The sequence below is a fragment of the Leptodactylus fuscus genome, chromosome 1 (assembly GCF_031893055.1).
Source record: "Leptodactylus fuscus isolate aLepFus1 chromosome 1, aLepFus1.hap2, whole genome shotgun sequence".
Classification (NCBI taxonomy): Eukaryota; Metazoa; Chordata; class Amphibia; order Anura; family Leptodactylidae; genus Leptodactylus; species Leptodactylus fuscus.
Window position 1 is genome coordinate 199,672,197 of NC_134265.1, and position 450,406 is coordinate 200,122,602.

The 450,406-nt window shown below is 43.3% G+C and overlaps 7 protein-coding genes across 8 annotated transcripts; 4 read left to right on the forward strand and 3 right to left on the reverse strand.

Annotated features, from left to right (window-relative positions):
• The first annotated feature begins 17,678 nt into the window (after positions 1-17,678).
• On the forward strand, positions 17,679-20,127 carry LOC142213395 (forkhead box protein L1-like). The gene is made up of 3 exons (XM_075281713.1): positions 17,679-18,380; positions 18,708-18,880; positions 19,918-20,127. Exons 1-3 carry the CDS (start codon positions 17,835-17,837, stop codon positions 20,120-20,122), a joined length of 924 nt encoding a protein of 307 aa, XP_075137814.1. The 5' UTR covers positions 17,679-17,834; the 3' UTR covers positions 20,123-20,127.
• An 18,748-nt stretch (positions 20,128-38,875) lies between these two features.
• Positions 38,876-80,279, reverse strand: ZBTB7A (zinc finger and BTB domain containing 7A). 2 transcript variants are annotated; one of them, XM_075281439.1, is made up of 3 exons: positions 80,082-80,279; positions 68,633-69,756; positions 38,876-39,660 (listed from the first exon to the last, which is right to left on the reverse strand). In XM_075281439.1, the coding sequence occupies exons 2-3, from the start codon at positions 69,742-69,744 to the stop codon at positions 39,312-39,314; spliced, it is 1,461 nt and encodes a 486-aa protein (XP_075137540.1). In that variant the 5' UTR covers positions 69,745-69,756; positions 80,082-80,279; the 3' UTR covers positions 38,876-39,311. The 2 variants fall into 2 exon arrangements, with proteins under 2 accessions (XP_075137540.1, XP_075137531.1); XM_075281430.1 differs by lacking the exon at positions 80,082-80,279 and adding an exon at positions 79,040-79,216.
• A 51,270-nt stretch (positions 80,280-131,549) lies between these two features.
• DAPK3 (death associated protein kinase 3) lies at positions 131,550-146,277 on the forward strand. Its single transcript, XM_075280912.1, has 8 exons — positions 131,550-131,727; positions 134,112-134,472; positions 135,978-136,107; positions 138,653-138,701; positions 142,126-142,152; positions 142,742-142,894; positions 143,517-143,562; positions 145,416-146,277. Exons 1-8 carry the CDS (start codon positions 131,666-131,668, stop codon positions 145,947-145,949), a joined length of 1,362 nt encoding a protein of 453 aa, XP_075137013.1. The 5' UTR covers positions 131,550-131,665; the 3' UTR covers positions 145,950-146,277.
• A 64,846-nt stretch (positions 146,278-211,123) lies between these two features.
• Positions 211,124-421,267, forward strand: MATK (megakaryocyte-associated tyrosine kinase). Its single transcript, XM_075281512.1, has 13 exons — positions 211,124-211,216; positions 369,149-369,206; positions 382,535-382,648; positions 383,692-383,807; positions 384,115-384,334; positions 396,409-396,502; positions 398,405-398,470; positions 400,568-400,667; positions 415,459-415,543; positions 417,395-417,468; positions 418,518-418,713; positions 419,297-419,383; positions 421,091-421,267. Exons 2-13 carry the CDS (start codon positions 369,198-369,200, stop codon positions 421,262-421,264), a joined length of 1,335 nt encoding a protein of 444 aa, XP_075137613.1. The 5' UTR covers positions 211,124-211,216; positions 369,149-369,197; the 3' UTR covers positions 421,265-421,267.
• On the reverse strand, positions 219,532-227,140 carry NMRK2 (nicotinamide riboside kinase 2). The gene is made up of 8 exons (XM_075281814.1): positions 227,033-227,140; positions 224,634-224,724; positions 224,403-224,451; positions 224,109-224,274; positions 223,323-223,394; positions 221,826-221,932; positions 221,071-221,156; positions 219,532-219,764 (listed from the first exon to the last, which is right to left on the reverse strand). Exons 1-7 carry the CDS (start codon positions 227,059-227,061, stop codon positions 221,071-221,073), a joined length of 600 nt encoding a protein of 199 aa, XP_075137915.1. The 5' UTR covers positions 227,062-227,140; the 3' UTR covers positions 219,532-219,764.
• ATCAY (ATCAY kinesin light chain interacting caytaxin) lies at positions 296,623-336,829 on the reverse strand. Its single transcript, XM_075281633.1, has 12 exons — positions 336,465-336,829; positions 335,516-335,650; positions 311,843-311,904; positions 311,538-311,759; positions 309,839-310,024; positions 309,278-309,380; positions 307,580-307,711; positions 305,373-305,459; positions 303,939-304,037; positions 300,809-300,844; positions 298,431-298,466; positions 296,623-297,124 (listed from the first exon to the last, which is right to left on the reverse strand). The coding sequence occupies exons 2-12, from the start codon at positions 335,596-335,598 to the stop codon at positions 297,091-297,093; spliced, it is 1,080 nt and encodes a 359-aa protein (XP_075137734.1). The 5' UTR covers positions 335,599-335,650; positions 336,465-336,829; the 3' UTR covers positions 296,623-297,090.
• Positions 421,268-426,513: 5,246 nt separating the features above from the next.
• LOC142194923 (complexin-4-like) lies at positions 426,514-437,078 on the forward strand. Its single transcript, XM_075264367.1, has 3 exons — positions 426,514-426,907; positions 427,130-427,217; positions 436,743-437,078. Exons 1-3 carry the CDS (start codon positions 426,735-426,737, stop codon positions 436,959-436,961), a joined length of 480 nt encoding a protein of 159 aa, XP_075120468.1. The 5' UTR covers positions 426,514-426,734; the 3' UTR covers positions 436,962-437,078.
• The last annotated feature ends 13,328 nt before the right edge of the window (positions 437,079-450,406 follow it).

A 450,406-nucleotide genomic window follows, 5' to 3' on the forward strand; every position in this document is an offset into this window, starting at 1 on the left:
TCAGAAGTTAGTGGTATAATGTGGTTCCCAGTCAGTGTCCAATGTTGCTACTTCCCAAGCCAGAACCTGAAATTTGATTAATAAAAGTATGTTCAATTTAGAAACTTGATAAACTAGCAACCGTTTTAACAAATCCATTCTCAGATGATCACCATAGGACCATATTTATTAGCTTACGTGTTTTAAACCAAACTTACTAATTTTGCACACCGTGCACCATGGTTTAAAAAACAAAAAAACACAAAGACCTTTCATTAAAACCTGGGGAAAGAAAAGTATTTAAATGTTTTCTGGATAATGGCTTAAAAGGTAAATTTCTCCCCATCCCCACCCTTCTCTATTGACAGTGATATTAACTGTTAGCAATATCGCTTCATAGACTTGTGCTACCACAAGTTTATGTTAAGTAGGCAAAACAACCATTGCGAAGGTGAAATGTTTTTGATTTTTTAAATATTTTTTTTGTTTCATGTAATGAAAACAAAGCAATAAAAGAAATGCTTCTGTTCAACAGTTTACATACCCTAAGTGTATTGCCTCCAGATGTTTTAAACCCTTTGGGAAGAACTCTAGTATGCAAGTCATGGTAAGGCAACCACAGTTACTCCTGAAGCAGTTGGAAAAACTGCTGCTTGCAGATACTGAAGGGTTAATTTCTCTGCTTCAGGTAAATGCTGTTGGAAGTCCAGGTATACTTTATGCAGAATTCATATGGATGTAAATATGTAACAATATGTTGCAAATTTTACTCAATTTGTTATTCAGTTACTGGCTTTTTAATGAACTGCAGGGTCTTTACTGCTCCTGACTGACTATGGCTGTGCGTCCTTTATAAAGTAGTCAATTGGGATGTGTGTGTGTGTGTGTATATATATATATATATAATATATATATATATATATATATATATATATAATGTCATTCTCAGAATCAGAGTTGGTGGTCTGTTCTATCAACTCCATATCTGACTTCTAGATTGAGGAGTCCAAATGTTCTCTAATGTTTTAAGATGCATTGTTCATCTTTTGCTCAAATTAATCTAATACCACTTTGCCATTGTAACTCGCAAACCGTAAAGGAAACCAGTCAGGCGGGTTTTCCCCTATATGAACTGGCTCAGTCATGCACAGGATGAAGCAATTCCCTTTCCATTGGTGCCCTCTGTAATCTTCCTGTAGCAGCGAAGTGAAGTTATTAATGTTTGAAAACAGACTTGTGTGTCATGGTAGTGAGTTCAAGAATAATGGGGGGGGGGGGGGGGTGTTGGGATGCACGAGAGAAGTCATGGAGGCAGTTGTGGTTAGCCAGTGAAGGGATTGACAGAGGGGAGCAACTGATGATCAAACTGGAAGAGATGGATTAAACAAGGGGCAAAGTTTACAGTGAAATGGAAGGGGTGAGAGCATTTACTGGAAGGCTGTGGGGAAGTTACAGTAGTCTTAAGTGTAAGCTTATGAGGAAGATTAGGCCACCTTAGAGATCTATTTAATTCTTTTCTGACGATCTCCCATTCCCCAACCATGCTTAATTTACACATTACACTGGTCCTCAAGCCCAACAAGGACCCATCAGACTGTTCCAGCTATGGTCCAATTGCCCTTCTGAATTCTGACCTGAAGCGGTTTACCAAGCTCCTAGCTAACTGCCTGAACGTTTGGCTCTCCTCTCTTGTCTCCTCCCTGCTGGCAGGGAACAACACCTAATCCTTGTGGACACCACCGGAAAGACACTGGATTGGATAAAGGTAGCCAACTGGTCCATCAACCTCACACTCCTCCAGAGTTTGGATTCTGAAAAGGTATTTGAGCGGTTCTATTGGAACTTTATGCTGGCAACGTTGGAGGCGTTTGGGTTCTTAGGAGCTTTTCTCACTGGGATTCAGGCACTTTGGCAGTAGTGAAGCTCATTCAACTCATCCTCTAACGCCTTTTCCAGTCAATGGGACTCGGCAGGGCTGCTCTCTTCCTTCTGATCTTCATGCTTTCTATTCATTGGCTGTGAAAATATGGCAAAAATCCAGATATAACAGGGGTCATTGTAAGGGACAGGGAATTTAATATCTCCCTTTTTGTGGATTATGTTCTCTCTCACCCACACACTACAGTGCCCAACTTAGTGAGCACCCTGGGGACTAGAGTCGACTCAGGTTATAGGGTTAACCAAAAATGAAGTCCTATCGATTAACATCTCCTGGGGCTGGGTTAAAAATCAACTATGACTTTTAGTGGAAGATTCACTCCCTTGTACGCTACCCTATATACTACAAATTTCCCCTGGTTGTTTTGTGAATTTAGAGCCCTGTTAGATAAATGGCGCCGCCCCCCCACACCACACACACACACACGCACGCTCACACGCTTTTGGGGTGTGTCAGCGATCAAAATGACTCTTTTGCCTTAGCAATTATACTTTTTCAAAACGCTACTGTTTGCAGTTCAGTGCTCAGAACTCGGAATGGTAATTTTTAATTTCATATGGAAAGCCAAGAGACTTTGTATTCCCCTGTCGGTGTTGTTGGCAGGGAGGGGCAGTGCTGGGCTAGCGGTCCCACAAATTCATTATTATTGGGTGACCCATCGGATGTGCATCCTCCTTGTGGTCGACTTTGCCTGAATATATCAAATGAGTGGATATCAAAAAGCTGTGGCTAGCGCCTCTGCATTCCAATGTGCTTCTCTGGAATTGCTAGTCTCCTCCCTCCCTCTCTCTTCTGTTGGGCGCTCCTTTGGTTTTCTTGGGCCATCTGAAATACCTGTAATAAATTATTCCCTCTCCCTTCCTCGTGCTCTTCAATGTTTTCTCTTTTGTTTTAATCCAGTTCTCCAAGAGGGCATGTAGGTGACCACGAGTTTGCCACGGGGCCCACCATTCCTAGTTACGCCACTGCTTATGCAGTGATATGCTTGCATATTAGTTGTTGCTCCTTGATGCTTATTTCATATATGGCTCTTTAGACTTGTGTGGGATAGGTATTGCTGATTATCACAGTCACCTTAATTAGTCAACTTTTGTCGTTTCTGCTAGTAGAAAAAAAACTGCTAGCAGAAAAAAAAAAGCTAGCAGTCTCCATAGACCACCTTGTTCATTGCCCCCGTGTGAACTAGCTGTAAGGCTTAGTTCACACGTAAATTACATGTGGCTTATTTTGGCACCGAAAAAAACGCTTCCTAATTAGTTCAATACAGGAGCCGGCCGGCGGCCATTTTGGGGTGGCCTCTCTATGCTCCTGTATAGAACTACAAGAGCAAGAGAAGCCAGAAGAGGCGGAGTTGCTGCAGAAGAAGGAGGCGGCACAATAAAGAGCTCTCGGGCATGGGGATGCGCTCATCGGCCTTTCAGCACTGGGGCCCGCCCTCATTGCTGCGGAGAGCTCATTTGCATACCGGTTAAAACCGGTATTTCTACGGAACGGCGCGGCGGAGACCACGTCTAAAGGTAGGAGACGAATAGCCTTTCTTAAGGCTATTCCGATGTGGTAATTAGAAAAAAAGGTAGTTTAATGGAATCCCTTTAAGGAGTGAGGGATACACCAAGGTAGTGTGCCAGCATTGCAGCAGCTGTGCTTACTTTTAGCGACCAGTGCTAGACAGCTGCTGCCAAAGTAAGTTGGCAAATATTGGGTTGCAGTATACAGGGTCAGCAAACCAGGGCACATGCCAGGGTTCCAAGCTCTTGAGGTGGCCTACTCAGCTGCCAGGTGCTGACTGCAACTACTGGTTTTGTTAACAATAGGCTGGTACCTGCTGCAGTAACACTAGCACATAATGAGCCCTGTTTACTTTCTGATCCCTGCTCCAGGCCATGGCCACCTTCGCTTTCAGCCTTCCAGGGTGCCTCAGCCCTCCCATATCACGTTGCAGACGTTGAACAGTGTCACATTGATACCAATGTGATATGGGGTGCACAAAGACAGTCGTGGGGATAGGTATGTAGACCGCAGGTCGCAGTGAGTATTTGTTGGGTGAACCTAGTGAGATTTGTCCAAACTGAAACTGATATCTTTTGAAGACAAAAGTTAGCTATGGGGCACAGACTTTGCAAGTTACACCCCTGTATAAATATTCTATAAATATATATATATATATATAATATATATATATATATATATATATAAAATTAGTGGCTTGCAAAAATATTTATACCCCTTGAACCTTTTCACATTTTGCCACCTTAGGGTGGAACTCTATTGGGAGACTTTTTTTGGAGGCTGATTTTTAGGCGGATTCAGCGTCAAAATCCTTGCCAAAAAACTCTGAGCATTGATCCTTACAGCACAAACTTAAATGTATTTTATTGAGATTTTAAGTGATAGACCAACACAAAGTAGCAGATAATTGTGAAGTGAGAGGAAAATGATACATGGTTTTCAAAACTTTAATCAAATATAAACCTTAAAAGTGTGACATGCAAAAGTATTCAGCCCCTATATCAATACGTTGGTAGAGACATATACCAAAAGACTTGCAGCTGTAATTGCAGTGAAAGGTGGCTCTACAGGTTTGCAGAGCTAGAGACAGAGATTCTTCTTTGCTCAGCCAGATTGGATGGAGAGTGTCTGTGAACAGCAATCTTCATCTCTTGCCACAGATGCTCAATGGTTTTAGGTCTGGACTTTAACTGGGCCATTCCACTGTAGCTCTAGCTGTATGTGTAGGCTCGCTGTCTTGCTGAAAGGTGAATCTCCTTCCAAGTCTCAAGACTTTTGCAGCCCACAACAGGTTTTCTTCCAGGATTGCCCTGTATTTAACTTCATCCATCTTCCCATCAACTCTGACCAGCTTCCCTGTCTGCTGAAAAAAAAACCTCCCCACAGCATGATGTTGCCACCACGTTTTTCAATACAGATGGTGTGTTCAGGGTGATGAGCTGTGTTACTTTCCCACCACACATAGTGCTTTGTATTTAGGCCAAAAATTTCAACTTTGGTCTCATCTGACCAGAGCACTTTCTTCCACATGTTTGCCGCGTTCCCTATCTGGCTTGTGGCAAACTGCAAACAGCACTTCTTATGTCTTTCTTTCAACAATGTTTTTCTTCTTGCCATTTTTCCATAAAGGCCAGATTTGTGGAGTGCACGATTTATACAGTAATTGTCCTGTGGACAGATTCACCCACCTGAGCTGTTGTTTTCTGCCGCTCCTCCAGAATGCCCATGGACTGCTTCTCTGACCAGTACTCTCCTTGCTCGATCTGTTAGTTTAGAGGGAAGGCCATGTCAAACCCTGCTTTAACCCCTTCCTACTGACAGCATTTTTTTTTATTTTTGTTTTTGACCCCTCCCCCCCCCCCTTCCAAACCCCATAACTTTTTTTTTTTTCCTCTCCCCTCTCAGAGCCATGTGAGGGCTTAATCTTTGCGAGACAAATTGTTCTTCATGAAGTTACCATTAATTATTCTGTACAATGTACTGGGAAGCTGGAAAAAAAATTCAGAATGGGGTGGATTCGAAGGAAAAGTGCATTTGTGCGATTTTTTTTTAATTTTTTTTTTTTTTTTTTTTTTTTTTTTTTTTTTTACAGGCTTTGTTTTTACGGCGTTCACTGTGCAGCCAAAAATGACTTGTTACCTGTATCCTATATTTCAGTGTGATTCCGAGGATAATAAAATTATATGGTTTTATTTACATTTTAACCCCTTAACAAAAATACAAATCTGTGCCAAAAAAATTCTTTCTTAGTCGCCATATTCTGACACCCGTAACATTTTAGGTGTAAACCGTTTTTTATAAAAATTTTCAAAGAAAAAATATCACAACAATGCAACACAAAAGCAAGTCAAGATTTTCATGTGAGACAACAAATCAGCGCAAAGGAGGGGCAAATCCAGAGACTTGTGCATGAACGATACAACAATACTCAATATAAAATAACACTAAAAAAAAAAATCCCAAAGGTCAGAGCGACTCAAGGGAAAGGGAAACGACAATGAAGAACCAAAGAAGGACAACACACCACAAGGACACGAAACAAAGAGGGAAAGCAATAGACAACAAGCAGGCTTAAAGGGATTCTACCATTAAGCTACCTTTTTTTCTAATGAACACGTCGGAATAGCCTTACGAAAGGCTATTCGTCTCCTACCTTTAGACGTGGTCTCCGCCGCGCCGTTCCGTAGAAATACCGGTTTTAACCGGTATGCAAATGAGCTCTCCGCAGCAATGAGGGCGGGCCCCAGCGCTGAAACACCGATGAGCGCGTCTCCATTGCTGCCCAGAGCTCTTTCCTGCGCCACCTCCTTCTTCTGCAGCAACTCCACCTCTTCTGGCTTCTCTTGCTCTTGTAGTTTGATACAGGAGCATAGAGAGGCCACCCCAAAATGGCCGCCGGCCAGCTCCTGTATTGAACTGCAAGAGCAGCTACCCCAAAATGGCTGCCGGCTGGCTCCTGTATTGAACTGCAAGAGCGGCTACGGCGCCGTTCTACGTAACGGCGCGGAGGAGACCACGTCTAAAGGTAGGAGACGAATAGCCTTTCTTAAGGCTATTCCGACGTGGTAATTAGAAAAAAAAGTAGTTTAATGGTAGAATCCCTTTAAGGGCGAGTAAAGGGACAGGAGTCCCTAGAGGCCCCAGGAGAGGGACCAAAAAAACAAACAAAAAACAATTAGGCAAAAAGGGAAGAAAATTCAGCCGACTCCTGAAACACAACCCACGGCCGCCAGAGGGTCTCAATTTTAGATGGGTCTACAGAGTCCTCTGCGACTAGAGCCTCCATCCTCCTAATGAGGAGAAGCTCCTGGAGCCATTCCGACAAGGACGGCACCACAGAACTATGCTAGTGGTGGAGAATGACCATTCTGGTGGCTGTGAGAAAGTGGCGCAGCAGATCACCCTTGACCTTGGAAATCTTCCCTGGGATAAGGGAGAGGAGGGCCAGCTGGGGTGGGGGGGGAGAGAGACAAAAAGTGACCACTAACCTTAGAGTAGATGGAGAAAATAGAAGACCAGAACCCCTGAATCTCCCTGCAGTCCCACCAGATGCAGAAGAAGGATCCGACGGGAGCCCCACAGCGCCAACACTCATCAGACACAGAGGGATAGATATGATGCAGAAAGGTCGGGCAGCATTACCAGCGAGAAAAGATTTTAAAATTATTTTCCAAAGTACTACAAACAAAAAGGTGCGGGCCCAGTCAGTAGCAGATAAGCGGGAACCTAGGTCAAAGTCCCAAGCTCTGGTGTAGGGAGGGAGACCCGGGGTAGCGGCTGTCAGGAAAATATCAAATAGAAAGGAAAGAACCCAGGTCGGCACCTCTGACTGAAGAAAAACAGTCTCCAAGGCGGTCAGAGCAGTAGAGAGTATGGGCTGCAGGGAAAACCTAAGAAATAACGCAGTGAGCTGGTTATATTCCAGCCGTGACAAGGTGGAGCCAGGTGAAGAGGCATTGAGTAGACAGAGATGGCAGAGGTGAAGACCCGACAATTGACCCTAGTCTAACGTCATCATTAGCTGACCAGCAAAGGAAACAGTGGGCGGTTTGACCAGGGGGAAATATATTGTTCCTAAAAAGAGGGGTCAGGGGACCAGGGACCCTGGCTAGAGAGGACGAGTGACAGACAGTATCCGATGTAGTCAGAAAATGTGAAGGGAGTGAAGAGATGTGGGTCAGGGCTGGCTGAAAATGGCAGGGAAGCAAGATGGGCAGAGAGGATATCCGCCTCTACTGAGTACCATTGCTTGTCCGAGGCCTGTAAATGTCAGTCGATTACTATCAAGACCACAGAGCTTTCATTACCTGTTGAAGTGTAATAATTGCTACCTGACTAACTAGACCTCTCCCCCGCATGATTACAACCCAGACATCAAGGGGTTAAAGTGTGTGGCCCTCAACAGACCTATTGCTAACTGCACAGGGATAAATATTTTGCTATCTGATTAACTAGACCTCTCCTCTGCGTGATTATAACCCAGACATCAAGGGGTTTATGTGTGTGGCTCTCAACAGACCTAGTGTTAGCTGCACAGGGATAAATATTTTGCAAATGACTGTATGGGAAAGGCGATACAAAAGTTACTAATTGTTGCCTAATATTATTGAAGTCATGTTGCATAGTGTGTTACAATTTTATAGGCCAGTTTTTAATCCTCAATTTAATCCTTCAGTGATCTCTAAAAATTGAGTAAATTACCCATCAGTGACTCTATTATTTAGTGGGTATCCCGCCCGTTATATTGGTTAAATTTAAATGGTGGTTTCTTAGCTCAAGACATTGATCCAAATAAATGGCTTGATGAGGCCACAACAGTCTACTCTGAGAATGAATTATCAATATCAGAACAGACAATATCTATCAAAGTGATGTTTAAAAATCTAACCAAAACATATAGAGACTACGTTAAGTCCTGGTGGGAGATACAGGGTATCAAAAAATACATAGACCACAAAATAGTGCCAAAAGGTCTTAGAAATCCAATTAGACCTGCAGAAAGATTGAGAACACCGACCCTGTTAGCTAAATGGAAGGAAGAAGTTACGGCATCCTCTATCAGACTGATGGGCTTTATTTTAGCGGAGGAGGAAATAGCATTTGCTAAACATACTGTTCTCCTAAAAGAGTTGATACAGAAGGTTAAGACCTTTCAAAGTGAGGCAGACTTTGAGAAAAAAGAAAAAGCATTGCAGGTTAATATTGAACGGTTTACTGAATGCTGAAAAACAGAAAACATTATCAGTTTCAGCGCGACTTGGTAGAGTTTAGAGAAAATAGAGCCTATCAGCAACTGAATAATTATGCTGACTCTGCAGTTTCTACATTTGACATTGACACTTCTGATACAGAAAAATCCAAAACCCACTTCCAAAGACAAAAGAATAGGAGGGGAAGAGGGGGAAGAAATGGTAGAACATCAAACAGACAGGTAGAACATCAAACCCGTTTTTTTTTATCAGAGGGACCACAGATTACAAACTACTTCTTGAGGGGACGAAGTTCAAACAATCAAGGGGATTGAAAAGCAATAATACAAAAAATACATCCACTTTCGGGATTAGGTCATCAAAAGTAGTTACTACTGGGGGGAAGGTCACTGAAGAAAGGATCGGGGTCACTGGTAATACTGAAAAACTACAGGTTATTAACCTATCAAAACGGGTGATGTCCGTCTCTGAGGAGAAAGTTCTTACTATGGGTCTATCCTTTGTACCAACACCAAAATTTCATGAATTTAATTGGGTAAAGGATATAATGTTGTTCAAACATAAAATACGATGGGCAAAATTTATGAGTATCTCAGACAAACAGCGTTGTTTGGAACTAGGTATCCAAGAACAGGATTTACCAGATGTGGCTCTGTTACACTCACTTTGGGCAGAAAGTGAAGGTGCTCCATTATCATACATGTCCCTGAAACCGAAAAGTACTAAACAACCACCACTATTTGATACCCGATATATTGATACCTTTGAGCAGTTGGTACTAAAGGATCTAGCTGAGCTGGGAACTCGTCCATATCATGTTAGGAACAACTTACCCAGAGAGCAACTGTTGGCCCTGAGGGATCTGGAAAAGGATGACACGATAGTGATTAAAGCAGCAGATAAAGCTGGAAATTTGGTTATCATGGATCGCTCCCAATATATTAAGATGTGTCATGATCTGTTGTACTTTCCAGGTGCATATCGTGTACTGGATAGGGGTCCAACTGAGTTCTTCCTGGCGGAACTTCGTGCCATCCTAGACAGAGCCCTTAATGATGGCCTAATTTTGGACAAAGAATGGGCCTTTTTGTTACCAGAGAAACCAGTGATCCCGACCTTTTACTGTCTTCCTAAAATCCATAAAGGGGTTAATCCCCTAAAGGGGAGACCAATAGTGGCCGGTATTGATAGTATAACAACTGGGACTAGTATATACCTTGACCGCATCCTTAGACCCTTTGTGACCTCATTACCGTCATACATACGTGACACACAGGATGTCCTGCGACGATTGGAGGACATTGTTCTTCCAGCAGGTACTTTGGTGGCCAGCTTGGACGTGGAGGCGCTCTACAGCTCCATACCCCATGACTGTGGGGCGCTTCTTGGCCGCCAGGAGTAATTCACACGTAGAGCATAATCAGTTGGTCCTTGACCTTTTGGAATTCATCCTCAAGCACAACTACTTTGTGTTTAACGGCTGCTTCTTCCACCAGTTGATCGGGACTGCGATGGGCAGTCCCGTCGCACCATGTTTCGCAAATTTATATCTCGGCTGGTGGGAGGAGCGGCTGGTGTTTACGAAGGAAAATGAATTCTATACTTCAAAAATCCAGAATTGGATGAGATTTATAGACGATATACTGTTGTTTTGGACAGGGACGGTACAAGAATTTAATACCTTCATTGGAACCCTGAACACTAATGACATTAATCTGAGATTTACATCTACCATTAGTGATAAAGAAATTACATTCTTAGATTTGAAAATCCTTATTGATGGACAGGGTTGTGTTTCAACTGATCTGTTTAGAAAAGATACCGCTACAAACAGTTTGCTCTCGTGGAAAAGTCATCACCCCTATTCCCTTCGTAAAGGGATACCAAGGGGTCAATACTTGCGTATGCGACGCAATTGCTCCTCTTACAGGGATTTTGAAGTAGCAATTGCTGATTTGACCAATAGATTCATTGAGCGGGGATACCCGGAAGGGATACTTCAGGAGGCCTATGAATATGCTGCAAATAGGGACCGTACATCTTTATTGAATCCACGCCCAAAATTAGATTCGGAAAACCAAGTCCGTATAATTGGCACATTTGATAACCGGTGTACGGAAGTGAGAAAAATCCTCAATAAACACTGGGATGTCCTTAAGTTGGATACTGATATTCTTGCTAACACCATATCCATCAGTAACATATTGGAGAGGGAGGAATTTACAAGATAGACTAATACATAGTCACTTATCCCCCCTAACAGATACCTCTTGGTTGTCCAAACATGTCCCAAATGGGAATTTTCGGTGTGGGCATTGCAAGGCCTGTAAATTCGTAAAGACAGGCCCAGGATTCACCAGTGTGATTACTGGGGAGACATTTGAGATTCACAGTTTTATAAACTGCCAAACAACTGGCTTGGTATATATGGCCACGTGTAGTTGTCCTAAAAACTACGTGGGCAAAACCAAGCGTAAGTTCTGTCGGCGAATTATGGACCATATTGGCAACATAAGACGCAAAGAGGATCGTCCCCTAAGCAGACATATCTGGGAATATCATTGTGGCAATATGGAGGATATTTCCTTCCAGGGATTAGAAGTGATTAGAGCCCACCCCAGGGGAGGAGATTGGGATAAAAAGATCTTACAAAAGGAGGCAGAGTGGACGTATAGGCTTAAAAGCCTCTCCCCTGGAGGGTTAAATGAAAACATAAACTTTAGTTGTTTCATTTAGGGAACTAATAAAGTCATACTCAGCTCTCTGAACCATCAACTCTTGGTCCTGATGATAGATCTGGTTAGATTTAATAACTCAGGTATATAATGTACATTTGAGAATATGGGAATGTTATTAATAACACAATAACATATTAATGAGCTCTGAGCCTCCTAAGTAATATCTAAGTGTTAATGACCCTCATGGATAGTGAGAATAAATGAATTGGTATGAGGGAGTACACTGGTAGGGGTTGAAAGTGAGTGACATTTCCATGATATATTTGATTAGGTACAGGTCATATATGAATGATGATATATTCTTTGAGGACTATAGTGGTTGATCTGCAGTCATATCTCCATAGTGTGTGGCACTGGTATATCAAGAGGTCATGCATTGGTAAATGATCACTGATCTGTATTATATCATCTCTTATTTTAATAGTACTAATTAAAATATTGCTTTGCTTGAAATATCGCCTTGCTTGAGCTACTCCTATACTTTTGGACATAGACTCTATTATATAGAGTTATCTAGTAATTGTCAGTAACATCACTATAGCCATTGTGGCGATTTGAGCCATTTAAGGTCTGGCTGGGACCTATGGTGCTGCAGCCGACCGTACCAAGGATCATACGAGCGCTTGATAGATGGTTGACACCCCCGGGAGACAGCCGGATGTCACGGAGGGCGTGCCCAATCGAGACATGCCGCGTCATTGGTAGGCGGTCCGGGGGGCGGGGCCTTCGCTTTAAATACTCAAGCGAGTCGGCGCGCACGCCGGCAGTACAAAGGTACCGCGTCCTACCATCAAGGGCGCGGGAAATGCAGTTTTAACTGTAAATACATCGATTCCCACATATCTATCCTCCTGATGAGCTAGTGTATCTAGCGAAACGCGTAGAGGGGAAACCAGGGGCCTCTAAGTTTAGGATGGACCTGGTGAAATGAGCAGCAGGAGATTGTTAGTTCTATAGGTAGCTTCAGTACTATACTACTCTGGGGGAATTTAGGGACTGCTGATAACACTATACCGTTCTTAGGTGAATGTTAGGGATGGCTAATGAACATTATACAGGGGGAATGATACTACGGCTTGTGGAGGGACTGCAATTATGGGACCTATATAAAACTCCAGGAACCCAAACCCCTCCTTCCTACACCAACTCTTGAACCACTTGTTTACCTCCCTAATCTCCCGCTGCCTTTCCTGTGTGGCTCGTGGAACAGGCAGTATTTCTGAGAATACTACCGTGGAGGTCCTTGCCTTCAACTTGCTCCCTAAATCCCTGAAATCATTTTTAAGGACCTTCCACCTACCGCTAACCTTGTCATTTGTGCCAATGTGCACCATGATCGCTGGATCCACACCAGCCCCACCCAGTAATCTGTCAACCCGATCCGCGATATGTCGAACTCGAGCGCCAGGAAGACAAAACACCATGCGACGATCCCGGTCTTTGTGACAGATTGCCCTATCTGTTCCCCTAATAATTGAATCTCCCACTACCAGCACCTGTCTAGTCTTCTCTGCGCTCCTATCCCCCTTCTTACTGGAGCAGACATTCCCCTGGCTTTCAGAGGAAGTATCGTGCTGCAGCAATGTTACCCCTGTACTAACATCCCCCTCATCTGCCAATTTAGCAAACTTGTTGGGGTGTGCCAGTTCAGGACTAACCTCCCTGGCACTCTTCCCTCTACCCCGCTGGTTTCTAACTGTCACCCAGCTAGCTGCCTCAAGTTCCTGCACCTCCATGCTACCATCCCCCTCTGCACTTGCCCCAATGAGATGTTGCTCTGTGAGCATCAAACTCCTTTCCAAGTTACCAATGGATCTCAGTGTTTCAATTCGCCCATTTAGATCCATGATCTGGGCTTCCAAATGTGCAATGTGATTGCATCTTTCATAACAGTATGCCCCCTCAAGCGGCTGCTCAAGAGAGAGCATACATGTTGCAAGATGCACACTGGACAGCATTGGTAAGTATGGAGCTCATCTTACCTGATGGGGAATATTACAGCAAAACACCCAAATTCAAATAAAAAATAAAAGGGTTTTCCCTGTAAAGTCCCTGAATCTAAAGTCACTTAATATTAAGTCACACTTAGACCAAACCACACTTAGGAACAAACCGCACTCGCAAGCTCCCACACTCGCTTAATACTTAGCTTTTTTATAGCTGCTCCAAGTAGGCCAGAAAGCTGCCACTGATCCCACTGATTCTCTGGTTGCAAGTGAAACAACAATATTCAAAATTTTCAAGAAATTTCCAAAACCCATTTTTAAAGGGACTAATCCAGTTATGAAGGGGTTTTGAAAGACCCTTGTATTAAAACCCCCCATAAATCACCCCATTTTCAAAACTGCACCCCTTAAATAAGCCAAAACAACATATACCTAGTATTTTAACCCTATAAGTGCTTAACAGGAATTAATACAAAATGGAGGTGAAATTTTCAAATTTGAATTTATTTTACTAATATTTTCGTTTAGCTCTAGAATTTGCACATTCACAAGGGGTTAAAGGAGAAAATGCATCCCACAATTTGTTAGGCAAGTTCTCCCGACTACCATAGTACCCCACTTGTGGGTGTAAACTAATATATGGACGCACAGCGAGACGCAGGAGGGAAGGCATGCCAAGGAGCTTTTAGAGGGCAGATCTGGCTGTGTTCAGTTTCAGGCACGATGTTACATTTACAAAGCCCTTGAAGAGTCAAAACAGTGGAAACCTCTAGAAAGTGACCCCATTTTGAAAACTGCACCCCTCAAAGAATTTATCAAGTGATGTAGTGAGCATTAGTAACCCCGAAGTGAATATGTAAGCTGTGCGGAGTAAATTGGGTACACCAAATCCCATTCTATTTTCCCACTAGCTCCTATGACACGGACGGGGAAGAGGGGAATTCTGGGGGATCAGCGCTGGTGTATTATCTCTCATAAGCTCTAAATATGGGGAGTCCCCTGTAAACGCTCGCACAGCTTATACATTTCCTTCTAGTCGCAGCCACTTATGTCCTAATGATTTGGCGACTTTTAGGGTTTTTGTCTTCACATTGTACAAGCTAGATTTGTATTTTTATTTTCTGGCAATGTGGCCATATGAGGGCTTGGTGTTTGCGGTATTAGATGTGCTTTTCAATGCCACCATTTTGGGCCCTGTAACTTATTGACTACATTTTATTAACTCTTTCTGGGTGGGATATAAAAGGAAACATCAATTCTGGCATTGCTTTTTAGCATTTTTTTTTTCCCGTGCAGCGTACAGCATAGGTAACATGTTACCTTTATTCTGCGGGTCGGTACGGTTACGGCGATACCTCATTTATATGATTTTTTAATGCGTTGCTATTTGTGCAGAATAAAATTCAATTTAGGGAAAAAAATCAATTATTTTTGCATCGCCATCTTCTGAAAGGCATAACGTTTTTATTTTTCGCTAGACAGAGCTGGTTGAGGGCTTATTTTTTGCGGGATGACCTCTGCTTTTTATTGGTACCATTTTGGTTTTCATCTGACCATTTGATTACTTTTTATTGTACATTTTGTAAGGGAAAGGTGTTGAATAATCATTATTTTGTGCGGTTTTCTACGGGGTTTTTTTTACGACGTTCGCCGTTCGGGTTAAATAAAATGTTTTAATTGTATTGTTCAGGTTATTACGGACGCGGCGATACCAAATATGTAATGTTTTTTTCTATTTTTCTTTATTTTACATAATAAAACATTTTATATGAGGAAAATGGGATTTTTGGGGCTTTATTTATTTCTAATTTATTTTAAACTTTTTTAAATTTTTTTTATTTTTACTTTTTTCCAACTTTTTTTTTTCTGTCCCCATGGGGGATTGAAGCAGTGATCGGCTGATCACTGCTTCAATAGATATACGCTGCAATACACGTGTTACACGTGTATTGCATTGTATAGGAAGCTGTCAGCCTGTGTGGACGCACAGGCTGACAGCTTCCTTTTTAGGCAGGATCAACCAGGTAGTGAAGGGGGTAAGTGATGGGGCAGACCCGGGGTCACTGATCAGACCCCGAGCTGCCCCCTACGAACATCGGCACCCCCCGAAACCAGCGCGGGGGGTGCCGATCGGCACCATTTTAAAACGAAACCCCGGAGGTTGCCGGCGGTCATGTTGACCGCCGGCATATCAGGGGTTAACACCCGCGATTGGACCCGGTTCCGACCGCGGGTGTTACGGAGCATTGTCAGCCGTAACATACGGCTGACACCCACAGCGCATGGTGCGCACACAGGTTCTGTGTGCGCACCATGCATCCACAGTAATAGTACGGCGGTTTGCGGGAAGCCCTTCCCTGCAGCGCCGTACTATTACGGCGAATGTCGGGAAGGGGTTAAAAGTTATGTTTTAGAAAGATTTGCTCCTACAGTGATCTCTAAAAATTGAGTAAATTACCCGTCAGTTACTCAATTTCACAATCAAAATCAAGTTCAATGTCTGGGTCCTCAGTCCAATCCACTGCATCAATCCCACACAATGAGAGTGATGGTTCTGGAACCACCGTTTTAGGGGCTAAGAATTTTAAAGGGGCTAACACTCTGCTGGTGCAAGGCTCAACTCACCAAAAGGGCAAAAAACTCTGCTGGTGCAAGGCTGAAATAACTTAAAGGGCCTAAAATTCTGATGGTAAAAGGCTGAAGTCACCGCAAGGGCTTCAATCTCTGCTGGTAGCTCAGCTTAAGGGCCTCTAACTTAATTTGGAAAGGCTCACGTTAAGGGCCAGAAAAGTGAATTTTTGAAGGTCTTACAACATCAAACACATACACACACAATGACAATTAAGGGTGGGGGCTGTTGGATTTCCCATTGTCTATGCCATCTGTGGTTTTCATGGGGCATCGTGAAAGGGGTGCATGCTAATGTTTCTATAGCTTTAAATTTGGGTTTCTGTCCATACTATTGTGGAGGAAAGAAGGTTTCCAAGTATTTTTCAACTTTCATAGAGGTTGTATTGAGTTTGGAAAGTGTCTAGTTGATAGGCTGTGATAGTGGCGTAATACTGGGACTTGGGCGTGTTAGATGCCCCCAGGCATGCTTCCCCTGCTGTCCCAGTTGCATTCCAGAGGTGTTGTCATCATTTGCTGAGGTGTCATAGTGGACTTAGTGACCCTACTGAGTCGAATAGTGGTTTCCCCTGAAGCTAACTTTTTTCCCCATAGACTATAATGGGATTCAATATTCGTTCGAATAGTCGAATATTGAGAGGCTATTCGAATCGAATATTGAATATTTTGCTGTTCGCTCATCTCTAGTAATATTATCACTTTATAAATCATTTGTGTGACCCCCATCTGGATTATGCAGATCAGTTCTGGGCACCAGTACATAGAATGTCCTAAAGTTGGAATAAGGTTCAACCATAAAGAGCCATAAAATTGGTAAGGGCATGGAGGACCTCTGGTGTAAGGAGAGCTTAAAGGAGTAAAATTTGTTTAGTCTGGAGAAGAGGCGTTTAAGGGGAAATATGATAAATCTGTATAAAGATATAAATGGCCCATAAATGAAATATGAAAAAGCTGTTCCATGTACAATCCCCTCAAAAGAAAAAGGAAACTCAAGAGTTGATAAGGCTTCTTCACTGTAAGGACTGTAAACCTGTGGAATAGCCTACCTCAGGAACTGGTCACAACTGCAACAGCTCCAAAAATGGCTTACGTCTTTTTACCCCTTGTTCACATCTGTGTTGGTATTCCGGACTATAATGGGTCCGTGCGCTTGCCTGCCAAATTACGCACAGAACATGCGGACAGAAAAGTACTTCACAATCTACTTTCCTGTCCACATGATTCATGCGGACAGCGCACAGCAAGCACACAGACCCCATTATAGTCTATGGGGATCCGTGTGCTTTTACTGCACAGCGCTTGCAATTGCGTTTGGTATTTGGTTCGGGGGGGTCCCCATGCGGACTCCCCCAGACGGAACACGAACGCAGATGTGAACCAACCCCTATAGAAAAATAGCATTGATGCCTAAGGAAATATATAGGATACTTATTTCCTTTAGTCATGCCCTTGGTTGAACTTGATGGACATGTGTCTTTTTTCAACCATACTATGTGATTTAATTGATATTTAATGTCTGTCTGTACTTAACCGTTTCTGTTTTGACAGAAGTATTTTGTGTGTTTGTAGTATGGCATGTTTGATGTGTAGCTGTATGTTTGGCGTGTGCATTAATCATGTTATTTGCAGGATTAGGGTGTAAATCCTCACAGATAACAAAGCTTCTAAGGATAAACAGACACAATTAGAGAACTGGTAATATGCGCTTATTGCACAAAGCACAGCTATTCAGTGAGAGAGAGAGTACAAAGTAAGAGAGCGCCAAGTGTCAGACATCCCGTTAGAAGAAAAATAATTCCAGATGAATATATAACAAAGATTCATTAAGGAAGACAAACAACATTTCATCAAAGAAACAGGTTTGTTTAATTCTACAGGACACAGAATGTCTTCTGCTGTCCATACAATGGGAACATCATTCTTAATAGATTCCTTAATGGGATGGACCACAGTACAGAATGAAAAGCGTATTCAAGACAAAGGAAGTCTGTCAGAAAATAAGCAAAGCAAAGCAGAAGTACTTCACATACCCGCAGGTTTGCTGGTGAAGTCTGTTACAAATCATGATGTACAAGAGAAAAGTAGAATTACTGGGGACAACCAAACAAGAAACAAGATGAATCACTTTGTAAACAGTCAAGAAAACCCAACGATATCTCACAAAATCATGTCTAGTAATAATGCTGAGGAAATAAAACTGGAGTCTACTTCACTGACCGACATACTGGAGGCAAAGAACTGCCAGATGAAGGAAAGAACTAGTACATTTGAGAACAATCAGCAACAAGACGGGAATGGTCTTCTTGAGAAGCCAAATCAATCATACATAGCCCTGATTTCAAGAGCAATCTTGTCCACCCCCGAGAAGAGACTACAATTAAGTGACATATACCAATGGATCATGGACACCTACCCCTACTACCACAATCAGGTATTACAAATCATTTGCAAACAATAAATAAAATATTATAAATGACCCTTATTGTAAGAGTAATCGAAGAAACAGAACGTGATAGATATTGAAATTTACAATTAAATTTAAAGGTAAAGCCTTTACTTATATTGTAATGTGTGTGAAGCTCTTCAGGTTGAATGGTCAATTTTTATTTTTGCAAGTTTTTGTATTATGTATGGTTATTATTGGTAAGTTATGCATGCATGTCAAGTGTCTAATGGTAATTTTTTTTCAAAAGTAAATCTATAATTTTTATATGAAAAATGCAAACCTTGTAATAACTATATATAATGTATGTGCCAGGACAAGAGCTGGAGGAATAGCGTGCGCCATAACCTTTCTCTAAACGAGTGCTTTATTAAGGCTGGACGGAGTGATAATGGGAAAGGCCATTACTGGGCTGTGCATCCTGCCAACCTAGAAGCATTCTCTCGTGGAGATTATCAGCGGCGCAGGGCTAGGAGACGGATTCGCAGGTATATATGATCTTTCTTCCAGTTTTAGTAATTTGAGGAGCAAACAGTTGTAATATTAAGTAAACTGGATAAAGGATATGATTCACAGTTAATTATGACACTCTTTAATAAGAATAAGGAAGCCTGGAAATAATATCTACAGCAAAGCAAATAACCAGGAAAAGAATTCTTATGGGATAATTACAAATACAGATTTAGGCTGAGTTCACACGGAGTAAAGTGGAGCGCAATCTGGCACGCATACGGCGTTTCAGAGTTTGCGCGTATACGCCGCGTAATTTTGCGCCCGTAATTTTGCGGCTGCAAAATTATACGCTCTTAACTCCCATTGAAATCAATAGGATCTTTTTGAGCGCGCAAACTCTGATATGCCGTATACGTGCCAGATTGCGCTCCACTTTACTCCGTGTGAACGCAGCCTTAGACTATATTTACACCAGTATTTTCTCTCATTATTTCTAAGTGAAATCCAGAAGTGGGTCCAAAACACAGACACAAATCTGTGTACAAACTTTCCATTATAATTTTTCGATTTATGTTCCACTCCTAGTTTGGACTGACAAATATTAATACAAAATGCTGAACAAGAAACACCAGGGTGAAAGTGACTTCATGTCTAGCAGATCATTTTAATTGGGAAATAGGAAAAAAAAAAAAAATTAGAAAAAACCTTGCATATATTTAGGGAACTGATTGGAAACTGTTTTCCTAATATAGTATTAGTATTCTCTGCCATGTTGTGCCTCCTGTATCAGTCTAGGGAACATATAAAATTGTTTATTATTATTATTCTTTATATTTTCCTTTACATCCACAATCTACGATCATGCTATTGCATCTTCCTGTAGTGCCCTCCAGAATACCAATATATAGATTGTTTTTTTTTTTTGTTTTTTTTTTAAAGAATGTGCCCCTTGACCCCAGTGTGTATTATTTAACCGTGTTAAAAGCAAAAATGTGGTCTGGACTAATATATATCGGTATACTTATTCTCTTTATTCTTTCTATACTACTTTCTCACTTTCCTTCTATAACAGGGTGTCATCTGTTCTTGGAAACCCACCTCCATTTCCTCTCTACAATCTGCCTTATTTTCACCAGAGACTTTGCATCTGCTGCTCCCCTCTTTATTCTCACTCCAATCCATCTCGAATCTGTCCTCTCATGGAAAATCCTCATCACCGGTTACGCCGCTCCCTTGCCATACCTCATCTATTGCCCTGGAACCAGCCTTATATATAATAATAATAATAGTAATAGTAATAATAATAATCAAGGGAATATGGACAATGTTGTGCAAAACTCGTAATGTATATCTTGTAACTTGGATTATTTGTTTAGATTTGTTAGACTTTTCACCAAATAAATATATTTTGCAGTTTTTTGCCTCAGTTAATATGCAGAAATCATTATTTTTCTATTCAGATTTCCCCTTCATAACTTTAATTTTACGTGACTAAGATTATATTTTCTATGCATTTGAGTTGCACCTTCTTATATAATTTATGCTAGTTTTTAATGTCTTTTAGAGTAAATAAAAGTTTATTTACATCTATAAAGTGCAGGTCCACACAATGGTTGGGTGTTTTATATCACAATGTAGTTTTTGTAGTAAAGATTAATTCTGGAGGAAGGGAAAAAAAAAAATAAAGGATGTATTATTGCAGCAGAAACTCTGGGAGCTCCTGGCATCTTCTTTTCCATAGCTAGCCCGTCAACTACTAGCCCTTCCCAACTAACTAACTCAGCGCACCCCATCATACTTACTTATGTCTTCCTGTTCAGATCTTCTGGGCATGGGAGATCACTTCCTTTTGGCTCTATTGCACAGGTGCGGCCGGCCGGAAGATGTAAAGAAGAGGAGGAGCCGGCCTCCCAGAAGGAATTGATCTCCCATGCACAGAAGATCCAGGCAGGAAGACAGGTAAGTATGATGGGGTAGTGGTGGGGGTTAGTATAGGTGACGTTTTTGGAAATGGGGAAATGGAACTTCAACAGAAAATCTGAAGACGACCACCCCAGCAATCTAGGAAAATATAGCTTTTTTTGTAAAGTAAGCAAGTTAGAAGGTAGGCGGGGAGAGGATATTTAGCTTAGAGTAGAAACATCATTATAGTTGTTGCAGTGGTCACAACAGGGGGGCAACCAATCACCCTCACTACACTAAGGCTGAACTTCTTTGCTCACCTTTCTTATTTCCTTTAAAGGAATTCTATCATTAGAAAATGGCATTTGAAGAAATGGCACGTTACTACCTACCTCTCATTCACTTGTGCTCCCCGCCATTTCTGTAAAAAAATGTTTCTTCTGATATGCAAATTATGCTCAGGTTGTACAGGGCGCGTTCTCCCTGTGCTCCGAGCACACCAGCGTCATCAACAGCTTGTCATCCCTTAGTGCCTCCTGTTTACTTCTGCTGCAACTTCTCCTTGTCTTCAGCCTTGCGTAGGTATCTGATGCTGCGCCATACGCAATTTACAGGTTTAAATATCTTACATTGTCTAAAATTGTATAATTAAAAACTACATGTTGCTCTCCAAATAAATTCTTTACATAGCGCCATAAAATTTTAAACTTTTTTTGTATCACAATATGAACATGCAAAAATATTTCAGTGTCTTTCAATGTTAATTTAAAATTTATTAAAATATGAAAAAAAACTATATGAATTTGGTATCACTGTTATAAAATATAAGGAACATGTACTTTTTACTCTATTGCGAATGTGCTGTAATAACAAAACGTGTAAGAAATTGGGGAAATAGCATTTTTCGTGTGCAGTTTTCACTCTGATCATTGTGAAGCTTTTAATAGAGATTTACATTTTTGTAGACACCACTTTTCAGTAGTTATCTCACCTTGATCACAGCATTCACAACAGAAGATATATGCCAGGTGACGCTAGGTTCACACCTGCGTTCGGCACTCCGTTCTGTGGTTTCTGTCTTCTGCATGCAAGACGGTAACCACAGACCGGGTCCGGCCGTGAGCGTTTTATGCTCTCCGCCGCAAAACCGTTTTTTTAAAATCCGGACAAAGAGTACTGCATTTCCGACTCTGTGTCCGGATTTAAAAAAAACGGTTTCGCGGCGGAGAGCACAAAACGCTCACCGCCGCACAGCTTTCTCACCCATTGAAATGAATGGGTGAGAAAGAGTCCTGCAGATTTCCGTATCCTGCCTCTCTTTTGTGCAGGAAACGGAAACCTGCAGAATGGAGACCGGGTGCTGATGTGAACGAGCCCTTAGAGTATGCTTAGAACACTCTCCCAAGTCAATGAATATCTTAGATGAGTACATACTGTCTACGGGTATGTTGGTACTGTATAAAGGCCTGAAATTATTACCTGTAGTAAACCATGAAGAAAATAAAATCATTTTGCCTGTATGAAACGCCAACATAAAAAGGAGAAGAAAAATCTTTCATATATACTTTCTCATTTGATTTTCTTCAAATTTGTACCATTTTCTATTCTTATTTTTTCCCATCACTGCTCTTATTATATCACATCTACAGAACAACATGTTACATAGTCTTCATCTACTCCCGCATTGACCTATCACACCTCATACTTCAAACCGTGTCCTAATTTCTGGCTAACTGCTTATGAAGTTCTTAACAGGATCTTCAGCTTTAAGCCTGTAATTGTTCTTTAATCAGATTTAGTCCTCGCTGTTTTAGTGTTAATCTCAGCGCTTAATCGGCCGGAATCTGCTGAGCTTTAAAAAAAAGGCAGCTTAAAACAGGCATCTTCATCCACTGGAAAACTCGGTGTCGTAGATGCATATGGCTTTTTTTTTTTGTACATTCAATCTTCATATTTCTGGTATGGCTTGTAATATTGTGCTGGTAAGAAGTTAGTAAAATTGGCCCAGATTTACTAATAGTTAGACAGTAGAGATGAGCGAACAGTGTTCTATCGAACACATGTTCGATCGGATATCAGGGTGTTCGCCATGTTCGAATCGAACACCGCGTGGTAAAGTGCGCCAAAATTCGATTCCCCTCCCACCTTCCCTGGCGCCTTTTTTGCACCAATAACAGCGCAGGGGAGGTGGGACAGGAACTACGACACCGGGGGCATTGAAAAAAATTGGAAAAAGTCATTGGCTGCCGAAATCAGGTGACCTCCATTTTAGACGAATAGTGGATTTCAAATCCCGGTCATATGAGAATGTGAACTTTGTGACTATGAGACAGGGATAGCTGTACAGGCAGGGATAGCTAGGGATAACCTTTATTTAGGGGGGAATGTTATTAAAAATAACTTTTTGGGGCTCTATCGGGTGTGTAATTGTGATTTTTGTGAGATAAACTTTTTCCCATAGGGATGCATTGGCCAGCGCTGATTGGCCGAATTCCGTACTCTGGCCAATCAGCGCTGGCCAATGCACTCTATTAGCTTGATGAAGCAGAGTGTGCACAAGGGTTCAAGCGCACCCTCGGCTCTGATGTAGCAGAGCTGAGGCTGCACAAGGGTTCAAGCGCACCCTCGGCTCTGATGTAGGAGAGCCGAGGGTGCACTTGAACCCTTGTGCACCCTCGGCTCTGCTACATCAGAGCCGAGGGTGCGCTTGAACCCTTGTGCACACTCTGCTTCATCAAGCTAATAGAATGCATTGGCCAGCGCTGATTGGCCAATGCATTCTATTAGCCCGATGAAGTAGAGCTGAATGTGTGTGCTAAGCACACACATTCAGCACTGCTTCATCACGCCAATACAATGCATTAGCCAGTGCTGATTGGCCAGAGTACGGAATTCGGCCAATCAGCGCTGGCTCTGCTGGAGGAGGCGGAGTCTAAGATCGCTCCACACCAGTCTCCATTCAGGTCCGACCTTAGACTCCGCCTCCTCCAGCAGAGCCAGCGCTGATTGGCCGAATTCCGTACTCTGGCCAATCAGCACTGGCTAATGCATTGTATTGGCGTGATGAAGCAGTGCTGAATGTGTGTGCTTAACACACACATTCAGCTCTACTTCATCGGGCTAATAGAATGCATTGGCCAATCAGCGCTGGCCAATGCATTCTATTAGCGTGAACTGAGTTTGCACAGGGGTTCTAGTGCACCCTCGGCTCTGCTACATCAGATTGCTACATCTGATGTAGCAGTGCCGAGTGTGCATCAGATGTGTAGTTGAGCAAAACTGACTCAGCACTGCTAAGTCTCTGCATTCGCATAGGAATGCATTGGCCAGCCTTCGGCCAATCAGCGCTGGCTCTGCCGGAGGAGGCGGAGTCTAAGGTCGGACCTGAATGGAGACTGGTGTGGAGCGATCTTAGACTCCGCCTCCTCCAGCAGAGCCAGCGCTGATTGGTCGAGTTCCGTACTCTGGCCAATCAGCACTGGCCAATGCATTTCTATGGGGAAAAGTTAGCTTGCGAAAATCGCAAACTGACAGGGATTTCCATGAAATAAAGTGACTTTTATGCCCCCAGACATGCTTCCCCTGCTGTCCCAGTGTCATTCCAGGGTGTTGGTATCATTTCCTGGGGTGTCATAGTGGACTTGGTGACCCTCCAGACACGAATTTGGGTTTCCCCCTTAACGAGTTTATGTTCCCCATAGACTATAATGGGGTTCGAAACCCATTCGAACACTCGAACAGTGAGCGGCTGTTCGAATCGAATTTCGAACCTCGAACATTTTAGTGTTCGCTCATCTCTATTAGACAGTATCAATTTTGGCAGTCTGAAAACACATCAGATTTCTCACAGCAGTTGATGCTGGATGAAAAATCTGGCATATTGTTAGACCATCTAATCTATGTCTATACCACGTTTTAGTTGGCTTACTATGAGCCAAAGTTTTTACAGAACATTGGTGCATGTTTGTGGAATCGTGGCATATTTAAGTCATGCCCCCCTTTTTCTGAGAGTCCAGACTCCACACTCACATATCTAGCAAGTTAAAACTATTTTAGCTCACACAAGATGTGTCCAGTCATAGCCATAATAGTAAATTTGGGTTAGTGACTCTGCTGAAGGCTAGAACATAGGTAACATAAATTCAGTCATGACTTTATGTAAAAGTTTTTACATATTGAAGCTGTTTATTGAAGTTTGTGTACGATACGCACCCAGTAAAGATGAGTGAGTAGTATTCGATCGAATACCTCCCCTGCATAGTTATTGGTGTAAAAAAGTGCCAGGGAAGGTGGGAGGGGCAACAAATTTTTACAGCATTTACCGTGTGGTATTCGACCGATTACACCAATAACTTTGCAGGGGAGGTATTCGATAGAATACTATTCGCTCATCTCTAGCACCCAGCCAGGGGTGAACCTTCCCCTTTCGCCACCTGAGGCGAACTACAGAAAGCTGCCCCCCCGGGAGGAGGGGGCGTGGCCGAGCGGAGGGGGCAGGGCTTAGCGTCGTTCGCAGGCACGGAGATGACCTGCTCTCTGCCTGAGCGTGAGGGGAGGCTGCTGGAGCAGCGCTGCTCCAGTGGCCTCCCCAAACCACCGCTCGGTACTAAGCCAGTCCAGGACAGCTTGTCCTGGACTGGCTTAGGGAAGCAAAAATGCCGCCCTCCCTGAGGCCCTGGCATAGTGCCGCCTGAAGCGCTCACTTCAGGTCACCTCATGGGAGGTGCAGCGCTGCACCCAGCATATGCCAATATTTTTCCTTTTGGTATACACTGTGTCAGAAAGTGTTGCATTTGCCTTCACAGATGTATACCGTAAAAACATGTAAACTGTATAATAGGGGTCAATGTGAAATGTATGTCATTGTACAGACCTGAACATTGCAAACTTAAGTTTGGCTATATTCCTCAATACTGCCCTGTTATTCATTCATTTGCTTATCTGAGCCTTTGGAGCTGCTGTGATGGTTCCTTTGACAACAGGATGCCACTGTGTGGCACATGATTTTCCCCTCCAATCACAGTAAAGGCGTGTGTACAGTCAGAGGGCATGGTGGGCACTGGGTGATCAATAGGGGAAGGGGCTATGGGCTATATAAACCTCCACCAGTGGTGATTCATATAATGGCTGCCTTGTCATACGGACTGTCATGCTGCTAGTTGCTATATAAAATGAGAGAGCTGAGATTCGCCCAGACATCTTTTACTCCCCTGATGATGCTATGGTAACAGCAGAAATGGTCCGTGTAAGACAGCGTAATTCAGTAAGAATGCGGTATAAGATTAAATCAATAAAACACAATTTTTCAAAGAACTTTTATTTACAGAAGAACATATTTTGCATATGATTTAACCTGACAAAGCCAGGTAGGAGTACAGAGAGATTTGTCCTGACTGTACTTAACCTGGAGTCCTATGGAATGCAAGAGGACAAAAGGTCATACACTGCAAAGAATTAACCAAAGTTACAAAAAAGGAGTGCGACTGGTTCATTAAGCTTTATTGTGTAATATTGAGAAGCATTTAACATAGACATAACACACCCCATATATATTTATACTCATTTACTTCTGCGGAATGTGCAGCCTGAGGGGCAGGTGTTAGGACTCAAGTATTGGGGATCAACATTTTTTGACTAAGAAATTAAAGTGAAGAAGTTAAGAAGCTCAGCCTATACAAATAATCTTTATCCATTTTAGAATACGTTTATTGGGGCATTTAATCGCTAACCCTAGATTCACACATGAGTCTCGGTCTGTGTGTTTGCCAGATTCACCGGCCTGAACAGTATGCCGGTAGTGGGACTCTTAGTATCATAGATTGCTACCTGTACCAACTGGTACCATTTGGTATGGGTCACTATGTAGCATCACAGAGAAGTTAGACTACAGCAGATTTTCTGTGATGCTGTTTGAAAATATGATACACCTATAGGCTTTTTTTGTAGCAGATTTTGCAAATTTTTTTTTTTTTTTTAAAACCAAAGCCAGGTGTGAACTGAGCAGAAGAGAGAATTATAAGAGCTTCCTTTATATTTCACATTCCTGTTGTAGCCACTCCAGGGATTGATTCATAAAAATGCAGCAAAATCTGTAACAAAAAAGCTGCTTTTCTGCGACATGGGACCTTTGCCCTGGACTATTTAGTTTAACTTCTCTTATTAGTGGGCTTAGTTTCCAACAAAAAATAAATAAATAAAATTTCAACCCATGGAGGTACATATTAAGATTTTTTTGGCAAGTCTTGCCCCCTTGTCGGACAGGGTAAAGAAACTGTTAGAAAGTGTGTATAACACTTAGAAAATGAGGCGTAAACCATCCATGACAGGTTTTTGCCGAAATTATGACAGAATTCAGGTGCATTTTAATTAGTTCATCTGCCCCTATGTTTTTTTCATGCAGATTCTGCAATGAAATCCGCATCCAATTCATTTGAAATGGGTTTCCACAACCCTATACACATGCATAGGATAATTTTTATGCAGTGGAAATAAGTGGCCTGTCACTTTTTCTTTGCAGAAAACATGAGAATTTTCAAGCAATGCAAACCTGCAGTGGAAATACAAGGGTCAGTCTCAGATATGTGCTGGGTAAAATACACATCGGTTTTTAATCCATGAACTGAACATACTCATAGAAACAATGAGACCAGACTTGGATTGAACCTCACCAATACAGTGATCATAGTATGACTGCAAGGGGCCATGACTTTACATATCATTGTATATATTGTATATGTTATGTATATGATATACAAGATAGGTGTTGATAGCTTCGCCTCCATTTCTAATACAATTGGCTTATTAGATTGCCATGTGGAAAAGAGTAGTGCACTATATTTTTGGTTGGGACAGGGCTATCCTGGAATACTGTTCTGGAATACTTTTAAAGCATAACTAAACTTTATACTTTCTGGCAGTATTTGTCATTCATAAATTTTGTTATATTCTTTATTAAAAATTGTTGTCTCCTTTCTGTGAAATCCTTTTTTACTCTTTTCTTTACTTTTCTATTCAGAGTTGTCCCCTGCATCTCATTGTGCACAGACTGTCTGAAATAAAGTGAAAAGGTTAAAATGGCTACCGTATATATCTGCAGTTAGAAAACGCAGGAACTTGCTTTTGGTGTCAAGAATGCAGTTCTATCTGTATGATTTACAGAGATCACTGGTGGGAAATACTCAGGAGTGGGATATTTTATATGCAGCTGAAAGAAGCCAACATTTGTTTAAAAATTATATTGCAAAATGTATTTATGACACAAACTGTACCAGAAGTCTAAAGCTGTTTAAGGCTAAGGCCCCACGGGCCGTAAACGCAGTGATAAAGCGCTGTGGGAAGAATCGCTGCGTGATTGCATGCGGTTCTTTCCGCAGCGCTTTTAAGAGAAAGTTCACAGAGTTTTCCTCTGCGGACTTTCTCTTATCATTATATCTACGGGAAAGCCGTCAGCTGTGCTGCGATTTCTTCCGCAAAGTGGGGATGGGATTCATATGAATCCCATCCACTTTGCCTGCACTGTACAACGCCTCGATTTTTCCCGCAGCGTCTCTGCTGTGGGCAAATCGCAGTGTTTACATCCCGTGGGGCCTCGGCCTAAAGGTTTCGTTACGCTTTATATCCCAATAAGCAATTAAGTCTTATTATTGTAGAATTTTGTATGGTTTTAGACTTGCTGATCTATAAACAGTGGAGAAAAAGTCTAGGTGACCATGCTGTTTGCAAGCAGGGCTATTTTAAGTGTGAAATACATGTAAAATGTATATTGTACCTGTATTTTTTTTTTAGTCAAAGAAAAATTGATATGTCAAGTTACAAATGCAATTTTCGCACAATCCCTATGGGTGCCATGATGACACACATGACATGACCAAAGACTGCCTATGAATACTTCCCTTTTTACCTATATTTATGTAATATCCAGTTTATGAATAAAAAAACAGAACACTGGATGCAGAAGGTAAGAAAGGTGCTAGTGTAGGTACAACCTTCCCATAACTAGGGGCAGTCTTATTTGTGGTCCCTGCATGTTATTCTCATATTTCCAACTGGATTCCTCATTACAGAAGGATAATCTGAATAAATCATTATTTGAGAAATTGAGCCAATAATAATATGAAATCAAACCCAAGAACATTTCTGAGAACCCATCAAACATCTCATGGAAACATGGCTGCAACAACTGAGAAAAGTTGTGCTCACTGAAATTTTTACCCTGCACAGTGCATAGTCAGTTTTTACAGCAAGTTAAGCAATTCAGGGTGCACATATAAGAGCTGCTTCATAATCTATGCCTGAACAAGAGAAACTGGATAGTGAGGAAGTACCATGTGCAAGTTCTTGGTTTAGAAATTCATTTTACAAGGTTAATAAGAGTGTTTGCTAAAATGTATACGTAAAAGTATAATACTACCCAATTCTCTTCTGGTTTCATTCCAACAATTTCTGCCCCTCCCCCGTCTTAACTTCCTGGTCCACCTCGAAACATTGGAAATGGGACCAGGAAATCAGAAAATAGAGGCTGGTGGGAGCCAGGAAGTATTGTAATGGGACCAACATAGGAAAGGTGAGGTGAGAATTTTGTACCAAAACTTTTTTTCACCATTTTGAACCTTTTCAACTTAATTTTTATTACCTGGGAAACCCCTTTAAAAAACAACTTAAGGAATTTTCGAAACAGGCCTTATTTATGACTTTCTTTTTTTTGGAATACTAGAAAGTTCCATGCAGGAAACCTTTGGATACAAAAACTTAAATGTTCACATCAAAGAGTCTTACTTACTGTTAGCATGTATTTACATACCCTGTTTTAGGAGACAAACTAAACTCAAGTGTCATTAGACCTCTTGGCTGCCCATTTTGGGAGGTTGCTTATAGTTAAAAGGAGTCTACTAGCACCAAAATCACTCACGGAGAGCAGTGAATGGGGCTGTGAAATCACAGCTGGCAATAAGATGAAATCCATGTTCCGTCCGTTCTAGTCAATCCTGTCCAGCCTACATGGACATGATGGTATGCATGTAGCCTATATTTGGATGCAAATGAGGTTTTGGTGAATCTTGAGTATTGCTGTGTCTACCAGGGCATCCTGGTAGCTGCACATTGGGACCTGTCAATCTTTGTTAGGTGTAGCACTGGCTGGCGACCACATAGGCATAAATAGTTGTTCTGACAGGCATGACCACTCCGCAGGTGCACCAAACATCTCGCCTGTACACAGATGGAAAGCTTACATTTACAAATCTTCTTGCCAGAATGATTGCACATGAAAAACTATGTTCACTGTGTCACTAAAAGCCACTACAACGGCACATAAGTGGTTTAGAAGCAGTTTTGGTGGTAATTGTCTCCCTTTAAACTCCAGTAAAATTTTAGTAAGTATCAAAATTAATCTACTAGAGTCCCGGTGACTGTACTGGGCTCCAACAAGGATGAAATCTCCCAGTGCTCTACTGCAGTTATTGGCTAAAGTTACTTCTTGCTTTGCCCACCACCTGCATGCACTCCGCACATAATAGTACTACTAAGGGAGCCTGCACATGGAGTTTACGCTCGCTCATTCTGATCGTAAAACACGTTCAGAATGAGCGTGTAAAAAACAGATCCCATTGACTTGAATGGGTGCCGTCATACGCGCGCTACCCATTGAAATCAATGGGAGGCTTTTTCTTTACCTATTGCTTTCATTGAAAGCAATAGGTAAAAAAGCCTCCCATTGATTTCAATGGGTAGCACGCGTATGCCGGCACCCACAGAAATCAATGGGATCTGTTTTAACGCCGCTCATTCTGAACGAGTTTACGTTCAGAATGAGCGGAGCGTTTACTCCGTGTGAAGGCTCCCTTAGAGTGCTTGGCTCAATTTCAGTTGCTTTCTTATGCAAAAGGACCAGAAAGCAGACAAAATTATCTGACAGGGAGCAAAGGGTTATTAAAAGTAGATATATAGAAAGTGTATGCAGAGTAGCAGAATGAGTACAGGAAATTGGAAGCTTCAGCTTTAAGTGATGTTAAACCAGTGGGCACTGTTTAGATTAAATCTACTTTTTAGGCTAGTAGCATGCAGCCATTTTGTTATTTCTGTAGTGCTAAATGGATTTTCTGGAGCTATTGCATTGGTAATGTATCTTTAGCATGGGCTATCAATATTATAGTTCCAGAAAGCCATTTAAGTGTACTGAAAGTGTATTAAACCAGCTAGTTCAGTGCTTATAGCAGCTTAGCTTTTAGGCTAAGGCCCCATGCTGCAGAAATGCAGTGGAAAAAAAATGCTGAATTTTACAGTACCAGCAAAGTGAATGAAATTTAGTTAAATCACATCCACATATTGTGGGAAAAAACACTGCGGAAAACCTGTGTTTTTGAAAAACACACCATGTAAATTTTAGCTTCAGAAAAGTGACTGTTTTCCCTATAGGTTTAATAAGGGAAGAGAAACTGCAGAGAAAAACACAGCAAAAACGCAATAAAAAAACTGCAGTTAGTTTTCGTAGTTTTTTTTTTTCAGTTTTTTTTTTTTTTTTTTAGCTGTGGTTCACTACGTGGGGCCTTAGCCTTAAGGGCAATTTGTACTTTCCTCTCTAATATAACACTGTCAATTTTTTTTTTTTTTTGGGGGGCCCTGCTATTTCATTTCATTGCGACTATTTAGATTTAAGGGTGAATTCACACTGAGTAAACGCTAGCTTATTCTGAACGTAAAACACGTTCAGAATAAGCGGCGTCTAAAGCAGCTCCATTCATTTCTATGGGAGCGGGGATACGAGCGCTCCCCATAGAAATGAATGGGCTGCTTCTTTCACTCCGTGCAGTCCCATTGAAGTGAATGGGGAGTGCCGGCGTGTACGCTCCGGCATGAGCAGAGCTTGCCGTATACGCCGGCACTCCCCATTCACTTCAATGGGACTGCACGGAGTGAAAGAAGCAGCCCATTCATTTCTATGGGGAGCGCTCGTATCCCCGCTCCCATAGAAATGAATGGAGCTGCTTTAGACGCCGCTTATTCTGAATGTGTTTTACGTTCAGAATAAGCTAGCGTTTACTCAGTGTGAATGCACCCTAAAGGTGACTTTTGTCAATCCAAGGCATTTGTTAACCCTTAAGTACTATCATAATCCACTATCATACACATATCATTATGATAGACACCATGATAGTACTTAAGGGTTAGTGTCAGAATTGTCTGTGCAAGTTGCACGCATATCAGATGAAAGTTGAATGTAGTCCCAACCTTAGCTGGTTTCAGAGAGCTGAGTTCCGTCTGGAAAACTTGGTCCGTTTATTGTCCGGATTTAACTGTCCAAACCTGACATACTGAGTTCAATTGAGCTGAGCTGAATCCAGACTAGTATATCCAGTCAATGCACAAACTGTATTTCCCAGCCCGAATTCTGCTATGTGAAACTGGCCTAATAGCACATGGAACGCTCACCATGGAGATGTTGGAGTAAATGACATTGCAATCTATAGTTTATGAAGATGGTGGATTGTTGCAGTGTACAATGCCTCACACAGTCCTCAAAGATTTTGCGAACACACCAAAATAATATTAAAAAAATACAAACATATATTCCTGTCTAAAATTCAAGCTTCCTTTACAAGTGCAATCAGCTGTGAGGGCTCGGGGGTTAATAAGAGCCTAGTTACCACTATCCTCAATATCTCCCACAACATGACATTCACATCCCCCAGAACATGTAAACATTACAGGGATTTGTAAGGTGCTTCTTATAACCCTAACTAGTAGTACCAAGTGCTCAGTTAAATATGTCTACATTCTCTTGCACAGTCATGCACTCTTATTCTCTCCTTGCACAATATATGCTGAGTGTTCAGTACAAATTGTAGTGATGATACAACTGCTTGTCAACATGTTTTTTTTTTTTTTTTTAAGGATGGCTTCACAAACAGCGTTTTTTTGTTTCTTTTTGGAAACAGTTTTTGACGCAGTTTTTTCATCACAAAGCCAGGAGAGGATTACAAAGGCGTGGGAAATTTCTGAGAAGAACCAATACTCCTTCCCGATGGATCCAGCTAAGGGTGCATTCACACTGAGTAAACGCTAGCTTATTTTGTAGAGTAAAATTACACTTGTAAATTTTGCTATTCCATTGACTTCAATGACATTTTACAGGCGTATTTTTACAGGCGTATTTTTTACAAGCGTATTTTTTACAGGCGTATTTTTACACTTGTAAAAAAATATCATTGAAGTCAATGGGATAGCAAAATTTACAAGTGTAATTTTACTCTACAAAATAAGCTAGCGTTTACTCAGTGTGAATGCACCCTAAAACTGCAATGGAACGCCACCCATCCCCCTTAATAAAAACCCTAAGGATACATTCAAACCAAGGTGCAAAACGTTCATTTTTCACAGCAGTCTTGCTGTGAGTGTAGACAAAAATAGAACATAATCTAACTTGTGGCCAATTAAACAGCCCTCATTCACTTGCCGTTTGACGTCCATTGCAAAAAAAAAAAAAAGGTGAATATAGATTAAAATTAAGGCCCACATTGTGAAAAAGCTGCTTTTTTGTTGTAGATTTTGCTGCATTTTTTTAGTCAAGTACAGGAGCTACAAAAGGAACAGGAAGCTCTTACACTTATCCATTCTGCTCAATTCACTCTTGGCTTTTGGCTCAAAAATCTGCAACATAAAAAGCAGTTTTTCTGCAACGTGGGGCCTTTGCCTAACATTACTCCTAATTTGGAAACATTCCTATAAGGATTTCACTCTTCATACCGCAGTATGTCAATTGGTTTGATACAGAAGTGATCTATTGTAGTGCACCAACCTGTGCAATAGTGTTTTTCATATTGTTTGGCAGGTGTGACAAGCAGTGCCAGGTACTAGTTCTGAGCAAAAAACATGACAATGCTGTACGACAAAAACCACACAGGCATTGAGTTCCTTGATCCCACTGCATAAATGATTCCACTTATGACATATACAATACTGCCAGTTGTTAAATTGATGAGGGCGACAAAAATCATGCATTTTTATCTAAGGTTGGATTTATCTTTTTTAGGCTGAGGCCCCGCATTACGTAAACACTAGTGATGAGCGAGTAGTATTCAATTGAATACCTCGCCGGCATAGGAATAAGTAGATTTTGCAGAAGATTTTTCAGCCAAAGCCAAGAATGGCTACAAAAGGAATGGGAAATATATAGGAAGTTCTTATACTTCTACCTTCTGCTCAATCCACTCCTGGCTTTGGCTCAAAAAACCACAGCAAAATCTGCAACAAAAAAGCTGCGTTTCTGCAATGTGTGGCCTAGGCCTTACTGTGCTCATCTCAGAATCTCGTGTCATATTCTAAGGCCACTTTCACATGATCTTTACTTGGTCTGTATTATGCATCACTATTTTTCAGTCAATACCAGTTTGCTTTACAAATATTGATGAAAAATACTGGCCAAATATTGACATGAAATATGAAAATTGCCTCTCCCATGCTAAAAAAAACCAAAAACACATTGCAAAATCATGGTAGTACATAAGTTAAAATGTGCGATGCTATACCTACAAGCAGGATATCTTAATAACGTGTTTATTCTTTAACTGCGCTCTAAAATTGCAGAAGCTATGGAATATATTTGATTCTGAAAGTATATTTCTTTGTTACATAGATTCATCCATATAACTAACTCTGTGGGTGAGTTATGTGCACTGGATGAAGCAAGAGTTCAGTTCAAGACTTTGGCACACTATATGGATATTAAGTTTTAAAATCACCATCAATCTTCAGAATTGTCTAAATAAAAGGTGATTTTTCTCTTTTCAGGCTGTATTACAGTACGTGTTAGGCCTTATTTGTTTCTTCACACATGGTCCTATTGACTTTTTTGGATGTGTTTTGATGTGGTTGATCTATTCTCAAGTTATGTAAACGGGATCAACCATTTTTTAGTATAAGTGCTATACTTTCCAATGTTTAGCCTCGGTGAAAAGAGGATTTTTTATGGATGCCACTGGATCGCAAAATGGACCAAAATTGAGCATCTCTCACTTTTTGCATAGACTAATGACCCCTGAAAAAAATGGATGTCTGCAGGCACCTATGTATAAGCTAAGGGGCAGTGTCCTGTCCATGGAGAACATGGGCTGCAAATATCTGTGAAAATGGAAATGTGGACAAACGTAACAATGTAAAAAGTCACATGACTGCACAAATGCAACTGTCTGAGTGTCCCCTGCTAATAAAACATGAAAATGGATGGTATTCATGTGCTGTCCAACAATTCACATGTGAAAACTCTTATAAAACAATGACACAACCTTTATGCCGTTTCTAGCAATATTAATAATCATATTTAAAGATATGTTACAATAACATAAAAACCAAGTAACAACATAAAGAACATACTCTCTTGTGCAAATTTAAGGGGCCGTCCACATCGTGCTTTCCCTTATTATTAGCACCTGATTGCAGGATATGTTTGGAAAGAGGAAAAAACCTATTCAAAAGTATCCCAAACCAAATCCATTGATTTTAGGCGTCTGTTTTGTGTTTCTATATGTTTGTACTGGTCACAAGAGTGTGGTATAACATGCTTTTGTATAAGTCAGAACAAGCGTACAGAAATAGAAACCAAGCAAAATTATTGCCAAAAATGAATCCTTTTGGCTGCTTTTCTACTAAAGTCAATGAACATGGTGTGGGATATGTTTGAATACATTTATTCAGGCTAATAAGAGGCCAAAATGTGATGTGAACAGCCCCAAATATCAAAATTAGAACCCACTGATCTAAAGTGCAAACAACTGGAGAAGATGTCATATAATACTATGTTTACAATATTATAGTATGAGTAATGTTTCATTTTGATAGGAAAACTATAGACTATTTCTAAATCATTTGAAAATGATTTTATAGGGTGCTTTATGTTAAAGCAAAGTTTTATCCATGTACAGGTATTTTTTTTTTTTTTTTTTTTTTTGGGGGGGGGGGGTCGTAATTCTATCAACTATTTTGACAAAGCATTAAAAAATTCTTCACTAGTCACACTAGCGAAAAACGAACCTAAACTGGATGTAGTCTTAAAAGTCTTTTTACCATTCTCAACCCGATTTGACTTGCTTAAAAATAATTTGATTATTTACTATTTACATTACAATGTGGAAAATATATAACTATTTTATCCTCAATTATTGCTCATAGCTGAAATATTACAAATAAAACAGCTTTCGGCCAGGGACCCACGTGGTGTAATCCCATCCACACATTGCAGAAAAATATGCGCAGTGCAAATGTTGCAATTTCCAAAACTGTTTCTTGGAAATCGCAGCATTTCAATTATATCTACAGTATGGCTGGTGGTTTCCCTACAGGTATAATGGAAGCAGAAAGCCTGCGTTGCTGCCACGGTTTTTCCTGCAGCGCTTCTTTGCTTTGGCCCACTACACGGGGCCTCAGCATTCAAGACAGTATAATATAATGATTAAATAAAAACCAGATCAAAACCAGTAGTTCAGGAGGAACACTATTTTTTCCACAGCGTTTTTTTTGCTGCGTTTTACTACATGGGGCCTTAGCATTTTCACAGCCAATTCACCTCTATGGTGGGGGGTATGGGAACAGCATAGAGCAGCACTGTTTGACTGTTCTTGCAAGTCCCATCCTAGGGATCTCACCAGCAATTTACCAAGAGGGATATAATCCTTTAATACTAGGGTTAGAACTACATTAACTTAAGTGTGACCATAGATAGTATATCAACATGGATTACAGCTCAAAAAGTTTTGGAGACTCTGATATAATCCAAGATTTCTATTCTTAATACCAAACAATTTTTCCCTCCCTTGCATAAAACAGCTATTGATAAGAGTTTCAAAGATAATGTCTACAAATAATTTTCTTCTCATTTTAAATTAAAGAAAAATGTATTTTTTTTTAAAGGAAACTAATATCATCTACAAGTCTGTGTGGTCACCAGAAAAACATATATAGACACATTACACTGAAACATAATAATAAGGTTTTGCATTTGGACAGGTAAGTAGACTTTGTATCTATAAACATTAACCTAAGCACATTACAGGGATAAAAATGAAAGTGTAAGTGCTTTTTAAGATTGTGTCGGGGGTGTTTGGTGAAAATTTCTGCAATATACTTTATCAACCAGCTGAGAAAAATCTGTACATCGGCTTATGCGCGCTACACAATGAAATCAATGGGAGGCTTTATAACCCATTGATTTCAATGGGTAGCGTGCGTAAGCTGGCAACCATTGAAGTTAATGGGATCTGTTTTGCAGCGCCTCGCTCTGACACGTGTTTACGTGTCTAAATGAGCGTCGTGTTACTCTGTGCGAACGGAGCCTAAAGGAAGTAAAATAGGTTAATGAAGTATATTACAAAAATGTCCTCCAAACCCCCGACACAATGGGGAAAAAAGGCACCATGTAAACATTTGTATTATTATTATATTCAATATCATCTGTGTGCCCGCCACGTCGTTTTACCACAGACTTGGCACAAGCACACGTTCTTGTGTAATTATCTACTGCATTAGGCTGTAGAAATAACACAGTAAACAACATATTTCAATGAAAGGGAATAATAAATTATAAATATATCTATTTAGTTATTTTTTTTAAATAACATTTTTGGTCTTTGACTTTTTCGGTTTCTTGTGAGCTGTAATACCTTATGAAATACTATTAAAGCTTAGAAACGTGTATTTTACATGAAGCTATTAAGTTTCACCAACACTACAACAAATCTGAGATGCTTTCAAGAGTTATAGCTATACCTTTTACCTGTAGCAAAGACATAGTTTGTTGCTCTAGCCCTATATCTAAATGCAGTTAAGGCAAAGAAGCATATGGCTCACCAGCACTTCCCTTAGTTACACTCAGGGGTGGGATTCAAATTGTTTTAACAAAAATGTTCCATGGGGGGAAAGGGGGAATATGTGCGGTTGGACGAGGGGCAGCGTGCAAACAGCGCTGTGAAAATTTTTGCAGCCATTAATATTATTTCAACAGCCAGGACCCCTGCAGATCAGCTGTTCTGAGACAGCACAGCAAGCACTTATGTTAAAACACTGGGAACTGCGCTGCTTACCCACCAAATGACGTGCAGTGCTACAGTACCGAAACCCGCCAATACACACTGTACTGTGAATGAGCAGCACGGTTCAGTTGCGATGCTGTCCTGAAACAGCTGATCTGCAGAGGTCCTGTCGGATTCCTACAGATTCACTATTAGAATTAGGATAGCTCATCGATATTACAGGGTGGATAACCCCTTTAATACTACTCAGTAATGTTCTACAGAGCTTAACGTATCCCCACAGAATTTTGGCCCCCATAACTGCCCCCAATCAGTATCAGTGTCCCACCTATGGTTACACCCCTGAATTGTTTTCTGGTAACTCAAACAACAACAAAACCTGCCACTGTGTCAGGCTGATTGTCAAATCTGGACTGACAAGTTTATCTAGACTAAATTATAAAGCTACTGTAGGTGCTAAAGTGATAATTATATAATCATTTTGGCATTTGAGTTTAGGGTAACATATCCTTTTCTGCACACTGTATCAAATGGATTGCCAAAATTTACAAAAGGAATCCCTACACTTCCATTCTTCAGTCCTCTGCTATTTCAGCAATACTGTTCCGGTGGTCTTTGCTTACTTTCTGCAGCAATGACGTGATGTAAATGAACAAGTGACACCTACAGCCAACTGACTGCTTTGGCCAGTTTTGGGCTGTAGTGGTCATGTTCACATGAGTGATACATCATTTCTGCAGGAAGTGAATAGAGACCAGTAAAGACCACTGGAGCAACAGTGACTGAAGCAGTGAATATACAGTAGTTTGTTTTTGTTCATCCTATCCCCTGCTCTTGGCCACATTTGTGTACCTATCAGTCAACCCTTAAACTAAGAGTAGTTGCTGTGTTGTAACACTCTATGTATATGATCGGAAGCCTGTTGCCTTTGTACTGTCAAAGGTACAAAAAAGAAATGGATAAATACGTGTATACAGTTAGAAAGTCTTATCACCTACTATAAACACTATTTAACAATTCAAAAAGTGTCATTTTTCCTTTGTAAAATAAAGCCTAATTTCTACTTGGAATTATATTATTTTTTTAATATAACACTCTAAATGATGCCAGAATCACTTACCCTTGTAACAATGACAAACATTCAGCTGAATGTAAAAATAACAATTGTGTTTCTATATGAAAGCATAAACTTTACTTTACTTAGAGTAGATAAGTAAAATTTCAGTGTAGCTCTGTTCATAGCAGGTATATAAATAGTGCAACCTGCCCCAATACATTTCTAGCCTTTATACTTTACTCATAACATTTCATTCATTCATTCCAAGCATTCCCCACCTCCCACAATCCCAGGAGAACACGGTTCCCCTTCCTGGTCCCCTGTGCTGAGTATATACTCTCAAGTCCCATCCCTCCCATGAGGATAGTGATAATTAGGCAACCCCAAATATACTTTGATATAATTATATACTCATATATATATATATTTATATATATATATTTTTTTTTCTATATTGATTTTGAGAAAATTCTAGTTTTTTGGTTTTCTTTATGAAGTGCTTCCAGCCCCCACACTTGGACAACCGGCCTGAATTTCTCCTGGACCATTGCCATTTCCTGGAGGTGGAGGAAGTGGAGCAATCACTTCTCGAATCCGGGGTTTACGCCCTCTGCGAGAGGGAATCCCGTTACAGCCATCCTTCTTTAGGTGTCTGTGGAGATGGTCAGAACGCACAAAGGTTTTGTGGCATGCCTGGCATTGGTAAGGTCGCAGCCCTGTATGCACTCGAGTGTGATTCTTCAGGTCGTAGTTATGAGCAAAAGCTGCACCACACTGCTGGCAAAGATAAGGCTTCTCTCCTGTGTGCTTCCTCATGTGGACCTTTAGCTTGTCCTGCCTTAGGAAACAGAAATAGTTTCACAGTTATCAATGTAAAAGTACAAAATTTTTAAAAGTCAAGTTTTTTGTCTTTTTTTCTTTTTATTGCCCATAATCAGGATAAACTATGACTGAGTGGTGGAGAGCAGACACCTACCCAAGTTGATCAGTTGCTTGGGATTGCTGTCAGGCTCAGTACTATACAGTGCACAGTGTGAAGCATATGGCTCCGTACATTGTATATTGGTGTGGCCTAGAGTTCTTACAATACTGGGCTTGGCAGCAAACTAGAGACATGATTAGTATGGGGCTGAGTGACACCCCCCAATGATCCCATATTAGATGCCTATACTGAGGATAGGTTATTAAAAAAGCCCTAAAAACCCTTCAAAGAGGACCTTTCATCAGATCGGGCACATGCAGTTTTATATACTGCTGGAAAGCTGACAATGCGCTGAATTCAGCGCACTATCGGCTTTCCCGATCTGTGCCCAGTGTAAAGCGCTATCGGTCCCGGTACCGTAGCTCTTCTATGGTCAGAAGGGCGTTTCTGACACTTAGCCAGGGACGCCCTTCTGCCCAGCAGCGCCTATCACGCTGTACTGTGGAGCGGGGAGGAACTCCATTCCTCCCCGCTCACACTGTACAGCGCGATAGGCGCTGCTGGGCAGAAGGGCGTCCCTGGCTAACTGTCAGAAACGCCCTTCTGACTGTAAAGCCCTACGGTCCCGGGACCAATAGCACTTTACACCGGGCACAGATCGGGAAAGCCGATAGTGCGCTGAATTCAGCGCATTGTCAGCTTTCCAGCAGTATATACAACTGCATGTGCCTGATCTGATGAAAGGTCCTCTTTAACTTCAAATTCTTTCAACGTGGAGCACAAGTATTAATGCTCAATTCTGTATACAGTCCTGAAATAGTTAAAGTGGTTGTCCAATTTCACATCAATATTAAGAGACAGATGTTATTGCTTGTATAATGAAAACACAGTCCCAGGGGGATACAATACAACAAATGAAAAACAAAAAAAAAAGAAAAAAGAAAGGAGGATAGGAGCCCCGAGGCCTAAACGACCAAACGGAGACTAAACAAGGAAACTGAAAACACAATGAGGACATAGACACGACAGACAAGACACAAAAGGGAACGAAGGAGGCATAGGCAGGCTCAAAAACAGAGGGGAGGGTGGGGGGGCATAAACCCCAGAAGGTCAGGGGAAGAAAAGGAAAGAGAAAGAAAAGAAGAGGACTGCAAAAAGGGGAGGAGATTTGAACAAAGAGAGAGAATTCCGCAGATTCCTGAAACACCCCCCACCGCCGCCAGAGGCTTTCAAACTTGGATGGGTCCACAGAGTCCTTTGCGACCAGGGAAATACCTTTAAGTTAGGAGGTGTTTACACCAGTGTCTGCAGTCTGCCCCAGGGTTTCTGTCCTAATCCGCGGAGAAACCGGATAGGGGACAGCTTCCTGGCGGTCAGTTTTAAAACGCATTCATTTCCTCTCAGCCTGGAAACCATTTTTTTGGGCGGACATAAAGTCTTGCATGTCCGACTGTGTCCATGCAAAAAAACGCTTTCCCCGCAGAAAGGCTGCAGACAGACACCGGCGGTTTTCTTTAAAAACCCATTCAAATGAATGGGTTATAAAACTGATCACCGGGAAGGTGTCCACTATCCAGTTTCTCTGGGGATTAGGATGGAAAACCAATGAGTGGATGTGAAAACGCTGCCTTACCACCGATACATTTAACCCCCTCTCCAAGCTTTAAAAATACACAGTGAATGCATAACAGAAAGTGAATAATCAAGAAGGTCATATTGTAAATCTGACATATATTTATTATGGGTACTGTGGAAGAAATCTGAGGCTGACACATAAATTTCTGCCCTGGATCCGCATGAAAATTAGCCAGACCTACATGTTGCTAATCCACTGCCGTTTTTTGTGTCAAATCTGTGGGACTCAATAGTCAGAGCTCGTTCACACCTGCACCCAGTCTCCGTTTATGCAGGTTTCCGTTTCCTGCCCGAAACTGGGCAGGAAATGGAAACCTCCAGGCGTGTTTCCTGCAACGCTTTAGCACGGCGTTTCTGGCCCATGGAGCCTTAGCCTAAGGCTATGAATGTTTGTGGATTCTTCCATATAAAGTTCAGAATGTGTGAACCCAGAGGTAAACCTATATAAAGAATAGTATTTGCTAATTTTTCAACATTCAGTAATATTCAATTTATGTAGATTTTGAAAACAAATAGTCAAAATGTCATACAAAAGTAGTTTTCTTAAAGTGATTTTGTTGGGAAAAACTTCAAATGTTAAATTACTTTACGAGGCTTGGAATAAACTTCCACTAATATTTATTTTTTACACTAAACTGGAGTGCTGTCCTTCACATGAGAGAGAGACAGTTATTAAAAGAGATGGCAGAAGAAGAAATTGCATTGAAGAACTGCGCCGGGCACAGATGGCTTTACAACAGCACTATTTGGGACATTAAAGCCCCAGTCCATGCAGAGAGTCCCAAATTGGCCTGACAGATTCCCTTTAAATCTGTAAGGCCGGGGTCCCAGGTAGAAGGATTCTAGAAAATTCCATTCACACAATGCAGAAAAATATGTGCAGCAGATATGATGCAATTTTCAAAACTATTACACTTCCGGAAACGCTGGTGGTTTTCCAACAGGTATAAAAGAAGCAGAAAGCCAGCAGAGGACACCTATGCAAGCTTTCTGTGAAAAGCGCTGCAGGAAAAACCGTGATGCATTGCCGCCGTGATTTTCCTGCAGTGATTTTTTGCTGTTGCCTGCTAGGTGAGGCCTTAGGCTGAGTTGGCACTGAGTTTTTTGGTCAAGAATCCGCCTCAAAATCAGTCTCCAAAATAAGCCTCCCAATAGAGTGCTATTGGGAGGCTTTTTTGGGAGGCTGATTTTGAGGTGGATTCCTGACCAAAAAACTGTGTGAACTCAGCCTTAGGGCGAGTTCACATGGAGTTTTTTGGTCGGAACTAAAACGGAGGCCGCCTCAGGTTCCGGACCAAAAAACGGGTAGTCGCACACTCCGCTCCGGATTAGGAGCAATAAATGGGACTAGTCGGGAGGAGGGAGTGTCTTCAGGCCGAATCGCGAGATGAATCGGCCTGAAGAATGAGCATCTTGCTTCTTTTTCTGGTAGCCGGAACAAACCGACTACTTGAAAAAAGAACTGACCGGCTCCCATTGCTTTCAATGGGAGCCTCTTTTTGGGCAGGATTTTGAGGCGGATGCGGCCTCAAAATCCTGATCAAAAAACTCTGTGTGTACTTACCCTTAGCCTGTCAATTTCAATCAAATTAAATGTGAATAAAAGCACTGGGAAACATTTCTGTTTTAATCATTCAATACAGGGGTTTCATTTAGTCCCATTGCCACTGATATATATAATCCAGCACTTTGCCATGCAGTCTGTCTTTACAAACATTTATGAAAGATTGCATTGCTTTAAAGAGTTCACTGAATTACAGTAGGGTACGCTAACATTACAACAAGTGAGTTCTGTTCAAGAAGTTCTACCACATAATGTAGCAGAGCTTTAGGATCAGAAGTTAAGCAAATTCAATTGTTTTATTAATCAATGGGAAAAAAAAAACTAATAAAATGTAACTTTTCAGCCTAATGTGATACTTACTGATGCGGCATTTCTTTAATTTTCATGTCTGAATTTTAAATGACACAACTTTTTAATGTTACAACCAACACTGCTCTATAATGTCAACACCATTTTTTGGTGTATATTGTTTTTTTTTGTGTGCAATGACTTGTACTTAAAATTTTTGTCAATTTGGGAAACTTTTGGATCTTTTTTATTGTATTCTTGGAAAGCGTATGAACAATCCTATTTAGGCTAAGGCCCCACGTTGCGGTAACACAGTGTTTTTTGCTGCACACTATGTTGCGTGTTTTTGAAGCAAAGTCAGAAGTGGCTTGAAAATGAATGGAATATATAAAGGAAGCACTCTAGAGGACCTGGAAAAGATCCAGCGCACCGTCGACATTCCAGGTATGTGAGCCAGTGGTGGAGATATTGGTGCTGTTAATTTTGGCAGCAATATCTCCCCACTGTCAGTAGGGTGTACCTCATAGCCTAGTGTCATCACGGGGCTGTGAGGAATGCCCACCCCTGACAGTACTTGTCAATAGACTTGTACTAGGTGGTGTGGGGTTCCTCACAGCTCAGCATCATGGCTGGGCTGTAAGGAACGCCTCCTCTGAGAGTACAAGGTTATGTCATAGCACAATCAGAGGGGGCGTTCCTCACAGCAATGATGCTAGGCTATGAGGAATGCCCTTCTGACAGTGGGGAGATATTGGTGCCAAAATTAACGCTCATACCACTGAATTCAGTGCACTGTCAGCTTTCTAGCAGTATATAAAACCTCATATTCATGAGGACATAAAAGATCCTCTTTAAAAACATTTCCCTTCCGTTTCACCTCCTCCCAGCATCCGCCGTACTAGTTTGGCGGGTGTCGAGTATTTAAATATGGCGGTCGCTCAGGAGCTGAGCTCCTCTGTGCCTTGGTCAAAGCTAACCAAGACTCCATTTTACCGGCGCCCTTTTTGACGGGGTTCACCTGCACCCGGAGCAAGCTCTGGGGCCAGCGTACCGTTACCATGACAGGTGGAAGCCTTTTGAAGCCTTGTAGGTCTGTCTTTCATTATTTTCTACTGCAGGCTACTCTATGTAGCTTGCAATAGAACCGTCGGAAATTTGCATTAGCATTGTAATACCTTGCATTAGTGATCAAGACCCTAGGGAGTCTAATAAAAAAAAAAAAAGTTAAAAAATTATAAAAACAAATAAAAAAAATTAAACATTTAAATACAGTGAAACACATACATGTTAGGTATCGCTGTGTCCAAAAACGCCTGCTCTACAAATCTATAAAAATATTTTTCCTGTACAGTAAACATCATAGTGGGAAAAAAAAAATCGAAAGTGTGAAAACTGCCGTTTTTTCACTGTTTCACCTGTGATAAAAATTTGAATAAAAAGTGATCAAAGCAATGGACATTCCCCAAAATGGTATAAGTAAAAAATACACCTGGCCCCGCAAAAAAAGACACCCTATGCATTCCCGTACATGGAAGTATAAAAAAGTTACGGGAGTCATAATATGGCAACTTTTAGAAGACAATTTTTTTGCACATTTTGATTAAATTTGGTATCCCCGCAATCGTACCAAAACATAGAATACAGATGACATATCATTTTGGCTCTAGATTGAACGTCGTAAAAAAGAAACCTGTAAGAACATCCATCGCACAAATGCACTTTTTCTTCAAATCCATCCCTCTCTGATTTTTTTTTCAGTACATTGTACAGAGTAATAAATGGAAGTACAATTTTTCCTGCAAACATTAAGCCCTCATATAGCTCTGAGAAAGGAAAAATAAAAAAGTTAGGAGGTTTAGAAGAGGGGGAAACGAAAATTGAAAAATGCTTGGGAAGGGGTTAATCCATTCCTGATTTTGGTCCAAAAACACCTAATCTAAATCTGCAACAAAAAATGCTGCGTATTACAGTACCTACATGGGATTCTGGTAAACTGCAGCATGTCAATTATACTGTACCTATGGAAATGCTAGCGGAAGGTGTTCTAGACCTGGGCCCCTGGATAATCCGCTACTTCAAGAAGCTGCAGTGTTTGGGTGAACGCTGCATCCTCTTCAGTACTTAACAAGCACAGTACTGTATCTTTGTCAAGTGCTTGCGTTTGGTATCACAGCCCAGCCCATTCACTTGAATGGGACTGAGCGGCAATCAGGCCATGTGACCAATGAATGTGACATTGCATGTCCTGTGAAGTGTAAGTGACACTTAGGGAGCACTACTGCCATATCAAACAGCTGGTCCATAGGGGTTCTGGGGTGTCAGACCTCCAAGTATCTTCCAGTGATAAACTATCCTAATGATAGGTCATGAATTTAAAACCCCTTTAACAGCATAACATCATACAGCGCAATCTGCAAAAGTAAAGGATGTATACTTCCTAAATACATAATATTATGCATGTGAATAGATTAAAAATGTATTTTAGTCCATATATCTAAACATACAGCCTATAAATGTAAAGTAACATATGAGTAATAACATTAACAAATCTTCATTTATCTAAATTATGACCTGTTTTGGATTTTAGTGTTCACATGCATTGTTCATAAAGAAGCAAGTCATAGATATAAATTCTACATTCTACATTCCTTCCAACTACTTTGGCAGAGAAAGACGAAAAACAGCCTCATCCAGTAATGTCGGGACACACCCATCACTTACAAACATAGTGTACTCAATGTTTTCCTGTTAGCGTATTTGTCCATGCTATCTATCTATCTATCTATCTATCTATCTATCTATCTATCTATCTATCTATCTATCTATCTATCTATCTATCTAGTATATTTATTGCAGTGTAAGGACTGTGTTTTGCAAGACAAGCAATAACAGTTTCTAAGCATGAAAAAAAAAGACATCCGTCCATCTAGTTCAGCCTTCTAGGTTGCAATGTTAATCCAGAATAAGGTAAAAACCCCATGAAGTAGAGCCCACTTTTTCCATTTTAGGGTGCATGCACACTACGTAACGCCGGGCGTGTATGAGAGCCGTACACGCCGGCGTTACAGCAGGGCTACTGAACACTTCCCATTCACTTCAATGGGAGCGCTCGTAAACGCCGCTGTTACGAGCGCTCCCATTGAAGTGAATGGGAAGTGTTCGGCAGTCTGCTGTAACGCCGGCGTGTACGGCTCTCATACACGCCCAGCGTTACGTAGTGTGCATGCACCCTTAAGTGAAAAATTCCTTCCTGTCTCCAAATCTGGCAATCATCCAAATTCCAGAATAACCATCCTAAAATAGTATCTAAGATACTCTGACTCCGGCGGATTATCCCCTTTGGATGCCATGACCCCATGGACCCCCATAATAAAGATTGCCTCTGCATAGTACCATAGGAACTAATGTGAGATGTTCTGCAATACTATCTACAAGTAAAAATAATTAATTAATAAACAAATAATAAAAAGTAAAAAAACAAAACATCTTTATATTTTAAAAAAATATACAAGGTACACAAAAATAAACAAACATTTTGGGTATCCCCATGTGATAAGTCCCCACTATCCAAAAATAGCATTATTTATCAAATACGGTGAACGCTGTAAAAATGTACCATAAATTAATATATTTTGGTCACTTTGCTTTCCCCAAAAAAATAAGAATAAAAAATGAGCAAAAAGTCATAAATACCAAACATTGGTACCAATAGAAAGTACAACTTGTCCTGCAAATAATTTCTGTCAATAGTACAGTAAGAAAAGTTACAGTCATCATAATACTGTGGCCTTAGAAAATCATTAATTTTTTTTTTAAAAAAAGGACGTTTTATTTGTAAAAATGTTAAAACGTAATAAAAACAAAGGTAAATATGGTATCGCTGTAATTGTAATGATCTGTCGGAGAAAGCTGCCATGTCCATTTTTAATGTAGAGTGAACAACTTAAAAATGAAATGCACAAAATGATGATAGAATTGTGTTTTAATTCACATGGACCCCCCCAAATTGTAAATAAAATGTTGGCAAATGAAAGTACAACTTGTCACACAAAAAATAAATCCTTACCTAGCTATGTTGACAGAAAAATAAAAAAGTTATGAATTTTGGAAGACGGGGAGGAAAAATATGAAAAAAGTCACCAAACATTAAAATATAAACTACTCTGCGCCTTAAGGCTAAGGCCCCACGGGATGCCCCGCGTCGTGGTTCTTCCTGCAGCGCTCAAACGGGGAGCTTTCACACAGGGAGTGGAAGGGCAGATTTTGGCCCTGAAAGTGACGTGGGGAGCCGCGTCATCTTAGGTCAAAATGCGCCTGCCACGACTGTCGCAGTTTCCGACAGTCACGGCTTCCCCCTCCAGAGTAGGTTCAAATGAATGGACACCAGAGGTTGCTGCTGCGAGGCGGATGCCGTGGCTGATTCAGCCGCGGAATCAGCCTGAAGAAAGGGCAGCCCGCTTCTTTTTTCCGCTAGCAGCAACATGCCACTAGTGGAAAGACGAACGCTAGCGTCTCCATAGACCACCATTGTGAGGTGACGGATTATGACGTGGATTCCGCACCATAATCCACCCCCTCTGTGCCCGTGTGAACTAGCCCTTAGAGTTCTCCTCCGCAGACTTTCTGTTACAATTATACCTATGGGGAAACCACTGGCATTTCCGTAGGTATAATTAACATACTGCGATCTCCTAAACTGCACCGTTTTTGGAAATTGCAGCGTGTCCGCATAGAGGTTTTTACTGCAAAGTGACTATGGGATTTGCTAGAATACCATCCACTTCGCCTGTACTGTAAAACGCCGTGATTTTTCCCATGGCGTTTCTGCTGCAGGCAAATCACAGCATTTCCGTGCTGTGGGGCCCCGGATTAAGGGGTTAAAAGGCATCTTACTAAACCTTGCCTCTATCAGGGTTTAAAAGGCTTCTGTATATTGCAACCTGGAGGCCATTTTTAGACATGTGGCTTCCCAAAACCATCTACTCCCTCAATGGCATTGAGGTTGATTTTATGGATATACCGTGTTTCCCTGAAAATAAGTCATCCCCCGAAAGTAAGACATAGCAGGAGTTTTGTTGAATTGCCTAATATAAGGCACTGCACGAAAGTAAGACTTAGTAGTTTTCATTTACAGGGGCCTAACTACCGGGGTACCAGCGGTAGCTGCTGCAACATGGCCTGGGACATTAGGGGTGAGGCGACAGCCGTTACTGCTGCGTTTTCTTTTTTGTCTTTTTCAATAGGCCTTTACCGGCTGGAGTCACTCTAGACAGCAACAGGCCTTATCTACTTACCGATCCTGGCAGTGGCCAGGATCAGTAAGTGATGCCGCGGGCCCCACAAAGACTACCGTGTTTCCCCGAAAATAAGACAGTGTCTTATATTAAATTGTCACTCTAAATATAGGACCTGTCTTATTTTCGGGGGGTGCCTTATTACAACCGGCAGTCATGCCGGCACTTCCTTAGTGGAGCGTCAGCATGACTGCCGGTTGTAGGTAGTGTAGTGTAGGGGAGGGGAGAAGTTATCATACTTACCTTTCCCTTCTTCCTAGCAGCGCTGGTGCTGCTGTTCGTCCTGGAAGTGGTGAGCGGGGCTTAGCTAGGCTTCGGGGGGCGGGGCTTAGCGAGGATTCGGGGGCGGGGCTTAGCGGAGCTTTGCAAGCTCCACTTCACTGACACAGCAGCTCCGTGTGCACAGGAAAGCCGGCTGCTGCCTCTTCTGTATGGCTCATCCTACAACAGCAGAGACAGCAGCCGGCTTTGCTGTGCACACGGAGCACAGAGCATGGCTGCTGTGTCAGTGAAGTGGAGCTTGCAAAGCTCCGCTAAGCCCCGCCCCCGAAGCCTCCGCTAAGCCCCGTCCCCCGAAACCCCGCACACCACTGCCCGGCATGCCTTATTTTCGGGGGATGCCTTATATTAGGCAATTCAACAGAAACCCCCGCATGCCTTACTTTCAGGGGGTGTCATACTTTTGGGGAAACACGGTATTATTATACTTGGGGGTCTTTTCAGACCATGAAATTTCAACCATGAAAAGATCACAGGATGAAAACACAGTCGGGATTAGGGTATTTATATGCAGCTGTATGATATCCTACTAATATTATAAATGCTCAAATTTGGATGTTTGTGTGTTTGTTAGTCAATCACGCAAAAACGGCTGAACGGATTTGGCACATGGATAGATTGTAACCTCGATTAAAACCTAGGCTACTTTTTATCCCGGTAAATAACATGGCTTCACAACTGTTATGAATTTATGTTCACATACTATATTACACTGGTCTTGAAGCAACTTATCTCAGGTCCCAGGTCTGTTATCTCACTGTGTAAACACTCAGCTAACCCACAGTGGATTGTGTACACACATTTGAATATTATCTGATCAGCTCCAGGCAACATGCTCACACAGTGACATAGGAAAACACCTTTAAGCCAAATTTGCTACTTTTAAACATGCCGGGAAAAAGAAAATCTAATTTGTTGCAAAATTCTAAAACAACCACAGCTATGAAGGTAGCCAGAAGTCACAGAGCTCTCCTCAAGTGGATCTGAGGGGGATCGTCAACGCCATCAACACGCTCATTATATGGCGTCCCAGCGAGCTGCTGAGATGCCGGAACAATCACAGGCACAGCGCGAGGAACGAGTTTAGTGGCAGACCAGCTTGAGAGCTGCTGAAACACTGGATCATCAATGCCAACAACACGCTCATTATATGGCGTCCCAGCGAGCTGCTGAGATGCCGAAACAATCATGGGCACAGCGTGAGGAATGAGTTCAGTGGCAGGCCAGCTTAACAGCTGCCGAAACTCCAGAGAAGGAGGATCATCGACGCCAACAACACGCTCATTATATGACTTCCCAGCAAGCTGCTGAGATGCCGGGACAATCACAGGCATGGCGTGAGGAACAAGTTCAGCAGCAGGACAGCTTAAGAGCTGCCAGAAACACTGGAGCAAGCAAACCATTGACGGCAGCAATTTCTTGAATATAGGCGGATCATCAACGCCAACAACACGCAGACGAAGTCGCGGGCAGAGACACACGGACAAACGACATACAAAATACACGAGTGCAGAACTTGACAATTCTTATAGGGCCATTACACAAACAAAAAATGAAATATACCTGTGCGAAGCTGGGTCCTCCTGCTAGTATGATATAGAAATCCTAATCCTGTGTTTTCAACCAGTGATATCTCTGGAAATAATATAGATATCACTGCAACCTTAGTGCAACATGAAAGAAGAAAATCTACTCTTTGATATTACACAAAAATATAATTTTACCCTTTTTAATATTACAATGTGAAGCATATGCAACTGTAAGTCCTGCATATTTTGAGGCTTTAAAGCATTACCAAACTTTCAGACAACTTTGGATTTCCGAGAGTATTTGTGTCATTAAAGGGGTTGTCCCATCACAAGGATCCTATCTATACTGTTTGTTAATGTGAATGTAAGACTTTTCCTAAATACATTGCTTCAGCAAAACTGCTTTGTTTGTTCACTATCTTACTTTATTCATTTTTTTGGGACACATCCCTTGACTTATCTGGTCATAAGTCAAGTGATGTATCAGCCTGCTCTCAGGGAGGAGGGAGGAGGGGCTATGTGCACGGGAGCGGGCCTGGAGGGGGGGGGGGTAGTTTACCCTTTGGGGGGAAGGGGCCGCCAATACAGACCTGGCATCCGCTGTAATAGAGAGGCGGATGCCGGGGACATCGCTATGCTTCTGCCCTGCATGAAGCCAGCAGCGGCAGGAGCGGAATAACAGCATCGCTTCTGCCGCTGCTGGCTTCATGCAGGGCAGGAGCATAGCGATGTTGCTGGCATCTGTGCTGGCGTCTGTGCATCTGTGCCGGCATCTACACTCCCCGGCATCCGCCTCTCTATTACAGCAGATGCCGGGTCACATATTCACATATGCATAAGCCAAGCGGCGAGATGCCGCTGGCCCTGCGTGCCCGCTTATAGACCAGTCTAGCCTTCACAATGCAAATACAGACCCGGCATCCGCTGTAATAGAGAGAGGCGGATGCCGCGTCTGTATTCGCATTGTGAAGGCTAGACTGGTTTATGAGCGTGCACGCAGAGCCAGCGGCATCTCGCCGCTTGGCTTTGCATATGTGACCCCGCCCACCAATGACGCAACAAAGCCGGGAGACAGAAGATTTTGCAACAACGAAGACTGGTGAGTATGCAACGTGGGAATACCCCTTTAATACATTTTTTTAATCAACTTTATTAACAAATTTTGGATCATTTCTGTGAAATCCTGCATCTCTTTATTCTTTCTCTTCTTACTGTATTGAGAGCGGTTTCTGCCTGTCACGAAATGTTATTGTGTACGGAATTTGAAATTCTAAAACTTGAAACTTGTTTATTTTTCCGCTGATTTCCTTTTACTCAAAAGCATAATTGACTTTGCTTCTCAATACAGTGTTACAAAAGGTATTGCTAGATGTTTATTTCTGTGAACCTATGTTTCACAATAGATTAAGGAGAAAGTGAATTACAGCCTGTTTTGCTGACATCTAGTGGAAAAGAGCAATATTTCATAAATTTGACGCTTTTAGATTTTAACATTTAGATGTACACCTTGCAGACAATTTTGCAGTAAAGGCCGCATCATAAAGGATTACTGTATACTATGCAAGTACATCATTGTGTGGTATCCAAAACTACAAACCTATACCTCAGTTTTACCATGTGTTTTCCACACTTATGCCACAGCTGGGTGCCATCTGCCATTACTGTTTCTGACTTCACAAATATAATTTTCCAGCCCTGTTCTCTCCATTGACCCTGTGCAAGCACAACACTAAAACAACATACAGTAACTTTATATCAAGCACTGCATGCTATATTAAAAAGGAATTCTCATAGAAGCACCATATAACAAAACAAACAGTACCCAAGGTCGGGTTCACACGGGGTATCTTGGACTGGAACCTGAGACGGAGGCCGGCTCAGGTTCTGGTCCAAAATAGGGGTAACTGTGACTGGATGCCGGTGCAGTGCACTCCGCTCCGGATTAGGCCCAAATGAATGGGCCTAGTCGAGAGGAGGGAGTGTCTTCAGGCAGATTCGTGAGGCGACTCCGCCTGAAGAATGAGCATGTCCGTTCTTTTTTCCGGGAGCCGGAACAAACGTCTCCCGGTAAAAAGAACTGACTGGCTCCTATTGATTTCAATACGGATACGGCCTCAAAATCCTGACCAAAATACCCAGGGTGAACTCAGCCTTAGAGTTAATAATATGGTCTATGTACATGGTTTTACCATGTGCTTGACCATCTAGCGGAGATTGTACCACCACCTATACTGAAAAAAAAGGATTCTGCTTCTAAACTGCAGCAGACTGCACTAGGTATCATAGTGAAGATGGAGTCTAGGAGGCTGAGCAGTAAGATATGTCTCCTATTGCACAGGTATGGGGAGTAAATGGCATAGTTCATGGCTGGTCTGTGCTATAAAATTGGACAATACTTTTAGACTTTTTTTGGAATTTTAATTATTGATATTATTGGATTTATGCCATTTTCAGTGAGTGCCATAAATGCCTGATTGTCACCCTATCTTCTCTGGGAATTAATAAAATACTCAAATAAGTTCGATTTTGTTTGTGCAGAGAATCATTAAATCAATTTAATTTGCTGAAGCCCCTCCCCCAGGCTGCATTCATACTACAGCAGTTCTGTGAGCCCAGTCCACATTTTTTCACTAATGTGTGTGTGTCTTTATTTGAAAAAAATGTGTTTGTCTACTTCCTCCCTACAAGCAATAGAATCTGGTGCTGACCTGAGCACTGTGTTCAGTTCTGCACATGGCGCCCCATATCACCGTGTACAGAACACCTGTAGGTTACACAAAAATGTTGTTCCTGCTTCGCTATATCACAGACAATCATTGTGTCATGGCTACAGTCAGTGCCATTTTAACAACAGGGCAAACGGTGCATCACCCCCTTATTGTAGTTGGGGTTCCCTCAGCTAACTTGGATAGAGTGGGAGCTGTCCTGCTGTTTTGGGCATTGGGTTTTGTAGTGATTTTAACTCCATCTGCATCCTTAGGATGATTATAAAGTTGAATACAATAGGGCTATCTACTCTGTGCACCACTGCTCAGGCTTCAGCTGATGTCTACGGCTGAGAGGATTGTTGAGTTCCGGGTCAGAGATATCATTACAACTCTGATAGAACAGGGTTAGGTGAGTATAACTCATATAATATATTCATTGAATGGTCCCTGGAGGGGCATTATGTGGGGGATACTACACTATATTAATGTTGGCCATTTAATTATGAGCGGGGGGCCCACTAATGTGATATGATGCATCCATATGTCTTTAGAACCATGTACCTGATGTCACTAAAGTACTGGTTAGGGGTGATATATGTGGATATCAGGAGAGATAGCTGTGTACCAAAAGGTAGCTGCCAAGTGCCAGCTGAATGTCCTCTAAAGTGTATAAGCAAAGGGAACTGTTCAATGCAATAACAAATGAAAGTAGTGGTTTATGGGTTAATCTCTATGCAAATTGACATGTTGGAATGTCCTTGATTTTATTTTGCAAATGGATAAACCTAAGACCATATAAACAGAAAGGAAGGAGAACCATTCAGCTTCTCAGAGAGAAGAATCTGCTGGAATTGGTTTTAGGCCCCATGTCACATTGGCAGAGCCCCTGAGGTACCAGCGCAGTGGAAAGCCCCAATAAATGACCTCATTTTGGTAATTAGACCCCTCAAGGAATTTATAGAGGGGTACAGTCAGCATTTGGAACTCACAGCTGATTCAACAATTTTACTACCAATGGGATGTGAAAATTACAAATTACTTTTTTTTCCAGTAAATTGTCACAGATCCAAATTTATAATTTTCACAAAAGGTTAAAGGAGAAAAAGCACCCCAAAGTTGGTTACACAATTTCTACTGAACATGGCAATACCCCATATGTGATCATAAACTGCTGTATGGGTACATGGCACAGCTTGGAATGGAAAGAGTGCTATTTGGCTTTTGGAGGGAAGATTTTGCTGGAATAGTTTTTGGGTGTTGTGTCTCATTTCCTGAGCCCCTAAAGTACCAGTACAATGGAAACCCCAAAACATGACTCCATTTTGTAAACTACACCCCTCAAAGAATATATCAAGGGATATACTGAGCATTTTGACTAACAGCTGTTTCCTAGATTTATTAAATTTGGGCAATGAAAATAAAACATTATGTTTTTTTGCAATAAAACGTTGCTCTAGTCACAAATTTTTCATTTTTACAAGGGGTTAAAGGAGAAAATGTATCCAACAATTTGTTACACAATTTCTTCTGACTACAGAAATACCCCATATGTGGAGGAAAACTACTGTATTGGCACACGGTAGGGCAAAAACAGGGCAGGGAACGCCATTAGGTTTTTGGAGGGGAAAATCATTTTCAGCTGCCATGACACATTTGCCCCTAAGGGGCTAATGAAGTGGAGAGTACTTTTGAAGTGACTACATTTTGGAAGCTACACCCCTCAAAGGGTATAGTGATCATTTTGACCCCAAAGATGCTTTCCAAAAAAGAAATGCGCAGCAGATGGTGCAAAATGAAAATTGACATTTTCCTAGATAGGCCATTTCCATGCCCAATAGGTCCTACCCATATCAAGGCACTGTGAAATGTCAGCTCTCCAGGTATTATGCTCTGGCTGCTGATTTTGGAACTGCTCTACATGTGGCCCTACAAATTGAGAAACACCATACACATTGGAGGCCTAATGTGGTTATTTATACTGCAATCCACTGCTGAGGTTCAGAGACAAAATAAAAAATGCACCCCCAATTCTAGAAACTACTCCCCTCCACGACTGTATGAAGGGGCATAGTGAGCATTTAACCCTCAAGTATTGCATTATTTTGATTTCCAGAAATAAATGCATAGTGAAAAGTTAAAATTTCACTTTTTCCAAAGATACATCATTTCAGTTTCCAATATGTTGTGCCCGATTGTGACAGCAGAGACACATACTACAAAATCTTATAGAGGGTTATCCTTAGTACAACAGACTTTGGAATATTAACCTCTGACACAAACTGGGCACAACATACAGTGCAATGAAATAACGTATTCCTGGATAAATTCTCATTTTCACTCTGCACAGCTGATGGTGAATTTATGTCTGTAAAATATGCAACACTTGGGGGGTAAAAATGCTCACTGTACCCCAGGATAAATTCCTTGAGGAGTGTAGTTTCCAATATGGGGTCACATGTTAGGGCATTACAAATTAACTGGCATTTCAGGAACTCTGCAAATGTGGCATGGCGTACAAAAAACAACATTATAAAACCCAAATAGTTCCGTATGCTTAAACAGCAGTTCGTACTCCCATATGTTAGTTAAGTAGTGTCTCCTGAGAACCACAATGTGAAATACGTGGGCATTAGCTTTCAGAGTGCAGATGTAGATGGTTTGGTTTTTGGACGCAGAGTCCCTGAGGTGGCAGTAAATTGGAATCAGCCAGAAAGTGAATCTATTTTGAAAACTGCACCCCTCAAAAAATTTATGAAATGGTGTAGTGAGCATTAGTATCCCAAGTGAATATGTAAACTGTGCAGTGTACACTAGGTACCCAAATCCCATGCTGTTTTCCTACTAGCACCTATTACATGGATGGGGGAGCATTCTGGGGGGTCAACAAAGTATTCTCCCTCATAAGCTCTAAATCAGAGGTGTTCCCTAATATACGCATTTAATTTTTTTTGCTGTGTCGTGTACAGCATAAATGTCAAGTTATTTTTATTTATTCTGCGGGTCCGTACGATTCTGCAGATACCTAAGTTATTTGGCAGCGGATTTTGACGTGGAATCCACCTCAAAATCCGCTGCCAAAAACAGCTCCCATTGACTTCAATGGGAGCCGTTTGCTTCTTTTTTTCCCCTAGCTAGTAGCGGAAAAAAGAAGTGACATGCCCTATCTTGCCATGGATTCTGCAGCTCGAGACACACTCCAGTGTAGGCTCATTCATTCGAGCCTACACAGGAGCAGGATGCCGCGACGGAATGCCGATGCTGCATCGGCATTTTGTTGTGGCGAGTGGCGCGGAAAGTTCACACGAAGGAAAAGACCTTTTCCTCCATGTCAACATACCCTAATGTTTTTTTTTTTATGTGTTGCTAACTGTGCAGAATAAATTTCCATATAGGTTTTTTTTTGTTGACAGAACTGATTGAGGGCTTATTTTTAGCAGGATGAGTTGTACTTTTTATTGGTACCATTTTGGCTTTCATCTAAACTTTTAGGCTGAGGCCCCAAGTTGCAGAAACGCAGCTTTTTTTGTTGCGGTTTTTGAGCCAAAGCCAAGAATGGCTATAGAGGGAATGGGAAATATGCAGGAAGTTCTTATAATTCTACTTTCTACTCAATCCACTCCTGACTTTGGCTCAAAAAAATGCAGCAAAATCTGCAACAAAAAAAGCTGCATTTCTGCAACATGGGGCCTCAAGCCTTAAAGGGGCTCTATCATTGGGAAAAGTCATTTTTAACTAATCACATCCTTGCACAGCCTTTAGAAAGTCTATTCCACACTTATCTTTAGTATGTAAATTTCCTCAGTGGTTTCTGAATAAGTCCCTTTTTATTCATATGCTTGATGCATTGTGCATTCCTCTTTGCTATTGTTTCCTATGAGTGTATACATCACAGGCTGCTGCCTCAGCTTCCTATTTGCACACATACATAGGAGATAATAGCAGAGACGAGTGCTGCTGGGAACTTCCTGTGCTGGCTGGAAGCTCATTAGCATATGAATAAAAACAGACTTATTCAGAAACCACTGAGGCAGGTGTGGAATAGCATTTCTAAAGGCTATGCAAGGATGTGATTAGTTAAAAATGACTTTTCCCAGTTATAGAGCACCTTTAATAATTTTTTATTAAACATTTTGTGAGGCAAGATGGCAACTAATTCACAGCTCTATACAATATAAAGTCCCCAAGCTCAAACTATATTCACAAAAGGATTTAATTGGAGACACTGATAACAAAAGACAAAAAGGAAAGACTTCTTAAACACTCCAAGAGCTAGAATCAATAAAGCTTCCACAGGTGTCACTCTCCCTTTTGCCCTGAGGATACTGGCCGGCATCAGAGCAGTCAGACAACCGATACCACAATTATTGTTGAACATAGCAGTTTTGACTGCTTTATTTGCCATCTAATTGAGCCCCTAAAGAATCAACTTTGAGGAAACGCGTAGGAATATTTGCATTATATGTAGATTTATGCTTAGAACAGCGTTGGTTTGGCTTCCATTTGAGCTTGAATGCGGGTGATCCGCATGCCCGGGCCACAAGAAAATGGCCGCTTACATTGTAAGCTGTGTAAGCGGCTATTTTCTAGTGGCCTGGGCATGCGCAGTCGGCTCCGCCTCGAGGCCTACAAAATTGAAAACCCAAGATGGAAGAAGACGCGCAGAGAGGCGGGTTCCTGAAGAAGATGGAGGCGTTGCCGTAGAGTTCTCTCGCAGCATTAGGGACACCCCCAGTGCTGTTTGACCTCTGAGGCCCGCCCCCAGTGCTGCAAGAGAACTCATTTGCGTACTGAAGAAAATCCGGTTTTCTCCCAAATGGTGGGGCGGAGAAGACATCTAAAGGTAGGAGACGAATAGCCTTTCTTAAGGCTATTACAAAGTGTTATAGAGAAAAAAAGGGTAATCAATGATACGATCCCTTTAAAAAGCGATTACTCCCAGTCCTCAAAGGCTATAAGCCAGATCCACCGCATTTTTTAAGTGGATCTAGAGACGGAAACCCTGAACGTAGAGCAGGCGCAAGTGTGAACCTAGCCTTAAAAGAACCTATAGTTTATATGTTATACACTGGTACACATATAAAATGACACATGATTAGAGATGAGCGAGTACTGTTTGGATCAGCCGATCCGAACAGCACGCTCCATAGAAATGAATGGATGCACCTGGTACGTCCGCTTTGACGGCGGCCGGCCGCTTAACCCCCCGCGTGCCGGCTACGTCCATTCATTTCTATGCGAGCGTGCTGTTCAGATCGGCTGATCCTAACAGTACTCGCTCATCTCTACACATGATATAAAGTGCCACATGTAGTCAGACTAGTATTAATAAAAGTTAAGTGAAACTAGATATTTTTAAAGGAGTCTACAAGTCTATAAGCAATTATGACACCTCAAAACTGCTGAAACAGCTAGATAAGGGAAGCATAAAGCAGTTAAAACATAAGCAGCTAAATGGTCATACTATAATTGGACAAATGATAAAAACAAATTTAGTTAGGCAAAATATGGATTGTGATGTGATCACAATTTTTCCATGGGCAATCCATGACTGTGACATAGACTATCTGTATTGGATTCCCATCTGATCTTGGCACAATTCTTTCCCTTTAGGCCAGGGGTCTCAAACTTAGCTGGTCAAATTGGCTGCACATTTGAAATTTGAACTTGAAGTGCCACATCCCTTCTAAATTCTATACAATACAAATTTATTGTTATATAACTCCAGTAGTGGCCCCACACAGATTAACCTCTTTAAGACCGAGCCTAAAAGTACCTAGATGATCAGGCCTCATTTTTCAAATCTGACATTTGTCACTTTATGTGGTAATAACTTTGAGATGCATTAACTTATCATGATGATTCTGAGACTGTTTTCTCGTGACAGATTGTACTTCGTGTCAGTAGTACAACTTGCTCAATATGTTTTGTCTTTTATTATGAAAAAATAGGAAATTTATTGAAAATTTTGAAAAAAATGCAGTTTTCAAATTTTGAAATTGCAGGCCTTTCATGTAGAATGTCATACTACCCAAACTACTTCATAAATTTAATTTACCATATCTCTGCTTTATATTGGCATCAAATTTTAATTGCCCTTTCAATTTTTATAGATGTTATAAGGCTTAAAAGTCAAGCAGTAGTTTTCCAAATTTTTAAGAATATTTCCAACACATATTTTTCAAGGGACCAGTTCAGTTCTCAAGGGGTCCTGAAAGGCCTCTCTAATAGAAACCCCCTATAAATCACCCCATTCTAAAAACTTCACTCCTGGAAGAATTCATAACTGCATTTAGGAAGTTTCTTAACCCTTTCAGCATTTCACGGCAATTAAAACAAAATAGAGGTCAAATTTACAATTTTAATTTTTTTTTCACCAATATATTCATTTAGCCCTAGAATTTACACATTCAGGGCCCATTCACATGGAGTAACGTGCCGCGTGACATGGCACGTATACGCCGTGTGAGATTTTGCGGGCCATATACGCTCCCACTGATTTCAATGGGCGCGTGGATTGTAAACACCGCGTTATTTTGCGGCTGTGATTTTGCGACCGCAGAATGTGTGAATGGACCCTCACAACGTGTTAAAGGAGAAAACGCATTCTAAATTCTATTAAGCAATTTCCCCCAATCATGAAATTATCCCATGTGAGAATGTTAAATGATGTATGTGTACACTGTAGGTTTCAGAACAGAAGGAGCGATATTGGGATTTTGGAGGGCAGATTTTGCTGGAATCTGTTTCAGGCACCATGTCGCATTTACAGAGCAGCTGAAGTGCCAGAACAGTGGAAACCCCCCAAAATGAGACCATTTTGAAAACTAGACCCCTCAAGGAATGTATCCAGGGGTATAGTGAGCACTTTGACCCTACGGGTGTGTCACAGATTTTTTTTACCATTGGGAGACATGAAAATTTTAAATTATTTTTCTTCTAATATAATGTCACTTTAGCTCCCAATTTTTCATTTTCAAAAAGGCGTTAAAGAGGACCTTTCATCAGATTGGGCACAGGCAGTTCCATATACTGCTGGAAAGCTGACTGAATTCAGCGCACTATTGGCTTTCCCGATCTGTGCCCCGGGTAAAGCGCTATTGGTCCCGATACCGTAGGGCTTTACAGTCAGAAGGGCGTTTCTGACAATTAGCCAGGGACACCCTTCTGCCCAGCAGCGCCTATCGCGCTGTGCTGTGGAGCGGGGAGGAACGCCCCCTCCCTCTGCTCACACAGCTCGTCCATAGACGAGCATTATCAGGGAGGGAGGGGGGAGTTCCTCCCGGCTCTCACAGCACAGCACAGGCAGAAGGGTGTCCCTGGCTAACTGTCAGAAACGCCCTTCTGACTGTAAAGCGCTACAGTACCGGGACCGATAGCGCTTTACACCGGGGCACAGATCAGGAAAGCCAATAGTGCGCTGAATTCAGCGCACTGTCAGCTTTCCAGCTGTATATAAAACTGCCTGTGCCCAATCTGATGAAAGGTCCTCTTTAAAGGAGAAATTGCAACCCACATATTACTACACAATTTCTACTGAATGCAACAATACCCCATATGTTCTGGTATACTGATACGGACTCATGGCAGCGCTCAGAACGGAAAGAGCGCTAATTGGGTTTTGGAGGCCAGATTTTGCAAACAGTAGAAACCTCCAAATTGTGACCCCATTTTAGAAACTAGACCCCTTGAGGTATTCATTGAGGGGTATAGTGAGTATTTTGACCGCATAGGTTTTGAAAAAAATAGTGTCAAACAAAAAATTTTCATATTTTTTACACAAAAGTGTCATTTTAAAAGCAGTTTTTTCCCCATAACGCATGAAAATTAAGAAAAATACCCCAAAATAGATGACCCCATTTCTCCTGTGTTCAAAAATGTAATATGGACGCACGGTAGGTCCCAAAAAGATGGGAGCCCCAACTGGATTTCAAAATGTTTCAGGCCCATTGCACATTCAAACAAGATTTGAGTTACCAAAACATTTGAAACCCCCCATAAATGACACAATTTTATAAACTAGACCCTTAAGGTATTCATTGAGGGGTATAGTGAGCATTTTAACCCTATAGCCATTCCACAGATTTTACTAACCTTGGGATGTGTAGGTTAAAAATTACTAAAATGTCCCTTTATCTCCAAAATTTTCATTTTCACAAGGGGTTAAAGGAGAGAAAGCCCCCCACAGTTTGTTAAACAATTTCTCCTGAACATGGAAATACCCCATATGTGGCCATATTCTACTGTATGGGTACATGGTGGGGCTCAGAATGGAAAGAGCGCTATTTGGATTTTGGAGGGCAGATGTTGCTGGCTGAGCCCGCACGGCTTCCGCCTGAAGAAAGGGCAGCCCGGTGGTCTACATAGACCACCATTGTAAAGGGGCGGATTTTGAAGCAAAATCCGCTGTCAAAATCCGCCCCTTTGCCTACGTGTGAACTAGCCCTAAAAATGCGGGCCAGTAACCGGAACTTTGAAATAACACTCAGCAGACAGAATTATCTGCTGAGAAACATTCTTTCTGGAGTTTTCTCATCTCACCCACCTTAGTAGTCTGGGTGAGATGTACACCCCCTCCATTACCTGGCTGGCCATTGGCTTACAAAGTGTATTGCCGTCTATGGGAGATTCTATACATTACTATTGCGGAGGGTCATAGACCAGCCGCAATAGCAATATAGCGATGACAGGCCTGGAAGCCTTCATTAGTGTGGCGCCATTACACTTACAGACCCGGCATCCGGACCTGGCATACAGACACTGGGTTGGGTGTCGGGGCCCACAGCATCACCACGCCAATGCGGGTTTGAGCTTACGTGGCTACGTCACCCGGCGTGTGATGGAGCGGTGGGGGGGCGGGGTCTGCGTTCCTGGCCTGCTAGCAGAAAATTACCGTAAGGACTCTAGTATAAGTTGAGGAGCACTTTTCAGCACAAAAACTGTGCTGAAAAACTCGGCTTATACTCGAGTATATACAGTATTCAAGTATGTATTATACCGAGCAATGCTAAAGATTGGTGTGGTGGTGGTGCGAGGCTTTATCATGGGGCAAATAAATTGATGATTTAAATGATTGTTCATTTAGTAAGTATCACATGAAGCTTTACATTTTATGAATGGTTTGAGGCGTTATGCCTTATGCACACAGCCTAATGACAGTGGAAAACGTCCAAGTATCTCTGTGCAAGATCACAGAAGGGACTTGTTCACACTGCAGTAAATAATAGCCATGCTATTTTTGAAACAGCTGACACCCGGCTATTATAGAATTCACCTTTATTGGGTCTAATGACATAGCCATATCTATGTTACCTATTTGATGGACAAAGGTAGTGCATGTCAGTTTTTCTGATGGCTGTGAAACCCCCCAAAAAAACAATGTGTATATAAATAAAATGAAGTCAATGTGTTGTCAAAACAGCCGTTACACGTTTTTCATGGTTGTGTTAAAGATGTGTCCAGGAAGCAGGAAGGTTCTCTTAGAAGTGGGTCTTTTACTTTAGGAGGGTTGTCTAGTGGGATGAAATGGTTTGTAAGGAAATGCCGCGATTTGCCTGTGGTTTCACCACAAGTTTTCCTATGTGAAATTTCTACTTCTTTTATACCTATATGGAAAATGCCAGCATTTCCATAGGTATAATTGACATGCTGCCATTTGCATGTAGGGAAGAACGGGTTTTTGAATGCCATGGCGTTTTTGCAGAGTACTGGAGGTGCCTGTTAACATTTTGTTGGGGCCATTTTAGGGACTCAAACAGCAGTGTATGCACACCTGTATGACACTGTTGTGCCCAGGATAACGTCTTTAACAATACCATATGTAGGCATAAACTGCTGTTTGGGTACACAGCCAGGCACAGAAGGGACGGAGTGCTTTTGACAGTTTGGTTTTTGAACGTCATGCCATTTTTACAGAGCCACTGAATTACCAGTAAAGTGGAATCAACAGACATGTGACCCCATTTTATAAACTACAATCCTCAAGGAATTTATCAAGCTGCATAGCAAGCATTTTTAACCCTTGAGTGTTGCATTCATTTAATTTCCAAAAATGAATATTGAAAATTGCAATTTTTTTCAAAGATATGCAATTTCAGTACCCATTATGTTACACCCAGATTGTGTCAGCAGAGACACACACTCCAAAAACTGTTAAGCAGTTATCCCAGGCACAACTGTCTTTAACATGCTCATCTTTGATACAAGCTGGTCACAACATATTGTGCACTGAAGTAATGTTTTTTCACATTCATTTCAGGAAAATTAATGCAACACCTAGGGAGTAAAAATGCACAATATTCACCTAGATAAATTCTTTCGGGGGTGTAGTTTCCAGAATGGAGTCATGTGTCAGGGGATTTCACTTTACTGGTCATTTAGGGGCTCTGCAAAAGTGGCATGGAATCCAAAAACCAAACTGTGCTCCAAAAACCAAATAACGCTCCTTTTCTTCTGTGTCTGGCTGTGCTCCCACAGCAATTTATATCCCCATATAACATAAAGGATGAGGACTTATTTATTGCAGAACAAGCTGTGCTTTTTATTGGTGCCAGTTTGGGCTTTATATGACTTTTTGATCACTTTTTATTCCATATTTTGCGAAGTGAGATGGCAAAAAAAAGTCAAATCTTGTGGTTTTCTTCCACTTTTTTTCACAGCATTCACCACATGCAGATTAGCTAATAGTTTGGTTTTATGTACAGTTTGTTACGGATGTGGCAATACTAAATGTGTGGTGTTTTATAATATGTTTTGTGTTTTTATATTTTTTAATACTTTATATAGGAATAGGGGCATTTTATAGTGGTTAATTATTTTTTTATTTCTTTTAATTAATACTTTATTTCTTTGTTATTTTTTTCCACATATATGTTTTGTTCCAAGAGGTTACATGAACTAGCAAACTTGGACGACTGGACCATGCTGGGAGGCACCAGAGCACTGCGAATAGTGGAGTGTTTTTTTCTTTTCACCGCCACCAGCCAATTAAAAAAGTAATTAGTATGTCCATTTTTGCATGGACAACCCCTTTAAACTATTTGGTCGCTGCTAGACTACATAGTTCTATCCTACGGTTTCACCCCTCTGCTCCCGAGGCTGTAATGCTTTATGCAATACACTCCATATTTGGAACACCGATTATTAGGACAGTCGATTCCATTGACTGCATCAATTTTTCTACTTAGTCTAAGACCTACTGTTCTCAGATACGCACAGTATAAGTTACTTCATTATATATTGATGGAAGCTTGAATCCATATTGCTTTCAACTGAAAGTGCCTAACTGTCACATTGACATGTCATTAGATCAGCTGAAAGGATCATGCCTCATGAAAAAAATCAACGCTACCATATCTGATACCTATCCACACTTTGACAGGGTTTGGTCACTTTGGGTTAATAGGTCCAACTTCCCAGGTTTGTCATATTGTCTTCCACTCTGATTGATCATTAGGGTTAAATGTTAGTTATGTTTATGACTTTTCCCTTTGGCAGGCCTAACTTTCCTTTTTTCCTTTTGACATATGCACCAGAGTGATACCCAGTCCTCTTTCCTCCCTATAGTGTTTGTTATTAGGCCTTTTTTTTTTTCTTTAATATTTTATAGAACTCATCATTCACTACATAATATCGTTTTATCATATGATGCATACTTTAGTTTCTGGACTGTTTTATTGTCCTTATTAATGTCCTTTTATTTACATCTTGTATTTTCAATACTGCTCATTAAATACCCTTGAACTTAATAAAAATCAAAATGGGGTGGAATTTTGACTCCCCGCCTTCCAAATCCCATAACTTTTTTTTTTTCCGTTCTGAGAGCCATATGAGGGCTTAAAGAGGACCTTTCATGAGTTGGGGCACATGCGGTTTTATATACCGCTGGAAAGCCGATAGTGCGCTGAATTCAGCACACTGTCAGCTTTCATGTTCTGTGCCCCAGGTGAAGAGCTATTGGTGCCGGTACTGTAGCTCTTCACCGTCAGAAGGGCATTCCTCCCTGGTCTCAGAGTACAGTTCTATAGGCGCTGCTGTGAAGAAGGGCATTCCTGAATGACACTGGGTTCACACCAGCGCATGATTTCCGTTTTCAAGTTTCTGTCTTCTGCAGACAGAAGATGGAAACCTGTCAAAACGTGTCCGGCCATGAGCGCTGGTGAGCATTTTGTGCTCTCCGCGGCAAAAACGTTTTTTTTTTTTTAACCGGACACAAAGTCCTGCATGTCCGACTTTGTGTCCGGTTAAAAAAAGAATGGTTTCGCCGCGGAGAGCACAAAACGCTCACCGGTGCTCACTGCCGAATGAATGGGTTTGAAAAATGACTGCAGGTTTCCGTCTCCTGTCCAGTTTCGGGAAGGAAACGGAAACCTGCACAACGGAAACCCGAGGCGCAGATGTGAATGAGCTCTTACTGTCAGGAACGCCCTTCTGACGGTGAAGAGCTACGGTACCGGCACCGATAGATCTTCACCTGGGGCACAGAGCGTGAAAGCTGACAGTGCAGTGAATTCAGCCCACTGTCGTCTTTCCAGCAGTATATAAAACCCCAGGTGGTGAAAGGTCCTCTTAAATGTTTGCAGGCAAATTGCTCTTCATAATGGTGCTATTTATTATTCTGGACAATGTACTGGGAAGCTGGAAAAAAAATTCAGAATGAGGTAGAATTAGACAGAGGTGCATGACATGTCACCTATAGTCTATGAGTCCAGGTATACCAAATCTACATAGTTGTTTTTATGTTTGAATTCCCTAAAAAAATACATCCAAAACTTTCCCCAAAAAATATTCTTTGATATTGCCGTATACAGGGATACATAAGGTGTCTTTTTTTGTAGGGCTAGATGTACTTTTTAGTTATACCATTTTGGGGAATGTCTGATGTTTTGATCGCACTTTATTAAAATTTTTATGGGAGGTGAAACGGTCAAAAATGTGGTTTGGCTCGTTTACGACGTTTGCCTTATGGAAAAATATGGGCGTTTCCAGACATGGGAATGTATAATATGTTTATGTTAGTTTTTATTTATTTTTATGTCAAATATAGGGAAAGGGAATTTTTTATTTATTTTTTTAACTATTTTATTTGCTGCCCTGGAGGGCTTTAACCAACAATCTTTTGCTTGCATGTCCCATAGACTTCAATACAACTGTGCTGTACTGCCATATGGGAGCCAACCTGCACCGAAAGGCACCCACCGGCCCCAGGGTTTGTTTGTTTTTTACTTTGGGGTGCTTCGGATTGCCACTGTACAATACAGGAAAGACCCAGTAGCTACACTGACCACTTTGCAGAAGAGTGGCCACCATCTTTAACCCCTTCCTGCCGACGGCATTTTTTGATTTTCGTTTTTGACTACCCACCTTCCAAACCCCATAACTTTTTTATTTCTCTGCTCTAAGAGCCATATGAGGTATTAATGTTTGCGGGACAAAATTTTCAACCATGGACAACACAGCACCTACAAATAAGCAGGGTGGGGTGCTGTCCTTAAATAACATGGACCTCACACGTCCTTATGGACCACACAATATGTATATATACCTTAATGTGAGGGGAAAAAAGTAAATCTGTAATTGCATACTAAAAAAAGGTTTATAGGAGCTATTGAGAAAGTGCATATATGTAAATGTTTGCTTGTCAATTTGTTTAAATGAGCAGTTTTAGGCAGGGCTGTGGAGTCGGAGTCGTGGAGTCGGAGTTAGTTTTGGTTGGAGTCGGAGTCAGAGTCGGTAGAAATGTACCGACTCCGACTCCAGCTTTAAAATAAAGTATTAATATTTCATAATTGAATTTTCATATGAATTTTATAAATGTTAAATATAAAATGTCAAATATATATGTTCTATCAAACTATGAACAACAGTGATAAGCAGTTCTGCTGGAGATAGAGACATTTCTTACTTCTTGTGTGTCACTGTTCTACACTGCCCTTATGTATTCTTATACTTGGTTAACCTTGCTGCCCCAATGGTGAGAAACTGAATAAGCACGATGTTAATAGTTTACAACAGTAAATTTATTGTTACAAATTGGCCATTTATGAAGGAGTCGGAGTCGGAGCCGGAACCTGATAAAATTCAGGAGTCGGAGTCGCAACTGTGGCTTACCGACTCCACAGCCCTGGTTTTAGGATATGAACCTATAACTGCATCTATAAAGAACTATTGTGGATCCACATAAATAAATGATGGGGCTGACTAATACTGTCTAATAGTTAGACGGTGTAAACCTATATTGGACAACCTTAAAATGCACCAGAATTTATCACAGTAGCTTATGCATGATGATAGTGCATCTTTAGGCTAAGGCCTCACAGGACTATCCGCAGTGCTAAAATGTATCGTGGTTCTTCCTGTAGCGAGTTAAACAGAAAGTTCGAAGAGTTTTCCTCCGCAGACTTTCTGTTAAAATTATATCTATGGGAAAGCCGCTGGCGTTTCCGTAGATATAATTGACATGCTGCGTTTTCCAAAACCGCACCAGTTTTGGAAATCACAGCGTTCACGCTGCGGATTTTACCACAAATTAGGCATGGGATTCGCATGAATCCCATCCACTTTTCTGTTACTGTATAATGTCGCGTTTCCACCACAGGCAAATTGTGGCGTTTATGGCCCATGGGGCCCCAGCCTTGGAGTGTCTAGTCTAAGTTTGGAATACCTATCACTTGACTCAGTTTTTGACAAAAAAAACAAAAACCTGCACCAATATTTTGGTGCACTTTTGCACCTTCAGCCCCACCCTTTGTTCGACAAAGCACAGAAAGAATAAACCAATTAATAAATGTGGTGTAAGATATGTACACTGGAGATTGTTTTGCTCCAGGATTTAGCACATTTTCAGTAGTAAAGCTACCCTAATGACTACCATTTCCACTTCAAAATCAAAACCATAGGACAATTTCTTAAATGATAAAATAGCTAGGGCATGCTGCAGTTTTAAATGCTGAATGTCCTGAATACTATTGTGTTGTTGCAATGTATACAAAGGATTTGTAATAAATAATGTAATAAAAAAATGTAATCACAATTTTCTAAATAAATTCAATTACCGTATATACTCGAGTATAAGCCGACTGGAGTATAAGCCGACCCCCCTAATTTTACCACAAAAACTGGGAAAACTTATTGACTCGAGTATAAGCCTAGGGGGGAAATGCGGCAGCTACTGGAAAACTTCAAAAATTAAAATGGTTTTTGGGTGCAGTAGTTGCTGAATGCTGGGAGAGGGGAGGGGGTGTTTTGGTTGTCTGTCTGCCCCTTCCCTGAGCTTGAGGACTGGGTTAATATAAAATATTTTTTTTTGCTTGACTCGAGTATAAGCCGATGGGGGCTTTTTCAGCAAAAAAACTGTTCTTAAAAATTCGGCTTATACTCGAGTATATACGGTAATTTCCTTTAAATAAATGCCCTTTATGGTTGACAGTTTTGGTGGAACCAATACATTTTTCTGCATTCCTAAAGGCCAGCAGTACCAATATATATTTCTTTCCCAGTGTGTCCAACTACTTTACATAAGTCAATCTTAATGTGGAAGAAAACAAAAATGCTAATTGTAAATGTTTCATGTTGATGAGCATATGTTATCATTACCTGGTGAATCGGACCTTGCAGATAATGCACTCATATGGTTTCTCTCCAGTGTGAGTGCGTATGTGCCGAGGCAGCTTCCCTGCTCCCTGAATAACTTTCTCACAGATGGGACATTTTTGAAAGGCTTTAGCCCGCATTTTCTTCTCTACTTTTTGACTCCAACCTGGGTAGCCACCTGTCCCTTCGTCACCATCCTCTTCCTCCTCTTCCTCATGAGGACCACTACGGAAGTATTTCAAGTAATAGTCCATGATTCCCTCTTCACTCTCATCTTCTGGGCCCACACCCTCTCTCTGCGATGTACTCATCATGTGCTGTAACAGGGCACTTGCTGTTAGGCTGTCCATTTCATCTAAACACGGCCCCCCAGCCAGACCTCCAAGAAGTGGTGAGCCTTCAGAATCTTGTGGTTCAGGCCCATCATGATTTTTATCCTCAGACATTAGCCTGTAATGTCCATTCTGTGACGGGACATACATTTGGTCCTCATGCTTCCCTTGCCATTCATCCAAAAGCTGCCCTTCTGACCCATTCTCCTGTAATGAATGGTGATATTCCTCTTCCAATTTAGATGATGGGTCTGTTTCCTGTCCCAAAGGACAAGTACTGTCCCAAGGATTTCCGTCCTGTCCCTTGCTCTGAAAGTACTCCAGATATTCTTGTGCTCGTGCCAAATTCTGTGGGTCAACTAAATGTTCAGATTCTTTCTGACCTAAAAACGGGCCATCTAAGAGGTCAGCACACACATTCTGAACTGTGCTAATGTCTAACAACCGTGAGGCATCCAGAATCTCACTAACATTCCCTGCGCTCAACGTTAAGGTGGCTGTATAAGCAAAGTCAAGAAGAGCAGAGAGGGATTCAGCAGTTACAAAGTCCAGCTGATAAACAGTAAGTCTTTCAGCTGCTGGACCTGAGGTAAATAGCTGGCGAAAGTAGAGGCTGCAGGCTGCAAGGACTGAACGATGTGCAGGGAAATCTCGACCTTGGCAAAGAAGAAGAACATCACATAATTCCCCCCGCTGACGCTGTCCATTGAGCGCACACAGAACATCACTACCATGGTCTGGGAAGGGAATTCCAATTGGGCCATCAACAGCAGAAGATGCCATACTGTTTCAACCCTGTACATAAAAAAAAAAAAAGAGGTAACAAACATTGTTAAGTCATACAGTCATACATCACAAATCCCAAATGCATATATTGAACTATTCTCTAAAACCAAAAGATTATTAAAATTATTATTAAAATGATTAAAGCCTATGTCTACCTTAACAACCAATTTTTTTTAAATTCTTTCAATGCAACTAATATGAAAAAAGGAGCAACTTGTTTTTTTCTACATCTCCTATGTATACTACAAATATCAATAGAAACCGACAACACACTCTGGGTAGTCTGATCCTATAGTCATATTACCTTTCATCTGTCCTGTACTTCTGACCAACTTCCTAAATATGCATTAGCACAAAGCAGAGGACAAATGAAAGAAATGATCAGACTGCAAACCTTTAGAATTACACTACACAGAATTTATATTGCTGTCTGCCACCCTGGAGACACAGAGGCTATATCTGCATAGGACCTGTAAAAACAAAGATGACATTATTAAATAAGATCAATTGCAGAGTTACATTATTTATATTTCCATTTTAGATGTATTAAGATAATTTAAAAGATATGTAATGTTGCAGTTATACAACAGTTATGTTTGGTTATAAACAACCAAACCTAAGTAGAAAGGTGAACAGGACAAAATACAGTGGTTCATGTCAACCACTTTGTTTAGTTCATACTCTTGATGTAAACCAGCTAAAGTATATACAGAGAAGGTAGCAAACATGCTTGTAATGCTTAAAGGGGTTGTCTAGGTGTCTCCCACCGTGGTCCGGTCATTTAACAGCCTCAGCAGCCTAAGAAAATGCATGGGATGTCATAGTTGACATATGCGAGTGACTTTACGGTTGCTTTCCTTTGCTGCTGATTGGCCTCAGCAGTTACGTGAGGCGAGGACTTCCACTAGAAGAAGCACCAGAGTGCCACAGGACTGCATCGTGGTAGAAGACACTGCTCTATGCAGCCTGGGATACAAATGCTAGTATTTTACAATGCCTTAACATTGCATTAATGACCAGATCCCTTGGAGTTCAATAATTACATTATAGTTAAAATATATAAATATATATATGTAAAAATTTGAATAAATATAAAACTAGAAAATTAAAGCTTCTGTCATGTTTTTTATACAGTCCTATGAAAAAGTTTGGGCACCCCTATTAATCTTAATCATCTTTTGTTCTAAATATTTTGGTGTTTGCAACAGCCATTTCAGTTTGATATATCTAATAACTGATGGACACAGTAATATTTCAGGATTGAAATTAGGTTTATTGTACTAACAGAAAATGTGCAATATGCATTAAACCAAAATTTGACCGGTGCAAAAGTATGGGCACCCTTATCATTTTATTGATTTGAATTCCCCTAACTACTTTTTACTGACTTACTGAAGCACAAAATTGGTTTTGTAACCTCAGTGAGCTTTGAACTTCATAGCCAGGTGTATCCAATCATAAGAAAAGGTATTTAAGGTCGCCAATTGCAAGTTGATCTCCTATTTGAATCTCCTCTGAAGAGTGGCATCATGGGCTACTCAAAACAACTCTCAAATGATCTGAAAACAAAGATTGTTCAACATAGTTGTTCAGGGGAAGGATACAAAAAGTTGTCTCAGAGATTTAACCTGTCAGTTTCCACTGTGAGGAACATAGTAAGGAAATGGAAGACCACAGGGACAGTTCTTGTTAAGCCCAGAAGTGGCAGGCCAAGAAAAATATCAGAAAGGCAGAGAAGAAGAATGGTGAGAACAGTCAAGGACAATCCACAGACCACCTCCAAAGAGCTGCAGCATCATCTTGCTGCAGATGGTGTCACTGTGCATCGGTCAACTATACAGCGCACTTTGCACAAGGAGAAGCTGTATGGGAGAGTGATGAGAAAGAAGCCGTTTCTGCACGTACGCCACAAATAGAGTTGCCTGAGGTATGAAAAAGCACATTTGGACAAGGCAGCTTCATTTTGGAAACAAAAATTGAGTTGTTTGGTTATAAAAAAAGGCGTTATCCATGGCATCCAAAAAGAAACAGCATTCCAAGAAAAACACATGCTACCCACTGTAAAATTTGGTGGAGGTTCCATCATGCTTTGGGGCTGTGTGGCCAATGCCGGCATCAGGAATCTTGTTAAAGTTGAGGGTCGCATGGATTCCACTCAGTATCAGCAGATTCTTGAGAATAATGTTCAAGAATCAGTGACGAAGTTGAAGTTACGCCGGGGATGGATATTTCAGCAAGACAATGATCCAAAACACCGCTCCAAATCCTCAGGCATTCATGCAGAGGAACAATTACAATGTTCTGGAATGGCCATCCCAGTCCCCAGACCTGAATATCATTGAACATCTGTGGGATGATTTGAAGCGGGCTGTCCATGCTCGGCGACCATCTAACTTAACTGAACTTGAATTGTTTGTCCAAAATACCTTTATCCAGGATCCAGGAACTGATTAAAAGCTACAGGAAGCGACTAGAGGCTGTTATCTTTGCAAAAGGAGGATGTACTAAATATTAATGTCACTTTTCTGTTGAGGTGCCCATACTTTTGCACCGGTCAAATTTTGGTTTAATGCATATTGCGCATTTTCTGTTAGTACAATAAACCTCATTTCAATCCTGAAATATTACTGCGTCCATCAGTTATTAGATATATCAAACTGAAATGGCTGTTGCAAATACCAAAATATTTAGAACTAAAAATGATTAAGATTAATAGGGGTGCCCAAACTTTTTCATAGGACTGTATTGATGATAATCCAGAGAGACATCCAACGGAGAGGACACTGTCTGTATCTGTCCATTGCTCTCATCTTCTAATGCATTAGAGCGACAGAGGTTAAATAACGGTAATGTGAACCGAACCTAACCGTTCCTCCTTTGTCTAGTGTCGTTGAAAATGCATGGCCAGGATGAACAACTGTAATGACCAGTATGGACTAAAAGGTGTAGGTGTTGATGCATCTACAAAACAACTGTTCAACCATCAACCTACTTCTATCAAATATGTATAGCCAACTTAAAGGGGTTGGCCAACTTCAGAACAATATTGACGAACAAATGTACAATAAAAAGATATACAATTTTCCAATATACTTTCTGTATCAATTCCTGGGAAAAAAATATGCAAATCTATTCTCCAGGATGTAATTAGGAGAACAGTGCACTCTGTATGCCGCCCTCTAGAGGGTAGCATCCTTAACATCATGCATGATGTTAATAAGTCTACTATCATGATGCGGATTTAATTGCCAAATTAGTATTTTTATTCCAAAAGGAACAGATTCCCAGCTATGGACAGCACTGTTTCAGCCTTTTGGGCCTCCTCAGTATAGCGCAGGGATACTGATTTGGCAGAGTGAGAGACTATAGACCAGGGTCAGGGGATAATCGTACACATCAGGGAGAGTGTGTGCCCTACATAGGCAGTACAGAGACTTACAAGTCATGCAGAGCAGGAATGACTTGTAAGTCTCCGTACTGCCTATGTAGGCACACACTCTCCCTGATGTGTACGATTATCCCGACCCTGTATCAATTCCTCACAGTTTTCTAGATTTCGGCTTGCTGTCATTCATTCTGTTACTTTTAGAGGATAAAACTCTGACCATGGTTGTAAAATTGTATATCTTTTTATTGTTCATTTGTTCGTCAATATTGGTCTGAAAGTGGCCAACCCCTTTAAGAAAATATGCACACATGATAATTGTATACTGTACCATACATTTAAGCTAATGTGTAATTTTTGATGTGTCACTGAACACATACATCTATAGAGAGCAGAAAAAAATACTGCAGTTAGCTGCAATTCTACATCACAAAAATTGGCAAAATCCACTTGTCACAGTGGATTACATATATATTTCGAAGTGTGAAATGCAGAGTAAAAAAACTGCAGAAAGAATTGACATGTAACTGTTATAAAATGTACACCACATGTCAATTTACACTCGGCTATTTTCAGTAGCTTATGGATATCATTTTTTAAATCATATTCACTATGCTACAACTGTGATTTGTTGCAGATTTTCCATCCACAAAGGTGAGTGGGAAATCCATAGAATTACCTGGATGTATCCTCATAATTTAGAGGCTCTAATAAATAGTGATCGAAATGATATCAGCAGTTTCACCACAGAGCCATGGAAACTTGGCAGATGACACTGCCCAGGTTCTGTGGTCATCTACTGATATATCACTATAGTGCAGGAGGAGCTGGTGGTGCATCTAGCTTCACTCAGAACACATATGTCTGACATTCATGAAGGCTACTCAAGGATTATTAGGTGCATGTTGTAACAAACTCATGACTTGGCGGAAAAGCAGAAAAGATGTTCTGTCATAGGTTTTCTTGAATACTCATTGCATTTTTATTTCCTTATGTGCTTTATTCACTTATTCTAAGCCTGGTGCTGTGGTGGCAGTTTTTCCAGTTTACCTCTGTGGCGAAATACAAAGCCCAAAAGAATGTTACGAAGTTCCTTGCATTTTCCAAGAGGAATATGTTCTGAGGTCATTTATGGTCCTCAGTAGCATCAGTCATCAAACACTTTAAGTGCATCTAGATAATAGACCTACTCTCACTAAGAAGCCTCACTGACTCTCCAGGAGGCTCCACTCAAGCTTAGTTGAGAGTGCTCACATGCCTGCATAGAGTAAGTAGCCAGAAGCATGATCCCTTTTGGGACACTCCAGGCTTTCCAACAAGAGGGCTTCTTATGGTCCTCTTACGAGGATGGAATTGATTCCTAGACTGAGCAATGATCAATAATATAACAAGGTGATGGGCTCTTATAAAGAACTTTTTTTACGCAGGGCGAATGATTAAGAACTGTATAATTTTTTTTTTTAATGCCACATAAAAATTCTGATTGTTGGCTGATCGCAGGACCATTATCACAGCACAATGATGGGAAAGGATTAAAGGCTTTTAGGTAATGTATCTAATAATATTTTGCCTTGGTGACTTCTATAGACCTATTAAAGTTACTGTCAATCTCAACCACACTTAAGAGTAGTTTCTGCAGGCACAATGATTTAATAGAAAATCAGTCGAAATCCTACTAATATTATTAATGTGAAAGTTTGTGTGTTTGGATGTTTGTTCTTCAATCACGCAAAAAACGCTTAACGGGTTTGGATGAAATTTGGCACATACCGTATTTTTCGGACTATAAGACGCACCTAGGTTTTAGAGGAGGAAAATAGGGAAAAAAAATGTTGAAGCAAAAAATGGTAAAATATTTAATATATGGGAGTTGTAGTTTTGCAACAGCTGCAAGGCCACATTGACAGGTGACCCTGCAGCTGTACGGGGATGCATAGAGTGGTTTTTTTTGTGGGGCCAGCTGTACTTTTTAGTTATACCATTTTGGGGAATATCTATTGCTTAGATCACCTTGTATTGAAAAAAACCCCGGTGGTTTATGATTGATATATATATATATATATATATATATATATATATATATATATATATAAATTTATTTTTTTTCTAGGGACAGGAGGTGATTTAGAACTTTTATTTATATTTTTAAAGCTTTTTTTTTTTTTACTATTTTATTCCCCCCCGGGGGCTTGAACCTGCAGTCACTTGATTGCAAGTCCCATAGACGGCAATACAACTGTATTGCCGTCTATGGGACATTCTGTCTATTAGTATTACGGCTGGTCATAGAGACCAGCCGCAATACTAATATAGCAGTGACAGGCCCGGGAGCCTCATTAGGCTCCCAGCTGTCACCCGAACAGGTCGGCTCCTGCGATATCGCCGCGCAGGAGCCGGCCTGCAACTCTACAGGTACGGGGCCGGTGGGGACCGGCCCCGGGGGAGAAGGGGCCACCGATACTGACCCGGCATCCGCTGTACTAGAGAGGCGGATGCCGGGGAGGGATAGACGCCGGCACAGGTGCCGGGCCTGAGACATCGCTGCGCTCCACTGTCCTGCCTGAAGCCAGCGGCGGGGGGACGGAGGAGCAGAATAGCATCACTCCTCCTGCTGCTGGCTTCATGCAGGGCAGAGGAGCACAGCGATGTCTCAGGCCCCGGCGTCTATCCCTTTCCGGCTTCCGCCTCTCTAGTACAGCGGGTGCCAGGCGCCACATTCGGACTATAAGACGCACCCTTCTTTTCCCCCCAAATTTGGGGGAAAAAAGTGCGTCTTATAGTCCGAAAAATACGGTAGATAGAATGTAACCTCGAGTAAAACATAGGCTACTTTTTATCCTGGTAAATGACCTGGCTTCACCACTTTTATGAATTTACGTTCACATACTATATTATATTGTTGTAGTAGCAGCTTATCACAGCTTCTGATAACACCAGTTATCCAGTGGCGTAACTAGGAATGGCAGGGCCCCGTGGCGAACTTTTGACATCGGGCCCCCCCAACCGGCGCCGAAGACCTCGACCGGCCCCCTCCTCCACACTCTATTATGTCCCTTAATGGCCCCTGCACACAGTATTATCCCCCATAGTGGCCCCTGCACACACTATTATGTCCCTTACTGGCCCATGCACACACTATTATATCCCTTACTGGCCCTTGCACACAGTATTTTATATAATCTGATGTATAATCTACATCAGACCAAGTGAAGATCACTCCACGCAGAGAACTAATGATTATGACGATGACCATCAGGTCTTCCTCTTTCTCTTCCGTTTTTCCTTAGCTACTATGGACTCCCAGTATATCTTCTCTTCTCAGCTTATGTGTGTCTACGTCTGTAATATATTACTGTGTATTATCCTGTACCTGTATTACTATGCTGCTGTAACATACTGAAATTTCCCCAATGTGGGACTATTAAAAGATTATCTTATCTCTTATTTTGTCCCTTAATGGCCCCTGCACACACTATGATGTCCCATAGTGTCCCCTGCACACAGTATCATCCCCAATAGTGTCCCCTGCACACAGTATGATACCCCATAGTGGCCCCTGCACACAGTATTATACCCAATAGTGGCCCCTGCACTCAGTATTATGTCCCTTAGTGGCCCCTGCACACAGTATTATGCCCCATAATGGCCCCTGCACACAGTATTATCCCCCATAGTGGACACCCATAAACAATTATTATACTCTGGGGTCTTTTCAGACCCCAGAGTATAATAATCGGAGACCCGGGGGAATAAAAACATAAAAAATGACTGTTTCTTACCTGTCTCCGGTTCCAACGCGGTCTTCTCTCTCCACTGGCGTCCTTCTGAAATTACGTCAGACGTCACATGACCCGGGACGCAGGCCGGGTTCATGTGATGTCAGAGACGTCAGAAAGGATGTCAGGACGGAGGCCTGGCAGGATCGTGGAGAGGTAAGTAACAGTGTTTTTTATGTTTATTACCTCTCCCCATCCTCCGATCATTATGCTCGGGGGTCTGCAAAGACCCCCGGGTATAATGATAGTATATGTGGGGCCCGCGGTATCACTTACCGATCCTGGCCCAGCCAGGATCGGCAAATGAGTAGGGCCCGTTACGGCCTATTAAAAAAAAAAAAAAAAGCAGCGGTAGCGGCTGTCACCGGGGCCCCTAATGGCCCGGGCCCTGTGGCAGCCGCCTCCGCTGCCTCTATGGTAGTTACGCCCGTGCAGTTATCTCTCTTTGTAAACACTCAGCTAACCCTCAGTGGATTGTGTACATGCATTTGCATATTATCTGATCTGCTCCCATCAGTGCTGACACACTGACATGGGAAAAGACCTTTAAAGGGGCTCTATCAGCAAAATCATGCTGATAGAGCCCCACATATGCGTGAATCGCCTTTAAAAAGGCTATTCAGGCACCATAAATGTTATATTAAACTACCCCCCCCCCTCCCGTTTTAAAATAAAACCCTAAAAAAGAATGTTATCTACTTACGCATCGTGCACTGTGGGCGGGCATTCAGGGTGTGTCTTCATCTTCATCCCCGCCTCTTCTTCCTCCGATGTCCTCCGGTCCTGTCTTCCTCCGGTGCTCGCGAGCGGACACTGATATAGAAGAGGCGTGGAGGAAGATGAAGACACACCCTGAATGCCCGCCCAGCGTGCACGATCCGTAAGTAGATAATATTCTTTTTTAGGGTTTTATTTTAAAACGGGGGGTAGTTTAATATAACATTTACGGTGCCTGAATAGCCTTTTTAAAGGCTATTCACGCATATGTGGGGCTCTATCAGCATGATTTTGCTGATAGAGCCCCTTTAATCCAAATTGGCAGTATCCCAATTTTAAACCAGGAAAATGAAAATCTAATTTGTCTCAAACAACGTGAGCTATGAAGGTAGCCAGAAGTCACAGAGTTCTCCTTAAGTGGAGCTGAGGGGGATCATCAACGCCAACAACACACTCATTATATGGCGTCCCAGCGAGCTGCTGAGATGCCGGAACAATCACAGACACAGCGTGAGGAACAAATTCAGCAGCAGGCCAGCTTGAGAGCTGTTGAAATGCCGGAGCAGGCGGATCATCACCGCCAACAACACGCTCATTATATGATGTCCCAGTGAGCTACTGAGATGCTGGAACAATCACAGGGACGGCATGAGAAACAAGTTCAGCAGCAGGCCAGCTTGAGAGCTGCCGAAATACTGGAACAGGCAAACCATCGACGACAGCAATTTGCTGAATATAGCAAATACAGCATAGACATTAGTCAGAATACTACTGATACTCAGCCTTGACTGGTAGCATATTAGATATGTGGCATTTTATACATGGAGCGATGAGACAGTACATCATGTGCAGTTATATACATGGGCATGAATGGCTACTTTTCTTTATAAAGCCATGTTTTGCTTTTTATTTGTGAGCGAGTTACGTATATCTTTCTATATCACATTCAGGAACCAGATGCCCCACCCTGTAGCTCCCACGGGGTGAGGTGTACCCAAGATACCTTTCCCAAGACACAGCGATAGCAAGCTACTCTTTTTTTATAAAAAAAAAAAAAAAACTTTCAGCAAATGACTTGCCTGCTGAGGCCATTGTGTCACCTGGTACAGTGTCACACTGGTTATAAACTAATATCAGGGTGGAAGTAGCCAGTATGTAGGTGGGCGAATGCACCAGTGTATTACTGACCCTAAGCATGCCCTGTGCCCTTGCTGGATACAGTGCCCTGGCAGCTCATTGTACAGTATGTCACTCTGACAACACTATTTTCACAAAACAAAAACAGTGGCTCAGCACCATGTCTGAACATGACCTGGCACAGCCCTTCCCCCACACATACTCAACTCTGCCACTTGTATACATGACTCGGTACCCCCCATGTCCTAGCATACCCCTCTACTTCCCACCCTCACACCTGTGTCTGTATCGGATCCAGCTGCTCCCCCACAGCAGGGAGGCTCTCAGCTCACGGACACACACACGGAACAGGCACTGGCAGACTGGCATCTTGCCACCCCCCACCCACCCTCTCTGAGGTGGGGCCTTGTGCTTCCCGCGCATGGGGGGGTAGGTCGTTCAGTGCTATATGGAGGGGGTTACAGCAGTGACTGACACAACCTCTGCTGTCAGGCTGGCATACCATGTCGCTTCAGTCAGCGCCTTATAACACACTTCAACTAGCAGCAACTACTTCTAGCGCACTCACTACATGGCCGGGTATACGACGGGCTAAGTACGCATCGTTTACTACACATTTGACAGTACAAGAAAGCGTGTCATAGGCTAAAGATTGTGGCCGCCATAGGCTTGTAACACGGCGAGCCCTGACACCCGCCAGCCGACTACACAACTGCGCTACGACTACACTAGCAGGTGCTCGCTACCAAACCAGCTCCGCTGGCCAGGGAAGGGTTAATGACCCGCACAAGGAACAGGAACTTGGTTTTATAGCGCTGGGGACGACGTTTGCCCCACCCACCGTGCAATCCTATTGGCTGCAGGCCTGGGCTATTACCCGTCCCTCCTATTAAGTCTGTCATTGGCTTCGCTGTCATGTGCAGTGCACCTTGGGAGATGCAGTCCAGCAGGGCCCTGTCCTCTGCGGCGCTGCATCAGTGCGGGGACTACAAGTCCCACATATTCAGCAGACGTCCGTACAGTGCCCCCAGATCCGTACGCGTATTGGCCTTATCCCCCACCTCTCACGCTGATACAACGTATTAGACGGAGGCGTTGGGAACTACTGTCACATTATGTGTAGTGCCACACGAGCCCCCCGGTCGTCTTATGGAAGTCATGTGAGTTGGGGTTATGGCAGTGGCAAGAGGGCAGGCGGGAGTAATGATGCTATGGCCGCAGCGGGGTTAATGCCTCCTGCCATCACCTCCCACAGCCGCTGCCTTCAGGAACCGAGAGCTGCCCCGGTCCTAGGTTGTGGGCGGTGCGCAGCTGCCTACCTGCTGCTAGGGAGGTAGATATGTGCAGGCGCTGTGCATAGACTTCTGCGCCGCCGCTCTGCTGCTCCCTTCCTGGTTTCTGTGAGGACGCGCCGGGGTACTCCCTTCTCTTAAAGGAGCAGCACATTCTGCCACAACTGCTGGGAGTCCTGCTGTCACTCAGTGCCAGTCGTGTCCACATGCTACTGTGCCAAGCTGGTGGGCTACCATCTGATATGGGCACGTTCATAATGCAAACCACATTTGTGAAGACTGCAACACTTTCCATGAGGAAACTATTCCTACGATAAGGTTGTAGTGTTGGCTTAGAGTTCATGTTGGACAGAATGCACTGTCTTCTGGTAAAATAATAGACCCCCCTCCACCATTATCAGTGTTGTCTGTTGACTAATGTTTGTGTCAGTCATGTCATGGATCCAACATTGTCATCACTTTCATTGTTGTGCGCCTTGGTGGAACTGCTTAGCACATAACACATTGGCTAAATTTAAAGGGGATATCTAACTGCACAATATTATGGTAAACAGTTTAGAATGTTATGAAATAACAATGGTATAAAGTTATACTTATCATACAGATTCCTCGACAATTCTCCTGTCTCCGCCAAATCTATGTTTCACCTTTGATGTCCTAACGTAGGTGACTATGTGAAGCCAGTGACTAGCTGCAATGGTCACATCTATGTGCACAGATTGGCAGGGGGATCAGCAAGATATTACTTTGTTACTTTATAACAGTCTAAGGGCGGGTTCACACCTGCACCCAAACTCCGTTATGCAGGAGACGGAAACTGGCAGGCACTTTTCAAACCCATTCATTTGAATTGGTTTGAAAAGTGTCTGGCCGTGAGCGTTTTGTGCTCTCTACAGTGAAACACTTTTTTTTCTTTTTTAACCGGACACAAAGTCGGACATGCAGGACTTTGTCTCCAATTAAAAAATGTGTCGCCGCGGAGAGCACAAAACGCTCACAGGCGCTTACACCCGAACACTGTCTGCCAGGTTTCCGTGTTCTGTTGGCAGGAGACGGAAATCTGAAAACGGAGATCGGGCGCAGGTATGAACCCGCCCTATGCAGTTCTTAAAATGTTTCATGGGTGAACACCCTCTTTATTGTATCTTGTTGTATTTCATTGATGACCTGACTTTAGGTATATTGGGGGACATTTATTAAGAAAAATAGCCCAGAATTCTAAGATATGGTATCTCACATTCATCAAGTGATATAGAAAATGGGGCATGGCCTAGGTTGCAACACTGCGCCAGCTAATAAGTGGTGCAGACAGTGGCGTAACTATCGCCGTAGCAGCAGAGGCAGCTGCCACAGGGCCCGGCAGGAGCCCGGTGACAGCCGCTACTGCTGCTATCATAGTACTGAGGGAGGGGGTCTTTTCGGACCCCCGAGTATAATGATTGGCGGCCCGGGAGAGGTAAAAAACGTAAAAGACACTCTTACTTACCTCTCCACGATCCGGGCAGGCTTCGGCCTAGTCGTCTGACGTCTTATGACCCCAGCCTGCGTCCTGGGTCATGTGACATCTGACGTCATTGAAGATGGACTACTTTGGAGGCTGACAGCGTAGGAGCCGGGAGATAGGTGAGTAAAAGGTTTTTTTAATGTTTTTATCCCCCTGGGTCTCCGATTATTATACTCTGGGGTCTGAAAAGTTTAATTGTTTATGGGTGTCCACAGTGGGACATAATACTGTGTGCAGGGGCCACTATGGAGTACAATACTGTGTGCAGGGGCCACTATGGGGAATAATACTATGTGCAGGGGCCACTATGGGGGATAATACTGTGTGCAGGGGCCACTATGGGGGATAATATTGTGTGGAGCGGCCACTATGGGGGATAATACTGTGTGCAGGGGCCACTATGGGGGATAATACTGTGTGCAGGGGCCACTATGGGGGATAATACTGTGTGCAGGGGCCACTATGGGGGATAATATTGTGTGCAGGGGCCACTATGGGGGATAATATTGTGTGCAGGGGCCACTATGGGGGATAATATTGTGTGCAGGGGCCACTATGGGGTATAATACTGTGTGGAGCGGCCACTATGGGGGATAATACTGTGTGCAGGGGCCACTATGGGGGATAATGCTGTGTGTAGGGGTCACTATGGGGGATAATACTGTGTGCAGCGGCCACTATGGGGGATAATACTGTGTGTAGGGGTCACTATGGGGGATAATACTGTGTAGAGGGGCCACTAAGGGACATAATACTGTGTGCAGGGGCCACTATGGGGCATAATAGAGGGCGCAGGAATGTGTAGGAGGGGGTCGCCACTGGGTGCAGTGTTAGAATGGAGTGTCTAACAGTGCACCAAATCTAACAAAGAGCATCAGGACACTATGATAAATCTGGTGCAGTTTAGAAATTGTCAGGGTCTGGGGTTGCTAGGTGGGGTGGCATAGACACAAAAGTCCAGTTTCTTTTAGTCCAAAACAAAGTTAGAGTTTTATTTTTACTCAAAAAGGTAGTGCAGCAACACAATACAAAAAATAAATACTTGCCTGGCTAGGCTCTAATTAAACATAGAATAGGTTGCCTCACCTAGAATAACACAAATCCAAAAGCCAGTTGAATCACTCAGGACATAGCTCCAAAAATATGACCTCTTTCTTTGGCTCTCCAGCCAAACTCTGCCCAGAGCTGCTGGAGCTAGCTTCTTAAGCTCCTTTGATGAGCAGACTCTCAACAGCTGAGTCGCTGCCGGAACATCCCCAAAGTGTGGACTGGGGGGGTGGGGTGGAATGACAGGTCCCACTACCAACCTACCTGCCATTCCTAAAAATTGTTAAATATCTCTGAAGTTGCGGTGAAACTTGTGTGACCACGTGTTGTAGGTCTTAACACGATGGGAAGAGTCAGCTTGTTATAAATCAGTGTAGGGGTTTATTAATATCTTGAAGGAAAACACAGGAACAAGGAAAATGTCCAAAATAACACAAATATCCATCAATGTCAATATAGCTTACATCTTCAGAGAAGTTAGATTTCTTCATCTGGATAGCCTGTAGTTACAGCTTGGTTCATGCTTGTCATCTGGTTGGTGGACTTGGGATGGTCACGGCGTCCATGATGACCATCTGCCTGGACCACCCACCCTGGTCTTCCCAAAGACAGACCTAGACATGTGTATTTGTCACTAATTTATGTTCATGAGAGGGGGTGTTACCTTTCATCTTGCTGCTATGTAAGGAGATTTCTACTATGGTGTACTCTAACCGCACCCATGTTCCCAGAATATAGCAGATATGATGTCAGTAGAGTATTAACCCTTATTGTGCTAGAGAATATTGTAACTTTCATACTATTTAAAGGGGCTCTATCACTAGGAAAAGTCATTTTTAACTAATCACACCTTTGCATAGCCTTTAGAAAGTCTATTTCACACCTACCTATAGTATGTAGATTGCCTCAGTGGTTTCTGAATAAGTCCGTTTTTATTCATTTGCTAATTAGACTGGTGCACAATAGATGGTGCACACCTCTCCTATTGTTTTCTATGGGAGACTGCTGATGATGATGATGACCCAGCTTCCTGTTTGCTTCACACACATAGATAATAGGAGAGAGGAGGCTGCTGGGAACTTCCTGAGCTGGCTGGAGGCTCATTAGCATATCAATAAAAACGGACTTATTCAGAGACCAGTGAGGCAATCTACATACTAAAGGTAAGTGTGGAATAGACTTTCTAAAGGCTGTGCAAGCATGTGATTAGTTAAAAATGACTTTTCCCAGTGATAGAGCCCCTTTAACAAAATTCCAGCCCAGTACTGAGCATTTACCAAAATGCTCAGCAGACGAAAGTTGTCTGCTGAGAACAAACATTCCTTCGGGAGTTTTCTCATGTCACCCACCTTAGTAGTCTGGGTGAGATGTACACCCCCTCCATGATCTGACCAGCCATCAGCTTACAAAGTGTTTAGTCTAAATTTGAACTGTCTGTAACTTATATATATATATTTTTATTTTATTTTTATTTATTTTTTTTTATTTTTTTTTGGGGGGGGCAAATTCTGGTGGAAACATTTATACAGTATAACATATTCACACAAAGAAGAACTATGTTGCCTGTAGCAACCAACTGTTGTCTTTTCATTTCTTATTCTGCTTTTCAAAAAATGAAAACTGTGTTGTAATTGGTTTCTAGTGGCAACAAATACAGTTCCTGAAATTTTGCCCCATAGTGTACATCAGAACAGCAGAGTGGAAGTCAGAGGATAACACATAACTTCACAGTAAGGTTGGCATCCAGATAAAATTAAATGGGTATTCCCACCTCAAGTATCATTTATAGACTAGTAGCCTAAAGAGGACCTTTCATGTCCTCTGGCATATATGGTTTTATATACCGCTAGAAAGCGCACTGTCTGCTTTCCCGTTATGTTCCCCAGTGGAAGGGCTATCGGTACGTTTACCGATCGCTCTTCTCTGTCAAAAGGGTGTTCCTAACCGTCTCTGGGAACGTCCCAACTGTCATTACTGTGTGTAGTGCTATACTGTGAAGGGGCGTTCCTTATCAACCAGCGATGACGCTGAGCAGGGAGGAATGCCCCTCCCAGTACTAGTTTATGTACGAGTACTGTCAGGAGGGGGGGGGGGGGGTGTTCCACTCAGCGTCATCAGTGGGCAGTAAGGAATGCCCCCTCATAGTATAGTGGTACACACAGTACTGGTAGGAGGGATGTTCTCAAAGACTGTCAGGAACACCCTTATGACAAGGAAGAGCTATCGGTAAATGCACCAATAACTCTTCCACCAGGGCACATACCGGGAAAGCAGACAGTGCGCTGAATTCAGTGCACTGTTGGATTTCTAGTGGTATATAAAACTATGTGCCCGAGGACATGAAAGGTCCTCTTTAGGCTGCGTTCCTCACTGAGTTTTTTGGTCAGGAAACTGACTCAAATTCCTCCAAAAAATGTCTCACCATACAGTCCTATGGTGAGGCGTTTTTAGGAGGAGGAATTTAAGTCAGTTTCCTGACCAAAAAATTATGTGTGAACGCAGCCTTAAAGAGGACCTTTCATCAGATCGGGCACATGCAGTTTTATATACTGCTGTAAAGCTGACAGTACGCTGAATTCAGCGCACTGTCGGCTTTCCCGATCCGTGCCCGGTGTAAAGCGCTATCGGTCCCGGGACCGTAGCGCTTTACAGTCAGAAGGGCGTTTCTGACAGTTAGCCAGGAACGTCCTTCTGCCTTGCGGCGCCTATCGCGCTGTACTGTGGAGCGGGGAGGAACTCCCCCCTCCCGCTCCTGATAATACTTGTCTATGGACGAGCACTGTGAGCAGAGGGAGGGGGCGTTCCTCCCCGCTCCACAGTACAGTGCGATAGGCGCCGCGAGGCAGAAGGACGTCTCTGGCTAAGTGTCAGAAATGCCCTTCTGACACTAAAGCGCTACTGTCCCGGGACCGATAGCGCTTTACACCGGGCACAGATCGGGAAAGCCGATAGTGCGCTGAATTCAGCGCACTGTCAGCTTTACAGCAGTATATAGAACTGCATGTGCCCGATTTGATGAAAGGTCCTCTTTAAGCTGACCAAAGTTTAGTTTTGTTTTTTTTACCCAATACATTGCATTCATCTATCTTGCTCATTTTATAAGATACAGCTAAGGCCCGGTTCACATCTGTGTATGGGTTTCCGTTTGGCGAATCCGCTTAGGGACCCCTCAAACGGAAACCTAATCCACATTAAAAAGAAAAAAAGTGATTACCTAAGGAAACTCGCGGACCCCATAGGCTATAATGGAGTCTGTGTCGTTTCCACTCTGGTTTCCGCCCAAAAAATGTGGAGAGGGGAATGTGAACCAAGCCTAAATCTCCACAGTGTTTACAGATGGATACCTAGTTTACAGACCTGCACTATGGTCAGAATCATGATTCAGTCCCCGCTGCTGGCCATCTACACCATGGTCCAAATTATGCAAATCAGATGTAGGTGAGAAAGATTTAATTTCTTATTTTTCAATAAAACTCATGGCCGGTATTGTGTCTCGTGGCTCTTTGAATCACTTTAATCAATATCAAATACCTTTGATAGTTTGCCAGGTGAGTTTGATATGTTCATTTATCACATTGTAATGTCCAATACTGTCTATTCATGTTTCCTCTGATTTGTAAAGTTCTGTGGAATATGTTGGTGCTATATAAAGTTATTATTATTGCACTATTTGATGCTTTAAGCAGCACAGAGATCCTTTAAGCAGCACAGAGATCCTTTTTCTTTCCTATGTTGCTTAAAACCTGTGGCCTAAGGGTGCATTCACACTGAGTAAACGCTAGCTTATTCTGAACGTAAAACACGTTCAGAATAAGCGGCGTCTAAAGCAGCTCCATTCATTTCTATGGGAGCGGGGATACGAGCGCTCCCCATAGAAATGAATGGGCTGCTTCTTTCACTCCGTGCAGTCCCATTGTAGTGAATGGGGAGTGCCGGCGTGTACGCTCCGGCATGAGCAGAGCTTGCCGTATACGCCGGCACTCCCCATTCACTTCAATGGGACTGCACGGAGTGAAAGAAGCAGCCCATTCATTTCTATGGGGAGCGCTCGTATCCCCGCTCCCATAGAAATGAATGGAGCTGCTTTAGACGCCGCTTATTCTGAACGTGTTTTACGTTCAGAATAAGCTAGCGTTTACTCAGTGTGAATGCACCCTTATACTGTTATATGGCGTGGGGAAGTTATAATTTTTAGCACTTCTCTTGTCATGAAGAAATATCTAATTAAAAATATAATGTCTGTCACGTAAAACTTTTATGGTTTGTTCTGTAGTAATGCAAGAGGTGATGTCAAGGGATGAGGTATATAGATGGTTGTCCAGAAGAGAGAGAGGTTAAACATTTTACTAAGGTGATTTGTAACAGCTGGGGACAGAGATTGGAGGAGGTGTGATGGTATAGGATGACTTGTGCAAGTAGTAGGGCGAGAAGAAAGGAGATACACTTCTTCTGTTACTGGGCCAAAGCCTGAAAGTTCACAATGCGGAGCAAAAGAGGGGAGGGGACTGATACAGCCTGGAGATTGGGTTATCTCCTGACCAAGGTTTGTCTTTGAAGTATGTGGCCACCCCTTGAGCACTGAGGTCTGTGACAGGTACCTGCACCTTTGGCGTTAGAATAGAGTGAAAGGTGTCAAAGAGTCGTTAAGGTTTGTTGGAGAGAGAAGAGATGAGAGCGGTTAAGTAGACTTGTTTGGCGAGGTAAAGGGTGGGGTTATAATCATTGAGCATAAACTTGAAGTTAAGAAAATCTGAGCTCTGCTGAAGAAATGAGTTTGATGACTGTGCCAAGGTAGCTGTTGACTGTGTCTGTAAGAAGACCAGATCAAGGATATTACCATCTTTGTGTGTCGGAGAAGAAGTTGGGGAGACAGGGGTGTTAATGGGAATGTTAAAATCACCCATAATGAGGGTAGTGATTTCACAGGATAGGAAATTGGGAATCCACTACAACCCCAATTTCAATGAAGTTGGGACGTTGCATAACACATAAATAAAAACAGAATAGGATTTACAAATCGTTTTCAACATATATCCTATTAATATTATAAAGGTGAAAGTTTGTGAGTTTGGATGTTTGTGGGTTTGTGTGTTTGGATGTTTGTTCACACACACACACACACACACACACATACATTTTTGCCAGGAAAAGGTAGTAGGCTACTTTAAATGTGGGTCACTCACCCCAAATCGCCACCGTGACCCTCCAAACAATCCTCCGGCTCGGCTGCAGCAGCTGGCATTCTGCCAGCGCTGGTCTGTGCACGCACCTGCTATTGGTGCATGGCAGGCTGTGGGCGGGCAATGGAGCCAGGACTGCGGCACCATAGGTTGGGGCTGAAGGTGGGCGTGCCGATTCAGCAGGAAAACACTGAGGAAGATGGCGGCAGCCCACATGGTCCCGGCGCCGCAGCTGTCCCAGCCCACCTACACAGCTCTCGGACGGAGGAGGCTGCTGCACCCTATACGCCACACGCAGCCAGCCGCCCGACACTGATGAGCAGCAAGCGAGCAGAGAGAGCTGCGGTGGAGCGTGGCAAGGTGAGTCCAACTACACTACACATGTGGGGGGGGGGGGGGGGGCTGAGGCTAGGAGCAAAGATGGGGGGGCAGATGAAGGGGGGGACAAGCAACTGGTGGCAGATGAAGGGGGGACAAGCACCTGGAGGCAGAGATGGGGAGACAACAAACTGGGGGCAGAGATAGGGGGGGAGAACAAACTGGAGGCAGAGATGGGGGGGGAACAAACTGGGGGCAGAGATGAGGGGGAACAAGAAACGGGTCAGATGAAAGGGGGACAAGAAACTGGGGGCAGAGATGGGGGACAAGCAACTGGGGGCAGAGATGAGGGGGACAAGAAACTGGGGGCCGATGAAAGGGGGGACAAGAAACGGGGCAGACATAGGGGGACAAGAAACGGGTCAGATGAAGGGAGGGACAAGAAACTGGGGGCAGAGATAGGGGGACAAGAAACTGGTGGCAGAGATAGGGGGACAAGAAACTGGGGTCAGATGAAAGGGGGGCAAGCAACTGGGGGCAGAGATGGGGGAACAAGAAACTGGGGGCCGATGAAAGGGCGGACAAGAAACTGGGGGCCGATGAAAGGGGGGACAAGAAACTGGGGGCAGAGATGGGGGACAAGAAACGAGGCAGAGATGGGGGGACAAGAAACTGGGGGCAGAAATGGGAGAACAAGAAATATAAGTGGTTCAGCGCCACCGCCAACCCCCGGACGAAGTCGCAGTTGACTGCTAGTTCAACATATATTCAATTGAATACACTACAAAGACAAGATATTTAATGATCAAACAGATAAACTTTTTTTTTTTTTTTGTTTAGTTTTTTTGCAAATATTTACTCATTTTGACAGTGGCGGATCCAGGGTTTTGCGGGGCCCTGGGCAATTGACTTTGGCGGGGCCCTACTTACTGGGGGGTCTCGCACTTCTAACCTGTACTTCCCAACTGTTGAAGACTAGAAAGAGGGAATAAAACGTGCGGATTAGGCCCCGCCCACTTTTATGTTGACTCCGCCCATTCTCATTCAATTTTCATGTGATTCCACACAGTATAATCCTCCTACAGTCACCTGTAAATTATATGTCCCCCCTCCATCTCTCCCCCATTTTCATATACACCCTTCATCTACCCCTAGTTTCATGTTCCCCCCCTCTATCTCTGTCCCCAGTTTCATGCCATTCTCCCCCTTTATCTGCCCACAGTTTCATGTCCCCCCCGTCTCTGCCCCAGTGTCATGCCGTTCTCCCCCCTTCATCTGCCCCAGTGTCATGCCGTTCTCCCCCCTTCATCTGCCCCAGTGTCATGCCGTTCTCCCCCCTTCATCTGCCCCAATGTCATGCCATTCTCCCCCCCTTCATCTGCCCCAGTGTCATGCCATTCTCCCGCCTTCATCTGCTTCAGTGTCATGCCGTTCTCCCCCCCTTCATTTGCCCCAGTATCATGCCATTCTCTCCCCCTTCATCTGCCCCAGTGTCATGCTGTTCTCCCCCCTCCATCTGCCCCAGTATCATGCCATTCTCCCCCCTTCATCTGCTTCAGTGTCATGCCGTTCTTCCCCCTTCATTTGCCCCAGTGTCATGCTGTTCTCTCCCCCTTCATCTGCCCCAGTGTCATGCCGTTCTCCCCCCCTTCATCTGCCCCAGTGTCATGCCGTTCTCCCCCCTTCATTTGCCCCAGTGTCATGCTGTTCTCTCCCCCTTCATTTGCCCCAGTGTCATGCCGTTCTCCCCCCCTTCATTTGCCCCAGTGTCATGCCGTTCTCCCCCCTTCATTTGCCCCAGTGTCATGCCGTTCTCCCCCCTTTCATCTGCCCCAGTGTCATGCCGTTCTCCCCCTTCATCTGCCCCAGTGTCATGCCATTCTCCCCCTTCATCTGCCCCAGTGTCATGCCATTCTCCCCCCTTCATCTGCCCCAGTGTCATGCTGTTCTCTCCCCCTTCATTTGCCCCAGTGTCATGCCATTCTCCCCCCTTCATCTGCCCCAGTGTCATGCTGTTCTCTCCCCCTTCATTTGCCCCAGTGTCATGCCATTCTCCCCCATTCATTTGCCCCAGTGTCATGCTGTTCTCCCCCCTCCATCTGCCCCAGTGTCATGCTGTTCTCTCCCCCTCTATCTGCCCCAGTGTCATGCCGTTCTCCCCCCTCCATCTGCCCCAGTGTCATGCTGTTCTCTCACACACACACACTCACCTTCCCTCACAGCTCTCTCCCTCATACACATATTGTAGGCGCGATGTGACGTCATCACATCGCGGCTACAAATGCCGGAGCTCAGCGTTAAAGCAGGAGCTGACAGCTCCTGCTTTAAACGCCTATGTATTCAGCTCATCGGCGTCTGTAGGACGCCGATGAGTTGAAATCGGGACATGCCGACAGGGACCATTTTGTTAGGTCCAGGCCGTGCCGCGCCGCCCTGGATCTGCCCCTGCATTTTGAATTTGATGCCTGTAACACGTTCCAAAAAGCTGGGACAGGGGCAACAAAAGACAAGGAAAGTTGAGAAATGGAGCATTCCAGGTTAATTGGAAACAGGTAAGTGTCATGATTGGGTCTAAAGGCAAACAAGGATGGAGCGAGGTTCACCACGTCGTGAACAAGTAGTCCATCAGTTTAAGAACAACGTTTCTCAATGTACAGTACAATTGCTAGGAATTTCATCATCTACAGTCCATAATATCATTAAAAGATTCAGAGAATCTGGACAAATCCCTGCAAGTAAGCGGCAAGGCTGTAAACCAACATTGAATGCCCATCACCTTTCCTCCTTCAGTTGGCACTGCATTAAAAACTGTCATCATTCTGTAACTGATATTACAACATGGGCTCAGGATAACTAAAGAAAACCATTGTTAGTGAACACAGTTTGTCACTACATCTACAAGTGCAAGTTAAAACTCTACCATGCAAAGCGATAACACCCAGAAATGCTACCGGTTTCTCTGAGCCCAAGCTCATCTGAAATGGACTGCCACAAAGTGGAAAAATGTTTTGTCCACATTTCAAATTTTTTGGGAAATCATGGACATCGTATCCTCCATGCCAAAGATAAAAAGGACTGTCTGGATTGTTATCAACACAAAGTTCAAAAGCCAGCATCTCTGATGGTATAGGGTTGTGTTACTGCCAATGACAAGGGTAACTTGCACATCTGTGAAGGCACCATTAATGCTGACAGGTACATACAGGTTTTGGAGCAACGTGCTGCCATCCAAGTGACATCTTTTTCAGAGACGTCCCTGCTTATTTCAGCAAGACAGATTCTGCACATGTTACAACAGTGTGCGGGTATTAGACAACGGAGAGCCTGGACTATTGATCAACTGAAGTTGTACATCAAGCAAGAATGGGAGAAAATTCCACCTACAAAGTTTCAACAATTTGTGTCCTCAGTTTCCAAATGCTTATTGAATGTTGTTAAAAGGAAAGGTGATGAAACACAGCGGTAAACATACCAATATTCCAGCTTTAGTGGAACATGTTGCAGGCATCAAATTCAAAATATGAATATTTGCAAAAAAACAAAGTTTTACATCTGAACATTAAATATCTTGTATTTTTAGTGTATTCAGGTTAAGTGTATTAAGTTTAATTTTTGTCTCATCACTCCAAATTACCTTGTTCATTCCTTGACTACTGTAACTCCTTACTAATCGGTCTTCCCCTCACTAAACTCTCCCCTCTACAATCTATTCTGAATGCAGCGGCCAGGCTCATCTATCAGTCTAGACGCTACAGTGATGCCTCTGGTCTGTGCCAGTCACTACTGTCAGGACACGGAGTCGCCGCGGTCTCCTTGCTGCGCGGCGCCTCCCCTGGAGACGTGTTAAGAGTTCTGTTGGTTGCGCTTAGGTGATTAAGGGTTAAATCTTTTCCCTACTCTCAGTACTCTATGCCATTAGCCATCATATGTTTTGGGTGTGTTTTTCTCTGCTGTTATTTAAACCCCACCCAGGCTTGTATTTTTGCCAGCCATTCACTTTGTGTTCCCTGGTCTCCTGCTCTGTCAGATATCCTGTCTGTGTTTCTCTCAGTCTGTGTATTAGTTGCAGTGCACCCGGCTCGTATTTGACTATTCTTTGTCTTCTGATTTGGCACTTTATTCTGATATCCTGGTTTAACCCTCTGCTTGTCCGACCTCGCTTTCTCTATTGTGTTTTGCTGGGACTTGTTGTCCTCCCTGGTTCCATGCTATCTTGTCTTTTGTTTTGCATTGCAGTTTACACTGTGCTTTCTGCTTAGGCGTGACCCTCGTTACTCCAGTCCCTAGCACTTTCAGGGCTTCCTCTTCCTTCACTCTAGCCGCCTGGACAGTAGCGTAGGAGTCACGGCAGGCGCACTTCAATTAGGGAGTGCATTGGTCTGCCTCACCTCAGATATAATAGCATAGTTCTAGCCGCAGGGCCTACGACCCCTTTTGTCATTAGTTGCACAGTTTTGCATCCCAGCTGTGTCATCTCGCATCGCCTGACCCTGACTCCAATCCTTACAGCTACATTGGCTGCCTATTCATTACAGAATAAATTATAAAGTTATCACTCTCATCCACAAGGCTCTCCATAATGCCGCTCCTCCCTACATTTCCTCCCTCATCTCTGTCTACCGCTCAACCCATGTTCTCCGTTCACTCAATGACCTAACACTTACATCCTCTATTTTCAGAACCTCCCACGCTCGTATACAAGACTTCTCCCGAGCTGCACCACTTCTCTGGAATGCTCTACCCCGGACAATCAGATTAACTCCCAATTTCTAGTTTCAAACGCAAACTAAAGACACATCTTTTCACACAGGCCTATCACAATTTCCAACGTAAACCCTTCCGTACTATAATTAGAATCCCCAAAATTTAACCCTCCTTGTTCCCCGCTCCCACACTTCCCCACATGATATGAGGCCTTAATAAGTTTGTGTAATGACAGTAACCTCTATTACAAAAGTGTCTGACCTCTGCATAAGCAATGCCGACCCTGCTACCTCTTGTGTCACCCCTTCTACCTCATAGATTGTAAGCTCTTGCGAGCAGGGCCCTCAGTCCATTGTGTGAAATTACTTTCTTTGTAATATATTTTTCTGTCTGTATTTGAACCCTACAAATTGTACAGTGCTGCGGAATATGTTGACGCTATATAAATAAAAAATTTTTTTATTATTATTATTATGGCTCGTTCACATCTGCGCCCCAGGTCTCCGCTTTTAGGTTTCCGTTTCCTGCCCGAAACTGGGCAGGAGACGAAAACCTGCAGGCATTTTTCAAACCCCACATTGCACACTGACCTAGCCCACGGTTATCATCTTGATTCTCAAACTCTTGGGTTCCATGCCTTTGTCAATATAAATCTGAGGTTCTGTTGAATACCACCATACTCTTAATTGAACACTTTGTGGTTTCTTCACAGAGGACCTTTTTTTTTTCTTCCCACCACTGTTAGCCTAAGAACAATGGAAACCTTTTATAATCATGTAAGGTGATGCTACTATGTAACTGGGTTGAATACTGCCAAGGACAATATCTGCAAGGAGTTTATATGTTCTCCCTTTGTATGTGTGGGTTTCCTCCGGGTACTCTGGCTTCCTACAACACGCACGTTTTTTGGCGCGTTTTTTACACGTGTAAAAAATGTCAATGAAGTCAATGGGAGTCTGATTTTTACACGTGTATTATGCAAAAAATAGCGCGCGTTTACGCCATGTGCACGGGCCCGAAAGACACACTGATAGGGAATGTAGATTGTGAGCCCTATATGGGACAGTGGCTGTCAATATCTGTAAAGCGCTGCAGAATATGATGGCGCTATATAAGTAAGAGAAATAAATAGAATTGAGTATAGGGAACAGAAACAAAAGAGCCCAGTTAGGGCCAAGCACTAAAGCACAACATATGAAAAAGAAAAAAATTGTATCAGCTCACTTGAAACGTGATTGGTTGTTATAGGAAACTGTTTGAAAAGTAGTTTTGATAACTTTTTATCACAGGGCCCAATTAGGGCCATTCATTATCCAAATAAAAAATGCACAATTGGGCAGATTTACAAATGAAATTGAGACTTCTGGTGTAATTTTCATAAAACTTTTGTACATGCTTTACAGCACACTGTTACGGTTCTGTGTATTAATTAAAAAGTAATATTTTTAAACAACAGAACCTCTAGTCTGCAAGGCACTGCAGCGAGGTCCACAGGCCCAATGGTGGGCGGCTGAGTGTCTGAATAGTGCCCTACCAGTTAACTCCACTGGCAGACACGAGACGCAGTACTAAATGTGTACAGGCTGCAGGAAAGCCCTGCCAGTTAGCTTCACTGGACAGGTGCTCAGTGCAGCTGAAACAGCAAACAAGGCTGCCAAGGGTTAACTCACCCCAGGTCAGCAACTAAACATTCTCCTGCAAACAGCCAGGAGAGTGAAGGAAGTTTAGACAGTAAAGGCTAACTGAGAGCCCAAGCCTGCTGCAACTCTATGGGCTGGAACAGAGTCTACTGCTCCTAACCCAGGTATAGAGCTGTCAGTTCAGGGCTTACAGGGTACTAACTACAGGCCTAGTCTGAACACCTGCCTGGAAACTGGAGCCTTTCCCTGAACTACTGTCATGCACAACCTTCAGTCATTTGATTCAAAGTGTGAGCACCGGGTGGGCGTCGGCTCACACTTTTTAAAGGGGAGTCTCCGCCCAACAGGGCGGTGGCTATGACCTCACTGCTCATGCTCAGTAGGCAAGAAGTGGCACTTAGCCTGTGAGCGACTCCAATAGGCCTGAGCATGCTCAGTGGGCCGAAATCTGGACTTACACTCCAGACACCTCACTACATGAGGGCGAGGGTTAGATTGACCCGCAGGTGGCGCTGTGCGCTGAGAGTGGATCCTGCGGGACCCAATCCTAACACACACTTATTGTTTTAGACACTTTATGTGCCTCAACCGACAAGGGGTCATTGCTTAAAGGGGTTGGTCAGCGGTCTGCTTACCTCTAGTGAATTCTGACTATGGTCATGTGATGAACACAGAGGTGCACAGGTCGTTATAGTTACAGCACAGTAATATGCCTGGTAATGGACCATTAAATCACGTGACCATGGTCAGATTTTTATCCACTAGAAGTAAATGAATCACAGCAAGCAGAGATCTAGGAAATCATGAGGCATTGATACAGAAAGTATATTGGAAAATTGTACAACTTTTTATTATACAAACAATAATATTTGTCTCTCAATATCAGTCTGAAAGTTGCCAACCCCTTTAAGATGCAAAATTGTTCACCAAAATTTTAGTAAGTGGTGTATTACGTAGTATAAAGTCCCGTGATAAATTAGATGCATTTTAAAACTATCTAGTTTAAAGGGGTTGTCCCATCACAAGGATCCTATCTATACTGCTTGTTAATGTGGACGTAAGACTTTTCCTAAATACACTGCTTCAGCAAAACTGCTTGGTTTGTCTACTATCTTACTTTATTCAATTCATTGTTGACACAGCCCTTGACTTATCTGTTCAAAAGTCAAGTGATGTATCTGCCTGCTCTCAGGGGGGAGGGAGGAGGGGCTAAGTGCACAGGAGCCAGCCTGTGTTTCTAGCTATTCCTGTGTCTACACCACGTGACCTAGCTTCCTGCTTTCAGATAAGGGAGAGGAGCTGCTTTCATTTCTGAACTCGTCTTCTGTTCTCCCAGTTATCAGGCTAGCTAATTCAATTGTGTTCATTATGGCAGAGACAGGCAGTCTCTATATGTAACACAGAATGGAGTTGCTCTTGCCTGTACTTCATAGTCCAATATTGTGCATATAGTGTTGTTTGAGGACCTTTGATGAAATCACAGGTCTTTCAGCCGCCCCATAGGATCACGCTATGCGGTGGGTAGCTACACGCTAATTTGGGGGCAGAGCTAAACGGCAGGTTGCATGTAAAACCCCACCCACCAAATGACGCAAGAAACCAGGAAGAAAGATTTTTCAGCAGTGAAGACTGGTGAGTATGCGACGTAGGAATACCCCTTAAAGTTTACACTTTCTGTTAATATTTGTAAATCTGCCCCAATCTTATAATGCCATACTGTGCCAATTGGTGAGCTTTGCTATAGTGCTTGTATTCCTTGATCACAAAGCAGCTACCATTTTGCTCATATTCAATCTAGACTTGTAAGTGTGAAGGTTTATGCTGACCTCTGCTGGCAGCAATGGTAATACTGTTTCATATAAATCCATTGTATAGTAATGCCAGTAATGTCAGAGTTCCGAAAGTCCTCCAAGATATGAAAATGCTAATTTTAAAGAGGGCTTTGCACATCCTCATAAATTACTGCTAGCAATTTCCCGGTATGCGCTCCAGTGCTGGAGATATCGGTACTGAGTACACATTTGCTAATGCACTACAACTATGACCTGTGTGGACGCAACCTAAAATTGATATCCTTCAGCATTCTGTTGCCATTATAGTGATTGTAGGGGAAAAAAAACCCCAAAACAATATCCTGTTCTTTAGAAGCGCAGAAAATGGAGCAGGTATCATTTTTGTATCTAGTTGCATCCTGTGTTGGCAGTAAATTTATAGAAATCGCAACTTTCATCAGGTTGTAAAAATGTGCTATAAATTTTCTTACATAATTGTTATAGAACACCCAGGTATGCTTTTGTTCCTTATCAGAAGATTCAATTTGGTTACTGCTGTCGAGGTGAAGCAGCTTCTAATCTGCCCAATTACTAAGGGTGGCATACATAATAGCAAAAATCACTCTGGTGCCCATGGGTAATAGATTCCAGGCAGTGGGACAGGGCTTGTGTGATCAATAACTCTGCACACATTGGACCATAAACACTAAACACTATCTAAAACTTTGACAATGTAAACTTAAGAGGGTTATCTGAGCTACAAAATATTGATGACATATGGGCAAAATTAAAAGAGCGGCCCCAAATGCTGAAATATTGAACCTAGTCATATTCTGTTAATTCGATGTGCTGCCGTGCCTATTACAGATACTTATTATAGGGGTGTTCCTAAGGTCTATAAAGTTTGGCCCCACATTGTGAAAACACAGCATTTTACAGTATCTGCAAAGTGGATGGGATTCTGGCTAATCCCATCCACACATTGCAAAAAAACATCCGCAGTGGAAAAGCTGCATTTTCAAATAATACTTGCATTTTTTTTGAAAATCGCAGCATGTCAGTTGTAGTTGCAGAAATGATGGAGTTTTCCATATAGGAATAATAAGTGCAGAAAGTGCGCAGGGGTAAGCTCTGAGACCGAAATGAAAAATGATGCATTTCCATTTCCGAACTGTGGCTTGTTATGTGAGGCCTTAGCCTAAAGGGGTTGTTTCATATGTATTTAAATTTTTTTGCATAGCCAAACTAGTTGCTTGTGGCCCTTTAAAATCAGGTGCACAAGCAACAAGGCATATGTCTTTCCCTATAAAAAATAAAATATACGTACATATTGTGAGAAGGCGACAAGCAGAGTGCAGGAGTCACGGTATATCTCCCCCAGATTCCTGACATATGTGCGGTCCAGGGCGGATTTTGAATAAGCTGCAGCCCAGGTTTGGGTCCTGAGGGTCATTACTGGGTTAGAAAAAGGCTACAGGTCCTGTATTCCAGTGCAGATCCTAGGATGAGAGGAAGTGACTCAATCTGTCTTGAAACACTAAGAGACTGATGAGATGTCAGTACAGTTAGTAATTTCTGTTTAGTTAGCGCTCATATGAGCAGGTTTTTGTTTTGCCTGAAGTTAAAGCGGTTGGCCACTTCATTCTGTTACTTCTAGAGGATAAGTCTGACCATGGTCATGTGAGTTATGGTCCATGGTCATGTGATGAATACACAGGTGCCGCTTGTTGTAGTCACAGCACAATAATTAGACATCTGCCTGGTAATCAGCTGTGCACCTGTGTGCTCATCACATGACCATGGACCGTAAATCACATGACCATGGTGAGAGTTTTATCCACTAGAAGTAACAGAATGAATGACAGCAAGCCGAGATATAGAAAACCATGAGGAATTGATACAGGAAGTATATTGGAAAATTGTACAACTTTTTATTGTACAAACATTTGTTTCTCAATATTTGTCTGAAGGTGGCCAACCCTTTTAAGGCCGTATTGTATTTTGCTTATCGTGGACCTGATGTAAAGGTTTATTTATTTTGCTGTTTTTTAAATAAACTGGTTTTTGTTGCATATTTTATGTCCCTGTCTTGACTGCATCACTGCCTTTACTGGGCTAACTTCCCCACATACGGTACTTCAGATGCAGGCAACCCAAGTTAAATAGTCTTAAAGAGACATACACAATTTTTTTTCTCTCCTATGTCCTGGGTGAAAGCTGCAGGAGAGATTAAAAAGTAAAACTATAAACTGTAAAACTGTTTGGGCAGGTAAGGGTACAGCAGCAGCAGGCTCTGGCACAACAGCAAAATGCCATAATGGAAGCTGAGAGGCGACAGCAGCAAGCACAAGCACATCAACAGGGAGTTAACTTGCAGCTTATGGAGACGCTGACGCAACTCAGGAAGGCTTTGGTTGACCAGAGGATGGCAGGAGAGTGTGCTGGTGCAAGAGAGACCTAGAGGGTACAGACCACTGCTTGAGCTGCCGAACAGAGTGTATATTGTACAAGCTATATTTTTTTTTTATTTTTCTGGTGATGTGGCCATTTAAGGGCTTGTCATTTGCGGTATGAGATGCATTTTGTAATGACAACATTTTGGGTGCCTACAGCTAGGTGAGTAAATTTTATTAACTCTTTCCCCCTACGCCCAACAGCAGCACAACTGGGGAATTCCTGCCCCTATGAGCTGTTAGGACAGGTGGAATTTTTAATTACCCTACAGCTTTGACCCCTATAAGAGATCGGAAGACCAACTCCCCATTGTGTTTTTTTCTGAGCCAGGGTTTTAACCCCGTGGGTACAGTGATCAAGCATGATTGCAGCATCCAAGTTGCTCCAACCATGTTGCCACACTTCCCAGAGCGACATCAGGAGGTGCCGATATCTGTAATCTGCAGCCCAGGGTCTGGTCAGTGACCCGAGACTACCTGGAGCCCCCAGTACCTGGTTGACAGTTACAAAGTCGCCAAATTCCCCTTTTCTTATATAAAATTAATTATATAAAAAAAAACAATCAAAACAATACATATTTGATATCGCTGCATCTGTAACAACCTGTAAAATAAAACTGAAATACTATTTAACATACACGGTGAACGTCGGGAAAACAACCCAGAAAAAAAACGCCAGAACTAATGATTTTTCGCCATCTCACCTTACAAGATATGCTATAAAAACTGATCAAAAAGTCATATGTACCCCAAAACAGTACCAATAAAAAGCACAGGTTTTCCTGTAAAAATTAAGCCCTGAACCAACTCTGTCAATCGAATAATAAAAATGTTATGCATCTCAGAAAATGGCGATGCAAAAATCATTGATTTATGTTCCCAAATAGGTTTTTGTTCTGCAGAATGAGTAACACATAAAAAAACCCCAATATAAATTAGGTATTGCTGTAATTGTACTGACCCGCGGAATAAAGGTAACATGTTACTTATCCTTTACGCTGTATGACCAAAAATTTAAAAGGTAAAATGTAATTTCAGAATTGTGTTTTTTTGTTTGTTTGTTTTTTTAAATCCATCAATAATGAAAAATTATGAATGATAATCTGTTTTCCCTTAGCCCAAACAGCAGCACAACTGGGGTATTCCTGCCCCTATGAGCTGTTAGGACAGGTGGAATTTTTAATTACCTAACAGCTTTGACCCCTATAAGAGGTCGGAAGACCAACTCCCCATTGTGTTAGTATCAAGTATAAAGTACAGCGTATATTTCGCAGAAATAATACAACATAGTACAACATAGTACAAAAACAGCATAGTGCTGCTGTTTGGGCTAAGGAAAACAGATTATCATTAGAGATGAGCGAACAGTGTTCTATCGAACTCATGTTCGATCGGATATTAGGCTGTTCGGCATGTTCGAATCGAATCGAACACCGCGTGGTAAAGTGCGCCATTACTCGATTCCCCTCCCACCTTCCCTGGCGCCTTTTTTGCTCCAATAACAGCGCTGGGTAGGTGGGACAGGAACTACGACACCGGTGACGTTGAAAAAAGTAGGCAAAACCCATTGGCTGCCGAAAACATGTGACCTCTAATTTAAAAGAACAGCGACGCCCAGCTTCGCGTCATTCTGAGCTTGCAATTCACCGAGGACGGAGGTTTCCGTCCAGCTAGCTAGGGCTTAGATTCTGGGTAGGCAGGGACAGGCTAGGATAGGAAGGAGAAGACAACCAACAGCTCTTGTAAGAGCTAAATTCCAGGGAGAAGCTTGTCAGTGTAACGTGGCACTGACGGGCTCAATCGCCGCAACCCAGCTTTCCCAGGATCCTGAATGGAATACACTGTCAGTGTATTCCCGTATACCCGATATATACCCCGATACCCGTTCCAACGGTGTGCCCCCCCACCTTCACCCCAGAAATACCCTGCAAGTCCCCTAGCAATAGAATTGGGGCTATATACACCCACAATTTTTACTACTGGTATACAGTGCCATTGTCTGACTGGGAATTCAAAGAATATATTGGGAATACAAATACCCTCATTTCTTGCTACTGCCATATAGTGCCAGTTTCTGACTGGTAATTCAAAGAATATATTGGGGTTACGTGCACCCACAATTTTTACTACTGGTATACAGTGCCATTGTCTGACTGGGAATTCAAAGAATATATTGGGAATACAAATACCCTCATTTCTTGCTACTGCCATATAGTGCCAGTGTCTGACTGGGAATTCAAAGAATATATTGGGGTTACGTGCACCCACAATTTTTACTACTGGTATACAGTGCCATTGTCTGACTGGGAATTCAAAGAGTATATTGGGAATACAAATACCCTCATTTCTTGCTACTGCCATATAGTGCCAGTTTCTGACTGGGAATTCAAAGAATATATTGGGGTTACGTGCACCCACAATTTTTACTACTGGTATACAGTGCCATTGTCTGACTGGGAATTCAAAGAATATATTGGGGTTATAAATACCCTCATTTCTTGCTACTGCCATATAGTGCCAGTTTCTGACTGGTAATTCAAAGAATATATTGGGGTTACGTGCACCCACAATTTTTACTACTGGTATACAGTGCCATTGTCTGACTGGGAATTCAAAGAATATATTGGGAATACAAATACCCTCATTTCTTGCTACTGCCATATAGTGTCAGTGTCTGACTGGGAATTCAAAGAATATATTGGGGTTACGTGCACCCACAATTTTTACTACTGGTATACAGTGCCATTGTCTGACTGGGAATTCAAAGAGTATATTGGGAATACAAATACCCTCATTTCTTGCTACTGCCATATAGTGCCAGTTTCTGACTGGGAATTCAAAGAATATATTGGGGTTACGTGCACCCACAATTTTTACTACTGGTATACAGTGCCATTGTCTGACTGGGAATTCAAAGAATATATTGGGGTTATAAATACCCTCATTTCTTGCTACTGCCATATAGTGCCAGTTTCTGACTGGTAATTCAAAGAATATATTGGGGTTACGTGCACCCACAATTTTTACTACTGGTATACAGTGCCATTGTCTGACTGGGAATTCAAAGAGTATATTGGGAATACAAATACCCTCATTTCTTGCTACTGCCATATAGTGCCAGTTTCTGACTGGGAATTCAAAGAATATATTGGGGTTACGTGCACCCACAATTTTTACTACTGGTATACAGTGCCATTGTCTGACTGGGAATTCAAAGAATATATTGGGGTTATAAATACCCTCATTTCTTGCTACTGCCATATAGTGCCAGTTTCTGACTGGGAATTCAAAGAATATATTGGGGTTACGTGCACCCACAATTTTTACTACTGGTATACAGTGCCATTGTCTGACTGGGAATTCAAAGAGTATATTGGGAATACAAATACCCTCATTTCTTGCTACTGCCATATAGTGCCAGTTTCTGACTGGGAATTCAAAGAATATATTGGGGTTACGTGCACCCACAATTTTTACTACTGGTATACAGTGCCATTGTCTGACTGGGAATTCAAAGAATATATTGGGGTTATAAATACCCTCATTTCTTGCTACTGCCATATAGTGCCAGTTTCTGACTGGTAATTCAAAGAATATATTGGGGTTACGTGCACCCACAATTTTTACTACTGGTATACAGTGCCATTGTCTGACTGGGAATTCAAAGAGTATATTGGGAATACAAATACCCTCATTTCTTGCTACTGCCATATAGTGCCAGTTTCTGACTGGGAATTCAAAGAATATATTGGGGTTACGTGCACCCACAATTTTTACTACTGGTATACAGTGCCATTGTCTGACTGGGAATTCAAAGAATATATTGGGGTTATAAATACCCTCATTTCTTGCTACTGCCATATAGTGCCAGTTTCTGACTGGTAATTCAAAGAATATATTGGGGTTACGTGCACCCACAATTTTTACTACTGGTATACAGTGCCATTGTCTGACTGGGAATTCAAAGAATATATTGGGGTTATAAATACCCTCATTTCTTGCTACTGCCATATAGTGCCAGTTTCTGACTGGTAATTCAAAGAATATATTGGGGTTACGTGCACCCACAATTTTTACTACTGGTATACAGTGCCATTGTCTGACTGGGAATTCAAAGAGTATATTGGGAATACAAATACCCTCATTTCTTGCTACTGCCATATAGTGCCAGTTTCTGACTGGGAATTCAAAGAATATATTGGGGTTACGTGCACCCACAATTTTTACTACTGGTATACAGTGCCATTGTCTGACTGGGAATTCAAAGAATATATTGGGGTTATAAATACCCTCATTTCTTGCTACTGCCATATAGTGCCAGTTTCTGACTGGTAATTCAAAGAATATATTGGGGTTACGTGCACCCACAATTTTTACTACTGGTATACAGTGCCATTGTCTGACTGGGAATTCAAAGAGTATATTGGGAATACAAATACCCTCATTTCTTGCTACTGCCATATAGTGCCAGTTTCTGACTGGGAATTCAAAGAATATATTGGGGTTACGTGCACCCACAATTTTTACTACTGGTATACAGTGCCATTGTCTGACTGGGAATTCAAAGAATATATTGGGGTTATAAATACCCTCATTTCTTGCTACTGCCATATAGTGCCAGTTTCTGACTGGTAATTCAAAGAATATATTGGGGTTACGTGCACCCACAATTTTTACTACTGGTATACAGTGCCATTGTCTGACTGGGAATTCAAAGAATATATTGGGGTTATAAATACCCTCATTTCTTGCTACTGCCATATAGTGCCAGTTTCTGACTGGTAATTCAAAGAATATATTGGGGTTACGTGCACCCACAATTTTTACTACTGGTATACAGTGCCATTGTCTGACTGGGAATTCAAAGAATATATTGGGGTTATAAATACCCTCATTTCTTGCTACTGCCATATAGTGCCAGTTTCTGACTGGTAATTCAAAGAATATATTGGGGTTACGTGCACCCACAATTTTTACTACTGGTATACAGTGCCATTGTCTGACTGGGAATTCAAAGAATATATTGGGAATACAAATACCCTCATTTCTTGCTACTGCCATATAGTGCCAGTGTCTGACTGGGAATTCAAAGAATATATTGGGGTTACGTGCACCCACAATTTTTACTACTGGTATACAGTGCCATTGTCTGACTGGGAATTCAAAGAGTATATTGGGAATACAAATACCCTCATTTCTTGCTACTGCCATATAGTGCCAGTTTCTGACTGGGAATTCAAAGAATATATTGGGGTTACGTGCACCCACAATTTTTACTACTGGTATACAGTGCCATTGTCTGACTGGGAATTCAAAGAATATATTGGGGTTATAAATACCCTCATTTCTTGCTACTGCCATATAGTGCCAGTTTCTGACTGGTAATTCAAAGAATATATTGGGGTTACGTGCACCCACAATTTTTACTACTGGTATACAGTGCCATTGTCTGACTGGGAATTCAAAGAGTATATTGGGAATACAAATACCCTCATTTCTTGCTACTGCCATATAGTGCCAGTTTCTGACTGGGAATTCAAAGAATATATTGGGGTTACGTGCACCCACAATTTTTACTACTGGTATACAGTGCCATTGTCTGACTGGGAATTCAAAGAGTATATTGGGAATACAAATACCCTCATTTCTTGCTACTGCCATATAGTGCCAGTTTCTGACTGGTAATTCAAAGAATATATTGGGGTTACGTGCACCCACAATTTTTACTACTGGTATACAGTGCCATTGTCTGACTGGGAATTCAAAGAGTATATTGGGAATACAAATACCCTCATTTCTTGCTACTGCCATATAGTGCCAGTTTCTGACTGGGAATTCAAAGAATATATTGGGGTTACGTGCACCCACAATTTTTACTACTGGTATACAGTGCCATTGTCTGACTGGGAATTCAAAGAATATATTGGGGTTATAAATACCCTCATTTCTTGCTACTGCCATATAGTGCCAGTTTCTGACTGGTAATTCAAAGAATATATTGGGGTTACGTGCACCCACAATTTTTACTACTGGTATACAGTGCCATTGTCTGACTGGGAATTCAAAGAGTATATTGGGAATACAAATACCCTCATTTCTTGCTACTGCCATATAGTGCCAGTTTCTGACTGGGAATTCAAAGAATATATTGGGGTTACGTGCACCCACAATTTTTACTACTGGTATACAGTGCCATTGTCTGACTGGGAATTCAAAGAGTATATTGGGAATACAAATACCCTCATTTCTTGCTACTGCCATATAGTGCCAGTTTCTGACTGGGAATTCAAAGAATATATTGGGGTTACGTGCACCCACAATTTTTACTACTGGTATACAGTGCCATTGTCTGACTGGGAATTCAAAGAATATATTGGGAATACAAATACCCTCATTTCTTGCTACTGCCATATAGTGCCAGTTTCTGACTGGTAATTCAAAGAATATATTGGGGTTACGTGCACCCACAATTTTTACTACTGGTATACAGTGCCAATTTCTAACTAGGAATTCAAAATGCGCAAGGCTCCCGGAAAGGGACGTGGACGAGGCCGTGGGCGAGGTCGGGGGAATGGTTCTGGGGAGCAAGGTAGCAGTGAAGCCACAGGGCGTCCCGTGCCTACTCCTGTGGGGCAGCAAGCATTGCGCCACTCCACAGTGCCAGGGTTGCTTGCCACATTAACTAAACTGCAGGGTACAAACCTTAGTAGGCCCGAGAACCAGGAACAGGTCTTGCAATGGCTGTCAGAGAACGCTTACAGCACATTGTCCAGCAGCCAGTCAGACTCTGCCTCCTCTCCTCCTATTACCCAACAGTCTTGTCTTCCTTCCTCCCAAAATTCCGAAGCTTTACAGAACAATAACCCAAACTGTCCCTGCTCCCCAGAGCTGTTCTCCGCTCCTTTCATTGTCCCTCAACCTGCCTCTCCACGTCACGATTCCACGAACCTAACAGAGGAGCATCTGTATCCAGATGCTCAAACACTAGAGTCTCCTCCATCTCCGTTCGATTTGGTGGTGGATGACCAGCAACCCACCCTCATCGACGATGATGTGACGCAGTTGCCGTCAGGGCATCCAGTTGACCGGCGCATTGTGCGGGAGGAGGAGATGAGACAGGAGTTGGAAGAGGAAGTGGTGGATGATGAGGACACTGACCCGACCTGGACAGGGGGGATGTCAAGCGGGGAAAGTAGTGTGGATGTTGAGGCAGGTGCAGCACCAAAAAGGGTAGCTAGAGGCAGAGGCAGAGGTCAGCAGCTTAGGCGAAGCCAGGCCACACCCGGAATCTCCCAAGATGTTCCAGTTCGTACCCAGCCCCGAAAAACTCCCACCTCGAGGGCACGTTTCTCGAAGGTGTGGAGTTTTTTCAAGGAATGCGCCGAGGACAGATATAGTGTTGTCTGCACAATTTGCCTCTCGAAATTGATTAGGGGCTCTGAGAAGAGCAACCTGTCCACCACTTCAATGCGCCGTCATTTGGAATCCAAGCACTGGAATCAGTGGCAGGCAGCAACGGCAGGACAAAGGCCGCCTGCCGTTCACGCCACTGCCACTGCCTCTGCCTCTGCCACTGCCACTGCTGACTGTGCTGGCGATGCACTCCAGAGGACGAGCCAGGACACCACTTCATCTGCCTCCGCCACTTTGTTGACTTCTACCTCATCCTCCCCTGGTCCTGTCTTATCTCCTTCTCCTGCACCATCAAAGGCACCATCAGGCGTTTCTTTACAACAACCCACCATCTCTCAGACATTGGAGCGGCGGCAGAAATACACTGCTAACCACCCACACGCGCAAGCCTTGAACGCCAACATCGCTAAACTGCTGGCCCAGGAGATGTTGGCGTTCCGGCTTGTTGAAACTCCCGCCTTCCTGGACCTGATGGCAACTGCGGCACCTCGCTATGCCGTCCCTAGCCGTCACTACTTCTCCCGGTGTGCCGTCCCCGCCTTGCACCAGCACGTGTCACTCAACATCAGGCGGGCCCTTAGTTCCGCGCTTTGCACAAAGGTCCACTTGACCACCGACGCGTGGACAAGTGCATGCGGACAGGGACGCTACATTTCACTGACGGCACACTGGGTGAATGTAGTTGAGGCTGGGACTGCTTCCCAAACTGGCCCGGTGTACCTCGTCTCCCCGCCTAACATTCCTGGCAGGGACACGAGAAGAACACCCCCCTCCTCCTCCTCCTCTACCGCCTCCTCCTCCGCCACCGCCTCCTCCTCCGCCACCGCCTCCTCCTCCGCTGTTAGATTGACCCCAGCTACGAGTTGGAAACGTTGCAGCACTGGCGTTGGTAGACGTCAGCAGGCTGTGCTGAAGCTGATCAGCTTGGGGGACAGACAGCACACTGCCTCCGAGGTGAGGGATGCCCTCCTCGATGAGACGGCAATATGGTTTGAGCCGCTGCACCTGGGCCCAGGCATGGTCGTTTGTGATAACGGCCGGAACCTGGTAGCAGCTCTGGAGCTTGCCGGACTCCAACATGTTCCATGCCTGGCCCACGTCTTCAACCTAGTGGTGCAACGTTTCCTAAAGAGCTACCCCAATGTTCCAGAGCTACTGGTGAAAGTGCGGCGCATGTGCGCCCACTTTCGCAAGTCGACAGTAGCCGCTGCTAGCTTAAAATCTCTCCAGCAACGCCTGCATGTGCCACAACACCGGCTTTTGTGCGACGTCCCCACACGCTGGAACTCAACGTTTCTGTTAGGAGTATTTTGTGTCGTGGGTATTGGTGCACACCTTCTGACTTGCTCGCACGCACTGTTGGTAGGCAGCTTGATTTCCTGGTTCATTAGTCTGTCCTCCCATTTGCACCTGGGAGGAGTGGTCTCTACTCTGTATTTAAACCCATGCCTCCCATGGTTCTGTGCTGAGTGTCGCTTTTACAGAGCTAGGCCTTAGCAGGAGGAGTAGGTGGTTATCTTGGATAGAGGAAGTTCCGTGGTTGGTTTTTGGGAGGTTTTGGGTGAACAAGTTGGTTTGTGTGTTTTCCCTTCTGTGTTCACCAATCCTCCCTCCGTGTATAATTGACTGTGTGAGTGAATTGCCTTATCCTTTGATTTCTACTCAGTTTCCCTGTGTTTGTTTCCTAGTGTACGGTTCCTTCCCATATTGGTTTGGGGAATTCCTTTCCTACATGTTTCCTGTGTGCTGCTTGTGTTGTTAGTCAGCGCACACCCTTGTCAGTCCCTGTCAGTAGCAGCTTCACTTGTTCGTTAGGGGTGACCCCCTTTAGTCTCCAGTCCCTAGAGATCTTATAGGGCATTCCTTCTCCCACTTCCCTCTAGGCCTACGGTGTCAGTGAGAGAGGAGCTGTCGGGGTCAGGTTTAGCCTGAGAACAGCCGACCTACACCCGTGAGGCAGGGACCGGGATAGCTAGTGGGAGTAGTGCAGGGCGAGATTCCCTACTGCTATCCCTTAGCCCCGTTGCAGCTACCTGGACTGACATAACAGTTTCAGATGTTGAATAGAGTGGTTGAGCAGCAGAGACCTTTGATGGAATACCAGCTACAAAACCCTAGGGTGCCACAAAGTCAGCTGCCTCAGTTTCACATCCATGAGTGGCCATGGATGAGAGACCTTTGTGACATCCTACGGGTCTTTGAGGAGTCCACAAGGAGGGTGAGCTCTGAGGATGCGATGGTGAGCCTTACAATCCCGCTCTTGTGTGTTCTGAGAGAATCCCTGATTGACATCAGGGATAACTCAGATCACACAGAGGAGTTAGGGATAGCATCCGATCCGTCACAGCTGGAGAGTAGGTCCACACATCTGTCCGCTTCACTGCGTTTAATGGAGGAGGAGGAGGAGGAGGAGGAGGAAGAAGAGTTGTCCGATGATGTGATGGTGATACAGGAGGCTTCCGGGCAACTTCGAATCGTCCCATTGTTGCAGCGCGGATGGGTAGACATGGAGGATGAGGAGGAAATGGAGATTGAACTTTCCGGTGGGGCCAGAGGAGTCATGCCAACTAACACTGTGGCAGACATGGCTGAGTTCATGTTGGGGTGCTTTACAACCGACAAGCGTATTGTCAAAATCATGGAGGACAACCAGTACTGGATCTTTGCTATCCTTGACCCCCGGTATAAAAACAACATCTCGTCTTTTATTCCGGTAGAGGGGAGGGCCAATCGCATCAATGCTTGCCACAGGCAATTGGTGCAGAATATGATGGAGATGTTTCCAGCATGTGACGTTGGCGGCAGGGAGGGCAGTTCCTCCAGTAGGCAACCAAGTTCTCACCGGTCCACACAAACGAGGGGCACACTGTCTAAGGTCTGGGACACCTTGATGGCACCCCCTCGCCAAAGTGCCGCCACGGAGGGTCCTAGTGTCACCAGGCGTGAGAAGTATAGGCGCATGTTGCGGGAATACCTTTCCGACCACAGCCCTGTCCTCTCCGACCCCTCTGCGCCCTACACGTATTGGGTGTCGAAGTTGGACCTGTGGCTTGAACTTGCCCTATATGCCTTGGAGGTGCTGTCCTGTCCTGCCGCCAGCGTCCTATCTGAGAGGGTGTTCAGTGCAGCCGGTGGCATCATCACTGACAAGCGCACCCGTCTGTCAGCTGAGAGTGCCGACCGGCTCACTTTGATAAAAATGAACCACCACTGGGTAGAGCCGTCATTTTTGTGCCCACCTGTGTAAAGCACCCCAACATGAAACTCCATGTCTGTACTCAACCTCTCCAATTCCTCCGCATCCTCATACTCATCCACCATAAGCGTTGCACAATTCTGCTAATACTAGGCTCCCTCCACCCTGATTTCCCCCAACTCTGCTGGTTAGAGGCTCCCTCCACCCTGATTTCCACCAACTCTGCTGGTTAGAGGCTCCCTCCACCATGAATTTGCCCAAACTGGGCTGTTTAGAGGCTCCCTCCACCATGAATTGGTCCAAACTGGGGTTTTTAGAGGCTCCCTCCACCATGAATTGGTCCAAACTGGGCTGGTTAGAGGCTCCCTCCACCATGAATTTCCCAAAACTTGGCTGTTTAGAGGCTCCCTCCACCATGAATTTGCCCAAACTGGGCTGTTTAGAGGCTCCCTCCACCATGAATTGGTCCAAACTGGGCTGGTTAGAGGCTCCCTCCACCATGAATTTCCCAAAACTTGGCTGTTTAGAGGCTCCCTCCACCATGAATTTGCCCAAACTGGGCTGTTTAGAGGCTCCCTCCACCATGAATTGGTCCAAACTGGGCTGGTTAGAGGCTCCCTCCACCATGAATTTCCCAAAACTTGGCTGTTTAGAGGCTCCCTCCACCATTAATTGGTCCAAACTGGGCTGGTTAGAGGCTCCCTCCACCATGAATTTGCCCAAACTGGGGTGGTTAGAGGCTCCCTCCACCATTAATTGGTCCAAACTGGGCTGGTTAGAGGCTCCCTCCACCATGAATTTCCCAAAACTTGGCTGTTTAGAGGCTCCCTCCACCATTAATTGGTCCAAACTGGGCTGGTTAGAGGCTCCCTCCACCATGAATTTGCCCAAACTGGGCTGTTTAGAGGCTCCCTCCACCATTAATTGGTCCAAACTGGGCTGGTTAGAGGCTCCCTCCACCATGAATTTGCCCAAACTGGGGTGGTTAGAGGCTCCCTCCACCATTAATTGGTCCAAACTGGGCTGGTTAGAGGCTCCCTCCACCATGAATTTCCCAAAACTTGGCTGTTTAGAGGCTCCCTCCACCATTAATTGGTCCAAACTGGGCTGGTTAGAGGCTCCCTCCACCATGAATTTGCCCAAACTGGGCTGTTTAGAGGCTCCCTCCACCATTAATTGGTCCAAACTGGGCTGGTTAGAGGCTCCCTCCACCATGAATTTGCCCAAACTGGGGTGGTTAGAGGCTCCCTCCACCATTAATTGGTCCAAACTGGGCTGGTTAGAGGCTCCCTCCACCATGAATTTCCCAAAACTTGGCTGTTTAGAGGCTCCCTCCACCATTAATTGGTCCAAACTGGGCTGGTTAGAGGCTCCCTCCACCATGAATTTGCCCAAACTGGGCTGTTTAGAGGCTCCCTCCACCATTAATTGGTCCAAACTGGGCTGGTTAGAGGCTCCCTCCACCATGAATTTGCCCAAACTGGGCTGGTTAGAGGCTCCCTCCACCATTAATTGGTCCAAACTGGGCTGGTTAGAGGCTCCCTCCACCATGAATTTCCCAAAACTTGGCTGTTTAGAGGCTCCCTCCACCATTAATTGGTCCAAACTGGGCTGGTTAGAGGCTCCCTCCACCATGAATTTGCCCAAACTGGGGTGGTTAGAGGCTCCCTCCACCATTAATTGGTCCAAACTGGGCTGGTTAGAGGCTCCCTCCACCATGAATTTCCCAAAACTTGGCTGTTTAGAGGCTCCCTCCACCATTAATTGGTCCAAACTGGGCTGGTTAGAGGCTCCCTCCACCATGAATTTGCCCAAACTGGGCTGTTTAGAGGCTCCCTCCACCATTAATTGGTCCAAACTGGGCTGGTTAGAGGCTCCCTCCACCATGAATTTGCCCAAACTGGGGTGGTTAGAGGCTCCCTCCACCATTAATTGGTCCAAACTGGGCTGGTTAGAGGCTCCCTCCACCATGAATTTCCCAAAACTTGGCTGTTTAGAGGCTCCCTCCACCATTAATTGGTCCAAACTGGGCTGGTTAGAGGCTCCCTCCACCATGAATTTGCCCAAACTGGGCTGTTTAGAGGCTCCCTCCACCATTAATTGGTCCAAACTGGGCTGGTTAGAGGCTCCCTCCACCATGAATTTGCCCAAACTGGGCTGTTTAGAGGCTCCCTCCACCATGAATTGGTCCAAACTGGGGTGGTTAGAGGCTCCCTCCACCATGAATTGGTCCAAACTGGGGTGGTTAGAGGCTCCCTCCACCATTAATTGGTCCAAACTGGGCTGGTTAGAGGCTCCCTCCACAATTAATTGGTCCAAACTGGGCTAATTAGAGGCTCCCTCCACCATGAATTGGTCCAAACTGGGTTTTTTAGAGGCTCCCTCCACCATTAATTGGTCCAAACTGGGCTGGTTAGAGGCTCCCTCCACAATTAATTGGTCCAAACTGGGCTAATTAGAGGCTCCCTCCACCATGAATTGGTCCAAACTGGGTTTTTTAGAGGCTCCCTCCACCATGAATTTGCCCAAACTGGGCTGTTTAGAGGCTCCCTCCACCATGAATTGGTCCAAACTGGGCTGGTTAGAGGCTCCCTCCACCATGAATTTCCCAAAACTTGGCTGTTTAGAGGCTCCCTCCACCATTAATTGGTCCAAACTGGGCTGGTTAGAGGCTCCCTCCACCATTAATTGGTCCAAACTGGGCTGGTTAGAGGCTCCCTCCACCATTAATTGGTCCAAACTGGGCTGGTTAGAGGCTCCCTCCACCATGAATTTCCCAAAACTTGGCTGTTTAGAGGCTCCCTCCACCATTAATTGGTCCAAACTGGGCTGGTTAGAGGCTCCCTCCACCATGAATTTGCCCAAACTGGGCTGTTTAGAGGCTCCCTCCACCATGAATTTGCCCAAACTGGGCTGTTTAGAGGCTCCCTCCACCATGAATTGGTCCAAACTGGGCTGGTTAGAGGCTCCCTCCACCATGAATTTCCCAAAACTTGGCTGTTTAGAGGCTCCCTCCACCATTAATTGGTCCAAACTGGGCTGGTTAGAGGCTCCCTCCACCATGAATTTGCCCAAACTGGGGTGGTTAGAGGCTCCCTCCACCATTAATTGGTCCAAACTGGGCTGGTTAGAGGCTCCCTCCACAATTAATTGGTCCAAACTGGGCTAATTAGAGGCTCCCTCCACCATGAATTGGTCCAAACTGGGTTTTTTAGAGGCTCCCTCCACCATGAATTTCCCAAAACTTGGCTGTTTAGAGGCTCCCTCCACCATGAATTGGTCCAAACTGGGCTGGTTAGAGGCTCCCTCCACCATGAATTTCCCAAAACTTGGCTGTTTAGAGGCTCCCTCCACCATTAATTGGTCCAAACTGGGCTGGTTAGAGGCTCCCTCCACCATGAATTTGCCCAAACTGGGCTGTTTAGAGGCTCCCTCCACCATGAATTGGTCCAAACTGGGCTGGTTAGAGGCTCCCTCCACCATGAATTTCCCAAAACTTGGCTGTTTAGAGGCTCCCTCCACCATTAATTGGTCCAAACTGGGCTGGTTAGAGGCTCCCTCCACCATGAATTGGTCCAAACTGGGGTGGTTAGAGGCTCCCTCCACCATTAATTGGTCCAAACTGGGCTGGTTAGAGGCTCCCTCCACAATTAATTGGTCCAAACTGGGCTAATTAGAGGCTCCCTCCACCATGAATTGGTCCAAACTGGGTTTTTTAGAGGCTCCCTCCACCATGAATTTGCCCAAACTGGGCTGTTTAGAGGCTCCCTCCACCATGAATTGGTCCAAACTGGGCTGGTTAGAGGCTCCCTCCACCATGAATTTCCCAAAACTTGGCTGTTTAGAGGCTCCCTCCACCATTAATTGGTCCAAACTGGGCTGGTTAGAGGCTCCCTCCACCATTAATTGGTCCAAACTGGGCTGGTTAGAGGCTCCCTCCACCATGAATTTGCCCAAACTGGGCTGGTTAGAGGCTCCCTCCACCATGAATTTCCCAAAACTTGGCTGTTTAGAGGCTCCCTCCACCATTAATTGGTCCAAACTGGGCTGGTTAGAGGCTCCCTCCACCATGAATTTGCCCAAACTGGGGTGGTTAGAGGCTCCCTCCACCATTAATTGGTCCAAACTGGGCTGGTTAGAGGCTCCCTCCACAATTAATTGGTCCAAACTGGGCTAATTAGAGGCTCCCTCCACCATGAATTGGTCCAAACTGGGTTTTTTAGAGGCTCCCTCCACCATGAATTTGCCCAAACTGGGCTGTTTAGAGGCTCCCTCCACCATGAATTGGTCCAAACTGGGCTGGTTAGAGGCTCCCTCCACCATGAATTTCCCAAAACTTGGCTGTTTAGAGGCTCCCTCCACCATTAATTGGTCCAAACTGGGCTGGTTAGAGGCTCCCTCCACCATTAATTGGTCCAAACTGGGCTGGTTAGAGGCTCCCTCCACCATTAATTGGTCCAAACTGGGCTGGTTAGAGGCTCCCTCCACCATTAATTGGTCCAAACTGGGCTGTTTAGAGGCTCCCTCCACCATTAATTGGTCCAAACTGGGCTGGTTAGAGGCTCCCTCCACCATGAATTTGCCCAAACTGGGCTGTTTAGAGGCTCCCTCCACCATGAATTGGTCCAAACTGGGCTGGTTAGAGGCTCCCTCCACCATGAATTTCCCAAAACTTGGCTGTTTAGAGGCTCCCTCCACCATTAATTGGTCCAAACTGGGCTGGTTAGAGGCTCCCTCCACCATGAATTGGTCCAAACTGGGGTTTTTAGAGGCTCCCTCCACCATGAATTGGTCCAAACTGGGGTTTTTAGAGTCTCCCTCCACCATGAATTGGTCCAAACTGGGGTTTTTAGAGTCTCCCTCCACCATGAATTGGTCCAAACTGGGGTTTTTAGAGGCTCCCTCCACCATGAATTTGCCCAAACTCTGCTGGTTAGAGGCTCAATCCACCCTGATTTTCAAAACAAATGTTGGTGCCAACCTCAACTTACTACAAGGGCCAAATTCACTGCTGGTGACAAGCTCTCCTCACTGCAAGTGCCAAATACACATGTTTCAAGGTGTTTTCCTACTGTCAGAGAGGTGGTATTGAGTGTGTAAAGTGTGTAGTTGTTAGGCTGTGATGTTGGGGTAATAGAGGGTCTTTGGTGTGTTAGATGCCCCCAGACATGCTTCCCCTGCTGTCCCAGTGTCATTCCAGAGGTGTTGGCATCATTTCCTGGGGTGTCATAGTGGACTTGGTGACCCTCCAGACACGGATTTGGGTTTCCCCCTTAACGAGTATCTGTTCCCCATAGACTATAATGGGGTTCGAAACCCGTTCGAACACACGAACATTGAGCGGCTGTTCGAATCGAATTTCGAACCTCGAACATTTTAGTGTTCGCTCATCTCTAATTATCATTCATAATCTTTCATTCCGTACACTGAAGAAATTCCCTATAAAAAGTAATAAAATGTAACTTTTATTTCTATCTGCATGATAAAACGTAGACCCAAATAAAAACAAAGGGTTGAAACAACTTGCTGAGCAGTAAAGTGACAGTGGGCATTAACCCTCTCCAAATATCTTGCCTTCACTGTCCTTCCTATCATAAATTTCTGCTCAAATAAAGCTGCTCTCATTAGAGTGATGAACTATCCTCACTCACACTCTAAAGGTAACATGAGGAAACTACAGCGGGGGTTAATCAGATGAGACCAGTCATCAGCTTATTTAACAATGGATCTCTACCCCGTCGATCCCCCAGGGAGAGACTGTCAGGCTGAAGACACTGCTTACATCCCCCTCCTCCTCACCAACATAAAGACCTCGACGCGTTTCCCTTATAGTTCATCAGGAGGCACGGTATTTAAGCGCAATGGCTAATAGAATGGTTGTGCGGTGAAAACTGCAGTTCACGGGACCATGAGGGTTGGCCCCGCTACTTCATAAGGATCGACGCTGCCCCCTACAAAACTCAGGCTCTTTATAGTTGCGGACGCCTGAGTCTCCGCCTCCCTATTCCACGCCCCCTTTCCCCCGCGCTCCAATCCCTGAGCGCCTGGGAGACAGACCTCTCAAGGGGCGTGGCTGATGGTACGGGACGGCTAGAAACGGAGCCTCGCGCAAGCGCGAGAACTTAATGAAGCACAGCGCTGACTTCGCCTACGTTTTATCATGCAGATAGAAATAAAACTTACATTTTATTACTTTTTATAGGGAATTTCTTCAGTGTACGAAATTTAGTTCAGTCCCTATACCCTGTGTATTTTATAATCTTTCATTCCCCCTACACCCAACAGCAGCACAACTGGGGATTTAGCAAGTATAGCTTTACCCTAGGGTGGGTGATCCTGGCAGGCTGATGCCAACACTGAATGTCCAAACACTGTAGACTCCGTCTACCGCCAATCCAGTCTATAATGCTTGGTAAAAGTTAGATGCGAACTCCAGGAAGCCGCGGCACATATCTGCTCCAAGGAAAGGGATCGCCTTTCGGCCCAAGATGTTGCCACTGCACGGGTGGCATGGGCACGGACAAAGTCTGGTACCGGGAGATCTTGAGCATGTAGGGAGCAGATAATGGCTTCTCTGATCCATCTTGACAGAGTTGGTTTGGACACTTTGGCACCTCTATTGTGCCCAAACATGTTGACTAGCAAATTCTCTGATTTTCGGAAGGGCGCCGTGCGCTCCAGGTAGGTACGTAATGCAACAGCAAGCAAAGAAACTACTCTGACACAGAGTGCTTGAGTAGGTGCCTGTAGCCAGAGCGACAGACAAAGACTAGGTGGTGGAGGGGGGGGGGTTATAAAGGACCTCAGGAGGAAAGGGCAGGGCCAGAAACCGAAGCGCCGCCCTCAACACAAATCCAGAATACTGCCCCCCCTACAGTAGCCCTAGGAAGGAGGGGGGGGGGCAGAGTATGGTTTTAGAGTCCAGCTAGTGGACTACATCTGCAAAATAATGTTTCCCAGCTTCAGGCCGTGGCCAGAATCGTGCCGTGACCTACCGCGCATGTTCCGCCCGCCGGAAAGAAAAAGTGCCTCCCCTCCGGCAAGCACATACGTCCTCCAATTGCGGAGGGGGGCCGACAGGCAGGAGCGCGGACAGAAGCAAGCTTAAGGTAAGAATTGGGGGGGAGGGAGAGGGAGCCCCGACCCCTGTAAGAGGCCAGAACACTTCTCCCCAACCACCTGTCCTGTCCCACAGGACAGAAAAAAACACAATGGGGAGTTGGTCTTCCGATCTCTTATAGGGGTCAAAGCTGTTAGGTAATTAAAAATTCCACCTGTCCTAACAGCTCATAGGGGCAGGAATACCCCAGTTGTGCTGCTGTTTGGGCTAAGGGAAAACAGATTATCATTCATAATTTTTCATTATTGATGGATTTAAAAAAAACAAACAAACAAAAAAACACAATTCTGAAATTACATTTTACCTTTTAAATTTTTGGTCATACAGCGTAAAGGATAAGTAACATGTTACCTTTATTCCACGGGTCAGTACAATTACAGCAATACCTAATTTATATTGGGTTTTTTTTATGTGTTACTCATTCTGCAGAACAAAAACCTATTTGGGAACATAAATCAATGATTTTTGCATTGCCATTTTCTGAGATGCATAACATTTTTATTATTCGATTGACAGAGTTGGTTCAGGGCTTAATTTTTACAGGAAAACCTGTGCTTTTTATTGGTACTGTTTTCGGGTACATATGACTTTTTGATCAGTTTTTATAGCATATCTTGTAAGGTGAGATGGCGAAAAATCATTAGTTCTGGCGTTTTTTTTCTGGGTTGTTTTCCCGACGTTCACCGTGTATGTTAAATAGTATTTCAGTTTTATTTTACAGGTTGTTACAGATGCAGCGATATCAAATATGTATTGTTTTGATTGTTTTTTAGTTTTTTTTTATATAATTAATTTTATATAAGAAAAGGGGAATTTGGCGACTTTGTAACTGTCAACCAGGTACTGGGGGCTCCAGGTAGTCTCGACCAGACCCTGGGCTGCAGATTACAGATATCGGCACCTCCTGATGTCGCTCTGGGAAGTGTGGCAACATGGTTGGAGCAACTTGGATGCTGCAATCATGCTTGATCACTGTACCCACGGGGTTAAAACCCTGGCTCAGAGCTCAGCTCCGACTGGGGATTATGCAGCAGAGAGTTAGCTGTCAGTACGGGTCTGCAATTGCTCTGGATTTGTAAGTGCTATCAAGATGATCTTGGTATCATTTAAAATGAATCAAGATCATCTTCTTAGCCCTAACAGATCCTAAGAAAACAGCATTAGTAGTAAGGATGTATTCCATATATCCTTTGCTACTGAAGTGCCATCCTGGCTACACAAATAAATACCTGAGTGGCAGGGAAAAGGTTAAAAGAATGTTCCCACTGTGCACATTGATTACCCTAATGCCCCCACACTGTGCCCCTTGAATAAAATAATGCTCCCATTTATTACAATAATGCCCTCATTGTGTCCACTAATTAACATAATGAACCCACTATGCCACTTAACTAAAACAATCAGTGCTGAATAAGGAAATTTCATTTGTACTCTCTTCTGATTTCCGTTTATTTGAATAGGTAAACTGCATACACTTGTTCGAGGGACAGTTAAAGGGGTATTCCCATGAACGTACTCATATCTATATTTGTAGATAATGAAAAGTTAAACATTTTTGCAAATATAAGTAGTTAGAAATTCTGCAGAATTTTAAAGATTTTCTCTGATCATCTTAGTGGCGACATCTGTTGTCTTGATCGGTTGCCAATGGATACAACTACAAACACAGGAACGTTCTATGGTCTGGGACTTGTCAAAAACCCAGCTATGATTTTCTTATTCTAGCTGTGTTATCAGGAAGAGACACTACATGTATCAGAAAATATCCCGGCCATGATAAGTAAATCATGGCTAATTTTTTGTCCTCAGAAAGGGTCTGCATTCCTGGTCGTATCCACTGGCAACTGATCAAGACCACAAGACTGTGACCACAAGATATTTAGAGAAAATCTTTAAAACTCTGCTAAATTAATTACTTATATTTGCAAAAATGTTTAACTTTTAATTATCTACAAATTTAAAATGGTTATATTTGTGGGAATACCCCTCTAAAGAGGCATAATCAAATTGCTGCCGTCGATGGTTTCCCTGCTCCGGCATTTCGGCAGCTCTGAAGCTGTCCTGCTGCTGAACTTGTTCCTCACACCGTGCCTATGATTGTTCCGGCATCTCAGTAGCTCGCTGGGACGCCATATAATGAACGTGTACACTTCAGAATTCATCTACTCTTGTCTGCTGTTATGTCATCAATAAACACAAGTGACCCAGTGCCATTGAAAGCCATGCATGCCCATGCCATCACGTTGCCTCCACCATGTTTTACAGAGGATGTGGTGTGCCTTGGATCATGTGCCATTCCCTTTCTTCTCCAAACTTTTTTCTTCCCATCATTCTGGTACAGGTTGATCTTTGTCTCATCTGTCCATAGAATACTTTTCCAGAACTGAGCTGGCTTCTTGAGGTGTTTTTCAGCAAATGTAACTCTGGCCTGTCTATTTTTGGAATTGAATGGTTTGCATCTAGATGTGAACCCTTTGTATTTACTTTCATGGAGTCTTCTCTTTACTGTTGACTTAGAGACAGATACACCTACTTCACTGAGAGTGTTCTGGACTTCAGTTGATGTTGTAAACGGGTTCTTCTTGACCAAAGAAAGTATGCGGTGATCATCCACCACTGTTGTCATCCGTGGACGCCCAGGCCTTTTTGAGTTCCCAAGCTCACCAGTCAATTCCTTTTTTCTTAGAATGTACCCGACTGTTGATGTTGTTACTCCAAGCATGTCTGCTATCTCTCTGATGGATTTTTTCTTTTTTTTCAGCCTCAGGATGTTCTGCTTCACCTCAATTGAGAGTTCCTTTGACCGCATGTTGTCTGGTCACAGCAACAGCTTCCAAATGCAAAACCACACACCTGGAATCAACCCCAGACCTTTTAACTACTTCATTGATTACAGGTTTACGAGGGAGACACCTTCAGAGTTAATTGCAGCCCTTAGAGTCCATTGTCCAATTACTTTTGGTCCCTTGAAAAAGAGGAGGCTATGCATTACAGAGCTATGATTCCTAAACCCTTTCTCCGATTTGGATGTGGAAACTCTCATATTGCAGCTGGGAGTGTGCACTTTCAGCCCATATTATATATATAATTGTATTTCTGAACATGTTTTTGTAAACAGCTAAAATAACAAAACTTGTGTCACTGTCCAAATATTTCTGGCCCTAACTGTATGTGCCAAATTTCATTAAAATCCGTTCATAATATTAGTAGGATTAGTAGGATAGGATTAGTAGGATATTAGTAGGATAGGATAGGATAGGATAGGATGTACATTTGTTGTTACTCTGTTTGGAGATAAACAACAATTTAGGTATCTTCCTGGATATGATTCCAGACCTGACTCTCCTACATGGTTTTATTTATTTATTTTGCTTAACTCTATAGTGTCATCATATTCCACAGCGTTTTACAAAGTGTGAGAAAGTGACAGGTAAAGTCCTGGAAGTACGATATGTCTCCCCCAGATTCCTCTCTTATGTGTGGTGATTGAGGTCACCACAGGGCTGTAGCAAAACCTCACCTGTAATCTTAAAGGGGTTCTATCAGCAAAATCATGCTGAAAGAGCCCCACATATGCGTGAATTGCCTTTAAAAAGGCTATTCAGGCACCGTAAATGTTATATTAAACTAACCGTTTTAAAAAATAATACCCTAAAAAAGAATGTGATCTACTTACGCATCGTGCACGCTGGGCGGGCATTCAGGGTGCGCCGTCTTCTTCATCCACGCCTCCTCTTCCTGCGATGTCCTCGGGTCCCGTCCTCCTCCAGCTCTCGCGAACTGACATTGATTAAAAAAAGTGGCCTGGGCGCATGCGCAGTAGCATGCGGCTTCTACTACGGGTACTGTACATGCGCCCAGGCCATTTTTTTTATCAATGTCAGTTAGCGAGCGCCAGAGGAAGATGGAACCCGAGGACATCGGAGGAAGAGGAGGCGTGGATGAAGAAGAAGACACACCCTGAATGCCCGCCCAGCGTGCACGATACGTAAGTAGATCATTCTTTTTTAGGTTTTGCTGATAGAGCCCCTTTAACCACTTCTTATCCTACAGCAGGAAGGAGCTTTCAAACACAGGTGGGATCTGGACCTAATTAAAGGCCTATAAAGCTTGACAAGACTTCAGTCCTGGGCAGTTCCTGGGGGAGAGTGGAGGAGTCGGCTTCTGTCCATACAGCCTGAAATTTGGTGAGAGACCAGTCTGAACCACAGCTTCTGCTTTTCTTTTGTTTTTCTCGTGTGGCTGAAGCAACCCACATGTATAGCTAGAGTACTTTTGTTTAGTTAGTTGCTCAGACGAGCAGGTCTTGTGTTACTGTTTTTGCCTGAAGCTAAGGCCTTGTTTATTTTTCTGCCAGATACTGTTTTTTGCTAAATAAATGCACAGGCCTAAAAACCCGCTGAACCTGATTTTGGTGTCAGTCTCTGACTGCCTGGGTCCGCTGCTGCTGCCGCTGAACTTACCTCCCCCACAAATGATATTGTCCCAAGTAGGGCTCACAATCTAAATTCCCTATCACATAGCTCCCAAGTGTCCCGATTTCCGCGGGACATTCACGATTTCAGACTGGTGTCCCGCCATCCCGCACAGCTTACTTCATGTCCCGCTCTGCCACTGATGTGCTTTCATAAATAAACTTTATTAGCTCACCATCACCAAAAGCTTATACTACGATCCTGCAAGGACTTGGCTGATGACATCAGATGACATCAGATGTCACATGACAGGGGGGAGGGGGCGTGTCTATGCTTGAAACATGATCCTTCACATGAAGAAGAGTCATATCAGTGGGGGAAAATGGAGAAACGGCAGGGGCCTGGTGTACTGTGTGAGAGGGGCAGAGATGTGGGGTGCAGGGTGTACTGTGTGAGAGGGGGACATGTGGGGTGCAGGGTGTACAGGGGACATAAAACTGGGGGCAGATGAAGAAGGACATTAAAAAATAAGAGTCAGTGGGTGGAAACATTAAGCTGTGGGCAATTGGAAAGGGACATTAAACTGTGTACAACATGTCCACCTCTAGTTGCCCCCAGTTTAATGTCCCCTTCTGGCTACCCCAGTTTAATCTCCTTCTCTAGTTGCCTCCAGTTTAATGTTCATTCCAGCTGTCATTAATTTGTCCCCCTCCAACTACCCGATTGTTTAATGTCCCCTCCCCCCCCCTTTGTATTTTCCCCCAGTTTAAACTGGGGCATGAGGAGAGGGACTTCTTACTGTGGGGAAAATGGAGGGGAACATTATAATATGGGGGCATATAATGTTAGGGTGACTGTAGGAGCATTATATTGTGTGGGGGCAAAAATGGATCAGTGGGCGGGGTCAACAGAAGTGGGCAGAGCAAAATTTGCTGCAGCAAATTTTGTCCCTCTTTCTGTTCCTTGAAAGTTGGGAGCTATGCTATCAGTTTTTCTTTGGAGGAAACTGGAGTTTGAACCCAGAGCAGACCTAGTGATTGATCTGTCCTTAAGGCACTTAATCCCAAATTTTATGTGTACACCTGTACTCAGGATGAGATGACAGCCTGGCAAGGGGAGCAAAGTGGTAATTCTGGATAGTACTAAATACTGTAAGCTGTGTGAACAGTTGCTGTTGCTGGGATTGCTGTGTGCTGGCCTTGGTCACAAAAGAGGAAGAGCCGTTCCTCGCATAAGTATAATGGGGTAGAATGGTGGGCAGAGTTAGTTGGGAAGGGCTAGTGGTGGGCAGGATAGCTAGGGAGACAGAGAGGGATTGTTTTGGGAGGGAGGCGTGAGGGAGATAGTGTGAGCGCCTAACTACCTGATTGCATTGCTTTAGGTAATACAGCAGGAAACTACATTATGTCAACAAATACAGAAGATCCTAGGCGCTCCCAGAGAAGCCCAGAAGTCACTCAAAACAAAAAAAAATTGCCCAGGAAAACCCCTTTAAAGCCTTACTCATGTCCTCAAAGGAGGAAGAGTTGATTGGTTCTGATGAATTTGATTTCTTACCTTCTAATCATCTTGTTGAAACCATATTATATGCCCTACCCAAAATTCACAAAGGGCTAAGCCCTTATTCATAGTCTCCAGGGTTGGCTCTTTGGGACAGCACTGTAACAGCATTTTGCACACTTTTGTATCGGCTTTGCCCTCTTACACGAGGGACACAACATATTTGTTATCTATACTTTATGGTGTGGTCTTGAGTGAGGATATATGAATTGCTAGCATAAATGTTGTTATTGTACTCTTTTGTACCACATGAAAAGGGTCCAAAAGCAGTCCATCACTTTCTTCGCTCGACAGGTAATCAGTAGCCTGCATCTACTAAAGTTTACCTTGACAAGGATTTTTTTCTTTTGAATGGCAAATTCCACCACCAGCTCAGTGTTACAGCGAAGGGTAGCCCTCATGCCCATGCTTTCAAATCTGTTCCTGGGCTGGTGGGAGGGGACCATTGTCTTTACTGAGCTCATAACTTCATAGGTTTAGGCCATTATGCTGTTGGCGCGTTACACTGATGACATCCTCATTGTCTGGAGGAATAACAAGAAGTGGTTTGAAGAATTCATATCACTATTTATTGTTAACATGGTAGGCCTCAGTTTCACCTTTGTGATTGCCTATGATTTGATGTCCTTGTTTCTAGATCAGTGGCTGGTGGCATTGAAATAACAATTTATCGTAAACTGCCATTATCTCTCTCCTGAGGTGGGTTAGCCACCATCCATCTCGCCACAGGAGGAGAATACCAAAGGGCCAGTATCTACAGGCCAGAAGAAATTGAAACTTGCAGACTTTGTTTAAATCTGAGGCTGATGATTTACGTAAGAGAATTCTGGGTAGGATGACTTATTTAGGATGACCTCTTGGGAATTTTCAAGATGTCCTAGAGGTGAGCTTTTGAATGAACAATCCGGGGTAATGGAGAATAAATGGAAAGAGATTACACTCTTTGGCACCTATGATAATGGAGCTGAGAATGTGAGAGAAATCTTCTTTTTTTTTTTTTTTTTATATTCAAAAAAAAATGAAAAAGGATGGGGGGCACTCACCCACTTGAAGAATTTTCTTGAAAACTTAGTCCTTTATTTGAAAGTGAAAATAAATCAAATCGGGAGGGAGGAATGACATGCAAGGCGTGAGCAACAGCCGTTTTGTGCCAGCACAGGCGCTTTCTCAAGCCAAGTATGCGTCAGACACATCCTGGGCTGAATGATCAGCTCTAGAGATGAGCGAGTACTATCCGAAATAGCAGTTTTGAATAGCACGCTCCCATAGGAATGAATGGGCCGGCGCGCAGGGGGTTAAGCAGCAGGACGCCGGCGCCGGCTGCATCCATTCATTCCTATGGGAGCGTGCTATTCGAAACTGCAGTTTCGAATAGCACTCGCTCATCTCTAATCAGCTCGATTTTGGGTGTTTTATTTAATCTCCTGCTGTCCTCTGATAAATACCTCTTTCTTTTTACTCTCTCCCCTTTTCTAGCTTAACCGGTTAAGGACCGCCGTACGTAAAATTACGGCCTGCGGTCCAGGTACCTAAAGACCGGACTATTGTAAAAATACGTCCTGTCTTTAGGTACCTATTTCGCGGGGGGATGGGTGCGGGGAGGACGGGGGTTAGGTGTTACTAACACCTAACCCCTTCCTCAATAACGTCCAGTCGGAACTGAGTCCGACTGGACGTTTTAACCCTTTCGATCGCGCCGTGAAACATCACGGCGCGATCGAAAGGCATCCGCCGACAATTAAATCAGATCGGCACCCCCCGCGGCGAGATCGGAGGGTGCCGATAGCAGTAAAAGGTAGTCTGGGGTCTGGCCAGTGACCCCAGACTGCCCGAAGCCCCCACATACCTGGTGATCCTGCCAGGACCTTCTGATGTCAGGCTGTGCGTCTACACAGCCTGACATCCTGCTACGGAATGCCATGTGGGACACCTGCAGGCTGTGTCTCACATGGCATTCTATATCAGCAAAGTATTGCTGATTGAAGTGTCCTAAATGGACACATGAAAAAGTAAAAAAAATGTAAAAAAAATAAAATGAAGTGTATGAAAAAAATTAATAAAGTTATAAAGCCCAAAAATCCCTTTTTCTCAATAGAAAATGAATTATATAAAAAAAGAACTAAAAAGTAATAAAAACAATGCATATTTGGTATTGTCGCGTCCGTAACAATCTGTACAATAAAACTGAAATAATATTTAATGTACACGGCGAACGCCGGAAAAAAAAAAACGGAAAAAACTCGCCGGAAGTAATGATTTTTCGCCATCTCACCATACAAAATATGCTATAAAAAGTGATCAAAAAGTCATATGCATCCGACAACAGTACCAATAAAAAGCGCAGGTTGTCCCGCAAAAAATAAGCCCTCAACCAACTCTGTCAACCGAAAAATAAAAATGTTACGCCTCTTAGAAGATGCGATGCAAAAAACATTGATTTATGTCCCCAAATGTGTTTTTCCTCTGCAGAACTAGTAACACATAAAAAAATACTATAAATGAGGTATCGCCGTAACCGTACCGACCCGCAGAATAAAGGGAACATGTTACTTATACTGTACGCTGCATGGCGCAAAATTAAAAAAGTAAAACTCAATGCCAGGATTGATTTTTTTTTTTTAAATCCAGCAAAAAAGGGTTAATAAAATGTATTCAATAAGATGTAGACACCCAAAAATGGTGTCATTACGAAATGCATCTCATCCCGCAAAGAATAAGCCCTTATATGGCCGCGTCACCAGAAACATAAAGAAAATATAGCATCTCACAATGTGAAGACAAAAACCCTCAAAAATCGCCAAATTATTAGAACACAACTGGGTGCGTCATGTAGGGAATATATAAGCTGTGTGAGCGGATATCAGGGGACACCCCAGATTTACAGCTTATGAGGGAACAGACACCAGAAGTGACCCCTAAAGTGACCCCCAGAGTGACTCCCCCAATCATAGGAGCTACGGGGACATAGTAGGGAATTTGGTGTTTGCAATGTCCTCCGCACAGCTTATACATTCCCTCTTCGCCATCCGCTGTGCAGTCACGTCCGGGATACTAATACTCACTACACCCCCTGATAAATTCTTTGAGGGGTGCAGTTTTCAAAATGGGGTCACTCCTGGTACCCCATGGAATCCACTTTTCTGGTACCTTACAGGCTCTACAAACATGACATGGCGTCCAGATACCAAACATCTGAATCTGTGCTCCAAAAGCCGCATAGCGCTCCTTCCCTTCTGCACCCTGCTGTACGTCCAAACTGCAGTTTATGACACATGTATGACACATGTATGACACTGGTGTACCCCCGGATAACGGACATAATGTCATATGTGGGTATAAACTGATACTAGGGCACAGCCGGACACAGAAGGGAAGAAGGGTCATTTGGTTTTTGGAGCACAGACGGTTTGGTTTTTGGATGCCATGACACTTTTGTAGAGCTGAAACGCCAGTAATTTGGAATCCCCTGATAAATTACCTTATTTTGGAAACTACACCCCTGAAGGATTTATCCAGGGGTACAGACAGCATTTTTAACCCCCAAGTGTTGCTATAACTTTATATATATAACTATAACTGTAGTGGATTGTGAGAGGTGAAAATGACCATTTTTCCAGGAATACGTCCTTTCAGTGCCTAATATATTGTGCCCGACTTGTATCAGAGATGAACGCTCTAAAAGCTGTTGTGCCTGGGATACCCGTTTAACAGTTTTTGGAGTGTCTCTGCTGACATAAGTCGGGCACAACATGTTGCACACTGAAATGGCAAATCTGTAAAATTTTCATTTTTAACTTCTCTATCAGTTGCGATTTCATTTCTGGAAACTAAATAAATGCAACACTCAAGGGTTAAAAATTCTCGCTACACCACTTGATAAATCCCATCAGTGGGGTAGTGTCCAAAATAGGGTGACATGTCTGCGGATTCCACTTTATTGGCAATTCAGGGGCTTTGCAAAAGTGGCAAAAAAAACCAAACTGTGCTCCAAAAACCAAAATAGCGCTCCTTCCCTTCTGTCCCCGGTTGTGCCCAAACAGCCGATTCTACCCACATATGGCATTAAGTACGTTATCCGGGGTACACCAGTGTCATACATGTGGGCATACACTGCTATTTGGGTACCCAGCAGGGTGCAGATGTGAAGGAGCAATATGTGCTTTTGGAGTGCAGATTTAGATTCTTCGTTTTTGGACACCACGTCACATTTGCAGAGACCCTAAAATTGCCCCTACAAAATGGGGTCACTTCTTGGTGAATTCCAGTTTACTGGAACCTCCAGGGCTCTGCAAAAACATCATGGCGCCCAGAGGGTCCCTCTAAATCTGTATCCCAAAAGCTAAAACGCACAGTGGTCCTTCCCTTCTGAGCCCTGCTGTGTGCCCAAGCAGCAGTTTACACCCACATATATAATTTTTTGACCCCCGGGATGGCCCACTTAATAGTTTTAGGAGTGCAGGTCTCTGACAACACAAAGTGGGTGCAACGTATTGGGCACCGAAATGGCATATTTTTAAAAATTTCAATTTTCATTTTGTACATTAATTTTTGGGAAGCATTTTAGGCTCAAAATGATAATACCCCTTGATACATTCCTTGACAGGTGTAGTTTCTAAAATGGGGTCACTTTTGAGGGGTTTCCATTGTATTGATACTTTAGGGGCTCTGCAAATGCGACATGGCACCTGAAAACTATTCCAGCAACATCTGCCCTCCAAAATCCAAATAGCGCTCTTTCCATTCTGAGCCCCAGCATGTACCCATACAGCAGATTTTGGCCACATATGGGGTATTGCCGTGTTCAGAAGAAATTGTGTAACAAACTGTGGGGGGCTTTTAATTCTTAAACTATTTGCAAAATTAAAACTATGGCGCTAAATGGACAATTTATTGGGAAAAAAAGTAATTTTTCATTTTCACGTCCCAATGTTAATAAAATCTGTGAAACACCTGTGAGGCCAAAATACTCACTCTACCCCTAGACAAATTCTATGAGGGGTGTAGTTTCCAAAATGGGGTCACTTATAGGGGGTTTCCACTGTATTGGTACTTTAGGGGCTCTGCAAATGCGACATGGGACCTGAAAAATATTCCAGCAAAATCTGCCCTCCAAAAGCCAAATAGCCCTCTTTCCATTCTGAGCCCCGCCATGTTCCCATACAGCAGATTATGACCACATATGGGGCATTTCTGTGTTCAGCAGAATTTGTGTAACGAACTTTATGGAGCTTTTTCTCCTTTATCCTCTTGTGAAAATTAAAAATTTGGGGCTAAATTGACAGTTTGTTGAAAAAAAAGTAATTTTTCATTTTCATGGCCCAATGTTAATAAAATCTGTGAAACAGCTGTAGGGTCAAAATGCTCACTCTACCCTTTAATATGTTCTGTGGGGGGTATAGTTTCCCAAATGGGGTCACTTTTAGGGGGTTTCCACTGTATTGGTACTCTAGGGGCTCTGCTAATGCGACATGGCACCTAAAATTATTCCAGCAAAATCTGCCATCCAAAAGCCAAATAGCGCTCCTTCCATTCTGAGCCCCGCCATGTTCCCATACAGCAGATTATAGCCACATATGGGGTATTGCCGTGTTCAGGAGAAATTGTTTAACAAACTGTGGGGGGCTTTTACTCCTTTAACCCTTTGTGAAAATGAAAACTTTGGAGATAAAGTGACATTTTAGTAATTTTTCATTTACACATCCCAATGTTAGTAAAATCTGTGAAACAACGGTAGGGTCTAAATGCTGACTATACCCCTTGATGAATTCTGTGAGGGGTGTGGATTCTAAAATGGGGTCACTTTTGGGGGGTTTCCATTGTTTTGGTACTCTAGGGTCTCTGCAAATAAGGCATGGCGCTGAAAATTATTCCAGCAAAATCTGCTGTTCAAACACCCAGTGTCGCTCCTTCCCTTCCATGCACTGCCGTGTGCCCAAAAATCAGTTTACACCCACATGTGGGGTATTTCTGTGCACGGGAGAAATTGCACAATAAACTGTCAGATGCATTTTCTCCTTCAACCCTTTGTGAATGTGTTAATTTTGGGTCTAAATGAATGTATTAGTGAAAAAAAATGAAATGTCTAAATTTCACTGCCATATTATTTTTATTCTTATGAAATGCTTAAAGGGTTAACAAACATCCCAAATGCTGTTTTGAATAATTTGAGGGGTGCAGTTTTGAAAATGGGGTAATTTATGGGGGTTTCTATTATACAGGCCTTTATAATTACTTTCAGAACTGAAGTGGTCCCTAAAAAATTGGTTTGGAGAATTTTCTTGTAAATCTGGAAAATTGCTGTTACACTTGTAAGCCTTGTGACGTCCAAAATAAATTAAAATACAATCAAAAGATGATGCCAATATAAAGCAGAGATATGGGAGATAATATTTATTCATGTATTTGGATGGTATGACTATCCGCCTGAAAAGCAGAGAATTTCACATTTTGAAAATTGCAATTTTTTTCAAATTTCCATCAAATTTCCTAGTTTTTTTATAAATAAATGCAAAAATATTGATTAGTGTTTACCACTAACATGAAGTATAATGTGTTACGAGAAAACCATCTCAAATTCATTTGTGTAAGTTAAAGCGTCTCAAAGTTATTGCCATTTAAAGTGACACATGTCAGTTTTGAAAAAAGAGGCCTGGTCTTTAACATACTTTTGGGCCTGGTCCTTAACCGGTTAATCTGTATATAAATATATATACAATCTCTTTTCAGCATGCATTACCTGCCATACATTAGGGTTTCTAGTTTATTCCTTGCCTTTTTCCCACTGCTCTAACTCCACTGATCGCTGAATGATCCAGACACATGATTATTGTCTGGTTACCTGCCGTATCCCCTACGTCGTATATCATCAAAATGGATGGAATTTTGGTTAATCCCATCCACACATTGCAGATAAATATCTGCAATGGAAATGCTGCGATTTAAAAAAAAATGCTTACATTTTTGTAAATCGCAGCATGTCAATTACACCCATGGAAATGCTGGCATTTTTCGTATAAGTATAATAGAGTCAGAAACTTTTCTGTGAAAAACGCTGTGGGAAAAAACACAATGTTTCCACCACAGGCTTTTCAGCAGTGTTCTTTGGCTGCGGCTCACTATGTAGGGACTTGGTCAGATTCTACATGCAGCATGCCTATGTGTGTGTAAGCAGAGGTGCTTTTCTTAAAGAGGACCTTTTACCGTTTGGTCTATTGAGCTGTACCGTGAGAAGGGGTGTTGCTTCATGCCCAGCCATGACGCTGAGCGGTGAGGAACGCCCTCCTAGTACTCGTTTATGGATGAGTACTGTGAGGAGAGGGAGCGGGCATTCCTCCCCGCTCTCACAGTACAGCTCTGTAGGCGCTACTGTGAGGAAGAGTGGTCCTGACTGACTGTCAGAAACGCCCTTCTGATCGTGAAGAGCTTTGGTATTGGCAGAGTATATGGAGGACTACCCTGGTGACGCCTAGGTCTAGAGCAGGGGTCCTCAAACTGCAGTCCGCGGGCCACATGCGGCCCGCCAAGCACTTCTGTCCTGACAGGCGTGCATTTATAATGAAGCTCATGGGTTGCTCAGGCCAGGCCATGGAGCGCACTTCACTTTACTTATTGGGCACCACTCCTGATGTCTGTGCGACCTGTGCTGCCTTTGGTGTCCGCCTGTGTCCTCCTGTCACATCGCTTGTATGTGATGTAAGGAGGATACAGGAGGCACCGCTCCCGATGTCTGTGCGACCTGCGCTTCCTCCGTTGTCCGCCTGTGTCCTTCTGCCACATCGCTTGTATGCGATGTATGGAGGATACAGGAGGCACCACTTCCGATGTCTGTGCGACCTGCTCTGCCTTCGGTGTACGCCTGTCACATCGCATGTATGCGATGTAAGGAGGATACCGGAGGCAGATCAGGCCATGCAGACATAAGGTGTCTGGTGTGTGCATTCCGTTGGGTTTCCATCTTCAGTCCCAGCGAAACTGGACAGGGGACGGAAACCCGGCAGTCACCTTTAAAACCCATTCAATTGAATGGGTTTGTAAAGGTGACCACCAGTATCCGCCTGTGGCCTGTCTGCGGGGAAACTTTTTTTTTTTTTTTAAACTGGACACAAAGTCCTGCATGTCTGACTTTGTGTCCGGCTAAAAAAAAAACGTTTCCCTGCGGACAGGCCACAGGTGGATACTGGTGGTCACCTTTACAAACCCATTCAATTGAATGGGTTTTAAAGGTGACTGCCGGGTTTCCGTCCCCTGTCCAGTTTCGCTGGGACTGAAGATGGAAACCCAACGGAATGCACACACCAGACACCGAGCACAAGTGTGAACGCCCCTGAGATTGAAAATTGAGTGTCCCCCTCCACCCCACGGTTGCCTTCATCTCCATTTTTTCTCAATAACACATAGGAATAGGCTTCAGAAAGACATCTAAAGGTAGGAGAAGACTAGATTTTCTTAAGGCTATTCCTACGAGAAAAAATTTTGATTTTAACGGTAGAATTCCTTTAAACTATATTACGGCCCCCCAATGGTCCGAGGGACAGTGAATTGGCCCACTGTTTGAGGACCCCTAGTCTAGAGAATTACCCAGTTGCTATTTGGTAGGACCATTTCACTTCCCCTCAGGAGGTCCTTTATTGTTGGAGTTGTACTGAACTGTATACTTGTGTATAGTATGGTGCTATATAAATAAATAATAATAATATAGTACATTTCATTGGCTAATAGCACACCTCACATGTTTTGGGTATATTTATAGCAGGATAACCCTGACTTCTTTCCTCATTGCAGATAGTTGTACACTGCAGCATCTCAGGGAATGGCCGACTCCCCAGCTTTTATACATTGCCTCCTGGTCTGGTTTTATATAAATATAGGGAGATTTGACAAAGCCAAGGCCATTGCTTCCTCTATACTAACAGCAATGTACGCGTCTAGTGACAGTCGCAATTCCATCGTAGCCACGACCACTTTGTCACTCCCCGGCCATGACACGTTATCAGGTAAACATAAACTTCCATGCCTATGAGTCGCCAGCGCAGCCAGCCAACAATGTCGTCACCCTCTGCAATAGCTCGTCTGTCTTATGGAGCCCCTACCACTAACTACCTGACTGACGTGCCAGCCCACCAATCACTGGAGTGCAGACGGGAGGGGGCGGAGCCTCTTAGCCCAGGGCAAGACGTCATTCCTCTGGCATCCCGAGAATTGCGAGTCCGGAAATACTGGGTGTGCGAGACGAAGATCCCGGCACTCCAGCAGCTCAGGCCCCAGTAAAGGGACGCTCAACCCGGGCATCATGAGTGGCTTCCGGCAGCAGAATGTGGAGGAGTTCTACGAGATGGGAGAGGAGCTTGGAAGGTGAGTGCTTGCTATACGCCTTTGTGTTGTCTTACCTGTGTTCTGCTGGGTCCTGGTACACAGCCTCAACTCTTCCCTCAGTCTCACCTATAGACAGTAACACTTACGGTAAGCTCACATAATATCCCTCTACATTTCCCACCACCGTTTACCGGCTGCTGCCTAGCCGTGATGGGATACTGATGCTGTAATGGCTTTCTGCTGCTGATTAGGCCCAGATGATTGGATCTAGTCATCAGATTGGGTGGAATCTGCTGAGATTCGGTGGCGGAAACCACCTCCAAATCCGCAGCAAATTTCTCCATAGGAACTGTTCCAGAGTCCGTAGAGTAGTGAGTATTAACAGATGCTAAGAGCTAGAGTTGGAGAAAAGGTTCTCTTTAATGGGATACTCCACTATAGGTGAAGGAGGACCTGTTCTGTATTTTACAACTGCGCTGGAATCCGTGAAACTGATATACTAAGAAGTGGAGGTGGTGAAAGGTCCTCTTCATAAACGACATGTGATTCCAGCATAGGTTGGATAATTTTTCCGTAGAGCACCACAATAAATGTGTGCTACCGGTGTTACTACATGTCTATATATTAAAGGGAGTCTCTTCGCAGCCAAATCTCTATTTAATCAGCCCCGGTACTTTGTAGTTCACACTGATAGCAATCCTCTTATCTATGTTTTCTATGAACTTGGGGTTTATTGCCATAAAATGACCCTGAGCCTTAAATGTAAAAGAAGCTTGGATGTGCTCCATTTCTACTGCTGCCTTTCTGCCATAAACCCCACCAAGTAATGCCTCCATACAGTTGATTGACACTTCCTTTACTTTCAAGGCTCTGATGCCAGTTACTAGCATTCCCTGTCTGGCACACGCGCAGTACAGTTCTTGAAGTTGTCTGTTTTTCTGGGACGTTACGGTACATGAACCAGCCTGGAGACACTAGTGATCAAAAATGTAGTGTGTACTCTAAGGGGGTGTTCACACTACCGTCATTGTCCGACAGGTAGTGTCCGCTGCTAGTGTCCGTTCAAAATCTTGCACAGACATTAGCAGCGGACACTACCTGTCGGACAATGACTGTAGTGTGAACGCTCCCTTATAAGCGCCCTTATTTTTTTTGTTTTTGTAAATAGTTGCACCAAGGTACTTGGACTTATTGAATAGCAATTTTTTTTTCTGACAGGTGCCCTTTAAGTTCCATTATGAGATCAAATTGTGTTGGAGCAAGGCAGAGAAACCATTTCTAATAGATACCTTTGCCACAACAAGATCAGATGCCATTCTTGGTCCTAAACCTGCATATCTCATCTGGTTCTGCATGAAGTCCATCTGAATGCGCTTGTAATGTGTCAGAGCACTCAAGTAGCTTTCCTATGTTAGGGTATGAGACCAGGATTGGCTTTTCGCCTGAATGTTTCCATTTATAGACAGCCAGTAGGGATCTTGAAAATGTACAAATGTAATTGAGATTTATTGGCAGAACATCAGAAGGCCTTTCTTTTCGTAATGGGCAGTTTTAGTAAGGAAATTGTCCCCCTTTATAATATAACAATTTTGGAACATCTTATCATTCTTATAACACTACTTTGTGCTATGTCTCTTTTATTCACATAATCTTTTTTTATAAGAAAAACTTTACCTTCAGATAAATGGATACCTCTCCACTAAACAGATTATAACATGGCATGAACAGTGCTTAACTTGACAACTAACAAATTACCAATTGATGTTGTCTCTTCAGCACTCTGACCTTTCATCAGATCGGGCACATGCAGTTCTATATACTGCTGGAAAGCTGACAGTGCGCTGAATTCAGCGCACTATCGGCTTTCCCGATCTGTGCCCCGGGTAAAGCGCTATCGGTCCCGTTACCGTAGCGCTTTACAGTCAGAAGGGCGTTTCTGACAGTCTGTCAGGAACGTCCTTCTGCCTCGCGGCACCTATCGTGCTGTACTGTGGAGCGGGGAGGAACTCCCCCCTCCCTCTCCTGATAATACTTGTCTATGGACGAGCACTGTGAGCAGAGGGAGGGGGCGTTCCTCCCCGCTCCACAGTACAGCGTGATAGGCGCTGCTGGGCAAAAAGGCGTCCCTGGCTAACTGTCAGAAACGCCCTTCTGACACTAAAGCGCTACAGTATCGGGACCGATAGCGCTTTACACCGGGCACAGATCGGGAAAGCCGATAGTGCACTGAATTCAGCGCACTGTCAGCTTTCCAGCAGTATATAGAACTGCATGTGCCCGATCTGATGAAAGGTCCTCTTTAACCTATATTTAGCTGGAATTGAATTTTTTTTTTTTTTTTAATTGCCAGTATTATAAACCGTTCTTGACACAGCATTTATTTCTTACATTCTTTCTTGAATGAACTGTTCATTTCTTTTCAGTGGTCAGTTTGCAATTGTCAGGAAATGTCGGGAGCGCAGAACAGGATTAGAATATGCTGCTAAATTCATTAAGAAGCGCCGCCTATCATCCAGTCGCCGAGGTGTGAGCCGAGAGGAGATTGAGAGAGAAGTGGACATCTTAAGAGAGATTCAACATCCAAACATAATCACCCTTCATGATGTGTTTGAGAATCGCACAGACGTGGTGCTTATATTGGAATTAGTGTCTGGAGGAGAATTATTTGACTTCTTGGCACAAAAAGAGAGCTTGAGTGAGGAAGAGGCCACCATGTTCCTTAAACAGATTCTAGATGGGGTCCACTACTTACACCACAAAAGCATTGCACATTTTGATCTCAAGGTATAACAATTTATGAAGCTTTTGCTTCTTACGCTGGCTTCACACTAGCGCCCGGGCTCCGTTTTCAGGTTTCCGTCTTCTGCATGCAGAAGACGGAAACCTTCAAGACTGGGTCCAGCCGTGAGCGCCGGTGAGCGTTTTATGCTCTCCATCGCGAAACCTGTTTTTTTAAACCGGACACAGAGTACTGCATGACCGACTTTGTGTCCGGTTTAAAAAATCCGGTTTCTTGGCTCAGAGCATAAAACGCTCACTGTTGCTCACGGCCGGACATCTTTCAAACCCATTTAAATGAATGGGTTTGGAAAGAAGCCGTCATGAACGGAGACCGGGCGCAGATGTGAATGAGCCCTTACCAGTCATTGTGTCATTGTTTAGGTCTCACTAAGTCTCTATTCACAACAACTACACTGTTTACCAATAAGTATTTGGACACCTGTGGTAGAATAGAAAACATTTATTCATATTCAATAGTTGGTAGAATCTCTTAGCAGCAATTACAGCCTCAACCCTCCAGGGCATGCTTTCCACAAGTCCTTGTATGATGGCTAATGGTATTTTATTTCATTTGGCTTGGAGAAGACAGGTAAGTTCACCGATTTTGGGCGGCTGCAGTTTCGGCGGTCTGCCGACTCGGGGCACATACCAAAATTACATAGGCCACTGTCGATTTTTGGTAATTCAGTTCGCTTGCTATGTCCCTTAAGGATCGACCATTTCTGTGGTACCCGATAATTACCCCTTTCTCAAAATCGGACAACCCTGCACTTTGTGGTATCTTGCATGCGACTAATGCCAATGCTGTTTCCTACATGATATTTAACGGCATCACGACCACAGATATCTTAATTTGTATTTGCATGGGTGTCCAAATACTTATTGGTAGACATTGCATTTTGGATCCATTGTCAGATTGATACAGTGGACCTTTTCCGCATTCCAGCTTTTGTGAAACTACAACTGCCAGCATACTCCAGTCACTTCTGTAACTTGGAGTGCTAAAGCTTACATTACTTGGTGTACTTGAAGTATAAAGAATTCTTATAGGGGTTTTTCAAGCTTCATAATTGATGATCTATTCCCCCCTTACTGCAGCACATTCGGATGAAGCTAAGAGAGGCAGTGTATGCATACTGTCATTTTCAGTTTTCTGTTCCAATGAAGGAAACCAAAATCTAAAATTAATTCAGTCTTATAAAGCGCATCCTTAGTGTATGATCAGGGGTTGCACATAGGGCAAATGAATAGGGATTGTCCTAATGGGACAACCAAGTACCTTATCAAATAGTTCTACAGATCGCACGTTATGAAGGATATGAGGCTATAACTCAGCAGCAGAGGCACCGATTCATATTTGATTCAGAATGACCCTATTCCATCTTTCTGTTTGCTTGGTTCAATTGCTGGGCTCTTGTGATAGACTTCGAAATCTAAGTTTAACTTGCAATATCCTTTTTTTTATTTATTATTTTATTTTTATCATTATTCCTTTTGATTTTTTTTAGCCAGAAAATATCATGTTGTTGGATCAAAGTAGCCCAAACCCTCGAATAAAACTCATAGATTTTGGAATTGCCCACAAAATACAAGCTGGAAATGAGTTTAAGAATATATTTGGAACGCCTGAATTTGTTGGTAAGTTTGCAAGGCCAATCTACTACAAATTAAAAAATCTGTACATATTTGATAAGATCTGAAAGCTAATGGCAGCTGTGCTTAAAGGGGTTGTCCACTTTCAGACCAATATTGAGAGACAAATGGTATTGTTTGTATAATGAAAAATTCTACAATTTAGCATTATATATTCTGAATCAATTCCTCAGTTTTCTAGATCTCTGCTGTCATGCATTCTGCTTACTACCAGGAGATAAAAGTCCATTAGTCCATGGTCTTGTGATTAACAGAGGCACAGATCATTATGACTATATGTGACTATAACAAACTGTGCCATGGATTGAAATTTTTCTTTTTTTTTTTTTTTTTCCACTGGGAGTCAGCCAAACGAATGACTGCAAGCAGAGATCTAGAAAGTCATGTGGAATTGATATAGAAAGTATATTGGAAAACTATACAACTTTTTATTATTCAAACAATAATATATTTCAATATAAGTCTGAAACTGAACAAACTGAACAGCCCCCTGTCATTTAATTTTTTTTTTAAATTAATATCTAAATTGAATATCAGAAACTTTATAGAAATCTTATTAGAGGAAAATGCTCATATCTCCTGTTATTAGCTACTCACCTGCCTGGAAAACTGTCTTCAAAGCTTGATCTGTATTCACTGTGAGGATGGACTAAATTCACTCAGATCAGATTACTTTGAGGTCTATGGGAGAGAGAGCAGAAGGAGGAGAGTGAGGCAAAAGCTAGCGGAGAGATAAAAGCTGCTGGAAGACATACCGTAATAGGTTTTCTTTCTTTTATAACACAGTTTTTCAGCAGGAGTGCGTAGTATAGATGGGAATTAAGCTCGATAGAGAGATCTTTCTGTAATCAACTCAAGGATGTCTGTTTCTCATTCATTCCTCTTCCTTCTCCACCTCCCCTTTCATAAGATTGTATATACTGCAGCCTGTGTTCAGTGAAGCCAGATTTTCTTTTGCTGAACTGAACAGTTTGCCAGGGAGGAGATATTAGAAGTTATTGCTTATAATGTATATTGCAAAGTTTCTAATATTCACCAGAGCTGTTCCTTTATTTAAAAAAAAATAACATTTCTGAAACAGTTATTTTAAAACTCATGATCTGTGCTCAAACAGAGAGAGACTTTATTGTTATGCCCAAGCACGTTGGTGCAGAGAGAGCTGCTTGCCTTATTCCTTTTACACCTTTCTCTCAGTACACTGATGGGAGGGAGAATAAAGTGAAAAATAAGTAAAAGAAAGCTTGGGCAAAGCCTTTTTTTTTTTTTTAAATAAAAATTGGAGTGTGCTTACCCAGCAGAAATGTAAAAGGACGCTTCAAGTTCCTTTTCTGTTTCCACCCCACTGGCTTTCACCCATGACTTTCACCCGCTGACTATGCTCAGATGAATGGGTATATCAGCAGAGTTTCTTGCTCAGTTGAAGCCACAACAAGATTGAGTAGAATGTTTAATTTTTTATTTTTTTTTCTAGCATCCTGCTTCCCATTGAAAGCAGATTCAAGAGAATTTGGCGCTGACTTTGAGGCTTAATTTGACTCAAAATTAGCACCAAATTTAATTAGTTTGTCCACACACTTGAGAAATGAGCTAATTAAATATAAATATGCTTGATTCTTAAAGGGAGTCTCTCAGCAAGAAATTTGCTATCAAGCTAATGACTGTACCTTGCAGAGTGGCTTCTGCACTTTCCAAAGATGCATTTCTTTATTCCACATTGCATCTCCATTTTCATGGAATAAAAAAAATCTGTGTTTTTATGCAAATTAGTTGAAAAGAGACTGTACGGGCATTTCTTATTCTGCCAGGGCTTCACTCTCTGTCCTAGATAACAGTCTTTAATTACAAAGTGTGACAATGTGGATGCTGCCACTCAAGCAGTAGGAGGTGTATCTTGGTGGTAGTTATACTTGAAGTCCCAGCAGACAGGAATGCTCCTAAATCTCTTTTCAGCTAACTTCCATAAAAACTAAAACTCTGATCTTCATGGAAATGGAACTGCAACGTAGACTGAATCATTTAAATGTAAATAAAACATCTTAAGGGTGAGTTCACACTGAGTATACGCCAGCTTATTCTGAACGTAAAACACGTTCAGAATCAGCGGCGTATAAAGCAGTTCCCATTCATTTCTATTGGATATGAGAGCCGGCATACGAGCGCTCCACATAGAAATGAATTGGGCTGCTTTTTTCACTACGAGCGCTCCCATTGAAGTGAATGGGAAGTGCCTGCGTGTACGGCTCGGCATGAGCAGAGCTAGCCATATACGTGAGCACTTTCCATTCACTTCAATGGGAGTGCTCGTAGTGAAAAAAGCAGCCCAATTCATTTCTATGGGGAGCGCTCGTATGCCGGCTCCCATAGAAATGAATGGGATCTGCTTTATACGCCGCTGATTCTGAACGTGTTTTACGTTCAGAATAAGCTGGCGTATACTCGGTGTGAACTCACCCTTACAATGCTCATTCTCCGTGCGTATTGTATTTGATTATTATTTTTTTTTTTTTTATTTTATTTTTTTTTTTTATAGCTCCTGAGATTGTCAACTATGAACCTCTAGGATTGGAAGCTGATATGTGGTGAGAAATATTTTAACAATGAATTATTAGCTTCAAGATTCATCCCAATAGAAAAGACCGTAAAGATTCTTGGTGTATGGTTCTTTAAGCCATTGAAATTACTAACTGATTTAGTGGTTTGAACCTTCTGCAACAAGGTTTTCCACTTACTTCAGATATTTGGTGGCATTATTATTAATATTCTTTAATAATGTGTATTAGTTTTGGCAGCATTTGTGTTTTGGAGTACGGGGCTGTGTAATATGTAGAGAAAATGAGGACAGGTGAGGGTCACTTCAAGTTGTTATATCTAGGACGTTAGAAAACATAAAAACTTGCTTTTGGTGTCATATCAAAGAGGAGATTCGCTTCTTTCTGCATATTACTGGTTGAAAACAGTCGGGATTAGGATATTTGTATGCAGCTGCATAATATATTTGCTAAAAAAAAAAATCTCAATCCCGACTGTTTTCAAACAGTAGTAACTCTGGAAATAACATAGATGCTACTGCAACCTTAGTGTCATATGAGAGAAGGGTTATATACAAGTTTCTATGTTTTATAATGTTCAAGATATAACAGTTTGAAGTGACCCTTTTTTTTTTTTTTTCCCTCTACATACACAGCCCTGTACTCCAAGCCTGTGCTCTATACACATTATATTCTTCACATTGCTTCTGTATTGAGAGCCATTTCTGCCTCTCCCTGAATGAGAGTTGCAGGATTTCACAGAAAGGAGAAAAAAAATGTATTAATGTCACAAATACTGCCAGAAAATCAAACGTTTGTCTAGAAGTTTAGCTATGCATTTAAAGTCGTTTGTCAGACATTTACCTTCCCCATCTATTTAACATGAATGGCAAGCAAACTTGTATTTATGGTGGGATGCAACTGCTATAACTGTCCTGCAAACAATACAAAAATATAAGAGCACTTAATAATCGAGAGCTACAGTGCTAACACAGCATTCACCGAAATTTGCATAAAATGAACAAACTATTAATTTATGGACAAAAACAAATATTATTGTATGCATATAAAGGAAACCTCAGTCCTTTAAATATGATTTGTACAGAAGTTTTAAAATACTTGAAAAAGTTATTAAAGCAATCCATGGTCAGGGGATCACTTATTGCAATGTTTTAGATGACCCATGTAACATAAATCAGCGTTGTGACAAACGATCATCTAAAGAAATAGTACTAGAAATAAACAAAATTCTCTTGGTCCAAGTTATAACGTTGCTCCCTAGCCACAGGGTAGTGGATAACATTCTTATTGGTGGGAGTTCCAACTCCTGGAACCCTTAACAGTCAAAAGCATAGGGTCCCGTTCCATCATCTAAATGAAGCTGCAGCTTGAGTATGCAAAGTACTTGACTATCTCTGGTAGTCTGAGATAGTGAATGGTGCGACAATGCACATATTGTCTACTGATCTATTCAGATGGGAACAGAACCTGCAGTCCTGATAGTTGAGCGTACAAGTAGTCAGAACCAAATATTAATCAGCATGTTATCCACTATCCTGTTAGTAAGCCTTTACTTCAACAATGCAGCACCTGAAAATTCAGGATACTGCTGGCGTTTCCGTAGGTATAATTGACATGCTGCGTTTTCCAAAACCATGCCGATTTTGGAAACCGCGGCGTCTGCAATGCGTTTTTTTACAGCAAAGTGGGCATGAGACTCTCTAGAATCCCATCCACTTTGCCCTGACTCTAAAACGGCACTTGGAGCCCCGGCTATAGAGAGGTTTTTCTTGCAGAAAGCTGCAACATTTTTAACTAAAGTACATTACATTTTGGTCCAGAATCACATGCCTGCAGAGGAGGTGTGACATAAACCAACTATCGCAAATTTTGTAGAATTTGTCAGGAAAATTCCTGTATTAATAAAGACATCCATTCCTCTAGGATGGCAACCATCTTGGTATAGTACAGAGTTTAACAGAAAAAAAAAATGCAGATGTAAACAGAAGTCAAATTCATCAGGCTCAATAAAGCATAGACACCTTTTAGAACAGGGGTCCTCAAACTGCGGCCCGCAGGCCACATGCGGCCCACCAAGCACCTTTGTCCGGCCCTGCCGGCAGGCGTGCATTTATAATGAAGCTCCTGGGGAGCTCGGGCCAGGCCATGGAGCGCACTTCACTTTACCTATTGGAGGGCACCGCTCCTGATGTCTGTGCGGCCTGCTCTGCCTCCGGTGTTTGTCTGTGTCCTCCTGTCACCTTGTATGTGATGTAAGGATGATACAGGAGGCACCGCTCCCGATGTCTGTGCGAGCTGCGCTGCTTCCGGTGTCCGCTGTGTCCTCCTGCCGCATCGCTTGTATGCGATGTAAGGAGGATACGGGAGGCAGATCAGGCCACGCAGACATAAGGAGCGGTGCCTCCTGTATCCTCCTTAATCACATACAAGCGATGTGGCAGGAGGACACAGGCGGACACCGGAAGCAGCGCAGCTCGCACAGACATCGGGAGCGGTGCCTCCTGTATCCTCCTTACATCACATACAAGTGATGTGGCAGGAGGACAGAGGCGGACAGTGGAGGCAGCGCAGGTTGCACAGACATCAGGAGAGGTGCCCTCCAATAGGTAAAGTGAAGCACGCTTCCAGTGACCACCAGTATCCGCGTGTGGCCTGTCTGCGAGGAAACCGTTTTTTGGGGGTTTTTTTTTAGCCAGACACAAAGTCCTGCATGTCTGACTTTGTGTCCGGCTAAAAAAACCGGACACTGGTGGTCACCTTTACGAACCCATTCATTTGAATGGGTTTTAAAGGTGACTGCCGGATTTCCGTCACCTGTCCAGTTTTGCTGAGACTGAAGATGGAAACCCGACGGAATGCATACACCAGACAGCGAGCACAGGTGTGAATGCCCCCTGAGATTGAAAATTGAGTGTCCCCCTCCACCCCACGGTTGCATTCATCTCCATTTTTTCTCAATAACACATAGGAATAGCCTTAAAAAAAAACATCTAAATGTAGGAGAAGAATAGCCTTTCTTAAGGCTATTCCTACATGTTATCAAGAAAAAATGTGATTTTAATGGTAGTATCCCTTTAAACTATATTTCGGCCCTCCAATGGTCCGAGGGACAGTGAACTGGCCCACTGTTTAAAAAGTTTGAGGACCCCTGTTTTAGAATATAGTAGAGAAATTTTACAACTGGCTACCAGAACCCATGGATTTTAAGTGGCCCAAATCAACCCTTATTAAATGTAACACAATATGTAATTATTTTTCTATCCGACTTGTGATTGTTCCTAGACAATTGTGACAGGATATTGGCCAAGCATACAATAGACTAAAATTTATTATAATTGTATTTATTTTTTTTGATCATACAAAAAATAACTAAATTCAACATTTTAGAGCAGAATGAAAATGTTGTTTCATTTCATGGTATCCAATACTAATGTATTTGTATTTGCCCACACAGGAGCATTGGAGTCATTACCTACATCCTGTGAGTATACCTGAACAGAAAAGTTTCATTGTTATGATATATTAAACCCCTTCTATCTGCTGCCATTTTTCAATTTTGATTTTTTTTTTTTTTTTTTTTTTTTTTTTTTAACCCCATGCTATCCAAAAGCCATAGTTTTAGTTCACATTAGCTCTGAGGGCTTAATTTTTGTATGACAAATTGTACTTCATAATGGTACCATTTATCTTTCTGTACAATGTACTGGGAAGCCACAAAAAAATTTATAATGAGGTGGAATTAGAGGAAAACTGTGTTTGCGTGACTTGCTTTGTTCGTACTGCATTTGCTGTGCAGCCAAAATAACATGTTGTCTTTGCAGTGGTGTGTAATATGGCGTATGTTAGTGGACTTGAACTAGATATAAGTGGAAATATTTTCGCTATCCATTTCTATTTATCTTATATTTCGGCCACCATATTATAGATCACCTTTTCCTTACGGGTGTGTGTGTTATGACAGCTGATGTAAATGGGAATTAATTGAGTCAACAGCATTTACTAAAATTAATTTTACAAGCAAAAAATCAGATATAAATGATGTGTTGCGTTTTTTGTTTTTTTCTATCCAGATTAAGTGGGGCATCTCCTTTCTTGGGCGAAACAAAACAGGAGACTTTGACCAATATATCAGGTGTTACTTATGATTTTGATGAGGAGTACTTTAGTAATACAAGTGAACTTGCTAAGGATTTCATACGAAGACTGCTGGTCAAAGATCCAAAGTAAGTAGATTACTTCTGTCTGTGCCTCTCTCACATTTGGTCCCATCTACCTTAATTTACAATGGCCACCAGCGTCTGACTACCCTATTCACACTGTGCCTCAGTAGTCTGATGCTCTTTCCTCTGGTGATGTCAGCAGAGTTGGCTGATCTGAAAGTGGGCAGAGTGTTTTGGACTACCAAAGTAAAGTGTGCATAGGTTATTCTAAGAAGCTGGTGACCATTGGAAATCAATAGAGAGAATTGGTGGATTCACAGCAGAGGGGCAGTATGTGCTTCACCTATAAATTATCTGTATCGTGTTACATTTTCCTCAGTCTATATATACATGCCATGTACGTGAGTGCATATTTGTAATATATAGAGTGTGTGTTTGCATACTCTGTTTTTGCTCTAATAAAAACTTGGATGGATGGTTTTAAAGGATATACTTTAATTTAATATATACGCTTTGGTTGTTTGATCAGAGGGAGTTCAGCAGGATGGCACTCCTTCCTTTCATTTAGCTCTAATGTGTATAACAAAGGAACCACCATTAGTCAAACATTTATGATAACCCTGTAATGCAGTTGATTTCATTCTGAGGGCAAATAACATGTAATAACATACATTTCATTCCTTAGAAAACGGATGACAATTGATGAGAGTTTGGAACATTCATGGATTAAGGTGAGTCGCTAGACCATCCTTATATGTTAAAGAGGATCTGTCACCAAGTAGAAAATGCTAAATAACATACATCATTTGATTCTTGCGGTTCGCATGAACAATTTGGGGGTTTTCTTTTTAGAATCCGACCCCTTGAAAAGACATGGCCCCTGGAAGGTTATATGGTTACTAACTTTGATTTTCCAAGTGGGTGAGACCCTTTTATTCTCTGAGAAAAACGAAAGGTTACCGCTCACTATGAGAGTCAGCACTGTAACCTTCCAGGGCCATATATATATTGAATGGGTGGACGGAATTTTTTTTTTTTTTTTTTTAAACAACAAACGATCTGGGAAATCACAGACGTGCATGACGGCTAATTTTAAACTCTAGACCCCTGTATTTGAAATCAGTGGGATACCCAGGTGTTAGACCCCTACTGATTAGACGTATTGCCTGTCTTCTATATAGGGGATGTGGTGTTCATGTTACAACCCCGTCAAGTAAGGTTCTTGCTGATTTAAAGGAAGCCTTTCTAAACAGATACTAACAATGGCTAATATACCCAGTTTACTTTTAGTGAGGTCCAGTGTTTTGACAAAAATGGTTTTTGGTTTTATATGCAACTGCCTGTACGGAATTGATTGGCAGGTTGGCAGTTTCTAATGGTGGAATGGCTTTCATGGGTGATCGGTGAGGATTGTAATGGAAGACAGTGAGCCTCGTTGTAGGGGTATATAAATAGAGTAACAGGGAGCCCTGATGTTTGCCCTGGGGTATGTATAAAGAGGAACAGTGAGCTGTGCTTTGACATGGAATGTAACAGAAGAACAGTGAGCTGTTGGGATTTGGGAGGATGTAATTGAGGAACAGTGAACTTTAGCTGTGGTGGGGTATAATAGCATATTAGGACTACAATATTTGCAGTTTCATTCCAACCAAAGACCTTGAAACTGAAACACCTAATATCTTTTCAGACCCCAGAATATAATAAGTGGAGGACTAGAGGAGGAAATCAAACATTAAAAAAAAAAAAAAAAAAAGTGTTACTCGCCTCTCCTGGACCTCTAGACTGTTCCCTGCTGTTTTTGGCACTTCTGCCTGTCATTAGGAATTGCTGAGTCCTGTGATTGAGCCTCAGCTGTCATGTGGCATTGCGACCCTTGCTTCTATGCATCACAGTCGCCAATCACAGGCCTCCGCAGACCCTGATAACAGACAGAAGCGCCAAAGACAGCATGGAGTGATGCTGGAACGATAATCAAGGTAAAATGCCCACTTAATCATGATTTTGATTTGGGTCGTAATTGCCCAGTTCTATAGTTTATAGTGAGTGGGCAGTTATAATGGAGGAACAATGAACCTGAATGTGGTTACTGGAGAAGGATATGATGAAAAACAAATTTTGCCACTACTTTGGGAGGTTCAAAATGGTGAGCCTGAATCTGAGCAAAAAAACATGTAGCCACCAATGATCATATGGTTGTAATGTATAATTATGCAGTCATTGGCGTCCACATGTAGGATGCATGCTCCCGTTGCAGTACCTAAGATCCTTTATTCAGGAATGTAAATGTTTCAAATTGAAAGTCTTCAAATTGATGACTGTCTGCTGTGAGGGGAAGGAATCTAAAGGAGAAAAGAGATGTTGGCAGCTATACTCGAGAAGTTTGTATTTGCATGCCCATGTTATGTCTAGGAAAACACAGTCTGTGGGTGGGCCGTATGTCCCATACTGAATGTGGCTGTTTTATTTGAACTGAGCTTCTGAGATTAGCACAGGATCACTCTGAAGCCTTACGAATTCTACTGTTTGCAGTACAGAAATAATGTACAAAGAATTTGCGCTCAAAATTCTATTTCTCTCTACACAGGCCATCAAGCGTCGCAATGTTCGTCATGAGGACAGTGGAAAACGACCTGAACGCAGGAGGTTAAAGACAACGCGGCTTAAGGAATATACAATCAAATCTCACTCAAGCATGCCTCCTAATAATACATATGTAAACTTTGAAAGATTCAGCCATGTGTTGGAAGAATTAGGAGCAGCAGAAGATGCACTCCGTGAACTGCAAAAGAGTCAGACTTCTTCACGTGAAGACCTTTGTGCCCTGCGCTCAATTTATGAAGAGAAGGAAAGCTGGTATCGGGAAGAGCAAGAAGGTGTGGCGCGTCAACTTATGGGGCTTCAACAAGAACTGCAGCGTGGAGAAGGCCAGCGTCGGCAGGTTCAAGAAGATCTGCGGACTACCATGCTAAGTGCAAATGGTCTGAAGAGGAAATTTGGCAGACTAGAAAACAGATATGAAGCATTAGCTGCACAGGTTTCTGCCGAGATGAGCTTTGTTGAAGAGCTACTGAAGGCTGTGGAGAGGCCAGGAGTGGAAGATGTCCGAGGCGTATGCTAGGAATAAAGAATTCTTGATTGTGCATGCACATAAACACGGGTGTCTTTCTATATATCATCTGCAAATACTTGCTCTCTGAAACAATCCATGGCTAAGCTAATAGTGTAAAAAAAGAGAATGAATCATTACATTACAATCCCACATTCCAATAACCTTTGAAGAGCACTGAGCTATATAAGGAGAAAGAAAGTCATTGACTAGAAGTGGTGAGAGGAGAAGATCATCAAAGCTCCAGGAGTATTTTTAAGCTAGTATACTTTGTCATTACATTACTGTATACTGTTTTATTTGTTTCACACTATAAAAATACAAAGAATTACATTATGTGATTATATGAAATTTATTTAATTGTAATGCTTTGTTTACAGATACCCAGACCTTTTGCCTATGCTGAATTTTCATGATGATATAAGAATCTTTTAGATATAATATTGCCATTACAGCTTATTATCACCTACCTGAAGATCTGTATATACAAGTTTGGTACTACCTCCATCTTGTCCATGTTCTTCAAGTTTTGCTTTTCTTATATAGTGGGAACAACTTATAAATGCTAGTGTTTTGTACACCAGTCTTAAAGGGATTCTATCATTAGAAACCTTTTTTAAAGGTTTTATTCATGTTGGTTTCTATTAAAAGCTATTCAAAGCACACGTGTGCGCAGTAGCGCTCCCTCCGGCGTGCTACTGCACATGCTCCAGCTTGCAATGGTCTCTATGGGGAAATGGCGCTGGAGCGCGCGCAGTAGTGTGCCGGAGGGAGCGTGAATAAGGAGGAGGAGGGGGCTTTGAGGCAGTGGTGGGTGTGCAAAAGCTATGACGCTAAGGGGTGTACGACACTCCCACCGTGCAGCTAATTTACATATAGATTACCAAGGTAATTAAAAAAAAAAAAAACGGGGAGGGTTGTCTTTTTACACAGTAAGGGTGCATGCACACTACGTAACGCTGGGCGTGTATGAGAGCCGTACACGCCAGCGTTACAGCAGGGCTGCCGAACACTTCCCATTCACTTCAATGGGAGCGCTCGTAAACGCCGCTGTTACGAGCGCTCCCATTGAAGTGAATGGGAAGTGTTCGGCTCTCGTACACGCCCGGTGTTACGTAGTGTGCATGCACCCTAATAGCAGCACCTGAATAGCCTTCTTAAAGGCTAGTCAGGAATATCTTTAGCTTATAACCCATAAATCTGCTGAGAGCCCCTTTAACCCCTTAGCACTATTTCACGTACACGCACGTCAGGGAATGTGGTTAGTTCCCGCATTTCCATGTGCATGTACATGATGGAGATTGCACGGGCTCAGAAGCAGAGCCCGTGCGATCACCATGGGAGCCCAGCTGTATCTGACAGCCAGACTCCCGCTGTAACAGCGGGGATGGTGATAACACCGATCCCCGCTGTTTAACCCCTAAGATGCGGCTTTCAATAGTGATAGCCGCATTTTAGGTGTTTGAAAGTAAAAATTCCGGCGCTTCAATCGGAGGTTTAACCCTTTGGATACGGCAGACAATCATGTCCGCCATATCCAATGGGCTCCTCCGGGTTAAAGGGCCCTGGGCACCACCCTTCCCCTCGCAGTGGGATTGGGGGGTGCCCATATGAAGTATCTGCAGCCCAGGGTTTGGCCAGTGACCCCAAGCTGCCTGCAGGCTCTACATACCTGGTTGATCCTGCCAGGAAGGGAGGAAGTTACTCTATGCGTCTGCATAGAGTAACTTCCTCTATAGACTGCAATACAAATGTATTGCACGTCTATAATGCTGAATCAGCGATCCAGTGGATCACTGGTTCAGGTCCCCAATTGGAACATCAATAAAGTTTTTTTTTTTTTTTAAAAAAAAGGTCTTTTTAAAAAAAAATAAAAAAAAAGAATTTAAGTCTATGAAAAATAAATTAATCAAGGAAAGAAATTTTTTTTGCCATCTCGCCTTATTAAAATGCTATAAAAAGTGATCAAAAAGTCACATGTACCCTAAAACAGTACCAATAAAAAGCACAGATCGTCCCGCAAAAAATAAGCCCTCAACCAACCGAAAAAATAAAATGCTACACATCTCAGAAGATGGCGATGCAAAAATAATTGATTTCTTTCCCCAAATAGTTTTTTGTTCTGCAAAACTAGTAACGCATAAAAAAAATATATAAATGAGGTATCACCGTAATCGTATTGACCCGCAGAATAAAGGTCACATGTTACTTATACGCTACGCTGGGTGGAAAAAAAATTAAGTTAAAAAGCAATACCAAAATTGCTGGGGAGGTTTTTAATCCACCAAGAAAGCGTTAATAGAATGTATTCTATAGTTTATAGGCACCCAGAAATGTTGTCATTACAAAGTACATTTCAACCCGCAAAAAACAAACCCTTATATGGCCACGTCACCAGAAAAATAAAAATATAGCTTGTGCAATGTGAAGACAAAAATCCCAAAAAATCACCAAATCATTATAACACAACTGGCTGCGGCAGGAAGGGAATGTATAAGCTGTGTATAGGCGTACATCAGGGGACACCCCTTATTTAGAGCTTACGAGGCAAAATCTACCAGAACTGACCCCCAGAGTGACCCCCCCCAATCTTAGGAGCTACTGGGGGTATAGTGGGGAATTTGGTGTTCCCAATGCACTCTGCACAGCTTATATATTCATGCTCCACCATCCGCTGTGCAGTCATGTCTGGGATACTAATGCTCATTAGACCCCTGATAAATGTTTTGAGGGGTGCAGTTTCCAAAATGGGGTCCCTTGTGGGTGTTTCCAGTGTTTTGGTACTCTAGGGGCACTTCTAAACTATTCCAGAAAAATTTTCTCTCCAAAAACCAAATAGCGCTCTTTCCATTCCAAGCCCCACCATGTACCCACACAGCAGATTCCGATCACATATGGGGTATTGTCATGTTCAGGAGAAATTGTATAACAATCTGTGGGAGCTTTTTCTCTTTCAAACCCTTGTGAAAATGAAAACTTTGGGGCTAAAGTGACATTTTAGTAATTTTTCATTTACACATCCCTATGTTAATAAAATCTGTGAAAAGTCTGTGGGGTCTAAATGCTCACTATACCCCTTAATGAATTCTGTGAGGGGTGTAGTTTCCAAAATGGGGTCCTTTTTGGGGGGTTTCCTTTGTATTAGTACTCTAGGGGCTCTGCAAATGAGACATGGTGCCTGAAAATTATTCCAGCAAAAGCTGCTGTTCAAACACCCAGTGTCGCTCTTTCCGTTCCGTGTGCTGCCATGTGCCCAAAAATCAGTTTACACCAACATGTGGGGTATTTCTGTGCTCCAGAGAAATTGCATAACAAAATGTGAGATGCATTTTTTCCTTTAACCCTTTAGGAATGTGTTAATTTTAGGGCTATATGAATGTATTATAGAAAAAAAATTAAATGTCAAAATTTCGCCTTGATATTGTTTTAATTTCCGTGAAATACTTAAAGGGTTAACAAACTTCCCAAATGCTGTTTTGAATTATTTTAAGGGTACAGTTTTGAAAATGGAGTGATTTATGGGGGTTTCTATTATATAGGCCTTTATAATCCCCTTCAGAACTGAAGTGGTCCCTAGAAAATTAGTTTGGGAAATTTTCTTACAAATCTGGAAAATCGCTGTTAGACTTCAACGCCTTCTAGCATCCAAAATAAATTAAGACAATCAAAAGATGATGCCAATGTAAAGCAGAGATATGGTAGATAATATTTATTCATGTATTTGTGTGATATAACCATCTGTATGAAAAGCAGAGCAGTTCACATTTTGAAATTGCGATTTTTTTTTTCCAATTTCCTATTTTTTCTTAAATAGTAAATACACAAATATTGATTTGATTTTAACACTAACATGAAGTACAGTGTGTCACGAGAAAACAATCTCAAAATCACTTGTGTAAGTTAAAGCTTCTAAAAGTTATTGCCATATAAAGTGACACGTCCGTTTTGAAAAACGAGGCCTGGTCCTTAACGCACTATTGGGCTGTGTCCTTAAGGGGTTAAACTAAATACACTTAGGAATATTCTTCTCTTACCTTTATTATTCTGAGCCACACCACCGTTCCAGAGAAATATGTTCCTTATGCAAATGAGTTTTCTCGCAGCACTGGGAGCATTCCTCAGCGCTTATTCAGCACTGGGGACGTCTCCTGTGCTGATTGAAAACTCTCCAGCGACGGTCTGGGTCTTCTCTGCCTCTTTTCTCGTGATCCTCCTCTCTTCTTCTAAGAGTGCCAACTCTGCATGCCCCTCAACCATTTTCCTGTCACCTTGCCCGTTCGGCCACAGGAAAGAATGACCGACAGACATGCGCAGTCAGCGCTTTTTGAAGAAAAGAAGAGAAGCGTGAAAGAAGAGGTGGAGAAGACAGAGACAGTCGCTGGAGAGTTTTCAAATAGCACTGGGTATGCCCTCAGTGCTGTTTAAGCATAGGGGAATTCTCCCACTGCTGCAAACTGCAAGAAAACTCATTTGCATAAGGAAAAAAGAAGCTACAGTGTTGGCCAAAAGTATTAGCACTCCTGCAATTCTGTCAGATAATACTCATTTTCTTCCATAAAATGATTGCAAGCACAAATTCTTTGGTATTATCTTCATTTAATTTGTCTTCAATGGAAAACCACAAAAAGAATAGTCAAAAAGCCAAATTGGATATAATTCAACACCAAACATAAAAAAAAAGGGGTGGACAAAAGTATTGGCACTGTTTGAAAAATCATGTGAAGCTTCTCTAATTTGTGTAATTAACACCACCTGTTACTTACCTGAGGCACCTAACAGGTGGTGGCAATAACTAAATCACACTTGCAGCCAGTTGAGATTGATTACAGTTGACTCAACCTCTGTCCTGTGTCCTTGTGTGTACCACATTGAGCATGGAGAAAAGAAAGAAGACCAAAGAACTGTCTGAGAACTTGAGAAGCAAAATTGTGAGGAAGCATTAGCAATCTCAAGGCTACAAATCCATCTCCAAAGACCTGAATTTTCCTGTGTCTACCGAGCGCAGTGTCATCAAGAAGTTTAAAGCCCATGGCACTGTGGCTAACCTCCCTAGATGTGGACGGAAAAGAAAAATTGACGAGAGATTTCAACGCAAGATTGTGCGGATGGTGGATAAAGAACCTCGACTAACATCCAAACAAGTTCAAGCTGCCCTGCAATCCGAGGGTATAACAGTGTCAACCCGTACTATCCGTCGGCGCCTGAATGAAAAGGGACTGGTAAGATACCCAGGAAGACCCCACTTCTTACCCAAAGACATAAAAAAGCCAGGCTGGAGTTTGCCAAAAATTACCTGAGAAAGACAAAAATGTTTTGGAAGAATGTTCTCTGGTCAGATGAGACAAAAGTAGGGAAAAGGCATCAACATAGAGGGTACTATTCCGTTATCGGGCCAGCAGAGCTGTTCAGCACTAGTATCGGGACAGCAGCAAGCAAGGCCGCATACCCGCATCGCAGTACAGTTCCGGACAGCATCGCGCATCGCAGATGAGTTTGGGACAGCATCGGGTTCAGCAGCATTCACACACACACACAGCTAATTGTAAGTGGATATACTTTATTTCGTAATTGCCGGCAGAGATGCTCAGCACTAGTTATCGGGACAGCAGCATCAGCAGCATCGTAGTGAGAGAAATGGACGTGTCGGGCTGTGTTATATAACTTGTCTTAAACAGGAGGCATGAAATTAGCGATCTCTTTTAACAAATCTGTGAACATTGTTTCTTTGGAATGATTTTGTCGCCACATAAATTCGGCTAAGTATGACTCCAGATGCTGGCGGGCTGTTCCGCGCTGTCTTTTATTGCGCCATTTAGCACTTCCCCACAAACGTTCCACATTTTGCGTGTGGCACTGAGTGTTTGGGTCAACAAAATTGTACTTGTGGTTCACTGTTAAATGGTCGTAGCCAGCAGCTTTTAAGTCTGTAGTATTATACCCCTTCCAGCAATCAGAGTATATTATACTCCCATCTGCCACGTTGGCTTTAATAGAAGCTATCAATGTTGTAGCTGATCTTTCTGGGACTGCAACAACAAAACACTCCTTAGTCTCACGGCACAATCCTCCAAAGATCCATTGTGGTGGCAGAACCCGGCCGCTGTTGTTTTTCCTTTTTGTAAAAAGGCTTTCATCCACCTCAACCACTTTGTTTAGGCCTCCTATTTTTGTAGAAGGTCGGGATATTAAGGCACTTGTACACACTTCGCGGAGGTAATTATTCCAATCTACGAAGGTGTTGTGATTCATCTTCAATTGCTGTTCACAAAACTCTACGGATGTCAGCTCTTGGCACCAACAATATATGAAACGGGCAGCCGTAAGAAAAGGAATGCGTGAGTTGGCAAACCAAGTTTGCGATCTCACACCCTTTTTTTCGTCACACGGACGTTTGCTGCACCGCCATTTTGGAGATGCTTTGGCCAAAAAACACATTTTCATCTGGTGGTTACGAACACAAAACCGGCTCTTATGGATCAGACCATTGGCTTGGAACAGTTCAATTGCTGATTTTTCATCTGCAGGTAAATCCCACAGCGTGTAATCCATCTGACAAAACTGCTGAGAACTGTGACTGAAACAATGGTGAGTACTGTGACTACAACTACAAACACACTAATTTGGCGCCCAATTTTTCTGTCAGCATCGGACCAGCCCGGCACGTCCATTTCTCTCACTACGATGCTGCTGCTGTCCCGATAACTAGTGCTGAGCATCTCTGCCGGCAATTACGAAATAAAGTATATCCACTTACAATTAGCTGTGTGTGTGTGTGAATGCTGCTGAACCCGATGCTGTCCCAAACTCATCTGCGATGCGCGATGCTGTCCGGAACTGTACTGCGATGCGGGTATGCGGCCTTGCTTGCTGCTGTCCCGATACTAGTGCTGAACAGCTCTGCTGGCCCGATAACGGAATAGTACCACATAGAGTTTACAGGACAAAAAAGAGGCCTTCAAAGAAAAGAACACGGTCCCTACAGTCAAACATGGCAGAGGTTCCCTGATGTTTTGGGGTTGCTTTGCTGCCTCTGGAACTGGACTGCTTGACCGTGTGCATGGCATTATGAAGTCTGAAGACTACCAACACATTTTGCAGCATAATGTAGGGCCCAGTGTGAGAAAGCTGGGTCTCAACCAGAGGTTATGGATCTTCCAGCAGGACAATGACCCAAAACACACTTAAAGCACTAGAAAATGGTTTGAGAGAAAGCACTTGGAGACTTATAAAGTGGCCAGCAATGAGTCCAGACCTGAATCCATAGAACACCTGTGGAGAGATCTCAAAATGGCAGTTTGAAGAAGGCCCCCTTCAAATCTCAGGGACCTGGAGCAGTTTGCCAAAGAAGAATGGTCTAAAATTCCAGCAGAGCATTGTAAGAAACTCATTGATGGTTACCGGAAGCGGTTGTTCACAGTTATTTTGTCTAAAGGTTGTGCTACCAAGTATCAGGCTGAGGGTGCCAATACTTTTGTCCGGCCCATTTTTGGATTTTTGTGTAAAATGATCAATGATTTGACTTTTTTTTTTTTCATTCTCTTTTGTGTTTTTTCATTGCAAGAAAAATAAATGAAGATATTAATACCAAAGAGTTTGTGCTTGCAATCATTTCCTGGAAGAAAATCAGTATTATCTGACAGAATTGCAGGGGTGCCAATACTTTTGGCCAACACTGTATTTCTAAGGAACGGTGGTGCGGATCAGAATAATAAAGGTAAGAGAAGCTATTCTTAAGTGTATTTAGTTTTAAAAGGGTTTCTAATGATAGAATCTCTTTAATCCATTTTCCCGCTGGCACTACATTTTCCAAAATTTATTAATAAGCACCAGACTCTTTAATATGCTTGGAGGGTCTGTGCGTCCAAATTAAAGTCTGTGCTGGTCAAGTACTGCCTTAGATTTTTTTTTTTTTATAAGTAGCGTCACTTTTTTGATGTAAGTTTGGCCTAAGGAGTTCTCCACACCCTAGCCTGCTTTAATCCCTGCCCTGCTGTGCTCACTTTCATAAAAAGTGGCAAGTGGGCTCAGACAAAGGAAACAGGTGAAAAGAATCATTACATCTGCTCCAGAACTGGATTTGATTTTGTTTTAGTAAAAAAAAAAAGTGTTTGGTCTTGGAGAGGTGGTGTTCAGGATAAAGTGATCAGCAGGGATTTCACACACAGATAAGGATTTCTCACATGTAGGTATTAAAATTAACTTAAATTAACTTAAAAGCAGCTTTGATCACATTTGAAGCTCTTGGTGTCCTATTGAAAGTTTAACCTCCTGCGCTTGTTTGTAAGAAAGGAGTGGAGGGTGATAGCAGCAAATTACATTAGGTGAAATTTTTAAGGGCTGCTATGGTCATTTCCCCTTCTGTACACGAATGCTGCGATACCTAAAACCTTTCCTTATGTTGCTATCTCCTTTACTGTTTTTGAAAGATGCCTATTAGATTCATGGTCTATGGAGTTCTAGGAGGTACATTTCAGGTACTGCTTTTGTCAGATTTTTTGCCACAAAGCTAATGTTTTAGGCAATTTTTTTATTTTATAAAATGTTATGCCTTGAGGCAAAAAGGGATGCAGGCACCCACAATGTTGAACCTGGCCTCCCCACCACCAATTAAAATTGTAAGCCATGAACCCTCCCATTTATTTATTTTTTTAAATATATAATGTTGCTTTAGCCCCAATTTTCGCAAGGGATTAAAAGAAAATGCACCCAGTTTTTTGTTACACAATTTCTCCTGAACACAATACATCATATGTCCTGGTACACTGATGTACAGACACATGGCAGCACTCGGAATGGAAAAAGTGCTAATGGATGATTATGTAGATAATCTATTTTCCCTTAGTCCCAACAGCGGTACAATACGGGGAATTTTCTGCCCCTGTGTGCTGGTAGGACAGGTTGAATTTTTAATTAGCCAAATCAATAACAGCTGGCATGACTCTATAAGATGGCAAAGAGATCCTCCCCCTGCGTGTAAATACAAGAGTATCATATACAGACAAGTTTTTTTTCTTTTTTTTTTCTTTCTTTACATATAACAACAAATGTAAACTTAGGGAGGGGAGCCTTGTGCCGCTGTTGGGACTAAGGGAAAACAGATTATCTACATAATCATCCATTCCCTGTCGTCCCACCAGTGGCACAATACGGTGATATAACAAGTAATGTCCTAGGGTGGTTTTTGTTGCTCAACCGAGCTTAAAGAGGACCTTTCACCATATCTGGGCACAGGCAGTGTTATATACTGCCAGAAAGCTGACAGTGCGCTGAATTCAGCGCACTGTCGGCTTTCCCGATCCGTGCCCGGTGTAAAGCGCTATCGGTCCCGGTACCGTAGCGCTTTACAGTCAGAAGGGCGTTTCTGACCATTAGCTAGAGACGTCCTTCTGCCTCGCGGCGCCAATCGCGCTGTGCTGTGGAGCCGGGAGGAACTCCCCCCTCCCTCTCCCTCCCCGCTCCACAGCACAGCGCGATTGGCGCCGCGAGGCAGAAGGACGTCTCTGGCTAACAGTCAGAAACGCCCTTCTGACCATAGAAGAGCTACGGTACCGGGCCGTAAGCTCTTCACACCGGGCACAGATCGGGAAAGCCAACAGTGCGCTGAATTCAGCGCACTGTCAGCTTTCTGGCAGTATATAGAACTGCCTGTGCCCGGATATGGTGAAAGGTCCTCTTTAACACCGTACGCCCAAAGGCGGAGGCTTTCGCAGTACGTGTACAAAGTCTGAGGACCAAGCGGCTGCGGCACAAATCTGTTCCAGAGGTAAAGCCCGCTTCTCAGCCCAAGAGGTCGATACCGACCTTGTGGAATGAGCTTTCAGGAAGGCAGGTGGAGACAGACCCTGGGATGAAAATAAGATTCTGATAGGGTCTGGATATAATGGGTTTAGAGGCTTTAAAGGGGCTCTATCACTGGGAAAAGTCAGTTTTATCTAATCACATGCTTGCATAGGCTTAAGAAAGTCTATTCCACACCTACCTTTAGTATATAGATTGCCTCAGTGGTCTCTGAATAAGTCAGTTTTTATTCATATGCTAATGAGCTTCCAGCCAGCTCAGGAAGTTCCCAGCAGCCTCCTCTCTCCTATTATCTTATATGTGTGTGAAGCAAACAGGAAGCTAAGTCATCAGCAGCAGCAGCAGCAGTCTCCCATAGAAAACAATAGGAGAGGTGTGCACGATCTATCGTGCACCAGTCTAATTAGCATATGAATAAAAACGGACTTATTCAGAAACCACTGAGGCAATCTACACACTATAGTTAGGTGTGAAATAGACTTTCTAAAGGCTATGCAAGGATGTGATTAGTTAAAAATGACTTTTCCTAGTGATAGAGCCCCTTTAAGGCCTATATGCCTTCCTAAAAAGTTAATGAGGAGGTTTTCAGACCTCCTAAATGAGCGCGTGCGCTGAAGATAGGTCCTCAGACATCTGGACAGATTCAACGTGTGTAATCTGATTTCATCAGGCGAGGCTGGAGACGGATAGAATACCGGCAAAGTAACCAGCTGTTCAATGTTGGAAACGGAGGGCACCTTGGGCCTGAATCCAGGAAGGTATCTGAGCTGGACTCTATCCTCGAAGAAGATGGTTTAAGGTTCTTCTGAGGAGAATGCCTGTAACTCACCTACTCTCTTGGCAGATGTTATTGCCAGGAGGAACACTGTCTTATAGGTGAGGAACTTCAGTTCCGTGTCTTCTAGAGGTTTGAATGGCTTTTCACATAGTGCCGACAGGACCATACTGAGGTTCCAGTTGTGGACAGGAGCAGTGGTTGCTGGTCTCAACCTCCCGGCGCCATTTAAGAAGGTGCTTATTAAAGAGTATTGAGATAAATGCCTCCACAGACAGGCGGACACAGCAGCTACATGTACCTTCAGGGTAGCAGGAGAGAGCCGGTCCTGAAGAAAATCCAGGATCATCTCAACGGAGGGATCGGAGGAGTCCACATCATGTTCCCGGCACCAGGAGTTAAATATATTACCGATTCTACAGTAATTTCTGTTAGTTGATTCTGCATGGGCACATGTAAGAGTCTTCAGGACGGCTCTTGAGAATCCACTATTCCTTAATAGGGACTGGTCAACCTCCAAGCTGTCAGGTTGAACCTCACCAGATCCTGGCAGCTCAGCTGTCCTTGTGTGACCAGGTCTGGGAGGTGGGAAAGCCTCCAGTAAAGGCCTTTACTCATCCTCATGAGCTGGGCAAACCAAGTCCTTTATGGCCAGAACGGGATTATGGCATTTCACAAGACTTGGTCCTGTCTTATTTTCATTAATACCTTTTGGTATGATGGGAATTGGAGGGAAGATGTATATCAGTCTGAACCTCCACAGGATGGACAGGACATCCACTGCCAAGAGGTTGTCCTCCTGGTACAGTGAGCAGAAGGTTTCCACCTTGGCGTTGAGTCGGGTTGCCATAAGATCGACCTCTGGGAGACCCCAACTTTGGACGATCAGTTGAAACACGTCTGGATGGAGAGGCCATTCTCCTGATACAGTAATACCCCGACTCAACTGATCCGCTACTATGTTCAGGGAGCCCTTGATGTGAACAGCGGATAAGTGAGACAGGTTCTTCTCTGTCCACGTGAAGATCAATTTCGTCACTCTCAGGAGCGTTGGAGATCTGGTACCTCCTTGATTGTTGATGTACATTACTGTGGTCATACTGTCCGACCGCACTTTGACCGCCTTCCCTTTGAGCACCGCTTGGAGCTCCTTCAGATTGGAGGTTCCCTCTTCCGGTCTTCTCCATCGTCCTTGGATAGTTCTGTCATCCAGATGGGCTCCTCATCCCCATTGGGATGCATCTGTTGTCAACAGGGTCCACACTGGTGGTACCATGGACCTTCCATCATCAGGTGTATCCACCATCTGAGGGAAAGACGGGTACTGGGAGAAAGGCGGATTCTCTTCTGCAGTCCCCGTGGAGACCTGTTCCAGGTGCTCAACACTTCTATCTGGAGGGGACGCAAATGCCATAAAGCCCAAGGGACCGCCCTGGCCGAGGATGACATCAGGCAGAGGACCCTCATGAAAACAGCTGGCCGCCTCTATCTTCAACTTACTTGGGCCGGAAAGAGAGATCTGCATGTTCTGAGAATCCAGAATGAATCCCAGGAATTTCCTCTGTGTAGATGGCACTATTTCTGATTTCTTCAAATTGATTAGCCATCCTAACTCTTGAAGGAAGGAATTGGCAATCTTTAGATGATGTTGGAGAACTGAAATATAGTGCGCTTTTATGAGCCAGTCATTCAAATAGGGAACTATGAAAAGGCCTCTTAATCTTAGTGCGGTGGCGACGGGGGTGACCACCTTGGTAAAGACGAAGAGGGCTGAGTAAATGCCAAAAGGAAGTGCGGTGAACTGGAAGTGCTCTCTGTGGCCAGACATCTGGATGGCGATACTTAGATATTTTCTGTGTGGGTAATAAATAGGGACATGAAGATAAGCGTCCTTTAGATCCTTTAGATGTAGGGTTATCATTACCTCGTCCTGTAGAAGGAAGACCGTTATGGAGTCTATGGATTCCATGCGAAAGGTTTTCTTCTTGATGAAACGGTTGAGGAATCTCAAGTCTATTATCATCCTCCAGTCCCCTGAAGGTTTGGGTATGAGGAAGAATGGGGAGTAGACCCCTTGACCTACTCTGAGGAGGGAAGGCTCCATTTAAGATGTACTCCAGGACAGCTGTTTCCAGGATGTTCTGCTGGGGGGCGGTGTTCGAACTCTATATGACTTATAACTCGCAGTACCCAGGGATCTATAATGTGATGTTTCCACACAGTGACGAAGTGTCTGGTCGTTCAGCCACAGACAGCGGCACACCTTCAAAAGGTCGGCTTTTTCTTTGGCTCCTCCTTAGAGAGCCCCCGTCCAGGACCCGGAATCTGGCTGGTCTTTGGGGCACAGATCTCAAATAAGAAGAGGCACCTCGACCCCTGGTAGTGGGAGGTCTTCTGCTCCTGGCGGCCTGCGGCAAAGACTTTCCCTTGTCATCGGCCAAACCTTCCATAAGGTCATCTAGCCCTTGACCAAATACTTTCCCAGATTGAAAGGGGAGGACTCAAAGCGCATATTTGGACGGAAGGTCAGCCCTCCAAGGTCTAAGCCATAGGGGTCTTCTCGCAGTGGTTGTTTGAGCCATGGACTTTGACGACAGCTTGAGTTGTTGCCATGACGATTCTCCTAGGAAGTCAGAGGCCAGGTGGATATACTTCATGGAGGCTAAAATGTCGTCTCTGTCGATGCCAGCATCAATGTCCTGTTCTAATTGTGCCAAGCGGGAGCAAAGAAAGTCGGAGATTTCAGCAGAGGAGATGGCAACTGCTGCTTGCGCTGATGCCATGGGTCTGCAGGAACTACTCGACTGCTCATCCTCAGATGGGCAGGAGTCATCCTCCACATGCAACCTATCCAGGGAGGGCAAAGATATTGAGCGCCTATCAATAGTCTGCAAGAAATATTTATCAACTTTGAGTACCAAGTACAACGCATTCCGGGCTGGGCCCTTTCTCAAGTGCAATTACAACTGGCTTGTAGCCAATCCTGTGTATTGCCGATATGTTGCAAACAAGCCAGTTGTAATTGCACTTGAGAAAGGGCCCAGCCCGAAATGCGTTGTGAATGGTACTAATAAAGTTGTTGAAGATTTCTTGCGGACTATTTGGCTTGTGTGCGCTCTACCCTATTCCTCTACATCTGATTGGTCCAGAATCTTCAGGGACTTATTGCAATGTTCTGATCAGGGATGTATGATACTACAAATTTTGCGATAAACTGGTCAATGACTGGCCTGTCTATGTCAAAGTTTGGGGCATTTCAGGGTCGGCACTGTGCATTATTGTTATAATGCAGAAATTTGAGGATCACTTCAAAGCTTGTCCTGGTCATGGCCATTCTATAGATTGTAATATTATACAAAATATCTGTTTGCCTAAACTGTCTAATTTTTGCTCTCTTTGCTATGCCCATATGCAGACCAAGACCCCAGAAAATATTCATCAGCTACATTTACTGGTGTCCACCTCTGGGACCTGGCATATGAAGAGATTGCATTTTATTCCATGAATTGTCGGGCATACAAATGCAGTGAATACAGAGCAGTAACATTTTGTGACTTACAGGAGACGTCTCTGACTCATTACTCACATTTCCCGTCTCTTCCGTTTGGACCGCCATGACCATTTTTACCAGCTGTGACTTGTCACTGTAAAGTTTATAACACAGACATACATCTTTGACTCTTCTCTTCTCCACACACTCGACCCACATTATATATATGTCACAGGGAAATGATGAAAATGTTAAAATAACAACTCTGTTGGGTCATTTCCCTAAAGAAAGTCAGTGATTTGATCAAATCCCTGAACTGTTTTAGTGAAATGATGAAATAATATTGTTTAAGATATGAAAAGTATTTATCTAGTAAAGCATGCATTATTAAATATAGCATAGTTAATATAACAATAGTCAAAAAAATAATAAAGTGCATGCGTTTTCTTTTAACGCATGTACTTTCTTATTTTTTTTGGCACGTTTTCCTGTTGTATGTATCCTATATTTTAAATGGACTGAATTAAAGATTGGATTTTAGAGCCTAAGAGTGTTGCAAGCCGTCTCTTCTACTTACCTCGACTAATATGGTTATCCTCCAAGGTCCAGAGGTTTGGTTTGGCACCTTGAAGATGTAATGGGTATGTGGTAAGAAACAGTCTCAACTTTTTTCATTTTTTGTGTCCTTTATTAGTACCTCCATATGTCTCACATGTTAGTCACCTTTATATGAAGCACACAGGGGTTAATGTGAGGGACATGATGGGGTTAATTGCTATTAATGTGAGGCACATGGAGTTACGAAAACTAAATGAATAACTCCAAATGTCTGACATTAATAGCAGTATTAACCCCAGCAGGTACCTGGTGTTGTTTCACTTTCACTTGCTCAACGGAGCTTCTTCCTTTCATTTGCAGGGATAAAGAGGTGGTGATGGCGGATTCATTAAACAAGTTCAAAGAGGGCCTGGATGCCTTTCTTGAAGAGAAAAGTATAACAGGTTATGGACTCTAGATTTTAAGGACACGTTGATCCAGGGTTTTTATACTGACTGCCAGATTTGGAGTCGGGAAGGAATTTTTTCCCCTGAAATAGGGCAATTGGCATGAGCCTCATAGGGTTTTTTGCCTTCCCCTGGATCAACACTGTAGGGATTGTAGGGTTATAGGTTGGACTTGATGAACTAATGTCTTTATCCAACCTCATCTACTATGTAACTATGTAAAGATGGCAGGAACTCCTCACATGTACCAGCAGGGTCCAGGCAGCATCCTTAAAACTGAATGGATGCTCCGTCTTCATTTAATACACAAAGATCCAGTGCTGGCTGCCGTACCAGCAAAATATGCCACATGTGCCACTCTTGGCACGGGGGCCAGGGGTTGCCGACCCCTGCTCTAGTATATACCTATGAATAGGAGCTGCACTGCACTTTGCTGAGTGGGTTGATTAATTTGTCTGCTCACTATTTTTAGTGAGTTATTTTTGTATGTTTCCCTGTATGTATGGTAGTCTTAGCCTAGAAGCATAGGCAGGATATTTTGTGTCTCCTGATGAGTTTAAATGAACGAAACGTGTAGGGACAGAGACAAGTGAGAGAGACAAGTTTCAATCAGCTTTTATTTTTAATGCAATTGTATGTGTAGCTCCCTTTGAGATTTGGGCAGAAGGTAACAGTTGAGCCTGAAGGTAGCAGCTACATGGCAGATATTAGAACCTGCTAAGATATACCAGCAACTAGGTCTGGGGTGGCGGGTGTGACCATCTAATTGCCCTACTTTGTTTGTAGTTTAACAGACTTACTTATGAATAGTAGGTGTTAGGTTCATAGACGACTCCAATGTGACACCCTCCCTTATTCTTTGATAGATCTAAGTTGGCACTATTATTGACATCTTGTGATACATTTATCAGTGCTAAGAACATTCAGATATCTAGGTAACTAGCTGATACATCCTGGCTAAAAACATTCTGTTTATTACCTATAATAATCTCCCTGGTGTGAATAGGGAGGGGTACTATCAAATAACTAACACTACTAGGATCGGGGCAATTGAACATATATATATATATATACCCGCTGCCTTACACATGGGGGCCGCATTATGTGTTTGTGCACCTATTTTTAATTAATCACGAATAAAGGTTAAGTTTTAATATATTTTCTAGTGGGGGTGCCCCTTTTCGTTGTTTATAGTTTACAATAGGTAACCCTTGATCCAAAAGTGTGTTTGTCTTTTATTAAAGAACATAAATACCTTACTTTTGAGTTTGTCAAAAGAAACCAAACAAAAATAAATGCAGAGGATAAATATTTTTCATGGCATTTAAAAAAGAAAAACAACAACAAAAAATCCTATATCTCTCTATCTTATAAAAATGAATTGTTGTCTGTCTGTTCTTTATGCGCGACCAAACAACTGGACCAATCTTCACCAAATTTGGTACAGAGATACTTCAGGTATCTGGGAAGGTTTAAGATGAGACTCCAACTCGCTCGGACATACCATTGCTGAGATACAGCATTCCAAACACAGTGCCCCCCCCTTAGCCAATACAAACCTGCAAGTCTTTCACTCATATTCCAACTGCAATACACACGGTCACTCCACATGCACAATCCAACACTGATATCCAAACTGAGATACACGCATCAGAGGATTACATACACAGATCAGCACACAGTATCACACGCCAGAGGATTAGATACACACATCTGCACACAGTTTCACACACTGAAGGATTAGATACGTGCGTCTGCACACAGTTCCACATGCCGAAGGATTAGATACATGTGTCTGCACACAGTACCACACACCGGGGGATTGGATACATGTGTCTGCACACAGTACCAGTTGCCAGAGGATTAGATACACGTGTCTGCACACAGTTGTACACGCCATAGGATTAGATACACACATCTGCACACAGTTCCACACGCCGTAGGATTAGATACGCGCCTCTTCACACAATACCACACAGGGGAGGATTAGATTAGATACGTTTGTCTTCACACAGTTCTACATGCCAGAGGATTAGATATACGTGTCTGCACACAGTACCACATGCCGTAGGATTAGATACGTGAGTCTGCACACAGTACCACACGACCAAGAATTTGATATGTGCGCCTGCACACAATTCCACATGCTGAAGGATTAGATATGTGTGTCTGCACATATCTGGGGGAGGATTAGATACGCACCTCTTCATATAATGCCACACAGGGGAGGATCAGATACGCACAGCTGCACATAGTTCAAAATGCCGGAGGATCAGATACGCATGTCTTCACACAGTACCACATTCCGTAGTATTAGATACGTGCATCTGCACACAGTTGTACACGCCATAGGATTACATACACGCGTCTGCACACAGTACCACATGCCGTAGGATTAGATATGCGCGTTTGCACACAGTTCCACACGTCGTAGGATTAGATAGGCGCCTCTTCACACAATACCACACAGGGGAGGATTACATATGTATGTCTGCACACAGTACCAGACTTTGGAGGATTAGATACATGCCTCTGTAAACAGTATAACATGCCAGAGAATTAGATACACGTCTCAGCACACAGTTCTAAATGCCATAGGATTAGAGACACGCATCTGCACACAATACCACATGCCGGAGTATTAGATACGTGCGTCTGCACACAGTACCACATGCCGGGGGATTGGATACAGGCATCTGCACACAGTACCACATGCCAGAGGACTGGATACGCGCCTCTGCACACAGTTTCACACACCAGAGGATTAGATACGCATGTCTGCACACAGTACCACATGCCGTAGGATTAGATACACACATCTGCACACAGTTTCACACACTGAAGGATTAGATACGTGCGTCTGCACACAGTTCCACATGCCGAAGGATTAGATACATGTGTCTGCACACAGTACCACACACCGGGGGATTGGATACATGTGTCTGCACACAGTACCAGTTGCCAGAGGATTAGATACACGTGTCTGCACACAGTTGTACACGCCATAGGATTAGATACACACATCTGCACACAGTTCCACACGCCGTAGGATTAGATACGCGCCTCTTCACACAATACCACACAGGGGAGGATTAGATTAGATACGTTTGTCTTCACACAGTTCTACACGCCAGAGGATTAGATATACGTGTCTGCACACAGTACCACATGCCGTAGGATTAGATACGTGAGTCTGCACACAGTACCACACGACCAAGAATTTGATATGTGCGCCTGCACACAATTCCACATGCTGAAGGATTAGATATGTGTGTCTGCACATATCTGGGGGAGGATTAGATACGCACCTCTTCATACAATGCCACACAGGGGAGGATCAGATACGCACAGCTGCACATAGTTCAAAATGCCGGAGGATCAGATACGCATGTCTTCACACAGTACCACATTCCGTAGTATTAGATACGTGCATCTGCACACAGTTGTACACGCCATAGGATTACATACACACGTCTGCACACAGTACCACATGCCGTAGGATTAGATATGCGCGTTTGCACACAGTTCCACACGCCGTAGGATTAGATAGGCGCCTCTTCACACAATACCACACAGGGGAGGATTACATATGTATGTCTGCACACAGTACCAGACTTTGGAGGATTAGATACATGCCTCTGTAAACAGTATAACATGCCAGAGAATTAGATACACGTCTCAGCACACAGTTCTAAATGCCATAGGATTAGAGACACGCATCTGCACACAATACCACATGCCGGAGTATTAGATACGTGCGTCTGCACACAGTACCACATGCCGGGGGATTGGATACAGGCATCTGCACACAGTACCACATGCCAGAGGACTGGATACGCGCCTCTGCACACAGTTTCACACACCAGAGGATTAGATACGCATGTCTGCACACAGTACCACATGCCGTAGGATTAGATACGCTCATCTGCACACATTTCCACACGCTAGAGGATTAAATACACGCGTCTGCACACAGTTGTGCACACCATAGGATTAGATACTCGCGTCTTCACTCAGTACCACATGCCATAGGATTAGATATGCGCATCTACACCCAGTTCCACATGCCATAGGATTAGATACGCGCCTCTTCACACAATATAACACGACCGAGGATTCAATATGCGCGTCTGTACACAGTTCCACGGGCTAAAAGATTAGGTACATGTGTCTGCACAAAGTACCACATGGGAAAGGATTAGATACACATCTCTTCACACAATACCACATAGGGGAGAATTAGTTACACACATCTGCACACATTCAATACGCCGGAGTATTAGATACGCATGTCTTCACACAGTACCACATGCCATAGGATTAGATATGCGCGTTTACACACAGTTCCACACGCCATAGTATTAGATATGCACCTCTTCACACAATACCACACAAGGGAGGATTACATATGTAAGTCTGCACACAGTACCACACTTTGGAGGATTAGATACATGCCTCTGCACAGTACCACACACCAGAGAATTAGATACGTGTCTCAGCACACAATTCTACACGCTGTAGCATTAGAAACACGCGTCTGTACACAGTACCACACGCTGGAGGATTGGGTACATGCGTCTGCACACAGAACTACATGCCAGAGGATTGGATAAATGCATCTGTACATAGTTCCACACACCAGAGGATTAGATACGCATGTCTGCACACAGTACCACATGCCGTAGGATTAGATACGCGCGTCTACAAACATTTCCACATGCCATAGGATTAGATACACGCATCTGCACTCAGTACCACATGCCATAGGATTAAATACACGCGTCTGCACTCAGTACCACATGCCAAAGGATTAGATACACGCTTCTGCACTCAGTACCACATGCCATAGGATTAGATACACGCATCTACACACAGTTCCACACGCCGTAGGATTAGATACGCGCCTCTTCACACAATACCACACAGGATTCGATATGCGCGTCTGAACACAGTTCCACACGCTGAAGGAGTAGATACATGTGTCTGCACAAAGTACCACACGGGGGAGTATTAGATACGCACCTCTTCACACAATACCACACAGGGGAGCATCAGATATGCACATCTGCACACAGTTCAACACGCCGGAGGATTACATACGCATGTCTTCACACAGTACCACATACCGTAGGATTAGATGCGCGCGTCTGCACACATCTCCACAGGTCAGAGGATTAGATACGCGCATCTGCACACAGTTGTACACGCCATAAGATTAGATGCACACGTCTGCACACAGTACCACATGCCGCAGTATTAGATACGCGCGTTTACACACAGTTCCACACGCCATAGGATTAGATACACGCGTCTGCACACAGTACCACATGCCATAGCATTAGATACGCGTGTCTGCAGACAGTTTCACATGGTGGAGGATTAGATACGCGCATCTGCACACATTACCACACACCGGGGGATTGGATACATGCGTCTGCATACAGTACCACATGCCAGATGATAGGATACGCGCATCTGCACACAGTTCCACATACCAGAGGATTAAATGCGCATGTCTGCACACAGTACCACATGCTGTAAGATTAGATACGCGCATCTACACACAGTTTCATACGCCGTAGGATTAGATACGCGTCTCTTCACACAATACCACACAGGGTAGGATTAGATACGTGCGTCTGCACACAATACCACACGACCGAGGAGTCGATATGCGCGTCTGCACACAGTTCCACACGCTGAAGGATTAGATACATGTGTCTGCACAAAGTACCACACGGGGAGGATTAGATACGCACCTCTTCACACAATACCACACAGGGGAGGATTAGATACGCACATCTGCACAGTTGAACACGCCAGAGGATTATATATGCAGGTCTTCACATAGTACTATCGCCAGAGGATTACATATGCGAGTCTACACACAGTACCTGCATATATAATCTTCCGGCGTGTTCAACTGTGTGCAGATGTGCGTATCTAATCCTCCCCTGTGTGGTATTGTGTGAAGAGGTGCGTATCTAATCCTCCCCGTGTGGTACTTTGTGCAGACACATGTATCTAATCCTTCAGCGTGTGGAACTGTGTGCAGACGCGCATATCGACTCCTCGGTCGTGTGGTATTGTGTGCAGACGCACGTATCTAATCCTACCCTGTGTGGTATTGTGTGAAGAGATGCGTATCTAATCCTACGGCATATGAAACTGTGTGTAGGCGCGCGTATCTAATCTTACAGCATGTGGTACTGTGTGCAGACATGCGAAGATTAGATATGCACCTCTGCACACAGTACCACACTCCAGAGGATTAGATACGCGCATCTGCACACAGTTCCACATGCCGTAGAATTAGATACGCGAGTCTGCACACAGTACCACATGCCGGGGGATTGGGTATGCGCATCTGAACACAGTTCCACACACCAGAGGATTAGATACACACATCTTCACACAGTACCACATCCCATAGAATTAGATATGCGCGTCTGCACACATTTCCACACGCCTGAGGATTAGATACGCATGTCTGAACACATTACCACCCACCGGGGGAATGGATACATGTGCCTTCACATAATACCACACACTGGAGGATTAGATGTACGCCACTGCACACAATACCACACAGGGCAGGATTAGATACCTGCGTCTGCACACAGTACCACACGGGGCAGGATTAGATACATGCCTCTGCAAACAATACCACACGCCGGAGAATTACATACGCATCTCAGCACAGAGCAACACATGCCAGAGGATTAGATATGCACGTCTGCACACAGTTTCATTTGCCGGAGGATTAGATAAGCGCCTTTTCACACAATACCACACGGGGGAAGATTAGATATGTGCATCTGCACACATTACCACACCAACAAGGATTAGATACTTGCATCTACACACAGTACTACACAGGGAAGGATTAGATACGCACATCTGCACACAATACAACACGCCAGGGGATTACATATGCGCGTCTTCACACAATTCCACACACCGAAGGATTATATAAATGCCACTGCACACAATGGCACACGGAGGAGGATTAGATACGTGCCTCTGCACACAGTACCAAACGCCAGAGGATTAGATATGCGTATCTTCAAACAGTACCACACGCCGGAGGATTAAATACGCATGTCTTCAGACAGTACCACATGCCAGAGGATTAGATATGCACATCTGCAACACAGTTCCACAAACCGAAGGATTAGATACACACCTCTTCACACAATACCACACAGGAAAGATTAGATACATGCCTCTGCACACAGTACCATACGCTGGAGGATTAGATAGATGACTCTGCACAGAGTACCACATATTAGAATTTTACTCCAGGTTTCCATAGCAACCCAGCCATTTTTCTTCACTGCTGTATGTCAGCTTTAAATAAGCAGTGCACTGTGGATGACACTGTTACACAAGGTCACATACACACAGCTTTACTCCAGGTATCCATAACAACTGATCACAGATTTTTCACTGATATCCAAAATGAGATACACATGATCGCTTATAGACACACACAAACGACATACAAAATACACCAGTGCAAAATTGGACAATTCTTATGGGGCCACTACACAAACAAAAAATGTAATATCCCCGTGCTCAAAAGGGTGCAAATATTCAATACTGAGAAAAGGGTCTGAATACTTATGACCATGTGATTTTTCAGTTTTTCTTTTTTAATAAATTTCAAAATACTTACTGAATACTTTCCGTACTCACTGTACATACATTTTAGAATATCTGCTAGGAATTCAAACATGTCAGTATATAACAGTGAGTTTGATTTATTTATATAGCAGAAGATGTATACTCTGACTATTTCTGTAGAAAGGTATTTTAAAAGTTGTCAGCAGACTCATCAACTATTATCATAACTTTATGTAATTCTAAAAAAAACTGTGCAATTATTTTGAGCCTTTATTTATCAACTTTGTTTAAAAAACAGATACAGGATTTTGTCCCCCAACCCCATCTCCAGTATCAATATTACACTTGAATTATTTCCAATCAGCCGGGGTCTACTTGGCCATTTTGTTGTCCTTAGATGCTGTGGAAGAAAAAGAGCAGGAACATGTAAAATGTGAGTATGAAGAAGATGACAAGAATGATTAATTACAATAGTTTTTACACTTGTTTCTGCTGGTATTGTGAATGTTCCACAAGTAAGGTAGGGTTCACACTACTGTTGGTGTCCACTCAGAAGGTGTCCATTAAAAAAAAAGCCGTAGAAAAAGGAACCAATTGAAGTCAATGGGAGTCTTTTTTTTCAGCGCTGAAATTCCATACCTAATTCCTCACTAGAGATGAGCGAGTAGTATTCGATCGAATAGGTATTCAATAGAATACTACAGTATTCAAAATACTCGCACTCGTTCCAATATTACTCCTATTCACTGTAAAGATCCAATTCTGCAACAGGCTCTTCTTTGCTAGTCGGGAGAGCTGGCAGCTTTTGGTTACGAGGGAGCTGACTTTTTCTCGTTGGAATGCATTGACCAGCGTTGATTGTCCGAATGCTACAGTCCTATGAAAAAGTTTGGGCACCCCTATTACTCTTAATCATTTTTAGTTCTAAATATTTTGGTGTTTGCAGCAGCCATTTCAGTTTGATATATCTAATAACTGATGGACACAGTAATATTTCAGGATTGAAATGAGGTTTATTGTACTAACAGAAAATGTGCAATATGCATTAAACCAAAATTTGACTGGTGCAAAAGTATGGGCACCTCAACAGAAAAGTGACATTAATATTTAGTAGATCCTCCTTTTGCAAAGATAACAGCCTCTAGTCACTTCCTGTAGCTTTTAATCAGTTCCTGGATGAAGGTATTTTGGACCATTCCTCTTTACAAAACAATTCAAGTTCAATTAAGTTTGATGGTTGCCGAGCATGGACAGCCCGCTTCAAATGATCTGAAAACAAAGATTGTTCAACATAGTTGTTCAGGGGAAGGATACAAAAAGTTGTCTCAGAGATTTAACCTGTCAGTTTCCACTGTGAGGAACATAGTAAGGAAATGGAAGACCACAGGGACAGTTCTTGTTAAGTCCAGAAGTGGCAGGCCAAGAAAAATATCAGAAAGGCAGAGAAGAAGAATGGTGAGAACAGTCAAGGACAATCCACAGACCACCTCCAAAGAGCTGCAGCATCATCTTGCTGCAGATGGTGTCACTGTGCATCGGTCAACAATACAGCGCACTTTGCACAAGGAGAAGCTGTATGGGAGAGTGATGAGAAAGAAGCCGCTTCTGCAAGCACTCCACAAACAGAGTCGCCTGAGGTATGCAAAAGCTCATTTGGATAAGCCAGCTTCATTTTGGAAGAAGGTCCTGTGGACTGATGAAACAGATTGAGTTGTTTGGTCATACAAAAAGGCGTTATGCATGGCGTCCAAAAAAAACAGCATTCCAAGAAAAACACTTGCTACCCACTGTAAAATTTGGTGGAGGTTCCATCATACTTTGGGGCTGTGTGGCCAATGCCGGCACCGGGAATTTTGTTAAAGTGGAGGGTCACATGGATTCCACTCAGTATCAGCAGATTCTTGAGAATAATGTTCAAGAATCAGTGACGAAGTTGAAGTTACGCCGGGGATGGATATTTCAGCAAGATAAATCGACTCAGGCATTCATGCAGAGGAACAATTACAATGTTCTGGAATGGCCATCTCAGTCCCCAGACCTGAATATCATTGAACATCTGTGGGAACATCCGTGCTTGGCGACCATCAAACTTAACTGAACTTGAATTTTTTGTAAAGAGGAATGGTCCAAAATACCTTCATCCAGGATCCAGGAACTGATTACAAGCTACAGGAAGCGACTAGAGGCTGTTATCTTTGCAAAAGGAGGATCTATTAAATATTAATGTCACTTTTCTGTTGAGGTGCCCATACTTATGCACCGGTCAAATTTTGGTTTAATGCATATTGCACATTTTCTGTTAGAACAATAAACCTCATTTCAATCCTGAAATATTACTGTGTCCATCAGTTATTAGATATATCAAACTGAAATGGCTGTTGCAAACACCAAAATATTTAGAACTAAGAATGATTAAGATTAATAGGGGTGCCCAAACTTTTTCATAGGACTGTATACAGTGTACAGCATTCGGCCAATCAACGCTGGTTCTGCCAGAGGCACATCTGTGATGAGGTGGAGTCTAAGATCGGACCACAATGGAGACTGCCGTGGTCCGATCTTAAACTTCGCCTCGTCACAGCCTGCTGCAGAACCAGCGTTGATTGGCCGAATGCATTCGGCCAATCAATGCTGGTTCTGCAGGACGAGTAAGTTCACACGAGTAAGTCCGCAGGAGGACCCCCCCCCCCCCCCGAACGGAATATCAGCGCAACTGCAAGTGCTGTGCAGTTAAAGCGCACGGACCCGTTATAGTCTATGGGGTCCGTGCGCTATAACTGCACAGCACTCCTCCTAAACACTCTCCTCCTGCTACTCGTGGACTTGGTGACTCTCCTTTAGTCGAATAGTGGCTTCCCCTGAAACGAGCATTTTTTCCCATAGACTGTAATAGGATTCGATATTCGATTGAGTAGTCAAATATTGAGGCTCTATTCGAAACGAATATTGAATCTCGAATATTTCACTACTCGCTCATCTCTATTCCTCACCATTTTCCTCTGTGTGAATGAATCCCAAAGGACACAAAATAAAATCCCATTGAAATGAATGGAAATTGCAAAAGGACCAGCTAGTATCCGTTGCTAAAATCTTGTACGGACAATAGCCATGGACACTGCTGAGTGGACACCAACGGTAGTGTGAACACCCCCTTAGACATGTTCACAAGGCTTTCAATGTTGATTTGTGAGATCAGCTATTTTTTAATCTGTGTTATAAACATCCAAACATCAAACATTTTCTCCAAATGTACAAAAGTAACATATACAATAAAGACATGTTGTTTATCGCACTAGTGTATTATAACATGGTGGCGATGGGTGAATATGTTTTGGAGAGACGGTAGACTTCTTTAAAGCAGGTGGATCGTTGTGAAAAGAGCCTAAGTCTGTGTCTCAGTATGGCTATTCTTCTATGACATTATCCTCCATCTAGAACAGAATTGCCCCTTCCCATAAACTATTGGAAGTGAGAAAAGAATTAGAGAAAGTCTTAGTGGTTGCTTGAACAAAGCAGAGGGAATCACTCTGTGTTCCAATGGTTGTGTAAGTACAAAAAAATTGAAAATACAGGGAGATTGTCATAAGACTTCTGAAAGAGACTATAATTTGATCCCTGCTGTTACCAACAAGTTTTAGAATATTATTCTGGCAATTCATATTTCTAACAAACAGAAATTAATATTTTTTTATTTTAATATCCAGAAGTCTGGGGGTTTTCTTTATATGAGCATCTCTACATGAACCTAAGTACCAAATGAAGTATAGCATCCAACTCTTTAATATCAGGGGACAATATCACTGTTACCACCAGTGGTGGTGTCATTTCACATAGATAAGGAAAATGTTTGTTCTTGTACCGTGTTAGCCAGTGGGTAGGAAATATAAAAAAGAAAAAAAAAAAAAAAACTTGATAGTCTTCAGTAGTTGATACCTTTTTAATGGCTAACTAATAATGATGACAGATTACAACGTTTCGGAACTCTCGGCTCCTTTCTCAAGTAAATTTAAAACCATTTCTGAAGGATGCATATTTATGTACAAAAGGCACATAGGGATAGAATTCCAGGAGGAAGGGGGGTAGAGGGTTGTTAGTAATTGGTAGAGACAATGTAAGAACAATGTAAACATTCTAGGTTCTTATCAGTTCTCAGGGTCTCGAGTCAAATCTTAGTTCTCTAATTGTAAGGTGATGTGAATTCATACGCATTCTAAGCTGCTGTCTGGTCTCTCCAACATACAGATTTTCAGTGGAACATTTGGTGCACATTATCAAATACACTACATTAGGTGTGTTACAGGTGTATGTACCTGGGATTTTATATTCCCTGTTAGAATTTGGTATCTCTATCCTGTCAGTGGTCAGTATGTGAGGGCAGGTTTTGCAAAAAGAGACCGGACAGCAGCTTAGAATGCGTATGAATTCACATCGCCATACAATTAGAGAACGAAGACTTGACCTTCCCGTATCAAAACATTTCTGCAATGAGGATCATAATATCACCGATCACATGAATTGCATGATTCAGTAGGGAGGCCTACTGGATCATGCAATTAGACTCAAGATATCCTAAAGAACTGAACATACGCTCAGACCTATCCTATATTTATTAGTGGAGATGCGATCCAATATGTCTCCATTAGCTTATGTTGCTGTAATTTTGATGTGTGGTTGTTCTTTGGACATTTCTTGGTTATAATTCATGATATGATGTATCTCTTAGTATATATAGTGGAATTCATCTGCTAAACATTTGGGGTAGCAAGTATCCATAGTGTTTTAGCCATACTATGAGGTAAAAGGTGGCTTGGTCACATGATCTCGGTCATGTGATCAGTAACCTTGGTTTCATTATTATGGATTTGGTCATGACTCTTATGAACGGCAGTAATAGACGATCCGGTCATGTGACTTTGTCACGTGATTGTTCGTCAGGTGATCAGTTGTTGTGGTTCCCTTGGATTTTGTGTTTGCGGCTAGATGGAATGGCCGGATCGGCTTGTTGGAGGTCTAGAAATTTTGATCAACTTTAAGGTAATGAAATTTTGGAGACAGTGTGTTTGATATTTATTCAATTAATAGTGATGTAAATGTATACTGTATAGGAAGTAGCAGGAATATCGAGAAGCTGGGGGCCAGACGGTGGCTCAGTGGTTAGCACTGCAGCCTTGCAGCGCTGGAGTCCTGGTGTTCAAATCCAACCAAGGGCATAAAACCATCTGCAAGGAGTTTGTATGTTCTCCCCGTGTTTGCATGGATTTCCATCCCATATTACAAAAAAAGACATACTGATAGGGAAAAATGTACATTGTGAGCTCTATGTGGGGCTCACAATCTACAAAAAAAAAAAAAAAAGGAATATCGAGAAGCTAAAATGAGATGAATTTTTATGCTCTATGAATATTGATATATTGTATGTAATTGCTGTATATAATATATATTTTGAAATGTGCATATTTATGTAATTGTTATATGTGTACAAGTATATATATATATATATTTATTCGTGAATGTAGTTTGAAGAGTTAATTAAGAAGGAGGAGTAGTTCAAATCAGGTGTTTTCTATATATACGTATTTTTTAGTTGAAGTAGTAGGCCATGAAGAAGGGACACACTATGTCCGGAAACGCGTAGCCTCTCTTATGCGATAAACTGATTGTCTGCTTCATGTTACTATGTAACATTTTTATTTGAATCTACGAATAAAAGCTATATTTTAAAGAATCCTTCATCGTGCTGCCTGGTTGAAGCTGGATTTTTACCATCATTTACTTCTATTTGCCTGCTGGATAAGTCCCACCGGTACTCCGAGCCTCCCAGGAACATAATCTTGTATATAAAGGTCTACATTTTTCGGGTGAGCTGAATCTCCTTTGTGGTTTAAAATTGTACATGAAAATTTTGGTTTTAAAAGGGAGTTTCAAATCAAAGAGAGAATTACAGATTTATGAGTGTAAATTTATGACCCTGATTCAAACACTGGACAAGGGGCTAAATTTGTCACATGGTTTTATGTCATTTTACAGAAATCACTGACCTGAGACCCTGAGAACTGATAAGAACCTATAATGTTTACATTGCGTCCCTTTTGTACATAAATATGCATCCTTCAGAAATGGTTTTAAATTTACTTGAGAAAGGAGCCGAGAGTTCCGAAACGTTGTAATCTGTCATCATTATTAGTTAGCCATTAAAAAGGTATCAACTACTGAAGACTCAAGTTTTTTTGTTTTTTTTATATTCACATAGATAGTCATCAGGATAAACACTACATACTTTGCTTATTGTCCTCTGTTTGGTCAAAGTGGTTACATGACCCAAGTGTGGATCACTTTTTTTCAATTATTTTACATGGCCATAAATGGGACAGGAATCTCAGTCCATGTGACCGCCACATTTCATGGCACATTTCATTTTTGTGGCTCATCAAACTAAACTGACCACATCATAGTGATTTATGATACAATGAGTTCTAGAGAGACCACTGCAGAACTATCTTGTACTCATATGATGCTGTGATATGATGACGTCATTCTGAGATTCTCAACATCATAAATTAGACTTTACAGTTTAGAACATGTTTGGGCTGGGAAATACAGCCATCATACAAATTGTGTAAAAATGCCTCTATATGAGAGTTATCCTTAGGGCATTGGTCTAGACAGGTTAATGTGGTTGTGTTTTAAGAATGAGAGCTGCATGTTTTTGTACCTGAAGATTTCATTACGATCCATACATTCTTCTAATCACAGCCAACTTATCAATTCATATACCGTATATACTCGAGTATAAACTGACCCGAATATAAGCCGAGGCCCCTAATTTTACCACAAAAAACTGGGAAAATTTATTGACTCGAGTATAAGCCGAGGGGGGAAATGCAGCAGCTACTGGAAAATTTCAAAAATTAAAATGGTCGGAGTTTTTGGGTGCAGTAGTTGCTGGGGAAGGGGAGGGGGTGTTTTGGTTGTCTGTCTGCCCCTACCCTGAGCTTGAGGACTGGGTATTTTTCCCTGACTTGGAATTCAGCCTGGCTGACTATAGGATATCTGCAGTGCTCCTAAGGAGTGATTTAGAACTTTTTTTTTTTTTTTAATTTTCTTTTCTTTTTTTTTTTTTGCTTTTTTCTTTTTTGCACTATTTCATGGGAGATTCTACACATTAATATTGTGGCTGGTCATAGACCCCCCTCCTAAAGAAAAAAAAAATAATAATAATTTTTTTTTTTGCTGACTCGAGTATAAGCCGAATCTGGCTTTTTCAGCACAAAAACTGGGCTGAAAAATTTGGCTTATACTCGAGTATATACGGTATTTATTATTTAATAGGAAACTGGAAGATTACCTGGAAAGGCGACAATTACGTGTTATTACATAACTTCCTGTGTAGGTCAAGTCACATCGCACTGCATTATTGGAGAAATCTGACTCCAGGACTTGAAAATTTGGGTTCACAGAAACCTGAAACATATAATCCAATATTATTGGTATCTCAAATCCAATGCATAATAGCAGGTGTTATATAGATCTTGTTACCTCTCATTACATCTGTTTAATGCAGTAGTAAAGTCTTCAGATCCTTTCACTTTCACATTTTGTTATGTAGTGGCCTTGTGCCACACTTGAAAAAAAAAAAAGAAAAAAGAAAAAAAAAAAAAGATGCCCGATACTGAGTAAGCAAAAACAGAATGTTAGAAATATTTGCTAATTTTACTGCAGCTCTTTCTGTCTGGGTGGTGACAACCATTTTCAGATGTCTCCAGAGATGTTTGACTGCAAATCTGGTCTCTGCCTGGGCCACCCAAGGACATTTACAGAGTTGTCCTAAGCCACTCCCTTTTTTTTTTATCTTGGCAATGTGTTTAGAGTCATAGTCCTGGAACGTAAGTTTTTGGCCCAGAGTACAAGGTGGGTCATGCACAATGCCTAGTTTCCTTTAGACATAAATTGAGCCCAAAAAAATCCAAGCTTCATTTCACCATCCCTTGTCACTTTGTCCCTTCTCCCCCATTTACTTAGTTTGGTGGGATGGCCAGCTTTAGAAAGATTGTACTGTCTTTTCCAAAGTTGTTCTATAATGGAAGCCAATGTGTTATTGGGGTCTTTCAGTGCAGCTGTTTGTTTTTTTTTGTTTTTTGGCTTTTCTCCAGATCTGTGTTTCTACACAATTCTGTCTCTGAGCTCTACAGGTAATTCTTTTCTCCTCTTGACTTTTGTTTTTGCTCTGATCCAGATAACCAATCAAGGAGTAGAAACCTCTAAAAAATTATGATGAGAAATGGGAAACCCCCAAAGTTAAATTTCGAGTGTTTGAAAACCTATGTCCATGAGAAATTTTTGTTTTCATGACAGCAGGACAAGACAAGCAGAAAAGTGCTGGATGCTTTCTAAAATGGAGGAAGCAGTGGGCACCAATATTATAATATGGGGATGCGTCTAAGCCATGGTAAATGAATAATATGGACAAAGAAAGAAAAGATACATGGTTAAAAAGAAGGCGCTCAACCCAGTTATTTATCAAAAATATAACAAATCTTTATTGGACAAGAAATGGGTTTAAAAACAATTACAAGAAAACCAGACAGTGGAATCTAGAAAATGGCAGGAAAAGATTATAATAGTTAGTGAGGTCTATTCAAGTCTGTATGTGCACACTGTCTGTGGAATGTGTGATCTATAAAGCTGACCCTGCCAATGCAGGTGCGGGACACTGTCTGGCCATAAAATTTCCTCACCTCCTGTAAGGATCGCTGGCTTCCGACCTGCCTTCCTCTGCTGTGACAGTCCTTCATCCCTCCGATGCTTCAGCAACACTGGGACTAGATTAGGTGAACTTCGGTCACCATCCGGGTCCTTCCAGCCACCTCTTTCCTCAGTCTTCCCTGGTCCGGTATACTCGTGTGCGATGCCTGTTGTTTGTGATGCACTTCAGGTTTCGCACAAGCTCCTCCCACTTCCTTCTAGTGGAACACATACGCATTCCAAGTCTCAGTTTCATCTATAAGACTTCCAGAAGTTTATGTTTGAATGTCAGGAATACTGTTCTTGGCATGGGGGAGGATTATTAACTACCACCAGGAATTTCTTCAGAATACGCCAGGTTTGGAGAAGAAGTGGCCTCATTGCTGTAGGCCTGTTCGGGTCTCATGCTAAGGTTGTTGTTCACCCTTTTTCCTGGTCCATTTGGCTAAGGTAAGCCTGTGGTGATCATATGTCTGGCAATTGTGATTTTACTACTACTTCTGTCATTGTTATAAATGCTCCCGCTTGCTCTGATTCTGTAGAACATGGTTCGACCCTCAGCCCTGTAAGTCTTTTAAGAGGGCTTGTTTATATTTCGGGTGGCTTAGGACCTTTATTTGTCCTTCTCTTCCTATGTTTCGTAGGGACATAAGTATGGATCTCACAAACAGAAGAAGTCTATGCCAGCTTTTTTCTAGTAAACCCATGATTATGTACTTAATAGTAAATTACTGGGTAAGACTGCCACTGAAATAGACTTGGGGACTTTGTTGGACAGTAAGTTTACCTTTAGTGACCAGTGCCTGGTACTTGCTGCCAAGGCAATTAAAATTATGGGATGTATCAAAAGAGGTCTAGATTCTCATGACAAGAACCTACCGTAGGTGTTCCTCTATACAAATCACTGGTACGGCCACATATAGACTATTGTGCGCAATTTGGAGCCCTAGTATACAAGAAGGACATAACTGAATTAGAGAGAGCGCAGAGAAGGGTGACCAAGATTATTAGTGGAATGGGTGGATTGGATAGATGAATTAACTTGTGAAGGGACAGCACAAATAACTTTCTACTGATCTTTATAGGTCAGTGTCAAGGGGACATCATCTACATCGGGAGGAAAGTTTCACCAGCAACATAGATGTTCAAATTTAAAGAGGGCCTAAATGTCTCTCAAATTGAAAAATATTACAGGTTACGGGTTCTAGATTTTGTTAAGGACAAGTTTTTCCAGAATTTTATACTGATTGCCAGACTGGAGTCGGGACAATTTTTTTTCCCCCTGACTAGGTGCAATTGGCATAAGCCTCATGCAATTTTTTGCCTCCCTCTGAATCAATACTGTAGGGCTATAGGTTGGACTTGATGGACCTGTTTCTTCATTCAGCCTCATTGATTACTATGTTAAAAAGTCCAACGGATCCTTTTGCACAATCAACTCAAAAATACTGAACAAGTTTGTGAAATACCATCAAAATGGAATCCATCAGATCAACTATTTCTTCTAACGGCAAAAGATTTCTTTATGTCGACAACAGATCTTCTGGACGCATACTATTATATTCCAATGCATGATACAATAAGTTCCTCTAATTTGCTGTTTCCAGTGGCCAGGAGATACATCAATATCAATTTTCCTCCCTCCTGTTCGGCATCAGTTCAGCTCCTCATCTTTACAAAGATCATGGCCGAGGTAATCTCTTTCTTAAGACAGCAGGACATCAACATTGCTTCTTACCTGGATGACTTGTTAATAATTGTCATGTGTCTTCCTGTCATCAAAAAACACCAAGAGATGACCTGCCATGTCATTCAAAATTTGGGCTGGGTTGTAAATTACGAAAAGCCCAGCTTGACTCCTTTTACCAGAAGGAAATTTTTGAGAATTCTCTTAGACTCAGAGAGTCAGACCTCTTTTACACCTCGAGAGAAGAGGCTATATCATCATTCCAGAGAGAGAACCATTCCTCCCAGGCTTTCTGCCAAAAACTTCAGCCTCTGGTCCTCACCTCCTAGGACAGAAGTCTCTTGTTCCTGAAAAAGAAATTTATTCAGGCCTGGAGTTATCATCTGGGATATGCCTTTCTGCCTATCCCATTGATTCCAAAAAATTTTCAAAAACATTGACTCAGAACCAGTTACTCTCATTCTGGTAGCTCCACTTTGGCCAAAGAGAAGCTGTTTTGGCCTCATAAATGATTTCAGAGTGGACGGGCCCTTTGTACTTCCATACACCAGAGAACTTGTCCTGCATCCATATCCCCAGAAACTATATCTGGTTACTGAAGCAGAGATCTTGAAGGCCAGAGTTTTTTCTGAGAAGGTAGTTAAATCTCTGCTGGCTCACACAAACCATCTACCGGAAGTTCTCTAAAGTGTTTGCTTTCTGGTATGGAGATTCTCCTCCAAACCCCTTTCAACCTAATATTGGAAAGATTCTTGACTTCCTCCTAGATGACATGGGCAAGGCATTTAGAACCAGTACTCATAAGGTACAAGTTTCAGGTCAAGTGCTTTCTTCAGTTCAGATCTAGCGAATCACATTTCTTAAGCAGCTCTTAAGTCACATCCTAGAGTCCCGTAAACAATACTCCACCATTGGATTTAAACCTGAGCCTCTGTCTGATATTGACATCAAGAGACTGTCCTGGAAGACTGCTTTTCTTGTAGCTATCACCTCTGCGAGAAAGGTTGGTGAGATTCAATTATCTGATAATTGTGAAGTAGAAGAAAAATGATACATGATTTTCAAAAATTGAATCACATAAAACTCTGAAAAGTGTGATGTGCAAAAGTATTCATCTCCCCTGTACTCTGATACCCCTAAATAAAATCCAGGGCAATCAATTACCTTCAGAAGTCAATTAGTTAATAGAGTCCAGCTGTGTGTAATTTACTCTCAGTATAAATACACCTGTTCTGGGAAGGCCTCAGTGGTGTGTTAGAGAACATTAGTGAACAAACAGCATCATGAAGACCAAGGAACTCACCGGACAGGTCAGAGATAAAGTGGTGGAGAAGTTTAAAGCAGGGTTAGGTTATAAAAACATATCCCAAGCGTTTGAGCATCCCAAGGAGCATTATTCAATCCATCATCCAAAATGGAAAAAGTATCCTACAACTGCAAACCTAACAAGACATGGCCATCCACCTAAACTAACAGATCGAGCAAGGAGAGCACTGGTCAGAGAAGCAAAGAAGAGGGACGTGGTCACTTTGGAGGAGTGGAAGAAATCCACAGCTCAGGTGGGAGACTCTGCCCACAGAACAACTATAAGTCATGTAGAAAAGGAAGATCCTCCGGCAACTCTCCGATAGTATAAAATTTAACTTTTAATTAGGTATTATAAAATAGGTATTATAAAATGACCAAAAATAATCCATGTCATAAAGAAAGAAATAGAAAAGATAAAATATAAAATCTGGCCTTTATGAAAAAGTTGGAAAAAGAAAACCATTGCTGAAAGAAAGACTTAAGAAGTGCCATTTGCAGTTTGCCACAAGCCATATAGGGGACACAGCAAACATGTGGAATAAGGGGCTATGGTCAGATGGATTGAAACTTAAATTCAAAGCGCTATGTGTGGTGGAAAAGTAACAGCGCATGACCCTGAACACACCATCCCTATTGTGAAACAAGGTGGTGCTAGCATCATGCTGTGGGAATGCTTTTCTTCTGTAGAGGCAGGGAAGCTGGTCAATGTTGATGGGAAGATGGATGAGCTAAATACAGGGCAATCCTAGAAGAAAACCTGTTGGAGGCTGCAAAAGATTTGAGACTGGGAAGGAGATTCACCTTCCAGCAAGACAAAGACCCTAAACATACAGCCAGAGCTAGTGTCTAGCTAGAGCTAGAATGGTTTAGATCAAAGAATGTTCATGTATGAGAATGGCCCAGTCAAAGTCCAGACCTAAATCCCATTGAGCATCTGTGGCAAGACATGCAAATTGCTGTTCATAAACGTTCTTCATCCAATCTGGCTGAGCTTGAGCTCATTTTCAAAGAGGAATAGGCAAAAATTTCAGTTTCCTGATGCGCAAATCTGGTGGAGACACACATTCTCACCTGTCCTCGGTACTCTGGTGTCTGGCACCGCTGTTGGTTCCAACACCTGCCACCATAAATTATGCACTGGTTGTGAATCTGCAGCCACAAGAATAGAGCCGGTGACATCAGACACAATGTTGGTCTTATTTTAAAGCCAAGATTGTTGGCTTTAAATCAAGGTAAAGAATGGGGCTCTATCCCTCACGGCTCCGGAGGTAAAGCTGTTTAAATTGACTGCCCCCTCCCCAGTATCTGAACATATCTTGCTTGAGGTAAACTGTAATACACTTTGCTGAAAGCCAGATCATCATTCATTTAGAACTGTGGGGGACTAAGCAGTCAATGAAGAAATAATAGAAAGCATCCTCTTTAGGCTAAGGCCCCACATAGCAAAAATGCTGTGATTTGGCTACGACGGAAACACTGCAGAGTTTTACAGTACCTGCAAAGTGAATGGGATTCTGACTAATCCTGTCCACACATTTGGCTTCTACCTAGTGGTGTTTTTGCCTTCCTCTGGACCAGTGCTGTAGGGTAATAGGTTGAACCAGATGAATATCTTCTTTCAGCTTTTCAAACAGTTACATATACTGGAGGTGACTTATTTACACTCTAATACTTTAGCCATGTAATACATTTTGTATTTAACCGCTTGTTCAACCGATACTGTATCATTATGTTAGATGTTGGTTATTTAATATGGCAGCCCAGGAGCTGAGTGTCTGCCATTGCCACCAGGTCTCTACTGTATTATATAACTGAGATCCTGTCACAATGCCCGCACTTGATATTGTATTAGTGATCAGACTCTCTGGAGATCAAGACCCCTAGGGGGTCTAAAAATAACAGTAAAACAGCTAAGACTAAAAAGAATTAAAAATTCAAATAACCTCCCCCGTTTCCCTAAATACATATAAAGAACATAAATGAAGTGATCTATATACACATTAGGTATCCCTTTGGTCAATGTCACTTAGTAAAAACTGTATTGGGAGCTAAAACCAAACTTTATTTATATAATAATAATAATAATAATAATAATAATAATAATAATAATAATTATTATTATTATTATTATTATTATTGTTACACCTTATGTAAACCATCCACTCGCGTATACAAAAAAAACCCAAACAATCAAAGCAACAGACATTCCCCAAATTGGTAGAAATTAAAAGTACATCTGGGCCTCCCATACAACGAAATAATAATAATTAAAAAACGTGATGGTTGTCAGAATATGGCAATTGCAAGAAAAAAAATGTTTTGCAAAGTTTTCAATTTTTTTAAGGGGTTAAAACATAAAAAAACTATATAAATTTGGTATCCCTGGAATGGCACCATCCTATAGAATACAGGCGAAATATAATTTTGACTGCTCAGTGATCACTATTAATACAAGGCCTATAAGAAAGTCACACAAATGCAGTTTTATTCCAATTTCCCTCCAATTGAAATTTTTCTCAGCTTTCCTGTACATCGTACAGAATATTATATGATACTATCCCATAGTACAATTTTTCCCACAAAAATTAAGTGCTCATGTGACTTTGTAAATTAAACAATAAAAAAGTTATGGTTTATGGAAGGCAGTGAGTCAAAAACAAAATGTGAAACATGATTGTGGCAGGAATGGGTTGAAGGGAGTCTTTCACCACAAGTCAGCAGATCAACCCAGCCCCGCAAATAGATTAGGGTCACCTGAATGAGACTGTGCAAATCTGCCTCAGTTTCCACGACATTGCTGTTTTTGTCAGTATGCAAATGAGACAACGATTCCCATGGGGAAATACTGTCAGGTTAGGGTCACCTGAATCAATCTATATGCAGGGCTTGCTTGATGTGTTGAATTCCGGTGGCAGACGCTCTCTAGTGGTCATTATGATCAATCTAGACTTGCCTTTTCCTTTCGTCGGCTATTTGAGTACAGTTTGGGACTGCAAATAATCTTTAATTATCCCCAACGTTCATTCTTTACATACTCCTGATGAACCCTATGATTTGTGTGGGGGGAATCGCGTTTAGCATAAAGTAAATGAGGAGTGTAGCAAGGCCATGATTAATCACTTAATCTGTGGATATTTATATCCTGTTTATAACCTGGATCATATATCTGGATACACCCCTAATAGCACTACATCCTTGGCAGCTAATCAGGGGCAGACTCCCTATGAGGAAAGGGATATCTTACATTATGGCTCCCTATCAACTTGAATATTAGAGAGTCCTTTTGTCTTGAGAGGACATAGTTTCCATCTGTTCCCTTCGTCTTATGTGCGGTGCACAGTGTTAAAACTAATACGTTTTGTATGAACTTCCACTTTGGAGGCTTTAGACACATATCAGTATCTAGTTTATTTTACCTATTTATGCGGACATCCTCAAACCTATTATGAGAAGGTGACAGGCAGGGTGCTGGTCGATATATCTCTCCATGGTTTATCACCTATGTATGATGATTATTAATCTGGGAGAGTGTAACGTCTCTGCCTGTTTGGGTCTTTGTGCCACCCTCCGCTCGTGCGCTGTGGCGCAGGAGGTGTGTTCAGTTTGATTGTTTGCTTAGTGCTCTTCATTGCACTATGTGAACACTGTTCTATCTTAGTAATTGAATTTCCACCACACCCGTCTCCAGCGCCTTGTTTCTCTCTGTTCATCAAATGGAAATGGATAATTCTAGCCTTGCCTTTGTGATTGACAGACTGTCTTCCAATCAAGCCTAGGGCTGGTCCTGGGCTTTCTATATACAGGCCATCTGTCCACACAGACTCGCTGGCTATTGAGACTCTGTCCTTAGACGTTGTCCCTGCTAGCTCCTCTGTCTGCTACTGACCTCTGGCTTACCCTTTGTCTATTCGATTCGATTTTGATTCTGTACTACGTTGCTTGACTGTTACCGGACCCTTGGCTAACTGACCTCCCTTTGTTGTTGTTTGTCTTGTCTGCATTCTGTTTGTGACATATATAGGAAGGGCTTTGTCGACCAGTTGTCGCCTATTGCTTTGGTTAGGACCGGCAAGTAGGAGGGGACAGTGGGAAGGGGGGGAGGTTCAGCTTAGGGCTCATTGTCTATTGTGCCCCTCCACCCAGGGTTCATTAGCAGCTACTGGGGAATTGCTGCACTAGCAATTCCCTTACAGACAGGTTTTCGTTTTACCTCAGCCCAGGTGTAGCACCTTATTGGGCCATAAAAAGGTGCAGAGCCTGTACTGCTGGGCAGAACTTGGAAGAGACAGGACGTGTCTGGGTCTCTACAGTCTGTTGAGAAAGCTTGTTATTGTTTTCCACCCATATAGTGAAGGAAGTTTGTGTTTACTTAGAGCTCAGCCGAGCAGGGTTGTGTTGTATTTTTGCCTGAAGTTAAAGCTGTATTTTATTTGTTTATTTTAAAAAATAAAAATACAGGGGCAAAACCCTGCTTTCACTAGACGCTGTATCCCTGTCTCTGACTATTTGGGTCTGCTCCGCTGCTGCTACTGAGCTAATTTCCCACATTATATTTGTGTTGTAAGGCTTTGATTTTAGTCATATCACCTATTAAAAATGATGTCTTATTTTTCCTTTCAGGTGGACCTCTATTGTTTGTGATTTCTTTGCCTTTTTGATTGGGAAAAAATGTCACTGCCTATCCCTACCTTTGTGTCTTTCAATATTTCTAATTATTGTATTGTGAAAATAGTATGTCTGCACTGACGCCCAGTTGTCCATTTAGAAATATTTTAGAAGAACAGTGTAGTTATGAGAGAAGCTTCTGCAGAACTGATAAATAATAAGGGAATAAGAAGTATTTAGTAAAACAGAATTTGCAATATTAATGAAATAATTACCATCTAACCTCACCTTGAGAATGTATTTTCCTGGGGGGACATCGGTAATATCAATCCACTGGCAATCAATATTGGCGTGATAGGTGTCATAACAACCCGGACTCAGTCCCTGAAACATAATAATACTTTGTTACTGTAACATCAGTACTAACATGCTATTTATTTTTGGAGGTGTCTGTGTGTGGCAGTGTAGCTGACAAAATATGGCTCAAATACCACATTGCATATATCCTTTGATCAATTAATGCCTTATATTTCTGACAAGTGTAATATAAAATAATAAAAAAAAATTATTTTTAGATAATTTGCCATTAATATATCACCTGAGTGTGTGCTGTACAGGCGTAGCGCCTCCTAACTCCTAAATCACAGGAGGTATCTTCCAAGCAGAAGCTGGCCTTGTGACCCTCTGCCACTTTTCGATGGGTTGCTGAGTCCAAAAGGTCATAATGACTAAAGGAATCCATGCTGTGATAATGCCTTATGATGAGTAAAACAGGAATACAAATTAATAGAACCAAGGGGCTTTATAGTACCGTTTAGTACAACAATAATCCGTACTCACTGGTGGCAGCTGTGCCATTCCCATGTATGCCTTGGCTTCACTGGCAAGAAGTCAGCAGTGCCACGGTTTTTAACTCTTTGGGGGAAGCGAAGTAAAACCCTGGAACTTATTTCTGAAACACCTGGTGTGTAGGCTGATCTAGGAAATCAGAATATAATGTTTTATATGCACGTGAGAGAAATAAATCCAAATAAAATAATCTGTAAAGATGTTCAGTATTTAATTATACATATTATATCTAGTATGGATCTAGAGACACAATTTGGCTTACTTTGTAAGTACAAATGTAGCACAGCTTAGGCCTGGTTCACATATGAGTTCGGTATTCCGTTCGGGGAGTCTGGTTGGGGACCCCCCAAACGGAATACCAAATGCATTGACAAGCGGTGAGCAATGACACTACACGGATCCCATAAACTATAATTGGGTCTGTGTGCTTACCACGCGGTGTCCACAAGAGTCATGAACTAGTTTCCTCTCCGCATGCGACAGAATGCCAATGCCCCAGATGAATGCACCTAATCAGCAGGGAGTCCAGAGCCATGGAATTCAGCTTCTGAATCCGCAGCAGGATCGAGCAGGGCGCAGATCTTTTTTCAGCATCCTTCTGCGAGCTGCAATCTCTGCCTCCCATTGAAAATGCAATAGTAGGCAGATTCACTGGCAGAATTTTCCATTGATTCAGAGCTTGAATCCTCCCCAAAATCCACAGCAGTTTCTGATGTGTGAATGTACCCTAATTCTTTTCTGGAAACGTCTGAAACATGCATAAATTGAGATGTCCAAATGGATAGTGCTACTGATTCCTACCCAACTGTTAAACATTTGACTTTTTCCAAGATTTCTATAACTCATTCTTAGGGTGCATTCACACTACGTTTCCTGAAGCTTATTCTGAACGTAAAACACGTTCAGAATAAGCGGCGTATAAAGCAGCTCCATTCATTTCTATGGGAGCCGGCATACGAGCGCTCCCCATAGAAATGAATGGGCTGCTTCTTTCACTGCGAGCAGTCCCATTGAAGTGAATGGGAAGTGCCGGCGTGTACGGCTCGGCATGAGCAGAGCTTGCCGTACACGCCGGCACTTCCCATTCACTTCAATGGGACTGCTCGCAGTGAAAGAAGCAGCCCATTCATTTCTATGGGGAGCGATCGTATGCCGGCTCCCATAGAAATGAATGGAGCTGCTTTATACGCCGCTTATTCTGAACGTGTTTTACGTTCAGAATAAGCTTCAGGAAACGTAGTGTGAATGCACCCTTAGGGTATGTTCACATGGAATTTTTTGCAGGCAGATTTTGACATGGAATCCAACTCAAAATTGTCTACAAAAACACCTCTAATTCATTTTAATGGGAGTCACTTGCATTTTTTCTCAATTAGGGATTTTTATCAGATAGCAGAAAAAAAATGTGACATGACCTATGTTCACGTGGATTCCGTGGCTGAGTTAATCGTGGCATCCGTGGCTCAAGACACCCTCTTGTTTAGACCCATTCATCCGGGTCTAATCAGGAGCAGGATGCCGTGATGGCTAGTCGCACAAAAAAGCCGACAGTAGAAAGTGAAACCACAATGCATTATTATTTTTTTTTTTTTTTTTTAAATGTAGATTGCGAGCCCCACATAGAGCTCACAATGTACATTTTTTTTCCCTATCAGTATGTCTTTTTGGAATATGGGATGGAAATCCATGCAAACACGGGGAGAACATACAAACTCCTTGCAGATGGTTTTTTGACCTTGGTGGGATTTGAACACCAGGGCCCAGTGCTGCAAGGCTACAGTGCTAACCACTGAGCCACCGTGTGGCCCCCCACAATGCATTATTAACGGTGCACTATATATTGGTTTCTATTAGAGATGAGCGAACACTGTTCGGATCAGTTGATCCGAACAGCACGCAGCCATAGAAATGAATGGAAGCACCTGTGACGCTGACCTTGCCGGCGGCCGGCCGGCGTCACAGGTGCTTCCATTAATTTCTATGGGTGCGTGCTGTTCGCTCATCTCTAGTTTCTGTACCTTGGTGTGGCACTATGTTTTCCATTGATCTTTTTATACAGTGCAGTTTGTGAGTTGGCAGTGAAATAAAAAGTGGATGAGTGCTGATTTTCCATCACAGAAGTGAATAGAGACATGAAAAAATCCACATATCATTTTCCATACTCAAACAACGAACAGACAACTTAAAGGAGTTGTCCAGTTTTAGCCAATAAATGTTTGTATATGAAAAGTTATACAGTTTCCCAATATATTTTACTCACAATTTTCTAGATCTCTGCTTGCTGGCATTCTTCATTTACTTATATTGGATAAAAATCAGTCCTTTGTCATGTAATGGACCCTTAGGTGCACAGCTTGTTACAGTCATAGCACAGTAATCCCCAAAGGAATTGATACAGAATGTAGACTGGAAAGTTGTATAATTTTTCATTATACAAAAAATAACATTTATTTGCTGAAATTGGACAACCCATTTAAATGTCTTCAGTAGGCCTTACCTTTACCTACAACAGCCAGACATGCTATTGAGTGGAATAAAAAATTGGGGTTGCACACGTTTTCTCTAACCTGGCTAAGCAGTTTTCTTCTGCTGCACATTGAAGACTGTACAAAGGAACTCTTTGTATATAAGTGGCGGTTTGGATGAAAAGCGCATCAGGAACCAGATCAGGAAGTCCTATGAAAGCAATGAATTAGAAGTAAAACGCATAGGAAATGCAACAAATATGGCTTATACGTAACACCAGTACTAATATATATATATATATATATATATATATATATATATATATACAGTATATATATATATGTATATATATATACTGCATATATATGTATACATTTATAAATATGGGTGTGTGTATGTATGTTCAAACCTAGAATAAGTATCATTGTGCCACAATTCTCCAAATACAATTATTATGTTATCCCTTATTCACATGTATCTCTTTTTCACTGTAATCAATGTATTCCAGTAATAAATATTGCTCATTCATCAATTAAAATGGCCACTGATTAGACTTTTCGGATCAGAAGCAAACGAAGGTTTGGGGAAAAGGAAAAAAAATCATGGTAAAACTGTACCAACAAAGCGGTAAAGCTCTGTAAGCTCAGTGCTTCCTACCATAGCATATTTATTTATGAGTACAGCCAGAATACACAAGTTTAGGTTTAGAAATGAAAAACAATACTTATATACATACATAGCATAATTGTTATTTGCAAACAAAAAATAAAGTACAGTACAACACATGTGAATCTGGTTAACGTGACCCCATTTACATGTGAGCATAACAATCCCAGTGGATTTCAACTTCACAAGTTGGCCTCGTCACTGATTTGCCAAAAATTCAAGCCTTTACAAAGCCATGGGTGAGATCGGCTGGATAATATACCCTTATCCCTTTATCTATAAGTAGTCTTTAGGTGATCTGTTGCTTTTCGCCAGCAGAAGATTATAAATCGGCTACCCATAGAATTTGTTCTGTATCTGGCAAAATTGCAGGGCAATTCAATTCAAGGGAATTGGCTCTATGTAGCATAATTATATTACTGTATCATTTCCACATCACCCAAGCATAGTAGGTTGTTGTGTTTTACAGCATTAGGGTTTATTGCCACTCTGCCTGCCCTATAGCATATTATATGCATCATAAAAGAGCTGAAATGACTTATCTTACCATACTGATAATGTCTTGTTCCCGGTCGTCTGCCTGTTGGGACCAAATTAGATTGTGCCACATTTCTGTTTCTATAAGGGCTCCTGGGTTCATCCCCTGCCATTCTCTGTATGGCTGGTGGAGATCCTAGTGGACTGATGGGTGCCGCTACTTCACGTGAAATGTCATTGGAATTTTCAGGGGTCACACCTCTCTGATTGGAAGTTGTCCCTAGAATAGGTTCACTAGGAGATACATCATTCCTGTGAGTAACAGTTCTTGGAGGCAGAGAACTCCTCTGCGGAGCTTCATTCACTTGTGGAGTAAGCCTGAGACTGATTGTGTTAGCTTGCAATGAAGTTATGTCATTTCTCTGTGAGTTAGTCCATGGAGCGCCTTCACTTGTTTGTACTAGACTTCCCTTTGTTACAGCATTCCTTGGTATAACCACGTTCTCTCTAGCATTACTCCTCTGTGTAGGTAATCTTTGTGCAGCTTCATTTCTGTGTGTACTGGTGGCCTCTGTGACCCCAGCCTGGACAACAGTAGGTTGTGATTCTCCTTTGAATAGGGTTGGATATACTCGTGTCACATCATTCTTCTGGAGTGTCTCCCTCTGAGTGAGATCGCTTCTTTGTGTAGTGGAAACTCTATGTACTTCCTCACTTGTGAAAGTTTTCATTGTAATATCATTTCTATGAGTGGGAACTTGAGCTCGCTGTTGATCAAAGCTTTCTAGCCTACTACTACCATCTTGCTGTTGCCCTGGATGTCTCCTTGGGTTAGCATGATGACGAATCTCAGAGATGTAGAAAGTGCCAACTTTGTGGTCAGAGCCTGAACTCTGCAGGCTAAAAACTCTTCCATTAGTCTCCCAGCGAAATCTGCGACGCCAGGAACCTCTTGGTCCATCCTGATGTGCTCCACGAGAGATGAGCAGTAGAAGAAATGGGATGAATAAAAAAGGAGGCATAGCTTAGAGAAGTAGACTCAGCAGGTTCACTTTCTTGAAATGAGTAAAGTATCTTGGAGGCTACACTGGTCATCTACTGATTATTTTGATAGTGTACTTGGTTTTGCACTTACGTTTCGTTATAGGTGATAGTTTCGTGCCACCGTACTTATAAGGGGTATCGTGATTCATAGGATATCCATTCCTCAGATATATCCAGCTGTAAGGTGTTGTGGTTCTATCTTCTTGCACATCCTACTGCGTTTTCTTCTGTGAATGAAAAACCCTCTTAACTAAAAAGTCCAACACCTCCTCCCCCTATAGATAACACCTCCTCTTTCGAGTGTGCTTATTCAACCTCCTCTCCATCCTTCTCTGTAGACACATAACACCTCTACAACAAAATTTTGCACTTTGGTTTTAAAGCACTGTTAATGTAAAACACATAGCAATCCAATTTGAAATGATTTTGCTCAACATAATAGATCTTTATAAAGATAAGCTATATTGGCTTAAGGTTCTTATTCTTATCATAGAGAAAGATTTTATCCAGAAGGGGTTGCTCTTTTTTAAAGTTTGGATGTGTGAGATTTTAATTTATAATTCACTGGAAACCACCTTTAGGTTGAGGCCCCATATTACGAAAAGATGCTTTTTTTTTCATTGCAGATCTTTTTTGGAGCCAAACCCAGTAATGTTTACAAAAGAATATAACACACGGTGGCTCAGTGGTTAGCATTGCAGCGCTGGGGCCCTGGTGTTCAAATCCCACCAACGGCAAAAAAACATCTGCAAGGAGTTTGTATGTTCTCCCCGTGTTTGCATGGATTTCCATCCCATATTCCAAAAGATATACTGATGGGGGGGGAGTACATTGTGAGCTCTATGTGGGGCTCACAATCTACAAAAAAAAGAAAAAGAAAAAGAAAAGAATATAACATATATTTAGAGGAAATGCTTAGACTTCTTCCTTCTACTTATTCTACGCCTGACTTTGGCTCAAAAAAACACAGCAAAACCAGCAACATTAAAAACAGCTTTTCCAAAACATGGGGCTTTAGCTGTAAATGTTATTTCTGAAGGCATACCACATTTTTTCTTGATATACAGTCCTATGAAAAAGTTTGGGCACCCCTATTAATCTTAATCATTTTTAGTTCTAAAAATTTTGGTGTTTGCAACAGCCATTTCAGTTTGATATATCTAATAACTGATGGACACAGTAATATTTCAGGATTGAAATGAGGTTTATTGTACTAACAGAAAATGTGCAATATGCATTCAACCAAAATTTGACTAGTGCAAAAGTATGGGCACCCTTATCATTTTATTGATTTGAATACTCCTAACTACTTTTTACTGACTTACTGAAGCACAAAATTGGTTTTGTAACCTCACTGAGCTTTGAACTTCATAACCAGGTGTATCCAATCATGAGAAAAGATATTTAAGGTGGCCAATTGAAAGTTGTTCTCCTATTTGAATCTCCTCTGAAGAGTGGCATCATGGGCTACTCAAAACAACTCTCAAATGATCTGAAAACAAAGATTGTTCAACATAGTTATTCAGGGGAAGGATACAAAAAGTTGTCTCAGAGATTTAATCTGTCAGTTTCCACTGTGAGGAACATAGTAAGGAAATGGAAGACCACAGGGACAGTTCTTGTTAAGCCCAGAAGTGGCAGGCTAAGAAAAATATCAGAAAGGCAGAGAAGAAGAATGGAGAGAACAGTCAAGGACAATCCACAGACCACCTCCAAAGAGCTTCAGCATCATCTTGCTGCAGATGGTGTCACTGTGCATCAGTCAACAATAGAGAGCACTTTGCACAATCAGAAGCTGTATTAGAGAGTGATGAGAAAGAAGCTGTTTCTGCAAGCACGCCACAAACAGAGTCACCTGAGGTATGCAAATGCACATTTGGACAAGCCAGCTTCATTTTGGAAGAAGATCCTGTGGACTGATGAAACAAAGATTGAGTTGTTTGGTCATAAAAAAAGGCGTTATGCATGGCATCCAAAAAAAACAGCATTACACGAAAAACACTTGCTATCCACTGTAAAATTTGGTGGAGGTTCCATCATGCTTTGGGGCTGTGTGGCCAATGCCGGCACCAGGAATCTTGTTAAAGTTGAGGGTTGCATGGATTCCACTCAGTATCAGCAGATTCTTGAGAATAATGTTCAAGAATCAGTGACGAAGTTGAAGTTACGCCGGGGATGGATATTTCAGCAAGACAATGATCCAAAACACCGCTCCAAATCGACTCAGGCATTCATGCAGAGGAACAATTACAATGTTCTGGAATGGCCATCCCAGTCCCCAGACCTGAATATCATTGAACATCTGTGGGATGATTTGAAGCGGGCTGTCCATGCTCGGCAAACATCGAACTTAACTGAACTTGAATTGTTTTGTAAAGAGGAATGGTCCAAAATCCCTTCATCCAGGATCCAGGAACTGATTAAGAGCTACAGGAAGCGACTAGAGGCTGTTATCTTTGCAAAAGGAGGATCTACTAAATATTAATGTCACTTTTCTGTTGAGGTGCCCATACTTTTGTACCGGTCAAATTTTGGTTTGATGCATATTGCACATTTTCTGTTAGTACAATAAACCTCATTTCAATCCTGAAATATTACTGTGTCCATCAGTTATTAGATATATCAAACTGAAATGGCTGTTGCAAACACCAAAATATTTAGAACTAAAAATGATTAAGATTAATAGGGGTGCCCAAACTTTTTCATAGGACTGTATAATATTAATAAAAGATCAAACAACCTAATCTCAGTCCAGATTCCTGTTCGTGTCTCCAGGATTTTCTGATGGGACAGTTTATCTCTGGCAAGGGCAAAACTTATACAGGAAAACAAATGGAACCAATAAAATCATATGAGGGAACACCTAAGCTGGTCATACACATTGTATGTGTATTGGCTAAAACTGACAAATTCGCTGGGTTTGAACTTCATTCTAATTTGTATGAAGGCCTTTCGCCACTTCCAATCCTTTTGTTCTTGGAGTCTGACAACCTCTTTTTCCCCACTTCACTATTCAGCCAAGCTGAATGTACATGTATGTGATGATAACTGATAAGATAGCTGTAGCCTTCATTTCAACAAAAGCTACCTATGGATAAAGCCCCATGCAGCGACCCACAGCAAAAAAGTTCTGCAGGGGGAAAACCGTGCCAGCAACAAATTGCAGTTCTTGCAGTTGCACAAAAAGTTTACAGAGTTTTTTGCGGAGGACATTCTGCTTCAATTATGCCTACAGGGAAATCGCTGGCGTTTCCATAGGTATAATTGACATGCTGCGATTTCTAAAACCATAACAGTTTTGGAAACCATAGCGTATCCACTGCTCATATTTTGCCGCAAAGAGGGGCTGCTTAAGGCTATGGCCCTAGGTCGCAAAGCTTTTTTTTTTTTTTTGCTGCAGATATTGCTGTTTTTTTTTATGTAGATTGTGAGCACCATATAGGGCTCACAATGTACATTTTTTTCTTCCTATCAGTATATGTCTTTGTAGAATGGAAGAAAATCCACTCAAACATGGGGCGAACATACAGACTCCTTGCAGATGTTCCTAGTAGGATTTGAACCCAGGACTCCAGCATTGCAAGGCTGCAGTGCCAACCACTGAGCCACCGTGTTGTCTCTCAAGCATTTTTTTTTTTTTTTTCTTAACCAAAGCCAGGATTGAGTAGAAGAAAGAAATATTCCCGTTCCTTTTGTCATCATTCCTGGCTCAAATGCAGGAAAATCAGCAAGAAAAAAACCTGGGACCACGTCTATGTAATAGGGCACAGGATACATAATAGTATAAATCATCTTTCTTCTATAATTAGCAGCCTCCATTTGGTTGTAATATGGTACCACATGGTCGCTCACATCCTACAACCTTTTCAATGGGATCCAGACGTAACTTTCTTTATTAATTCTATAAGATCACCCATCTCATATTGTGAATAGTTGAAAATGTATATAAAAGTGTATATAAAGTCAACACATCTTACAATAGCCCAACCTTGTTTTTTTCAATGACAAACTCCCTCTAGAGCATCTTACTTTGTCAAATATCTCTGGCTTTTCATACTGAATTTTACATAGAACATCTGGGAGAATTTACATGAAACCCCTTTCAACGCATCTGCATTCGGCAGGTTATGTGGCAGAACTGATAAGGATTTCACTCAGAATTTGTGGCAAAATCCTCTTCAAAAATTGGAGACATCTGGGGATGAATACCTTCTTCCAGCACTTCATGCAATATAACAAGAATGCATTTGCATTGCAGTTCGAAACTTGTTTCTGTAAATTGTGTCAAAAAGTCTTCTGTACTTATCATCCTTTACACGTTATGCATTTTTAAGGGCCTGCATTTTTTGTCCAGCTGTCTGTAACACTGAATAGGATAATCTTATTCTGTATTTACTGACCTTTCCACAGTGTTTGCTCACACTTCCCTATACACACAGGTCCTTTCTCCAAGAATCCAGTTTCTTCCCTCAGTCACTTTCTCACCATCCTGCTAACTTTGTCAGTCTACGTTGGCTTTGAAAAAAGGAATTGTAGAGATGTTCATACTTCTTCAGCCTGTAGTGTAACATGTCATTTCCAGGTGCTGACTCATTTTTCTTGTAGAGACTCTTGCAGATTTGCTTGTAATATACACGTTGTTTTGTGAAAGCCCATTCACATTTGTTGCACTATGTATTATGTCTGTCCGTAATCTGCAAACGCGTGGCAAATCTACCACTGCACATGGCCTAACAAGAAGGGTACTGCCACACAAATGTAGCTGTAGTCCAGAATAAGGCCAGCAGAGCTTCCAAGTAAAGGGGTTTAACCTATCCACAGGTCCATTGATTTGTACTTTCCCACCCATTGCAAGCTATAGCAGTGAACAGGGGGTGGAAGCAGCTCTACTTTTATTTAAACAGAGCTGCAGCCCCGTCATCTGTATAGAGGTTGTGCCAGGGAACTGCAATCCTGCCTCTATTACTTGAATAGAAGCAGAGCTGCTTCCTCTTGCCATCCACTGCTATAGCTTCCGGTGCCAGAAGGCAGCAGGATCAGCAAATATGTGTGGTGTGTGGTTGTTGGAACTCCACAGATCACATGCAATACTAATGATCATGGCTGCCTTAACAATAGGACAAATGGGGCACCTGCGTCAGACCCTATGGTGGTGTGGGCCCCCTCATCCGACCCATGAAAGTCCTGTATTTTGGGTTCTGTCTAGCAGGTAGCAATTTTAACTCTACCTGTGCCCTAAGGAAAAGTTGAATACAATGGTGGAACATTGAGCTATTATGGCACGCTGAGCCAGAGAATTTAGTATACTGAAGTGTGTAGACAACTACGGTGGAACAGGGTTAACTGAGTATAATTTTAAAATTTGTACATAATATATTAATTGGTCACTGAGGGGGCAAGGGACATTATGGGGGGGGGGGTTTACTTAGGGTGACATTAACCCCTTCCCGCTGACAGCATTTTTTTCATTTTTGACTCTCCCCCTTCCAAACCCCATAACCTTTTTATTTCTCCACTCTCAGAGCCATATGAAGTTTTAATGTTTGCGGGACAAATTGATCTTCATGATGCCTCCATTAATTATTCTGTACAATGTACTGGGAAGCTGGAAAAAAATTCAGAGTGGGGGGGATTTGAAGAAAAAGTGCATTTCTGCGATTTTCTTACGGGATTCATTTTTTCAGGGTTCACTGGGCAGCCAAAATGACATGTCACCTGTATTCTATGTTTCAGTATGATTCTGGGGATATCAAATCTATATTTTTTTTTACATTTTAATGCCTTAACAAAAATTCAAAACTGTGCCAATTTTTTTTTTTTTCTAAAAGTCGCCATCTTCTGACAGCCGTAACTTTTTTTTATACTTTTGTGTACGGTGATGTATAGGGCGTCTTTTTTTGCAGGGCCGGGTTTACTTTTTAGTTGTACCATTTTGAGGAATTGCTTTTGCTTTGATCATTTTTATTCACATTTTTAGCAGAGGCAAAACAGTGAAAAAATGGCAGTTTGGCAATTTTTACATTTTTTCCCACTACGGGGTTTACCGTACAGGAAAATTGTTTTTATAGATTTGTAGAGCGGGCATTTTTGGACACAGGGATACCTAACATGTATGTGTTTCACAGTATTTAACTACTTTTTAAGTGTTCTAGGGAAAGGGGGGTGATTTGAATTTTTTTTTACTTTTTTATTTTTTTAATATATTTTTTTAACGTTTTTTTTATTTTTATTTTTTTGCTTTTATTAGACCCCCTAGGGGTCTTGAACCCCAGGGGTCTGATCACTAATGCAATGCATTACAATGCTACTGCAATTGCAAAAAATCGTTATTTCTTTTGCAGGCTGCATAGAGTAATATATAGAGAATAGAGAATATCACTGCAGACAGGCCGGAGATCCTTTACAAGGCTCCCGGCTGTCATGCCAACGTGATGTAGGGAAAATGGCGCCTCAGTCAGCTTTGACTGAGGTGCCAGAGGGGTTAATGCCCCCGATCGGTGCGGGCACCGACCAGGGGCATTAGCAAAACAGTAGACACCCGGCGGCTATGACGTCCGCTCGGCTCCCAGGCAGCCGCCATAGTTAAACACCTGGCATGCGCCGTACTAGTATGTGGGAGGGGCACTTATGAAACCTTTGTACGGGACTCAGTAAAGTGTTGAAATGGCCCTACTAATGGCTCATCCTGTGATTAGGTCATTACATTGAAAAATGTCTTTGAGAATGGAAAACCCCTTGAGGCTAAAGCTCCACGTTGCGGAAACGCAGAGTTTTTTGCTTGCAGATTTAGCTGTGGCTTCTTGAGCCAAAGTCAGGAATGGTTTAAACAGAAGGGAAACGTGTAAAAGATTCCTTTATATCCTCCATTCCTTTTCAAGCCACTCCTGACTTTGGCTAAAAAAAACCCCAGCAAAATCTGCAACAAAAAAAGCTGCTTTTTCGAAATGCGGGGCTTTATCCTTAAGTTAAAGGACAAAATTATTGACTATGGACTTTCCTCTAAGAGGCTGGTTTATACATGCTCTCCATTTCCATCTGCTTTCGTCTGTGTATGTCACCTGTATGCTAGCTGCATGCTAATCTAATGTAGGAAAGGCCGCTTGGGGCGCATCTCTGCTGGTTGTTTCCCTGTAGTTGCCCCCTGTGTTTCAAACCTTGTCACTTGGTACAGCCCTGGCTTATCACAGGTCACTGGGTGGGGTTTGGGAGAGCTATGTCTTCTGTGGCAGCCGTTGCCGCCCAAGTTCTGTGCTGGAGAGTAGTCTAGCAGTTTGCCGTGTGACAGGGTATGCTGCTCTTCAAACAGAGGCCTAACTGTTTCTTACACAGCCCCTGCAGAGGAAGAATACAGCCCAGGACTCTACTAAAGACAGCCCTGAGCCAAGGAGTTCAGTTGCCCTCAGTTCGGACTTCGTACAAGGAGGAGCTGTGGAGTCCGTTGAATGAGGTGTTGTCCCAGTGTGAGAGTCAGGCAAACACACCACACTTGCCCATGTTTGACAGCCTGTATATATGAATATATGAATGAGTATCGTTGTATATAGTTGCACAATGTATTATAATTAGAGATGAGCGAGTAGTACTCGATCGAGTAGGTATTCAATCACATACTACGGTATTCGAAATACTCGTACTCGATCAAGTACCACTCGCTATTCGAATGTAAAAGTTTGATGCAGAACCAGCATCGATTGGCTGAATGCTATACAGTCGGCCAATCAACGCTGGTTCTTCTCTTACCTTTAGAAGTCTTCTCCGTGCAGCTTCCCCGCGGCGTCTTCCGGCTCCTCATTCACTCTGCCAGGCATCGGGCCTGGGCAGAGCCAAATGCGCATGTCTGCTTGTAGTGCGGGTATGAGGAGTCGGCTCTGCCCAGGCCCGATGCCTGGCAGAGTGAATGAAGAGCCGGAAGACGCCGCGGGGACACTGCAAGGAGAAGACTGCTCGGAAGATCCAGCCCGACCCTCACTCATGGACTTGGTAAGTATAATTTGATTGAACGTTGCCTACCCCTGAAACGAGCATTTTCCCCCCATAGACTATAATAGGGTTCGATATTCGATTCGAGTAGTCGAATATTGAGGAGCTACTCGAAACGAATATCAAACCTCGAACATTTTACTGATCGCTCATCTCTAATTATAATGTATTGCACATTATATTGTATGGACTAATGCCCGCAGTATTGCCTTTTGGCCACAAGATGCCACTGCTTCCCCCACAGACTTTGTTATCATTTTTGTTAGCCATATAAGGACTCTGGATTCTTCATCGTTTCCTGTTGCAGTCTAACCTACGCATTTCCGAGTTATACCATGTCCATCAAATTACCTAGTAACACTTGCTCAGGACTGGCTTCTGATATTCACTAGGGGAAACTGGGAGATCTGGGTTCAGAGTTTCCTATAAGTTTGTTAGCACTCCCCCGTGCTGCATCACCGGTAAACCAGATTTACACACAAAAGTCTTCCGTCTTAATTAATAGGTATTTGGGACAGCCGTCCTAGATGGGGCCCGTTGGTTGGAAAGCTATAGCGAGGTAGTTTGGACATATAGAGCCTACCAGGTTATGCAGCACAGGGGTCTCGGCTATCCAGTTGAGTGTGTGTGAAATTCTGTGTGGTTCTTTTACCAAGGTCTTAGTAAAGTACGTTTTAGCTGAACTGGTATTGGGTCATACTTCTCATCTGTGACTTTGCTGGATTCTGGGGAGCCCACCTCTGTCACGGCTTACACCAGCACTTTCATGTTATCACCAGGTCTTGACATACGCCACTGATCACAGCCTACTGCAAGTTGGAAGTAAAAACTTTCATTATGTACATAATCCTGAATATACATAGTTTAACTAAAACTATCTTAATTATGCTAGGTTCATAGTAGCATTCGAGTCTCCATACGAGACTCAGTCCAACATTCTGCTTTAAATTGGCAAGGAGGACTTTTCTATCTGTTGTTTTTTTTGCATAAACAGGGCAGAAGCCCATTGCACCCCTTATAGTCTATGGAGTCCTCAGGTTTCTGCTTGTAACCACTTATTAAATAGATAAGGTTTCTGTCTTTTGGGTTCCCAAGTGGATCCAAAAATCCTAGCATTAGTTATTACTTTCTATCTCATTTTGGTCATGTGATCTCATTGTGACCCCTTGAGAATATGTTGTTCTCTTTAGGGGCTCACCATTTCAGATGCCAGGCTTCCTGTATCCTTGAAACTGAATGTACTGCAACACACAGGTTCTCCACGGAAGAGGTGGTGGTCAGAAATATCACATCTGTTATCACAGATGATTATACATGTTCCCGTCACATGGTTATAAAGAGAAGTGTCTTACTTGTAATTTTCCCATTCCTGAAGGCATCCCAAAACAAATGGCTTCCTGGCTATTAGGACAGAAGAAAAACATATGAGTGGCCAGTAATCAATTAACAGATATCAGTTCCAGCCTGCGCACATACAAAGCCTCCTGAGACAGTAACCACACAAGTATCAAGCCAAAGAATTTATTTAGTTATGGGAAAGTTGTGATAGCTTCATATGTAAGGGTGTGATGTAGTAAACCGTCAGTAATGCAATTAATTCTTGAGAATGTAAATGGACTGAGTTTGGACATCCCTGGAGCTCAGAAGGTAAAGGAGACCACATGAGAGAAAGGTCTGAAGGACTTGTAAGTACGGCTTGGCCGCGTCTACGTGTTCCACGTGGTGATATATACGGGACTCTTGCGCTGACACCTTATCATCTGAGAAATTGGCCTGTCTGTTAAGTAGAGAGCTGGAGCAAAGGATATAACTGTACTCTTAAGTGAAGACAGCATTTCCCTGTGGATTACAAATAGTATTGCGCAATACTTAGGGTGCACCCCAACAAGGGACCGATCCAGGAGAACCGTGTTCTTAAAGGACTTGTATCTGTCACCTGTTAAGTAACTGTGGGAACTAGGAGTATAGTGTTAGTTTGCTGCAATACTCTAGCTATATTATCTTGTATTTCTTCTCTGTTATACCTTGTTGCATATTTTCCCAGATTTCTCCTCATTGATTTGTTCAATAAACTTTGTCCTGGGAATTAAAACACTGTGTGTGTCTGTGTGGCATCGTTTGGCCCAGCCCTTGGTCATCTTTCACATATTCAAGGAAATGAAAATAACAAATAAGACAATTTTATCTTTCCATATCATACTCAGGCAGCACAAAAACAAATAGAAGATTGTCACATCTTCTAAAACTTAACCCCTTAACAAACAAGAACGTATTATTACATCCTTGGTCACATGGGAGTGTATGGAGAGGACTCACGAGCTGAGTTCTGTCCATACACGGCGTATGCCAGTTGTATCATACAGCCACCACCCATCGCTAACAGCTGCGATCAGTGCTGACACTCTAAAATGCATGGTGCCATCTTTGTGTTATCGCCACCTTCTGGAATATCATCAGAGGGCGGTGATTGGTTGCCATTACAGCCAGGAGCTATTGAAGGCTCCCAGGTTTGTCATTACATTAGTTCTATTACAAGTGAATGGATTTTACTATTCACTGCAATACCAATTTGATAAGTATGCAGACCCCCTAGGGTTCAAGATCACTAGGGGGTAAGAATATAAAAGTATTTTTAAAAAAACACAGGCTAAGGCCCCACGTTGCGGAAACACAGCTTCTTTTATTGCAGATTTTTCTGCGATATTTTGAGCCAAACCCTGAAGTGGCTACAAAGGGAATGGGAAATATACAGGAAGTTCTTATTATGTCTCCCTTCTGCTTAATCCACTCCTGGCTTTGGCTCAAAAAACCACAACAAAAGCTGCAACAAAAAAAGCTGCATTTCTGCAATGTGGGGCTTTATCCTAAATCATCCACCTTTACCTAGATCACATGTAAAAAAAAATAAACAAAAGTAAACACTTTAGGTGTCCTAGTATGTAAAAATGCCCAAACTATTAAAATATTTCTGCCATACAGTGAATGGTGTAGCGGGAGAAAAATCAAAATGGCCAAATAGCAATTTTTATTTATTTATTTTTTCAAAAACTTTACCTCCTAAAAATGTAATAAAAAGTGATCAAACTATCAGACCTTCTCCCAAATGGTATCAATAAAAAACATCATCTTATCCCAAATAAAAAAATCGCCATACCCAGCTCCATTCTTGCAAATATATAAAAAAAAGTTATGATATCAGAACATGGTTTTTCAATTCAATACTATATAAATGTGGTATTGCCGTATTTGTACTGACCCACTGTATATAGGTAACATGCCATTTTTACTACCTAGCGAATGCTGTAAAAATTAAACCAATATGAAATTGGTGCAAATGCGTTTTTTTTCCTAATTCCCCCTCATTATGAATTTGTTTCCAGCTTCCCAGTACAAAGCACAGCAAATTGAATGATGCCATTATGCCAAAGTATAATGTGCCACAAACAGTAAGCCATTATGTGACTCTGTGGGCCAAAAAAATGTTTATGGCTTTTGAAATGTAGGGAGGAAAAAACAGATATGCAAAAACAAAAATTTGCTTAGGTTTTTTGTTTTTAATAGACAAAAAATGTGGTGAAATGAATTTTCCTAATTGAAACTAAGTAAAAATGTCCTACTCCTTTACAGATGTGTGTGACCAACACAATGTCTTTCACAACCACTTGTGCGCATAACTTCAGGTGTTGGCCACACTCACCATGATCATGATGTCATCACTGATGAAAGCAACATTTGTCTAAGCTTTATTGACTGTCAAAGCAACCCGAAGGAGATGGGGCTAGATCTGATCACCAGACAAGCCAGCACCGAGTTCAAAGCAGTGGTTAGAGGCAAAAGAAGGAGCAAGGTAGACAAGCACTTTTTTTTTTCTTTTTTAAACAATTCTAGCCTCACCCCTTTCTCAGGGATGAACCTACCCCTTTCGCCGCCCGAAGCGAAAGCTGCCCCCCCCCCTGGAGGAGGGGGCGGAGCAGAGGGGGCGTGACGGAGTGAAGGGGGTGGGGTGAAGCAAAGGGGGCGGGGCTTAGCAGCGTTCGCAGGCAGAGAGCAGGCAGGGAGAGGACCTGCTCTCTGCCTGAGCATGAGGGGAGGCTGCTGGAGCAGCGCTGCTTCAGTGGCCTCCCCAATCCACTGCTCGGTGCTAAGCCAGTCCAGGACAGCTTGTCCTGGACTGGCTTAGTTAAGCAAAAATGCCGCCCTCCCTGGGGTCCTGACATAGCGCCGCCTGAAGCGGTCGCTTCAGGTCGCCTCATGGGAGGTGCGGCACTGCCTTTTCTCCATAGGACAGACATTCTTTCGTGATTGGTCAGACGGTTTTATGGACATTGACAGGCTGGAATCATGATAGATGCATAGAGAGTCAAGGAGACTAGCAACATATATAAAGGACGAGGTGCTGGCTTGTCTGGTGAATGCATTATCATTAGAATCATGCAGGACAAACTGCATGCTTTAAAAAGCATGACCGTTTCAACTTTCAGATGAAAGTTGTCTGCTAGGAACAAACATTCCTTCTGGAGTTTTCTCATCTCACCCACCTTAGTAGTCTGGGTGAGATGTACACCCCCAACATCCATTCAGCCCTTTGTAACACAGAAGCTGCTCACACAGTGACATAACAAAACCCCTGTAATCACAATTGCCCGATGTAGCAGAGTTTAGGCACGCTATAGCACACCTCTATAGGCTCTCTATATGCAAACATGTACATAGAGCTGGGTATCCTATGCATATGCATCGATGTAGCAGAGCCGAGACGCTGGAGCGGGCTGATCGAACTGGGGCAAATTTCTGCAACATCCGTTCAGCCGTTTCCAACACAGAAGCTGCTCAGACACTGACATAAGAACACCTCTCTAATCCAAATGGCCAGATGTAGCAGAGCTTAGGCAGCGCTGTAGCACAGTTGAGTACGCTCTCCATATGCAGAGTGTTAGGAGTATTTAGGTTCTTTACTTTCTATTTTTCTTACCTGGGGAGTTTTTGGCTGCGCAGTGTCTGGGGTGGCATCCTGGCGCTGCGGGGTTGTCCTGTCGTGAGTATTGGTGCACACCTTCTGACTTGCACGTGCGCACTGATGGTAGGCAGCTTTATCTCCTGGTTGATTAGTCTGTCCTCCCATTTGCACCTGGGAGGAGTGGTCTCTACTCTGTATTTAAACCCATGCCTCCCATGGTTCTGTGCTGAGTGTCGCTTTTACAGAGCTAGGCCTTAGCAGGAGGAGTAGGTGGTGTTCTGGGATAGAGGAAGTTCCGTGGTTGGTTTTTGGGAGGTTTGGGTGAACGAGTTGGTTTGTGTGTTTTCCCTTCTGTGTTCACCAATCCTCCCTCTGTGTATAATTGACTGTGTGAGTGAACTGCCTTATCCTTTGATTTCTACTCAGTTTCCCTGTGTTTGTTTCCTAGTGTAAGGTTCCTTCCCATATTGGTTTGGGGGAATCCTTTCCCACATTTTTCCTGTGTGCTGCTTGTGTTGTTAGTCAGCGCACACCCTTGTCAGTCCCTGTCAGTAGCAGCTTCACTTGTTCGTTAGGGGTGACCCCCTTTAGTCTCCAGTCCCTAGAGGTCTTATAGGGCATTCCTTCTCCCACTTCCCTCTAGGCCTACGGAATCAGTGAGAGAGGAGCTGTCGGGGTCAGGCTTAGCCTGAGTACAGCCGACCTACACCCGTGAGGCAGGGACCGGGATAGCTAGTGGGAGTAGTGCAGGGCGAGATTCCCTACTGCTATCCCTTAGCCCCGTTGCAGCTACCTGGACTGACATAACAGTACACTCAGCCGGTAAAAAAAAAAAAAAAAAAAAAAAAGGTTCGTTTGCATTATGACGGACCTGAAACAGTTGTACCAGGCGGTGCAGCAGATTTCCACTGAGATGGAGGGGATCAAGCTACGAATGGAGGCCATCCAAGCTTCTGGCGTATCTCAAGTACAGCAGTTGGCTCAACACACAGCCTCTCAGGTGGAGGGCATACAGAGGCAGGTGAGTAGCGCCCCTGTGGGTCGGCCTCTGGAGCCAAAAGTCAGCTTACCTGAACCCTTCCGAGGTAAGAGGTCAGATTTTTTCCGATTTCAAAAGGACTGTCTTTTGTATTTCCGGCTACGGCCGTTTTCCTCCGGTTCTGAGGTACAGAGAGTTGGGATTATTATTACTTTATTGAGAGATGATCCCCTCATCTGGGCACATTCGTTACCAGCCGACTCAGCTTGCTTACTAACTGTAGAGGCGTTTTTCTCCACAATGGGATTACTGTATGACGACCCAGACAGGGTACGCACGGCTGAGTATAACCTACGACGTGTGGTGCAATGGGATCACGCTATAGAGAAATATTGCACAGAGTTTCGTAGGTGGGCAGCAGAAGTACACTGGAATGACCCCGCTCTACTTAGTCAGTTTGAGACAGGGCTCTCAGAACAGGTTAAAGACCATCTAGTTTCTCACCCTGTTCCGGGAGATCTAGATGAGGCCATGCAGCTGGCAATTAGAGTTGGACGGCGCCTCCGGGAGCGTGGAGACAAGAGTCCTGGGGGGCTTAGCCCTCCTCAATTCTCTGTTTTTAGAGAGGACCCGGGGGACCAACCCATGCAGATTGGGGCCACTGTGCAAAGTGCAAGACCCAAGAGTGAAGGGTCCCGCACAGTACGCTGTTTTGTGTGTGGAGGGATGGGACATGTAGCAAGGGTATGCCCCTCCAGAGAATGGTTCGCCAAGGAGAGTAATAACCCCAGGTCTATTGAGGGTAAAGGGAGAAAACCTACTAAGGAGGGAGGTGTGCATATTTCCTGTACTCAGACTGCCGGGTTGACCCTTGAAGGATGGGTAAATGGGCAGAAGTGCCGGATTTTGGTTGATTGTGGTTCGGCAGTCAACCTTATTGACTCAGAGTTTTGTGAGCAATTAAGGGTGAGTCCTTTGGTCTTGGAGTCTCAGATACCGGTGTGGGCTATTGATAAGACCCCTCTACAGCAAGCTGTCATCTCCAAACAGGTGGAGGGTTTGGAGTTTATTGTGGGTGGCCACAGGGAAGAGATTGACTTGTTCTTGTTGTCTAAGTTACCAGCACAAGTAGTTTTGGGGTGGCCCTGGCTGAAGCAGCATAACCCTATTATCAACTGGGAGACCGAGTCAGTAGTTTCTTGGGGGCAGGGGTGTAATGGTCGATGTCTGCCCATATCCGTTATGTCTTTGTCTATAGACAATTTGCCTCAAGAAATATGTGAGTTCAGGGAGGTCTTTGAGGAAAGGGCAGCCAAGACATTACCACCACATGCACCTATGATTGCTCGATTAAATTTATACCTAATGCAGTGTTACCCAAGACAAGGTTGTACAATCTCACTATTCCGGAGAGGGAGGCGCTCAAAGAGTATATTGAGGGGAGTCTAGAGGTGGGGCATATTCGCCCATCTAAGTCCCCAGTAGCAGTGGGGTTTTTCTTTGTAAAGAAGAAAGATGGAGGGTTGCGCCCTTGTTTGGATTTTAGGGAGATTAACAAAATCACGGTGCGGAATCCCTATCCCATTCCATTGATCTCGGATCTATTCAGCCAGATTACGGGAGCCCGCTGGTTTAGTAAAATAGATTTACGTGGGGCGTATAACTTGCTGAGAATCAAGAAGGGGGATGAGTGGAAAACAGCGTTTAACACACCCCTAGGACACTTTGAGAATCTTGTGATGCCTTTCGGTCTAACCAATGCGCCTGCGTTTTTTCAGAATTTTATTAATGATGTACTAAGTGCCGTCATAGGGAGGGGGGTTGTGGTCTATCTGGACGATATACTCATTTACACCCCGGATTTGGAGACTCATTGGGAGAGAGTGAGAGAGGTTTTAGATCTCCTGAGGGTTAACCAATTAAGTGCTAAGCTGGAGAAATGTGTGTTCGCGGTCAATAAATTATGTTTCCTTGGCTATATCCTATCGGACAAGGGGTTCGAGATGGACCCTGAGAAGGTCAGGGCAGTCTTGGAGTGGCCGCGACCCGAGAACCTAAAGGCGGTCCAACGGTTCTTGGGGTTCTCCAACTATTATCGCCAGTTTATCAAGGGATTTTCTGAGGTTGTGAAACCTATCTCGGACTTGACTAAGAAGGGGGCTGACTGTGCTAAGTGGTCGCCAGAGGCGCTAGCTGCGTTTGAAGAACTGAAGAAGCGATTCTCGTCCGCTCCCATTTTGAGATAGCCGGATGAGAGGTTGGCCTTCCGAGTGGAGGTGGATGCCTCCTCGGTGGGGGTGGGAGCAGTACTTTCTCAGGAGTTCGAGGAGGGTACGCATCCCTGTGCCTTCTTTTCTAAGAAATTCTCTGCCTCTGAACGGAATTATGACATCGGAGATAGGGAACTACTAGCAATAAAACTAGCGTTCGAACATTGGCGTCATTTCCTGGAGGGGGCCAGAAGGCCAGTCCAGGTATTTACTGACCACAAGAATTTGATTTATCTTGGGTCGGCGAAGAGATTAAATGCACGGCAGGCCAGATGGGCTCTATTTTTTGCGCGGTTCCATTTTAACGTGACTTATGTGCCGGGTTCAAAGAATGTTAAGGCTGATGCTTTATCCCGGTATATGTCGACTGAGGAGGAACGAGAGACGCCTGCCACTATCCTTGGGGATGGAGTGGTGGTAGCAGTATTGGGCGCGAAATTGGAGAAGGCCTTGATCGAAGCGCAACACACTGCACCTTCCAAGATACCTAGAAACAAGCTTTTTGTCCCAACTACTCTCCGACAAAGTCTCCTGAGGGAGTGTCACGAGTCGGTTCTTGCTGGTCACCCGGGGGTTTCAGAGACCATGAGATTGGTGTCTAGGAATTTTTGGTGGCCAGGGTGGAGTAAGGAGGTCTTGCAGTTTGTTCAAAATTGTTCGGTCTGTGCAAGAGCCAAGGCGTCGCATACCCGTCCCCACGGTCTTCTACATCCATTGGAACCTCCTAAGGCACCTTGGACTCATCTGTCTATGGATTTCATCACGGGCCTTCCGGTGTCTAAGGGTTTCACGGTCATTTGGGTAGTCGTTGACCGCTTCACGAAAATGTGCCATTTGATCCCGTTTTCCAGGCTGCCATGTGCCAAGACACTATCAGAAGCGTTTATTAAAGAAATTGTAAGGTTGCATGGTTTTCCTGAGGAGATCGTTTCGGACAGGGGACCGCAATTTGTGGCTAAATTCTGGCGGGCTTTTTGCAGCAGGTTGGGAGTTACACTGTCGTTTTCCTCCGGGTTTCACCCAGAGTCTAACGGACAAACAGAGAGGAAGAATCAGGATGTGGAACAGTTTTTGAGGTGTTTTGTTCGAGAGACCCAGAATAATTGGGCTGCCTTTCTCCCCCTGGCAGAATTTTCCCTAAACAACCATGATTCCAATGCCACAGGTACCACACCTTTTTTTTGCTCCGGTGGTAGACATCCTGTTTTCGGAGTATTTTCTTCCATTTCTTCCCCAGTTCCGGAGGAGGAGCTATTTTCTAAAAAGCTGCAAGGGGTATGGTCCCGTATCCGAGAGAATCTGGTGCGGGCGTCGCACCAGGCTAAGGTCCAGGTGGATCGGAAGAGAGGAGAGTTGCAGTTCTTCCCTGGTGAGATGGTTTGGTTGTCCACCAAGAATATCAGGTTGAAGGTTCCTAGCAAGAAGCTGGGTCCCAGGTTTGTGGGTCCTTTTAAGATCATCAAAATGGTAAATGAAGTGGCGGCGCAGCTGCAACTACCTAAAAGGTGGAAGATAAACCGGGTCTTCCATGTCTCCTTGTTAAAGAAGGCCAAGAAGGGAACGTCTCCAGTTAAGGTTCCACCAGTTTCTGAGTCCGGGGAGTATGAGATATCCCGAGTTCTGGATAGCAAATATGTACGGGGGAAGCTACGGTATCTGGTGGCATGGAAGGGATACGGTCCTGAGGATAATTCTTGGGTCCTGGAGTCGGATATGTCAGCCCCCAGACTCGTGGAGAAATTCCACAAGGAGTTCCCGAAGAAGGATGCTCCTAGAGAATCCGGAGTCTTCTCCTTGAGGGGAGGATCCTGTTAGGAGTATTTAGGTTCTTTACTTTCTATTTTTCTTACCTGGGGAGTTTTTGGCTGCGCAGTGTCTGGGGTGGCATCCTGGCGCTGCGGGGTTGTCCTGTCGTGAGTATTGGTGCACACCTTCTGATTTGCACGCGCGCACTGCTGGTAGGCAGCTTTATCTCCTGGTTGATTAGTCTGTCCTCCCATTTGCACCTGGGAGGAGTGGTCTCTACTCTGTATTTAAACCCATGCCTCCCATGGTTCTGTGCTGAGTGTCGCTTTTACAGAGCTAGGCCTTAGCAGGAGGAGTAGGTGGTGTTCTGGGATAGAGGAAGTTCCGTGGTTGGTTTTTGGGAGGTTTGGGTGAACGAGTTGGTTTGTGTGTTTTCCCTTCTGTGTTCACCAATCCTCCCTCTGTGTATAATTGACTGTGTGAGTGAACTGCCTTATCCTTTGATTTCTACTCAGTTTCCCTGTGTTTGTTTCCTAGTGTAAGGTTCCTTCCCATATTGGTTTGGGGGAATCCTTTCCCACATTTTACCCGTGTGCTGCTTGTGTTGTTAGTCAGCGCACACCCTTGTCAGTCCCTGTCAGTAGCAGCTTCACTTGTTCGTTAGGGGTGACCCCCTTTAGTCTCCAGTCCCTAGAGTTCTTATAGGGCATTCCTTCTCCCACTTCCCTCTAGGCCTACGGAATCAGTGAGAGAGGAGCTGTCGGGGTCAGGCTTAGCCTGAGTACAGCCGACCTACACCCGTGAGGCAGGGACCGGGATAGCTAGTGGGAGTAGTGCAGGGCGAGATTCCCTACTGCTATCCCTTAGCCCCGTTGCAGCTACCTGGACTGACATAACACAGAGATGTACATAAAACTGAGTATGCTGCGCATATGCAGCGATGTAGCAGAGCCAAGACACGGCTGGCGGATCATCCACAACAGCAATTGGTGGCTCAGCGCCAACACCAACCCGCAGACGAAGTCGTGGGCAGATGCTAGTTCACATTCTAACACACACACACACACATATATATTATAAGATAGTGATAAGGATAATTAAGGCGTGAGGATATATTTTTCCCCAGTTTCTTTCATATTTGTATTAGGAATATGATGTCAATAGTGGAAAGCTCTAATTCCAAGTCCTTTTCAATTATTAGGACCAGGGTGCAGGTTAATCACCACACCTGTAGCATTGTCATAAAAAGGGGCCTTCACATGGGTTGGACAGGATTCTAAGGGTGCATTCACATAGAGTTTTGTGGCGCTGTTTTTGCCACAATAACTCGTGTAAATCAGAATCAGCGCTGAAAAACAGACTCCTATTGAGTTCAATGGGTTCCATTCTACGCACGCTACACATTGAAATCAATGGGAGGCTTTTTTACCCATTGATTTCAATGGGTTTCGCGCGGAAGACGGAAACCATTGAACTCAATGGGAGTCTGTTTTTCAGCGCTGATTCTTTACACGAGTTATTGTGGCAAAAACAGCGCCACAAAACTCTATGTGAATGCACCCTGAGAGTCCAGTCTAGGACTTAGTACTGAATGTGCACTGGAGCTGCAAAGTTTCGACCTCTGTACTGCCTGTGAGTGAATTTACTTATGACTGCTGTGTGTCCAGTGCCTGGTAGAACTGTCCTATAACATTCCTATTGAAGGCTCCCAGGCTTGTCATTGCCATAGTTCTATTACATGCAACCATAGATACCGGATAATGGAAGTGAATGGATTTTAGTATTCACTGCATACATTAGTATTGCAGTGAATAGTATGAGTGATCAGACCCCCTAGGGTTCAAGGTCCTAGGGGGACTTCACAGAAAAGGAAAGTATAAAAAAATACAAAAAAACTCAAGTTCAAATCATCCCCTTCCCATTCATTAGATCACATATAAAAATTAATAAAGAACAGTAAACAAACACTTTAGTCGTCCCCGTTCTCAAGAATGTCCGTACTATTAAAATATTTAATAGTAAAATAGAAATTTTAATAGAAAGATTCAAATTATCCAAATGGCAATTTCCCCCCTTTCCCCCACCCCACAAAATTGAATAAACTGTATCAGTATAAACATCATCTTGTCCTGTAAAGAAAGTCGCCATACCCAGCTCCATACTTGTAAATATGAAAGTTACAGGTGTCAGAACATGGTAACACAAAGATTTTTTTTTCTATTTTTCAAATCTTTTCATTTTTTAAAAGGTATCAAAACATTCTAAATACCATATAAGTTTGGTATCTCCACCTGGGGATTAGGTTCCCCATTCCAATTTAAAAATGCAGAGAGAAAAGCGCTGCAAGTTGGTTTCCGAGCGTAACCAATTTTTTAAGAGGATTGTATATAAATCCCTTCTTCAAACTCAAAACACCATGGAATTAATGGTGCACTAAAACGAAATAGTAATAAAAACAAACATTATTGTTAATGTTACCCAAAGAAATGACAGCATTTTAGTATCACAGGGTGATTACGTTTTTTTGAGCGCTGACCGTGCACATGACTTTCAGGTTCACTCAGTAGTTTACTATCACATGTAATTCCTTCCCTACCCCCCTAATTTACTGGTAGTGTCATATTCCTTAGCTGTCATGCTAAGCACGCAGGCAAAGCAAATTTAGAATGCTCTCAGCTATACTTGATTATACCAGTTCTGCCTGACCATGTCAGTGATAGAAACCAAAAGCAATACATTGTCACCTGTGAAACTCCTGATCAGCTAGAAATGACTGCGTCAATCAGAGTAGAAGAAATTGTACCCGTAAGGTTAGTGTCCTTGGGTAATCCTTTAATGGTTTTCTTAGGATACTAACAGAAGAAAGTAAATATAAGCATGAACTTTTTAGACATTTAATAACATTGCACAGATATTTCCTAATGACACTTGTAGGGTCACCATCCTGCTATTGGCATTAAACATCTGGTTCCCTCATGACACTATATTATGACAAAACGAATTAGTTGTTGTTGTAATTTTTGTTAATATTTTAGTTTTAATGGATTTTATCTGTTGTTAATGTCCATTGCTATCTTCTGTCACCTGATGACAGTAGCAGATATTAAACTGATTCTGTGTCTGGTCCCATTGACAACAAGATAGATTCCATCATGTTTGTTTACCTTTGTAATGGAAGATATAGTCCTGCATGCAACATAGTGGTTTGGCTGTGGCAGAAATGCCATGGACAAAAACGCAGTGTTTTGCAGTTCCTGCAAAGTGGATGGGAATCTAGTGAATTCCATTCAAACATTGCGGCGCAGATACACTACAATTTCTAAAACTATTGTGGTTTTAGTAATCATGGCATGTCAATTATACCTATGGAAACACCAGCGGTTTCCCTATAAGTATAATTGAAACAAAAAGTCAGCAGAGGAAACTTCTGTGAACAGCACTGCAGAAAAAGCCATGATGCGTTGCTGCCACATTTTTTCCCACATAGCTTTTTTCTTCGGCTCTACGTGGCCTAAATGTAACTATTGTTACTTGAAGGACAAGTTGTAGAGTTTAGTAAAACCATTTCAGGTTACACATATCTACTGTGGCAATATACAAATACAAAAATTGCAGAAGCACACTGTGCACAGCACTAGGGCATAAGGAATAGAAATTCTAAAGGCAATACTGCTATTGTTAAAAACAAACTGGTATGATCTATAAACTAAACATATAAATTAGAAGTTCTTAAAGTTGGATGATGTTGACCCTGGGGAAGCCTCTATGTCCACCTCTAGGGGGCCAAGGGTCTTCAAAGTGGATGAAATGCTGCAGAATGCAATGTCCAGAGTGGGTTACTCTGTGAACCTGGCAAATTATTTGGCCAAGGATTATACAAAATTATGGAAGGACTGGCAGACAAAAAAGAAAAATCCCTCCCACAGTCCTTTCGCAAGCAAAGTAAATAGCAGCGTAGAGGCCAGTGTCCTCAAATACCAAGGCGTCGTTTCAAGGATTCTACAGATTTCAGAGAGGGAATTGTAACTGACGTTTTCAGAGAGAAAACAAGGTTAGAAAACCCTAATTCTAGCATCTTCAGACTTCTCCAAGAGACGACATTCCAATGGGTGGCTGTTTATCTTTTTTTCTATAGTCCTGGGAAAAATATCTTAGATCCTTGTGTCTTAGTTAATTTGGACAGGGTTCAGCATAGATTTTTCTGTTCCTCCATGGGACAGATTTAAACGGACCATATTCTTGATGTCTGCCAAAAGGCTCTAGAGGCCTTGGTATCGGACAAGGTTCCACTACATCATCGAGGGTCTTGAATTTATTCTCCAGTCTTCCTGATACCAAAACTTTCAGGAGACTGGAAGATGATATACACCTGTGATACCTCAACAGAGCTAGCCCAAGGAAAAAATTCTAAATAGAGATGTTGAGATATGTGATTTCAATCCTTCAACAAGGAGATTATATGGCCTTCACATCCCTATTCTTCAAGCTAACAGGAAGTTTAAGAATATGGTGTTTGCATGGTTTCCTATAATAATGCAAATCAAATATGCACAGTAAATATATATTAAATTACACAGGTACACACTTACATGCACCTTTGATAGACAACGGACTTGCAGTAAACTCAATGTTATAGATAGATAACAGGCACTGTCCTAGCCTTTATTAGCAAACTGCAATTATCTGAGGTAATAAATCAATTAACCAGCCAACTTGTTCCATAGAGTTGTGTGATATTAAATATGGGGATATTATGTAAACAAGTAGTGAGATTGAAGATACGAAGCAGAATAACAGCTTAATCAGTGGAGAAAAAAACAGATATTCTTTTGGCAAGGTTCACATCTTTGTCACAGTCTCTGTTGGAGACTGCACTACAGAAACCACATAAAATTGCACCAAGAGGACCCCTTTATAGTCTATAGTGCGCAGTTGTGAACCTAGTCTTACTTATATTTAAATGCTCTATTCAATTATGAAAATTTGTTTATAACTGGAGGTATGCTTTATAATCCAACAGTGGCATCATTTAGCAGTCTCAGCTGTTTCCAAAACATGGAACCAAATCACACAAGTATATCCATGAAACATGTTGCTCTGTACATAAAAACCTTAATACACTTGGTTAAAAATAATTGCGTGATTACAAATATATATTACAGACTTACATGGCAACAGTTAATCAACAACATGAAACCAATTAACAAATCTATTTAAGGTACAGTGGTAGGGTATTTTTTTGTGCCCATTTTGACCTATCTAAAGTAGTCTGAGATATCATCCTCTAAAAGTACAAGAATGCCTTGATAGGCGCTCCTCTTGTTACCTTCTCTTGAAGACCTGCAGGTAATAGTTGAGACTACCTCTTCTGGAGATGAAGACTCCAGCATTTCCAGCAGACCATTTTTTCCCATGGACAAGGATTTTTTTTAGGCTGCTGAAGTCCATCCGGTCATGCGACTAAGGATGTTGATGGGGAAACCTCCTCGTGCACCTCTAGGGGGCAGGGCCTTTCTATGTGGACGCAGCTCTGGCCAAGCTGATGGAGCTTGAGTGACGCACCCAAAAGAATCTGTTAGCTACCCGACACTTCATGTCCATGTACCAATTGTATCATCTCAGCTGGACCGATAAGGCGCTCCTCCTAAGGTTGACATGGCGGTGTTTAACTTACCTGCCATACAGTGGTTCCATGGATGGGTCCAATTTGCAGGATTCATTAGCTGGCAGCTTTAGATCAAGCCTCTGTACCCATAGCATCCACCAAAGTCTCTGACAGTTGCAGGCCGACTTGCACAACTTGAGAGAGATAGATTCCAGGATGCCCAGAGATGACATATTAGCCTCTATAAATTCTTAATTTCCGGCAGCCGACAATCTGGGCAAAGCGTCTCATCAGCAGCTGAAGCTAGCCTCCAAGACTGTGGCCCTCTCCACAGCGGCCAGGAGGCCCTTGTGGCTTAAACCCTGGAGAGCAGACAGCGCTTTCATATTCACTTTGTGCTCACTTCCCCAGTGTAGGCCCCAGCTCCAAAGGCGTTTGATGGGGCGGTGCTTTGTGACCAAACTACCTGTGTGAGGTCGACTCTCCCTCTTTTTTCCATGTGGCGAAAAATACATCTAAGACCCTAGAGAGTTGCTCCATCCTCCCCATGATTGTTTGTTATAGTGCGTCCCTTCCTGCTGCTCTACAGTTCAAACTAGAGATTCCATCAGCGTTGTCATAAAAAGAGGTGTCTGGAAGGGTTCCCCTTCTAGAAGTGAGGTTTGGGGGTCTACTCTCCAGTCTTCATGGTACTGATACCAGGTGGAGAATCTTAGACCAAAGGTACCTAAACCGGTTAAGAAAGAGTGTTTAGGAATCGGTAAGTTCTGTGACTTCTTTTTTCCAAGCAAAGCGTTCGAGGTTATCCTGGATTTAAAGGACGCTATGCATGTACCAATTTTATCAGCCCCACAGAAAAGTCCTCAGAATTGTTGTCCAAGTTTTTCCGGTCACAGGGAGCATTACTAGTATGCCGTTCGACTTCTCTTCCGCCCCCCACATTTTCACCTAAGGTCATGGATCCAGTCGCTGCTGCCTGCGGCGTCAAGGCCTGTTTGTTGTTCCCTACCTCAACGACTGGTTCATAAAAGCCCAGTCTATACCAGTTCTTCTGCAGTATCTTCAAATGGCTTTATCCTTCCTTCGGAGGTTTGGGAGGCTAATAAATTGGGAGAAATTGGAGGTTATGCCACCCAGAGAAAGATCCTGGGATTCCTCCTAGACTCAGAAAGCTGAAGATCTCTTTCTGACTGTTCCAAGGAAGCTAAAGATTTCTTTATTTATTCATTATGCTTACTTATATAGCATCATCATATTCCGCAGCGCTTTACAGATATTGTCAGTCACTGTCCCACAGAGGGCTCACAATCTACATTCCCTATCAGTATGTCTTTGGTGTGTGGGAGGAAACCGGAGTACCCGGAGGAAATCCACGCAAACACGGGGAGAACATACAAACTCCTTGCAGATGTTGCCCTTGGCAGGATTTGAACTTAGGACTCCAGCGCTGCAAGGCTGCAGTGCTAACCACTGTGACTAAAGATAATAGCAGCCGCCCAGTTTTCTGTTTAAAACACAGTGTGTATCCATCAGAACCGCTATGAGAGTCCTCGGCCTAATGTAATCCTTGGCCATAGCGATCCCTTTGGCTTGATGGCATTTGCGTCCCCTCCAAATGGAGGTATTGAGTGCCTGGAACCAGTCTCCGCAGGATTTCGACCAGAAGATCTGCCTTTCTCCCAGTACCCATCTTTCCCCCAGATGGTGGATACACCTGAAAGATGGAAGGTTAAGATCGATGGAGTAAACAAGAGGTGGAAACAGCACCCAATTGGAAAGAACTCAAGGCTTTTTACCTGGCATTGCTTCACCCCTCCCCCCCTTTTTCTCAAGGGGAGAGCTGTTAAGATTTATTCAGACAGTATGACCACTGTAATGTATCTGAACAAGCGAGGAAGAACCAGGTCTCTATCTGTGACCAGTTTGATTTTCACATGGGCTAGGGTTGAGCCGATCTTGAAATTTCAGGATTGTTTTTAAAATCCGATTTCCGATCATTTTCCATTCGAACCCGATCCCAATGCAAGTCAATGGGATTTTTTTTTAATAATCGAAGATCGGATTTTGTTTCAATTTTTGGCCTCCACGTTGTGTAGTGATTAAAAAAAAATCCCCTGGCTACTTAGCCCCCCTGGTGTCCACTTACCTGCACAGATCTGCTGCTGCTCCCCGTTCTTGCCGGTCCAGTCCTCTCTCATTGACATGCCTTCAGAGCACCGTGCGTGTCCCCACCTCCTTAGGCTAGTGTTAGAGATGATGGGAGTAGGCGGGGCTTGTTGTGGCTTAGGAGAGTGTGGGCGGGTACTGGGAGACGTGAGTGATGCACACACATCTCCATGCCCACACTCTCCTAAGCCACAAGCCCCTTCTCCCAGCTTATCTAACAGAAGAGGAGCGAGACGAATGGAACCAGCAGCGATCTCAGATGTAGCAGAATTGAGAATACGGTAAAACAGGGACAAAGCAGAAGAGTGGCAGGCTGCGGTAAATTCATAGGACTGAATGGACGCAGCCGGCTTGCAGGGGGGTTAAGCGGCCGGACGCCAGCAAAGTCTGCCACTTCCATTCATTCGTATGGGTACGTGCTATTCGAAACGGGAGTTTCGAATAGTACTCGCTCATCTGATACTATAGCTTTTCCCCACAATGCTTGGCCAGTAGCCAAGCATTATGGGAAATAACCTCCAACCTCGATCCCGCCGGATAAGATCGGGATCGGAATTTCGATCGTGAAATTTACTCGATCTCCGATCGGAATCCAAACATTCCTGATCGCTCAACCCTAGGTCTGACCCATTTATACGCAGTTCACATCAGCGGCTCTCTGAACTTTATAGCGGATCAGTTGAGTCGAGGTTCTACCATACCAGGTGCATGATCCCTCAATCCAGAGGTGCTTCAATAGATCATCCTGTGACAGGGTCTCCCAGAAGTGAATCTCATGGCAACTCGACTCAACGCCAAGATGGAGAAGTTCTGCTCACTGTACCAAGAGGACAATCCCTTGGCTGTGGATGCCCTGTCCATCCCTTTGAGGTCCGGGCTGGCATACATGTTCCGTCCAATTTCATGATACCAGAGACAGGACCAAGTCCCGGGGATTGCCATAATTCCACTCTGGTCAAAGAGGACTTGGTTTGCCCAATTCATATGCATGAGTCAAGGCACATACTGGAGGCTTCCCATCCCAGAACAGGGTTACCTAAGGAGCTCAGAAGTGCTAGGATCTGAGGAGATTCAAGCTGACAGCCTGGAGGTTGACCAGTCCCTATGGAGGATAGAGGACTGTCAGAGGCCATTCTGAAGACTCTCGCCTGTGCCAGGGCAGAGACTACCAATAAAAATTACCTCAAGATTGGTAATATCTTCAAATCTTGGGCTCTGGACCATGGCATGGATCCTGCCGATCCCCCAGTGGGGGTGATCCTGGATTTTCTTCAGGACGATCTAGACAAAGGGCTATCTCCTGCCACCCTGTAGGTGCAGGTTGCCGTTTTGTCCAGCTGTCTGGGGAGGCATTTATCTCAACACTTTCTGGTGAGTGGTTTTCTCAAAGGAGCTATCAGGATAGGCCCTCGGTGACCACTTCTGTGTATCAGTGGGACCTGGGCATGGTCCTATCAGCACTTTGTGATCCACCATTTGAGCCTCTGGAGGATGTTGACTTAAAGAGGACATTTCATCAGATTGGGCACAGGCAGTTCCATATACTGCTGGAAAGCTGACAGAGTGCTGAATTCAGCGCATTATCGGCTCCCGGTACTGTAGCGCTTTACAGTCAGAAGGGCGTTTCTGACAGTCAGTCAGGAACGTCCTTCTCCACAGCAGCGCCTATCACGCTGTAGAGTGTGAGCAGGGAGGAACGCCCCCTCCCTCTGCTCACAGTGCTCGTCCATAGATGAACGAATACCACAAGTGCGTTTGCCTCGTGGGATTCGATTGTAATTGAATACCTCGAACAGCCTGATATTCAATCGAATATCAATTCGATTGAACGCCGTTTGCTCATCTCTAATTACTACCCAAGCTTCAGAATACTTTACGGCTTCTATATGAGCATCACACAGGATATCTGATAATGCAAGTGAAGAATCATTACTAAAAACTTAAATCTAGCACCTGGATAAGGTACTTAGTGAGGTTTCTTTCAAGCAGTTTTCTCAAATTCTTTCCCTTCACGCTTAGGGAAAATAAGGTCTTTTATTGAACGGTCCTCCACATCCTTAGATGATTCTAAAGTGTCATTCACACCTTTTAATAACTTGTTAGTTTTGCCTTTATGGAAAAAAAGATAGGGACTCCTGAGGAGTCATCACATGAACTTTCATCCTCTGAACTGGAGTGTATATGCATAAGAGGGAGAATCAACCTTCCTATGTTTAGAACTATGGCCATGAGAAACTTTAGATGGGGGGGGGGGGGGGGGGAGGAAACCACATACCTTTTGACAAATTGGATTTAAACTATTAAAAGTATTGTTTTCAATTTGTACTGGTGATTCATCTTTAGCAGTATTTCAGGATTGACAGACTCTCTCTATAATCATCTGATAAGACTTGATCACAATTAGCACAGTCTGGCTATGCTAGAGCATTTTCTTCCTTGAGACATCTACACGAGGAGATACTTAGTGAAAAGTTTAGATTGCAGGCATAATTCTTGCTCATGCATTAGCAGCGAGGGTAAGATCATGTAGTGCAACAACACTTGAACCCAATACCAGTCCAGGAGCACCGTTGGTTTTTCTCAGTGCCACCAGTGGTGAAATGAAGAGCTTACCTGCCAATAGGAGGACCAAAATGGGTATCTAATGACATTTCTTCTTTTAAACCCAGTTACTTCATGAGCAGAGGCCATGTACACACACTGGGCTATGCCTTGTAGCACTTGAAGGGATATAAGTGTTGGAAGTTCCACTTCCGTACCGTCCATTGAGTTTTTACATCCAGAGTGTGGTTGCTTTGTTTTGCCAGGATGTACTGGATTATGAATATATGGATTTTGTTTTAATGGGTTTCAGTGTATGGCTAAAATGTTACCTAAATTCTGTAGGTCAGCACTACTAAATTTATATAGTTTAGATTCTATTTTATCAAATGTAGAAGATTTTTACTTGGGAATCTCCATATTCTGATATCTGTAACTATGCAGGACCAGATGTTTTTATTTATACCATTTTGGGAAGAATCTGTTTTGTTCGGTGGGGGGACAGGGTTGAAGAGTGGCCTTGGCTCCTTTGAAGTACTTTTTTTTTTTTTTTAAAGAGTGGAAGGACTGGGCAGTTTAAAGGTAGAATTGTTTCATCACCCCCTGCCCCAATATCTAGCACTGGATGTGTGTCAGAAACCCCCCCTATACACAGTGTATTAGTGCACATTTGTGATGGGAGGGGGGGGGGGGGGGGGAGGAACACTTTCAGGGTCTTTTTTTTTGGAAAGTCTTAAGAACGTACCTACAGAATAAGCAAGTCTGTACGGCTCACGTTTTATGAATTAAAAGTACGACAGAACAGCATGTAGATTATATTCATTATTTGATATATTGTACAAGTGTATAAAACAGTAAATAGTTAACAAAACAGATGAGCACCTCAATATAAAAGTGAACTTTTCACAATAAGTTTACAGTAAAACTGAATAAGTTAAAAAAAATATATACACAAAATCCTCCGTTGTTGCATACAACAGGCTTTAGATTTGTAGAGCAAACAGTGGAAGAGGAGGTTGCAGTAGAAGTTCTTGAGTTGCCATGTCCTGCAATAAGAAAATATTGGTTATATAAACCACACAAATTATCCAGTTACAGGCAACACCAACATGTCCACATTTCCCGCTGAGATAGCTTTTTTTTTGCCAATATGTAAGTGAGGTCCTTAGTGCAATAGGGGCTTTGCAGTTGCTCCTAAGAGCTCATTTGCATAACTGGCAAACAAAGGAACCAGTTCACAAGGGGAATAAAACAGGTCAAGTACTTAACCCATGTGTACAGCTGGGTTGATATGCTATATTCTGATTTCCCTCTCTGCAGGCTCCAGCTCACAGATGTCCCTGATCTAGGAGGTGGAGAGCAGCTGCCACAGCGTTTCCCCATTGACCACAAGTGGAATTGACCGTAGATTACATCCTTCTGCATCTTGGCAATTTAAGTAGGAAAGAGAAGGGCAGATCATCATGTGAATAAAACACTTGGATCAAGACAAACTCACTAGTTACACTGGGTTCACACTAGCGCCCAGACTCCGTTTTCCGTCTTCTGCATGCAGAAGATGGAAAGCTGTCAGACCGGGTCCGGCCGTGAGCGCCGGTGAGCGTTTTATGCTCTCCGCTGCGAAATCAGTTTTTTTTTAAACCGGACACAGAGTACTGCATGTCCGACTGTGTCCGGTAAAAAAAAAAAAAAAAAAGTTTTGTGGCGGAGAGCATAAAACGCTCACCGGCACTCATGGCCAGACATCTTTCAAACCTGGGGCCACACGGTGGCTCAGTGGTTAGCACTGCAGCCTTGCAGCGCTGGGTCCTGGTGTTCAAATCCCACCAAGGGCAAAAAAACCATCTGCAAAGGAGTTTGTATGTTCTCCCCGTGTTTGCATGGATTTCCATCCCATGTTCCAAAAAAGACATACTGACAGGGAAAAATGTACATTGTGAGCTCTATGTGGGGCTCACAATCTACAAAAAAAAAAAAAAAACGACATCTTTCAAACCCATTCAAATGAATGGGTATGAAAGAGTCCTGTAGCTTTCAGTCTTCTGCTCTGTTTTGTGCAGGAAACGGAAACCTGTATGTACGGAGACCAGGCGCAGATGTGAACGAGCCCTTAGCAGAACAAGCCTCTCTGCCTGTATCCCCACTCACTAAACTCCTGCTCCCATAGACAATGGAAGAATGTCATTTCATACATGAGTCTGCAGCAAGTTCAGGGACCAAGATGGAAGTCAGCAAAGATTTTAGAGTAAATACAACTTTGCGCTACAGATAAGTGGTGAAAGGAGTATTGCCTTCACCATGATTTGTGCAGTTTGTTGGAAGGTTAGACTACACAAGTCACCTTAGACTTACCTAGGAAGTATTCAAGAACCTGTTCTGGATATCTGTATATACCATGGTAAATACTTCATCCTTTGAGAGAATGCCATCTATAGACACTACAAAGATAACAAAAACAATCTTTAGACAAAGTACAACTGATGCAATGTTTACACAGGTGACAACATAGCAAGTCACTAAAGAGACAAATATACTCAGATGTAATAAAAAGCTCCTTGTTAGCTGTACAAATTCAGCCAAAGAATAAAATAGAAATAGTATCAGATCCAGTCATGACAAAGAGCTTTTCCCTGCTCCAAAAACTTTGTAAACAAACACTGTCTAAATGCACATTACTAGATTTGGGCTATATTTCTGGAAATCTAAATGGAGCTTCAGCTGTGGGAATAGAGCACCATTATGGACTACACCATGAGATCATGTTAGTGTATTTCAGTTCTTTACTCCAGCATGATGAGGATTTTGAAAGAGCTTGGTTCCATAGAGACCTCCACACAGGAAAGACAATTTACTAGTCTCAAGTGTAAATAAGTTTCATCAGTAAACATAGAGCAGAAATGAACTATGGTAAATCAGTTTGGTTAAGGCCACATAGGGTGGGTCCAATTTGGCATTTCCATAGCAAACATCCTGCAGCTGACCTGGCTGCAGGATAAAATAAAGTTAGTACATTTATTTTAAAACAAACAAAAAAAACACCCACACACAACAGCACATACAGTACATAACAGCAGTTTGCATTGAGCAGTTTCAAAACTAATACATACCTACACTCACACCACTCTCTTCCATCTCTTGTTTGTGTTTCAGATACATTGGCCAGACATGACCATCAAATAAACCCGGTGGATCTGGAATAGTGTAGTTTCTGCCACTATATGGAGGGTAGGGGATTTAAAAAAAAAAAAATAAAAAAAAATAAAAATATTTATAGAATTGCTGCCAGCATTTTCCCGGTGATCAACAATGCAAGCCTACCCTCAATGGGGTTTCAAAAACATCATTATAATGCAGTTTTTTCTATAGCATAGCATGTTAAAAGAAGTCTACTGAAGAAAACCAGAATTACACTCAGCAGTAAGTTTTCCTTTACTTTTCTTACAACCACACCCTCTCCGCGGCAATAGGGGTGCAGTCATGAGCTTCAGGATAAACACTTACTGTTAAGTGAAATTCTGTTTGAGACTAAACTTGAAGACCCTAAAGAGGGGCTATGGCATGAAACTTTTTTTTTCTGCTAGAGGTTATACAGAGAACACCTCAATGAACTACCAACTCCTGATAGGAAAAGGATACCAGGAGAAAATCCTCCAGGTATGGCTCTGAGGCAAGTCATCAACTCTGCTACAACCTTAGTAAAGATCCTGAGTGTACGAGAGACCTCAAATGGAAGAGCCCGATACTGGATATGGACCCAAGAGCCATCTATCCAGACTGCTAGCCTTAGGCATCTCTGGGATGATGCAGGAATGGGGATGTGGTAATATGCACCCTCCAAATCAAGGGATGCTATTAGAAAACCCTGAAGTAAAAACAAAAACATTGGATTGTAGAGGACACTGTCTCCATCCTAAACTTTTGCAGGTCAGAAGTTTGTTTAAGGGTTTTCGGTTTAAGATTACCCTGAACATTTCATTCATCTAGACAGGAGCGTAAGCTGGAACCCACAAAATAATGAGTGGATGATCTGAGGTTTTCTCCAGAGTCAATGCTCTTCTGACATTGACAGCAGCAGCTATGCCCACCTTCAGCTTGTTCCAGGAAGCAAGTTTCTGGAGCCAAACAATGTTGCAAGCTGCCACAGGAAGTGCCATCATAAACCAGAAGATACATCAGCTGCTGCCAGAAGTAGCATCTTAAGGAGTCTGGAGGTACTGCACCTTAGCAGAGGTCTAAGAAGAACTGCCATCCATCACCTAGAACGCCACCAGCAGCCCTAAAGAGAGCCCCAGGCACTGGAGCGTCTGCTGCCAGACTCTGTTCTGACAGTGCAAAAGGACCACAGAACAGTTTGGTTATCAGGCAGTGTCACAAGACTAGTTATGCCCCACTATTTGGTATCTACTCTCAGCCTTGGGTGTGGGTCAACTGTCCAGGATGACTGGAAAACTGAACTGGGGTGGAAACTTTATTTCTTTCCTGTGAGGTATGGGTAGTCCTCGCAGGGTGCTGTCATGTAAATTTACATTAATACATGCATTTTATGAGGCTTAGAGAATACAACTCAATTCACAGGAAAAATACTGAAAGACACCACGACTAACCTGCGCCTCCTCTTGCACTCATCATATGGAATGCTCAAGTAGTAACGTTCTGAGCACAGGTTAGCTAGCAACCTGTAAGATAGGAAGTAAGAGACTTAAGAACTCCTGCTGCTGTGCAAGTAGAAATAACCATAGGAAAGAAAGAAAAAAAACAAAAAAAAAAAACAAAAACAAAAAAAAAAAAAAAAAGACACCCACCACCCACACATACATCACAAAGCTCCAAAGTCTTTCAGGACATTAGTTAAAGCGTAACTGAACTGGGGGTGGGGGAGAGACATTAGCACTAGGAAGAGTTTCCTCCACAACACATATGGCTTATCAGCCGTTATTATTCAGCCTCATATTGAGCTGTAATTATCAATGTGTTACAGAGAAGGTTAAACAGCGATATACACAATGCCTGTTATACCTGTCACTTTCGTAGATTTGGTGGAAAAACAGTTTTATGTACTGAAGATGAAGCAGCTTGTGTACTGTGGTGGGCCTTCAGCTCCCTGGAACACTGTTCTTGCCATGCAGATTCCCATTTTCTTCCACTACTATGACACCACACTATTTGTGCACCATCAGTAATGCTCCTGGGGCTGAAGGCTGACCCCAGTTCACCACCTGCTTCATTTGCATGATATCCAAGTTTTTCACCAAAGCTACCAGAGACATACACAATAAAGGCAAGTTATTCACACTAAAGCATTCCAATAGCAACAGCTGAATATGTGTGGGTAAGTTTTTGCTTTAAGGCCTACAATTCACTACTGAGAATGGAATAGATTAGATCATTACTTGTGATTATACAGCAAGAAGCCTTCCAATATCAGTATGTACACATTTTCATCCAACTCAGAAGAATGCGATGGTGCAATTCCATGTGATCGTGCAAACTTGTCAGGATTCTCAACCCAGGCAGTTACTGTATTCACCATTGATTCCATATCAATGGAAGTGATCACTGCAAGTGTAAATAAAACAGAATTAGAAAAAAAAACAGAATGGTACCAATATAGATATATATGAAAAAAAAAAAAAAAAAAGATACTTAATATACATTACTGCATCTACAGCGAAAACAGTTCTTACCATCCCATTGTTTAAAGCCATCTTCACCAACTTCTATCTGATCTGGCAGCTGAAACATAGTGAGCAATAAAAATGCTGCAAACAGTGCAGCTGAAGCAAACAAAACTAGATAGAAATATTGCATCTCCAACATGAGGAGATGAGCTTTATAGAAATGCTTAAGGTAGCACAATGAGAATCAGACAAGAATTGCTAGAGGTAGTTGTGGAAATATGTAGAGGTTATACCTACCTTAAAGAAGTCATCTTGATGGATCACACAACAATTTGGAAGTACACCAACAAGCCTTTTTGTCAGAGTGGTTTTACCACCATTCGTTACACTGAAGAGAGAAGTAATGTGCAACATGTCACCACAACCAGATTAAATCAGTCTTAAGTCACATCTTGAAAATATAGAACTACTTAAAGGGGGCTCTATCATTGGGAAAAGCCATTTTTAACTAAGCAAATACTTGCATACCCTTTAGAAAGGCTATTCTACATGTACCTTTTGTATGCCAATTGCCTCGTCATGGTTTTTGAAAGGGACAGTTTATATTCATATGCTAAATAGCCTCCAGCCAGCACAGGAAGTTCTCATTGTGTACCCTCTGCTATTCTCCATGTGCGTGTGAGCAGGGAGAGATGAGTCATCAACAGCAGCACGCTGGAGGTTAAATTAGCATAGGAATAAAAACTGGCTTATTCAAAAACTACTGAAGTGATTTACATACAAAAGGTAGGTGTGAAATAACCTTTAATAAGGCTATGCAAGTATGTACTTAGTGAAAGAAAAAAAAAAAGAAAAAAAAAAAAAAAAATTTCCCAATGATAGAGCCCCTTTAATACTTTAGAGATCAGAGAAGAGAGGTCGTTTTGACAAAGTAATCTGCATGTGAGTGAAAGCAGATATAGATATATATATATATATATATATAAATCTCCTTGCAGGACAATTTTCAGTAGACCCAGACAGCCTAGAACCAGCCGTAAGTAATCAAGTTTTAGATAAATACCCAATTTATATCACTTTTTTAAAGTACAGTTGCCTACAGGAAGGATCCCCCTCCCTCAACATAATGATCACTGTTGGCTGCAGCATCTTAAGGGCTCAACGTCCAGGATTTGTAGTTTGGCAATCCTGGGAGAAGGTAGCAGGTACCTGACTGCAAGTCCCCACTTCTGACTTCAGGAGACAATTGTACTGGAATATGGTCCACTGGTGATAGATGTAGAATATCTATCAGTCACTAATGGGTTACGTCACGATCACTGGGGTGAAGAGTGAGACCCCAGTGAATCCTTGTATCACTATGGTTATCTAGATCATAGTTCACTTCCAGTGGGGAAACATCAGACCAAGGTTAGGGGATGGACACATCAGGTGTATCCATCACAAGGCCACAGGCTGACCTTTATTCACTGGAAGTAAGTGATACGCATAGAGCTCTAGAAGAGGAATAGATATAGAAAGCACATTGGAAAGTTGTATAACTTCTCATTGTAAGAGACAATAAGTATCGGTTCACACTACTACTAATGGACATTGGATGAGTGCAACGGGCATTAGCAACTGTAGGATGCAGACAGCAATTTTTTCATAACTGATATCTTTTAAAGGGTTTTTTTTTTTTTTTGTTTTTTTTTTTTTAATATTTCAGTCTAGTACAGCTAGAAAGCTACACACAAAAAACTTCCAAACACAGTGTGTAGCTCTAACTCTGATGAAACTGTCTGGCCAAAACTACAAAAATGTCAGCTCCAGATATCTAGGGGACATCATTGACTGTGCCATGAATACAGTGAGGCACAGCATTAGCAATGAGATAGGATAGAAACACAATATACCAAACTAATGATACAAAAACACACCACATGTAAGCGGTATTTCTATTTAACATCATTTTAGACCAGTCCATTATAGAAATCCATTCTGGATTGTCCCCACTTCTGTAAACCCCAGTAACACATCAGACTATATATCCTACTGATCTAAAGGGGACAATCCATCACAAGTGCAATAATGCCATGTTATACAGCACATTCAACAACAATTCAGATACAACAATGTTCTATTTGCACTGACTGCAGTTCATCTTTAACCATGGATACTTTCCTGTAATACACTGTGGAATACGATGGCGCCATTTAGGTAAACAAGACAGATAAGGGGAATGCCAGGCAGTTTGCATTGCTCTGTAGGGTAATCCTATTATACCTGTAGACTCCACAATAAACATTCGAGTTTTAAGAGATAAGGTATATACTATATACACAATAGGTATATACAAGAAGCTTATTCACTATTATGGCGGGAAGTTCAAGACCAACGATAGAACCTCTGGTCGCGCGCGCCACTAGCCAACAGCCGGGCAGCGGTTCAAATCTCCCGCCATGTCAGGCGCCCATACATCTGCAGCTCAGCTACCGAGCCCAAGCTCCACTAAGGACACTGCTGCTGCTGCACCTCTTGGCATGGCCAGAATAAACCCTACATACACTACTCTACAATTATTTTACTAACTTTAATTACACGGAAATTGGTAGCTACTCTTTGCGGCAATAAAAATACTAAACCCGCCCCAATTGCAGTAATTCAGATACGAAGACATTCAACAACCATAACACAAGACAAAAGTAGCGCCTTACCCGCCAATGCCGATGATAATGCGCCGCATCTTGAAGAGACACCAGTTCTCCTCAAACACCTACTACTATTTCATTCAGAAATTTCCCGGGCTACCTGTATTTATATTGCGTCTCTGCTTACGTCAGTCAGACAAAAAAAAAAGCGGCGTCCAATGAGTGAAGGGCCAGAAGTGCTGGTGTGTACGCAGGCGTAACGTGGCCGCCACCTGTCTGAGGCACATCACGGTCATGCTGGCGGTATTAATAGCGATGGGCAGTGTGCCCTTTGCCTAAATTAGTAATGGCTGAAGAGAGAAAATGTCATGAATTTTCCACTCCTCAGCGGACAGCGAGACGTCGGGAGATGCGGTTGGAAGGAGAAATGCCGCGTTTTGTGTCTTAATTAAAGGAATGTTCAGAACAAGCGGCAAGCTGGTCACATGTTAATGCTGGTTAGTCAGTGGCTCCCCTGTGAGCTGTGGAGGTTTTTTTAATTTACAGGAGTCATGCTGATTTGGCTGTGGAGCTTGTGCTGTGTTCCCTACAGGATTGGAAGGTCCCGGGATGTATACAGTGTTTGTATGACAACCCACAGCTGCTCAGTCAGGGCTATACTTGCTGTGGCACATGGGATGTATAGGCTTTTTCTATTAGTACCGTTTTTTTTGTTAGAAAAGTTGACCGTCCATGTGTGTCTTCTGCGGCGAAACTGTTTTTTTTTTTTTTTTAACTGGACCCAAAGTTCTGCATGTCCAACTTTGTGTTCGTTTAAAAAAAAACTTTCACTTCAGAGCGGTAGAAGACACACAGGTGGTCTCTTTGCAAACCCATTCAAGTGAATGGGTTGAAAAATGACTGCCAGGTTTCCGTCTCCTGTACGGTTTCTCGGGGCAGAAGGCGGAAACCCACCAGATTTCCTAAAGCGGGGACCGGGCGTACCCTCAAATAGATAAATAAGTCTCCGTGTGTGAGGGGACGTTCACATTTGCGCCCGTGTCCACCCACAGAGTCTCCGTCCTATTCCCCAGGGAAACTGGATAGGGAATGGCTTCCCGGTGGTCACTTTTTCATTTCAATGGGTTTTTAACCCCTTCCCACCAATGGCACTTTTTGACTTCCTGACCAAGCTCGATTTTTCAAAACTGACATGTGTCACTTTATGTGGCAATAACTTTGGAATGCTTTAACGTACCAAAGTGATTTTGAGATTGTTTTTTCGTAACACATTGTACTTCATGTTAGTAGTAAATTTTGGTTGATATGTTTTGTGTTTAATTATGAAAAAATAGGAAATTTGGTGGAAATTTAGCAAAATATGCATTTTATAAAGTTTGAAATGATGTGCATTGCATACAGATAGTCAGACCGCCAAAATTATATCATAAATCTCATGTCCCAGATCTCTGCTTTATGTCGGCATCAAACTTTAGTCATACTTTTATTTTTTACGGACATTAGAAGGTTTACAAGTGAATCAACAATATTCAAAATGTTCAAGAAATTTCCAAAACCCATTTTTTAAGGGACTAATCCAGTTATGAAGGGGTTTTGAAAGACCCTTGTATTAAAACCCCCCATAAATCACCCCATTTTCAAAACTGCACCCCTTAAATAAGCCAAAACATAGACCTAGTATTTTAACCCTATAAGTGCTTAACAGGAATTAAGACAAAATGGAGGTGAAATTTTCAAATTTGATATTACTAATATTTTCGTTTAGCCCTAGAATTTGCACATTCACAAGGGGTTAAAGGAGAAAACGCCCCCCACAATTTGTTATGCAAGTTCCCAGGACTACCATAGTACCCCACTTGTGGGTGTAAACTAATATATGGACGCACAGTGAGACGCAGAAGGGAAGGTGCGCCAAGGAGCTTTTAGAGGGCAGATCTGGCTGTGTTCAGTTTCAGGAACCCTGTCACATTTACAAAGCCCTTGAGGAGTCAAAACAGTGGAAACCTCTAGAAAGTGACCCCATTTTGAAAACCGCACCCCTCAAAGAATTTATCAAGTGATGTAGTGAGCATTAGTAATCCAGAAGTCAATATGTAAGCTGTGCGGAGTAAATTGGGTCACCAAATTCCATTCTATTTTCCCACTAGCTCCTATGACACGGACGGGGAAGAGGAGCATTCTGGGGGATCAGCGCTGGTGTCTTCTCTCTCATAAGCTCTAAATATGGGGTGTCCCCTGAAAATACTCGCACAGATTATACATTTCCTTCTAGTCGCAGCCACTTATGTCCTAATGATTTGGCGACTTTTGGGGTTTTTGTCTTCACATTGCAATGTGGCCATATGAGGGCTTGGTGTTTGCGGTATTAGATGTGCTTTTCAATGCCACCATTTTGGGGTGCCTGTAACTTATTGACTACATTTTATTAACTCTTTCTGGGTGGGATGTATAAGGAAACATCAATTCTGGCATTACTTTTTAGCATTTTTTTTCCCGTGCAGCGTACAGCATAAGTAACATGTAACCTTTATTCTGCGGGTCGGTACGGTTACGGCGATACATCATTTATATGATTTTTTTAATGCGTTGCTATTTGTGCAGAATAAAATTCAATTCAGGGAAAAAAAATCAATTATTTTTGCATCGCCATCTTCTGAAAGGCATAACATTTTTATTTTTCACTAGACAGAGCTGGTTGAGGGCTTATTTTTTGCGGGATGACCTCTGCTTTTTATTGGTACAATTTTGGTTTTCATCTAACCATTTGATTACTTTTTATTGAAAATTTTGTAAGGGAAAGGTGGTGAATAATCATTTTGTGTGGTTTTCTCAGTTTTTTTATAACATTCGCCGTTCGGGTTAAATAATGTTTTAGTTGTTTTAGTTTAATTGTTAAGGTTATTACGGACGCGGTGATACCAAATATGTAATGTTTTTTTCTATCTTTCTGTATTTTACATAATAAAACATTTTATATGGGGAAAAAGGGATTTTTGGGGCTTTATTTATTTCTAATTTATTTTAAACTTTTTTATTTTTACTTTTTTCTGTCCCCGCGGGGGATTGAAGCAGTTGGCACTATAGTATACCGAAGACTCTGATCACGGGCATTTAACCACTCAGATGCCATGGTCAAAATGCGACCACGGCATCTGAGTGGTTACTTTTACTTTGTGTTTGCTTCACTGTAACAGGATAGCCTCCCCCGCGGGAGGCGTCCCGTTATCATGGCAGCCTGGTGTCTTCTGAAGGCTGTCAGCGCTGCCATAGTATTGTAGCTAATGAAGCCTTGCTTCGATATTTACATAAGAAACCTGCCACAGACTGAAATGCATTTTTTAAAAGTTTTTCCAAACATAAATTTTTTTTAAAGAAAACCTAAAAGTTAGGGGCAACACAGTGGCGCTGGTGTCCTGGGTTTGAATGTCACCAGGAACAACATCTGCAAGGAGTTTGTATGTTTTCCCCATGTTTGAGTGGATTTCCTCCCATTCTACAAAAACATACAAAAAAAAAAAAAAAAAAAAAAGGTACATTGTGATCCCCCCCCCCTTTCCCTAGATCGCATATACAGTCCTATGAAAAAGTTTGGGCACCCCTATTAATCTTAATCATTTTTAGTTCTAAATATTTTGGTGTTTGCACCAGCCATTTTAGTTTGATATATCTAATAACTGATGGACACAGTAATATTTCAGGATTGAAATGAGGTTTATTGTACTAACAGAAAATGTGCAATATGCATTAAACCAAAATTTGACCGGTGCAAAAGTATGGGCACCTCAACAGAAAAGTGACATTAATATTTAGTAGATCCTCCTTTTGCCTCTAGTCGCTTCCTGTAGCTTTTAATCAGTTCCTGGATGAAGGTATTTTGGACCATTCCTCTTTACAAAACAATACAAGTTCAGTTAAAGGGGCTCTATCACTGGGAAAAGTCATTTTTAACTAATCACATGCTTGCATAGCCTTTAGAAATGCTATTTCACACCTACCTTTCGTATGTAGATTGCCTCAGTGGTCTCTGAATAAGTCCGTTTTTATTGATATGCTAATGAGCTTCCAGCCAGGAAGTTCCCAGCAGCCTCCTCTCTCCTATTATCTTCTATGTGTGTGAAGCAAACAGGAAGCTGAGTCATCAGCAGCAGCAGTCTCCCATAGAAAACAATAGGAGAGGTGTGCACGATCTATCGTGCACCAGTCTAATTAGCATATGAATAAAAACGGACTTATTCAGAAATCACTGAGGCAATCTACATACTATAGGTAGGTGTGGAATAGACTTTCTAAAGGCTATGCAAAGGTGTGATTAGTTAAAAATGACTTTTCCTAGTGATAGAGTTTGATGGTCGCCGAGCATGGACAGCCCGCTCTCAAATGATCTGAAAACAAAGATTGTTCAACATAGTTGTTCAGGGGAAGGATACAAAAAGTTGTTTCAGAGATTTAACCTGTCAGTTTCCACTGTGAGGAACATAGTAAGTAAATGGAAGACCACAGGGACAGTTCTTGTAAGCCCAGAAGTGGCAGGCCAAGAAAAATATCAGAAAGGCAGAGAAGAAGAATGGTGAGAACAGTCAAGGACAATCCACAGACCACCTCCAAAGAGCTGCAGCATCAACTGGCTGCAGATGGTGTCACTGTGCATTGGTCAACAATACAGCGCACTTTGCACAAGGAGAAGCTGTATGGGAGAGTGATGAGAAAGAAGCCGTTTCTGCACGTACGCCACAAATAGAGTTGCCTGAGGTATGAAAAAGCACATTTGGACAAGCCAGCTTCATTTTGGAAGAAGGTCCTGTGGACTGATGAAACAAAGATTGAGTTGTTTGGTTATACAAAAAGGCGTTATGCATGGCATCCAAAAAAAAACAGCATTCCAAGAAAAACACCACTGTAAAATTTGGTGGAGGTTCCATCATGTTTTGGGGCTGTGTGGCCAATGCCGGCACCGGGAATCTTGTTAAAGTTGAGGGTTGCATGGATTCCACTCAGTATCAGCAGATTCTTGAGAATAATGTTCAAGAATCAGTGACGAAGTTGAAGTTACGCCGGGGATGGATATTTCAGCAAGACAATGATCCAAAACACCGCTCCAAATCGACTCAGGCATTCATGCAGATGAAAAATTACAATGTTCTGGAATGGCCATCCCAGTCCCCAGACCTGAATATCACTGAACATCTTTTCAAAAATAGAAGGAAAGGGGGGCACTCACCACTCAGACGAATTTTCTTTAAAGCAACGTCCTTTATTAGGTCACGATATTAAAACCATCCTGGTGGAAGGAAGAAAGTGCACATATAGGCGTGTAGAGGCAACAGCCGTTTCGCGCTGTCAATAGTGCTTTCTCAAGCCTTGAATGCAAGATGGGATTTGAAGCGGGCTGTCGATGCTCGGCGACCATCAAACTGAACTGAACGCGAATTGTTTTGTAAAGAGGAATGGTCCAAAATACCTTCATCCAGGATCCAGGAACTGATTAAAAGCTACAGGAAGCGACTAGAGGCAAAAGGAGGATCTACTAAATATTAAGGTCACTTTTCTGTTCAGGTGCCCACAGGGCCGCCGATAGGCCAGTACTACTGCTACTGGCGTCAGGGGCCCGGCCAAATTGAAAAATGGGGGGGCCCGGTTTTTGGCCCGCCACCGTGTGCTGGCGCCCGCAGCAGTCATTGTATGTCCTATTGCAACTCATCTGCGTCCAGAGGACACAGATCTGAGTTGAAGATATACGTGGCTGAAGCAAGGAGCTGACACAGCTCAGCTCTTTGCTTCACCGCCGCTGCTACTGGCAGTGTAGACGCGATGTGATGACGTGACATCACGTCTACAACTGTGTCAGCGAGAGAGAGAGAGGCGCGCAGAGAGTGGCGAGAGAGCGGAGGAGAAGGTAAGTTTAATGTGTACTGAGGTGGAACGTGAAACTGGGTGCAGATGCAGGAGAGGACGGCATGACACTGGGGGCAGAGATGGAGGGGACATGAATCTGGGGGCAGAGATGGAGGGGACATGAATCTGGGGGCAGAGATGGAGGGGACATGAATCTGGGGGCAGAGATGGAGGGGACATGAATCTGGGGGCAGAGATGGAGGGGACATGAATCTGGGGCAGAGATGGAGGGGACATGAATCTGGGGGCAGAGATGGAGTGGACATGAATCTGGGGGCAGAGATGGAGTGGACATGAATCTGGGGGCAGAGATGGAGTGGACATGAATCTGGGGGCAGAGATGGAGTGGACAGGAATCTGGGGGCAGAGATGGAGGGACAGGAATCTGGGGGCAGAGATGGAGGGACAGGAAACTGAGGGCAGAGATGGAGGGGACATGAATCTGGGGGCAGAGATGTGGGGACATGAATCTGGGGGCAGAGATGGAGTGGACATGAATCTGGGGGCAGAGATGGAGTGGACAGGAATCTGGGGGCAGAGATGGAGGGACAGGAATCTGGGGGCAGAGATGGAGGGACAGGAAACTGAGGGCAGAGATGGAGGGGACATGAATCTGGGGGCAGAGATGGAGGGGACATGAATCTGGGGGCAGAGATGTGGGGACATGAATCTGGGGGCAGAGATGGAGTGGGCATGAATCTGAGGGCAGAGATTGTGGGGACATGAAACTGGGGGCAGAGATGGAGGGACAGGAAACTGAGGGCAGAGATGGAGGGGACATGAATCTGGGGGCAGAGATGGAGTGGGCATGAATCTGAGGGCAGAGATTGTGGGGACATGAAACTGGGGGCAGAGATGGAGGGACAGGAAACTGAGGGCAGAGATGGAGGGACAGGAAACTGAGGGCAGAGATGGAGGGGACACTGATATAAAAAAAATGGCCTGGGCGCCTGCGCAGTAGCTGTAGTAGAAGCTGCATGCTACTGCGCATGCGCCCAGGCCATTTTTTTATATCAGTGTCAGTTCGTGAGCGCCGGAGGAGGACGGGACCGGAGGACATCGGAGGAAGAAGAGGCGTGGATGAAGAAGACACACCCTGAATGCCTGCCCACCGTGCACGATGCTTAAGTAGATCATATTCTTTTTTAGGGTTCTATTTTAAAACGGGGGGGGGGGGGGGTAGTTTAATATAACATTTACAGTGCCTGAATAGTCTTTTAAAGGCTATACATGCATATGTGGGGCTCTATCAGCATGATTTTGCTGATGGGACCCCGCAGGCCGGAAATGCTGTGATTTGGCCGTCGCGGCGGTTTACAGTATTTGCAAAGTAGATTGGATTCATGTGAACCCCATGCCCTCTTTGCAGAAAAAAAAAATAATAAATCGCAACGCGGACACGCTGCGGTTTTGAAAATTGCAGCATGTCAATTATATCTAAGGAAACGCCGGTGGCTTTCCCATAGATATAATTGTAACAGAAAGTCCTCAAACCTTCTGTTCAAAGCACTGCAGGAAGAACCGCAATGCGTTCACGCCGTGGTTGTAAAGCGCTGTGGTTCCGACCTGTGGGGCCTTAGCCTTAAAGAAGTTTTCTGTGTAGAAAGTGATGTAGTGGAAGGTATAGAGCAGGGGTGCTCACACTTTTTCAGCGTGTGAGCTACTTTATTAGCTGACCAAGGCAAAAGATCTACTAGGGCGGGGCCGGGGTGGACCTGTGGGCGGGGCCAGGCAGGCCTATGGGTGTGATCGGGCTGGCTTGTGGGCGGAGCGGGGCATGTGGGCGGGGCCAGGCGGATCGTGACAGCAGGAGACAGCGGCGTTCTGTGGCTGCCAGGGATCCCCGCTGTCTGCTTCTTCACAGCGCAGGCTGAGAGTTATCTCTGGACACTGGCAGGCTGGGACTGCGGCAGCCCCAGCCTGCCAGTGTCCGGAGATGACTCTCAGCCTGCACTGTGAACAAGCAGACACTGGGGATCCCTGCATCCCGTGATCGACCCATGCGTCCTTTGCGATCTACCAGTAGATCGCGATCGACGTATTGGGCACCCCTGGTATAGAGCATTTAACCACTCTATAAGCATCAATCCATCTATAAGTATTTCTCACTGACAATCCTAGCCTTGTCCAGGCACCAACTAAAGTAAGAATAGTCCTTGACTATTTGGACTAGGCTGAGTTTATCTCAGGCCTGTCAAACACAGTCACAATGTTATAGCAACTTGTTATACTTGCACTTGTTCAGGATTTCAGCAGTGACTCCTCAGATATATATGCCTTCTCTCCTAACCCAGGCTGAGAGATCTGTCTGTGTAATTAACTCCTTTCTTTAGGACTCAACTGACACCTAATAAGGTTCATTAACCCCTTAACCACATTGAAATAGCAAAAACCCTCCCAAAAATAGTCACTTTAGCCATCGGACATATTTAGCTTTAAACCAGTAACATTTTATTTTATATTTGTGTGTATGGAGCAGGGTAAGGTGTATTTTTATACAGGGCAAGATGGCATATTTATTGCTACCATTTTGGGGATGGTCTGATAGTTTGATCACTTTTTATTACATTTTTATAGGAGGCAAAAAGATATAAAAAAACCAAAACAGCCATTTAGATTTTTTTCGCCACACCGTTCACTGTATGGGATAAATATTTTAATACTAGCTGGTACCCGCGACTTTGTCTGCGGTGATTGTAGAAGTGGGTATATAGAGGCGCGGGTAAGGTTTTCGTACTGTGTATAAGGGATGGGATATGAAATGTAAGTTTGTATAGTGTTTTTGCTATAATTCTGAGAGCACATGAGACTTTTGTGTTGAAGTTAATTTGTATTTGAGCTGCTATATATACGGTGTTGGTATAAACTTTACATAGTGACTTTGGGACAGAAGTATTTGAAGTTAACCCTTTCCCGCCGATGGCATTTTTTGATTTTCGTTTTTGACTCCCCTCCTTCTAAACCCCATAACTTTTTTATTTCTCCGCTCCCAGAGCCATATGAGGTCTTAATTTTTCCTGGGACAAATTTTTCTTCATGATGCCACCATTATTTATTCTATATAATGTACTGGGAAGCAGGGAAAAAAGTCAGAATGGGGTGGATTTGAAGAAAAAAATGCATTTCTGCGACTTTCTTACGGGCTTTGGTTTTACGGCGTTCACTGTGCAACCAAAATGACATGTCCCCTGTATTCTGTGTTTTGTTACGATTCCGGGGATACCAAATTTATATGGTTTTATTTACATTTTGACCCCTTAAAAAAAATCCAAAACTGTTAAAAAATTATTTTTTGAAAAGTCGCCATATTCCGACAGCTGTAACTTTTTTATATGTGCGTGTACGGGGATGTATAGGGCGTCTTTTTTTGCGGGACCGGGTGTACTTTGTAGTTCTACCATTTTCGGGAAATGTTATTGCTTTGATCACTTTTTATTCAAATTATCAGTATCAAAACAGTGAAAAAATGGTGGTTTAGCACTTTTGACCATTTTTCCCACTACTGCGTTTATTGAAAAGGAAAAATATTTGTATAGCTTTGTAGAGCGGGCGATTTCAGACGTGGGGATACCTAATATGTATGTGTTTCACAGTTTTTAACTACTTTTATATGTGTTCTAGGGAAAGGGGGGTGATTTGAATTTTTAATCCTTTTTATTTATTTTTTTATATTTTTTTTACTTTTTTAAAACTTTTTTTTTTGCATTTATTAGACCGCCTAGGGGTATTGACATGGGTGGGCGGTGTCGCGGATTGTCAGAGCGTTGGGGGATCGGCAAACATGGCTGCTCCGGAGCGTTAAAGAGAGCCTCCTGGAGTATCGGTAAGGTGAGGGGCAAAGTGGTAAAGTATATGTATATGAGATTGTGTGGGGTTAGGGGCGAGGCTGTAGAGGGCAATATGAATTTTGTGGCTTGCTATGGTCCAAAGTGTGTGAGATTGCAGAGATGGTGGTGTGAGTTTGGGTTTTGTGGGGGTCCTGGCACAAACGTATGTGCGCTATTGTGACGAAAAGTAGCCTATTGTTTAATCGGGTGTATTAACTATGTTTGTGGAAAATTTCAGCCAAATTGGTGGAGCGGTTTTTCCGTGATTGAGGAACAAACATCCGAACATGCAAACATCCAAACACACAAACCCACAAACTTTCACATTTATAATATTAATAGGATTTTAATAGTTCAGGCATTTTTGAGCACAGGGATCTCTAAAGTGATTGTTAACTTTTGTTTATTTATTTTTATATTTTAATTTAATTACACCGTAATTAAAATTTAATGACACCGTATTTTTCGGACTATAAGACGCTCTGGACTATAAGACTCACCTAGGTTTTATAGGAGGAAAATAGATAAGAAACATTTTGAAGCACAAAATGGTACAATATTTAATATATGGGAGTTGTAGTTTTGCAACAGCTGTAAGGTCACATTGACAGGTGACCCTGCAGCTGTAAGGGGACGCATAGAGCATTTTTTTTGCGGGGTCAGATGTAGTTTTTAGTTATACCATTTTTGGGGAATGTCTATGGCTTAGATCACCTTTTATTTAAATCAGAGGCAAAACGGTGAAAAAAACCTGGCATGTTTAGCACTTTTGATTTTGACGTTCACCGTACAGGAAAAATATTAGTAGACCAGGCATTTTCAGACACAGGGATTCCTACAGGGATTCCTAATGTGTATGTGTTTCACAGTAATTTTCTACTTTTATATGTATTGTAGGGAAGGGAGGTGATTTAGAACTTTTCTTTATTTTATCTTTTTAAAGCTTTTTTTTTTTTTTTTTTTTTTTTTTTTTTACTATTAGCCCTGAGCCTGCAGTCATTTGATTGCAAGTCCCATAGACAGCAATAGAAGTGTATTGCCGTCTATGGGAGATTCTCTACATTACTATTGCGGATGGTCATGGACCAGCCGCAATAGTAATATAGCAGTGATAGGCCTGGGAGCCTTCAGTAGGCTCCCGGCTGTCACCAGAACAGGTCGGCTCCTACGATATCACCACGCAGGAGCCGTCCTGCAACTTTACAGGCATGGGGCTGGTGGGGACCGGCCCTGGGGGGTATTTTACACTTTGGGGGGGAAGGGGGGGGGGGGTGATAAGTTTTTATGTCCGCAATTAGAATGCATTCTAATTGCGGGCATTAGCGTATAGCGGAAAACAGATCGGCCGTCATTACAGACCCGGAAACCGCTGTAATAGAACGACGGATGCCGGGGAGAGTTTTAGACGCTGACACAGGTGCCAGGGCCTGCCGCATCGCTACACTCTGTCCTACTGGAATCTAGCAGTGGCAGCAGCGTGGCTATGCTGCAATTCCGCTCCTCCACCCTCCCTTATAGTCCACATTCGGACTATAAGACGCACCCTCATTTAAAATACGGTACTTTTATTTTCAGACCCCCTAGGGACCTTGAACCCTAGGGGTCTGATCACTCATACTTTTATAATGTATACTATACTACATACTAATGTATTGCAGCGAATAGTAAAATCTCTTGACTATTGTTACACGCTGTCTATGGCAATAGGCTGCTATGACAACCGATCAGATGATTGGATGTTAGGCCTGTGCAAAAACTGGAATAATCTCTATCATTATTGACACCATCCGTTTAATCTGATGTCACCCTGACCCGGTTGCCAAGTCCTCTCTGCAATAGAATCATTATTGGCAACGTCATCATCATCTTCCCTGCTTTTATGTGAAACATAACACCAGTAGTAGTACCACATACCCTGCCACTACTAGGAGAGAGAAGACTGCTCTGACTAGGAGAAACAGATTTCTCAGCAGTTTCCATATCACTACCAGAGATCTGTCTCAGTGAACAATGTTAGGAGACATGGATGACTGGCCAGGAAGGCCCTGCATTAATTAACATATGTTATATTGGAGGAAAAGCAGGAATACACAGAAGCCTGGCCTAAGATCCCATCATCGTCGAATGTAGTGTCGTCTTATGACTGAGGTGAGTTAAATAATCAAAAACTTCATCTTCATTCTTAGTAAACACAACAATCCTATTTCTACTGGTGATTCCACCAATTAGTGTTGCTGTTGCCAACCACATTCTTATTGTTAGTATTCGCATGCATGATTCCTCATGTTCCTCCTTTTGAATGTCCCCTGCCCTGTTTTTTTCCATGCATTTGTTTTACTGCACACACAGCTTAAGTATAGTGATTGGGAACAATTCTTACACTGTGTGTATGTCTTGTCTTTTTTTGGTTTTGGTGTTTGGTCCTTAGCTGTGCCATGTGACTCGCATTTTTTAGAGGGCTATAAAAAAAAACAAAAAAAAAAACTAGCATGTTCTATTTTTGTGCTATTTGAAGACTATAACCACATGGAAGCCGACTGTTCTTTTTTTAAGGGTGAAACATAACATTATGAAAACACAGCCTCATTGCCAGTGAATATACACTGTGGTAAAAAATGCTGCATTTTTCTGGCTAATCCTATTCACACATTGCAGGAAAAAAATCATCATTGGAAAAGCTGCATTTCCAAAAAACACTTGCGTTTTTGAAAATCGAAGCGTGTCATTTATACCTGCAGAAACGCTGGCGTTTTCTGTATAGGTATAATAAGGGCAGAAAGTCTGCAGAGGAAAACTGTGAAAATTAAATGCTGTGGAAAAAAAGAACGATGTGTTTCCAATGTGGTTTTTCCGCATTTTTTTTGGTACGTTTTGCTACGCGGGGCCTTAGCCTAAATGCTGTCAAAACGGATGCAAAACTGTTGACACTCAGCCATCATATAGAGTTTACAGAATGGGTGCAAAATGGATGCACAGCCATTAAAACAGACATGGTCATTTGAATATAGTTTATACACCTTGTGGAATCCCATCCACACATAGTTGGAAGATATGAGCAGGGGCCACTCTGATTTCCAAAACCGTTGTGGTTTTCAAAATTGCAGTATGTCAATTATACCTATAGAAATACCAGCGGTTTCCAATAGGCATAATTGAAGCAGGAATCTTTTCTGTGAAAAGCACTGTGGGAAAAACCGTGATCATTGCCACTGCAGTTTTTCCCACAGCGCTTTTTCGCTGCGGCCCGCAATGTGGGACCTTAGCCTTAGGGTATATTCAGATGATTTCAGATCAGACAAACAGACTTGATTAATGGCAGTGTGAACTTCAAAGTTAAAACTGCAGGTGGATTACAGAGGTGTAGCTATTACCTATCTGTAATAGTATCTGCACACTATGGCCAACAAGCATCTATACTAGTGTCATTTTAGTTTATGTTAGCTTGGCTCATTTCTTGACACGGTCTGACAAATTTATGACTCCATGTGTCGTCTAAATTTATCACAACATACATCCCTGCTATTAACTTGCTGAATAAAATGATGCATCCCCCATACTCTGGAACTCCTAATTTTGGGTTCACACCAGCGCCCGATCTCCATTTCCAGGTTGGCAGAAGACAGAAACCCGGCAGACCGTGTCCGGCTGTGAGTGTTTTGTGCTCTCCGCTGCAAAACCGTTTTTTTTTTTTTAACTGGACACAAAGTCCTGCATGTCCGACTTTGTGTCTGGTTAAAAAAAACAAACGGTTTTGCCGCGGAGAGAATACAAAACGCTCACCGGCACTCACGGCTGGACACTTTTCAAACCCATTCAAATGATTGGGTTTTAAAAATGACTGCAGGTTTTCGTCTCCTGTCCAGTTTCGAGCAGAAAATGGAAACCTGGAGACCAGGGCGCAGATGTGAACGAGCCCTTACCAGGATACATAAGGGTGCATCCACATGGAGTTTTTTGGAGCTGTTTTTGCCACAAAACTCGTATAAAGAAGCTGCGCTGTAAAGCAGAATCCCATTGAGTTCAATAGGTTCCGTCTTAAGCGCGCTACACATTAAAATCAATAGGAGGCTTTTAAACCCATTGATTTCAATGTGTAGCGCACGTAAGACCGACACCCATTGAAATCAATGGGATTCTGTTTTACAGCTGTCACTCTGACACATATATACGTGTCTGAATGAGTGGAGCGTTACTCCGTGTGCATGCACTCATAGATTGTAAGCCCTTGAGGGCAAGGCCCTCTATCCCACTGTGCCAGTCGGTCATTGTTAGTATTATATTTGTTTGTATATTTTGTGTACTGTATTTAAATCTCCAAATGTAAAGCACCATGGAATTAATATAATAATGTAAAGCACCATGGAATTAATATAATAATGTAAAGCACCATGGAATTAATATAATAATGTAAAGCACCATGGAATTAATGGTGCTATTTAAACAATAATAATAATACCACATTTTCTAAGCTAAGGTCTGTATCGAGTACTGAATTGAGTATTGTGCCTAAATCCTGATCTAATATGTGGGTTCTCCAATTCTACATGTATGGCGCAAATGGAACTAAATTCTTTGGCGCAGCAGATAAATTGCTTTGAGGCTAAGGCCCCGTGTTACGTCCGTGTCATACATGGTGTTCTTTCCCATAGCGCTTTTCACATAAATGCTTTCTTCTACAATTACACCGCCAGTGTTTTCCGTAGGCATAATTGACATGCTGCAATCTCGCAAACCAAAATTAGTATTTTATTTTAGTATTTTTCATATGTATATTATTGTTACATAATATGTGCCCCAAGAGGGACATCCACACTTTATTACTATCATCATCATCATTATTAGTTTGCAGTTTCTACTGTAAGATGGCATCCATTTACAGGGAAAAGCAACACTCTATAATGACAGTGATCACTAGCAGGGTTTGCCCTGCTGGAAGGACTGGTGTGAATAGTTTGAATTACTGGAGCTCTCATACAAGATTGCCCGTCAGTGTCCCATGTGTGGGCATGGTTCTCTCCTTTCAGGTCTATGGGAGTTCTGAATGTTGCTAGCATACTCAGCTGTATTTGGAACTCCTATGTAAATCAATGCAGAAAAAAGCAAGCACTAACTGGCTGCAGAACTAGTCAGAACAATTAAAGAACCACTGTTTTGGGAATGGAAGCAAGTCCATACCTACCAGTTCCATCTACCATTGCTAGCTTTTCTGTGGAATAAATGTCAATGGTGAGAATACCCCTTTAAAAGCTGGCAAATAAATGCCCGCCAGCTTTTTTGGTTGTCTTCTCTGCCTTTAGATCCCCGCTATTTATCACTATGCATACGGTCTAGTTTTTTTTAAGTTCCTGTTGAAGTTATACGATAAGCAGGATCGGTTACGCTTTACTACTCATATTTTCTTTTCGGTAACATACAAGCAACTTTGCAGATAATGTATTCTGATTTATACAATAAGCAAGATATTACGTTCTAAGTGTGCTAATAATTATATCTGGAATATTCAGATTTTACCATTACATTTGGCAGAAGTTTTTTTTTTTTTTTTACAATGTGACATCAGAATTAGAATCTCTTACCTACACCATGGTAGTACAGTGTCCTTTCTCTCAGCATTAACAGAAGTGGTAAGCTATAGTTTGTACTTCAGCAACCAGAGCACATGAAAGGGCAGCTTATCATGTATATAGCCTTCATACCAGTGCAAAGAGTCTACTGCAGCTCATCTAGTGAAACAGCAGTAGACGTGTGTCAGCAATTCCATAGATAACCACAGCGTGCCTTCTGCAGCTCAGTATTTTACATCAGCCACTAAAACATTTTAGATCAGTGAATTTGTTACCGCCTTTTGCAGCTAATAGATACTGAATAATAAGAAAGTGTTCCTGTGTAGATCTTTACATTTGCTAAATGGGAAACATTATGAGAGAAAGGAGGAACTCTAATTAAACAGTGCTGTTATTTTATATTGCAAAACATTCCTATTTTTCATGATGTTCATGTCTAGAGCAGCTTGCATACAGTGTTGGCCAAAAGTATTGGCACCCCTGCAATTCTGTCAGACAATACTCATTTTCTTCCAGAAAATGATTGCAAGCACAAACTCTTTGGTATTAATATCTTCATTTATTTTGCTTGCAATGAAAAAACACAAAAGATAATGAGAAAAAAAAAAAAAAAAGTCAAATCGTTGATCATTTTACACAAAACTCCAAAAATGGGCCGGACAAAAGTATTGGCACCCTCAGCCTAATACTTGGTAGTACAACCTTTAGACAAAATAACTGTGAACAACCGCTTCCGGTAACCATCAATGAGTTTCTTACAATGCTCTGCTGGAATTTTAGATCATTCTTCTTTGGCAAACTGCTCCAGGTCCCTGAGATTTGAAGGCTGCCTCCTACAAACTGCCATTTTGAGATCTCTCCACAGGTGTTCTATGGGATTCAGGTCTGGACTCATTGCTGGCCACTTTAGAAGTCTCCAGTGCTTTCTCTCAAACCATTTTCTAGTGCTCTTTGAAGTGTGTTTTGGGTCATTGTCCTGCTGGAAGACCCATGACCTCTGAGGGAGACCCAGCTTTCTCACACTGGGCCCTACATTATGCTGCAAAATTTGTTGGTAGTCTTCAGACTTCATAATGCCATGCACACGGTCAAGCAGTCCAGTGCCAGAGGCAGCAAAGCAACCCCAAAACATCAGGGAACCTCCCCCATGTTTGACTGTAGGGACCGTGTTCTTTTCTTTGAAGGCCTCTTTTTTTCCTGTAAACTCTATGTTGATGCCTTTTCCCAAAACGCTCTACTTTTGTCTCATCTGACAAGAGAACATTCTTCCAAAACGTTTTTGGCTTTCTCAGGTAAGTTTTGGCAAACTCCAGCCTGGCTTTTTTTTATGTTTCTGGGTAAGAATTGGGGTCTTCCTGGGTATCCTACCATACAGTCCCTTTTCATTTAGACGCCGACGGATAGTACGGGTTGACACTGTTGTACCCTCGGACTGCAGGGCAGCTTGAACTTGTTTGGATGTTAGTCGAGGTTCTTTATCCACCATCCGCACAATCTTGCGTTGAAATCTCTCGTCAATTTTTCTTTTCCCTCCACATCTAGGGAGGTTAGCCACAGTGTCATGGGCTTTAAACTTCTTGATGACACTGCGCACGGTAGACACGGGAGCATTCAGGACTTTGGAGATGGACTTGTAGCCTTGAGATTGCTCATGCTTCCTCACAATTTTGCTTCTCAAGTCCTCAGACAGTTCTTTGGTCTTCTTTCTTTTCTCCATGCTCAATGTGGTACACACAAGGACACAGGACAGAGGTTGAGTCAACTTTAATCCATTTCAACTGGCTACAAGTGTGATTTAGTTATTGCCACCACCTGTTAGGTGCCTCAGGTAAGTAGCAGGTGCTGTTAATTATGCAAATTAGCGAAGCATCACATGATTTTTCAAACAGTGCCAATACTTTTGTCCACCCCCTTTTTTATGTTTGGTGTGGAATTATATCCAATTTGGCTTTTTGATAATTCTTTTTGTGGTTTTCCATTGAAGAAAATTAAATGAAGATAATACCAAAGAATTTGTGATTGCAATCATTTTCTGGAAGAGAATGAGTATTATCTGACAGAATTGCAGGGGTGCCAATACTTATGGCCAACACTGTATTAGTTACATGACATGGCTCATCACATGACCGTGGACCATAAATCACATGACCATGGTCAGAGTTTTATCCTCTAGAAATAACAGAATGAATGGCAGCAAGCCGAAATCTAGAAAACTGCGAGGAATTGATACAGAAAGTATATTGGAAAATTGTATATCTTTTTATCATACATTTGTTTGTCAATATTGGTCTGAAAGTGGCCAACCCCTTTAAAGGGGCTCTATGAGCAAAATCATGCTGATATAGCCCCACATATGCGTGAATAGCCTTTAAAAAGGCTATTCAGGCAACGCTAAAGTTATATTAAACTACCCCCCAGTTTTAAAATAAAACCCTAAAGCATAATGTGATCAACTTACCCATCGTGCACGGTGGGTGGGCATTCAGGGTCTGCTGTCTTCTTAATCCACACCTCCTCTTCCTGCGATGTCCTTGGGTCCTGTCTTCCTCTGGCGCTCGCGAACTGACATTGCTAAAAAAACATTGCCTAGGCGCATGCGCAGCAGCCATAGTAGAAGCAGTATGCTACTGCGCATGTGTCCAGGCCATTTTTTTTTTAGCAATGTCAGTTCGCGAGCTCCAGAGGAAGACAGGATCCAAGGACATCGCAGGAAGAGGAGGTGTGGATGAAGAAGACGGCAGACCCTGAATGCCCGCCCACCGTGCACGATGGGTAAGTTGATCACATTCTTTTTTAGGGTAATATTGTAAAACTGGGGGTAGTTTAATATAACTTTAGCGGTGCCTGAATAGCCTTTTTAAAGGCTATTCATGCATATGTAGGGCTCTATCAGCATGATTTTGCTGTTAGAGCCCCTTTAACTTCAGGCAAAAACAATAAAACAAAACCTGCTCACCAGAGCTGATAACTAAACACAGGAACAATATCTATACGTGTGGCTTGCTCCAGCCACACGAACAAAAAAAAAAAATGGCTGTGTTCACACAGATCTCTCACCAGAGGTCAGGTTGCTATGACAGGACCCAGGACCTCCTCTCCCCCCCAGGAACTGCACAGGACTGAGGTCTTGACAGGGTTTTATAGGCCTGTAATGAGCCCCAGCTCCCACCTGTGCATGAGAGCTCCTTCCTGCAGTAGGACAAGAAGTGGTTAATTGCACAGGTGAGGTTTTCATACAGCCCTGTGTTAACCTCACTCACCACACATACGTGAGGAATCTGGCGGAGATATAGCGTCCCTCCAGAACTTACCCTGTCTCACAACCCATATATACTGTACAATTTTCTTGTGGCCCCCGCCATGTGCAGTCGGCTCTGCCTGAGGCCCAATGGCAGAGCCGACTGCGCATACATAGAAGAATGAAACCCAGGACGGAAGAAGACACAGGGAGGGGGGGTTCCAGAAGAAGAGAAGCGGCACTGGAGATTTCTCTCGCAGCTTTGGGGACGCCCCCAGTGCTGCGAGAGAACTCATTTGTATACTGAAGAAAACCGGGATTTCTACCAAACGGCAGCATGGAGAAGAAATCTAAAGGTAAGAGAAGAATAACCTTTCTTAAGGCAATTTCTACGTGTTAGTCAACAAAAAAAGGGTTTCCAATGATAGGATCCCTTTAAAAGAGAAGAAAATGCCAGGGTGTGCAAAAATAATTTATGATTAAAAAAAAAACATCAAAAAATGCTAAGTAAGATTTTTAAGGCTTTTATGTTTTTAAGATAAAAAAAAAATGCCAGGATAAAGCTATATATGATAGAAGCTGCATAGAAATAAAATATTTTATATGACAACTATGAGCTGGAATAATCACTAGAGATGAGCGAACAGTGTTCTATCGAACACATGTTCGATCGGATATCAGGGTGTTCGCCATGTTCGAATCGAATCGAACACCGCGTGGTAAAGTGCGCCAAAATTCGATTCCCCTCCCACCTTCCCTGGCGCCTTTTTTGCACCAATAACAGTGCAGGGGAGGTGGGACAGGAACTACGACACCGGTGACGTTGAAAAAAGTAGGCAAAACCCATTGGCTGCCGAAATCAGGTGACCTCCATTTTAGACGAATAGTGGATTTCAAATCCGGGTCATATGAGAATGTGAACTTTGTGACTATGAGACAGGGATAGCTGTACAGGCAGGGATAGCTAGGGATAACCTTTATTTAGGGGGGAATGTTATTAAAAATAACTTTTTGGGGCTCTATCGGGTGTGTAATTGTGATTTTTGTGAGATAAACTTTTTCCCATAGGGATGCATTGGCCAGCGCTGATTGGCCAGAGTACGGAACTCGACCAATCAGCGCTGGCTCTGCTGGAGGAGGCAGAGTCTAAGATCGCTCCACACCAGTCTCCATTCAGGTCCGACCTTAGACTCCGCCTCCTCCAGCAGAGCCAGCGCTGATTGGCCGAATTCCGTACTCTGGCCAATCAGCACTGGCTAATGCATTGTATTGGCGTGATGAAGCAGTGCTGAATGTGTGTGCTTAGCACACACATTCAGCTCTACTTCATCGGGCTAATAGAATGCATTGGCCAATCAGCGCTGGCCAATGCATTCTATTAGCTTGATGAAGCAGAGTGTGCACAAGAGTTCAAGCGCACCCTCGGCTCTGATGTAGCAGAGCCGAGGCTGCACAAGGGTTCAAGCGCACCCTCGGCTCTGATGTAGCAGAGCCGAGGGTGCACTTGAACCCTTGTGCAGCCTCGGCTCTGCTACATCAGAGCCGAGGGTGCGCTTGAACCCTTGTGCACACTCTGCTTCATCAAGCTAATAGAATGCATTGGCCAGCGCTGATTGGCCAATGCATTCTATTAGCCCGATGAAGTAGAGCTGAATGTGTGTGCTAAGCACACACATTCAGCACTGCTTCATCACGCCAATACGATGCATTAGCCAGTGCTGATTGGCCAGAGTACGGAATTCGGCCAATCAGCGCTGGCTCTGCTGGAGGAGGCGGAGTCTAAGGTCGGACCTGAATGGAGACTGGTGTGGAGCGATCTTAGACTCCGCCTCCTCCAGCAGAGCCAGCGCTGATTGGTCGAGTTCCGTACTCTGGCCAATCAGCGCTGGCCAATGCATTATATTAGCCCGATGAAGTAGAGCTGAATGTGTGTGCTTAGCACACACATTCAGCTCTACTTCATCGGGCTAATAGAATGCATTGGCCAATCAGCGCTGGCCAATGCATTCTATTAGCGTGAACTGAGTTTGCACAGGGGTTCTAGTGCACCCTCGGCTCTGCTACATCAGATTGCTACATCTGATGTAGCAGTGCCGAGTGTGCATCAGATGTGTAGTTGAGCAAAACTGACTCAGCACTGCTAAGTCTCTGCATTCGCATAGGAATGCATTGGCCAGCCTTCGGCCAATCAGCGCTGGCTCTGCCGGAGGAGGCGGAGTCTAAGGTCGGACCTGAATGGAGACTGGTGTGGAGCGATCTTAGACTCCGCCTCCTCCAACAGAGCCAGCGCTGATTGGTCGAGTTCCGTACTCTGGCCAATCAGCACTGGCCAATGCATTTCTATGGGGAAAAGTTAGCTTGCGAAAATCGCAAACTGACAGGGATTTCCATGAAATAAAGTGACTTTTATGCCCCCAGACATGCTTCCCCTGCTGTCCCAGTGTCATTCCAGGGTGTTGGTATCATTTCCTGGGGTGTCATAGTGGACTTGGTGACCCTCCAGACACGAATTTGGGTTTCCCCCTTAACGAGTATATGTTCCCCATAGACTATAATGGGGTTCGAAACCCATTCGAACACTCGAACAGTGAGCGGCTGTTCGAATCGAATTTCGAACCTCGAACATTTTAGTGTTCGCTCATCTCTAATAATCACATTACTTTATTATACATGACTTTTATGTTTTGTTTTTATTTATTTTTTATTTTGTCTAATAGAACTGTAAGAGCAAAGGATATCATGTTCGTATGAGTCACCCAGAATCGCTTGGCAAGGTTATGATTCATGCCTCATGACAAAGTGTTCTGCACTTGTCCTGACACTCTTGACATTCCCATGTCCTGATGTGAGTACAGTCATCTGTCAGAAAGAGAGTATTGTGTTTGTCCATTACTCTTACGATTAGGAAATTGCACACATGACTCAGTGTTATGATAAGTGTAACTATGAAACAGAGTTGTGTTCATTGTTTCACCAGCAGTAAAATGTCCATGTTAGAGATGAGCGAATAAAAGCTGAAGAAGTGGAATTCGTTCTGAATTTCAGGAAAAATTTGATTCGCTGCGAATCCAGATTTCCTCACACTTCGTGGTAACGAGTCACATTTTTTCCTAAAATGGCTGCTGCACATGTTAGGACATGGGGCAAGGATCTCTGGGAATGCGGGATCACCCACAATGCCATGCATGTAGCCAATCAGCAGCCAGCCCTATGATGTCATGGCACTATAAATAGCCTCTTCAATTTTGGATTCAACAAAAAGGGGACACTGAGCCGATCCTTGTGTATTATCTCAAGGTATATAGCAATAAAGGACAGACAATTGTCTGCTCACCTTAATGGGTTGTCAGATGTCACAACAACGCAAAAACATCAACACATGTAGTCCTGGGGATGGTTATGCCTGGATGAAGGGCAGCTGCTGTTAGGACGTTTCAGGAACATGAAAGTAAACAAATGGATATGGACCAACCTGATCAGCGAATGCGGAATAGAATAAACCTTCTTTATTGGGGACAAGAATGTAGATACTTCACAACGCATTTCAGATCCATATGGTCCTTTTTCAAGTGCACAATTACTTAATAACAAACAACAAGTAACTGAATATTAATAAATAAAATATGACTTTGACAGTGGAAAGTGATATTAGAAACTCCATGTAATGACAGTGTAACATCTCTGCCTGTTCAGGTCACTGCGCCACCCTCTGCTCGCATGCGACGGTACAGGAGGCATGTGCAGTTTAGTTCCTTGCTTAGAGTTTTTGGTTGCACTGTGTGAACTCGGCTCTGGTTCTTTAATTGAATTTGCACCACACCCGTCTTCTGCCCTTGTCTGCCTCTGTACATGAAGTAGTTAAATTTGGTCTTGCCCTGTGATTGACAGCCTTTCTTCCTGTCAGGTTCAGGGCGGGTACATCCTCCCCTATTTAGTCTTGGCTCACATTCACACTGGTGCCTGTTATTGCCTCGTGCTTGGCTGGCTTGATCTTGCTGTTATTTTTCTTGTATTCTTAATCCTGACCTTGGCTTTTCCTATTGACTATTCTTTTGGCCTTCGATTTGGAACTGCATTGCTCGACTGTTACCGAACCCTGGCTTGCTGACCTCCCTTTGTTGTTGTTTGTCTTGTCTGCGTTTTGTATGTCACATATATAGGAAGGAATCGTCTCCAAGTTGCCGCCTATTACATAGGATAGGGCCTGGCAAGAGGAAGGGACAGTTGGGGGCTTCAGCTTAGGGCTCACTGTCTCTTGTGCCCCTTCCTCCAGGGTACTCCAGCAGCTACTGGAATTGTCATCTCAGCAATTCACTAACAGACAGGTTACATATGTATATAGATGATATAGAAAGGTATATTCTACATAAATTAAAACAATAATCCTTCAAGCAATACCATGGGTAGCGTGCGTTCCCACATGGATATATAAGTCATACTACAGTCCATAATGTATAAAAATATATGAAAATATGCTTGAGTAAAGAATTACAAATGTAGATTATTTTCAAAACAGCGGTTACATATAAAATACCAATATATAAAAAAGTAATATTCCACAACACCATAGTCTGTATAGTAATCTCTTGGACTGGCCATAGTTAATAAACAAATACATAATCAAAGATATACACAGGGGACTAGCCCCTATAGGACATAATATAAGTCAACTAGGGCTAAAAGCAAAAAGAGTAACCAGCATAGCTGACTTTCTAAATTAATGCCAATTGGGCCCATAGAGATCAAGACAGCTTCCCATGTGTGGATATATCCATATGAGAATATATATAGCCTGTGAAGCTTGCACGTGCCGGGGCAAGTCGGCATCCTAGTGAAGTCACCGCGCATGCACGAGGAGGAAAGATCCACACATGCACAGAAGGCTTCCAGACTCCGTCGGCAAAGCGCTGGCTTCCCCCGCCGCTGTTAAGAACAAAACAGACAGTGGAGGAGCATCGTACACAGCACCACAAGCAGAAGAGTAGGAGCAGAGCCCACTCCAATATATATAATAGAAACCAATGAGTACTTCCATATGCAAATTGCTAGTGTAAGCCAATAGATAAATGAATGGATAAATATAATAAATAGGATCAACTAAATCATAACAGAAAATTATGACTGATAAAAACAATCATAGTAAAAACAAAAACAGCAATATTAATAAAAGCAATATATCATAAAAGGGGAAAAAGCTCTATACCGTTACAAAAAAAGAGTGAACACCCATAAATGCTGTGTATTCTGTGATTTATAATACATAGCAGCACAAACAATGTATGAGAATGTCTCAAGATATGAATAATAAATAAATACATAAAAAACAAAGAGGGCGCCCCTTTAAAAAATAAGAATGAGAACAATTCCAGACACGAGTAAAAAACAAATATATAATAGCGAAAATAAGGCTCCAATATTTCCAGCTGGGGTACTTGATTTCTTAAAGGCAGAACTAACGTAAAACAGTATAAATAAATATATAAAAACAGAACTCAGATATAAACGGGTATAAACATTAAAAACTGGATCTAAACCCGCATTGGTCAAATTAAGATTTATTCAGGCCTTTTGGAGTGGGAGTATCAAACTTATATATCCAGAACATCTCTTTGCGCTTTAGTGATGCAAATCTGTTGTGAGTATCTGGAAGGACATTATCAACAGGGGTGACCGTGAACCCCTCAAAACTGCTGCTGTGAACCATAGCGGCGTGCCTTGAAACACTATGTTTCATATATCCATTGAGAACGTTTGATCTGTGCTTATTGATTCTCTCTCAAAGGCACATTTTAGTTCTCCCTATTAGAGATGAGCGAACAGTGTTCTATCGAACACATGTTCGATCGGATATCAGGGTGTTCGCCATGTTCGAATCGAATCGAACACCGCGTGGTAAAGTGCGCCAAAATTCGATTCCCCTCCCACCTTCCCTGGCGCCTTTTTTGCACCAATAACAGCGCAGGGGAGGTGGGACAGGAACTACGACACCGGGGGCATTGAAAAAAATTGGAAAAAGTCATTGGCTGCCGAAATCAGGTGACCTCCATTTTAGACGAATAGTGGATTTCAAATCCGGGTCATATGAGACTGTGAACTTTGTGACTATGAGACAGGGATAGCTGTACAGGCAGGGATAGCTAGGGATAACCTTTATTTAGGGGGGAATGTTATTAAAAATAACTTTTTGGGGCTCTATCGGGTGTGTAATTGTGATTTTTGTGAGATAAACTTTTTCCCATAGGGATGCATTGGCCAGCGCTGATTGGCCGAATTCCGTACTCTGGCCAATCAGTGCTGGCCAATGCATTCTATTAGCTTGATGAAGCAGAGTGTGCACAAGGGTTCAAGCGCACCCTCGGCTCTGATGTAGCAGAGCCGAGGCTGCACAAGGGTTCAAGCGCACCCTCGGCTCTGATGTAGGAGAGCCGAGGGTGCACTTGAACCCTTGTGCACCCTCAGCTCTGCTACATCAGAGCCGAGGGTGCGCTTGAACCCTTGTGCACACTCTGCTTCATCAAGCTAATAGAATGCATTGGCCAGCGCTGATTGGCCAGAGTACGGAATTCGGCCAATTAGAATGCAGAGAATAGAATGCAGAGACTTAGCAGTGCTGAGTCAGTTTTGCTCAACTACACATCTGATGCACACTCGGCACTGCTACATCAGATGTAGCAATCTGATGTAGCAGAGCCGAGGGTGCACTAGAACCCCTGTGCAAACTCAGTTCACGCTAATAGAATGCATTGGCCAGCGCTGATTGGCCAATGCATTCTATTAGCCCGATGAAGTAGAGCTGAATGTGTGTGCTAAGCACACACATTCAGCACTGCTTCATCACGCCAATACAATGCATTAGCCAGTGCTGATTGGCCAGAGTACGGAATTCGGCCAATCAGCGCTGGCCAATGCATTCTATTAGCCCGATGAAGTAGAGCTGAATGTGTGTGCTAAGCACACACATTCAGCACTGCTTCATCACGCCAATACAATGCATTAGCCAGTGTTGATTGGCCAGAGTACGGAATTCGGCCAATCAGCGCTGGCCAATGCATTCTATTAGCCCGATGAAGTAGAGCTGAATGTGTGTGCTAAGCACACACATTCAGCACTGCTTCATCACGCCAATACAATGCATTAGCCAGTGCTGATTGGCCGAATTCCGTACTCTGGCCAATCAGCGCTGGCTCTGCTGGAGGAGGCGGAGTCTAAGGTCGGACCTGAATGGAGACTGGTGTGGAGCGATCTTAGACTCCGCCTCCTCCAGCAGAGCCAGCGCTGATTGGCCGAATTCCGTACTCTGGCCAATCAGCACTGGCTAATGCATTGTATAGGCGTGATGAAGCAGTGCTGAATGTGTGTGCTTAGCACACACATTCAGCTCTACTTCATCGGGCTAATAGAATGCATTGGCCAGCGCTGATTGGCCGAATTCCGTACTCTGGCCAATCAGCACTGGCTAATGCATTGTATTGGCGTGATGAAGCAGTGCTGAATGTGTGTGCTTAGCACACACATTCAGCTCTGCTTCATCGGGCTAATAGAATGCATTGGCCAGCGCTGATTGGCCGAATTCCGTACTCTGGCCAATCAGCACTGGCTAATGCATTGTATTGGCGTGATGAAGCAGTGCTGAATGTGTGTGCTTAGCACACACATTCAGCTCTGCTTCATCGGGCTAATAGAATGCATTGGCCAGCGCTGATTGGCCGAATTCCGTACTCTGGCCAATCAGCACTGGCTAATGCATTGTATTGGCGTGATGAAGCAGTGCTGAATGTGTGTGCTTAGCACACACATTCAGCTCTGCTTCATCGGGCTAATAGAATGCATTGGCCAGCGCTGATTGGCCGAATTCCGTACTCTGGCCAATCAGCACTGGCTAATGCATTGTATTGGCGTGATGAAGCAGTGCTGAATGTGTGTGCTTAGCACACACATTCAGCTCTACTTCATCGGGCTAATAGAATGCATTGGCCAGCGCTGATTGGCCAGAGTACGGAATTCGGCCAATCAGCGCTGGCTCTGCTGGAGGAGGCGGAGTCTAAGATCGCTCCACACCAGTCTCCATTCAGGTCCGACCTTAGACTCCGCCTCCTCCAGCAGAGCCAGCGCTGATTGGCCGAATTCCGTACTCTGGCCAATCAGCACTGGCTAATGCATTGTATTGGCGTGATGAAGCAGTGCTGAATGTGTGTGCTTAGCACACACATTCAGCTCTACTTCATCGGGCTAATAGAATGCATTGGCCAGCGCTGATTGGCCAGAGTACGGAATTCGGCCAATCAGCGCTGGCTCTGCTGGAGGAGGCGGAGTCTAAGGTCGGACCTGAATGGAGACTGGTGTGGAGCGATCTTAGACTCCGCCTCCTCCAGCAGAGCCAGCGCTGATTGGTCGAGTTCCGTACTCTGGCCAATCAGCACTGGCCAATGCGTTTCTATGGGGAAAAGTTAGCTTGCGAAAATCGCAAACTGACAGGGATTTCCATGAAATAAAGTGACTTTTATGCCCCCAGACATGCTTCCCCTGCTGTCCCAGTGTCATTCCAGGGTGTTAGTATAATTTCCTGGGGTGTCATAGTGGACTTGGTGACCCTCCAGACACGAATTTGGGTTTCCCCCTTAACGAGTTTATGTTCCCCATAGACTATAATGGGGTTCGAAACCCATTCGAACACTCGAACAGTGAGCGGCTGTTCGAATCGAATTTCGAACCTCGAACATTTTAGTGTTCGCTCATCTCTACTCCCTATATATTGTAGCCCACATGGGCATTCTAACAGGTATACAACGTATGACGAGGAGCAATCAAAATGGAATTTCAAGTGAAAAGTCTCGTTCGTAGACCGACTGGTTACTTGGTCAACTTGTTGGGCAATATAATCACAGCACTTACATCTCTTTCTTCCACATCTATAGATCCCTTTCTGACGCTAGGTTCACACCTGTGTTCAGCTGTCCGTTCTGTGGTTTCCGTCTTCTACATGCCAGAAGACGGAAACCACAGACCAGGTCCAGCCGTGAGCGGCGGTGAGCGTTTTATGCTCTCCGCCGCGAAACCGTTTTTTTTAAATCCGGACACAGAGTACTGCATGTCCGACTCTGTGTCCGGATTATACAACCCGTTTTCGTGGCAGAGAGCATAAAACGCTCACCGCCGCTCACGGCCGGACAGCTTTCTAACCCATTCAAATGAATGGGTGAGAAAGCCTCCTGCATGTTTCCGTCTCCTACTCTGATTTATGCAGGAAACGGAAACCTGAAGTACGGACACCTGGGCGCAGATGTAAACGAGCCCTTACTCTGTGACTGCACTACAGATATTGAAGGGGTGCTTCTCTTTAACCTGCTAGGTGCAATTAAGCTTTTGAGGGTTTTGGCACGATGAAAGGTGAACCTTGGATGGATAGGGAGGGATTTTTTCAAGTGTGGATCATCAAGCAGAATATGCCAGTGTTTCTTGAGAGCCATCTGTATGGCATTATGTGCTCCATTATATGTAGCAAAAAAATTATGTTTGTACTCAGCCTGTGGGGTCCCGGGTCTAGGTAGCAAACAGTCACGTTGTGTTAATGAGCTGACTTTATGTTCTGCCGATTTAATAATATTCTTATTAGGTCCAAGTATTCTATACATTCCTTACTTGTTTTTCTTGAGAATGTGAAGCCCCATGGCGGTCCCCCGTTTCTGTAAAAAATTATGGTTTTCAAATTCAAAGGTATTATGTTCTAGGACTCCTTTTACAATAAAGTTTCTCTGACAGGGAAATTTAACATTTAAGATTTTAAAAATGAAACTGCGTCCTTAGTGTAGTTTAAGGCTAAGGCCCCACGTTGCTGAGACACTATACAGTAGCAGCAAAGTGACTGAGATTCTGGCTAATCCCATTTAAACATTGCGGAAAAAAAATGCTACAGAAAAGTTTTTGAAAACCCCAGCATGTCAAGTTTTCCTTTAGTTTTCCCTATAGATTTAATACTGCAAAGAAAAATGCAACGAAAAACGCTGCAGGAAAAAAATGTGATGTGCTTCTACTACATTTTTTGGCTGCGTTCCACAATATGGGGCTTTAGGCTTAGGCTGCTTGCTTGAGGGGTTAAAAGTTATGTACAATTATGAAAACTACATACAGGGGTGAGCCTGCTCCTTTCGCCGCCCGAGGCTAACAGCAGAAAGCCGCCCCCCGCCGGGAGGAGGGGGCGGATCGGGGGCGTGGCCGAGTGAAGGGGCGGGGCTTAGCCCCGTTTGCCGGCAGAGAGTAGGCCCGGAGACTGCCTGCTCTCTGCCTGAGCGTGAGGGGAGGCTGCTGGAGCAGCGCTGCTCCAGTGGCCTCCCCAAACCACCGCTCGGTGATAAGCCAGTCCAGGACAGCTTGTCCTGGACTGGCTTAGGTTAGCAAAAATGCCGCCCTCCCTGAGGCCCTGGCATAGCGCCGCCTGAAGCGCTCGCTTCAGGTCGCCTCATGGGAGGTGCGGCACTGACTACATAATGTAAAACTACCTCTAAAACATCTTAAGGTCGGGATGACACTGGCCAGAAACTGCAATTTGCCTGTGGTGGAAATGCCGTGGGAAAAATCATGGCGCTTTACAAAAACTGCAAAGTGGATGGGATTCTTGCAAATCCCATGTCCACTTTGCGGCAAAAACCGCAGAGCAGATATGTTGCGATTTCCAAAACCAGCGCAGTTTGGGAAATTACTAGAGATGAGCGTTCTATCGAGTAGATGTCCGATCGGACATCACGCTGTTCGCCATGCTCAATTCGATACGAACACCGCGTGGCAAATGTACTTAAAATTCGATTCCCCTCCCACCTTCCTTGGCACTTTTTCTGAACCAATAACAGCGCAGGGGAGGTGGGACAGGAACTACGACAACGGAGGCCTTGCAAAAAACTAGGAAAAAGCCATTGGCTGCCGAGGACATGTGACCTCTGATTCATAAGAACAGCGGCGGCCATCTTCGATTCATTTGCGGCTTGCACTTAGTTAGAGAAAGACATCTGCTGAGGGCTAGATAGGTTTTAGATTCTACTAGGCAGGAAATCAAAAGAAGAAGAAGAACAACAGCTCTTTTAAGAGCTACACTGCAGGGAGATGCTCAATCCAGCTTTGTGTACCCACAAACGCCAAAGTGGGATACACAGCAATTAAGCCAGGCTATATCCGCTCAACCCACCTTTCCACGGTGTGTTATAAACTAAGTAGGATACACTGAAATTGTCAGCCTATATACCCTATATACGCTTAATCCAGGGTTCGCCGGTGTGTATCCCCCAAAAAACTAAGTGGGATACACATCACATGTCAGCCTATATACCCTATATAAACTTAATCCAGGTTTCACCAGTGTGCATCCCCCCCCAAAAAAAAAAAACTAAGTGAGATACACTGAAATTGTCAGCCTATAAACCCTATATATGCTTAATCCAGGTTGTAACGGTGTGCACCCCCCCCCCCAAAACTAAGTGGGATACACTTAAATTGTCAGCCTATATACCCTATATACTCTTAATACAGGTTTCAACAGTGTGTATCCCCCAAAACTAAGTGGGAGAAACTTAAATTGTCAGCCTATATACCCTATATATACTTAATCCAGGTTGCAACGGTGTGTACCCCCCCAAAACTAAGTGGGATACACTGAAATTGTCAGCCTATATACCCTATATATGCTTAATCCAGGTTTCAACAGTGTGTACCCCCCCAAAACTAAGTGGGATACACTGAAATTGTCAGGCTATGTATGCTCAACCCAGCTTTCCATGCTGTGTACCCCCAAAACCTAATTGGGATACACAGCAATTGTCAAGCTATATACGCCCAACCCAGCTTTGCACGCTGTGTACCCCCAAACGCCAAAGTGGGATACACTGAAATTGTCATGCTATGTATGCTCAACCCAGCTTTCCATGCTGTGTACCCCCAAAACCTAACTGGGATACACAACAATTGTCAGGCTATGTACGCTCACCCCAAGGGCCACAGGTCCAACTTCTACACCCAATACGTGTAAGGTGCAGAGGGATCGGAGAGGACAGGGCTGTGGTTGTTCAGGTACTCACGCAACATGTGCCTATACTTTTCCCTCCTGGTGACACTAGGCCCCTCAGTGGCAGTAGTTTGGGCAGGGGGGGTGGGGGGCATTAACGTGTATAGACCTTGTACAGTGTTCCTCTGGTGGTTGTGGACCGGATGATAGTTGTTAGCCTCATGGGGGAAATCTTCTCTCTGCCGCCAAAGGGTTTATGGAAAGATTTCCATCATATTCTGCACCAGTTGCTTGTGCCAATCAATTTTAGTTTTTTTTCCTCTCCCAGAACAAAGGACCAGATTTTTTATTGATACTGGGGGTCGAGGATTTCAAAAATCCAGTATTGTTTGCTCTCCATGATGTGAAGCATGCCTTTGTTTCTTGAAAAGCAACCCAACATGAAGTCAGCCATGTGTGCCAGTGTGTTACTTGGCATGACTTTGCTGCCCCCAACTGTAAGGGTCACTCTCCATTTCCTCCATTTTACACTCCCTTTCACACCATCCATGCGGAAGAAATGGGATACACTGAACTTCCCCCTCAAGCCTCGGGTGGGACAGTGTCATGAAATACCACTTCATCCCCCTCGTCTTCCTCCGTCAGCCAATGGTGCGAAGATGACAGGAGTGTGCCCTGAATGTTTTCACCCTAGCAGAGGCTACTTTTCACTTAGGAAAATGACTGCACTTTCACCATTATATCAGGCACAATTGCACCAACTAGTTGAAAACGTGGACCATGTGTTGACCGTGTTTGAGTCTGGCAAGCTCCAGATCTGATACCAGGTTCCGGCCATTATCACATACACAAACATGCCTGGTCCCAGGTGCAGCGGCGAAAACCACATTGCCGTCACATCGAGGATGGCATCCCTAACCTCGGGGGAAGTGTGTTTTCTGTCAGCCAAGCTGAGGAGCTTCAGCACGACCTGCTGTCATCTCCACACCCCAGTGCTGAAGCACGTACAGGTTGCAGGTGTGGTCGAGGTTGCAGCAGAGTAGGCTTTCAGCCAACCCCTGCCATGAATTTTGAACTGGGAGAGGAGATAGGCCACCCCAGTTTGCACCCCGGGCCCGTCCTCAACTGCATTCACCCGGCCTGTCATTACAGAGAAGCAGTGTCCCTGACTGCAGGCGCTTGGCCATGCGTCGGTGGTCAAGTGGAACTTACAGTAAAGTGTGGATCTCAGAGCCCTACTGATGTTAGGGGACACGTGGTGGCGCAAAGTGGGGACAGGACACCAACAGAGGTAGTGACAGCTAGGGGCATCATAGCGAGGTGCCGCACCTGCCAGCAGGTCACAGAAGGCCTGAGTCTCCACAAGCTGGGACGGCTACATCTCCTGGGCCAGCAGTTTTAAGATGAGGCCGTTGAAGCCTTGGGCATGCAGGTGGGTTGCACTGTACTTCTGCCTGCGATGAAAGGCCTGGAAGATGGGGAGTTGCTGGGAAGAGGCGCATGATGGTGAAGGCGAGAGGAGCAGAGGCAGGAAAAGGTGCAGATGAGGGTGAACTCCCCAAAGTGTCAAAGGCAGAGGTGACTTAGCTGGTGATCTGGACTTCAGCGCCAGCACTGGAGTTACTGAGGACGGGTTGCTGGTCCACAACCACAAAATTGCCAGGAAATGTCAGAGGCTCCAGTGTTTGTGCATCAGGACACACAAAGTGGTGTGGTAGCTCCTGGGATTGGTGAAGTGGTTGGACAGAGTGAGGGACAGTTAAAGGATCTGAAACATCACCTGGGAGGGGGGAAATGTGGGATGACTGTCCTGGGAAGATTGGGCATGTTGGGGGAAGGTGAACCAGACTCTTGGCAAGGAAGAGGACTTGTGGTAGTGGCTGGTGGATAAAGAGCTGTAAGCATTATCCACTAGCCATTGTAACACCTGTTCCTGGTGCTTGGGCTTGGATAGTGTGGTGCCCTGCTTAACGCAGCTATCAAGTCAGGGATTGTGATGAGCACATGCTAATGTTTCTTTAGCTTAAAATTTGGGTTTCTGTCCATACTATTGGGGAAGAAAGAAGGTTTCCAGGTATTTTTGAACTTTCCATAGAGTTTGTATTGAGTGTGGAAAGTGTGTAGTTGTTAGGCTGTGATAGTGGGATAATACAGGGACTTTGGTGTGTTAGATACCCCCAGGTATTCTTCCCCTGCTGTCCCAGTTGCATTCCAGAGGTGTTGGCATCATTTCCTGAGGTGTCATAGTGGACTTGGTGACCCTCCTGAGTCGAATATTGGTTTCCCCCTAAACGAGTATTTTTTTTTACCATAGACTATAATGGGGTTCGATATTCGTTCGAACAGTCGAGTTTTGAGGGACTACTCAAATCGAATATCGCACTTCGAACATTTCACTGTTCGCTCATCTCTAGAAATTACATCATGTCAATTATATCTACGGAAATGCCAGCAGCTTCCCCGTTGATATAATTGTAACAGAAAGTCCACGGGAGAAAACTCTTTGAACTTTCTGTTTAAAATGCTGCGGGAAGAACCGCAATACGTTCCTGCCATGTTTTTTCCTGTGGCACTTTATAGCTGCGGGCAGTGGCATAACTAGGAATGGTGGGGCCCCGTGGCAAACTTTTGACATGGCCCCCCCCGCCCCCCCGACGCTGAAGACCCCAACCGACCCCCTCCTATGCATTCTGCGCACTCTATTATGCCCCATAGTGGCCCCTGCACACAGTATTATACCCCATAGTCAACCCTGCACACAGTACTATGTCCCATAGTGGCCCCTTGTTGCAGTTCTGTGTATTTATTAAAAAATAATAATTTTAAACAACAGAACCTCTAGTCTGCAAGACACTGCAGCGAGGTCCACAGGCCCAATGGTGGGTGGCTGTATGTCTGAACTATGTGCTACCAGTTAAAACTGCACTGGCAGACAAGTGACGCAATACTTAAAGTGAACAAGCTGCAAGAAAGCACTGCCAGTTAACCTCACTGGACAGGTGCACAGTACAGCTGAAACAGCAAGGCTGCCAAGGGTTAACAGTCACCCCAGGTCAGCAACTAAACTTGCTCCTGCAACAGCCAGGAGAGTAAAGGAAGTTTGACAGTATAGAGGGGCTATCTGAGAGACCAAACCTGCTGCAACTCTACAGGCTGTAGTGTAAAGCTGGAAGTTCAGGATTTACTGGTACTAAACTATAGAGCAGATAGAGGATAAGAAAAACCCCACACAGAGGCCTAGTCTGACACCTGCCTGAATACTGGAGCTAGCCCTAACCTACTGTCATGAACAAACTTCATTCAATCTGATTCAAATTGTGAGCGCCGGGCGGGCGTCGGCTCACACTATTTAAAGGCAAGTCCCTGCCCAGCAGGGGCGGCGGCCATGACATCACCGGTCATGCCCAGTATGGCCAAAATGGGACTTAGTCTGTGAGCGGCTCCAAAATGTCTGAGCATGCTCAGTAGGGAAAAAACTGGACTTATACTCCAGTCGCCTCACTGCATGAGGCTGAGGGCGAGAGTTGGATTGACCCGCAGGTGGTGCTGTGCACCGTGATGGAAACCTGCGAGACCCGATCCTAACACCCCTACACACAGTATTATGTCCTTTAGTAGCCCCAGTACACAGTATTATGTCCCTTAGTGGCTCCTGCACACAGTATTATGTCCCTTAGTGGCCCCTGCACACAGTATTATGTCCCTCAGTGGCCCCTCCACACAGTATTATACATATCATATCTAGTCATTGTATATGTGTGTCTTGATTATGTTTGTATTGACTGTGGTCAGCATTTGCTAAAATGACAATAGACCCATTTCAACACAACATATTCTCCGTAGACATTTAGCATTTCAGGTGCATGATTTTGATTTCTCTTATGGATTGTTATAGGACATTTTTTTCGTCCTGGGAGCTAATTCATTGCCTAATTATACTGCCCCCATGTGGTAAAAGTAATTCTTACAATTTTCAGATGAAGTTTTACTAGCATTTTTTTGTATATGATTTACATTAGCAATTTTATTAATCTGGCTGTGATATTGTATCTCTTTTATTGTAATACAGTATTGGTAATTATATGGAAATTGATTATCCACTTAGTGTCGACCCTTTGGGAAAATTTTCCTGTATTTATCTGTATGTATTCTTTTTAAATATTTTTCAATAAAAATTTTATAGACTTTTTTTCATTATTTTGAGTGTTGTGGTTACCTCAATTTGTTTTATCTCTGTTGTGCTATTATCCAATAGGTAAGCCTTAATCTGGGGTTCCATGAAATAACGTGGGATGCATTATGGCTAAATCTGCCCTTGTATAGATTTTAGTATTTATGTCTCATACTGATGGTATCTCACATATTGTAGAAATGCAGAAACTTACCTCTCCACGATCCGTGCAGACTTCGGCCTAGTCGTCTGACATCTCATGACGCCTGCCTGTGTCCCGGGTCATGTGACGTCTGACGTAATTGAAGATCGACTACTTCGGAGGCCGACAGCGTAGGAGATGGGAGATAGGTGAGTAACAAAATTTATTTTTATGTTTTTCTCCCCCTGGGTCTCTGATTATTATACTCTGGGGTCTAAAAGACCCCAGAGTATAATAATTGTTTATGGGTGTCCACAGTGGGACATAATACTGTGTGCAGGAGCCACTATGGGGTATAATACTGTGTGCAGGGGCCACTATGGGGTACAATACTGTGTGCAGGGGCCACTATGGGGTACAATACTGTGTGCAGGGGCCACTATGGGGTATAATACTGTGTGCAGGGGCCACTATGGGGTACAATACTGTGTGCAGGGGCCACTAAGGGACATAATACTGTATGCAGGGACCACTATGGGGTATAATACTGCGTGCAGGTGCCACTATGGGACATGATACTGTGTGCAGGGGCCACAATGGGACATAATACTGTGTGCAGGAGCCACTATGGGGGATTATACTGTGTTCATGGGCCACTATGGGACATAATACTGTGTGCAGGGGCCACTAATGGACATAATACTGTGTGCAGGGGCCACTATGGGGGATAATACTGTGTGCAGGGGCCACTAAGGGACATAATACTGTGTGCAGGGGCCACTATGGGAGATAATACTGTGTGCAGGGGCCACTAAGGGACATAATAATGTGTGCAGGAGCCACTGTGGGGGATAATACTGTGTGCAGGGGCCACTACGGGGAATAATACTGTGTGCAGGGGCAACTAAGGGACATAATGCTGTGTTCAGGGGCCACTATGGGGAATAATACTGTGTGCAGGGGCCACTATGGGGGATAATACTGTGTGCAGGGGCCACTAAGAGACATAATTCTGTGTGCAGGGACCACTATGGGGGATAATACTGTGTGCAGGGGCCACTATGGGGGATAATACTGTGTGCAGGGGCCACTAAGGGACATAATTCTGTGTGCAGGGGCCACTATGGGGGATAATACTGTGTGCAGGGGCCACTATGGGAGATAATACTGTGTGCAGGGGCCACTAAGGGACATAATAATGTGTGCAGGAGCCACTGTGGGGGATAATACTGTGTGCAGGGGCCACTAAGAGACATAATTCTGTGTGCAGGGACCACTATGGGGGATAATACTGTGTGCAGGGGCAACTATGGGGGATAATACTGTGTGCAGGGGCCACTAAGGGACATAATTCTGTGTGCAGGGACCACTATGGGGGATAATACTGTGTGCAGGGGCCACTAAGGGACATAATTCTGTGTGCAGGGGCCACTATGGGGGATAATACTGTGTGCAGGGGCCACTATGGGGCATAATAGAGCGCGCAGGAATGCGTAGGAGGGCCCATGTCAAAAGTTCGCCATGGGGCCCCGTCATTCCTATATTCAAAGGGATACAGGCTTAGACCTTATGTAGTGAAGCTAGGGTCCCACCCCGTCTCAGCACAACAAAGAGAAGCTTCACAAGAGTTGGTGTCCAACCAAACGTGTTTTATTAGTAGAGTTTCAGTGAACGTTTTCGGTCCTTCTGGACCTTCGTCAGACTCTGTCTTGCAGTAGAAACAGTAATGAATGAGACCAATGTCAAGGTAATGGAGGCTCACAAATACCTCCGCTGGAACCGAACCAAGCCCGCTGTAGATAGTTAAATGCTGCGCAAAAATGAACTAGGCAAATTGCCAGAAGGAAGCGCTTCCTGATAACGAGCTGTGCACCTGTGTCCATCACATGACCATGAATTGTACATCACATGCCAGGGACTGATTTCGATCCACTGGAAGTGAGCAGAATGAATGAAAGCAAGCAGAGATCTAGGACACCGAAAACCAAGGATTGAAAGTAAAAAAGTATATTGAAAAATTGTAGAACTTTACATTATACAAAGAACATTTGTCTCAATATTTGTCTGAACCTGGACATCCACTTTAAATTTGAAATAAGAACCAAACCCAGAACTGGCATGCTGTTCCATCCTTTCTGCTTGGATTATATAATTTTGGGAAAATGATCGCTCTCATTTTGAACAAACTGTTGCATGCCACTCTTAGGAGAGCGCTGCCTGGGATATTTTGTATTTAATTTTCTTTTCAACTGACTTCAATAAGTGCTCAGCTGCAGTGAAGGTGCTGGGCTGATGGATCTTTCTTCTGGCGTCCATCCTGTACACAGTACAGGGCTAGAAGCAACTCCATGCTGCTGATTGCTCTGAGAGCTAGGTGTTGGTCCTCATCAGTGTACCTGTCGGTTCTGTGGCCCCTCATTGCTTCGGGCGCACTGTTGTGATGTGTGCCCAGAGCAATGAGGGGCCACAGAACAGACATGTACACTGACGGGCAAAAGAGTAACAGTGTCCCTAGGTTTCTTCTACACGTTCCCAATGTACAGTAGGTGCATACTGGTTGATTCACTTGGATACAAATACAGTTTTTTTCTTCAACTATACCCACAAGTGTTTGATTGGGTTATGTTCTGGGGACTGTGGGGGCCAATCCAGCACCTCTACTTCATTGCCATTGAACCATTTCTTTGATAATCTCTACATAGACTTCTGGTTTTTGTCCTGCTGGAACACTGTGTCTTCCTTTTCATACCCATAGTACTTGACAGTATGAAGTAACTTGTCTTCTAGTATATATACATGAGTAGTGTAACAGACCCCCTTCTCGTCAAACTAAAAAGTGACAGGTGCCCCGCCCCTTTTTTGATGTAACCACGCCCCCTTTTATTATATGACCACGCCCCCTTTTATATGATTATTTTTGACGTCACTACGGCCATTTTATAATTAACACCCCCCACCCACCCACACACACACACACCCCCTCCCACCCCCCCACCCCCCAACCCCTTTATAAATATGATGCTACGCCCCTTTTTATATAAGCTCTCCTTTTGCGCTGGCATAAATGATATTTCTTTGATAGAAAGGAATATCGTTCATTTCAGCGCAAAAGTGTCAGCCCCCTTTTTATATATGCTTCTCCTTTTGCGCTGGCATAAATGATATTTCTTTGATAGAAAGGAATATCGTTCATTTCAGCGCAAAAGTGTCCGCCCCCCTTTTATATATATATGCTTCTCACCTTTTGCGCTGGCATAAACGATATTTCTTTGATAGAAAGGAATATCGTTCATTTCAGCGCAAAAGTGTCAGCCCCCTTTTTATATATGCTTCTCCTTTTGCACTAGCATGAATGATATTTCTTTAAGGAATATCACTCAGCCCATTGCAAAAGTGTCTATAGTTTTATTTAAGATAAATAATATACCTATTTATTGTTGATGTAACCAGCTATGCACTTCAGCACCGCTGCGTGGCGTCATGAGTCAAGCTCCTACACATCCACCCCAGAAGACGGCAAGACATATTGTGACATGGCCGTACAAAGTTCCCCTAATACAACTATGGACCGTGCTTCTGCGCAAGCGTGTAGCGCAAAAACATGTCTTGACATGTAGAGGACCTGACCACAATGAGCGATTGGCATGACCGCGCATGGCTTTTCAGCAGAACTTATGGTACATTCTGCGTACGAGCAAAAACCACAAACACACAGCATTTATTTTAAAAAATATATAATAATTTTATTCAGAATACCAAAAAAAAAAACAAAAAACAAAACAAACACAAACACATGAAATATTATTATTACAATGTTAACCACGCCTGCTGTAATAGTGGAAAAGTTCTCACTTTAGGTAATAAAGTCGCATGGGGCAGTCCCGAGGCTGTGGGTGATGAGGGAAAAATGTGGGTTCTGGACCGAGGTAGTTCTGAAGTTGAGGGATGAGTTAAATTCATTTTTAAAAGGTCCAGATTTTCCCTTCTGGTCGGATTACCCACTACACTGGAGGGTATATTTAATTCGGCCATCGAGCTGAAAAATACATCCCAGCCGGGAGGCGTATTCTTTTTCACCAAGCTGTGACTCTGCGTGGCGTGTTTAATGAGATCCAACATATTAGATCCGGGGATCGGTTCCCCTCTGTAAATAAATTCACCTTTGTCATTCCAGGCTGTGACATCTGATTTCTGATCCATTTTGCTCAGTATAATTTCTGCGCTCCTTTTAAAGCGCGGGCTGACACTGTCAACAATTTCACGGATTGAAGCATTTTTATCAGGTAGTGTATTTGACAATTGCTGGTGGTCGGTGAGAGGAGACGCAATAAGGTTCAAACTAGATAACTCGGTCGTCTCCTGTTTTACAAGATTCAAGTACCTCGCTAGCACCTCTGTGTATCTCTTAATTTTCACATCATCAGGGAGATCTCTGCGCTGTAAAATGTTGTTAAGCTCCTCCTCAAGAGTGTGCAGGGTATTTTGGCGCATAGTGGGTGCTGATGTAATAGTCTGTTTTAGTTTGTTAAGTTCACTTTTAGGAACCAGGTACATTTTCTCTGCGTGTTCCATTACTTATTAGCAATAAGACCAGCTATTAGCGGTATAGCAAAACTCAGCAGAGGTCCTATAAATCCGCCGCACTGGTTCACTATGCGCTTCTTTTTCTTTGCGTCTATATATTTATTCCCCAGCTGTCTTATAGACTTACGCCATTTCTTGAGTATATTCTTCTGTCTCTCTTTTAGAGGGATTCTACCTTTCAAAATATTTAAAGCAATTTCACCTATGGCCAGTATTAAATCTCTACTGGCATTGCGTAAAATTGATGTCCTGAGCGGCGGGGGTGCCTTCACCAGAGTTTTTAAGAGGTGCCAGTTACGGCGTATTCTCTCAGACATCTTGTCGATACTATGCGCAGGACATAGAATGTGACTAGATCTCTAAGTTTTTGTCTTATTAACCTTTGATTTTCTTTTGAACATAGGCAACTGGTAAATCTGGTGGAAACAAACCCGCTCTTAATCGCATATCCTCAGGAGTAGAACCTCTTAAGTCTACTAACAAATAACCGTAAGGGTTACGTGTCGCGTCTTCAAAAGCTTCTAAAAAGAAGCGTGTTTTCCCCGGGTACATCTGCCGTGCTAATGTCATAACTTGTAATTTATCACGAGGATTATTAAAGAGAACCATGTACTTTGTGTTTAAAGCTATTGTTCTACTCTTTTTACCCTGACAAAATATGTTCTGAACTAAATAGAAAATGCTTAGATTTCTGTGATGTACGTACTTGGTGAAAGCCTTCTCTATCTCGCCATTCTGGCTAGCGCTCTCCATGAGATCATCAACAATTGTCAAATTTACCTTGTCAGGGGGAAAAAGTTCATCGTCTATAAAAGTTGCCGGTAGACCTTCAATAAAACGTATGTTAGGAATGGTGCGAGACAGATCATCGTATAATTTTTGCCAACATGCATAAAACCAGACAATATTTTCGGGTTTGTGTGATAAATGAGTGTCAGCGTAATGTAACAATTGTTTTACAAAATAGCTTTTCCCTGAATTACTTGGTCCCGCTAAAATGCACGAGAAAGGGTGCTGTAACCGAGGATCCATAATAATGATGATGAGGGCGGCATCCAAAATGTTCCCAATTATATTCTAGGGCAAACCTGTATTCTAAGCGGTGCAACCGCCGTAAACTGCGCTGTAGATGCCCTATTTCTTCTCTTGATCCACGGCCGTGTATTTCAATGCTCATGTGTCTCACAAGAGCGTTCCACAAATCTAGTAAAAACACATAAAAAAATGGAGTGGAGTAATGTAACAAGACTAATACCCGAAAGGCAGTGTTGTAAAATCATCGAACAGATGACGTTTTGTGTAAACACATCTCTGTGTTTTACTCAGAGGCCGAGTCTCAATACACCAGTATTTCTTATTACGAACAATGCCAGGCTGTTGAACAAATAACGATTTCTGGGTGTGAGCGTCTGAATTGCGGGGGTAGTCCAAAACTAAATCTTTTAAACTGTCAAAATTAATAACCTGGCTATTGGCGACATTCAGTGTTATCCCCTTAACTTTCAAGACAGTCTTACCAGTGTTCAGTTTGTAGCCGTATGTTTTTGGGCCTGCAGATACAAACTCAGTTATGTAGGAGTCATCGGGTATTTCACTGGTCAATTCACCCAGATAGTCGCCTAAAGGCGGACACCACTCACCATCACGATGGATGAAGATGACAGAGTCTGTGTCGTGGTAGAGACACCGTTCCTGCAGTCTGTCCAGTAACTTGTACAGTTCAAGTCTGGCATAAGCGGTAGTAAAGCAAGCTATAAAGATGTTTGTGTTTCTGTTGACCGTGTAGTGATCTTTTGCATATTTCCAATTGACAGTGGCCGTTTCATCGTCTATAAAATTGAGTTCTGAGACTTCATAGTAGGGGAGGAAGACATAATTGAAGAGCTCGTCAGGGTCTGTGACCAAACTAGTTGTTGGTAAATTTGATTTTTGACCAAACTTCCCCCATAACGAATTTAGAAAAAGTTTGGAGATTTGTCTTTTTGCTGGGTTTACTTCAATTTCATCAGGTCTTAATCGTACACCTTCTTTTTCATAAAAGTCAGCTACGTATTGAGCCTTCTTTTCATCATCAGTGCATCTGCTAGGGTAACCCGAGGCCTCCTGTTTATCCCTGAGATGTAATTTAATGTATTTAGCAAATAATTTGTCACTTGAACGAGCAAAATCCCACACCTCATAGACCTCTGCTATTCTATACCCCTTTTCAATGGCCATTTCTAACTCTATGGTGCACCATGTCCCTGTGAGAGCTCGTTCCTCCTCAGTATGCGTGCAGGGGTCCGTCTGAGAGTTTGCAGCGCATGTATAACACAGAGGGAACATTAATTTTTTGTTAAGCTTCACAGGCAATACTGGAAAGAACAGATCGCGTGGAGGGTATACCTTAACTCTGGCAATGCCGAAGTATTTTTTCAGATGCCCGAAATTCTCATAAATGATCTTGGGGTGACCTACAGGATATCTTTTTGTTTTGTTGACAAAGGGGTAGAGGCTTGTGAAATCAAAGTACTTAATGGTCTCACCCTCAGACAACTTGTGATACAACTTAATCGCGTTAGTTCTACCGCCATAAAGGGCATCACGCGGCTCTAGAGGCTCGGGGAATTGCATCTCATCAAGAAAGGCACGGACACCCGCATCTTTTTCAACCATCTCTTTCCACTCATGTTCCCATAATTCACGTACTTTGAAACCACAGCTATGGAGGTAGCGTCTTTTACGCTGAGTATTGTAGTACAACTGACCAAAAGTGGTGGCAGTGACACTATTTTCATCTTCATCATTATAGCAGACACGACAACCGTGATAAAAACAACCCTGAAATTCAAATGCTGTCTCCTGGCCATTAACATTAGCATAACCGTCTAAAAAATATATCCCCACTTTCTTTTCGCCACCTCTCAAAGCGTGTTGTATCTCAATATTCTCATTGCGTGCTACATACATGAGCCACTGTATAGCAGGTGTTGAATAACGCTTTTTTGTCTTGTTGTAATTGTCAGCGGGCACGATAGCTATACGCCTTTTCGGCAAGAATTTAAACCTGTACATAGACATGCACACAGACGCCAAAGTAGTAAGCTGAAATGGATCAATATATACAGTTACCACAATATTCGCCCGCTGTTCCGGACAGTATCTGACAACCTCTTTCTCTGTCATTTCAATAACACGATCCCTATACCGGATACAAGCTTGACGCAACACTTCAACATCTTGTTTGCAATATGCTTTCAGCTCTGATTTAAAATCAAATTTCACATCTTTTTGTGTCTCATACCACGCCATGAACTCTTTCTTCTCACTATCCATCATGTACTGTACCCCGTAAGCCTCTGGTTGCGGTAAAGGTCCCACATAGTTTTGATTCTTTTCAGTATTAAAAAAGTGGGGAAAATGACCTTTTGTTTCAGAAAAACCCATGGCCTGCGGTAATTTACTCAACTTCATGGGTATAAAATTTAGAGAATCTATGAATCGTATCCCCAAGCCATCAACGGTTACACACAAGAGCTTGCCACCTTGAGTAAGCAATTTTACAGACAATTTCTCATTTATCAATTCTTTGACTATGAAATATGAATCATAACGACCGCCGTTGTGGGCAATAAATGTAAAGCCAGAAAAGGCACCAGATGTAAAAAACTGGACAAATTCACTAGCACATGTTTTTCCCTCAAACTCCCAGAACTTGTCACCCGCCAATGTTGTGGCGTATACGTAATTAGGAACATGGGGGCCATTCTCCTGCATGCATTCAAAGTCATAGAAAATATAAGCATCAGTCTCATCCATTTCTTTGCAGCGCCGCATATAACAGAGGTGATCATCAAATTTTTGAACACGTGCATAACATACACTACAGCGCAGCCCCTCACACTTATGATCACCGAATGTCTCATGGCGTACAAACCGACAGCACTGATCACAAAATCTTTTAGCTATACAAAACTCTCTGTCCTCTCTACTCAATAACATGTGACGATTCAAACAGTCTCTAGAACGAGCATATACACGGCAAATAGGACAACGCACATCAGCTTTCGGGTCCTCTTTACAGTCCTTGTTCCTGCAAGCTCTACACCAATACTGACATGAATGAGCGTATTTGTGATGGTACGCAGAATTGCAATTATCACAAAAGTATTTCGCACCGAAAAAACCTTTTATATTTTTGATGCCATAATAGTGGTCATCATGGTGGAGAATGAATAAGGTTTTATCTGAAGGGGCTTTTCCTGTCTGATAACAACGCCAATCACCACGACTGAAATACATGACTCTGATAGTAATGTTCAATACACGTTCAAATCCCGCAACATCGCTAAAACTGACTAATGTCTTATCACCAATCCCCAATTCGGCATGCAGCTGTTTAGCACGTTCCACTATTTCCCAGTCACTCACAGCACCTTCCTCCAGCAGCGCTATCAGGCTTGCAGCCATGCACAGGTTTGTGTCATGATTATTGAAATCATACAGCCATCTCTGTTTTCGCTTAATGATCTGCCTATATGAAATAGCCCTTATACGCTTTTTGATGCCACCTCTTCTATTTCTAATTATGGTGACCGTCAGTTTGAGGCAACCATCGGCTAAACACTCGGCGTTACTCTGTAAAGCATTCGCTACAGCATTTAAAAACTCCTCTGCATTGAAACTCTCACGGGACTGTTTTGTTGAGTAAACAGGATCTAGACTGCCCTCCCCTGAAAGTCTTAACTGCACAAAATCACCAGGCTCTATGTCACTAAGCAGATTGTCTAGTAAATTCTGAACGGCTGTATGGATCGCATCGATTGCCTCTACAAAAGAGTGTATACGGTCCAGATTGACAAAACGAAAATGCTCGCTGTACACAATACCGTTAAAACCCGCAAGCACTCTCTGGTGATGAAAAATGTGTTGTAAAAACACAGAGGGTCGGTTTGAACCCACCCCATCACTTTCACCAGTAGGTGGCTGTGGTGTATCAGATTGTACCTCATGACTTACACCAGTAGATTACTGAGGTGTGTCAGATATCTCGTCACCATGATTGTCCTGGACCTCATGAATTGAATTCGTTTGTAGAGGTAACTGATGCATCTCTGATTCTATACACCCCTCTATGGCATGCGTACGGCTCTGTCTGCGCCTCCTGGCCGCCAATGACCTCCTAGAACGTATCAACATGTTTATAGCTCGCTTAACATGCTTACGATTAGCAGCACCCGATGTGTGTGGTTTGGGCAGACACTTCATTCCATTACCAACCATGTCTAGTCATAAGCATGATCCTATCTGTGAATTCAGAACACTAATAGTTTCAGCGGTCACAGCATACATCTTGCTCAGTTTCTTTAGTTCTGCTAGATTGTGTGAGCTGAATGTGCGTGGATTTTTGGGATCTGAATGTATTTGGCTATACCGGGACAACATCATGGTGATGAGTTGACGTGCACGGTAAAGCTGCACATTATGCTTATACACGAGAGCTAGTTCATTCAAAACTTGCAGCTCTTCAGTGTGTTCCAATTTTGGTTTTTTCGCTTTAGTAAATACAGATTGTGATACCTTGGATTTACAGGCAGCGAAAATGGATTGTGGCGTCCTCGCTTCAGCTGAGCGACGGCGTCCACCCGTGGTTTTACTGGTAGGAGTAGATGTGTTTATGGCTACATTGCTCACTACAGCAGATCCGGACGGCAGTACCGTGGCTGTACCTGCAGGATGCATTGTAACGTATGTGCTTGTGTTTTCAGTGTCTGTGTTGTGACAAACCCGTATAATATTATCTGGTTTTATACAGATTGACTCACCATTGTGTGCTTTCTTGAGGGGTGCTGTAACAACTTCGCAAATTGGTGAGAGTGGTATGTGTCTTACGGCCGGATTACGCACAGCTGGGACCTCTACTGATGCTTGATGATGCTTTGTTGCGTGTTTTCTCTTGCTCCCTTCTTCATGTTTTTTTCCAGAATCCTTGACATTAATATCCAAAGGTAAGCGGTTGGGCCGAAAAGTCATAGCATTCGGTAGGCCCTGGTTACCCTGCTCCGTGTTGTCTGCTCCTGACACAACTCCTGACTGCACGGTCTCTGACACGACAGCTGCCGATGTGGTGTTCTGGTCGCGATTCTCACTCAATAATGTGTTGAATAGTCTACGTGGTCGACGTCTTCTTGCTGTGAAAAGAACGTAAATGTGTATCATTACAATGCCTATTAACGTTTTGCCGAGTAAATAGGAATCACACAGTTCAGTCATTATTCTACTTACAGACTCCGTATACAATGCTGGACATGGCGTCGATTTCATCCTGCGTCATTACAGATGCTATACGTGGTGTCGATACGTCAGGTTCAGTCACTTTAGTAAGCTGAACATTTTCTTTATTTTCCTTGTTTTTGGGCTTTTTAAATGTGTAGACTGAAAAAATCAAAAATTAAGTGTTGTTATTCATACTATATGTACAATAAACAGCATACATGTAGAGCACGTATTGTTAGTCTTCTTTTTGTTATTTTGTTTTTATTACGTATTAACCAAGATTAAATAAAATCATACCTTTCTTTCTGCTTAGGTCAACACGGCCGTTGACACTCAATGGCTTCTGTAATACGTTCTCCGACAGCAATTCATTGGTTACAGCTAATTAGACACAAAAGAAAATGTGTTTTAGCATTTTTTATACGTTGAAATAGAAAAAAATCTAAACCGAGATTAAATAAATAACATACCATCGCTTGCTTTCTTTAAATTCCGGTTTAGGCTATCATTGTATGTCATGTCCCCTTCTAATACACCCTCCGGTAGCACTTCAGAGATGTGAGCTAATTAGGTACAAAAGAAATAAATGTATTTTAGCAATTTTTTATACACTTAAATAGAACAAAGTTACTAGTCATACATGATATATTTACCTAATTGGGGGTCAGTAAAATTTTGATTTAAACTATCGCGGTATATCTCGGGGTCTTCTAATACATACTCCGGCAGCGATTCACAGATGTGAGCTAATTAGGGGCGATTGTTAAAAAATCTATATTTTTAGTATTTTTACACACTTAAATAGAGCAAAATTACTTAAATAGAGCAAAATTATTAGCCGTACACGGTATATTTACCTAATTGGGAATCAGTAACAAGATCGCTGTATTCGCTGACCTCACTACCATTATTTCTGTTCTCCATCTGATAACAAAAACAACGTGTTAATAAACTGATATGCTAGAATCAAACTTAATTTATCTAGTAGAAAATATCTCATACGTTATTAATGAATGCACAGTCTTTTTTAAAAAAAGCTAAATAAAAAGCGCAAGTCTTACCTTTTTTTTTCTATAGGCTTGAATGCTGAGGACTAGAGCGAGGCTCTCTGTCAGTGCAGACGAATGTACACAACACTGACCAGTGCTTCTAATAAATACCCTCACAGCTTTATGGTAGGGGGTGTGTGTCTCCGCCCCGTGAATGGTAGGAGGGTTGGAATACCCAGCCCCCTCAGGAAAATTTGTAATCTAACTACGTATCACTGAATTAAAATATATTGCTGTTCCTAAGTAGTGTACTGAAAAAAATGGCGTTATCGGATCGTTATTATAACCCCAGACTTCCTGGATCCTATGGAGGTATTGACGCTTTATATAGGAATTCAGCAAGCGCCTCTCGCAAAGAAGTTATTAAATACCTCAAGAATGAAGATAATTATACATTATTTAAACCAGTACGCAAATCTTTTCCCCGTAATAAAATCTTCGTGGCGAACGTTGACCATCAATGGCAGATGGACCTGGCATGTATGAATAATCTCTCATCACACAATGACGGCATTAATTATTTATTGATCTCGATAGACATTCTCTCCCGTTACGTATGGTGTGTAGCTCTGCATAATAAGTCGGGCAGCACGGTAGCAAAAGCGCTGAAATTGATTTTTGAAACTGACGGCCGTGTACCACGAAAAATACAGACGGATAGAGGCCGTGAGTTTATGAATGCACCCCTGAAGAAGCTATGCAAGATTTACGCGATAGAACAGATCTTTACTACAAATTCTGTAAAAGCGGCCATAGTTGAGAGATTTAATCGCACCCTTAAAACGCGAATGTGGAAATATCTTAGTCATCATAATACTTATAGATATATTAACATATTACCTGATTTGATATATAGTTACAACCACAGTTATCACAGAACGATAGGTTGTAGTCCTGCCGAAGTATCAAAGCATAACTCATTAACAATATGGAGAAGAATTTACGGACAGGAATCTAAGGCTAAAAAGGAAAAACCTACTTTAAAGGTAGGTGACCATGTAAGGATTTCACAGTATAAGCACGTGTTCGCCAAAGGTTATGAGCAGACATACACCGAGGAAATATTTATCATTACTGGAATCAACACAAGATTCAGAAGACCGCTGTACATGATCGCCGATTTGAGCGGTGAGCCTATAGAAGGATCATTTTATAAGGAAGAAATACAGAAAATAACATTCAATGAGAACCAAGTCTACAAGATTGAGAAAATAATAAGAAGGAAACGTAGTGGTGGACAAATTTTATGTTTTGTCAAGTGGCGCGGTTACCCTGATAAATTTAATACGTGGATACCTGCAAATCAGCTGATTGACGTGTAATCATGATGGAATCAGATTCATTCTATGTCACATTACCGAGCAACGCTTCACGACATATCTATAACGATAACACCATAGCAAGTTTCACAACGAAATTAGCGAAGCCTCTCCATTTTTCGGACTCCTTTGAGGTTGCCCTAACGGAAATACAGTACCCGCATACATGGGATAGTTTTGGCAAAATGGAGGCGAACTTTTTTATCGCTAGAGCCGGCGAAGAACTGGTCGAGCATTATTTAAACCCTGGCTATTTCTCGACAATTGCTGAATTAATTTCAACTCTGAATGATGAAATTAGAAATCTAAAGCTAAGTAGTGAAGACTTTAGACTCCGCTATGATTAAATAAGGGGTATTGTTCGTATACCCACATCACGTACAATACGATTCGAGCTAGGCCCTAAGCTGTCTAATATTTTAGGAATGCCTTGTTGTTTTGATGATTCAGCGCCTAAAAAGCCTTCAGGCAGGCGGAAACCGTATCCTGATATAAAAGACGGCTTTTATACGCTGTACGTCTACAGTGACATCATACAACACCAGTTGGTGGGCGACAGTTACGTACAGCTTTTAAGAACTGTAGAGATTGCTGGAAAAAACAACGAGATTGTTACGTTACGGTATACAACGCCGGATTATATTCCTCTCGCCAAACATCATTTTGATTCGATAACAATATCAATTCTAAACGATTTAGGAAAGCCTGTAAGGTTTAAGTACGGCAAAAGTATTGTGCGTCTGCATTTTAGGCCCCGCAAGGTGCTGAACGCATAAAATGTTATCCAGGAGGTCATTTGCGGACCCCGCTGTCTATTCGCGTTACTACATAGCGCAAGCTGGCCGCGGTTTGGAAGGCTTCCGCGGCGATGAGTACATGTATGGAGCAGGTCTCGCTGGTATATTTAGAGGACTTTTTAGAAGAGCTGTACCTTTATTTAGAAGAGGAATCGAGTTAGTAAAACCGCATGTAAAAACGGCTGTGAGAAACATCGCTAAAGACGCTGTTACATCTGTATCAGCGGCCATGATGAACAAAATCAACAACACGGCTGATGAGCAGAAGGGATCGGGTCTTGTATATACTGTAAACACATCCCGTAAAAGAAAAAGGCGTGCCCGATCACCACTACCCCCGCTACTCATGAATAAGAAACCTCAGCGTAAAAGAGGTCGGAGTCATAAACCTGTAAGGCGAACACGAGACGACATCTTCTAATCATCCGTCATGGCTTTCGTTCACGAGGCATCTGAGGAATGTACGAAATCTGAACTCGATATTTTCGATATACCACCTACTCAAACAAGTATTGAAAATTCTTTCTTTGTGGAAGCGCAGCCGATCGCTGCTCTGACGGACAACGCGCCTCTGGAGTTCTTCATCTCCGGCACATCGGATTTTTATTATGATCTTAACAACACTTTTTTATACATAAACTGTAGAATTGTGAAACAGGATAACACGGCCATCGCTGACGGCGCCCGTGTGGGCTTTATTAACTATCCTATAGCAACTCTTTTTAATCAGGTGGATGTTACCCTGGGTGATAGACTTATATCCCAATCTGATAATCTATATTCCTACCGCGCATATCTTGAGACCTTGCTGAGCTACTCCAATCAATCCCTCGAATCGCAATTTACAGCAGGCCTGTTCTATAAAGATACTGCGGGGCACCATAACACACGTACTTTGGATGGTGAAAATTTGGGGTTTATCAAAAGAGCTCGGGCAACCGCACGCTCGAGACCTGTGGAATTGCTGGGGCCGATTTTCGCAGACATATTTAATCAGCCCAAGCTGTTACTTAATGGTCTGGATCTGAAGATAAAACTCTCGAGGAATAAAGATGCAACACTCAGGAGGGCCAGGGTTGGTATCACGGTAATATATCAGATGTGGCCGGCTTGCAGGGAGTCCCTGGGTCCCGAATGTGCACAAAATTTCCCTTTTTGATGTCCCCGACTACCCTCCCCTGCGTGATATCTGACAATGACAACAGACAACCAGGCTTCGGGGGTAATCGTTGCTTTTCTTTTTACTAGCAGGACAAAGTAATACACATGTACATATGGAGGACTTCTTCACATACAATACAGCGATCTTTGCAGGTAGTGTCCAATTAGCGGAGGATGGGGCAGAATGCTTTGGATAGTGGTTGCTTGGCAGTTAACTTGTATATACTTGTAAAGATGGCCTGTATCCAGGGGGTTAGTCCTCAACAAACTGGGTACACGTATGTAGAAGAACAAATACAATTTTTCTTAGCAGCGGGAGATTCTCAATTTCTGCCAGACTAGCTATGGGCTTCTTTAAATATAGATTTGTCCCAAAGACTTACTTGGATAGAGATATACGTGGGGGGTCCCAGATGTATGGATAACCAAGTCCATCAACTTCAGCACTTGTAAGATTAGAGCTTCAGAGGAAAACACTCTCTGAGAAGGGCCTTGAAGATAGGGAAGAAGACATCTCTGCTTGGTGCACCCTGATAAGTCGGAAGCCATTATCCATGCTCCATGTGCTCTGTCTCACAGCTGTGTCTACACTTGTAGCCCCACACAAAAGACATCAGCCAAAAACGTCCCCAACCCCCTCTAGAGAGGGTGGTCACTCAACTCTCCCTCCAGGCCAGTCAAGGGAGCCTCATTGGTCCTGGAGGTCAGCTAATCATAATGGACACTCCCTTTACAGTTACAACTGAAATTACAATGGCAAAGTATAGGCAGGTGCAGTTCACAAAAACATCCACAAGATGGCGCATTAATAGACCCCCTGTGTGCTGGCTCTGGAAGAATAGAAATATATAGAAGTAATGAAGGGGGAGGAAAATATTTACCTTATATGAAAATGTCCATGCTATCTCGGTCTGCATTAGAGGGAATTGGACTAGCAGTACCGGGACATTACATACACCCCCACTAAGAAAAGAGCCGTCCTCGGCGACTAACTAGCGCGGAGGAACCTAGAGAGATGGGATGCGCACAGGTAGTAGGGCTGGATACCTGAGAAACAATAAACAGAATAATGGCAAACAACAATGTGACATGACTTATGTACAAGAACGATACTCCGTGATTATATGCAAAACCAAAACATAATAAACAGTAGAAACATAATGCCAATAGGTGGGTAGAGTCTCTTTCAGCAATAGGGCATTGTCCATGGAAAGGCTCAGGGTAGGCACTATGTGGCACAAATACAGTCCTCAGTAGTCCATAGGCTGTAGAGAAATATGTAATGCAAAACAAGAACATAACAAAATGCTTGGGATTACCCAGGTATGGAGGCTTAAACGGTTGCTAACTAACTAATTAATAAGAACATAGGTATATGAAAGAGGCAAAGTATATATATATATATATGAAAGGATATGGTTGCTCAGTCTCTATAGCGAGCTGGGGGAGTTCCCTTGGTACTTCGCTCTGATCGCCTCAGCACTTGGTCTTCTACTTGCGTAGGAACACTGGAAACTGGAACTCCATCTTGTGCTGGTTCAGGAGCAGCAATTGGAGCAGCAACACTGGAGTCCGGAATTTCATCTTGTGTTGATTCAGGAGCAGCAACACTGGAGTCCGGAATTCCATCTTGTGTTGGTTCAGGAGCAGCAACACTGGAGTCCGGAATTTCATCTTGTGTTGGTTCCGGGGCAACAATTGGAACCGGAACATGAGTCGGGATAGGAACTGGAACAGGAACAAACTGGTAACAGCTGGGGATAAGAAATTGAGATCTAAAGATCGATTCATCTACAGAAGGCAGTCTTGGAGGAGTTGCCATCACAGGAACTGGTTGGTAGACAGTTGTAGCTTGTGGTGGTGCTGACATCCTCAGTGAGTCCTCTCTGGTGCACAATTTGATGCGGTTCCGATGCACTGTTTGTGGAGCCATGCCTGGTTTCTTTACTTCATAAACATCGGACTCTGGATAGGGAATGGCTGTAATGGTGTAGGGCTCCGCTTCCCAAAGAGAATCAAGTTTTCCAGTTCTGTGGTACTTCTTTAACCATACTTTGTCACCAATGTGTAAAGGTGTAGCATTAGCTCTTTGGTTGTAGTTCTCTTCTTGTCGTCTGTGAGCTTCCTTCATGCGACAGTCGACTATCTCTTGCGCTTCTTGCATTCGGCGCTGATGTTCTAGAACCCAATCAGTCTTTGGCAGAGGGTTGATCACATCTGGTATCTGAATTCCTAAAGCACGGTCTTTTGGAAGTTGACCTTGTCTTCCAAACATTAAGAAGTATGGTGAATAGCCTGTAGAACAGTGGGTAGTGTTATTGTAGATCTCCACTAATTCATCAAGTAGTTGAGGCCATTCTGCTTGTTTGGTGAAAGATGCTGTTCTCAGCATGTTGATGAAGATCTGGTTAACCTTCTCACAAAGTCCATTCCCTTGGGGATGGTAGGCAGTTGTTCTCAGCTTTTTGCATTCATGGAACTGGCATAGTTCTTGGAAAAGCTGTGACTCGAATGCAGGTCCTCTGTCAGTTAGGACTGCTTCAGGACACCCGTAGTGTCTCACATATTCGCGGTAGAATGTGATGGCTGTGGTACGTGCGGTGAGGTCTTTAACTGGCACAACGACAACCCACTTGGAGTAGTGGTCCACCATGGTAAGGGCATATGAGTAGCCTGAACGAGTCGGGGCTAACTTCACATGGTCAAGAGCAACTAGTTCGTTTGGTCTCTGAGTATGGATGGGATGTAGTGGTGCTCTAGCATCCTTCTTACCAGTCTTTGTAAGGTTGCAGGCTGGACATTCACTACACCAACTCTCAATGTCAGCACGCATTCCAATCCAATAGAAGCGTTGGCGTATGGTGGCTTCCGTTTTCTGCACTCCAAAGTGTCCAGATTGATCATGGTAGGCATCAAGAATGATCTTGGCATCCCGCCTAGGAATGAGAATTTGGTGCAACCTCTCACCGGAAACAGGATCTAAGGTGTTGCGCAGAATCAAGCCTTTCTGGATGAAAAGTCTTTTGCGCTGCCTCCATAGGCGTTTGAGCTCAGTATCCGTATACCGTCTTCTGAGTCTGACAGGTATTCTTCCAGTGATTAGGTAATCATAGATTTCACCTATGACACGAGATTCTTTCTGGAGGGTTTGCCATCTAGATAGTTCTTGAAGTGGGTCAGATTTCTCTTGAGGACCTTCTTCAGGCTGTGTAGCAGCAATGACGTTCTGCGTAGCAAACTTCTGATAGAAGGGAGGCATCTCAACATCTTCCCACATGTCTTCTTCAGGAGGTTCTTCTCCTATAGGCAAACGGGATAAAGCATCAGCGTTTACGTTGGTCTTACCACTGCGGTATTTGAGGTCGAAACAATAGTTCGCCAATCTGGAAGCCCATCTCTGTTCGAGAGCACCTAGCCGTGCTGTGTTTAGGTGAGCTAGAGGATTGTTGTCTGTGTAAACGGTAAATGGTGTAGCCGCAAGGTAGTCTTTGAATTTCTCTGTGACGGCCCACACAACACCAAGCAGCTCTAACTTGAACGAACTGTAATTGTGATCGTTCTTCTCAGCACCTCTCAAGCTTCGGCTGGCATAAGCGATGACTCTCTCTTTGTTGTCCTGGACTTGTGACAGTACAGCTCCTAGGCCTTGATAGCTGGCATCTGTATAGAGACGGAAAGGATGGCTGTAGTCAGGATAAGCCAGAATTGGAGGAGAAGTCAATAAGGCTTTCAAAGTCTGGAATGCAGTTTCTTGTCTTTCAGACCAATCAATTAGGAGTCTTCTGTTTGAGTTTTCTTTAGGACAACCACGTAGCAATTCTGTCAGTGGTTCCGCTACCTGTGCAAAGTGAGGTATAAAGCGGCGGTAGTAGCCCGCGAATCCTAGAAAACTTCTGACTTCCTTTACTGTCTTTGGAGTTTCCCAGTCTTTGACAGCAGAGATCTTGTCAGGATCAGGCTGGATACCTTCAGCACTGACTACATGACCTAAGTAATTGACCTTTGGTTTTAGCAGGTGGCATTTTGAAGGTTTTATCTTCAGGCCGTGTTCAATAAGAACCTGGAACACTTCTGCTAGGTTGTTCAGATGGTCTTCATAAGTGCGAGAATACACAACAACATCATCGAGATACAGCAAAACACTCTGGAAGTTGAGGTGGCCAAGACATCTCTCCATGAGTCGCTGGAATGTTGCTGGGGCATTGCACAACCCAAAAGGCATGCTATTAAACTCATAAAGTCCCATCGGGGTGGTAAAAGCTGTCTTTTCTCTATCCTCAGGAGCCATGGGGACCTGCCAGTAGCCACTGGTTAGGTCGAGAGTTGAGAAGTATGCAGCTGAACCAAGAGCAGTGAGGGATTCTTCAATCCGTGGAAGAGGATAGGCATCTTTATGTGTGATGTCGTTCAGTCTTCTGTAGTCAACACAGAATCTGATGTTACCATCCTTCTTTCTTACCAAAACGATAGGTGCTGCCCAAGGACTTTGACTTTCTTGGATGACTTTGGTGTCTTTCATCTCCTTTATCAGCTTCTTTACTTGCTGGTAGTTAGCAGGAGGGATTGGACGGTATCTTTCCTTGAAAGGAGGATGATCACCTGTGTTGATTTTATGCTGGATCAAAGAGGTTTTCCCAAAATCAAGTGGATGCTTGCTGAAAGCTTGGCTGTGCCGTTTCGCAACTTTGATGACACCATTGATGTGTTCCCTAGGGGTATTCGCATCCCCAATGTTGAGTTCATTCCACCAGAAGGTAGTAGGTTTGTGAGTACCTCCGGCAGGGACATGAATTGACTTTTGATAAGCAAGTGCTTCATCATCTAGGATGTCTTCTGAATTGAGCTGATACAGTTGAGCAACTGACTTAAACTTGTGCAATTCAATAGGTGCATCACTTAGGTTGACTAGCCGTACTGGTACTTTACCGTTGGAGACGGTGACGATGCTTCTGGCGGCTTTCACCAGCGGCTGTCCTTCAATCTGAATAGGATCAAGAAGAGCTTCGTAATCTTCGTTGTTAATGCCTGGACGGACCCGGCACCAGATGAGAGTCTCACTGTTAGGAGTCAGAGTGACGGGTCTGGCATCCTGGATACGGACACGACAGATTTCACCATTACGGTTAGCAAACTTCTGCTGGGCACAGAGCACTTTGATGGTACGTTGTACAGCTTGCCTGTAAGAAAGAGTAGCAGTAGGGAGAGAAGCATGCAAAGCATCTAGCAATTCAGTGAATACATGACGCATAACATTCATGCCTAATACCACTGGTGTAGCCATTCCCTGAGACTCTGTAACAATTACACCTTGTCGTGGTAATTCACGATCACCAATACGAATGGTAGGTTCCCAGTAACCTAGTTGGGATATAGGCTGACCATTACTTGCAATCAAACGTAACTTCGCTTTGCCCACAGAATTTAGTATGTCAGAGTCCCAATATTTCTCAAAGGCTTGTTGCCCAATAGTTGTTACTTGTGACCCAGTGTCCACTAAAGCTTCTAATGGTACACCCTCAATCCAAATAGTTATGTACGGGCACTTGGAGACGAATCTGGATGTCCATGGCGATTGTCCCCCTGGGCCTTTGGATTCACCTCCCGAGGGGCGGCCCTTGGCCTCGGTGGTGTCCCGTTTAACTTAAAGCACTGGTATTTGTAATGCCCAACACGCTCACAGTAAGTACAATAAGGACGTTCACGTGGTGAAGACCGGTCAGGAGGAAGCCTATCAGGACTTGGGCGGCTAGAGTGAGGCTCTGCAGGCAATGTTCTAGATAAAGAGGGCTCACATGATGCAGACTGGCCTTTTAATTCCTTTAGGGCTTGGCAAAGAGATTCCACTACCTGAGCAAGAACATCGGTGGTAGAGGGCATAGTGGCAGGAGTAGGAGCCTGTACAGTCTGAGTGGCCTGCATGGGCACAATAGGAGGTAATGGAGATGCAGCGGAGATTCCACCAGCCAGGTCTGGGGAATATGTGGCAGAGTAATAATTAGCACAAGGTGAATCAGTTCCCACTATTCGTAGGGCCAAAGTCTTAAAATCTAGAAAAGACATGTCTGGATTTTGGGCTGATAGCATGCGGAGTTGACTCTGTATTAGTCGTGAGTCCACACCTTCTATGAACCTGTCTGTAATAATGCTTTCTGCAGCAGTAGGATCAATGTTGTCAACTTGGCGCAGAGCCCTATATGCTGACTGGAGGGCAAGTGCATAGTCTCTGAGGGTCTCACCTGGTCTCTGACGTCTGTCATAGAATTTAAGACGAACCTCAGTTGGTGATTGGACTTCGAATTCTTTTCTCAGACGCGTGAGGACCTGGTCAACGGTGGTCTTTTCTGTCGGTGGCCAGGAACGAACTTCCTCAGCAGCTGGACCTTCAAGTTGTCCTAAGAGAAGCTGTACCTGTTGCTTGGGAGAAAGTGATACAAGTTCAAGAGTACGCAATATCTTTTCCTGAAACTGAGCAAGGGTATGAGGATCCCCTCTGTAACTTGGAAGACTGGAGGGTCCTATAAAGAAAGGCAAGCCTGTCGCTATAACAGGAGTTGAAGCAGAGATGGTAGCTGTCTCCTGAGGTGCAGGAGAACTGGAGGATGAGGTTGTAGTGTTATCTGCGCCAGACAGGGCATCTCGAGGCGATGTAGACATTTTTGCAAAAATTAGGATACTGTCTCTTTAAGTAAAATAATAAGGCTTCTGTCTCTTTTATGAAATGCAAATCTCAGCAAATACAAAGTCACTTTATAAAATGCACTTATCTGTATCCCAGGAATGGCAGGTAACAGCAGACAATGGCAGTGGAGGTTCTGGCAGAAGTGATGAGCAGGAGCTGCAGGCAGGATGATCACTTTGATCCTTGAAGAGATAAGGAGTCTTTGCAAAAAGAATTGGGGGCAGGGAAGTTGGAGTCTTGTTACAGCTGGGATGGATTTGGATTCAGTGTTGGATAGAGATGGCGACACCCAGTTTTGGCACCTGGGGGAAGTTTGGTGGGGGGAGTTTACTCCTGCTGAATTGCTCAAGAAGCTAGTCAATCCAAAATGGTGGAATATGCAGTCACACAGCATGGCATACAACAACACAGTCTTTAGGCAGGCACAGAGGCAGAATGCTTTCACCCCCACTTTGTAGAGAGTATCGGTTAGTCTTGGAGCAGTAGTTCTCCAGAAGCAACATACAGTCTTTAGGCAGGCACAGAGGCACAATCCTGTTCGTGACGCCACAAAAAGGGGTTTGCAACACTCAGGAGGGCCAGGGTTGGTATCACGGTAATATATCAGATGTGGCCGGCTTGCAGGGAGTCCCTGGGTCCCGAAGGTGCACAAAATTTCCCTTTTTGATGTCCCCGACTACCCTCCCCTGCGTGATATCTGACAATGACAACAGACAACCAGGCTTCGGGGGTAATCGTTGCTTTTCTTTTTACTAGCAGGACAAAGTAATACACATGTACATATGGAGGACTTCTTCACATACAATACAGCGATCTTTGCAGGTAGTGTCCAATTAGCGGAGGATGGGGCAGAATGCTTTGGATAGTGGTTGCTTGGCAGTTAACTTGTATATACTTGTAAAGATGGCCTGTATCCAGGGGGTTAGTCCTCAACAAACTGGGTACACGTATGTAGAAGAACAAATACAATTTTTCTTAGCAGCGGGAGATTCTCAATTTCTGCCAGACTAGCTATGGGCTTCTTTAAATATAGATTTGTCCCAAAGACTTACTTGGATAGAGATATACGTGGGGGGTCCCAGATGTATGGATAACCAAGTCCATCAACTTCAGCACTTGTAAGATTAGAGCTTCAGAGGAAAACACTCTCTGAGAAGGGCCTTGAAGATAGGGAAGAAGACATCTCTGCTTGGTGCACCCTGATAAGTCGGAAGCCATTATCCATGCTCCATGTGCTCTGTCTCACAGCTGTGTCTACACTTGTAGCCCCACACAAAAGACATCAGCCAAAAACGTCCCCAACCCCCTCTAGAGAGGGTGGTCACTCAACTCTCCCTCCAGGCCAGTCAAGGGAGCCTCATTGGTCCTGGAGGTCAGCTAATCATAATGGACACTCCCTTTACAGTTACAACTGAAATTACAATGGCAAAGTATAGGCAGGTGCAGTTCACAAAAACATCCACAAGATGGCGCATTAATAGACCCCCTGTGTGCTGGCTCTGGAAGAATAGAAATATATAGAAGTAATGAAGGGGGAGGAAAATATTTACCTTATATGAAAATGTCCATGCTATCTCGGTCTGCATTAGAGGGAATTGGACTAGCAGTACCGGGACATTACAAAGACACTTTCTGTCTCATGTCATCTGATGCTGAACCGTACAAGGTGCAAATTCTCCATGCAGCGCTCTATGTTAAACGTGTTCAGGTCTCTCCTGCGGTCAGAATAGGCCACAGTCAAGCCCTTCTAACAAATCCCGCCAAGTACAGTATTGATAAGGCTTCTCTGAAAGTCTACAGCATACCTCAAGGCACCCGGGTTGCAAATCATGAGAACCTATTCCTAGGACAAATACCCAAAACTGTAATATTGGGGTTTGTTGACAATGAAGCGTTTTCTGGATCCGTTGCGAAGAACCCTTTATGCTTTGAGCATTTCAATATATCACTAGCATCACTTTATTATGATGGCCACCAAGTACCTTCGCGACCGTTTCAACCCGATTTCGCCTCTGAGCAGGCTGTAAGAGAGTATATGGCACTTGTGCACATCGCCGGCAAACAGAAATCGGACAGCGGGTTATCCATAGATCGTGAAGAATTCCTGAACGGGTATACATTATTTGCTTTTGATCTAACACCTGACCAAGAACCCGGAGGCCATTTCTCCCTAGTTAAAACGGGGAACCTGCGTGCTGAAATAAGGTTCGCAGTTCCAACGCCTCATACGCTAAACATGATTGTATACGCTGTGAACTCTGACATTCTTCAAATCTCCCATAAACGTGAAGTGATATTTTCATGATATTAGATTATTAAGAATAAAAAAAAACTGAAAAAACTGAAATCTGGCTTTTGCAAGAAAATTTGTTCCATCTATCAGAAGAAATTGTACAACAGCTACCGATGATGAATACTTTACAGATTACAAATATTCTGAATTCAGACCCCTACACACAGACAATATTTTACGGCGTATTTCCGTGCGACTTCTTACCACAATACAGAATACAAGACCACCCCGCTGCATTTGTTGTCAATACCGATGATTCTACTCGTCCGGGGACCCACTGGATCTTAATTGTACTATGTGACGGGAAAAAGGCGATATTCTTTGACAGTTATGGGATTGCTCCATCGAACGCTATATTTCCTAAAGAATTTATTTCTTTCTTACATCAGAATTCGGCCAGCTACGTTTATCAGGATCGGCAACTACAAAGTGTGGACTCAGCTTACTGTGCTCATTATTGCATATACATACTGTATTGGCTTAGCAGGGGCGTTCCATTTAGAGACATTTTAAATCATTTTAATTCAGATTTAAAAAGAAATGATTCTTTAGTCAGCAACTTCGTATCTGAAACATTGCGTTGTGTGCATGGGAAAAATTTGTTCGTATATAATCAAGTCTGTAGAGCCTGTTCATTTGACTAAGTTTATTGTGCTGTGACATTCTGAATAAACCTTTTTAAATAATTATTGTGTGTTTGTTAGTTTTCTCACATAATGTATGTATTTAAGAGTTCATGACACTCAGGCCATTCAATTGTTTTCATTGTCACATAAGGTTACATTAGATACTAGGTCTCTTAAATCCATTCAACTGTTTACCAGGCTCTAAAACCACTCAATTGTTTATCAGGTTTTTCAAACACCATTCAAATGTTTTCATTGTCACATAAGGTTACATTACATACTAGGTCTCTTAAACCCATTCAACTGTTTACCAGGCTCTAAAACCACTCAATTGTTTATCAGGTTTTTCAAACACCATTCAAATGTTTTCATTGTCACATAAGGTCACGTTAGATAACAGAGCCTCCCCGGTTGGAACATGTTTTTCAGCTCAATGGCCGAATTAAATATACCCTCCAGTGTAGTGGGTAATCCGAATGATAAATGCTGTGTGTTTGTGGTTTTTGCTCGTACGCAGAATGTACCATAAGTTCTGCTGAAAAGCCATGCGCGGTCATGCCAATCGCTCATTGTGGTCAGGTCCTCTACATGTCAAGACATGTTTTTGCGCTACACGCTTGCGCAGAAGCACGGTCCATAGTTGTATTAGGGGAACTTTGTACGGCCATGTCACAATATGTCTTGCCGTCTTCTGGGGTGGATGTGTAGGAGCTTGACTCATGACGCCACGCAGCGGTGCTGAAGTGCATAGCTGGTTACATCAACAATAAATAGGTATATTATTTATCTTAAATAAAACTATAGACACTTTTGCAATGGGCTGAGTGATATTCCTTAAAGAAATATCATTCATGCTAGTGAAAAAGGAGAAGCATATATAAAAAGGGGGCTGACACTTTTGCGCTGAAATGAACGATATTCCTTTCTATCAAAGAAATATCGTTTATGCCAGCGCAAAAGGTGAGAAGCATATATATATAAAAGGGGGGCGGACACTTTTGCGCTGAAATGAACGATATTCCTTTCTATCAAAGAAATATCATTTATGCCAGCGCAAAAGGAGAAGCATATATAAAAAGGGGGCTGACACTTTTGCGCTGAAATGAACGATATTCCTTTCTATCAAAGAAATATCATTTATGCCAGCGCAAAAGGAGAGCTTATATAAAAAGGGGCGTAGCATCATATTTATAAAGGGGTTGGGGGGGGGGGGTGGGAGGGGGTGTGTGTGTGTGTGGGTGGGTGGGGGGTGTTAATTATAAAATGGCCGTAGTGACGTCAAAAATAATCATATAAAAGGGGGCGTGGTCATATAATAAAAGGGGGCGTGGTTACATCAAAAAAGGGGCGGGGCACCTGTCACTTTTTAGTTTGACGAGAAGGGGGTCTGTTACACTACTTACATGTTGCTCAGCATTAAGGCCATCAATCATTGACCATCGATCCTAGTCAAGTAGCCAGCTCTTTTGGCGATGAAACAACCCCACATCATCAAATTCCTCCACCAAACTTGACAGGTCCTTCAATTTTTTAATCCATTAGCTCCCCTTTCTATTGTTTCTTCCAGGCCATTGTAACCAGGTTATTGACTTCTGTCTCATCCAAATCACCAGTGTTCAATCTTCTACTTTCCACTTGACTTGTACAGGGGAGCGTTCTTCACTGCTTAGCAGGTTTTTTTTTTCGAGTTTTACTACTTGTGTAATGTAAAAAACCTTTTTGCAACAATTTTTCTTTCCCTTGCTACTTTCCAAGACCATTAATGTAATTATTTATTGTTAATGGAATTGTGTGAGGGCGTATTTTTTGCTGGAAGACTTTGACATTTTTATTGATGCCATTTGGGGAAAAATACTTTTTATTATGCATTTTTGGCAAAAGATGGTAATTCTGATTTCATTTTTTTACTTTTTTTTTTTTTTTTTACACTGTTTAGCGAGTAAAAGTACCATTACAGATGTATTATTCGAATCCTTACAGACGTAGCAATTTCCAATATTTATGTTTTTAATTTTTATGTATTCTTATCTATTAAACATTTTGGAATGTGTTAATGTGATTGTAATGTTTTTTTACTTTTAAAGTTTATTTAGTTTTCTTTTTAATATTCTTGTAATGTACAAATCCAGTTACACTCAGCTTACAGGAACAGGTCACAAAACCAGGACTACTAACTGGCAAAAGCTACTGCCAGAGATACTGCACATCTAAGTTGATACAAAACCAGCCTCTAGACGTCTTCACCAGAGCTCCTGGTGGTGGAGTTGGAATTTCCAGGCTCCTTCAGTCTGAGTTGGCAACAATGGAGCAGTGCACCGTAACTTGGTGCACCACAGGTATAAGCAGACCTAGAATCTCAGACTCCTCACCGTCAGAGCATAGGGCCTGGCAGAGAATCGGAGGGTACGTCTTTTCAGATATGCAGAGGCTTTGTAGCAGACAAGGATAAGGTGAGTTCCGTTACAGCAGAGCAACTGTGAGAGCAGTAGGGCTCGGAGCAGTAATAAAGTAGGATGGTCATCTATGTGGTCAGCAGCAGAGATGACGGAAATGGACAAACGGGAGTATCAGTGGAGTAGTTGTCTGATCGTCAGGAAGATGGCAGCAAGGTACCAAAAATAAGGCAGAAGCAGCAAAAAATGGTCAAAACTAAACAGGTACGTAGTAGCCAAATCAGTTGGCAAAGCGAGGTCAAACCGCAAAGCCAGGGGTCAGAAACATAAGAGCAAGGTGCAGAGACAAAAGCCAAACTAATAGAGCAAAACTGAATAGCCAGCAACCAGGTAAAAAAAGGAGTGACTTTTTTAAAGACCGGCAAACAAACAGGTGATCAAGCCTAAAAGAGGAACACACACCAAGTAGAAAAAGACATTAGAGCAGGGGTGGGCAATTAATTTTCCCATGGGGCCGCATAAGAAATTGAAACTATTCTAGAGGGCTATGCACGCCGTGGAAAATGTAGCTCCACCCACTTCTACATTGACTCCACCCATTCTCAATCACCTTTCCATGCGCCCCCACAAAGTATAATCCTCCTACAGTCACCCATACATTATATGTCCCCACATTATAATGTTCCCTTCCAACTGCCCCACAGTATTAAAGGGGTTGGCTACTTTCAGACCAATATTGAGAAGCAAATGTTATTGTTTGTACAATAAAAAGATATACAATTTTGCGATATACTTTCTGTATCAATTCCTCACGGTTCTTTAGATCTCTGCTTGTTGTCATTTATTCTGTTACTTCTAGTGGATAAAAGTCTGACCATGGTCATGTGATTTACAGTCCATGGTCATGTGATTTACGGTCCATGGTCATGTGATGAAGACACAGGTGCACAGCTGATTACCAGGCAGATATCTGATTACTGGGCTGTGACTATAACGAGCAGCACCTGTGTGCTCATCACATGACCATGGTCAGAGTTTTATCCACTAGAGGTAACAGAATGAATGACATTAAGCAGAGATCTAGAAAACTATGAGGAATTGATACAGAAAGTATATTGGAAGATTATACAACTTTTTATTATACAAACCATAACATTTGTCTCTCAATTTTGGTCTTAGAGTGGCCAACCCCTTTAAGTCCCTCTCCTGGTGCCCCAGTTTAAACTGGTGGAAACTAGGGGGTAGTTGGAGGGGAACAATAAATTAATGGCAGATAAAGTAGGACATTAAACTGTGGGCAACAAGAGGGGGACATTAAACTCGGGCAGCTGGAAGCAGACATTAAACCGTAGGGGTAGCTGGAGGGTGACATTAAACTGGGGGCAACTAGAGGCAGACAGATCCTCCTCCAGCTACCTCCACGGTTTAATGCCCCCTCCAGTTTAAGTGCCCCCTTCATCTACTCCCAGTTTCATGTCCCCCTCCATTTCTCCCCCAGTTTCATGTCCCTCCATCCATCTGCCCCCAGTTTCATGTCCCCCCTCCATCTCTGCCCCAGTATAACATTCCCCTTCCATCTCTGCCCTTAGGTTACTGAGACACACACAGAGACACAGTAAGACAGACACACACACTCCACCCTGCATCTCACATTCCCCTCCCCTCTCAGTACCTTAGGACACACACCACACATGTCTCCATCTTCTTGCACTGTCCTGCCAGCACTAAGACACACCTACCTAGACATGCCTCCCTACTCAAGCTATGTGGGCCGGACTGAATCAGTCAGAGGGCCGGATATGGCCTGTGGCTGTACATTGCCCAGGTCTGCGTTAGAGGGAAGCTGGTACGCTCACAGCAGAAATTACTGAAGTCCCAACTCTGCTCCTAACAATTCTTTTGTCTTAAGATTCTTTAACTTGCAATCTTCGGATCACTTTTACAATGAATTGCACTAACTTCTGATTTTGGCATGTCCTAATTGGGTTATACTATACATAGGTAGCCCTGGAGATCTTCATTAGGCACCAGCTACAATGTAAAAACTTCAGACCTGTGAGATCTTGTTTGATTGGGTTCTAATGCCTCCAGGAGGGGACACCCTCCCTCCAAAACCCTTTAGCCCTAATCAATAGCGACCGTGGCATCTAAGGGGTTAAACGCCCAATTTGGGCAATTTGACAATTCCAGGCCTCACCTACCTCAATAGATCAAAATACAGAGGGAACTGCATTTTTTTCTGAAAACATGAGATTCTTCATTTTCTTAAGTGGGAGTCTGAACTGAAATGCTTGGAAGCACAGCCTAAATTGTTTTGTTTTCTTGGATGATCTTATTAGCCAATTGGTTAACATAAAAAAAGCTTGACCAGCCACAGTTGACCACAGTTTAATTTTTTCAAAATCATTAGGGAATGGATGCAAAGTGACATTCTTCCATTGATTCTCTTAGGTTTCTCAGTATACCTTCTGCTCACTGTAGCACTCATTGCTACCGTTGCTTTAAGGTTTCCATGCCAATACGTTAAGCTTTCACTGACTCTGCAGCTAATTGAAGCTCTGAGACACTGAATCAATCTTCATTTGATGAGGGATATTTAAAGTGTATTCACTTCCCATGTGCCTGCTATTAATAAATTGTTACTAGTTAGGTTCCTGTGCTCTGAACATATTTTTTGGTTTGATGTACTTCTGACTTTGACTTTTATAATGGATATCCATATACTTACTGATTTGGGTTTGACTGTTAACACTTGGACTTGACCTCCGTGTGGACATGTTTATTCCTGTGGTTCTGACTTGGATTATTTGTTACTTTTATGGTATGACCTGGCTTGTGAATTTTTTGCTGACTTTAGTCTGCAGTTGCACCTATCTTTTATACTATCTACTGTTCTTATAACCTTGGTTGAGATCCAACTAAGACCATCCGGCATTACGACAGCCTCTAGTGAAGATATGTGGATCATGTCAGACTCTAGCAGCGAGGACAGTGTGAGAGTTAGGTAACTTGTTCTACTGCTCTCTGTACAGTTTCTATATTTTTGGGAATTGCTTTAGAGGCATATTTATAACAAATTCTTGTGCCCAGTACTGCTATTGCAGTCATTTATCAGAGAAGGGAATGTTTAATTTCAGAAAATCACTGCAATGGAAAATAAACCAAATAATATGCAAAATGGCATGAAGTGCAATAGAAACCTCAACTTACAATGAAGTTAAGGTCCATAGTAACATTGCATTCTACAAAGATAAAACATTTAATAATCAAGATGTCGGCATTATACTTTTTGGAATGTGGTTGTACCCAAACTTTACTTATATGTAAATTACATATGAGTATATAACAGTTTTGTGAGTGCGAAAGATTGAAAAGTCTCAAGAGATAATAACATTTCATGTTTTACCTTCATGTTTTTTTTTTCTTGCTGTTTCTTGCTCTATATTCTTGTAATCTATGAGTGCCGTAATTGCCAAAGGCATACTTACAGCTTTTCATTGTTTTATATCACACTTAGACTGTCACGCTTAGAACCTTAGACTGTCGTATACAAAATTTACCTTAAAGGGGATACCCAGATTATAAGATTGATGGTCTATCCTTAGGATCTGGACATACGTGGAGCAGAGTGGTAACACATAGAGAATAGAAGTGGCATACTCAGGGGACAAAGTGGTTGCATCCAGGTGGCAGTGATGACATATTAGGGAACAGAGTTCTAGAGCCCATATTTTTTCTTACAATGGGCATTATTGCTCGTACAATCATGAAATGAAAGAATGCTGTTTTACTTTAAAATGAGGCATTTTTAATCGCCATGACAAAAACACAAATCTGACAGGTTTGGTGTAATTTTAACATCAAGTTTCATTGATAGATATATATACTGTATATATATACATATGTCTTCCTTGGTATTATATACAGTATCAAAGCCTTCCATACATGACTTAAATTTCTTGTGGGTGTAATGAATATTGAGCAATTATCTAAATTCATAGCGTATTAAATTATACTACAAATAGAAAAAATAATCTTTCCAGAGTCCAGAAATGAACACTAGTGGGTAATATCTATAAAAAAACTGTACAGACTCATGCAGTGTAAGAGAAGCTGAGAATTGTCACTTTTAGACACTTTTATGCCTACGCAATAACATACAAAACATTGTGATATGTAATGATTCAGTATGCAATGTGGAGTCAGGAAAGAAAAACACGTCACAACAGCCCAGGGTGTTTCATATTTGTTTTATAGAAACCAAATACCTCGATCAGAAAAGGATGAATTTGGTATTTTCTAATCTACATAATAGAATAGCATAAGATGTTGCAATATACGATGGCCTAGACACTACAATTATGAAGAATTTGGAACTATAGTCACATTTGAACACCATTTTACAATTATATAAAAACATAATGTACATAAAAAGTTAGTTGAATACAAACTTTTGTTTCAACAAACTTTGCATACATTGACGGATATAACAGTGATTTTCAAAGTGACTGGTTTAACAGAGGTAGGGGGAGCAGGGAAACAGTCTGATAAGAAATAGGCAGTTTATAATACATAGTTTCTATTTTACAAGGGATTCTAAAGCCTGGTTCACATCTGCATTCATGTTTCCATTTGGGGAGTCCACTTGGGGACCACCGAATGGAAATCTATATGCATTAAAAAGCGGTTAAATAAGGAAACCCACGGACCCCATAGACTATAATGAGGTCTGTGTGGTTTCCTATCGGTTTCCTTACGAAACATGTGGAGAGAAAAAGTGCTGCTTGCAGGACTTTTCTCCGCATGTTTATTGCGTAAACTGAGCGGAAACCACACGGACCCCATTATAGTCTATGGAGACCGAGGGTTTGACAGGTAACCAGTTTTTAATGTGTATAGGTTTCCATTCAGGGGTTCCCAAGAGGAGTCCCCGAATGGAAACCCGAACGCAGATGTAAACCGGGCCTATGAAACTCTATAATATAAACTGCCTCTTTCTGTTATTATCAGACTGTTTCCTTGCTCCCTCTGCTAAACCTTTCACTCCGAAAATCACGGTTATATTCATCTCAAGACACTTTACACACATCAGTACAGGACTGTATATACAGTACGTCCTGCTTGGTCCTGGGGCTCTTTCCGAGGAAATGAGGGAGAGAGGGAGAGAGAGAAAGATTGCAAGCTAGTCTCCACCTTCCAATGAAAACTTAAGATACAGACTGCAGATGGTAAACTGCTAAAAACTGAAAAATATCAGTCATATAATGACTATATATAGTGTTATTCCTTTTGTACATACATAACAAGCTGGTTTCTGAAATCATGTAATTCCAAACCAACCCAAAATCCCAAGGCTTGGGGAAAAAAGGACCTGGGTAGCAAGTAAGTTTAAAAAGGTCCCTGGATTACTCCTCCAGCAGGATGTTAGCTGTTATGGATTGTTACAATCACTACCTGATAATTAATGCAATGTATTTAAAGGGTGTTTTTTGTGGTAAACCCTGGGGGAAGTGGGGCGTGGAATCTAAAATAAATATGAAATAGTACTCACCTACTGCCAATTTTCCATTTCAGTATCAGGTTACCCTTTCCATCCAATGTCTGCACTGGTGACCACTATGGCTAATCATTGCCTTGGTGGTCACATGATGTGTACTGGCGCTGTCTCTGCTACTACATCACTGGTACCCAATATGTGACCGCAATGGCCTGAGCTGCTTAACGTCTTGTCCTGCCACTATAGAATGGAGCGGATGACCTGATGCTAGAATGGAGGACCATTTATGTACAAATCTATATGGAAACTGTTAAGTGGTGTTCAAAAGTGGATAAACATAGAGATCATTCAGGTGACAGTTGCCTTGTCATACTTTCTGTTTGACAATTTACACAATTATTTACACAATTCAAATACAAATTAATTTTAGACATTTTATAAAGGCATAACAGTATCTCACAAAAGTGACTACACCCCTCACATTTTTGTAATTATATCATGATATACATTCATGGCACAACACTGAAGATATAACACATAGATACAATCTAAAGCTGTCAGTATACAGCTTGTATAGTAGTGTAAATTTGGTGTGCCATCAAAATAACTCAATGCACAGCCATTACTGTCTAAACACCTGGCAACAAAAGTGAGTACACCCATAAGTAAAAATGGACAAATTGTGCCCCAAGTGTCAATATTTTGTGTGGCCACCATTTTCCCTTAACCATCTTGGGCTTGGAGTTCACTAGAGCGACACAGGTTGCCACTAGAATCCTCTTCCACTCCTCCATGATGACATCACATTGCTGGTGGATGTTAGAGACCGTTCGGACTTCCACCTTCCCGTTTGAGGGTGACCCACAGGTGCTCAATAGGGTTTAGATCTGGAGACATGGTTGGCCAGTTCAGTACCTTTAGCCTCAGTTTCTTTAGCAAAGCAGTGGTCATCTTGGAAGTGTGTTTGGGGTCATTATCATGTTGGGATAATGCCCAGTGGCCCAGTTTCTGAAGGGAGGGGATCATGCTCTGCTTCAGTATGTGTTTCAGTACATATTGGCATTCCTGGTTCCCTCAATGAACTGTAGCTCCCCAGAGCCAGCTGTACTCATGTAGCCCCATAACACTCCCACCACTATGCTTGACTGTAGGCAAGACACACTTGTCTTTGTACTCATTGACTAGTTGCTGCCATTCAGTAATCCATGTCCTTAGTCTGCTTGTCTTCAGCAAACAGTTTCCAGGCTTTCTTGTGCATAATCTTTAGAAAAAGCTTCCTTCTGGAATGACAGCCATGCAGACCTATTTGATTCAGTGTGCAACGAATGGTCCGAGCACTGACAGTCTGGCCCCCCACACCTTTAACCTCTATAGAAATGCTGGCCGCACTCATACGTCTATTTTGCAAAGACAACCTCTGGATATGACACTGAGCACGAACACTCAACTTCTTTGGGTTACCATGGAGAGTCCTGTCCAGAGTGGAACCTGTCTTGTTGAATTGCTGTAAGGTCTTGGCCGAAGTGCTACAGCTTAGTTTCAGGGTGTTGGCATTCTTCTTATAGCATAGGCCATCTTTATGTAGAGCAATGATTCTTTCTTTCAGATCCTCAGAGAGTTCATTGTCATGAGCAATAACACCAAATCTAAGACATCTGCTCCCTATTTAGACCTGATACTTTGTAACACTAACAAGTCACATGACACTTAGGAGGGAAAATGGTTAATTGGGCACAATTTGTCCATTTCACTTAGGGGTGCACTCACTTTTGTATCCAGGGATTTAAACATTAATGTCTGTGCGTTGAGTGATTTTCAGGGCACAACAAATTTTCTCTAGTAAACAAGCTGTACACTGACTGCTTTAGATTGTATCAAAATGTCATATCTTCGATGTGTCCCATGAAAATGTATAATTAAATAATGGCAAAAATGTTAAGGGTGTACTCACTTTTATAAGATACTGTTTCATACATTAGAAGCTATGAGGATAAAGTTTTTTTTATTAGTCCTTACAAAACACATTTTAATTATAACAGTCCTTGACTTTCTTTTTTATTTTAATATACTGAACTTGGCATTTGTGTTCTTTCAAATATTGAATGGACACAAACCCTTCCATTGAGTGGAAAAACCACTTTCATCACCAAATAGAGATGAACGAGTGCTCAATACCTCTCTTCACTGGTGTTTCCCTGAGACGTGAATCAGCCTCATTTGTTGTGAATCCTTCCCTTTCATTTCTTCTGTGACTATTTACAAAATTCTATCAACAGTTTCATTGAAATGCTTCTTTTAGGTCTTTAATACATAAAACATATTTTTTGTATTTTTTTCATTTCAACTTCAATGTGATGGATTCCTCAAACTTCTATACATGCATGAGGGAAACGCTCTACGTGTTCAAAAACTGAAACGCATTAACATGTTTATTCGCTATACAGGCAAGGAAAACCAAAACGGCATCTGTAAGACTGCATATAAATCACAGAAATAAATTAACAATTCACTAAATTTGATATTTGAAAAACATTTTTTGAATTGAACAAAAAGGTTTTGAAGGCGAAAATCCAGACAAAGCTTCAATAACAATTTAAGGATGGTTTCATGGTAAAGAGGTGCACCCAAGTCATCTTGATTGCAAGACTTCATTTACAAGATAGAGCTTCAGCCTGTGGAATGCTAGAATAAAGGAGTTCAATAATGATTTTTGGTGAAAGTAATAATTTACATATAATCCAATCTACATGTAAGGAATAATCTACCTACACTGATCACCTAGGATATTAAAAACGTTAAATGGTCTTTGTTCAGACAACTTGCCATATATACTCGAGTATAAGCCGAATTTTTCAGCCCAGTTTTTGTGCTGAAAAAGCCCCCCTCGGCTCATACTCGAGTCAGCAAAAAAAAAAAAAAAAATTTTTTATTTTTTAGGAGGGGGAGTCTATGACCAGCCACAATATTAATGTATAGAATCTCCCATAAAATTGTGCAAAAAAAAAAAAATAGATTAAAAAAAAATAAAAACATAAAAGTTCTAAATCCCTCCTTTCCCTAGAATACATGTAAAAGTAGAAAATTACTAGGTGACCCTGTGTCTGAAAGTGCCCAGTCGACTGAATATAGGGTATATGCACTGCTCCTGGTCCGTCAGGAAGGGGTTAATAGGAGCACTGCAGATACCGTATATTCAGCCAGGCTGAATTCCAAGTGGGGGAAGAAAAAAACAGTCCTCAAGCTCAGGGAAGGGGCAGACAGACAACCAAAATACCCCCTCCCATTCCCCAGCATCTACTGCACCCAAAAACACCGACCATTTTAATTTTTGAAATTTTCCAGTAGCTGCTGCATTTCCTCCCCTCGGCTTATACTCGAATAAGTTTTCCCAGTTTTTTTGTAGTTAAATTAGGGGCCTCAGCTTATATTTCGGTTGGCTTATACTCGAGTATATACAGTAGTTGCATTTCAAAAAGCATGTGATTCTGAACCAAAATGTAATGTACTTTAAAGGGAGTCTATCATTGGCTAAATTGTTTTTTTTAATAAGCATATCTTTACATAGCATTTAGAAAGGCTATTCTAGGCATACCATTCATTCATTGATCCTCACAGCTGTTTTTTGACCCCTTCTCGCTGGGGGCATTTTCAATTTTCAGTTTTGGTTTTTGACTACCCCCTTTCAAAGCTCATAACTTTTTTTTATTTTTCTACTCTCAGAGCCATATGAGATCTTAATTTCTGCCACAAGGTGTTCCCCTTTCTAGCTTTTTTGCAATTAACTCTTTTGCTAGGATAGTTCTGTCTCCATAGATGCAAATGTAAAATGTTCTGCAGCCATATAACGTAATTAATGATTAGCAATAGATTATTACAATTAATAGCACATCATATTTGAAGGCTTATACAGTCATAGAACAGACTGCCAGCAAGACACATGTTTCAACTTTTCATGAAAACTCAGGTGCCCTTTAAATATAATTCCTACCTTGTTGCTTCCACATTATTTTCCTTTTCTTCTGCCCTGAAATAGAACAAATATCAGAATTAACCAAATACTTCTAGGAGTCACTCAGACTGGTGAATTTAGTGTTAACCTTGATTTTGCAGGCATCGGGCTAATGCAGGAGGATGCCAAGGACTGCAATGGTGTTTTAATTCACCCATGTGTAGTAGTATACCCTCTCCCCCTGCCTTGCCCCTTTCACAGTCATGTGTAATTCCTTCCCCTCTCCTTTACCTTTAGTAATATGGCTGCCACAGGTTTCTTCCCAGTTTCCTCCCCCTTTTCCCGGCCACAGTGGTATCTTCCAGTTGCCTTCCGCTCCTTCCTCCCCCCTGGTGGAGGTGGGCGGTCCCATAAGATCTGGCCCATTTATAGGCTGGGTGCAGAAGCAGCCATTCCTCTTCTGGCTGCCTCCATCATCTAGGATATTTCTTATTAAGGATATCTGTTTCCTTCACCACTTCTGTTCCCCTGCTCCTTATCTTCAGTCTGACTGTTTACATTATGTTTGTCTCTGTATTCAGCTGCACATACAGACCTCTTTGGAGAAGGGAGGGGTGGAGTATGAGGTTGCTGATGGCTAGATACCCCTTGTTCACATCTGCTTTCAGTATTCCGTTGGGGGGAGTCTGCATGGGGACCCCTGAACGGACTACCGAACACATTTGCAAGCGGTGGGCAGTGAAAGCACACGGACCCCATAAACTATAATGGGGTTCGTGTGCTTGCCGCAAGATCTCCGCATGGAACATGGAACATACAGACATGAAAGTAGATTGTGAATTGATAAAAGAGTGTAAAGAACGATAGTTAGGAATGTCTTTTCTATCTCCCTCCCTTCTTCAAAGACTAATATGTAGAAAGTAACTCAGTCTGAAAGTGAAGAAGAAACATATTTCTTTAATATACAGGTAGTCCTCGGGTTACGACGGTCTCGGGTTACGACATTTCGTGATTACAATTAGAGAGAGAGTAGGTCCTTGCTAGTCGGGAGTGCTGGAAGCTTGCGTTTATGCGGGAGCTGACTTTCTCATAGGAATGCATTGGCCAGTGTACAGAATTCGGCCGATCAACGCTGGTTCTACCGGAGGCTCGTCTGTGAGGAGGCGCAGTCTAAAATCGGACCACAATGGAGACTGCTGTGGTCCAATCTTAGACTCCGCCTCCTCAATCTGCCTCCGGCAGAACCACCGTTGATTGGCCGAATGCTGTACACTGGCCAATCAACGCTGGCCAATGCATTCCTATGAGAAAAAGTCAGCTCCCGCATAAACGCAAGCTGCCAGCTCTCCCTGTACAGTACGTGATTTAGTGTGCAGCGGCTCGGACCTGAGGAAGACTTTACTGTACTGTATATGGTACAGTCTTCCTCAGTTCTGAGCCGCTGCACATTAAATCACATTGATCCGTTCCTACGCGGCGTCGTATGGTACATGTTTCCGACTTACGTCGAAATTCGGTTTACTATGCCGTGTAAGAACGGATCAGAGTTGTAAGTCGAGGACTACCTGTATATAGCAAAGTTTCATATATTAACATGCACTTTATGAAAAGTGGAGTTACGCTTTAAAGGGGCTCTGTCATTGGGAAAAAGTCATTTTTAGATAGGCTATTTCACACCTACCTTTTGTATGTAAATTGCCTCAGTAGTCTTTGAATAAGTCCATTTTTATTCATATGCTAATTAGCCTTCTGCGTGCACCGGAAGTCTCACTGTGCACTGTCTGCTCTATGTGTATGCACAGCAGAGGCTGCTGTGCTGATGAGTCATCTCCCTGCTAGCGTACACAGAGAATAGCAGACACAGACGCTTCCGGAGCACACAGAAAGCTAATTAGCATATGAATAAAAACGGACTTATCCAAAGACTACTGAGGCAATTTACATACAAAAGGTATGTGTGGAATAGCCTTTCTAAAGGCTATGCAAGGATGTGCTTATCTAAAAACGAAGTTTCCCAATGATAGAGCCCCTTTAATTTATGATTTCTTCTTTGTGATAGAGACCACTTTTTAATGCCTATTAGAGATGAGCGAGTACTGTTCGGATCAGCCGATCCGAACAGCACGCTTGCATAGAAATGAATGGACGTAGCCGGCACGCGGGGGGTTAAGCGGCCGGCCGCCGTCAAAGCGGAAGTACCAGGTGCATCCATTCATTTCTATGGAGCGTGCTGTTCGGATCGGCTGATCCGAACAGTACTCGCTCATCTCTAATGCCTATCTTTCTTTTAATTGTTTGAATCTTGAATAGTTCATTTACTCATTATCTTTGCATCTTTGGTGAACAGTGCCCATATAGCTCCTAGGTGGACGGCATCACCAATGCTCAAAGTTAATGTTTAACATTTATGTACTTACCTTTCTCTTCTAGCTTTAATTCTTTCTTCATCATACCTACAAAAACATAGTAAATGGTAAATGTTCATGTATCAGATTAATACATGATATGTAAATATAATAAACACTTCTATGTCTCAAATAACATGAATTGTCATAATATTCTGTTAAATGTAAATACCTTTAAGGGATACGTAAACTTTTAAAACAAACAGAGAGGAATTGGGTGTCAATGATGAGTGTAGATGCAGTCATTCAGTAAACCGTGTAGTTTATATATTGCAACGCTAATTGACAGCTTTCCCCATTTGTATAGTAATACACAAAAAGCTGACAATCACTGGGTGGCTGAAGGGAGGTTGACAGCTCATGAATACATCGGGCTACCAGTTGATGGCATCATGTTGCAATGACTAAACCAGGGGTCTCAAACTCGCGGCCCGCGGGCTGCATGCCGCCCCCCGAACAATTTTGTGCGGCCCGCACAAGCCTAGGGACGCCGGATCCAAGTTGAATCCGGACGTTTCACCATTTTGACCACAGGCAGTTTTATATACTGCTGGAAAGCTGACAGTGCGCTGAGTTCAGCACACTGTCGGCTTTCCCGATGTGGGCCCAGTGTGAAGAGCTTACGGTCCGGTACCGTAGCTCTTCTATGGTCAGAAGGGAGTTTCTGCCACTCAGTCAGAGACGTCCTTCTTCACAGCACAGCCAATCGCGCTGTGCTGTGAGAGTCGGGAGGAACGCCCCCCTCCCTCTGCTCGCAGTACTCGTCCATAGATGAGCATTATCAGGGAGGGAGGGGGGAGTTCCTCCCGGCTCTCACAGCACAGCGCGATTGGCTGTGCTGTGAAGAAGGACGTCTCTGACTGAGTGTCAGAGACGCTCTTCTGACCATAGAAGAGCTACGGTACCGGGCCGTAAGCTCTTCACACTGGGCCCACATCGGGAAAGCCGACAGTGTGCTGAACTCAGCGCACTGTCAGCTTTCCGGCAGTATATAGAACTGCCTGTGGGCAAAATGGTGGAAGGTCCTCTTTAAACATTGAGGTGGAATGAAGGGGCTCATGACACTGGGGGCAGACGAAGGGAGGGGGGAGAACGGCATGACACTGGGGGCAGAGATGGGGGGACATGAATCTGGGGCAGAGATGGGGGGACATGAATCTGAGGGCAGAGATGGGGGGACATGAATCTGAGGGCAGATGAAGGGTGTATATGTAACTGGGGGAAAGATGGAGGGGGGACATATAGTTTACGGGTGACTGTAGGAGGATTATACAGTGTGGGGGTACATGAAAAATGAACGGGCGGAGTCAACATAAAAGTGGGTGGAGCTAAATTTGCCGCGGTGCGGCCCGCCGACTGGCTGGGATCTTGCTCTGCGGCCCACATGCTGAGTTGAGTTTGAGACCCCTGGACTAAACTGTTCTACAAAGCTACTGAATCTTGCCACAGACAATGGCCCACATTTACTAATGCTGTCTAAAAGCTAGACAGTGCAGATTCAGACTAGATAATCTTAAATTGATGCTTGATGCGGTTTGATAAATATGGTGTAATCCCAGACTTTCTAGCCTAAATTTACACCTCCTATTGGTTGGTTTAAAAGCTCTTGCCACATTTGTGGCACATTTTTGTCACACAGAGGCGCAAGTTTGACACCACTTTCCCATGAAGCCATGACAATTTCCCATCAGGCCACACCCCCTTTTGAGTCAAGTCAAAAAAAGTGTCAAATTCTGGTGCATTTTGCTTAATAAATCACCCCCAATATGTGGATGGAGTCTATTTCTCACCTAGATTCATGGCTTCATCTATGTAAGAGCAACCAGGCAGAGACTGCATTTATTTATAGGTCAAAACCAATAACAGGACTTGAGTGTAGACAGCAGGATGGAGCAAGGATGCCCAGGAAAGGGGAGTATGATTGTTAGTTGTTTTTAATCACCTTCTGTGGGCCAACAATTATTATACTCTGGGGTCTGAGGAGATCCAAGAGTATAATAATAGCACAGAAGCAGTGGGGGCTGTTGAGAGCATATAATACTATGTGTGGGCCACTGTGGAGCATATAATACTGGGTGGGGGCCACTGTAGAACATATAATACTGGATGGGGCCCACTGTATCCCTACAGTGGGCTCCATCCAGTATATAATACTGGGTGGGGCCAATGTGTGCATATTATACTGTGTGTGCTGCCACTGTGGAGCATATTATAATGTGTGTGTGGGGCACTGTGGAGCATATAATGCTGTGTCTGGAGCCACTGTGGAGCATATAATACTATCTAGGGGCCATTATGGAGCATATTATAATGTGTGGGGCCCGTCACTATCAAGAATTTTCTGTAGGGAGGGGGTAGGGTGCCCCAGACAAAAGTTTTCATCAGGGCCCACAAGACTTTAGTTACGTGACCAATCATAAGGAACTAATCTCTAAAATCGACTAGCTTTCTCATTTATCGGGGATTCCCTGCAGCAAAGACCCACTCAGAGCACGCTATATAAAATAGCGATTAATAGTTGATAAAAAGCACCTCAAGCCCAGGGCAAATGGTGAACTTCTGACCCCAGTGTATAATAAGTGAAGACCCAGGGGAAATGATTAAACATAACAAACTGTATTAATCATCTTCCCTGGGTTCCGATGCTGGTCTTCAGGCATTTTCTTGTCTCATAGACATCAGAATGGGCCCTATGTTTGGGTTTTCAGCAGTCGTGTTGGCGGAAGAGGCTGCAGCTGTGAATATCCTAATTCTGACTGTGTTTTCAACCAGGCATATCTCTGGAATCCTTACAGGTAGAAGTGCATCTTTCGTGTCCTATGAGATAATAATTTCCTCTTTCATATGACACCAAAAGCAAATGTCTCTGTTTCATAATGTCAGAGATGTAACCATTTGAAGTGATTCTCCCCAACCTCATTATTTCTTCACATCAAACAGCCCGTGCAGTCAGGAACGGCTCCCAATACAGGCACAAGGGAAAGAGTGAAAAAATTCATGATTTCACATAAAGGATCCAAATTTTGTTAATTAAAATAAATAAAAGTCTGAAAGTTTAGTTACACTTTAATATATGAAAAAAAATCAACATAAATCAAATCAAATCAACTATAACAAAACTTACAAAATATTCTTAACTTACTGTAAGACGCATTCAGGGATATGTACATTCTCCATAGGAATTATTTGCTCCAGTTCCTCCAGACTATGCACATATTGAATCTTACTGATAAATTTCACACTGCCAAAGACAATAGTAAATAGTACATGTAATGTGTCTGATTTGTGGCAGGTAATAATTTCTTGAGTTTTACTTCATAGTGTTTAAATTGCTACAAAAAAATCTTGTTAATCCAATGAGAAAGGTATTGGCATAGTGTGACCGCTGCCAAGGAGCACATTCCTAGCAACTACTCTTTTGTTATGACAGCATTGTCTTAAAACTCAGACGATATGGGAAAATGAGGCTTACCCCTCGTTCACAGCTGCGTTTGGTAATCCATTCAGGGAGTTCACATAGGGACCCCCCGAACGGACTACCGAACACATTTTCAAGTGCCGTGCCACGAGATCTCCGCACAAGTCACGCGGTGAGGAAAGTAGATTTAAAAGTACTTTCTTCTCCGCATGCTCCCTGCGGAGATCTTGCGGCAAGCACACAGACCCCATTATAGTCTATGGGGTCCGTGTGCTTTTACTGCATAGCACTTGAAAATGTGTTCGGTAGTTCGTTTGGGGGGTCCCCATGCGGACTCCCTTAAAGGATTACCAAACGCAGATGTGAACAAGGGGTTAGAAGGTCTTAAACCAGGTGTTTCACTATCATCATAGACAAAGCTAAAGAGACCGCAGATGTAGCCGTTGTAGCTGATGACTAAAATACACCAGCATAAGAAATGAAACATAGTAGGGAGGGGCCCAGATTTTGCACTGCCACCCAGATGATGCAAGTTACACCCCTTATTGTAAACCCCAAATGAATTTTTCATACTGGGATAGATAGATAGATAGATAGATAGATAGATAGATAGGGTATATTGATCTGATCACACAACACATAGGCGCATGAAACAAGATAAAACAAATGCTGTGAAGTTAATGCTTACCAGTAGAAACTAAATTTTAATTTGATGCCTTAGCTACAGTTTGCCTAAACTTGGGCTAAAATTAAACTAAAATTGAGCATACTTGGGGGGAGTCTACATAGATGGGAAATAATTGTGTACGCATCTTTGCTGCTAGAAAAGGCCCATGCACCAAAAATGCTGCTACCCTCTTGCCACATTTTATAAAAGGGGAGGAGCAGGATGGTACCAGAAAACTTGTTTCAGACTGGGGTAGATTTCCATACTGGCGCACAGGAGTGAACCAGAATTATTCAGAGCCTCTTGATAATTGGGGCACATTGATAAATATGGCACAGGGCAAAGGCACATAAGATAGTGTTTTGGTGCAAATTATGCCAGAATCCTGGTGCACTGTGCTTGCTTTGCTTCTATGCTATTTCTATCACACCTAAGTATTCATTACTAAAATATCAAACTGCTTTTGTGAAGATAGGTGAAAAATATCCTACCTTATGAATGGTCTGGAGATTGCCAATACAGTCCGGATGAACCAGGAAGGGTGGACAATAATTAAAGATTTTAAATTTTTCCTCAGTCTGTAGGAGAACAAAAATCCGATTGTTCAGTCACACACAGCAGATCCAGAAACAACCTGGCAGTGTGCATTCATACTACAAGCGACAAGACAAAGAAGTAGATATTTCCATGCAGGTCTAGTTTATCTATTGCACTTTACTGCCATCTGCTGGCATGCATGCTAACACATATTTGGTGAAGGAAATAATTTAAAGTTGAAATCCCACAAAAAAATTATTCTTTCGCCCATTAAAAGGGCACATGATGTAAATGATAGCGTATGTAATCTTCTAAATGGTGGATGTACATGAGAGTTATCTACTCTTTCCTGGTTCACCGCTGGGTCAGGTGACCAACAATTAGACTATGCAACTGATGGAATCCATTTCCTGGACAATCTACTGTAACATATGGAGGATACATAGACAGTTACAGAATTGCAAACACAATCATTTCTTCTTACTGGACAGAATATGAGAATTCTTTACAGTTGTGTGTGATATTTTTTACAAATTGGAAAACATGATATACTGTCTGCTATTGTGCTCTTGTGCCGAGAAGTGTTTATCTGCAAAAATTTGTGTTGTACTGTGTAGTCTCTCTACATGGTCAATAAATATCAATATCAAATCAATAAACATAGGGCTCAATATTGATCTCTGTGGTGATCAAATAATTAGAAAATGCAACTTCTATTGTCAGAGATATATCTAAATATTGTTATTGTTATTTTCTGAGTCATTCAAGCCATGGAACATGTGACGCAAATGGGCACATAATAGAGAAAGAATGGAAAAAGTGGCTATCCCAGATAAATGTTTGATTTGATGTAAAGCCAATTTTTCCCCACTGAATTGTGTTAGGGGCCATTCACACAGAGTAAAATGGGGAGGAATTTGGTGTGGAATTTCAGCGCTGAAAGAAAAGCCTCCCATTGACTTCAATGGATTCATTTTTCTGCTCCCATTGACTTTTCTGCTAGCAGAAAAAGGAACCTATTGATGTCACTGGGAGGCTTTTTTTTCAGTGTTGAAATTCCTCACCATTTTCCTCCGTCTGAATAGCCCCTTATCCTATCGTCTTGTCTCAACATACACTGTGAAACTCAGTCGTGCGAATGTGAGGTTATTTTTAGGCCCTGCTAAGTTACACTAGGCTGTATTAAACTGCACTAGATGTTCCATACTGTCTAATGCTGTTTGATAAATCTGGCACACTGTTACACTGTCTAATCTAACTATACACCTATTAGTTGGCTTTGGCTTAGTTCACATCTCTGCCATAGAAACTACTAAGAATTGGCTGAGAAAAAAATCCTGCATAGAGGACTATTGTCACCTGGCAGACCCCATTATAGTCTATGGGGTTCCCCGGCATACCTGAACAAGGGAGAGCTCAGCACAAGTGTGAACCAAGCCTTAGCTTCTGGCCAAGTTTTGATGCAATTTATGACTCAGTTTTATAAATTGAGTCAAACCCTCTTCTCAACAAGCCCAACCCACATGTTGTACAAGGCATAGAAAGTATTAGGTTAAGTTCACACAGGGTTTTTTGGTCCTAAATAGGAGGCCGCCTCCGGTTCCGGACCAAAATACAGGTAGCTGCGACTGGATGTCAGTGCAGTGGTCCGCTCTGGATAATGAATGGGCCTAGTCGGGAGGGAGTGTCTTCAGGCAGATGTCACGAAACGAATCCGCCTGAAAAAAAATGAGTATCTCGCTTCTTTTTCCGGGAGCCAGAACAAACAGCTCCCGGAAAAAAGAACTGACTGGATCCCATTGATTTCAATGGGAGCTGTCTCTTTGGTCAGGAATTTGAGGCGGATACAGCCTCTAAATCCTGACCAAAAAACACTGTGTGAACTTACCCTTAGAAAATGTCTAAAATACATAGAAAATGGTAAAGCATGTATACAACGTTTTTTTTTGGCACAAATTATGCCACAAATCTCTTGCATGTTTATTGGTCACAAATAATAACTCATACTATGCTATACATTAAACACACTGGGGCGGATTAACTAACAGTAAATAGGCTCATCCTTGTTTGTTCAAGTTATAGTCATTATAAGCACAATGCTAAAGCTAAAAATGTGAATATATCAAAGCGTGAAAATCTCTAGGTATCCATATACACTTACCTCCTATCTATCATTTGATAGCACTTCTTCAACCATCCTAACCCGGGCATTCTACGTCGAGGTGTGGCACCATTCAGGTAAACAATCATGTAATCCTCAGCCACTAGCAACTCCAAACTGCTTATAACATACCTGTTAAAACCAGTCAAACAGTAACACATGAGTTATATTGGTCGACAAAACATATTTACAACTATCTATTTCTCAATAACATGTAACATAAAAAAAGATTCTTCTATTGTCTGGTGTCTACAGCCCTTGGCAAGTTAAATGTCTTCATGGTTACAAAATATAAGCAAACACTAAATAGAAAAGCGCAAAATTGCAGAATTAGTCTATCAGTACCTTAATTTCCGCTAACTTGCATATGGTAAGTTATCGAGAAATAGTGGACAGATGGATGGGAGAATTATTGCAGGATCAAACTACATGTCAACTACACACAAAGTAGAAAGGGAGGACATTAGGCCAAGTGCCCCAGGGCCTTTACCATTGAACTGGTAGAAGGAGCTTTCATCACTTTATGCATGCCAGGTCATTAAGAAGTTGGCGCAGTCGCTGCAACAGCCATCGCTCATGCCCATGCAATGGAGCTCCTCTGCCACCTACATGTCTGCCCAGTGTTAATGACTTCAGATATGAAGAAGCCTCCAACATGTGAAGTGGCCAAAGAGGAGGCTGCAGCACCTTCTAAATGATGTACAACATCCCCATGTTCAAATTAGTCTATTCAGAGACAGCGACTTCAGTCTTGAATTCTTGTATCATTGATTCTCGACGTGCAAAATGTAGGACAGGACATTTACAATGTGATCTGCAACAGCATAAACTTTTGGCCCCTTGTTCCTTATGGCAATCTTTTTAGCATAATAGTATACTCAGACTATTGCCACAGCTACCACAAAACTGTAAAACTGTTGCATTTAGTTTAATCTGGTTTGGATAATATGATTAGAAACCTACAAGTTTTTTAATCTAGTAAATATTTGCCAAGTTTACCCCCACACTCACCAAAGGGGCATGTTTTGTGTACAGATAAAGCATGCATGACTTGACAACATTTGACATATAAAGTGCCTTAAGGATGCCAGCTACTCACATCCACTTAGGGAGGGTTCATACATGGTATGATTTTACACCACAGGTCAAAAATGTCTTATTTGCAGAAAACACCAGTATTTGGTCAACGCGGGAAAGCTGTGCTACTCACTTTCCGTACAAACTGTATCAACGGGTGTAGGTACTTCAGAGCTATCCCACTGAAGTCTGTGGGTGATCTGCGAGATTCCTGGGTGTCGGAGCCCCGCAGTACTAATATTCATGGCTTATCATAAGTGCAGATGGACTTATTTCTGCTGATTGTCATAGGGTATTAATTGCTCATTGATAACCTATCTTAGTGTAAGACACATGAGTTCTGCACTTTTTGGGAACTCAAGAATTTGAAAGGTCACTTGTCCATAAACTGAAAAGTAATTGGCGCATGTGTATTTTTTTCAGAGCAGTTGTCCCATCAAAACAATGTGTTCCCTATCCACGATTCAGTGAGGGTCCCAGCAGCTGGATATAGCACGCCATTTATTATACAGTGATAAATTGCCAAACATGTCCAAGCTGAAGTAAACTATCATGTTGGTAATAGTTGATGATATTCATCTACCCTATATTTAAGATCACAAAATTGTCAACTTCACGTACAGAAAAAGATTCTCCATGATGTAATGGTAATCTGGACAGCTGCTGTCTGGTAGACAACAGGCAGCAAATACAATGATGGCATTTAGTCCCTCACCGTAGTACCCTGAAAGAGAAGAATCAGAAGGAGAGAAATTAGCAAAATGGAAACACCAATATAATGCATGTTTCGACATAATAAAATATTTGATAAGATTGCAAAATAATACAGGTCCATAAAATCCGGCCTGTAATACTAGATTTTTGTATAAAAATAAATCTCTAGATCAACAATCTTCCCAGAAACTCAGAGACCCTTGCCCCCTGTTGGCCCTGCTCAATGAACCATTATAACATCATGTGGCACAATTTCCTATAGTGTCACTGCTCTTCATGTAAAGAAGTCCTATAATCTATCATGATGGTGAAATCATTTTTTTTCTTCCAAATGTACCGTATGTATGTGTGTATAGTATATATCTTCTATTAATGTATATATAATGTTTACATATGCATGTTCTTCAACTGGTAAAACTGAAAATATACCATTAGATAAGTATACCGGTAATAGCCGTAACCCCTCACCTCCGTGTGTAACCACCTTCATGTATGGTTTGATCATTTGCAGGTCAATGCGATGTTCCTGTTCCCCAATTATCACAGTCCTCCACAGGCGTCCATTTGTAGTCCCCCCTTCCTCCACAGCTCCATCACCAAACAAGTCAGCGCTGTCTCCAGGCATATTCTTGGCACTTGCAACAGGCGTGTCATCTATAGATAAAATTATTATACTTGTAACTGTCTTTAATTGAAGATCATATAATATTGCAGTATTCAGACACAGTATTAAACGTACTATACTATCTGTCCTAAACCCATATCACATAGCTGGAAAAATGTCTAAGATATTTTATAGTAAAAACAAAAATAATAGAAAAAAACGGTTGTGTTGCTCCAATTGTGTACAGTGCTTGGCAGCTGAAGGTAGTACGAGTTTACATTGCCACTCTTTTCTTAGGGTATGTTATGTCATAGATATCTTTATCACCGCATACAGAGTGTGTGTTTAAAAAGAAAAAAAAAAAAAGAACAATGTTAATGCATGCTCATGGTGATCTTGCAACTGGCACACACAGGACAACCAGATTGAAGAATTTAAGAGGAAATGGAAAAAGCAATATGTAACCTGCCCTCGAAATCCATCAAGATATCCAATAGATACCAGACAATATTGTTCGTTCTCCTGCTTTAAAATATTTCTTTACTTTAGGGCTGTGAACAATCTAAATCTGTAAATTCTATTTTATAATTATGAATAGCCCCAGTGGCTAGTAGTGTGGAGATATCATTGGTAGCGGAGGCCCAGGTTGGCAGATGCTCTCTCCTTCTCTGGTCAAGATGACACAAATCCCTTTAGAGGCACTGAGGCGGCACTGTGATGAGGAGGTCGCACTTGAGTGATGGTAAAAAAATCCCCTCCTGTACTCCTTGTTGTGTGTCTCCGATGTGATGGTGTTTTGGGGTGCCCTTGATGGTGGGTATGAATGAAGCATAAGAGATAAGGTGGCAGATAAATAGATGATGCTAGCGGAGCAGGTCTTCTCCCAATCACAAAGCTACGTGGAGACACATTCACCTACACTAAGCAGTAGCCACTCATTTGCTACTTTACCAACATGGACAGTAGCAGTATCTACTCTTCACTCCTGTGTCAAGTCCTCTGACCCTTCTCAATGTGGCAATCTGGGGTGACCCATAGGACCTAGTCCTCACTTTTCAGCCAGTCTTGGGGAAATGCAGGACACATTTTATCTGTAGACACCACTGGTTCAACAGTGGTGATATTCCGTTACAAAGCAAATAGAAGAAGGCATATTCTGCAAACAGTGGCTCCTGTGACATGGAACTGATTACTGTAGCCCTAACTACCACTAACTAAACTGGAAAGCTGAAGATTATTTCCCACAAGTTAGTGCCCTCAACTCAGACTGACTGACAAACCCAAACGTTGGCTAAAGGCTGGAGTGATGTAGCTGCGACTAAATGTCTCTCACGTTCTAGAAACCTCAGAGTAGAAGTGACTCCCATTTACACAGCCACATAGGAATAGCTCAGCTAAGTCCCGAGAAACAGCATAAAGCTGGTGAAAATTCAGCATTTACAAAAAGACTATAGGTAATTTGAACCAAACCAGTCAAATCAGTGGCAATATTATACAAGATCTTCAGTAACAGAAATCTGAGCAGTTCTGTCCTAAATAACAATATGAACATTACCATCTTACCTTCCCATTCCAATTCATTTCCATTGCCCAAGAACTCTAATGAATCAGTTTCATCTGGAGTCTCAATATCATCCACATTGATGTCCAGATCATCTGGTGTATCTAGAAAGTCATCAGAAAGTACAGAGCCCTCACTCTGGTCTAATGAGATATTAATCTCTGGAGCTACTAGTGTTTTACGCTTGCGATGAGATCCACTGATATTTAACGTACTCGGCGGGGCTAAATAAAAAGACAAAGAGAAATATAAAAATTTGTGCAACGTTTAACAACTTCAGAAAGTTCTCATTTAGCTAGGTACCTACAAGATGTAATGTCGTCTGTGGGAGATCCAAGAGTGTCCATTCCTGTGTCTTCAGGAAGAGGCCTGTAAAACAGCAGTATGTCTATAAAAAATATTGTGAAAGCTGCCTCACACTGTTTTAATTTTTATTTTTCTCTCTATATCTTCCACATTGGCTGTATTATTGAGGTGTTTTACATTGTCCTGCTTTGTGAGGAACATCTCCTCTACCCCTCATCCTTTGTTACCAGTTGTTATTTTGGGTGTTCTCCACTCTTTTTACTATTTATAATTTGTGTTTTGATTGATCTTTTTGGAAAACTCTTAATAAAACTTTTTGATGGAAAAAATATACTGCAAAACCTAAGACAACCACTAAAAATTGTATTAAAAAGTTGTCTTCTAGGAGGTGGTCTTCGCAAAGAATATGGCTGGGATGCCTAATACATGGCGGAACTTAAGATCTACTACAAGCCATCTGGTCTTCTCAAGAAGTGGTCTTTCTGAGAGGTTTCACTGTACTGATGTAGTAGCTTTAACATTACTTTTGGTACATTAAGTGAACACTTGCTGATCGCCTTAACATTCCATTTCCATCACAGTGCATCCAGTTATCAGATTTGAGTATGTCTGTATATATAAAACATTATATATTATATATGGATAATATATACAGATAGAAATGTATCTTCATGTATCTCCCCAGGAATATTTGATCACATATTCTGGGTGCTAGACGTATGCATGCAAATTGCACTTTTTATCACTCAACAAGTCTCTAGCACACATATCAATGAGCAGTCTTACAGTCACCAGTAAGTAATACACTGACTCATCCTCTATAAACATGCACACAGACATCACTTGATGCAGCTTGCCAAGCAAGAATTATCAGAGAGCAGCACAATTTAATAACTGTTCATGGTGTCCTAATGTTGGTTTAATACCAACATTTTAGATTTGGGGGGGGGGGGTTGTTCTTTTTTTAAAGCAGCATTTTGCTGCTGCATTTTTAACCCCTTCTCGCCGATGGCATTTTTTGATTTTCGTTTTTGACTCCCTTCTTTCCAAACCCCATAACTTTTTTATTTCTCCGCTCAGAGCCATATGAGGTCTTAATGTTTGCGGTACAAATTTTTCCTCATGTTGCTACCATTAATTATTCTGAGCAATGTACTAGGAAGCTGGAACAAAATTCAGAATGGGGTGGATTTGAAGAAAAAGTGCATTTGTGCGACTTTCTTACGGGCTTCGTTTTTTACGGCGTTCACTGTGCAGTCAAAATGACATGTACCCTGTATTTTGTGTTTCAGTACGATTCTGGGGATACCAGATATATATGGTTTTATTTACATTTTAACCCCTTAATAAAAATCCAAAACTGTGCCAAATTTTTTTTTTTTCTAAAACGGCTAATCATTGCAATGCATTGCAAAAACCCGGCTCTTCTATTGCAGGCTGCATAGAGTAGCGGGCACCGACCGTGGGCATTAGCACTGGGTGTCTAGAGTATAAAAGAGTACACACCTGGAGTCTATGGCAGCCGCCTGGTTTTTGTAATCACAGCATGTCTGCTGCCAATATTTTTCTGCAATGTGTGGAGGAGATTAGCCAGAATCCCATCCACATTGTAAAACACTGTGGTTTTTAGGCTGGGGCCCTAGTCTAAAGCTAAGGCCACACATTGCGAAAATGCAGCTTTTTTTGTTTCAGATTTTGCTTCTCCTGGTGCAGGTCTGAACCTAGCCTAAGACTGCCACTGAAAGAACTTGAGGAATTTAGTGGTTGGTAAATTTACCTTTAGTGACCAGTGCCAGGCAGCTGCTGCCAAGGCAAATAAAAATATTTGATACATTAACAGAAGGATAGATTCTCATGACGAGAACATAGTTGTGCCTCTACACAAATCACTTGCACCACGACACAGACTATTGGGCGCGATTTTGGGCCCTGGTGCACAAGAAAGACGTAACTGAACTAGAGAGAGTGCAGAGAAGGGTGACCAAGATCAATAGGGGAATGGTAGGATTAGAATCCAATGACAGGTTAACAAACTTCGGGTTATTCAGTTTAGAAAAAAGATGACAATGGGGAGTCCTATGAACTATGTAATGATCCTAGGGGGGGTAACTGTGACAAGGGGACATGCTTTATTCCTAAAGGGAAAAACTTTTCACCAGCATCATAGATGGAGACTCTTTACCGTAACAGCAGTGAGGCTAGGGAACTCACTGCCACAGGATGTTGTAAGGGTGAAATCATTGAGCAAGTTCAAAAAGGGCCTAGATGCCTTTCTTAAACAGAAAAAATATTACGGGTTATGGGTTATAGATTTTGGTAAAGACAAGTTGATCCAGTGGTTTACACTGATTGCTGGATTTGGAGTCGGTAAGGGATTTTTGCCTCTGACATGGGGCAATTGGCATCAGCCTCATAGGGATTTTTTTTTTACCTTCCTCTGGATCAACACTGTACTGCTGCTAACTAAGAATTATTATAAACTGCCTAGAATCAATGTTATGGAAACAATAGATGAGTATATTGACATTTGTTGTCATTTTGAGGTTTTTTCCACAGTTTTTGATGTAATATAGACATAAGCAAAATTTGCTTAAGAATTGCTGCCAATAAAGCTGACTAAGCAATAAGCTGCCATGCGTCCTACTTATAAAAACCCTGATGATCGGCTTATGGCCAGCTGTGCCAGAGAAATGTAGTATTACACGGCAGTCACGTAAATGATGGTGCACAGTGGTACTCCAGAACATAGAGGAACATATCTAACCCTGAACATAGAACATATCTAACCCTGCTCTATGATGTCTGAGTGCCCTAATAGTGCATACGGAATGAGGTTGTCTCAGCGAGAACCCCTTTACCTCTCTGAGGGTGATGTTTTAAAGTAGTCATGGAGTTGATAGATAAAATAGAGATGGGTTAATGTTACCATCTTTGGTGGTTAGAAGAGTGAAGATGGTACCGGTTAAATCTCTTCAGTGTTGTGGCTTATTGGATACCTTTATTCTTGGTGTCCTTTTTTAAGTTTACTAAAAATGCAAACAGTAAAGTAGCACATTTTCCATGCTTAAATCCTATTACACATTGCAAAAATGACATGTCTTACAGTACCTGCAAAGCAGATAGGATTCCAGCTAATTCCATTCACACATTGCAGAAAAAAACTCAAAATCAAGCAAAAAAAATGTTTTTGTAAAACGCAGCATTTGAGTTATACCTATAGAAACGCTGGTGTTTTCCATATAGGTATAACTGAAGTAGAAAGTCTGCTTTCACTTTCTGTGAAAAACACTGTGGAAAAAAACGCAAATCGTATCCGCCGCAGTCTTCTCCACAGTGTGTTTCGGCTGCCGCTTGCTGCGTAGGGCCTTTCAGAAACACAGCCATTTAGCAAATACTCAGCTGCTCTCCCTCCTACTTACAAGTTACTGTAGACCAGACATTGCAGCAGATGTATGTAGATTTCACTGAAGCAGAAACATTAGACGGCAGCTGTCCGCCCTTACATTTTAATTTACAGTATGAACTGCCATTTAATCCTTAGTGGGATTAGACTACAGTTTGACAAAGTTTGTATCTTTTGTATTTATGACTCTTTTATGTATGAAAGGATGTTATTTCATCTTGCAGTCATATTTTGGGATGGGTATAAGGATCCACATAATGTCCTCTGGATACTGCTGAACTACCAGAGGTTAAGTAGTATTATCATGGAAATAATGGAACCTGTAAATTTGGACACTGATGATACAACAAAGAAGAAAAATATACAAATGTATTTTTTTACAGGGCTCTTTAGGCAACACTTTCCTACAAATACAAATAGCTCTTGTTTAGATTTCACAATATCTCAAGATGTGAACAAAAAATAAAAATGGATCACAGATTCACTGATGTGGACTCCAGATTTCATTGATTTGATTTAGTGTTTTTTGTTTTTTTTTTAAATCAGATCTCTTTTTCTACTATTGAAAACACCAACCTATTTTCCATTTTCACACAGAAAATACATAAAGTGAATAAATGCTAAGGAATATTTCCACCCTGACCCCTGAGAGAGAAGTCTACCAGTTATCTCAACCATCTCTTCTCAGGCCCAATCTGTAATTGTGAGGCCTTGCAATAGCATTTGGAACAGCAAGACCTCCTCCATTTCTCTATCTCTCTCTTATGTTTTGGGGGTGTTTCTCTGCTAAGGGCACAGGACTACTTCACTGTATCAATGGGAGAATGGATGGAGCCATGTGCTGTAAAATCCTGAGTGACAACCTCCTTCCCTCCGCCGGGACATTAAAAATGGGTCATGGGTGGGACTTCCAGCAGGACAATGGCCCAAAACATACAGCCAAAGCAACAAAGGAGTGGGTCAGAAAGAAGCACATTAAGGTCATGGAGTGGCCTAGTGGACCTAATCCCATAGAAAACTTATGGAGGGAGATGAAGATCTGAGTTGCCAAGCGACAGCCTCAAAATCTTAATGATTTAGAGATGATCTGCAAAAAGGAGTGGACCAAAATTCCTCCTGACATGTGCACAAACCTCATCAACTACAAAAACATCTGACTGCTGTTCTTGCCGACAAGGATTTTGCCACAAAGTATTAAGTATTTTTTCCCAGAGGGATCAAATACTTTACAAATAAATATAGAAAATTTATACAATGTGATTTTCTGGATTTTATTTTTTATATTCTGTCTCTCACTGTTAAAATTAACCTATCCTTAAATTTATAGACTGTTTATGTCTTTGTCAATGGGGAAACTTACAAAATCAGTAAGGGATCAAATAATTATTTCCTTCACTTTACCTTCCCAAACTTTACATTTTCCCAAACTTTTCACTGAACTTCCTGTGTAGATTGCCTTCTTAGAAATTACCTTTCGTAGCATCTCCCACATACCATATGAAAGCAGACCCCTTGTACATAGTAAAGTATTTAACACTATTAGCAGTGAATGTGCCCCTATCAGTTGTACCCCAAAAGGACTCAGCTGCCAAAGTCATTTTGTAATGTATTTAAGATCACCTGTTTCTGTACTCATACAAGAGAGTGGTCTGAAACACTTTTTACCAGATACTCAATAGTCCTAATAAAAGGGAGCAAAACATCATTACCAACTGTTTGGTCAATTCTAGACCGAGACACCCATGTGTTTTATAGCGAATCAGATTTACATCTAAGCCCTAATCAGTAGAATTGTAAAGAACTGGGTATTGCAACCAAATTATGGCCATCTGAAATCAGTCTTTGGCACAATTTCTATGTACAGTGTGTGCTACATGTCACACATTATGACATCCCTAGTATCAAAAATGCTATTTATGATCATGATCAATCATGATGCATATTATTTTATAGAATTTTACTGGTAGTTCTGATGAACAGTGCTGACAAAGTGTCATTCTGACTTATTTCATGTCTATCGGTTTGCAGCTGTAAGATTGCATCTGTTGCATAAATAGACATTAGACAAAGTGTCTCCTGTTGTAGACACTAAGCCATTATGTACTATTAAAAAGAAAGACCATCACTACATTGCAGCTGCAGCTAGAAAGACATGGCAAGCTGACCATAAAACTAAGGTTTGGGTTCTTTTTACAGTCTGTAGAGAAACCCCTGATTTTATTGGCCAACTTGCTTTAATCTTTTAGATTTTTTTTGCATAGAATTTCAGACTATCAGAATATTGAGAGACAAATGTTATTGTTTGTATAATAAAAAGTTGTACAATTTTACGATATACTCACGGTTTTCTAGATCTTTACTTTCCGTCACTCATTCTGTTACTTCTAAGAGATAAAACGCTGACCATGGTCATGTGATTTAAGGTCCAAGATCATGTGATGAACACAGGTGCACAGCTCATTGTGGTCACAGTACAATAAGCTGTGCACCTGTGTGTTCATCACATGACCATGGACCGTAAATCACATGACCATGGTCAGCGTTTTATCTCCTAGAAGTAACAGAATGAGTGACGGAAAGCCGAAATCTAGAAAACCGTGAGGAACTGATACAGAAAGTATATTGGAAAATTGCATAACTTTTTAATATACAAACAATAACATTTGTTTCTCAATATTGGTCTGAAAGAGGCCAACCCCTTTAACTGAAGAAATGGAGGATGAGGTCATACATATTGTAAGGGTAGCTAACTATAACTGCTGTGATGTTCAGTAACCTTAGACTTTCACAAGTGGAATGGATTTCTACCATTCTAACTACAGTGTTTCTCTAAGATTTGCAGTGCCAAAGGTTGAAACATCCTGTTCATACCATAGACATTTTTTTTTGCAAAATACGATCATAGTAAACTGATAAACTTACAGAGAACCCTACATGTAAATTAACGCTATATACTATATCTCATTACACAGAGAACTGTATGTTGTCAGCGGCTCGAATGAGAGCCAACAATGACAGTTTTGAAACACAAAAACTAGACTCAGCATAAACACTGGAAAATTCATGTTATGCCGATGACTTAAATTTACTTTGTAAGATTTTCATGTCATGGTTTGAAGTGTATTGACGTGGCTTAAGGCATGGGTTGTCCTCCTGAACACCCTTAGAAAAAATCCAGAAAACACATAACCAGACAGATCAACACTTTTTACCTAGGTAGTTCCAGGTACCTTTTCTACTACAGTATATAAGATACCATGATCCTGTACAAAATCAATTCCAGAGGGTGAATTTCCATTCACAAATAGAACAAAACTTTCAGAGTTGAGGGACATACTAAATAAAATAAAACCTTTATGGAATGAGATTAAAAAAATAGTAGTGTCCCTAGTCCTATATACATATATATAGGACATATATACATATATACATATTGTACTGTCACCAGTAAGTTAACTGAAATCAATGGCCAATATATGTCCACACATTATTAGTCATGCCTTCAAATGCCCCATATAGCTAAAAGTCTATGCTAAGATACACCATGTTTACATCATTGTCACATCCACAATAGTAAATTTGGGCCAATGTCTGAAATTTTGGTTCGATTTGAAATGTATTGGTGCAATTTCTGGATCCGAATTTTGCATCTTAAGCCTTGCACCCTTTACAACAAGACCTGCCAACCTGTCATACAAGCCGCAGAACTGTTAGGGAGTGTGTAAAAAACATAGAAAGTGAAATATATATATATATATATATATATATATCAGAGGTTCTCAAACTTATTTTGTCTACCGCCCACTTTGAGAATTAATTATTTTCTAGCCCCCCCCCCCCAAAAAATTTTTTTACTTTACTTAGTCCCCTAGATGGCGTTACACGAGGAAACGCACGTTAAGTGTAAAGGAGCGGTAAAGTTTGTGTTAAAAGCAAAAAAACAATTTTAAATTGGTTGCCTCATGAAGCTTGATCTGCCTTCTAAGCTGCCTAAAAATCTTCTTTCTTCCTGTTTGCTCGCGTCAATTAGCCCCACCCCCAAATTAGCGTGTAGCTCTGCCCACCACATAGCGTGATCCTATGGGATGACTGAAGGGCCTGTGATGTCATCAAAAGGTCCTGTAGACTTGGATTTACCTTGTATGGAGTTTCCTAAAGGACCTGGCTCCTCTGCCCACTAGCAGCCTGCTCTATATAATAAAGCTTTATCCTAGTGAACAGACAGACCAGGTCCTTTAGCCCAGTAGGATTTAGACTGCTTTATATAAGAAAGCAGCACTTATTCCACACCCCCCCCTCTATCTCACAGCAGGGAGCTAGGTGATGTGTATGTGATGTGTATGTGTGGTGCAGACACAGGCTGGCTCTGTACACTCAGCCCCCCCCCTCTCTCCCCCCACACAGCAGGGAGCTACATCATGTGGCTCCCTCAGCAATGAGCAGGGGGCCAGGTGCTAGTGTCCATAATGAAGTGAATAAAGTAAGATAGTGGACAGACAAAGCAGCTTTGCTGAAGCAGTGTATTTAGGAAAAATCTTAAATCCACATTAACAAGCAGTATAGATAGAATCATTGTTATGATACCACCCCTTTAAATTAGCCATGTCCCCCCTAAACCGCTTCAACGCCCCCCAATCTTCTCTGTGCCCTTTACTGCCCCCCTATAGGCCTCCAGCGCCCACAAGGGGGCGTTATCGCCCACTTTGAGAAAGACTGGTATATAATATATATATATATATATATATATAGTGGGGAATCGCTCAGGTAGATGCTCGTAGCAGTGCAGGAAACAGACACTGGATTGCACACAAGTTCAGGCTTTATTCACATGTAGCGCATACACTGCTTTTGCAAAGCCACAGGATAAACAAAACAAAATCCTTCTCGGCTGAGAAAACTATTTTAAACGTAAGGAATAGAGATGAGCGAACACTGTTCAGATCAGCCGATCCGAACAGCACACACCCATCTCTAGTAAGGAAGCTTTTCCCTGACTATACAGGAGACTGGCTACCAGTCTCCCACCTTGGCAACAACAATGGGTGGCACAGTACCTGCTTTGAAGGTCCGATCTGGACAGTTCAACTCTGTCAGTGTGGTGCCACCCTGTTAGTCTTCACACACAGACTGTTATTAGGGCCTGATTAGTCAGCTGACCTCCCTAGTGTGAATCTTTACCAAACACCCTTTAGCTACCTGGCTGGAACATACCTGTCTTCCCAGACCACACCCTTAACTCTCTCACATACCACCCCCCCTCAGTTCTGACCCCTCGGGGGGAACTCCAGACACCAAACAATAAGCCCGGGACAAGGCATCTGCATTGCCTTGCAGTTTCCCGGCTCTGTGCTCCACTGTGAACTTAAAATTCTGAAGTGACAAGAACCACCTAGTCACCCTGGCATTCTTGTCTTTCGTCCTGCTCATCCAAGTGAGGGGTGAGTCGTCGGTCACTAGGCGGAACTGCCTCCCCAGCAAGTAGTACCTAAGGGACTCTAATGCCCATTTTACGGCCAGGCACTCTTTCTCCACTATGCTGTAGTTCTTTTCTGCTGGCGTGAGTTTCCTGCTCTACTCCATTCACCTCTTGAGACAGGACAGCTCCCAGCCCTGCATCTGATGCGTCCGTCTGAACCACAAACTCCCTCCTAAAGTTGGACATAATGAGGACAAGAGATCCACAAAGGGCCACCTTTAGCGCCTGAAAATCACTTTCAGCCTGGTCATTCTACTGCACCATATCGGACTTCTTACCCTTTAGAAGGTTCATCAGGGGAGCAGATACCATGGCAAAGTTGGGTATAAACCGCCTGTAATACCCAACTATGCCCAGGAATGAACTAACTTGTTTGGTGCTCAGAGGTAGAGGCCATTCCCGGATAGTGTCGACCTTGTTGACCTGGGGTTTGATTATACCACGGCCTATCACATACCCCAAATATCGTGTCTCTTTCATCCCCAAAGCACACTTTTTGGGGTTGTCAGTCAGGCTGGCTGCTCTCAAAGAATCCACTACCGCTTGTACCTTGGCCAAACGACTCTCCCAGTCATTGCTGAAAATGATGATGTCATCCAGATATACTGAGGCGTATTTTCTATGAGGTTTCAACACTATGTCCATTGACCGTTGGAATGTAGCTGGGGCCCCATGGAGCCCGAACGGTAACACGACATAGTGAAAAAGTCCCTCGGGGGTGATAAAGGCAGTCTTTTCTTTGGCGCTATCTGTCAGGGGTACCTGCCAATATCCCTTAGTGAGATCAAGCATAGAGAAGTACTGGGCCCCTCCCAGCCTCTCAATAAGTTCATCTACCCGAGGCATGGGGTAGGCATCAAACTTAGAAACCTTGTTCAACTTCCTGTAGTCATTGCAGAAACGCAATGTCCCATCTGGTTTGGGAACTAGAACAATGGGACTGGACCATTCACTTTTGGACTCTTCAATGACTCTCAATTTCATTATTTTCTGCACCTCCCCTGAAATGGTTTGTCGGCGAGCCTCGGGGACCCGGTACAGACTCATCCGTACTTTCACATGGGGCTCAATAACAATATCATGTTTAATTAGGCATGTACGCCCTGGTTGCTCAGAGAACACATCTGTATTCCTAGCTGCAAACTCTTTGCACTCTTGTTGCTGGCTTTTTGTGAGAGTCTCTGATATTCCTACCCCTGCTGCTACCTCTGTAGTCCCAACTACAGCCTGTGGGGATTTCACGGGAGACAGTTTAGCTGGAAACCTTTCTGTAAGCAGACTTTCTCTGTCTTTCATCTTTAGCAGGTTTACATGATAAACCTGTTCAGGTTTTCTCCTACATGGCTGATGAACCTTGTAGTTCACTTCCCCTATCTTTTCTATTACTTCATAGGGGCCTTGCCAAGTACTCGGTCACTGGGTTTAAAGGTCCTTACTAGAGATGAGCAAACACTGTTCGGATCAGCCGATCCGAACAGCATGCTCCCATAGAAATGAATGGAAGCACCCGTGACGCTGACTTTGCCGGCCGGTGTCACAGGTGCTTCCATTCATTTCTATGGGAGCGTGCTGTTCGGATCGGCTGATCTGAACAATGTTTGCTCATCTCTAGTCCTTACCCTCACTGACCTATTGTAAACATGGCTTTGAGCCTTTTGGGCCTACTGCAGATGCTCTCTAACCATGGGCATGACTGCCGCTATCCTGTCCTGCATACAAGCAATATGTTCAATCAGGGCCGGAGTCAGCGCACGACATAGTCAAGCAAGTGCCGGGGCCCGCAGAGCCTCTGGGGGCCCCCTGGCACTTGCCCACCCCAGCACTTGCCTGTCCCGATTTCAGCTCATTTCTACTTTTCAAACATTGGGAGGTATGGCGTAGGTGACGCCACACTCCTGCGTGACGTCACTCACTTCGTCCGCCCCGCAGCAGCATCCCGTGTCCCAACTCCCACCTCCTCCACAAGGGGCCCCACTGAGGCTCTGTCACCCAAGAGCCCATAAAAACCTGGAGCCGGCCCTATGTTCAATAACACTTTTGTGGGGTGTGGGTTCTTGCTCCCACGTCTCTTTGGCAATGTCCAAGAGACCCCTAGGATGTCTGCCGTAAACTAACTCAAAAGGGGAAACCCCAGTGGAAGGCTGCGGTACCTAACGGATGGCAAACATCAAATAGGGTAACAGAACATCCCAGTCTTTTCCCATCCTTGCTTACCACCTTTTTCAGCATATTTTTTAAGGTTTTGTTAAACCGTTCTACCAACCCGTCTGTCTGGGAATAGTAAACAGATGTACGCAACTGTTTGATATTAAAAAGTTTACACAATTCCCTGGTCACTTTAGACATGAATAGGGTACCCTAATCTCTCCTTTGGTAGTCCCACTCGGCAAAACATGGCGAACAACTCTTTGGCTATCAATTTTGCTGACGTGTGCCGTAGAGGGATGGCTTCAGGATATCGGGTAGCATAGTCCATGACTACCAGAATATGCTGATGCCCTCGAGCGGACTTAACTACAGGACCTACCAAGTCCATGGCAATCTTTTCAAAGGGCACCTCAATAATGGGCAGAGGTACCAGGGGGCTTCGAAAATGTGCCATGGGGGCATGCAACTGACACTCTGGAATGTTTCACAAAACAGTTTAACCTCATGATATGCCCCCGGGCCAATAAAAATGCTGCAATATGCGGTCCAGCGTTTTTGTGGCACCTAGGTGACCCCCTAGCACATGTTTATGTGCCAACTCCAGCACTGTCTGGTGATAAGACTGGGGTACCAGTAATTGCTCTAAGGTCTCGCCTCGCACCCTGTCAACTCGGTATAACAACTCCTGGTTGACAAACATGCGGGGGAACACCTCATCAGTGCCTGGGCGCTGAGACACACCATTGATAACAATCACATTTTCCCAGGCCCTTTGCAGAGTGGGATCCTGGTGTTGTGCAGTACCAAAGTTATCTTGAGACACTTTCAAATCTGACATCTGAAGTTCAGTACCAGCCTCCTCGGCTTCACCTGCCATTACCTCTACGGGAGACATAGAGCCACAATCCTCTTTTAACATGGTCACCCTTACGGCAGGAACCCTAGAGTCCTGGTCACTAGGTTCAGGCTCAAGGACCTGACCAGACAACACTTGTGGTATTCTTGGGGTTGAATCCTCTGACCCTTGCTTTCCCCACCACAGAGTCCAAAATAGGGAAAAGTCCCGTCCCAGAATGAGGTCATGGGGCAAGTTCTTAACAACCCCTACCTCATGTCGGCTCTCTCCACAGGGGGTCTGGATGGAGACAATCATGGTTGGGTAGTCCCTTATATCTCCATGTATGCACAGGACCTCGACTGTGCGTCCAGTGACAGTCCCGTGGTCAACATAGTTCCCATAAACAAGGGTCACTCGACTGCTAGAATCCAGTAGTGCCACCACTAAGCACCCAGCCACGGTCACCTGGCACAGGTGGCACTCATCAATAGTGTCTGGGGTGGCAGCAGTGTATACAGGTGCAGCATAGAGGGACACCCTCCAACCCAGGATGCAGTCCATGGGTTCAGTGGCATGGGGCAATTAGCCGCAATATGGCCCGGCTCGTGACAGTCCTTCTCCCCTGGGTCACTACCTTATCCTGGGGAGCCCAAGATAAATTGGCCCTCTGGGCCTTGGGAGTTTGTAGGATTTGGGGGCACCCCTTCCCTAGGGACTGTGCAGTATCGCTCCACCAACCCCACCAATGCATTGGCGTTTCTTGGGTCACCATGCCCCACCCACCTCTGGATCTTACCCGGTAAAGACCTCAGATAACGGTCTACGACAACCCCCTGACCGTTGAGCCCAGAGATTCTGGTCCACACCCAGTCAGGCCAGAATCTCCACCTTCACACGCTGGTAATCACAATGCATCCTGTTCACTCAGGTCAAAATAAGCTTGCTGGGGCTCAGCAAATAAGAAAGGAGCCAACACCTCTGCCCAGAGCTGCGGTGGAAGCCTCTCACGGGTGGCCACTCTTTCAAACCCAGTCAGATAGGCCTTTACGTCGTCCTCTGACGTCATCTTGGTCAACGCTTTACGGACCTCTTTGCTGGCATCCCACTCTAGCTTTGCTGGATCGGCCTTTTGCTGAGCAGCCAGCAACATGGACATCTGCTTGGCCAAAAGACAGTTGGTCTTCTATTGTGCTGCATTAACTTGCTGCTGCTGCAGACAGGCCTCTGCATGTCTCTGCTGCAACAGCCTGTTAGCCTCTTGTTGCGCTGCAATAGCCTCTGCTTGTCTCTGCTGCAACAGCCTGTTAGTCTCTTGTTGCACTTCACTGGCCTCTGCATGTCTCTGCTGCAACAGCTTGTTAGTCTCTTGCTGCTGCTGATTAGCCAGTATCAGCTGTTTCACAATCTCCTCCATAGCTGTGGCTTTCTATCTCAGCTTGTGTATGTCTCACTGCACTTATGCCCGCATCCGAAGCACCATATGTGAGGAATCGCTCAGGTAGATGCTTGTAGCAGTGCAGGAAACAGGGACACAGACACTGGATTGCACACGAGTTCAGGCTGTATTAACATGTAACGCATACACCGCTTTTGTAAAGCCACAGAATAAACAAAACAAAATCCTTCTCGGCTGAGAAACTAACTTAAACGTAAGGAAACTTTTCCCTGACTATACAGGAGACTGGCTACCAGTCTCCCACCTTGGCAACAACAATGGGTGGCACAGTACCTGCTTTGGAGGTCCGGTCTGGACAGTTCAACTCTGTCAGTGTGGTGCCACCCTGCTAGTCTTCACACACAGACTGTTATAAGGGCCTGATTAGTCAGCTGACCTCCCTGGTGCGGGCCATTACCAAACACCCTTTAGCTGCCTGGCTGGGACATACCCGTCTTCCCAGACCACACCCTTCACTCTCTCACTATATATATATATATATATATATATATATATATATATATATATATATATATATATTTTATCTGCCCCAATATCACTGTGACTAGAGAGCATCTATATGTCACTCCTACCACAACCTGCTGACGTACAGCAAGGTCAGGACCTTTATAAAAAAAAAAAAAACCCCTCCCTGGACACCTGATTTATCTGGTTTTGGTTTGGAGTCAAATAGTTCAGGTATTTGTATGCCTATAGAGAGGTGTGATTCAACTTGGCACTTCAGACATATCTACCTGGCACAGGGCTCTATCAGCTGTGCTAGGAGGGGAGGTTTTAAGGAGCGCATGAAGGGGGGAGCATGAGGTGTGACATTGTGGACATGAGCTAGCTTGGATAGAAGGCAGCAATAGTTTATATACCTTGAAATAAGTGTGAAAGTATAATATGGCAGCAGAACTTGCTTTAATCAAGGCTGGGAGGGTTTATATGAATTTATTTATTTACAGAAGCGGGAAAATGGCTTACATGGTTCAATTAAAAAAAAAAAAATCAGTAGCGTAAACTGACCAGTGATCCAAATTTTAGACCTACAGCATGTCAATTTATGCAAAGGCTTAAAATAATTAAAAAAAACATACTCAGATGCTGTAAGTCCCATCATCCTAGCCAACCCGCAGTCCTCAGCACTGGTCTTCTTCATGCATTGGCCCTCACATGGCTACTGCACTCAATCACTGGACTCAACGGTCATGTGCAGGTGGTCAGATACGTCATCACTGAAAGAGTTCCGTGGCATTGATGATATACCCAACCATCCGCTGAAACTAGTGATTGGCTGCAGTGACCACGTGGACCTAAGCCATAGACCAGGTAGCTGCGGCTGGGACGGTGGGATATAGGACAGGTGAGTACTAGAGATGAGCGAACAGTGTTCTATCGAACTCATGTTCGATCGGATATTAGGCTGTTCGGCATGTTCGAATCAAATCGAACACCGCGTGGTAAAGTGCGCCATTACTCGATTCCCCTCCCACCTTCCCTGGCGCCTTTTTTGCTCCAATAACAGCGCAGGGTAGGTGGGACAGGAACTCCGACACCGGTGACGTTGAGAAAAGTAGGCAAAACCCATTGGCTGCCGAAAACATGTGACCTCTAATTTAAAAGAACAGCGCCGCCCAGGTTCGCGTCATTCTGAGCTTGCAATTCACCGAGGACGGAGGTTTCCGTCCAGCTAGCTAGGGCTTAGATTCTGGGTAGGCAGGGACAGGCTAGGATAGGAAGGAGAAGACAACCACAACAGCTCTTGTAAGAGCTAAATTCCAGGGAGAAGCTTGTCAGTGTAACGTGGCACTGACGGGCTCAATCGCCGCAACCCAGCTTTCCCAGGATCCTGAATGGAATACACTGTCAGTGTATTCCCGTATACCCGATATATACCCCCGATACCCGATCCAACGGTGTGCCCCCCCACCTTCACCCCAGAAATACCCTGCAAGTCCCCTAGCAATAGAATTGGGGCTATATACACCCACTATTTTTGCTACTGCCATATAGTGCCATTGTCTCACTGGGAATTCAAAGAATATATTGGGCTTACATATAACTTCAATTCCAGGGAGAAGCTTGTCAGTGTAACGTGGCACTGACGGGCTCAATCGCCGCAACCCAGCTTTCCCAGGATCCTGAATGGAACACACTGACAGTGTATTCCCGTATACCCCATATATACACCCCAAATCACCGTTCCAACGGTGTGCCCCCCCACCTTCACCTCAGAAATACCCTGCAAGTCCCCTAGCAATAGAATTGGGGCTATATACACCCACAATTTTTGCTACTGGTATATAGTGCCATTGTCTGACTGGGAATTCAAAGAATATATTGGGGTTACGTGCACCCACAATTTTTACTACTGGTATACAGTGCCAGTTTCTGACTGGGAATTCAAAGAATATATTGGGGTTACAAATACCCTCATTTCTTGCTACTGCCATATAGTGCCAGTTTCTGACTGGTAATTCAAAGAATATATTGGGGTTACGTGCACCCACAATTTTTACTACTGGTATACAGTGCCAGTTTCTGACTGGGAATTCAAAGAATATATTGGGGTTACAAATACCCTCATTTCTTGCTACTGCCATATAGTGCCAGTTTCTGACTGGTAATTCAAAGAATATATTGGGGTTACGTGCACCCACAATTTTTACTACTGGTATACAGTGCCATTGTCTGACTGGGAATTCAAAGAATATATTGGGGTTATAAATACCCTCATTTCTTGCTACTGCCATATAGTGCCAGTTTCTGACTGGGAATTCAAAGAATATATTGGGGTTACGTGCACCCACAATTTTTACTACTGGTATACAGTGCCATTGTCTGACTGGGAATTCAAAGAATATATTGGGGTTATAAATACCCTCATTTCTTGCTACTGGTATATAGTGCCATTGTCTGACTGGGAATTCAAAGAATATATTGGGGTTACGTGCACCCACAATTTTTACTACTGGTATACAGTGCCAGTTTCTGACTGGGAATTCAAAGAATATATTGGGGTTACAAATACCCTCATTTCTTGCTACTGCCATATAGTGCCAGTTTCTGACTGGTAATTCAAAGAATATATTGGGGTTACGTGCACCCACAATTTTTACTACTGGTATACAGTGCCATTGTCTGACTGGGAATTCAAAGAATATATTGGGGTTATAAATACCCTCATTTCTTGCTACTGCCATATAGTGCCAGTTTCTGACTGGGAATTCAAAGAATATATTGGGGTTACGTGCACCCACAATTTTTACTACTGGTATACAGTGCCATTGTCTGACTGGGAATTCAAAGAATATATTGGGGTTACAAATACCCTCATTTCTTGCTACTGCCATATAGTGCCAGTTTCTGACTGGTAATTCAAAGAATATATTGGGGTTACGTGCACCCACTATTTTTACTACTGGTATACAGTGCCATTGTCTGACTGGGAATTCAAAGAATATATTGGGGTTATAAATACCCTCATTTCTTGCTACTGCCATATAGTGCCAGTTTCTGACTGGGAATTCAAAGAATATATTGGGGTTACGTGCACCCACAATTTTTACTACTGGTATACAGTGCCATTGTCTGACTGGGAATTCAAAGAATATATTGGGGTTATAAATACCCTCATTTCTTGCTACTGGTATATAGTGCCATTGTCTGACTGGGAATTCAAAGAATATATTGGGGTTACGTGCACCCACAATTTTTACTACTGGTATACAGTGCCATTGTCTGACTGGGAATTCAAAGAATATATTGGGGTTACGTGCACCCACAATTTTTACTACTGGTATATAGTGCCATTGTCTGACTGGGAATTCAAAGAATATATTGGGGTTACGTGCACCCACAATTTTTGCTACTGGTATATAGTGCCAATTTCTAACTGGGAATTCAAAATGCGCAAGGCTCCCGGAAAGGGACGTGGACGAGGCCGTGGGCGAGGTCGGGGGAATGGTTCTGGGGAGCAAGGTAGCAGTGAAGCCACAGGGCGTCCCGTGCCTACTCCTGTGGGGCAGCAAGCATTGCGCCACTCCACAGTGCCAGGGTTGCTTGCCACATTAACTAAACTGCAGGGTACAAACCTTAGTAGGCCCGAGAACCAGGAACAGGTCTTGCAATGGCTGTCAGAGAACGCTTACAGCACATTGTCCAGCAGCCAGTCAGACTCTGCCTCCTCTCCTCCTATTACCCAACAGTCTTGTCCTCCTTCCTCCCAAAATTCCCAAGCTTCACAGAACAATAACCCCAACTGTCCCTGCTCCCCAGAGCTGTTCTCCGCTCCTTTCATTGTCCCTCAACCTGCCTCTCCACGTCACGATTCCACGAACCTAACAGAGGAGCATCTGTGTCCAGATGCTCAAACACTAGAGTCTCCTCCATCTCCGTTCGATTTGGTGGTGGATGACCAGCAACCCACCCTCATCGACGATGATGTGACGCAGTTGCCGTCAGGGCATCCAGTTGACCGGCGCATTGTGCGGGAGGAGGAGATGAGACAGGAGTTGGAAGAGGAAGTGGTGGATGATGAGGACACTGACCCGACCTGGACAGGGGGGATGTCAAGCGGGGAAAGTAGTGTGGATGTTGAGGCAAGTGCAGCACCAAAAAGGGTAGCTAGAGGCAGAGGCAGAGGTCAGCAGCTTAGGCGAAGCCAGGCCACACCCGGAATCTCCCAAGATGTTCCAGTTCGTACCCAGCCCCGAAAAACTCCCACCTCGAGGGCACGTTTCTCGAAGGTGTGGAGTTTTTTCAAGGAATGCGCCGAGGACAGATATAGTGTTGTCTGCACAATTTGCCTCTCGAAATTGATTAGGGGCTCTGAGAAGAGCAACCTGTCCACCACTTCAATGCGCCGTCATTTGGAATCCAAGCACTGGAATCAGTGGCAGGCAGCAACGGCAGGACAAAGGCCGCCTGCCGTTCACGCCACTGCCACTGCCTCTGCCACTGCCTCTGCCTCTGCCACTGCCACTGCTGACTGTGCTGGCGATGTACTCCAGAGGACGAGCCAGGACACCACTTCATCTGCCTCTGCCACTTTGTTGACTTCTCCCTCATCCTCCCCTGTTCCTGTCTTATCTCCTTCTCCTGCACCATCAAAGGCACCATCAGGCGCTTCTTTACAACAACCCACCATCTCTCAGACATTGGAGCGGCGGCAGAAATACACTGCTAACCACCCACACGCGCAAGCCTTGAACGCCAACATCGCTAAACCGCTGGCCCAGGAGATGTTGGCGTTCCGGCTTGTTGAAACTCCTGCCTTCCTGGACCTGATGGCAACTGCGGCACCTCGCTATGCCGTCCCTAGCCGTCACTACTTCTCCCGGTGTGCCGTCCCCGCCTTGCACCAGCACGTGTCACTCAACATCAGGCGGGCCCTTAGTTCCGCGCTTTGCACAAAGGTCCACTTGACCACCGACGCGTGGACAAGTGCATGCGGACAGGGACGCTACATTTCACTGACGGCACACTGGGTGAATGTAGTTGAGGCTGGGACTGCTTCCCAAACTGGCCCGGTGTACCTCGTCTCCCCGCCTAACATTCCTGGCAGGGACACGAGAAGAACACCCCCCTCCTCCTCCTCCTCCTCCTCTACCGCCTCCTCCTCCGCCACCGCCTCCTCCTCCGCCACCGCCTCCTCCTCCGCTGTTAGATTGACCCCAGCTACGAGTTGGAAACGTTGCAGCACTGGCGTTGGTAGACGTCAGCAGGCTGTGCTGAAGCTGATCAGCTTGGGGGACAGACAGCACACTGCCTCCGAGGTGAGGGATGCCCTCCTCGATGAGACGGCAATATGGTTTGAGCCGCTGCACCTGGGCCCAGGCATGGTCGTTTGTGATAACGGCCGGAACCTGGTAGCAGCTCTGGAGCTTGCCGGACTCCAACATGTTCCATGCCTGGCCCACGTCTTCAACCTAGTGGTGCAACGTTTCCTAAAGAGCTACCCCAATGTTCCAGAGCTACTGGTGAAAGTGCGGCGCATGTGCGCCCACTTTCGCAAGTCGACAGTAGCCGCTGCTAGCTTAAAATCTCTCCAGCAACGCCTGCATGTGCCACAACACCGGCTTTTGTGCGACGTCCCCACACGCTGGAACTCAACGTTTCAGATGTTGAATAGAGTGGTTGAGCAGCAGAGACCTTTGATGGAATACCAGCTACAAAACCCTAGGGTGCCACAAAGTCAGCTGCCTCAGTTTCTCATCCATGAGTGGCCATGGATGAGAGACCTTTGTGACATCCTACGGGTGTTTGAGGAGTCCACAAGGAGGGTGAGCTCTGAGGATGCGATGGTGAGCCTTACAATCCCGCTCTTGTGTGTTCTGAGAGAATCCCTGATTGACATCAAGGATAACTCAGATCACACAGAGGAGTTAGGGATAGCATCCGATCCGTCACAGCTGGAGAGTAGGTCCACACATCTGTCCGCTTCACTGCGTTTAATGGAGGAGGAGGAGGAGGAGGAGGAGGAGGAAGAAGAGTTGTCCGATGATGTGATGGTGATACAGGAGGCTTCCGGGCAACTTCGAATCGTCCCATTGTTGCAGCGCGGATGGGTAGACATGGAGGATGAGGAGGAAATGGAGATTGAACTTTCCGGTGGGGCCAGAGGAGTCATGCCAACTAACACTGTGGCAGACATGGCTGAGTTCATGTTGGGGTGCTTTACAACCGACAAGCGTATTGTCAAAACCATGGAGGACAACCAGTACTGGATCTTTGCTATCCTTGACCCCCGGTATAAAAACAACATCTCGTCTTTTATTCCGGTAGAGGGGAGGGCCAATCGCATCAATGCTTGCCACAGGCAATTGGTGCAGAATATGATGGAGATGTTTCCAGCATGTGACGTTGGCGGCAGGGAGGGCAGTTCCTCCAGTAGGCAACCAAGTTCTCACCGGTCCACACAAACGAGGGGCACACTGTCTAAGGTCTGGGACACCTTGATGGCACCCCCTCGCCAAAGTGCCGCCACGGAGGGTCCTAGTGTCACCAGGCGTGAGAAGTATAGGCGCATGTTGCGGGAATACCTTTCCGACCACAGCCCTGTCCTCTCCGACCCCTCTGCGCCCTACACGTATTGGGTGTCGAAGTTGGACCTGTGGCTTGAACTTGCCCTATATGCCTTGGAGGTGCTGTCCTGTCCTGCCGCCAGCGTCCTATCTGAGAGGGTGTTCAGTGCAGCCGGTGGCATCATCACTGACAAGTGCACCCGTCTGTCAGCTGAGAGTGCCGACCGGCTCACTTTGATAAAAATGAACCACCACTGGATAGAGCCTTCATTTTTGGGCCCACCTGTGTAAAGCACCCCAACATGAAACTCCATGTCTGTACTCAACCTCTCCAATTCCTCCGCATCCTCATACTCATCCACCATAAGCGTTGCACAATTCTGCTAATACTAGGCTCCCTCCACCCTGATTTCCCCCAACTCTGCTGGTTAGAGGCTCCCTCCACCCTGCTTTCCCACAACTCTGCTGGTTAGAGGCTCCCTCCACCCTGATTTCCACCAACTCTGCTGGTTAGAGGCTCCCTCCACCATGAATTGGTCCAAACTGGGCTGTTTAGCGGCTCCCTCCACCATGAATTGGTCCAAACTGGGGTTTTTAGAGGCTCCCTCCACCATGAATTGGTCCAAACTGGGCTGTTTAGAGGCTCCCTCCACCATGAATTGGTCCAAACTGGGGTTTTTAGAGGCTCCCTCCACCATGAATTGGTCCAAACTGGGCTGGTTAGAGGCTCCCTCCACCATGAATTTGCCCAAACTGGCCTGTTTAGAGGCTCCCTCCACCATGAATTTGCCCAAACTGGCCTGTTTAGAGGCTCCCTCCACCATGAATTGGTCCAAACTGGGGTTTTTAGAGGCTCTCTCCACCATGAATTGGTCCAAACTGGGCTGTTTAGAGGCTCCCTCCATCATGAATTGGTCCAAACTGGGGTTTTTAGAGGCTCCCTCCACCATGAATTGGTCCAAACTGGGGTTTTTAGAGGCTCCCTCCACCATGAATTGGTCCAAACTGGGGTTTTTAGAGGCTCCCTCCACCATGAATTTGCCCAAACTGGGCTGTTTAGAGGCTCCCTCCACCATGAATTTGCCCAAACTGGGCTGTTTAGAGGCTCCCTCCACCATGAATTGGTCCAAACTGGGGTTTTTAGAGGCTCCCTCCACCATGAATTGGTCCAAACTGGGGTTTTTAGAGGCTCCCTCCACCATGAATTGGTCCAAACTGGGCTGTTTAGAGGCTCCCTCCACCATGAATTGGTCCAAACTGGGGTTTTTAGAGGCTCCCTCCACCATGAATTGGTCCAAACTGGGCTGTTTAGAGGCTCCCTCCACCATGAATTGGTCCAAACTGGGGTTTTTAGAGGCTCCCTCCACCATGAATTGGTCCAAACTGGGGTTTTTAGAGGCTCCCTCCACCATGAATTTGCCCAAACTGGGCTGTTTAGAGGCTCCCTCCACCATGAATTTGCCCAAACTGGGCTGTTTAGAGGCTCCCTCCACCATGAATTGGTCCAAACTGGGGTTTTTAGAGGCTCCCTCCACCATGAATTGGTCCAAACTGGGGGTTTTTAGAGGCTCCCTCCACCATGAATTTGCCCAAACTGGGCTGTTTAGAGGCTCCCTCCACCATGAATTTGCCCAAACTGGGCTGTTTAGAGGCTCCCTCCACCATGAATTGGTCCAAACTGGTGTTTTTAGAGGCTCCCTCCACCATGAATTGGTCCAAACTGGGGGTTTTTAGAGGCTCCCTCCACCATGAATTTGCCCAAACTGGGCTGTTTAGAGGCTCCCTCCACCATGAATTGGTCCAAACTGGGGTTTTTAGAGGCTCCCTCCACCATGAATTGGTCCAAACTGGGGGTTTTTAGAGGCTCCCTCCACCATGAATTTGCCCAAACTGGGCTGTTTAGAGGCTCCCTCCACCATGAATTGGTCCAAACTGGGGTTTTTAGAGGCTCCCTCCACCATGAATTGGTCCAAACTGGGGTTTTTAGAGGCTCCCTCCACTATGAATTGGTCCAAACTGGGGTTTTTAGAGGCTCCCTCCACCATGAATTTGCCCAAACTGAGCTGTTTAGAGGCTCCCTCCACCATGAATTGGTCCAAACTGGGGTTTTTAGAGGCTCCCTCCACCATGAATTGGTCCAAACTGGGGGTTTTTAGAGGCTCCCTCCACCATGAATTTGCCCAAACTGGGCTGTTTAGAGGCTCCCTCCACCATGAATTGGTCCAAAGTGGGGTTTTTAGAGGCTCCCTCCACCATGAATTGGTCCAAACTGGGGGTTTTTAGAGGCTCCCTCCACCATGAATTTGCCCAAACTGGGCTGTTTAGAGGCTCCCTCCATCATGAATTGGTCCAAACTGGGGTTTTTAGAGGCTCCCTCCACCATGAATTGGTCCAAACTGGGGTTTTTAGAGGCTCCCTCCACCATGAATTGGTCCAAACTGGGCTGTTTAGAGGCTCCCTCCACCATGAATTGGTCCAAACTGGGGTTTTTAGAGGCTCCCTCCACCATGAATTGGTCCAAACTGGGCTGTTTAGAGGCTCCCTCCACCATGAATTGGTCCAAACTGGGTTTTTTAGAGGCTCCCTCCACCATGAATTGGTCCAAACTGGGTTTTTTAGAGGCTCCCTCCACCATGAATTTGCCCACACTGGGCTGGTTAGAGGCTCCCTCCACCATGAATTGGTCCAAACTGGGGTTTTTAGAGGCTCCCTCCACCATGAATTGGTCCAAACTGGGGTTTTTAGAGGCTCCCTCCACCATGAATTTGCCCAAACTCTGCTGGTTAGAGGCTCAATCCACACTGATTTTCAAAACAAATGTTGGTGCCAACCTCAACTTACTACAAGGGCCAAATTCACTGCTGGTGACAAGCTCTCCTCACTGCAAGTGCCAAATACACATGTTTCAAGGTGTTTTCCTACTGTCAGAGAGGTGGTATTGAGTGTGTAAAGTGTGTAGTTGTTAGGCTGTGATGTTGGGGTAATAGAGGGTCTTTGGTGTGTTAGATGCCCCCAGACATGCTTCCCCTGCTGTCCCAGTGTCATTCCAGAGGTGTTGGCATCATTTCCTGGGGTGTCATAGTGGACTTGGTGACCCTCCAGACACGGATTTGGGTTTCCCCCTTAACGAGTATCTGTTCCCCATAGACTATAATGGGGTTCGAAACCCGTTCGAACACACGAATATTGAGCGGCTGTTCGAATCGAATTTCGAACCTCGAACATTTTAGTGTTCGCTCATCTCTAGTGAGTACGCCTTTTTTCATTATTTTAACTCCTTCATTAAATTTTGTCTGGTGGACAGAAAACTCCTTTAATTTAGCTACTTAAATGTACAGGCACTTACCCCGGAAAGTCCTCATCCTGCCATTCTTCTTTAACATCCACATCCACATTTTCCATACGCAATGTAGCTTCTGTAGTTCCCATCACTTTGTACTGTTTAGAAGGTATTTTAAGAATATACGACCAGCTTAGACCCCTAAACAAACATTAAACAGCTTTAATGTCATTTGTTATAAGTGAATTTGTTTTCAGTAATGAAGAAAAATAGACACAAAACAGCATCCATCAACTTGTTATCCCACAGTGATGATCTAGGGAAAGGGCAGCATCATAAGAGGCATTTGTCACTTGCCTTATATTAGTGGGGAAGACTTTAAATATAGGACAGGATAAAACTCTGCAACAGTGACCAACCTACAATAATATTATTTGGGATATTTTACACAGCAGAAAGGCATCTAGTCCCTTATTTAATGAATGACCATTGCAATATCCTCTGGCAGGAAGTTCCATAGTCTCTCACAGTAAAGAAACCCTTTCTGTGGGTGAAGAAACGTTCTTTCCTCTAGCCTTATGAATGTGCCCCTTGTTAAAGTTACAGCCCTGGTATTAACAGATCATGGGAAAGACCTCTGTACCGTCTCTTTATATAGTTACACACAATGGTTAGGTTATGTCTAAGCCATCACTTTGCAACTGAAATAATATACAGACTTTTGCGTCAAACATAATAAGGTTCTTATTACACATATATGTGGCCCAATTAGAAATTGTACATGACACCGAATGATACATATATTAGCACATTAAATATTCCACATAGCAGATATACTAAACCTCTTTAGCATCTAAATCTAAATCTAATCTGGTAGGAATGTCTTATCCAAATATCACTTTTGTAGAAAAGAAATGCTGGGCCTTACATTAGGGAATGTGCTTGTGTAAACCATGTTATGGCAAGGAGCAGGTACATGTAGAACAAGCATAGTCATGAACAATTGGAGACCTACCTGTCTTCCCGGAGGAAGTTTCAGAAGATTTTAATGTAAATAATCATGGAAAATGGCTACGCAGAAACGTCTTTCACCTCGGCCCTCATCTGCCAGAACATCTCTGAAATGGTTCATTCAAATCCTGGAGAATACAAGACTTTTTCTGTGCACTGAAAGGCCTGAGAAGATGCTGCAATCCTTCATCTTTGGGATGTATGACGTGGGTTAGTCCTCAGCCCAGTGCTCATGCCTATAGAATACGTACATGGCTCTGTATCATCCACTCACAGCTGGTCCAGGCTCAGCAGCTGATGCACCAGCTATTGTGAATGTGCAATGGAGGAGACAGGAAGAAAAGGAGGAGGAGGGGGATTGATTCTCCATTAGCTACCACCCCTCCCTTTTCACGTGAAGTCTGGTGTTCATTGGATAGAGCTTGGCAGCATCCTGGCAATCCAGAAGCCGCCTATCAAATAGAGGAAAGGCAAGCTTTTAGTGACATAGTGATGACTTAACTCCTATGTTGCTGGATATACTGATGGACAGTGAATGAAATGCTATATGGAAGGTTACACGCTGAGCCATATATTGGAGTATTAGGTAGACTGGCACTAGATGTCATATGCCCATGGAGTGACCTATTTTATATTGTTCAATAGTGAAATATTCTAGTCATAATATATTTTATCTTTTACATCATATATATTTTATTACAGTGAAGGTTTCACTGTTTATGTCTTAGTCTATGAAATATTCCCTATTTGTCAGAAGACCTGTGAAACTCTCTCATAGAACAAAATTGAATCCAATATCAATATTTCAGGGTTAGTTTCTAAGAAATGTGCCTAATTTATCATTAGGTGTCTGTCCCTTAGTAAATATGGTGCATTTGCAATAATCTGAATTCTTTAACCTTTGCTTTTGAGAAATGAGTCCATTTTCAGATTTGTCTACATTTCTTAACTGATTTGAAGTCAGGAGACAAATGCCACAAATTTGGCACTATATTGGTTGAATTGTACATGAGACTTTGTAACCTATGCCAAAATGTGGGTCTCACCTTTGTAAAAAATGGGGGTCCTAATGTTTTTGTTGTTCAAATTGGTATTTAGAGGATACAGCAGATATAGAAATAATACAAAATCATACCCCCCACCTTACCAGATTCAGCAGGACAGTCTCGGTCGGTGGTATGTCCTGGATTCAACTCATCTGCATCTGGAGAGGAGGCAGATGAGTTCAATACAGTGGAGTAAGAGCGGACAGCTCCTGCCTCAGCACTGTACCCCCTATGCGTTCCGACTCCAGGAGCTGTAACTCATGCAGCTCCCTAAACAATCTGGGACAAGAGACTGCAGACTGTGCAGCAGGAGAGTGAGGAGAGGTGAGTATGAGTGTTTTTTTTACGTAAAGTTTTGACAGATGAAGAGGGAAATTAAATATCCTAAGATGGATGGCGGATAATAAGCTGGGGGTATATGAGGGGGACATTAAACTGAGGGGGCATATGAAGAGGGACATTAAACTGGAGGGCATATGAGGGGGACTATAAACTGGAGGGCATATTAGGGGGACTTTAAACTTTGGGGGCAGATAGAGGGGCATTAAACTGTGGGGGCAGATGAAGAAGGATATTAAACTGGTGCTAGATCTAGGGGGCATTAAACTGGGGCAATTGGATTGGACATTAAACTGGGAGCAGCTGGAGAACAATAAAGTGAGGGCAACTGGAGGAGGATATTAAACTGGTTGCAGCTGGAGGGGAACATTAATGTCCTCCTCTAGTTGTTCATAGTTAAAATTTGCTGCAGTGTGCATAGCATGGTGCACATTTTGTCACTCTTTCTGTCCTTTGAAAGTTTGGAGGTATGCAAATTCCTTTGGTCAGTTAAAATATATAAAAAAAAAACTTGATAGTCTTCAGTAGCTGATACATTTTTTAATGGCTAACTAATAATGATGACAGATTACAACGTTTCGGAACACTCGGTTACTTTCTCAAGTAAGTTTTATAAACCATTTCTGAAGGATGCTGTAACATCTCTGCCTGTTCAGGTCTCTGCTCCACCCTCTGCTCGCGTGCTGCGGCGCAGGAGGCGGGTGCAGTTTGATAATTTGCTTGAAGTTTTTAGTTGCCCTGTGTGAACACGGCTCTAGTTCTGTAATTGGATTTGCACCACACCCGTCTTCTGCCCTTGTTGCCTCTGTCCATTCAGTGGTTTGATTTTGTCTTGCCTGTGATTGACAGCTTTTCTTCCTGTCAGGTTCTGGGCGGGTTCTTCCTCCCCTATTTAGTCTTGGCTCACAGTCACACTGGTGCCGGTTATTGCCTCTTGCTTGCTGGTTTCCCTTGCTGTTTATTTACTTGTATTCTCATCCTTGACCTTTGGCTTTCCCTACTGACTATTCTTTTGGACTCTGATTTGGCACTGCATCGCTCGACTGTTACCGTACCCTGGCTAGCTGACCTTCCTTTGTTGTTGTTCGTCTTGTCTGCGTTTTTTGTGTCACGTATTCAGGGAGGGACTGCCTTCATGGTTGCCGCCTATTACATAGGATAGGGCCTGGCAATAGGAAGGGTCAGTTGGGGGCTTCAGCTTAGGGCTCACTGTCCCTTGTGCCCCTTCCTCCAGGGTTCACCAGCAGCTTATGGGGAATTATCATCTGACTATTCCCTAACAGATGCATTTTTATATACAAAAAAGGACACATAGGGATAGAATTCCAGGAGGAAGGGGGGGTAAAGGGTTATTACTAATTGGTAAAGCCGCAACGGCTTTGCAAATCGCAGCGTGTCTGCGCTGCAATCTGTTCCGCAAAGTGGGGAAATGAATCCCATCCACTTTGCCTGCACTGTACAACGCGATTTTTCCCACAGCGTCTCCGCAGGCAAATCGTGGCGTTTACGTCCCGTGGGACCCCACATGTAGCAGAAAAGCTGCTTTTTAATTGCAGATTTTGCTGTTTTTTTCTCCTTTTTTTTTTTGGGGGGGGGGGGGAGGGGGGGTTTTGCCTAAGCCAAGAATAGCTACCAAAGCAATGGGAAATATATGGGAGATGCTTATACTTCTACCTTCTGTTCAATCTACTGCTGACTTTGGCTCAAAAAGATGCAGCAAAATCTGCATAAAAAGCTGGGTTTCTGCAATGTGGGGCCTCAGACTAAATGCAGATAGTGTTCTCCCATAGTTACAGGGCAGTGTCTGCACAGGGGTCATAGCACTAAGTTTAAAAAAGAAAAGGCTTATGGCAAGTGGATAATGTGAGCTGAGACGATATAAATGCATTTCTGTAACTCAGGATGATGAATGATTTCGTGATTTAGAATGTCATGATTTTTAGGCTAAAGCCCCACGTTGCGGAAACGGTATGACGTGGGGGGGGTGTTCGGTGGGCTAATTTACATAAAGTAATTAACCAAAATTACAATTAAATGGCAGGGAGAATCGAAAAAAAGAAGGTAGTAGTAGAATAGCCGTTTTTTTTTTTGCAATTTTCTAAAAAGCCACATTTGAGAAATTTGGTGTATAGACATGTAGACATGCTAACCATGCCCACTTTTGAGTGAAAATGCAAAGTGTTCTGCAGTACAGGGAATGAGAAATGTCTCCTAACGGAGGATTAGCATTGCTGTGAGTGAGCCTTCATCTCATAATAACTTTGGCACATCTCAGCTGAAATCCATGCAAACTAGGAGTGCCACAAATAATGGGAAATTTTCTGGTGTAAATAATGTTAAATTTGTCAGGTCTATATTTGCAAAAGCGAATATTGACAAAATTGGGTTTTACCAGACATTTTACTTAATTTGGGGCACATTTATCAACGTGTTTTTGTGCTTGAACTTGGCGAGTGCTGCACCTTTCTTGCACCTTTTTCGCTGTTACGCCTGATTTATGAAATGTTTGCAACTTTTTTCTACGTAAAAATTCCATATCCACCACTTTGTGATTTTTGCAAGAAAAGTAAGCCAAATTTACAGGACGATACAAATTAATGCTTAGGCGGCGCTAGCGGACCAGATAGGTAAACTGCATTGCAAGCGGCTTCATTGGGGACGACGACACCCCTTTGAGGACTTTGGACCGCGTGTGAAATGTGGCCATAACTGCATGTAACCTTCACAACCCAGTGGCCCAGTGGTTAGCACTGCAGCGCTGGCGTCCTGAGTTTGAATCTTGCCAGGAACAACATCTGCAAGGAGTTTGTATGTTCTCCCCATGTTTGTGTGGATTTCCTCCCATTCTACAAAGACATACTGGTAGAAAAAAAAAAAAAGTACATTGTGATCCCTATATGGGGCTCACAATCTACATTTTAAAGAAAGAAAATTCCTCTTTATATATCAGGTCATCATCTTTGGCCGCCACCGACAGCTCTCTTATTTGTTGTCGGAAGATCAATACATACCTCAGATGATGATCTCATAACAGGATCTATCTAAGAATATTACATTACACATATCAACATATTTATGTCTATCAAGGAGGACAGTATTGCTCCCCTGTTCGGAAGGCTTAAAGGGGTTTTCTGGGTAAAAAATGTTTGTTTTTTTTAAAGTTTCGGTTAGTGCCATTAATGGGTTAATAAATGCAGCCATATACCTTTTAGTATTTTAGATTTCTGGATGTCTCTGGGAGCTCCTGGTATCTCCTGCTTTTGTTTATAAGCTTCTGCTTCCTGCTATGTAACTTCCTCACTCTCCCCTCCTTCCTCACTCCCCCCTCCCATACATCCCCTCCCTGTCTCTCTATCTATCCCGCTCTTCTTATCTACACATCCCAACCACGCTTCTTCCTGTTAGATGGCCCCTCCCTCCTCCCTCCCTGATTTAGTCTTCTCTTCCAGCGACGATCCACCTCTATTGTGCATGCATAGATGCCCAGTATAGGTGGGGTGGATGGGAAGGAGTAGTAATGATGATCCATTTCTGGAGATCGTGGGGGGGGGGGGAGGGTGTTTCTCTGCTGTTTACTCTTCCTAGTCTTCTAAGCACATGCACACTAAGAGCCGGAGAATGCTCTGTTGGAATCAAGGCTATAGCTTGTAGTAATCATGGCATCTTTGTTCCATTTACTAGGTAGCATAATGCAGGTATCCTCAGCGCTGGCAGGGAGCCAAGAGGAAGTCCCCATCCAGCGCTGAGGTGTACATTGAAAAGGGCGCCCCATCCCCTCCTATGATACGCCAACCAGTGGTGCCCAGAGGAGGGAGGGAGGAGGAGCCCACGGCTCGCCCCACGGCTTTTCAAGAGCCATCAGGCTTATACAGCCCGACGGATCTCAGTCTGTCATTGCCTTAATTGATTTTTTAACTAAGCATATCTTCAAATAGCCTTTAGAAAGGCTATTCTAGTATACTTGTCATTCCTTGTTTTTGAAAAAATCTGCTTTTCTTGATACGCAAGTTAATCTTCAGGGAGCATAGGAAGCATATTCCCTGTGCTCTGAGCACCCCTGCATCATCAGCTGCCTTGTTGCATAATGCCCCCTTTTTGAAAGATGATTTACACCTCTTTACTTCTTCCAGAGCAGCTAGTCACATCAGCATGATTAAAATCTTGAGCATGTGCTATGCACTCAATCACTTCGGGATTGAGGTGAGTTTTATTCCCTACAGCTGGGGTCCTATAGATTATATGGGTTGTTTTATTAGTTACATGTATTTTTAATGAATAATTAAATCCGCACACTACTGTTTTTATACTCAATAATATGAATTATTATTATTATTATTATTATTATTATTATTGTTTATTTATACAGAACCATTAATTCCATGGTGCTTTACATTTGGATGGATTTTGCACTTTAGTATATTATGAATTATATAATATGTTGTACTTGATATTTACACCTTAATTGATGTAATTAACCGGTTAAGGACCGGGCCCAAAAGTATGTTAAAGACCAGGCCTATTTTTTCAAAACTGACATGTGTCACTTTAAATGTCAATAACTTTGAGACGCTTTAACTTACACAAGTGATTTTGAGATTGTTTTTTTCATAACACATTATACTTCATGTTAGTGGTAAACACTAATCAATATTTTTGTATTTATTTATAAAAAAAAACTAGGAAATTTGATGGAAATTTGAAAAAAATTGCAATTTTCAAAATGTGAAATTTTCTACTTTTCAGGCAGATGGTTATACCATCCAAATACATAAATAAATATTATCTACCATATCTCTGCTTTATATTGGAATCATCTTTTGATTGTCTTTTAATTTATTTTGGACGTCACAAGGCTTACAAGTGTAACAGCGATTTTCCAGATTTACAAGAAAATTCCCCAAACCAATTTTTTAGGGACCACTTCAGTTCTGAAAGTAATTATATATATAATTACCTATATAATAGAAACCCCCATAAATCACCCCATTTTCAAAACTGCACCCCTCAAATTATTCAAAACAGCATTTGGGATGTTTTTTTTAACCCTTTAAGCATTTCATAAGAATAAAAATAATATGGCAGTGAAATTTAGACATTTCATTTTTTTCACTAATACATTCATTTAGACCTAAAATTGACACATTCAAAAAGGGTTAAAGGAGAAAATGCATCTGACAGTTTATTGTGCAATTTCTCCCGTGCACAGAAATACCCCACATGTGGGTGTAAACTGAATTTTTGGGCACACAGCAGTGCATGGAAGGGAAGGAGCGACACTGGGTGTTTGAACAGCAGATTTTGCTGGAATAATTTTCAGCGCCATGCCTCATTTGCAGAGACCCTAGAGTACCAAAACAATGGAAACCCCCCAAACGTGACCCCATTTTAGAATCCACACCCCTCAAAGAATTCATCAAGGGGTATACTGAGCATTTTGACCCTACAGTTGTTTCACAGATTTTACTAACATTGGGATGTGTAAATGAAAAATTACTAAAATGTCACTTTATCTCCAAAGTTTTCATTTTCACAAGGGGTTAAAGGAGTAAAAGCCCCCCACAGTTTGTTAAACAATTTCTCCTGAACACGGCAATACCCGATATGTGGCCATAGTATGCTGTATGGGTACATGGCGGGGCTCAGAATGGAAGGAGCGCTATTTGGCTTTTGGATGGCAGATTTTGCTGGAATTATTTTTAGGTGCCATGTCGCATTAGCAGAGCCCCTAGAGTACCAATACAGTGGAAACCCCCTAAAAGTGACCCCATTTGGGAAACTAAACCCCCACAGAACATATCAAAGGGTAGAATGAGCATTTTGACCCTACAGCTGTTTCACAGATTTTATTAACATTGGGCCATGAAAATGAAAAATTACTTTTTTACCAATAAACTGTCAATTTAGCCCCAAATTTTTAATTTTCACAAGAGGATAAAGGAGAAAAAGCTCCCTAAAGTTTGTTACACAATTTCTCCTGAACACGGCAATACCCCATATGTGGCCATAATCTGCTGTATGGGAACATGGTGGGGCTCAGAATGGAAAGAGCGCTGTTTGGCTTTTGAAGGGCAGATTTTGCTGGAATATTTTTCAGGTCCCATGTCGCATTTGCAGAGCCCCTAAAGTACCAATACAGTGGAAACCCCCTAAAAGTGACCCCATTTTGGAAACTACACCCCTCATAGAATTTATCTAGGGGTAGAGTGAGTATTTTGGCCTCACAGGTGTTTCACAGATTTTATTAACATTGGGATATGAAAATGAAAAATTACTTTTTTTCCCAATAAATCGTCCATTTAGCGCCATAGTTTTAATTTTGCAAATAGTTTAAGAATTAAAAGCCCCCCCCACAGTTTGTTACACAATTTCTTCTGAACACGGCAATACCCCATATGTGGCCAAAATCTGCTGTATGGGTAAATGGTGGGGCTCAGAATGGAAAGAGTGCTATTTGGATTTTGGAGGGCAGATGTTGCTGGAATAGTTTTCTGGTGCCATGTCGCATTTGCTGAGCCCCTAAAGTACCAATACAATGGAAATCCCTCAAAAGTGACCCCATTTTAGAAACTACACCTGTCAAGGAATGTATCAAGGGGTATTATCATTTTGAGCCTAAAATGCTTCCCAAAAATTAATGTACAAAATGAAAATTGAAATTTTTAAAAATATGCCATTTCGGTGCCCAATACGTTGCACCCACTTTGTGTTGTCAGAGACCTGCACTCCTAAAACTATTAAGTGGGCCATCCCGAGGGGCAAAAAAATTATATATGTGGGTGTAAACTGCTACTTGGGCACACAGCAGGGCTCAGAAGGGAAGGTACACTGCGCTTTTTAGCTTTTGGGGTACAGATTTAGAGGGACTTTAAGGGCGCCATGTTGTTTTTGTAGAGCCCTCGAGGTGACAGTAAACTGGAATTCCCCAAGACGTGACCCCATTTTGTAGGGGCAATTTTAGGGTCTCTGCAAATGCGACATGGTGTCCAAAAACGAAGAATCTAAATCTGCACTCCAAAAGCACATATTGCTCCTTCACATCTGCGCCCTGCTGGGTACCCAAATAGCGGTTTATGCCGACATGTATGACACTGGTGTACCCCGGATAATGGACTTAATGCGATATGTGGGTAGAAATGGCTGTTTGGGCACAGCCGGGGACAGAAGGGAAGGAGCGCTATTTTGGTTTTTGGAGCACAGTTTGGTTTTTGGACATCATGCCACTTTTGCAAAGCCCCTGAATAGTCAATAAAGTGGAATCCGCAAACATGTCACCCTATTTTGGACACTACCCCACTGATGGGATTTATCAAGTGGTGTAGCGAGAATTTTTAACCCTTGAGTGTTGCATTTATTTAGTTTTCAGAAATGAAATCGCAACTGATAGAGAAGTTAAAAATGAAATTTTTCCAGAGATTCGCCATTTTAGTGCCCGATATGTTGTGCCCAACTTATGTCAGCAGAGATACACACTCCAAAAACTGGTAAGCGGGTATCCCGGGCACAACAGCTTTTAGAGCGTTAATCTCTGATACAAGTCGGGCACAACATATTACGCACTGAAATGATGGATTCCTGGAAAAATGGTCATTTTCACCTCTCACAATCAGCTTCGTATTCATTTATGGATAATAAGTTATAGCAACACTTGGGGTTTAAAAATGCTCTCTGTACCCCCGGATAAACCCTTCAGGGGTGTAGTTTCCAAAATAAGGTCACATATCAGGGGATTCAGCTCTGCAAAAGTGTCATGGCATCCAAAAACCAAACCGTCTGTGCTCCAAAAACCCAATAACCCTTCTTCCCTTCTGTGTCCGGCTGTGCCCTAATATCAGTTTATTCCTACATATGACATTACGTCCGATATAACGGGTACACCAGTGTCATACATGTGTCATACATGTGGCATAAACTGCAGTTTGGGCGCGCAGCAGGGCGCAGAAGGGAAGGAGCGCTATGCAGCTTTTGGAGCACAGATTTGGATGTTTGATATCTGAACGCCATGTCATGTTTGTACAGCCTGTAAGGTACCAGAAAAGTGGATTCTCCAAAGGAGTGACCTAATTTTGAAAACTGCACCCCTCAAAGAATTTATCAGGGGGTGTAGTGAGTATTAGTATCCCAGACGTGACTGCACAGCGGATGGCGAAGAGGGAATATGTAAGCTGTGCGGAGAACATTGAAAACACCAAATTCCCTACTATGTCCCAGTAGCTCCTATGATTGGGGGAGTTGCTCTGGGGGTCACTTTGGGGGTCACTTCTGGTGTCTTTTCCCTCATAAGATGTAAATCTGGGGTGTCCCCTGATATTTGCTCGCACAGCTTATACAGTATATTCCCTTCCTGCCACAGTCAGTTTTTGTCTTCACATTGCTAGATGCTATATTTTATTTATTTTTCTGGTGACGCGGCCATATAAGGGCTTGTTGTTTGCGGGATGAGATGCATTTTGTAATGACACCATCTTTGGGTGCCTACAACTTACTGAATACATTTTATTAACTCTTTCTTGCTGGATTTAAAAAAAAAAAAAAATCAATCCTGGCATTGAGTTTTACATTTTAAATTTTTCGCCATGCAGCGTACAGTAAAAGTAACATGTGACCTTTATTCTGCGGGTCGGTACGGTTATGGCAATACCTCATTTATGTTATTTTTTTATGCGATACTAATTCTGCAGAACAAAAACACATTTGGGGACATAAATCAATGTTTTTTGCATCGCCATCTTCTGAGAAGCGTAACATTTTTATTTTTCGGTTGACAGTGTTGGTTGAGGGCTTATTTTTTGCGGGACAATGTGCGCTTTTTATTGGCACTATTGTGGGGTGCATATGACTTTTTGATCACTTTTTATAGCATATTTTGTAGGATGAGATGGCAAAAAATCACTACTTCCGGCGAGTTTTTTCCGTTTTTTTTTTCCGACGTTCATTGTGTACATTAAATATTATTTCAGTTTTATTGTACAGGTTGTTACGGACGCGGCGATACCAAATATACGTTGCACCTAGTAACACCTAACCCCTGCCCCCCCAGCACCCCTCCCCCCGCCAGGAAGGTACTTAAAGACCGGACGTATTTTGGCAATAGTCCGGTCTTTAGGTACCAGCACATGAGGCCGTAAATTTACGTACGGCGGTCCTCATGTGGTTAATTGATCATGCACCTTGAGGAATCTTATGTTGAACCTAATGGATTTGCACCCAAGTTGATATCTATCTATCTATCTATCTATCTATCTATCTATCTATCTATCTATCTTCTACCTGTCAAGAGTCCCCTACGAAGAGTTAATTTTTTTGAGAGCATAAAGACCATTAGTAAGTTTTAACCACAGGACAGACACACACTAGTTACTTCCTGATTTGTGACCCGGACGGCTGCCTAAGCTGTCCGGGTCTTGACCGGGCGTGTGGCTCCCCCTCCCTCCTCTCTTTTCCCCTCCCGGCGGCTGTTGCTGTCCGGGGCGGGGTTTTCGGAGGAGGCGGGGTTACGAGCCCTATGTAACTTCCGGCGCTGGGCGGGGACTTCCTTTCGGATCCCCGCCAGCGTCGGAGCAGGACGTGTTTTCCTGCAGCGCCGATGGACCCGACGGCTCGTCAACAGCAGCTCATGGAGCTGCTGCAACAGAGGGTAAGGGACGAGGGGACGGCGTGGTTGGAGACGCTGCTCACTGCGAGCGGCGGCTCCAGCCTGCCTCCCGCTCCACCGATGCCGCAGCGTGAGGCCTCTACCCGGCCTAGCAGGACGGCGAGGCCTCCCGTGCGGCTGTCCCCTGATGCGGCCCCCTCTAGCCGGAGCAGGGCTCCGGCGCGGGGGGTCGCCCGCTCAGTATCGCGTGCCGCCCGGGCTCCTGCGCGCACCGGGCGGCGCGCAGCTTCCCTGTCTGGGGGTGCGGGCACCCGGGCTCGCGGGCGCCGCCCCCCGGTCTCCGTTATGGCAGCCAGTGCGGGGGGGGCGCCCCCCCTCCTCCCCTATCCCCCCCACCGGTCTCCAGTGGCAGTACCCCTTCGGTTAGGCCGGCGATGGGCCCCCCGCCCTCCTCCCAGCATGTTTCAAGGAGTGCTCCCCCTAGGGAAGCCTCCCAAGAGGCCTTAGTTGTAGCGCCCCCTGTGGGGCCTAGTGCAGCTGCGGCTGCGGTTCCTCCTGGGGCACCCCCACCGCCGCCGGGTAGATTGGCGCGGTGGTTTGGGAGGGCATCTACCACCCCTGCGGGGGTTGACAGTGCTGCACCAGCCCAGGATACGGCGGCTGGCACTTTAGATCATGTGTCTGCGTTGGCTCCGTTGCCGGCCGCAGCCTCCCCAGTGTTGTTTCAGGAGAGCGAAGAGGAGTTCTTTGATGTGGAGTATGTGCCTGGAACTCCTCATGTTTTGCCACCTGGTCACTCCCGTTCCCTGTCTAGTCATGCGCCGGGGTCTGGGGCCCGCTCCTACAGGAGTTTTGGGCCGGAGGATGATGTGTCGATGCGTTCTGGGCGGTCTCGGCGGTATCGTAGTCGTTCTAGGTCGCGAAGTCGCCGGCGGCGTCGTGGGTCTCGCTATAGCCGGCGTCGGTCGGAGTCCCGTTCGTCCTCCTCCTCACGTGATTCCCGTAGGTCCCGGCGTTCGCATTATAGCAGGAGTTCCAGGAGGCGGAGTGGGAGGAGAGAATACGGTTCCGCCCAGGGCGTTCCAGTCGTGCCTGCTGTTGTGGTTCCTGAACCTCCTCCTGTTGTGGCTCCGTTGCCTCCACCCCTGGTCGCTTCGTCGCAGATCCCAGTGATTCCGGCTGGTGAGTTGTCCTGTTCGCAGGCTTGGTCTTCGCAAACACCACCGGCTGGTGGTGATGTATTGGATGTGTTAAAAGCAATGGTTAGTCAGTTGGAAGGTAGGGGGCAGTCACTTGCTTCTCCAGGGGCAACTAGTGCACAGCCTGAGCCGGTTCCCCCTCCTTCCGGTTTGAGGTTCCGTGATTCTTATTTTTGCGCGGTGGCTCCGTTGGGTACCCATGTCCCAGCTGAGCTTCGCCACAAGATCACGGCTAATGAGTATATTGACATCTGGCTCTTGTTGTCCCCCGATCAGATGACGGTAGATAAGGAGAGAGGGTTTGGTCGGGGTGAAGATAAGAAGCCCAAAGTTGCTAAGACATTTTCTAATTGGTTACAAGCTTTTGCTATTTATGCTTGTATATTGTGTCAGTCAGCACCATCCTTGGCGGCTGATCTTTTCGTGTATTTGGAAACTATCTTTACTGCTCACAAGCTCTATGGTGGAACGGCATGGTGGAGATACGACGAGGAGTTCCGGCGTAGGTTGGCGCTTCAGCCGGAAGTTGGTTGGGCCTCTAAGGCTACCGACATTTGGATTCAGTTGATGCTCTCGCCGAAGCCGGTTTCTTCTCCCTTTCCATCCGCGGCCGCTGGGGGAGCTGGTTCTCCCTCCGCGGCCGTTCGCAGGCCAGGTGCCTGCTGGATGTTTAATGAAGGACACTGTCGTTTCTTCACCTCATGCCGTTTCAAGCATGAATGTTCGATTTGCGGAGGAGCACATTCCGCTCTGCGTTGCGCCAAGCGCGGCAGAGCCGCCAAATCTGGTGCGGGTAAACCCGAGGACGCCGGTGAGCGCAGTAAGGATGCGCCCCTGGCTCGACAGGTACCCCAAGAGACAGGAAGCAGACCTACTGTTTAATGGTTTTATGTTCGGTTTCTATATACCTCACGTTCCTAGTTGTTCTGTTATGTTTACTGATAATCTACGGTCTGTTCAGAAAGATTTAGTTGTGGCTCAGGCCAAAATTGATAAAGAAGTGGAGTTGGGCCGTTTAGCCGGCCCATTTGCGCAACCCCCTTTTCCAAATTTCAGGGTGTCCCCGCTGGGTTTGGTCCCGAAGAAGGAGGCCGGCAAATACAGATTGATACATCACTTGTCCTTTCCTCCGGGTGAATCCGTGAATGATGGTATCCCGAAGGAGGAGACGGTGGTGTCCTATGTTTCTTTTGATAAAGCGGTCTCTTTGGTGGTCAATGCTGGCAGGGGTGCCCTCATGGCGAAATCGGATATCGAATCTGCGTTTCGCCTGTTGCCGGTACATCCCGATTGTTATCATCTTTTGGGTTGTCAGTTCGGGGGTTCTTTTTACTATGATATGTGTTTACCGATGGGGTGCTCCATCTCTTGCCGGTATTTTGAGTTGTTTAGCACATTTTTAGAGTGGGTGGTTCGGCAGGAGACGGGGTCTCAATCGGTAATTCACTATTTGGACGACTTTCTTTTTGTTGGTCCTGCTTCTTCTCGTCTGTGTGAATACTTGCTTAATACGTTTCGTTTTTTCACAGGTTATTTTGGTGTTCCCCTCGCGCTTGACAAGACTGAGGGTCCGGTGTCGTCACTCTCCTTCTTGGGTATACTCATTGACTCGGACCGTATGATCCTTCAGCTCCCGCAGGACAAGTTGTCTCGCCTCCGTGCGGATGTGGATTTTTGCCTGTCGGCTCGTAAGGTCCAGCTGTCCCGTTTGCAGTCGTTGCTGGGGCAGCTGGCCTTTGCGTGCAGGATTTTTCCTATGGGGCGTGTTTTTTCTCGCCGCCTGTCTATGGCCACGGCTGGAGTCCGCATGCCGCATCATTATGTGCGGATAACGAGCGTCCTGCGGGAGGACTTGAAGGTTTGGAAGTCCTTTCTCTTAGATTATACTGGCGTTTCTTGTTTCCCCGAGAAGGAGTTGTGCAATTCCGACTTTCAGCTTTTCACTGATGCTGCGGGTTCGTCTGGTTATGGAGCCGTTTTTGGTTCCCGCTGGTCCGCTGCTCCATGGCCTCAAAGCTGGTTGTCCGAGGGTTTTACCCGTAATCTCACTTTGTTGGAGCTGTTTCCTATTGTAGTGGCTTTGGAGTTATGGGGCGCGGACATGGCGAACCAGCGGGTTTTGTTTTGGTGTGACAATGAGAGTGTGGTATCTGTGATTAATAGCCTCTCTTCCAGCTCTTTACCTGTTTTAGCTTTGCTTCGTCGTTTAGTCTTGAAATGTTTACAGTTTAATTTGGTTTTCAGGGCTCGCCATGTCCCGGGTGTTGATAATACTGTTGCTGATTCTCTTTCTCGTTTTCAGTGGGAGCGCTTCAGAGACATGCACCCGAGAGCGGATTTGGTGGGCTGCCCGTGCCCTCCTTTGCTGTGGGACCTGGTTCTGCGGTCTTGAGCCCGTTATTACACGATTCTGTTACGCCGGCGACGTGGTCAGCGCATGGTAAGGCGTGGAATGAGTGGCTGTCCTTTGGTTCCCCGGAGAGATTGTTAGATCCTGACTGCTGTAGGGACTTAACGTTTGCTTACTTAGCTCGTTTGAGGTCAGATGCTGTGTCGGCCGCTACCGCGGCCAGACGGTTGTCGGGTGTAGCCTTTGGGCTTAAGTTGTTGGGTTTTCCGGATGTGACGAAAGAGTTTGCTTTTCAGTTGATTTTGCGTGGTTGGAAGAAGGCGGCCCGCCCGGTTGATAAACGTCGACCGATTTCGTTTTTCCTGTTGCGTCGCCTGGTCGGGATATCTGAGTCGGTTTGTTCGTCTCCGTTTGAGGCGTTGTTGTTGAGTTGCGCTTTTGTTTTAGCCTTTTTCGGTGCCTTGCGTGTGGGTGAATTAGTCGCTCCGTCTCGGCGAGCAGCGGGTGGGTTGGCTGCAGACGATGTGGTGGTGTTGCAGGATTCCATTCGTGTTCGGGTTAAACGGTCTAAGACGGATCCCTACGGGCAAGGTACTTGGTTGACTATTTCGCGTTTAGAAGGCCCCTTATGCCCCGTTGATAGAGTGCGTTGTTTTGTTGCGGTTCGCCCCTTGTCTAGCCAGTTCTTAGTTCATGCTGATGGCTCATTTTTTACGAGGTTCCAGTTCGAATCGTTGTTTAAGCGCTGTCTTTCCGCGTTAGGGGTTCCGTCTGAGGACTTTGGCACCCACTCTTTTCGCATCGGGGCAGCTACCGCGGCCGATGCGGCGGGCCTCACTGAGGAGGAAATTAAGCGTATTGGCCGCTGGCGGTCTAATTGTTATCGGCGTTACGTACGCCCGGGTCTCCTCACGGCTTAGCTTTGTTTTTTACCTTTTTGCGGTTTGTGGTGTTTATTTTTCTTTGATAACTTATAAAAAAAAAAAAAATAAAAAAAAAAAAAAAAAAAATAAAAAAATAAAAAAGGGTCATTAACTTTGTTCTCTATTTTAGGTCCATATCCGGTGGTTTGGATTCTAGGCCACTCGTACATCTATTGGGCGGCGCGGCGCGCTGCCATCCGGCCTGGAGGTTTGCAGCTTGGTTTTCAAGAGGCGGAGCTGCGCTGGCATGGAGTCAGAGGGATGAGTTGGTCGGAAATGTTGCCTCAGGTTGTCGAAATTGGAAGGACCTCCCAGGCCCCAGTGGTGCTGGTGTTTCATGCCGGGGGCAACGATTTGGGCGTGATACGCTTGTCCGAATTGATTTCGTTGATTAGATCTGATATTGACCGCTTTCCTGCCTTTTTTCAGGATGTTGTTATTGTATGGTCCGAAATTGTTCCCCGGGCCAGATGGCGTGATGCTCGAGACCCAGCAGCTTTGGAGCGTGCAAGGCGCCTGCTCAATTTGCGTGTTTCGCGCCACGTGCGCTCCCGATCGGGAGTCGTGGTTCGGCACAGGCAGCTTGAGGGTGATAACAGGGCGCTGCTCCGGAGGGATGGTGTCCATCTGTCTGACATCGGCCTAGACATTTTCTTGTCTGGGCTTCAGGATGGCATTGAGCGTGCGCTCTTCATGCTCTTGGAGGGGGGTCGGACCCCTTTGTAGGTTTACGTCGGGGTCCGGTGGCGGGACCTTGCGCCTTTCCCCTCCCTTCCCCTTCTGGTCATCGGTGGTAGAAGATGGAGCGCGTCACCCGTTGAACATCATACACATGCACACCGCAGGCGGTGGCGGGGCATTCTGGTGACGCGCTTGGTCCAAGAGTAAAGGGGAGGGGGATAGCAGGGCCTGCCGATATGTTTATAGTTTAATAAAGCTGTGGCCGACCCCCACTATTTAACCATCCAAGTGCGTGTCAGAGTTTTTATTGTATGTTGGGGTTAACAGCCGTGGGAGGAGGTTTCCCTTTTGTTGTTGTACCACATTCCGCCTGGTCTGTGACCCGGACGGCTGCCTAAGCTGTCCGGGTCTTGACCGGGCGTGTGGCTCCCCCTCCCTCCTCTCTTTTCCCCTCCCGGCGGCTGTTGCTGTCCGGGGCGGGGTTTTCGGAGGAGGCGGGGTTACGAGCCCTATGTAACTTCCGGCGCTGGGCGGGGACTTCCTTTCGGATCCCCGCCAGCGTCGGAGCAGGACGTGTTTCCCTCCCGCCCTCCCCACTGTTGTTGGTTCTCTGTGTATTATTACGGTTGTTTATTATTTATTGGTTTCGTTGTTTCTTTGCCTTGTTATTTATTCTGGTTTATTTTTTTTCAGGTGTCACAGCTTGCATGTTGGCGGGACCTTGCGCCTTTCCCCTCCCTTCCCCTTCTGGTCATCGGTGGTAGAAGATGGAGCGCGTCACCCGTTGAACATCATACACATGCACACCGCAGGCGGTGGCGGGGCATTCTGGTGACGCGCTTGGTCCAAGAGTAAAGGGGAGGGGGATAGCAGGGCCTGCCGATATGTTTATAGTTTAATAAAGCTGTGGCCGACCCCCACTATTTAACCATCCAAGTGCGTGTCAGAGTTTTTATTGTATGTTGGGGTTAACAGCCGTGGGAGGAGGTTTCCCTTTTGTTGTTGTACCACATTCCGCCTGGTCATTAAATGTATCACTGTCCAGCATGCCAAATGCTCTAAAAATACCTTTGCGGTTCAGTCATTTCAGAATATTACTAGTGCAAGGTTTTTCACAGAATAAAGACAAAGCGGTGAGTTGTTGAACAGACTCCAGTCATCAGCTTCTTGATCCTGATAACTGACAAACACAAAAGGTAAGTGATCACAACATCTGCAATAGTTTTTTTTCTTGAAATTGAGACGTGTGTTCACACTTTTATCTGATATAAGTGTGCTGAACACTATTAAAATAAATATTTATTAAATACTATTAAATAAACTAGTTGTGGCCCTGTACCAAGTACACAGTTCATTTGGATGTGGAATAATAATTGAATTTATCGCCATCCAGATTTCCATTTTTAAAAGGTTATATTTACTATGTCACTAACACGCCTAACAACAGCACATAAGTGAGTTTGAAGGAATATTGCTGATGGTAGACTCCCTTTAAAAACCCATTTACAAATAATGAGGTGAACTTATTTTCTTTCCACGCCAATGTTCTTTTGCTACAGTGGTGCGTTTTGGGCATGGAAAAACTGATCCAAAAATAGCCACTTTCTCAATTTTCTCACGCACTCAATGCTTAGCCCAACAATTAACTCACACCTCAAAACTGACGTGTCGTACCTGAAATAATCAATTCTAAATAACGCACCTGTCAGAAAGCCTTCCGTGCTGCGTGACAATTATTAAGAATTCAGTCTCTTAATCTGCCACCAGTGCAGATAGTCTTTAGATCAGCACATATGCATGGGTTTAGATAAACATTTTTTATACATTTCTCTTCTATTATTTTCAAGTACTGATGTAGCAAACACTAACTGGATACTTAACACCTTAAATATACTGTGGCAAGAAATATTAACTGGACTTTTTATGTGGCTTTCTGGAGGCTCAGTTTGGAAGAAGGAGTATCTGTGACATGTTAAGGGCTCAGACCTAGTAAGTTCTGCTGTATTAGTATCTTCCTTCACCCTGTTATGTATTATTATTTGTCAGCCATATTAGTGTGCAGACATCTCTCTAATGCTTGGTTCACACATCAGTATGCCATCCGTCCATTTGAATTCAGTTTGAGACTAAAAACGGACTGATGGGGCGTGACCTGGCCATGGAGGAGTGAGGACGTGTGTTGCTTCTGCTCCGTCCCTGGCCTTTGGCAAACCACCGTCTTACAGCTGACCACCTTCCCTGTTACTTACCTGGAGATGGGGAAGAACCGCAAGACTTCCCAGCGATCCTCTTCTATCCCCCTGGGGGCCTCCGGGAGCTCATCTATTGCCCGCTTTCTGATGGCACCGCGGAGTGACAGCCCTTCTGCCGGATCCAAGATGGCGCCCCCGGCGGCTTCCAGCTCTGTAAGCGGCCGTTCCCCGGCCCCCCATGATGCTCCGGCCGAGGGGAACTTGCGGCTGCCTGCGCACACCTCCCGTGGGCCGGCTCAACCTTCTGCCGGAGACCTGCAGCTGCCGCCACGTGATTCCTGCGGCCCTGCTCCCCTCCACGCTGCACAGGATTCGCCGGGGCAGGTAGGCCGCAACCCCTCCATGCCTTCCCTCCTGCCTGCTGATGGTCCTGATGGTTCCTGGCCGTTCCTGCCACCTTCTCCTGCGGCCCTCCTGTTGTCCCCCTCCCTGGGGCCTATACCAGTTTCTCCTGCAAGTCTGGCCTGGGAGGAAGACAGGTCCGCATGGTTCCCCGCTGGGTCTTCTCCCTCATGATTGGCCCCGACCTCCTCTCCGTGCCCTGGAAGGGAAACCCTGGTCCCTAGGTCTGTTTTTTCTAGCCCATCTGCTACTGACTGTGGCCTTCCTAGCACCCATGGACTTTCTCCCCCGACTGGTACCCCTGAGGGGACTGGCCCCCCTCCTGCTTCTTCTCCTTGACCCCCCTGGCAGGTCCATCTGCTGTTGCCCCCCTGTTGGACTCTCCTGGATTGCTAACTGTTTCTGATTCTGCTGGTGTTAGCGTGCCTTCTGCCTCTGTTTCTGATACCCTTGCTGAACTGCATCGCCTCAGTGCCCACCTGGCAGCGGTCCCTGCTAAGTCTGATATGAAGGCATACAGTATGTGGCTCGGCTGGAACAGTCCTACAAGTCGGAACTTTCTGCTGTGTCCATTCCTCTGTTCAACAATTAGAGGCCAGAGTGGATACCTTGGAGACAGCCTCTTCCTCGCATACCTCCCAGCTCTCTGTCCACGAGGCGACCATTGCTTCTCACACTCAACAGCTGCGGTTCTTGTCTGATGTGCTGGACAACTTGGAGAATCGCAATCGGCGGAATAACATCAGGGTGAGAGGTCTTCCTGAATCTGTCGAGCCGCAGCAACTGGATGCTACCTTGCGCTCCATCTTCAATTCTGTTTTGGGGGCCCCCCTGGACTCACCTGTTGAACTTGACCAGGCGCATCGCTCCTTGGGTGCACGCCCACCTGATGACACTAGGTCCCGGGATGTTATTTGCAGGGTCCACAGGTACCAGCTGAAGGAAGCGATTATGCGCAAAGCTCAGGAGGCTCCAAAGCTGTTGTTTCAGAACTCTGAGCTCCAGCTTCTCCCGGACTTGTCCCGCCTCACCCTCGCTAAGCGGAGGGCACTGAAGCCTCTTTTGGACGTCCTCACCCAGCACCAAGTGCCCTATACATGGGGCTTTCCGCCTTCAGGTCCGTCATGTTGGTCGTGTTGTCTCCATGTCCCATCCGGATGATCTCTTCCATTTTGCCTCTGCCTTGGGCCTCCCTGTTCCTGCCCTCTCATGACCTCCGTTTCCTGGTGATCTTCTGTCGGCTCCTTCTGTCCACCCTCAGAGACGTCCTAAGAGGCGTTGCAAGAACTGTCCCCCCGTGGCGGTGGATCCATCCCAGGATGCTTCTTGTGCTTCTACCTGATTGCTTTGTTTGTAGATAGTAGGCCTGCTTATGCGGGATGGGCACTTCTTGGGACTTTGAGACTCGTGGGAGGGGCTGGGATGTACCGTACCTGTTTTCCTGCGCGGCACTCCTGTGCTCTCCCCAGGATGGCTGCTTTGTCTATTTTGCCCTCTCCAGTCGATATGTTTTTGTTTTTGTTGTTCTGATTCGTTGGTCAGCATTTTATACTGTATCAGATGTTTCATTTGTTTCGGTGTTTTTGCCTGGGGGCCCGGGATGGGGTGTCTGCTACTTTTTTTGGAAAAGGCCATTTCCCACTGGGGTTTCCACGCTTTTTGCTAGCGTGGTTTTTGGCAACTTTCTTTCTTTGCCGTTTCCCCATCCTCTTTGTGTGGAGTTTTCTCCACCCCACGTAGTTGGTTCCGTTTTGTCGGTTCTCTTTTCTTTTGTGTTTTCTTCGTTGTTGTTTTTTCCTTCTCTACCCCCCGTATGTGTGTCCCTGTTGGTCTTTGTCTGTTCGTCCTTCCAGTTGTTTTGTCCCTGCCCTCTTTCTCTTCTTCTTTCTTGGCCATGTCCGCTCTTAATTTTTGCACCCTCAATGTTCAGGGACATAACGTTCCCCAGAAGCGTAACCAGATTCTGTACCAGTTACATAAACAGCACTCTCACATCCTTATTTTGCAGGAGACCAGGAAGGACCGCGTCCCAGATATCCGCGGTTGTCACTTCCCTCATTGGTTCCATAGCGTCAACCCGATTGCCAAGTCTAAGGGGGTCTCGATTGCCATCCATCGGTCCCTGCAACACGAGGTACTGGACACCTTTGTCGACCCTGAGGGTAGGTTCGTTTTCCTCAAATTGCGCACGGGGGGCACGGTTCTTACCGTGGCTGGCTGTTATCTTCCGAATCAGGGCCAATTGGCGTTCTGTTAGTCCTTAGTCGGCAGATTGGCAGACTTTAGTGAGGGGGTTATAGTTCTTGGTGGAGATTTTAACTTTGTCTTAGACCCCCAAGTTGATTCCTCCCCTCCCTTCCCATGCTCCTTCGCAATTGTGCCGTCTTTTGTCGGCTCTTCACAACTCCCAGTTGGTTGATGTGTGGCGTATTCTACACCCTCAGGGTAGGGATTATACTTACCATTCTGCGGCCCATAATTCCTAAAGTCGTATTGATTTTTTCCTGACCAGCCATCATGCCCTGTCCTGGTCCCCGTCTGTCCACATTGACTCGGCCCTTTAGTCGGAGCATGCCCCTGTTCATTTGTCCTTGGACATCCCCAGTTTGGCGCGTCGTCCCTTTAATTGGCATTTGAATGAGAGCCTGCTGAAGGACTTTTCTTGTAGGGAGGCTGTCGGGGCGGCTATTCGGGACTTCGGGCTCACTCATACCCATGACTCTACTTCCCTTCCCATGCAATGGGAGGCTTTGAAGTGTGTAGTGAGGGGGGTTCTTATCCAACATGGTGCTTGTCTCAAGAGGGAGCGAGCCGCTGGGGTTGCTGCCCACTTGAGGCGGATCCATGACCTGGAGCTGTCCCAGTCTGTCCGGCTAGTTACTGGCCTATTTCCTTAATCAACTTGGACGTTAAAATGTTTGCAAAGTTATTAGCAAATTGTCTTTCCCCTTTCATGCCGGCTTTGGTCCACGGTGATCAGATCGGCTTTATCCCGGGCCGGGAGGCGCGGGACAATGTTTGTAAAACTGTCCTGGCTATTTCGGTTGCTTGCTCCGCTAAGGTCCCCCTTTGTCTTCTCTCGATTGATGCCGAGAAGGCGTTTGACCGCATTCATTGGGGGTTTCTGCGGGAGAGCCTTGCTCAGATTGGCGTAGGCTCCGGATTTTTGAATAAGATCCTTGCCCTTTACGGGAACGCATCGGTGCGGGTACGGGAGAACGGGGTTATATCGAATCCCTTCCCAGTCCGTAATGGCACCCGTCAGGGCTGCCCGCTTTCGCCGTTGCTCTTTGCCTTGGTGATGGAGCACTTGGCGGAGGCGTTGCGTCGCTGTCTGGATATTCATGGTATACAGTTGGGGTCCCCCGTGGTTAAGGCGGTGTTGTTTGCGGATGATCTTCTGTTGTACATTTCCGAGCCACGGGCGTCCTTCCCGGCTGCTCTGCGTGAATTTTCCCGTTTTGGTGCCCTCAGCATTTCAAGGTAAATCTTTCTAAAAGCGAGGCACTCAATGTTTCTCTTCCCCCTTCAGAGGCTAAGTTCCTAGCGAGTACTTTCCCTTTTAGATGGCAAACTTCCTCCTTTAGGTACTTAGGGATCCACATTTCCCCTGACCCTTCTTCCCTTTTTCAGCTTAATTATCTCTCTCTTCTGGATAAGGTTACTGCCGACCTGCGCTCCTATGGTGCTCGTCTTCCCTCCTGGTTTGGACGCATTCATGCCCTCAAAATGGATGTCCTCCCCTGGTTTCTGTACTTGTTCCAGGCCCTCCCCATTCCTCTGCCACGTTCTTTTCTGGCGCGGGTTCAATCGCTGTTCGGGAGGTTCGTGTAGGGCGCCGTGCGGAGCAGACTTAGGTATGGCACCCTCACCAGGCGCAAGTCCAGGGGAGGCGCTGGCCTCCCGGATGTGCGTCTTTACTATCGCGCTTTGGTTCTGCTCTGTCTGTTTGACTGGCAGTTCGGTGATAAGCAGTGGGTGTCCATTGAGTTCGACTTGATCTCGCCATCGCTTTCCTCTTGGCCGTGGATTCCGCCGCACTTCTGCCCCAAGTTCCCTGGCCTCTACATTCTCCCTTTGCACTTCCTGAGGGTCTGGGATCTGGTGTGCTCTAGTGGCCGCTTGGCTCGTGTTCCAGGCCCTCTGACTCCCCTTTTTGATAATACTATGTTCCCCCCAGGGTGCTCTGTGGATCGGTTCCTCTGTTGGAATAGAGAAGGCGACGTTCATCTCCGGGAGGTGGCGGGTGATTCTCCACTTCTTCCCTTTGCCCAGTTTTGCGCCTCTTGCCCCGACCTGTACCTTTCTTGGTTGGAGCACGCCCAGCTTGTTTCTTTTTTGAAGCGGTTCTCCCTTTCCTCTCAACTCTCCCCGACGGCTCTAGCCCTTGAGTCGGCTCTCAGTGGCTGGTCCCCTCCTTCCCGCGCCCTGTCGGTGCTGTATGACATTCTCCTCACAGATGCCATGGCGGAGCCCCCCTCCTACGTGGCTGCATGGAACTCTGACCTCTCTGTAAGTCTGTCGTCTGCTGACTGGGATAAATCCTTCCTGCTTTCCCACAAGCTGGCCCTTCCATGTAGTGCGCAAGAGAGGAATTTTAAGATCCTGACTAGGTGGTATAGATGTCCAGTGCTCCTTCATAGAATTGTCAGGATACGGAGTCGCCGCGGTCTCCTTGCTGCACGGCATCTCCCTGGGAGACGTGTTAGGAGTTCTATTGGGTGTGCTTAGGTCATTAAGGGTTAATATTTTCCTTGCTCTCAGTCTCCATGTCATTAGCCATTAGGTGTGTTCTCTGCTGCTATTTAAACCCCACCCAGGCATGGATCCTTGCCAGCCATTCACTTTGGGTTTCCTGGTCCCCCTGCTCAGTTTGTTTCCCTGTCTGTTTGTATTCGGTCTGTTCCTTGGTTATATACCCGGCTTGTATTTTTGACTATCCCTTGTCTTTTGATTCGGTACCTTTCTTTATCTCCTGGCTTGACCTCTTGCTCGTCTGACCTCGCCTTCTCTTCTGTGTCTTGCTGGGACTTGTGGTCCTCCCTGGTTCCATGCTCTTTAGTCTTTTGTTTTGCATTGAAGTTACACTGTGCTTTCTGTTTAGGTGTGACCCCGTGACTCCAGTCCCTAGGACTTTCAGGGCCTCCTCTTCCCTTATCCTAGCCGCCGGGATAGAAGGTTAGGAGCCGTGGTAGGCGCACTTCAATTAGGAAGTGCATTGGTCTGCCTCATCTCAGATATTACAGCATAGTTATAGCTGCAGGGCCTACGACCCCTTTTGTCATTAGTTGCACAGTGTTGCTTTCCCAGCTGTGTCACTTTGCACTGCCTGACCCTGACTCCAATCCTTACAAGAATCTTCCCGACTGTTTCCGACCGGTGTTGGCGTTGTGGCACCGCTAGGGGCACTATGCTCCATATCTGGTGGGACTGTGACGTTCTGCGGCCTTTCTGGGATGCGGTGTTTTTGTTGTACTCCAAGGTAAGTGGGCACTCTATATCTGCCTCCCCGCAGTTAGCGCTCCTATCTGTCATTCCTGGTAAATTGTCTGCGATTAAGAAGGACCTCTTGGGGCATTTCCTCACGGCTGCCAAGGCTGTCATTCCGAGACATTGGCGCAGCTCCACCCCCCCCTCCCCTCCTTGCTTGAGTTCCTTCTTATACGGAGGATGGAGGCACTAGTGGCGGAGGACTCTCCCGATCCCTCTAGGTTTGAGCGCCTCTGGCGGCCCTGGATCCTGTTTCAGGAGTCATCTGACTTTTCCGCTACCTTTACTTGAGTGCGGAGTGGCCTTCTATATTCTCTCCCCTCCGTTTGTCCTTTTCTGTTCCTGCCTCCCCCTCGGGTTTCGGGTCTGGTTCTCCCTTTGCCGTTTTCTGTTTCTGTGTTCACGTTTCTTGTTTCTTTCTTGTCTCTTGGCTCCCCTTTCCTCTGTCTGTTTCGAGATGTTTGTCTTGGCTGTTTTTTGTTTTTCCTTACCGGTTCCCCTGTGTTTCTTCTTTTTTTTTTAATGTTTTTTTTTCCCCCTTTTCTTTGTGGTGGTGTTGTGCGTACACTGCGCTAATATTGCGGTTTGGGGCCTCCACCCTGGCCGCCCCTCTTGCCTGTTTATTTGCATTTTGGACGCTGCACTGCTTGTTACCTTCTGTTTGTATGCTTTAATTTTGAAAAATCTTTAATAAAAGCCATTTATACATAAAAACGGACTGATGCACATACTGATTGTATGCTGACACCTTTTTATGCTGATGTCAAACGCTGTCTGTCCCCTAGAGGACAGATAAGGGGATTAAAAGTAGCAATTGTAAACTGAATAGAGATAAGGAGGACATATAATAAATGTCCTTATCTCATATAATAAATGTCCTTATCGCTACTCTGTTTACAATTTTCTACTTTTAATCCCCTTATCTGTCGGACAGCTTTTGCTATCAGCATAAAAATCAGTATGTGCACCAGCCCGTTTTTTAGTCTCAAACTGAATTAAAGTGGATGGACGGCATACTGATATGTGAACCAAGCATAAGGCCCGGTTTCTACATGCTGATGTGTTTTGTCCGTAAGGGTCTGCACGAGAACCTTCCCGGACAGAATACAAGCGCAACTGCAAGCGCTTTGCAGTTCAAGAGCACGGGCCCCATAGACTATAATGGAGTCTGTGGGCTTGCCGCGCACTGCCCGCACGAATGATCCGTGCGAGCAATGCGCGGCAAGCCCACGGACCCATTTATAGTGTATGGGGCCCGTGCGCTTGAACTGCACAGCATTTGCAGTTGCGCTTGAGTTCCTTCCATAGGGGTCCTCATGCGGACCCTTACAGACTGAACACATCAGCATGTGTGAACCGGGCATAACCCATTAGCAGATTTCTCTTTTCACCTGCTGCTGTTATTTATGCATAACTACAAGAATTCAGCCTGGAAATAAAATTTATACTGAAATCGTCATACATACCTGCGTAGCTGACTTGATATTATCTGACACAGTTCTTGGAGTAAGTGACTGGTTGGATACAAACATACATCCTTGCTGCCTTGTGATGGGTTTTATAGAATGTACAAAAATGTAGGCAAGATAAGGGAACAGGATGGAAGAACAAGCTACTCAACCCTCAAATTCCAGCACCGCTACTCTAAGGCCTGGTTCACATCTGCGTTTGGAAATCCATTCAGGGAGTCCACTTGGGGACCCCCACAAATGGAATACCGAACACATTGGCAAGTGGTAAGCTTATGAAAGCACATGGACCCCATAGACTATGTCTGTGTGCTTTGAGATAAAAGTACTTCATGAACTACTTTCCTGTCCGCATGACTCATGCGGTGACTCATGGTGATTCATGCGGACACCACGCAGAGAGCACACGGACCCCATTATAGTCTCTGGGGTCCGTGTGTTTTCACTGCTCACCGCTTGCCATGTGTTCAGTAGTCCATTCAGGGGTCCCCATGTGGACTCCCTGAACAGATTACCAAACACAGATGTGAACCGGGCCTAAGGCACACTTACACATTCACTACATGTAAACAAACACAGAAATGTACTCTTAACAAAAAGCAAGAATAAACACATACGCACAGACATTTATGGAATGTGTTTGCAGAATAGTATATTTTCCTATTTGGGAGTTTTTGATATGACTTTTAGTGCAAAAAAGGAACTGAAATCTACCACAACAAAACTCTGCATGAATATACCTTTAGAATTGTATCCACAAACTTTCTGTAAAGTTTTGCAGATATGTGACTGCTTTTGTCCTGCAGGTATGTCCTACCATCTGCCTGCATACTATACATGGACAAACTAATGTACTAGTGAATTTATTTATAGACCAGCATATTATTTCGGTATCAAAATGTCTGAACTATTATAAAATTATTTGTCACATCATAAGGGGAAAAAAATTACCTGATTTGATATTTTTCACTTCGCTTCCAAATAAAAGGAATAAAAATGATAAAAAAAAAACAGCACCAATAAAACTACAGCTCATCCTGCAAAAACAAACCTCCCACAACTCCATCCATGGAAAAAATAAAAAAACAAGTCATGGCTGTCAGAATATGGCAATACATAGTACTTTTTTTAATTAGGCTTCCAATTTTTTAAAAGCAGCAAAATGTTAGAAAGTTAGAAAATGTTAGGAAATTAGAAAATTCATGCAAATCCCATACCCACTTTGCGGAAGAAATCGCAGCGCCGACACGCTGCAATTTTCAAAACTGTTGCGGCTTTGAAAATCGCAGCATGTCAATTATATCTACGGAAACACCGGTGGCTTTCCTATAGATATAATTGTAACAGAAAGTCTGCGGAGGTAAACTCTGTGAACTTTCTGTTCAAAGTGCTGTGGGAAGAACCGCAATGTATTCATGACACGGTTTTTCCCACAGAGCTTTAGTGCTGCGTTTCCGCCAAGTGGGCCTTAGGCTAAGGCCCCATGATGCGGAAACGCAGCTTTTTTTGTTGCAGATTTTGTTGTGGTTTTATGACCCAAAGCCAGTAGTGGATTGAGTCATTCTTTATGTAGCCATTCTTGCTTTGGCTCAAAAAACCGCAACAAAATCTGCAACAAAAAAAAAGCTGCGTTTCCGCAACGTAGTGCCTTAGCCTAAATTAGGTAAATGAAATCTAAATATAAATTACACCTTAATATATACAGTCCTATGAAAAAGTTTGGGCACCCTTATTAATCTTAATTATTTTTAGTTCTAAATATTTTGGTGTTTGCAACAGCCATTTCAGTTTGATATATCTAATAACTGATGGACACAGTAATATTTCAGGATTAAAATGAGGTTTATTGTACTTAAAGAAAATGTGCAATATGCATTAAACCAAAATTTGACCGGTGCAAAAGTATGGGCACCTCAACAGAAAAGTGACATTAATATTTAGTAGATCCTCCTTTTGCAAAGATAACAGCCTCTAGTCGCCTCCTGTAGCTTTTAATCAATTCCTGGATCCTGGATGAAGGTATTTTGGACCATTCCTCTTTACAAAACAACTCAAGTTCAGTTAAGTTTGATGGTCGCCGAGCATGGACAGCCCGCTTCAAATCATCCCACAGATGTTCAATGATATTCAGGTCTGGGGACTGGGATGGCCATTCCAGAACATTGTAATTGTTCCTCTGCATGAATGCCTGAGTCTATTTGGAGCGGTGTTTTGGATCATTGCCTTGCCCATATCCATCCCCGGCGTAACTTCAACTTCGTCACTGATTCTTGAACATTATTCTCAAGAATCTGCTGATACTGAGTGGAATCCATGCGACCCTCAACTTTAACAAGATTCCCGGTGCCGGCATTGGCCACACAGCCCCAAAGCATGATGGAACCTCCACCAAATTTTACAGTGGGTAGCAAGTGTTTTTCTTGGAATGCTGTTTTTTTTGGACGCCATGCATAACGCCTTTTTGTATGACCAAACAACTCAATCTTTGTTTCATCAGTCCACAGGACCTTCTTCCAAAATGAAGCTGGCTTGTCCAAATGTGCTTTTGCATACCTCAGGCGACTCTGTTTGTGGCGTGCATGCAGAAATGGCTTCTTTCTCATCACTTTCCCATACAGCTTCTCCTTGTGCAAAGTGCACTATATTGTTGACCGATGCACAGTGACACCATCTGCAGCAAGATGATGCTGCAGCTCTTTGGAGGTGTCTGTGGATTGTCCTTGGCTGTTCTCACCATTCTTCTTCTCTGCCTTTCTGATATTTTTCTTGGCCTGCCACTTCTGGGCTTAACAAGAACTGTCCCTGTGGTCTTCCATTTCCTTATTATGTTCCTCACAGTGGAAACTGACAGGTTAAATCTCTGAGACAACTTTTTGTATCCTTCCCCTGAACAACTATGTTGAACAATCTTTGTTTTCAGATCATTTGAGAGCGGGCTGTCCATGCTCGGCGACCATCAAACTTAACTGAATTTGAATTGTTTTGTAAAGAGGAATGGTCCAAAATACCTTCATCCAGGATCCAGGAACTGATTAAAAGCTACAGGAAGCGACTAGAGGCTGTTATCTTTGCAAAAGGAGGGTCTACTAAATATAAATGTCACTTTTCTGTTGAGGTGCCCATACTTTTGCACCAGTCAAATTTAGGTTTAATGCATATTGCACATTTTCTGTTAGTACAATAAACCTAATTTCAATCCTGAAATATTACTGTGTCCATCAGTTATTAAATATATCAAACTGAAATGGCTGTTGCAAACACCAAAATATTTAGAACTAAAAATGATTAAGATTAATAGGGGTGCCCAAACTTTTTCATAGGACTGTATACATAGCAAACAAGTTACTTAAAAAAAGAGTTTAAAAAAACTGCTAAAAAAATAAATCATGTGTCCAAGCCAAAATTGACCTGGTTCTCAATCCCTAATGTCTCTCTCTCTCTCTCTCTGTCTCTGTCTCTCCCTCTCTCAATAGACAGACAGACAGACAGACAGACAGACAGACAGACAGACAGATAGATAGATAGATAGATAGATAGATAGATAAATAGATAGAGACATTAAGCTATCTAGACTGTGCTAAAGTTCATTATAGTCATTAGAAATCATAGGCTACCGCGTCCCTCCATTTTGACACTGACTACATACGTAGCCATGAATACCACTGGTGGTATAGGCTCACAGTCAGAAGTGTGACTCTACAAGAGAGAATGCCAGGATAGATATCATATCTTAAATTCCTGACATGCTGAACAGTGGCTTGAATGATTTCATTATTAACACTATAGTGATACATTCTACTAATGCACATATCACTGCAGTCTACTAACAAAGACTGACCTTGACTTAGGTGGTGTAAATACCGGAGTAGCAGCGGTAGCAGCTACCACTGGGTTCAGGGCAATAAGGGGTTTGGCGCACCCCTGATGTTTTTTTTTTAAATAGACTGTTTCCTGCTGGAGTAACCGAATGTCAAATGTTCGCCTTGGGGTCCAGCCATTCCTAGTTACGCCACTGCCTTGGCTGTAAGGGTATATTGACATGGTGTTGATTTCATCTAGAGCAGATGGAAGTCTAAGGGAGCGTTCACACTACCGTCTGTGTCCGACATGTAGTGTCCGCTCCTAGTGTCCGCTCAAAATCTGTCACGGACACTAGGAGCGGACACTAGATGTGTCCGTGACACCTGTCATTCACTTGAATGGGCATCGGGTGCGTTCTTTTGCACTCCGTGCCCGTCCTTTCCTGTCCGCAAGAGAAGGTGTCCGACTTCTCAAGCGGACAGAAAAACCCTGCATGCACCCAATTCACATCTGTGTTTAGGCCATTCTATTCCTCTCTCTGTATGAAAAATGCGGAGAGAAAAATCCTGCAAGCAGCACTTTTCTCTCCGCATTTTTCATGTGGAAATTGCGCAGAAACCAAACAGACCCCATTATAGTCTATGGCAGGGGTGCCCAATACGTCGATCGCGATCTACTGGTAGATCGCAAAGGACGTATGGGTCGATCGCGGGATGCAGGGATCCCTGGTGTCTGCTTGTTCACAGTGCAGGCTGACAGTCATCTCCGGACACTGGCAGGCTGGGGCCGCAGGTGGCAGGTGGCTGCCGCAGCCCCAGCCTGCCAGTGTCCAGAGATAATGCTCAGCCTGCGCTGTGAAGAAGCAGACAGCGGGGATCCCTGGGCAGCCACAGAACGCTGCTGTCTCCTGCTGTCACGATCCGCCTGGCCCCGCCCACATGCCCACCCACAGACATGCCCGCCCCGCCCACATGCCCAAACGGTCCCGCCCATAGGCCTGCCCAGGCCCCGCCCTAGTAGATCTTTTGCCTTGGTCAGCTAATGAAGTAGCTCACAAAAAAAGTGTGAGCACCCCTGGTCTATGGGGTCAGCGGGTTTCCTTAGGCAACCACTTTTTTATGCAGATTAGGTTTCCGTTCGGGGGTCCCTAAGCAGATTCCCCAAACGGAAACCCATGCGCAGATGTGACCCAGGCCTTAGGCTAAAGCCTCACAATGGAGAAAAACTGCCTCTCATAAGTCAGTTAGGGTTACAAGATCACAAGTAATTGGATTGACAGAAAAAATACTAGAGACAACTAGAGAAATTTATTAAGACAACAGTCATCAGTCTTCGTATTGTGAATCCTGCAGCAGAAGTAGGCTTCATCCTTTCAATAATTCACCAAATTGAAAGTTATGCCAGTCAGAGAGTGGCGCAGATTTCAGTTATGGTTCACTCCAGTTATGGCAAATCTGCTAGGCCAAGGCAAGGCATCCCTGGACAGGTGCAAACTTTTGTCTGGGGCCACCTACCCACTCCCTACAGTGTATTCTTGATAGTAATGGTTATCATGCTGAGTTAGTAATTTAGGTAGGGCTAGTAGCTCACGGGCTAGTTGGAGAAATAGGGAGGGGGTGTGAGGGAGTTAGAGAGGGAGGGGGAGGGAGTGAGAGGGGGCTCTGAGTGAAGAGTAATGCATCATATAAGTTGTAGGATAAAAGAACAGGAAGCCACCCATGTAAACAAATGCAGAAGATGCCAGGTGCTCAGAGAAACCCAGAAATAACTCAAAACACTGCTAAAGGTGCAGTTATTAACCCATTAATAGCACTAAAAGACATGTTTTTAAAAAATATTTTTTGCCTGAGAAGAACTATGCTTTTCTCATTTTTCATGCTTTTTCTTTCCCTAAATAGCACAAGGTGCTATTAAAGTGCTATTAAATAGTTTTCCTCTCCCTTAGGGGGGATTCACATGGAGGAAGTTGACGCTGATTCTGGCACGCGGCAGAATCAGTGCTGAAAGAAAGACTCCCTTTGACTTTAATGGGTTCCGTTTTCCACGTGGAACCCATTGAAATCAATGGGACAAAAAGCCCCCAATTGATTTCAATGGGTTCTGTGCAGAAAACGGAAACCATTGAAGTATTGGAAGTCTTTTTTTCAGCGCTGATTCTGCCGCAAGTTATCGTGCCAGAATCAGCGCCAACTTCCTCCATGTGAATGCCCCCTTATGGTAGTTGTTACATAGGTGACAGATATCGTTGGTTTGCTGGGGGTGGGGCTAGAACCTGTGGATAGCAGCAAATTTTTTTTAACTTTAACTGCAATAAGATTTTGCTCAATCAAAACTCTGGACAGATTCTCTTTAACATAATTTCATCTATCACTCGACAATGTACAATGTGGTCTCAGGCATGTGTGCAAGTGCTTAAACAAGGATACAACTGAGGAAGGCAGCTGGGTTCAAACTTCTAGGCCTTGGGCCTCCGGCAAAGCCGACTGTGCATGCCCTCCGGCCACAAGTAAATGGCCGCTTACACCTAAGAAGCCGCGAAGAGAAACCGTTTCAGACGAAGATGGAGGCAGCGCTGGAGAGTTCTCTTGCAGCATTGGGGATGCTCCCAGTGCTGTTTGAGCGCTGGGGACCGCCCCCAGTGCTGCAAGAAAACTAATTTGCATACCAACAAAAACCGGGATTTCTACCGAACAGCGACCCGGAGAAGACATCTAAAGGTAGGAGAAGAATAGCCTTTCTTAAGTCTATTCCGACGTGGTAGGCAGAAAAAATACAATTTTAATGATAGAATCCCTTTAAACAAGCATTACACACCTGATGATGTGCCCAATACTGTGGGGTCTCAGGCTGCTCTCTACTTTTTAGTCCCTCTCAAAATTCACCTGAATAGGATCTTATCTGCAATGCCTCATCTCAGCCAATACACAGAGAATGGATCTGTGCATCAGGCTTTATTCTCTGTTCTAGTACCAATGGATATTGTGAACATAATTGGGGGTCCTGGATTGCAGACCACACTTATCTGATATTGAAGAGAACAGATTATTGATATCTCTAATCAATGAGTAACTATTGGGTATATACTGTGTCAGGGCAGTATTGGGACATTATATTGTGTGAGAGTAATTATTATTCTTTGTGCATTTTTCTTGTTTCATAAAAAAGTATATAACCTGATGATCATTCCTTGCTCATAATCTTTAGCGCTGAACCTTACTGGTACTGAAGAATCACTTACAGTTGACCACTGACAATGTCTGATGTAAGTATATTCTACTTCTTATGCTCTTAGATTTGCCTGTTATAAAAGTATATGTTGGTCTTATGTCTTTCACTATAAAATATATATCTGGTAAACTAGACAGATACTGCCAAGACATAGGTGAACATTGACAGCAAAGGAACCGTGTGCAGGATCTGTGTGCGCTCCCTCATACACGTATGTTTCAAATATGTACATGTACATGCATATACAATGGTCAACAACAAAAAAAAAAATCACCAAAAAGGAGTTGTTGGAAATGAATGAAACGGTATATGTGTGAATGTAATGATGATATATTTAACCACTCTGGAGAGTATATTATACTGTGTGGAGGCAATTAAGAATCATATTATACTGTGTGGGGCCACTGTGTAGCATATGATATTATGTGGGGCTGCTGTGGAGTATATGATATTGTGTGGGGCCACTGTGGAACATAATATACTGTGTAGGGCTACTGTGGAGCATTATACTGTGTGGAGGCCATTGTGGAGCATATTTTCCTGTGTGGAGACACTGTGGGGAGCATATTATACTCTGTGTAGACACTGTGTAGCCTATTATACTGTGCGGATCCACTCTGGAGCATATTAGTTTGTGTGAGACTTCTCAGGAGCATATTTTACTCTGTGGGGCCACTGTGGAGCATTATACTGGGGGAGACCTTCTGGATAGTATATTATACTATGTGTATACTGTTATGAAGCATTTTATACTATGTGAGGCCTCTGTGGGGAGCATATTATACTGTGTAGGGCCACTGTGGCATCTATGATATTGTGTGGGGTCAATGTGGAACATATTATACTATGTGAGGCAACTGTAGGGAGCATATTATATTATGTGAGGCCACTATGGGGAACATATTATACTATGTGGGGCCACTGTGGAGCATTATACTGTGTGGAAGTCATTCTGGAGCATATTCTACTGTGTGTAGACACTGTGGAGCATATTATACTATGTGAGGCCACTGTTGGGCGCATATTATACTATGTGAGGTCACTGTGGGAAACATATTATACTGTGTGGGGCTACTTTTCAGCAGTGGCGTAACTAGGAATGGCGGGGCCCTGTGGAGAACTTTTGACATGGGGCCACCCCTGACTGACACCGATGCCGAAGACCTTGACCGACCTCCTCCTACGCATTCCTGCATGCTCTATTATGCCCCATAGTGGCCCCTGAACACAGTATTATTCCCCATAGTGGCCCCTGCACACAGTATTATGTCCCTTAGTGGCCCCTGCAAACACTTTTATGTCCCTCAGTGGCTCCTTCACACGGTATTATCCCCCATAGTGGCCTCTCCACACAGTATTATCCCCCATAGTGGCCCCTGCACACAATATTGTACCCCATAGTGGCCCTTGCACACAGTATTATGTCCCACTGTGGACACCCATAAACAATTATTATACTCTGGGGTCGGCCTCCGAAGTAGTCCATCTTCAATTACGCCAGCCCTTACACTTATAGGTTTTTTAGAGACATAGCCTCGTTACACTGTTTGGGGCTGCTGTGGAAGATTATACTGAGGGGTGCCATGTAGAGCCTTTTATACTGTGTGAGGCATATTATATTGTGTGGGGCTGCTGGAGAGTATATTATACTGTTTGGGGACACTGTGAAGCATATTATACTGTGTGGAGGATTATATACCTTGTGAGGCCACTGTGGAACATTATACCTAAGAAGCTCAAAATTCCTGCTGGCAGGCCTGTGTCACAGATCCCTCACTATAATCTTACACATACATGTATTGCTCCATGGCTGTATCATTCCCCATACAGTCCTGTGCATGAATCAGTCATGGAGCTTTTGGGTCGGTCCTGCACAGTACTAGTGGGGATGACTGTACTGAGAACATACTCAGTAACGCCAAATAGTCAGCACATATGTAAGATTTCATTGAAGATGCTGGGGTGTAGGATATTGAATCTTTTCTAAGTAGATCTCAGCAACTTATTCTTCCCTGTCTCAGGGCTGCAGCATAAGTAGCAAGGGCTTTCTCACTGATTCTGCTCCCACATGAACTCTCTCTTTGAGAGCTCAGTGAAGACTCCCTGTCTCCTCCCACAGGTTGCTAATATGATAAATAGACTCAACCATGAGCTCAAATACTCCCCTATCCCCAATGGAACAGCCCTTGTAGGATAAAGACATTTAACTCAATAAGACAACATGAAACTATACACATAATGCAAATACATGTTTTGAGGTGTCTAATGTTTACACTGGGTTCACACTAGTGCACGGACTCTGTTTTCAGGTTTCCGTCTTCTGCATGTCCGACTCTGTGTCCGGTTTTTAAAAAAATGGTTTCGCGGCTGAGAGCATAAAACACTCACCACCGCTCACAGCCGGACATCTTTCATACCCATTCAAATGAATGGGTTTGAAAGAGTCCTGCAGCTTTCTGTCTCCTGCTCTGTTTTGTGCAGGAAACGGAAACCTGTATGAACGGAGACCGGGTGCAGATGTGAACGAGCCCTTACTAATGTTTAGCAGTGTCCACTGGGATGCTGCAGTTAGTGCACAGGAAGTGGAATGCCATCAGTGAAGTTCCTGTAACATATGACATAAGACATGTGTCAGCACGGGAAGGGCTAGATCTAGTGGTAAGAACTGCTGACTGCTCTTACTGGGTCGCGGTCATACAGTTGGGTGATAGAGACTGGAGAAACTCAATTCTAGTGATCAGTAAGGGTCCCAGCAACCAATCAGTCAAACGTTTATCACCTTTCTAGTGGGTGTTTCTGGCTGGTATGCCACTTTAACAGATGTAGTCGAACAGGAACAATTCTGGATATCTTAAGTTTTATTTTGTTTCATGAATCATTGCAAAACAAGGAAGTGGTGTTTCCAAGACACTGAGCAGTTTGATACTAGACACTGCAGAGACATTTCATATTTAGATTGTGATTGTGATGTGATTGATTTATGAATCACAATCTAATTATATGCAATTACAGCTATGTTCACACTGCTGGTAAATATATGTTCTTCTATCCAATCAGAACTACACAACAAACTACATATGAAAAGGCATCACTCTCTTATTTGGAAAAATAGAATTGATTGTGGCAGTGGAAATGATCAAGACTGTTCTACTCCTACCTGTGATCATCTTTGTAGGCAAACTACATCTATAGATAGCACCAGGTCCGTGTTGGTGAACCTATGGCACGCATGCCAGAGGGGGCACACAGAGCCCTCTCTGCTGCACACATCCTGGATATCCTGGATATATCCTGGATTGTTCACTAATGGGGATTCTGGTACAGGATTTCCCGTTAGTGAGTGATCAATTTTTTCAGCTGCATGTGCAAATGCACATACAGGTAAAAGCTGTCATTGTAAGCCACAGGTTAGTGGGGCCGCAGCTTACACTAACTGCAGAGTGTGACCTCTGCGCTAATGCAGGCACAATGATGTAAGTCATCAGCACCTGAAATCGTAAGGAGGAGAAGGCCTGGCTGCTCTGTGTGGGATTCAGGTAAGTATAATACTATGTGTGTGTGGGGGGGGGAACTAGTGTAGAGCATATAATTCTGTTTGTTGGGGTGGACTACTGTGGAGCACATAATACTGTGGGGGCCTAAAGTGAGGCATATAATACAGTATGGGTGACCTACCGTGGAGCATATAATATTTTGTGGGGCCTACTATGGAACATATAATACTGTGCGAAGGTCCACTGTGGAGTGTATAATACTTTGCTGGCGCCCACTGTGGAGCATGTAATACTGTGCAGGGTACCATTTTGAAACATATAATACTGTCTAGGGGCCACTGTGGAACCCACTGTACTGTGAGGGCCACTGTGGAGCATGTAATACTGTGTTGGAAACACTTTGTAGCATATAATACTGTGTGAGGGCCACGGTGGAGCATATAATACTGAGTAAGGGCCACTGTGCAGCATATTATCCTGTGGAACACATTGTACAGCCTGGGGACCACTATGGAGCAGATTGTACAGCCTGGGGACCACTATGGAGCAGATTGTACAGCGTGGGGGCCACTACTGGCAGATTGTATTGTATGGAGGCCACTGTGGGGCAGATTGTACTATCTGGGGGCCCCCTCACTATTAATATCACACAGTATCTGTTTCATAGCAGACACCATACACCATAATACAGTAATATAACAGTGTGATGGGTTTTGAAGAATTGTGAACAATAACTCAATTTTCCTCTGGTCTATGAATAAGTGATGTACTGTCTATAAATCTGAAGGCTATCTGCATGTTAGCAAACATGTATATTGCTTCGATATAGAGTTGCTTTATGGGGTTGTGTACTTTAGAAAGTCGATTGCTCAAAGTAAAAGGGTTGTCTATTTAGAAATCTTGTTTCCATATAAAGATCTTTATTAGGGAATTTTAAGTTGATAGACATAGTACCTTATTCAGGATTAAAAATCCCTTCAAGAAACCTAACCCTTGAATTTAATTATGTAAAATATCCAGTATTTGGGTGAAACTTGTGGTCACGTATTGTGAGGCCTTAACATGATAGGAAGAGTCAGCTTGTTATAAAATCAATCTAGAGGTTTATTAATATCTTGAAAGAAATCATAGTAACAGGGAAAACGTCCAGAATAACAGAAAGGTCAGTCAATGTCTCATTAGCTTACATCATCAGAGAAGTTACGTTTCTTCATCAGGATACCTTGTAGAGTTACAGCTTGGACATCTGGTTGATGGACTTGCGGGCTGGTCACGACGTATCCTCCATGAATGACCACCACCCAGGACCACCCGCAATGGCCCTCACAATGGCCTAGACATGTGTATCTGTCACTCATTTAGGTTCATGAGAGGGGGTGTTGTCTTCCGTCTTGTTTCTATGTAAGGACATTTCTAAAATGGTGTACTCTAACCGCACCCATGTACCAAAATATAGAAGAGTGAATTCAGCAGAGTGTTAACTCCATGTATGCTAGAGGATATTGTAATATCTTAATATTTAACAAACTAACATGTCTAGCAGATGTTATGGCCACCAAGAAAAACATTTAATCAGCAAGGAACATTCTCGAAATAATGCTTGTCCCTGTTTGTTCACTAAATAAATTACAGATAGAATGTCCAACTGGAGAGGTTGAAAATGGCGCAGTGTTAGGTGTAGTGTCCTGAGCTCTTTCAAATTTGTTGGCATGGACACCTATTCATACGACCATCTCCCAGGACCTAGAGACAGACTTGCCAACCCACTAGCTTGGCAAGGTTCACACTAGGGCTTGGGTTTCTGTTTTTTGGGTCCACTTCGGGATCTGAAAAACAGAAACCCAATCCTCTTAAAAAGCGGTTACCCACAGAATCCCGCGGTCTCTATAGACTATAATGGGGTCTGCCAGGTTTGCGCCTGAAAAAAAAAAAGGTACACATGATAACAGTGCAACATATATCCTATTAATATTATAAATGTGAAATGTTTGTGGGTTTGGATGTTTGGATGTTTGGCGGTCAATCACACAAAACCCGCTCCATCGATTTGGCTAAAATTTTCCACAAGCATAGTTAATACACCCGATTGCGCAATAGGCTACTTTTCAACACAATAACCCACATACGTTTTCCACAGGACCCCCACAAAAAACAAACTGACATCACCATCTCTGCAATCTCACACACTTTGGACCATAGCAAGCCCCTAAATTTCACATTACCCTCTACAGCCTAGCCCCTAACCCCACACACTCACATTCACCTATACTTTCCCACTTTCACCCTCACCTTCACCATACTGCAGGAGGCTACCTCTGTCACTCTCTGGATCAGCCATCTTTGCCGACCCCCACCGCTGGGAGGATCCGTGGTACCGCCCACCACACTACTACACTATCTTGACAGGAGCATGCGCACTTTGCACACATAAAGAACGTCTTTCCCGCACGCCACCATTTTGCACCTACAGCTTAGGCCGCAGCACCCGAAAGACTGGCTCCAGGCCGCAACACTACCCGACGCCGCTTTCACCTCCCTGCTGTTTCCTCTGCAGGATACATCCACCAGTCCAACACTGGTAAGTTCACATACCATTCTTCCACTACCAGGACCTCTGGCCTCTCTACTCCACTGTACCAACACCATACGCTCCATAATAACCTAACCCCTCTCCCGCAATGCCCTATCGTTCCACTTCTCCTCCCCAAACACACCTCCCAGTCATTTGTACCTCACTTCACCCCCCTTGCTGCATACCACCGGTCACTTCACTTACACTGCCTCTGCTCCCTGCCTTATCTATTCCGCCACCTTCTCTACCGGTTACTATAGCAGCTGCTACCTCTCCCACGCCTCCCACTCAGCTGACTGTGTCCAGGCTGCTGCAGGCTATGCTACGTAGCCTGCAATAGCACTGGCACTATTATGCAATACATAGCAATACATTAGGATTGCAATGTATTGCATTCTTTAGGACACCCCCTCCTGTTCTACAACCGTATTGTTTTGCAAGCTGCTGGATGCAGCCTGCAAAACTCATTACCATTAAAATAAAAATAAATAAATAAATAAATAAAAAATGTGAAACACACACATTACCGAAGTATATTAACTTGAAAGACCTCAGTCCCAAACACTCTATGTACACTTTTGGAAAACAACGTATAGCAGCTCAAATAAAAACTACTGTAAACAAAAAAGCCTCACGTATTCTCTCAATTACCCAACATTCATATCCCATACCTTTTACACACTAATAAAATTTCACCCGCAACTCTATTTACACACTTCTACAATCACCGCAGACGAAGTCGCGGGTAGCAGCTAGTATATATATATATATATATATATATATATATATATGTTACATATATACATAATACAAATATTCTATAATATTTGTATTATGTATATATGCAGTCTTCCCTATGGCAGGATCACCCCACACTCGGGAACAAACACCAGACATTTCATCTTCGATTCAGTTTCTTCCCATCCATCAGAAAAAAAACACATCTGCTTATTGTCTGAAAAGTGATTTTATAGAGAGTTAGACAACCAGTTGAGTAATCTCTTGATACTTCTGCCCAATAGGTGGTTTAAGAAACTTAACCCTTCTGTGCTACCTGAAGGACATTCAGGAAAAGTTAATTTTGAGACTAAGTCTATATGGTGGAAAATGAATCAACCACAGATTCGGGGGCTGGAATACGCTCCCACGTGCTTGACAGATTTCTGTGTGCCAATAACCAATAGTAAGAAGATCTGGGATACGATACTTGTTTTTATGTAACTAGGGATTTATTTATACTGGAATTACATCCATATGTCTCCATAGCACAGAAAAACTGAGCATAGTCAAATAGGTATCTCCTGCATTGTTTACAGGGTTCAGCTTCCTGCTATACAACTTCCACACTAACCCCTCTCACCTCTTTCCCTCTCTCCTCTCTCTGTCCATACACCCCCTCCCTGTCTCTCTAGTTGTCTCGCCCTTCCCTACCTACTCAGCCCAAACCCCCAAGCCCATTATATACTTACCTTCCATGCTTCTTCCTGTGGGACGGCCTTTCCTTCTTTACTGATTTTGCAGGTGTATGCTCTTCTCCCAGCACTGCTCTGGTCTCTGCGCAGTAGAGGTGGATTATCGACAGTGCACAGAGCAGCGCTTGGAGAAGAGGGCACAGAATCAGTAAAGAAGGAAGAGCTGTCTTGCAGGAGGAAGTGATGATCCGTTTCTGGAAATTGGGAAACAGATCATCACCAGATAATCAGAAAATGTCCCATGTCACATGATCACCCCAGGGATATGGGTAAATATACATTTTTGAATAATTATGTTATGTAGAAAGTTGGAGGGGGAGTGTGTTTAGATTAGTGTAGGGATTTCCAATTATCCCAGACAACCCCTTTAAGAATAGTCTTAACTTTATTATAATATAATCAGGATTGATCTAAGATTTGAGCATATTCCTCTTGGAATTCGGCCTAGTTTGTAGTATTCCATCAAGGTGCAGTAGAGGTGATGGGGCATTAATCTATTACACAGTCCAGTCACATTAAAGTCACATTAATGTCACTTGTCAAAATCCAGAATAATCACTTTTCGCAGAGCGGACCGCTGCAAGATGTGCAGGAAGAGAGGGGATGTTGTTATGATGTTCACTGGGATGTTGAGCCATGCCGACTCCAGTGCCATGATCAGATGCGCTAGGTTATGTAGTTGAGCATGAGCATCCATGGCATGAACAACCCGATCAAGGTGGTCCCACAGATTCTTGATTGGGTTCAAGTCTGGGGAATTTGCTGGCCAAGGGAGTACAGTAAACTCATCCTGGTGCTCCTCAAACCACACACGTACACTGCGAGCTTTATGACACGTCGCATTGTCCTGCTGGTAGATGCCATCATCCTGAGGAAAAACATTTCGCATGTAGGGGTGAACATGGCCCGCAAGGATAGATGCATACTTGTGTTGATCCATCATGCCTTCCACAATGATGAGTACACCCAGATGGCTGATGACATGTGCCTTCTGCGATTGGTTATTTAACATTGACATCAAAAGTAGGCAGTGGTCACATTAATGTGACTGGACTGTGTATAATCCCTTTCCACATCCTGAGTCCACAGTTTAGGTCCACTGATCTGTAGAAAGTTTTGGATAAACTGACTTTATAGCAAATGTCTTGTGCTGTATTGTTATTGTAAGTAAAGGTATTCCGTATGGGTTAGTGTCCTGGTGCCAGGAAACCGTGACAACTGTGTATATCTAATATTATACTGCTCTCCTGTGTTTTATGATTGGTGGGTGCCAGCATGAGAGCCTGTTCCAGTGTGAGGGCAATTAGGGATTTATTTATATAGGAATTATATCCATACTAGCAGTTACCCACGACTTCATCTGCGGGTTGGCGGTGGTGCTGAACCGCTTATATTTATTGTTCTCCCATGTCTGCCCCCGGTTTCTTGGCCCCCCTATCTCTGCCTACAGTTTTTTGTCCCCCCATCTCTGCCCCCAGTTTCATGTCCTTCCCTTCATCTGCCCCCAGATTCTTTTCCCCCTATCTCTGCCCCCAGTTTCTTGTCCCCCCATCTCTGCCCCCAGTTTCTTGTCCCTCCCTTCATCTGACCCCAGTTTCTTGTCCCCCTATCTCTGCCAGTTTCTTGTCCCCCCTTTCAACGGCCCCCAGTTTCTTGTCCCCCATCTCTGCCCCCCATTTGTTGTCCCCCCAACTCTGCCTCCAGTTGCTTGTCCCCCCATCTCTGCCCCCAGTTTCTTGTTCCCCCTCATCTCTGCCCCCAGTTTGTTGCCCCCCTATCTCTGCCTCCAGTTTGTTGTCCCCCCCCCCTATCACTGCCCCCGGTTTGTTGTCCCCCCATCTCTGCCTCCAGGTGCTTGTTCCCCCATCTCTGCCCCCAGTTTCTTGTCCCCCCTTCATCTGCCACCAGTTTCTTGTCCCCCCATCTCTGCTCCCATCCTCATGCCCCCCCCCCACATCGTCCCCAGTGTAGTCGGACTTACCTTGCCATGCTCCACCGCTGCTCTCTCCGCTCGCTTGCTGCACATCAGTGTCAGGCGGCTGGCTGCGTGTGGCGTATAGGAGGTAGAGCGAGGGCATCAGGTTGCTATGACAGCCCCCCTGGCCTGTCAGGCATGCGCTCATATTGCAGCCTAGGCAGGTAAACTGCAATCCAGGCGCCGGTATCATACAGTGCATTGCCGAATACCGAAGCCTGTATTGCAGGGTGCCTGCCATACGCAGCCAGCCGCCGGACACCTATGTGCAGCGAGCGAGCGGAGAGAGCGTCGGTGGAGCGTGGCAAGGTGAGTCTAACTACACTGGGGCCAAAGAAGGGGGGGGACATGAAGCTGGGGAATGTGGTTTTGGTGATCTCCCCAAAATCCATTCAGCCGTTTGGCTGTGATTGAGGAACAAACATCCAAACACACAAACCCACAAACTCACAATACTCACAAACTTTCACCTTTATAATATTAATAGGATGTCTCAGCGTCATAGAAAAACAAAGTAAAGTCACATTGATCCCTATAAGTACAACATATTATATTAGTTCCTCAAACATTGTAGTCTGATTGACTTTCCTCAATGGGTATCAGAAACAGAAGTAATTCTGTGGATAAGCATTGTATATATGTTAGACACTGGACCTTAGAAAAGGCCCTATTTACTTACCGATCCCAGTTCCTGCTTGTGGCCCTTATCACGTCAGTATGAGATGCAAGGGGCCCCCTGAAGGGCAGAAGGGGAAGCAGAGGCAGCCGTGAGCATGAGCTGGGATGGGTAAGTAAGGTCGCGGCAAGAGTGTGGCAGTTGTGTTTGGACAGAATACATCCGAATTGAAGCCGCTATTATTATAATCTGGGAACTTTTCAGACCCCAGAGTATAATAATCAGGGGCTCAGGGGAGGTGACAACATAAAAACCAGTGTTACTTGCCTCTTCTGGGCTCGGGCATGACTCCATGCTGTCTTCAGGAGTCTGTAGTGATGTCATAGATGCCATGTGGTTCAGGCTGTGTCACAACGCATAATGACACCGGAGTAACCTATAATCTATAATGCTTGAGCGCAGGAGAGGTGAGTACTACTGGTTTTTATGTTTGCTCATCTTCCCTGGATCTCTGATCATTATACTTTAGGGACTGAAATTTTTGCAATATGTGCAACAAACACCATAGGGGCCAATATGGAATCTAATACTGTGCAGAGGGGCCACTGTGGGGCATTCTATTATATGGAGGCTGCTATGGGACATTATTCTGTGCAGAGGGCCCACTATGATACATTTTATATTGTGGAGGGGCCGCTATGGCACATTATACTGTGTGAAGAGGCCACTATGTAACATTACAACTGTGTACAGGGCTGCTATGAAACCTTACACTGTGTGAAGGGGCCACTATAGGACATTATACTGTAAAGAGGGGCCGCTATGGGATACTATACTATCTGAAGGCCACTTTGGGACATATAGTGAACAAATGGGTTGTTATACCATGTGGAGGCCAGAAAAGAGGGCACTATGCCATATAGGGATGGGGTCAACAATTTGCTATGAAACATAGTCTTTGCTAGTTATGCCCCTGAATAAACCTTTTTTTTTATTGCAATTGGGTAATGCCAACTATCTGTATTCTCTAGATGTACATGTGTATTGCTGTTTACTTTACCTACCTATTAATAAAAAGAATGTTGGGGCACATTCATATTTAATCAGTGAGGAATTAGTAACACGTCACTGAGGTTAGTTAGGATGTTATTGAAATTGTGGGAGATAAAGCAATAGTAGCTTGATTTAGTATTAATAATGATTTACAAAATAATATAAAATAAAATGTAAATAGATGGGAATGAGCTAACGTCTGGCATCATACTGTTCAATGGAACTGCAATGTCTAATATCAATTCCAATGACCAAATTACTTGTAAATCTATAAAGAAATAATATAGTCCGTACTATGAAGGGAATAGTGGAATGTCTACATGCACATGACCAAGGGCGTAACTACCATAGAGGCAGCGGAGGCGGCTGCCACAGGACCCAGGCCATTAGGGGGCCCGGTGACAGCCGCTACCGCTGCGTTTTTTTTTTTTTTAATAAGCCGTTACGGGCCCTATTTACTTGCCGATCCTGGCTGGGCCGGGATCGGTAAGTGACACCGCGGGCCCCACAAATACTATCATTATACTCGGGGGTCTTTGCAGACCCCCGAGTATAATGATCGGCGGACCGGGAGAGGTAAGGGAATGTAAAAAATACTGTTACTTACCTCTCCACGATCCTGCCAGGCCTCCTTCATACTTGTCTGACGTCACTGACGTCACATGAACCCGGCCTGCTTCCCGGGTCATGTGACGTCCGACGTCATTAAAGAAGGACGAGAGCAGTGGCCGACAGCATATGAGCCAGGGAACAGGTAAGCAACTGGTTTTTTTTATGTTTTTGGGGTTTTTTTTCTGAAAAGACCCCAGAGTATAATAATTGTTTATGGGTGTCCACAGTGGGACATAATACTGTGTGCAGGGGCCACTGTGGGGGATAATACTGTGTGCAGGGGCCACTATGGGGGATAATACTGTGTGCAGGGGCCACTCTGGGGGATAATACTGTGTGCAGGGGACACTCTGGGGGATAATACTGTGTGCAGGGGACACTATGGGGGATAATACTGTGTGCAGGGGACACTATTGGGGATAATACTGTGTGCAGGGGCCACTATTGGGGTTAATACTGTGTGCAGGGGACACTATTGGGGATAATACTGTGTGCAGGGGCCACTATGGGGGATAATACTGTGTGCAGGGGCCACTATGGGGGATAATACTGTGTGCAGGGGCCACTATGGGGGATAATACTGTGTGCAGGGGCCACTATGGGAGATAATACTGTGTGCAGATGCCACTAATGGACATAATACTGTGCAGGGGCCAGTAATGGACATAATACTGTGTGCAGGGGCCACTAATGGACATAATACTGTGTGCAGAGCTTACTAAGGGACATAATAGAGTGCGGAGGAGGGGGTCGGTCGAGGTCTTCGGCGTCGGTTGGGGGGGGGGGCGCCATTCCTAGTTACGCCACTGCACACGACCATAGTGGTTTTTACTCTGTTCACAAAATCTGTGAGTCTGTGCTACAAATACAGACAGGGATAACATTTGCTCCATAATTCGTGGATAGTTTCTAGGGCCCGGACACTGATCAGTAAAAACTATGGATTTGCGTATTGGGGCCATAGAAATGAAAGGTTCCATATACAACCTGCAATTGTGGACAAAATGTAAAAAGAAAAACAACTACATTCTTGTGCATGAGGAATTAGTATCAGTATTCTTACTAACCTCGGTGACTTTTACCATGAAAGCTATAGTAAGGAGACATAAAAGAATAGTTATTTAAACAAAATATTTTAGTTTTTAGCTGTTTTCTTCTATCTTTTTCCTAAATAGAGAATCTATTATAAAGGTGCACATGACATGACATGAATGCATATATACTGTAGGTGCATTATATGAAACTAAGAAAGAGAGAAACTAAACATTTTTAAATTGGAACTAGTTTTGTACTATATTTTTACAGTTCATTTTTCCCAATTCTTCCCTTTTCTATTACACATGATGCTGTTGACCTTTTTTGGTTGTATCTCTTCTTTGGAGAGGACTTGCATAGAGTCTAAATACTAAGGAATAAGAATGGGCCTCCTGAAAGTATAAAGTCACCTAGAGGTTGTTAAGAGACATTTTGGATCTGGCAGACACTTGAAGTGTTGACATGACATGACAAAGTTTGTAAATTTTTTACATTTTGTTTTAATAGCTCTTTATTACTTTTCACAATACCAGCAAGGTTTGACAGCGGGGACACAGTGCATCACAAAATTTGATAATACCAAGCCTAAACCACAAGAGCTTGGCTTTCTTAAAGGGGACGTTGTTACTATAATCAACAAATGCCAGGTAAATGTATTTCCCATTGTTGTGTCTTATGGCACAAATTTATCAGGGATAGTTCAAGAAAATCAAGTAATTCAGCTCTTCAAATTAAAATTTTTCTTCAAGGACCATACATTTGGAATGTAATGGCCATATTGTTCACTCCATGATAATTACGGATTACTTTATTTTTTTACACAATAAAAATACTACTGACGCTAGGTTCACACCTGCGTTCTTCTTTCCGTTCTGTGCTTTCCGTCTTCTGCATGCCAGAAGACGGAAAGCACAGACCGGGTCCGGCCGTGAGCGGCGGTGAGCGTTTTATGCTCTCTGCCGCAAAACCGGATTTTTTTATCCGGACACAGAGTACTGCATGTCCGACTCTGTGTCCGGATTATAAAACCCGGTTTCGCGGCGGAGAGCGCAAAACGCTCACCGCCGCTCACGGCCGGACATCTCTCTCACACATTCAAATGAATGGGTGAGAGACTCCTGCAGGTTTCCGTCTCCTGCCTCTGTTTTAGGCAGGAAACGGAAACCTGCAGTACGGAGAGGGCGACGCAGATGTGAACGAGCCCTGAGCTGGAAGATACTTTGTGTACTGGAGAAATGGTACCAGAGTTACAGATATACACATTGAGCACCTTTTAACTCTCATTTTGCTGAATCCGCCTCAAAATCAGCCTCCAAAAAAAGTCTCCCAATAGAGTTCTATTGGGAGGCTTTTTTTGGAGGCTGATTTTGAGGCGGATTCAGCGTCAAAATCAGCGCCAAAAATTCCGTGTGCACTGATGAACCGGTCTTTCAGAGTGATGAAATGTCATTTTCCTTTAGATGTGGTTTTGGGTTAGGTAGATCTCTGCATAGGAGTATTATAGGGGAAACACTGAGTGACATGGAGACACATTAAATAGTTGCAATGCAGATATGTTATTAAAGATAACTGTATAAAGAACTGTCTCTTAAATCTGAGCAGGTATTACCATATTTTGTGGTGTAATAAATTGCTTTCATTTACATTTTCTCTTGCAACATATTCCAACTCTATATTCTTTTCACCTAAGGAGAGAGGCTGGTATACAGCCCAGCACCATTCAAGTGGGTTAAAAGGTCTGATCTCTGCAAATGCAGTGCGTGAGCGGCCGCCTATTAAAGTTGACCAGAGACATAGTTTGATGCCGTAAGTTATTTGTTATTTCAAAGTTAAATATGGATATTCTATTAACATTATAATCTTATATGTTCACAGGGCCTATTTGTTCTATGTCGCCTATTTTTTAATCTGCTGCTGACTACTCATTGACTTTAAAATGTTATATATTTCATTGGTTTTAATTATTAAAATGCTGATATTTTCTCACTTATAAGTACTTGATATATGAAATAAGGCTTCTCCAAGGTTACTGAACATTTTATATGTATGAATGCCTTTGTCATACAAATGTAATAGTAATCTGAAGAATCTCTAACTTCTCTTTCAATTGCAGTTGGTTCCATGGGTCTATATCTGGGCATCAGGCTGTCCAAGAGCTTCACTCCAAAGAAGGTGGCTTATTTCTGGTACGAGAGTCAATAAGGCATCCTGGAGACTATGTACTTTGTGTTTCTCACAAAGGCAAAGTTATACAGTACCGGATTTGTTACCAAGATACAAAATTAAGCATTGACCTCAAGCAAAAATTCTGCAACCTTATAGATATGATTGAGGTAATATACAGCATATTACAGGAGCAGCATTTATTTGTACACTAGACCTCATTGTATAGTGCACCAATATAGAGGAATCTCTCTGATTGTCATTAAAGGGAGTCTATCATTAGAAAAAATCACATTTTAAACTAATGGCACATTGGAATAACCTTTAAAAAAGGCTATTCTCCTCCTACCTTCCATTCTCTACTTTTCCCCGCCCCATAAAAATCTGTTTATTGTGATATGCAAATTACGCTTACTGAGGGCATTCCCCCTGTGCTCCGAGCATCCCTGCATCATAACCTCTCACCTCCCCTTAATCAATTCTGTTCACATCCCTCTTCATGGTCTCCTGATCTTCTGCCTTGCATAGGCATCCGACATTGTGCTATACACTGACTGCCCATGCCCCACCACCATTTAGTGGTGGTCTCCTAACTGCTCAATTAACCGATGAGGCCAATCTCCAGCTTTAGGAAGGGACCTGGGATGTCACAGGTTGTGATGTCACGTGTTCTTCGTTGAGGCCAATGACTGACCTCATCAATCACGTGCGGAGGGGACTTCTGCTGGAAGACACTAACTGACCGGTAATACCAGACTGCGCTGGGAGTCTCCCGGGACAAGTGAGTATGATTTGTTTTTATTTTTTCTCCTCTCCAGCCTTTTTAAAAAATTTCATTTTTGCCCAGATAACCCCTTTAACTTCGGCTGTGTTTGCCTTAGAGATCTCTTGAAATTGGATAGATAGATTTCTAGTAGCCCTAAGAGTGTTCTACACTATGTTTGAAGCCATTTTAAGGTGTAGTATGTGCAAAACGATACAAATTTTGGACTTGAGCCACCCAAAATTAAACATCTATATCTATATTTGAGTGGGTTTGCTTTGCAGCTGCCTGCACAGAAAGTGGTAACAATGTCACTGTGCAGAAGGAAACAATAAAAGGAGATTGAGTGCTACTACTGTGACACCTTCATTTTCAAGATTAATTGGGGACCCCTATTGATAGTAAAGCAATGACATACTGTATGTTAGAAAAATACCATAACTTTTTTACAGTAGGTTCACACCTGTGTTCAAGTTTTTGTTTGTGGAGTTCACTTGGGGAATCCTAATATGCATAAATAAGTGGTTACCCACAGAAACCCGCAGACCTCATAGACTATAATGGGGTCTGGTGGTTTTCCACCTGATATCTACCTGAAAAAATAAAGAGAGAAAAGTCCTACTTGCAGGACTTTTCTCTGCACATTTTAAAAGCGGATTGAGGAACAGAATCCCCAATCGAAAATCAGATGCAGATGTGAACCTAGTCTGCGATGAGTATACATCTTTAGTATACATATAGGGAAAACTTGTATGCATAAAATCATTTAAATGGGTGTTCATTAGAGATGAGCGAACAGTGAAATGTTCGAAGTTCGAAGTTCCATTTAGAGTAGCTGCTCAATACTCGACTGTTCGATCGAACATCGAACCCCATTATAGTCTATGGGGAAAAAATACTTGTTTAGGGGGAAACCAATATTCGACTCAGGAGGGTAACTAAGTCCACTATGACACCTCAGCAAATGATGACAACACCTCTGGAATGCAACTGGGACAGCAGGGGAATCATGCCTGGGGGAATCTAACACGCCCAAGTCACAGTTTTACCCCAACATCACAGCCTATCAACTACATACTTTCCACACTCAAAAAAACCACTATGAAAGTGGAAAAATACCTGGAAACCTTCTTTCCTCCCCAATTGGATGGACAGAAACCCAAATTTTACTCTAATGAAACCTTAACAAGCACCTCTTTAAATCACGTTGCTCATGACAACCACAGATGGAATAGGCAATAGGAAATCCAACAGTATCCACCATTAACTGTCATTGTGGATGTGTGAGAGATGTGGTTAGACCATCCAAAATTCACTTTTCTGGCCCTTAACGTGAGCCCTTCCAAATTAAGTTAGAGGCCCATAAGCTGAGCTACCAGCAGAGATTGAGGCCCTTTAGGTGACTTCAGCCTCATACCAGCAGAGTTTTAGGCCCTTTAACTTAGTTGAGCCTTGCACCAGCAGTGTTTTTGGCCCTTAGGGTTAGTTGAGCCTTGCACCAGCAATGTTTTTGGCCCTTGGAGTGAGTTGAGCCTCTAACCAGCAGAGTTTGGTGAAATCAGAGTGGATTCAGCCTCTAACCAGCAGAGTTTGGTGAAATCAGGGTGGATTCAGCCTCTAACCAGCAGAGTTTGGGGAAATCAGGATGGATTCCGCCTCTAACCAGCAGAGTTTGGTGAAATCAGGGTGGATTCAGCCTCTAACCAGCAGAGTTTGGGGAAATCAGGATGGATTCCGCCTCTAACCAGCAGAGTTTGGTGAAATCAGGGTGGATTCAGCCTCTAACCAGTAGAGTTTGGTGAAATCAGGGTGGATTCAGCCTCTAACCAGCAGAGTTTGGTGAAATCAGGGTGGATTCAGCCTCTAACCAGCAGAGTTTGGGGAAATCAGGGTGGATTCAGCCTCTAACCAGAAGAGTTTGGGGAAATCAGGGTGGATTCAGCCTCTAACCAGCAGTGTTTGGGGAAATCAGGGTGGATTCAGCCTCTAACCACCAGAGTTTGGTGAAATCAGGGTGGATTCAGCCTCTAACCAGCAGAGTTTGTGGAAATCAGGGTGGATTCAGCCTCTAATCAGCAGAGTTTGGTGAAATCAGGGTGGATTCAGCCTCCAACCAGCAGTGTTTGGTGAAATCGGGATGGATTCAGCCTCTAACCAGCAGAGTTTGGGGAAATCGGGGTGGATTCAGCCTCTAACCAGCAGAGTTTGAGGAAATCAGGGTGGATTCAGCCTCTAACCAGCAGAGTTTGGGGAAATCAGGGTAGATTCAGCCTCTAACCAGCAGAGTTTGGGGAAATCAGGGTAGATTCAGCCTCTAACCAGTAGAGTTTGGGGAAATCAGGGTGGATTCAGCCTCTAACCAGAAGAGTTTGGGGAAATCAGGGTGGATTGAGCCTAGAAGGTTCAGAATTGTGCAACGCAGATGGTGGAGGAATATGAGGAGGAATTGTAGAAGTTGAGCGCAGACATGACAATTCATGTTGGGGTGCTTGACACTGGTGGGCTCGAAAATGATGGGTCTATCCAGTGGCTGTTCATTTTGATGAAAGTCAGCCAGTCGGCACTCTCAGCTGACAGCCGACTGCGCTTATCCGTGATGATACCACCGGCTGTGCTGAAGACTCTTTCAGATAGCATGCTGGCGGCAGGACAGGACAGCGCCTCCACGGCGTATAGGGCAAGATCAAGCCACAGGTCCAACTTCGACACCCAATACGTATAGGGCGCAGAGGGATCGGAGAGGACAGGGCTGTGGTATATTCCCACAACATGCGCCTATACTTTTCCCGCCTGGTGACACTAGACCCCTCAGTGACGGGAGTTTGGCGAGGGGGTGCCATTAACGTGTCCCAGAGCTTAGACAATGTACCCCTTGTGGGTGTGGACTGGACGGCACTTGTTCGCCTCATGGAGGAACTGTCCTCTCTGCCGCCAACGACATTTGATGGAAACATCTCTATCATGTTCTGCACCAATTGCTTGTGGCAATCCTTAATGTAATTGGCTCTCCCCTCTACCAGAATAAAAGACGACATGTTATTTTTATACCGGGGGTCAAGGATTGCAAATATCCAGTATTGGTTGCTCTCCATTATTTTGACTATGCGCTTGTCACTTGAAAAGCACCCCAACATGAAGTCATCCATGTGTGCCAGAGTCTTGGATATAAATCTTGAAGCAGCCATACCAAAGCTTAGTATCATCCTCATTAAACAAAATGCTGCTCTTAAAATCCTGAGAGATTCTTTTTTCAAGATCTTGCTATTTGTCCAAGACTAATTCCCTTAGAACAGGGGGCTCAAACTCGTGGCCCGCGGGCCAACTGCGGCCATAGGGACAATAGTGTGCGGCCCCCAGCTGACGCCAGGTGTTTAACTATGGCGGCTGCCCGGGGGTCGGGCGGCCTCCATAGCTGCCCGCACCGATCAGAGACATTAACCCCTCCGGCGCATCGGTGAAAGCTGACCGAAGCGCCATTTTCCTGGCGGCGCATGGGCACTGCTATTTTGGCCATCACTGCCGGCGTCTGGAGCATGCTCCAGGACCGACGTCACGTTGTTGACATGACAGCCAGGAGCCTTGTAAAGGCTCCCTGGCCTGTCTGCAGTGATTTTCTGCATAGAGCAGCCTGCAAAAGAAATGACGATTTTTTGCAATGTATTGCAATGCATTAGCATTGTAATGCATTGCATTAGTGATCAGACCCCTTGGGGTTCAAGACGTCTTGGGGTCTAATAAATGCAAGAAAAAAATGTAAAAAGTATTAAAAATTCAAATCACCCCCCTTTCCCTAGAACACATATAAAAGTAGTTAAATACTGTGAAACACCTACACATTAGGTATCCCTGTCCGAAAACGCCTGCTCTACAAATCTATAAAAATATTTTTCCTGTACGGTAAACGCCATAGCGGGAAAAAAAGTCAAAAGTGCTAAACCTCCATTTTTTTCACTGTTTTGCCTCTGATAAAAATTTGAATAAAAAATGATCAAAGCAATACCAAATCCCCAAAATGGTATAAAAGTTACGGGTGTCAGAATATGGCGACTTTAAGAAAAAAAAAATTTGGCACAGTTTTGGATTTTTGTTAAGGGGTTAAAATTAGAGATGTGCGAACACTGTTCGGATCAGCCGATCCGAACAGCACGCACCCATAGAAATGAATGGAAGCACCTGTGACGCCGGCAAAGTCAGCGTCCATTCATTTCTATGGGTGCGTGCTGTTCGGATCGGCTGATCCGAACAGTGTTCGCTCATCACTAGTTAAAATGTAAACAAAACCATATAAATTTGGTATCTCCGGGTTGCTAATCTTAAAACATATCTACTGATATTGATAACATTGGAATGTTTTTGTAAGAGCTTTTCTTGTGAAAAACCTGATGTGGCCCAACCTCACCCAGACTCTACCTCCAGCGGCCCCCGGGTAAATTAAGTTTCAGACCCATGCTTTAGGCTGCGTTAACACGGAGCAACGCGTCGCTCATTCTGAGTGAGCACAGTAAGACAGAATCCCATTGACTTCAATGGGTTCGGTCATACACGCGCTACCAATTGAACTCAATGGGAGGCTTTTTTACCTATTGCTTTCAATGTGATACGCGCGTCATCAACAGGAGGCATTATCTCTTGAATTTAAGGTCCCCAAACACTTTATTCTGAATTGTTGTTTTTCTTTTTACCCGGATTGAGTCCGAGGGGGTGTTGTTCATCTTTTGATCGTCCGCCTCAGACAGCGCGGGGGGGGGGGACATTACAATAAATACAATGCAGTAATACCCACAGGAGACGTCTCCCCACATTTCCTGTCTCTTCCCTTTGGACAACCATATCCACTTCTTTCAGCTGTGACTTGACTCTGTAAAGTTTGAAACATAGACATCTTTGACTCCTCATTTCACCATGCACCCAACCCATATATATATATATATATATATATATATATATATATATATATATACTAGCTGGTACCCGCGACTTCGTCTGCGGTGATTGTAGCAGTGGGTATATACAGGCGCGGGTAAGGTTTTCGTACTGTGTATAAGGTATGGGATATGAAATGTAACTTTGTATCTTGTTGCTGTAATTCTGAGACTGTTGTGTTGAAGTTACTTTGTATTTGAGCTGCTATATATACGGTGTTGTGAGAAACTTTACATAGTGACTTTGGGACAGAAGTATTTGAAGTTAACTCTTTCCCGCCAATGGCATTTTTTGATTTTCGTTTTTGACTCCCCTCCTTCTAAACCCCATAACTTTTTTATTTCTCCGCTCCCAGAGCCATATGAGGTCTTAATTTTTGCGGGACAAATTTTTCTTCATGATGCCATCATTATTTATTCTATATATTGTACTGGGAAGCAGGGAAAAAATTCAGAATGGGGTGGATTTGAAGAAAAAATGCATTTCTGCGACTTTCTTACGGGCTTTGGTTTTACGGCGTTCACTGTGCAACCAAAATGACATGTCCCCTATATTGTGTGTTTCGGTACGGTTCCAGGGATACCAAATTTTGTATGGTTTTACATTTTGACCCCTTAAAAAATTCCAAAACTGTGTTAAAAATTATTTTTTGAAAAGTCGCCATATTCCGACAGCTGTAACTTTTTTATACATGCATGTACGGGGATGTATATGGCATCTTTTTTTGCGTGACCGGGTGTACTTTGTAGTTCTACCATTTTCGGGAAATATTATTGCTTTGATCACTTTTTATTAAAATTTGTATCCGAATCAAAACAGTGATAAAATGGCGGTTTGGCACTTTTGACCATTTTTCCCGCTACGGCGTTTACCGAACAGGAAAAATATTTGTGTAGCTTTGTAGAGCGGGCGATTTTGGACGCGAGGATACCTAACATGTATGTGTTTCACAGTTTTTAACTACTTTTATATGCGTTCTAGGGAAAGGGGGGTGATTTGAATTTTTAATCCTTTTTATTTATTTTTTTATATTTTTTTTACTTTTTTTAAACTTTTTTTTTGCATTTATTAGACCGCCTAGGGGTATTGACACGGGTGGGCGGTGTCGCGGATTGTCAGAGCGGTGGGGGTCGGCAAACATAGCTGCTCCGGAGCGTTAAAGAGAGCCTCCTGGAGTATCGGTAAGGTGAGGGGCAAAGTGGTAAAGTATATGTATATGAGATTGTGTGGGGTTAAGGGCGAGGCTGTAGAGGGCAATATGAATTTTGTGGCTTGCTATGGTCCAAAGTGTGTGAGATTGCAGAGATGGTGGTGTGAGTTTGGGTTTTGTGGGGGTCCTGGCACAAACGTATGTGGGCTATTGTGACGAAAAGTAGCCTATTGTTTAATCGGGTGTATTAACTATGTTTGCGGAAAATTTCAGCCAAATCGGTCGAGCGGTTTTTCCGTGATTGAGGAACAAACATCCGAACATGCAAACATCCAAACACACAAACCCACAAACCCACAAACTCACAAACTTTCACATTTATAATATTAATAGTATATATATATATATATATATATATATATAGTCAGGGTCTGTGGTTGCTAGGTGGGGTGACATAGACACACAAGTCCAGTTTCTTTAGTCCAAAACAAGGGTAGAGTTTTATTTTCACTCAAAAATATAGTGCAGCAACAAAAGGAAACATTACAAAAATAAATACCTGCCCGGCTAGGCTCTAACTAAACATAGAATAGGTTACCTCACCTAGAATAACAGAAATCCAAAAAGCCAGTAGGATTATTCAGGACACAGCTCCATAAATATGACTTCTCTCTTTGGCTCTCCAGCCAAACTCTGCCAAGAGTCTGCTGCTGGAGCTGGCTTCTTAAGCCTCCTTGACGAGGAGAACTCTCTGCAGCTGAGTCGCTGCCAGAACATCCCCAAAGTGTGGACTGGAGGGGCAGGGGCAAACCTGCCCCTTTCGCCGCCCGAGGCGAACTACAGAAAGCCGCCCCCCCTCCGGGAGGAGGGGGCGGAGCGGAGGGGGCGTGGCGAAGTACAGGGGACGAGGCTTAGCGCCGTTCGCCGGCAGAGAGCAGATACGGAGACGACCTGCTCTCTGCCTGAGCGTGAGAAGAGGCTGCTGGAGCAGCGCTGCTCCAGTGGCCTCCCCAAACCACCGCTCGGTGCTAAGCCAGTCCAGGACAGCTTGTCCTGGACTGGCTTAGGTAACCAAAAATGCCGCCTTCCCTGAGGCCCTGGCATAGCGCCGCCTGAAGCGCTCGCTTCAGGTCGCCTCATGGGAGGTGTGGCGCTGTGGAGGGGGGTGGAATGACAGGTCCCACTACCAACCTACCTGTCATTCCTAAAAATCCAGCCCAATACTGGGCATTTACCAAAATGCTCAGCAGACGAAAGTTGTCTGCTGAGAACAAACATTCCTTCCGGAGTTTTCTCATCTCACCTACCTTAGTAGTCTGGGTGAGATGTACACCCCCTCCACTACCTGACCAGCCATTGGCTTACAATATATATATATATATACATATATATATATATATATATATATATATATATATATATATATATATTAGCGGTTCTCAACCTGTGGGTCGCGACCCCGGCGGGGGTCCAACGACCAAAACACAGGGGTCGCCACATACCTCCCAACCAACCCAGTCGGTGGGAGGTATGTCCCGGTTTCAACTGATCGGCGCCCGGAGGACGACAATGAGTTGAAAACACAGGCGATTAAAGCAGGAGCTGACACAGCCAGCTCCTGCTTTAACGCTGTGCTGCGGCTTCTGTATGTGTAGCCGTGATGTGATGATGTCACATCGCGGCTACAACTATATGAGTGAGCGAGACTGAGCGGGCAGCGGGGGAGCGTTGAAAGGTAAGTGTAAGTGTTTTGTTTTTTTTGTTTTAAACATTAAGGTGGAACATAATGAAGGGGCAGATGAAGGGGGGACGGCATGACACTGGGGGCAGAGATGAAGGGACATGAAACTGTGGGCAGATGAAGGGGGGGACGGCATGACACTGGGGGCAGAGATGGAGGGACATGAAGCTCTGGGCAGATGAAGGGGGGGACGGCATGACGCTGGGGCAGAGATGGAGGGACATGAAACTGTGGGCAGATGAAGGGGGGGACGCCATGACACTGGGGGCAGAGATGGAGGGACATGAAACTGGGCAGATGAAGGGGGGGACGGCATGACACTGGGGGCAGAGATGGAGGGACATGAAACTGGGCAGATGAAGGGGGGGACGGCATGACACTGGGGGCAGAGATGGAGGGACATGAAACTGTGGGCAGATGAAGGGGGGGACGGCATGACACTGGGGGAAGAGATGGAGGGACATGAAACTGTGGGCAGATGAAGGGGGGGACGGCATGACACTGGGGACAGAGATGGAGGGACATGAAACTGGGCAGATGAAGGGGGGACGGCATGACACTGGGGGAAGAGATGAAGGGACATGAAGCTCTGGGCAGAGATGGGGGAACATGAAACTGGGGAACAGATGGGGACATGAAACTGGGGGAAGAGATGGGGGGACATGAAACTGTGGGCTGATGAAGGGGAGGTACGGCTTGACACTGGAGGCAGAGATGGGGACATGAAACTGGGGGCAGAGATGGGGGGACATGAAACTGGGGGCAGAGATGGAGGGGGGACATGAAACTGGGGGCAGATGAAGGGGTTATATGAAACTGGGGGAGAGATGGCGGGGGGACATATAATGTACGGGTGACTGTAGGAGGATTATACTGTGTGGGAGCACATGAAAAATGAATGAGAATGGGCAGAGTCAACATGAAAGTGGGCAGAGCTAAATTCACCGCTGCGCACGCCGCATATTTTCTCCCTCTTTCTAATCTTCAAAAGTTGCGAGGTATGCCTAAAGCCATCAGAAAATACATATTTCTGATGGCTTTAGCCACTGAGAAGCCGCGCAGAGGTTACAGGGGCCACAGTGGACCCTTCAAGCTCTATTATTATACTCAGGGGTCTTTTCAGACCCCCGAGTATAATAATTGGAGCCCCAGGGGAGATGAGGGAACATAATAAACACTGTAACTCACCTCTCTGGAATCCAATGTTAAAGAGGACCTTTCATGGGTTTGGGCAAAGGCAGTTTTAAATACCGCTGGAAAGCCGACAGTATGCTGAATTCAGTGCACTGTCGACTTTCACAATCTGTGCCCCAGGTGAAGAGCTATTGATGCTGGTACCATAGCTCTTCACAGTCAGCGCTCACACTGTATAGCACTATAGGCGCTGCTGGGAAGAAGGACGTTCCTGACAGGCTGTCAAGAACGCCCTTCTGACTGTGAAGAGCTACGGTATCGGCACCGATAGCTCTTCAACCGGGGCACAGATCGGGAAAGCTGACAGTTCCAGCGGTATATAAAACTGCCTGTGCCCAAACCCATGAAAGGTCCTCTTTAATCCTAGCAGGTTTTGGGCCTATATGGTAATATTCCAGACCACATGACGTCTGGGCATTACCATATAGGTCCGAAGCCTGCTAGGATTAACATCGGATCCCGGAGAGGTAACAGTGTTTATTATGTTCCCTCACCTCCCCTGGGGCTAAAATTATTATACTCGGGGGTCTGAAAAGACCCCCAAGTATAATAATAGCGGCAGTGGGATCGCGGCCTGGCCCGGGCCTATTCACTGCGGCCTATAGTACAAGGGGAAGCAGGGGCAACAGTGAGCAGGTCCGGGGAGGTTGGCAAATAGGCCACTACCTGCTGGAGATACTCCTGCAGGTAGAGGCCTATTATAAAACAATTTTTTTTTTATTATACTTACCGATCTCGCTGCTGCTCCCGCTGCCTCCGTGATCTTCATCTCTCGGCAGTCAGACGTCTACGTATCAGTGTAGACGGCAGCTCTCCTTGCGCTGATTCAAATAAAAAAAAAAAAAAAAAATCGCCCGGGCTGCCGCCCCCTCACGTGGGTACCTCCCCTCGCCTCATTAGAGGTGTGGTGCTGGTCTTTACACAAGTTTTTCATTTAACTCATTTAACATAGGACTCACTTCCTGTAAGAATTTTTAGAAGAGGAGGTTTTTCTTTTGGGAGAACCTTCTGTCTTTATCTTTAAAAGGGTAGAGAAGAAGCTCCCATTAATTAATAAAGAACCAGGTAATATTTCAAAGAAGCACACTTAACCCCAATCTATATAACGCAGTCCACCCGCTTAAATAGTCACACCTGAAGTGACACAACTAATGACCCGCTGGAGCCCCAGTAGCCAAATGATGCAACCGAAAATCACTCGCCTACCAGAAGTGAATAGCTACTACACACATGTAGTCTGGATGACAACTCTACTGCTTTTGCTGTGTAGAAGATTCAAGAAAGAGAAGTCAACACAAACTCTTAGGATCAGGGAATGAACACCATTCCAAGCCCGAGAGGAGGAAGAAAGACCAGGAAGGCTGGTTGGCAAATTAGGTTCCCACAACTAAGAAGTTAGACCTCCAAACAACTCCCTGTCTCCTTTACAGAGAGCACAAGGGAAACAATGGAGAAGGAAACTAAGGAGGGGCTTTTTAAACTGTCTCTATTTCCTGTCCCTACAAAGGTCAAGGGTCAACCTCCACTTAGGTTGTCATTGTGGATGAAGTGGTAAAGGTGTATTTTCCATCTCCCATTCACTTCAGTGTGAGTTCTCAGATGGAATCTGCCTGAAGAACGAGCAGGACGTTTATTCTTATTGCTAGCTGAAAATAAATTGAGGCGGAATTTAAGGCCTCAAACTCTGTGCCAAATTCCTATGTGAACAGCCCCTAAAGATAACATTGAACTTTGAATGAAAGTGCATGAAACTGTAGTACTGCTCGGTACAAGCTCTATCAGGTTCTGGAGGTGTAGGAAAATGTCAAGATTTCTACTATGGAAGAATATACAGTATGTAATATGTTGTCACAAAGTGGTAAAATTAGTCCCTACCTAAAGTATAGAGACATAGGGACTCCATGTTCCTTCATACAGGATATGAGCACATGGTGACAGCATGTGCATGATGCCTTAAATTGAAATGATTAATGTTTGTAGCTTTGTATCTATAAATGCCTTAAAGAGGTCCTTTCACCACCAAGTCCATCTCTTTGCATCATTTAGTAGGTTCTACTCCACTGATTCCAGCACAGTTGAACTTTATTCTGTAGCCTCACTGTTTCAAAGGAATATGTGGCTCTGTATAAATTTATGATCGGCACCATCAGATGGGATGAGTCAGGCTGTAGCAACTAGGGTGTAAAGTCTGACACTGTCCACCTCTGGTTAGTGCTCTACCATGCCCCTTTTCCTACTCCTGCCCGATACTGGCCACCTGACAGTACAGAACCTTAATAGCATAACAGGAATCAAAATCAACTGCACTAATTGTGCTGGAATGGTGGGGGCTAGAGAAAAAATTCCAACTGTTTCAGAATCAGTGGAGCTGTGCCTATTAACAGATGCTATGAATTGGAGGTGGTGAAAGGTCATTTTTATATTTTACTGACCACTTTTTATTCCATGGAAATAAAATAACTGAATATTACAGTATTACACAGCTAACCAAGGAGTCCTTGCCACAAAACTAATGAAACCAAAACCAAAGCAAGGGGCAAAGTCAGCAGAGGAGGAACTTGCAAAAGGTGTGTATGTTTCTGAAGTTTTTTCAGTAGATAAAAAGAAATGCAAAAATACTACACAAGGATTTTCCATAATACAAAACTTTGCATTACCCAGTTACCCAAGTTACTAACTGCTGATGGAAAAATAAAAAATAAAAACTATAGCCATATTAACTAATTCTCCTAAGATTGACTTTATTCATATTTTTTTTGCCTGATCCCTCCATTTAGAGGTCACACTACACTCCATGCACTTAGCTTCTTTATATTCACAGATACTGGATGGTGACTAATTTCTTAAGGACCATTTTAGTTCTGAAGAGGATTATAAAGACCTATATTTTAGAAAACCCTCATAAATGACCCCATTTTCAAAACTGCACCCCCAAATAATTTAAAACACGATTTCAGATGTTTGCTAACCCTTTAAGCATTTCACGTGCATCAAAATAATATGAAAGTGAAATTTAGATATTTCTTTTTTTTTCAATAACATTAATTTAGCCCTAAAATTAACACATTCACAAAGGGTTAAAGGATAAAGTGCACATCACTGTTTGTTATGCAATTTCTCCCAAGCACCAAAATATCCCACATGTGGGTGTAAACTGATGTTTGGGCAAACACCAGAATTTGCTGGAATAGTTTTCGGGTGCCATGTCTCATTTACAGAGCTTCTAGAGTACCAAAACAATGAAAACCCTCCAAAAGTGACCCCATTTTTTAAAAACACACCCCTCACAGAATTTATCAAGGGGTATAGTGAGCATGTGCACTTTTAGGGGAATTCCACTTTACTGGTTTCTCTGGGGGTCAATAAACCAGTACCTCTCAAATTTGCACTCCAAAGCCCATAAATCACTATGCTCCCACCCTTCTGAACCATGCTGTGTGCTCAAACAGAAGTTTATGCCCATATATCTAAATATACTGGGGACTGAACTGGTGCATTACTTTAAATATTTAAAAATATATTTGCACAATTATTTTCTTGCTTGGATGAACTGCTTTCTCTATATTTAACTGTGCAAATGCGGTGCACTGCTAGAAAATGGTTCCATAGATGTTCCATTCTGTTGAATATGATGTATTGCTTGGAGAAGTCTGACCTTAGAGAGTCTGACCTTCGGAGGCCTGCACCCACATGGTACAAGCCTCAAATTTCATGAAGTTACATACTCCATATTTTCATGATAACACCAAGGTCACTTTTGGCAGTAAGTGTATTTATCACATAAGGTGTCCATACGCGGGCGCATAGAAACAGCCCCTTTGGTCATTCACAGAAAACATTGCTGGAAAATAGTTTGTGGGTCATCCGAAAGCACCCAGGCTTTCAGATGACCCAGGTAGACAATGAAATACCTTTACCTAAAAGATAATAGACAATAGATAACCCTTAACTAAAAGACAATTCCGTTAGAAAAGACTATACTTACCTAAAAGACAATTTACCAAAAAGGCAAAAAAAATTTAAATCCAACTACCACTTTAAAGAATAGAATATATTATAAAGGAATTAAAGGGGTGTCCGAAAGTAAAAAAAAAAAATGCAGGCAGCAGGGGAGGTGTAAGAAATAAATAAGCATTTATACTTAACTACATCTTCCATTCCATTCCTGTACTGGGTCGGCTGTCACCTTTGCTGCTCCATTTTTATACAAAGCAGCAGGAGTGGTGACATTACATGGTCCCCTACTGTATAGGGGCCTGTAACAGAGACCTTTTCCAAATGGTGGCCTGTAGCAAAAGCCCTTACATAACTGAAGGCTTAAAAGAGTTCCCCCTGAGAAAGATACTCAGCTCTCCTCAGACCCTGCCCATTCCTTCCCTGATCCATTACACAAATTGTTCATAGATAACTCAGCAATATTAATAATACAACTTGCTAATGTTACATTATCATCTCAACTCCTTATACAGCTGGGTGGTTGCTCAATGTTCAACACCTGTCCTTCGGAGAGAAGATTGGAGAGGGAGAGTTTGGAGGTAACGTTTAGTAATATAAGATTGTTAGGGACAATTTACATATTCATATTATAAGCCAAGTGTGTGTGACAGAGGCGTAGCTAGGGGTTCAGCACAAAGGGAGCAAACATGTCTAAGGGGGCCCCCAACTTAGGCATACCAATATTATCACTATATGATGATAACCCTCCTATTCGGCTTATTAGGGCCATAATAGTTTGGACAGTTTTACCCATTGACCTTTTATGTATGGAATTTGAGTTATTGTGTGAAGGTATCTCCCAGCCAGCGACCTGTAGAAACCTTTGTAGTTCACTTTGTTGTTTGGTTAATGATTTGGTGTTTCCCTTGCTGGTGTGTCACTGCATTGTTCTGTTTGGTGTGGCGTCCACCTACTACCTCTGTATACTGCAGGCAGAAAATGAATTTCTTTCTGATTTATATTGTTGGTTGGTTACAAGAGAGTTGGAATCCTAGGTGAAAGCCAACCTCATGTACCTAGACCTTGCCAAACTCAGTCTGGAAGACATCCCTGTGTATAGCTATACTTCACACATCGGAACCAGCTGAGTATTATATTAGGGTCACCATGAACTAGCTGAACAGTACTGTGTGTCTGTGAGTAATAAGTCAGGCCCCATGAGAGATTGCTGGTGAATGAGTAAAGACTACACTGGATGGCTTCAGTGGGTTAGAGAGAGACCCAATAATATCATAATATACAGTAAATGAAAAAACATACATCCCAACTTTCAGATGACAGAAAGACAAAAATATGTGGCACACACACAGGCAGATCTGCATATAACAGTACATGTCTCTAGCCCCACTCATACCCCCTCTGACCCCTCCCATCAAACCCAATCCCTTTGTGCCTCCACTCAATATACTGATCCTTTACTGACCCAACATGACATCATGACCTCTTTTGAAGGAAGAGTGCAAATATACTTGTACCTCTTCCAAAAATACTTTATTTTGGACAATCTCAGAGATTGTTATAAAAATCTGCATTCAAAAGACCACTGTTAGGGAATTGCTAGATGACAATTCCCCAGAAGCTGCTGGAGAACCCTGGAGGAAGGGGCACAAGGGACAGTGAGCCCTAAGCTGAAGCCCTCCACTGTCCCTTCCTATTGCCAGGCCCTATCTTATGTAATAGGCGGCAACTCAAAGACGGTCCCTTCCTATATATGTGACACACAAAACGCAGACAAGACGAACAACAACAAAGGGAAGTCAGCAAGCCAGGGTTTGGTAACAGTAGAGCAATGCAGTGCCAAATCAGAGTCCAAAAGAATAATCAGTAGGGAAAGCCAAGGTCAAGGATAAGAATACAAGTAAGTGAACAGGAAGAGAAACCAGCAAGCACGAGGCAATAACAGGCACCAGTGTGACTGAAGACTAAATAGGCGAGGATGAACCCGCCCTGGACCTGACAGGAAGGCAGGCTGTCAATCACAGGGCAAGACAAAATTTAACCACTTAATGGACAGAGGCAACAATGGCAGAAGACGGGTGTGGTGCAAATTCAATTACAGAACTAGAGCCGTGTTCACACAGTGCAACTAAAAACTCTAAGCAAATTATCAAACTGCACACGCTTCCTGCACCGCCGCATTCGAGCAGAGGGTGGCACAGTGACCTGAACAGGCAGAGATGTTACAACCACATTTAACTCATGAATATCTAAAAATAATGAAAAATCATTGAAAAAATGTTTTTTTGCTGTCGTCTGTAATAAGATATCACATTGCAGCAGTTTAACCAATTACAGATGTTTGGGTTAATACTACTACATCTGTAGGTAGTAATGGTTGCCCTCAAAAATGACAGTAAGGTCGAATCAGGCTATAAATAAAAATAGATTTGTTTTTTTACAATTCCCACTCTATGACATACTATTACATCAAAGACAGGAGCTTTTTAACACAAAGTATGAAGGATCTGACCCGACATCAGTAACACAGCTGAAACATAAAAATGTATGCCTATGATGTTGCTTGTCCTTGATACATTTCCACATTTTGCTGTATTCTTGATGTTTCACTGTACTACTTTGTTATGTAGCTCTTATACTTCTTTTTATATATGATGTTTTATGCTTTCTGTTCTTAGATGTACTGAAAGGCGTGTATATGGGTCAGCTAGTAGCTATCAAGAGCATTAAGTGCGATGTCACTGCAAAAAACTTTTTGGCAGAAACCATAACAATGACGTGAGTATTCCAAGTGTGAGTTTAAAGTCTAGCAGAGATTAAAGAAGTTTTCCCACCAAGGTAAGTTATTACCTATCCATAGGATAGGAATAACATGCAAATCATTGGATATCCCACCCCTCAGACCCCCACTGATCAGGAGAACAGGGAACTTTTGTCCCCCATTGTGAATGTGACCGTGATTGGGCAGCATGCGCACTGCTCGATTCATTTCAATGGGAGTACCGGAGATATTGTAGCCAAAGTACAGTGCTTTGTTCTACTGATCAGTGGGGGTCTGAGTGGTCAGACCCTCACTCATCTGCAAGTTATTCCCTATCCATAGCAGTTTACTTGCTTTGATGGAAAAACCCCTTTGATTTAGAAACAATTTTTAATGTTGATTATTTGTTTATATGACGCATGTAGTCATTCAATTTTCTATTATCATAATACAAAACTGTGACATCATTTACTGTATATATTCTCTATCAATATGGGATACATCTGTAGAGACAGATGTACATATCCTTAGAATAGGATATATGTAGACAAACAGTAACAACTTGTAGAAAGTAGTGGTAAACTTAATAAGTCTTGCACCATTCTTAATATTGTGCTGGTGGCAGAGACACACAAAGTACCATTAAAAAACTTTTTTTTCTAGGTAACACGTCAGAATAGCCTTTAGAAAGGCTATTCGTCTCCTACCTTTGGAAGTGCTCTCCGCCGCACCATTCGTTCGAAATACCGGTTTGTACCGGTATGCTAATTAGTTCTCTCGCAGCGATGGGGGCATCCCCCAGTGCAGGAAATGAGATGAGGGCCTCCCCATTGCTGCTCAAAAACTGACTCCAGCGCCGCCTCTATCTTCTTCTGCATCCTCCCCTTCCTTCTTTGGCTTGACGTCGGACGCCTGCGCAGTACGCTCTGTTCGGCGAACTTCGCCGAACGTACTGCGCATGCCCGCAGCCAAGTGCCAACACCGCAATTTTGCACATGCGCAGTACGTTCGGCGAAGTTCGCCGAACAGAGCGTACTGCGCACACGTCCGACATCAAGCCGAAGAAGGAAAGGGAGGATGCAGAAGAAGACAGAGGCGGCACTGGAGTCGGTTTTCGAACAGCAATGGGGAGGCCCCCATCGCATTTCCTGCACTGGGGGATGCCCCCATCGCTGCGAGAGAACTAATTAGCATACCGGTACAAACTGGTATTTCGAACGAACGGCGCGGCGGAGATCACTTCGAAAGGTAGGAGACGAATAGCCTTTCTAAAGGCATGTTATCTAGAAAAAAAAGTTTTTTTAATGGTAGAAACCCTTTAAGAATCTTCAGCCTCTTAATATATTTAGTTACTCTTGTGACGTCTTGTGCACCAGATCAGGGACTGGTGTAGATTTCAGCTATGACTGAGTTCTGTGAGTCCTAGCAAATCTGTCTCTGCCTCAGCCCACTTTTAATCCTGCTCTGAACAAATGGACAGACTGGAATTCAACACAAATGGGCATATACCAAAAATGCACTGCTTTGCCAAAAAAACTGGTGGGAAAAGTTTAGTTAATGACTTAGAAGGGCAGATGGGAATAAGTTAATGAAACTACCAGATATCATAGCAGCTGCCTATCCTCCATGGTAGGTGTGCAATTGATTTCACCACTGTGGTGGATTCACAGCTACAGTGCTCAGTACTGCTGTATAATGTCCTTCATGCTGCTGCTTCTGTGTGCGGCTACAGATACAAGTATATGTTATTTATAAAAAAGATCATAGAATTTAGATGTAAAGTGGCGACATAAGTTATAGTTAATACAGTTAGCTGCTGCTTCTATTTCCAGGATGACAATGGTCTTGCATTGCTGTTTGCCATATTCCCTATAGCACAAGAAGTTGGAAATCAGAGCAGCTGACATGAAACCTCCAGTAGACTAAAAGTGCAGTTGAGATAACACTATGTAACAAATTTTTATATATTTTTTCAACTCATAAACTTTGGTTTTGGTACCAGGACATCGATATTTTAAAATCATATATTTTAATTAACAAGCATATCATATGTCTAGATGTTGGTGAAATATTCTAGACTGTTCTGAAAATGTTTAACGTCTACATCATTCTAGCCATGTCTAGACGTAGGTAGAATATTCTAGACCTCTGCCTGTTTACTGCTCAGCACGTCTGCTGAGCAGTAGTACTTATTGTAATTGCCGTTATTGTGTGATAGTGGATAGCGATATAGTGTGAGAGCAAGTGCAGCAACTGAATAGGACTGAGAAATATAGTGTGTAGTTAGATACAGAGATGGTATCAAGAGGCTGTAAGCATTCTGCTGATTCGTTTTGCTACATACAGTCCTATGAAAAAGTTTGGGCACCCCTATTAATCTTAATCATTTTTAGTTCTAAATATTTTGGTGTTTGCAACAGCCATTTCAGTTTGATATATCTAATAACTGATGGACACAGTAATATTTCAGGATTGAAATGAGGTTTATTGTACTAACAGAAAATGCGCAATATGCATTAAACCAAAATTTGACCGGTGCAAAAATATGGGCACCTCAACAGAAAAGTGACATTAATATTTAGTACATCCTCCTTTTGCAAAGATAACAGCCTCTAGTCGCTTCCTGTAGCTTTTAATCAGTTCCTGGATCCTGGATGAAGGTATTTTGGACCATTTCTTTCTACAAAACAATTCCAGTTCAGTTAAGTTTGATGGTCGCCGAACATGGACAGCCCGCTCTCAAATGATCTGAAAACAAAGATTGTTCAACATAGTTGTTCAGGGGAAGGATACAAAACGTTGTCTCAGAGATTTAACCTGTCAGTTTCCACTGTGAGGAACATAGTAAGGAAATGGAAGACCACAGGGACAGTTCTTGTTAAGCCCAGAAGTGGCAGGCCAAGAAAAATATCAGAAAGGCAGAGAAGAAGAATGGTGAGAACAGTCAAGGACAATCCACAGACCACCTCCAAAGAGCTGCAGCATCATCTTGCTGCAGATGGTGTCACTGTGCATCGGTCAACTATACAGCGCACTTTGCACAAATAGAAGCTGTATGGGAGAGTGATGAGAAAGAAGCCGTTTCTGCACGTACGCCACAAATAGAGTTGCCTGAGGTATGAAAAAGCACATTTGGACAAGGCAGCTTCATTTTGGAAACAAAAATTGAGTTGTTTGGTTATAAAAAAAGGCGTTATGCATGGCGTCCAAAAAGAAACAGCATTCCAAGAAAAACACATGCTACCCACTGTAAAATTTGGTGGAGGTTCCATCATGCTTTGGGGCTGTGTGGCCAATGCCGGCATCGGGAATCTTGTTAAAGTTGAGAGTCGCATGGATTCCACTCAGTATCAGCAGATTCTTGAGAATAATGTTCAAGAATCAGTGACGAAGTTGAAGTTACGCCGGGGATGGATATTTCAGCAAGACAATGATCCAAAACACCGCTCCAAATCCTCAGGCATTCATGCAGAGGAACAATTACAATGTTCTGGAATGGCCATCCCAGTCCCCAGACCTGAATATCATTGAACATCTGTGGGATGATTTGAAGCGGGCTGTCCATGCTCGGCGACCATCTAACTTAACTGAACTTGAATTGTTTGTCCAAAATACCTTTATCCAGGATCCAGGAACTGATTAAAAGCTACAGGAAGCGACTAGAGGCTGTTATCTTTGCAAAAGGAGGATGTACTAAATATTAATGTCACTTTTCTGTTGAGGTGCCCATACTTTTGCACCGGTCAAATTTTGGTTTAATGCATATTGCGCATTTTCTGTTAGTACAATAAACCTCAATTCAATCCTGAAATATTACTGTGTCCATCAGTTATTAGATATATCAAACTGAAATGGCTGTTATAAACACCAAAATATTTAGAACTAAAAATGATTAAGATTAATAGGGGTGCCCAAACTTTTTCATAGGACTGTATGTGGCAAATTCATCAAGACACAAGCCAAGAAATATTCAATGAGAACATAGGTCAGGGTGTGTGAAGCCTATAAGGTATACTTCGGAGTACAGGTTGGGGACCAGGACAAACCCTGGGCACCTCACTACAGTTGTTAAAAATGCAAAAGAACACTTGAGGGATGGTTCCGAGGAGAAAGAAGAGCCATGAATTTTGCTATTCCAAGAATTTGGCGAGAGCCTATTGACCACTCAACCAACTGCTACTTTTGCATGGTTGATCCTCCAAACGTTGAAGTGGCAAGAATGCTCCTCCAGGGGCGTATCCTGATATTCTATCATCAATTGCTCCAGTACCACACTGCACTGAGCTCCCCATACCTGCACCTCCTGAAAGAAATCAGCCATCATCAGAAGAAAGTGGCGCATCAGATTTTGAAGAAGAAGATGTAACTGATCCAGTCTATAGTGTCAGTAGGGGAGAAACAGAGAGATATACTACCCCAATCAAAAGGATCTCAACAACGTGATACGAGATATGGGACTCACAAAGTCCAATGCTGAGCTACTGACATCTAGACTTAAGCAGTGGAACCTTCTGGACGAAAGTGTTCAAGTTGCAGACCAGAGAAAACAGCATTGAACATTTGCTAGTTTCTTCAGCAATCAGCAAGCAGGGACAAGAATGCGCATTGCCACCAGAGCAACTGGCCACAACGTACTGAGTTCTCTTTAGGAAAGAGCAATGTAAAATGGGAGCCGCTGGTGGAGCCCCACAAGGTGCTAATGCCACCTCTCCTTATCAAATTAGGGCTCATGAAACAGTTTGTCACAGCTCTAGATAAAGAGTCCCCAGCTTTCACATACAGTCCTATGAAAAAGTTTGGGCACCCCTATTAATCTTAATCATTTTTAGTTCTAAATATTTTGGTGTTTGCAACAGCCATTTCAGTTTGATATATCTAATAACTGATGGACACAGTAATATTTCAGGATTGAAATGAGGTTTATTGTACTAACAGAAAATGCGCAATATGCATTAAACCAAAATTTGACCGGTGCAAAAGTATGGGCACCTCAACAGAAAAGTGACATTAATATTTAGTACATCCTCCGTTTGCAGAGATAACAGCCTCTAGTCGCTTCCTGTAGCTTTTAATCAGTTCCTGGATCCTGGATGAAGGTATTTTGGACCATTTCTTTCTACAAAACAATTCAAGTTCAGTTAAGTTAGATGGTCGCCGAACATGGACAGCCCGCTCACAAATGATCTGAAAACAAAGATTGTTCAACATAGTTGTTCAGGGGAAGGATACAAAACGTTGTCTCAGAGATTTAACCTGTCAGTTTCCACTGTGAGGAACATAGTAAGGAAATGGAAGACCACAGGGACAGTTCTTGTTAAGCCCAGAAGTGGCAGGCCAAGAAAAATATCAGAAAGGCAGAGAAGAAGAATGGTGAGAACAGTCAAGGACAATCCACAGACCACCCCCAAAGAGCTGCAGCATCATCTTGCTGCAGATGGTGTCACTGTGCATCAGTCAGCAATACAGCGCACTTTGCACAAGGAGAAGCTGTATGGGAGAGTGATGAGAAAGAAGCCGTTTCTGCACGTATGCCACAAATAGAGTTGCCTGAGGTATGCAAAAGCACATTTGGAGAAGCCAACTTCATTTTGGAAACAAAGATTGAGTTGTTTGGTTATAAAAAAAAGGCGTTATGCATGGCGTCCAAAAAGAAACAGCATTCCAAGAAAAACACTTGCTACCCACTGTAAAATTTGGTGGAGGTTCCATCATGCTTTGGGGCTGTGTGGCCAATGCCGGCACCGGGAATCTTGTTGAAGTTGAGGGTCGCATGGATTCCACTCAGTATCAGCAGATTCTTGAGAATAATGTTCAAGAATCAGTGACGAAGTTGAAGTTACGCCGGGGATGGATATTTCAGCAAGACAATGATCCAAAACACAGCTCCAAATCGACTCAGGCATTCATGCAGAGGAACAATTACAATGTTCTGGAATGGCCATCCCAGTCCCCAGACCTGAATATCATTGAACATCTGTGGGATGATTTGAAGCGGGCTGTCCATGCTCGGCGACCATCTAACTTAACTGAACTTGAATTGTTTGTCCAAAATACCTTCATCCAGGATCCAGGAACCGATTAAAAGCTACAGGAAGCGACTAGAGGCTGTTATCTTTGCAAAAGGAGGATCTACTAAATATTAATATCACTTTTCTGTTGAGGTGCCCATACTTTTGCACCGGTCAAATTTTGGTTTAATGCATATTGCACATTTTCTGTTAGTACAATAAACCTCATTTCAATCCTGAAATATTACTGTGTCCATCAGTTATTAGATATATCAAACTGAAATGGCTGTTGCAAATACCAAAATATTTAGAACTAAAAATGATTAAGATTAATAGGGGTGCCCAAACTTTTTCATAGGACTGTACCTTCAAAATATCTTTCCGACGCTGTCTGAGGCCAAGATCAAAGCTGGCATTTTCATCCGTCCTCAGATAAAGAAGGTGATGGAGTGTGTAGAATTTCCTCAGCTACTCACAAAGAGGGATAAAGTGGCTTGGCACAGTTTTCTTGAAGTGGTGTGTGTAGCGCCCCACAGAGTGGGTCACTACAAATGTTATCTTATGTGATCTATACTGTGTACTGTGAAGGTATAGTGAGATCCAGTTATACTGTCAGCATACACAAAGTTCCACAGCCATTATATCTTTAAGAAAAAGGGTGGAGCTACAGACTGGAAGAGGGTCTCTCTCTTTCAGTTCCAGATCAGAGTGTGCAGGAGAGTGCAAGAGAGAGTGCAGGTGTGTGGAGGTGCAGTGTGTGCTGCAGCCACATGGTGTGATAGAACAGCACAGGAGGCCGGAGACCTGCAGAGGTGAGATGAGACCTCACAGGCACGGGGCTGCAGTTATAGGACCATCAATTCCTAACTAGTGTGAGAAACACTTAGAAAATTGAGAAACTCACTAGACTGAGGCCTAGTGAATGCAAGATTCCTGGAGGCTCAGTAACATACAGAGTTGGAGTGTCTGCAAGCAGCATTCCAAAGAACTCGCGTTACCTGCTGTCCAGAAGGGGGATCTACCCAGTTGTATTTAACCTTTGAGCTCCTGGAACCCAGGACCAGAGGAAATCTATTAGAGAGTTTGAGCAGCAATGGAAGTCTGAATCATACTAGTGGTAAAAGGGAAGACTGGCATCTCACTATACTGGAGCAAGGTGAATCCTCCTGTAACATCTGTTATCTCCTGCTGACTACAGAAGTAAACTGTAAGTGTTTGGTTAACCCCTGTCTGGACTGGATTCTTTCATCGATCCTCTGTTACTCCTCCTGGAAATAATCCCTTCCTCACCTATATCATCTGGCCCTGGGATCTGCCCTGGTTGGGGAGGGTATAACATCTGGCACTGCATCACCACCTATTCCCAGAGGCCCTATTTACAGTGCCCGGCTTCACCCCAAGCCGAAACCCCAACTGGCGTCACGACAAACTTTTATTTTTCTTTAATCCATTTTTGCTTAAAATTCCCCTTTTTCAAGGCGCTGCCGCCCCCGGTGTCGGGCCTGCTCGCACCGTGAATCTACATAGGCCGAGCCGGGGCGACTCATGTGAGGTTTCCTTGGTAAGCACAAGGCAGAAAATATTGCAGAGCTGGTCCAAACTCTTGCGTGCAAGTACCATGAAGTGGGCTGCAGGATGTCTCTTAAAATTCATATTCTTGATGCCCACCTCGACAAGTTTAAGGAGAATATGGGGACATTCTTTGAGGAGCAAGGAGAACTCTTTCATCAAGATATTCTGGATTTTGAATGATGCTACCAAGGACAGTACAACGAAAACATGATGGAAGTTTACATTTGGGGACTTGTTCCAGAAAGTGACTTACAGTGTAATCGTAAATCTAGAAAGCAAACACACTTTTAAGTTTAATATCTCGACTCTTACAGTACTATATAATGACATTATTTTTCTATGACATTTTGTTATTGTATATGACGCTAGACAGCTGAATATAGTCGTTATTTTTACTAATATCAGAGATTTATATTGTTTTCGATGTCCTGGTCATAAAAACAAAGTTAATTAATAATAATTTGTATTTTCTATAATGTCAACCTATGCACTGTTAGGAAATAATATTTGATGAACAAGGACAAAAAGTCTGTTACATAGTGTAATCTTTAATAGAAATTTTTTGACTACACATTTTAGCACTGAAACAGTGCCATACTCAAGCCATGATACAGTAATAAAAATACCAGGGACTTATGCACATAATAATACAGGAAAGAGAAATGACATCATGGTGTCTAAGGTCAAAAAGCGCACATAACAATTAAGAAAGGACATCCTAAATTGAGACCACAGGACTGCATGTCAAAAAGCTAATGTGGGACACATAATAAATATTCATCAATATATAATTAGTATGTCATTAACCCCTTCCAGACATGGTCTTTTTCTGGTTTAATTTTTACTCCCTGATTTCTAAAAGCTATAACTTTTTAACCCCTCCCCGACATCCACTGTATTACAGCAGATGTAGGGGAGGCAGCAGCGTTTCCACTGTAATGTACAGCAGAGACTCAGCACTAATGCCTGCAATCAGAGTCCAATCTGATTGCAGGCATTGAATATTGATATCCTCCTCCCCAAAGTTATAAAATGGGGTCTGCACTGACCCTGTACACTTGACATTGCAAGCCTAAGAGCCTTCATAAGGCTTCCGGCTGCTATAGGAACAGGTCGGCTCCCATGATCTCACGTGCTGGAGCCGACTTGTCTCTATGGCAGTCGGAAGCCTTCTGAAGGCTCTCAGGCCTGCCATAGAAATATTACTATTGAGGCTGGTTTAAGCTATTTAGCAAAAGTCCTAGTTGCAATCAGATTATTGCAGGTTCAAGTTCCCTAAGAAGGCTAATAAAATAGTCAAAAAATTTAAAAAAAAAATATAAAGATTCAATAAAAACCTGAAAATACCTGGTCTACAAACATATAAAAATATTTTTTCTATATGGTGAACCAACACCATATGTGTAAACAACCAGAAAAATGTTAACAAAAAGCAATCAAGATATTCCCCAAAATGGTATAACTTTTGGTACATCTGGCCCTGCAAAAAAATAAAAATACTACTGTCAGATTTTGTATTTTTTAAGGGGTCAAAACATAAAAAACTATATAAATTTGTCATCCCCAAAAAACAAACCAACCTATTAAATACAGGCGACATGTCATTTTGGCTGTACAGTGAACACTGTAAAAACAAAACCCATAAGAGAGTTACCCAAACTCAGTTTTTCTCCGATTCATCCTCCTTTTCCAGTAGTGGAACCATTTGTCCTGCAAACATTAAGATCTCATATGGTTCTGTGAATGGAAAAATAACTTAAGTTATGGGGTTTGGAAGGTGAGGAGTCAAAAATGTAGTGTAATGGCCATACCAAAGTACTGCAGCTTAGGTTTGTTCAATTGAATGGGCGCTGATCTGAAGTAACCTGCAGAGAACAGAGCTATCTACATCCTGCACCATTCTCTGTGTATTGAGAACAGTTGATTAATGGACATTTTGGGTGTTGGTCATCATTATCACATTGATAGGGCTCCATCAACATTTTCAGCCCAGAAAATCCAATAGGTGGTGTATTGTTAGACTAGACCATGCATGTTACAGGTGACACACCAAGACATTTTAGGTGACACACATCGTGTTATTGCAATAAGCAGCAATTGATAGTTTTTACTCACGTGTCCACAATCCTGTCCTGCCTGCCCTCTGTGGCCTCTTCTAGGCAGCACTATACGGACATCACAATGCTGAAGAATGCCGGGATGCTATGTACAGCATCCTGTTATTCTTCAGCGGCACCCTGCAAGCAGCAGCAGAAGGCAGCCAGGATTGAAGGATGGACAAGTGAGTAAAAAGTATTGTCCACTACTCTGTGTGGGGGGATAAAAGGGAGTCATATACTGTAGGTAGGCTTTAAAAAAGGTGTCATATACTGTTTGGGGGGGGGGGGTATAAAAGGGAGGTCATAAACTGTGTGGGTCCATATACAGGCGGATAATCAGTGGCGTAACTAGGAATGGCGGGGCCCCGTGGTGAACTTTTGACATGGGGCCCCCCCCCCAAACCGACGCCGAAGACCTCAACCGACCCCCTCCTCAGAACTCTATTATGTCCATTAGTGTCCCCTGCACACAGTATTAACCCCAATAGTGTCCCCTGCACACAGTATTAACCCCAATAGTGTCCCCTGCACACAGTATTAACCCCAATAGTGTCCCCTGCACACAGTATTAACCCCAATAGTGTCCCCTGCACACAGTATTAACCCCAATAGTGTCCCCTGCACACAGTATTAACCCCAATAGTGTCCCCTGCACACAGTATTAACCCCAATAGTGTCCCCTGCACACAGTATTAACCCCCAATAGTGTATCCTGCACACAGTATTAACCCCAATAGTGTCCCCTGCACACAGTATTAACCCCAATAGTGTCCCCTGCACACAGTATTATCCCCCATAGTGACCCCTGCACACAGTATTAACCCCAATAGTGTCCCCTGCACACAGTATTATCCCCCATAGTGACCCCTGCACACAGTATTAACCCCAATAGTGGCCCCTGCACACAGTATTATCCCCCATAGTGACCCCTGCACACAGTATTAACCCCAATAGTGTCCCCTGCACACAGTATTAACCCCAATAGTGTCCCCTGCACACAGTATTAACCCCAATAGTGTCCCCTGCACACAGAATTAACCCCAATAGTGGCCCCTGCACACAGAATTAACCCCAATAGTGGCCCCTGCACACAGTATTAACCCCAATAGTGGCCCCTGCACACAGAATTAACCCCAATAGTGGCCCCTGCACACATAGTATTAACCCCAATAGTGTCCCCTGCACACATAGTATTAACCCCAATAGTGGCCCCTGCACACATAGTATTAACCCCAATAGTGGCCCCTGCACACATAGTATTAACCCCAATAGTGTCCCCTGCACACAGTATTATGTCCCACTGTGGACATCCATAAACAATTATTATACTCTGGGGTCTTTTCAGACCCCAGAGTATAATAATCGGAGACCCGGGGGAATAAAAACATTTTTAAAAAAAACCAGTTGCTTACCTGTGCCCGGCTCCTAGGCTGTCAGCTGCCGGCTGCCGCTCTTGTCCTGCATTAATGACGTCGGACGTCACATGACCCGGGAAGCAGACCCGGGTCATGTGACGTCAGAGACGTCAGACACGAATGAGGGAGGCCGGAGGCAGGATCGTGGAGAGGTAAGTAACACTGTTTGTTATGTTCCTTACCTCTCCCGGTCCGCTGATCATTATACTCGGGGGTCTGCAAAGACCCCCGAGTATAATGATAGTGTTTGTGGGGCCCGCGGTGTCACTTGCCGATCCCGGCCCAGCCAGGATCAGCAAGTGAATGGGGCCCGTAACGGACTATTTTTTAAAAAAACGCAGCGGTAGCGGCTGTCACCGGGCCTCCTAATGGCCCGGGCCCTGTGGCAGCTGCTACTGCTGCTACCACTGTAGTTACGCCCCTGCAGATAATACTTTGTAGGGAGGTTTGGGTGTTTGTTGGGTTTGGGAAAAAAAAGCTGCGGAAAGCTGTCCATGGAAGGTGTAACTGCAAAATGCTAAATGCCATACCTCATATACTGTATTTTTTGGACTATAAGACGCACTGGACTATAAGACACACCTAGGTTTTAGAGGAGGAAAATATGGGAAAAAAATTTTGAAGCACAAAATGGTACAATATTTAATATATAGGAGTTGTAGTTTTGCAACATCTGCAAGGCCACATTGACAGGTGACCCTGCAGCTGTAAGGGGACGCATAGAGCATTTTTTTGCGGGGTCAGATGTACTTTTTAGTTATACCATTTTGGGGAATGTTTATTGCTTAGATCACCTTTTATTTAAATTAGAAGCAAAACGGTGAAAAAAAACCTGGCAGGTTTAGCACTTTTGATTTTTATGTTCACCGTACAGGAAAAATATTAGTAGACCAGGCATTTTCAGACACAGGGATTCCTAATGTGTATGTGTTTCACAGTAATTTTCTACTTTTATATGTATTCTAGGGAAGGGAGGTGATTTAGAACTTTTCTTTATTTTATTTTTTTAAAGCTTTTTTTTTTTTTTAAACTATTTATTAGCCCCTCCTAGGGGGCTTGAACCTGCAATCATTTGTACAATACACGTGTATTGCCGTCTATGGAAGATTCTATACATTACTATTGCGGCTGGTCATAGACCAGCCGCAATAGTAATATAGCAGTAACAGGCCTGGGAGCCTTCAGTAGGCTCCCGGCTGTCACCAGAACAGGTCGGCTCCTGCGAACTCGCCGCGCCGGAGCCGGCCTGCAACTTTACAGGTATGGGGCTGGTGGGGACCAGCCCCGGGGTATTTTATACTTTGGGGGGGGGGGGTTACGTTTTTATGCCTGCAATTAGAATGCATTCTAATTGCGGGCATTAGCTGCGGGCCTCTGCGTATAGCAGAAACCCGGTTGCTTTGGCGGCCGCTCTGCAGCAGAGCGGCTGCCATTACAAACCCGGCATCCGCTGTAATAGAACAACGGATGCCGGGGAGAGTTTTAGACACCGACACAGATGCCGCGGCCTGCGGCATCGCTACACTCCTGTCCTACAGGAAGCCAGCAGCGGCAGCAGTGTGGCGATGCTGCAATTCCGCTCCACTCCTCCACATTTGGACTATAAGAAGCACCCTCATTTTCCCCCAAAATTGGGGGGAAAAACGTGCGTCTTATAGTCCGAAAAATACGGTAATTGTCATTGTTCCCCTGAACAGCACTCTTTGGTCAATCCACTCGTTTAAAAGATATGGCCGGTCAGAAGATTATATGTAAGCTAGCTCTTGTTCTCCAAGTAGTATTTCGGAGAAAATAAAAGGTTACGACCCTCAATCTTCCGGGAACCATATCAATTGAACAGGTGGACAGGTTAAAAAAATAAAATAAAAAATTGATGAAGGACACTGTGACAATCATATTATGTATAGCATTTAGTACCTTGTATTTTGGCCTTACCAAACATTTTTTTGTTTTCAGAATTTTTGGAAGAGACACTAACCTGATACGTAATATTTAGAGATGAGCCAGTAGTGAAATATTAGAAAATTCGAAATTCGATTCGTTCGAATATCGAATCCCATTATAGTTTATGGGAAAAACATGCTCGTTTCAGGGAAACCAAAATTTGACTAATTGGAGTCACCAAGTCCACAATGACACCTCTGGAAATCATGCCAACACCTCTGGAATGAAACTGGGACAACAGGGGGGCATCTAACGCCCAAGTCCCAGGATTATTATTATTATTATTATTGCTGCTTCTGCTGCTGTTCCCGCTGCTACTGATTTAGCCAGGCAATGACTGTATATGGTTTTTTTTATCCCAATACCTACGTTGTCCTAGTTCCTGTCCTACCTCCCCTTCATAGTTATTGGTGTAAAAAAAGCGCTAGGGAAGGTGGGAGGGAAATCAAATTTTTACTGTGTTTACAGTGTGGTATTCGACCGAGTACGAGTACTTTGAATATTGTAGTATTCAATCGAATACCTACTCGATCGAATACTACACGCTCATCTCTAGTAATATTATACAAGATCCAATATCTGAAAGTCAGAGCAGATGAATAAAGAGGAGCCATTTGCGACATTTAATCCAAATAGGATAAAACAAATCTTATCTCACTGCTCAAGGCAATACTTCTCAGAAAATCCACAAATCCTTTTTACTTTATGTTTGGCTGTATGTCCGGTCTCTGTAGATTTGCTCAGCCCCAGTACGTGACTCGCGCTGCTATAACAACCCATCAGTACTCTGCACCCTATTCAAACGAAGCTGGTGGGGGGTGGGGAAAGAATTGTCTATGTCAATCCGCTTAGCTAATGTAGTCACTATTGACCTCAGTATCTAAGTGGTTAAATTGGGTTATCACTAGTGATGAGCGAGTAGTATTGGATCGAATACCTCGCCAGCATAGGAATGCGTGTAATCGGCTGAACACCAAGGGGTTAAACGTATCGAATATTCGAAGCGTTTAACCCCTTGGTGTTTGTCCGATTACGCACACTCCTATGCCGGCGAGGTATTCGATCCAATACTACTCGCTCATCACTAGTGATAACCCAATTTAACCACTTAGATACAGATGCACTACCTCTGTATGTAATGCAAGCTGACTGAAATCCAGCTCTGCTACATCAGTTTCCACATCAGCTTTATACTGTGGTAATGCATTTACAACCAATCCCTTATTACTGACTGCAAACATAGCAGAGCAAGTGAAACCCCGCCCACCAATGTGCCGAGAAACCCAGGAAGTGAAGAGAGCACAAAGCCTGGAGCCTGCAGAACAAGAGTAATGGGAATATCCCTTTAAGTATTTCATTTTACTTCTTCTTTACATTTTCAGTGCACGCATGAGACTTTTCCAGAGTAAGCAAACTATACAAAGTTATAAGAAAAGATTATCTAGAACTGTTATTTTATGAGGAATGCAAATAGTTATTCATTCATTTATTCAAGATTCTCTTTTAAGGGTGTGTATTGACATTTTTTTTTTATTAATGTATTAAAATCAGATATTGAAAAATATAAAAAAATTTCTAATCTAGTTTTCAAGTATGCTCTTAATTTTAGACTGTGAAATGGAAACCAAAAAAACTTTCTAAATGTTTTTGAAAAATAGGTTATTTTCTGGTGACATGTTCTCTGTGTGATCAGTTTCATATCCTGTTTTATAGAGAGAGATGCCAATGGGCTTTGAGTCTGATTATCAAATAAAACTGTTTTCTCTCCAGACAACTGAAACATAGGAATCTGGTGAATCTCCTGGGAGTTGTCCTCCATGATGGCCTTTATCTGGTGATGGAACTAATGAGCAAGGTGAAGTCGCTGATATCATTGCCTAAAGATAATATACTATAACACTCAAAGCTTCAAGGTGCTGTTTCAAATCCTAAAGGAAGCGCAGCTGATTATAGAAATATGGAAATGTTGTCATGAAAAGGTCTACATGCTATCTACGCTAATATTGTAGATGACATGGGTGATTACCACTGTCCTCCCCTACAGCGGCTCAGTGATTACAACTGTCCTCCCCTACGGCGGCTCAGTGATTACCACTGTCCTCCCCTACGGTGGCTCAGTGATTACCACTGTCCTCCCCTACAGTGGCTCAGTGATTACCACTGTCCTCCCCTACAGTGGCTCAGTGGTTAGCTCTATTACCTTGCAGTGCTTGAGTCCCAAGTTTGAATCCAGCTAAGGACGATGTCTATATCTTTACACCCGTGCCGTCATGGCTATTATTTTATTATTTATACCATTGCAGTCCTTTCTGTTATTGGAAAGCATATTGAAATTTGTGTTGTGCTTTAATGTACTTGCACTTTCATTCACGTGTAACTTGCATCTTTATATATGCTCTGTCGTGGCCATTATTTTATTATCAATACTATTGTAGTCCTATCTGTTGTCGGACTGCATAGTCTGACATATGTTTTTCTTCTACATTTACACTTAACTCATCTATACTTACCTGTGGCTATGTCATCTCACTATATCTTCATATATGCACTGTCATGGCCATTGTTTTGATCTCTTTTACCTGCTTACCTGCAATGTGTGCGAGTAAGGGTCAGTTCACACAGAATTTTTTAGAGAGGATTTTGGCGTTGAATCCCCCTCAAAATCAGCCTCCCGCCAGCTACAGACTTGAGAAAAGGGCTGTTTTTTCTTGCTATTTACAAGCCCATATCAGTAAGGGTCCATTCACATGGAGGAATTTGGTGCGGAACCCGCGTCAGAATCAGCACTGAAAAAAAAAAAAAGACTCTCATTGACTTCATTGGGTTCTGCTAACTTTTTTTTCACTCGTGGAATTTTGTCTGCTAGCGGAAAAAAAAGCTTCCTTCAGGCGAATTCCACCTGCAAAAACCAACGCAGTCAATGGGATGTGTAAAATCTGTGTTGCGTAATCCGGTCAGAATTTCGCGCAGAATTTGCAAAATCTGCGTGGAAAAAACACAATGAGCCAAAAACCAGGTAGCGCTAAAAAACGCCAGGCTTTTTTTAAGCGCTGAAAAATACCACACCAAATTCCTCTGTATAGATGGACCCTAATGGGTAATTAAAGCTGAACATATATCCATATACCTGGGAATACAGAGGTGTTGAACACGTGAAAGCTTAGTACTCCACCCTGATATCTGCACCACTACTATTACACTGCCCCAGAGCTATACATTGGGTGTGTAAAATATGGTTTTATTATACATTGTCAGACCATTTTATTTCTAACGTTCATATTAAAAGTTAAGTTTTAGCAAGTCCTTTCAGTGAATCCTTATTACTTTGAGTGACTATCCCACTGCGATTCAAGGATGATGTCAGCAAGGAGTTTGTGTGTTCTCTCTATGTTTGCGTGGGTTTGCTCTATGTACTCCGGTTTACTCCCACACTCCAAATACTGTACATGCTGGTTTTGTGGACTGTGATACGGGATAGGTTTGACACTCTCTGTAAAAGCGCTGTATAATATGATGGCGCTATTTAAGTAAGCAAAATAAATAATAATTTTAGCTATGCCCTTGGTAGTGTATATTACTTTCATAATGACAAGTAACTTCATCTCATATTCCTGTAATCTTCCTTTTATTTCAACTAACACAGCTAGACATTATATCTAGAAGCAAGCTTTAATGTTTCTTACAAAACTATATGCTGTCATCATAGGGAAATCTTTTAAGTTATTTGCGGACAAGAGGTCGTACTAATGTGCCCCCTCAACAACTTCTCCATTTTTCTGTGTAAGTAATCTGCACACTGGTCGATACTGACTAGACAATGAACTTGTAAATGTGTATGGTAATATTGTGTTATAAATTGGAATTGTATACCAAGTCAATTAAAGGGTTAGAATGGTAACCCCTTTAAATTAAGAAGATCACAGCGTTCCCCTGCTGAGATTACCGGTGATCCACTGTAATCTATGGAGAGATATGGATGTGAAAAATTTCCATGCAGAGCAAACGCGTTCATTTATGTTAGGCCTCGTTCACATCTGTGTTCGGGTTTCCATTCAGGAAGTCCGCTTAGGGACCCCTCAAACAGAAACCTATATGCATTTAAAAAATGGCTACCTGGGAAATCCACAGACCCCATAGACTATAATGGGGTCTGTGTGGTTTTCGCATGGAACCAGCAGGACTTTTCTCTCCACATGTCTCCTATGGAAACCGAGGAGGGAACCACATAGACCCCATTATAGTCTATAGGGTCCGCAGGTTTCCTTCAGGTAACTGCTTTTTAATGCATATAGGTTTCCATTCGGGGGAGTCCCTTCATTACGTGGATGTTTGATTGGGTTGTCACATTATTTGTTAGACTTTATTATTTTAATCTTTTATTAAAAGTTAACCTCCTGTATACTTGTTTTAAGACCGAGTCCACCTAGCTGTTATCTTCACATTCATTGTTCGAGATCTGCTTACTACACAGGCACAGATTATGGGGATAACGTCTATCCTTAGGGAGAGACCACCTTCTCAGGTGTGTGGAGACTTATACAGCCATAGTTGCTCCACTGCAAGGGAACATGGGAAGAATATGCAAATCTGTCTCCCAAGATGTAAACAGGGAGACAGTGCCTCTGTTATGCTGCCCTCGCACTATGCAGTGAAGACTTCTGGGAAGTCGGGCATGATGTACACAGGCACAGTCATAAGTCTTTGATCACACACTAGAAACTAAGTCCTATTTTCAAGGGTCTTTTCATGTAGGGTTCTTTATTTGTTATGCCATCTTGATATACAGTAGATACTAGCTTACAAAAAAATAGTCTTCCTGTTCATATTAGTGACATTGCTCAAGGTATGGAGTATCTTGAAGAAAAACGACTTGTACATCGGGATTTGGCTGCAAGAAACATTCTAGTGTCAGAGACTGTTGAGGCAAAAATCAGTGATTTTGGTCTATCCAATTCCAAACATTTACCTGTGGACCTTAGTAGACTTCCTATCAAGTGGACTGCTCCAGAAGTATTACGACATAACGTGAGTAGAAATGTATCTTCTAACTTTAGGCAAAATACTGTATTTTGTTTCATGTAAATTTCATGCTTTATGCTTCCATTATGTTGATTTCATTTCAACTATATACTGTGGGGAAGTTATCTCGATAGAAGCAGAGGTGCGGACCCAAACAGTCAAGATAGGGACAACAAAATGTGCAGCAAACTGGTTTCTTTAGAAAAAAAACAGGACAATAAATAAACTTTTTCTTCAGGCACAAAATGAGCAAAACAAAATACAGCCTTAACTTCAGACTTAAACAAAATATAAACCTGCTCGTCTGAGCATCTAACTAAACAGAACTGATAACCTAACTGGCTTACTTCCAGTCATACGAACAAAACAAGTGCAATATTGACTCTGGGTTACAGGACAGAACCATAATGACTTTCTTTTTTACTTTCCAACTTCATGACCTGAATAATTATCAGCTTTATTTTATATCTATACCATTACATACAAAGATTACTTCTATGTTACCATTTTTAACTGACAGGTTCTTTGTTATTTTTAGCTAACCAAAAATGACATTTGAAATTATTTTTCCTTCTGCTTAAACTTCCAGAAATTCTCATCTCGATCCGATGTATGGAGTTTTGGAGTACTGTTGTGGGAAGCATTTTCTTATGGACGAGCCCCATATCCCAAACTTGTAAGAGTTAACTTCCAATTTCTCTTTATCCTTCTCCCCTCCCTCTCTATTTCAACATACACATAATATAGATACAGTCCTATGAAAAAGTTTGGGCACCCCTATTAATCTTAATCATTTTTAGTTCTAAATATTTTGGTATTTGCAACAGCCATTTCAGTTTGATATATCTAATAACTGATGGACACAGTAATATTTCAGGATTGAAATGAGGTTTATTGTACTAACAGAAAATGTGAAATATGCATTAAACCAAAATTTGCCCGGTGCAAAAGTATGGGCACCTCAACAGAAAAGTGACATTAATATTTAGTAGATCCTCCTTTTGCAAAGATAACAGCCTCTAGTCACTTCCTGTAGCTTTTAATCAGTTCCTGGATCCTGGATAAAGGTATTTTGGACAAACAATTCAAGTTCAGTTAAGTTAGATGGTCGCCGAGCATGGACAGCCCGCTTCAAATCATCCCACAGATGTTCAATGATATTCAGGTCTGGGGACTGGGATGGCCATTCCAGAACATTGTAATTGTTCCTCTGCATGAATGCCTGAGGATTTGGAGCGGTGTTTTGGATCATTGTCTTGCTGAAATATCCATCCCCGGCGTAACTTCAACTTCGTCACTGATTCTTGAACATTATTCTCAAGAATCTGCTGATACTGAGTGGAATCCATGCGACCCTCAACTTTAACAAGATTCCCGGTGCCGGCATTGGCCACACAGCCCCAAAGCATGATGGAACCTCCACCAAATTTTACAGTGGGTAGCAAGTGTTTTTCTTGGAATGCTGTTTCTTTTTGGACACCATGCATAACGCCTTTTTTTATAACCAAACAACTCAATCTTTGTTTCCAAAATGAAGTTGGCTTCTCCAAATGTGCTTTTGCATACCTCAGGCAACTCTATTTGTGGCGTACGTGCAGAAACGGCTTCTTTCTCATCACTCTCCCATACAGCTTCTCCTTGTGCAAAGTGCGCTGTATTGCTGACTGATGTACAGTGACACCATCTGCAGCAAGATGATGCTGCAGCTCTTTGGAGGTGGTTTGTGGATTGTCCTTGACTGTTCTCACCATTCTTCTTCTCTGCCTTTCTGATATTTTTCTTGGCCTGCCACTTCTGGGCTTAACAAGAACTGTCCCTGTGGTCTTCCATTTCCTTACTATGTTCCTCACAGTGGAAACTGACAGGTTAAATCTCTGAGACAACGTTTTGTATCCTTCCCCTGAACAACTATGTTGAACAATCTTTGTTTTCAGATCATTTGAGAGCGGGCTGTCCATGTTCGGCGACCATCAAACTTAACAGAACTTGAATTGTTTTGTAGAAAGAAATGGTCCAAAATACCTTCATCCAGGATCCAGGAACTGATTAAAAGCTACAGGAAGCGACTAGAGGCTGTTATCTTTGCAAAAGGAGGATGTACTAAATATTAATGTCACTTTTCTGTTGAGGTGCCCATATTTTTGCACCGGTCAAATTTTGGTTTAATGTATATTGCGCATTTTCTGTTAGTACAATAAACCTCATTTCAATCCTGAAATATTACTGTGTCCATCAGTTATTAGATATATCAAACTGAAATGGCTGTTGCAAACACCAAAATATTTAGAACTAAAAATGATTAAGATTAATAGGGGTGCCCAAACTTTTTCATAGGACTGTATATATCCACGCACATCTTTATTTGATGTCTCAATTTTTACAGTCTGCAAGAGAAGTAATTGAGAAGGTACAGAGCGGTTATCGCATGGACGCTCCAGAACATTGCCACCCTGTTGTGTACACACTAATGAGGAGTTGTTGGGAAGATGATCCAGGCAAACGGCCATCATTTAAGAAATTGCGAGAGAAACTGGAAAAAATAATGTCAGCAGAGTAACATATATTGGGGCAGAATTATCAGTAATGTTGCTACTTCAGATTTTGGCACTATATGAATACTGCTGTTATCTTTATCTATATCTTTGACATATACTTAAAATAAATGGTCAATTTCTTATCATTATTGTCCAAGATACATTACACTGTTATAAACCAGGGTAACTACCACACTGAATTTTACTTATTGTAAATGTCTTCCTTAGCATTATTGATTTTCAGCATTTTTAGAACATATAATCAATAAGGTTATGGTGTTCCATTTCTGTTCCTTTGCATTCATAGTTCTGGCTTGTTGCCAGCAGTAGTCCAATTTATTTATTTATTTTTTTAATTTAAAAATTTTTATTGAGAAGAATGTTTTACAAATAAAGACAGAATAAAGAACATTCACGTAAGGCATATATAAAGAAAAGTCTGGGGTAACTTATACAGAGCAAATGACACGTCAGGTATACATGCAGTATTTATGATATTTACTATATCACCTAATGATTACTGCTACTACCATGTTGCCGTAAACCTGCATACATAAGTGAGAGAAAATACACTTATCATGAATTGTAATGGGAACAAATAAGAAAAATAAGAAAGAAAAGAGAAAAGAATTGGCAGAAAAAAATCCGTAATATCGCAGTGGTGTACAGCCTTCTGCGATGTGGTGAGGAGGAAAGAAAGAGGATGGAGGAAGAAAGGAGTGCAAAGATCCATGTGTAGAATTTCTTTATGTTAATGTTTGTGTTACTGCACGAATAAAGAATCTTGGGTCTAAGGCTGAGATGACATCTTGTGAGCCCTATATTGCTTCCAGGGACCCCACACATTATCGTACTGATCATGTGTTCTGTTAGACCAGCTCAACAACTCCTCTAGTCTAGCAATCTCTTGGACCGTTTTTTCCCATAGGGTGATAGGTGGAGTGGTCTTCTGGAGCCAAAACCTCGGAATCAGGAGCTTGGCGGCCGCCAAGAGCAAAGTAATCAACCGGTCTTTAGTGGGGTTATACGAGTTGGATGGCAGCGAGAGGAACAACATCTTTGGAGTGAGAGTGAAAGGAGTGCCTTTAATCTCGGCGATTCTGTTCGTGATTGAGTTCCAAAAGGGAAGGAACTCTGGGCAGGTCCACCATATGTGAAGGTAAGCACCTTTGTGTGATAAGCAGCGCCAGCATTTGCCATCAGTCGAGAGGCCTTTTTGTACCAGCCATTTTGGTGTCCTATACCATCTGGATATAAGCTTAAAGATGTTTTCCTTCAGGTGCACACAGGTGGAAAACCCTTGTGAGGCCGCCAAGGCAGATTCGATCTCCTCCTCTATTAAAGTCACATTCAGCTCTTTTTCCCAACTGGTAATATAAGCTGGTTTATAAAAGGTGGAGGGAGATATGAATCTATGTAGCAGGACTGAGGTCTTTCTCATCATGTGGGTTCTAGAAAGCAATAACTTCTCGAATTGCGTTAGATCTTTCCTTAACGTGTGGTGAGTATTGAATGTAGAGATATAGTGCCAAACATGGGAATGGGATAAAAACGAGGATGAGTTGTCTGTCGAGTTTATCAGCAAGTCCAAACGCAAGGATCCAGTCGACTCATTCCTGATTTTGTATAAGCGCCTGTTGAGGCAGGGCGGCCATACTGATTCAGATTGGGTCTTGGTGTGGCCTAAGAATGTCAGTAGAAGACAAGCTGGTAGGAAAGGGGAGGGAGAAGGTGCCAGAGTATCACATATTTCCCTCCAAACGTCTATTGCTCCTCTAAGGAGGGGATTTGTGGACTGTGTGGAAGATTTGCGGGTTATAGGGAACCATAATTCTTTATGGAGAGCTGGTGAGAGCTTATAGGTTAGTTCTTTAATTGGGAACATCAGGTGGGCCCACCATCTCAATTCATTTGCTTTATAATAAAGAGAGACATTTGGCAAACCTATGCCTCCTTGAAGTTTGTGTTTCACCAGAAGAGACCAAGCTAGCCTGGTTGTTTTACAGTTCCATATGAATCTGATGAACAGTTTCTTAAGTGAAGCAAAGAAATCTTTCGGTAGATAAATCGGCAGCATCGACATGACATAGAGAAGTTTCGGGATTAGATACATTTGAATAAGACCTTTTCTTCCAAGCCAAGATAAAGGTAGAGATCTGAAGTTTCTTAGGTCTTTCTTAAGAGTGTTCAACAGGGGTACAAAATTGCTATCATAAAGATGTTCCACACTGGTTGTGAGTCGTATTCCGAGGTATTTTATTGAGTTGGAGGCCCATTGGAAAGGGGATTTCTCCTGCAGTTCCCTGACTCGCACCGCTCCCAAGGATATGTTGAGGACCTCTGACTTATCTAAATTTGCTTTGTATCTAGAGACTGTACCATACGTCTCAAGTATTTCTGTCAATACCGGCAGCTCTATTTCAGGATTTGTGACCAGAAAGAGTACATCATCCGCGAAGGCAGTGGCTGAGGTGGTTAAGTCGCCAGTTTGAATTCCATGGACTCTAGAATCGTACAGTTTGTAATAGTGTTTCTAAGACCAATATGAATAAGGTTGGCGAGAGAGGGCAACCTTGTCTAGTGCCGTTTGTAATTTTGAAGGTCCTGGACAAGGTGCCATTTATCTTCAGTCTAGCATGTGGGGAAGCGTACAGGTAGAATATTGCTTCAACAAAGGGGAGGGGAAAGCCAAACTTCAGCAGAGTATACCTCATAAAGTCCCAGTCCACTCTGTCGAAGGCTTTCTCCGCGTCTACTCCTAATAAAACTAATGGGATATTGGCTTTCTTAGCTTTATAGATAATGGGAAGTAGTCGAGAGGTGTTGTCCCTTCCTTCTCGGCCATGTATAAAGCCTGACTGTTCAGAGTTTATTAGTTCCGGAATTAAGGGGCACATGCGAAGTGCCAAGAGTTTGGCCCAAATCTTGAGATCCAGATTCAATAGCGATATCGGTCTATAATTACTGCATTGGGAAAGATCTCTGCCCTCCTTCGGAATCAACGTCACGTGTGCCTCTTGTGTCTGCTTCGGCAAACTTCCACCATTCATCAGAGCGTAGCAGTAGTCCAATTTTTAGGCAGCCCTTACTCAGATAAATAAGGGTTTAGCTGAATAAGATGGTTTAAACAAATAATAATTTGCAGTCATATGCATAATATGATTTTGTACCAATGCTACATTTTTACCCCCAACTATAATGTATTATTTATAGTACTACTCTCCTTATATAGGGAAGAGGCATCTAATGGGCCTCCTAAGGCTCCTGGGCTCAGATGCAACTGCATCCTCTGCACCCCCTCAAGGTATGTTTACAGTTGTATACAATTGACACACTAATGACAACAAAACAACTAAATTTTGTAAATAAAGTTAAATTATTTTTGTGTGTGGTTGTATACTGAATAATAGGAACACTGTACACTAATAAAATACATAATGATAATGTTGGCATACTGCGCATGTCTGTGGCCATTTTCTTGTGGACGCTTACACGAGCGTACTGTGTATCATTATGCGTGACATTTAGGGGGAGTTCACACGGAGTAACATGCCGCGTGATGTGGCACATATACGTCGTGTGAGATTTTGAGTGCCGTATATGCTCCCATTGATTTCAATGGGAGCCCGGATCGTATACGCGGCATTATTTTGCGGCTGTGATTTCGCGCCGCGTATACGATCCCGGCTCCCATTGAAATCAATGGGAGCGTATACGGCGCTCAAAATCTCACACGGCGTATACGTGCCACATCACGCGGCAAGTTACTCCGTGTGAACTCCCCCTTAAATCCAGAAGAAGCCATAGGAAGAAGACGTTGCGGAGAGGCATGTCAGAAGAAGACAGAGGCCATCACTGGAGAGTTTTCTCGCAGCACAGGGGACAACCCCATTCTTCACTGTAGGAGCAGCTAAAACATAACTTTTAATAATGATTTAAAAATTGACCTCCAATAAATAATGTCCATACATTTGTGTGGAGTGGGAGATGTAGATAGAAACAGTTGTGTGGAATGATACAAATTAACCACTTTAATAACAAACAAAAATCTCCCCACCCTATCACAAACACTAATATAAAATAATATGAGGTGAACATTCCTCATAGGTATATTGTGTAACAACTAGAGAGTTTCTGTAAAGGTAGACAGAACTCCAGTTAAAAGACTGGGTCGGGGGACTGGGCATGCAATAAAGTCCTCACAGACCCTTACCACTTCAGTACATCAAATGGAACACGAGCACTTCACAAAAAGATTAAAGACTCCTCAATGCGTTTCATTTTAACCTATTGCGGTCAGTTCATCAGGAAGGATTAGAGAACGCAAAGTATCTAGCGTATAGTGTGGTAAAAACCGCAGTTCCCCTGTCCTTGATGGTAGGACAGGGTACTTCAATGTATGCTGCCGGCCGCTGCGGCAATCTGGACTTTTTGTCAATGACTACGCCTAGGGTGCTTCCCTCTTCATGGCGCCGTGCTCTCCCATTGGTCGCACCTTTTCAGTGATGTCACGGGCCTGCCCTCTGGAACATTCAGCGTATGAGGACCTATTAGATGCTGGTCTACCATTGAAACATAGCGCTGGTACGTGATTATTAAATGAATGAGTTGCCGTAGTCTGAACATTCAACAATTCATAAAAGATTTTATAGGATAAAGTTAATACATTCAAGTATCCCACCTACATTTATCACTTACAGTCATTCCTCCTCCACATGACATAAATACATTAAAATAGAAGCTAAAGTCTATGGAGTGTTAATGGCTGCAGAAACAGAGGAGGGAGTAGAGCATTGTTCACTGCATGAGATAACTACTACTCCTCCAGTGCTTTCTGCCCTGGGCTGTTTAGCTCAGAGTTTGTTATGATTTGGGGGAGAAGTGAGAATCCATACATCATAAGGCCCCCCTTCTCTACGGGCCCTATAGTATCTTTGTGGTCAGCCTCTATTGGAGGTATGCCACTTAAAAATAGTCTTTATTCTGTACCCTCATCTATTAGCTCAGAATTTTCTAATACAGGACAAGAATATTTGTAGATCAGATATCTATACCATACAAATCCTTTAAGTGAGTATGAATGTTTCTTTTTAGCATATTGGAAAATCTTACAATATATAAGCGATGTCCATTTTTTTCTAAGAAAATACCACCAAATCAAGTGATGAGAATGAAACAGAGATGATCATTCCTTATTGTCTGCAAAGGAAAACACAGGTTTCTCCACCTCTCTAATACTTAATTCTTTAAGCTGTTTAAGACTGTCTGCGTAGGGACACCTTCACCTTGTTCAGTAACAGATATAGGCATAGTAAGAGCCTTAGGAATAGTGTATACTTTGTAGGAATATCCTGAAAAAGAATTAATGCTACATTTAGTTGACCACATTATTCAAAGAACATACAGAATAATATTTTGGTGTTTTCGCTCAGTAGAAGGGTGAAGGGAGAATAGAGTCAAGAGAAGACAGGATAATTGATAAAATAAACCAATATGGCTTCTTTCATGTTTAAAACAATGATGGGAAATTCAATGAAAAATTTGGGGAATAATCTTGGGGGAGAATCAGAATCTAAAGAAGATTCAGATGGGAAAGAAACGGCACAATCCAAGGGAATGACACGAGAAGAGTTTGAGGAATACCAGAGACAGCTGGTAGAAGAAAAGTAAGTGCTCTTTATCCATTTCTTAGATATAGCGCAAATGTGTGTGTCAAAAACAATACAATGGAGTGAAAGACCAATAATCTGACATTCACAAAACCACAGAATAAGCTTCACTTTCACTTTTTCCGTATGTTGTTTCCACCACTTTTAGATGGTTGCTATTATTAAGATTTTCACATTCATATGTTTTCACTCTGATGGCAAAGTTCTTTATATATACAGGATAGAACGGGATCATGCCTTTGCACAGAAGAAAGCAGAGAGAGCAACCGTCAGAATGCACATGAGAGACAAGTATAGACTCCCACAGGTAAGAGGATACATATTTTATTTATTAGAATTCCTTTCCTTGCAAGAATATAACACCTAAATCCCTTTGTTATACACACTAAAAGAGTTGTGAAGCAATAATATGTAGCAGTACCATAGGCAGCTATCGCACATTATTTTCACCCCAAATACATTGCCTCCTTAAAAATAAAATGCATAAATATAGCCTACCTCTATATATAGACGTTATAAGTAATACCAATCATTGTCACTCGCACTGGATAGGTGCATAGAATAAACAAGAATTAAACCTAATGGCTCATATGTGACAACTTTCTGCTTGTAGTTTTTCACTTACCAAGACTTTATTTAAAGGGATTCTACCATTAAAATCAAAATTTTTCTCACTAACACGCAGGAATAGCCTTAAGAAATGCTATTCTTCTCCTACCTTTAGATGTCTTCTCCGCGCCGCTGTTCGGTAGAAATTCTGGTTTTCTTTAGTATGCAAATGAGTTTTCTCGCAGCACTGGGGGCAGGCCCTAGCGCTCAAATAGCACTGGGGGCGTCCCCAATGCTGCGAAAGAACTCTCCAGTGCCGGCCTCTTCTTCTTCAGGAACGGGGTCTTCATGCGTCTTCTTCCAGCGCTGGCGGTGAAACTACTAGGCCTTGGGCAGAGGCGACTGCGCATGCCCACAGGCCTCAAGAAAATGGCCGCTTACTTACTGTGTAAGCGGCCATATTTCTTGTGGCCGCGGGCATGCGTAGTCGGCTCTGCCCAAGGCCTAGTAGTATGACCCCTAGCGCCGGAAGAAGGCGCGTGAAGACCCCATTCCTGAAGAAGATGGAGGCGGCACTTGGAGAGTTCTCTCGCAGTATTGAGGACGCTCCGTTAGGTATGATATGCAGATGCTATTAGATGAGCACTCCCATGTATTCAGCTAGATTACCTGTGCGATATGGATAAATACCCTGATAGTGTGGGATTACCTATGCATGATTGATCTAACTTTGGCTTTATTCTAGGGTGCAGACACCAAGCACATTCACTATTGAGCCAGATCTTTCAGGGGTGGTTAGATATGACCCTACGAACATAAATGTAGGAATCATTTTGGGCCTGGGCCGCTAGTCTTTTGTGCAGTCTTTCCAGCATCTTCTGTGGGAAGTACATGCATTGGCAATTAGCCTGTATTTCCCTACTATAAGACAGTTGATTGTTGTATAAACATACTTTTGACCAGCCCTATACATTATCCTGGACCATCAAACCCATTTTTGGGGTCATTGGGGTCATTGATGTGGAGTTACCATGTTTGTTTATGTGTTACCCAAATTCTTTCACATTATTACTAATAAAGATTAAAGATTTTAACGTTCCCATTCTTTAGGAGTGACTATCCTATTATCATTTCAATTTATTATTTTGGGCACGCTTATTCAGCAACATCTGGTTAGTTCTTTTGGCATCTACAGCATTAAATGCGTCATATCCGTCAGGAGAAGGCTGGATAGTAATTCCTGATAACGGCAAATATTGTATCTTGAAGTGGGATACTCTCAGACATAAATAAATATCAGTTGGATATTGCCCTACTATCAAGGTAAGATTGTGTCCTAGGTAGCCACAATCTATCAGGTAGCCACAATCTCTCTTACGCCAATACCCTATTAAGTATTTAATTCTGTAACACCCCAATACTCATCAGGGAACTAGGACTCTACATATTGTAGGGCCTACACCCTGTACATGATAACAGCGAGTTAACCTAATCCGTACCCCCAATTTCCAGTTAGGATATTCAGTTGGGGACTGTAGTATTAGGGCAAACAAGTTGCTCCTCCATGGCACTCAGGCTGAGAATAAATAGATGCTAGGGTTGAGCCGATCTTGAGATTTCAAGATCGATTTTAAAATCCGATTTCCGATCATTTTCCAGCCGATCTCAATCCCGATCTCAATCATGAAATTTGCTCGATCGCCGATCAGAATCCGATCTTTTCCGATCCCGATCCTCAACCCTAGTCAATGCTTCTCTATGGGAAAAGTCACTTTTAGGGTTGAGCCGATCTTGAGATAACCTCCGATCTCGATCCCACTGGAAAAGATCGGGTCGGAATTCCGATTGCGATTGTGAAATTTACTTGATCGCCGATCGGAATCCGATCTTTTCCGATCCTGATCGCTCAACCCTAATAGATGCTCAATCCCGTCCCTCCATCACTGAAGGCCTATCCCCTCACTCAGGATTCTCATGATTTTCAGGCTTCCTCACCCAGTCACTCAATGACTAGCCACTTTCACCTGGCTCTTTAGTATTAACTACACTGTGATTTCGTCTCAGTACAGTCAGTATGATTGAGGAGGTTGCTGGGGATCCTCTAGCATTTAATTTTATTCATTTTTATCATTAGGTGTGAGCTGGGATTTCAACCCACAAAACCAGAGTAGAAGACAGTTACTCTGACTGAGCCAGAAACTATACTAGTATCATAGAGGCCCATCTCCAATAGTATTGTACTGTGCCTACATATTGTATTGATATATAGAAAGATTTCTATATGCCAGTCCATTGTATACTTAAAAATATATTTACTAACCATATAATGTATAGGAATATAGAGGTTTCTCTTCACATCATACATATGCTGAGAATGGAAAAGCTTGGTATGGGAAAATCATATTCAGTAACAAAGTCTAGTAATCTGAGTATCATAACTCCAGTGTTGGGACTCCTTGGACCCACCATAGAAAATGGTTCTGGGGCCCACCTTACAACCATGTAGAACAATGTCAGCTTTTAACTGCATTGCATTATTTATTGATCTGTCTACTGCAGCAGTATGTCAGTATGTAGTCAAATAAGGGAGAAAAATTTAGATGAAAGGGTTACAGTATTCTACCAGTCAGCAGGAGTAGTGGACACTGTAGGCAGAGATATAGGGTCAGAGATATAGCAAGCACACACATGGTGGAACTATATTGTTCTGCTTTTATTCTCCAAAGTTCAAAAATATTTAAGAGAACATACACTATTTCTACAAGAACTGTTCTTTGCCTTGCTAATTTTTTTTAAGGAAAAGGACTCTAACTCTGCTCTAACCCTTCTCAACAAGGCGTGACGTGTTGATTTTCCATTTTTGCAATTTAGATTTTTCCTCTTTACTTTTCAAAAGCCATAATATTTTTATTTTTCAGTTTACTAAGTAAATAAATATAAATAAAATAAAAAAGTTTTAGAAATAAAAGAAAAAATCAGATTAGATAACATGTCTAGGGAACCCCAGAGATATGAATTCAGCCAGCAAGGTCAAAACACCCAAAAGCTAAGAAATCTTTGTCCAAGGTACCCATCTTACCCCTTGTTCACATCTGTATTTGGTAATCCCCGGACCCCCCGAACAGAATACCAAACGCATTGGCAAGAGCTGTGCAGTGAAAGCACACGGGCCCCATAGACTATAATGGGGTCCGTGTGCACTCCGCGTGCTGCCCGTATAAATCATGTGGACATGAAAGTAGATCATGAAGTACTTTTCTGTCCACATGTTCCATGCGGACACCGTGTGGAGAGCACAAGGACCCCATTATAGTCTGAATCTGGTTTGTGGCTCTTGCCTTGAGATTTAGAGATTCTCTACAAATGAATTCTTTGTAATGGCTTCATGTTTAAAGGGATTTTCTGGGATTTTTTTATTTTTAAAAAGGTCTGTTATTGCTATGAATGGGTTAATAAGTGCAGCCATATACCTTTAGCAGCATTGTAAATAATTTCTGGGTTTCTCTGGGAGCCCCTGGCATCTTCTGCATTTGTGTACCTGGTGTAGCTTACACCACCGAGGACTGCAGCAGAGCCGGAGATAGGTAAGTAACATTGTTTTTTATGTTTGTATCCCCTCTTGGTCTCCGATTATTATACTCTGGGGTCCACAGTGGGGCATAATATTGTGTGCAAGGGCCACTATAGGGCATAATACTGTGCGCACGGACCACTATGGGTTCTAATTAGAGATGAGCGAGTAGTATTCGATCGAGTAGGTATTAGATCGAATACTACGGTATTCTAAATACTCGTACTCGATCGAGTACCACTCGCTATTCGAATGGAAAAGTTCGATGCAGTCAGCCAATCAACGCTGGTTCTTCTCCTACCTTTAGAAGTCTTCTCCGTGCAGCTTCCCCGCGGCGTCTTCCGGCTCTGAATTCACTCTGCCAGGCATCGGGCCTGGGCAGAGCCGACTGCGCATGCCTGCTTGTAGTGTGGGCATGCGCAGTCGGCTCTGCCCAGGCCCGATGCCTGGCAGAGTGAATTCAGAGCCGGAAGATGCTGCGGGGACGCTGCACAGAGAAGACTTCTCAGAGGATCCAGCCCGACCCTCACTCATGGACTTGGTAAGTATAATTTGATCGAATGTTGCCTACCCCTGAAACGAGCATTTTCTCCCCATAGAGTATAATAGGGTTCGATATTCGATTCGAGTAGTCGAATATTGAGGGGCTACTCGAAACGAATATCAAACCTGGAACATTTTACTGTTCGCTCATCTCTAGTTATAATACTGTGTGCAGGGGCCACTATGGGGCATAATAGAGAGCGCAGGAATCTGGGGGGGGGGGGTGTCGATCATGGTCTTCGACAAGCGTCGGTCGAGGGGGGGGTCAAAAGTTCGCCACGGGGCCCCGCCGTTCCTAGTTACACCACTGCTCACATCATTCTCTATTGCCATATTTAGTTAGGAAGGCCATTGTGCCTATGCAATGATATATTTTGCTCCTGAAGAGCCTGTTTTGATACAGGCGAAATGCGTAGAGCCTGTGGTATATTGCGGTTGCGCTCACAGAGCATCGGGTTATACTATTGAGTTCCTGTTAGTATCTGGAGCGCTTATTATTGATTTTGAGTCAGTTACCCAACTGCCCATTATACTGCTGGGAATATGATTAGTATAGGAGTGCGACTTCCTGGGAAGGGCTACACCCGCTAGGACTAAAATTGTACCCTCCTTACAAATTTTCTATACCCTGGCGGTGACTGTGGGGTTAAACCTTGATTTTCAGCAGCAACGATACCCAATCTGAATCTATATGGCATCTTATGCTGTCCTATAAAGGGTTAGTTGGGTATAACTGACTATGGCTACAATTAGTAATTATTTTAATCTTGAGCTATAGTGCTCTTCTAGTTGCACCCGCATCACTTACTGGGATGTATATTAGGCTCATTAATTTATTGCGATACTGAGCCTAGGCATCTATTAAACCGCGCTTCAATAGATTGTATGTTTAGAATAACTTAGTGCGGTGTATAAGACTGCTTTACTTGCAATCTACCGGTCGTTTGGGAATGTGATTGTATTTATATTAGGGAGGGGGTTCACCCTATCCTATTAGTGGGTTGATACGGGTGTTATTTATGTTGTGTTTGTGCACGTTTTAGCCTAAGTGGCAATTATTAAAAGTTACATTTTAAATCATTATCTATACCATCTGCCAGGCTGTGAAGAATTCCTCTATATCTAGCATATTTTAGGAGGTGGGTTATGAGATTCTATCTTGCTGGTACTGTATACCCACTAAGCTTCATGTGTTAATGCCCTCAATGCCTCAGAAGGCAACACTCTCCACATATTCTGGAGTTACCCAAATCTAGCTGGTTTCTGGCGTAAAGTCTGGAGAATAGCTTCCCCTTTCATGGACTACCCCCTCCTTTTCTCTCTGGGCAACTTCCTCCTGAAGCCCACCAGCCCGCTGGGTGTTGCATTTTTAAAGTAGAAGCTATCTATGCCTCTCCTATATACAAACCTAGCCCACCTTGTTTGATATGGATATAGCAGGTGGTGCCTCATACTATCAGTCACAGGAGCCAGCACCACCTACTGGATCCACGACACAACTGATTTAAACCACTCCATTCTAGCATCCATCCTGTCTACTCTTAAAGGGGTATTCCCACGTCGCATACTCACCAGTCTTCACTGCTGTTCTTTCTTCCTGGTTTCTTGCGTCATTTGCTGGGCGGGGTTTCATATGCAACCTGCCATTTAGTTCTGCCCCCAAATTAGCGTGTAGCTCCGCCCACCGCATAGCGTGATCCTATGGGTCGGCTGAAGGGCCTGTGATGTCATCAAAGGTCCTCAAACAACACTATATGCACAATATTGGACTATGAAGTACAGGCAGGAGCAACTCCATTCTGTGTTACATACAGACACTGCCTGTCTCTGCTATAATGAACACAATTGAATTAGCTAGCCTGATAACTGGGAGAACAGAAGACGAGTTCAGAAATGAAAGCAGCTCCTCTCCTCTATCTGAGAGCAGTGAGGTAGGTCACGTGGTGTAGACACAGGAATAGCTAGAAACACAGTCCCGCTCCCTGCACTTATCCCCTCCTCCCTCCCCCCTGAGAGCAGGCAGATACATCACTTGACTTTTGAGCAGATAAGTCAGGGCTGTGGCCAACAAAGAATTGAATAAAGTAAGATAGTGGACAAACATAGCAGTTTTGCTGAAGCAATGTATTTAGGAAAAGTCTTACATCCACATTAACAAGCAGTATAGATAGGATCCTTGTGATGGGACAACCCTTTTAAGACAGTCTGCAGTTCATAGAAGTTTGAAGAGAAGGATGGGGGGAAGAAGAAAAAGAGGAGTGAGTGAGATAAAGAAACGGGCATACTGGAGCAGATACAGTAGGATTTCTATCTCACCAGAGCTTTATTCACAGCTGTACTGCTCAGAACTTCTGCAGTATCTGTATAACATCAGGAGTTAACACTTGCCTTTGTACTACTCCCAACAGATGTTGTAGCCTGGTTAACTTTATTTCTTGCTGTGCAGTTTATATTCCTCCACACTGCTATGCTTGTGCACCTTCTACTAATGCTGCTGCTGGACCTGGCTCTCAGTCACTTAAAGAGGACCTTTCATCACGTGGGGCAGATGCGGTTTAATACACCGCTAGAAAGCCAACAGTGCACCGAATTCAGCGCACTATCAGCTTTCACATTCTGTGCCCCAGTGAAGAGCTATCGGTGCTGGTACCGTAACTCTTCACCGTCACAGTAGCGTTTATAGTGCTGTACTGTTAGAGCAGTGAGGAACGCCCCCCTCCCCTCCTGATAGTGCCGCACCGCTCTCACATTACAGCTCTTTAGGCGCTGCTATGGGGAAGCGCGTTCCTGATTGACTGTCAGAAACGCCCTTCTGACGTGAAGAGTTACAGTATCGGCACCGATTGCTCTTCACCAGGGGCACAGATCGTGAAAGCCGACAGTGCGCTAAATTTAGTGCACTGTCGGCTTTCTAGTGCTGTATTAAACCACATGTGCTGCAGGTGGTGAAAGGTCCTCTTTAATGGGTCAGGGTTATGCTTCCAATTTCTGTTACCCAAAACCTGTTTAAGGCTCCGTTCCCACAGAGTAGCGTGCTACTCATTCTGACACGTGTTACGTGTCAGAGTGAGGAGCTTCAAATCAGATCCCATTGATTTCAAAGGGTGCCGGCTTACGTGCGCTACCTATTGAAATCAATGGGAGGCTTTTTTACCTATTGCTTTCAATGTGATACGCGCGTATCACATTGAAAGCAATAGGTAAAAAAGCCTCCCATTAATTTCAATGGGTAGCGCACGTAAGCCGGCACCCATTGAAATCAAAGGAATCTGTTTTGAAGTGCCTCACTCATGAGCGGCGCGTTACTCCGTGGGAACGGAGCCTTAAGGCTAAAGCCCCACAGGATGTCCTACAGCAATAGAGTGCTACGGAAAAAAAAACGCTGCGGGAACGCATCATGGTTCTTCCCGCAGCGCTTTAAAGAGAAAGTTCACAGAGTTTTCCTCTGCGTACTTTCTGTTACAATTATATCTACGGGGAAGCTACCACCATTGATAAATATCAAACCCCTTTCTAGATATCACCCTTGCTACATATCATAGCTATCACTGCGGTAACAGTAAAGTATGGTGGAATTAAATTTCTGGCAGGGACGCCATGCTATTTCCCAATACAGACATCACTATTAATCAGATTCCGGTACAAAAAGATTTAGCATGGGACAGAAATACCGTGATTTGCCCACGGCGGAAACGCCACGGGAAAAATCGCAGCATTTTACAGTAAGTGCAAAATGCATGGGATTCTAATGAATCCCATGACCACTTTGTGGTAAAAACCGAGGTGCAGACACGCCGTGATTTCCAAAACCAGCGTGGTTTTGGAAATCGCAGTATGTAAATTATATCTACAGAAACGCTGGTGGTTTCCCCATAGATATAATTGTAACAAAAAGTCTGCGGAGGAAAACGCCATAAACTTTCTGTCTAAAGCATGCGGGAAGAACTGCAGTTCGTTGCCACCACGGTTTTTGTGCTTTATTGCTGCGGGACGTCCTGTGGGGCCTTAGCATTATTGAGTTTTTCCAAGAGAGTAGTACTGTGTCATAGAAAAACTATAAAGGGGCTGCATCACAGCACTAAGGAACTTAACACTTTGATTTCTTACTAAGTTACAACCCCAGTGGTCAGACACCCTATCAGTCAAACATTGTATATCCTTGTAATATTCCGTCATTATACCTCAGAAGATCTATAAATATGACTAGCAGGAAGACCCAGCTTCGCACGGGTATATTTCATTTTTTGTTTGTGTAGTGGCCCTATAAGAATTGCCCAATTTAGCACTTGTGTATTTTGTATGTTGTTTGTGTGTGTGTCTCTGCCCGCGACTTCGTCTGCGTGTTGTTGGCGTAGATGATCCGACTATATTCAGCAAATTGCTGCCGTCGATGGTTTGCCTGCTCCGGCATTTCGACAGCTCTTAAGATGTCCTGCTGCTGAACTTGTTCCTCATGCCGTGCCTGTGATTGTTCCGGTATCTCAGCAGCTCGGTGGGACTCCATATAATGAGCATGTTGTTGGCGTCAATGATCCGCCTGCTTCGGCGTTTCAGCAGCTGTTAAGCTGGCCTGCCACTGAACTCATTCCTCATGCTGTGCCCGTGATTTTTCCGGCATCTCAGCAGCTCGCTGGGAAACCATATAATGAGCGTTTTGTTGGAGCCGATGATCCCCGTCAGCTCCTCTTGAGGAGAGCTCTGTGACTTATGTCTCCTTCATAGCTCTCATTGTTTTAGAATTTTGCAACAAATTAGATTTTCTTTTTCCCGGCATGTTTAAAAGTATGAAACTGCCAATGTGGATTAAAGGTATTTTCCCATGTCAGCATGTTGCCTGGAGCTGATCAGATAATATGCGAAAGCGTGTGCACAATTCATTGAGGCTTAGTGTGAGTTTACACAGAGAGATAACAGCCCTGGGACCTGAGATAAGCTGCTGCAGGAGCAGTGTAATATAGTATGTGAACATAAATTCATAAGTCATGAAGCCATGTTATTTACCAGGATAAAAAGTAGCGTATGTTTTATTCGAGGTTACAATCTATCTATGTGCCGAAATTCATTCAAACCCGTTTAGCCATTTTTGCGTGATTGAGGAACAAACATCCAAATGCACAATATAATATTATTAGTAGGATAACGAAAATATATTGTGGATTGTGTCTGCAGAGTGAAAAGGATGATGCACAGTTACAGATGGTAGGGGGAGATGTGGACCTGCCTGAAGATCTGGCTAAAATGGTACAGGAAGATGAAGATGAAGAAGAAGAACAGAATTCTCTTCTGTCAATGCTGCCAGAATTTGATATTAATGCAATGAAGACTCGGGCCCAAGGAACAATTACTGAGGCCAAGAGAGTGGCTGAAGAAAAATGTTGTCTTATGTAAAATTATACAGTACTTCTAAAGCAGACATTCCTGACCCCAGAATATAATTATTTCTCCGGGCCAAATTTACAGGAATTATATTTCTAAAATTTGTTTTTAGTCTGAAAATGTTAATCCTATAAAAAAATATATATTGAGGGGCCACACGGTGGCTCAGTGGTTAGCACTGCAGCCTTGCAGCGCTGGAGTCCTGGTGTTCAAATCCCGCCAAGGGCATAAAACCATCTGCAAGGAGTTTGTATGTTCTCCCCGTGTCTGCATGGATTTCCATCCCATATTTCAAAAAACATACTGATAGGGAAAAATGTACATTGTGAGCTCTGTGGGGCTCACAATCTACATTTTAAAAAAAATAATAAATATATATATATATATAAACATTTTGTAAAAGTTTTGTTCTCTTTATTATTTCTGCACCAGTATGATACACGCATTTCCTTTCTTACTATTCTTCTTAGCTCAAGATATCCGAGATTATTCGTATAAGATGACCTGCTTTGAAAAAAAGTAGAGTTAGTCATCTCACATGACTCATCCTAGGATATCTTAAGTCAATTGGAAGGGGAGAATTAGAATATTTGCCTGATGTAGACACTATAAAATCAAAGTTTATTAATGTACCTTCAAATATTCACATCATCTACCCTATAGGTGCAAAAATGAGGGTTATATCTGACTACCTTCATGGGAACATATAGCAAGGTCTCTACTCTCTACCTAAATGGGGATAGACTATTAGGATTCTGTATATGGCCCCTTAAGGTCAGAAAGACTAAGGAATAAATAACATATGTAATTAGGACAGTATCACTCTCAGAGTGTCCTAAATAATCCTCTATATTACATGTCCATCAGCCAAACATGCTATAGAGACTGCAATCTAATGATTGTTTACAACCTCACGAACACTGCCTTCATAAAAAGGCTGAGACCTGGTTCACATCTGCGTTCGGTATTCCGTTCAGGAAGTCCGCTTGGGGACCCCCAAATGGAATACCGAACGCATTAAAAAGCAGTGAGAAATGAAAACACACACAGACCCCATAGACTACAAGGCCTCATTCACATCTGTGTTGGTATTTCGTCCGGGGGAGTCCCCATGATGACCCCCCCCCCAAAACGCTTTACTGAACACAACTGCAGGCGGTGTGCCAGTGAAAGCACACTGACCCCATAGACTATAATGGGGTTTGTGTGCTTGCCGCCAGATCTCCACAGGAATCATGCAGACAGGAAAGTAGTTCACAATCTACTTTCCTGCCCACATGATTTGTGCGGGCAGCGTGCGGCAAGCACACAGACCCCATTATAGTCTATGGGGCCCTTGTGATTTCACTGCACAGCGCTTGCAGTTGCGTTCAGTGTTCAGGGGGTCCCCATGCGGACTCTTCCAGACGGAATACAAAGGCAGATGTGAACCAAGCATTATTTACTTTTTTCTCTGCATGACTCATGCGGACACCTGCATGGAAAATGCACGATCCCCATTATAGTCCCCAAGCGGACTCCCCTTATGGAATACCAAACGTAAATGAGAACTCAGCCTAACATGAAGGGTGTTGAAAACGTAGCACGATATTTATTTGTCCGTTTAACTCAATAGAGCCACAAAACATATAAACGCTATATATATGTGGCCATTTTAGAGAGTTATCCACAAATGTGGTATTTCACTGAAGGGGGATTGACCAACCCACCCATAGGAATGCTAAAACATCACTTTTATTGATAGCCTTTAGAGATGAGCGAGCACTGTTCGGATCAGCCGACCTGAACAGCACGCTCCATAGAAATGAATGGATGCACCCGGTACTTCCGCTTTGACGTCGGCCGGCCGCTTAACCCCCCGCGTGCCGGCTACGTCCATTCATTTCTATGCGAGCGTGCTGTTCGGATCGGCTGATCCGAACAGTACTCGCTCATCTCTAATAGCCTTTAAAAACATGCAAAAAGTAAAATCAAGTTTTACCAAAAATCACCTAAGGTGAGAAGATAGCAGGGGAGCGTCCTTCTATGTTGTCTTAGGCACAACTGTCGCTACCTCCCTTCACAAAGACAGGTGGTCATCACTTCCCATCAACGTCTGCATAACAAGACCAATACATGCAAAGGCTCAACAGCAAACCCCCCACCTCTCTGAGGTCAATTGGCCTTTTGCCAAACCATACAGAGATGGGAAGGGGCCGGTGGCCAGGTAATTGTTCAGATCAATAACATGGGCGGCTTAGCTTCACCATATATCACTAGATAAATGACCCTACACGTTTCGTTTTTGTAGTAACACATTCATCAGGGGTCTAACTAAAGCTTCTCAGCCTCTGGAAGCACTAATAACTGCTATTTATTAGGTCTATCGGTTGGTAGGCTGACCTCTGGCAGGACCGCCGCTATGACATTCAGCAGTGAGTTGCCCTGCCGTTCCACAGACTTATGAATCTCTCACCACGCCCTCTTAGACCCAGCGGTCCAATCATCACCGCGCTGGATAACACTAATTGCGCATGTGTCAACTGACGTGCACTTCGAAAACCACCTCTTCTCAGATTAACATTAAAGAGTCGCTTTCATTGGTTAACTCGTAAATGCTCGCATGCGCGCGGACTTAGAGCATCCGCAAATGTGGCTATTAAAATAGAAACACCAAGTGGAAAGTTAGGAAAGACACATCTTTATGTTGTTAAAATCTGTAAAATACTCTTGCCAAAGATGCCATTTCACAGAGCAACCACATGAGGGCCCATCTGATCTTTACTATACAGAAGCTTAGACGATGCATTCACACCAAGCATTACTATTTTACCAAACCATGTCAGGTGCACGGCTTCTCCCTTTTCTGTAGTACTAGTTATAGACTTGAAATTTCCAATCCTTATTCTATTTATCACAAATAGTTGGATTTATAGCCATTGCATTGCTTCTGGTCAGTCTCATGCAAGGCTCAACTCTAAAGCCATCCAACACAACTATGAGTTATAGTTAGATTAATGGACAGGAGATGCGTCATAGCAGTGACAAAGACTGGTCATCTATTGCGGGAGCATGTAGTAAATTATTTGCAGTCCTATGAAAAAGTTTGGGCACCCCTATTAATCTTAATCATTTTTAGTTCTAAATACTTTGGTGTTTGCAGCAGCCATTTCAGTTTGATATATCTAATAACTGATGGACAAAGTAATATTTCAGGATTGAAATGAGCAAATGTGTATTGGATATTCCAATGAAAAAAGTAAAACGCGCTCACTCGGACTGATTGATAAGTAAAAACATAAAAGTGTTTATTTTGAAGATTACGCGTTTCGGGGTTTTATTCGGAGTCACACAGGATCCCACCCCTTCATCAGATACAGTGAGGAGGCACCGCGTCACTGGGATCCATGGAAACGGCGCTGAAACATCTTCGGACTGCACGTGCGAGCTCCTAAGGGGGCCTGATATCGCGTGGCGTTGATCACGTGTCGCAGAATCTAGGCAGGCACAGCTTTGGCCACCTCCTTTTTCAACAGAAAAGTGGCATTAATATTTAGTAGATCCTCCTTTTGCCTCTAGTCGCTTCCTGTAGCTTTTAATCAGTTCCTGGATCCTGGATGAAGGGATTTTGGACCATTCCTCTTTACAAAACAATTCAAGTTCAGTTAAGTTAGATGGTCGCCGAGCATGGACAGCCCGCTCTCAAATCATCCCACAGATGTTCAATGATATTCAGGTCTGGGGACTGGGATGGCCATTCCAGAACATTGTAATTGTTCCTCTGCATGAATGCCTGAGTCGATTTGGAGCGGTGTTTTGGATTATTGTCTTGCTGAAATATCCATCCCCGGTGTAACTTCAACTTAGTCACTGATTCTTGAACATTATTCTCAAGAATCTGCTGATACTGAGTGGAATCCATGCGACCCTCAACTTTAACTTGATTCCCGGTACCGGCATTGGCCACACAGCCCCAAAGCATGATGGAATCTCCACCAAATTTTACAGTGGGTAGCAAGTGTTTTTCTTGGAATGCTGTTTTTTTGGACGCCATGCATAACGCCTTTTTGTATGACCAAACAACTCAATCTTTGTTTCATCAGTCCACAGGACCTTCTTCCAAAATGAAGCTGGCTTGTCCAAATGTGCTTTTACATACCTCAGGCGACTCTGTTTGTGGCGTGCTTGCAGAAATGGCTTCTTTCTCATCACTCTCCCATACAGCTTCTCCTTGTGCAAAGTGCGCTTTATTATTGATCGATGCACAGTGACACAATCTGCAGCAAGATTATGCTGCAGCTCTTTGGAGGTGGTCGTCTGTGGATTGTCCTTGACTGTTCTCACCATTCTTCTTCTCTGCCTTTCTTATATTTTTCTTGGCCTGCCACTTCTGGGCTTAACAAGAACTGTCCCTGTGGTCTTCCATTTCCTTATGTTCCTCACAGTGGAAACTGACATGTTAAATCTCTGAGACAACTTTTTGTATCCTTCCCCTAAACAACTATGTTGAACAATCTTTGTTTTCAGATCATTTGAGAGTTGTTTTGAGTAGCCCATGATGCCACTCTTCAGAGGAGATTCAAATAGGAGAACAACTTGCAATTGGCCGCCTTAAATACCTTTTCTCATGATTGGATACATCTGGCTATGAAGTTCATAGCTCAGTGAGGTTACAAAACCAATTTTGTGCTTCAGTAAGTCAGTAAAAAGTAGTTAGGAGTATTCAAATCAATAAAATGATAAAGGTACCAAAATTTTTGCACTGGTCAAATTTTGGTTTAATGCATATTGCACATTTTCTGTTAGTACAATAAACCTCATTTCAATCCTGAAATATTACTGTGTCCATCAGTTATTAGATATATCAAACTGAAAAGGCTGTTGCAAACACCAAAATATTTAGAACTAAAAATGATTAAGATTAATAGGGGTGCCCAAACTTTTTCATAGGACTGTAAATACCCCAATGTGTATTACAAAAGAAGAAATGCTTAAGAAGGCAAATAGATAGATAGATAGATAGATAGATAGATAGATAGATAGATAAATAGATAGATGATAGATAGATTGATAGATAGATAGATAGATAGATAGATAGATAGGAGATAGATAGATAGATAGATAGATAGATAGGAGATAGATAGATAGATAGATAGATAGATAGATGATAGATAGACAGAGAGATGATAGATAGATAGATAGATAGATAGATAGATAGATAGATAGATAGATAGATAGATAGATAGGAGATAGATAGATGATAGATAGATAGATAGATAGATAGATAGATAGGAGATAGATAGATAGATAGATAGATAGATAGATAGATAGATAGATAGATAGATAAATGATAGATAGACAGAGAGATGATAGATAGATAGATAGGAGATAGATAGATAGTTAGATAGATAAATGATAGATAGACAGAGAGATGATAGATAGATAGATAGATAGATAGATAGATAGATAGATAGATAGATAGATAGGAGATAGATAGATAGATAGATAGATAGATAGATAGATAGATGGATAATGCAGAAAATAACACATAAGATAACATGGGAATCCTCCAGTGAGCCCTGGAGCTATGATATGATGATTTTAAATGCTGTTTATTTGTAACCTTAAATTGAGAATAATAAATATAAGCTATAATTTTTTAGTTGTGGTTTTGCTATGTGCATGGAGCCTTAGCCCCCTTCATGTGCGTCCAGTGTACTTACATTGAACAAGCTGGAGAAAGGACATTAAAAAAGCTGCACATTTAATACTTTATCTTTTATTATCAAAAAAAATTGCGAAGAATACAATTACCAAAATTGCAAAAATTAAAAACATACTTACAACATAACACAAACACATTATATGTTTTGACTTTTTGCATCCAGTATTCTCATTGTTATTGACATTGGCATTGTACAAAAATTAATTGAATAGTCACAAAACTGCAGTACCATGAATGGCGACTATACAGCAGACAGTGCCTCCCCTTTCCAACACCATCCCTTATAGAGCTTCCAACACCTGGAGGCAGCCAAAACTGCTGACTGGCACAAGGTGCGGGTACATACCCCCACCAATAAGTTACTGATGGCCTTACCCGTGGATAGGTCATCTGTATGAAAACTGTCTGGGGGCTCAAAAACCCCTTTTAAGAGACCACATAACCCCAGCCATCCTACACTAATGGGTGAAGAGTAGAGATGAGCGAATGGTGTCCGATCGAATTGGTATTCATTCAAATATCGGCTGTTCGAGGTATTCGATTCCAATCAAATACCATACAGCAAACGCAGTAAAAATTCGTATCCCCTCCCACCTTCCTTGGTGCTTTCTTTGCACCAAAAACTGTGCAGGGGAGGTGGGACAGGAACTAAGACAACGTAGGCATTGAAAAAATGTAGGAAAAAGCCATTGGCTGCCGAAATCAGGTGACCTCAGATTTATAAGAATAGTCGCCGCCATCTTTGTCTCATTTGCAGTGAGAGATAGGGACAGAGATCTGCTGAGGGCTAGAGAGGGATTAGATTCTGCTAGGCAGGAAATCTGAAGAACAACAACAGCTCTATTCAGAGCTATACTGCAGGGAGAAGAGTCCATATATGCTCAATCCAGCTTTGCACGGTGCGTACCCGCAAACGCCAAAGTGGGATACACAGCAATTAAGTCAGGCTATATACGCTCAATCCAGCTATCCACGGTGTGTACCCCCAAATGCCAAAGTGGGATACACAGCAATTCAGTCAGGCTATATTCACTCAACCCAGCTTTTCCACGGTGTGTACCCCCAAAACCTAACTGGGATACACAGCAATTGTCAGGCTATATACGCTCAATCCAAATATCCATGGTGTGTACTCCCAAAATCTAACTGGAATACACAGCAATTGTCAGGCTATATACGCTCAACCCAGCTTTCCATGGTGTGTACCCCAAAACCTAACTGGGATACACAGCAATTGTCAGGCTATATACACTCAACCCACCTTTCCACGGTGTGTACCCCCAAAACCTAACTGGGATACACAGCAATTGTCAGGCTATATACGCTCAACCCAGCTTTCCACAGTGTGTACCCCCAAAACCTAACTGGGATACACAGCAATTGTTAGGCTATATACGCTCAATCCAACTATCCACGGTGTGTACCCCCAAAACCTAACTGAGACACACAGCAATTGTCAGGCTATATACACTCAACCCAGTTATCCACGGTGTGTACCCCCAAAACCTAACTGGGATACACAGCAATTGTCAGACTATATACGCTCAACCCAGCTTTCCACAGTGTGTACCCCCAAAACCTAATTGGGATACACAGCAATTGTTAGGCTATATACACTCAATCCAACTATCCACGGTGTGTACCCCCAAAACCTAACTGAGACACACAGCAATTGTCAGGCTATATACGCTCAACCCAGCTATCCACGGTGTGTACCTCCAAAACCTAACTGGGATACACAGCAATTGTCAGGCTATATACGCTCAATCCAGTTGTTAACAGTGTGTACCCCCAAACCTAAGTGGGATACACAGCAATTAAGTCAGGCTATATACGCTCAATCCAGTTTTTAACGGTGTGTACCCCCCAAACCTAAGCGGTATACAGAAAATCTGTGTATAGTATATATGCAATGAATCCAGCTTTCCTGGTTGTGTAAAATACTTGGCTATCTTGGTCATGCTCTCTATGTGACAATCAGTCCAAGTATAGTTACACCACTCTCCACATTCTCTATATAGTGTACAGTGCAAAGGGTCAAAATGGCTGATCCCTTATCTTTGCAATTTTTTGTCCATTACTTAACATAAGGTACAGGGATAATCATAACCATTAGGGAGAGTGTGTACCTACATAGGCGTACGGAGACTTACAAGTCATTCCTGCTCCACTAGGGATTCTGGGTAAAAAAAATGTGCAAATCTATTCTCCAGGATGTAATTAGGAGAACAGTGCCTCTGTATGCTGCCCTCTAGAGAGCAGCCATCTTAACATCATGCATGACTCAGTTAATAAGCCTACTAACATGATGCAAAGTTTAGGGCAGCATACAGAGGCACTGTTCTCCTAATTACATCCTGGAGAATAGATTTGCATATTTTTTACCCAGAATCCCTAGCGGAGCAGGAATGACGCCTATGTAGGCACACACTCTCCCTAATGTGTATGATTATCCCCTGACCCTGGTCTATAGTCTCTCACTCTGCCAAATCAGTATCCCTGCGCTATGCTGAGGAGGTCCGAAAGACCGAAACAGTGCTGTCCATAGCTGGGAATCTGTTCCTTTTGGGATAGAAATACTAATTTGGCAATAAACTCCACATCATGTTAGTAGGCTTATTAACTGAGTCATGCATGATGTTAAGGGGGCTGCCCTCTAGAGGGCAGCATACAGAGGCACTGTTCTCCTAATTAAATCCTGGAGAATAGATTTGCATATTTTTACATAACATAAATTCAAGCACTTTATGGCTAGCTTATATTTCTATCGGACCCTGGCCTGATGTGTCAAAATTATACAGGTGCACTGCTGTAAACCAGCTTACAAAATTAACTAATCCTACAAGTCATTCTATGTAACCGAACCTTACATAATAATGCCAGGCATGGAGCATGTCCTACAATAAACTAAATGAAATCCCTTTACACATACATACTGTACATTTGACAGCTCTCAAGGCTAACTGCAGGGCGTACTTGCACCCCCTCACCAAACTCACCCAAACCTCAGCTGGGGAAGCCTCCACTCACCCCAAAGGCCACAGGACCAACTTCTACAACCAATACGTGTAAGGCGCAGAAGGATCGGAGAGGACAGGGCTGTAGTTGGCCAGGTACTCACGCAACATGTGCCTATACTTTTCCCTCCTGATGACACTAGGCCCCTTCAGTGGCAGTAGTTTGGGCAGGGAGGGGGGCATTAACGTGTCCCAGACCTTGGAGAGTGTTCCCCTGGTGGTTGTGGACCGGATGGCAGTTGTTAGCCTCATGGAGGAACATTGCCATCATATTCTGCACCAGTTGCTTGTGGCAATCATTTTTGTGATTTTTTTTCCTCTCCCCTACCAGAACAAAGGACGAGATTTTTTACTTATACTGGGGGTCAAGGATTGCAAAAATCCGGTATTGTTTGCTCTCCATGATGTGAACTATGCCTTTGTCTTTTGAAAAGCAACTCAACATGAAGTCAGCCATGTGTGCCAGTGTGTTACCTGGCATGACTTCGCTGCTCCCAACTGTAAGGGTCACTCTCCATTTCCACCATTTTCCACTCCCCTTCACACCATCCGTGCTGAAGCAATGGGACGCACTGAACTTCACCCTCAATCCTCGTGTGGGACAGTGACATGAAATGCCACTTCATCCCCCTCGTCTTCCTCCATCAGCCAACGGTGTGAAGATGACAGGAGTGTGCTCTGAATGTTTTCAGTCTAGCGGAGGCTACTTTTCACTTATGAAAATGGTCGCACTTTCACCAGTATATCAGGCACAATGGTGTAAGTTTCAAAGAACCTTTGCACCAACAAGTTAAAAACGTGGGCCATGTGTGGACCATGTTTGAGTCTGGCAAGCTCCAGATCTGCTAAGAGGTTCCGGTCATTATCACATACACAAACATGCCTGAGCCCAGGTGCAGCGGGGAAAACCACATTGCCATCACATTGAGGATGGCATCCCTAACCTCGGGGGAAGTGTGTTTTCTGTTGGCCAAGCTGATGAGCTTCAGCATGACCTGCTGACGTCTCCACACCCCAGTGCTGAAGCACTTACATGTTGCAGGTGTGGTCGAGGTTGCAGCAGAGGAGTAGGCTTTCAGAGAACCCCTGCCATGAATTTTGGGCTGGGAGAGAAGATAGGCCACCCCAGTTTGCACCCCGGGCCCACCCTACATTCACCCGGCCTGTCATTACAGAGAAGCTGCATCCCTGACCGCAGGCGCTTGTCCATGCGTCGGTGGTCAAGTGGACCTTGCAGCAAAGCGAGGAACTCTGGGCCCGACTGATGTTATGGGACATGTGCAGGTGCAAGGTGAGGACGGGACACCAAGAGAAGTAGTAACGGCTAGGCCCAGCATAGCGAGGTGCCACAGCTGCCATCTGGTGACGGAAGGACTGAGTATCCAGAAGCATAAATGCCAACATTTCCAGGGCCAGCAGTTTTTAGATGAGGCCCTTGAAAGCTTGGGCATGTGGGTGGCTTGCGCTGTACTTCTGCCTGCAATGAAACACCTGGGAGATGGGGAGTGGCTGGGAAGAGGCGCATGATGGTGCAGGCAAAAAAGGCAGATGAGGGTGAACTCCCCAAAGTGTCAGAGACAGTTGTGTAGGTGTCCAGGCTGGTGGTCTGGACTGCAGCACCAGCACTGTAAACAGTGGAAGAGGCAGTGTTGGCAATGCCAGGCGACAATTGTCCTGCATTTGCTGTCTCCCACTGAGCCCAGTGCTTGCCTTCAAATTGACGGCGCATGGCTGAGGTGGTCAGGTTGCTATTCTCTGAGCCCCTATTTAGTTTAGAGTTGCACAGTGTGTAAAACACACTCAGTTGAAAATACGTTGAAAAATCTCCACACCATCGAGGGAGGTTGCCAACATGGTTGAGTTTTGGGCAAGTGGCTAGTACACGGAAAATCTTTGGCCCAGCTGTCCTGTGCCTCTGGACATGCCTCTGCCTCTAGCCACCTTTTATGCTGCTGTGCTTGCCTCCACATCTATACTACTTTCCCCCTAGACATCACCCTTGTACATGCCTCTGCCTCTAGCCATCTTTTTTCCTGCTTAGCTTGCCTCCACATCTACACTGCTTTCCCCACTAGACATCACCCCTGTCCATGTCGGGTCGGTGGCCTCGTCGTCCACCAACTCCTCTTCCAATTGCTCACTCTCCTCTTACTGCAAACTGCACATAACCACATCTTGCCCTGATGACAACTGTGTCTCGTCATCATCACTGAGGCCAAGAAACGCCAGTTGTGAGTCCACAACCACAAAATTGGCAGGAAATGGCAAATGCTCCAGTATTTGGGCATCAGGACACACAAATTCGTCTGGTAGCTCCTGGAATTCAGGAAGTGGTTCAACTGAGAGAGACAGTAAAAGGACCCAAAAAGAGATCCTGGGTAGAGTTGAGCGAGTACAGCTCATACAGTTCAGCCGATCCGAACAGCACGCATGCATTGAAATCAATGCACGCAGCCGGCACGCGGCAGGTTAAGCGGCTGGCCGCCGTCAAACCGGAAGCACCAGGTGCTTCCATTCATTTCAATGCGTGCGTGCTGTTCGGATCGGCTGATCCGAACAGTACTCGCTCAACTCTAATCCTGGGAGGGGGCAAGGGTGGGATGACTCTGCAGAAGACGGAAACCGACAGAAGGAGATCGGGCGCAGATGTGAACGAGCCCTAAGGAGATCTGTTTCTATCTCCACTTAGTAAAGGGGTTGTCAGGTGTCTAATATTAATGGCCTTTCCTTAGGACAGACCATCAAGATTACATGTGCGGGGTCTCGGTACTGAGAGAGGATGGCTCTCAATATTGTTTACATATTGCAAGCATACCACTCTCTTGCCATACAAACTGTAGCAGTGGGTGTGAGTACTGCAATGCTTTCCCATAGTTGTCTATGTAAACAATACCAAGAGCTGCGCTGTCTTGGCACTGATCTGATGATCTGGTAATCTGTCATTGGCCCTGGGTGTCGGACCTCCACAGATCTAATATTGATAACTCATCAATGTTAGAAATCGCAAAACCCCTTTAAGATGTCCCCCTGCTTGTTTATTTCAATGGGATTGTTGTTTACATAAGATTCCATTTCTGTATCCAACTTTACACACGCTGTAGGGGGCTGCCAGCTAGATCATTGATTTATTGCTTCATTCTGAGCACTAGTATCTGCAAGCCTAGCAGTGTTAAAACAGCAAAGAGGAGCAGATTGCAACAGCAGCAGCCTCTTCTTCCCCTCCCTTCTTCATGGACTAATATGTACATATTTCTTTAATAAGATAGTTTACAAAGTTTCTCATAGTCACCTGTAATATACTTTTATGCATAGTTGTTTATAACTGGAGGTACCCTTTAAAGAGGACCTTTCACCACTTTTGGGCACATGCAGTGTTATATACTGCCGGAAAGCTGACAGTGCGCTGAATTCAGCGCACTGTCGGCTTTCCCGATCTGTGCCCGGTGTAAAGAGCTTACGGTGCCGGTACCGTAGTGCTCTATGGTCAGAAGGGTGTTTCTGACCATTAGCCAGAGACGTCCTTCTGCCTCGCGGCGCCAATCGCGCTGTGCTGTGGAGCGGGGAGGAACTCCCCCCTCCCGCTCCTGATAATGCTCGTCTATGGACGAGCTGTGTGAGCAGAGGGAGGGGGCGTTCCTCCCCGCTCCACAGCACAGCACGATTGGCGCCGCGAGGCAGAAGGACGTCTCTGGCTAATGGTCAGAAACGCCCTTCTGACCATAGAGCACTACGGTATTCAAAGGGTGACTTGACCAGTCAAAATAATTTGGAACACTCTACTCTACTAAAACATTACTACTAGCGTTATTATAAACGAATACATACAAATTAGAGGTTCTTTGTTATACACATTTGATCAAACAGTAAGAAGCCCACCTGTATTTATGTACTGTCACAGTAGTTTAGCAGTAGCACCTGTTCACATTGGGATGTGAATTCTTTTGTGTATTACTAGGGGCAGTGTTCAGGAGTATTTAAAATACAAGTAATTAAAATAGTATATAAAATACTTGTCAGGTATTTGTATTTTGTAATTAAAATACTTTTTATATTAAGTATTTTGTATTTGTAATTAAAATACTTTTAGGAAGTATTTTACGTATTTTAATTACTGTCTAAATTCAAAACAAATGTTGTAATTTAAATGACCCGTCTCACCACACTTAAAAAAAACCCAACAACGCGAGTCACGTCATCACTCTCGATTGTCGTATCTCGTGCGAGGTGCGATGAGAGGAGGGAAAATTCCAGCGTGTTCCAGCAATGCAAGTCCGCCTCATAGTGAAGCGTGATTTATTTTTAGTTTTTATTCATCCCAATCGCGTAATCCATTCTGTAAAATTACTTCCAAAATGGAGGAAAATCGTAATACCACTGAAGGGGACGCAACTGACAATGATTCAGATCTCGAAGACCCACATCTCATTGCAATTTTGGACAGAACTTTTTCAAAATTAATAAGACTAAATCCGAAGCGGCAGGTGCAGGACAAAAAGTGTATGCTTACTGCTAGGCCTGTCTAAACAAGTTACTCAGAGGTCAAATAAACTCAACATCCAACTTCCTTAAGCACTTAAGGGTAAGTTATTTAATTACCGTATATACTCGAGTATAAGCCGACCCGAATATAAGCCGAGGCCCCTAATTTTACCACAAAAAACTGGGAAAACTTATTGACTCGAGTATAAGCCGAGGGGGGAAATGCAGCAGCTACTGGAGAATTTCAAAAATTAAAA

Bases quoted from the DNA above. Each gene is read 5' to 3' on its own strand.
- ZBTB7A (XM_075281439.1), bottom strand. From the start codon at position 69,744: ATGGCATCTTCTGCTGTTGATGGCCCAATTGGAATTCCCTTCCCAGAC. The intron at 39,661-68,632 runs GTAATGATAACA...CTGTTTCCTAAG, and splicing joins TGCAAGGTCCGATTCACCAG to GCAGGACAAGCTAAAGGTCC.
- ATCAY (XM_075281633.1), bottom strand. From the start codon at position 335,598: ATGGGAACTACAGAAGCTACATTGCGTATGGAAAATGTGGATGTGGAT. The intron at 310,025-311,537 runs GTAAGATGGTAA...TTTTATCTATAG, and splicing joins AAATGAATTGGAATGGGAAG to ATGACACGCCTGTTGCAAGT. The intron at 297,125-298,430 runs GTAGGAATTATA...CCTTTATTCTAG, and splicing joins AATAATGTGGAAGCAACAAG to CATTCCACAGGCTGAAGCTC.
- NMRK2 (XM_075281814.1), bottom strand. From the start codon at position 227,061: ATGCGGCGCATTATCATCGGCATTGGCGG. The intron at 221,933-223,322 runs GTTAGTCGTGGT...CCCTCCATATAG, and splicing joins GAGTGCAAGAGGAGGCGCAG to TGGCAGAAACTACACTATTC. The intron at 221,157-221,825 runs GTATGTATTAGT...TTATCTTTGTAG, and splicing joins AGAGAGTGGTGTGAGTGTAG to TGTCTATAGATGGCATTCTC.
- MATK (XM_075281512.1), top strand. The intron at 396,503-398,404 runs GTGTGTATGTTT...CTCCTTATACAG, and splicing joins AGAGGAGGAACTTGCAAAAG to CTGGGTGGTTGCTCAATGTT. The intron at 415,544-417,394 runs GTGAAGTCGCTG...CTGTCATCATAG, and splicing joins TGATGGAACTAATGAGCAAG to GGAAATCTTTTAAGTTATTT.
- LOC142213395 (XM_075281713.1), top strand. From the start codon at position 17,835: ATGTCTTCTGCTGTCCATACAATGGGAACATCATTCTTAATAGATTCC. The intron at 18,381-18,707 runs GTATTACAAATC...TGTATGTGCCAG, and splicing joins ACCCCTACTACCACAATCAG to GACAAGAGCTGGAGGAATAG. The intron at 18,881-19,917 runs GTATATATGATC...CTTCTATAACAG, and splicing joins GCTAGGAGACGGATTCGCAG to GGTGTCATCTGTTCTTGGAA.
- LOC142194923 (XM_075264367.1), top strand. From the start codon at position 426,735: ATGGCTTCTTTCATGTTTAAAACAATGATGGGAAATTCAATGAAAAAT. The intron at 426,908-427,129 runs GTAAGTGCTCTT...TTATATATACAG, and splicing joins AGACAGCTGGTAGAAGAAAA to GATAGAACGGGATCATGCCT. The intron at 427,218-436,742 runs GTAAGAGGATAC...TTGTGTCTGCAG, and splicing joins ACAAGTATAGACTCCCACAG to AGTGAAAAGGATGATGCACA.
- DAPK3 (XM_075280912.1), top strand. From the start codon at position 131,666: ATGAGTGGCTTCCGGCAGCAGAATGTGGAGGAGTTCTACGAGATGGGA. The intron at 134,473-135,977 runs GTATAACAATTT...GATTTTTTTTAG, and splicing joins TTGCACATTTTGATCTCAAG to CCAGAAAATATCATGTTGTT. The intron at 143,563-145,415 runs GTGAGTCGCTAG...CTCTCTACACAG, and splicing joins TGGAACATTCATGGATTAAG to GCCATCAAGCGTCGCAATGT.